The sequence below is a fragment of the Myotis daubentonii genome, chromosome 3, assembly GCF_963259705.1.
Source record: "Myotis daubentonii chromosome 3, mMyoDau2.1, whole genome shotgun sequence".
Classification (NCBI taxonomy): domain Eukaryota; kingdom Metazoa; phylum Chordata; class Mammalia; order Chiroptera; family Vespertilionidae; genus Myotis; species Myotis daubentonii.
The window spans coordinates 196694645-197271360 of NC_081842.1; the positions used below are offsets into that span (position 1 = coordinate 196694645).

General features: G+C 42.7%; 9 protein-coding genes, 1 long non-coding RNA gene, 1 other non-coding gene and 4 pseudogenes across 51 annotated transcripts; 8 read left to right on the plus strand and 7 right to left on the minus strand.

Annotated features, from left to right (window-relative positions):
* Positions 1–47131: 47131 nt before the first annotated feature.
* PSMB2 (proteasome 20S subunit beta 2) lies at positions 47132–87274 on the plus strand. Of its 2 annotated transcripts, XM_059690222.1 has the most exons (6): positions 47132–47344; positions 55557–55679; positions 57794–57864; positions 83381–83543; positions 84988–85037; positions 87040–87274. In XM_059690222.1, the coding sequence occupies exons 1-6, from the start codon at positions 47254–47256 to the stop codon at positions 87145–87147; spliced, it is 606 nt and encodes a 201-aa protein (XP_059546205.1). In that variant the 5' UTR covers positions 47132–47253; the 3' UTR covers positions 87148–87274. The 2 variants fall into 2 exon arrangements, with proteins under 2 accessions (XP_059546205.1, XP_059546206.1); XM_059690223.1 differs by lacking the exons at positions 55557–55679; positions 57794–57864 and having other exon boundaries at positions 47204–47344.
* On the plus strand, positions 61973–71253 carry LOC132231325 (uncharacterized). Its single transcript, XR_009452026.1, has 3 exons — positions 61973–64128; positions 64357–66227; positions 66463–71253. It is a non-coding gene; the product is annotated as an uncharacterized LOC132231325 (long non-coding RNA).
* A 4120-nt stretch (positions 87275–91394) lies between the features above and the next one.
* Positions 91395–107069, minus strand: TFAP2E (transcription factor AP-2 epsilon). The gene is made up of 7 exons (XM_059690224.1): positions 106762–107069; positions 105994–106476; positions 105383–105434; positions 96626–96848; positions 95249–95367; positions 94538–94679; positions 91395–92535 (listed from the first exon to the last, which is right to left on the minus strand). The coding sequence occupies exons 1-7, from the start codon at positions 106786–106788 to the stop codon at positions 92253–92255; spliced, it is 1329 nt and encodes a 442-aa protein (XP_059546207.1). The 5' UTR covers positions 106789–107069; the 3' UTR covers positions 91395–92252.
* A 6038-nt stretch (positions 107070–113107) lies between these two features.
* NCDN (neurochondrin) lies at positions 113108–121587 on the minus strand. Of its 5 annotated transcripts, none has more exons than XM_059690243.1 (7): positions 121481–121587; positions 120131–120271; positions 118067–119035; positions 117090–117331; positions 116353–116577; positions 115842–115984; positions 113108–114609 (listed from the first exon to the last, which is right to left on the minus strand). In XM_059690243.1, exons 2-7 carry the CDS (start codon positions 120251–120253, stop codon positions 114173–114175), a joined length of 2139 nt encoding a protein of 712 aa, XP_059546226.1. In that variant the 5' UTR covers positions 120254–120271; positions 121481–121587; the 3' UTR covers positions 113108–114172. The 5 variants fall into 5 exon arrangements, with proteins under 5 accessions (XP_059546226.1, XP_059546225.1, XP_059546227.1 ...); XM_059690242.1 differs by having other exon boundaries at positions 121138–121558; XM_059690244.1 differs by lacking the exon at positions 121481–121587 and adding an exon at positions 120862–121131.
* Positions 121588–121666: 79 nt separating this feature from the next.
* KIAA0319L (KIAA0319 like) lies at positions 121667–248836 on the plus strand. Of its 9 annotated transcripts, none has more exons than XM_059690234.1 (22): positions 121689–121822; positions 125312–125481; positions 166060–166580; positions 209148–209394; positions 212468–212569; positions 215116–215213; positions 219355–219442; positions 220649–220741; positions 222474–222606; positions 225722–225950; positions 228050–228173; positions 228780–228912; positions 230892–231040; positions 232343–232494; positions 232855–232993; positions 234671–234830; positions 238815–238957; positions 240234–240356; positions 240876–240966; positions 242278–242369; positions 246335–246439; positions 247708–248836. In XM_059690234.1, the coding sequence occupies exons 2-22, from the start codon at positions 125340–125342 to the stop codon at positions 247893–247895; spliced, it is 3252 nt and encodes a 1083-aa protein (XP_059546217.1). In that variant the 5' UTR covers positions 121689–121822; positions 125312–125339; the 3' UTR covers positions 247896–248836. The 9 variants fall into 9 exon arrangements, with proteins under 9 accessions (XP_059546224.1, XP_059546217.1, XP_059546218.1 ...); XM_059690235.1 differs by having other exon boundaries at positions 121696–121818; XM_059690236.1 differs by lacking the exon at positions 121689–121822 and adding an exon at positions 121957–122065.
* LOC132231933 (ubiquilin-1-like) lies at positions 183615–191708 on the plus strand (annotated as a pseudogene).
* Positions 197384–198482, minus strand: LOC132229521 (phosphoglycerate mutase 1-like; annotated as a pseudogene).
* On the plus strand, positions 199842–201642 carry LOC132229522 (acyl-CoA 6-desaturase-like; annotated as a pseudogene).
* An 11346-nt stretch (positions 248837–260182) lies between the features above and the next one.
* On the minus strand, positions 260183–384826 carry ZMYM4 (zinc finger MYM-type containing 4). Of its 9 annotated transcripts, none has more exons than XM_059690226.1 (31): positions 384432–384823; positions 359505–359550; positions 321917–322438; positions 320277–320338; positions 319769–319939; positions 309968–310052; positions 309476–309731; positions 303319–303493; positions 302996–303208; positions 299635–299785; positions 298983–299098; positions 298270–298545; positions 297949–298099; positions 296558–296730; positions 295869–296019; positions 294939–295079; positions 294069–294106; positions 293015–293159; positions 287977–288095; positions 286809–286977; positions 283435–283695; positions 281762–281815; positions 281164–281343; positions 280665–280759; positions 277107–277278; positions 276822–276917; positions 275896–276047; positions 268227–268338; positions 265839–266087; positions 263711–263840; positions 260183–262820 (listed from the first exon to the last, which is right to left on the minus strand). In XM_059690226.1, exons 1-31 carry the CDS (start codon positions 384468–384470, stop codon positions 262613–262615), a joined length of 4908 nt encoding a protein of 1635 aa, XP_059546209.1. In that variant the 5' UTR covers positions 384471–384823; the 3' UTR covers positions 260183–262612. The 9 variants fall into 9 exon arrangements, 8 of the variants coding, with proteins under 8 accessions (XP_059546209.1, XP_059546208.1, XP_059546211.1 ...); XM_059690225.1 differs by having other exon boundaries at positions 384423–384823; XM_059690228.1 differs by having other exon boundaries at positions 384428–384563.
* A 2006-nt stretch (positions 384827–386832) lies between these two features.
* LOC132229523 (large ribosomal subunit protein uL11-like) lies at positions 386833–389480 on the minus strand (annotated as a pseudogene).
* A 52162-nt stretch (positions 389481–441642) lies between these two features.
* LOC132232275 (U2 spliceosomal RNA) lies at positions 441643–441833 on the minus strand. The gene has a single exon (XR_009452389.1). It is a non-coding gene; the product is annotated as a U2 spliceosomal RNA (small nuclear RNA).
* A 521-nt stretch (positions 441834–442354) lies between these two features.
* On the plus strand, positions 442355–457728 carry SFPQ (splicing factor proline and glutamine rich). Of its 3 annotated transcripts, XM_059690247.1 has the most exons (13): positions 442355–443295; positions 444054–444242; positions 444781–445082; positions 445182–445277; positions 445629–445825; positions 445929–446013; positions 446727–446844; positions 447160–447208; positions 447290–447411; positions 450073–453245; positions 456367–456414; positions 456952–457033; positions 457643–457728. In XM_059690247.1, the coding sequence occupies exons 1-10, from the start codon at positions 442465–442467 to the stop codon at positions 450208–450210; spliced, it is 2127 nt and encodes a 708-aa protein (XP_059546230.1). In that variant the 5' UTR covers positions 442355–442464; the 3' UTR covers positions 450211–453245; positions 456367–456414; positions 456952–457033; positions 457643–457728. The 3 variants fall into 3 exon arrangements, with proteins under 3 accessions (XP_059546230.1, XP_059546231.1, XP_059546232.1); XM_059690248.1 differs by lacking the exon at positions 450073–453245; XM_059690249.1 differs by lacking the exons at positions 447160–447208; positions 447290–447411; positions 450073–453245; ... (1 more) ...; positions 456952–457033; positions 457643–457728 and adding an exon at positions 446954–446998.
* Positions 457729–467179: 9451 nt separating this feature from the next.
* On the minus strand, positions 467180–490855 carry ZMYM1 (zinc finger MYM-type containing 1). Of its 10 annotated transcripts, none has more exons than XM_059690266.1 (10): positions 490736–490855; positions 487056–487211; positions 483299–483371; positions 482852–483101; positions 476774–476930; positions 476473–476685; positions 472745–472898; positions 470973–471128; positions 470772–470809; positions 467180–469965 (listed from the first exon to the last, which is right to left on the minus strand). In XM_059690266.1, the coding sequence occupies exons 2-10, from the start codon at positions 487146–487148 to the stop codon at positions 467659–467661; spliced, it is 3441 nt and encodes a 1146-aa protein (XP_059546249.1). In that variant the 5' UTR covers positions 487149–487211; positions 490736–490855; the 3' UTR covers positions 467180–467658. The 10 variants fall into 10 exon arrangements, with proteins under 10 accessions (XP_059546249.1, XP_059546247.1, XP_059546251.1 ...); XM_059690264.1 differs by having other exon boundaries at positions 490646–490839; XM_059690268.1 differs by having other exon boundaries at positions 490423–490836.
* Positions 490856–502315: 11460 nt separating this feature from the next.
* On the plus strand, positions 502316–548113 carry ZMYM6 (zinc finger MYM-type containing 6). 9 transcript variants are annotated; one of them, XM_059690258.1, is made up of 16 exons: positions 502316–502493; positions 503535–503700; positions 508826–508910; positions 509605–509854; positions 512842–513016; positions 513113–513304; positions 515090–515240; positions 515987–516102; positions 516887–517159; positions 517557–517707; positions 519203–519375; positions 526429–526576; positions 527888–528028; positions 528859–528896; positions 543047–543191; positions 546158–548113. In XM_059690258.1, exons 2-16 carry the CDS (start codon positions 503608–503610, stop codon positions 547987–547989), a joined length of 3963 nt encoding a protein of 1320 aa, XP_059546241.1. In that variant the 5' UTR covers positions 502316–502493; positions 503535–503607; the 3' UTR covers positions 547990–548113. The 9 variants fall into 9 exon arrangements, 7 of the variants coding, with proteins under 7 accessions (XP_059546241.1, XP_059546246.1, XP_059546240.1 ...); XM_059690257.1 differs by lacking the exon at positions 502316–502493 and adding an exon at positions 502562–502873; XM_059690259.1 differs by lacking the exon at positions 502316–502493 and adding an exon at positions 502562–502759.
* Positions 548114–553693: 5580 nt separating this feature from the next.
* On the plus strand, positions 553694–558870 carry TMEM35B (transmembrane protein 35B). Its single transcript, XM_059690250.1, has 3 exons — positions 553694–553849; positions 555158–555338; positions 556302–558870. Exons 1-3 carry the CDS (start codon positions 553742–553744, stop codon positions 556469–556471), a joined length of 459 nt encoding a protein of 152 aa, XP_059546233.1. The 5' UTR covers positions 553694–553741; the 3' UTR covers positions 556472–558870.
* Positions 558871–576716: the final 17846 nt, after the last annotated feature.

Below are 576716 nucleotides of genomic sequence, written 5' to 3' on the forward strand. Positions count from 1 at the left end.
CTACCTCATGGGGTTGTCTCAAGGATTAAATGAATATATAATATGCAAAAATACTGATAGCTGTACATGGCACATAGTAAACTACCTTAATGAGAGTCATGAATATACTGTAATTATAAATAATGCTTTTGGGATGCATATTTCACTTTTCCACAGGGGGGGAAAAAAATCAAAATTTTCCTGAAGAAATTTGAATCTAAAATGAAAGGCATCTTTTAAAAAAACTTTTAAAAATTAAGCTGCCTATTATTCCTTTCCATAAAAGAGCTTTCTGGGCTGAGAAAAGGATAAAGGCCAGACCAAGGGACCAGTGTGGTGAGTTGTAGGAATATAGGACCCCTGCCCATCATCAAGAGCCTAAGGACAGGTCCAGCCCCCGGTGTAATGGTGGGTGAGGGGAGGAGCTGAGCAAGAGCAGGAAGTCAGAGCCACAGCCAGGTCAACAGAGACCCCAGGGGATGAACCAACCCAGCCAAGAATTGCTGTTTCCCATCAGGCACACTGGCCATTGGGCCTGCTTGTGGGAAGGGCCGAGGTACTGCTGTGCTTTTTGTCACGGGCAGACCTGGTCCAGGACTCTATAGACTGCCTCCACCTGTGGCAATTGTATGGCCTGAATGAGGAAATGGACCTGAAAATGCTTTGTATGCATTAAAACCGATTGAGCACCTCCATACACAGTCCTGCAGAGCCCACTCCTGCCCTTGAGCAGGTCTTGCCTGCACTGATAGATGAGACTTTCATCCAAAACATTAGTGCACAGGCCATTCTGAGCTCAGAAGAGGGGAAGCTGATAAGCTAGCTGCTCCTAGCCCTCTGTGCAGATCTTTGCCTGAGACTTGATATATTTAGGAGTTTATTTTAAAGTCATTGGGTGGGGATTTCTTAGTCCCCCGGACAGTGAGCGGGAGTAGGGAAGATTTATTTAGTAGGAGGGGTTAGCCAGGTTGCCACCTTTTCCTTCCCACCAGAATGAAATCTCATGACCAGAAGCAGGGAAGTCTAACTCAGGGTTCTAGCGCTACCGGAGGAGTCTCATTTAGTAGGAGGATTGAGGGAGGAGATTGAAGCTGAGACCTAGAGACCCACAGGGGCAGGGCACACAGCAGGGGCCTGAACACCCCCCAGGGACAGGACCAAGGGAAGGGATTGGTGGGGAAGTTGTGCAGGGCTGGATCCTCTTGAGAGAGAAGGGGCTGGGTCCATGGGAAACTCTCTTCAGGGACTCCAAATAGTTCAGTCCCATCAAACATGGTCAGAGCCTGGGGTGCAGGGAGTGAACTGGCAACTGAAGAAGGAAGTAAAGAGGGGGATAAGGGAGCTTCAGGCTGTGGTGGGTGGGCTCCCCTGGAATATCAGCATTCTGTGTAGATTGAATGATTCCTGGTGGCAGCCCATGACTTGTCTTCCAGCCTGGTTCCTACAAGCTTCATCCAAAATCTAGTGTTAGTGTCTCCTAACCACAGCATGAACAGGTGACAGGAACAGGAAAGCTTCTTGGAGGAAGAGGAGCCTGGAGAATGGGTAGAAGTTGAGGCAACAGAGAACAGTGATTTCTAGTGCCTACTGAACCCAGAAGTCTTGGATCCTCCATTTAGTAGTAGCTGTGCCTCACTTTTCTCAACTGTGAAATGGGTTATGCGAGAGTTTACACGTGTAAAGGGCTCAGACTTGAGCCTGGCACATAGGAAATAGTCCATACATGTTATTATTTGATTAAGCGAGGAGTGGGAGGTCATCAGAGGTAGGAGATGCCCCTGGCAGTTGTGCTATACATTAAGAAGTGTTGCTAAAGCACCTAGAGCCCCAGACCCATGAGTTTAATGGATGCTGGTGGTGAGAAGAGGAGCATAACATGGGGATGCTCTGGGGGCTGAACCAGGCCTCAAAGCCACACCCACCAGGCACCCACAAACACAAGGCCACTGGACACCACTCCTACCTACGTGTGCACACGCATGCACAAGCTCTCACACTCACAGATGCACACTCCCGGACACCGACCTGCATGCGTGCTCCCTGCTCCCCCCCACCCCCCTCAGAAATAAGACTGCACCAGCCTGGGGCGGTTTTCACACCCGGCAAACCCCTGAGACTCTCCCAGCCCGCGCATGGCACAGCCATCAGTGTGTCTGCTTCTCCTCTCCGGGCCTGAAGGCTGCTCCAGCCAAACGTGATCCTCGCCCGCTCCTCCCCTCAGACCCCTCCGCTCAGAACTCAGAACCGGTGGATCCTCCGGTCGCTCCACTCATTTATCACCAGTAGGTTCCAGGAGAGAGGTGTCTGGTTGTGGGACTGGCGGGAGCGGGGACGGAGGGGGCACGGGGTCAGAGCCGGGAGGGGCTAGGTCCCCGAGGGCCTGCATCCCCCACCTACCCGGCGAGAAAGAGGTCTCGGACCTTGAGAGGGGGCAGTCCGAGAGGCTCGGGCTGAGGCCGTGACCTTGCCCCGTAAGGGAGTGCAAGGCCGAGCTCCCGGGCTCCGCGCCGGGGAAGGAGAGGGCTGGAGGCGGGCGTTCAGCTGGTGTTCTGCGGCCTCCGGGAGGGGCTCATCCCCCTCCCCCCAAAGGCGCAGACAAAGGGGCGGTCTCCTCGGAGCCTCGCGGGCCGGGGGTCCCCTCACAAAGCGTGGGTCAGGCGGGGCCGAGCCCGCCCCACGCGGCGGCGCGCCCCCAACCGCTGATCCGCACGGCTGCCAGCGAGGTTTCCTGCGCTTAATCCCAACAAGCATGAAAACGGCTCAGGGCGGCCGCCAGCAGGCCCTTTGTCCCGGGCCCTCGCGGGACAGCTGCAGCCGGGATCCCTCCCCGCTTCTGAGTCTCCTCCCCGCGCCCCTGCCGCCCTCCCCACCTCAGCTGCTTGGAAGGCCCGCAGCCTTCCAGGGCTTTTGCCTCAGGCCCGGGGACGCACAAAGAGGGGCGGCGCCCCTAATCTGGGGGAGGGGAGGGGGAGGGGGAGGATTAACTCTAGGGTCTGTTGGGAGGAGTGAGGCCAAAGAGGGAAGAGCAAGAGAGGGCTGCGGGGTGCGCCCTCCGTTGCCAGTGTCCGGTCGAGGTGGGCAGGGGTGTGCAGGGGATGTGAGCCTTCAGAGGAGCACATAGACGTGGGACTGGACCTGTGGGTGTGCAGGTCTGAGTGTGTGCGAGCTAGCGGGCTGGAGGGGACGGTTCCTGGACTCCTCTAGGCGGCCCCCACTATCCAGTGTTCAGGCAGCTCTCCCTAGACTTGATGCTTCCCTGCGCTGGCCTGGACCTCCTCTCTCCCCTTCCTCCTGGGGTCTCCTTTCTGTGCCTTCAGTCCCCTCTCATACCCTGGACTTCCAAACCTCTGTCTCCAGCAGGGTCTCTGCCCCCACCCCCACTGCATATCCAACTGTCCAGTGGACAGCTCCGCCCAGGTGACTCAATTCAAACTTCCCATGTCCCAGTCTGAACTCATCTTCTCCTCACCCACAAACTGTATCATTCCACTCAGTCCTTTGGGGTGCGAGGTTAGCCCTCTTAGTCACTCCTCATGGCACCCAAGCACCAAGTCCAGTTCCTTCCAACTTCCAAGAACTTCTGGAGCCTGTGCCTTCCTCTCCACTCCAACTTCCCCCGCCTTGGTTCAGGCCACCATCATCTCTCACCTGGACATCTAGAAGGGGTCCTGGTCTGGCTCCCTCCCTTCCATTCACCACACTGCCCTAGAGTGGACTCCTATAAGACTCCTCCAACTTAAGGTCTTTCTAAGGCTCTCCAGTGGTTCACCTTGCTTAGTTTGACCTGCAAGGTCTTCTCTGGCTGGTTCCTGCATCCCCACTGGCCTGATCTTTCCCAAGGGTCCAGTGTTCCACAAGTTTCTCTTTGGCCTACAAAGACCTTCCTCAAGACGTCTCATGGAGACTTTTCCATCTCAGGAATGAAATCAATGGCTACACTTGTTCCTCATAGAACCATCCTTCAGAGCCCCAAGGTCCAGGGAACTACAGGGCAGTGAATGATTCAGGGAAGCCAGACCCACCAAAGATGGTATGTAGTGGCCCAGTCTTGCCCACACTAAGTCTGCCACATGCATGATAGCTGGGTTCCTCCCAAACTGATGAGGTCCTGCCCTTCCTTCAACTCCCTCAGGCCATTGTGGTTATAGGACCCCCAGGGATGCTGGATACCCTTGTCTCTGTCCCAAATCCCTCAGGGTGGGCCACATCCCCAGAGGGCCAGAATCACACAGTCTGCAAGCATGTGTGTGGCACTCCCTTGCTGTCACCACTGTCACCAGACACCTCCTCCTAGGCACTGCCAGGAACCTGTCACCAAGGTGATCTTCACATCTTAGTCATCTTAGTCACAGACAGGACTATTTGTTATTGCATTCAACAAATATTTATTACTAGAGGCATGGTGCATGAAATTCATGCACTGGGTAGTTCTGCTGTTTGGACGATTTGCATATTAGCCTTTTATTATATAGGATTGTCTACCATGTGCCAGACCCTCTGCTAGGCACTGAGGACACAGCTGAATCAAACACAGTTCCAGCCATAGAGCCTTCACAGTCTATCCATGAAGACAGATCGAGTCCTGGATAATGAGAGTGTGATAAATGCTAAGAGAAGTACAAGGTGCTATGGAAGCACTTTCCAAAGCACGTTTCAATAGGTGGGAAGTAAAAGATTTCCATCAAAGGGGCTTGGGAAACATTGGGTTAAACCATGTTAATTAGACTTTTTAAAAATATATATTTTATTGATTTTTTATAGAGAGGAAAGGAGAGGGATAGAGAGTCAGAAACATCGATGAGAGAGAAACATCAATGAGCTGCCTCCTGCACACCCCCCCCCTGGGGATATGCCTGCAACCAAGGTACATGCCCTTGACCGGAATTGAACTTGGGACCCTTCAGTCCGCAGGCCAACGCTCTATCCACTGAGCCAAACCGGTCAGGGCTAATTAGACTTCTTTACTGCAGGACTCCTCAGGGCCTTTACTGTGCAAGTATGTGTTGTGAATTTCTAAAAGGAGGGCAGTGTATGAAGGGGGCTTCTCAAACTTGTTTGAGCATAGAACGCTTTTTTGATAGATTGTCTTATAGATTGAGTGTTCCAGGGTTCACATTTGGAAAACACATTGCTGTGGGAACCTAGAGAATGGAGAGACAAATTCTGTGTCTGAGGGTAGGGAGAGGAATAAGGGACATGAGGGACAATCAAGAAAGAGTTCCTAGAGGAACTCATGTCAACCTGGAGAATGAGTAAAAGTAGGTGAGGAAGAGAGCATCCTAATATGCAGAAGGGGACTTGAACCAGGGGACTTTGAGGGTTCAGAAGCAGGGCACTGTCCCAAGGACAAAGGAGTCTTTTTGAGCCAGAAACTGCAGTGTGGACAGGGGCTTTATCTGAACAACCATTACGAATACTCTCTCCCATGAGCTTGGCCTGAAGCATCACTTCACTTCCTGGAATGCTAGGCAGTATGTTAAGGTCAGTAAAACAGCTCACTTGCCTGTGAGCCAGACATGCCTCTGTCTTGGGGTACACCCAGGACCTTTACAGTTTGGGTTGTATGAGGTAGTAATGGGTGCAGACTGAGAACCCCAGGAAGCAGTTTTCTGAAGAGAGAGGTTCTGTACCAGGGCTTCATATGGGAGCCAACAAAACTCCCTCAAAAGACCTTTCTTACTTGGTGTCAGCTGAATTTGGTTCTCCAGGAGCCATCAATATAGGCTCAGCCCAGAACATGCAGATGTATACAGGTGTATAAATGTGTCCAGACCCTGTGAGGAAGTCCAAAGCTGCTTTTATTCTGGTGGATCTGGTGGGTTTCAATGCCATGCTCACCCCCATGTGTTAGTCCTATCCCTGTAGCCAGCCATCCTCTTCCCATTTGCAACGCCATCTTTTCCAACTCATATCCATTGTAGTCCACACCATCTCCCTAACAGCCATAGCACCAGATGAGAAGGAAAAAGAAGAGCAGGAGAAGGCAGAAGGCCAGTGGGAGGAGAAAAGCATGACCACAGAGTGCTTGCTTTGTGCCGGGGTGGGCACTGCTCTTGGTGCTCAACATGTGTTAACCCATGAAGGGCAGGTGCTACCTATTCTGCTTCCTGTGCCTAGAGTGCCTGAAATCCTCATACAGTCTCCTAGGACTCGCAAGCCACCTTATCCCTGAATTCTTTCCTACCCCCCAAACTCACCCAGATAGAAGCAGACCCTTCTAGGTGATTGCCTGACTTCCTTACCCCCCAATTTGTCTCAGGTACAATCACCATCTTGCTCTCCCTAATGAAACTTGTTTTATATGCCCCACTTAGATACTCCCCTAATTCTAATGAGGTCTTCTAAAATGTGTGTGAGTGTGTGTGTGTACATATGTACACACCTGCATGCATGGGCACATATGAGTTTTAGGGGATGGGGAGTCAGAATGTCTATGCACTCATCTAACAGAAAGACTGAGGCAGGGAGAGGAGAAGGGAGATCTTTCTGGCTCATCTGGAAATGGCAAATAACATTATAGTCTTCTAGGATCTTGCCTCTTCATAATATGTAACATTTTTCAAATCACTTCCAGTTCTGTTATTTGCCTCTATAGTAGCTACCATCAACCCCATTTTTCAGTGGAAGTCAAGCAGCATTAACAGTGGAAGTTGATTTTGTGCCTCTGAGCCCCTCATCCAGTGAGGCAGGAATGGTCAGGGTCTCCATGGCCTTATAAACCTCACACAGAAAAGGATAACTTTAGAAGTCCTTACTAAATTAGCAGTCTTGCCCTAACCAGTTTGGCTCAGTGGTTAGAGCATCGGCCTGCGGACTGAAGAGTCCTGGGTTTGATTCCGGTCAAGGGCATGTACCTTGGTTGCGGGCACATCCCCGGTAGGGAGTGTGCAGGAAGCAGCTGGTCGAAGTTTCTCTCTCATCGATGTTTCTAACTCTCTATCCCTCTCCTTTCCTCTCTGTAAAAAATTAATAAAATATATTTTAAAAATAAATAAATAAATAAATAAATAAATTAGCAGTCTATGTTCTGTTTTCCATAATAATAATAAAGTGTGTGCTCACACTTTTTTTTCTCTTACCATTGCTTTCTCTGATTACACTGGGAGGTAGGCTCTGGTGTGCCTCTTTATGGAAGAGGAAATGGGGCTCAGAGAGGTTAAGCGATTTGTGCTTGGGATGGAGCAAAAACCCCGCTCTTCAACTAACTACCTAGCAACCACACAGGTCTCTCCCAAGTCGATGTTCAATCCCGTGACAGCAGTGTGGCAGGACGTAAAGGGAAGGCTTACACCGACATGCAGGGAGGGTTGCTAGCTCAGTGGGAGTGCCTTTGGCATTTGGGTAATTCTCTGAGTAGGACTGTCCTAGGCAATGCAGAGTTCCAATTTAGCATCCCTGCCCCCTAGACATGAAATACCAATAGCCCTTTCTACCCAATTACTGAGACAACCAAAAGATCTCTCGCTTTTTATTTATTTTAAATACATTTTATTGATTTTTTACAGATAGGAATGGAGAGGGATAGAGAGTTAGAAACATCAATCAGCTGCCTCCTGCACACCCTGCACCCCCCCCACTGGGGATGTGCCCGCAATCAAGGTATATGCCCTTGACCAGAATCGAACCTGGGACCCTTCAGTCTGCAGGCCAACGCTCTATCCATTGAGCCAAACCGGTTAGGGCTCTCTCTCACATTTTAAAAAGCCCACTATAGAGGTGATAGCTCCTCAAACTCTCCTCTCCCCCCTGCCACTTAGAACCCCAGGACTAGGGCCTCCCTATGGATTTGGTCCCTTTTCTTTTATCCCAGTTTCAGGACCTCTCCCTCTTGGGCTCTCTTAGCAAGAAAGTGTCAGGAGTTATTGAGGCTTGAGCCCCAACCTGCCTGAGGCCTCATGAGGCTGTTTGTTCCTTTAAGGAGGCTGGTTCCCAGGACTGAGGAAGGGTGATTGGGGGTGGAGGTTGGGAAAAGTGGTAGAAGGAAAGGAGGGAGAGGACCCTCATCCCTGCCCCCTGCAGGCCTCACCTAATGGGCCACACTCTGCATTATTACCCGCCTAACGTGGCGTGCTTTTAAATAAAATATGCAAAGATTTCCCTCTCAAATTATCTCCCCAGGCAAGCTAGCTCAACTCCAAGCTTGTTAATAGAAAAAATGCAAATAGGGCCTCCCTCCTCGCTCCCCCAGCCCCTAGGCTCTGGACTGCTAATGTGATTTCCTTCTTTTGGGGAACTTATCTGTTTTCATTGAAACCATCTTTTTAGGGGGACAGAGGTAGGTGCGTTTCCCAGGTGCCATCCAAAGGGAGAGTTTTGGGAGGGTGGAACTGATAGATCCTCCCTTCCCAGCTCAGGTAGAAGTTTGAAAACATCTCTCTGCTATGGAGCCTGCCCCTTTCTGAGCCTCCTTTCCCTCATCTGAGGTCTCAGTGAGCCCCTCCCAGGACTGTTGTGAGCGAGGCTGAATGGTGGGCCAGGCATGGCGCCAGGCACCAGCAGGTACATCTTTTCAGTTTACACCTGCTATGCTTGGCTACTGCCGTCATGAAGCTCACAGTCCAGCAGGAAACAAATAAACAAACACAAAACAGTCAGATAATTAAAAAATCTTAAAGCAATTATAGGACACCTTAATCCAGCAGTGAAAAGCCACATCATCGTAGTGAGACAAATGGACACCCACTTCCTGATGTGAAGCCCTGAGAACACATCATCCTGCCAAAGAGGCAGAGCCTGAGGAATGCAGAACCAGGAGGCAGCCACCAGACAAACCTAAACTCAGGGCCAGGCTAGGAAACAGTGGCAGGGGCTCTTTAGAAATACCAAGGTCACAAAAGAAGAATGAGCTCTTTCAGATTAAAGGGGCTAACGAAGCAAGACAACAAAACGCAGTGTCTGATTCTGAATCAGATACTGGATGGAAACAAATTTCTGGGAAGGACAGCCCTGGGACATTTGGCAATGTGACTATGGGTTGCATTACAGGCATTTTATTGTATCTATCTTAAATTTCCTGAATATGAGTATCATAACATGGCTAAAAGAATCTCCTTGTTTGGGGGAAATATGTGGAAGTGTTTGGGGGTAAAAGATCATGATATTTGCAATTTATCCTCAGATGGTTCAGAGAACAAAGGTGGCAAATATGAACAACTGGTAAGTTAGGTGAGAAATTTAGGGTGGCTCATTGAATTATTTTTGCAATTTTTCCATAGGTTTAAACATTTTCAAAATAAAAAGTTGAAAAAAAAGAAAATTTTGATTGGCTTTTTAAAGCATGATAATACTATTGTAACTATGATTTTTAAATGTTTTATTAATTTACTTATTTAACTTGGTGCACAATATTATATTAGCTATATTAATTTCAGGTGTACAATTTAGTGATTCAACATTTTTATATTGTGCAATATAACTATGATTTTTAAAAGTCCTTATTTTTTAGAGACACTTGCTAAATAAAACATTTTAAGATGAAATAAAATGATCTGTATTATTTACTTAAAAATAATACAGAAGGAGGGGAGGTAGTTGGGGGGTTAGATGAAACCAGATTGGCCGTGAGTTGATAATTGAAATTGTGTGATAAGAATATTCTCTTGTTTTTTCTTATATGTAATTTTTCTATAAGAAAAAAAATATAGGTTTTCATAAAAGCAATTACAAGAAATGTAATGAGTGTCAGGAGAGAAGTGCAGGTCTAGCAGGGAACACAATCCAGGTGAAGGGCTTGGAGTGTGTAAGCAGAAGCTTAGAGCGGGGCCAAAGTGGGGTGAGGTGGCAAGAGTTCTCCAGGCCAGTGGTCCAACAGGTACTGGAGTGAGAGAGCCTGGTGGGGTTTGTAGGGTCTGCATGTGAAGTGGAGAGGAGAGGCCTGGTGCAGAATGGAGAGAGATTGAGCTAGAGAGGTATGGACCTGGGGGTTTTGTCCTGAGGGCAACAGAGAGCTTTAAACTGGAAAGTGACAGGACCAGATTTGCATTAGAGAAAGGCCCACTGGTGCTCTGGGGTTAACTGGAAGGTGCAGGGCTGGGGACAGTGAGAAGCTTCTGTCCTGTCAGCTGGATCTGAATTGCTTCCCTCCCCCCAGGCTTCCTGACTTTCACTCCAACTAAGAGATGGAGCTTGAGGGATTTCAAACATATGATCAACCCACCCCTAAAGCCCTAATAGCTGTCCTCCTGCCTCCAATTCCCTTTGCCTCCATCATCACAGGGAAGCGATGTGGCTGGTGGTTAAGACTTTCAGGCTCTGGAGCCAGGTTGTCTGGGTTTAGTTTCTACCTCTGCCCCTTACTAGCTGATGACCTTGCACAAATTTCTTTTTATTTTATTTTACAGTTTACATTCAATATTATTTTGTACTAGTTTCAGGGGTACAGCATAGTGGTTAGACAATCATATACTTTACAAAGTGTTCCCCCTTGTATTTCCCGTAACCACTTGGCACCATACATAGTTATGGAAACACTAGAGGCCCGGTGCATGAAAATTCATGCACTGGAGGGGAGTCCCTCAGCCCAGCCTGCCCCCACTCACAGTCCGGGAGCCCTCAAGGGCAGGAGGCGACCTGGTGATCAGGGGAAGGTGACACCTCCATCACATCTCTGCTGCTGCCACTGCCTGCAGTACAAGCCTCAACCGGCCCTAGTTACCTGAGCCTCGGGCCGGCACTGGGCAGCTGGGCAGCCAACAACTGAGGCATGCCTGTGCCTTGGGCCAGCCCTGGGCAGCTGGGCATCCGCCATCCGAGGCTTGCCAGTTCCTGGGGCCGGCCCTGGGCAGCTGAGGGGGCGGAGGGAACTGGGGGACTCCGGAGGCAGGAGTGTAGAGTGGCTGGATGCCCCTGGGGGCAAGCCCGGCCGTGCTGCTTGCCTGCCACCCCAGTGGGGCTGAGGAGACTGGGTGCCACCATCTTGTGGCTGTGGGCGCTGCCATCTTTGAGGGTGTGGCAGTCAATTAGCATATTCCTTCTTTATTGGCTGAGGGCACCACCATCTTGTGAGGGTGTGGTGGTCAATTAGCATATTCCCTCTTTATTAGATAGGATTACTGACTATATTCCCTACACTTTACATCCCCATGACTATTTTGTAACTACCAATTTGTACTTCTGAATCCCTTGGCCTCTTTCAACTAGTCCTCTTCCCTTTGGGAGCCACCAGTTTAACAAATTTCTGTACTTCAACTTCCTCATCTATGAAATAGGGATAATAATATTACTTATATCACAGGGAAGTTGTGAGGATTAAATGCATTGATAAGCACCATGTGGTCAGAATAGTGCCTGGCCCATCATAAGGACTTAATAAGTGTACTCTGTACCAAGCACTGTCCTGATGGATGGGGAGGGAGGAGAAGGCAGGTCTCCATCCTCAAAGATGCCAGTCTTACTGGATAGACAGAACAACGAATAAAAAAGAGAAATATCAAAGCACTGTATTACTGCATTATTTACAATATTAAAGACAGCTGGAAACAGAAGGAAATGGATACATCCAGCAATGTTTAGAAAGAGGTTTGGGAAATTCCCATTTTTTTATATTAGGCGAAAAGGCCAGAAGCAAAATGGCAAGTGTCATACAACTTCAACCATATTTTTGAAAGAATAAAAAGAAAAAAATTTCAAAGACACACACTGAAAATTTTAGAGTAGTTACCTCTAGATGGTGCTATTTAGGTGCGGTTTAAAGTTTTTGGTTTTTTTTTTAAACCTGTTTCTAAAATATCTAATAAACATGAATTACTCCTATAATGGGGACATTTCAACCTTACTTTGTTTGCTTTGGGTTACAAACGAATAATAGTGAATATCATTAGCCAGCCATCAGGAAAATACAAATCTAACCACAATGCAATGCCACTTCAAACCTGCAAGGATGGCTATAACCACAACAGATTATGTGTCAGTAAGGATATGGAGAAATTGGAACCCTTATGACCTGCTGGTGGGAATGTAAATGATGCAGCTGCTTGGGAAAACAATCTGGCAGTACCTCAAAAGGTTAAACGTAGAGCTACCGTAATTCCGCAAACCAGCAATTTCAATCCTAATGCATATATACCCATGAGAATTGAAAACATCTATCCACATAAAATCTCGTGCATAAGTGCTCATAGTAGCCAAAAGTGGAAACAACTCAAACATCTATCAAATGATGGACGAATAAACAAAATGTGATATATCCATATAATGAAATATTACTTAAAAATAAACAGAAATGAAGTACTGATGCATTTTAATTTATTATATTGTAATTATAATTACATTATATATCATATCATATCATCATCCTATAAACGTAGAAAGGCTACCAGCTGCAACTTTAAAAAATAGGGTTGTGGGGTTATAGATGGCTGGTGGTGACTCCATAATTATTGTGTATGAGGGACTTACGATAGCAATCTGATGAAGCAGATCTTGAAGTTGCATTTCCATAGCACTTTACATACTAAGGAAAATCAAAGAATGACGGGGTGGTTATGGTGGAGGGAGAGGGACTACAGAGACCTGGGATGACTTTGCTTTTCTCTAAAACAAGAACTCTGAGCATGCTGGTGTATTTTCTCTCAGATTGTTTTCCCTAATCAAACTTTTTACATAGTTGCAATTGTAATGCATAAGTATGATGAATCTGAATGTTGGACTTAATAATCAATTTCCATGCTGTTACATAGACTTTCTGACCACTTTAAACATTATTTCCTGTTACAAAGAACTAACTAAAATTTACTTAACTCTTATTATTAAATATTTAAGTTACTTCCAATTTTTTACTATAATGAATAATAATATAGTTAACATCTTTGTTCATATTTTTCCTCATATTTCAAACTATTGTTTGGGGTAAATTCTGAGTTAGAATTCCTGCATCAAAGGATCTATATGGCTCTTAAGAAATATTGTAGTCATTTTTAAAAGACATCCTTGCAAATTTAATACATACCAAATCAATTGTTAGATATAATTGACTATATAACAATTAACAAAGTATACTATATATTGTTATAGATAATATTACAATTGACTATATATTATTAAATCTGTTATTTTAATTTCCTTCCTTTTTTCCTTCCTTCCTTCCTTCCATCCTGATTTCTAATAAGGCTATGTATTTCTCTCTTTCTTTGTTGTATCAATACCCCAATAGACCTTTATGTAGCACCTATTCTGTGCTAAGTGGCTCTTTCCGCTGAACCTGTTGGAAGGTAATTGAAGAACAAGGTTGTGAGGGCCTGAGCCTGGTCAGTGGTGGTGGGAAGGAGGAGATGGGGATGCATTCAAGAGACTTTAGGTAAAGCCTAACATCCTATGAGATGAGGGATCAGTTGGATGCAGGGTTAAGTAGAGGGAAGATAACTGACTCAGACTTGACAAACCTAGGAGTTTGGTCATAACACTACTGAACCCAGAAAACGAGCAGTGCAGCCTGAGGCATGTTGAGTTTGAGATACCCAAGCACATCCAAGTGGTGCCTGATGTAGTGGATGCTGTGGCATATCACCCAGATTCCTCTTTCAGGGCCCAAACACTCATTCCCCCATTTCTGGAAAAGTTTGTGGCTGAGACCTCTCAGGTGAGCCCCTTCTTGCCCTTAGCTGAAGAGTGGCCCACGGTCACACTGCCTTCCTAGGCAGCCAACATCCAAGACCCACTGAAGTGGGCATATAAAGGCCGGGCAGCTTTGCTCAAGGCAGGACAAATCTGAAGGCCATCCAGATGCCAGACTGATTGTAGGATTGGTTGTGGCTTTGTTTTGACCATTCAGTTCCTTCATCTGCCCAATTCTAGCTCCTTCCCTCCCTCACTGATGTTGACCCCAAGAGCACTCCCCAATAAGCTTCCTGCCCGCTGATCTCCATTTCAGAGTCTGACTTTAAGCAACCATTGGAAATACATGTCTGGGCTTGGGAGGACAGTGTTTGTGGATAGGGATTCAGGGACCATTTGTTATACAAGGGTGGTACCTGGGAAGTAGGGGTTGATATGATGGGATCTGAGGGGCCAGAGAGCAGACACTACATCTTCGGGAAGGAAGGCCTACACTGAGGGGGTGGAAAGAGGAAGAATAGCCAGAAAAGGCAGCTGAGTTTTGACAATGCAGGATTGAGGAGGATGTTTTCAGGAGGGACAGCCAGTCAGGGCCTCTCAGAGGTTGACAGAGTCCAGGCCACTTTTGTTTATTTGAGGATCAAGGGTACACTAAAAAAAATATCTGATACCAATGCACTGTGCTTTTAAGTGTGGTATAATTTAAACCCTTCCATTAATAAATTATTTTAATCGTGATATAAAAATACCCCCCCCCCCAATCTCATTGGAAATAAAAGTACAAAATTGAGGCTCTTCATGGATAGGAAGTCTGGGCTGAAAGTCTCTCCGGGCCACTGATTGTCCCACCTTCCTCTGCACTCGTCACTGCACCCAGCAGAGGCTGACCGGCTCCAAACTTGGGAAACAAAAACAGAAAATAGCCGAAACCGGTTTGGCTCAGTGGATAGAGCGTCGGCCTGCGGACTGAGGGGTCCCGGGTTCGATTCTGGTCAAGGGCATGTACCTGGGCTGCGGGCACATCCCCAGTGGGAGATGTGCAGGAGGCGGCTGATCGATGTTTCTCTCCCATCGATGTTTCTAACTCTCTATCTCTCTCCCTTCCTCTCTGTAAAAAATCAATAAAATATATTTAAAAAAAAAAAAAACAAAAAAAAAAAACAGAAAATAACAGATGTTGGCAAGGATGTGGAGAAACTGGGACCTGTGTGCGTTGCTGGCAGGAAAGTACAATGGTGCGGCTGCTGTGGAAAACAACGCGGAGTGGTGGGCAGTGAGTTAGAGGAACATGCGAACACCTCCCAAATCCTCAGAGACACATGGGAGAGGGGTGCACTCGCGGCCACCCAAGGTGACTGTTATTTGAAGATGGCCTCGAGGACACCTGGGGGAGTCTCCAGCTTCTATGGGCAGATGTGTGTGTACTGGACACAAAGGCCGCCCCATCATAAGCAGGTGAGAGCAGAGGAGGGGCTTTCTTCCCAGTGCCAGGAGCTGGGGGTGATGCCCTTGCCTGTGAACACAGTATTAGTGTAACACCCACAGATGTAGCACTCTTCTAGAACAGATGGGAATTACTGTGGGCTGTGGGGGCTGAAATTGGGTCCTGAGGTACTGACCTTAGAGGCAACCCAGCCCTTCCTGGCCCAGTGGTTCAGCTCAGCTCTGCTCCTATTGTCCCAATTCTAGGGTCAGGGAAGAAGACCCAGCACAGGAGTTAAGGGCTGTGGGCTTAGCGAGTGGCCTGTGACCCTAGTGTGTGTGGGTCGGGGAGGGGGCACTCAGGAGCCTTCTCAGACCGCAGTTAGGCCTCTTCTGAGGGGCTGAGCTGGGGCTCTGGAGGTTTGGGGTTCTGGCCACATGCCTGCTCCAGTGCTGGGCACCTCCTAGCCTTGTCCTTGGTTCTCCAATTCCACCCACCCCTCCCCTAGCTCAGCAAAGACTTGGCAGGCTGGGTCTCCCCCAGGCAGGTGTGTGGACAGTGGCAAAGCTCAAGGGAGAAAGCAACCCCATTCCTTCCCCAGGACCCTCTTTGTCCCTCTTTACAACCCCTCTCCTAGGGTTCCTTTGTGGAATGGAGCGAGAGCCAGAACAGAGTAACCCTCTGGCTTTTATTAAAGGTGTGTGTGTGTGTGTGTGTGTGTGTGTGTGTGTGTGTGTGTGTGTGTGTGTGTGGAGAGAGGGAAAGCTGAAAAATGAACGTGTCCCTTTTCCAATTTCCCCGCAGCTCCCAGCTCCCAGCCCCGCTCATCTGTGCAGGTGGACCCCAGGCTTGTCATTAAGTCTCTGCCTCTGACACCTCTGCAGCGTCCATGCCTGGGGCACTGCTGCCTCTCCCTCTCCATCGCCCGCCCCCTCTCAGCTTCAGCTCATACTGCCACCCAGCCTCCCTGACGCTGCTGCCTCCCCCCACCCCCAGCGCCCCACGCACCTGCCATAGAGGCAGCAACTAGATAGCTAGAGAAGGAGACAGAGGAAAGAAAAGGAAGAGGAGCACAGAGGCCATAACCAAGTCTAGGAAGATCAGTTTTAGGGAGGAGTCAGTCAGTCCAGCTATTTTATGCTCTTCTCTTCACTTAGCCACCTGCCTACTGCCTGTTTCTCTCCCCATTTTTCTCTCTCTGTTTTCATTTGATCTATTTATCATTCATTCATTTGTTCTTTATTTCCTGATCAAGTCCCAGTCAAAGAGAAGTACAAAGTAATTTACATATAAGAAAAATTTTCCAAGCTCCGCTTTTGGAAAAGTTTACTTTTACCCAATACTCCTTGCTTCTACTCTCTGCCCAAGGATTGCTTGTACCTATCACGCTCCCCGCTCCCCATCCCCCACCAAATCCTTACTCTACCCAGGTGCACTTGTGCCAGCTCTACCTTCTTACTAGCACCCATTTTCCCTCATCCTCGGCCTCCTGCAACACTTATCTGGCTGACACCTACTTCAGGGTGGCCCACTGAGGGTTGTGGGAGGTTGGCTTTCCCCCCCAGAGCTCACTCAGTGATGCCCCCTCTCCTATGCTCATATTATCCTGGATATCAGAACTCTCCTACTCTCCTACCCCAAACCCCTACGTGTTCTGCTCCTTCTTATCCCCTCAATCAGGGCCAAGCTACTGACTCCATTTCCTCCCACCTGACCCTGACCCCAACTCAAATGACCTCTGTGTTTTCTCTATCCTTTTTTCCCCTCTGGATTCTGAATTCTCCATCTGGGAAAGTCCAACAACTTTGGTTTTTCTTTTTTTTGAATTGAGATATAATTAACATATTAATTTCAGGTGTACAGAATAATGATTTGATATATGTATACACTGTGAAATGATCACCACAATGAATCTAGTTATACTCCATCACCATACATAGTTACAATTATTTTTTTCTTCTGATGAGCACTTTTAATCTTTACTCTCTTCGTAACTTTCAAATAAGCAATACAGTATTATTAACTATAGTCACCACGTTGTACATTACATACCCATGACTTACTAATTTTGTAAGTGGAAGTTTGAACCTTTTGTTCCCCTTCATCCATTTCACCCATACGCCATCCTCCCTCCCCTCTAGCAACCATCAATCTGTTCTCGGTATCTGTGAGCTTGGCTTTTGTTTGTTTTGGTTTTTAGATTCCACACATAAAGGAGATCATGTGATAGTTGTCTTTCTCTGTTTGATTTATTTTACTTAGCATAATGCACTTGAGGTCCATTCCTGTTGTTGCAAATGGCAAGATTCCACTCTTTTTTATGGCTAAGTAGTATTCCATTGCGTGTGTCTGTGTATCACATCTTCTTTATTTATTTTCAATCTAAATTTTTTTTTCAATTACAGTTTATGTTCAATATTATTTTGTATTAGTTTCAGGTGTAACACTACATCTTCTTTATATATTCAGCCACTGATGGACACTTACGTATTTTCCATATCTTGATTATCTATACTAAGAAAAGGGTAATTTGCTAATTAGACCGGGAGACCTTCTGGGAGACCTTCCGTACATCCTTCTGGACAAAGCCATGGTGGTGGGGCCAAGGCAGAGGTAGGTTAGGGGTGATCAGGCCAGTGGGGGGGGGCGCAGTTGGAGGATATCAGGCTGACGGGGAGGGCAGTTGGGCGTGAGCAAGCCGGCGGGGGGGTGGGGCGCAGTTGAGGGCGATCAGGCTGGCAGGGGATGGCAGTTGGGGGTGAGCAGGCTGGCAGAGGGGGCAGTTGGGGGCAAGCAGGACAGAAGGGGTGGCAGTTGGGGATGATCAGGCCAACAGACAGAGTGGTTAGGGGCGATCAGGCAGGCAGGCAGGTGAGTGATTAGGAACCAGCGGTCCCGGATTGCAAGAGGGATGTCCAACTGCCAGTTTAGACTGATCCATGTGGGATTGGGCCTAAACTGGCAGTAGGACATCCCCTGAGGGGTCTCAGATTGCAGAGGGTACAGGCTGGGCTGAGGGACACCCCCCCATGCATGAATTTTGTGCACTGGGCCACTAGTCTATATATATAAAAGGCTAATATGCTAAGTGTCTGACCATCCAACCCGTCACTATGACACGCACTGACCACCAGGGGGCGGACGCTCAACACAGGAGCTGCCGAACTGCAGTGACTTGGCAGCAGCGTTCTCAGGTGATGCACCCTGAAACCAGAGAGGAGGAAGCCCAATTCCTCTCCGGGCCATGCGATTCCACCTTCGGCTGTGTGTTATGTTGTTGCTGGGGCACTGTCGTCCCCAAATCTGGTTTACTTCACACTTGCATTTGCATGCCATACTCTGTACAACAGCAACTTTGCAGAGTGCCTTCTCTCACTCTGGGACCCCTCGGAGGATGTCATAGAGTTGGTTTCGGCCCAATCCCAAGGGACCCCACCTGCCAGAGGGACCCCCCTCACTCCACAGATGCTGAGGAGGGATCGCGGGAGGTTGGCTCCAGGGCGTGTTGGGCCGGTCTCGCTCAGTCCAGCCCCGCCAGCCACGTTCTAATTAATTTCCTTTCAATGTGCATGAATCTGTGCACTGGGTCACTAGTTGTAAATAATGCTACAATGAACATGGCAATTCTATTTAATTTTTGATGAATCTCCATATTGTTATCCATAGTGGCTGCACCAATTTACATGCCCACCAACAGAGCATGAAGGCTCCCTTTTCTCCATATCCTTGCCAATACTTGTAATTTCTGTTTGTTGTTGTTGTTGTTTTTAATAATAGCCATCCTAACAGATGTGATGTAATAGCTCATTGTAGACACCTTTGGGTTTGACCCCTGCCTTCTCTAGCCTTTGTGGGGCACCTTTTCTTCCCTGCATCTTCTGTCTCTTTTGCCTCCACTGTTTCCTTCCTTCAGTTCACAGACACCTTTCTCCCACCCTTTCTCCCACTACCACAAGCTGTCTCCTCTCTGCAAAGCCCCGTTTCAGAAGGAGGACCTCCTATCTTCCTCTCTCCATCACCTCCCTTTCATCTTTAGTTCACTACAATTAGGATTCCCCCACTAATCCATAAAATACCTGGGTAATCAATGTTTTCAAATTTAATGGTCCATTCATTCTTATTTCACTTGTCCACAATGCAATCTTTTATATGAAGCACTTGGTCCCTTTCCTTGATATATTTTCCTCTATTTTTTAATATTAACTTTGTTATCCATTCTAGGACTATATTATTATTTTTATTGATTTTCAGAGAGGAAGGGAAAAGAATAGAGAGATAGAAACCTCAATGAAAATCGTCAAAATAGGCTCCCTCTTGCCCACTCCCCTACTGGGGTTCTTGACCCCAACCAAAGCATGTGACCTGACTGGGAATTGAACTGGTGACCTCTTGGTTCCTGGGCCAATGCTCAACCACTGAGCCACACTGGCAGGGCCATTTTTCTCTATTGTCTTATGGGACATCATTGTCTCAATGTCCATATTATACCTTTGTGATTTCTTCCTAGCATCTCTGCTTAAGATATCAGACTGAGACCCTGGCTCATACACCAAGGTTGGGGGTTTGATCTCCAGTTAGAGCACATACAAGAAGCAACCATAAATAAGTGGAACAACAAACCAATGTTCCTTTCTCTCTCTCTCTCTCCCTCCCTTTCTCTCAAATCAATTTTAAAAAAATATATCAGACCAAGCTGACATTTTGATCCAAACACATAGAAATGTGGCACAGGAGGTTTTAGGTTTTTTTCCTCCTAGTAAAACAAACAAAAAAAGTGAAATTGACCTTGAAGCAACAAAGGTAAAATTTCCAATGCCAAAAAATACTATGAATTACTTCTGTGGTGAGTGGGAATCAAAGACATGAAGCCCATGAAGGTGTTGAGATCTAAGCCTTGATTCAGGCCACCATCATCCCTAAGCTTGACTGTAAAGGCAAGTAAGTTTTCACTTGTAAGCCTTGACTTAAGCAAGGCAAAAACAACTGGCACAGTGTCTGACAGTAACTACTTAATAAATGATAGATATTGAGTTTTTTTTTTTAAATTAGATGATCATAAAAACATTGTGAAGTAGGTTATTTTAGAGTTGAGAAAACTGATGCTCATGGAAACTAGTCACTTACCCAAGGTCATGTAGCTTTCTGATTGAAGACCTTACGCTCTTTACCATTGTGCAACACTGCTTCACTTGCCACATACAGTTTTAATCATAGATAGAGGTGTCTATTTTCCCCAAAAGATCAGGAACTGCTCAAGGTCAGAGACTAGATTGGATTTGTTTCTGTCTTATTTATAAACTAGAGGCCCTTGCAGCCCTGGCTTCATCCAGAAAGTCATCCAGCTATCTAGTCTGATTAGCATATTATGCTTTTATTATTATAGATATGTGCTGAGTTGAATCTGATTGAGATCTTTAAGGATGAAGTTAACGTTGGGTGGGTGCCCACAGGATTAATGGTAAAGTTGGCGAAGAGGTTAGCAAGTGGGGGAGGCGGTGATTGTGAGCAACAGGTACTCTCAGGGCTTATGGAAAGAGGGGCTTGATAAGTGAAGGACACTACCTGGGAATTTGAGCTCTGGCCCTATCGCTATTTCTCCTTGATGGTCCTTCTGGCTTTGTCTGGGGGGTTGGGCAAGGTAGGAATGCAGGAGGGCTGTGCTGGTGATGAAGAGGTCACATTGCAAGCATCCAAACTCTTCATCCATCCTCTGGATGAAGAAGAAAGAAACTTAGGGCTCATCTCCCAGGGAGAAACCAGTGCCTGACTTAAATCCAGGTACAGAATGTTAGTTTTGGCAAATAGGAAATGTTAACAATGGGGAAATTGAATGAGGGGTATACAGGAACTCTGTACTATCTTGTAACTTTTCTGTAAATCTGAAGTTATTCCAAAATAAAAAAGTTTATTAGAAACAGAAAAGCAAGTTATAGCTGAACCCATGGCTGAAATCCCAGAAGGGCACAGTCTCTGAACAGAGAAAGGAAGACTTCCGTTGTCCTTAGACAAGCTACTTTGCTGCTGTGAACTTCAGTTTGTTCATCTGTGTCATGGAGGAATATCCTCTTGCAGGAACCTGCTGGGGATATGGTGATAATGAAATGAGCAAAGGGACAGGAAAGAGGTCAGGATCCCAGCGGAGGAGTGAGATTCAGGACCAGCCTGTACCAGTAGGTCCAGCAGGAAAGCAATCCCAAGCTCTGGGCAGAGGCAATGGTGGGGTTGGGTTCAGATCATTCCAATACAGTAGATACTTAGGTCAGCTTATGCAAGACTCCTCTGGCCCTGGCCATGTAGCTCAACTGGTTGGAGCATTGTCCAGATATGCCTTTTGGTCAGGGCACAAATAAGAATCAACCAATCAATGCATAAATAAGTGGAACAACAAAACTCTCTCTCTCTCTTTCTTCCTCTCTATCTCTCTCTTTCTCTCTCGCCTTACCTCTCTTTCTAAAATCAATGAATAGTAATAATAATAAAGATCCCTGCCCTGGGAGATAAACAGGGCTCTGCTTGATGGAGCAGGAGCATGCAGGGACTGACACTTCCTCAGAGATAATGTCCCAAAGTCCTGGGTCCTGGATAGCTTATCTCTGGCTCCTCCTGTCCTCCCGCATCTCCTGGGAGAGAGAGACAGCTCAGAGGAGGTTTAGGAGGACAGAGCCCAGTAAGAGTAGTAGCCCAGGCTTTGGCCCCAGAGGACAGGTCCTACATCTCCCACCCACGGAGGTAGGCAGGCAGGTAGAAGCTCATGGCCAGAGGGACAAAGTGGCAACTTGGGGGGCAGTGAATGAAGCTGCGCTCTGGCAGGTGGATGCTGAGCATTCTTGCATGCCCTCCTTTGCATTAATTACCTGCTGACATGGTTCGTGTGCTGTGCTCCCTTCGTGCTATTTTAATTAACAGAGATCTCCTCCGAGCAAACCAGCTGCTGTGTAAATTGTCAAACTGTCAGCACACAGAGGATGGGTGCCATGGGGACAGTAAGTGTGGGGACTACCGATGGGCTCCCCACTCCTTGATGCATTTGAACCTCTCTTTAAACCCATCCCAGTAGTAATAATGGGCAGATGAATGTCAAGATCAAGAACTTGGCTTTGGGTTCAGATAGACTTAGGTTTGAACTTTGACTCTGTCACTAATTTGATGTGAGAATTTGGGCAGATCACTTAACCTTCTGAATCTTATTTTCCTCATCTGCAAAATGGGAATAACACTCACCTTGTCACAAGGATTGTGGTAGATGATATGTATTACATACTTCGCCTAGTATCTGTAGTGCTCAATAAACATGGCTTGTTAAGTTCATTTTTAAAGCCAATGTAGAGTTTCCTACAGACCCTTTATAAATTCATAATGGCCAGAGAGAAACTTTTAACTAAAACATACATGGGAGAAATCCCATAGTTCTCATTGTTAACTATTTTACTATGTACTTTCATTCTATGCTCAGAGAGGCCTTGCTTTCCCCGTAGCTTTGCCTTCTAACAAACCATTAGGACCTTGTAATCCTCTTTGCCCAGTTTTCTCCCTTCCCTGGCAGGTCCATGAATGGACTGAGCATTCTCCTCGAGGCTCTTAAATCTTACATGAGCTACCCTCATTGAATAACTGGACAAATAAATAAATCGATGGATGGGGGTGGGGTCTTTAAGGAGGAGCAATTGTCCAATTTGAGCCCTGAAGGGAAAATTATTTAGGTAAGAGGAGGGATTGAGGGGTTTGGGGTGTTCTAGGCAGAGATAATACTGTATATTCAAATATCCAAAGGCAAGGGATAGCATGCTTTGAGGAGGTGAAAAAGGTTTGGCTGAACTGAAAAGGTATGTAGAAGGCAAGGGGGGAGGTGTGAGAGATGAGGCTACAGAGGAAGGTGGGGTCTGAACACAGAGGGCCTTGTTAAGTCCTCCTTCAGAGTTTGGATTTTATCCTATGGGCAGTGAGAGATCAATGAGGAATTTTGTGCAGCAAAAGGATATAGTCAGATTTGTATTTTAAAAGGATCACTTAGATGAGGTGTAGAGAATAAGTTAGAAAAGACCAAGCAGGAGTGGATCCAGGGACCTAGTTAGGTCGGTGTCATTTGAATTCAGGTTAAAGCTGAGAGTTTCTTAGCCAAGCCTGGCACAGTTGAGGGCATGAGAGGTGTATGAGGGTGGGCTCAGGTATGAACTACATGTTAGAAAGTGCAATGCCGTGTGCGGGGTCATACCCAAGTCCAGAGAAGGAGAGGGGAGTTCCAAGCCATCTCAGCCAGTGGGCAAGGACTCTGTGTCTACTCCCACCCGCATCCTGGGCTCTGTGGAAGGAAGGCATCAAGAGGACAGATCACATCACGTCAGAACTCGGGCTGATCTGGTTTGTGGCATCTTTCGGCTTGTCTTGCCCTGGTATAGGTTGTCACAGAAGCCCCCTGGATGTTGCCTGGTGCCTCATTAATGGCATTGATGAGCTCATTAAACTCATCTTTCTTCTCTCCTCAGTCTCCCAGCTCTGAGCTGTCGCCTCAGTCACCCCCAAGCCTGGGACTGACTTACCCCTTGGCGGCTCCAGCACAGAGAATTCTGCAGAGGTTGGGTTGCAGTTGGTCCCGTGACACAGATTCAGAAAGACTGACCAGCACTCCCTTTGGGGGTAGATGAGTTTGCTAGGGCTACGGTAACAAAGTACCACAAGCTAAGTGGCTTCAACAACAGAATATTCTGTCACGGTTCTAGAGGTCAGAAGACTGAGATCACAGTGTCAGCAGGGTTGGTTCCTTCTGAGGCCTGAGGAGAGAATCTGTTCCATGCCTCTCCCTAGCTTCTGGTGAGTTGCTGGCTCTCTTTGGCATTCCCTAATTTATAGGCATTCCCTCTCTCTTCTCCCTTTAGAAAAAATGTTTTTATTGATTTCAGAGAGAGGAAGGGAGAGGGAGATAGAAACATCAATGATGAGGATCATTGATCGGCTGCCTCCTGCATGCCCCCTACTGGGGATCAAGCCCATAACCCCAGGCTTGTGCCCTGACCGGGAATTGAACAAGTAACCTCCTGGTTCATAGGATGCTCAACCACTGAGCCACACCAGCCAAGCCTAATTTCCCCCTTTTCTAAGGGATTAGTCATATTGGATTAGGACTGACCCTAATGGCTTCATTCTAACTTGGTTACCTCTGTAAAGACCCTACCTTGAGATAGGTCACATTCTGAGATAATGGTGGCTGGGACTCCAACATATCTTTTATGGAGGACAGAATTCAACCCATAACAGGGGACAGTTTTTTGCCTTTCAATACACCTCTCTGAACACCATAAGCCTTTGCATCCAGAATAGCATGAACTGAACCTCAGAAATACTAGTAACTTCCTAATATGACATGGTGATAGGGTTAAGAGAAGGCCGAGGAAGAGGAGGAGGCAGAGAAGCAGAGGAATGGAGAAGAAAAGTCACATCCAAACTCGTTTCCAGGACAATGCTATTAAGAAAGGAAATCTCATCCTAGCTGGTTTGGCTCAGTAAATAGAGCATCAGCCTGTGGACTGAAAGGTTCCAGATTCTGATCAAGGGCACATGCCCAGGTTGCGGCTCGATCTCCAGTGGGGGGGCGTGCAGGAGGCAGCCAATCAATGATACTCTCTCATCATTGATGTTTCCCTCTCTCCCTCTCCCTTCTTCTCTGAAATCAATAAACATTTTTTTTTAAAAAAGGAAATCTTTCTAAAGACTGGGGTTGAATCTCTCAACTGGACCCCAACCAAAGCCTTGGCCAGGGAATATGATTTATATTAAAGAAACTTTTCTCTCACAGACAAAGTGTTGACCAAAAGAAGTCACACATGAAAGAGGACATGCCACTTACATGAAAGTGAAGACTAGACAAGACAAATCTATGGTGCAGAAATGGTCATCTTTAGCAGGTAATGGTGGGGAGGGGGCACAAGGGAGTCTCTAGGGTACCTTGTTATGGGTGGGCGACACCACTGAGCTTTATACTTAAGGTGATCTCACATGACTATAAATTACACTATAGACAAATAAGTAAACGAACCTATTCCTTACTTTTCTACTTACCACTGATCACCCCCAGGCCACTCTGTCAGCTCTCAGGCTGTTCCCATATGCTTTGTGCTCACAAATGTGAACTGATGGAAACATCCAGCATGATATCCAGCGCACAATAGGTACTCACAAAATGCAAGTTCAGCCCGCTGTCATGGCTCAGTGGTTGAGCATCGACCTATGAACCTGGAGGTCATGGTTCGATTCCTGGTCAGGACACATGCCTAGGTTTTGGGCTCAATTCCCAGTGTGCAGCGTGCAGGAGGCAGCCAATCAATGATTTTCATCATTGATGTTTCTATCTCTCTCTCCCTCTACCATCCTCTCTGGAATCAATAAAAAAATATATATTTTTGTAAATGCAAGTTCACAACATGCACCCGTGCACATTATGCTCTGGGGGTACAGAAGGGACAGTACCGAGAGAAGATCTGGGTGCCTCCTCACTTCCCATCCGTGGATCATGGCGCTAGGCCCTGGAGTCCAAGGTGTTCAGGTCTTGGTGGCAGAATAGTAAAAAATCATGTCCGCTGTCCCCAGAAACAGAACACAGCCCAGCAGAAACCCCAAATCATAATTAAAAGATGCCCCGCAACTCTCTTGGCAGCATAAATTTTGAAGATGGAAGTAAATGATTAAAATAATTAAACACTTCAAGCTGACAAGCTGGAGCAGAATCTTGCCAGCGGACGTTTGTCAGTAATTAGCTAATTAATCCTGGCGCAGATTATAAGCCATAACAAACCAGTCAGGCTGAACGGAGCCGGCTGCTCTGAATTAGACTTTTAAAAAAGAGGGGAAGGGTGGGGGAGGATTGGGTGGATACGAAGGAAGGGGGAAAAATATGTACACTGTGGCCACCTGTCCTTACCCTAACAGTGGTGTGGGCCCAGCCTCCAGGGGGCTTCCTGGAAAGTTCTGGGCCTGCATCTAGGCCAGAGACCAGCCTCTGCTGGGACTTCCAGCAGAATGGATATTGGGGAGGGGAGGGAGCGCTCTGGCCCCCAAATTAGAGGAAACAGCAGGAAGAAGTCCAGATAGGAGGTGATGTCCACCTCAGGTGGGTACAGCATTATTTCATTCTTTATTTCATTCAGCAACAGCCCTCAACAGGGAGCAGGGGTCCATTTCTGTGAGAGAAAAAAATTACAAGATCCAAGCGGGGGATCAGGGCCCAGCCAAACAGTCTGGGATCAGGATAGGCTGCAGACTAAAAATATAAGGTGAGCCACATATTTAATTAAAGAAAATAAAAAGAAGCAGATGGAATTAATTTTAATAATGTATTTTATTTAACCCAGTACATCCAAAGGCTATCATTTCAGCATTTATCAGTAAACAACATCTTTTCAGGAAATATTTTACTTTTTTGGGCACTAAATCTTTAAATTCTGCGATGTATTTTACACTTGCAGCTCATCTCTATTCAGACTAGCCATATTTCAAGCGCTCAGTAGCCTCATGTGGCTTGTGCTCCCGTATTGGATGAAAGCTCTAGACCAGCGGTTCTCAACCTGTGGGTTGCGACCCCTTTGGCAGTTGAATGACCCTTTCACAGGGGTCGCCTAAGACCATCCTACATATCAGATATTTACATTACGATTCATAACAGTAGCAACATTACAGTTATGAAGTAGCAACGAAAATAATTTTATGGCTGGGTCACAACATGAGGAACTGTATTTAAAGGGCCAGAAGGTTGAGAACCACTGCTCTAGACATAAAAAGAAGTTGGGAAGTAGGATCCTAAGACCTGGGACAATCTGCAGCAGGATGGAGGCCGACCAGGGTGACATGACCGTCTTGTTGTCTGTTGTTCTCTCCTTAGCTGTTCTCCTCCCTAACTGCTCCTGCTGGCTACTTCCAGCCAAATCAGCCTCAGCTTCCAGGGTCTCCAAGGTGAAGGGTCTGGAAAGTACAGAGGAGAATCCAGAGGGACTGGATTTCTGCCCTGGTGCACACACGTGGGACAGGGCCGTGCGACCGCTGCACATGGAGCTGTGCCCTGCAGCCCTGGAGAGTGAGTGCGTCTATTCACCTGTGTGTTCAGAGGCGCTCCAGTACATGAGCACTGACCTTCTGAGAGCTCCCTGCAGCCTCAGTCATGGGTTAAAGCTCAGTTTCCTTCATAATAATCACATCAGTCAAGGGGCAAGAGGTGACACATTTCTCTCTAGTAGAATGTTCTGTAAAGACTGTCAGATAGAATCTGTCTCTTGAATAATAAACCAGGATCTTTTTGTCCTAACTTTTTTTTTTATTACTGCGGTAAAATGCTCATAACATAAAATTTCCATCTTAACCATTATTTTTTAAAAATGTTTACATTGATTTTAGAGGGGGAGGGGAGGAGAGGGAGGGAGAAGCATTGATGTGAGAGAGAAACACCAATCATTTGCCTCCCGCATGCACCCCGACTTGGGACTGAACCCACAACCTGGGCATATGCCATGACAGAATTGAACTGGCAACCTTTTGGTGGAGATCTGCTTCTAGCCAGAGACCAGTCCACTTTTCCCACCACCACCTTGGCTGAAGCTCTGTGCAAATATGAACTGAATCTCTTAAAACCCACATCAGAGCTCTGGTAAGAGTGAGGGAGTAAAAGGATACAGCCTCTGGACCAGTGACACACACCTGTGGGTACAGCCACGCCACTGCCCCCACCGCCCGGAGGAAAGGTCTGGAGAGGTGAGAAGACGCAAGAGGGAGAAGCTCAGAATGCAGGACAACAGAAGCCACTTTAACTCCAACCTATCACCAAGGAAACACAATACTCTTTCCCCTCAAACCTCATTCTTGTTTAGACAAATCGGGGTCTCCTGCCTGTAGGAAGGAGGAAAGCTCTCGTATACTGAAAGATCTACATTTGACTATGCATATCAGCCAAGCTCTGTGCTTACAATACAATAAAGCAGCATTGCTTAGGGCCAAGGGAGATATGCGCAGAGAGTCCTGTGGTGGCTCAGAGCTCAGGAACATCCGAGTTAGTTCGGTTGACCAGGAAAGGCTCCCAGGAGGAGATGAGCTTGAGTTGTACCTTGGAGATGGGGAGGAGTCAGAGAGCAGCGAGAAGGAAGGAGGGCACTTTGGTGGGGAATTTAACATAGACCCTCTCCTTCACACAGCTCTTTAGAGTTTACAAAGTATGTTCACATGTGTAATCTCATTTCATCCTCATTGGGCTGTAGGACCCCAGAGGTACTGTCTCATTTGAGAGTCAATATAGTATAGTAATTAAGAGTGCAGTCTTCGGATTTCTGCTTTAAAACGGCAGATGGGATGCATGAATTTGTATCGGCTTCCTCAACTAACATCGCTAAAATAAAAGTAAAGGAATAGAAAAGAGGCAATGGTGGACCACAGATGTCAACATATTTTTAGATGTCAAGTGAATGGAGGAGTTGGCAGAGCTGGGATTGCTGCCTACCAAGTGCTACAGCAAAGGATGCCAAAGGGGAGTCAGCCAATTGGAGACTCAGGACCAGGGAAAGAACAGATATTGGAAGCAACAGTGACCACAGAAGGTGGGAGCAAAGCATGGGGACAGAGCAAGGTTGAAAGTCTGCATAAGAAGCAGGTCCCTTCTCTGTCACACACAGACAGATGACTACAACCTCATTACCCTGGCAAGGACTGAAGGTTTTGTTCCATTGAAAAAGTGAACCAGGAAGGGTCCAGCCAGGAATACTGCGCCCAGTGGAAATCAGAAAGGAGGGGCATTAGGGGCGAGTTTGAACAGTGAGATTCTAGGGCCCATGAGACATGGTTTCTAGATTGCAGACCCACCTGGCAGACAGACAGAGAGGAGACCGGTGGATCCTTCATGGGAGAAATGGAGCAGAAAAAAGATTTTTAGATATTGAAAGAGATAGCTGATAAACTAGAGAGAAGAAATTCACAGAAATAATAGAATAAAATTACGTTCCCAGAGTGAAAAGGCCTACAAAAGGTGTGATGGGTGTAATAAATGAAAATAGACACACACCAAATCCCATTAAATTAAGTTTTAGAGGGTCAAGGATACACATAAAACTCTTTTTCCATGTAGCAAGGACAGGATACATGCAAAGGATAGCACAGAATCAGGAATAGCAAAGGACTCTCAACAGCCATACTGAAGCAAATACCTTTAACCTTCTAAAGATTTCTATGCTATACATCCCGAGCTATACATTAACTGGGTAGAATAAAAAATTTTCTGAAATTCAAGATTTAAAAAATTTTACTGCTCATATATTCTTTCTCAGGAAGTTACTGAAGGATGTGTGCCATCAAAATGAAGAATGAAATCAAGGAAGATAAAGATGTGGGACCAGGAAAAGAAGATCCACCCAGAAAAATTACAAAAGGAATCAACTGAACAGCTGCTGTGCAGAAGGCCCAGAGGGTCAGCACACACTGAGCAGGGAAGTGGGAGCCTAATATGTTTCACCAGGTGGAAATTACTATTCAGAAGATTTTTGCACTGCTAAAGAGTTTGGGGAGAATTCATGATAAGAGTATGGAATACTAAGAAAACAGGAGAAAGAAAAAAAAGCTATTAACACAAGCGAAGACAAAAATATCTGTACAAGAAAGGTGATGCAATATTAGTTTCAGCAGCAATCCATGTGTGTAAAATCAATAAAGGAAAACTCTGAATATTGATTTAATTAAAAAATTGTGATATAATTACAATGGCAGAATCTAAGGGGGAGAGATGTGGGGATGGAGTGCCATAGAATATTAAATTATCTTCTTTCATAACAGATTACAAACTAACATTAAAGTATATTATTCAGAGGTAAATACCAGTAAAATTATTCAGCTAAAATGATCTCAAGTGGTTGCCTTGAGGACTGAGACTTGGGGATGGGTGATGGACTACTGTTTTTTGTGATAAGACTTATAGTACTAGTTGACTTTTTAAAACCATGTACATGTATTAATTTGCTTATTAAAAATAAATATACAATGGAATATTATTCAGCCTTTAAAAAGTAGAAAATTCAGACAATGCGACAAAATGGATGAACCTTAGGGCCTTATCCTAAGTGAAATAAACCAGTTAGAAAATAAACAAATACCATATGATTCCACTTATATGAGGTACCTAGAGTAATCAAATTTAGAGAGACAGAAGGAGAATGGTGACTGCCAGGGGCTGGGGGGAGGGAGAATGGGGAGATGTCATTGAAAGGTATAAGAGTTTTAGTTTTGCAAGATGAAAAGAGTTCTAGAGATGGATGGAGTGATAGTTACATACCAATGTGAATGTACTTAATACCACTGAACTGAACAGTTAAAAGTGACTAAGATTAGTGATTGCATTTCATGTTGTGTTTATTTTACTACAATTTTTAAAAATAAATAATTTAGCCCTAACCGGTTTGGCTCAGTGGATAGAGCACCAGCCTGGGGACTCAGGGGTCCAAGGTTCGATTCCGGTCAAGGGCATGTACCTTGGTTGCGGGCACATCCCCAGTGGGGAGTGTGCAGGAGGCAGCTGATCGATGTTTCTCTCTCATCGATGTTTCTGACTCTCTATCCCTCTCCCTTCCTCTCTGTAAAAAATCAATAAAATATATTTTAAAAATAAATAAATAATTTAAACCTTGGTTAATATGGTATATTTTATGTTACATGTATTTTACCAAAATTTAAACTTTTTAAATTAAAAAAAGAATTCTACCTATGATTCAGATTTCCAGAAGATTAAATATCGAATTAGAATGTAGAGATTAAATGTAAACTCCAAGAGGGCGAAGACTTTTCTATCTGCTCACTGTTATATCCATGAAGCCTAGTATAGTAGTCACTCAATAAACAAGTTTAGTGAGCACTCAGTAAATGTTATCCATTATTATTCTTTGTATATATCTTCAGGGTACATTCATTTATGCTTTGGCAGCAGCATTGCTTCTCGTCATGCATGTGCACACATGTACACACATGCACACAAGGATACAGGAAAGCCACAGGGCATATTCCTCCAAGTACATGCTGAATGAATTAAGAATGACTCTGAAAGGTAAGAATTATTACCCCATTTTTCAGATAAAGAAAGTGAGGCCCTATAACCCCTAAATGGGATGACAAGCATTTCCAATCTTGGCCTTCAACTGCAAGTCTGGTGTTCTTCTCTCAGTAGCTGACAGCTGAAGAATTGTAGCAGCACAGACCTGAGAAATCACCTAGATTTAATGGGAATTAAAAATGGACTTGCTTCCGAAACCGGTTTGGCTCAGTGGATAGAGCGTTGGCCTGCGGACTGAAAGGTCCCAGGTTCGATTCCGGTCAAGGGCATGTACCTGGGTTGCGGGCACATCCCCGGTGGGAGATGTGCAGGAGGCGGCTGATCGATGTTTCTCTCTCATCGATGTTTCTAACTCTCTATCTCTCTCCCTTCCTCTCTGTAAAAAATCAATAAAATATATTTAAAAAAATGGACTTGCTTGGCTGGAAAAGAAGATTCGTGAAGGGGAAGAGTGGGCAATGATTCGGAAATGTGCATGCTTGTCAGATGGTGGAGGAGGGTTTGAATGTCAGGTGAAGGGGCCTGGAAATTATATGTAGAGCCATTGAAAGTCTTCATATAAAACAGGCCTTTTAGGAAGCTTTATTTGGCAGCAGAATGCAGAGTATACTGGAGTGGGAGGCTGGGGCATACCCTCAGAGGCGGCCACAATGAAATGATCATTTTCTAAACGGGCACAATGGAGACAGTGGCAGGAATACTGAAAAAATCAATGAAATATATAAACCTCTAGTCAGACTAATCAGGAAAAAATGGAGAGAGAAGATACTCATTACCAATATCAATATCAGGAACCAGAGAGGGATTATGACTACAGATCCTACAAAAATTAAAAGAATATTAAGGGAATACCACGAAGAACTTTACACCAATAAACTTGATAATTTTTATAAAAAAAAAATAAAATTCCCTTGAACTACTCAAGAAGAAATAGATGACTTGAATAGCCCTACATTTGTTAAGGTAAAGTGGGATGCACCTATAATTTCCCATTGCTCATTTCACCAAGTCTTGGTGTTCAGTGACACCAAAGGTCCAATCTCACTCATCTGGTTCATTTAAAGACTAGCTTAGGCTAGTTTGAAATAGGTTTTCATTTCTTGTAGTCAGAAGAATCTTAACTAATCCAGTCTTAAAGACTGAATTTCAAGGATAACACAGCCTGTGGTGTCTGTCTGTGGTGCTGACTCTGTGCCCCCATTCTCTGCTCCTGCATGGAGTCAGAGCCACTGAACGCAGCCTCAACCCTAAGCATCTGGCGCCCGGTGAATTCTGTCCATGGTCCTGAACACAATTCTTGTCATTACAACCCTAGGCACCAGAGCTTTGGGACTCAAGTAGAATCTCCCTTCTGGCTATAAAATCAGAGAACTTGAATGGATCTTCAGTGCCGAACTCAGGAGAGAACTAACTGAGGAAGCCTGCCATGTAGACGAGGTATAACTGGGGTATTGGAAGAGGTCACAGCCTCACAGGCATAAGAATGTCTAGGGCATCCTTAGATACCATGTGACAAGCTTAGGATAAAAACTCTAGCCCTAGCCAATTTGGCTCAGTGGATAGAGCGTGGGCCTGTGGACTGAAGGGTCCCAGGTTCGATTCCGGTCAAGGGCACATGCCTGGGTTTCAGGCTTGAACCCCAGTGGGGGGCATGCAGGAGGCAGTCAATCAATGATTCTCTCATCGTTGATGTTTCTCTCTCTCTCTCTCTCTCTCTCTCTCTCTCTCTCTCTCTCTCTCTCTCTTCCATCCTATATGAAATCAATTAAGAAACAACGACTCTAAGTCTAGATAGACCTTGGGGATCTGATGAATTTGAGCCCGTCTGGTTCCCTTGCTCGAAATTGACAGTTCACTCTCCCAAAGGCAACCCAATACTATGGGCTGAGCTTCCTTGGAGACAGAACTTCTCCGGATCAGAGGAAACACATGAGGCTCTTGCTATCACTTGCACATGACACTCAAATGATGAAAAGAGATAGAAATGAGATCGATCTAGAAGAGAGGGCCCCAGAGTTGGGCGCCTCTTGAGGAGAGTGGAGAGTCGATTTTCAACTAACATTTTTAGTTCTTACTGTGTGCCAGGGACTGCAAAAATACTTTTACACACACTTCCTTATTTAATACAAACAATCCAGGGAGAAAGCTATTTTTAATCCCATGTGTATTAATCAGGGTTCTCCAGAGAACAGAACCAATAGGATATATATAGGCATACATAAGAAGAAGCTTATTATAGTAATTGGCTCACATGATTATGGAGGCTGAGAAGTACCACAACACGCCATCTGCAAACTAGAGAACCAGGAAACTGGTGGTAAAATTCAGCCTGAGTTCAAAGACCTGAGAACAAGAAGCTATGATGTCCTAAGGTAGAAGAAAATGGATGTCCAAGCTCAAGAAGAGAGAGAGAAAGGGAAAGAGAGGGGAGAGAGAGAGAGAGAGAGAGAGAGAGAGAGAGAGAGAGAGAGAAGACACATCCTTTCTTTTTTCTTTTTGTTCTATTTGGAGCCATCAACAGATTGAATGACGCCCACCCACACTGGTGAAGGTGGGTCTTCCTTACACAGTTTACTGAGATTCATATGCCAATCTCTTCCAGAAACACCCTCACAGACACACTCAGCTATGTTTTACCAGATATCTGGGTATCCCGTAGCCAAGTCAAGTTGACACATAAAATTAGCCATCACACATTCGCCTAGGGAAACTGGAGCCCAGAGGGCAAATGATTTGCCCAATCTCACATAGTCAATATGGGGCAGAATTCTTACATTTTCCATTGCATGCTATAAACCCCAAGCTAAACCCTGCACCCACTCAGTCACCCTGGACCCTACAAGCAGGCAGTGCTTTTCAGAAAAGCCATCTTACCTTCTACCAGCTGCACCGAGCAGGGCCGAATAAGAATACTCACTATGCCCTCCTCTTTTAAAAAAAAATATTTTATTGATTTATTTCTAATTTTTTTTACAGAGGGGAAGGGAGAGGGATTGCCGGGAGCCGGTCCATCCTTGCTGTTTCAAGGAACCTGGCATATATGGCATACGGTTCTTAATATGTTTGCTCACCTTCTTGGCGCTGTGTTTTAACTAAGGTCACCTCTCCGAGAACGGTTGAATCCCCAGGTAGGGATTTTCCCCTGAAGTTAGGGAGGGAATAAAACCCCTCAACTAAGTGCCAGGCGGGTAATTAATCCCTTTAACTACAAACAATCATGCTTAAACTACATAATCTTTTCTCCCTGGAATGGAGATAAGAAACGCCCTAACCTTTGTAATAGAGATTGATAGGATTGAATCAACTGGTATAAATACAGTTGTAACAAGACAGAAACACTCAGAACTCAGAACACAGAACTAAGGACACAGGGCTTGGAAGACAGGACCAAGAGAGACAGAGCCTAGGCACAGAACCTACACAGAACGTTCTCTAGAGACAGAAGAACTTCGCTGGCGAGAGCATGCCGGAGGATCCTGGACAGGGACTGGCCTCGGAGCCTGGAGGCAGAGCCTGGCGAGAGAGCATGGCAGGGATCCTGGACTGAACCTGACTGCGGAGATTGGCAAGAGAACCTGACCAGGACCTGGCCACAGAACCTGGCTGGAGATCCGAAGCAGAACCTCTCTGGAGATCGAGACCATTCCTTCTTCACCGACTCCGTCCACACCTTTGGGGACCCCTGGACCTGCTGGGGTTGGACCCCGGCAAGGGATAGAGTTAGAAACATTGTGAGAGAGAAACATCAATCAGATGCCTCCTGCACACTCCCTACTGGGGATGTGCCGCTACCAAGGTACATGCCCTTGACTGGAATCGAACCTGAGACCCTTCAGTTCACAGGCCAACGCTCTATCCACTGAGCCAAACTGGTTAGGGCTGCCCTCCTCTTTGACTCAGGGGCAGCTGGAGGAGTTTTGAGCGCCCATTAGGCCTGGAAGTTGGGGGAGGTTTGAAGACTTAAGCTGGCAAGGAGGGGGAGAAAACCTCTGTGGATGGAGGTGGGAGAGGACTGGCTCCCCGCTGCTCCCAGAATGATTCGCACCTGCCAATCGATGGCTGGACACTCACGCAAGTGCTAATCAGCTCCGTTGGCGCACACAGGCTGGGGCTACAATCCATTTTCACATTGAATGGCAGATCGATTCCTCATTCTCTACAATCCCCAACCGGCCTCATCTTTGAGGGGCTGAGAAGCTGGTTAACTCTGCACCTCCAGCCACCTGCAAGCTTTGTCCTTCCCTATATTCTTCCCAGATACAATCTTGCTCCTCAAACCATTGTCAGACAGAGCAGTACAGTAGAACTCTGGGTTGGTAGTCCAATAGGCCTGGGTTCCAGTCTCAGATCAGCAGCTAACTTTGTGAACTTGGAGAAGTCACTTCATCCTTCTAACTTCAATTTTCTCATGTATGTAATGGGGGTAAAACTTTTAGCTGTACAGGGTCTCTGTGAGGATCCCAATTATATCTAGTGAATGTAAGATTGGGAAATGCTGCAAAAACGTAGCCAATGTAAAGAGCAGGCTGCTGCTCCTAGAAGAATAGTTTCTTTCCCCAAATCTGGTCCTTCCCTTTCACCTCAAGTCCTGTCCTTGAGGTCTGACAATGCTCGGAGGGAAGTTCTGTTGACATAGGCCCAGGAGAGGTTTTCTCCTCTCTCTAGTTATGTTAAGTAGCCAAAACAACACTTGAGTCCTTGTTCTCCTGACATGATCACACTTTCTGGTGAGGGCTTCTGGGTTCTGGAAACTGAGCTTAGAAGCAGCAGAAACCGGACAGGCAGAGCTGGACTCAGCCAAGCCAGGTGGCGTGCCTGGGAAAAGGGTGTTTCTAGGGCTCTGAGTAAATTTCTAGGCTATTTCCTATTCTCAAAAGTGAGATATCACCCATATTGGTAAATACTTTTACTCATCAGTTTTGTTTAATTTGTTTAGAGATACCCTTCATATTCTACCTGTGATTGTCCTCTTTTAAAAGGAGTCCTCACCTGGCCGGTGTGGCTCAGTGTTGAGTATCAACCTATAAACATGGAGGTCATGGTTTGATTCCTGGTCAGGGCACATGCCTGGGTTGCAGGCTTGATCCTTGCTGGGAGGCATGTAGGAAGCAGCCGATCAATGATTTTCTGTCATCATTGATGTTTCTATCTCTCCCTCCCTCTCCCTTCCTCTCTGAAATCAATCAATATATATTTTAAAAGGAGGAGTCCTCTGTATCCTTCAGTCATAGCCCTTGATCATATATTATTAGACAGGTGTAGGGAATGTTTGTCCTAAGCTGGGCCAATCAGGTATTTCCTTTCCTTTCCTTTCCTTTCCTTTCCTTTCCTTTCCTTTCCTTTCCTTTCCTTTCCTTTCCTTTCCTTTCCTTTCCTTCCCTTCCCTTCCCTTCCCTTCCCTCCCCTCCCCTCCCCTCCCCTCCCCTCCCCTCCCCGCCTCTCTCCTCTCCTTTCCTATTGGTTTCAGAGAGGAAAGGAGAGAGAGAGAAACATGAATGATGAGAGTGAATCATTGATCGGCTGCCTCCTGGCTGCCTCCCTCACCCCCCCCACACTGGGGATCGAGCCCACAACCCAGGCATATGCCCTTGACTGCAATGGAACCTGAGACCCTTCAGTCCACAGGCCGATGCTCTATCCACTGAGCCAAACCAGCTAGGGCCAATCAGGTGTTTTCTAACTTCATGTGCACTGGGGAAGCCATAATAGTGTATGAGTAGTGTATGTGGGAACAGAGGAAGCCAGTTTGATGAGAGAAAAATGGAGCAGTCATGTAGAAGAATGTAGAGGCAAGAAATAGTGGGTCCCTAAGAAACAACAACGGGGGAAGTTGCTGCTGCTGATTTTCTAGTCCCAGAACCTATTGACTGTACTTGTCAAGTGGGGTTCAGTGAGTTTCTCCTGTGTCCTTTCAGTATAAATAACCCTTCATTAATTTGGCTTGGGAGCATTACTGTTCCTTGCTGCCAAATAGCCCTCTTCCTAGAACAGATCTCAAGTGCACAACTGCTACTTTAACTTTTTAAAAAATATGTTGTATTGATTTTTTACAGAGAGGAAGGGAGAGGAATAGAGAGTTAGAAACATCGATGAGAGAGAAGCATCGATCAGCTGCCTCCTGCACACTCCCCACTGGGGACGTGCCTACAACCAAGGTACATGCCCTTGACCGGAATCGAACCTGGGACCATTGAGTGCCCAGGCCAACGTTCTATCCAGTGAGCCAAACCGGCCAGGGCTACTTTAACTTTTTAAAAAACAAAATGCCTAATGTAAAGATTGACACGTTAAGTGGAACAATTACTAAAAACTGAATTAGAAACTGTTTGGCCATGGAATAGGTCTTTCAAAGTGTTTCCAAATTAGCATCTGCACACTGCACATATCCTTGAGGTACAGCACCATTCATTCATTCATTCATTAAAAAATATTCAGTAAATAACAAGTAACACTATGTCCCAGGTAGCATTCTCCATACAGGGTTACAAAGAAGCAATATAAACAAAGTCTCTGCTTATAGGAGCTTGTATTCTGTTGGGCTCACTTTATATATATATGGTGAACATAATAGTAGTATTAAAGAATTGAAACACATTTGATTTAAACACATTAACCAAACAATTTAAATTTAAATAAGACCTAATATGTCTTAGGAACTGTTATACACACTCTTTATCTATCAATTAACTCATTTAATTACTACATCATCCTTCTGAGGCAGACTATTATTATCTCTGTTTTACAAATTAGAAAATTGAGGCACAGAGAAGTTAAGTAACCTGCCTAAGGTCACATAGTTGTTAAGTGGTAGAGCTGGGATTTGAAACCAGTCTGCCTGGTGCCATGAATAAAATCCTAAGTCAGGGATGAATCTGCATCAGTTGTCCTGGTCTTATCTGGGCCCATTTCCCCAAGTGAGGGCCAGGAAGCTACGCAGATCTAAACAGTCGCTAAGAATAAAAAGCCTCATAAGACATCTCTGGGGCTAGAGCAGGGCACAGAATGAGGACCCAGGGTACTGGAAAGTAGCCCTGGCCACTGCCTGTCCCATCTCAGATTCTGCACAGCCATCTGAACACCCCAGACCTGCTAGCCTGCTGAGCTCTGTAGGGAGATTCCTGCCAGGTCACTCACATGGACAGCTAGCTGCTTGTCAAATGCCTCAAACAGAGGGCCAGCCAGCCCAGGACCTGCATCTCCTGACTTTCTCTCGGTTCTTTCTTTTCCAGAGCATTCATAGCCAGCTACTCTGGTACAAGGGTTTTCTCACATCCATGCCTTCCTTATCAGCCCCTGACCTGACTGCACCATTTCCCACTGGATGATGTTAACCACCCACCACCCCCCATCTCTCTAATTCTCCCACCTCACAATGGCTGCAACAACTTTGCTAAAACACATGTCTGATTATGTCATGCTCTTGCCTTAAAAGCAATGGCTCCCTGGAAGATGTTACCATTAGGGGAAATTGAGTGAAGGATACCTTGAAACTCTTAGCACTACTTTGCAACTTTTCTGTACATGTAAAATTATTTCAAAAAGTAATGGCTCCTCACACTCCTTATGCTGATATCCAAGAGCCCCTGGCAAACCCCTGCTTCCCACTGCCTTCCCACCATTCCTTGAGGACGCCATTGTGTTGGAAATCTCAATACCATGCATTACATTGAAGAATGCTCTTCTTCACACCCTTAACTTTCTATCCTGTCAGCCTGGTGAGCTCTTAGCCAATTGTTTTCATTTATCAAACATTTTACAAATATTAACTCATGTAATCTTTACAGCAACCTCATAAGGGAAGTACTATTAATAGCCTATTTTATAGATGGGGAACTGAGGCACCGAGAAATTAAGTAACATGCCCCAAATCACACGGAGTTTGTATTTTAACCCAGGCACTCTGAATCCAGGCTCCATGCTCTTAGCCAGTACATTCTGCTGCCTTTTCAGCTCTCAGAATTCAGCTCAAATGTCACCTCCTATGGAAGCCTTCCTTGACTCCTTTCCCACAATTACTCTTCCCCCCACTGTCAGATCCCATAGCTTTTTGTTCATTCATTCATCAAAACATTTATTGAGCACTCACTATCGGTTATCATTTTAGAGGCATTGGGAATCTATCCACCTACAATAGTCTGTAGGATCCTATTTTGGAAAGTCTCTCTCTCTCTTCCTCTCTCTCTCTCTCCCTCTTCCTGTGGAATACTCCTTGAAGGTGTTAAACTTTCTAACTCCTTTACAATCTTGCACAGAATCTGGCATGCACTTTGTCTTCAGTAAATGTGTTTTGCAGAAATAAATGAATCCTTATCAAGAATGGTGATGACAGTAGTGATAATGTTCACCATTCAGATGAGTCTGCTGTGTGACTGAGACAGTGTGGGCCAGGGGCCAGGTACATCGTCATAGTCGAGCCCCAGGCCAGGAGGCTCCTCGGGAGATGACAAGTACCTTCTGCACGTAGACCAAGCCGTTGTTGTCACTGTGATTATTCCTACCATTAGTGTTGGTGTTAGGTGACAGTGTGGTAGGTGCCAGCAGCAAGCTGGCCCACCACACTTCCTCATGGCAGGAGAAGCATCAGGGAAGCAAATGCTCTTAGAAGATGAGCAGCAGGGAGGATGGGCTTTCAGCCTGGAGTCTCAGCAGTCCGAACAGCAGTGGTTGGGTCAGGACCTATTTGCATTGTACTCCTGTCTCTAGGTATATCAGAGAGTGGGGATGTGGCAGAGGAGTGCTATGGAGCAGAAATCAGATTAAAGAGTCCTAATCAAGAGGACCTATCACTTTCCTTGGATCAAAGCCTGAAGGGTGATGAGGTAATTAGGGGTGGGCTTCAGGTGGAAGTTGAATTTGGAGTGAGAATGGGAGTGGGACAGAGAAGGCAGGTCTTAACATGGTGGCAAATTTCTTTATAGTCCCAAACCCTGGGAGGAGGCACACCAGGCTTCCTCCTTCTGTATAATCTCCTAGGGAACCAGAAGTCAGGTGGCACAAATGATACTTCCGATGTTAGCGTAGAATCCTCCTACATTCTCTATGACTTTTCCTAAAGGACCCTGGAATCACAATCCTAAACACTCACATGTTTTTTTGGGCCACTAAAATTCTCCAGAAGTTATTAGGTCCATCCCCCTGCCTCTGGGCAAGAGGTTGAAACAATTCTAGATGGTAAATAGCAATTGTTTGCCAGTCAGCAATAGCAATGCGCTTGGTGCAGTCAGTTTCAGACTGTACAAAGCAGCAACAGATCTCTGATCGTGAACCACTTCAGCTCTACTGGTGCTGAGTCAGCTCCAGTGGGGGCAGAGTTGTGTGTTTGGCCATCAGCAGATGTGACCACCCTGGTCCCTGGGGTAATGAAACTGAGTATCAAGTATCAAGAAAGTTGAGCATCTTGGCTATGGTCTCTCAAGTGATAAGTGGTAGAGCCAGGATTCCAACTCAGGCTTGTTTTGTTTTGAAATACAAGCTTTCTTCTTCTTCTTCTTCTTCTTCTTCTTCTTCTTCTTCTTATTATTATTATTATTATTATTATTATTATTATTACTAGAGGCCCGGTGCACAAAAATTTGTGCACTCGGGGTTGGGAGAGGAGGTCCCTCAGCCTGGCCTGTGCCCTCTCACAGTCTGGGACCCATCAGGAGATAAGGACCTGCTGGTTTAGGCCTGCTCCCGGGTGGCAGAGGGCAGGCCTAATCCTAGGTGTAACCTCTGGTCGGGCTCAGAGCAGGGCCCATTGGGGAGTTGGGGCCCCGCCTCCTGTCATGCACAGAGCAGGGCGGATTGGGAGGTTGCCATGCCACCCTCAGTCATGCTCAGGGTAGGGCCGATTGGGGGGTTGGGGCACCACCCCCTGTCACACTCAAGGCAGGGTCCATAGGGAGGTTGCAGCGCCACTCCTGTCATGCACAGAGCAGGGCCGATCAGAGGGTTGGGGCTCCGCACCCTGTCACACTGATCCCGGTGCTGGGAAGCCTCGCTGCTCCGCTGATCCCAGGGCCAGGACGCCTCTCGGCTCCCCTGATCCCTGGCCCGGAGGCCTCTCGGCTCCGCTGATCACCGGGGCGGGAGGCCTCTCTGCTCCACTGATCGTGGGGCCTCTGACTCCGCTGATCACGGGCCGGGAGGCCTCTGGACTCCGCTGATCACCTGGGCTGGGAGGCCTCTCGGCTGATCACCGGGGCTGGGAGGCCTCTCGGCTGATCACCGGGCCGGGAGGCCTCTGGACTCCGCTGATCACCGGGGCTGGGAGGCCTATGGACTCCGCTGATCACCGGGCTGGGAGGCCTCTGGACTCCGCTGATCACCGGGGCTGGGAGGCCTCTCGGCTGATTACCAGGCCGGGAGGCCTCTGGACTCCGCTGATCACCGGGGCTGGGAGGCCTCTCGGCTGATCACTGGGCCGAGAGGCCTCTGGACTCCGCGGATCACCAGGCCGGGAGGCCTCTGGACTCCGCTGATCACCGGGGCTGGGAGGCCTCTCGGATGATCACCGGGCCGGGAGGCCTCTGGACTCCGCTGATCACAGGGGCCGGGAGGCCTCTCGGCTCCGCTGATCACCGGGGCCGGGAGGCCTCTCGGCTCCGATGATCACCGGGGCCGGGAGGCCTCTCGGCTCCGCTGATCACCGGGGCCCGGAGGCCTCTCGGCTCCGCTGATCACGGGGCCGGGAGGCCTCTCGGCTCCGCTGATCACCGGGGCCGGGAGGCCTCTCGGCTCCGATGATCACCGGGGCCGGGAGGCCTCTCGGCTCCGCTGATCACCGGGGCCCGGAGGCCTCTCGGCTCCGCTGATCACGGGGCCGGGAGGCCTCTCGGCTCCGCTGATCACCGGGGCCGGGAGGCCTCTCGGCTCCGCTGATCACCGGGGCCGGGAGGCCTCTCGGCTCCGCTGATCACCGGGGCCCGGAGGCCTCTCGGCTCCGCCATCTTGGCTGACAGTTAATTTGCATATCTCGCTGATTAGCCAATGAAAAAGGTATCGGTTGTACGCCAATTACCATTTTTCTCTTTTATTAGTATAGGATTATTATTATTATTATTTTGTCTGATTCCTGTGGCTAGGGCTTCCAATACTATGTTGAATAGAAATGGTGATAGTGGGCATTCTTGACTTGCTCCTGATCTTAGAGGAAATGCTTTCAGCTCTTTACCATTGAGTACATTAGGTATGTGGTTGTCATGTATAACCTTTATTACATTGAGGAATGTTCTTTATATACCCACTTTGTTGAGAGTTTTTATCATAAAAAGATGTTGAATTTTGTCAATTTTTTTCTCCATCTATTGATATGATCATATGATTTTTACCCTTTATTTTTTTAATGTGATGCATCACATTGGTTGATTTATGAATGTTGATCCATTCTTGCATCCCTGGAATAAATCCCACTTGGTCATGTATATAATTCTTTTAATGCATTGTTAAATCCAGTTTGCTAATATTTTGTTGAGAATTTTTGCATCTATGTTTATTATCAATGATATTGCCCTATAATTTTATTTTTTGTGATGTCTTTGTCTGATTTGGATATTAAAGTAATGCTGGCTTCATAGGATGAGTTTGGAAGTGTCCCTTACTCTTCAAAATTTTGAATTAGTTTAAGACAAATAGGTATTGATTCTTCTTTTAATGTTTGGTAGAATTCAACTGTGAAATTGTCTGATCCTGTATGGTTGGGAGGGTGTTTTTAATTATTATTATTATTGTTTCAATTTCATTGCTAGTAATCAGTCTGTTTAGATAATCTATTTCTTCCTGATTCAGCTTTGGACTACAATATGCATCTAGAAATGTATCCATTTCTTCTTAAATTTGTTGGCATATAATTGGTTCATAGTATTCTTTAATGATTCTTTGTATTTCTGTTGTGTCACTTGTAACTTCTCTTTCATTTATACTTTTATTTATGTGGCTCTCTTTTTCTTGATGAGTTTGGCTAAAGGTTTGTCAACTTTGTTTACCTTTTCAAAGAACAAGCTCTTAGTTTTATTGATATTTTCTATTGTATTTTAACTTCTATTTTGTTTATTTTCACTCGGATCTTTGTTATTTCCCTCCTCTGTTTACTTTGGGTTTTGTTTGTTCTTCTTTTTCTAGTTCCTTTAAGTTTAGAGTGAGATTGTTTATTTGGGATTTTTCTTGTTTCTTGAGGTAGGCCTATATAGCAATGACCTTCCCTCTTAGAACTGCTTTTACTTCATTCTATACGTTTCTAGGATCATTTTTGGTACCAATTATTTGAGGTTGAATTTCCTAGAGGCAGAACCAAAATGAGAATGTTTATTCAAGCCATTTACTTGGGGAGTGTTCTTAGGAGAAAGGGACTAATAGAAGCAAGGGGGTTCTCTCAGAAGCAATGATTCTCTCTCATCATTGATGTTGGGGGGAAGGGGAGCTAAGAAAGAATATGGTCTTGGCTGGAGATTGCTTTAGATTGACCCATAGGGAAACTCTAAAGGACAAACTATCCTGTTTTAAGTTAAGAGAATTGACTTTTTATCTTGTGTCAACCAGTCATTGGCTGGGGGTGGGTGTAGGTACATAGCCTCCCAGGCAAGGATGCCTCCCATGTGGTTGAGGAGATGCCTCCCATGTGGTTTATTCTTTGGTGAAATAAACTATTGTGAGTTATTGACCAACATTTATAGCAGCTGAGGGGTAGCAACTACCACAGGTAGGTAACATGGATATGAGCAAGGCATCAACTGTATTCAATACATTAATTCCCTGAATATTTAGGGATGAGCCTCTGATCTCTAGTCTAATAGTGTCCCAACCCTGTTGTTTAAGCTCACAGAGTCTTGTGAGTGTGAGCTGCACTGATGCTTCCATGTCAAGCTTGACAAAGCCAGTAGCCTCCCATATCATGGCCATGTTCTCTAGATACACTACAAGTCATTCTTCTTCTTTTTTTAAAAAAAATATTTTTATTGATTTCAGAGAGAGGAAGGAAGAGGGAAAGAGAGACTGAAATATCAATGATGAGAGAATCATTGATCAGCTGCCTCCTGCCCGCCCCCTTCTAGGGATCAAGCCCACAACCTGGGCATGTGCCCTTGACTGGATTTGAACCTGGGACCCTTCAGTCCGTACGGCCAATGCTCTATCCACTGAACGAAACCGGCTAGGGCTATAGTCTTTAAGATGCTTTCAAACTCTCCAAGGTCATGAAGCATTAGGATATGGTCCTTTTGCTCACAAAACCAGCCAAGAGAAATACAAAGCAAATCTCCCTTCTGAATGTCCCTTTTATAAAGAAAGAAATTGAGGCTTAATGGTTTGTACACCAACGTTGGAATAAATAGAGCTGGAACCAGAGTTAGGGGTTAATTTGCAGGCTTCCTACTACATTAGGGGTCAGCAAATTATAGCTCATGGGCCAAACCCATTTCTTCCCTCCCCCCATACTTGCTTTTGTTCTATTAGAATATAGAAATGGTCACTTGTTTATGTACTGACTATGGTTGCTTTTGCACACAATGGCATCATTGAGTAGCTGTGACAGACACCGTATGGACCGAAAAGCCAAAAGTATTTATTATCAGGCCCTTTATAGAAAAAAAAAATTGACTGTGCATGTTATTTCTGGAACCTCTACAGACACTTTTTCTAATTCTAAGGGTCAGTTATTCTAAGATTTTAAGTGGAAGGGGGAATTCTCCCTGACTCCTAATGAGATAGCACAAGTTGAGTGTTGAAAACCCATTTTCTTCTATATTAACAAGAAGTTAAGAGAATATCTGGTGTAACTTGGTTGAGAGAATTTGAAAAGAGTCCTGGAGAAGAACCAGTTTAAAAGATCCTCAAGCCAGGCTGGTGTGGCTCAGTGGTTTAGCATTGACCTATGAACCAGGAGATCACAGTTTGATTCCCGTTCAGGATCCTCGAATCCTTTCTTAAAAGATTGTAGACCTTGCAATTCAGAATTCTGCAGCCTTAGTGGATGACTGAATGAATATTGGTATGTAGGAAGGGGAAAAGGTCTGGAAGGATACAGACACCTGGTGGGTAGTTACCTTTGGTGGAAGGAGAGATATTTAATTCTTCACTTCTGTAATATTTGTGTGTGTGTAGTATAACTATGTACATTTTGCAATTAAAAAAGACACAAACACAGAATGACAAAGGAAGAGGGATGGAGGGAGGGGAGGGAGAGAGAGAGAAAAAAACTTGAGAGAGTTCTTTCCCAGTGGTGTTTAAGAAAAGGATTTCTAAGATGATGGATGCATCTGTGTTCATAGTGGGATGGTTGACTTAATGACCTCCTTGCCCCTGGCATCCATCCTATGATAGATGGGCTGCCCCAAACTCCTCAGGGTCCATGTTCCTTCATGGGCAGAGAGCTGGAAGAAACATTCAGAATAGAGTAAGGGCTACAAATTTCTACAGAAGCAAATGAACTGCATAGTTGCATTTGAGATATAATTGAAATTGTGTTTCCATTTCTCAGGAAGCTAGTATGGCCAGTATGAAGACTGAATTGTGCATGTCAGAAACTAATCATGGAATATTTCAGCTTTTTCCAGGATGGCTGCAAGATATAAAGGAATGGCTGTGCGTTTTCTTATTTTAAAAAAAATGAGTAATACATGAACATTGTAAAACAGACAAACAATACAGATGTATATAAAATAAAAATTGAAAGCCTTCCTTCTAATCACTCTTACCAGAGGTAACAACTGCATATAATTTGAGGTTGGAGTATCTGTAAATATATCTTTTCCATTCATATTCATATATATGTGTGGGGGTTTTTTGTTTTGTTTTGTTAATCCTCACCTGAGGATATTTTTCCAATGATTTTTTGAGAGAGTGGAAGACAGAGGGAAAGACAGAGAGAAATATCAATGTGAGTGAAGCACATTGATTGGTTGCCTCCTGTATGCGCTGACCAGGGCCCAGGCGGGGGAGGAACCTGCAACCAAGGTACATGCCCTTGAACCCGGGACCCTTTGGTCTGCAGGCTTTTTAAAAAATGGCATCATGCTACACATAGGAATGCATTTTAATTTTCACTTAATATATCTGGGCCACATTGAATTTAGATTGATTTTATTCTTTTTAATGGCTCCATAATATTCCATTGCATGAGTGTACAAAATGTATATAACAATTTCTTCACTTATGGATATTTCAGTTGGTCCTCACCCCTCTTTGCTGTTGCTCTGCTGCAATGAATATCTCTGCATACAAATATTTGGGTATTTGTGCATATATTTGTGTAGGACACTTATAAAAGTTATGTACATTTACCTTTTTAAAAATATCCACTTGACCTCTATAAAAAGATCATGACACAATAAAAATAAAGCTTTTTTTAAAAAAAGGACATGACAATTTATATTCTTACCATCAATTTACAATTTCTCAGTGTTTTTTATGTCTCATATGACTAATTACCAATGAGGTTGCAGATCTTTTCATGTTTCTTGGTTATTTGTGTTGCTTCTTTTGTGAATTGCCACTTAAAAATTGTGCTATCTTTCCCCCATTGATTTGTAAGAATGCCTTCTAAGTTATAGATATTAATTATTTCATATATTGAAAAACATTCTGAGTTCATATTTATGTTTTAACATATGGGGACTTTTATCAGAGAGACTTTATGTAGCCATATTGCCAATCTTTTCCTGTTTCTGGGTTCCTTGTCATGCTTATAAACACATGTCACTTCCAAAGATTGTCAAATTATTCTTTCTTCCTCCATTGTTTTTATGATTTTAGTCTTTATTCTTATATCTTTCACTCGACCATATTTTACTTTAGTGGAACACATAAATAGGGTACTTAAGAGTACTTAAGTTTATTTTTCTCCAATCTGATTTGTAGGGAAGGGGTTTGGGGAGATATTTTACCAAGCAACACACGCCTTTTTGGCATTCACATGTGCTCGGCACTTTACATATAGTGTGCGACTTCATCTTCAAGCGAATTTTAAGCTCAATGTTATAATTAAAGAAACTGGCCATACATAACGCAAAGACCTGTACAGCCGGCATCGCAAAGCCCTCCAAGGCAAAGGTCAGGACACGAGCACAGAGTTGACTAGCCCGACGCCACGCCCACTTCCAAACTCTCGCGATAGTTGTACGTCATCCGAGAGCGCCGGTAGCCCGGGCAGTCGCGCGCCTGCGTAGAGTGAAACTGCGGTCGGTCGTGCTGTCTCACCGGTGCGGCCGAGAAGCCGGCGAGTCCCGCGTCCTGTTGAGCCTTCAGCCCCCGGCCTCCCGCCATCATGGAGTACCTCATCGGCATACAGGGCCCCGACTACGTCCTTGTCGCCTCCGACCGAGTGGCCGCCAGCAGTATTGTCCAGATGAAGGACGGTGAGCGGAGGCAGGGGAGGCGCGGCCGGGCCTGGGTGTAGGGGCATCCGGGCGAAGTTGGCGGGGTGTTGGGTGAACACCAGGGAGGTCCGGGAGTTGGAGCCCCGCCTGTCCTGATCACCACTTGCTTACTTTTTAGGATTAGGAGACTGGCAGACAACTTAGGGCCTGAACATTCGCTCCTCCCAGGCCTCCGTGGTCAGTGCTCTGCTCTGGCCTTCGCTAAAAGCGCTCCAGGCGAGAATTGCCTAAGGGAATTTCGTTTTTAAGTCTTTAAACACCTGCCGAGCACCAGGCTCCCTAGACCCAGAAATTACTGATGTCGCTACAAATGCGGTTGGTTTGCTGGCAGCATGAGGTGGGATCATGGGCAGCGTGAGACTGTGGGACTAGAAACTTGGCTTTCTCTTCCGCTGCCTGTATCCTCCTGTGTCTCAGCGCAGATCCTCCTTTTCCAGTTTTCCAGGACACCAACTGTCCCGTTTTTCTTATATTTAAGTAGTTGGTGGAGCTCGGAGGCCAGAGCCCTGTCACTTATTTACTTTGTGAATGCATAAGTTATTTCGCAGTGCCCCGATTTCCTCAACTGTTAAATCAGGGAGCATTTGAGATCCTGCTTCCTGGCAATTGTGGTCAGTTTGGCAGAAACAAACTCATAAAAAACCGTTAAATCACAAGCTTGTTGGGGGGATTGATTGAGTGAAAAAGTTTTGTGCAAATCCTTAGCACAATAACAAATACTTAGTAGTAATAACACTAAGCACTTATGTATCAGGCGCTGTTTTAAGTGATTTCCATTAATTTCATGTAACCTTTTAAGATAAGCACTATTAGATCGTCACTTTACAGATTTTAGTTTTAAGCTGTTGAGGTTCGGAAACTTGGCTAAGACCACAAGTGGCAGAACCCAGGTTTGAACCTACCCAGTTTGACTCCATGTTTTGCACATAACTACTATATGGCACATGCTGTCTCCCCATAGTCAGTACTCAGTAATTGTTTAAAGATTTTTTTGGTTGATGATCTGTGAAATCTAAGAATGTGTTTTCGTGATTGACCAGAGACACGAAAGTTACTTTTGAAAAAGTATTATACTTCAGCTCAGGTGATTTATTGTTCACTTGAGAAATAGATTTTGGGCCCTTTGCATTACTAGGTACTTAAGGGATACAAAGAAGAATAAGAAAGATGTGGCCCTTATCTTAAAAGAAGTTACAGTTGAACAAGGGACTAAGATATGTGTATAAATAATCGTAGCACAAGCTAGAAATGTATGCTGCATAAGAAGAGTGCAATCAAACTTCTGAGGTAGAGCAGACATAGAAGAGATTATTTTTAGGTAAGAGTAAGAAGGGATCTTTCTGGTTCTAGAGATTAGGGAAAGCTTTGAGGGCAGATAATAGTTCATTTTGGGTTTAAAGAATGAAAAATTACTAAATCTGCGGTTTCCTGAAGTTTGTGAAAAAGGGTAGAAAGTGTCCATCACTGCTTTTGTAAGTGACAGGCATTTGATTGACATCACTTGGGGTGATGGAAAGAACCATAAGGGACTCTGCTTGATTTTTGGTCTTTCTGAAGAAGAGAGAGATCTGAAAGTGGTTTGTTAAACATCTATGTTTGTGGATTGTTCCTCAAGTCAAATTACTATATACAATTGCATAACTAGTTTATAGACATTCTATTTATAAACCATTGTTCCCAAGGGAGTAAATTTGTCTTGAGAGTAAGTCTATCCATTATTTTGACTACTAAGACCTTTGGCATGCAAGTGATGTTAGCATGAAGTAGTGTCTAAATAGAGCAATAACTAAGTACCTTTACAGGTTTCTAGTTTTGTTTTTTAATTTATTTTTATTGGTTTCAGAGAGGGAGAGAGATAGATAGAAACATCAGTGATGACAGAGAATCACTGATTGGCTGCCTCCTGCATGCCCCCTACTGGGGATCAAGCCCACATCCTGGGCATGTGCCCTTGACTGGAGTCAAACCCGGGAATCTTCAGTCCACAGGCTGATGCTCTATCCACTGAGCCAAACCAGCCAGGGCTACAGGTTTCTGTTTTATTACAATGTATATTAAATCACATTGAAAAGTAGAATGTACTTTAACCCAATTTACTAGTATATACACAGTACTTCTAGGTGTTATAAGAGATGCAACATATTATATATAATCCATAGAGTGGTCTAAGACATTAAGAAAACAAGGAAATAGCCCTGGCCATAGTGGCTCAGTTTAAGCATTGTCCCATGCACCTAGAGGTTCCCAGTCTGGGTGCATGCCCAGGTGGTAGGCTCGATCCCCAGTAGGGGATGTGTAGGAGGCAGCCGATCAATGATTCTCTGTCATCATTGATGTTTCTATCTCTCTCTTCTCTCTGCCCCTTCTCCCTCTCTCTCTGAAATCAATGAAAACACATTAAAAAAGAAGAAAACAAGGAAATACATACAAGATGATTTTGTATGATAAAAGATATGACTAGTAAATAGTAGGTTAGGGGTTTTTTTTTCCCTTTTAAAAAAAATTTATTAAACTTATTGGGATGACATTGGTCAACATGAACATATAGGTTAGTTTTTAAATTGATGATTTTGGGAATAAGTCCTAGGGGTATTCAGAGAAAAGAATGATCACTGCAGTGTGGAAGAAAAGTGAATTTGAGTTAATTCTTTAAAATATTTAAAAATAATTGCAGTCAAATCAGTGTCTAATTTTTCATATGGTCTTTTCTGATATAATATATTTTTGTGATAGCCCTGGCCAGTGTGGCTCAGTTGGTTGGAGCATTGTCCCATACACAGAAGGGTCTCAGTCTGGGCACATAGCCAGGCTATAGGTTCCATCTGATCGATGTTTCTTTCACATTGATCATCCTTTCTCTCTTTCTTCCTTTCCCTCTAAAATCAATGTTTTGGAATTGGCATGTGGACTTTTTCCTATCTTTCATTTCATAACGGAATTCTTTCCTTTTTAATCCTTACCCAGGGATATTTTTTCCATTGATTTCTAGAGAGAGTGGAAGGGAGGGAGGAGAGGGGGGAAAGAGAGAGAGAAACATTGATGTGTCTCACATCAATTGGTTGCCTCCTGCATTCATCCCTGCTGGGGCCAGGGAACCTGCAACCAAGGCACAGCCCTTGATTGGGAATTGAAACCGAGACCCTTCGGTCCTTGGGCTGACACTCTAACCACTGAGCCAAACTGGCCAGGGCTCATGAAGAAGTTTGTGTAGGGTAGGCAAGAATGCTGAAAGTGAATAATATTTTGGAATTCTTTTTCTTCCAAGTATAAAATGAGAATGATACTTCCAGTTTTCCCAGAGAGTACTTGCTTATTAATGTGGCCTAATTCTTTAATTTGGTTATATGCCACATTTCATGTCTCTCTCCTGGCCTATATAGAATTGTTCAGAGTACTCCAAACCACACAGAATGCTCTTTTCTTTTTTTCTGAATTAGTTACTATAGCATGTATAATTGAACTACATTGTGTAACACTGAATTTAATAATATTGTACATGTACAGTTTTCTTACCTATGAGTTAGGTCAGCGGTTTCCAACTGGTGGTCTGTGAGGTCTGAAATGTTGGCAACCGTGAGTTAAGGTAGCAGAAAGTGATAGTGTTACCATTTTGCATGCTTGGAAACCATTTGCCCAATTTCAGAGTGCGGAGCCCAGATTATAACTATGTTCAATTGGGTTCTAGTCCAGTTGTTTTCCACAGAATTGTACATTGATGTTCATTTTGTTGTCCATTTGTTTCATGTATGTGGATCTTGTAAGTTCTTTAAGGACCAGAAATTCCCTAGAGCTACATAGGCTGTTTTCTGCACAACTCAGGAAGCATTTAGCATCTATCACTTTTGTTTTTATATCTCTCTTCACTACTCACTGGACGGGTAATTGGTGTTTTAAAACATTTTTGGCCTTGTATTAAGTTCATTTCAGAGTTGAACAGCTTTAGCATTTTAGCCTAGAATTTTAGCATCTATAATAATAAAAGCATAATATGCTAATTAGACCGGACAGCCAGACGACCTTCTGGACGAAGCCAGGGCTGCAAGGGCTGAGTCCCTTACACGAATTTTATGCATCAGACCTCTAATTTCTTCATAAATACTTTGTAAACAAGTTTCCCCCAAAAAAATAAGAACAGCTTTTTTTCTCACTATGAAAATAATGCAAACTTATTAAGTAACTAGCGGCCTGGTGCACAAAATTTGTGCTTCAGTGGTTGTCCCTCAGCCCGGCCTACGCCCTCTCGCAATCTGGAACCCCTCGGGTAGGGTCCCTAGGCCTGGCCAGTGATCAGGGCCTATCGGGGCTTTCCTTCCCCTGGCTGCACCAGCTGGCCCCACCCCTGCCACTGCCACTGCTTGCTGTCTGTGTGGCACTGCTCCCCCCTCCCCCCACCATTCGCCTCCCTCTGCGGGCGACAGGCATGGGGTGCAATTGCTTGGCTGGCCTGGGCCTCTGCGGGGCGATCACTGGCCGGCCCTGCACACCCACCAGAGTGTCACTGGCTGGTGGTCTGGGCCTCCCTCTTTGATGTGATCTATCACAGAGCCCCTCCATGGCTGGCCTGGTGCCAGTGCCTGTCATAGCGTGGTCATCTGGAAGATCGTCAGGATGATCGTTCTGCTGTTCGGTCATTCGGTTGATTTGCATATTACACTTTTATTATTATAGATGTTTTCTTACAAAAATGACACATATTAAATATAGACAGTTTAGGAAATACTGATAAGCAAATAAGGAAATAAAAATTGACCATACTTTTGCTACTAGCAAGAACTTAGATGCCAGTGGCATCTAATACTTTTCTGGTCCTTTTTCTTTGCATAGATAATACAGCTATAGGTAAAATTTTATTTTTTTAAGTTTGCAAACTTTAAATCTTCTGTAGCCTGTAACAAAAGAAAAATGTGTTTGTTTAGGAGTTTCAAAGCAATTTGATATTGTCTATAAGCACTGGGTGTGAGTGTGTGTGTGTGTGTGTGTGTGTGTGTGTGTGTGTGTTTGCAAGGTTTAAGCCATATTACTGGTACCCACAACTCAAACACTTGCAGTAAAATACTGTATTTGACTGTAGCATTTTGTTCTTTAAATCCTATTAAGGGATTTTGACATTTTAGAAGCTTTCAAACAGGAAACATGTCTCCCAGGGAAGATTATTCAGCACTATTTGAAAAATGAAAAGTGAAAGTGAGAGTTAAGATAGGCAGATTTAAGCTTTTTCTGAACCTACGGACTCAATATGGAGTTTTCTTCCTTAGGCACTAATTGCTATCTGAATATTTATCTATCTAATCAGAATGAGTCTGGCTCACCTAGATAAGAGTATTGGGATTTTTGAGGTGTTTTAAAATAGCTTAGTGTTGCAATATTTGTTAGAATTTTTGCTTTGTCAATCATTTTAATTGTCTCTTTGCTTTGGAAATGGAGGTGGTTTACTTTTTAAGGTGATATATAAGGTGATATATTTTTTTCTTGAGGTGGCTCCCTAATTTTAATTGTAATACCAGTTCTTTTCATATATGCTTTTGTATGTGTGTAAATATAATAACTAATATTTGTATTTGTAGAGACATTTTAAGGCTTTGTAATCATGAGCCTAAAAATAGTGGCCCTTGGCTTGGTTCCTTCAGTTTCCTTGATTGATTCTGTTCTTTGCATTTCAAATGCCTTTAAATGTTTTTTGTTTTGTTTTGTTTTTTCTCATTTCCATTTTCTTTTCTTTTTTAAATTAAATCTTTTTTTAAAAAATATATTTTATTGATTTTTTACAGAGAGGAAGGGAGAGAAATAGAGAGTTAGAAACATCGATGATGAGAGAAACATCGATCAGCTGCCTCCTGCACATCTCGCACCGGGGATGCGTCCGCAACCCAGGTACATGCCCTTGACCGGAATCGAACCTGGGACCTTTCAGTCCGCAGGCCAACGCTCTATCCACTGAGCCAAACCGGTTTTGGCTTTAAATTAAATCTTTATTGTTCAGATTATTACATTTGTTCCTCTTTTTTCCCCCCAACTCCCCTCCTCCCAGTTCCCACCCCACCCTCTGTCCTCACTCCCCACCTACTGTCCTCATCCATAGGTGCACGACTTTTGTCCAGTCTCTTCCCACACCCCCACACCCACTTCCCCCCCGAGAATAGTCAGTCCACTCCCTTTCTATGCCCCTGATTCTATTATATTCTCCAGTTTATTCTGTTCATCAGATTATTTATTCACTTGATTCTTAGATTCACTTGTTGATAGATGCGTATTTGTTGTTCATAATTTGTATCTTTACCTTTTTCTTCTTCTTCCTCTTCTTAAAGGATACCTTTCAGCATTTCATATAATACTGGTTTGGTGGTGATGAACTCCTTTAGCTTTTCCTTATCTGTGAAGCTCTTTATCTGACCTTCAATTCTGAATGATAGCTTTGCTGGATAAAGTAATCTTGGTTGTAGGTTCTTGCTATTCATCACTTTGAATATTTCTTGCCACTCGCTTCTGGCCTGCAAAGTTTCTGTTGAGAAATCAGCTGACAGTCGTATGGGTATTCCCTTGTAGGTAACTGAGTTTCTTTCTCTTGCTGCTTTTAAGATTCTCTCTTTGTCTTTTGCTCTTGGCATTTTAATTATGATGTGTCTTGGTGTGGTCCTCTTTGGATTCCTTTTGTTTGGGTTCTCTGCGCTTCCTGGACCTGTAAGTCTATTTCTTTCACCAGGTGGGGGAAGTTTTCTGTCATTATTTCTTCAAATAGGTTTTCAAGATCTTGCTCTCTCTCATCTTCTGGCACCCCTATCATTCTGATGTTGGTATGCTTGAAGCTGTCCCAGAGGCTCCTTACACTAGCTTTGTATTTTCAGATTCTTTTTTCATTTTGCTTTTCCGGTTGGGTGTTTTTTGCTTCTTCGCATTTCAAATCTTTGACTTGATTCTTGCGCTCCTCTGGTCTGCTGTTGGGAGTCTGTATAATATTCTTTATTTCAGTCAGTGTATGCTTAATTTCTAGTTGGTCCTTTATCACAACATCGAGGGTCTCATTAGATTTCTTGAGGATCTCACTACATTTATCGGCAGTCTCTAGAAGACTCTTGAAAGACCTCAAAAGTGTGGTTTTGAACTCTATATCCAGCAGCCTGCTTTCCTCCAGTTCTGTCATTTGTGTCCTGTTTCTTTGTCTCGGCATTTTTTATGCTTCGCTGTGTCAATAGAGTGGCTTTCTGTACTAAGTGTCCCAATTACCTGAGGTAGACACTCTTGGTGCACCCCCTTGTGGGCTTTGTGTGCAGTCTTGTTTTAGTTAAGCCTTGATTGTTGTAGGTAACACTGGGAGGGATTTGACCTCCAGGCCAACTGGCTGTGAGAATCAGCTGTGTCTGCAGTGAGAGAACTTCTGTTCTAGGGAGGTGCTAATCTAGCCTTTGCCAGAGGCTATCCCACAAATGCCTCTGGGCAAGGCTTGGGCAGGGCGGGTCCCAGGGGATCAACAGGGTGGGCGGAGCGAGCAGTTATGGCTGCTCTTAGTCCGGTCCCCAGAGGCTCTGCTTCTCAGTGTCTCAGCAACCGCTGTAAACCTCGGAGAGAAAGCTGCCCTTGAGTTCCAACCGATGCCAGACAGTCCCGCTTCTCCCATTTGAAGCTGGGTCCCTAGAGACTTGCCCGGAACTGGAGCTCAGGGCCTGAGCCTCCCTCCCGATTGAGATAGACAACCGCGCCCTCAGCCGCCAGCCAGCTCTGCACGCACCTCCGAACCTTAGTATTTCACTTCCGCACCGCACCTCCTCTGAGTCTCGGTATGCTTTTCTCTTTCCTTCTAGTTGTGGAATTTCCACTCAGCCAGCCTTCCTGTGGTTTTGGGTGATGTCCTTTCCGTCTTTTAGTTGTATTTTTGAAGTGGTTGTGCGAGGCAGCAATCTCCGATGTTTACCTATGCCGCCATCTTGGTCCCCCCCCCCCCCTTAAATGTTTTTAACTATATTTTTAATTGACATCTTTCATATATAGTCACCAACTGAAACTGACAATTAATAAAATATGTTGATAGTTGTAACATGGAGAGGGAAAGTGATTAATACGGTTGCCCATTAAAGTCTTCTAAAACCAGTGACTAGTCAAATTATTCAATGTAGTAATTGATAAATGTTTATATATTGCTCTGTAATAGCAAATTTCTGATAAGGTAATGTCTAATACTGTGTTTTTCTTTGAGCAGATCATGACAAGATGTTTAAGATGAGTGAAAAAATCTTACTCCTATGTGTTGGAGAGGCTGGAGACACTGTACAGTTTGCAGAATATATTCAGAAAAATGTGCAACTTTATAAGATGCGAAATGGTGGGTAACACTTAGAAAGTAGCTTTGGTTGGTTTGTTTTTAACTTTGAACTGAATTTTCTCTACTGGCAGTTCTACACATGAGCAGACCAATGTCATAGGTTTATTTGAGTCTTCCTATTTTTGAAACCTTACTTAGACTCTTCTTCAGATTGTAAAGATTTTTCTATAAAAATTCAGAAAAGGGAAGCATTATAATTATCTTCCTTATCTCTAAAATGGAATTGTAATATTAATGAATAGTATGTATGAAAATGCTTTGTAAATTTAAAGCTCAATGTAATTGTAGGAGTTTTACTATGTCATAAAAGAGTCCTGCCTTGCCTCTTCAGCATGTTTTTGTGTAGGAAGATAATTACGTTTTTTGTGAGATGTTCCGTGAGTTCTCTTTGGGGCTAATAAACTTTTATCCACTGGGAAAGCCCCCCTATCAAATAGTATTAGCCACTAGTCCTTTGATCCAGGAACATTTATAGTGACACTTTAGCAGAAAGAACCTTACTTCCAGTTACTTCACAGTTGAATAACACTTTATACACAGCACTGGTATAATGTGGAGCTGTGAAGGGACTTAATTTCACTATAATTGTATGACTAGATATCCATTCGTGTAGTTTTTTAGGCAGCAAATTTAGCATCATGTATTCAATTCATAAATATTTTTGAGGGCCTCATCTGTGTTAAGCATTCTGCCTAGTACCACAGAGAATTCAAAGATGAGTAAGACTCAGTCCCCACTAGTCAGGAACCTAAAGCATGTGAACTTAGACTTAAGCAAGTAGAATCTTTTAAGAATTATTTTTTAGTGGTTCTACTTTATGCCTACATGGCAGGTGAAGGATGCCAATAATGTTTCTGAACTACAGTAGTTACAACAGTACTTAACTGTCTGTCCTGGGAGAGGGAGGAACAGTAAACAAGAATTGAGAGAGTTGTTTGTTACATAGGTTTTAGGATCTGAAGTCTGAATAATACAAAAGTCACATGTGGTTAAAATTTAAACTCTTTAAACCCTTAAATTACCTATCAAGCATAATTTTGTGTGTCACCTTACATAGTAATTCTTATGCATATTAAAGTTTAAGAACTGAGCTAAAATAAGGGAAAGAGAAAAATCTATATGCTGTGGTCAGGCATCAGACTTTTCTGCCTTTAAGATAACTGTCAAATCCTTAATTGTATTTAGGAGATTTGGTGGAGAATTGGAAAGTATTCCTGCTTGTCCAGAGTTGCTTCCATTATGATTTAATATGAACTAGTAGATTTGTGAGGATGAAATTTATTAATATATGTGAAAGCTCCTAGCATAGACCCTGAAACATAACTGTTCAGTACATATTTGTAAAAATTTTAATCTAAATCTTCCTGATATGACATTGTTGTTTAAAATGTTGTGGGGAATAATCTAATCACATGCTGGAATCGAACCCAGGACCCTTCAGTCCGAGGGTAGATGCTTTATCCACTGAGCTGCCTAGCTGGTTTGGTTCAGTGGGTAGAGCGTTGGCCCCCAGACTGAAGGGTCCTGGGTTTGATTCCATTCAAGGGCACTTCAGTTGCAGGCTCGATCCCCTGCCCTGGTTATAGTGCATGTGGGAGACAACCAATCGATGTGTCTTTCTCACATCAATGTTTCTCTCTCTCTCTCTGTCTCTCCCCTTTTCTTCTACTCTCTCTAAAAATCAATGGAAAAATATCCTCCAGTAAGGATATTTTTTTAACAACAAAAAATTTGGCATCTCAAGACCTCTTTCCTGTTTTTTTTTCAACACCTATGTATTTGTATTTTTTTTTCCTTCTACAGAGGAAACCACAGTCTGTTGATAAATAAATAGCTTAAGCAAGGCTGTTAATTTGATCTCACATAGAATAGTTAAATGTCACCTTGGTTCTGTTTTGTATCCAAGAATTACTGTCAGTACTAATCAGCTATTTCACAACTGTTAGATGGGGAAAGGGACAAGAAGTAAGATTGTACTCCTTATTCTGTGTACTTTATATATTCTCGAGTGTACAAAGGGTACACTCCTATAAGAAAAGGAGTAGTGGAATGATTTGGGGTACTGTTATTCCTTCTGCTTTACTATAAGTATGACTGTTTATCTCTTGTACCAGGTTATGAATTGTCTCCCACAGCAGCAGCTAATTTCACACGCCGAAACCTGGCTGACTGTCTTCGGAGTCGGGTAAGCAATATAGCAGGCAGCCTGGGATAAGAGCAGAAAAATCTGTGCTTCTTTTATATTCCATTATATATGAGTAGTACTTTTGCCATTTTTTGGCTTTCCTGAGCCCTTCCCATTGCTACTCATTCATTATTTAGTCTTTTTAGATTTGTTTTCTCTTTCTATGTGGTTGCTAATTAAAGCCTAGAGACAAATATAGCCCAGAGAATTTGGATGGTGCACACTGACATGAAGTCCTGTGATAGCTTTTTAAAATTCTTCTCTTTTTGTAAAATACGGTTTTATTGACTTTAGAAAGAGAGAAACATCATTTGGCTGCCTCCTACATGTGCTCTACTGGGGATCGAGCCCAAAACCAGCAACCTCTTGATGTATGGGACAATGTCCAATTCATTGAGCCACATGGACTGGGCTTAAAATTTTCAAACTATTTTTATAGCAAACCATGTTGCTTAATTCCTGTGGTTGAAGATCCCCACATGTTAGTGGAGATGAAATCTTGAAAATAATAATGGAAATTTTATCTTGAGGTTGTCTGTGTCTTTCTATGACCGTTCTTGCCAAAGCACACAGAATTATTTCTCCTCGCTCATTGTGGCCTTGTTGCTATCTCATAGTTATCTTTGTTCCATCGATAGCATGTTAAAAGATGCAACGCAACATTAAGTTAGGGATTGAATGCATTAAAGTTTGTGCAGGGTGTGCCAGGAAAGTTCATATGATTGCTAAAGGTGTGTGTTATTTCCTTCCCACAGGGACTAAGTGAATGGAGCCTTACCATGTGACCTTACCCCCTGTGCCTATTTACTCAGCTATGAAATCTAGATAACTTCCTAACCCCACAGGAATGTTAGGAAAATGAATGCTTGTAAATCATAATATTTAGCATTCATATGACTTTTGCCCAAAGCATTTTGCTTAATAATTTAATCTGCTCAATATTCCACTGAGATACATAGTGGTTAATTCTCTATCACTGTTACGGAATGGAAGGTACAAAGTGGCAAAGGGACTAGCTCCAAGTCACATAGTGTTGGCAAAGCTACACTAATGGTGCCATAATTACTTGACTGTTCTGCCTTAATCAGCTCCTTGGTTTTTCAGTAGTGTTTCTAAAAAATTGGTGCTGTTCATATTTTTTATTAACGGTTTCAGTTATCTGCACTTGCTTAAGCTGAGTTATGACAGACATCTAAACAAGTACACATGTTATTTTTTTTAAGTTAACTTATTATCTGTAAACCAGTTTATTTTCTAGGGCCTAATAATACTGGATTGAGGGATTTGTGCAATATGAAGGATCATAAAGTTTAAAGAGAAGCCAGAGACATGATAGGTTGGGAGGAGGAGACAGTTTTATATACTTTGTTTTATCTGGGTGAAAGGTCAATGGCCTTTTCTTAGTCACTCCTTCATGAGAAAGGAAAATGGGTCAGATCTGATTTCTTTTGCTACCCAGAAGTTCCTATAAAATTCATTAGGGTATGCTGTGGGTTTCTGTGTAAAATATTCCTTTGACTTGTCAGGCAGAACTGGAATAAGAATTCCAGCTTTGGGCACAATAAATACTTTTTCACAAATGCTGCACATTAAGTGAATTAAGCTTCTTTTAGAATTAAGATAAGAGTGGCGATGTGCTTCATGCAAATGTAGTGAATCCAGTTAATCTCCTAGCAGAAATGTTTGATGTCTTAACAAACAAATATTCTGTATAGACAGTGACATAGGGCTCTAGTAAATATTGACTACCTCTGCCCTGCGTTTCTAGGTCCAATCCCTGCTCCCCCACACTATATCAAAATAGGTTATTCTAAAATATGAATTTACTAGTCACCTGGTGCACAAAATTTGTGTACATTAAAAGGGAATTAATTAGAGGAAATATTTTAATACTGTTATTTGCCCTTTCTCTAGAATAGAAGTGTCAGTGATGAAAGAAAATTAGTAAAATGTATATGAAAATCTTCCTCCTGTCAGATCTGGGGTGCACCACGGGACCCAGAGTCAAGTCCCCACCTACCTGCATGTACCTCGAAATTGCACAAGACCCAGACCCAGCCGGCCCCACCCCCATTGGGCGAGATCCAGACCCAGCCGTCCCCACTCCCCTTTAGGTCCTCCGGCCTGGTGCCAGGCAGGCTGCACGGCCTTAGGTCCCCCGTGGCTGGGGGCACAGCCTCAGGTCCCCCGCCCTGGCCTGGTGCCACACAGCCTCATGTTCCTGCTGATGGCTCGTTACAGCTGATTATGGGAACCCTGCCTCTGCTGTGGGCACAGCCATCTTGTGACGGAGTGATGGAGTGAGGGTCAATTTGCACATTACCTCTTTATTATATAGGATGGTTTAGTAATTTTATTCTGGGGAGAAAGGCAATGATAGTTTTCAGTCTTCCTGATAAGTGCAAGGTCATTAGATTTGGAACATTTACACAGTCACACCAGTGAGGACATGAGATTTATTTAATATTCATAACTTTGCCTCTATAGCTGAAATTGTTAGATTTCCAGTTAGTCATGTGTGTGTTTCCTATGGGAGGACATTTATTTATCATAGAGTACATAATCTTATATAAACTGGTTCCTTAAGAGGAAGGCAGGTTAGCATGGTAGTTAAGTATAGTCTCTAGAATTAGACTGCCTGGGATTAAATGTGTGCTCACTGACTTGCTGGCTGTGTGTCCTTGGACCGATGCCAAGCTTAATTTTCCTACTTACAAAATAATAGCATTACTTCATAGAATTATTATAAATATTAAGTGGGGCCCTAGCTGGTTTGGCTTGGTGGATAGAGCGTCGGCCTGCAGACTGAAGGGTCCCAGGTTCGATTCCGGTCAAGGGCACATGCCCGGGTTGCGGGCTCGATCCCCAGTGGGGGGCGTGCAGGAGGCAGCCAATCAATGATTCTCTCTCATCATTGATGTTTCTATCTCTCCCTCTTCCTTCCTCTCTGAATCAATAAAAATATATTTAAAAAAAATAAATATGAAGTGGGATAATCATGCAAAGCTGTTAGCATAGTGTATAGCATATACATGTAATTAATAAATCACTTGCTTTTTTGTTGCTGAAATACTTTATTTCTCTAAAATATATTTAGAGAAAATAGAAATAAACCAACATTGATAATCTATTATGTGCTAGACTTTGTTTTAGATCTACTCAGTCCAGTGTAGTCATATGTGGTTATTTATATTTAAAACAATTAAAGTTAAATAATATTTAAAATTTACTTCCTGGGTGAGGGTCTCCTGACTTTTGAATGAGGTAAACTTTTGTTTCTATAAAAAAGTATTTGTTCCTCAGTTACATTAGCCACTTTTCAAGTATGCAATAACCATATGTGGCTAATGGCTACCATGTTAGACATTGAAGATAGAGAGCATTTTTATCATCATTCTTTTGGACAGTGCTATTCTAAGTAGTTATATTTGTGATCTTATGTAATGTTTATTATGACACCGTAAAATGAGTATAATTCTCATTTTACTTACAAGAATACTAAGGCTGGTTAGTAAAGAGGTTAAATATTTCTCTTATGTATCCAGATATATCAAGGCACAAAAGACTGAGAGGTAAGATTCTAAGTTCAAATACTATTTTATACTCTCTTCTATATTAGTTATTGAACTAATGTTTGTGCATTTGGGAAAACATAAAATGTTCAGTTCTATTAAAATGCCAAGCTCTCCATATAGGATTATGTGGCTAAGGTATAGATATGTACCCATTGTAGGTATTCAATAAATTTGCCAAATAAATGTCATCCAATTAGGTTCCCATATACCACTGAAAGTTTTATTGTGCATTCATACACTGGAAGGGAATTTTATTAACCTGTTTTTAATGAATGGATGTTACTTCATGAAAGAATTAAAGATCTGAGCCAAAACCGGTTTGGCTCAGTGGATAGAGCATCGGCCTGCGGATTGAAAGGTCCCAGGTTCGATTCCGGTCAAGGGCATGTACCTGGGTTGCGGGCACATCCCCAGTAGGAGATGTGCTGGAGGCAGCTGATCGATGTTTCTCTCTCATCGATGTTTCCAACTCTCTATCTCTCTCCGTTCCTCTCTGTAAAAAATCAATAAAATATATTAAAAAAAAAAAAGAATTAAAGATCTGAGATCAGCAGGAAGAGATAAAAACCACAGATTCAGGGAAATATAAAGAGTCTTCAGTTTAGTTTTTATTTAAATGCATGTGTACATTCAAGTTGGTCTGTTCCTGTTTAGATCCTAAAGAGCAGGAAAAAGCACTAATTAGGCTTTTGCGATGGGTTTGACTCCCCAATTTTGAATATTTATGAGGCTTTTTTGAGCATAGGTTTTAAAGGCAAATATGCCAGATTCCAGTCTCTTCTCTGATTCATACTCTTTGTATGATCTTGAATAATTATGTTTGCTGAGTTTCACTTTTTCATCTGTTAAGAAGGAAGGGGTGATCAAGTATGGCAAATTAGGAGAACTGAGAATTAACCATATATATATATATATATATATATATATATAGAGAGAGAGAGAGAGAGAGAGAGAGAGAGAGAGAGAGAGAGAGAGAGAGACAGACAGACAGACTATGCAAATTAGGCCAGGACGCCGGTAATGGGTCACAACCAGACAGGAGGAGGTTGCACGAACAGGTGAGGCCTGGAGCGGAGGAGACAGACACAGGAGGGGTTGCCTGAGCTGGCACAGCCGCTCCAGAGGCCCAGAGCGGACTCAGGTAGGAGGCCAGGGGGTGCCTAAGGCGGAAGTCAGGCGCGGGTCCTGGCTGCCCTTGGCGCCAGTCAGGCCTGACTCCCGCAGCAGCCCATGGGGTGCCTCCTCGCATGGCGGGAGGCGGGGCTCCTACTTGCGCAATTTCAATTGTGCGCTGGGCCTCTAGTTGGTTTAATAAAATATACTTGGAATGAGTGAATGATGCCTCCTTGGAAAAATAGTAGATATTTAATAAGTGACTCCATCATTTAAGAACTGCTGTTTGGGTTTTTAATAGGATTATTTTGAGAATTTTGTGATGACTTTTAGGGATAGTTCACACGAGGCTTGTTTAAATTCTCATTATTTGATTATTTGGCTATAAAAAGGAGAGTGATAAGCAATGGGGCCATTTGTTGCTTAAAATGAATTATGTGGCACATTTGGTATAGCCCATCTTAATGCCTTAAAATTTTTCTGTTATTATCTACCAAGATCTCTATTTTAACATATGTGGAGACTGAGATATGAACCAGTGAAATCTAATATCCTTGGAGAATGTCATGTTTGTGGCAAGGCTTAGAGCAGCGATTTTCAACCTTTTTCATCTCATGGCACGCATAAACTAATTATTGAAATTTTGCGGCACACCAAAAAAATACATTTTTTGCTGATAGGATAAAAATAGGTTACTTTTGATTCTTTCACACTGAGTGGTTGTTATTGTGCTGATTGTTGTCATTCTTTAATTTGACAGCCTAAGGGAAAAGATGTCAGTGCCTCTGACAAAATAGCTAGTTAGTGCATGTTGTACAACTTATTTCGGCACGCAGTGTGCCTCTTGGGGCACACTGGTTGAAAATTGCTGTCTTAGAGCAGAATGCTGGCCTCCATTGTGTGTAATCTTCAGGGCTTTCCTACTGCTACTCACTGGCCAAAGTATTTTCATAGCTCTTTTTCTGAAGTGCTAGGTGAGCCTTTAGTAATTTGTCTTTTTATAGGGCTAGACTTGTAAATGAGTAGTAAGTAAACAATAGAAATAGTAAGTTGGAAAAACGTATCCAGGCTTGTATAGTGGTTTTTAAATTTTATTCAAGGAAGCTGCCTCAGGAATCTCACCAAGGAAGGCCAGTGTGGCAAAACTTTAGTTCTGCTTCATATAGATCAGCTCAACTTGTATCTATTTTATGTATTAGGATTCCGTTCATAATTTTATTTGAAAAAGTGGCTTCACTATCCCCTTCCCATCAAAGGTTAAAAACTAGTGGTATAGCTGAAAGAGCCTTGCACCAAGAGGTTAGCACTAGCTCTCCTGCAAACTAGTGGAACATCTTAGGAGAAAGAAATAATTTGATTGGATAATTTTTTATGGTTTCTTCTGCCCCTCCAAATAGTATGATTTAAAGATCTGCTGTCAAGACCATAATTAGACTTGAATTTGTTTTGTTTTGTTTTTCAGTGAAAGGGAAAGAATGTGTAGGAAAGAATTTCAGGTATAATTTATTTCCAGAAGTGACCATGACTTGTCCCAGGACTCTGGCCTGAATTTAAGTGTGTTTGGTCTAGTTCAGGGGTGGGCAAACTTTTTGACTCAAGGGCCACAATGGGTTCTTAAACTGGACCAGAGGGCCGGAACAAAAGCATGGATGGAGTGGTTGTGTGAACTAATATAAATTCAAAGTAAACATCATTACATAAAAGGGTACGGTCTTTTTTTTTTTTTTTTTTAGTTTTATTCATTTCAAATGGGCCGAATCTGGCCCGCGGGCCATAGTTTGCCCATGGCTGGTCTAGTTAATAGGCATGTATAGTATGCTCCTATCCTGGAAGAATCCTATTGTTTTGAACCTTCTATCTGACCACTAGCGTTATTGTCCTCTTGCCTTTGGTGGCTCGCACAAAGACATCATCTGTTTATATTGGTATAGTGAGGTCATGTGACCTTAAGAACAGATGGCCCAGGTGAAACTTGACTTTTTAGGTCTTGTCCCCTAAATACGACCAGCTTTTGTTACATGTGATTAAAATGTCACTAACAAGGCTAATTTCACATGCTGTTTGGCAAATGTGGTTAGCAGAATGTGACATGACACAGCACTGCCTTCTTCCTCAATGTGCCATCTCCCTTGAGGCCTTATCTCCCCTACTCGCCCCTGTCTCACTCATGCCCAAGCTTGCCTTCCAGCTCACCTGCTCCAGATGGGCGGCACAGTGGGAGGACACTGGCAAAGGCAGATGTGTTTATTTTCCGGAGACAAAATGTTGTGCTGCCGCAGATGGCAGTGCCTTGAAGCAAATGGCAGCCTTTGACACTGCTGCCACATAGCCTGGGCATCTTGACAGACAGAGCTGGCTTACTTTTGGTGATGGGGAAATTGAAAAAAGAAAATCAAGATGCTCATCGTAAAACTCATGGAATTTAGTACAAATAGCAATTCTATTAGTCCTGGAGAGCAATTTTCTTTTCCCTGAGACTGCAGTTAGTATTTTCACAATGGGCCAAAAGTTATATGTCTGTTAATTATTTTTGTCTCGTAGCCTTAATAGGACATAAAGTAAAAACTGAAAACATACGGCGATGTTTAGGTGGGTATTCAGTGATATTGCAAAACACTTGTGCATCCCAGGTCATATCTCACAGGAGTCTCTTAGGATTGGTTGTAGGTCATGTCTGCCCCATTGGAGATACTGTTCTATTATCCAAAGGCCCAGGGACAAATGTGCCTTGAAATTGAGATGCCTTAATTAATATGACAGTACTTTATGCTTACAATGTTTTTCTACCAAGAAGAATAAGAATTCTGATAGCTGCCCTTTTAAGCAGTTTGCTTATGCTGTCATTAGGGCTTGACATAAGATATTTAGGAAGATAAAGACTTACATGTTGAATCATTATACTTACTTGTCTCTCTCCTAAGAAAAAATGGCTTAAGAAGATTCTTCTTTGAAAGTTACTGGCTTTATCAGGAAACCTTTTATTTCCTTCTTTTTAAAAAATATGTGCTGTTTTTCCCAGCCCTAGTGCTGATAGAGTTAGGAGTTTGCAGGTGTAAAGTCCTCCCCCTCCCCTTCCCCATCTCTCTCCAGGGGGTTATATGTGAGAAGGTGTTGCTTTCTCGCTCAGAGAGCATATATGTGCTACCCTGTTGGATGCCTGCTGTGAACAGAGAGAACCCCTGTTCTGGTTGAATGGAATGATGCTATTGGGTGGCTGGGATTATGCAACCCCATAATGCCAAGTATCCACTTAAAGCATCTTTCCTACCCACAGTGGAGGTAGAGCAATATAGGTAATTGGTCTAAATTTGTATTCTTTTGAAACTTGTGTCTTGAAAATTATATGATTTCCTATCATGGTATGGGTTAAGCCAGGAGCAGCAAAGTACTGAGCCTGCTTAGTAAAAACATACTGTTATTTTATTCATTCATTCATCACCCAAGGATATGTTCTTATTGATTTTTAGAGAGAGAGGAAGAGAGAGAAACATCAGTGTGAGAGAGAGAAACATCTATCGGTTGCCTCCCATATGTGCCCTGACTGGGTTAGGTTTGTGCCCTAACTGGGAATCATCCTGAAACCTTTCAGTATACGGGATGACACTCTTAACCAGCTGAGCCACGTGGCCAGGTAACATGCTTGTAGTTTTTAAATGTTTGCCATTGGAAGTTCCAGTTTACAAGAACTTTTTTTTTTTTTAATATATTTTATTGATTTTTTACAGAGAGGAAGGGAGAGAGGGATAGAGAGTTAAAAACATCGATGAGAGAGAAACATCGATCAGCTGCCTCCTGCACTCTCCCCACTGGAGATGTGCCCGCAACCAAGGTACATGCCCTTGACCGGAATCGAACCTGGGACCCTTGAATCCGTAGGCCGACGCTCCATCCACTGAGCCAAACCGGTTAGGGCTACACGAACTTTTAAGATTGCTTTAAACCAGTATCCTGGCCTGTGTGGGCATGCCCTTACACACTCACAGATACAAATATACATATACCCTGGCATCTTGGTGCCTCTTTATCTGCCCTGGCCCAGAACCATGCAAGGATATGAACCCAGGGGCTGATTCCAAAAACTCTGTGAGATTTTCTTTATTCTCTCCTAAAAAATAAGTATCTAAAATGGAAGACAGCGGGGTCTTGGATGGGGAAAGAGTTGACTGCTTTGTTTCTTGACCTGGGAAGTAGTTACATGCATATTCACTTTATTCCTTAAACTGTATATGTATATTTTATGCATTTTTATATGTATGTGTTATTTCATTTAAAAAGTTTAAAAAAATAAAAAGGAAGGATTAAAGGACATGAAAGCACAACATATTTTTTGAAAGTTAAAAATGAATAAAGTAAGTTCATGGAGTACTACTTAGCTATATAAAAAAAGAAAATCTTAACTTTTAGTGGCAGCATGGATGGATGTGGAAATTATGCTAAGTGAAAGAAGCGAGTTAAAGATATACCTTAGGATCTTACTTATATAAGGAATCTAATCAACAAAATAAACAAAATAGAAACAGAAGCATAGTTACATAGAACACACTGGCAGCTGTTAGAGGGGTGGGAGATTTAGGGGCTGGGTGAAAAAAGGTAAAGGAATTAACCAAAAAATATACATGTATGACACATAGACACGGACTACAGTATAATGATAGCCAGAGGGAAAGGAGGGTGGGAAGAGGTGGAAGTGGACAAAGGGAGGATAAATGGGGATGGAAAGAGACTTGCCCTAACTGGTTTGGCTCGGTGGATAGAGCATTGGCCTGCAGATTGAAGGGTCGCGGGTTTGATTCCGGTCAGAGGCACATGCCTGGGTTGCGGGCTCAATCCCCAGTGGAGGGTGTGTGGGAGGCGGCCATTCAGTGGTTCTCTCTCATCATTGATGTTTCTAGCTCTCTCCCCCCTCTTCTTTCCTCTCTAAAATCAATAAGAAATGTTCTGGGGGGAAAAAAAAGGAAAGAGACTTGACATTGGGTGGTAAGCACATGATACAGGGTGCAGATGATGTTTTATTGAATTGTACACTTGAAACCTGTATGGTTTTATTAACCAGTGTCTCTATAAAAAAATTCAATAACATGAAAATAATAAAATTTAAAAAAGAAAGTTAAAACTTAAAAATAAGTTTAGATTTACCTTTATTTTTGAGTATAGACGGTAGAGCAAATAGGATTAGCTAGACCAGAAAGAAAAGGGAGAGGGAATAGTAATTATCTGTGATTCTTTCTAAACTAAAATAACCTGCCAGAATTTCACATTTCCCTTTCTCATCCTAATGTGTGCCATTCCCTATAATTGAGAAGTTCCATCGGTGCTGATATTCATTCATTCATTCAGCAAATCTACAGCCTGCATTGTCCTTAGGGCTATAGGAAGCAGAGGTGCAAAGCTCAGTGTGAGCCTTCAAGATGGGGAAATAGAGAAATAAACAGTTATTGCAGAGTGACAACTGCTATAATAGCCATACAGATGGATAGGTGCTCTGAGAACAGAGTCTAACCTGAACCTTGAAGGACCAGCTGTCAGTAAGGCAAAGATGAAACAAAAGGGAAAACTGAAAGCATAGACCAAGGAGGTGTACAAGAGAATGTGTTAGGGTTAGGCACAGTGGTTTTCTAATGATGTTTGGGGCAGGGTCAAATAGTTCTTCTCTGAGACTCCTACTCCTAATTTTTAATCTGTTTTAACTGGAAGGGTACTATATACAAATCAGGACTCTACTGATTGAATAACAGACATAAATAAATGTCTTTATATAGTTTTTATTACATAGCTAACATCCAAAATAAAGTAGTTTGTTAAATGCAGCTGAGGTTTTTAGGGGAATGGTAAGAGATTGAAACTAGAGAGGTCGTCCACGTTATGAAAACTTTAATGAAAAAGCTTTATGCTAACCCTGGCCAATTGCTCAGTGTTAGAGCGTTGGCCCATGGACTGAAGGTTCGTAGGTTCTATTTCAGTTCATGGTCCGTACCTCAGTTGCAGGCACAATCCTTGGCCGGGTTGGGTTGCATGCAAGAGGCTACCAATCAATGTAAGATCGGTGTTTCTCTCTTTTTGTCTCTCCCCCTCCCTTCCATTCTCTGTAAAATAGAATCAATGCAATAGAAATGCCTGGGTGAGGATTAACAAAAAAGATAAAGCTTTAAGCTAAAAGTAGTGGGGCTCTCTGGGAATTTGTTGGCTGTGAAGGGGTTCACATCAAACGAAATTTAGTTAGACCATTAGCTGCTCTTCGGTAGAGCTTTTGGGGAAAGAAGCAGGGAGACCAACGAGGAACTTCCATCCATCGAAGAAGCAGGAGTAACTTGTGTTGAACCTAGGTTGCTGATGGGGAGCACTGTGTTCTAATAGAGGGGGCCCTAAATAGTCTTCTTCCCAAAATTTCCTTAATAATCTTCATCTAGTTGCTATGGACATCTGAAACATATACAATCATATATAGTCTTTTTTTCCCCAGTGGATTTATTTACTTGTCTGCTTATTTTTATCCTCACCTGAGGGTATGTTTTTATTGCTTTTAGAGAGAGAGGAAGGAAGAGAAAATTTTGATCGGTTGTTTCCCCTTATGTGCCCCAACAGGGACTGAACCTGCAACTTAGGTATGTGTCCTGCCCAGGAATTGAACCCGCAACCTTTTTGGTGCCTGAGACCATGCTCTAACCCAGCGGTCACCAATCTTTCAGACCTCACGGACCACCAGTTGGCTACTGCTGCTCTAACCAATTGAGCCAGCTAGCCAGGGCAGCAGATGTATTTATTAACTCAGGGAGATGTGTCAGTGCTGATGTTCAACATAAATAAATACTCATGGGCATGTTTAGGATGTATAACTTAATATATGCCTTATGTAGAAAGCATATCTTCTGCACTTGAATTTTTGAGAACTGCCTTAAAGGTATATGGAATCTTAAATTTTCCCTGGAAACTGTCAGCTCATTAAAAAGAAGAATTCAAGTGGCCTTGTTGCAGACATCGTGTTGTTGGTTTTGCCATTGCACAATCAGCAATTTTATTTTGATGTTATTTGGAGAAAACAGTATTTTTGATTAGCAAGTAAAATTAATGTAGAAAACAAATACTGTGTTAACTAGTTGGTATAATAAGGCATCTGTGCCATGTTGCATTTCAACTCATTAAATTTCTAAACTTCTAATTACAATAAGATTACAACTTTAATAGGAGAACGTTCAAACTTGGGGTTAGTCATGGCTTTAGAGAAGTAAAATTTACAGAAATTTTGGAATTACTGAAGGGGAACTCTAAAATACAGTTTTGCTAAAAATTGAAATATATACAATATTTATTTATTTAGTTTTGCTCCTATAATTCAGATTCAGTTAACATTTATTAGTCACTTACTACTTAGTAGGCCATCTTCCAGGAACTTTAACACAGGGAGCACTTTTCATTTTTCACAGCTATCAGGCAAGCAGTATTATCTCTTACATTCAGGTGGACACTCAAGGCTCCAAGGCCAGGTGACTTACCGTAGGTAACATAAATATAAAGTGATAAAGGGCCTAGCTGGTTTGGCTCAATGGATAGAGCGTCAGCCTGCGGTCTGAAGGGTCCCAGGTTCAGTTCTGGTCAAGGGCACATGCCCAGGTTGTGGGATCGATCCCCAGTGGGGGTTGTGCAGGAGGCAGCTGATCAATGATTCTCTTTCATCATTGATGTTTCTATCTCTCTCTTCCTCTCCCTTCCTCTGTGAAATCAATAAAAATATATTTTTTTAAAAAGTGATAAAGGCACATTTGTTCTCAGAGCTTCATTGCTTTTTTCACAAAAACACATGCCTTATCTTACAACTTACAGCATCTCAAAATCATAGGTTATTCAAATAATTTGAAGGGTGTTTTTCAAATTTTTAAAAATGTTTTTATTGATTTCAGAGAGGAAGGGAGAGGGAGAGAGAAATAGAAACATCAATAATGAGAATCATCAATCACCTACCTCATGAACGTGCCTACAGGGGATCAAGTCCGAAACTCCGGACTTGTGCCCTGACCAGGAATTTAACCATGACCTCCTGGTTCATGGGTTGATGGTCATCCACTGAGCTATACTGGCCAGGCTAAAAAGTATTTTAACTTTAAAGTTTAAAATGTTGATTGTAAATACAGGAACATTCCTGAGCTTAAGTTCAAGAACTCAACCATTATAAGAATTTTTGCCAGTGTGTTAAGCAAAAACATTTGAACATAAGTTAATCATTATTAAAGAAAAATGAAGACTATTTTTACATTATGATTTTTGTATCTGCCAACATCAAACAGATATACTAAATATACTTTCAGAGAATGACCTAAGGCAGAGAAAAGAAAAGGGAAACCTTGGTTAGACAGTCTCACTTTCTAAGTAATGTTTCTTTTATTTTGTTTTGGGCTTTTGAAAATGAAAGGTTTGCTTCGTTTGAGAAACATGTGCTCCCTCTTTTTCTCAATTTAGTGTGAAAATTTATAAACATGGGCCAGTTTGGTTTTTAGTGCTACAAAATATAAATGTATCTGAAACAGGAGAGAGGAAAAAAAGCCAGACAGTTAGTTTAACTTAACTTCCTTGTTGTGAAGTTCAGTATAGTTTTCCAATCCTGATCAGTCATAGAATTAATAGGACACTGTTTTCACCTTCCAAATTCATAGCTTACTAGTTCACAGTCTTAGAGGGTAGCCTTCCTGCTTCATCTGTCTTTTTTTTTTCTTTTTTAAATTAAATCTTTATTGTTCAGATCATACAGTTGTTCCTCTTTTTTCCCCCCATAGCTCCCCTCTACCTGGTTCCCACCCCACCCTTTGCCCTTACCCTCCCCCCGCACTGTCCTCATCCATAGGTGTATGATTTCTGTCCGGTCTGTTCCCGCACCCCCCACACCCCTTCCCCCCGCCGAGAATAGTCAGTCCACTCCCTTTCTATGCCCCTGATTCTATTATATTCACCAGTTTACTCTGTTCATCAGACTATTTATTCACTTGATTTTTAGATTCACTTGTTGATAGATGTGTATTTGTTCATAATTTGTATCTTTACCTTTTTCTTCTTCTTCCTCTTCTTAAAGGATACCTTTCAGCATTTCATATAATACTGGTTTGGTGGTGATGAACTCCTTTAGCTTTTTCTTATCAGTGAAGCTCTTTATCTGACCTTCAATTCTGAATGATAGCTTTGCTGGGTAAAGTAATCTTAGTTGTAGGTTCTTGCTATTCATCACTTTGAATATTTCTTGCCACTCCCTTCTGGCCTGCATAGTTTCTGTTGAGAAATCAGCTGACAGTCATATGGGTACTCCCTTGTAGGTAACTGACTTTTTTTCTCTTGCTGCTTTTAACACATTGTATGCGGGAAACGTATTTATACATTTTACGTTGACTGGTAGTAGAGCACGGGACACGTATTAATACGTTTTTTATAGACTAGCGGTAGAATATGGGTAACGTATAAATACGTTTATTTTTATACCTTTTTATTGTTCTAAAGCAGGGGTGGGTAAACTTTTTGACTTGAGGGCCACAATGGGTTCTTAAACTGGACCCGAGGGCCGGAACAAAAGCATGGATGGAGTGTTTGTGTGAACTAATATAAATTCAAAGTAAACATCATTACATAAAAGGGTACGGTCTTTTTTTTTTTTTTAGTTTTATTCATTTCAAACAGGCCGGATCCGGCCCTTGGGCCGTAGTTTGCCCACGGCTGCTCTAAAGGGATGCTAACATGCAGATATACGAATTCCAAAGGACAAAATTTGGGTCTCTAACACATACAATGGTGAATTATGTATGTACTTCCAGGTATAACGGTAATCAATCTATTCAACTGCAAAAATGGCCCGCACCACCTGTTAGCGCGTGATAAAAACTACCCGCAAACAATGTGTTAAGATTCTCTCTTTGTCTTTTGCTCTTGGCATTTTAATTATGATGTGTCTTGGTGTGGTCCTCTTTGGATTCCTTTTGTTTGGGGTTCTCTGTGCTTCCTGAACTTGTAAGTCTATTTCTTTCACCAGATAGGGGAAGTTTTCTGTCACAATTTCTTCAAATAGGTTTTCAATATCTTGCTCTCTCTCTTCTTCTGGCGCCCCCATAATTCGGATGTTGGTACGCTTGAAGTTGTCCCAGAGGCTCCTTACACTATCTTCATATTTTTGAAGTCTTTTTGCTTTTTGCTTTTCTGGTTGGGTATTTTTTGCTTCTTCGTATTTCAAATCTTTGACTTGATTCTTGCAATCCTCTAGTCTGGTGTTGGAACTCTGTATAATATTCTTTATTTCAGTCAGTGTATGCTTAATTTCTAGTTGGTCCTTTTTCATATCCTCGAGGGTCTCACTAAATTTATCGGCGGTTTCTAGAAAATTCATGAAAAACCTTAAAAGTGTGGTTTTGAACTTTATATCCAGTAGTTTGCTTTCCTCCATTTCTGTCATTTGTGACCTGTTTCTTTGTCTCCGCATTTTTTATGCTTCCCTGTGTTGATAGAGTGGCTTTCTGTGCTAGGTGTCCTATAGGGCCCAGTGGCTCAGCCTCCCCGATTACCTGAGGTGGACACTGTTGGTGCACCCCTTTGTGGGCTTTCTGCACAGTCTTGTTGTAGTTAAGTCTTGATTGTTGTAGGTATCACTGGGAGGAATTGACCTTCAGGCCAATTGGCTGTGAGAATCAGCTGTGTCTGCAGTGGGAGAACATCTGTGCTGGAGACACCCTTCTGGGGCAAGACTTGCTTCAGTGGGGCTTTGGTGCTGATTGAGCCTGCCCCCCTGAGTGTGTCCCTTATGGATCTGAGGAGTTGTAATCTGGATGGTCCCACTCTGACCACTGGGTACACTGGCTCTTGGATCTCTAAGGAGGTGCTAATTTAGCCTCTGCCTGAGACTACCCAGCAGGAGCTATGGAGAGATCTGCAGATTCCTCTTCTTTGGGGTTTGGAGGTGCCCAGATGAGGCCCAGCTGTGAAGCAATGCAAGCTGCTATGGGGCCCTGGGCCGCCTTTTGGAAGTTCTGGGTCTCTGACCCAGCTGCAGTTTGTTAGGTAATTTTCAGATTGCAAGGGCCAGGCCTTTCATATGCAAAAGCCTCCGTGCACAGCTTGGGTGGGGCGGGGTCTCAGTGAATCAACAGGGTGGAGCAAACAGCTATGGCTGCTCCTCTGTCCTACCCTAAGAGGCCCCATGTCTCAGTGTCCCGTGGTAATTGCTGCAAGCACCTCAGAGAATGCCGCCCTTGAGTTCTGCCCGATGCCAGACAGTCCAGTTTTTCCCCGTATGAGTCTGGGTCCCCAGAGACTCGCCCGGAACTGCAGTTCAGAGCAGTCAGGAGCTTGAGTCTCCCTCCCAATTGAAAAAGACAATCGTGTCCTCAGTTGCCAGCCCTTTCCACGTGCACCTCCATACCTCTGCACTTTACTTCCGCACCGCACCTCTTCTGAGTCTCAGTGTGCTTTTCTGTTTCCTTCTAGTTGTAGAATTTCCACTCAGCCAGCCTTCCTGTGGTTCTGGATGATGTTTGTTTTGTCTTTTAGTTGTAGTTTTGAAGTGGTTGTGCGAGGCAGCAATTTCAAGTGTTTACCTATGCCGCCATCTTGGTTTCTCCATCTTAGTTTCTCCATCTGTCTTCTTTCACTTCTTCACCTGCTCTCTCTCCAGTCCTACCTCTCACCTTTCTCACTCACAGTCTCCTCTTCATACCAAATCACTTGCATTTCCCCTAACCTGCTCTGGTTTTCTCTAGTATTTGTGCCTTTGTCCATTCCACCACTTTGCTGATCATTCTCCCCTAAATATACTTCCACATTTCCAAATGGCATTCTTCAGAGACACTTTCTCTGTACTTTCCCTCACACATACATCACCCACACTCAGCTTTGTGTTCTCAAGGCAATCTGGGAATACCTCTGCCAATGTCCCTTTGTATTTGTTTTCTTCATTGCCTTCCACATGTAAACATAGGAATGTGTGTTTGTGTAAATGAAACTTTTATTTTTTTCATTAACATTTTTTATTAAATTCTTATCTTCTGAAAGAGATATTTTTATTGGCCCCATTTTCCTGATGAGGAGATGGAAGCACAGACAAAACAACAAAGTTCCCAGCTGGTAAGTGGAAGGGCTAGGATTCGAACCTCGCAGGCTGAGTCCAGAGCCAAAGATCTCTGCTGCATCAAGTCTCTGCCAGAAACAGGGAGCTTTAGGAGAGGCACAATAGGGCATGGTGGGAACTGTCACAAACAGTGACTGGATTCTGCTTTCCTTAGCTGATAGCCCTCCCACTTCCCTCAAGGTAAAAGCCCAGCAGGCCACAGGCCCTGCATGATCCCTCCCTGCCCTCACCTCACTCACTCAGTTCCAGCCACAAAGGGCCTGCTGTTTCTCCAATACCTGAGATACATTCCAACTTCAAGGTCTTTGCACTGGCTGGTCCCTCTACCTGAAACAGTTTTTTTAAAAATCCAGCAGGAAAACAAAACACTTCTGTGGGCTGATTGCTGTCTGAGGGAGGGCAGTTTGCGAGCCCACAGAGGGCTTGGTAGTAAATGGTAAATGAAACTTTTTAATTGGCTGACTCTTCATTCAGTCTGTGATTGCGGCTGTAAACTGTTTTCTCCTTTCAGCTACCTCTGGGCAGCTCAACTTAAGCTCATTGGGGCCACTAGAGTTTTTTCATTTGTTCTACCACCTTTCCCGTTATTGAGATTTCTTTTAACAACTCTTTCTCCCTCATCCTCTAGTCTACAAGTTAGTAATTCCTATCAGTTCTATCTTCTGATATTTCATGTCTTCTCCTCTATCCTTACTGCTTCTGCAGTGTTCTAAGACATGAAAAAGGCTTGGATTGGCAGGAGGGTGGGAATAGTTTTCACTGGCTCCTCCATGGATTATAGACTGAAGTTCATCTTCTTTAGGAAGCCAATACCAGTATTTGTCAGTTCCTCTCATTACATTTCCTCTCTGCTTGCTGCTGAAATTCACTAGATATACATGTCCCATATTCATCACTACCCAGATAGCTTATGTTTCTCTGTTTATTCATCACTACCCAGATAGTCCATGTTTCTCTGTTTATTGGCCTTCACATATGCTGTTTCTCCCATCTGGAATCCTTTGTACCCTGTCTACCTTTCAGATTCAGGCTTCCATCTTCATCACCTGGCATAATGCTTCTCAGAGTAAATGCCAAATAACATTTATTGAATCTATAATATATTCACATTCCAAATGCAAACTGAAATTGACTGGGGCATCTGTCCATTTCATAGTCTCAAAGAAATCTTGCAGGACTTGGTTGAAGTCTTAAGGCATAGTCATTGTTATTAGAAAAAAAAAAGGATTGATGATTTCCTTTAAAAAGGCTGTGCCATAGAGGATACAAACAATTCTGTATTGCTTAGGCATTAGGGATAGATAGTTCTTCCCCAGCCCCATCTCCATCCAGAGAACCATAATCTTTTAGTGCTAGAAAAGGTACTTGTTAAATCAAGTTGGATGTTGCTAAAATTTTTTGAGATCTTTTTGTTTGAAATGGTGAACATTGCACATTATACCATCAAACCCACCTAAAGCAAATAGCTAGTAAATTCTTCTTATCATTGGAAACTAGGGGCCCAATGCACAAATTTGTGCACCTTGAAAGAAACTGTGGGCTACGAGGTTGTGGTGGGCACAGGGGCGGGCCTCAGCCCATCCTCCGCACCCCAGCCTGGCCCCTCCTGCCGTGGCCCCCCAGTCCCCTGTCTGCCGGCAGCCCCACTCGCGCTGCCTTCGCTCCCACATGCTGATGGCACCAGCCCCCTTTGCACCCACTGACAGCGTGGAGCGATTGGGGCTGGTGCCAGCAGCAGGTGCAAGCAGGCGGCTGCCGGCCCCGATCGCCCCTCAGGAGTAGGGGGAGGTAGAGAAGGCCTGAGGGGTGATTGGGGCCGGTAGCCACCACTCGCACCCGCTGACGGCACCAGGCGCCAGCAGCACCTGCGAGTGCTGGGCAGGACCGCAGTACATGGGAGCAAAGAAGCCCCGCCTTGATCTGGCACCCCCACTCATCTGCTCCACCATCCTGCCGAGGCCGACGCCTGGCATGTTCCACGCACCCCCAGGTGGTCAGCACATGTCATAGCAACTGGTTGTTCCGCCGTTCAGTCTATTTGCATATTAGGGTTTTATATATATAGATAAGCTCTTGATTTAGAGTTCAGAGCACAAGTATAAGAAAAATAATTCATCCATCTTTTTTGTTAATGAAGTTGAAATTTTGGGCACTGCAAAGCAGTTAAGGGGTTGGTATCTATTTATCATCACATGTATTTATTGAGTACCTACTATATATCTTACATAGTTTTAAACCCTTTAGAGCAGTGGTCACCAACCTTTTGGACCTCATGGACCACCAGTGGTCCATGGACCACTGGTTGGTGACCGCTGCTTTAGAGGAGTCATAATGGTTGGATGTTAAACCTACCCTTTTTAAACTTAAAATATTATTGGTCACATAAGATGTAATGCATGAAATAGAGAACAATAGATGCTGGTATGCAAAGTAGTACATTCTGAAATATTTGAGTGTGAAACTGACATTTACATATTGAATCATATTTTCACACTAATTTCCATTTTGTAGAGGCAGCATGGTTTCCTAGAAAAGCACACAAGACTTGGAATCAAGAAGTCTGAATTCTGGAACTGACTCTAACACTAATTAGCTGTGTAGTTTAGGGCAAATCACTGTCTCTTCTTTGAGCCGAGTCCCCACATTTGTGAAAGCGATGTTAGATAAACTAATTGAGCTTTTAGGTCCCTCCTAACTATGAACTGCATTTTTGTGAAATATTCTCAGTGGCAAAGATCGAATTTTAGGCAGCTTTGACAATCGGCTGCACTAAAAAAAATAGCAGGCACTTCCCTTCAAAGCCCAGTCTTTGTGTAGTGTATTTAGAAATCTATTTATTAAAACACTGTCACCACTAGACAAGTCCTTTGTCCCATTAATAGTTCTGCATCTCCTTCCAAATTACTGTCCCTCCAGGAATGGAATACTTCGCACACTGCTTAATGTTCCAAGGTGCAGCATAGCAAAAGAAGCTGCACTGTTTTCCAAGGCACCTCTCAGCAATGTCGTTCTATTCAATTAGAGGTGGCAAAGGCTGGCCCGGCTCCAAAGGAAGACTGTCAGTTCCTCTCTTTTTCTGTGTCCACGCTCGGCAGGATGCTTCCTCACGCCCACCTCTCTCCCCCTTGCTGTGACTTTGGCTTCCGCCAGATGTCACACTGCTGCTTGTCACCACCCAGACTCTCATCACTGATTTTGTTGTTTCAGTGTATTTATCACAACTGTTTTCTTTAGCTGTAAAATTTATGGAATTTCACACTCTTCTTAATCACTACAGTGTTTCTTTTTCATGAAAGAGGAAATATGCAAGGAGTTGTATGCACAAGAGTTGGAGGGAGGGAAATGTTTCATTTAACTTAAGGACAGTTTACTTGTGTTTGCATATTAGTATATATTCAACATATTTTGTATTAATTTCATGTGTATAGCATAGTGATTAGGCAATCATATCTTTTACAAAGTGTTCCCCTTGATATTTCCAATACCCACCTGGCAGCATATATAGTTATTACAATATTATTGGCTATATTCCCTATGCTGTACTTTACATCCCTGTAACTATTTTGTAACTGCCAATTTGTACTTCTTAATCCCTTCACTTTTTTCACCCATCCTCCAACCCCCTCCTCCTGGCAACTATCTGATGTACCTTGTTTTTATCCTGTTGTATAGATGAAGAAGATCTTAAAATGGCTTAAAGCTCTCCACTTTAAAAATAAGTTTATGTCGTATATTTTTTTAAGGGAGGAAAAGATACAACATTTGTCTAGGTTATTTTTTTCCCACTTGTAAAGAGGCAAAATTTGGTGGTACCTTATTTTAGAAGCTAAAGTTCATTTTGAATACTCAGGATGGTCCATTTAAAATTTTTGTCTTCTTTTTTTAGTATAGCATATACAATTTTAAGCACATTGGTATTTGTACTGTGAACTGTTGCATGTTTTCAATGAAAACACTAAAAATAAGAGATTAGGTTAAGTGACTAACTTTTCTAACGCCACACATCTGGTAATAGAGCCAAATTTCAAATTCAGGGTCTAATTCTGCAGTTAGCCCAGCTGTTTCTTCTGGGGCATTTATGTTCTTATTTAATTCTAAATGCTTGACCTGTATCCTCAATTTTTCTTTACTTAGCAGCCCATGTCTAAAGGGGGGTAGGAAGAGACGAATGCAAGAGTCTAGCAAAAAGCAACAATATTTATGCATTCAGAGAGAGGGTGGCAATTGATTTAAACTTGAACCAGTTCTCAAAACTAGGACTTGTCACTTTCTGACATTTGTTTAGTGGTTTTCTTAATCTTTCCACTTGTGATACTAGGCATTAACCATATATATAGTTAAAACATATATAATGCATTCTGGTATGATTATTATTCATTCAACAAATATTTATTGAGCATACACTATATGCTTATACATCCTTGAACAAGCCAGACAGTCCTGCCTTCATGGAGCTTATAATTGGTATAAATATTTGAATAGATAGTTTGTGTCTTAAACATACTAAGTATTTCCCTAAACATTCCCCAAGCAGTCACATGTGTTATATGTTGTAAGACTAGCACAAAATTGAATGGCTTGGAATTTGTCTAATTCCAAGAAAACATTAATGAATCAGGAGTATAACAATCAAGAAATCCATAACTGTGGGTTAATCCCTTGGGATATCATGATTCTTAGAAGAGCAAGAGAATGACAGTACACAAGACTTTATTTGAAATTTTAAAAAACTAGTGTGAACCAGAGATCTTTGATGGAGCATTGTCAGAAGGATTTCAGAAACTGCAAGTTGTTACACAGATGTATTGATTTAATTAGTCTAGATAACACCATTTATTTATGCTTAAGCATCTCACACATGCAAGAGTTGGTAATTCGAAGTCACACAATAATTTGTGAGTTATCTTCTGTACCACGTGTTGTAGCTTCTGAATGCCAACTTTGACAAGTTTGTGTGTCAGATACTTAAGCATAAATAAATGATATTATATAGAACAATTAAGCAATAGAGTTTACTTTAGGAATTCTGTTGACATAATCTATATATATAAAAGCCTAACCAACTGTTACAACTGGAATGACCTGTCGACCAGTCACTATGACATGCACTGACCACCAGGGGGTGGACGCTCAATGCAGGAGCTGCCCCTGGTGGTCAGTGCATTCCCACAGCGGGAGTGCCGCTCAAGCCGGGCTCACAGCTGGCAAGCAGAGTGGTGGCACCCAGCCCCAGCTCAGGCTTCATCCTGGCCACCTGCTGCTTAGCGTACTGCTACATCCTTCATACCCCATAAGCCTGCAGTTACAATCTCCAGAGAACAGTTGAAGTGCAGATACTTGGAGTAACCAGAACGAGCCTGGTAACGCCACCCTCTGCCTCGGGCATCAAGATCAAATCTCATCCCTTACCAATTGCCCCGGAGCTACAGAGGAAAACAGCAGTATAACAAGGTGGCAACTGACAATCGGGGTAAAAGAGATGGATCTGAAGGGTGGAGGCCTGGGCAACAGCACCCTCGCCCCCCAAGATCCCCAACTTAATATTGTTCACCTCAGAGCGTCTCTTATCTGGCTCCGAGTAGTGGAAAGCATCCAGCAAGACCCAAGGCATCCACCATGGACCTCCCAGCAAGCAAGGTGCGACCCTGGCCGCAGAAGGGACATTTGGAAATATTTTTTTTCAGGAAGCTGCGGGGAGGAAGACAAACTCCCCATGCAACTTCCCGGTGGCTCACAGGGACATGGAAACTCCCCAGGCACACAAGCATGGGCTCCCAGTTTCCTTTCAATGTGCACGAATCCGTGCACCGCGCCAGTAGTTTCATACAAAATCTTTTGGTGGTGACTTTTTAAATGACATTAATTGTTTTAAATACAGTGTAATCTAATAGTATGGGCAAGATCCTCATTGGAAACAGAACATATCTGGGTTCTGCTAGTTAGGCCTCTTTGGATATCTGGGTGGATCCTTAATATGCCATTGCATCTTGATAAAATTATTTTGGTTAAGCATACAATGGATGTTCTGGCCAGTGAATGAAGAAGAGTAGAGTTATTCTTCTAGTAAAAAGATGAACTTATTTTGTGATAGTTATATTGTGATTGTATTATTAAATCTCTTGGGAGAGAGAAACCTGTTAGAATCCACCCCCCTCTATCTATCTATCTCTCCCTCCCCTCTCCCCCATCTCCTTCTCCCTCTCTCCCTTCCTCTCTCTGTCTCTTCCTCAATGCCTCCCTCTCCCCTTTGCTATTCTAACTTTTAACTATAAGAATACCAAGGTATTTTGTTTGCCTCGTTTTGTAGTACTGTTTTCACGCTTTAAAAATGCTATTAATTATACTGTATATATTTCTTATCTTTAATTTAAACAGTTTTGTTGTTGTTTAAACTGGTAAGCTAGTCCTAGCCGATTTGGCTCAATGGATAGATAGAGCATCGGCCTGCGAACTCAAGGGTCCCAGGTTCGATTCTGGTCAAGGGCATGTACCTTGGTTGCAGGCACATACCCAGTGGGGAGTGTGCAGGAGGCAGCTGATCGATGTTTCTAACTCTCTATCCCTCTCCCTTCCTCTCTGTAAAAAAACAATAAAATACATTTGAAAAAAATAAAAATCAATAAAGTGGTAAGCAGTCAAAAGGAAATAGCCAATATACTAGGAATTAGGTAGCATCTTTTCTTCCAAAGTTTGGGATAGTTCACTTCTATTATTTTTTTCTCACCATACTCCCTAGAAGATAGAAAGGGGAAAGATTAATTAACCCAGTTTTACACATAAGGAAACAGAAGCTCATAGGGGTTAAGTGTACTCAACACATAGTCACAGAATGCAGCAGAGAATTCCAGAGCCTGGCACACTACCCACTGGGAAATGTGATAGGCAGGTAATTATTTTCTCAGAAGACTTGACTATTGCCGGTCAATTCTTACTCCTTGGAGACTATCAGCCATCTTATCCTCAAGGCAGAAACTTGTTTGTAGGTTAGATCTACTCTGTAATCGGGGAGATGTTACTTAGCACAACTGGATTGGAATTTCAAGTAAAATAATATATTTTCATGTGTTCTAACATGGGTTTCTTCAGGCTGCCAAGTGCCCATGTTAACCAGTGTTCAAAGAATGTAAGATGACACTTTTATGACCATTAGCTGTTACTAATTTACTAGAGGCCCAGTGCACAAAATTTGTGCATGGGTAGAGTCCCTAAGCCTGGCCAGCAATCAGGGCCAATCTGTGAGGTGACTGGCGGGACGGTTGGGGGGGTCCCCCCTGGCACCCGCCTTGGCCAGCCTGGCGCTGTCCGTTTGCCGGCCCCACCCCCTAATCACCCCGCCACTGCTGGCACCTACCGTGGCTGGCCTGTGGGGTGAGGGGAGCGCCTGTGTTGAGTGTCTGCCCCCTGGTGGTCAGTGCATGTCATAGCAACCGGTCATTCTGTCGTTTGCTCTATTTGCTTATTAGGCTTTTGTTATATAGGATGCTGTATGATAGCAGGGCATAACGGTATTCAATTTCATTTAATGTGCTCTTAATTGAATGCATAAGTTTAAGGATGAGTACATAACCTTGGGCAAGGCCTGCTCACTGAGGCAAATGCAAGAGGGAAAACACATTTTGCAGAGAAAAAGGAAACCATATAAGATAAGAGTCATGCTGCTGATACCTGGGGGCAGAGACAGACTGAATTTAACATGGAAAATGGCCCAGCTGGTGTAGAAAAGAAATAATCCACTTGGACATGAAGAACAAAGCAGACTTAGTCAAGGTTCTCTGTAGGACCTTGCATTCTTAGACTTGCAGGTAAAACAAAGAAAGATACCTAAAAAACAAACAAAACAAAAACAAAGAAAGGAGACCTATAAATCCAACTTATGATTACTTTTTATTTGTCTCATTGAAAAAATTACTTCTTTTATCTTAGGGGAATGTTATTATATTCGAAAAATGTTAGCATTTCACCTAAAGCTACAGTTCTTCTATGTTTTTTTAAATTATTATTCATGGACTTTCATTATTGTCTGCATTAAAAGTTTAGTGATTTAACCTAAATATTTGAGACCTACTATCCTTCCCCAGCCCGATAATTGTTTCTAATAGAGAGGCATACAGTTAACCACTTAAGATTTTGGTTCAGGTGCTCGGCCTGAGCCTGTTTATTTAGGATGATGTGGTTCGACACTCAGAATTGTGTTTGTTGGTTTCAGCCATTAGGAGAAACACGAGAGCATCCATGCTTTGCCTTTGAAATGCTTTTGTAACAGGTTCTGGTCCATAGGCTTTAAGAAAGCAGCTTTTTCAAGTATTCTTCTGTTCAAAGAAGGCAAGTGGACCTTTCTTTTTTAAAAAAAATATATTTTATTGATTTTTTATAGAGAGGAAGGGAGAGAGATAGAGAGCCAGAAACATCGATGAGAGAGAAACATCGATCAGCTGCCTCCTGCACATCTCCTACTGAGGATGTGCCCACAACCCAGGTACATGCCCTTGACCGGAATCGAACCCGGGACCTTTCAGTTCGCAGGCCGACGCTCTATCCACTGAGCCAAACCAGTTTTGGCAGGTGGACCTTTCTTAAGCTCTTACCACATTCTGTGTCCTTTAGGGTTCTCTAAATTTTACGATTTACTTAGTTGCTGCTATTTTTTATTCATCAAGACTTGGAATGTTCACATTTGTCATAGAAAGCAATGTTGGTGTTACTCCTTTGACGATCACTTTGCCACATCTTTCTTTTGCAGACCCCGTATCATGTCAACCTCCTCCTGGCTGGCTACGATGAGCATGAGGGTCCAGCACTCTACTACATGGACTACCTGGCAGCCTTGGCCAAGGCCCCTTTCGCAGCCCATGGATATGGTGCCTTCCTGACTCTCAGTATCCTGGACCGATACTACACACCAAGTAAGTTCCAGCAACCTAGGTGGGGAAAAGTAGCAGAGCTCTGCCCTCAGCTGCTTCCTGATTTTGTGCATTACCCCATGGAGTTGGGTGGCCTGGGCTTAAATAGAGGAGAGATCCTAAGAAGTAAATTCAGGTGCCCTCTCGAAGCTCCTTTCTCCTGTGGGTCAGTACATTTATTGAAAAGCTGATAAAAGTCCCTCTGGAAGGCCATAAGTCTAGGCCAGTGATGGGAACCTTTTGAGCTCGACATGTCAGCATTTTGAAAAACGCTAACTTAACTCTGGTGCCGTGACACATATAGAATTTTTTTGATATTTGCAACCATAGTAAAACAAAGATTTAAATTTTTGATATTTATTTTATATATTTAAATGCCATTTAACAAAGAAAAATCAACCAAAAAAATGAGTTCGCATGTCACCTCTGACACACGTGTCATGGGTTCGCCATCACTGGTCTAGGCCCTTCCCTTGGTTCCTATCACTTAATGGCTGCCCCCTCCTGCAAGATAAAGCTGGCTCTTTACTTGTCAATAAATTGTCATCTTGGCAAAGCCTCTGACATAGAGATGCTTTTGCCCTAAGTTCTAACTTCTGACCCCAATCCCAACTTCGACTTTAGCCACTGTGAGCAATAGACATTTGGGAATCTTAGCTTTTACAGGCTATAGATGCAGTGTAGATAACCACATCTCTCCTTACATTCTGTTCTTCCCTGTCAGTAGAATAAAAATCCGGCCTTTTCATTTCTTTTTGGTGCTGCCCCCTCACTCAACCTCAGCCTTGCCAGAGTTCACATCCTGAAAAGAATTAGCCTGGCCTCCTAGTGATTGTTTCTTGATTTGGAGCTGTCAGTAATACAGCTGATTTGCCCACCGATATAACCACTAACCACCCCTGAAGCCTAACTGCGTAATATGTCATCCCAGTTTGACATGCCCATGGATAGTTCCTTTGGCTCCTATTTTATGAGAGTCTCAGCCCCATCCGATGAATTCTATTTCCATTGTTAAACTGAGAACCAGCTGGGAAAGTGAGGCTGAAACTCTGGCCCTGTCCTCCCTTTTCCTGATTTGCAGCTGGCTAGGGCAGATGGAACTGGTTTAAGCCCTGGTCTAAAGGGGGTTTGGGGTGAAGTGGGGGGATGGGCTATAAAAAAGAGGCAGACTGCTGGACTTCTCTAGAGGCAGGCCCCAGCCATGGGAGGCAGAATTCCGTCATGCTTACCCTTCTCTATAGCAAATCAATTTGCAATGGCTTGTGGCTGCCAGAGCATTGGGTCTGGGGCACCCTCAACTGCATATGGAATAAGTTTGTTGCAAGCTAGAAGGCTAGGCATTTTCCCCCTTTTCCGTTTGTATGACATGCTGACCTGAGGAAGTTTGAAACTTAATCAAAAGTTAATGGCAGAACCTTGAGTGCTTGGCCTCTGTATTCTCTTTCAGATCTCTCACGTGAGCGGGCATTGGAGCTTCTCAGGAAATGTCTAGAGGAGGTGAGTCGCTCCTGTGGGATTCTGAAAGGACTGAAAGAATACTTTGTCTCTCGCTTTGCCAATGTTGTTCCCATTCCTCCGTTACATTTTTTCTGATCCTTGCCAGAAGGTGTAATAAATACCCACTAACCAGATTTGAAGTTGCTGCCAGGGATAGAGTTTGGTGGGTAATAAGATTATATTTTCCTCTCATGGGTCATCTCCTCATCGATGTCAATGTTTTACAATTTAATTACTTTTCTTTTTGGTTCATCCAGACCAGTGGTTCTCAAATTTTAGCATTATAATAATCATCTGAGGAACTTGTTTTTAAAAATCAAATAGATTCAGCCTCCCAGCCCCCTTCTGACATGTTTGTCCTGGTGTAGAGCCTGAGAATAGTTTACCTAGCAGGCCCAGGTGATTTTGCTGCAGGCGGTAACGGGACCATACTGGAACAACTGCTGCCCTTTATACCTACTTTATTCTTGTTCCATCTGGAGTTGCTATAGTGTTTGCTCCCCTTAACAGTGCATGAGTCCTGGAGAGGAAGCCTCTCCTGAGAATTCCAAAGGCCATAGAAAGCAACTAGAAAGCTTTGGGCAGAAGGGGAGAGTAGCCTTTACTTTACGAGGCCACAGACCCCACCCAGTCTAGTACTACTAAGAGTCAGAGGCTTTGGGGTGTGAATGGAGGATGAGAAAGAAAAGAAAGCGGCTCCCTGAGGCTTTTTCATTCTTTTACTGTTCTTGTGGCCCAAGGATTAACTTGAATTCATAGTCCAGTGAGAGTGGGAGGATGAGAGCAGGTGGGTAGGGGGGATGCTTTGAACATAATGTCAGTTTGCCTCTTACACAAGCCTGTCCTTTTCAGCCCACAGTGCCCTCTTCTTCCCCTTGTTTGTGAATCCCCTTTCCAAAGCCGATGCTGAGAATAAACTCATGTGTTTTTCTTAACCATTCAGCTGAGAGGTCATATTAGCCTAGCTGAGCAACCCCAATTGTTCAAGGAGCTGCCAGGAAGAAGCCACTGAATATTAAATGCTTTGAGACTTTATTCCTCATAAATCCTAAACGTCATCATATTAGAAACCCACATTTCCTTATTGTTACCTTTTCTTAATCTTGAGTCGTGTTTCTGGATAATAAGAGTCATCAGAAAGAGAGGAGCTGGAAGTGAACTGGTTGTTGCTGCCCAGTTCTCAGTAGTAAAGGAGATGGGATGCATCCAGGGAGGGGTTGTAGGCCTGGGAGGGGGACATTTCTGGGATAGGCTTCTCAGGAAATAGGTAGAGAACTTCGTGCCTTTCCTCTGGAGACTATTAAGTGAGGTGTCCAGGAAAGGTAGCCACAGGAGCAAAAATTTCCTCCAGCTTGTGCCTCAGTGATCTCCAGCCAGGTTAGTGGTCTGTCTGCTTCCATGCACACAAGACCATGCAGCTCCTTGGAACAGTCTCTTAAGCAGAGTCTTATGAGATGCAGAAATGTTACTTTAATGACAGGTCAGCTTGGATTAGAGGAGACAGAAGCAGAGTTTGTTCCAAGAGCAGTTCTGCCAACATCCTTCCCACCACCCCTCCAGCCACACACTCACACACACCAGGTCCTGTGAGTATGGGTGGGTGACTGGAGAAAACTGTTAGGACCTAGGAGTACATTGCTTTGGTCCAAAGCTTATTGCTAGGGCGATCACTCCTCTGTTGGCTTATCACCTTGGAACGTTTTAAAAGAGAAGTGTGTGTTTACCAGGCTGATTGGTAGAAGACTGTGGGGAACAGATCATCAGACTGTCTCATTCTTTCAACAGCTGACTGGCCAGAGACAGGCTCCCAGCTACAGCTCCCAGTTCTTGCTCACCACCTTCCAGTCAGCTTTCAGCTGCAGATTGGGTTTTCTTCAGTGTCCTAGTCCCAGCGGAATATAAGCTTCACAAAAGCTTGTGTGCCCAGTGCCTCAGTCAGAGCCTGGCCTATCAGTGGTGCTCAGTGAATGTTTGTTGACTGATTTCCTTTGTGTCTCTGCAGCTCCAGAAGCGCTTCATCCTGAACCTGCCAGCCTTCAGTGTTCGAATCATTGACAAAAATGGCATCCATGACCTGGCCACCATTTCCTTCTCTAAACGCAGCTCCTAACAAAATGCCCTCTCTCCCACTTGCCAGGGAACTTTTTTTGACGGGCTCATTTATTTTTTTCTACTCTTTTGACGTGCACTCTTGATAGATGGTTAATTCAGAATAAAGCTGACTATGGATAAATTGAGCTCTCTGGTTGGAATCTCAGTTTACCTGACATCACTCAGGAAGGAAATGGAGAAAGGATAATCTGCTTGGACTTTTGGCTTAGACTGTCTTTCCTCCTGTTACTTTCCCTCTGTTCATGCTCTGATTGCCCCTTAGCAGCCCAACACCCCCACATTCTATTTCACTGCCTGACTTCTTTCCCACCTAGCTCATTCGTATATCATGCTGGCTAATGTCTCATTCCTTCTAAAGCAGTGATTCTTTCTTCCCCCTAAGCTAAAAAAATTTAAAATAATTAATATAAATGGGTATTACGTGCACTTAGTAAAAAAATGCACACATTATAAAGACACATAGTGAAAAATGTTTCTCTTGTCCCTAAAATTTGATCACCTGCTTCCCGTCCCAGAAGAAACTTCAGATACGCTGTTCCAGTATAAAATGTGCACATGTACACACACACAGCCTCCTTTAAAAATAAGGCTGCACTCCCAGGTTTTAACTAAGTAGGTTTGGGGCTAGGAATACTTAAAGCTTCCCAAATAATTCTTATCCTCAGTCCTGACAGAGAACCCCTGGATTGAAGTTTCTTTGAGACAGTGATCCTCAAACAGCACACATCCCTGGCGGGCTTAATTGAAACATAGCTTTCTGGGTTCTACCCTTATAGCTTCACATGTTTGGGGTGTGACCTTTGATTTTGCATTTCTAACATTTCCAATTGTAAGATAAACCCCGAGAAACCAAGATGGCACCATAGGTAAACACCGGAAATTGCTGCCTCGCACAGCCACTTCAAAAATACAACTAAAAGACAAAACGGACATTATCCAGAACCACAGGAAGGCTGGCTGAATGGAAATTCTACAACTAGAAGGAAAGAGAAAAGCACTGAGACTCAGAGGAGGTGCGGAAGTAAAGTGCAGAGGTACGGAGGCACACGCCGAAAGGGCTGGCAACTGAGGACGCGGTGCACGTGGAAAGGGCTGGCAGCTGAGGACACGGTTGTCTTTTTTAATTGGGAGGGAGTCAAGCTCCCGACTTCTCTGAACTCCAGTTCCGGGTGAGTCTCTGGGGACCCAGACTCGTACGGGGAGAAACTGGACTGTCTGGCATCGGGCAAAATTCGAGGGCAGCTTTCTCTCAGAGGTGCTTGCAGCGATTACTGGGACACTGAGATGCGGGGCCTCTTAGGGTAGGACTGGGGAGCAGCCATAGCTGCTTGCTTCGCCCTGTTGATCCCCTGTGACCCCGCCCCCCCCAAGCTGTGCACAGAGGCTTTTGCATATGAAAGGCCTGGCCCTTTGCAACCTGAAAATTACCTAACAAACTGCCGCTGAATCAGAGAGACCCAGAACTTCCAAAAGAAGGTCCAAGGCCCCACAGCAGCTTGCATTGCTTCACAGCTGGGCCTCATCTGGGCACCTCCAAACCACAAACAAAGAAGAGGAATCTCTCCATAGCTCCTGCTGGGTAGCCTCAGGCAGAGGCTAAATTAGCACCTCCTTAGAGATCCAAGAGCCAGTGTACCCAGTGGTCAGAGTGGGACCATCCAGATTACAACTCCTCAGATCCATAAGGGACACACTCAGGGGGCAGACTCAGTGAGCACCAAAGCCCCACTGAAGCAAGTCTTGCCCTGGAAGAGTGTCTCCAGCTCAGAAGTTCTCCCACTGCAGAAACAGCTGATTCTCACAGCCAATTGGCCTGAAGGTCAATTCCTCCCAGTGATACCTACAACAATCAAGACTTAACTACACCCTAATCGGTTTGGGTCAGTGGATAGAGCGTCGGCCTGCGGACTCAAGGGTCCCAGGTTCGATTCTGGTCAAGGGCATGTACCTTGGTTGTGGGCACATCCCCAGTGGGGAGTGTGCAGGAGGCAGCTGATCGATGTTTCTAACTCTCTATCCCTTTCCCTTCCTCTCTGTAAAAAATCAATAAAATGTATTTTAAAAAAAGAAAAGACTTAACTACAACAAGACTGTGCACATAGCCCACAAAGGGGTGCACCAAGAGTGTCCACCTCAGGTAATTGGGGAGGCTGAGCCACTGGACCCTATAGGACACCTAACACAGAAAGCCACTCTATCAACATGGAAGCATAAAAAATGCGGAGACAAAGAAGTCACAAATGACAGAAATGGAGGAAAGCAAACTACTGGATATAGAGTTCAAAACCACACTTTTATAAGGTTTTTCACGAATTTTCTAGAAACCGCCAATAAATTTAGTGAGACCCTCAAGAAATCTAGTGAGACCACCAATAAATTTAGTGAGACCCTCGAGGTTATGAAAAAGAACCAACTAGAAGTTAAGCATACACTGACTGAAATAAAGGTGGTTATGCGGAATTCCAACAGTAGACTAGAGGATTGCAAGAATCAAGTCAAAGATTTGAAATACAAAGAAGCAAAAATCACCCAACCAGAAAAACAAAAAAAAAAAGAATCCAAAAATATGAAGATAGTGTAAGGAGCCTCTGGGACAACTTCAAGCGTACCAACATCCGAATTATGGGGGTGCCAGAAAAAGAGAGAGAGCAAGATATTAAAAACCTATTTGAAGAAATAATGACGGAAAACTTCCCCTACCTGGTGAAAGAAATAGACTTACAAGTCCAGGAAGCACAGAGAACCCCAAACAAAAGGAATCCAAAGAGGACCACACCAAGACACATCATAATTAAAATGCCAAGAGCAAAAGACAAAGAGAGAATCTTAAAAGCAGCAAGAGAAAGACAGTCAGTTACCTACAAGGGAGTACCCATATGACTGTCAGCTGATTTCTCAACAGAATCTATGCAGGCCAGAAGGGAGTGGCAAAAAATATTCAAAGTGATGAATAGCAAGAACCTGCAACTAAGATTACTTTACCCAGCAAAGCTATCATTCAGAATTGAAGGTCAGATAAAGAGCTTCACAGATAAGAAAAAGCTAAAAGAGTTCATCACCACCAAACCAGTATTACATGAAATGCTGAAAGGTATCCTTTAAGAAGAGGAAGAAGAAGAAAAAGGTAAAGATACAAATTATGAACAACAAATACACATCAATAAGTGGATCTAAAAATCAAGTGAATAAATAATCTGATGAACAGAATAAACTGGAGAATATAATAGAATCAGGGGCATAGAAAGGGAGTGGACTGACTATTCTCGGGGGGGGGGGGGAGTGGGTGTGGGGGTGTGGGAAGGGACTGGACAAAAATTGTACACCTATGGATGAGAACAGTGGGTGGCAGGGGTAAGGGCAGAGGGTGGGGTAGGAACTGGGTGGAGGGGAGCTATGGGGGAAAAAAAAAGGAACAACTGTAATAATCTGAACAATAAAGATTTAATTAAAAAAAAAGATAAACCCTATTTTATCCAATTCTTTGCTACTCTTAATCCCACATAAAGGTAGGGTTTGGGTTCATGTGAAGTGGAATATCATCTCTAAGATACTACCTGCAGATCAGAACATGTGTGTTAACAGTGTTATCATCAGATTTAAATGTCACACTTTAATACACTAATGATAAATGCTTTGTACCATAAGAAGAAAGTTAATTGTATAAATGAGGGAAAAGATGATTCGTATGACCATAGCTAGTTCAACCTTCAGTACCACTGTTTGAAGTGGGTTGAAGAGTGAAGTGGGGTTAGGGGTATAACAGTCTTTCAAAAATGTTACTGCCAGGGAAATATATAGGGAAAGGATTTATGTTTTGTAAGGTAAGAGGTCCTAGAACATGTGTGCTTTGGGGAATGATAAAGTAAACTAGTTAGAAGGAGAGACTGATGATGCAGGAAGGAAATGATGCCTAAAGAGTGAAATCCTCAAGTAGATGAGAGAGCTGGGTTAGTATTGGCTTAAAACACACACACACACACAGTCACCAGCATTCACACTGACACACATACAGACCCACCATCCATGACTGACACATTCACACAGGCCCACCAAGTCACAATAATGTACATACAGACCCAGGAGTCACTTCACACACTCACAGAACTAAAAGCCACACTGACAAGCCAAATAGACCCACCACCTGTACCCCATCTCACATAGGCCCCTCCTAGGACTCTCCCTTGGGAGGCAAATCCAGACCTGGGCTGAAGGGGGGAGAGGGGTACTTCACATTCAATGGAAAGGTTTTATTAAGAGAATGAGAAAGCATTCTGAGAGCTGGGGAGGTGCATCGACCCATAGAGTCAAAGCAAATACAAAACCCCAGCGACAACCTCAGGGTCCCTAACACGTCTTTCTTCCCTCTGGCTCCCTGTCCCCCAACACTCCTTTGAACCGAAACACCCTCTCCATCCTGGTCTAGCTGGACATCTCGGAGCATGAGCAGAAAATAGTGAAACGAATCTTCAACTTGGGATAAATCAGTTGTGCTGGACATTTTAAAACTTTCAAATTTAATTACAACACACAAATAAATAGGGCAGACAATGACAGGGCTGTGAAGTGCAGCCTGGATTCAAGTTATACAATTTGTGCTTTGTCTTCTTTGTTCCTGCCCACTTCTTTCCAAGAGTGGGAGGAGTCCAAAGAACCCATTGGAGTTTTCCTGCCAGGACCCCTTATTTTTGAGGGTCAAGATTCTGGGATGAAGGGTGCCAACTCCTCAGTAGCACCTCTGGTTTGTCAACAGTTTTCCTCCTGCCATCAGTAAAAACAGCAAGGCCTTGGACCCTAAGAGTACCCACCACTGCCCAAGCACCCTAATGGTGAGGGCTCAGCCCCAAGAACCATGTCAATTTCCTGTTCAAGCACTTAGCAATCCAGGGTCAGAAAACTGCAAACAACAGGGCCCTTATCAAACCACCACAGAGAGGCCATCCCCACCTTTTCCAGCCCAGGTCCCTAACTCGGGGGTCTCTGGATGAATGCTCTCTTTCTGGCCTTACTCTAACCCTTCCTTTTAATCCTTTCAGGCCCACCCCCAGGAGCTAAGACCTTATTTCAGGCCTTGGGAGCCCCTTAGGGATGGGGCCTGGGAAGCGGTTATTTCCGATGCTTGGCATCCTTCTCTGAAGCTTTAGTGTCACCATGCCCACTGCCCGCAGTGCTTAAAAACATCTTGTCCAGCCCCTTGAGTGACTCCAGCAAGTAGTTCTGGAAGGCGGTGAGGGCAGCACAGATGGCTGGCCCACCGAAACCATGGGTGATGAGGCTAAAGTGTGTCAGGCAACTCTGCACTCCAGGCTCCAGGATGAGAGCAGGGCGGCTATTGCCCAGTGGCGAGCGGTCCTGAGCCATCAGGTCTGCAAACTCCTTACAGATCTGCCTGGTGAGGGAAAAAGGGTCAGAGGTTAGAGGTCAGAGGTCTGAGCCCAGAGAAGGACCTACCATATTCTGGGTACTTTATTTATATTATATTTATGATTGTTGACCCTGCCAATAGTCTGCAAATGATGATCATACCCATTTTACAGAAAAGGAAACTAAGGTTCAGAGACATTAACTGATTTGTCTCACAGCTAGTGAACAGCACATGCCAATACCCTAGGATCCTTCTTTTTGTGGACATCCTGCCCATATTCAAAGTCTAGCTCTACCACCTTATCCAGGAAACTTTCCTTGATCCACTCTCCCAATCCTACCCCCACTCCAAATACCAGTGCCTCACAGAGCTTTGAAATTATTAGGGAACAATCTAGAATCTGCCTTGAAAAACTGAAATAATAGCTCATAGTGAACATGAATTGAGGCCTACCATAGATGCTGTGCCAAGTGTATCATCTCACTTAGTCCTCACAACAAATCTATACTCTTATTATTATCCCATCGTATGATGAGGAAACTGGTTTCAAATGGGTTAGATCAGCGGTCGCCAACCTTTTGGACCCCACAGACCACTGGTGGGCGGACCACCGGTTGGTGACCATTAGGTTAGATGACCTGCCCAAGTGGCTAAGCTGGGATTTGAATCCAGCTCTAGTTTGCAGACATTATTTGTTTCTTTGTGCATCTTGTGGTGTGTGGCTCAGGCAGAAGAATCACCCCTGTCTCACCTTTGTGGCACCATGGAACCCAGTCAGCATCTTAGACATGAGTGGGACCTAGTAGTGCTGAATAAGTTGGCTGGTTAATGGGTGAGGTGAGCCCTGCCCTAGATGTGTTTCTTCAGCTACAATATGAGCAGTCTCAACAGTCTCATGAGTCATGGAAGTCCCTTGAGTCTGTGATTCCATTTCTGCCTAGGGGACTTGAGGAAGCCTCAAAGAGGGGAGGGTAGAGTTGCCATTTGAAAGACTGCATTAGGTGGGGGTACTGGCTGGTGTTCTAAGCAGGAGAGCAAGCCCAAGGATGGGAGAGCAGGAGAGATCAATTGGAGTGGGTAGGGTTTGTTTGGGCTGGATTGTGGGGTCCTCAAAGGAGTCTGGACTTTACCCAATGGATTGGTGGTTTTCAAATTTTTTTTTTTTATTGCTTAAAGTATTACAAAGGGTATTACATATGTATCCATTTTATCCCCCCGCCCTAGACAGTCCCCTAGCCTCCCCTATCACCCAGTGTCTTATGTCCATTGGTTATGCTTATATGGTTTTCAAATTTTTTATTCCTTTCCTCTCTATGTCTCACTCTGTCTCTTCTTGCACTGGGATTCTTTCTAAAAACAACCTTAATGGACTAGCAGTTCATTAAACAGACCCCGAAGCATCCCCACAGAACCTAGTTTGAAAATCAGTGCAGTAGCTGTGGGAGCTATTGAAGGTTCTTGGGCAGGGGGGCAGTGCATGTGCAGGGAATCTGAAGGAATGGGGTGCTGGAGTGAAGATCCAGGAAAGAGATTAGAAGACTAGAGTTGAGGTGGCAGCATGTGAAGGGTGGTGAGGGAGGTAACAACGAGAGTTGCAGAGAGTTTAAATGTAAAGTAAGGACAAAGGGTGATCAACCTGGGGCCTGGGTGGGCATGGGTGCCCTCATGGAAATCACTGGAACAGAAGGGCTGATGGGTAAGGCTCAAGCAGAGGGAGCAAGACCATGGAACCTCAGAGCCATGATGGGACTAGGGCTGGTGGTGTCATGGGGCACAGACAGTGTATGGGAGCGTGACACAGACTATGTAAGCCTATCTATGACACCATTTTTGCTGATTCACAGAACCCAGATATATTCATATATGTCCATGTAGCATGCACAGCATTGAGTGTCGGTGTGCTGTGTGTGGTGCCACTCGTGCCCATGCGTGGGGTCTGTGCATTGCACCTACATGTGCCTGTTCATGGCACCCACAACAGCCTGTGCATAGTGTCCAAAAGTGCCCACATTGCACCCTCACTCACTTGGCGGCCAGCAGCATGTTCTTGCGGCTGTGCAGTTCCCCAGGGTCAGCATGCTGTCGGCACAGGTACTCGGCAGCTGCCTTGGCTGGGAACTCGGTCTCACAGATGTAGCCGAAGTCTCGGGCCAGGTGTATGGCCTCTCCTGGGAGGAGGAGAGGCAAAGAGGTGAGCTCTCACTACAGCCAGGTGTACCTCTGAGACTGGAGCACCACCTTGAACCTTGACCCCCTGGCCAGAGCCCATCCTACCCCATCTTGCTTCTATAGATACCTTCCTCTAATTTCCCACTCCAGCAATCCCATTGCCATCCTTTGGGGCCACCAGGGATGGGCTCTGAGTTCAGGGATGAGAGCTGAGCCCACCCTGTATCCCAAAGCTTGAGCTCTATGTAATCACACCCAGAGGCACCAACCTCCAGGGAAAGTACTCTAACCCCCTTATCCCTTTCCCTCATCCAGTCGCTGGCCACTTCTCCCCACCATACACACACATGCTCTCTATTGATTGCATGGGCACGTGCACACACACGTGCGCGCACACACACACACACACAGGCTGTACATACATATCATACACAGCACTTCCTCATACATGACAGGGAACAAACATGTGACTAAACACACCTTCCTGCATTGGAGACCATCACACACAGTCACACTGGATGACACAGGTCCCCTCGTGCCCCAGCGCCCACCCTCAGGCCTCACTCACCCTCCACCAGTGAAGTGAGCAGCGTCACGTTGGCGGCCTTGCGTCGGCCAGCTGGCAAGTTGAGCCCAATCTTCTCCAGCCGTTCTCGCAGGCAGCGGCCTCCATTCTTGGACTTGGCCCTTCACGTGCACAAAGAGAGACAGACACACACTATGAAGACAAGAGAGAAGGATGCAGGCTAAGTGACCTTGCTGCTTCCACCAACCCCTGCTGAGGCTTGGGTCTGGCCCTGGGGACTGTCGGGGGCCTCTTTCAGTCTGGCCCCAACCTCTTTCTAACCTCACTGGCTTTGTAGCCAAGATGGAGGGTAGGGGGCCTAGCTCCAGGAGCCCCTCATTTCTCCCTAACCCTCTCAATAGCAGGATAGCCCAGGGTGTGGCAAGATAGGCCTTTTTCCCACCTTCGCATGCCAGCCAGGCCATACACAGCTACCCAGGGACACACAGACCTTTATACAGATACACTAGGACAAGCAGACATGCACAGATACATATAGACACATACACAGATGAGCGCACACTGAGGGCCAAGAATAAACATACCCCAATAGAGACAGACACACAGAGAGAGACTCAGACACCAGGCACACATAGGGGCACAGAGACAAATGTTCACACGAAGTCAGGATCTCAGGGACATGCACAGACACTCACACATTCACACGAGTCCCTCTGGGCTGCTCGAAGAGACCAGGAATAAGGAGATAATCCCATACCTGCACAAATGCAGCCCCCACACAGAGGTACATGCACATGTCTAGCTCCAGATGTACATGTGATCACATACACACAGGGTAGGACACACTCCATCCAACACATCCCACTGAAAGTAACACAGGAAACTCGCATTCATGGAACATATCTTCCTAGCCACCCCCTATACCACACACACACAAACATGCACTCGTGCATGCACACACCATCCTTAGGCACACCAAGACTCAGCCCTATGTAGGCACAAAGATATGCACAAAGGGAGACAGACACACAACTAGATCACTATGGACCCCAAAACGCACACACCAGAGAGGCCTTTGCTCCACAGGGGATGGGCTTTGGGTCCTGGGGGGTCCCTTTTCTGGAGGAGGGGGTGAAAAGGGCACTCTTCTTCCAGGACCCAGCCTTGTCCATCTGCCCAAGACGGGTGGGTCCTCCAACCCTCCTCTATGCCCAGGCTTCTTCCTCCACACCCCACCCTCAAGGCCTCAGACCTGTAGTTGCTGCTGGGGACCTGGGCCTCCCCTCCGGGAGACTGAGGCATAGGTGGCCCTGTGGCTTGGGGTGAGGCTGGACCCTCCTTGATCCCCTGAGGAGGTCTGAGATGGCCACGGATTTTGGCCCAAACACTGTGCAGGGAGCTGTGGGCTGGCCTTCCTACCTGCGAAGGACACCACCCAGGAGTGAGGCGTTGAGGCACTCGGGAGGCGAGAGTCGCCGCTGGACCTCCCCCACTGTCACCTTGTACTTGGATGTCGAGCTGAGCAGTGACAGCCGGCCTGGCACGGAGCAGAAGACCTCACTGGGGTTCGTGATGCCGCCAACCAGGCTGTCTCTGGCCAGTGAGAGGGCCGAGAGGCTGCTGGCTTTGGAGGGGATGGGGACTGTGGAGCAGAAGCAAGAGCAAAGGAGAAAGACAACACTGAGCCAGGGACTTCAGGACACTAGCAGCTGTGGAGGGAGCACTTTGATGGAGCACCCGCTCTGAGCTGGGCACCATGCTACATGCTGTGCACACAGGCACAGTTAAATGTCCCAGCATCTTTCAGAGGAAGGTTCTATGATCCCTGCTTTACCAAGGAAGAAACCGAGGCACATTGATGTTAATGTGACTCACCCAGGTTCACTCAACTAATGGGTGGTAAAACTGGACCTAGAGCTGTCTGGTTCTTGAACCTGTGTTCCCTTCACCAAGCCAGGCTGGTGCCCTGTTAAAACTCAAACAGCCCCAGCAGACTCTTGGGGTTTTAGCATGTGTGACCAGAGAGGGAGTTGGAGATGAGGAGATGGGGTCTGAGCTGCAGGCAGGATTCCTGGGTCACTGTGGCAGGGCCCAGCCAGATCTGGGCAATCACAAGGAGCCCCCAACCCCCCCCCTGCCCACTTGTGATCCTATGTCTTCACCTCCCCTAAAGTAGTGGGAGGACAGGAAGGTTACAGCCCCATTAGGCCTCCAGCCCTGGCCCCTTCCTGCCAAGTCACTCTGGGATGCTCAAGGAGACCAGGAAGAAAGAGACACCCTCTGGCCCCCTCCCCCAAATGCTCTTTAATTATCTCCCAACAGCTACAAAGGGCAGAGAAGGGAATCTGAGAAGTTGATTTTCTAAAACCCACTTGGACATCCTTGCCTCTAAAAGAAAGTTCTTCCTGCAGTCTAACCTCCATCATCCTGCCCAGCTTCAGAGGGAAGAGAGAACACTTGAGACACGTATTTCCCCTGAGGCTTAGCTTCTTTCAAGGAAGTGAGAGCCTTGGTGTTAAAAAAAAAAAAAAAAGGATGTCTTATGTGTGTGTTGGGGGGGGGGGGTCATGTGGGGAGTCTGGGGCCAACAGTTACTGAGCACTCACTATGCTATGAGCTTACACAAACAACCTCACTGAATCCTCAGAACTCACAAGGCGGCTACATTTATTATTCCCATTTTGCAGATGAGAAAACTGAAGCCCACAGAGGTGAAGTAGTGTGCCTGAGCTCACACCGCTGGTAGACTTAGAACCAGCAGCAAGCCCTGGACTGTGGTCTCAAAGACAGCGCTCTTAGCCCTCCAGCCATACGGCAAGTATTTGCTGAGTGTCTGTGTGCCAGGAGCTGTGCTGGGCCTTGGGAATGCACAGGCAGACAAGGATGACCAGGACCGAGCCTGGCAGAGCCCCTCCAGCTTTTCCCTCTCTGGGTGTGCATTTCCCCCTTCCCCTGTCCCCCAGCCAGAAACCTCAGTGATGCCTTTCACACTCAGTGATGCCTCTCCCACCACATCCCATCCATCACCATGTCCTAGGTTTTCATTTCTCCACGTGCCCTGAATGTTGCCCCTTCTCCATGTATGCACAGACACTCACTTCCTGCCTGAATTTCAGCACAATCCCTGCTCTGGTCTCCCTGCCCTGCTGCAGAGGGAACTTTCTTAAACACACATCACTCTCCAGCCTAAAACTGGTCAGTGTCCAGTCAGTGCCCTGAGAGACAAAGTCCAGCTCCATAGCTGGGCAAAATGATGTCCCCTGTCCTTTAGGAAGTACCGACTCTATACCCAGTGCTTTACATGAACAGCTCTGGGGAGTGGATGCCATTATCCATCCCCATTTTAAAATGAAAAAACTCAGTTGGGCACAGCAATCAGGAGCACAGCCTCTGAGCATGGACTCCAGAGCTCACATCCTAACCATCATCATACCCTACTTCACCTTCCTTTATAGCCTGGCCATGCCTACCCCTCTTGCCTGGTCCCCGGCTTACCCTTTAGCCTCTTGACCCACACTGACCAACAGAAGTATACTGTGAGCCATGTATGTAAATTTACAGTTTCTCAGAGCCCCATTTTAAAAAGTAAAAAGAAACTTGCAAGGTTAATATATTTTATTTACCCAACTATATCAAACATATTATCATTGAAACATAATCAATATGTTAAAAATTACTACTGGGCTACTAAACATTCTTTTCTTATACTTAGTCTTCAAAATTCAATGCATATTTTACCCTTACGACCTATCTTAATGCAGACTAGCCACATTTCAAGTGCCCACTAGCCCCATGTGGCTAGCGGCTCCCACAGTAGATAGCACAGCTCTAGACTTCAAAGGGGAAGCACAATAGGTAACCTATGTCAGCGAGATGTGGGCGACTGGTGACTGGCGCTGCCCTGTGCAAAGCTGCCACTTGGCTCTCACCATGCTGGACATACCGACATTGCCGGAGATCCTGGTTTGTTTGTTTGTTTGTTTTTGCTGGTGAGATCAGGACTCTGGATTTCTATGAGAAATCTCTGTAATTTTAAACATGAAAAAGTGCTCAACATCATTAATCACTGAGGAAATGCAAATTAAAACTATACTGAGATACTACTAGGATGGCTATAATGAAAACAATAGACAATATCAAGTGTAGGTGAGAATGTGGAGCAACTGGAACCCTTACATTGCTAGTGGGAATGTAAAATAGAACAGCCACTTTAGAAAACAGCTTGGCATTTTCTTAAAAAATTAAACACAGCCCTAGCCGGTTTGGCTCAGTGGATAGAGCGTCGGCCTGCGGACTGAAGGGTCCCAGGTTCGATTCCAGTCAAGGGCATGTACCTTGGTTGCGGGCACATCCCAGTGGGGTGTGCAGGAGGCAGCTGATCGATGTTTCTCTCTCATCGATGTTTCTAACTCTCTATCCCTCTCCCTTCCTCTCTGCCAAAAATAAATAAAATATATTAAAAAATAATTAAACACGAACTGTCCTGGCCAGTGTGGGTAAATGGTTAGAGCAGGGGTGGGCAAACTTTTTGACTCGAGGGCCACAGTGGGTTCTTAAACTGGACCGGAGGGCCGGAACAAAAGCATGGATGGAGTGTTTGTGTGAACTAATATAAATTCAAAGTAAACATCATTACATAAAAGGGTACGGTCTTTTTTTTTTTTTTTTAGTTTGATTCATTTCAAACGGGCCGGATCCGGCCCGCGGGCCGTAGTTTGCCCACGGCTGGGTTAGAGTGTCAGCCTGTGCACCAAAGTTTCATGGGTTCGATTCCCAGTCAAGGGCACGTGCCTGGGTTGCAGGTTCGATCCTCAGCCCCGGTCAGGACTCATGTGGGAGGCAACCAATTGATGTGTTTTTCTCACATTCTGTCTTTCCCTCTCTCTTCCACTCTCCCTAAAAATCAATGGAAAAATACCCTCAGGTGAGGATTAACAACAACAAAAATTTAAACACAAATTTACCATAAAATCCAGCATTTCCACTTTTAGGAATTTAGCTAAAAGCAATGAAAACGTATATCCACACAAAGACATGTATGTGAATGACTATAGCAGCATTATTCATCATAGCCAAAACAAAATGTGTTGCATCCATACAATCGAATACTTGCTCAGCAATTTTGAAAAAAGAAGTACTTATACATGCTACAGTGTGAATGAACCTCAAAATATTATGCTAAGTAAAAGAAGCTAGATGCAAAAGTCTGTATATTTATATACTCCATTTATATAATATATCTAAAACATGCAAATTTGTAGACAGAAAGCTGATAGTAGTTGCCTAAAGCTTGGGGTGAGAATGGGGATTAACCACAAATAAAGGAATTTTGGGGGTGTTGGAAATGTCTAAAAATGGATGTGGGTATGCCCTGGCTGGCTGGCTCAGTTGTTTGTAGTATCATCCCACACACCAAAAGGTGGCGGGTAGAGTCCAGGTCAGGGCCCACACCTAGGTTTTGGGTTTGACCCCCAGTTGGGTGCATATGGGAGGTAACTAATTGATGTCTTTCTCTCTCAAAAAAAAAAAAAATCAATGAAACATATCCTCAGGTAAGGATTTAAAAAATGGATGTAGTTATGACTATGCAAATAGAATTTTACTAAAAAAAATCATCTTGATACAGTCTAACAATGGATGAATTTTAGGTATGTAAGTTTTATTTCAATAAATGGGTAAAAAATGCAAGTTCCAGGGACTCTCATTCAGTAGATGTGAGGTGGTATCCCAGAAGTCTGCATTTTTTAACAAGTACCCCCAAGGGATTCTGACACAGTGGTTCCTTAGACCACACTTAGAGTATCACTGCCCAAAGCCTGAGGGGGAGGGAGAGCAGGAGGAAGGCAGACAGGAGAGGTAGTGACCCTCCTCCCAGCCCACCTGCCTTTCCTCATCTCCCCCAGTGGAGCCTGCTGGTTAAGTTTACCTTCTCACCAACTGCGAGAGGGGTTCTTTTATTTATTTACTTTACATATTTTTATTGATTTCAGAGAGGAAGGGAGAGGGAGAGATAGAAACATCAATGATGAGAGAGAATCATTGATCAACTGCCTTTTGCACACCCCACACTGGGGATCGAGCCCACAACCTAGGCATGAGCCCTTGACTGGAATCGAACTTGGGACCCTTCAGTCCACAGGTCGATGCTCTATCCACTGAGCTAAATGGGCTAGGGCCAGAGGGGTTCTTTTAAATATAGCTCCTACCCTTCACTCCCATGCTCTACACTGCCCTCACATACCGTCCAAACTCTCTGCATGGACACTGGTTTTTCAGCCTCTCTTTGGGGCAGACAGGGGCCTGTCTGGGAGGCAAATGAAGCAGGGTTGTGCAAGTGCAGGGTCCGACTCTGTCTTTACGTAGTAAAATTTTGATATTTTGTTTATCATGGATTTTTGGCATTATTTTTATTTTAAAATATTGCATTAAAATATATTATGTATCTAAACCTTGCCTCAGAGTGAGTACCTCACCCTAGGCCTGGCCCTGCTTGCATCTTCATTTGGAAGCCCACACCCTCGCCATCTCCCTTTCCTTCCCCAGAGCCACGAGGAGCCGAGGGGAGGTGACTGTTTACATCAGCCCAGGTTTGCCCCAGAGATCCCCCTGAGATTGGAAGATGGAGCCCAGCAGAGAGGGATTCCCCACCCCCAAGGAAGCAAACCACTCTCCTCAGAGGGAAGGAGGAATATCTCATGAGGTTCTCATCTCCAAACCACTCCCCTCCAACTTCGACTATATAAACTGACACTCATGGAGATTTTTAGCCCTTATAACCTGTCTGGCTTTTCCACAGACAGGGCCTTCGCACACGCTGTGCCTAGTGCAGTGAAAGCAGCAGGATCCTTTCTACACCCCGCCTTTCAATGCACTCAGACTTCAAAACCCATCAATCACTCATTCAACAAACACCCATTGGGCGCCTAGGGAGCCGCTTCCTAGGGCCTCCTCCAGGAAGCCTCCCAAACTCAGGCCCTCGCTGCTCCTTCTGAGCTCCCACCACCACCTGCACAGGCCCTCTCACTGCCTTTCTCAGCCAGAAAACAGTCCTGTCCAGGTCTGCCTTCCTCTCCAGGCCCGCCTGCTCTCGGTGCCCGGTGCCCCTAGGACAGGTCGCAAAACTGGAGGAAACAAATGTGGGCAGAAAATGGAGGGCTCCCCGCTTCCCCTGGGGTTGGCTGGGACCCCACCTGCCATTCTCTAACCCACACAGTGGCTTTAAGGGGCTGCCCACCTGGAAGGGTGTGGGGGGGCGGGGCTTGCCTCCCGGGGCCTCCAGGACAAGTGCTGGAGACTCAAGATTTTACAACCAAGGGCTGGGCCCCCGACAGCTTCCAGGCGCTCCTCCCCCAGGAGCCCATGGTAGGAAGATCGCGTCGCTTTGGGGATAGGACGGATCTGCCTGCCTCCCTTTCGCATCCAGAACTCCAATCGTCCTCCAGTCGCCCTGCCTGCCGTAGCTGGGAGATGCTGGAGGAATCGGATGCTTCAGTTAGCCAAGACTGATTTTCCATAAATGCAGGACCGGGTCGGAACGAGGTGCCCACAGATGCCGGCAGGTGCCAGCCGACTTCAGGACTCCCCGGGGGTTCCCAATGCCTGAGGGCAAGGCAGGGCGCTAATTCACCGCCCTCAAGGAGCTAGTGAGTCTGAGGGCAAGGCAGGGCGCTAATTCACCGCCCTCAAGGAGCTAGTGAGTCCCTCAGTGCCAGCGGAGAACCCCGGCGAAAATTACCCGCTGCAAGCAGAACTCTAGCCGGACCAACTGTTTAGCCAAAGAGCACATCCCCAGGTCCGGACCCCAGGGACCAGCCTCCGTATTTGCAAAGCCTGACCCCACCGGCCTTGTGCTCCGCGGGCTTTGATGTCCAGGATGGGGTGCCCAGGGCGCCGGTTACCCAGCTCATTCAGCCACTGACCCGCTGCCACTGCGGTCCAGTGGGTGTGTGCACCTGTTCCCGCAACACCCGCGGGGCACCGACAACCACATCTGCCTCCCCACCTACCCCACCCACCCCACCCACTGCCCCAGGCAGCACAGCAGGGCTCTGGGAAGTCCTGGCCACACTCACCGTGTTCTTGGGACCGCCTTTGGGGACCGGCACACACCTTGGGCCTGGGATTTATGGAAACATGTCCCTTGAGAGAAACCAACTCCCTCCTCACAGCCAGTCCTCCCACCCTCCTCTGGTCTGGGGGTTGGGGTTTAAAGTACCCAGAGAACAGGCTGATTTTCTACTCTTCCCCAAGCAGAGGTCCCCAAGCCCGTTCCCAAAATGCAGGGGGCTAGTCCCCCCCCCCCCACCTTAGGTCTCCCAACCCCTCAGCCATGGCACTGGACACCAAGACCATGATCATATCTCTGGGTTGACAGAGCTTTTCCTTCCAAGGGCTTAAACAAAACAAAACAAAACAAAACAAAACAAAACAAACATAAAAACAAAGCCATCGCAGTGCCTGCCCCAAGGAGTTAGGTCCCGAATTCAGGCAGCCAGGTTCCCAGAATCCTCCCAAACCCCAGCTCCAGGTCACAACCCCAAAACCAGGAGGTCTGTCTCCTCAGCTTGCCCACACACACTTCAGGCAGTCCAACTAATTCTCAGTCCCTTGTAACGCAGTCCTAGCTCCTCGAAGTCCATCCCCCACCCCCACCTCCACTTCCACCTCCACTCCCAGCCTTTGCTGGGAACAGGTGGAGGGCAAACAGAGCCCGTGCTTGAATTCACCACCTCAGATTTGTCTGAGTCTCTAGATTCTTGCCCCCCACCAGCCCCAAATCTAAAGGGCCCCTCCAAGGCCTAGACCAGCCGTGGGCAAACTACGGCCTGCGGGCCAGATCCGGCCCATTTGAAATGAATCAAACTAAAAAAAAAAAGACCATACCCTTTTATGTAATGATGTTTACTTTGAATTTATATTAGTTCACACAAACACTCCATCCATGCTTTTGTTCCGGCCCTCGGGTCCAGTTTAAGAACCCATTGTGGCCCTCGAGTCAAAAAGTTTGCCCACCCCTGGCCTAGACCCACTTGAGGGCAAGTCTCAAACCCCTGTCTTTTTCTAGTCCATCCCTCCTCCCTCCCCCCCTCCCCCCCACAAGGCACAGAAGTGACCCTCACAAGCTTAGAGATCTTCAGTACTAAAGATCAAATTCCGGGACACAATGGAGACCCCGATACACATATAGAAACCCCCAAACACACGGAAATGTACACCAACATGAGAGAAATGCACCACACACTCAACAACAGAAACACATATACCAAGAAATACCAGAAAGACACCTAGGAAAGGGACATACAGGACCTGAACTCACGCTGACACCTAGGAGCAGGCAGGCCCTCCCTTTCGTGCACACACCAGCTCCCCTAACCTTAATGCCAAAAAGGCTCCCGCTTGGAGAGAAAATTCCCCAGGGAAACGCAAGATTTACCACCGCCTCCCCTCCCTGCAACTCCCCATCACCCGCCAAGACCCTGCAGGAAGGAAGGGGGCAGAAAGCCCTTGCCAGGCTAGCAAGTGGTAAGGCTCTGTAAGGTGGGAACAGCACCTCCATTCTCACCTCTAAGGAAACAGGGAAGTGATTTAACTCTTTCTGCAAATTAACTCCAGATCCGCAAAAGCGCCCTCCCCTCCGTAGGGAGAGGCCAGGCCCCTGTGAGGCTGAACTGGCGGGCAAGTTGGGTGAGCGCTGATGGACTCCGTTCATCCCAGGCCGCAGGCTCTAGGGCCAACTCACCCACCTGTGCAGTTGCCCAAGCTCTGGCCAGCCCCCCACCCCGGCCCCCCTCCGCCTCCACTGCCCCTCTACTGGGCCGAGGAGTGCCCCGTGGCCACCAAGCGGGGCAGTGACGCTCCAAGGGGGGAGAAAATGGCTCTGTGCGCCCAGGGCCTGCACCATCTCGCCCGATTCTGCCCTGGCAGATGCACGCCATTCCTTACCTTTCTTTTTTTTTTTAAATATATTTTATTGATTTTCCACAGAGAGGAAGGGAGAGAGATAGAGAGTCAGAAACATCGATGAGAGAGAAACATCGACCAGCTGCCTCCTGCACATCCCCCACTGGGGACGTGCCCGCAACCCAGGTACATGCCCTTGACCGGATTCGAACCCGGGACCTTTCAGTCCGCAGGCCGACGCTCTATCCACTGAGCCAAACCGGTTTCGGCCCTTACCTTTCTTGATCACAGACTGGTCCAGGAGGCTCACTCCCGAATCATCCATGGCCTGCAAATAGGAGAGGCGGTGGTAAGAGTGCGTGTGGACCTAGTGTCCTTTCGCTTCCCAAGCCCCCGCTGTCCCTGGTCCCCGTCCTGTCTGCTCCGGCCAACAATGTGCACTATGGTCGGGTCGCCTGGTGTGGGGCCAGGATTCGCCGAGGTTCGGCACCATCTGGCCCTGGGCACCTCACCGTGCCGTGCCGTGCCGTGCCGTAAGGGAATTTTGAACCTTAGGGAATTTTGAATCTCTGCCTCTCTTCGCTCCAGGCTCAGGCTGCCTCAGCGGACCGACTCGGCATAGATGCCCTACGTGGCCCAGCCGAGAGGGAGAGAAGCGGCCCAGCCCCTTCCCATTTACTCGGCGGAGGGCTGCTGCCACCCAGGCACGGCGAAGAGGCTCCCCGCCGCCGTAAGGGCCAGGCAGCGTCTAAGCCAGGAACCCGGACGCATTCGAGGAGTCAGGGTGAGAAGCGGCAGGCTGGGGGGAAAGTTGGTTTCCCGTTTTCGGCACCTTCCCTCCAGCCAGGGCCCTCCATCTGGCCCTTCCTGGACAATTCCGGCCTCACCTGCAAGTCCTCCAGGCCGGGCGGCGCCCCCAGCCCGGGGAGGCCGAGGGGCGCGTCCGCCAGGCCGTGCGCGCCGTCGGCCAGGCTGTGCAGGAGCCGGGGCACCGCGGCGGCGTAGTCACGGCGCGGGTCCAGGCCCAGGGCGCGGGCGGGCGGCGCCAGCAGACCCGGCGGCTCGTTGTGGGCGCGGGCGGCGGCGCGGGGCGCGGTCCAGGCGGCCGGTGGAGGCTGCGGCTGTGCCAGGGGCGCCAGGCCGCCGTACGGGTCGCCCGCCAGGTGGGGAAAGGCGGCGGTGGCGTCGGGCGCCTGGCCGTAGGGCAGGGGCGGCTGCGGGTAGGGCGGCGGGAAGTAGGGCGGCTGGAAGTCGGCGGCCGCGGCCGCGGCGGGCGTGTGGCAAAGCGGGGGCGCCGGGCCGTAGGCCGCCGGAGGCAGGGACGACAGGCGGGCCCCTCCAGCCGCTGCGCCCAGCCCGTCGGGGCGCTCCTGGAGAAGGAGAAGGGCGCGTGAGGCGATCGCCCCCAGCCGACAGGGGTCCAGCCCAGAAGGACCCTCCTCCTGGGCAGCTCGCAAGGGTCCAGCGGCCGCCCTGCCCGCTTCTACCCGCTTCCCGGGGACCGAGGTTTATCCTTGGAGACCTGCGCTCACCGTCCTCGGCGGGCGGGACCCCTGCGGTCCCCTCCCGCTGCGACTTCGTTGTGGGAGGGGGTTCGGAAGGTCCCGCACTCAGTCCTCCTGCTGTCCCCGCGCCCCCGGGCCCCGACTACTCACCATGGGGGAGTAAGTGTGCACCAGCATGGGGCAGGTAGCTGGGGTGCGAGGCGCGGCGGCGGCGGCGGAGCCCTCGCCCGACGGCCAGCGGGCGGGACGCGGGACGGGAGCCTGCACAGCCCGAGGGGCTCACTTGGTGGCGGGAGTGGAGGTCAACCCAACCTGGAACCCAGCGGGCGTCGGGTCCTCAAGTGTGGGCGACCCCGGGCGAGTCCATGGGGGCGGGACGCGGGCCAAACGGGCTCCGATCGCACTTGGGAAAGTCGGCCAGCGGGTGCCCAGCGCCCGCCCTGCTCCCTCTGAGCGCAGCCTGCTCCATGCACTCCAGTTATAGTGGCGGGGGCGCGCCGGGCCTCGGGGGCGCGCATTAAAGAGACACGCGGTGGCCGCTTTCTCCCTTCTCGCCAGCGAAGGCTCGGGGGAGGCGTGGCTTCGGCGCGACCCCATGGGGTGAGTACAGCCTGGTGAACCCAATCCCCGCGGGTCACCCAGCTGCTGTGAAGCAGAGATGGATTCAGGGCTGGGACGTAGGGGCTTTATTGCTTCTTTGCCTTGGAGCAAAGCACCACTGTTCCTTAGCCTCAGCTTCCTTGTCTGTAAAATGGGTATCCGCCTTTTCTCTAACCACCTCACCTCGCCCACAATGAGGTGGGCGATCGTGAATGTGGAAGAAGTTTGTGAGCTGTAGACTCAAGCCCACCGGCTCATGTGTATGCGTGTGTGCATGTGTGTGTGTGTGTAGGGGCCATCAGTCTCTCTGAATGTTTCCAGATCAAAGCGCCTCTGAGGGTGCCCACTTACTCCAGGAGGCTTCCCAGTGCCAAGCCAGCGTCTGAGTAAGCTGGAGACGATCTCTCCAGACAGAGAGCAAGTTGCCTGGGACTGGGGCTGAGCATGAGTTCCACCTGAGGAGGGCCTAGGCTGGCTGAATGGGGGCCTGTTGAGTGAATCTGTGTGTATCGGACACTGTGTGGGTGGTATGTGATCCTTACACTAGCACCCACAGGCTGTGCTACCATGGCAGACACTGGGTAGCTCTCAAGCATGTTCCAGTCTCTGCGGTCACTCTATCTTTCTTCTTCCCAAAACCCAACCCTGCCCTCCTGAGAGAAACCGGGACAGAGATTAAAGAAAGGGAAATGAGAGGAATGCTACGGGGAATGAGAATTAAGAAGGCAGAAGGAAGATGTTTTTTGAAAGCCAGAAGGTGCTCAAACCAGGGTATAACAGAAATCGTCCCAGCAAACATGTATTACAGAGAGTGCCAGACTGTGCTAAGTACTTAATGAATAGTGAGCTCTTGAACCCTCACAACAGCCCTATGAGATAGATAGCCTTATCACCCCCATTCTCAGGTGAGGAGAATGAGGCACAGAGAGGTGAACTGACTTGCCCAAGGTCAAGCAGCTAGTTAAGTGCCAGAGCCGGGATAGCCTGCTTCTAGCCTCTTTGTGCTCAGAATTCCTAGTCTGTGTTGTCTGATACTCAGGTGCCTAGAATTTAGTCCTGACTTCAACTGACCTGTGATGCTGGGCAAATCCCTCTTCCTTTCTGATCTGAGTTTCTGCAACTTCAAAAACAACAATAAAGTAGGGGAGGACAGAGAGGACTAGATGTGGGAGACAGAACATAAAGGTAAAAAATTTGAGATAGATTAGAGTAGAAGGGGAGCTAGAGGAGAAACCATTAACCCATGAAATGTAGGTGGAGGAGACTTGAAAGGGGTATCCCAGGAGGTACAGGTCTGGGTCATCTCAGCCTAGGGGTCTGTGGGGTATAAGGAGGCTAATAACAGCTAACTAAAGAGTCGCCACTAAGAACTTTCCATAGGTTGGACCACCAGCTAGAGTGGAGGATGAAACAGAACTGGGCAGCTCTGCAGCCTTCGTGCCCAGGACAGATCAGCGGTCAGGAGTATGCTTGCATGTGTGTCTATATATGTGGGTGTGTGAGTCTGTGGTGAGACCACTCTCAACTTCAGCAAAGGACCTCAGAAGTCAGGCTCCAGGACAGGTGTATGTGTGCTGATGCATGGCATGCAGGTAGGTAGACCTCTTTGGGAGAAGTCCAGTGAGGCAAGGCTGTCATGCCTGTGCCCAGCTGTGGGATCCCCCGCTTTCTCCAGAAGGTGTGGGGAGGCCAGAATGACAGGATGAGCTGTCTGTCCAGTGGCCTCCTTGGGTTTCCTCACTCTACTTCCCTGCAGCTAAGACAACCCCCCCCCCCACTTTTTTAACCTTATTTTCCCTTCTTTTCTGGCCACTTCTCAGTCTTCTATTTCTGCCCTTTCCTTCCTCATTCTTAGTGTCAGTTATTCATCCTCAGAATTGCAGCTCCTGCCTTTTCTTCCTATCTACAATCTTCATGAGCCAGTTCATCCCCTCTCAAAACTTTAATGACTACCTGCTGTTATCAGGTAGCCATTCTGGCCTCCCAGTCTGCTGTTATCTCCCAGCTCTGTTATCTGCAGTCTGTATCTCTCACTAGAAATCCAGACCCTTAGATGCAATTGCCAGTAGGATACTTCCTCCAGACATCTTGTTGCCACCATCTGAAACTTGCCAAGTCCAAAACTGAACCTCAACACCTCCTTCACCCCACCAGCAACCCCTACCTCTTTATCCTCCTGAGTTCTGTATTTCCATAAATGGCACCACCAACCTTCAAATTAAAAATAGAGTCATCCCAGACTCTGACTCTGACCTCCCCCACCCATAAGCTGCTCCTCATGGAATATTGTCATTTATAACCTTTAAACATACCTCTCCACTCCTCTGTCTGCACCTTAAGCTACATTCTTTCTCATAGACCAGTGGTCGGCAAACTGCGGCTCACGAGCCACATGTGGCTCTTTGGCCCCTTGAGTGTGGCTCTTCCACAAAATACCGACTTCTGCACATGGGCCACAAAGTTTCAATTGCACTGTACGTGCGCGCCTGCATGTGGTATTTTGTGGAAGAGCCACACTCAAGGGGTCAAAGAGCTGCATGTGGCTCACGAGCCGCAGTTTGCTGACCACTGTCATAGACCAGTAATTCTCAAAGTGTTGTCCCTGGACCAGCATCGCCTACATCATCTAGGAATGTGTTAGAGGTGCCAGGTCTTGGACCCCACCCCAAATTTGCTGAATCAGTATCTTGGAGGGAGGGGGGGGGGCTGGCAATCTGTGTTTTAATAAGCCCATATAAGGTAAATTCAAGCATAGTATAGTCTGCAAACTACTGCCACCATCACAAACCTGCTAACTGGTCTCCTGCCTTCATCCACATCTCTTCTGATCTAATTCCAATTTCATTCAACAACAGTGACTAGACCATGTAACCTTCCTACTGAAAACTCTGCTGGGGCTCCCCAAGACCCATCTTCATGGGGAAGCTTAAACATTCTAACCAGCATTCCAGGCTTTTCGTAGCTGCAACTAATTTTCCTTTCCTGCCTTGTGAACTATTTCACAAGATGAAAGGAGAAAGAGAGAACGTGTCCTGCACTGGGGTTGATGCATGGCAGGTGCTCAGTGAATGCATATTAAGTAAATGATAAATGAATCCATGGATGAGTTTATGAACCCCTCCGTCTGTTGGGCATTCCTATAGGAAGCTTCCCTGCAAGCATGGCCCTGGGTAGCTAGAACCCAGGTATAATCGAGAAAGTCATCTGAGAAAGAAGTGATTTTGCTTATGACTACTGGGGAGAGGGATGTTATCCATGGTCCGCTGCTGATTTGGGGAACTCCTAAAAATTTAAGGGTCCTAAACCCAAGGGTCCTCTGTTGCTCTTCTCTTTCAGGCCCAAGGGACTCTTGATTCTCTCAGGCATGGAGGTGGACTGTGCTGGTTTTTCTGGGACACATGCACACATGTGGAGGCCTGAGATATGCATGGGACGTGCAACATGCACAGAGACACTCATGGGAAACAAACATACCACATGGGAACACAGGACATATATTGACACATAGGTGTATATGTTCAAACATACATACATCCCCATTGGCATATTTGGCATATTGCTCTTCCCCCAGGCTCAGGATTTTCCCTCTCTTTTCAAAAAGTGTGTTTGCATTTGGACTTTTATGTAAAGAAAAAACTTGGGCCTGCCTTCCTTATGGTTGACACCGCCACCCTCCTCCCATCCTTTGATAACCTCCTGCTCTGGGCTTGGCTGAGTACAGGGTCGGGGAAATCTGGCACAAGGAGATGCTTAGGCTCCACCTTGTGGTTAGATCTCACAACTGCAGCTGGGGTCTCCCTATTTCCCTGGAGGTTGAATTACCGGGCCTCTCCTAGTTAACCTAACCCCCTCCCTATTCCAGAGGCCAGAATTCTCTGATTGTCCCTCACTAAAGTACAGACAGAACTCAGTCGGCCTTGTATTGTGAGGCTTTCTTCAGCGTTTGGCTCCTTTGCTGCATGAGGGACAGTACTTTGAGGGCAGGGACCGTGAGTGGTTGCCACTTGCATTGGGGCTCTTCTCTTTGAAGTTCCCCAGATGATCTCAATCACTCCCATGACTTTAAGGACCCTCTACAACAACTTACAAATCTGTTGCTCATCCAGACCTGTCTCAACTCCAGAGCTCAGAAAGCAACTGCCCCCTGGATATTCCACAACTAGCACAAATGCACCCTTTACATTTAGAGCTTATGTTTTGTACCATCCTGTTTCCTAGTGTTCCTCATGGCCTACATCAAGAATCTGGAAGTCATCCTTGGCTCTTCATCCATCTTCACTTCCAATAATCACCATGCCCTATTAAATAACTCCTGCCTATATTTTCTCCATCCTCACTGCAACTGGCTTAGTTCAGACTTACTACCTCCTCTCAAGCTCTGTGCTTCAGTTGTCCCCCTTACAGCCAAAATCATCTTGCTTAAATGCAAACTGGATCACATTCAATGAGCTCAAAAGTCTGCAGTCTCAGCATGATCCCACATCTAAGCTTCTTAGCACAGCACAGCAGGACTTAAGATCTGGTTCATGTCCACGCATCTTCCACACTCCCACTCACTCTCCACTAGAGCATTAATGACCTACTTGCAGTTCCCGAGCTTATATGCCTTACCTGCTGTCCCTCTGCTTGTCTACCTGGCAAGCCCCACTCATCCTCAGGTCTCAGAGCAAATACTTTTCCTGGACTTATTCAGCCAGGCCGAGGGGCTCTCAGGCTCCAGCCACACTTTGTTCAAACCCCCATAGGAGCAACTGTTTATACCTTTAGGAACTGTTTGTTGCCTTGTCTGTTTCCCCTCTAGATTTTAAGCTGCTTGAGAGCAGGGTTTTTCTTTTCATATTTTTCAGATTTCAGGGAATCCATGCTAAGAACATGACTTTCTGTATATCCAGTAAGTAAATAAATATCCCTGTCTATGCATAGCCAACCATAAGGAGGCATTTAGGACAAACTTAGAGAATGCTAGACTTAAGGGCCTATGGACAAGAGTCTGCGCCCTGGGCTGGGCTAGCTCCAATCTGACGGCTTTGGCTCAGGCCTGGTGAGGCAGTGGGTGGTCTGCTCATCTCCTGCTGAAGTCTCAGGCCCTTCCTCTTTTCACTTGCACAGAACAGAGGTGAATAGCTGGTTACTTGAAAGCCACATTTGGCCTGCAGATGTGTGTTGGGGTAGTAGTGATTGAATTTTAAAAATTATCAACATTTGAAAGTCAGATTCCATATAAAGATGAGGATTTCTGAAATCTCTTTAATAATTGGAGGATGTGGCCCTGGCCAGCTTGACTCAGTGGTTAGAGTGTCCACTGTCAGACTGAAGGGTTGCAGGTCTGATTCCCAGTCAAGGGCATGTACCTCAGTTGTAGGTTTGATCCCTGGCCTGTCAGGCGCATTCAGGAGGCAACTGATTGATGTGACTCTCTCACATTAATGTTTCTCTCTCTCCCCGCCATCTACTCTCTCTAAAAATCAATGAAAAAAATATCTCAGGTAAGGATTAAAAAAAAAATTAGAGAATGTGGCATTGCCACTTGGCAACAACCTGCTTACATGGAGGGGCAGCATTTCATTTGTACAGGTCACCAGGACCCCCACTAGACCTGCTCACATCAACTCGAGTTTGCAACCCTACACTAGCAATGAAGGGCGTGGGCTAAGTCAGATGGCCTGCATGAAGTCCTGGCTCTGGCACTTAGTAGCTGTAACTTGAGCAAATCACCTACCTATGCCTAAGTTTCTTCACCTGTAAAATCAGGGCAATGCCTGCTTCATAGGGTTCTTGGGTGGGCTGATAACACTTGTGAAGTATGCTCAGTAGGGCTTGTGTTCAGCAAATGGTAGTTGTGATCTGCTGGGACCTGAGAGAGAGAAGATGCAGGATAAACCACAAAGGAGCCATCTTGTCACCAATGAACATTTATTGTGTCCACATGTGCACAGCTTTGAACTTGGCGATCACAGAACGCACTGGGGATAGGGGGGTGCGGGAAGGAGGGAAGCAAGGAATCAGGTGTGTGTTGGGGTCCCCTTGGGTTCCTAAGAATGGTAGTCCCTGCCGGAGCCGCCAGTCGCGTCTCTCTGCAGAAAGGAGTCATAAGCAGGGGTGGGATTTAAAGCCAGGCACCACGATGGCGATGGGGTGCAATCACTAGGGAAACATGCGGTTTCTGGGCAAGTGTCCCTCCCAGCCAGGCCACGCGGCACCAGCGGGACAGAAATCAGATGCTCAGGTGTCCAAGCAGATAAGGACAAGCAAAATAAATAACCCCCAACCCTCATCATCACTCTGCTGCAACATGACACAAAAGCTTAGAGACCAGGACCCAAGAGCTTCTGGGTCCCCTCAAGGAAGCTCAGGTGGAAGGTTTGCCCCCTCCAGGCCTGTCTGCCCAGGTTTCCTTAGACGGATGGGGCATTTCAGACCCTGGGTCACTTAAGTTGATAGGAAGAACTGCAATGTCAATGGCCTGAACCTGCTCTCTGCCCAGCAGGGCCAAGGGCAAGAAGAAAATGGCCAATTTAAAGGATATGGACCTGGGAGGCCAGAGGGGCACCACAGCTTAGGGGAGCCCACACCCTGGCCGGCAGGGCAAATGGGTTGAAGCAGCCAGCTCCTGCCAGCCCTGACACACCCTGGGGCCTCCCTCCTATGGGGGAGCCAGACATTGGGCACAATGATACCTAGTGCCCCCTCCCTGGGGGCTACTCCAATCTTCCCCGTCCCGGCGGGGACAGCCACGTTGATTTCCAAGACAACCCTGCCCCTGAACGGCCCCAGGGGGCGGGACGCAGTTCCTTACACTTGAAGGGTGGGCACCATGCCCTTGCCCTTGAAAAAGCCAGAAAGCTGGGGTGTTTGGGGGGGGAGTTTGGGAAGGGGATTCCAGTTTGGGGGCTTCAGGGAAGAGGCCTCCTCCCACCTTCCCTCACTGCCCACCCCCAGGTCTGTCCCCAGTGGAAACCCCTCATGGCTCTGACAGGCATTGCTCCAGGGCAGCCATGCGGTAGTGGCTGGCTGTCTCCTCACCCGCCTGCAGCCTCATGGCCTCCCGGCACAGCCGGTTGGCCCGTGCCAACTCCACCAGGACACCCTGATAGGCGGCAACCATCTCAGGCTTGACGGAGGTGGGGCTAACGCTGCCGAGCAGCTGGAGCAGCTCCTGTGGCCAGCGGGAGCGCAGGGCAGCAGGGGCCAGCCAGGGCAGCAGTGGCACGCAGCCAGTGAAGGCCTGCATGCCCAGGAACCAGAGCTCCTGCAGATCGGCCCAGATGCCCTCATAGTCAGGGGACAGGGCCAGCACTGCCTGGTCTGAGCCAGGTGTGGCCCGCGCCACGTGGGACTGGGATAGAAAGAGGATGGCGGCCGCGAAGAAACCTCTGGATGCTGGTGTTCCCTGAAGAGCTGGAAGGCAAGGAGTGGGGGCATTAACCAGAGGGGCCAGCTGCTTTGCCAGACCCTTACTTTCCCTTTCTATGTGGGCACTCAGGGAGCAAAGCATAGCCTGGAATCAGCCTTCCTGGGTTCAAGCCCCACCTTTGATTTCACTGTGTGACCTTGTGAATTACTTTTCTGGGTCTTGTTTCTTCACTTGTAAAATGGGACCTACAGTAGTACTATAATCTTAAATATCTGCTGTGAGAATTAAATGTAATAATCTTGGTGCACTCAACCTCATGGTCATATAGCCTGAGTAATGACAAGAGCCCTGCTGGGCTGGGCCTAGGGCTCCTCAACAGGCTGAGGAAGTTGCACCAATTTGATTCTTAGGCCAGAAGAGGGCGCCAAAGGGGACCGGGAGCTCGTGACCTAGCTTTGCTTACCTGCTGGGCTGGGGGTCACCCCTGCACTGCAGTCTCTCTCCCAGAGGCTGTTAGTCTAACCTGGTGGCATTTGTGGGTGAACCAGCATTGGGGCTCTGCTCAGGGCCTGTGGTGGTGATGCCTGGGACTGAGGGAATTCGGGGCTAGAGAGCAGGGGGGCTCCTTGTCCTATTGCTGGGTACCCCCTTGGGATCCTTACAGGGAACAGAGGCAGCTGAGGGTACAGGCTCAGTACACCCTGTTTCCAGGCATCTGCTCAGCTCTTCCAACCTGACAGATGGGGCACAGGGAACAGGCAGGGACAGAGGGACCTAAGCAGACACCCACAGCCAAAGTGGGAGACACAAAGGGCTGGCAGGGGCTGGAGGGGCTGCCCCTCCCCCCGCACACAGCCAGAGTAAAGCTGGGTTGGGGAGAGGGAATGTGCAGAGGAGCACCAAGCACTGAAGCTTGTCACAAGGGAGGTGAGGTGCCAAGCAGAGAAAAACCTCAATGGAGAGAAGTCAGGTTTCTGACTCAAGGCTGGGGGTGGCTCCACCTTGAAAACACTGGATTCAGATTCCTTGGGCTGCTGGATTTTCTGAGTAGGCCTGTACTTACACCCACCAGACCTTGCCTTAAAAGTCTTTAGAAGGAAGAGAATATGATCATTTTGCAAAGGGTAGGGTGGGGTTGGGGATGGAGACATAGAGAGTTCCTCTGGATTGGAAAATTCTGTAAAACCATTTTCTGAAAACGGTGACATGTCCAGTGGCCAGCAGGTCCACCTAGCCGTCTGCCTCCATCCATTAGGACTGGGTCCCCAGGACTTACCTGGAGAGGTGCTAAGGAGCCGGGCCATGAGGAGGCCCAGGGTGGCCACGTTGGCAGCGAGAAGCAGCCTCCCCTGCTGCTGCACTAGTGCAGGGAGCGATGTCATCAGGGTGTTCATAAGAGAAGTGAAGCAGGCATCTCGCCTGGGAAGAAAGGGCAGTGAAGATGGGGGGTAGGGGAGGGTTGATAGAGTCAGACCAAACCCTGGGAAAGCTTGGGATCCTGGGGTCCCAGCTTCACCAGGCCAGGATTTGGCAAAAAAATTAGGCAGCAGGGTGGAGAGTTAATTTGGGCTCCATTCATGGCATCTGGGTTATGATTAGAATGGGCAGATGTGCCCAGAGGGATTCCAGAGATGCCACATCATTGTATGGAGTGATTCAGTGTATTGAGACCCTTTCATGCTAACACTAACAGGAACACATGGTCCCAGGGAAGCAAAGTAGATGGAAGTTTGGGCAAGTTTGAGCCGTAGCCCCCTTGCTTCCTCTGACCTCCTCCCCAGCCTCACTTGATCAATCCTGGTGCAGTGACCACAAGGTTGAGGAAGATGTGGCAGCAGGTCTGCAGGCCGATCTCCACGCTGTCGGGCAGCACTGAGGTGTCATGGCCGGGGGATGTGAGTTCCCACTGCTGCAGGAAATACTTGCACAGAAGCGAGGGTGCCCCCTCCTTGATCAGGATCTCCCGTGGCCCATCTTCAACGGTCAGGTGACACCAGCCGGGCAGAAGGAGCCTGGGGGTATGGAAGGGACAGATGTGTGAGGAGTGGGGAGAGATTCCCTTTTTGGGGGCACCCCACTTAAGAGAAATGGAAGTAGGGGAGGAGGACACATCCTCATAGGTATCGCAGAAAAAGTACAAGCTTTGGAGATGCACAGGCCTAGGCTCAGACTTGAGCTCTGCCACATGGTGTGAGTGTGTGACTTTAACCTCCTTAAGTCTCACTTTTCTCATCCTGAAGATGCAGATGAGACAGACGTCACAGATTTGCTCTGTGGATGTAATGAGATCATTTTGGTAATGGGTATAGAAAAATGTCTGGCATGATATTCAATAAGCATGAGTTCTCTCCTAATAGAGCAATCTGGGGTTGACAAGTGAGACTTGGCAGTCCAGGAGTCCTGTGGGAACACGCCTTCTCAGACAAACAGAGACAATCCTCAGAGCAATCTCCAGTCAGGAAGTTATGACTGGAGACTTTTCTTTAAAACAGTCTGGCTGGACAAACTGCAACTACAAACTCACCGGAGAGCATCCCCTGGCCAGGTGGGCCCTGGAGTGGTGGGGGAGATGGCCAGGTTGGCCACCTGCTGAGAGAGGTCATTGGCTTCCTCAGCCTCCTCATAGAGGGTCTTGGCATAGCGAACGAGGAAGGGCAGCAGTTGGCAGACCTCCTTGCGCAGGGATGAGGTCTCCTCGGCCAGCCAGGCACCCAGGATCCGCACCGAAGCAAACACAAAGGGCTCCTTCTGCTTCTCCGGCCCCACCTGTAGCCACAGGACCCCCTTGAGATGGAGCAGGATCCCTGCCTGGACAGCATGCCAGCTAGCTTTGCAGTAACAACTAGAAGGGAATTCTAGCCTGGGCCATCTAAGGCAGGCCCTCAATGCATGTCTGCCAACTGGACTATAGATGTCATGCCCTTGTACTTGCTGGGACTCAACTAGTATTCCCCTTGTCCTGCCACCTCTAAAGTATTTCAGGGCTAGAAGGAAACTTGGAGGTCCAGAGCTAAGTAAACACTGCCGCTACAGAAGCTCTGAACCGGGCGGAGTTAGCTGAACTTCTACAGAGAGCAGGAACCAGGCAGCCTCGCTCCTTTTCCCTACAGGGTTTCAAGTTTGTATGTGCATGTGTGTAAAACAATGCTACGGATTGAGCAGAACAGACTGCTTCAATTGTGTGTGTGTGTGTGTGTGTGTGTGTGTGTGTGTACCGGGGGGAGAGTTGTGAGTGGGAGGTTACTGTGTTATGTGCGCGTGTGTGTACTGTGATGTGAGTGCACATATGGTGTGTGGTATGGTGCTTGTGTGGGGGCACAAGGAGGGAAAGAGAGGAAGGCTCGGTCACACACTCCATCCAGGAGTGATGCAGGATCAGCCCTCGGTAAGAGCATCTTCACTGTCTCCCCATTACATGGAGGGGCAGGAGTTTTACTTTCCCCTTCCCCATGCCTACTGGCTCCCCCCACAGTGCACCCTCTGGGGTCACTGCACCCTCACCTGCTGCAGGTAGTGGATGACAGCCCCGATGGCCTCCTTCATGATGCTCACAAGCTGCACCTTCTGTGGCTCCTTAAGCAGTGACTGCTCACAGCGGGTGCATTCCTGGATCCCCAACTCCATGAGGGCATAGCAGGCAGTCACCACATCCTCTTTTACCTCTGTGCCTGTCTCCTCCAGTGCCAGCCGTACCTCCACGCATGCCAGATTCACCAGCAGGGCCAGGAACTTGCTCCCGGAGCTGCCCGCCGGGATCCAAGTGGAGCCACAGGCGTGCGCCAGACGGGCTGCCAGCTTCAGTGCAGGGTTGCGCTGCCAGGAGCTCAGCTTGCTGCCGAGGATACGTGCCAGCCCGGCCTGCAGATCCCGGAGGCATTCAGAGGGCACGGTTGTCGGGGGCAGAAAGAGAGGCAGCAGTTGGCAGAGCTCAAACTTGCTGGCATCTTCGGCTTTCTGGAAATCTTCACTGAGGCCCCGCAACACCGCCAGCAGGTCGGGCTCCGCCTCCTTCCAGCACTGTGTCTCAGCAGCAGCCAGCAGCCCCACCAGAAGTGCCAGGGCTTGGTCAAAGCCATAGCCATGCCCCAGGTATGCTTGACACAGGGCAGACACGGTGCCACCAGCAATGAGGTGCCGGGGCCCCCGGGGTGTACCTGCCACAGCTGTCAGGCATTGGTAGGTGTCATCGATCATGGAACGGCGGGCAGCATCATCAGGGTCCCCCCTAGCTGTGAGGAAGGTGCCAAGGATGGGGATCTTGTTTAGGACCTGGGGATGGGCAGCCAGTTCAGGATCACTGCAAAAGCAGGCCAGCAGGGCCACACCCAGGGCTCGGAGAACGTGGTCAGGGCAGCCATCCGGTGCCTCCTTGGTGGTCAGGAGACGATTGGGGAAGGTGAAGCCCACGGCATCAAAAATCCGCCGCCGAGTTTTGGCATCGATGTCACCTGCTTTGACTGCCTTGGTCACCTGAAGGGGGAGTATGTGCGATCAGCAGGATGAACGAGGTGGCGAAGACTGTCCCCTTGTACCCTGGGGTGTTGACTCTAGCAGGATTAGGTTAAGTAATGGGACTCACTCTGGGATCAGGAAGCCTCCCAGAGATCATTTCATCCAGCTCCTTCCTTCTCCCTGGAGGCAGATAGGTGTGACTTCTAGGATCCCTCATCTATGATTATCTCCGTGGAAGGGAGGTCCAGGCCTCCTCAACTAACCGTTCTTCCATTTCATCACCTGGTCAGTTAGGAAGTTCTTCCTGATGTCTAATCTAGATGCGTACAACCTGAGTTGGAAGGGGCTTAGAACTCAGTATTTAAGATCCTCCAAGGATTTAGAGTCCCTTCCCTATTGCTCCCTCCAGTGAAGTCTCTGATCCATTCCCGCCACATTCTCAGGGGAAATGGCTCCTGTGTCTCGCCACTCTGCCTGTCAAAACATTTCCCCTTACATTTCACCTAAACACCTCCTCTGCTGCAGTGTGAGCCCTTGACTCCAGAGCCTTCTCCTTGTTGCCATGGCAAACAAGCAGCGGGCTGTACTCCCTCCTCCCTTCACCCCCCACACACCAACCCCCCTCTTCCCAGCACTGCAGCTTCTGCTCTGCTGTCCCCAGCTTGGGTTTCTCCAACAGGGTTAAGCCCAGAGCCAGTTCCCTTATCCTCAACCTCCCTACTGCCATCCTGGCCATCCCCTTGGGACCCCTTCCCAGTCACTTCCAGTCCTGCTATTCTTCCCACCCCCAGAACAACCATCCCCAGCCCTCAAGTACTCTGCACCTGTTACTACCTGCTGCTGTTACCCTATGAGTCAGCTCCCATCTGCTCTGGGACACCCCAGAGAGCAGACCCAGGCAGCCTCCTCCAAAGCTCCTAGGGCCACAAACATTAGTCACCCCCATTCTCCCCTTTGCCCCTCTATTCAGTCCCAAGAGGCATCTTGAGTCTACTTTGGTGACTCCAGGGTTGCCAGCACCACCTATATATCCTTGGGGATTTGCTGACCCCATTCCTAGGGGGCCCAACCACCCAGCCCTTCCCACCTCCCCATTTTCAGTTAGCTCCTTACTAGCAGCAGGGCTGCAAACTGCTCGCTGTCATTCTTGGCCTCACGGAGGGCTCCTAGGTAGCGCTCCAGGGTGGGGTTTCGGCCCTCTGCCTGGTTCAGAGCTGGCTCACAATCCGAGGCCATGATGCCCGTCTTGCCCAACTGTGAACACAAGAGGGACTGAGCATCCCTCTGCAGAGGAGGGGCGGGGGCGGGGGCAGGGGTGGGAGTGGAAGATGGAAGGAGGGATTAGCACAGAGGGAGGGATGGGCTCCTCAGGAGTGACCTCCCTTTAAGGGGCTGGACCTGCAAATCTTTAGGGATGAAGGGACCCTGGTCCAAGGTCACCTCCAGAAAGCGGGAATGAAAGGGCCATGCATCCTGCTGCTCAGCTAGACAGCTCTCCTCACCAACCTCCTGGGAGTGGGAGGGGGCTGGCTGCCCAGTCCAGCGGTCCCCTGGCACCAGCAGCCTAGTTTTATCTCCCTCCACTAAGCCACACAGGGAGGGAGTGGTGAGGACACACAGGTAGGAATGGAGACATAGAAGGGTGAAGTTCGATTATCCGTACTCAGACTGACATGAGGGAAAAGGGCATCCTAGGTTTCCTTTCCCCTCCCTTCTTCAGAGAAGGCAGGACACAAGCCTCCGCTGAATGAGGATGCAGGGCGCAGAGTAGGGGAGGCTTGAGGCTCCTCTGGGGACCCCACCCCTCCAGCCAGGGCTCTCGGTCGCCCCCGCAGGCTCCTTGCCTCCTCTCCTTTCCCTCCCTCGGGTGGCAGCGGCGGCGGCAGCAGCAGCAGCAGCAGCAGCAGCAGCAGCAGCAGCAGCAGAATTAACCCCTTGCTCTCCCTCTCCTCGCCCTCCCCGCCTCGCTACCAGCCTGTGGGTGCCGGCAGGGGCTGGAGAAGCAAGAAAGGGTCCCGGGTAGCTCCCAGGACAACGGAGAATCCAAAAGCCGGATAATCGAAGAGGGGCTGCAGAGATAGGGGGATGAGAAGGGGAGAGGGGTTCCTGGCAGTCACCACCTGTCCGGCCGCAGCCAGGTCACAACACGACATTGATGAAGTCACGACAGGGCGGCGATGAGATCACACTTCACGATGGTGCGGTGATGTCACGGAGAGATCACGGCAATATCACAAGGGACAGCCCCCAAAGATGAGAGGGCAAATTAAAAAAGAAAAAAGAAAAAAGCTATCTATTGAAAAGAGCTGTGACAAAATGGAGTCTCGACAGGGCACGAAGATGTCGCGATATGGCGCGATGGAGTCACGATAGGGTCTCCGGGGTGTGTCGGCGTCGATCAGCGCCGGCTCGGAGAGGCCCCGGCTGGGAGGCAGGGGAGGGCCTGAAGGGGGCTGAGCTCACCAGGCTGCGGCCCCGAGCGGCGAAGTCCTCTCCGAGCGAGCGCGATGCTCCGGGAGCCTGGGGCCGCTGCTCACACCGCGTTGCCCACTCCCAGCTCCCGGCGGCTGTAGCTCCGCCCCCACCCCCGCAGCGCTCTCGACCAATCAGAGGCGGCTTCACTCCGGGCGCTGACCAATAGCACGGAGGGGCGCTAAGCCGTCGAAGGTGCTGCCGCTGCCGCCATCTTGCTTGTGGGTATTGCCAGAGTCCGGGGCCCGGGCGCGCGCAGGGCAGGCGGAGGTGCAGACCGCCTCTGGAGTGCGGGAGGCGACGGCCCGGAGGCTCTGGTTCCTCAGCCCGTAGGTAGTTCTGCCTCCCAGCCCTGCCCCTCCTCCCGTCGGTCTCGCGGCTGGAGTTGAGTTTCCTTGGGGGGCGGGGGGTAGGGCGGGAGGGCTAGCTAAGCATGAAGAGTGTATTTCCGGGTTGCGCCCGGAGGTGGGAGGAGGCGGCGTTTCCGGCCGCTGTCGCTGTCCGGCAAGGCTGAGGCGAGAGGGAGCTGCTGGGTGGGAAGCCCGTGCTACCTTCTTCCTCTTCCTCCCACTCCGGGTGAGGGGAGCGGAGGTGGGGTCCCGACCCCATGGACCGGGAGGCGGCGGAGGCGCCCGATAGCCGGGGCCCCGCTGTGAGGCCCTGAGCCCTGGTAGGTGGCCCGAGGCGGCCGACTGCCCGGCCGAGGACCACGAGCTCAGGGGAGGGGCAGGCGGAACGGGCTATTTCTGGGGTGCGCTGCGGGGTGATGGGACCCGGAGGTGGCGCTTCTGGCCCGGCTAGGACTGCCAGCTGCTTCTGGCTTGATGGGTGCGGAGGTCGGGTCCCAGGCTGCACTCCTCTTCTCAGGCCGGGCCTGGCAGCTCCCTCCATCCCTGAAGGACAGACCGGCTCGGGGCGCCGCGGTCTCAGCCCCTCGGCTTCTGCAGCCTCGCCCTTAGCTGCTGTCTCAGGTGTTTGGCGTTTGCACCTGGATAGAAAGTTGATGCAGATTAAGGAGGGCGGGGCTGAGCACGACGTGTAAATTACTCTGCGGAAACCTGCCTTTTCCAAGACTTGGACAATTCTGCCCCACGGAGGGGTCCCGTGGGGGCTTGCGGGGAGCACAAAGGTGGCATGAAGGAAATCAAAAGAGAACCAGGCAGGATTCCAGGCAAGCTTTGCCTTCTCTCACCTCATGGTGGTTGTGCCCAACCGACAGTAGATGCAGCAGGTGAAGAGAATTAGCTGACTCGTGTGCTTTCTTATATGATTAACAGGCTGGAAGCTAGGAACAAATTGGATAGACGACCCCCCCCCCCACCCCCCCAGAACAATCTGTTCATTTCCCCAGCTATTTGGAAAACAATGTCTGCAAATATAAGCAAAGCTATTTATTCATGACAGTCTGTTCTGTAACTTTCTCAAATATCTGAGACTTTTTTTTTTTTAAAGGGAGCTTTATTCTTGATTACTCACACCAACTGAATAGGCTGTTCAAACATATCTTATCGCTGTGTACATAAATGGAGTTCCACGTATGTAGCTGACAGACTGAACTAGGATACATTCCCCATCAACCTGAAGTATTAAGTAAACATTACCCCCTGCTCTGTCTGAACAGCTGCTGCAACAGAGAGTGCTTTTATTTCGGGTGTACTTGTAACGCCCCAAATGCCAGAACTGTTGCAGGCTTTTCTGGAGTTTCATTTGTCAAGTATTGTGGGGGTGTGCGTTGTCTTCCTGGGCTGTTACCGTTGACTCTGTAACCAACCATTTGGATCTTGGTGATGTGTTATTCCTGCCCCGGTCAGCAAACCTTTTTGTGCCCTTTGGCAATTGTAGGTTTCATAGGAGTGACTGGGTGGGAGTTCATAGCATAGCTCTGCCTCTCTATTATGCATGATTTGTAAGACATTGTGCTTCTAATCAGCTTGCTAATTCAGTAGTGTTTATTACTCCCATTTTCAAAACCTATTCATTTAATGCTTCTATCGCCCACCTGTCACACTATTATTGATAACAGGTGCTGAGTCACCTTGAGTTTAAAATCCTTTTGTGGAAGACAAAGATACATTCTCCCTCCCTCTCTCCCTCCCTCCCTCGCTCTCTCTCTCCCTCTCTCCCATTACATCTTAGGAGGCTAGAGAAGTTGCTGGGTATACTAGTACTTTCTAACTTAGGCTCCGTTTATTAATCTCTTGAGCATGTGTCTGGTGCACACACCTTTCTGCCCCCTTTCCCCTAACACAATTACAAAACATCTAAAAACAGGAATGGATGGAAGTGAATGAGAAAGATGAAGTCCTTTGTATGCTTAAGGCTCAGTAAGAGCCTTTTCTTGGTTGGGCTGTATCTTTTGTCGCTGTGTGTGTGTGTGTGTGTTTCCTGATATTAGTATTCATATCCCACCCATGCAATGCCATTCTCCCTGTATGTTGGCTGGCAACGGGGGTTGTCAGTCTGTGCCATTTGCCAGATGTAGATGACAGGTGCACATTTAAGACAGATGCTTCTTTTAAAAAGTTGATCTAAGAGAGGTGACTCAGGCCAAACCCTAACACTAAACAGAAAGGAAAGGAGGGAAATAGAGGGAAGGAGGGGGAGAGGGAGAGGAACATCAGTATAAGAGAGAAACATTTTACAGTTGCCTCCCACACATGCCCCGACTGGGGATCAAACCTGAATCCTGGGTATGTGCCCTGACCGGGAATCAGACACCAACTTCTGGTGTAGGGGATGACTCTCCAACCAACTGGGCTATATAGGCCAGGGCTTGGACAGAAAGTTTTTGAATGGCTTTTCAGAACTTGATCAACTCTAATAATGTTGCCAGGATTTATATAATTATATGATATAGGGAAGTTGTGTAAGACAGAAGAAATTGATGGAAAATTATGTTTTCCTCCTGAAAGGGACATAAATCAAATAGCCCCTAGATTCTAGAGTAGCCAGCAGAATATCTAGCACACAGTAGGGGCTCGGTAAATATTTGTTGAATGTATGAATTCAAGTCAGGAATTGCAAATGATTCTAGGGATCAGGGAGGTGACATTGAAGTATAAATTGGATAAAATTTTAAGATAATAGTCGTGGGGCAGTAGCAAATTGAAAAGTATATGCCCTGCCTAAAGACCATCACATGCCAAAACCGGTTTGGCTCAGTGGATAGAGCGTCGGCCTGTGGACTGAGGGGTCCCGGGTTCGATTCCGGTCAAGGGCATGTACCTGGGTTGCAGGCACATCCCCAGTAGGAGATGTGCAGGAGGCAGCTCATCGATGTTTCTAACTCTCTTTCTCTCTCCTTTCCTCTCTGTAAAAAAATCAATAAAATATATTAAAAAAAAAAAACTATCGCTTTAAAAAAAAAAAAAAAGACCATCACATGAAATTTAAAAAACAAAAACATGGCTACATAAAACCTTCAGGTCCAACCTCATCTTTTCATAGATAAGAAAGTGTATTGGTCAGAGCCACAAAGCTGTTAGCAGAACTGGTACTGAAACTCAGATCTTTTTTTCAGGCTGGTATTCTTTCCATTCTTCCACTTAGATGATTTACTGTTAGACTAGAAAATAATGGAATACAAGGTGTTTCCGTTTTACAGTAGATTCATTTCACATCCCTTGCTATGTTTTTATCCTGATAATTATAGGCTATGTCAAAGCTTAGGTTTAAAATTTATGGGCAGAGATGAGCAGTGAAAGACAAACTTGAAATTTGTCTTCCCCCTAATTTATCATGTTCTCTATCTAGCATGCCACATTTCTAGGAATCAATTATTAATTACTTGGCATATTATTTCTTCTCTTTCTCTCTTTCTAGTGGACTGGTTCTGCCTATCTGTAAGGCAATGGAGAAGAAGCTGGGAGTCAAGCCAAGTTCTGCTTCCTGGATTTTATCAGGATTTTGTTGGCAGACATCTGTGAAGTGGCTGAGAAGCCTGCATCTGTTTTATATTTGCTTCTGCTTCAGTGTGCTGTGGCTGTCAACAGGTACCATTTTCTTTATAGATTTATTAAGGTTTTTAAAAAAGGGCATTTCGTGTGAGTCCTTCAGTTCATTTTAAAGAGTATATAGGGAAGTTGGTAAAACAGAAGGAGGCAGAAAAGCAGTGTGCTAATTGACAGAAACAGATTATTGGTGGACACTTAGTTGGAATTATTTGTTTTGTTTTGGTACTAACAATTAAATTGGGTTTTTTTCTCATATGAAGGAATTGGCATAGTCATTTGGAGATTTGCTGATGTGTAATGAAAAGAGAAAAGTTTCAAAGTTGGACAGACCTGGCCGCTGGACTTGGAGCTGGATATTTCCATTTAATAATAATAAAACTTTGAGCAAATTACCTGTTGTCCTTAAAGGAAGGCAAGACCTACCTCATTTTATTTGAGAGATAACATAATTGAATATATAGTACAGCGTCTGAACATAGTGCTTAGTAAATGATACTTTGCTTCCTTTCCTTTCCTAAAAGAATCAATGTTACAGGGAGAATGTGTTCCTTGCTTTTCCCATAGAAAGGGGTTATGCTGATAGATTTCATAAAGTATGTTTTCCTTCTAGAGATTATTTCACCAGCTTAGAGCCTCTTGCCAGAAAAGAGTGCCAAGAAGGCTAGATTTCAAAGGATATCCTTTTTTTTCTTCCCTTCCCCTTCAGTTCATTTGTTGACATTGTTTCTTTTCAGAGTATGAAATGTGAGAAAATTGCAATTTGAGAAAGACTTCTGAGTATGCTGCCATTCTGGGCAGTGACCAGAAGAGGCTTCTGTTGTAGAGACCACTGTCTGGGATAACTAATCAGCCTTTTGGTCCTATAATTACAAAGGTTTCTATTGCTTTCCTAAAGGAGTTGGTGGTCATGATCTTGAGACTCAAGTAATTGCTGTATTTAGCAATTTCAGTAACATCAACTTTGGGGTTTTTGTTGTCTTGCAGAGGTGGTTGATGATTGCATAATTATAGCACTGGAAATTGCAGTTGACAGAAAGCTGACCTAAATGTTTTTTACCTAGATGATGCTTTCCTGGGACAGCTATTTCAGGCTAACATTTTATGTAATATCATTTGAATTAAATAAGTTACTGATTTGGCACCGTAAGAGTGGGAAAACCACGTTTTTTGGAATGCACCTACAGTATTCAAAACCCCTGGTTACAAACGTTACATATATTATCTCATTTAATTCTCAGGATAAACCTAAAACCAATAGTTTATTCTCATTTTATAGATAAGGAAATTGAAGCAAAATGACTTGATTAGGATCGCATAGCAAGAACATGATAGAGCCAGGATCCTAAACCCAGGTTTGTCCGCTCTAAAGCTCATGTTCTTTTTCGATGCTACTGTACCTCCTAACTACAGGTGATTTTTTGGAGGACCATGACAATTTTTTTTACCTTGAACCATGATATTTGAGGGATTCCAAGTACAGGGAAGGAAGAAGCATTTCCTAGTTTTTCTGTATTTTGGGGGCTAATACTTCATTAGATATATGAAGTATATATCTGTGGGCTCCTTAGGTTAGTCTTCATATTTCTGAGCTGGGTGCTTAAAAGCAGCATGCTAGTGAGCAGATTGAGTATTGAGGTGCAAAGTTGGTATTGTTAGGAGTAGTTCTGGTGGGCATTAGATTGTACTACTTATGTTTTAGGAAAGTTTGGAGCTTTTACCATGAAAGAACCAAGAATCAGGTGTGTTCAAACTGAGTGAACATGCAAGCAACACGTGACAGATTTGTTATATATTTTAATTTATCAGATCTTTTCTCATCATTTTTTTTTTTAAAACACAATATCCTAGTAGAAAAAAATGAATAAAGGACATAAACAGAGAGTAATATAAGCAATTAAAATGACTTATAAACATTTAAAAAATGTTCATTCTCATTACTAACCAAAGAACCACAGATTAAAATGACATAATTTTTAATTCATCATATTGATGAAAATGAATGAAAAATATCTAGTGCTGCTGAGGGGTTATGTAGTTGGCCTCATATTGTGCTTGGGAATTTGAACAGAGTTTTTTGGCATAGAGATCAAGATCTTCAAAAGGTTCATGTTCTTTGACTTAGTAATTCCCCTTCTAGGAATTTATCCCAAGGACACATTTAGAAGGAGAACATTCATCAACACTCACTTTTTCTATGTTGCAAAACATTGCTATAACTTCCCTACAATTGAAAGTTGTGCTTGTTGGGCAGTTGTATTCCCTGGCAATGGGAATGCAAGAACAAAGACACAAAAGTGTGAAACAGCCTGGTATATAGTGGAAACTCTACTAGTATAAGCAGTTTAGTGTTGCTGGTATATAAAGAGCAAAGCTGGAATGGCAGCTCCTAAAGAGGTAGATGGTGGCCAGGTCATGAAGGATCTTGTATGCCATGCAAAGAAGCTTTGATTTTAATCTTTTTAGGTAGGTGGTCTACAAATTTTCTTGATTATGCACTCTAATCCATAAAAAAGTTGAGGATGTACCCAAATATGTGTTTGTTCATATGTCATAACAAGTACCATTGTACTGCCAAAAACAAAAATTTAAAGGGATCAACTAAAAATCATATAAATAGCACTAATATTTTCATACTCTAGTGATTTATCTTGTGCATCCCTTGTAAGCAAACATTCTACCTTAGAGATCATTGCTTTAAGGAATTAGGAGCTATTGAAAAATTTAAGCAGAGGAATAATACTGGTAAATTTCTAGATCATTTTGCTGGGATATAGAAGAATGATAATAGTGAGGATTCAAGTAAGATGAAAAGGGGAGGGATGTCAGGACTAGAGTTGGATATCTACTAGTATTAGGAAGTGAATGAAGTAATCCAGGAGAAAATTGATGAGGTTGTTTTTCAAGGAATTTCTCACTGAAGAGAGTAATTTCACTCAATATGAAGTAGTGCTAAATGGATGGGTAGAATTAGGAGTTCTTTAGTAAGAAATTAGAGGAGGATGTTCTTTTCAATTGAGATATAATTCCAGAACATTTTTTTAAACCTCCCTCCCCTAAAAGAAACCCAGTACTAATTAGCAGCCACTTCCTATTCTTCCCTCTCCTTAGCTTCTGGAAACCACTAATCTATTTTCTGACTCTGGATTTGCCTATTCTGGATATTTCATATAAATGAATTCATACACTATGTGATCTTTTCTGTCTGGCTTCTTTCACTTAGCATAATGTTTTCAAGGTTCATTCATGTTGTAGCATGTATCAGTACTTCATCCCTTTTCATGGCTGAATAATATTCCATTGTATGGATATACCACATTCTGTTTATATACCCAGGAGTGAAATTGCTGGATCATATGGGAACTCTTTTAACTTTTTGTTTTCTACAGCAGCTGCACCATTTTCCAGTTTCCCTCTGTCCCCACTAACACTTGTTATTGTGTTATTGTCTGTCTTTTTTATTATAGTACAGGATGTTACTGAAGTTTAGAAAAATCAGGGAGGGCTTCATGGAGGAAATAGAACTTGGCTTATGCATAATACATATCCAATTTGCAGATAGACAAACAGACACAGTAAGAAACAAGGACTGATAAAATAACCAGATGGGTACAAATCATTCTTTTGTTCACTTTTTTAAAGTTACATATTCGTTCAACAAATATTTATTGAGCTAGACATGTTCTTTGTGAGGAATCTCTAGCCAGTTCCCTGACTTAGTCTTTCTTCCCAGTCAGTGAAGTTTTCTGAATGGGGATAGACCACATCTGCTGTCCCCATTCTCTCACCTCTGTCCTCCTCCGAATCTAGTGAGGTCTGGCTTCTGCCCAAACCTTGGTTTTTGCCAAGGTAACCAGTGACCTTCCTAGTTGGAGACCTTTAGTTTTTATTGTAGTTAACATCTCTGCTGCATTGCATACTTCTTTCTTGTGACTCTCCTTGGTTACCTTAAGTTACACCAGACTTTACTTTGTTCTCCTTCCTGCTGATGCATTAAGCTTTCTAATTATCTAACCTCACTTCCTTCTTAGCTTGTCCCTTAAATGTTTTGTTCTTTGTGGTTCTGTTTCTACCCTTTTTTGTCTCACTCTTGTCTGGGCAATCTAATTTCCCCCCATAATTATTATCTATGTGCCCACTACTCCCATATCTATCTATAACTGTTCATTCATTCTATCTGGGTTACAAACCATATAGCCACTTCTTTGTTATACATCTCCAATTGGATGTTTCAGCTACCTCTAACTTTTTTTTTTTTTTTTAAGATTTTTATTTTTATTTTTACTGATTTCAGAAAGGAAGGTAGAGGAAGATAGAAACATCAATGCTGAGAGAGAATCATTAATTGGCTGCCTCCTGCATGCCCCCTGCTGGGGATCAAGCCCTGTACCCAGGCATGTGCTCTGACTTGGAATTGAACAATGTGACCTCCTAGTTCATAGGTCAATGTTCAGCCACTGAGCCACACCGACTGGGCACCTCTAACTTAATATATAAAAACTGAACCCATGATCTTTTAGCCCTCTTCCTCCTTTTTTAGGCCCTACAACCATGAAAAGATCACCTTCACTCATATTCTGAGGTAGAAATCCCTGAGTCATTCTATAGTCCTATCTCTCCTCCACATTCAAATCACTGTTTGAGGAGTACCATCTCACGTTTCCAGGCAGAGTGCTTCATCCCTCTGCATGTGCTGTTATCATTCTGCCTGATGTACTCTGATTCAGGTAAACATAAGCTCCTTTGTACTAGTAATGCTTTCCCTGGGTACCCTCAGTTGAACTGTTTTTTAATGTCTTCATAGAGTGTACATCTCTGCCACATTATACCGTGGGGTTTTAGACTTTTGAAGAGAGGTCTGAGTAGGTCTTACTCTGGAGTGTGACCTACTTTAAGGTGAAGCCTTCCTGGTGTTTGCTGATCTACAGCGTTAATGTGATTTCTTTGCTCTTGCAGAACTGGAATTCCAAAATGCTTCTACCTCCTTCCCCCAGCTCTGCATGACTTCTGGTGATTCTGTTTCCCTCTCATCCCTGTACCATCTACATCTAATAAACCTCAGTGGTCTTGCCCTCTGCCTTTACATCCCACTCCTCAGCCTGGTAGTGGACCCTCCCAATGGACTTCTGGGGCCCTGCCCCCACTTTTCACAGCTCCTTCTTCTTCATTGTCTTATCACTCAGATTCTAGGCAAACTCAGATTTCTGCTTCTTGGTCTCAGTGAAGCCCCTGCTTTGTTTGGGTTCCAGCTTTCTGTGCCCTGGTTGGGAAGTTGTCCCTAACAGAGAACGGGGCAATTGTAGGGCTCACTTCAAGTGTCCCTTATTTTGAGAGTTATTGCCTTGCACTGCCTCTTATCTCCTGAAAACAGTTGTCTTTTATATTCTGCCCAGTTTTATAATAGTCTAGTAGCCCGGTGCACAAAATTCATGTACATTGAAAGGGAATTAATTAGAGGAATGTAATTTAGACTCACTATCTAATATCAATAATATGTGAGTGTGAGGCAGTCCACGTTTCTGAAATTCAATGACATGAATTTTAGCTATTACTTTGCCAAATAAATGGAATTTACAGATATCATTTAAAAGAGCATTCAGCTTAATATTAAAAACTCTGGCTACCAAGTAAGGTCTGTTTTCAACTTTTTGCCAGCGTTGTAAATTGTTTGTAATATGTGCCCATTTTGGGTTGCATGTCATGGTTATGAATACATCGGGCTTGCCATACTTCGTTACAATTGCCATAGCATCCTGATATCACTGCTGCATATTTCTGGGACTACCCTCAAAAGATGATGGAAGTATTATCATTTTACCAATCGGCACATTGTCATTTTCAGATCTAGATTTGAGATAATCCATCAAACCACTATATTTTTCAGCTCTCAACTTAGATTGGTTTGTTTTGATAAAATTTATCCGATTGGCCTCCATTTTTTAATATGAATCCATGATAAACTTTTGAGTTAATTTTCCTGCAATTAAAATAGGATTGAACGTGTCCTGCACAGAGATGAAATCCATAATACTGCATTTGTGTGACTCGTGTCCTTATTGTCGATTGCATTGTTGTCTCTGAGTCTTAATGCAATATCTGTTCCCCAGCCTTTTTCACCATGTGGAAAAAGAATAGGACATGTCATTGCATATAATATAGGAAACAGGATATTGATTTGTTTCATTTTAGTGGCATTTGGATTATTGGGATCTGGTTTACAATGAATGAGCAAGTCCCTTTCAAAAGTAGGGTCTCCATCTTCGTTTCTGAATATGACAGCAACCTTGGTTACACTGGGAGAATTATATCTACCTGGGTCACTGTTACGATCATATTTAATTGCCATTGTTACTTCTGTGGGAGCAATGCCTTTTGCTGCTGCTTCAGATTGGGCTTCCTTTTCTACCTCATGTAGCATCTTGTATGATTTTGTTAATTCATTTATTTCATGCATGAGGTTGTTGATGTTGATCGTGAGTCTGAGCAGCCCTGGTTTTTTGGCATTGCTAATCTTTTACGTGTAGCTTTGGCTGTATCCAAACTATAGAGTTGAGCAAACTTCCGAGAAACACCATCCGAAGGATGTAAAGTTCCAGTACGGTGATAAACTTCTCCATGTATTCTAAAACAGTATGGCCCATATCCTGATGGCGATGCAATATTTGCACCCATGGAAACAAAAGCAAAAGAACTATTTATGGAACGAATATTTTCCATGAAATTTTTACTGTCAGAATCTTCGTTTGTCATGTATCTTTTTAAATATGCCGGGTAATCTGGAAAATGTATATCATTTGGACAGACTTTCCCTTTGCTAAAACATTGAGTAAATTTCCCATCGAATCGTTTTTCATCAGAGAAATTTAGTGATAGGCAAAATTCACATTGAACAGTCATTCCACCACAACTATGTTCGAGAATTGCATCCTCATGTACTCCATTTTCGCTAAGAAGGCATTTCCTACCAGTATTGGTAGTACTTGTTGATGACTGTTCTCTAGACATATTCTGTTGTTGCCATGCCTTCTTTCAACTTCAAAGGCACGTTGGTCTTTAGACATTTTCTGTCGATAACGCTGGTGTTTTTTGGCATCAGAGCGACGTTTTTCCAGTAGCTGGTGTTCAGATACATTCTGTCGCAGGCACTGCCTTCTTTCAAGATCAGATGCATGCTGCTCTGCAAACATTTTCTGTGATAATGCCGGCATCTTTCGGCTGCAGAGTTACGTTGTATCAACAGTTGTTCGAAAAAGTGCACAGTTTAGGAGAACCAAGATGGCGGCATAGGTTAACGCCGGAGTTTGCTGCTTTGAACAACTACTTCAAAAGTGAAACCAAAAAACGGAAGGGACATCACCCAGAACCACAGGAACGCTGGCTGAGTGGAAGTCCTACAACTAGGAGGAAAGAGAAACGCACACGGACACTCAGAGGAGGCGCAGTGGTGAAGTCAAATTCTGAGGTGCGGAGTGCGCGGAGCGGGCTGGCGGCGGAGGGCGCGGTTGTTGTTTTCAATTGGGAGGGAGTCGCAGACTCTGAGCACCAGATCCGGGCGAGTCTTTAGGGACCCAGACTCAAACGGGAGAAACGGGACTGTCTGGCTTCGGTCAGAGTGAGTGCAGCTTTCTCTCCCAGCTTTGCAACGGGTGCTGGGACTCAGAGAGGCAGAGCCCCTGGGGACAGGACTGAGAGCCGCCATAACTGCTCTCTCTGGCCCACCCTGTTGATCCTGTGCGACCCGCCCTGCCCAAGCCCTGCACAGAGGCATTTGCCGGATAGCCTCAGGCAAAGGCTAGATTAGCACCTCCCTAGAGGACAGAAGTTCTCTCACTGCTGACACAGCTGATTCTCATAGCCACTTGGCCTGGAGGTCAAACCCTCCCTGGAATTAGCTACAACAATCAAGATTTAACTATAAGACTGCGAACAAAGACCACTAGGGGGTGCACCAAGGAAGCATAACAAAATGCGGAGACAAAGAAACAGGACAAAATTGTCAATGGAAGAAATAGAGTTCAGAACCACACTTTTAAGGTCTCTCAAGAACTGTTTAGAAGCTGCCGATAAACTTAATGAGATCTACACGAAAACTAATAAGACCCTCGATCTTATATTGGGGAACCAACTAGAAATTAAGCATACACGGACTGAAATAACGAATATTATACAGACGCCCGACAGCAGACCAGAGGAGCGCAAGAATCAAGTCAATGATTTGAAATGCGAGGAAGCAAAAAACATCCAACCGGAAAAGCAAAATGAAAAAAGAATCCAAAAATGCGAGGATAGTGTAAGGAGCCTCTGGGACAGCTTCAAGCGTACCAACATCAGAATTATAGGGGTGCCAGAAGATGAGAGAGAGCAAGATATTGAAAACCTATTTGAAGAAATAATGACAGAAAACTTCCCCCACCTGGTGAAAGAAATGGACTTACAGGTCCAAGAAGCGCGGAGAACCCCAAACAAAAGGAATCCAAAGAGGACCACACCAAGACACATCATAATTAAAATGCCAAGAGCAAAAGATAAAGAGAGAATCTTAAAAACAGCAAGAGAAAGAAACTCAGTTACCTACAAGGGAATACCCATACGACTGTCAGCTGATTTCTGAACAGAAACTTTGCAGGCCAGAAGGGAGTGGCAAGAAATATTCAAAGTGATGAATACCAAGAACCTACAACCAAGATTACTTTATCCAGCAAAGCTATCATTCAGAATTGAAGGTCAGATAAAGAGCTTCACAGATAAGGAAAAGCTAAAGGAGTTCATCACCACCAAACCAGTATTACATGAAATGCTGAAAGGTATCCTTTAAGAAGAGGAAGAAGAAGAAAAAGGTAAAGATACAAATTATGAACAACAAATATGCATCTATCAACAAGTGAATCTAAGAATCAAGTGAATAAATAATCTGATGAACAGAATGAACTGTTGATTATAATAGAATCAGGGACATAGAAAGGGAATGGACTGACTATTCTTGGGGGGGAAAGGGGTGTGGGAGATGTGGGAAGAGACTGGACAAAAATCGTGCACCTATGGATGAGGACAGTGGGTGGGGAGTGAGGGCGGAGGGTGGGGCGGGAACTGGGAGGAGGGGAGTTATGGGGGGGGGGGGAAAGAGGAACAAATGTAATAATCTGAACAATAAAGATTTAATTAAAAAAAAAAAACAGTTGTTCTTTAGACATAGTCCCACCTGTCTACTGTCACAGTCTGAGATGCAGGTGAATGAGAGTCCTGGCTGTCAGGCTGCTGAGGGCTGTCTGACCAAAGGCTGATTCTGGCTGATTCTGTGAGGGTGGGACTTCCTTCTCCCTGCTATCAGTGTCCACAGCTGTGATGAGGAAGCTGTGTTAACAGAGGGAGCCGAGCCCTCCAAGCCGCCCTCTCTCTCACTCTGCTCTATGTCCAGTGGTCTCCTGCTCTGCCAAGTCCTCCAAACCTCCCGCTCTCCGCCCACTCCTCTCCCACTCTGCTCTCCACTGGCAAGATCCCGGGAGCCCATGGATGTGACTAGGCACGCCTGGCCTCGCCTCCCTGGCCGGCAATGGTCCCGGGAGCCTGCGGCCGCAGTCGCCTCCTGAGGTGCTTGACACCTGCGCATGCAAATTAACCGCCATCTTTGTCAGGTCAATTTGCATACTCACTCTGATTGGCTGGTGAGTGTAGCGGAGGGATGGTTAATTTGCATGTTTCTCTTTTATTATATAGGACTAGAGGCCTGGTGCACAAAATTTGTGCACTCGGGGGGGGTTCCCTCAGCCTGGCCTGTGCCCTCTCGCAGTCTGGGACCCCTTGGGGGATGACCACCTGCTGATTTAGGCCCGCTCCCTGGGGAATTGGGCCAAATTGGACATCACTCTGGCATCCCGGGAGCCCTCAGGGGATGTCCACTTGCCAGCAGGGAGCAGGCCTAAGCTGCAGTAGGACATCCTTAGCGCTGCTGAGGAGGCGGGAGAGGCTCCCACCACCACCGCTATACTGGCAGCCGTCAGCCTGGCTTGTGGCTGAGCAGAGCTCCCCCTGTGGGAGCGCACTGACCACCAGGGGGCAGCTCCTGCATTGAGCGTCTGCCCCCTGGTGGTCAATGTGTGTCATAGTGACCAGTCATTCCCAGTCTTTCTGCTGTTAGGGTCAGTTTGCATATTACCCTTTTATTATATAGGATAGAGGACTGGTGCATGGGTGGGGGCCGGCTGGTTTGCCCTGAAGGGTGTCCCAGATCAGGGTTGGGGTCCCACTTGGGTGCCTGGCCAGCCTGGGTGAGGGGCTGATGGGTGTTTGCAGGCTGGTCACACCCCCTTCAGGGTGGTGGTCCCCACTGGGGTGCCTGGCCAGCCTGGGTGAGGGGCTGATGGCTGTTTGCAGGTTGGTCAAGCCCCCCACCCCCCAGGGGGGACCCTCACCCCATGGAGGTTTGGCCATCCTGGGTGAGGGGCTGATGGCTGTTTTCAGGCTGGCCACACCCCCTTTAGGGTGGGGGGTCCCCATTGGGGTGCCTGGCTAGTCTGGGTGAGGGACTGAGGGCCATTTTCAGGCTGGCCAAGCCCCCCGGCGACAGAAGCTCCCAGCCTCTCCTTTTTTTCTTTTTTTTTTAATTCTGGGATTTATTTACCTTCTGTAATTGAAACTTTGTTGCCTTCATTGGAGCTCAGAGCCAGCTCCTGCTCGCTCCAGCTCCGTGGCCAGGGCTGGCTGAAAGCAGGTATCTGGGGTTTATTTATCTTCTATAATTGAAACGTTGTTGCCTTCAGTGGAGCTCAGAGCCGGCCAGGAAGCTTGGCATCCTCCATCACTGGAGCAACCAAGCCTCCTGCTCGCTTCAGCTCTGTGGCTGCCGGCTGCCATCTTGGTTGGGTTAATTTGCATATAATCGCTCTGATTTGGCTGGTGGGCATGGCTTAAGGCATAGTGAAGGTACGGTCAATTTGCATGTTTCTCTTAGATTAGATGGTGAGTCTCGTACTAGTTACTCCGTCATGGCTGTGAGTAGAAGTCTACTGTGATTACCTGCTTATGTATCTGCTTCATGAAACTGTCTTATTCATGAAACATACCAAGCATCTGGCACATAGTAGATAACAATAAAGGTTTGCTGGTTTTGCTTAAAGATCATGCTGGGAATAGCACCATGTTGGAATACACTTGTTAAGGAGAATCGTTCTTTCCTATTCTGGTTTTCAGTGTTAGCCCATTAATTAAGGACACTTCACTTCCCAGGAGGGAATAATATTTGGAAGGAATGTCTTCTTTTTCCTACCCTTTCTCTGGCTGTCTTTATGAATGGAAGACAGATATTTCTGATTGGTGCATTTGAAAAAGAATCCTGTTGTATGAAATGACCAATCTTCAGGATTTGTATGTGTTCTTTCCTTGCCATGTTCTAACTGGTCTGTCCATGGTAGGACAGCCTGCATTTGTCCAATTGGGTAAATTTCATTCTGCATAGGAAAGTATTAGAAAGCTCATTGTGATTGTACATCTAAGCTATGTTCTCCAGTCACCTTATTGCTTCTTATAATGATGATATTTTGATCTCTGTCTACCTCTCACTGCCATGTTTTATTTTTTAATTAGTCCCAATCTCTGAGTGGAAGAGAGTAATTATCACCCTCAAACCGCACAGAGACTGCAGATGGGACAAAAACAGCTCCTGGTTGGGCAAGAGGTCTTTTCTCCACTAATTCTAGTTTTGATCTCATAACTGCTTATATTTGCCCCTGGCAGACAGAAGGCACCTTCTTTGTACCTACCCTTTGATTGTACTCTGAGGGCTGTAGCCCCTGTTGTACCAGTCAGACCAAGTGGTATCATTTTCTTTTAAGAGAATAATATATTTTGAACATGCATCGGTCTTATCTTCAAGAGGAAAGCATTTTCAGGAGACTTTTTAGGTGGCATTATATCCTTGCTCTTCTTGTATCTGCTGGGCACCTAATTTAAGGTGGATGACTAATGGAATATGTCTCATAGCAATGAGCCTTCAGCAGGAACTTTCTCTTGCCAAACTGTCCTATATTCTTAACTACATTGCAGTATAGGGAGGTAATAAATTATTAATCCTAAATCTGTCTCCTCAGATTGTAGGATAATGACTTGAGTACATGGCAGCTGGGGGAAGGTAGAGTGTTCTGGTTGTTAACACAAACTATGCAAGCTTTTTTATTCTAAAATTCAGCTAGCATTGAGTAAGTCAGTGGTATCTTGTTATATCACAATTTAATTGCACTAAGACCAGTCAGAATCCTCTAAAGTTAGCCTCTCTCTCAGTGAAATGAAGTAATTGTCTCTTGTTTGAATACTTTTTAGTAAAAGATAATCATCTTAAGTCCTCTCTATCTTGGAAAACTATAATTTTGGTGAGTTCTTTAGGCCTTTTAGAAACATGCAAACATGTTTCCTAACAAAGTAAAGAGGGATAAGAAAATGGCATAATTGGGCCAGTAAATCCAATTTAACTTAAAATTTTTCTTAAATTGACTTTCAGGAAATCCTCAAGGGAGAACATAATAATATAGTTAAGGAGCTTACAACAACAAAATAACTATCGCAGGGCCAAAGCAAGGCCTTTTGGCTTATTTTGGAGATTGTATAAAAATCTTACTAACTGGAACACCTTCCAATTCAAGGCATTATTATGTGGAATTGGCAGGAACATGACCAAGAACTATGTGTCTGGTTAGTGTTTGGACATTTTTTTCTCAGCTGAGTAGTATTGAAGAAATTGGGTCAAAATGCATAGCTCTTGGTTTAAGGGCCTGCATTTTGAACTTTCTTTCTGATCTTTTGTCCAAGAGCTTCCTTTAAAAAAGTCAGCCCATGTGGTCAGCATCCTTTAGAGCAGTGGTTCTCAACCTTGGCTGCACATTAGAATCACCTGGGAATCTTTTTAAAATCCTGATTTCTGGGCCTCACAGTGGTTCTCAACCTTGGCTGCACATTAGAATCACCTGGGGATCTTTTTAAAATCCATGAGGCCCAGAAATCAGGATTTTAAGAAGATTCCCAGGTGATTCTAATGTGCAACCAAGGTTGAGAACCACTGTTCTAGGGCAATAGGCTGTGAGGACCAGCTGCGGCTATAGTGGGAGAGCTGCTGTGCAGGAGACACCCTGATGGAGCGGGACTTGCTTCAGTGGGGCTTTGGTGCTCACTGAGTCTATCCCTTGAGTGTGTCGCTTATGGATGTGTGGCGTTGTAATCTGGTATGGTCTAACGCTGTCCACCGGGTACACTGACTCTTGGATCTCCAGGGAGGTGCAAACTCTGCCACTCCTGGGGCCACTCTGTAGGAGCTACAGAGGTCTGCAGATTTCTCCTATTTGTATTGTGTTTATAAATGCCTAGGCAAGGCCCAGCTGTGAGACAAGGAAGGCTGGTGCCAGTGCCAGGTCTTGGGCCTTTTATTGATAGGTTTAGGGCACCTGACCCAGTTGCTCCTTGTTTGAGACATTTAGCAAAGTCTGATGCAAGAGCAAGGACTGGCCATTCATATGCAGAAGTCACTGCACACAGGTTGGGTGGGGCTGCATATTGGATTCGGTGGGGTCTCAGGGAATCACCAGGGCAGAGCAAACAAAAATGGCTGCCAGTCAGCCCTGTGACCTGGGAGATCCCAGAACAGGAACAGTGACCCCTGCCAGCACCTCCATCTGCAAGAAAGCTGCCCCCGAGTTCCTGCCCTGATGCCAGACAATCCAGTTCCTCCTTGTATGTGTCTGTGTCCCCCAGAGCCTCACCTTGGTGCTGGACTCTGAGGAAGCAGGATCTTGTAAGTTCAGTTCATATGCCAGCTCTTTAAGAGGAAAAGCTGGGTCTCCAGCAGCCTCCATGTCACTGAGCCCCAATCCCCGCAGGTTTTTACAGCCCATAGTTATGGGAACTTATTTTCCCAGCTCTAGAAGTCTGGGCTAGGGGTCTGGTGTGAGGCTGGGACCCTTTGCTCCTCATGGGGGCCCTCTGCAGAGCCTATTGCCCCGCCCCCCCCCCCCCCCCCCCCCCCCCGATTTAAAAAGCGGCACACTTGGGTGCTGGTCCAGTCCGTTCCATGCCTCTGCCCCTCCTATCTGTCTCACCATGCTTTCTTCTTTACTTCTCTAGTTGTAGGACTTCCATTCATCCAGCTTTCAGGCAGTTCTGGGTGATGATTGTTCTGTATTTTAGTTGTAATATTTTAAAAATATATTTTTATTTCAGAGAGGAAAGGAGAGGGAGAGAGAGATAGAAACATCAATGATGAGAGAGAATCATTGCTCGGCTGCCTCCTGCATGCCCCCTACTGGGGATCCAGCCTGCAACCTGGGCATATGCCCTTGACTGGAATCGAACCTGGGACCCTTCGGGCCAACACTCTGTCCACTGAGCCAAACCAGCCAGGACTTAGTTGTAATTTTGAGGTGGTTGTGGGAGGCGGCGAGTACAGGTGTTTACCTACACTGCCATCTTGGTTCTCCTCTGGCCTTTCTTCATTGTCAGGAAAAGTAGACCTCCATTCATACAGCTTTACAGGTCTGAGGTTGGTTGAAGCCCATGACAGGGTGAGCTGTATTGTGCATTTTCCATAACTGTAACATGTCACTAAGGAGCATGACTGCTACTTATTTCCTCCTTCAGCTAAGGATACTTTCCCCCTGGAAGAGGACTCTTCTGCTGCAATGACACCACATGGCCCTCAGCCCTGGTTTATTTCCTGCAGCACTGATGATGTGCCTATGCTTGGCAATGCCTCGTGCTAGGCCAGGTTAGCTCTGTCTTTTGGTCAGAACAGTGTTTTGACTGGAGCTGATTCAGTAACACTTTGGATTTTGTTTCAGAAGTAGCTTGCAGAGTTAGTCCCTCCCTTCAAAATGTATTTATTGGATGCTTACAATCCTAGGCATTAGAAATGCAGTGATAAGACAGACATGGTCTTTGTACTCATGGAGCTGGCAGTCTTTTGATTCCTTTGTCATTTCTAGGGAACAGAAATTCTTTTTGAAAGGGTAGATGTTACTGATACCAAGATTTCCTCCAAAAAGGCTGAGGCCTTCCTAGGGTCCCAGGGTAATTCAGTGACAGAGACCCATTCTTCTTTGCAGAATCCTAGGAATGTAAGAGAGTAAGCAATCGATATCCCAAGCTGGTCTCAATAGAATAACCTTCTGCTAAGAATTATGTAGGTGAAGCCCCTGTCTACAGTAGAGTAGGTATCCAGCTTTCTATTCAGCCCATCCTCTCCACCACTAATAATCCACATTCCTGAATAAGCGGTGAGGGTGACTATCTGGAGATTTAGAAAAAGTGCTACAGCTGTAGTCTTTATCCCCAGTGTGGAAGTATGTGTTCTCTGTTGATTTCATGGGTGTTAGATGTATTCAGCCAGTCAGCTCTTTAAAATCTCTGCATCAGGGTGCTCCTGCCTTTTTGGCATCAGGTTTGTTACTCAGGCCCTCAGGTGAACAGTTCCAATGCTTGCATATGGCAAGCACCAAGTTATATAAATCCTGAACTTCTCTGGTCAGTCACGAAAGGAAATTGTAAAATACCCTAAGATAAGAAGGAATTATAATGTCCCAGAATGGTGCATTAACCATCAGAGATGCTGGCTAGGAGAAACAAAAGCAGAGAAGAATGCTGGCCAAGGCCTCTCTCAAACTCCAACTACAGATTCTGCCCCTAAAGATAAGTGCCCAGTGTGACTCACTCCAATACCCCTTTTAAACTCTCCCAGCAAATGGCAGGATTTTAAAGAATGCTCTTTTTCTTCCAACTGGCTTAATATTATGCTTCGATTCTAAACCAAGTAGCACATTTGAGTTTGAAATAAATACGTGCTCATGGATTCTCTCTTTTAGGTAATAAAGGGAATGACTAGCATTATCAGACCTGGGAGATGGGGAGGTTTTACTTCTGTAGCTCTAATTTGAGATTCAAGCTTAAAATCTTAAAGGACTGCCATTCTGAGTGTTAAGAAATCCACCCCCCCCCCCAATTTCTCTTTTTTCTTTTTCTTTTTTTGATAACAATGTTTATTGTCCTTAACTGAGGGCAACCTGAGTCATCTGGAGGCTTATGGAAGTAGGCCTGGTAGAATGAGTGAGTCTTAATCAGAACAAATGAAGCAGCCTTGTAGAGAGAAGCTGAAGAGTCATATTCCATTTCACAAAGCTGAGTAATCTGTATCCTACTGTGTCAGTCTGTGGCTTTTGGCCTGAAGCAAAGCAGCCCCCTGTGCTGAAGCAGTGCAAGCTTTTCTTCTACCTGTGCATTCCACTTCATCAGTCTCTTAACAGCTTGGTTTCAAAATCGCTCTCAGCTCTGCTCTCCAGAGTATACTTCTAAGCCAGAGGTTCTCAACCTGTGGGTCGCGACCCCTTTGTGGGTCAAACGACCCTTTCACAGGGGTTGCCTAAGACCATCGGAAAACACATATATAATTACATATTGTTTTTGTGATTAATCACTATGCTTTAATTATGTTCAATTTGTAACAATGAAAATACATCCTGCATATCAGATATTTACATTACGATTCATAACAGTAGCAAAATTACAGTTATGAAGTAGCAACGAAAATAATTTTATGGCTGGGGGTCACCACAACATGAGGAACTGTATTAAAGGGTCGCGGCATTAGGAAGGTTGAGAACCACTGTTCTAAGCTAAACCCTGACATTTCCCACAGTGCACTTTTCAAAAAACGGCGCATTTTCATATTCCTCTCTGTGAAGGGTTAAAGGTTTGTGTTTGGCCTCTAAGCTCAGGTAAGCAGACCTCAAGCAGGATTATTTGCCCAAGATGTCAAGGCAGAGTCAAAAGTTCTCTGGCCTTTTCATGGAGACTTTCGCTGCCAAGCATACCCTCCTTTCCTTTCCTAAGCTGTTTTGATTGAGCTGTTTCGATTGAGCTGTTTCACCTCCACTCTCATATTTCATGTGGGGGTTGCTGTCTTGGCAGCATAGCTACTTCTGTCAGTGGGGAGGAAGAGGTAAAGAGTAAAGGCCCTCTGTGCATACATGTGTTTTCAGGGGTTTTTCCTGTGTGCTTATGGGGTGTGTGTGTGTGTGTGTGTTCTGGGCAGAATATAAGGCTATCCAAGACACATTTGGATAGCCATAAGGCTTTATGTTCTGCCTAGAATTAATGTCACTTTTGAAGCAGTAGAGAAATATTGCCATTTACAGATGAGGATAAGGAAGAACCAGTTTCTCTGTGGTTAGAAAGAGTCCATACTAGGTAATTTGATAGAAGTATTGACCATTTGCCCAAATTTTTATTCCTGTCAGTAGAATGTGTGAATTACAATCAACTTGAAAATGGAGCTATAATAGGAATATAGATACCTGTCATAAGAATGAAGTATATTAAAAGCCACATATCTGCAGTAAATAAATAAAAAAATATCAAATTATCTGAATGTTAGTGCTGCATTATTATTTTTTTTGTTAATCCTACTTGAGGATGTTTTTTCCATTGATTTTTTTTTTTTTTAAGAGGGAGTGAAAGGGAGGGGGAGACACAGAGAGAGAGAAACATCCATGTGAGAGAGACACATTGATTGGTTGCCTCCCGTACATGGGGCTGCACATTGAGCCTGCAACTGAAGTATGTGCCCTTGACTGGAATTGAACCTGCAACCCTTCAGTCTGGGGGCCAACACTCTAATCACTGAGCAACTGGCTAGGGCTGCATTATCTCTCTCTACATAAAAGCCTAAGTGATCAGCTGACCCTCAGACTGGTAGCTATGACGTGCACTGGCCATGAGGGGGCAGACGCTTGATGCAGGAGCAGAAACCACAGGCATGGAAACATGGAACAGACTGATGAATCACAGAGAGAAGGGAGAAGGGAGGAAGGCGGGAAAAGATTGACCAAAGATCTTACATGCATACTAGAGGCCCGGTGTGCGGACTCGTGCACTGGTGGGGTCCCTTGGCCTGGCCTGTGTCCTCTCACAATCCGGGACCCCTCGGGGGATGGCGGAGAGCTGGTTTCAGCCCGATCCCCACAGGCTGATTTGACAGAGAGAGGAAGGGGGGGGGGGGGAGAGAGAGAGAGGAGAAAAATGTGGATCATTGATCAGTTTCCTCCTGCATACCCCCTCCTGGGGATCAAGCCCACGACCCAGGTGTATTTTCTGACCTGGAATCGAACTGACAACCTCTTGTTGCATAGGATGATGCTCACCCAACTGAGCCACACTGACCAGGCCTGCATTATATTGATGACTTTAACTTGATTATACATTTCTAATGTTTGTGACCCCTGATTCTTTATATGTGTTGTCTTACATTCAGTGTTAAGATATGCATACTGAATTTTAATACCTTCTTTAGGATGCTTAATTCAGATCAATGATAATTAATATTTTTGTGTTATGTGTACACTATACATATAATCAGTTCAGGTCCACAAATACTGTCCCCATCTAAATAAAACCCAGTTCCTGCCATCAGAGAATTCACACTATGGAAGCAGAGATAGATGTAGAAACTTAAAATAGCATGATAAATTCCAAGATGCACTATGGGAGCACAAAGAGTGGGACAGGGATGAGCTGAACCCTGTTCTGCAGCAGCCTTCTGAGACAACCAATATTCTAATCCCTTTGAACTTTCTTCTACCAGATTTATTTGAAGTGTTTTTTAACCTACAGAGCTCTTTTTACTTCTTTATTTCATAAGGAGGGAAGAATATGTACAGCTCTGTAAAGTCTAGAGAATAAGAGCCCTAAGAAAATTATTTCTGTACAGACACAGATTGGCTTTGATTTCATTTAAATAAACCGGCTTCCAAAAATTCTAAGAATACTAACTACTCACACAGTTTCGCTTTCATTTACACACAGATGATAAAGCATCTGTAGCTCTGCGATTTATTTGCTATAAGCAAAAAGTGGTTTGAGATATTTAAGTATTCGAAGCTTGGTTGTATTGAGTCTTTATATGTCCCAGTTCAGCCCACTGCAGTTTTTTTTTTTTTTAAATATATTTTATTGATTTTTTACAGAGAAGAAGGGAGAGGAATAGAGAGCCAGAAACATCGATGAGAGAGATCAATCAGCTGCCTCTTGCACACCCCCGAGTGGGGATGTGCCCGCAACCAAGGCACATGCCCCTGACCGGAATCGAACCTGGGACCCCTGAGTCCGCAAGCCGACGCTCTATCCACTGAGCCAAACCGGTTCGGCCACTGCAGTTTTTTGTTGTTTTTTTTTTACACTTACATAATGCTCCAAAACCAGAGATTTTTTAATGGATAAATTGACATAGACTTTTCCTCTATTGGCCATATCTGCTCAAATAACACATCATGGTTTGCTGTATTATTTTCTCCCAAGCTTACTGCTATTTTATTTAATTTACATATCTCTGCCACAACCCTCTAAACCAGCGGTCGCCAACCAGTGGTCTGCGAGGTCCAAAAGGTTGGCGACCGCTGCTCTAAACGGCCTTCTCTTTAGAAACAACAAAATCAATCAGCACAAAAAAAGAAAAGAAAGAAAGGCCTTCCCATAAACAAAAGTGCTCTGATTCAAGGTTCACTGTGTGGGTTTGAAAAGAAGGTTGTATGATTGTGGTGAATGCAAGCAATTTATTAGCTCTGCAGTGGGAGACAGCAATCAACTGCAGGTTCATAACAATCACATCTACAGTGGGCTGTACAGGTAACTGCTAGATCCTTGTCATCAATCATATCTAAGTACTTTTCTCTTTAGAAAAAGCATTTTCTTTCTTTTTAGAACCATTTTTATGTACAGGCCAAAATTTATCTGTTATCATTTGATACCTGTGATTTTTAAAGTACAAAGACTATTACACAGAGAGGTGTGGGTTCCTTCACGCTGTGGCTTGGAGGCGTGCTCTCCTTGCTGACAGCATTCTCCAAAGACTTTTAGTCATAAGGTGGTGGGAGAAATAACGAAGCAGGAAATTCTGAGTATGTCACATGTCACAATGTAACCCCCTATTTAGTTTTTTGTTGTTGTTTTTTAAGTACATGGTTAAGTCATTTGCCTTCAATCTGCTTTTATAATGCCCTTGATGACTGTGTAATTTCTAAGCAGGTGACTTTATGGTAGGAGAGTTATTTTCAGCTATACCAGTGTTTTTATTAATACTCTTACTTATAACTTCGTTGTGAAAATGGCTTTGGACTTACCTTAACAGATAGGTCTTTTGAAACCTAATAGCAACTGTATCCAGTTAGTGCAAACTTTTGATTAGTAAAGTATCAATCAGATAGACACTAAGACATTAAGATTATGATAGACTGGTTTTCATTTTGTCAATTAGGTGACTAGAACTTTGAGGGTTTTTTGTGTTGCTTCTCTCCCTCTCCCCACCCCCCCTCCCCATTCCCTTCTCATCATTACTCAGGAGAAGGGAAATTAAATGGATCTAGATGTCATCAGTAATGGATGGTTCTCTGCTTAGGTGAACTGGGAAGCCATTCTCCATTATTGCTGTGTTCCATGCTGAAAGCCCATCTTGATTGTGAGTGAAATGGAGTGGTCTGAAATAGATAGCTCAGGGAACTGAAATTTGGTTGGTCCTTTCATGAGGAAAGATTGCTTTGAGATTTGAAAGGATTTTTCAGTTTAGTGTTTAGGCAGGAAAGGCTGTTTCCTAGCTGGTTATGTTAGATTCAGTTATCTTTTTTTTAACCCACTTAGATTCTCTTCAGTTTCTCTCTGCACATCTCTCATCATACCTCTCTTTCATCGCTTTCCCCAATTTAATTTGAAAAGCTCTTTCTAGCCTGGCCAGTATGGCTCAATTGGTTGAGCATTGTCCCATGCACCAAGAAGTGGTCGGTTTGATTCCTGGTCAGGGCACATGCTCAATCCCCAGTAGAGGGCATGCAGGAGAGAGCCCATGGATGTTTCTCATTGATGTTTCTCCCCTTATCTCTAAAAAAGTCAATAAAAACATTTTTTAAAAAAAGGAAAGAAGAGCTCTTTCTAATTTTTCAGTGAACTGGGAACTTTTGCTTTGTTCTCTGTATCTCTTCTTTTATTCAAAGAAATTAATTAACATTAAGGATCTGACTCAAATGACTGAAATTCAAGTAACTCCATATCGGAACTGACATCTTTTGCTAGATTTTGTTAGTTTAAAAAAATAACAAATTTATTTAAATATTGGAGAAATTTAAAATTAACAAATAATTCCTTGTATGCCTGTTAGTGTTTTGCTGGGCCTGCAAATACAGAGATGCAAGATACAACCTCACGCCGGAACCGGTTTGGCTCAGTGGATAGAGCATCGGCCTGTGGACTGAAAGGTCCCAGGTTCGATTCCGGTCAAGGGCATGTACCTGGGTTGCGGGCATATCCCCAGTAGGAGATGTGCAGGAGGCAGCTGATCGATGTTTCTCTCTCATCGATGTTTCTAACTCTCTATCTCTCTCCCTTCCTCTCTGTAAAAAATCAATAAAATATATTAAAAAAAAAAAAAGATACAACCTCAGCATTTAAAGAGGACAGAGTGTGTGAGGTAGACAAACAAATATGATCCAATGAGAGAAATACTATGATAGAAGTATATGTAAAATATACAGAAGAGAGGTGGGATGAAGGTTTCATCAAGGAAAACTTTCTGGAAGAAGTGGTGCCTGAGCTGAAATGAAGTGTAATAACAAAAGTAATGGCACCAATATTTACTGAGCTTTTACTACATTCCAGGGATTGTGTTAATACTTTGCATGGCTTATCTCCTTTAATATCTATAATAACCCTATGAGTTAGGTATTGTTATCATTTCTTTCTTTCTTTCTACACATGAAGAAACCTGGAATTTTGACCCAAGATGATACAGTAAATTGACGGGATTGAGATTCAAATCCAGGCAGTCTTACTTCAGAGGCCAAAGCCTTACCCAGACTTGTGGGGTAGAGGCTAGAAGATAGAGTGAGATGGAATCATGGTATTGATCATCATATGTGATTTCTTTTGAAATAAAATTTTAAACTCAGTCTTCTGAGGGTTCTCTATGAATCTCAACTTGGAGACTGGATATATTTTCTCATTAAACCAAGATTAAGTTAGTGTTGTTTTCATAGTTCTTTTAACCTGGTAAGTACAGTTATTCTGCCTTAAGAAGGTAGATAACATTTCTCTTCTCTTTGGCCTGTAAATTTGACCCTCTTTCTTTTTTTATAAATATATTTTTATTGATTTCAGAGAGGAAGGGAGAGGGAGAGAGAGAGCTAGAAACATCAATGATGAGGGAAAATCATTGATTGGATGCCTCTTGCATGTCCCACACTGGGGATTGAGCCTGTAACCGGGCATGTGCTCTGATCGGGAATCAAACTGTCACCTCCTGGTTCATAGGTTGATGCTCAACCGCTGAGCCATGCCGGCCAGGTTGACCCTCTTTTAAGGAGATGTTGTATACTATTTTTCTCTTTGGCAATTTGCCACAATTCATTCAGTACCTTTGAGGTGTCTTTAGCGACAGTCTTATAGGAGAGGACTTAATCTTCTAAGTGTTCTTAACTAGAGAAGTGCTGCAAGGCCCAGGTTTTGTGATCAGTCATTGGAAGCCATTTCCCTCCCGCCCCACATCTAGCAGATGAGAGTTAATGTGAAGAGTGTCTGAGAGGTATCTGTTGGGCAGCTAGTTCAATAGGGAGTTTGTCTTTGGGAAAAATGGAAACAGTAAAGGGAAGGGAGTCAGACTATGGATACAAAGCCTACTCATTCTTGTTTAGCAGTTAGTTTAATTACAGCAAATCACTTACTTACACCATAACATTTAACAAACTGTGCTCTTAAAGCTAGGCACACAGCAAAGGCAATGAGTAGTAATTACTTTCTTTTCAAAGGACTGCTTTGTGAGGCTACTGCCACCTTTCACTCTAACCTGTGTACAGTTGAGGAAAAAAGTGTTGTCCTTTTGAAAAGGAGAGAGGGCAGTGGTTATTATTACCCTGGTTTTTTCCAAACTTCATAAATACCTGATTGTGCATTTTAAAGGATTTAATTACCTCCTCTGCCTGGCTTTCTGAATATGCTAACCCCTGCAGAAGAGAATTAGTCTTCGGGAGTAATGTGAAACCATTTTTGTATTTGTTTATCAGTGGGTGTGCAGGTGACAGACACGCTGACAGTCAAAAGGAAGGTGAAGGGTGCCCCCTGGGGTGGTTTGTTTTTGAACAGTTCCTGTGAGTTGTTTTTGAGATTAATAATATGCCTGCTTAGGCTTCTTGGCTGAGATCTGCTGCTTCTGAGAGAATGCATACTTTATTTTACTTTAATTTTTCCATCACCATTGCATATTTTTGATAACTTACAGGAAGACATTATATGGAGCCATAGTTCAGTCACTGACTTCACCAAATTTAAGGCTTCTGCTCTACTGTTTGATAATAGTTTATTAAAGGAAAGCTTTGAATGTATTCTTGATCATATTTTAAAATTGTGAGAGTTCAAGAAAAGAATTTTAGTTCCAATGAAAGTTCAAAATAAGTACACCTTTTACCTATAAAATGTCCTAACTATGTATTGTTTTCCACAGCAACTTGGTTCCCCTTGCTGCCCATTCTCACCATCTCAGCCCTTCCATTGGGATGCAATTTGATGAATTTGGTTAAAGCGTGAATTCTTAAGGACCTTATCAGTATCGCTCCTAAAATAGGGGATATTCTGTCTCTGCTTTCCTCTTGGTTGCCAGCCAGCAGTTTCCAAGTTAGCTAGAGAAGTCAAGCTTGTTACCTGAGATATAAGAATGCTAGAGGCAATAGCACTATCTCTAAATAATTCCAGTTTTTCACAGCTTCCTAAAAGTATTTGGTGAATTTTCTTCTGGCAATAATTTATATATTCTATAGACTTTTCCACCCTGGGACTTGGAATTAGGAAACCTGGTCTCGACTTTGTGCCAGATTTATTAGAATTCTGTCTTTTGAGAAGTGGTAATAAGTAAGCATTGCTAGTTCCACAGCCTTCTGTTTTGGGAATCCTCCAAGTAATGCATATGGGAGTCCTATTGTCTCTGCTTTTCTATGGTTTTGAAAAGAAAAGGATTGGCTCTGCCCCCTGTTCTCAACTTGGTAAGCTTTCTACATGCTCCTACAAACAGTGAGTTCCAGACTTTCCCAAAGGGTTTTTTAGTCTAAGGTTCCACCTATTGTAAGCCAAGACCCCCCCCCCCCTTTTATTTAAAATAAGAATTTAGTATTGCTTTTGCTTAGGCCCTGGGAGCAGAGCCAGGCTATGGAGGCGTGGGCAGGAGAGGAACTGATCTAAAATTGGAGCTTATTTTCATCTTACCTTTTATCCAAGTTACATCTAGAATCCAATATTGACTCTACAAATGATTCCCTGCTTCCTCCCCTAGTGAACTCTTTTTCTTAAGAGTAACAACAATGAAAATTGAATCTTGGAGAGGTTAAATTGTTTTTCAAAGGTTAAATTACTAGTAAATGATGGACCTAGAGCTGAAACCACAACCCATGCCTTTTAACCATTTAAGGTGGTTAACCATCTTTTAATCATCTAAAAGGAAGAATTATTCACTGAATGGATGAAAAAGAATTGTGTATCTCCTATATTTTTATTATTGAACATGTAGTGGAACAACAGTAAATAAAAAATAACCCAGTCGGGAAAAAATGGACACATATGTAATACCCTTTGTAATACTTTAAGCAATAAAAAAAAAAAAAAATAACCCAGTCAAACCCTAGCCAGTTTGGCTCAGTGGATAGAGCATCAGTCTGCAGACTGAAGGGTCCCAGGTTCGATTGTGGTCAAGGGCACATGCCCAGGTTGCGGCTCAATCCCCAGTAGGGGGCGTGCAATAGATAGCCGATCAATGATTCTCTCTCATCATTGATGTTTCTATCTCTCTTTCCCTCTCCCTTCCTCTCTGAAATCAATACAAATATATGCCGGGGTCCAACCCCAGCAGGTCCAGGGGTCCCCAAAGGTGTGGACGGAGTCGGAGAAGATGGAATGACATGGAGACAGCGTTCAGTTGATCAGCAGCCTAGCCAGGATCTCTAGCCAAGTTCTGGTCTGGATCTCCAGAGAGGTTCTGCTTCAGATCTCCAGCCAGGTTCAGTCACCAGGTTCTAGTCAGGTTCTCTTGCCATGTTCTATAGTCAGGTTCAGTCCAGGATCTATTGCCATGTTCTCTCCAGCGAAGTTCTTCTGTCTCCAGGCTCCGTGTAGGTTCTGTCTTCTGAATTCTGTCTCCTGAGTTCTGTGTTCTAAGTTCTGTCTCTTTCTGTCTTGTTACATCTGTATTTATACCAGTTGATTCAATCCTATCAATCTCTATTACAAAGGTTAGGTCGTTTCTTATCTCCATTCCAGGGAGTAAAGATTATGTAGCTTAAGCATGATTGTTCGTAGTTAAAGTGATTAATTACCCGCCTTGCACTTAGTTGAGGGGTTTTATTCCCTCCCTAACTTCAGGGGAAAATCCTTACCTGGGGAAACAACCTTTCTCGGAGAGGTGACCTTGGTTAAAACACATAGCACCAAGAAGGTGAGCAAACATATTAAGAACAGTATGCCATATACGCCAGGTCCCTTGAAACAGCAAGGATGGACCGGCTCCCGGCAAATATAGTTTAAAAAAATAACTCAGCCAAATCCCACTAAACCTGGGAAGCCAAGAGTTCATAGTACCTACTTCCCTTATTGGGAACTATTGGGATTAATTTTCTTAGCAGCACTGTAGCTATCTAACCTCCCCAGAACTCATTTCTTTTACTCCTGGTCACTAAGTGCTTCTGACCATTTGTCCTCTCTTGGGCTCTATTCCCTTGAGCTAAGACAAAGGATCAAAGTGTCAGATAAGATTCACATGAATTAGCTTACCATAATTAAACTAGTAATAATTGTAACAATACAACAATCAAATGGTACAAGTGAGAAAATAAGAAAAACAAAAGGCACAAGTGAAGTAGGGAGTCTGGAACATCGTGTATGTACCCCCTGGTTTCCTTGCCCTCATTGAATGTGTTCTCTCCAGCCAGAGTAATGGATGAGATCTCTAACTGAGGCTTCCAGGTCACCTTATAAAGCAGGGAGTGTTTGGTTTATGAAACATTTCTTTGATATTACCAGATATTTATACAGCTTTATGTGACATTCTTCAGGGAGCCATGGAAGCAAAAGAAGGCTTTTCCGGGACAAACCAAGCTTGTAGCTTTCCCCAACCCTGCTTTTATCTGCTTCTCTTTCAAAGATCAGGATTTAACCAGAGCTGTTAGCAAGAGCCAGGGAATTATAATTTTTTGCTATCTACCCTTTGATGGGAAATCCTCATAATCCCATTGACCATTTTCCCTGATTGTAAATCTTTTTCCTCCAAATTCCATTGTTAAAACATCCACCATGATTTGCCTCAAAGCTTTCACCATTTTATACCAAAGATGGATAGGCAGCAATCATGTCATCAGTTTCTCATCATATTTTTCCATCCTTCCCTTTTTTCTCGTTATGAAGTGCCTTAATCATTATGAGTCAGATTTGATATTCCTGTATAACTTTGTGCTTTTCAACTCACTCGAACTTATCACCTCTCCCTTCCCAACTTTTTCAGTGACAGGAATCTGTTGAGCTATTAAATCCCATTTATACTAAGACTTGTTAATTAAGACATGAGAAAAGGCCCTGCTGGTGTGGCTAAGTGGTTGAGCATCGACCTATGAACCAGGAGGTCACGGTTAATTCCTGGTCAGGGCACATGCCTGGGTTGTGGGCTCCATCCCCAGTGTGGAGCATGCAGGAGTCAGCCGATCACTGATTCTCTCTCATCATTGATGTTTCTATCTCTCTCTTCCTCTCTAAAATCAATAAAAATATACACATATTTTTAAAAAAGATATGAGAGAAGGGCAATGTTCTGAGACCTGGCTTTTTCTTGGAGAAAGATTCTGTTTTCCCTCTAGCCTGCAGGCAGTGGTTGCTCATTCTCCCATATTCCATGTACCCATGAGTTTGGAGGTGGATCTGATGTCCTTATCATTCCTTACTGTCACTTCTTGAACATTACTCCTCCACTTTCAGGTAAAAACTCCTGCTCTTTGAGGTCTATATCACTTCCTACCACTAATCATTACTCATCTACCAACAATCATTCATCCCTCTGATTTATTGTGTCAAATGGGTCTCATCTCTTTAAAGTCTTGTCATCAGTCTAGATGTCTTCATTATGACCTATGTGATACCTGGCCGCCTGGTTTCCTGACTGTTCATTCTTTTTGTTGTTATTGTATTAATTAGCAATAATTGGATATCACTGTGAGATCAGTATAATCTGAAAGAATTAAATGGAGACATTGGGGACTGCAAATAGAATATGGCCACTTACCAGGTGCTCTTCTCTTAGCAGAATTATGTCATTTTGCCTTTTCTCTGATGGGTGGTTGTTTTTTGTTGTTGTTATTGTTGTTGTTTTTCAGTAACCTCTGGAATTCTTTGAAACTAACTTCTCTGTCTCCATTTCTTGTCCAGTTCTTTAAAGCGGTTCTCTAGGGTAAACTGGGAAATTCATTCTGAATCAATAGCATCAGCTTTTGCTTCTACTGCTGGTTTGGATCACCTTCTCTGGCTGTGTATTTTTCAAAACTGCTCTTCTGGTCTTTTTTGTTTTTACGCTTGCATTATTATTTAATTATAGTAGTATTTTCCATGTGAACAACTTGAAACCTAGTTTTGCCCAATCATGTATTATGCAAACATAAATCAAATAATTTTATAGTAATGTGCAGTAAACTTGAAGGCAAAAACATTACTAGAAATGAAGTACCTCAGTAAGTTCAATTTACCAGGAATCTTCTGTTCTTTAGAAGACATATTTTACGCTCGTTTTGGTGCTCTCAGCTTCCTAGTTTCCCCTCCTAAAGACAACAATGACAATTTCTTGAATATTCTTCCAAAAATAGTCTGTGTATAATATATATATACATAAACATTATGTTCTTTTTCCTCCCAACACAAATTGTAACACACTATACATACCATGCTGCACCTTTCTTTCTCATCATAGTGTATCCTGGATATCATTCCATATCAGGATGATATAGAGTAGTCTTATTCATTCCAGTAACTACGTAGATCTTCCTTAATTTATTTAACCAGTTCTCTATTGATGGATAAGTTATTCCCAATATTTTTTGGTCTCAAACAACATACAGTGAATATCTTTGATATTATGTGTGATACTATAACTGTTCAATAAATTCCAAATTTAGCTACCTTTATTCTATAAGGCTGAATTTCTTTCCTTCAGAACACTTCCATTAGTTTGCAATCCTACATTTATTATTATGTCTATTTAATCTCTGTCTCCCTTTTTCCAAGTAATGAGCTCCATCAAAGCAATGCCTAGCATGAAACAGATGCTTAGTAATATTTGTTGAATGGCTGAATGAATAAGGAGATAAGGATAAATAATATCTAGGTGGGAAATAAGGACACCTTATTAATTAAACCTTAGCAGTTATCTTTTATACCAGAAATTTGCACCTCTATAAAAATCAAAGTAATTTGCAATGTATCCATCTTCCATACGTTAACATGTAAATTGAGGCCCTACTCAATAGTAAATAGTAAGTCAAATAAAAGTACGTTTTCTTAGACAGGGATTGGCAAACTTTCTTTTTTTTTCTTTTTTAAAAATATATATATTTTATTGATTTTTTACAGAGGGGAAGGGAGAGGGATAGAGAGTTAGAAACATTGAGAGTGAAACATCGATCAGCTGCCTCCTGCAGACCTCCTACTGGGGATATGCCTGCAACCAAGGTACATGCCCTTGACCGGAATCGAACCTGGGACCTTTCAGTTCACAGGTCAACGCTCTATCCACTGAGCCAAACCGGTTAGGGCGGCAAACTTTCTTAAAAGGGTCATATAGTAAGTATTCTAGGCTTTACCAATCTTAGGATAACTCTGTTACAGTTACTTAACTCTGCCATCTTAGAGCAAAAACAGCCACAGACAATACATAAATAAATTAGTGTGACAATGTTCCAATAAAACTTCATTTACAATAGTAGGCAGCGTCTGGAATTGGCCCTTGGGCCATAGTTTGCTGCCCTTAGTTTACTGAATGAGTAGGATATCCCTTTTTCCATTCCTGATACAGTTAATTTGTGAGTACCCTCTTTTTTTCTGTCATCAGTCTGACTAGAGCTTTTATCAGTTTCATCAATCTTTCAAACAACCAACTTTTGGTTTCTATCATTTTCTGCATTGTTTTTTGTTTGCTTTCTGTTTCATTAGTTACTTTTTTTTTTTTAATTGATTTTTTTACAGAGAGCAAGGGAGAAGGACAGAGAGTTAGAAACATCGATGAGAGAAACATCGACCAGCTGCCTCCTGCACACCCCAAACTGGGGATGTGCCTGCAACCAAGGTACATGCCCTTGACCGGAATCGCACCCGGGACCCTTCAGTCCGCAGGCCGACACTCCATCCACTGAGCCAAACCGGCCAGGGCTCATTAGTTACTCTTATCTCTGTCATTTTCTTTCTCTACTTTTTTGGGTATAATTTACTCTTCCTTTTTTAGCTTTTATAATGAAAGCATAGATCATTGGGTTTTTTTTATTTTTGCTGTTAAAATTTAGTTTTTATTTTTCTAGATCTTTTTGAATGCATAGAATATACTAGTGTCCTGGTGCACGGATTCGTGCACATTGAAAGGAAATTAATTAGAAGAAATATTTTAATATCGCTGTTTTCCCTTTCTCTATAATAGAAGTGTCAACCAAATTCATGATCGATAATGACAGATCAAAACACACACATGCAATTGTTGCCAGTGAGAGCTTTATATGTATCGCACTTGTGATAAAAGTCAACTTAGCCTTTTATCCTATATAATAAAAGCCCAGCTCTCTCGGCCACTGGAGCTTACCATTGCATCGGTGAGTGTGGCAGGGGAGCCAAACCCGGGTTTGAAATGAATGACTCTTTGCTTTTGCATCGGACTGACGGGCTCCCTGGGGGTCTTGGGAACTTTGAAATCTGGGCACAACATTTGGGGGCTCGTCCGGGATTCCCAAGACCATCGAGGGACCCCCGATCCGAAGAGTCTGACTGACCGCGGTATGTGTGTGTGTCGTTGTATGTTCTGTTCAGTGTGAGCTCGTTTCTGGAAACTGTAATTGCCTGAGGGGTCTAGGCGGACGCGCCGTGAACGACCACAGGCGGGGGAGAGTTGGAAGACGTTCCGCTCCCCAGGAGGGATGGATATGCCCCTCACCCCAGGAGGGATGGATATGCCCCTCACGAGGGATGGATATGCCCCTCGCGGAAAGCAGGTCGCTCCTGCTAGCTAGTTTGGTATAAGGCCATTGTCTAGCTTTCGGGTTTGGCTTCCATGGAATTGGAAGCCTGTATTTTCGGGCCCTGTTCAGTGTTCTGTGTTTGTACTGGATGGATGTTATGGGATGGACTCAGACTGCACCTTTGGGTATTGTGATTGATCATTTCAAGGAGACTGGGGGAGGCTTTAGAGCTCCCTCAGGGGTTGGGAAGTTGTTAGGAATTGAATGGATTGTTTAAACTCTGAATGAATGTCTGGTGAAAGTGTGCGAGTGTGGAGGGAGGGGGATTGCCCTCCCCCCTCCTTTGTGTGGCGGTCCGGTGGCCGCCTGAGTGAGGATCTGTGGAAACAGGTCACCCCCTCTCCAAGTAAATGCGTCTGGGATTTCTGTGCACGTGTTAGGAGAAAAGCTGGCTTAAAACTAATGTGTGCACCGTCCGTTTTCGGATAGGGTTTTGGGCTAGCGTATTTAATTTGCTACCTAAGATTTTAAAAAGTTCTGCAATATAATGTTGGCCATCTATCTTTTAGGGGTTTTGGTTTGCTCTTCCCTTGTTTATTGTGAGAATGAGGAAATCATCTTTTCTGTCAGAGAACAGTTTAGACCGCCACAATGTTGAGCTGCCTGACTTGGCAGCCGCCATGTTGGCCGCATGGCATGCCGCTCCCCTGGGGGTCGCCATCTTGGAACAGTAAAGGCCCCTCCCTCTGACTTAGTTAATCACAAAAGGAATGTCTGCTCACTGAGGCAGGATGGGATTTCAGGGGTGGAGTTTTAAGGCGGAGTTTTACTAAGGAAATGCAGATGGGGCAGAAAGTGTGCCTGCCTCTCAGATTTATTTAATACTATTTTTAAGAAGATATCTTTAGTGCTTAATAAATTAGCAATCACGGTCTTAATATAATTTTAGTGATATGATAGACCAATGTTTTGAGCAGTTGGCTTTATAAGGGCCGACAATAGAGCTTGTATTTCTTAAAGGGCTTGTAGATAGAGAATTGAAAAGCTTTTACAAATTCATAAATGCATCTAGGATTTCTGTGCACATGTAAAGGAAAAGACCAGTTTAAAAACGAGTGCGCATAGTTTTGAGCTGAACTTGACCTTTTGCTGTGTACAGAATAAAAACCCGAGACTGTTTTGGCCTTAATAGTTATGGGTTCGCTTCTTGAATTCCCCAGCAGGAAAATTGTGACCATTTTGAAATTTAGCAGCTATGCCAGGATAGCAGTAATCCAATTTCTAAAGTAAAGTACAATTATTTCAGGTAGAAACTGTGGTTTAAAAGTTCTAGCTACCTGGAAAGCATGGCCTTGGTATGATGGGAGGAAAAAGAAATATTAAATGGATGGTAGACCAGTGAGCTGGGACTGGTCACTGATGGTGGATTGTGAAAAGGGCTGGACGTGGCCTAACTTCTCCTTCCTTGGTACCCCTGAAACGTCTGAGGGTACTTCTGGCCTTGGTTTTCCAATGTGTTAAATCTGTCGATTTTGTTGTTTCGCTGAAATCCTCTTGAAGGACATTGAATGGTTCTTTCCTTCCTCTTTAACTTTCGGGGGATTGTGTGAATGGATTACTGATGTAGATTATCAAGAATCTCTAAGGGACTTGTCCTTTATCTGGAGGAATGGCTCCTAGATGGTATTCACCATCTCTGGGACTTCCGGAGGGAAGTCAAAGCTCAGACTGGCTAAGGGTTCGAATCTGGCCTATCTTTTAAAAAGGTAGAAAAGAAGCATTCCTAGGCAGTTTTCTACTGCCTCTGTTCAGGGACTTGTTCTGTATCTCGACACAACTGAAACTGATTTGTTGGTATTTTGTGGTATAAATGTGGCATGCACCTCGAAGTTCTTAATGGGGAATGTACCTAGTTATCGTGTCTATTTAGTCTTGATTTCCTTGTTCAATATGAGTACCGTTTCTATCTGGATAAGACATAGGTCAAAAGTCCTGTCCTGGGATGTGGGAAAGGGTGGCCTCCACATCTGTTCCTGTCAGGCCCCCATCAGGGGACTTGGGCTATGTTCCTGTTATCTGCTCAAGATCCCAAGACTGTAAAAGTACTTGTTCACTGAAAGGGTGTAAGTTGGATGTTTATTTGATGTTTGTATGTCTACTTGGCTATAACTATCTGTTCATGTAAGTGTGGAAGTATATTCTGTGCTAGGTTGGGATTTTGGAATTCTGGGGTAGATTTAAAAGGTATTTGTGGCTTTTCTAGTCTGATTGGGACATTTAAGGGTGGGGCTCACAGTTCCTCAGGGCAGAGATTCCATGGGCCCTTCCCCCTGCCTGTGCTGAATTAAATAATACAGGCCAGTGTCATTTAGCTTGCTGGTTAAAGGAAAACAATGGGCCTTAAAATCTGTAAAGGTGGGCAGGAATGAATCTGGTCAAATGTACTGCAAGGGTTTGGTACCTGTTGCTGCTGTAACTGATAAACAGGGTTACCTAGAAGCCATCAGGACTTTGAAGTTCTCCAAGAGAGGAGGAATCTGACTTGAGACTGGCCAGGACTGGGTGGCTTTTCTTAATCTCTTTCCTTGAGAGGGCTCCAGAGGGCGGACGAGGACATTTGGCCGTGTGCCTCCACACCATCTACAAGACCAGCCCAACCCCAACTCCTCATCAGCACAGACCAGGAGATTGGGTCTACGTCAGAAGGCACCGCCGAGAGACACTGTGGTGCTGACGACCCCCACCGCTCTCAAGGTAGACGACGTCGCGACCTGGGTCCATCACACTCACGTCCGGTCAGTGGACCCATCCATGACCCGGAAAGACTTCATCACCAAATGGAGCATCGATCGATCAAGATCAATGCAACCTGCTCAAGCTCAAGCTACGGCGTGCTTGACCTGCCTGATGCCGGTAACATGACTCGCGATCGCTCCTGTCACTAGGAGCCCCCACAATACTGTGATGCCTGCATCTTCATGAACATGGCTCCAAAGAGACAAGGACAATTTATAGGATCACATGTTTGGTAGCAGAAGATTTGGCTGCCTGAAGCGGCCATGATGCAAATATTATGTTTCATTGTATTGATATGTTATATTAACCTTTGATTCTTTTGCAGGTTTGAATGTATGTTGGCTGTCCTGAAAGGGAGCTGTGTGGGGTGACCCCCAAAAGTAAAGGGTGCCTAGCTGCCAAGAGGGCAGGTGCCCAACTGGGCAGGGAAGGGTGCCCATCAGGTTTTGGTCTCTTTTGAGAGACAGCTAACAGTTGGCAGCCTGTAATACTGTCTTGCAGGCCTGAGTCACCATGCCATGTCAGGGGTAGTAAAGCTGGAAAAAGCCTGTTTAGAATAGAAGGTCTGAGGCATGGTTATGCATAGAAAGAAGGTTTTATGCCAACAGTTACTGTTTTGTTTTAAATCCATGAAAAGGAATTAGCAAGGAAAGTCAGAAAATCTTAGAGTAGATCAATATGGTTTTCTCCTTATGTAATTCCTCTGAAATCTGGCAATGCTAAATAAGTCATGGCAAACATCAGGCTTTGCATAGATACAATAAGACTGATTCCTAATAGTGGTTTTATTAACATAAAACTTTGACTGGAGTATCATGTTTTAAAGAGCCCTGTCCGAGCTCTAAAGACTTGAAGCCACTAAGAATGCCACGAAGAAAGCCTGGTATCCTGCTTGGGAGCCCTGAAGATGGCTGGCACTGGAGCGTCAGGCCCATGCCCTACCATCACTGGCGGTTGGTAAGAGTAGAAGGGGAGCAGTAAAGATGCCTCTGCATCCCTGCAGAACCCCCACACACTCTGGGCCGCAACAAGTAGGAGGGCTACTGAGATGGGCCTTAAAGCCTGGAGCGTGGGCTCAGGTGGAATTGCTACAGGTGAAGGATTCACCTAACTCAGCAGATACCGCAGGCAGGCCTGATGGCAGCTGGATGGCTTGGCTTCCTGGCCCTATGGGGCACATTAAGATTCAACCATGAAATTCCAGCAAAGGTAGTCAGTTACCATTCTTGTTGTATTTATGCAAACATCAGGACAGTAAATAAATTAATCTTGATTTGGCTTTTTAATAGCCATGGAGGAATTTTAAGAAGAAAAATCCTGTTTCAATAGAAGTTGTTAAATCTAAAATGGTTTCTTTCCCTTCCACCGGGCCATTTGTTAAGCTTATAGGGATAGTTCAGTTGATAGTTCTGTGTGCCCAGTATGGGCCTCTAGCAACGGTGGAATAGAAATGCAGTCCGTCTCATGATTGAGCCGGAAGTTCCAAGACAAGGGGGGAATGAAAGGGCGAGGACTACGCCCTCCACCTTGCCCCAGGGTAAGGGCTACACCCTCTACCTTGCCCCAGGGTAAGGGCTATGCCCTCCATCTTACCTTGGCCATGTGCTCAGCAAGCTTCTTCCCGGAAAATAGTCAAGGGAAGTGCACGCCATCACTATGACCACATCCTGTGTAATGAGACACCGACTCGTGCCTGGCCAATCGGCAGGGCCCACAGTCCTTTCTCCTCCCCTTACCCCAACCCCCTATAAAACCTCTCTCCGCACGGAGTTCTCTCTTTCTCGGCCACTGGAGCTTACCATTGCATCGGTGAGTGTGGCAGGGGAGCCAAACCCGGGTTTGAAATGAATGACTCTTTGCTTTTGCATCGGACTGACGGGCTCCCTGGGGGTCTTGGGAACTTTGAAATCTGGGCACAACATGTAATACCCTTTGTAATACTTTAAGCAATAAAACAATAAAACAAAAAAAAAAAGCCCAATACACAAATTGTTCGACTGGGAGTTCGACCGCTCGCTATGATGTGCACTGACTGCCAGGGGGCAGTGCGGAACATGGCAGGCATCAGCAATGTGGTGCTGGCAGCGGGCCGCAGTGGAGGCGCTGCTGGCCCCAATGGGCCCTGACGAGAGTGGGATTGTGGTGGGATGGTGGAGCAGATGAGGGGTGGGTGGTGTCAGGCCAAGGCGGGTGTGAGCCAGGGCCTAATTGCTCTGCTGATTGCCCCGCAGACAGTGACTAGTGGTGGTGGTGGGGGACGGGGCCACCGCCCAGCTCCCAGGCACTGAGGGAGCCAGGCAGGGGGCCCAGCCCTGATTGATCGCCCGCAGGCGGGATGGTGGAGCAGGTGAGGGGCAGGCATCAGGCCACAGCAGGGTGCCAGGCGGGGCTGCGGGGCTGTGGGGCTGTGAGACTGGGGATGGGAGCTGGGGCCTGATCCCTGCAGGCTACCCTGGGGGACCCTACCCTTGCACGAATTCGTGCACTGGGCCTCTAGTATATATATAATAAACTTGTTTAATTAGACCTGCTTTCTGATTTAGCTAAACTTTTTCCAGCCCAGTGAAGCACCCCAACTTCTCTTTCAGGTAATTGTCAGCAGCACAGCAGTAAATACCAACACAAAGCAGATTATTATTGTAGATCATGCAGGGAGAACAAAGGGCAAAATATTAAACTGTAGCAGTGTTTGACTACATTCTGCACAGTGAGAAAACCTGAAGTAATTTTCAAGGTCCACCATTTCTTACTTCTTTTTAGTCGGGTCAGGTTTCTAAGCTTTCTAAATCTCTGTTTTCCAGCTAATAAAAAGAAAATAGGCCGAAACCGGTTTGGCTCAGTGGATAGAGCGTCGGCCTGCAGACTGAAGGGTCCCAGGTTCGATTCCGGTCAAGGGCATGTACCTGGGTTGCGGGCACATCCCCAGTAGATGTGCAGGAGGCAGCTGGTCAATGTTTCTCTCTCATCGATGTTTCTAGCTCTCTATCTCTCTCCCTTCCTCTCTGTAAAAAATCAATAAAATATATTAAAAAATATATATTAAAAAAAAAAGAAAATAGGATTCTACCGAGTCTCCTATCTATCTACTCCAGGACTTCCATGTGGATCAAATGAGATGAGGCACAGGAAAACGCTTCACAAACATTTGGTTAAACTGTAAAATGTTTGCACCTGGCTATAAGCAAGTTGTGTTCCTGGGCTGCAGAAACTACAGAGGCTAGTCGCTAGGGAAAGGAAGCTGGGCATTGCTATGTGATGTCATTACCTGGAGCCCACAGTGAACGTTTCTGGGCTAGGCAGGGCTGCCCCATGGGGTCTTGGCAGAGTTGGCTGCGATTTGGTGGGGTGTCACTCTGGGGTGGTGGCGGGGCCTATGTCCCACTTGGGGGAAGTTGAGTGTTGGTTTGGTTTGTCGGCGCCAGGTCCGTGGTGCTGTTTATTTTTAAATGGCAAGTGCACATCATGGCTACTCCTGCACTGAGTGTTTGCCTCCTGGTGGTCAGTGTGTGTCATATCTACCGGTCAGACAGACAGACACTTAGCCTTTTATATATATAAACAGATATGTAGAAACAAAAAAAGCTTCATTTAAAAATATAAGTAAGATCATAATATATAGATTTTCTGCAGCTTGCTTTTTTTAAAAATGTATTTTATTGATTTTTTACAGAGAGAAAGGGAGAGGGATAGAGAGTTAGGAACATCGATGAGAGAGAAACATCGAACAGCTGCCTTTAGCACACCCCCTACTGGGGATGTGCCCACAACCAAGGTACATGCCCTTGACTGGAATTGAACCTGGACCCTTCAGTCCGCAGGCAGACGCTCTATCCACTGAGCCAAACCTCTGTCCACTGAGCCAAACTGGTTAGGGCATGCAGCTTGCTTTTTTAACTTAAGGTATTGTGGGGATGTTTCTATGGCTGTACAGGGTGGTGCAAAAGTAGGTTTACAGTTGTTTGTATGGAAAATAATATAATAATTAATAAATGATAATACAAGAATAAACTCTGTTTTGCATACTCACAACTGAAACCTAATTTTGCCCCATACTGAATATAGAACTCTACCTCATTCCTTTTAATTATTTTTAAAAATTATTAATTGATTGATTGATTTTTAGGGAGAGAAAGACATCGATTTGTTGTTCAACTTATTTATGCATTCATTGGTTGATTCTTGTACCGTATGTGTCCTGATCAGAGCTCAAACCCACAACCTTGGCATATAAGGACAACACTCTAACCAACTGAGCTACCCGGCTACGACTCTACCTCATTGTTTTTAATTGCAACAATATCCTTTTTTTAAAAAATCCTCACCCAATGATATTTTTCCATTGATTTTTTGAGAGAGTGGACGAGAGAGGGACAGAGAGAAATATCGATGTGAGAGAAACACATCGATTGGTTGCTTTCTGCACATGCCCCATCCAGAGCCTGGGCAGGGGAGGAGCCTGCAATCGAGGTACATGCCCTTGACCGGAATCAAAGCTACGACCCTTCAGTCTACAGGCTGATGCTCTATCCACTGAGTCAAACCAACTAGGGCTGCACATAATATTCTTCCAAAAATAGTCTATGTATAATATACATAAACATTATGTTCTCCCCCCCAAAACACATTGTAGCACACTATACACACCATATTCTTTAGTAACTACTTCCATATTGATAGACATTTAGAGTCTTCAAATATCTCACGAGTATGGACTATATTACAATGAAATCCTAACAACTGAGAAGTTCTCCAGGATAGAGGTAAACAGATTTTTTTAAAAGGTGAAAATACTTTAAAGATTTTTTTTTTTAATTTTTTGAGAGATAGAGGAAAGAAAGAAACATCAATGTGGGAGCATAACATCGATTAACTGTCTCCTGCACATCTTTTACTGGGGTGGATCCTGCAACCTGGGCATGTACCTTGACTGGGAATAAAACCTAACGGCCAAACTTTGGGGAAAAGTCTTCCCACATTAATTACATTCATCAGATTTTTCTTTAGTATGGATTCTTTGATATTCAACAAGGCTTGAGCTGTAACTGAAGACTTTCCCACATTTTTTACAGTGATAGGGTTTTTGTCTAGTATGAATTATCTGATGTCTAATAAGAATTGAGCTCTTCGTAAAGGCTTTCATTACACCATCAAGGTTTATTTCCACCATGTGTTTTCTTATGTTCAGCAAAGGATGTATACCTGAAAGATTTTCCACATTTATTACAATGATAGGGTTCCTTTCATGTATGCATTCTTTAGTGCCTATTAAGAGTTGCTATCAGGAGTTTATGCTAAGAGGCCTAATGAAAGAGCTCCTGCCTCCTCCTCTCCCTCCTGCCTGCCTGTTCTTTTGGGTATGGGGGTCGTGATATTTTGAATCAGTCCTGCTTGTGTCCCATTAATCACTTATTTTTTTTCTTGGGAGGATCTGTATCAGAATCTTGAGATCTGAGCTCCTGTATATTAGTGCTACACCCTTGGCCCGTTCCTCACAATTTATAAATTCCTTTTCTTACATTTTCAATGCCATTAGAGGCCAGCTGTCTTCAATTAAATAAAAACACTTTTGAAGTAATTTAACACTGAAAGACTGATTAAACCCATGCTATCTTAAAATAAAATAAAAAGAGTTGAGCTCTTCCTAAAGCCTTTTCCACATTCATTATATTAATACTAGAGGCCCGGTGCATGAAAATTCATGCACACAGGGGGTCCCTCAGCCCAGCCTGTGCCCTTTCACAGTCTGGGACCCTTGGAGGATGCCCACCTGATGGCTTAGGCCTGCTCCCCGAGAACAGATGATCTAAAAGGAATAATCATATCCTTGGGTAAGGATTTTTTAAAAGTAATGGTCGCATGAAAATTCACTGCCAGTGGGGCTGAGGGTACTGAGGGACTCTGGTGGCAGGCGTGCGGAGCAGCCGGACCCACCTGGGAGCAGACCTGACTGTGCCACATGCCTGCCGTCCCTGGCGGGGCTAAGGGAACTGGGCGCTATCATCTTGTGGCTGTGGGCGCTGCCATTTGTGAGGGCGTGGCAGTCAATTAGCATGGTACCTCTATTATATAGGACTAGTGGCCCAGTGCACGAAAGTCATGCACATTAAAAGGGAATTAATTAGAGGAAATATTTTAATATTGCTATTTGCTCTTTCTAATAGAAGTGTCAGAGATTGAGCGAGACCCAGACCCAGCCAGCTCCACCCCCCATTGGGCGAGACCCAGACCTAGCCAGCCCTCCCAACCCCCCCATTGGGCGAGAACCAGACCTGGCCGACCCCACCCCCGTCAAGACCCAGACCTGGACGGCCCCACTCCTGTCAAGCCCCACTGGGCAGGGGACGCAGTGATTCAGAAGCCCGCCTTTATTTTCTCAGTCACCTGGTGTCCACATTTAGTCTCTTGGACATTTAGTAGGTATTTTCTGGGAGTTAGGTTGGCTTTGGATGATTATCAGTTTGTTACTTTAGCTAGTCATAGCCTTTTTTCAGTTATATGTATAAGCAGACATGTGATTATCCATCTCTTTAATACTTTGATTCTTCTGCATATTTTCTATATTACTTCTAAAATATACTTTATGTTATAATCACAGAGCCAGGGCTAGGGTGAAGAAAGAGGCACATAGGACATAAAATTTAAGGAGACACTCACTCTCAAGGGTTGGGTAAGCCAACCTTGCACTTGAATGACTGTGAGAGTAAACGCCTCCTTAAATTTTGTGCCCCAGGCACCTCTCTTGCCTCATCCTGGTTCTGGCCCTATATAACCCTGACCGAGGTTGGTTATAGACACCTATATAACAAGACCTTAACGTGAACTTTTTCTAACAACTTTCATTTAGAGAATGCTTTGACTTTACTTCATCTAAGAATACAGAAGTGAAAATCAATGCTATGCCTTCAGTAATTCAGCAGCCCAAAAGTTCCTCCATAAGCAGCATTAGCCAGAATTTTGGACCATTTATCTAGGTTAACCACAGTAGGTCATTGTTTTACCTATCATGACATAGCTTGACATGATTAAAATTTTGGTATGCTTGACTACTGGTCTGACTGATACCATGATATGCAAAACCACCTGACTCTGGAAACAGTTGGTTAGAACATGATAAACCTGTAACCTGCAAAAGGTCAAGCATCTCTTTGTATTGCTGCCAGTTCAGTGGGGGACATATTCCAGCTTATTTAGCTATCTGCTCTTCTCGTCTCTTAGTCTTCATATTGTTCCTGAGAAACATCTTTGTGTGCGCCCCCTCTCTCCCGTTCCTCCATACACTGCCACCAGAATAGCTCTTTTGATTTGTTTGTTTTAAGAACTGGATGGAATTCTCTGTAAAAGGTCTACTTGGAAGGGATTTATTTAGAGAGGAACCAGCAATGCATGTGGAGCAGTACTCTACAAGCTAAAATATCCTGAGCCAAAAACACTCTTTTGCATTTTCTGTTCCTCTTACTAGGTAGCTTTCCCACCCTCTTAAAAACAAGTTTTCACAATAGCCAAATGTTGTTGTTCAGGATTCTTTACAGAGTAGTAGTCTGTTTTTATTTCATCTTTAAATATTTTCATTCTTTGTTTTTAGATGCCAGTGAGAGCAGGTGCAAGCAGGTGAAGACACAATTTGGAGTTGGCCTGAGATCTGGGGGAGAAAATTACCTCCGCCTTCTTGAAGGAACCTCCTCTCTCCAGTCATGTTGGGCTGCCTGCTGCCAGGACTCTGCATGTCATGCCCTTTGGTGGTTAGAAGGGATGTGCATTCAGGCAGACTGCACCAGTCCCCAGAGCTGCCAGACCTTTAGGACAGACTCTTCCAATTCCGTGCTGGTGTTTTTAAAGAAATTCCAAGCTGCAGATGACTTTCTACCTGAAGATGTTGCAACTCATATTCTGGGGCTAGGTTGGAGCAGGGCATCTCAGAGGAGGCAGAGCCTTCCCAGAGCTCCACTCAGACCTGCTGTATCTTCCAGTGACCAGCAGAACTTAATCAGGAAGCTTCAGAAGAGAGAGAGTCCCAGTGAAGAAGTTATACCTATAGTGACACAGCGTTCTGAAGTGAATGACTCCAAGGAACTAGGTGATCTGAAAACCAATGGCTCCGAAGAGGTAAGCATATTATGAATAAGGAGCAGAGAATCTGTTAAATCTGTTTTTACATTTGGCACACATAGGTTATGAGGCCTGGTGCTTGTGGCCAGTGCTCCTAGGCTGGGGAGTGTATGTATAAAGCAGCTTAGTGTCATCTTTGTGGGTGCTTCCCAGATGAACAACGGTAATTTGACCTTAGAGATATTCACTCCATGCAAGTCTGACATTGTTTTGATAAAAGCAGAAAGTTGCTCATTATCTAGCCTAAACTGGTTGTTGGCTGCAGATAAGTGCCATTGTGTGGGTGTTAGTCTCCACCAACGATTCTGCAGTGATTTCTGCCAGATTGCAAAACACTTGATTGATGTGGTTGCAGTCAAGTTCTCCTTCTCCTTTTCCCCCATCTCCTGCCTGTAAATATATTCCTTATGAGGTCGTTTCTATTCCAGTCTGAAGTAACCAGGGCTGGTAGTGCAGATTAAGACCCGACCTGCTGGGCTAGGGAGCTGGTTGTGGCTGTTAGCCAAGACGTTTCTACGGTGAATTCTCACAAGCTTTGTATGCCAGAGGAGATAATACCACCAGTAGAGTTAATTCTGCTTATTATGTTTCTTCACTGTTGATCTTCCTGGGCAAATTATTAAAAGGAATGACTCACTCTATGCTCAGTCTCCTTTGATTCCTGTGACTTATTTTTGTATTTGTTTTGTCCTAGTTGTCTCTATCAAGTTGAAGCCCGAGAGGGGAGGCAGTACTGCATGCCTGGCACTGTGTGTGCTAATCATTTTACCATGTCATTTTATTTAATTTTCATAGCAATATTTCCAGATAGGTGTTACTAACCCTGCTTTAGTGTTTCAAAGTTTGTCAGGTGAGGAAACTGAGGCCTAAAGTTAAACAGTTTGATCATGCAGCTAATGAATAGCAAACATAGAATTGGAACCCAGATTTAATATTAAGAAAAGAACTTTCAGTGCAGTATTAGAGATATAGACTTAGGCTTAATATGCCCGTAAACATTTATAGACACTTATTATCAATGTCAGGCACTTTGCTCTGGAGATGTATAGGTAAACAAGATATGATATGTTCCCTCAGGAAGTTTACAGTCTAGTGGAGACTCAGATATGAAAATAGATATTTACAATAGTGTATAATTATTGCATTAGTAGAGTTATATACACAATACAGTAGGATCACAAAAGAGGAAGTGACCCACTTGAGCAGGGAGGTGGTGTGTATGTTCAGAGAACACTTTATAGAGATGTTTAACGTATTTCTCATAGGAAAGTAGGCTTTCACTAAGGGATTAAAGATATTACAAGTATTCTGGACAGAGACACCATGTATGCAAGGCTCAATCTATCAGCAAATATTTATTGCACATTTACTAGAACAGGGCACTATACTAAGCTAGGCACTAGGAATATTATAGTAAATAAGATAAATGTGATTTCTGCCTGAGTAGAGCTTATACTCTGGCAAGGAAGACAGACATTATATCTATAATAATTAGATAATTATAAGTTTGATCTAGGTTGTGAAAGGATAAGTGTAGATTCTTTAAGAGCATCTAGAAGGGACCTAATCAAGACTAAGGGGTAAGGTTAGGCCACTTTAAGAAAGGAAAGTTTAATCTGAGACTTGAAGTAGAAGTAGGAGCTAAGGAAAGAAACAGGCCAAAGGTATTTCAGGCAGAGGGGATAACAATATCAAAGTTTATCATGTGGCAAGATTAAGAAGTTGAGAGACACTGGTCTTGTTTGTCCAACAGAGCAAGAAAGCTAGTGGTGCAAGAAAAGACTTGAGAGGTGTGCAGAGCCTTAAGGCCTTCTTAAAATATTGGTCTTTATTTAAGGAGGGAATGGCATGATCAGATAAGTTTCTGTGTGTTGAATAGACTGGAGAAGGGCAAGAATGTACATGGAGCTCTTCAAGCAAGGGAACCATTGCATTAAAAAAGAAGGTTGAAGATACAGGAAAGGGGATAAACAACAAATAATCCCTCAGAGCTATGGTCCTCAGACTTCAGTGTGCATCAGAATCACCTAAAGACTTGTTAAACATTGCTGGGCCCCACTTGAGAGTTTGTGATTTAGTAGGTCTAGAGCAGCTGTGGGCAAACTATGGCCCGTGGGCCGGATCCGGCCGTTTGAAATGAATAAAACTAAAAAAAAAAAAAAAAGACCGTACCCTTTTATGTAATGATGTTTACTTTGAATTTATATTAGTTCACACAAACACTCCATCCATGCTTTTGTTCCGGCCCTCCGGTCCAGTTTAAGAACCCATTGTGGCCCTTGAGTCAAAAAGTTTGCCCACCTGTGGTCTAGAGCGAGGCCTGAGAATTTGCATTTGTAAAATGCTGGAGAATGCTGAAACTACTGGTCTGAGAACCATATTTCAGGAACCATTGCCTTCTAGGATAGGGAGGTTAGAATTCAGAGAATGGAACACAAGATTAGCTTTAAGTAGGAGAAGAGACATCCCCTTCATTGTGATAGGAAGGAAGAAATGTATGGATATAAATGCAGCTAAGGTAGATTTTGAGGTTTGGTAGAGAACATTGTGGTGGTTTTAATCTTGTTCCTGTTTTTTTTCTGAAGTGGGATAGTTACTGAGAGCAGAAGCAGATAGCTGGGGTGGGGATAGGTGGGTAGAGGCAGGTATATCAGAAGTTTAGAGAGAGTGGTAAAGGTCTGAAATAGCCATTGTGAAGCATAGGAGATGGCAGAATAGGTAAGGAAATAGAAAGATTGCTGGGCAGCATTGAAGATGGAGACCATGAATTTACAAGAGTGGTACTGATAGTTTGATTCATCCAAGATTGGAACTTTGCCAGTCTTGTGTAAAAGGAAACTGGGGCATGGAAATTGAGGTTATTGTCAAGAGAGTGGATGAAGAGAGAGTGTAAGAAGATAGCAAAAGAAGCAAATATAGGTGCTGACAGAGATATGATAGAAGAGATATACCTGATATTCAAAGGTTTTGCTGATAAAAAGCAGACATATGGGGCACAGGTAAATATGAGCCCTGTAAGGATAGGAGGTAGTAGTCAGGGATATTTGAAGTTAAGATTTAGGACGTGGAGAAGTGCTTACAGGATCTAGGGTGTAGCTGTGGAAGGTTGCTGGGGTAGAGTGGAGAAGAAATTTATTGACGACAGGGAGCTCAAAAGAACATACTAAATGAGCTATCCATGTAGACACTGAACTAGACTTCACCAATGATGATGATGATAATAGCAATAGCTAATGTTTACTGAGTGAGCACTTAATATATGCCAGGTACCATTCTGCACCCTTTACATGTATTAACTCTTTTAATCCATACAACAACTCCTATGCAGTACTATTATCATCTCTATTTTATAAATGAGGAAGCTCAAGAAAAGAAAGGTTAAGGAGCATGGCCAAGGCAACATAACTAATATACTAGTATGGTAGTATCAAGACTTGAACCCAGGCACTCTGCTTCTATCCAGAGTCTGTTCTCTTAACTAGGCAAGGACTTGGGGTGAAGAGGGATTTTGAGAGCCAGGTACCAAAGCCATCAGTAAAGTAGGAGGAGTAACTAGTTTGTTGGGAGATGACAGCTATGATGAGTGTTGAAGTGTAGTGCAGCAAGATGGCAGAGGAGAAGAGGTTTTTACAAAGAAGATAGAAGAGTAATTGTTTGCAAAGAGATTTGGGAAGGAGAGTCAATAACATAGCAACCCACCTTCAATCCTAAAGTATGGAGAATAAGTAGCCATCATACATGGAAACAGTATCCTCAGGGGAGTGCAGGCTTACAGTTAAGAATAGCTGGTCACTAACTAGTTTATGGGCACTTGACCTGTGTGGTTATGCAAGTCTCCACACTTAGAAAGGCCCTGTTTTTGGTTTAATGCTCTACTGTTGTTGTCATCTTAAAATTCTTTTTTTTTTTAAAATATATTTTTATTGATTAAGATATTACATATGTGTCCTTGTCCCCACGTTACCCTCTACCCCCCCCCCCCCGCTCGTGCCCTCACCCCCCCCCCCCGCGTTGTCCGTGTCCATTGGTTAGGCCTATATGCTTGCATGTAAGTCCTTTGGTTGATCTTTCCCCCTTTCCCCCACCCTCCCCTCCCCTCCCTCCCAAGCCCGACAGTCCAATCAATGCCTCTCCGTCTCTGGATCAGTCCTTGTTCATCAGTTTATGTTGTTCATTATATTCCACAAATGAGTGAGATCATGTGGTATTTATCCGCTCTCCAGTTCCATCCATGCTGTGGCAAATGGTAAGAGTTCCTTTTTCTTCTTCCTCTTCTTAAAGAATACCTTTCAGCATTTCATATAATGCTGGTTTGGTGGTGATGAACTCCTTTAGCTTTTTCTTATCCGTGAAGCTCTTTATCTGACCTTCTATTCTGAATGATAGCTTTGCTGGATAAAGTAATCTTGGTTGCAGGTTCTTGCTATTCATCACTTTGAATATTTCTTGCCACTCTCTTCTGGCCTGCATGGTTTCTGTTGATAAATCAGCTGACAGTCGTATGGGTACTCCCTTGTAGGTAACTGACTGTCTTTCTCTTGCTGCTTTTAAGATTCTCTCTTTGTCTTTTGCTCTTGGCATTTTAATTATGATGTGTCTTGGTGTGGTCCTCTTTGGATTCCTTTTGTTTGGGGTTCTCTGCGCTTCCTGGACTTGTAAGTCTATTTCTTTCACCAGGTGGGGGAAGTTTTCTGTCATTATTTCTTCAAATAGGTTTTCAATATCTTGCCCTCTCTCTTCTTCTGGTACCCCTATAATTCTGATGTTGGTACGCTTGAAGTTGTCCCAGAGGCTCCTTACACTATCTTCATATTTTTGGAATCTCTTTTCTTTTTCAGTTGGGTATTTTTTGTTTCTTTGTATTTCAAATCTTTGACTTGATTCTTGGGATCCTCTTGTCTGCTGTTGGATCTCTGTAAATTATTCTTTATTTCAGTCAGTGTATGCTTAATTTCTAGTTGGTCCTTTTTCATGTCCTCCATGGTCTCACTATACTTATTGAGGGACTCATTAAATTTATCGGCGGTTTCCATAAAATTCTTGAAAAACCTTATAAACGTGGCCTTGAACTCTATATCCAGTCGTTTGCTTTCCTCCGTTTCTGCCATTTGTGACCTGTTTCTTTGTCTCCGCATTTTGGCTGCTTCCCTGTGTTGATAGAATGGCTTTGTGTGCTAGGTGTCCTGTAGGGCCCAGTGGCTCAGCCTCCCCAGTTACCTGAGGTGGACACTCTTGGTGCACCCCCTTATGGGCTGTGTGCACAGTCTTGTTGTTGTTATGGCTTGGTTGTTGTAGGCTCACTGGGAGGAATTGACCTCCAGGCCAATTGGCTGTGAGAATCAGCTGTGTCTATGGTGGGAGAACTTCTGTGCTGAAGACACCCTTCTGGGGCAAGACTTGCTTCAGTGGGGCTTTGGTGCTCACTGAGACTGCACCCTGAGTGTGTCCCTTATGGATCTGAGGAGTTGTGATCTGGATGGTCCCCCTCTGACCACTGGGTACAGTGGCTCTTGGATCTAAGGATGTGCTAATTTAGCCTCTGCCTGAGGTTACACAGCAGGAACTATGAAGAGAACTGCAGATTCCCCTTCCTTTTTTTGGAGTTTGGAAGTGCCCTGATGATGCTCAGCTGTGTAGCAATGCAAGCTGCTGTGGGGCCTTGGGCCTTCTCTTGGAAGCTCTGGGTCTATCTGGCCTGGCTGCGGTTAGGTAGTTACAGGTTGCAAATGGCTGGGGCATTCATATGCAAAAGCCTCTGCTGCAGCCTGGGCGGGGCGGGGGTCTCAAGGAATCAAAGGGCGGAGGAAGCAGCTATGGCGGAGCCTCAGCCCCGCCCTAAGGAGTTGCGAGTCCCAGTGTCCAGGCAATGGCTGCAAGCACCTCTGAGGGAAAGCTGCCCTCAAGCTCCCCCGCTGCCAGAGAGACCAGTTTCTCCCCGTATGAGTCCTGGGTCCCCAGAGACTTCCCGGAGCCGGATTTCAGAGCCGTGGGGAGCTTGTGTCTCCCTCCGGATTCAAAAAGACAGCCGCGTCCTCAGGTGCCAGACCCTTTCCGCGTGCGCGCGCGAGCCCCCGTGCCTCTGCACTCCACCTCCGCAGCTCCTCTGGCTTTCAGTGTGCTTTTCTCTCCTTCTAGTTGTAGAATTTACACTCAGCCAGCTCTCCTGTAGTTCTGGATGAGTCCGGCTTGTGTTTTTGATGCATTTATCAATTGTTGTGGGAAGCAGCAATTTCCCGGTGTTTATCTATGCCGCCATCTTAGTTTCTCTCATCTTAAAATTCTTAATAATTTTAATAGATTTTGAACAAAGGATCCTGCATTTTCATTTTGCACCAGATCCTGCAAATTATGTAGCTTGTCCTGCAGGAGGTATAGGGAACAAAACATGAAACGACTGAGCATACAAGTGACTTATTAATCATGGAGTAGTAATTCCAAGACAATTCAATGGAATATTTGGGTGAAAGAAAAGGAGGTTGGGTCTCACAGGAGAGGAAGTATAGATGATTATAGGGATAACAGTTTCATATGGTAAATGTTTAACAACTGGGTTTCCTAGAAAACAAAAACAAGCCCTGAATTGTAGACTTCGTCAATTTCATAGTGTAAATACTACCACCATAACCAATTTCAAGCTACCAACATGAACTCACTGAACACAGTTAGGAGAGATGGGTATAGTCATCACACTACAGGATAATTGTGATCATTAAAATTAGAAGTATGCTGGGGCTGGCTGGCAGACCCTGAAGGATGGATGAATAATTACTGTAACACACGTTTCTGTGAAAGAGAGGGCTAAGGCACTACCTTACTATGGTTTCCATGTAGTCCCATTCACCTGCCTCCTTAGGTTTTTATTGTCATAACAGCTTTAACTCAAATTAACTTCTAGATACAATTAGTAGGATAAGTATCCTTGAGAAAGTATATGCTTCTACAAGGTCGGGTCTTTAACCCTTTGTGGTCCAATGTTATTTTTGGAATTCAAACAATCTGGTCCAAATTAATTGACGGGATTGAATGTTGAACTTTTTAATGTTCTTATTGCTCGACGTTGGACCTGCTCCTAGCGCCTGGTCTGTCGAGTTAGCCTCGAGGTTGGACCGAAAAGGGTTAAAGACTAAACATAGAGATTCTAGCAAAACACCCTGGGGGATGGGACTTGTTTGGAAAAGTCGAGGTAGGGGCTGCCACCTTCGGCATGGTCCCCTCAAAGGCCTCCGACCTTTCAGAGATTCCTCCTTACAGACATTCCGACCAAGTCCCGTGCTTCCCACAGAAGTAGACCACAAAAAAGAAAATATGGTAGATTTAGACCTGATAATCTCCTGGAAGATGGTGAAAGCTCAAATTCAATCCTTATAGACTTCATCTGTATGCTTGAAGGAAGATCCTGTGTTGGCTGGGGAGTTCTTTTTCTTCTTGTTCACTAGCTGTGGGCAGTGGCAGTAAATTGCTGCCAGTGAACAGGATCTCAAGTTTAATGGTTTAACATGGAGAATGAGTGTGGGGGGAGGAATATTGAATTTGAATTAGCCCCAAAGGTGGAAGTGAGCCTTTGTGCACAGAGGCATCATATAGCTTGGCATCTGTTGAGAGCTGCAAACATTGCTAAAAAATGGGGCAAAGTGAAGTCTTCAGATCCAGACAAGTTATGTTTGACCTTACATACTGTGCTTAGGAAGGCCATGGATAGCTTTGGAAGGGTGATGAGATCATCTTTCTTGTACATTCAGAACAGTTAACGGTAGGCATTTCTTTCAGGAGAGGACTTGGTGTTCAAACTTCTGTTTATGCACTAGGGAATGGAAGAGAAATGTATACACGGGAGATCTCCTCCTCCTAATTAGGGATGACTGGCTAGCAGCACTAGTTTCTAGTTTGTACTGTTTTCACTAAGGTAGGTCAAGCAACTCTGCATCCAAAATGGGAAGAAATTGCATCATAAATTGTTCTTGTTTTGCCTGAAATGCCTGCAGAGCTCTAGAGGCCCTGTGTTGTCAGTAGCATTTTTCATTCTTTTGGAAATATACATGTTGTATCCAAGAGCAGGTATTGTGGATCTTTTGCAATTCCCAAAGTGGAAAGGAATATCACCAATTTATTTCCCTTTCTCAACTTAAAGAAGGAGAAGCTGATAATGCGTGGTTTAATTACTGCATCGGCTCTATGCCATGAACCTCTAAATTACTAGGAAGAGGAGCCTGCAGGTTTGTTGATTTGGTGCTGGAACATTTGAAGTATAAGCATTTCAGTTTCTGGCAATTAATTTCTGCCTTTGTGAAAGAAGAAGGAGCATTCTCTTTGAGCCCAGGAAATGCAGATCCTATTAGGTTATCCCTACACATAAGGTTTGACTTTAGGAGACTGAGATCCTCCTCTCTCTACCATCCATCTCCCTGTTTCCAGTCAATAATCACAGCATTTCAACCCCTACAAGCCAGGGGCTTTCTGAGGAACAAATGACTGAGTGGGTAAATGAGCCAAGCTCTTGGACACCTCTCTGCTGCCTTTTTTTTTCTTTTCACTGAGGAAAACTTGTCCTGACTCTACATAAGGCCAGAGCATACCTCTTACCAGGAGATATTGGTGTTGAGTGTAGGCAGTGACACAAAAGAGCCTCGTATTCAAGGACAGAAACCCCAGCAGTTCTCTTTCTTCCCTTCCTCCCTGCTTTTGTTTTGGTTTGGTTTGTTTATCGGGGTTTTTTGCTTGGTTGCTTTCTTTTGGTTTTTGTTTTTAAATCTTTCCTTTAATCCTGTAAAATTTTTGCCAAGGGTTCATTTATTACTCTGACCATTATTTCCTGACAAATTTGGAATTACTAAGGACCTAGTTTTTCCCAAATTCTCATCCTTAGTTATCTGAGCAGCAGACACCAAACATTTTTTAGCCCCAGGCCCCCCTCAGCTCTCGGGCCTGTGTAATTTGTATGGGCTTCTAAGCCCTGAGTAACCTAGGCTTTTCCAATACTGTCTGTGTGCACAGATTCACTTCCCCAGCCCCACCTCCCCACCCTTCTAATCTTACATGAGTGGCTTATTGCATGAAGAGAAAACCTGGGCAGCTCATTTCCCTGTGTGGGGGTGTGCAGAAATTCCTACTATTGTACTTTGACTTTTTCTAAAGTTTTAGTGCTTGAACCACAATGCCCTTTCTTTATTTTTTCTCACAACAGCTGCTTACTTTCTCCTGTTACTCTCTTAGTATTCTGGTTCTTTAGTCTGCTTATCTGATTTTACTATGTGAAATGAATTTGATAATGTTTTTGTTGGCTACATTGTAAGTTAATTAATAAGGCAAGAGTTGATTTTAATGTGAATTTCACAGATCCTTGCTAATTGGCCAAACTTGAGCCACAGTAAAAAAGCCGCAAAAGCTGCTAAGACTTAGTTAACAAAACATCCCTCCCCCTTTCTCCTTTCTGTGATGGTCTTAGTTTCTCCAGAGAGGTCTGAGAAGATATAACTTTGAACAAATAACTGCAAACTTAAACCCTGCCATATTCACCAGCCTCATCTTTAGTTACTAAGAATTGGCTTGGGATATGTCTTTCATACCCCACTGGCTTTGCTAGTGTAGGAAGACACTGTCTTTCATCTAGTAGGATTTTTGTGACAATAGTAGTTTTTATTTTAATACAGTTGTGTCTCAAATCAAAATGTTTTAAAAGCTGAATTTTTGCAAATCATCCTATATAATAAAAGCCTAATATGCAAATTGTCCAACTGGGAGTTCGACCGCACCCTATGATGTGCGCTGACCCACCAGGGGACAGTGTGGCATATGGCAGGCGTCAGCGACGTGGTGCTGGCAGCAGGCAGCAGTGGAGGCACTGCCGGCCCCGATGGGCCCCGATGAGAGCGGGACTATGGCAGGATGGTGGAGCAGGTGAGCAGGTGGTACCAGGCCAAGGCGGGTGCAAGCGGGAGCCCGACCAGCAGATGGCAACCAGTGGCGGCAGCAGGGGGTGGGGCTGCTGCCCGGCTCCCAGGAGCTGAGGGGACTGGGCGGGGGCCTGACCCTGATCGATTGCCCCACAGGCAGGATGATTGGAGCAGGTGAGGGGGCGGCACCAGGCCATGGTGGGGTGCCAGGCGGGGCTGCAGTACTGCGAGGCTGGGGGTGTGAGCTGGGGCCTGATCCCCACAGGCCACCCCGAAGGACTGCACTGGACCTCTAGTTCTTTAATATTAAGTAAACACCAGGGTAGCATGTGTCTTACCAAGGAGGGCCTCTACCTAGACCATGAAGTTATGACCCAGATAAGTATCAGCATCCTGTGTGTACCCTGAAATCTACTACTCAAAACAGAATAGCTCACGATGGAGGTTTTTTTCTTTTTTGGTCATCTTGAATTATGGTATTAATCATAACCAGTGCGGCTGGCTTGCTTGATTTGGAGAAGGTAGCTCCCAGACTGAGAGTGAGGAGGAAGGAGGAAGGAGCAAGAGGGAGAAATGAGAGATGGAGAAAGAGAACATGAATAGAAACCTTTCATCATTCTGGATAAAGTTCTTTGAAGAAGAAATAGATGTACTCCTGGGGCATTATTATATGACTTAGAGTTTGTTCAGAATTGGGTTTGTTTTTATGATTTCTGTCAAATACCAGAAAAAATTGCCTAAGAAAATTCACCCAAGTGTTCCAATCCTATATCATCCCCTAAAATGTCACTATTATTTCAGAGTTTCTGAAGTAAGATAATTTGCTTCATATCTCCTTTTCCTGTTTCTTTAAAAATCATAATCTTATGTAATAAAAGGCTAATATGCAAATACTAGTACACCAAATGGTGGAACAACTGAACAGCCGAACAAATGGTCGCTGTGACATGCGCTATGACATCCACCAGGGGGCATGTGTGGAACATGGCAGGCATTGGCTGTGGTGGGAGGGTGGAGCAGGTGAGTGGGGTGCCAGACCAAGGCAGGGCAGTCGCTGTCATCGGGGCAAGCCTCTGCTGGTTACTGAAAATTCTTTAGTAGGCAGGATGGTGCTCGCACCTGCTGCTGGCGCCAAAGCTGCCACTTGCACTCGCTGCTGGTGCCAAAGCCACCACTCACACCTAATGCCAGTGCCGGCCCCGCTCACACCTGCTGCTCGTGCCCGGCGCCGGACCCAATCACTTGGCGCCATCAGTGGGTGTGAGTGTCGGGCGGGCAGGACCACAGCACATAGGAGCAAAGAATTTTCAGTAACCATCAGAGGCTTGCCCCGATGACAGCAACCGGCACCCCGCCTTGGTCTGGCACCCCTGCTTACCTGCTCTACCATCCTGCCACGGCCAATGCCAGCCGTGTTCTGCACATGCTCCCTGGCGGTCAGCACACGTCATAGCGACCAGTTGTTCAGTTGTTCCGGTTGTTCCACTGTTCAGTCTATTTGCATATTAGCCTTTTATTATATAGGATAATAGACATATAAACAGCTCATGTTTATAGTATACAATTTGATTAACTTTTATATATGTATATATCCATAAAACCATAACCACAAAAAAAGATATTCATTACCCCAAAAGTTTCCTCCTGTCCCTTTGTAATCTGTCTTTATCCCTACACAACCACTGATATGCTTTAGATTATTATAGATTTTCTAGAATTTAAAAATAAATGGAATTATACATTATGTACTCTTCTTTTTAACAACATTATTGAGGAACAACTCACATACAAAACTCACTCCTTTTAAGCATACAGTTCAATGATTTTAGTAAATATGTAGAGTTGTATATCATCACTATAATCCAGTTTATTAACATTTCTGTCACTCCAAAAACTTCCCTTGTGCTAGTTTGCTTAAAAGTTCTCATGACCAGCTGGTGTGGCTTAGTAGCTGAGCATTGATCCATGCACCAAGAGGTCCCCAGTTCCATTCCCCATCAGGGCACATGCCCCAGTTGTGGTCTTGATCCCAGTACAGGGTGTGCAGAAAGCAGTCGATCAATGTGTCTCTCTCATCAATGTTTCTATCTCTCTGTCCCTCTCCCTTCCTCTCTCTCTAAAATAAATAAAAACATCTAAAAAACAAGTTCCCTTGTGCCATCCCCACTCCCACCCTCAGTCCCAGGCATCCACTAATTTGATGTCTCTATAAATTTGCCTTTTCTGGATTTTTTATAAACGGAACCAAAACTATGTAGTCTTTTGTCTCTGGCTTCTTTCACTTAACAATGTTCTGATGTTCATTCTTGTATTACTAGAGGCCCAGTGCACAAAATTCGTGCACTTGGGGGGGGGGTCCCTCAGCCTGGCCTGTGCCTCTCACAGTCCGGGAGCCCTTGGGGGATGTCTGACTGATGACTTAGGCCCGTTCCCCGGGGGAGCAGGCCTAAGCCGTCAGTCAGACATTCTTAGCGCGGCCTCGGAGGCGGGAGAGGCTCTCCCTGCACTGCTGCTGAGCTTGCCAGCAGTGAGCCCAATTCAGGGCTTCTGGCTGAGCAGTGCTCCCCCTGCGGGAGCACACTGACCACCAGGGGGCAGCTCCTGTGTTGAGTGTATGCCCCCTGGTGGTCAGTGTACGTCATAGCAACCAGTTGTTCTGCCGTTGGTGGATTTGCATATTAGCCTTTTATTATATAGGAGGATGTGTCAGTAGTTGGTTCCTTTTAATGGCTGGATAGTATTTCATTGTATGGACATCTCATAATTTGTTTATCTACTCAATTGTTGATGGATTTTTGGATTGTTTCCATATTTTGGCTACAGATAAAGCTGCTAGGAATATTTGTGTACCAGTTTTAATTTCTCTTGGATATATGCCTGGTGGTGGAATGGCTGGATCATATTGCAAGTGTGTATTTACTATTTTAAGAAACTACTAAACTGTTTTCCAGACAGTTGTACCATTTTACATCCCATTAGTAATATATGAAAGTTCCATTTGCTCTACATTCTCACCAACACTTGGTATGGTGAATCTTTTTCATTTTAGACATTGTAATAGATGTGTAATAAGATCACATTGTGGTTTTGATTTGCATTTCCTTAATGACTGATGATGTTGAATATCTTTTCATGTGCTTATTTGCTGTCCATATTTTTTGGGTAAAGTGTTTGTTCATATTTCCCCTGACTTTAAAAAGTTGGGGGAGAAACCAAGATGGCGGCATAGGTTAACGCCGGAGATTGCTGCCCTCGAACAACCACTTCAGAGATATAACTAAAGGACAGAACAGACATCATCCAGAACCACAGGAAGGCTGGCTGAGTGGAAATTCTACAACTAGGAGGAAAGAGAATATCATACCCAGACTCAGAGGAGGCGCAGTGCTGAAGTGAAATACTCAGGTGCGGAGTGCGCGCGTGGAGCGGGCTGGCGGCGGAGGGCGCGGTTGTTGTTTTCAATCGGGAGGGAGTTTCAGACTCTGAGCTCCAGATCCGGGCGAGTCTCTGGGGACCAAGACTCAATCGGGAGAAGCGGGACTGTCTGGCTTCGGTCGGAACTCGAAGGCAGCTTTCTCTCCGAGGTTTGTAGCCATTGCTGGGACTCTGAGAGGCAGAGCCCCTGGGGAAGGAACTGAGAGCAGCCATAACTGCTCGCTCCGCCTGCCCTGTAGATCCCCGGGGACCCGCCCCGCCCAAGCCCTGCACAGAACCATTTGCCGGATAGCCTCAGGCAAACGCTAGATTAGCACCGCCCTAGAGATCCAGCACAGAAGCCCTCCCACTGCAGACACAGCGGACTCTCATAGCCAGTTAGCCTGGAGGTCAAATCACCTCCGGTATTGCCGACATCAATCAAGGCTTAAAGGCAACAAGACCGCGCACAAAGACCACTAGGGGGTGTACCAAGAAAGCATAAAAAATGCGGAGACAAAGAAACAGGACAAAACTCTCAATGGAGGATATTGAGTTCAGAACCACACTTTTAAGGTCTCTTAAGAACTGTCTGGAAGCTGCCGATAAACTTAGTAAGACCCTCGAAAAGACTGGTGAGACCGCCGATAAATGTAGTGAGATCCTCAAGAAATCTAATGAGACCCTCGATGTTGTGATAAAGAACCAACTAGAAATTAAGTATACACTGACTGAAATAAAGAATATTATACAGACACCCAACAGCAGACCAGAGGAGCGCAAGAATCAAGTCAAAGATTTGAAATGCGAAGAAGCAAAAAACACCCAACTGGAAAAGCAAAATGAAAAAAGAATCCGAAAATACGAAGATAGTGTAAGGAGCCTCTGGGACAGCTTCAAGCGCACCAACATCAGAATTATAGGGGTGCCAGAAGATGAGAGAGAGCAAGATATTGAAAACCTATTTAAAGAAATAATGACAGAAAACTTCCCCCACCTGGTGAAAGAAATGGACTTACAGGTCCAGGAAGCGCAGAGAACCCCAAACAAAAGGAATCAAAAGAGGACCACACCAAGACACATCATAATTAAAATGCCAAGAGCAAAAGACAAAGAGAGAATCTTAAAAGCAGCAAGAGAAAGACAGTCAGTTACCTACAAGGGAGTACCCATACGACTGTCAGCTGATTTCTCAACAGAAACTTTGCAGGCCAGAAGGGAATGGCAAGAAATATTCAAAGTGATGAATACCAAGAACCTACAACCAAGATTACTTTATCCAGCAAAGCTATCATTCAGAATGGAAGGTCAGATAAAGAGCTTCACAGATAAGGAAAAGCTAAAGGAGTTCATCTCCACCAAACCAGTATTATATGAAATGCTGAAAGGTATCCTTTAAGAAGAGGAAGAAGAAAAAAAGGTAAAGATACAAATTATGAACAACAAATATGCATCTATCAACAAGTGAATCTAAGAATCAAGTGAATAAATAATCTGGTGATCATAATAGAATCAGGGACATAGAAAGGGAATGGACTGACTATTCTTGGGGGGGGGAAGGGGTGTGGGAGATGCGGAAAGAGACTGGACAAAAATCGTGCACCTATGGATGAGGACAGTGGGTGGGGAGTGAGGGCGGAGGGTGGGGCGGGAGCTGGGAGGAGGGGTGTTATGGGGGGGAACAAAAGAGGAACAAATGTAATAATCTGAACAATAAAGATTTAATTAAAAAAAACAAAAAAAATAAAAAGTTGGGTTTTCTTACATATATCTTATGCATATAAGTCATTTATCAGATATGTGATTTACAAATATTCTCAGTCTGTCTTGTCTTTTCATTCTCTTAGCAGTATCTCTTGAAGAGAAGATATAAATTTTGTTGATGTCCAATTTATCAGCTTTTTTAATGGATCACGCTTTTGATATTGTATCTAAGAGAGATTTTCTCTTAAGTTTTCTTCTAAAAGTTTTATTTATTTTTTTAAATGTACTTTTATTGTTGATAGTATTACAGATATCTCCTGTTTTCTCCCCCTTACTCCCTCCTCCCAACCCCTACCACTGCCCTCACCAGGTCTTCACTACCCTATTGTCTGTGTCCATGGGCTATGCAGTGTACTGGTTAATAATAGCAGATTTTGTAATAAAAGAGAACATGATAATTTCAAGAGAAATATCAAAAGTGCTTTATTCAAAGTAATGTCCATCGCTAGCTACACATTTCCCCATCTTTCAGGTAATTTGTGGATACCATCCCAATAGAACTTTTCTTGTTTTGAGGCAAACCATTCAGAGACCCAATTTTCCACTTCTTCGTACTTTTTGAAGTACATACTGCTCAGAAAGTGTGTGTACCATCAATCAGAACAAGTGGTAATCTGAAGGAGCAAGGTCTGGTGAATACAACGGGTGGGTTAATACTTCCCAGGCAAGATCTTTTAACATGTCTTTAATTGGTTTTGAAGTGTGTGATGGTGTGGTATCATGAAGCAAAATTACTTTGCCGTGTCTTCTGGAACATTTTGGTTGTTTCACAACCAAAGCATAGTTCAAATTGATTATTTGTTGTCAGTAGCGATCAGTATTAACGGTTTCACCTGGTTTTAGAAGCTCATAATACACCACATCTTCCTGATCCCACCAAATGCAGAGCATTCTCTTCTTTCTGAAGCGATTTGGCCTTGCAGTCGATGTGATGATTGACCTCGATCAACCCATGATTTTGTGCATTTGGGATTCTCAAAATAAATCCACTTTTCATCACCAGCCACAGTTTGATGCAAAAAAAGACTTTCTTTTTTTTTCTTTTTTTTTTTTTTTTTATTGCTTAAAGTATTACAAAGGGTATTAGAAAAAAAAGACTTTCTTTCGTGCCGTTGAAGCAACATTTTACTGATGACTTTTTGGTTTTCCATTTGTCTTTCGTTCATTTGATGTGGCACCCATTTTCCTTGCTTTAAAATCTTTCCCATTGCTTGTAAATGATCGAAAATTGTTTGCTGAGCAACTTTTAAACTTTCTGCAAGTTGTTTTTGAATTTGACATGCATCGTCATCCAGTAATGCTTGTAATTGTTGGTCTTCAAACTTTTTTGGTTGACCTGGACATTCTTTGTCTTTCACATGGAAATCATCACTTTTAAAGCATTTAAACCAACGTTCACAAGTATCTTGAGATGGAGCATGTTTACCATAAGCTTCCTGAAGTATACGATAACTTTCAGCAGCACTTTTCTTCAAAATAAAGTAATGAATTAAAACTTCCCGCAAATGCTTTTTTTTGGCATGAAATTCGACATTTTTAAGCGTAAAAATATCTATGATGTTAACACCTTCAGAAAACGACATATGAAGTTTTGAAGCTTGTTGTTAATACAATAAGATAGCATACATACCAAATCGCATATATATCAACATATGTGTAACTCCATCTATTGAAATAAATCATTATTAACCGGTACACCTAGTATATCCTATCTAATAGAGAGGGAATATGCTAATTGACCCTCACGCCATCGCAAAGATGGTGGCGCCCACAGCCAATAAGGAGGGAATATGCTAATTGACTGTCCCACCCTCAAAGATGGTGGCACCCACAGCCAATAAGGAGGGAATATGCTAATTGACTGCCCCACTCTCAAAGATGCCTCACTCCTGCCTCTGTAGTCCCCCAGGCCCCTCAGCCCCCTACCCGCCCAGGGCCGGCCCGAGGTGCAGGCCAGCCTCGGATGGCGGCTTCACAGCCGCCCAGTGCTGCCCGAGGATCAGGTAACCATGGCCGGCCGAGGCTTGTGCTGCCGGTAGTGGCAGCAGCAGAGGTGTGATGGGGACGTCGCCTTCCCCTGATCGCCGGGTCACCTCCCGCCCCGAGAGCTCCCAGACTGTGAGAGAGGGCAGGCTTGGCTGAGGGACCCCCCCCTCCAGTACATGAATTTTCATGCACTGGGCCTCTAGTAAGTATATAAGTTCTTTGGTTAAGTTTTATAATTTTAGATTTTAAATTTAGGTCTAGAATTTTTTTGTACGTGGTGGGAGTTATGGGTGGAAGGGTTTTGCTGTATTTTGTTTATTAGCATACTAGAGGCCCGGTGCACAAAAATTTGTGCACTCGGGGGTGGGGGGTCCCTCAGCCCGGCCTGTGCCCTCTCGCAGTCTGGGACCCCTCAGGAGATAACGACCTGCTGGCTTAGGCTTGCTCCCGGGTGGCAGAGGGCAGGCCCAATCCCTAGGTGCAGCCCCTGGTCAGGCTCAGAGCAGGGCTGATTGAGGAGTTGGGGCGCTGCCCCCTGTCACACTCAAGGCAGGGTCGATGGGGAGGTTGTGGAGCAACCCCCTGTCACACACAGAGCAGGGCCCATCAGGGGGGTTGGGGCTCTGTACCCTGTCACGCACAGAGCAGGGCCCGTCAGGGGGTTGGGGTGCTACCCTCTATCACCCACAGAGCAGGGCGGATCAGGGGGTTGGGGCGCCACCACTCTCACACTCAGGGCAGGGCTGATGGGGAGGTTATGGCTCTACCCCGTCACACACAGAGCAGGGCCCGTGGGGGGGGGGAGCTCCCCCCTATCAGGCACAGAGCAGGGTGGATAGGGAGGTTGTGGCCCCGCCCCCTGTCACACACAGAGCTGCAGGACGATCAGGGGGTTTGGGTGCTGCCCCCTGTCATGCTGATTCCAGTGCCGGGAGGCCTCACGGCTCCGCTGATCCCGGTTCTGGGAGGCATATTACCCTTTTACTATATAGGGTAGAGGCCTGGTGCATGGGTGGGGCCGGCTGGTTTGCCCTGAAGGGTGTCCTGGATCAGGGTGGGGGTCCCCACTGGGGTGCCTGGCCAGTCTGGGTGAGGAGCTGAGGGCTGTTTTCAGGCTGGGGGTGACTGAACTCCCAAACGCTCCTTTTTTCCTTTTTTTTTTTTTTTTTTTAATTCTGGGCCAGCTTTAGCTTGAGGCTTGGCTCCAGCTCTTAGGCCTCCGGCTGAAAGTAGGTTTCTGGCCTTTGCTTACAATGTTGCGAATCTGCTGGCTGAAGTTGGGTGTATTTGTTACAATGTTTCTTAAACTGCCAGCTCAGAGGCAGCGGCAGGCGGGGAACGTTGGTTTCCTCCGTCACTGAGGCAACCAAGCCTCATGTTAGTTTCAAGCTGCCTGGCTGCCGGCTGCCATCTTGGCTGACAGTTAATTTGCATAACTTGCTGATTAGCCAATGAAAAGGGTATCGGTCGTACGCCAATTACCATGTTTCTCTTTTATTAGATAGGATGACTATTAAGTTATGCTAAGCATCATAATTTTTTTCTGTCCTTTCTCCATTGAATTGCTTTTCATCTTTATTGAAAACTAGTTAGCCACATGTTTATGAATCTATTTCTGGATTCTCTTTGGTTCCATCAATTTACTTGTTTATACTAACATCAACACCACACTGTCTTTTTTTGTTGTTAATTCTCACCTGAGGATATTTTTTTCCATTGATTTTTAGAGAGAGTGGAAGGGAAGGGGGGTTGAGAAAGACAGAGACAGAGACAGAGACATTGATGTGAGAGAGAGACATCAGTTGGTTGCCTCCCGCACTCACCCCCACAGAGGCTGGGATGAACTTGCCACACAGTTATGTGTCCTTGACTGGGAATCAAATCTGCAACCCTTTGGTGTCTGGGCCTACATTCTAACCACTGAGTCACACTGTCTTGATAGCTTTGTAATAAGCCTTTAAATCGGATAATGTAAATCTTACAATTTTGTACTTCGTTATAAAAAATGTTTTGACTATTCTAGGTCCTTTCTATTTTCATATAAATTTTAGAATTATCAATTTCTTATTTTATTTATTTTAAATCTTTATTGTTGAAAGTATTATGTATGTCCTCTTTTCCCTCATTGACACCTTCTAGCCTGCTCCCGCACCCCCAGCCCAGGCCTTTACCCCTCCCCATTGTCTTTGTCCATGGGTTAGCATATATGCATACAAGTTCTTTGGTTGCTCTCTTCCCACCCACCCCCGTCTTCCCTCTGAGATTCGACAATTCAATTCATTTTCTTTTTTAAAGGCCCTCTAGGATTTTGATTAAGATTACTTAGGGCTGTAAATCAATTGGGGAAGAATTGATAGCCTAATAATAATAGTGAGTCTACTGATCCATGAACACAGTATATTTTCCCTTTTATTTGAGTCATCTCTAATTTCTGCCAGTGATGTGTTGTAATTTTTAGGGAACAGATTTCTCTTTTGTCAGATTTGTCCCTAAGTATTTCATATTTTTGATGTATTATTGGTATTTTTAAGAATTTAGTTTCCATTTATTTAGTTCCAATTATATATAGAAATATAATTACTTTTTAGTATATTGATTTTGTATCCTGAAACCTAACTTATTTGCAAAACTAACTTATTCATTCTGGTAATTGTTTTTTGTAGATTCCATAGGATTTTCTATATGTGTAATCATGTTTCATGTTGTCTATGAATAAAGACCATATTAATTCCTTTCCAATCTGGATGCCTTTCCTTTTTCTTGCCTATTACATTGGCTAGAACCTTCAATATATGTTTAATAGAAGTGATGAAAGTGTACATACTTGCCATGTTCTTGATCTTAGGAGAAATCATTCAGTCTTTACCATTAAGTATGTTAGCTGTAGGTTTTTTAAAGATGTCTTTTACCTGTTGGAGGAAGTTCCTTTTTATTCCTAGTTTTATGGGCATTTGTATCAGGAATAAATGTTGGATTTTGTCAAATACTTTTTCTACATCTATTGAGATTTATATAGTTTTTTTGGTTTTAGTGGTTAATAATGGTGAATAACTTGATCGATTTTGAATGTTAATCCAACCTTGCATTTCTGGGATAAATTCCATTTAGTCATGGTGTATTATCCTTTGTATAAATTGTCATATTTATTTAATAAAATTTTGTTATTAATTTTTGCATCTGTGTTCATGAGGGATATGTAGTTTTCTTGTAATGTCTTTGTTGGATTTTAATATCAGAGTAATGCTGGCCTTACAGAATGAGTTGAAAAATTTTTACTGTGCTTTAATTTTCTGGAAGGGTTTGTGTAGAATTGGTACTATTTATTACTTAAATGCTCAATATAATTTTCTAGTGAAGTCATCTGGGCCTGGAGTTCTTTGTAGGAACATTTTAAATTCCAAATTCAATTTATGTAATAGCTATATAACTATTTTGATTGTCAGTAATAGCCCTTTTTGAGTGAGCTTTGACAGGTTGTGTCTTTCAAGAAATTTATGCATTTTATCCCAGTAGTCAAATTTTTTGGCATAAAGTTGTTCACAATATTCTCTTATTGCCCTTTTAATATCTTACCTCTCTTATTCCTGATATTAATAATTTGTGTTCTCCCTTTTTCCTTCACTCTCCTCCCTTCTCCTAATCAGACTAGCTAGATTTTCTCCAAAACAATCTCTGGTTTCATCTGTTTTTCTCTATTGCTTTTCTGTTTTCTGTTTAATTGATTTATGCTCTAATCTTTATTATTTCATTTCTTCTGATTAATTTGGATTTCATTTGCTCTTTTCTAGTTTCTTAAGTTATAATCTGAGGTAATTGATTTGAGACTTCCTTCCTTCCTAACATAGGCATTTTAGTGCTATAAATTTCCCTCTGAATATTGCTATAGCCACATCCTACAAATTTTGATATTTTTGTTTACAGTTTCATTCAGTTCAGAATGCTTTAAAATTTCCCTTGTTACTACTCCTTTAACCCTTGAGTTGCTTAGAAGTACATTATGTAGTTTTAAACTATTAGAGGGGACTTTCTAGATATTATTGTATTACGGATTGATAATTTAATGCCATTGTATCCAGTGAACATTGTATGGCTTGAATCCTTTTAAATTTATTGAGACCTGTTTTATGGCTCAGAATATGGTTTATCCTGTTAAATATTTCATGTACAGTTGAAGAGAATATGTACCTTGCTATTTGTTGGGCACATGTTCCATAAATGTCAGTTCAAATTGTTCAGATTAGGTGTTGTTCAGATCTTCTATATCCTTACATCTTTTCTATTAATTTCTATCAGTTATTAGAGAGATAATGAAATCTCATACTGTATTTGTAGATATATATGTTTCTCTTTACTGTTAGATCAGCTCTTAGGACTCGTCTTATTTATTTATTTTCATTTATTTATTTTATTTTATTTATCTTTATTGTTGAATGTATTAAAGATGTCCCCTTTGTTTTTTTCCCTTTGACTCCCCCTATCCCGCACCCACCCTTCCCAGGCCTTCACCACACTATTGTCTGTGTCCATGGGCTATGCATATTAGCATATAAGTTCCCATGTTAATCACTCCCCACTATTTTCATTTCTTAGGAATTGCTTTTCATTGCTTAATGTCAGTGTCTTGACTGCTATTGTTTCAGATATTTTGTCTGGCTTTCAAATTGTTGCAGATGGGATGATAAATCTAGTCCTAGTTAACTCCATCTTTTTATTTTTTTAATATATTTTTATTGATTTCAGAGAGGAAGGGAGAGGGAGAGATAGAAACATCAATGATGAGAGAGAATCATTGATCAGCTGCCTCCTGCATGCCCCCTACTGGGGATCGAGCCTACTGCCTGGGGATATGTCCTGACCTGGAATCAATTCTGATCTCCTGGTTCATAGGTTGATGCTCAACCACTGGGCTGAGCTGTTACTCCATCTTGACTAGAAGCAGAATTCCACCATATTTTTGTCTCTTTAAAGTTTATTTTTTATTGAATTCATTGGGGTGATGTTGGTTAATAAAATTATATAGGTTTCTGGTGCATCATACTATCTTCTTTTTTTTGTTTGTTTTTTTGTTTGTTTGTTTTTGTTATTCACCTGATAATTACTACTCATTCTTCAAGACTCACCCCAGGCTTTAATTCTTCTAGGAAGCCTTCTCTGATATTCACTTTCCCAATCGGGCTCATATGCTCTTCTAAATGTTTGTGCAATAGCCCAAACTCTATCATTGTCTTTTCAGTCTGAGAACATGGCCCTTATTGTTCAGATTCATACATCCTTGATCTTGTCCCCTTGCATCTTTAGTTAATCTTATGTTGTTCTCTTTTCATTTAAAATTTTGAAGGGTAGTCTGCACTTGCTTTCCCTTTTTCATTCGCTTGTATTTAATCCTCAGCCCTGTAGAATTTGGTTTCTAAGCTGCTCTTGCTGGGGTCACTGGTAACTTCACAATTGCCAAGTGTATTATTTCGAGTTCTTATCTGATTGAATCTCTCTGCATTGTTTCATATAGGTTGCAGTTGTCCCTATTTTCTTGTTATAACACGTTCCTGTTTTTTCCCTTCTCTCCGATTATTCTTTTTTAGTCAGTTTTGTAGGTCATTTTGTGTGCTCACGTCTTAAACATTGATATTTCCACATACTCTGTTTTTGATCCTGTTTCCTTTACTTACATGCTCTTCTTGGGAAAGCTCATTTATTTCCATGGCTTTAGCTACTATCTTTGGGAACTTGATTCCAACTCTGGGGTCTCTGTTTGACTTTTCGAGAGGTACTTCAGATTCAGTATGTCTAAAACATAACCTGCCTGTTATTTTCTTAGAGCCAGTCTATCTTAGTTTTTGACACTGCTATAGTTAGTCCCTCACTCAAGCTAAAAACATGGAAGTCATCTTAAATTTTTTTCACTGCTGCTATAGTTAGTCCCTCACTCAAGCTAGAAACATGGAAGACATCTTAAATTTTTTTCACCAAACTGTGCATTTATGTTTCACAAATATAGAAACTTAATATTTTAAAATCTCCATCCCTCGGGGGGAATTTTCAGTAATGGTGGCAGAGTAAAGTGGTCTCCAGAACCGTCCCACATGTAATAATTATAAAATATGTAAAAATTGTATTTAAAGAAGCTGGAAAGGGTCCAGAAGCAGACAGAAGCTAGAGGAGTTTACTCTTGAAAAACAGTAATTGGGTCCTGCATTCTCCATTGTCTGGGCCATCCAGCTCTGGTGTCTGCTGGCTCCCCCTTGCTCGCCTGCTCCTTTGAGTCACCACTGCCACCATGGCCTAGAGTGGTGAAAGCGGTGACCCTCCGAGCTCCCAGGATAGAAGGGACCAGGCCGTGGCCTCTGCTTCCACGGAGCCCAAGATCATGAAGGTCACTGTGAAGACCCGGAAGGAGAAGGAGGAGTTCGCTGTGCCGGAGGATAACTCTGTCCAGCAGTTCAAGGAAGAAATCTCTAAATGGTTCAAATCACATACCGACCAACTTGTGTTGATATTTGCTGGAAAAATTTTAAAAGATCAAGATACATTGAGTCAGCATGGAATTCATGACGGACTTACTGTTGACCTTGTCATCAAAACGCAAAACAGGCCTCAGGATCATTCAGCCCAGCAAACAAATACTAGTGGAAGCAATGTTACCACATCTTCAGTTCCTAACCCTTTGAGTGCCAACCAGTATCCTAGGAATTTTGCTAAAATTGCCAAGGCATTTTTGCTGATTTTACAACAGTTTAGGAAAAAAATTATGAATCGCAAGTAAATGAAGTTACATATTCAATATCTTCCACAAAATTGTTATCTTCACAGCAAGAATTGACATATTTAGCAATATCATCATCACTAATAAAAGCAGACTTAGAACTGGACACTGCAGGAGGAGCACGATAGCACTCCCGGCACTTTTGGCAAAAGACAGGAGGAGCGCAATAGTGCTCCCTGGCACTCTAGGGGCTAATAGTAACTCTACATCTGGTTCTGCCCCTAGCAACCCTTTTGGTTTAGGTGCTCTTGGAGGACTTGTCAGTCTAAGTAGCTTGGGTTTGAATTCTACCAACTTCTCTGAACTACAAAGCCAGATGCAGCGGCAACTAATGTCCAATCCTGAAATGATGGTCCAGATCATGGAGAATCCCTTTGTCCAGAACATGCTTTCAAATCCTAACCTGATGAGGCAGTTAATTATGACCAATCCACAAATGCAGCAGTTGATACAGAGAAATCCAGAAATTAGTCTGAATAACCCAGATATTATGAGACAAACATTGGAACTTGCCAGGAATCTAGCAATGATGCAGGAAATGATGAGGAAGCAGGACTGAGCCTTGAGTAATCTGGAAAGCATTCCAGGGGGATACAATGCTTTATGGCACACGTACACAAGATATTCAGGAACCAATGCTGAGTGCTGCGCAAGAACAGTTTAGTGGTAATCCATTTGCTTCCTTAGTGAGCAATACATCCTCAGGTAAAGGTAGTCAACCTTCCCTTACAGAAAATAGAGATCCATTACCCAATCCATGGGCTCCACAGGTAGTTTTAAAGCCATTTCTTGGTAAAGATAAGGAAATACTTTAAAGTTAAGTATTTCCTAATTGTGTAGAATCTTACAGCATCTTTGATAAACATCTTTCAGCAAAAGTGCCAGTTAGTCAGGTTTGTTGGCTATACTAATATAGTAGAAAAGCTGATTCTCGTTATCTCTTTAAGGACATTTAATTGTACAGACAACATAATGTAACATTGTCTCAACATTCACTGATTAATTGTAAATTACCTGAAGGAGCACTGCAATATAACCCAAAAGTGCATTTGCCTAGGACTTTCCAGCTTCTCCTATAGGTAGTTTAATAGGCATTACAGTTTGTAATTGAAATGTTGCTTTCACTGAAAGTATCTTGATGTTGCAGTTATTTTTAATCGCCGTATAAAAATAGATCTATCTTTTGGGTTTATCAGATTTCTCATGCACAGGCAATACATGAACTTAAAATGAGTTGTGAGCTACTTGTTTCTGAAGTGTTTCGGTAGTTTATCAAGAAATAGATAAATATTGTGTTTTTCAGAGCCTCAGAGAGAGGAACTTGGGGGAGGGGGTGGGGATCTATCCTGGAATGGGCCAGCCTAAATAATACTGGCAACCAAGGTTCTGTTAGGATTTCTGTGCATATAATATAGTAAACATAAATGATAAGTTTATCATTCAGGGGTGATAAACAAGGGCCATTTTAACAATGTTGAGTATATTTGGCTGTTCTACAGCCTTTTTCTTTCCTCCTCAGAGAAGTTCTGTTTGCCTAAATCTCAAATTGTTGGTGTGGTACATTCCTTTAGGATCAATTAAACATAACTTTGGGTCAGTAATATATTTGGCTGACTCTGGTTCAGTATTCTCTTAGGTCATTATAGTTTCATGTACAGGAAATTAAAATTTTAAAGTTACCTAAAATGAGTTTAGACCAATAAAATTCAAAGGAAATACGACTTGAATTGCATTACTTCTGTAAGTTGCTTGCTATTAACACATTGCGTACCGCATAGAAATCTCTAAGACATACGCCAGGGACCGCACGTTTTTGGGCAAACTGCACGTTATTTAAATCATCATAATGCACTTTAGGTGTTGTTTTTCAATAATTATAACATTTTTATTTACAAAAACAATTAAACAATTAAAGTTCCTAGTACTTTTTTAATGTATGATCCTGCGTAAAAATTTGCCTCTATGAAGAGGGACCAAACAAAATTTACATAAGTATCTAGATTCTAGATTCTCTCCTTTTTCCATGGGCATGAAAAAACGAGAACGCTTGTGAGCAGTCCTTAACAGATGGCGCGGGAAACACGAGAAAACTCCTGAGCGGTACGAAATGTGTTAAAAAGGGTCAATAGCCATGCACTGTTCTGACACTTATCCCAGGAGGAAAACTTGTATGAAGGTCAAGGTGAAGGCATGGCTAGGAAGTTGTTCAGGATTACTCATGTGTCTTTGCCCTCTCTGCCTTATGCCTCCGTCTGGTTTAAAAACTTGTACTGGCGAATGGTGGTATACAGTGTGGGATAGTGTCATAACCAATTTGACAGTTATTAATCACAAAATAACAATAAATCTCTAGCTTTTAAAAAAAACAGTAATTGGAAATGATAAGTATCACGAGTTTGCAGCTTTTGAAGTTTTTTGCCTGAGGGCATTTACCAGCCCCCACAGCAGAGGAAAGTGGCAGTGGAAAACCTCAGTCTTACTTTCTCAGGGTGGCAAAGAACAGAGTTCAGTGTAGATACATTACCTGGAAATATAAGGGGAGGTACCCTTGAAAGTAAGTAAAACCATAGAAGAGGGTGAAAGCCATAATCTGACTGTCAACACTACTAAAAGCCCTGGGGAAACCTCTAAACGTGGGAAGGTTCCAGAGGCCTGGTGAAAAAGCAGGCAGAAATCAGAGTCAGAATTCTGTCTTTGACTGAACCTACACCAGGTAAGCTCTATGAGTTTCCTGCTTTTTTAACTGAATGCATTTCCCAATCATGTGTAGCTCAGATGGCAGAAATCTGAAGTCTTATTGACTTGAGGTGTGAGAAGACAGAGTCTAAGACTGAAAAATTAGGGAGTAATCTCCAGAATAAAGAAAGCACAGTGAGAGCAGGCCCCACCAAATCTGAGATAATCTATGGCCAAATTTTTGGCCAATCATCAGATTACTCAAGAAGACCTGCAGGGGGTCAGGCTAATAAAGGAGCTGAAAGAATTCCAGTGTCTCAGTTGCTGCACATTGCAGGGGAAGCAAAGTCTATAGTTTCAGTCCAGATAAGTTACTTAACTACTAGAAAAAAAACACCCCAAACAATCCCAAAGAAAAACAAGTAGAATCCAGAAGTCAGTACATGTATGATATAGAATGTCCAAAATATTCAAAAAATTCTCAGACATGCAAAGGAACAGGAAAAGTGACCTGTACTCAGGGGAAAAGGCAGTCAATAGAAGTGGACTCTCAGAGAAACCAAGATGGCGGCATAGGCAAACACCGGAGTTTGCTGCCTCGAACAACCACTTCAAAAATACAACTAAAAGACGGAACGGACATCATCCAAAACCACAGGAAGGCTGGCTGAGTGGAAATTCTACAACTAGAAGGAAAGAGAAAAGCATACCAAGACTCAGAGGCGGTGCAGTATGGAAGTAAAATACTAAGGTGCAGAGGTGCATGTGGAGTGGGCTGGCGGCTGAGGGCGTGGTTGTCGTTTTCAATCGGGAGGGAGTCTCAGGCTCTGAGCTCCAGTTCCGGGCGAGTCTCTGGGGACCCAGACTCATACGGGAGAAGCAGGACTGTCTGGCATCGGTCGGAACTCGAGGGCAGCTTTCTCTCAGAGGGGCTTGCAGCAATTACCGAGACACTGAGAAGCTGGGCCTCTGAGAGCAGCCATAACTGCTAACCCCGCCCTATTGATCCCGTGGGACCCACCCCGCCCAAGCCCTGCAGGGAGGCTTTTGCTGGATAGCCTCAGGCAAAGGCTAGATTAGCACCTCCTAGAGATCCAGGAGCCAGGAAACCCAGAGGTCAGAGTGGGACCATCCAGTTTGCAGCTCCGTGGAACCATAAAGGACACACTCACGGGGCAGACTCAGTGAGCACCAAAGCCCCATTGAAGCAAGTCTTGCCCCGGAGGGGTGTCTCCAGCACAGAAGTTCTCCCACTGCAGACACAGCTGATTCTCACAGCCAATTGGCCTGGAGGTCAATTCCTCCCAGTAATACCAACAGCAATCAAGGCTTAACTACAACAAGACTGTGCACAAAGACCACAAGGGGGTGCACCAAGAGTGTCCTCCTCAGGTAATTGGGGAGGCTGAACCACTGGGCCCTAGAGGACACTCAGCACAGAAAACCACTTTATCAACACAGGGAAGCATAAAAAATGCGGAGACAAAGAAAAAGGACACAAATGACAGAAATGGAGGAAAGCAAACTACTGGATATAGAGTTCAAAACCACACTTTTAAGGTTTTTCAAGGATTTTCTAGAAACTGCCGATAAACTTAATGAGATCTACAAGAAATCTAATGAGACCCTCGAGGTTGTGATAAAGGACCAACTAGAAATGAAGCATACATTGACTGAAATAAAGAATATTATACAGACTCCCAACAGCAGACCAGAGGAGTGCAAGAATCAAGTCAAAGATTTGAAATGCGAAGAATCAAAAAACACCCAACTGGAAAAGCAAAATGAAAAAAGAATCCGAAAATACGAAGATAGTGTAAGGAGCCTCTGGGACAGCTTCAAGCGCACCAACATCAGAATTATAGGGGTGCCAGAAGATGAGAGAGAGCAAGATATTGAAAACCTATTTGAAGAAATAATGACAGAAAACTTCCCCCACCTGGTGAAAGAAATAGACCTACAGGTCCAGGAAGCGCAGAGAACCCCAAACAAAAGGAATCCAAAGAGGACCACACCAAGACACACCATAATTAAAATGCCAAGAGCAAAAGACAAAGAGAGAATCTTAAAAGCAGCAAGAGAAAGAAAGCCAGTTACCTACAAGGGATTACCCATACGACTGTCAGCTGATTTCTCAACAGAAACTTTGCAGGCCAGAAGGGAGTGGCAAGAAATATTCAAAGTGATGAATGCCAAGAACCTACAACCAAGATTACTTTATCCAGCAAAGCTATCATTCAGAATTGAAGGTCAGATAAAGAGCTTCACAGATAAGGAAAAGCCCAAGGAGTTCATCACCACCAAACCAGTATTATATGAAATGCTGAAAGGTATCCTTTAAGAAGAGGAAGAAGAAGAAAAAGGTAAAGATACAAATTATGAACAACAAATACACATCTATCAACAAGTGAATCTGGAAATCAAGTGAATAATCTCATAAACAGAATGAACTGGTGATTATAATAGAATCAGGGGCATAGAAAGGGAGTGGACTGGCTATTTTTTGGGGGGAAAGGGGTGAGGGGGATGCGGGAAGAGACTGGACAAAAATCATGCACCTATGGATGGAGGACTATGGGTGGGGAGGGAGGGAGGAGGGTGGGGAGGGAACTGGGTGGAGGGTAGTTATGGGGGGAAAAAGAGGAACAAATAATATGAACAATAAATATTTAATTAATAAAAAAAAGAAATGGACTCTAAGTTATTCAGATGTTCAAGTTGTCAGAGACTTCAAAGTATGTTCAGAGAACCAAAGGAAATGAAAGGAAAATGGTTTTGTCCTGGATGGTGTTGTTCAGTGGTTAGAGTGTCAGCCTGAGCATCAAGGTTTTGATTCTTGGTCAAGGGCACGTACCAGGGTTGCGGTTTGTTCCTCGCCCTGACAGGAGGCAACCAATCCATGTGTCTATATCACATAGATGTTTCTCTCTCTCTCTCTGTTCTCCCTTTCTCTCCCCCACCCTCCCTCCCTTCCATTCTCTTTGAAAAGCAATGGGAAAAATATCCTCAGGTGAGGATTAACCCCCCCAAAAAAGGAGGGAGAATGGTTTTAGTGCGTGAATAGTTAAGGAATTTCAATAGAAATAAATGTAAACAATTTTTAAAAATATATTTTTATTGATTTCAGAGAGGAAGGGAGAGGGGGAGAGATAGAAACATCAATGATGAAAGAGAATCATTGATTGGCTGCCTCCTGCCCGCCCCCTACTGAAGATCGAACCCGCAACCCAGGCATGTGCCCTTGACCAGAATTGAACCTGGGACCCTTCACTCTGCAGGCTGATGCTCTATCCACTGAGCCAAACCAGCCAGGGCAATGTAAATTTTTAAAATGAGAAAATAAAAACAAGAGAACTTTCATTTAAGTCTCATAATGGGGCCCTTAATTTTCTCATTGTACAAAACACGTGTAAAAATGGACAAAATTGTCAAAAACACATATTTCTGGCCACTAGAAATATATAGAAGTAGAAGGAAGTTGAGAAGTGTTTATTCTTTTTTTAAAACATATTTTTATTGATTTCAGAGAGGAAGGTATAGGGAGAGAGAGGTAGAAACATCAACAATGAGAATCATTGATCGGCTGCCTCCTGCACGCCTCGTACTGGGGATTGAGCCCGCAACCCAGGCATATGCCCTGACTGGGAATCAAATCTGGGACCCTTCAGTCTGTAGGCCAACGCTCTAGCCACTGAGCAAAACCAGCTAAGGCGAGAAATGTTTATTCTTGAGAAAGTTTATTTATTTATTTTTATTGCACATCACTCCTTTATTATACTGATCTGAAAAAAACTTAGTAGTTATGCTAAAAATGCTTACTGGGCCCAAGTGGCAGGGCCAAGCAACTGGAGCATGATTCAGAACTCAGACAGTGAAAGACACACCTGCACATCATCAAGAGACATTTCACTGCCATGAGACAATAAGGCAGGGGAGGAATTCTAAAACACATTCGATAACTCCTATAAGTCAAGAAGCTTATCCTACCTTGGTGTGAGAAATGGCTTATTTTGTGATGACCACATGTGGGAATAGTTCAACCGCCACTAAAAACCCCAGAAGGGTTTTTGTTTTGTATCACTTTATATAGATATACTTTTTTTGGTAAAAGTAAATGCAACACGTAAACATTCAGGATTGATCCCAGTCTTCTGGAGCCAGCTTTTCTGGGGTCAAGGAGGAAATGTTTGAATCACCATGCAATCATCTTCCACTGGAATGATGTAGAGCCCCTGTCAGTTCACCTGACTTACAGAATAGTCCAATACTGCTTTTGGGAACAAAAACAGGCTCTCTTGCCTCTCCTTATTGGTGATGCCTTAACATGGATCCTCCCTATCCCCATACTCTCAAGCAGGTCTTTAGTAATAAACAAAACACTAGCAAAAAAAATAAAAAAAGGAGTTATTCTTCTGGACTCTCTTAGATAAGAGTCTCCCTCGGCTTGGACTGAGGACCCATGCCCCACAGGTGCCATCAACTAGATTGCATGAAGGGAGTGGGTGCAGGAGACAAAATGGCTAAAACAAAATTGGGAGCCACCTGTCCCCATCTGCAGGTACAACCTAAGATGCCTATACATGTGGTCAGTGTGACATGTGCACCGAAGAGATGCAGAGGAAATGGGATGGGAGGGAGGGTGTCCTTGGGAAAGTCATCTGCCTACTCGCCTTCACTTGGCCTTGCCCTGGGCAGCCACAGCTTCCATAGCTTTATGCACTGTCTCTTCATCCCCAGGAACTGCATGGGCTTGATGGGCATCAAGTTCTTGTCCAGTTCATAGACAATGGGAATACCAGTCGGCAGGTACAGCTCCATGATAGCCTCTTCAGAAAGACCCTCCAGATGTTTGACAATGCCCCAAAGGCTGTTGCCATGGGCTGCAATCAGTACCCATTTCCCCTCCTTGATCTAGGGCACTATTTCTTCATTGCAAAAGGACAGAGCTCTGGCAGTAGTGTCCTTCAGATTCTCATAGGAGGGTAGCTGATCTTCAGTAAGGTCTACATACCTGCAATCCTTACTGATATTGCTGTAAAAGGGATGATTGGGCTCCATTGGGATATCATAAGAGTGCCTCAGGATCTTTACCTGGGCCTCGCCATGCTTGGCAGCAGTTTCTGCTTTATTAAGGCCTGTGAGACCCCCATAGTGCCACTCACTGAGACTCCAAGTCCTCACTACAGGCAGCCACATGTAGTCAATGGCATCCAGCACTCCCCAGAGGGTCCTAATTGCTTTCTTTTGCACTGAGGTGAAGCAGATGTCAAACTCATAGCCGGCATCTCACAGCACCTGCCCGGCCACACTTCACCTCCTTGTGCCCTACCAGGTTCAGCCACTGAAGCAGTGCTCTAGGTTCCATGTGCTCTCCCCATGCCGGATCAGCACCAGCTTGTAGGCGGCCATAGTGGAAGTTTTGAGTGCAGTGCAGACTGAGGCTCGCTGAGACGGCCTGGCCCCAGCCCCCCAAAAGTGTTTATTCTTTAATCTTGGTAATGCTTTGAGCAAGTACAGTGGGAGTCTTGTAGCTTTCTTCCTGGGGTTTCTTCCATCTGTCTCTACCTCCATCACTCCAGCTCACGTGACAAGAAATATCCTTTTGGCTGTGTGAGCAGTATCATGGTGGTCAGTGAAAGCACCAGCTAAAACACTAGTCAGGAGAACTCAAGGAAACCAAAATCGCATCTAATGGTCTCATGGATTGTGGGTTTATTTGTTTGTTTGTTTTAATGTACAGTGGGGCCTTGACTTACGAGTGTCCCGACTAACGAGTTTTTTGAGATACCAACTGTCTCTCCGCCGATTTTTTGCATTGAGTTGATAGAGTAATTTGAGTTAACGAGCTCGGTCTCGGAACGAATTAAACTCGTAAGTCAAGGCCCCACTGTATATGTTTTATTGATTTCAGAGAGGGAGCGAGAGATAGAAACATCAATGATGAGAGAGAATCATTGATTGGCTGCTTCCTGCACGCCCCCACTGGGGATTGAGCCTGCAACCCAGGCGTGTGCCTTTTACCAGAATCGAACCCGGGACCCTTCAGTCTGCAGGCTGATGCTCTATCCACTGAGCCAAACTGGCTAGGGCAGTAGTTCTCAACCTTCTGGCCCTTTAAATACAGTTCCTCATGTTGTGACCCAACCATAAAATTATTTTCGTTGCTCCTTCATAACTGTCATGTTGCTACTATTATGAATCATAATGTAAATATCTGATATGCAGGATGGTCTTAGGTGACCCCTGTGAAAGGGTCGTTCGACCGCCAAAGGGGTCACAACCCACAGGTTGAGAGCTGCTGGGCTAGGGCTTATGGATCGTGTTTTTGAAGTGAGCCTACCTGGTCTGCAGAATGATGAATTTGCATTTAGAAAATTCAAGCTAATTACTAAGGATATTCATGGCAAAAACGGCCTGATTAATTTCCTGTGGATGGCTCTTACCTGTGACAAAATGTACTTGCTTCACCCCTAGAGTGCCAGGGAGTGCGATCGCGCTCCTTCTGTCTTTTGCTAAAAGTGCCGGGAGCACTATCAAAGCTTTGAAATGGTGTCCAGTTCTAAGTCTGCTTTTATTAGTGATGATGATATTGCTAAATATGTCAATGTGGTAAAGGTTTCCTTAAGTTTTTGAATATGTAACTTCATTTACTTGCGATTCATAATTTTTTTCCTAAACTGCTGTAAAATCAGCAAATAAGCCTTGGCAATTTTAGCATAGTTCCTAGGATATTGGTTGGCACTCAAAGGGCTCATGGGCAAAAAATGGCAGACCATGATTGAAGCTCATGTTGATGTCAAGACTACCGATGGTTATTTCCTTCTATTCTGTGTGGGTTTTATTAAAAAAAAGCATCAGATTTGGAAGACCTCCTGTGCTCAGCATCAACAGGTCCACCAAATCTAGAAGATGATGGAAATCATGACCCAAGAGGTGCAGACAAGGACTTTGAAAGAGGTGGTCAATAAATTGATTCTAGATAGTATTGGAAAAGACATAGAAAACACTTGCCATTCTAATTATTTGATCCGTGATGTTTTTGTTAGAAAAATTAAGAACTTGGGCAACTGAGGCCTCAGTACATGAGGGATCCTGGTCAATAAGCAACATGGGGAAGGAGAGGAACCAGGGTGAGGGGGCCACCAAGCACAAGGCACTGATGCCCACCTTCAGCTGGGAGGAAATTCAGAAGCACAATCTTGTGCACCAAGTGGCTCATCATCGACCACAAGGTCTACAACATCACCAAATGGTCCAGCTGGCACCCGCAGAGGCCACCAGGTCATTGGGCACTACACAGGGGAAGATGCTACAGATGCCTTCTGCACCTTCACCGTGACCTTGATTTTGTGTGCGAGTTCATGAAGCCCCTGCTGATTGGTGAGCTGGCAACAGAGGAACCCAGCCAGGACCAGGGCAAGAACTCCCAGATCACTGAGGACTTCCAGGCCCTGAAGAAGACTGCTGAGGACATGACCTATTCAAGAGCAACCATCTTTTTCTTCCTCCTCCTCCTGGCCCACATCATCATCATGGAGAGCATCGCTTGGTTCACCATCTTTTACTTCGGCAATGGCTGGATCCCAACCGTCATCACACCCTTTGTCCTTGCTACCTCTCAGGCCCAAGCTGGCTGGCTGCAACATGATTACAGCCACCTCTCTGTCTGAAAGAAGTCCATGTAGAACCACATCATCCATAAGTTCATCATTGGCCACTTAAAGGGTGCCTCTCCCAACTGGTGAGGCATCACACCAAATCCAACATTTTTCAGAAGGATCCAGATGTGAACATGCTGCGCATGTTCATCCTGGGTGAATGGCAGCCCATTGAATATGACAAGAAGAAGCTGAAATACCTGCCCTACAACCACTAGCATGAGTACTTCTTTCTGATTGGGCCGGGCCTTAGCCAGTTTGGCTCAGTGGATAGAGCATTGGCCTGTGGACTGAAGGGTCCCGAGTTCGATTCTCGTCAAGAGCACATGCCCAGGTTGTGGGCTTGATCCCCAGAAGGGGCATGCAGAAGGCAGCTGATCAATGATTCTCTCTCATCACTGATGTTTCTATCTCTCCCTCTCCCTTCCTCTCTGAAATCAATAAAAAAAATCCTATCTAATAAAAGCGTAATATGCAAATAGACTCATGAACTAGGAGGTCCCGGTTCAGTTCCTGGTCAGGGCACATGCCTGGGTTTCGGGCTTGATCCCCAGTAGGGAGCATGCAGGAGGCATCTGATCAGTGATTCTCTCTCATCATTGATGTTTCTACCTCTCTTCCTTTCCCTTCTTCTCTGAAATAAAAAATATATTTAAAAAGAGAGTCACGGAAGGGCTAAGATAAGCTCTCTACATATCTCTAGCTGACTGAGAAACTATCTGCATGTTCAAGAGAGACCCAAGAGAGCCTGATAAAAAGCAAAAATCAAGGGAGAGCCCTAACTGGTTTGGCTCAGTGGATAGAGCGTTGGCCTGTGGACTAAAGGGTCCCAGGTTTGATTCCGGTCAAGGGCATGTACCTTGGTTGCGGGCACATCCCCAGTAGGAGGTGTGCAGGAGGCAGCTGATCAATGTTTCTAGCTCTCTATCCCTCTCCCTTCCCTCTCCCTTCCTCTCTGTAAAAAAATTTTAAAAAAATCAATCCTATCTAATAAAAGAGAAACATGGTAATTGGTGTACTACCGCTACCCTTCCCATTGGCTAATCAGCAAGATATGCAAATTAACTGTCAGCCAAGATGGCAACCGGCAGCCAGGCAGCTTGAAACTAACATGAGGCTTGCTTGCTTCAGTGACGGAGGACTCCAACGTTCCCTGCCTGCCACTGCAGGCCTCTGAGCCTGCAGTTTCAAACATTGTAACAAATATAGACGCTAAACAAAACCCCAGAAACCAGCTTTCAGAGATACAGAGTTTCGATTATAGAACCGAAACAAACCAGATACCTGTTTTCAGCAGCTGAGGCCTCAGAGCTGGAGCCAAGCCTCAGAGCTAAAGCTGGCCCAGAATAAAAAAGAAAAAAGAAAAAAGGAGCAGTTGGGAGCATCAGTCCCAGCCTGAAAACAGCCCTCAGCCCCTCACCCAGACTGGCCAGGCACCCCAGTGGGGACCCCCACCCTGAAGGGTGTGTGACCAGCTGCAAACAGCCATCATCCCCTCATCCAGGCTGGCCAGGCACCCCAGTGAGGACCCCCACCCTGATCCAGGACACCCTTCAGGGCAAACCAGCTCGCCCCCACCCATGCACCAGGCCTCTATTCTATATAGTAAAAGGGTAATATGCCTCCCAGCACTGGGATCAGCGGAGCTGAGAGGCTTCCCGACACCGGGATCAGTGTGACAGGGGGCAGCGCCCAAACCCCCTGATCGCCCTGTGGCTCTGTGTGTGACAGGGGGCGGGGCCACAACCTCCCTATCGGCCCTGCTCTGTTCATGACAGGTGAAGGCGCCCCAACCCCCCAATCGGCCCTACCTTGAGCGTGACTGAGGGTGGCATCGCAGCCTCCCAATCTGCCCTGCTCTGTGCATGACAGGGGGCGGCGCCCCAACTCCCCAATCGGCCCTGCTCTGAGCCCAACTAGGGGCTGCACCTAGGGATTGGGCCTGCCCTCTGCCACCCGGGAGCAGTCCTAAGCCAGCAGGTCGTTATCTCCCAAGGGGTCTCAGACTGCGAGAGGGCACAGGCCGGGCTGAGGGACCCCCCGCCCCCCCCCCCCCCAGTGCACAAATTTTTGTGCACCGGGCCTCTAGTAAAATATATTAAAAAAAACAACTAGGGAGATTTAAGAATTGGCTGAAATTTTGAATGCATGCCTCTAGCAATACACAGATGGATTAGTTAGAGCAGTGGTTCGCAACCTTGGCTGCACATTAGAATCACCTGGAAATCTTTTTAAAATCTTGATTTCTGGGCCTCATCCTCCGGAAATTCTATTTCTTTGTTATGGGGTGAGGCCACAACATTAGTAACAAAGAAACAGAATTTCCGGAGGATAATGCCCAGAAGTCAGGATTTTAAAAAGATTCCCAGGTGATTCTAATGTGCAGCCAAGGTTGAGAACCACTGAGTTAGAGGGTGAAGCTTTATGAGCTTCAGGTGTTTGACCTCTACCAAAACCATTGGCTGACTGCTAAACTATGCAGATACTTAAGGTGATACCTAGAAACCCAGGCTAAAGTAAAAATAAGAATTAAAAAGAAAACTGAGCAGAGACATCAATGGAATCATACTGTGTGTGTGTGTAAGAGAGGGAGAGGGGAGAGAGAGAGAGAGAGATAGTTTAAGTACAGGGAAGTTACTAAAAATAACAGCCCTTCAGAAAAATAAAACAGAATCCAGAGTTGCTACAGTATGTTATCTAAAATTTCTAGTTTGTAACCAGATGTTATAAGACATGCAAAAAAGTATCAAGAAAGTGTGACCCATGCTCAGGGGAAAAATAATAATCAACATAAATAAATTCTGAGTGGACTCACCTGTTAGACTTAGCAAACACTTCAAAGGAACTGTTAAAATATGTTTAAAAATTAAAAGAATCTGTGCTCAAAGACTTAAAGGAAAATGAGATAATAATTACACAACAAAGAATGGTTCTAACCACTTTTTTTTTCTAACCACTTTTATTTAGCATTGTACTGGAGGTCCTAGCCAATGTGATAATGCAAGAAAGTGAAAGAAATACAATTTGGAAATGAAGAAAAAAACTGCCTTTATTCACAGATGAAATAATCATGTACCTAGAACAATTCCAGTGGATGTACATAAAAGCTACTGGAATTAAGTGAATTTGGCAAGGTTGCAGGAATATAAGATCAATATACAAAAATCAATTGTGTTTATATATTAGCAATGAATAATTGAGAATTAAAGTTTTAAAATGTATTATAACATCCAAAAAACATGAAATAGTTTTATAGAAAACTATAAAACATTGCTGAGAGAAAATAAAGAATTAAATAAATGGAGAGAGATATACCATTGTAATGGGTTAAATAGTGTTCCTCCCAAAATCATGTACACCTAAAGCCTCAGTATATGTCTTTATTTGGAACCAGGTTTTTTGTAGGTATAATTTGTTAAGGATCTTGAGATGTAATCATCCTGTATTTAGAGTGTGCCCTAAATCGAGTGACTGGCATCTTTATAAGAAAAAGGAGAGGGAAATTTGGACCCACAGAGACACAAGAAAGAAGGCCAGGTGAAAATGGAGACAGAGATTGGAATTATGTTGCCAGAAGCTAAAGAATGCTAAGAGCCTCTGGGAGCTGGAAGAGGCACAGAGGGAGATTTCAGAGGGAATGTGGCCATGCTTTTTGTACTGTAGAGCTCGGGAAGTATGTCTCAGCGCTGCAGCTGATGCAATGGTGTGAGCACACTCCACCATGACATGCTTCCTCGGCACACCAGGAAGTAGCAACGCCTGCCTCAACGAACTCCTAGAGCCACGTGCACAGTACCCCAGCCTTTCAGCTATTGGTCGCCTGTAGCAACGTGTCTCCCTCTGATTGGTCCCCTCATGCTATATATACCCCTGTAGTTCCACAATAAAACGGATCTGCGTCACCGAACCTGGTCTCCGGAGTTGTGTATGCAGACACGTTAGCGCGTTGGGGCTCTGTTGTCCTCACCCCCGAGGGACCCCCTGCGTCACTAGCCTTTGTACTTCTAGCCTTTACCAGTAGGAGAGAATAAATTTCTGTTGTTTTAACTCACCAAGTTTGTGGTAACTTGTTCTGGCAGCCCTAAGAAACTAATACAGTCATGTTCATGTTCATGGGTTGGGAATGATTAAAATTATTTGAAAATGAACAATAAAATTGGAGGGCTTAAATTATCTAACATTAAGACTTACTATAAAGCTACAGTAATCAAAACAGTGGTATTAGTATAAACTAAATCAATGAAACAGAATAGAATCCAGAAATAGACTCATACAAATAAGGTCAGTTGATGTGCCAAGGCAATTCAGTGGGGAAAGAATACTGTTTTCAGTACACGGTATCAGAATAATTGGATAATGGTAAGGAAAAACATGAACCTTGACCCTTACCTCACATCACACATAAAAAATAAGCTTAAAATGGAAGATAGACCTAAATTTAAGAGTGAAAACCATAAAACTTGTAGAAGAAAACACAGGAGAACATTTTTGTGATCTTGAATGAATGAATGAGTCACTAAAAGCATAAAACAAAAAAGAAAAAATGATAAACGAGTTCATCAAGATTATAAACGTTTGTTATTTAAAAGATGCTACCAAGATATATGAAAAGTCAAGCTACAATCTGGGAAAACATATTTACAAATTAATTGCCGAACAAAGGACTTATTTGTGGGATATATAAAGAGTTCTTTATAACTCAGTTAGAAAACTAATATTATGAACAGATTGTCCAAAGAAGTTATACAGATGTCCAACAAATATATGAAAAGATGCTCAACATCATTAATCATTAGGAAAATGCAAATTAAAACCACAATAAGATGCTACTATATACCTTAATAATGGCTAAAATTAAAAAGACTTCCTGCCCTGCCGAGTGCTAGGTTGGTGGAGCATTCTATGAACCAAGGGGTTGCCAGTTCCATTCCCAATCAGGGCATGTGCCTAGGTCAGTGATGGCGAACCTATGACACGCGTGTCAGAGGTGACATGCAAACTCATTTTTTTTGGTTGATTTTTCTTTGTTAAATGGCATTTAAATATATAAAATAAATATCAAAAATATAAGTCTTTGTTTTGCTATGGTTGCAAATATCAAAAAATTTCTATATGTGACACGGCACCAGAGTTAGGGTTTTTCAAAATGCTGACACGCCGAGCTCAAAAGGTTCTCCATCACTGGCCTAGGTTGTGGATTTGATCCCTGGTCAGGGTACATGCAGAGGACGGCCGATCAGTGTTTCTCTCTCACATTGATGTTTCTCTCTCTCTTTCTTCCTCTTTCTAAGCATGTCCTCTGGTGAGGATTACAATTTTAAAAAGACTTCCTACACCAAATTTTGGCAAGGTTGTAGAAAACTGGAATGCTCACACTGGTGGCAGGACAATATAATGATACAAAACTTTGGAAAATTGTTTGGCAGTTGTGGTTTTTTTTTTTTTTAATCAAAAGGTATATCTTCCATATGACCAGGTAGTCTACTCATAGGTATTTATCCAAGAGAAAATAAAGGATGTGTTCACACAAAGCCTTATAGAGGAATATTTATAACAGTTCAATTTGTAGTAGCCAAAAACTGGAATCCAATCCATTGTTCATCTGTTGGTGAATGAATCAGACAGAATGCTACTTAGCAGTCATAAGAATTATTAATACACATAGCAACATGGGTAAAGAGCAAAATAATTTTGCTGAGTGAAAGAAGCTATACTGTGTGATTCCATTTATCTAAAAATCTAGGAAATGCAAACTAATCTATAGTGACAGGAAGCAGATCAGTGGTTGTTTGGGGAAGAGGGAGGGAAGGGAAGGGGTTACAAAAGAGCATAAGGAATCTTTGGATGTGATGGATATGTTCATTATCCTATTGTGGTGATGGCCTCATAGGTGTACACACATGTCAAAATTTACCTAATTGTAGACTTTAAATATGTTCAGTTTATTGTGTCTCAGTTATACCTTACTAAAGTTGTAAAAAAATGAACAAAGATTTAAATAAACTTAACCAAAGAACATATATGACTGGCCAATAAACACATGAAAATATGTTCAACCTCATTAGTCATTAGGAAACTGCAAAATAAGTCATAGTGAAATACCATTGGAGTAACAAAAAATAAAAAGATGAATTCCTGCCCTAACCGGTTTGGCTCAGTGGATAGAGCATCGGCCTGCGGACTGAAAGGTCCCAGGTTCGATTCTGGCTAAGGGCATGTACTGTACCTTGGTTTCAGGCACAGATTGATGTTTCTGTCTCATCGATGTTTCTAACTCTCTATCCCTCTCCCTTCCTCTCTTTGAAAAATCAATAAAATATGTTTTAAAAAAAAAAGATGAATTCCAAATATTGGTGAAGTTGTAGAGCAACTAGAACTCTCATACATTTTTGGGTGGAAATGCAAAATGGTACAGCCACTTTGTATAACAGTTCACTGTTTCTTATAAAGTTAAACGTAACACTTATATGTAACTAGCAATACATACTTATAAATATTTACCCAAAATAAATCAAAACATGTTTACAGAAACATTTGTATTGAAATATTAATAACACCTTTGTTTATAAGAACTGAAAACGACTTAAATCTATGAATAGATGAATGGATAAGTACATTTTGATATCTCTATAATGGTATATTACTTAGTAATAAAAAGGAATGAACTACTGATATGCACAATTATTGCTGAATCTTTAAAACATGTTGCATGAGCCCTAACCGGTTTGGCTCAGCGGATAGAGCATTGGCCTGCGGACTCAAGGGTCCCGGGTTCGATTCTGGTCAAGGGCATGTACCTTGGTTGCGGGCACATCCCCAGTGGGGAGTGTGCAGGAGGCAGCTGATTGATGTTTCTCTCTCATCGATGTTTCTAACTCTCTATCCCTCTCCCTTCCTCTCTATAAAAAAATCAATAAAATATATTTAAAAAAAAAAAACATGTTGCATGAAAATAGCCAAAAACAAAAATAGTATTTATAAGATTTTTTAAAAATATGAAATATAAGAAAGCCAAACTAGTAAAAGGTGACAGAAAACAAATCAGTGGCTGCCTGAGCCTAAATTGAGGCAGGAATTTGCTGCAGAGGGGCAAAAACCAACTTTTGGGGCTGATAGAAATGTTCTCTCTTGATTACAGTTACATGGGTGTATATGCTTTTCAAAACTCATTGACCTATACACTTTAAATGTGTGCTGTTGATTTTATGTAAATTATACTTCAGTTAAGTTGATTTTTTAAAAAATCCATACCACCACCTTTGTTTAGGCACTCATCATTTCTCATTTGGATGAACACAGTACTCTCCTAAGTAGTATTCCGGCAGTTGTCTTCTTTAAACTCATATACTGGGCAGCAACCTGAATGATCCATTTAAAACAAAGCTGAACGTGTCACTTCCCTGCATACAACCCTTTAATTGCTCACCCTTAACTGGCTCATTAAAATACCATATTCTGTCTTCTTTAGTCGGACCCTTGACTATCTTTTTGGCTCATTTTCCATTACTTCCTGCCTTTCTTTTTGCTTATGATTCTCAGTTCCCAATACACACCATGTTAACCTCATTTCTTGTACCTGTACTCATCTCTCACCTTAAGTTTTTGTCTAGTTTTACCTTTTAAAACTCAGCTCAGGACTCTCCTCCTCCAGATACCATGCATGCATGCATGTATGTATGTATGTATTTATTTTTTTTATTGATTTCAGAGAGGAAGGGAGAGGGAGAGATAGATAGAAACATCATTGATGAGAAAGAATCATTGATCAGTTGTCTCCTGCACATCCCACACTGGAGATCGAGCCCTCAATCTGGGCATGTGTCCTGACTGGAGAATTGAATTGTGACTTCCTGGTTTGTAGGTCAATGCTCAACCACTGAGCCTCACCGGCTGAGCCAGCGAGCCTTTATTTTAAACATCCTTCTTTACATGTTCCCTTTCAGAGTTAAATGCTCTCAGATTATGATTCTTTGGTTCATCATAACTTTTATAAATATATTTACCATTTTGGCTTACTATGTTTTAAGTTCTCTCTCCCCCGCTAGATTGTGCACTTTTGACTACAGTGATTATGTTATATTTATATTTTGGATCCAGAAGGTCTGTTTCATAATAGGTACTTAATAAGTATATGTAGAAAAATTGAGTATAAATGTTAAGTGAGAAAAGAAGATAAAAGTACTATACATAGTATGATTATTACTATTTTGTTGTAAGCAAAACTCTTTGCATAGAAAAAAGACTAGGAAGATTTATATCATCATTTTAACACTTTAGTTTGGATGATGAGATTAGTTTCTTTAATATTTTTGACAGCTTTACATTAAAAACATTTAATGTGCAATTTTATGAGACATAACCTAAAACACAGGCTGTATAACTTTGCCTACTCAATTGAATTTTTGCATTTCTTTAGGTCCACAAGGCAGTTACAATTTCCAATCCCTTAACCACAGATCTGGCTGGGGAGATTCCTGTTTGGTCAAAGACTGTATCAGTCCAACCTGAGACGTCAGAGGATCTGGGTACTACGTCTAGCACTCAGCAAGTAAAAAACCCTGCGATAACCCAGATTGCTATCCCTCTGCCAGTGACTCCCTCCTACAGTTATGCTACCCCTACCCCACACACCTCTTTCCAGAGCACCTCTGCACCATTTCCAGGTGAGGCCCTTTGCTTCTGCCCGTGGAGATAGGATGGGAAAGTAGAACATTTGATCGAAATGTTCCCTTTTAGTGGAAAGAAAGGAGGGAAGCATTCCTTTTAATTCTGTAGGTTAGAGAAAAAATAATCCTGTAAGTATCCCTGTAATCATAGGATTGGAGGCTCTCAGTCCTTTTCTCAACAGGCCCCAACCTATGGGAGTTTATGAAGCTCATTTTCTCAGAGACAGATTCCACTGTGCCTGGGACTTAAAGGCATAACATTCAATTAAGTAATGTTCAAGGAATCAAGCAAGCAGAGGCCACTGGGAAGAAACAGTTGGATCTGTGCACCTATTTGCCTTCTGTATAGCTGAGTGTAGGCCAGATATTTATCTCTGATTTTGACAGCATCTTTATTTTTTTAAAGCAACCCATAGGAAGATTTATACTTAGAATATTGCCTGAACAAGTCTGTGCTTCATGAATGCTGCTCTAAGGTATTATCAGGAAATGGTTAATCAAGGAAACCAAGTTGATCTTCAACTCCCAAAAAAGTCAAAAGGGTGAAGCAAAGCCAGTAAAAATGATTCTTTGCCAAATTTTAATTTCCAAGGGTCTTTTTAAATTGTAAATAATGTAAAAATTTGGGTTTAATCCTGTGGCACTAAAGTAACCTTTTTATTCAGACAAAATGCCTGTCATTTTTGGTATAATTGTGAAAGGTTTGGGCCGTATTGCATTTTTGTCCATTATACTTTATCTTAGCATAGCGATTTCTTTCTTTTCTTTTTTCGAGAGTCACTTCAGAGAATTCTATTTCCACCTCCTGGGGTGTCTAACTGGTGAAGCTTCCATATTGGAGATTTTATTTCTCCCAATGCATGCAGTGTTCCCAAGCAGACAGATAAATTTCAAATTTCATATTTGTCTAGGAAGCTTTCTCACGTTTAGTCTTGAAATGTAGGTGGACTAGCCAGTTATTTGTTTTAAGCTCTCTAGTTCTAAGGTCCCATACCAAATGAACAATTATTGGCAGAGAAATAAGATTAATATAATCAGTGTTTCTCAACAGCCTGTAAATATTTTGGGCTGTTACAACTATGGAGAAGGGGGTGCTGCTGACATCTGGTGGGTAGAGGCCAGCGATCCTGCTAGACATCTTAGAATACAAGGACACAATTTTTCCCACAACAAAGAATTATCTGGTCCAAAGTGTCAAAGTTGAGAAATCCTAACATCTATGAAATAGCTGGTGAATGGTATAAAAGACAGTATATAGCTATTAACTGATGTGGTGTTCAAAAAATGCTAAAGTAGTTCAAGAAGAAGATCAGTTTGAACTGAAATGGTCTGGGAAAATTTCTTGGAGAGAAGAGTGGCTTTGAACTAAAAGCAAAGTACTGTATTTAGAATAAAGAAAACTCACACCCCAGTTGAATTCCCAAAGAGTAGACTTCAATACCCTGACTGTGTGGCTTAGTTGTTTGACTGTTGTCCCGTGCACAGAAAGGTCACTAGTTTGATTCCTGTTCGGGGCACAATACCCAGGTTGTGGGTTCAACCCCAGTTGAGGTGCAACTAATCCATGTTTCTCTCTGACATTGATGTTTCTCTCCCTTTCCCTCACCCTTCCTCTCTCTCTAAAATAAATACTTTTTTTTTTAAAGAGTAGACTTCAATGGGAACACAAGACAGAAAATGAATATAACTAGAGACAGAATTGGGTAGAAAGCATGAGATGGTATAATTAGAGGATAATGATTCTCTAGTACCAGGTTATGAATTTGGCCTTAAACATGGTGGGGTGGGCATCTTGAGTAGGAGAGTAACATGGTGGGTGAATATTTTAGAAAAACTAATGATGGTGGGTATTTTAGGAAAACAGAATGGATTAGAGTGGGGAGAGCTAACAGAAGGAAGAATAGTGAAGATTCTTGCAAGTTGGAATGGAAGTAAGTCTGGCTTTGTGATTGACACATGCTTTTCTTCTAGAAACTTCATATCTGTTTTTTAATTGACTTGAGAGAGAGAAAGAAATATTGATTTGTTGTCCCACTTATTTATGCATTCATTGATTGATTCTTGCATGTGCCCTGACCGGGGATTGAACCCACAAGCTTGGAGTATCAGGATGATGTGCCAATCAACTGAGCTACCTGGCCAGGGCCTTCATATATGTATTTTTTTTAATATATATTTTATTGATTTTCCACAGAGAGGAAGGGAGAGGGATAGAGAGTTAGAAACATCAATGAGAGAGAAACATTGATCAGCTGCCTCCTGCACACCCCCTATTGGGGACGTGCTTGCAACCAAGGTACATGCCCTTGACTGGAATCGAACCTGGGACCCTTCAGTCCGCAGGCCGACACTCTATCCACTGAGCCAAACCGGTTAGGGCCATATATGTATTTTATTTAGAAAATTATTTATCAGCGTGAAGATGATTCTTGAAACAGTTAAGCTGTGTTTATTGAGCTCTATACAAACAGAGCTTAAAGGTAGACCACAGTTAAAATACAGTGTAGAAAAACTTAGAGAAAAGAAGAAAAGTAGAAGAATATGGTGTCGTGATAGCAACGTTTAAATATATAGAGGCAGTCAGCAGTATTAGATGCCACGGAAGTGAAGGATGAGGGTGGAGAAAGCTGTTTGATCTGCCAAGAAGCAGTTTGTTAATGGCCTCAAAAGATCCTGTTCAGTGGAAAAGTGGAGGCAGAATCAAATTTCAGGCAATTAGAGTGGATAAATAATGAAGATATGAAGGCAGTAGCTGAATATTGTTTATCAAAGAAATTTGGCCACGGAAGGATAGAAATGAGATAGCTTGGGTCTGATTTCTTTTTGTTTTTTAATATATATTTTTATTGATTTCAGAGAGGAAGGGAGAGGGAGAGGGAGATGAGAGAGAATCATTGATTGGCTGCCTCCTACACGCTCCCCACTGGGGACCGAGCCAGTAACCGGGGCATGTGCCCTGACCAGGAATTGAACCATGACCTCCTGGTTCATAGGTCGATGCTCAACCATTGAGCCACACTGGCTGAGCGAGTCTAATTTCTTATCTCTTGTATATTTTCTTTGTTTGCAGTTATAAAGAAACTGGTCATATCTGCTGGAGAGAATGTCCAGATTACCCTGCCTAAGAATGCAGTCCAGTTAAATGCATATGTTCTCCAAGAGCCACTTGAAGGTAGTAAAACATCCCCTTACATTTGGGTAATGTTTTAATTTATAATGAAATGTTTTAATTTATAATGTCTTAATTTATAATCTACATATCTTAACTCATTTACTCACTGCATCAATCCTATGAGAATAGGATATAGCATGCATGTGCACAAATATATATGTGATACGTGCTACTGTAAATTTGTTACTTAAAAAAAAAAAGACAGGTCCAATATAATATATAAAACTCAAATTTATAAAATACATAAATTAAGGGATGATTAATTCATTGTTTAAGAAAACTTTTATAATATGAACATCACTTTCACCTTTGAAATGTACATTAATATACCAAGATTTGACTTCACATACATATTCTCTTAAGACTATGACATGAAGTGAACACACTGTGATGGAAAATGATTGCATTGGGTCTATATTACTGTCATTTATAAGATTAGTCAAGTAGAATGCCATACTCGATTCAGGAAGAGGTACTTCCATTTTAGGTATACACATTTCCAGTACAGTACTTCTACTTTCTGGGCCTCATATCAAATCCAGAACCTAAATGCCCTCCCTCTCTGTTGTATATTTCTGTCCTCAAATTGAGTTTTCTTTGTCAATTCATTCCACCTTCCTCTAGAGAAGTTTTTTGTATTTTTTTTATCCTCACCCAAAGTTATACTTACTGACTTTAGAGAGAGGGGAAAGGAGGGAGTGAGGGAGGAGAGAGAGAAACATCAATGTGAGCGTGAACATCTATCGGTTGCCTTCCCACAACCTTTCAGTGTACAGGATCATGCTCCAACCAAATGAGCCACACCAGCCAGAGTAAAGAAGCTTTTTTCTCTCCTCCTCTGGTGCTAAGATGAATGGGTTTGATGGTCTTTGAAGGTGATGGTGAGGAAAGAACTGCCTTGAGCTGCCATTGCTTCCACTCTTTGGTGAAAGATATGCTAGGCTGTACTGTATTTTCTTTTCTAACCTCTGTTTGCATGTACATTTCTGTGGGTTAATATTGCCTTGTATTTCAGTATTCTAAAGCACATCAGTTCAGAAAGAGATTCTTTTCAACTCTCCATTCCCCAGGTTCTTCAGCCTTTAATCAGATAAAGTGGATGTTTCAAACTTTCAAAGGGTGGGGACAGTGAGGGTAGGACCAGCTATGCCTGCTCGTCATCCCCCTTCTGTGGCAGCCCCTGACGCATCTCTAAAGATCCCTTCAGGGTTTGGAGGCACAGTTTTGAAAACCACTGCCCTAAATTATTAAAACCAGCAATCTGTCTAACAGACCTATACTTAGTCATTCCTACCCTTGGATAAATTTCTGGCTGTAAGGAATAATTCATCCCCTGAGCTTTTCTGTCCTAGGATTATTGTCCTTTTTGGAAATTTGTGTTGTTAGCCACATATATTATAAAATTGTCAGTTCCCAAACTAGTGTGGGTCTAGTTTCTGTGTAGAAAAATATGTTCAACTACAGTTGAAAGAAATGTCATCTCCTATACCAATTCTACTTCTACTGCTTCCTCCCTGCTCCTTACCTAGCCCAGCTTCTCCGTGCACATTTGTGTGGGCTGACAACTGGCCAAAAGAAAACTAGTGTTTTGGAGAGGAAGGTGGAATAATAGATCTTGTATCTCGGGCTTATAAAAGAATATCTGGTCTTAAGATGAAGGCTATCTTAGAATTAAGTTCTATGTGTTAACTTTAACTTTTGAACTTGTGAAATAAGAAAAAGATGAGCATTCTCTGCTAAGCATTTGAGATTTCTTATGTTTCCTTTTATTTTTTACTTTGGGGTGTAACTTAAACTAAACCTTCCTACCAAATCCCACTTTTTCCTAGCCAGACATCCATTTTGTTCCCCAAAATTTAAGACCACTTTAACTGGGGATGGATTCCATTTAGATAATGGCATTCTATCTTTGCCTTACCCAGTCATATAGTCTGAGCTACAAATGAGGACCATTTAATGCTTCATTTGATCTTAATTAACTTCAGTGGGGCTGTTTAAGTGGGCCATCCTCTGCCATCTTCTGCAGTGTTATTTCGCTCAGCTGGAATGAAGCAGCTCTTTTAACTCACCAGGGTGTGGTGACCTCAGTGAGTCGAGCATTGTTAGCATTCTGTAAAAAGCTATTTTTGAAACATGTTATTTAGAAGTTATTGCTTTCCTTTGTTGCAAAAGAAATTTTACAAGAAAATGGCCTTTGTTTCCAATGAGTTCATCTGTAGTGGCTGGTAGGGCATGCATTTTCTTTGGCATGCCACACCAAGAGAAACCTGGTATTTTGGGGGAGGGTTGGTCCTGAGTAGGGTGGATATGAGGCAGTATTGAGCATTGCTGGGAGAAAGTGGAAGAATCCCTGACTATGGCTGAGTTAGCATAACATACCCTTTTTTTCAACAGAATGTTTGGTTTCCCTATAGGTTTTGGAGTGAAATCTTAAAAACTAAGATCTTGTCAAGGTTTAGAAGAGATTTGTTATTGGCAGGCTGTGTGGCTGTCCTCTTTGTGTGTAGGTGTGTGTTTTGATGATTTTTGTAACTGTCCTTCCATAGGAGAAACCTACACCTACGACTGGCAGCTGATTACTCATCCTAAAGACTACAGTGGAGAAATGGAAGGGAAACATTCTCAGATCCTCAAACTATCCAAGGTGAATTCATATCCTGTTATTTGCAGGACCGGGTTAGAGGTGTTGACCATTTAAAACAGTTTATAATATAGAATTTTTTCTGTCAACACTTAAGTTGGAAATAATGTTTCAGAAGTGAATCCTTCAAAAATCTTGACTGGCTGACATCCAGTATTTGTTAGTATGTGATTCTCAAATTTTCATTTATGATGAAAAGACTGTATAAGCATGGTGGTGATAGCTTTTGAGTGCAAACGTATGCTCAACTGCTTTTAAGGGTAACATAAGAATTTTAGAATTTGGTAAATAAGGTAAGCTATTTGTGGCCACGTGACTGTAAATTGGCTCAGTCATTTTTTTTAGACTCACTGTAGTTATTAAGAGCCATAGAATTTACATATTCTTTAGTCAAGCAATTAACTTCCTTCCTTCCTTACTCCCTTCCTTCTTTTCTTTCTTCCTTCCTTAACACCTGTTTATTGTACACTAGTTATGTGGCAGGCATTGTTACCAGTGAGTTAATTTGCCAGAGATACTGACTGAAGACAAGTAATTATAACATGGGATTCACTAGGTCAGTGTAGGGGATGTTGAAACCCTAGAAAGTCAAAGTAGATTTTTTAGAGTTTGTCTAGTTGGGTCATGAAAGGTTTCTAACTTAACTGGATAAAGGGTACAGTGATAATACTATAAGCAGGGGAGGTAATATGTCCACTGGGCCAAATATTAGACAGAAAATGTGGGGAAAAGAATTATATGTGGTTCAGCCTTACTAGACCCTGTGGTATGAAAAGAGCAGTGGCACAAGTAAGTTGGGGAGATACAGAGGCCAGATTGCACAGAGCCTTTGTAAGGACTTTGAATCTTGTCCAGAGGGAACATGAGCCTTTGAAAGATTTCAAGCAAGAGAAAGACATGTTCATATTTTCAGTTTGGAAAGATCACCCTGACCACAGATTAGAGGAGATAAGACTCAAACCAGGAAGACCATTGAGGAATCTGTTGACAAATGTAGGTGTGAAATGATAATAGCTTGAGTAAAAAAAACCTAAATAAATAAAAATTTAAAACCACTATTGAGTTCATACCATATGCTAGAAACAGTACTTTTATGTAATTATTTTAATATTCATAACACCCCCAAGATGTAGATATTAATATATGTTTTATAAATTGTAAAATAAAAAAATTGGAAAAATAAAGTGGTTTGGTCAAAGTTTACAGAACTATTAAATGGTACTTTTGAACAGGAACTTTCTGTCTCTAAAGCCCTCCCCGCAGTGCCTTTAACAACTGTGCTATGATGAATGGTTAAAAACTAAGGTGATGGCAGTGTGAATGGAGAAGTGATTGGATTGGAGAAATATTATGAGGTTGACTTGATGATAAGACTTGATGATCAATTAATTGGGTGAAGGTATTGAAGAAAAGTCTAGGATAATTCTAGCCTTTGACTTAGGCATGTTGGTGGATATTGGTGTGAATATGGTGATATTCACTGAAATGAGCACAGAAAGAGGAACAGGTTTATAAGAGATTTGTAGATGATTAATTTATTTTTGAACAGAGTGAGTTTGAGATACCTGTGAAACATTTGAGTGCAGGTGTCCAACAAAGGGTAAGGGATTGGAGATCTGGGCTAGAGAGATAAATTTACACACCAACTTCAAATAGATGACAATTGAAGCCATGGTAATAGATGAGATCATCCAGAGAGTGTAGAATGAAGAAATAAATGGTCTGTGATTGGAATGTTAGGGAACACCATCATTAAGGGAAAGAGGAAATTGAAGAAAATGAGGAGTGGGCAGGGAAGTGAAAGCCAGGGAAGGGAGAGCATTACAAAAAGAAGGAAGTGGTCAAAAATGCTATATGCAGTCAGTTAGCATTTATCCAAAGAAGGTAATTCAAAGGATGTCATAATAATCTACACTAATAAAAGAGAAAAATGGTAATTGGCATACGGCGCTACCCTTTTCATTGGCTAATCAGGGCTATATGCAAATTAACTGCCAACTAAGATTGGCAGTTAACTGCCAACTAAGATTGGCAGTAAACTGCCAACAAGATGGCAGTTAATTTGCATATGTAGGCACAATGCAGGGAAGCGGAAGGGAAAGCAGGAAGAAGCCCCCTGCCACTGACAGTGATCGGAAACCCAGGGGGGAGCTAAGAGCTGGGGGGCAGGGCAAAGGCAGCCCTGGGGCCGCCTTTGCCCTGCCCCCCAGCCATGATCGGAGAATCAGGTGCCTTTTCCGCCCTGGCCAGTGATAGCAGGAAGTAGGGGTGGAGCCAGCAATGGGAGCTGGGCACGGTCGAAGCTGGCAGTCCCGGGAGCTAGGGGTCCCTTGCCTGGGCCTAAAGCGAAGCCCACGATCTCGGGGCCGCTGCAGCTGCGGGTCCCCGCTGCCCGGGCCGGACGCCTCAGCCAGAGGCGTTAGGCCTGGGCAGGGGCAGAGCCTGCTACCGCGGGGAGCTGGGGGTCCCCTGCCCAGGCCTGACATCTCTGCCGGAGGCCTCAGGACTGGTCAAGGGGCCAATCCAGTAATTGGTGATCGGAGGGTGATGAGGGTCAACTCCTCTGGCCGAGGCATCAGGCCTGGGCGGGGGGCTGGGAGGTCCCCTGCCCAGGCCTGATGCCTGGGCCAGAGGCATCAGGCCTGGGTGGGGGGCAGAGCCGGGGATTGGGGGGATATGATGGTCCCCTTGCCCAGGCCTGAAGCCTGGGTCAGAGGCATCAGGCTTGGGCGGGGGATGGAGCAAGCGATCAGAGGGAGATGGGGGTCCCCTGCCCAGGCATGATTCCTGGGCCAGAGGCCTCAGGCCTGGGCGGGGGCCAGAGCCAGTGATCGGGGGGAGATGCGGGTCCCCTGTCCAAGCCTGACACCTCTGGCGGAGGCGTCAGGCCTGGGCAAGGGGCCGATCAGGCGATCGGAGGGTGATGGGGGTCTATGCCTGAGGGCTCCCAGTATGTGAGAGGGGGCAGGCTGGGCTGAGGGACACCCCCCACCCCACACACACACACCCAGTGCACGAATTTCGTGCACCGGGCCCCTAGTCCTATATAAGAGAGGAATATGCTAATTAGCCATTACACCCTGAGGCATAACGACCAAGCCTGTCACAACCACACCATGGATCAGCAGGAGGGTGGACTAGCGAGGTACAAGCGGGCTGCGGAGAGCTACAGGAGGGGGCAGGGCAGCAAGCTATGAGCGGGGAGGGAGGAGGGAAAGGGAAGAGGGGGGTGGTGGCAGCAGGTGGAGAGCTACAGGAGGGCGGCAAGGGCACGGATTCATGCACAGGGCTACTAGTAGATTATAATAGTAAAAATTTGGAAACAATTCAAATAGCCAGCAATGTGGAATGCTTATGTGAATTATGGCACATTTATTCATATACTTCTTTGCAGCCATTAAAGTGACTATTAAAAAGATTATTATAATGGGAAAAGTGTTTATGCTAAATGAATGGAAGAAAGAACAATAAAACGTTTGATTCACACTTTGATTTTTAGCTAGACTCTGAATACCATTGATATACAAGTTCCTTGAAGGCAGGGATCTTATTTATCTCCAAATCCCAGGCCTAGGACAATAACTGGTACATAATTGGTTCTCAGTAAATGTTTGTTGAATTGGATGGACTGTTTAAAACTATTGTTTTGTGCGGTTAAGGATTGGGAGGAAATAAGAGATATAGGATTAATTGATGTGTTAGGACAGTGGGATTTGGGTGGTTATTTTTTCTTTTATATTATGTTTATACAGTTAGCGAAAGTCAGTAGGGAAAAATAGTCAGATATTTGGGAGCTATTTAGTATTTTTACAAAATGTTTTTCTTTGCAGAGATGATTGTTTTAATTTCATAACGCTGAGAAGCGGGATGGTAGGGCCCTTAATGTTTTTCTTAAAAGAAAATGGGAGTACAGAGATATTGAAATCCCTTCTGTTGTTCCAGAGTCAGCTAGTAATAAGATTCACATTAAAGGCTATGGTTTTTTAGTTTATAATTCATTTAGTTTAGTTTCATCTCTTTGGTTAGTTTACTTTCTCCATTTTGAAAACAGTGCAAGAATCACGGGAAAGTTCACATATGTGTGATTTTAAGTATAATTGCTCCTCTTTATGGTTGACCATAAGATTTTCTGTCCTTTTTGCAGCTCACTCAAGGCCTATATGAATTCAAAGTGATTGTAGATGGTCAGAATTCCCATGGGGAAGGCTGTGTGAACGTGACGGTAAAGCCAGGTATGTTTCTCAGCCCTGACTGTGCCTCCATTGCTCCCTCTGAGGATTCCCAAGGAGAGGGAAATTTGATTTTAGGGGATTTTAATTTCCATTTTTTAAAAAAAATACATTTATTGGGCAATTCCTAATTCAATGTAGAAAAAGATATAGGGTGGCAAAGTATATACTTTGGTTTTAGTTGGAACACTTCGCTGGGCAGGGAAATGTTAGCCACATGACCTACAGTGCGGTATGGCACTGAGCAATAGCCCGTCTGCCTGAGAACTACTTCTCCAGTGGGCCATGCTGAGAGAGGACCATGTGTGGTAATTAAGAGATACAAGAAAGCCAGGAACCTAGGAAAAGTATGTAGGAGAACCAGCCAAGTCGCTGGCCCTTTCTGATCTCTTTCCAGAAATGTGGGTCTTTGTACACAGTCTTCCTCACAGAATCCCTGCCATTTCTCCTTCACGTTGGACACCAAATTCCATTATTCTTTTTAAGTGATCAGTAGATTACAGTGTGATAGCAAGGTATCTTGTTTTGCATTTTCAGAGATATTTGGGGGAAATTGGCAAAGTGGTCCAGACATTGGCACAAATTCTTAATACTATTCTCTGTCTTTGTTAGTAATAGATTTTCTTTTAATTCCTTTGATTTTATAGCCAAGGTAATACTTTCTCTTTCTTAAAAATGTGTTTAGCATAAAGACCATTTGATCATTTCTCAATGAAAAGGCCACTGGGCTCTCAGTCATTCAGGTGGGCTAGAGTGAGTGGTTTGTGACCTTTCAAACACTCTGGCCTACTCACCTCCCACATAGTCAGCTCCCAGGTGGTTGAGAAATTACTCATCTTTTCAGCACAGTTGTGGCAGGGATAGTTTGCTTTCCAACGCCTTTATTGCACACATTTTATTGGTTGTCCACCTCTGGTCAGCTTGCCTGAAAGCAGTCACTTGCTACTTTAGTACTTTTCACAAACTAGATAGCACATGAGCATTGAAAGAATGCACAGGGCGTGGTCTTAAGAAAAGTCAGGCTTGCAAGAGGCTTAAACACTCCTGGGTGTCTTATGTTAGAATGCCAACCTTGTGACTTATACATTTGACGATGCTTCAGATGCACATTAGGTATTGGAAACATTTATAATCCACCCAGAGGTGGCCTGCTCTTCTTATAATTTACAAAGCCCCTCTTTTAATTCCTTCTGGGTCATTTTCTTGCAGAGCCCCGTAAAAATCAGCCTCCTGTTGCCATTGTGTCACCACAGTTCCAGGAGATTTCTCTGCCAACCACTTCTACAGTCATTGATGGCAGCCGTGAGTATTTACTGGGCACGATGTTTTAGAAGAGCATTCACTGGATACTCTGGTCAAAGATTTGGACCAGCATTCTGCTTAGGCTTCTTGACCACAATATGGGAAGACCAACCATCTGAAGCAACTGATAAGGAAGTAAAAACCAGACAGACCCTATTTAAAACCCCCATGTGGCTTCTTTGAAGTAACATTTCTATTCTGAGATGGTAAGAAAGTGGGATTATGCATGCATTTAGCATTATTTTAGTTGAAATTTTCTGGTTTTCAAATTTTCTTAGATGGAGTTGCCATTCTCAGTTATGGAAACAACACTCTTTCCTATCATGGCAAGATGAGCAACTGAGAGTCTTAACTGAGGAGCTCTCATCCAGCCGTCACTGCCTAACAAGATTCTCAGCCTTCTCCTGGAGACTCACACAACCCTGCTGGGCTCCCTAACATTGTCTCTTCAGAGGACAGGAGAGGGTCTCTGGGTCTTTGCCATTGATCCTGGCTATGTGTGTGTAGGAGGTTTCAGGCCTATCATCTCACCAATATTTGCTTGGTTTCTCTTGAAACCCATTAAGGCCCTGTTACCCTGACTATCTTGGCAGAGGTAGCCACTGCTTTAGCAGAGGACTCTCTAGCAGTGTTAGACATTTCATGTGGATAGTTCTGACAAGAGGAGGCTAGAAGAATCGCAGGCCAAGAGGTAAGAGACAGGACAGGAAGAGGCACTTGGGAGAGTGGTAGAAAGATTCATATAGTACCATTTCATTTTATATTTTTGAATAGGTCAAAGTTAAATAATATGTAAAGGTACAGGGCAAAAGAATCTCTACCATCCCTGTCATCCAACTATCCAGTTTTTCTGCAGACAAGCAATGGTATTACTTTATGTATCTTTCCAAAGATATCTTATGCATAGATAAGAAGATGCATGTACAGTCTTTATGATAAAACAGTATGTACACTGTTATGTACAATGCCTGTTTCTATATGTTGGATAATTTTTCTGAATCAATATGTGAAATACTTTATTCTTTTTTTCTTTTAACAATTACATAGCCTTCCATTATATGGATGTACAATTTCATTGTTTGAATATATACTTATTTTCAGTCAATCTCTACTGATGACCATTTAGATTATTTCTGGTCTTTCACTATTACAAATAATGTTACTGTGAATAATCTTGTAAGTATGATGATGAACACATATGTAAGGATATCTGTAGGATAAATTCCTAGAAGAGGAATGCAGGGAAAAGGGTAAATTTTGCCAAATTGCTCTTTACTGTGGTTGTATCAATTTATGCTTCCACCATGACTTAAGAAAGTTCGTCTTTCTCCACACCTTTACCCATTTATGTGTCATGAAACTTTGGTCTTTACCAATCTGATAGGTTTAAAAATGGTATCTCAAGTGAAATTTAAATTTGCATTTCCTTTAAGTGAGGTTGAGTATCTTTTCATGCATTTAAGAATTTTTTATTTTCCTTTTCTTATTCAGTAACTTTTTAACCAGAGTTGCCTGTGTTGGAGTCCTTGGAAAACTATGCAGTGGAATAGTCATAGAGAGACAGAATGACCCAATATTCATAGGGAAGAAATAATCTGGAGAGATAGCCTGTAATTTCATGAAGTTTCCCTAGCCTCAAATCTCTATAGGTAGTTGCCCTGGTTTGTGTAAACTGAGTAAGTGCTGAGACCAGGCGCTCTCATGTTGTAACCGATGTTTCTTTATGATCAAGAAAGCACTGATGATGATAAAATCGTCAGGTACCATTGGGAAGAACTAAAGGGACCTCTGAGAGAAGAGAAGATTTCTGAAGATACGGCCATATTAAAACTAAGTAAGCTCGTCCCTGGGAACTACACTTTCAGGTAAATTTAGGATCCTTCAAGTTTACCATTGGCCTTTATTTTCCTTATATGGGTTCTACATTCTTAAAGGAGTAACTCTGACAGATACCAATTTAATTGTAGAGTGGTTGAAAATATAGCCTGTGGTTCCATTGATTCTTTGAGCCCTGAAGTTAATTGTGGTCACAACACAAATAACTTTTTAGGGCAAAAGCCCTTGCATAATAGATTAGGATCCACCACAGTTAGTCCTGTTCAAAGTCTTATCTGGCAGTTCTCCAGACATTTTTAGGATTTCTGTCATTAAGTGAAAGGACCCGTCTTTCTTTGCCTTTTCTCAGGAATAATCTAGCATGAACCTACTATCATCTTGTCTTTTCCCTATGGGAAATTCTTCTTCAATTTATATCTCAAAACCTTTACTTTTTAAAAATATATTTTTTTTATTGATTTCAGAGAGGAAGAGCTAGGGAGATAGAAACATCAATGATGTGAGAGGATCATTGATTGACTGCCTCCTGCAGGCCCCACATTGGGGATGGAGCCTGCAATCTGAGCATGTGCCCTGACCAGGAATCGAACCGTGACCTCCTGGTTAATAGGTCGATACTTTTGACACTTTTTGTGGTTTATTTGAATATGAGTTGTAGGATCTTTCTCTATTAGGGCTTTTTGGAGAATTTTATTCAAAGACAGTCCTTTTGGGAACTAGTTTCAACATTCTAGAATATGATTAATAAGAGTGTGAGGCTGACTCTAGAGTAATCCTCCTTATATTTGCACAATTCCTTGTATGTTACAAAGTACTGTATCATCCAAACACCATATGTACATGATATTGTCCTCATTTTATATCTGAGAAAAATGAGGCTCAGTGTATTTACTAAACTGCACTGAATTGCAGATTTTCTAACCTCCATGTCAGGGCTCATTCTACTCTGTTCCTTGACTTGACCCATATGTATTTTGTTTGCTTCCTAGAATGCTTTTCTCAGTGTGTTGGAGTTCTGCCTATCCTTAGGGACCTACAGTTTTCTGTGAGGCTCTCTTAGATTCCTCCAGAGAGGAGAGAAGGTTGCACTCAGTGCCCTTATGTGGCGCCTACCACGGTGCAGCAGCTTATTCTTGGGTGTTTGTGTCCCCACCAGATCTGATATTAATCAAGTTTTAGACACTACCATAGACATAGTGATGAATATTGTAGCACAACACCTACGATATAAATGCATATGCAGGTTCTGACTTAGCATCACTGTCACTGACTCAAGACTTCAGGAGAATGAAAGGTAGTTGCCATTTAACAAGGTTGAAGCCTTTTCATTGGCTTAAAATGGCAAAGTGAATTGATTTTTCTTAGATTTCTAATATAGGAATTTTAACATTCATGGGATTTAATCTGGGCTAGGTTGATGTTTTGAAAAATAACTACTGGGTTTTGAACCCTTACTATGTGTTTAGTACTGTTCTGAGCTCTTTGCAAGTAGAAGGCCATTTAAACCTTATAAAAAATATTGTAATTACTCTTATTTTATAGATTAGAAAATTTAGGTACCAAGAGGTTAAGTAACTTGCCCAAGGTCACAAAAGCAGTCTGAGCTTTTAACCAAGGTTAAAAACAGCGTTTCAGATGGATAGGGTGTTAGGGATCTATTCTTTTTTTCTAAACCTCAGTCTATGAACTGACGGGGTTGAGTTTGATTAGCATTAAGGTCCAATCTGATTCCACTCATTTCTCTACTGTGCTTCTACATGGCAGTACATGGCAGTATCCTTTTTCCCAGCCCTGTGGTCAGCTGCTATTTGTTTCCAGGATTCTTGCATGTAAGCCAGGGACTGAGGTAAAAGTCAGTAATGGGCAGCTTCTATTTTGCTACCTATCTATAACTTGCTTTTATTCTGAAATAGGAGACAAATAGTGTATGTAAAAAACAAAAAACTGAAAACAATAGGAAAACTGGAAAAAAAAAAGGAAAGTTCTGTGGATTTTTCTTCTGATGTTTGTTGATTTGCATGTCTACTAGTATGTATCTGAGGTTTTTGTACTCTTTCTCAAGGCTGTAATACCAAAAATCCCCTTCAGACCATAGGAAAAGGTGAGGCTGTGGGGAAAAAACCCCACAGATGCCTGGCTCTATCTGTGGCTGCTGGTGAGATTTAAACAAATGACATGTCTTTTTTATGCTTTTTATCTTTCTGTCAGCAAAATGGAAGGAGCCCAAACCTCCTTGCTTGCTTATGCTCACATTTTGAGGTGGTAAGAGCAGCTTTAGGCTGTTCAGCTGGAAGGCATCATTTTGGTAAATGCCCTGTTCTTATAAATGAACATTATTTTTCTCTTTCAAATCCTGTTTCACACTGGCACAAACTGTGAGACTGTTGCATAGGAGAATTCATTTCCATCTTGGGCTCCTGTCTTACCACAGCCAGCCCTCTTAGTCCATCCCAGAGGCTGTCTGCTCAGGATGTCCATTCCTGTGAGTGTACATAGCCAAAAAGGATGGTGGGGAGGAGAGCCTGTTGCAGTCAGAGCACTAGTTAATGTAGTGTCTCTGTACCCCATAGGAATAGGGACCAGGGACTCTCTTAAGACTTGGTTTCTAGGCTTGGGAGTCAGAGAACTGGGCTTGCATCTTGGCTCAGAATGGGGTGCTGGGCAGGTTACTTAGCCTCTCTAAGACACTTGTAAATTGAGATTGATAATAGCTGTGAGGGCTAGATCAGACAATGCTTGTACGTTCCCAGCACACAGATACATGCAGGCAGCAGAGCAAAACAGCGCTGGAGACACACTGCCTGGACTCAGGTCCTAACTCCACTACTTTCAAGCGTGGGCGAGTTACTTGACCTCTCTCTGCCTTAGACCTTCATATGTGTAAGGAGTGAAATGAAGATAGGACTTTATAGAGCTGTTGTTTATTGAGTTGTAAACCACTTGGAACAGTGCCTGGTACACAGTGAACCCTTAGTCAGTGTTAGCTTCTAGTATTACTCTACCTTTCTAAGAGGAATGATAAGAATTGGTTACTAATTAGTAACCCTTCCACTTTGGTATTTCTTATTCTTGATTTTCAGTCGTCTTATGTTTCTTCTTTACTGAAAACCATTCCTGATTGCACTTCTCTCTCTGCCCTAATAGTTTGACTGTAGTAGACTCAGATGGAGCTACCAACTCGACCACTGCAAGCCTGACAGTGAACAAAGCTGTGGATTACCCCCCTGTGGCCAATGCAGGCCCCAACCAAGTAATCACCCTGCCCCAAAACTCCATCACGCTCTTTGGGAACCAGAGCACTGATGACCATGGCATCACCAGCTATGAGTGGTCACTCAGCCCCAGCAGCAAAGGGAAAGTGGTGGAGATGCAGGTAGGAGGGAAGAGTTTCTGTCTTTTCTTGCCCAGGGGAATTGGAGCTACTGGACTGGGTCACCTATCCAAGGCTTGTTCTTGCTGTATTTTAATGATCAGAGTCAGATTTGTGCATAGAATAATTGAATTTCTTTTTAAATCCAGAAAGTTTAAGGAGCCTTTAATTAACATACTATCAAAAACCTTTACCTTAAATGTTTAGTATCAGGGGAAAAGACTGGATGAGAAATGGTAGCTGCTCTAGGATAATTCTAGAGAACTATTTAGAAGCTGCATGGGTGTGAATCTTACAAATTGGAGTAGATTGCCCAACTAGGTGGTGAGCTCTTCTCTGCAGATATTTAATAAGAGACTAGATCTGTCACCACACAGGTAACATAAGTAAGTAAAGAAAACTGGATGGGGTTGTGGTGAACCAGAGAACTTAATCCCTGACTAAAGGGGCCAGCTGCTTCTCAGGCCCAGCTGGCTGTGGCCAGATGGAAGTATGGTCCCATTATTATCAGGAAAACATAAATATAGACCTTTATGTGAAAGTTTACAACTTTTAGGACATATAGGCCAAACAAACTGTCTGCAAGAGGCTGTCAGGTTTTCCCACAGTTCTAAAGTTCCTGTATTGGAGTTTGTTCTAAGTTATATGTAATGTTCCTTGTGACACTCAGGAGTCTATGTTTCTAGATTTGAGGCATGACTTAACCCTACCAGACCGCTGTGCCGATTTTTTGGTAATTTCTGAATCTGCCGCTATACCGCTGTATCTAATTTTCGGTACTTTGCCTAGTATGTGAAAAAATGCGTAGACCTATTTTTCTACAATGTCTCCAAGTTCCATCTTATTCTAACCACTTGTTTGCATGTAACTAACATTTTTCTGTATCATGTTGGTTTTTTCTCTTTAATGCTCAGGAGCCCAGGTATAGGGGACAGTTAGGTTCAGGGCCTCAGGTCTGGTAGACTTAAAGCTCACATTTCACCTGGGTTTAGTTTAAGTATTGTGTTGGGTTTCTCTATTGCTGCAGAATCTGCACAAATCTGTAAGGGTTAGCGTAGCATTACATAGCATCTGGAATTGCTGCCATGTTTTATTGAGCACTTCATTAGGATCACTGTGCAGCCTTCGTAGGAAGAACACTTTTAAAAATTGTGTTATATATTCACTAGAGGCCCTGTGCACGAAATTCGTGCACGGGGGCGGGGGTGTCCCTTAGCCTGGCCTGCACCCTCTCCAATCCGGGACCCCTTGGGGGATATTCTAAACCAGCAGTTGGACATCCCTCTCACAATCTGGGACTGCTGGCTCCTAACCACTTGCCTGCCTGCCTGCCTGATTGCCCCTAACCGCTTCTGCCTGCCAGCCTGATCGCCCCCTAACTGCTCCCCTGCTGGGCTGATTGATGCCTAAATGCTCCCCTGCTGGCCCAATCGCCCCCCAACTGCCCTCCCCTGCCGGCCCAATCACCCCAAACTGCCCTCCCCTGCTGGCTCAATCACCCCCAACTGCCCTCCCTTGCAGGTCTGATTGCCCCCAACTGCCCTCCCCTGCTGGCTCAATGTTCCCAACTGCCCTCCCCTGCTGGCTCAATGTTCCCAACTGCCCCACCCCCCACCCCCGCCGGCCTGGTCGCCCCACGCAGCCTGCTATTTAGTCATTTGGTCATCCCTCACTAACCCGCTGCTGGCCTGGTCACCCCATGCAGCCTGCTGTTTGGTCGTTACTGTCACTGTGATGGCATCCTGGACAATTTACATATTCCTCTATTAGTATAGATGGTCTTCTTTCTGCCTTGGGTCTTAGAGGGTGATCTTGGTTATCTTTGTACATTTCCCTATATTCCCCTCCCTTGTGAGAGCTCTGATTTTATTTGAAACTGCTGCTGTGTCAGGGAGGGTTGTTCCCTTTAGGGGAGAAACTTTTTAACAAGATGTCCCATAGCGTCTGATCCAGCATTCACTAATTTTGCTGAATTCTAGGAGGTAGTAGCCTAGTACCAATAAGTTTAGAAAACTGGGTAAGTCTCGTAGACCCAAGCAGGACTTAGCATATGATGTGATTCTGGGAGGCTGCTTTTTCATGGTCTGTGTTTCTATATCCAGGGCGTTAGAACACCAGTCCTGCAGCTCTCTGCCATGCAAGAAGGAGACTACACGTACCAGCTAACAGTGACCGACACCATAGGACAGCAGGCCACCGCTCAAGTGACTGTTATTGTGCAGCCTGGTAAGTCCCAACCTGGAGGTGCAGGCTCTTCTATTGGCTGGTCCCTTTAACCTTGGGGAGAAGAGGGTTTGGATTCTGAGGTGTACGAGGGAGCAGTAGGAGGCGCCAGTCCACGGAGCCCCTGGCAGCTTCTATTGTCCCAGTAACTTCTGTTGTTCAGCCCCTAGCTAGAGAGAAAGAGTAGTTACAGCCTCAGCTTAGCCCTTGCCCTGGGCTAGTTAATTGCCTTCAAGGGGACATAAAAGGTTGAGTCTCTGCCATCCCAAATCCTATCATGTGTCTTTTAAGGACCAGCTTCAAGCCTACTTCCTTAAGAAAGCCCTGTTGTATCACTCAGACCCTTTCCTTTGAACTCCTGGAGCATTATATTTCCCATTTAGCACGGCATTGTAACTTCAGTAGGTTCTGCCACGTTCTTTCAGGAGTGTTCCATTCTGCATTGTGAGTTTCCTGGTCATACCCTAGTACATATCTGTCCCACAGTATCTGACCATTCTCTGGGCAGAGAGGCAGAGTCTTCATGGCTTCCAGAATATATGTCCCAATGGATCCTCTCCTTTCCCAACTGCACTGCCTGCTTTTGACCCGTATGTCTCTATCTTCTAGAAAACAATAAGCCGCCACGGGCAGATGCAGGCCCAGATAAAGAGCTGACCCTTCCCATGGATAGCACAACCTTGGATGGTAGCAAAAGCTCAGATGATCAGAAAATTATCTCGTATCTCTGGGAAAAAACACAGTGAGTATTGACACAAAGCCTTACTTATTATGCAAAGACTCCAGACATTTGCAGAGCAAGGTTTTACTTATTTTTTTTTAGTGTACTTGCTGTGCCCTGACCTGGTGGCTCAGTTGGTTGTAGCATCATCCCATACACCAAAAGGTTGCAGGTTTGATCCCCATTTGGGGCATGTACAGAGGTCACTGGTCGATGTTTTTCTCCCCCACCCCCTCTCTCCCTCCCTCCCTTCTTCAGTCTCTAAAAATCAATAGAAATAAACAAATTTAAAAATTAATTAAAATATTCTCAGGCAAGGATTAAAAAAAATTTTTTTTAAGTACTTACTTGCTCTTGTTGGCTTATTCAAGGGGGCTGTGACTGAGAAAGGTTTGCAATGCCAAACTTCAACACTAAGAAAATTATATAAGATAATTTTTGTAAGAAATAAAGAATGCTTACCATCAGCTAGTCCCCAGGTAGTATTTTGCAGTCCTGGTGCTTTTACAGGTGTAATCCATCTGCTGAAATGCATAGTTTAATTACACTTGAGAGGCAGGATGGAAGGGGTAATGGAGCAGAAAAATACTGTTGCTCAAAATTAACTGGGTAAGGCTGGCAGGGGGACGGGGCAGAGCAGCTATCAAGGAGAATTGAAAATTCATCTACAAAATGAAAGCATTACTCTATTACTATATCCTTGAAGACCACACTTACCAACTACATTAGCCACAGGAGAAAGGCAGTGACCAAATAATACTAATTAAAATGGAATCACCTAATTGAACCATTCCTGGCTCTCACAGTTTCTTTCAGCTCCTTTAAACCATAACAACCGGAACTCAAAAGTAGTGAAAGAATTCCAAGGAAGAGTTAAAAGTTAAAAAGGAGTTAATTTCTCTGTTTCCAAATGTAGCAATCATAGAACAGACTGGGTGTTTTGTTTTTGGTCAGGGGCATTAGAGGTGGATGGGAAAGGGCTGTAATTGGACTACAGAAACTAACTATTGGTGAGTTGGATTCTAGAAATTATTTTTCTCAGCTCTTGTTTCTATCTTTTGGAGAACCTAATCTTTCTTCTTCAGCCCCATGTGTTTTAATTATAAGTATTGAAGATACTAGTGATGAATCTTTTGGTTGAGTTTTATTCGTGTTTACAGCAGAAATAATGCTTATTAGCAAGCTTCATTGGGGAGAATCTGTTTCGGGAGGGGCTATTAGAGTCAGAGGTCATAAGTTTAAATAGCAAAACAAAACAGAAAAGTCTACAGATTTCTCTGATTGTCCTGTAGTTTTAAGGAAAGCTCTGAGGTGTTTTAACCCTTGAGCAGGACTCGAGTGTGTGCAGCGTTGTGCCTGGGCAGCTGATACACAGCTCACTTGCCTGCTGCAGGCTGCTGAGTGAGGCCCCAGGGGAGAAGGAAGGATGCCCGGAGTGCCAGGTCCCCTGTGGTCCCTGTCTGGGAGCTGGCGGGAGCTTTGCTTTCAGAGCTACTGGGAAGAGGATGCTTTCGCCCTGAGAATTCCTCTGCAGCTTTGGCCCACTTCCTTTGTCTGACTTTTCAGCAAGAGTGAGTTTGGCATATGATTAAGAAATGTGTTTTGCTTCTTTGCTGGCAAGAGCTGGACCAACTACTGGGCCAGAAATACTTTTCAGAAACATCACTATGAAATCATTCTTTTGATCAGAGACCTGCTTAGAACACTTTCTTCCTTTTACAAACTGGAACAGCGAAGAGTTTAATGTTCTAGAAGCTCATATAAAGGATAAAGCTAAATCTGTTTGAAAACTGGTGAATGGAATTTTCTGATCAGCAGGTAGCCTGGATTGTGGGGCCAAATGACACTCTGTCCAAATGGAATATTTTAAAACTTGTCCTCTCAAGGTCTGGGAAACAATAGTTCATGTCTGAGGCAGTAATTGTCGGCACCTGCTGAGTCAGGGCCACGAGAGCAGCAAACGGGTACAACTCCAGCCTCTGGTTTCTCTCTTTGTCCAGGGGACCTGATGGGGTGCAGCTCGAGAAGGCTAACAGCAGTGTCGCCACTGTGACGGGGTTGCAAGTGGGAACCTACGTGTTCACTTTGACTGTCAAAGATGAGAGGAACCTGCAAAGCCAGAGCTCTGTGAATGTCATTGTCAAAGAAGGTACCTCCCCACCTCGGGTTGGTGCAGCAGCCTCAGGATTAGATAACTGAGGAATCATCATCTCTTGTTTGGCTGCAGAAATTGATTTAGAGACAGGGTGTGGGGAAGAAAGTTGGGGTAAGGGCAGCTGATACTTGCTTTTTTAAAACAATCTTCATTGAGAGTGGTTGTAAGGTGATTTTTCATTTCTTACATTCCCCTCTCTCCCTTTCTCCTTTCCTTCATTCTCTATTGAATAGGGAAAGAATTAAGTTTTTTCCCCTTTGCATTTTTATTTTGCCTCTGCTGCTAAGTCCTGGGGTTTCTGTGACTCTCCCACTAGCTACAGTGACACCTGCTGTCAGACTTCAGAATGACTGTCCTGCACTGTAGCTTTCTGTGCTTTTCCTATGAACCTGCACACTGAAGCCAACGTGAGACAAGAGTTGATTTGCCTTGCTCTGGTTTGTAGGCTCATGATCAGTAATGGCCTCGAGAGAGGGCTCTAAGCTGACAGTAGGAAAAACCATCAGATATACAGATGCCCTTCATTTGCAATATCCTGAGCTCAGTTAACACTAGAGAGTACACACCTAAGTAAACAAAGCTGCAGGTGGGGCCCAGGTTGAGAGGCCTCTCTCTCCTTTTTCTCTATTAAAGTACTAAAGAAGGAATCAAAGAATATGCTCAGAGAATAACATTTTAACCCATATTTTAAAGAGAATTTGTGGTATCAGCTGGATGAAACCTAAACTCCAAGGCTTTAATCCAGCTGTGGGCCTTTGTTTCCAATTATCATAAACCTCCAGAGGACAGAAATGGGTTCCTTTCAGGGAGGCTGCTGTGGGAATGTAGGAGGAAACTACCCTTGTCCCCTCTGTTGTATGGTGTCAGAGAGCATTTCTCTCTCCGCCGCTTTAAATCTACATCTTTAGCCCTGGCCGGTTGCTCGGTGGTTAGTGTCAGCCTGTGGACTGAGGGGCCTGGGTTCAATTCCTGTCAAGGGCACACACCTCAGTTGCAGGCTCGATCCCTGGCTCCGGTCAGGATGCGTGTGGGAGGCAACCAACCAGTGTGTCTCTCACATCTATGTTTCTCTCTCCGTCTCTATCCCTCCTTTTTACTCTCTAAAAATCAATGGAAAAAATATCCTTGGGTAAGGATTTATAAAAAAATAAAAATAAAAAATATATGCTGTGAGTTGCTGGCATGGATAGACTCCTGAAACAGTTCTCCATTTAACTCCCCATAAACATTTTAAAGAAGCATTTCTTTCCCCCCGCCTAGAATATTATATGATGTCAATGATTTCTCTTTGCTTAGAAACGAACAAACCACCTATAGCCAAGATAACTGGGAATGTGGTGATAACCTTGCCCACAGACACAGCCGAGCTGGATGGTTCCAAGTCCTCAGATGACAAGGGAATAGTCAGCTACCTCTGGACTCGAGATGAGGGGAGCCCAGCAGCAGGGGTAAGTGTGCCAGGGGCTAGAGAGCAACACATGTTCCAAGGGGTGAGATGGGAGAGGAGGCTGAGCCAGATAGTCTACTGTTTTAACCAAGTGGTTCCTTATATCAAACCTGATTGCTCTCTGAAATCCAGGGAGGTTAAATGACTTGCCTAGGGTCACTCTGCAAGCTGTCGTGGCACAGGGTGAGTTTCTCTTCCCTAACCTGAGCAGCCATGGGCTGCAGTGCTATTACAGAGCAGAAGCTGCCAGAGGTGAAGCAGTCTAGCTCAGAGGGGGCTTAGTGGTGACAGAGCAGCAACGGAGTCCACAGAAGGAGTTTGTTTTGTTTTGCAAACATAGCCATGTTATTCAACCCCACAGGAGGTGTTAAATCACTCTGACCACCACCCTATCCTCTTTCTTTCCAACCTGGTCGAGGGAACCTACACATTTCATCTGAAAGTGACTGATGCGAAGGGTGAGAGTAACACAGACCAGACCACTGTGGAGGTGAAACCTGGTGAGTTCATTTAGTGATGAGACTGAGTGGAATTGCTGGATAAGCCAAGCAGGGATTCCATCCTGAGACACCTTCTCCCCAGCATGGACAGAGCCAGTTTTTTAAAAAATCTAGAAACCCCAAGCTGAAAAATCCTTAGAGTCTGTCTGTTCCAGCATTACCTCTCCTACCCACACAGGAATATGGACCTCCTCCTACTCATCTCAGATGGAGAAACAGAAACTCAGGGTGGTTGTGTCAGAGCCAGGCCTTTGTGCCCAAGTCCAGCACTTCCTGCTCTACATGTGACTGATGGGAGAGGGTACCCTGGGGATCTGAGCACAGGAATAACTTGAGTCATGATGTCTCATCAACACCCAAATGCAGAAAACATTTATTTTTATAAGTTGAGCCTCAGGCTTTTTCTGACAATCCAGGGAAGGTAAAGTAACTGGTGTCCTCTACATTTTTCAGGTTTGCAGAAATAAAATTTCTTTCTTAAATAGAACCATGTTTTTATTTTGCTTTGAGGCTAATTTGGTTTTAGAGAGGAAGTGAGTGTGGAGTGGGGTAGAGCTTGATAAATTTCTGAGCATCTGATGAGGAGGATTAACTTTAAACCCGCTCTTTATTATCTAGGCCAAACCTGTGTATCGGTATCTTAGATGGGAAGGATCTTGGCAGGTCTTCCAGTCCTTGTCCCATCTCTCTGAAGGACGACAGCCAAGTCACTATAAAGTCTCTTCTATGGTCCTAGCTGGTTTGACTCAGTGGATAGAGCATTGGCCTGGGGAACAAAGGGTCCTGGGTTCGATTCTGGTTGGGGGCACATATCTCGGTTGCAGTCTCCTCCCTGGCCAGGGCCCTGGTCAGGGCACAAGCAGGAGGCAACCAGTCGATGTGTTTCTCTCACATTGATGTTTCTCTCTGTCTTTCCCTCTCTGCTCCAATCTCTTTAAAAGATCAATGGAAAAAATATCCTTGGGTGAGGATTAAAACAAACAAAAAATCTCTTCTGTATTTAAAATCAGATCACATTGTCCACTAATTGTGTAAATTATACATCAGAACAGGCAAATGTTGCATTCAAGTGTGTGAATAAAGTATTCTGAATAATCACTGAACTTCCAAGTGTAGATCAGTCTTTAGGATATAATCGAAAGGAAAGCACAATGGTTTCCCAGTTCTCAGTTGTAAAAACACCATGTAGCTGTGTGAGGTGGCTCTAAGGAAATCCTTGATTCTGGGATCCTTGTGCCAGATTTCTTTTGTGTTGACTGTTTTCAAACCTACAGGCAGATGCATTGCCATTATTGATAAGAAGGTTGAGATGGGCATTTTCCCTCTCATTGTTGTAGACAAGTCCCTGAAAATCAGATGTGGATCAGGAGAGGTTGCTAGATAAGCCTACCCACCCTGAAGAGTTCAGCAAAGCCAGTTGAGGAGAGGCTTTCAAAACAAGTGTTTCTCTCTCTCTCTCCAACTCCCTTCACTAAACCCTGTTGCCTCCCTGATCGCCCCAGCACCACATGGTGGTAATTCTCAGGTTGACATAGGGACCAAGAGTCCTTTCGAAGCTCCAACACCGTTTCTGAACGCTCTCATTCCTTCCTCTCCTGTGCCAAAGCACATGCACAGTGGTGGGTCTGTGTTACCTCTCCTGCTTCTAAAGCCATCACTGATCCACATGCTTTCCAGATCCCAGGAAAAACAACCTGGTGGAGATCATCTTGGATGTCAACGTCAGTCAGCTGACTGAGAGGCTGAAGGGGATGTTCATCCGCCAGATTGGGGTCCTCCTGGGGGTGCTGGATTCCGACATCATTGTGCAAAAGATTCAGCCCTACACGGAACAGAGGTAGCTGGGCAATGAATGGGGGGAGAAAAGAAAGACCAACGCCTCCTCCCTCCCCCTGGGCTTTGTGACTGAGCTGAGAGATAGTGTGGGTAGATAGAGAAGAGTGGGCTCTCTGACCAGGAACCACTCATGGTGTACATTTCTTTAATGAGCTCCTCTCTTCTGATGGTGTCACATGCTCTGTGCTAGACACTGCTGCAGGGTGCCAGGGCACCAGGTCAGAAGAGGTCCGTTATGTTTGAAGGCCGTTCTAGTAGGGGAAATAAGTAAACATCAGTACAGAGTGGGTTTGACAGAATGTGTGGTATCGTGGAGGCACAGAGGCAAGGGTAACTAATTCTTCTGGAGGTTGGGGTAGGGGATAAGTCCAAAGATTTTTCCAGAAGTAAAACTTGCATTGGTCAAGCTTAGGGAAATCAGGAGGGAATTCAGAATGGGGGAACAGCATGAGCTGTGGTCCTATGGTGTGAAAGCACAACAATCCCTCTGGAAGAAATCACAGGTTCAGAGCTTACTGGGCCCCAGCATGTGGTGGAAGAGAAGACTGATGTGGAGACTGAGAATAGTCATATGCAAGTCAAGAAGTTTAAGTTTTGGGCTGGAGAACTCAAGTTAGTTTGTTTTATGTACCTGAAGTTTTTGTTTTGTTATTCAAGCAAGGAGATTGGTTGTTGTTTTATAAGGGAGTTCAGTAGTGTGAAGGCTAGACTGAAATACAGAGACCAAAGACTAGGAGACCAATCAGGAAGCTTTGGAGTAGTCTAGTAAAAAGGTAATAAAACCTGAATTAAGGTAGTTGCAATGGAAGCAGCAGAAGAGGAGAAGAAACTAAAAAGAAATTAAGGGGTAAATCAACAGGACTTGGGAGACCCTGTGAGGTATCAAACATGAGGCTTTGGGTTTGGATGCCTGAATAGATGTGAATGACATTAATTGAGATCAGGGATACAGAAAGAATCAGTTTCAAAGAAAAGATACTAAGTTCAGTTTTGACTGTTTAACTTGGTGTGTCTTATGGGTTGCATGGGGAGATGTTTCATCAGATAGTAGCAAGTATAGGCAGGAACTTGGGTGGAGGAATAGCCAGAGAGAGGGAGTCTGCATCCGAGCAGGAATCAAAGCCATGAGGACAGATGAGACACAGGGGGAGTGTCAAGAGGGCTGAGGACAGAGCTCAGGAGAACCCATATTTAACGAGGAAACAGAAAGAAGAGGCAGCAAAGGAAAGTAAGAAATAGCAGTCAGAGGGGTGGGAGGAAAACCAGGTGGGGCTGATCTGCTGTAAGTTAAGGAGGAAGGGGGAGGGGGCTGCCAAAGGATTCAGATGCTTACAGAGACGCAGGTGTGGTAAGAACACATTTTACTCAGATGTTGGGGGACAGAGGACAAATTCATCTTATGGTTTGAGGATACAGAGATGGGAAGTATAACAACTCTTTGAAAGGTTGATGCTGAAAATAACATGGGGGATAAGATCAAACGAACACCTTTAAAGACAGGAAATACTTGAACATTTTTACAGGCTGAGGCGCAGGTGCAGGGAAAGTAGACGGTGACGTTTAGAGGGTTGTAAAGGGGCGTAGGTCTTGGGGACTGGCCCCCATCAAGCTGGAACACCACTGTGGAGATAGAGGAAAGGAGGGAAAATGTGCTGTTAGGGTGAATTTATAGATAGAGAGGTTGAGGCTTGAGACCATTGGTGCCAACACCGTGTGTGTCTTCTCTGAAACTGGAGACAAGGCCTTCTGCTTGAGGAGGTGGGAATGAGATGGGCAGCATGAGGAAAGTGCTGAAGGTTGGGGGTAGCAGCTCCAGGAATGGGTGCTGGCGTGACCAATGTTGGTGTCTCAGCCAAGGTGAGAGCAGTGGTTCCCAGAATCACCTGGAGCTTTGATGAACATCATTACCCGAGCCTCACCCACAGATGATTTCACTTGGTCTAGAGCAGTGGTTGCCAGCCGGTGGTCCGTGAGGTCTGAAAGGTTGGCGATTGCTAGTCCAGAGCAATGGGTCCCAACGTGGGTGGGGCACATGCCCCACAGGGGCCCCACCCCATAACAAAGAAACAATTTCCGGAGGATGAGGCCCAGAAATCAGGATTTTAAAAAGATTCCCAGGTGATTCTAATGTGCAGCCAAGGTTGAGAACCACTGCTCTACGTGAATAGGAGTTCACTTTTTGAATAATAAGAATTAAATGCCACAGCGGGGCAGGGGGACATCAGGATTTTAGAGATACTTAGGTGAGGCATAGCCAAAAAAGGTTGGGAACCACTGGTCTAGAGTGAGGTCTGGGCACCTAAAATCTAAAAGCTCCCCAGGTGAACCTAACATGCGGCCAGGGTTCACTGGGTCAGACAGCATAGTGATTTAGGACTTGGGTTGTCAGCTCTGCTCAGCAGTCTGGGAGCAGGCAGGGATCGATCTAGCAGCTGGTGGTGTTGGCTGGATACAGGCAGTGGAAACAACGAGAGTGCTGGTCAGAGCATTGTGGAAGGGTTTGCTCGCAGACTTGCTGCCCCCGCATCAGGTGTGAGGGAAGAGAGGAGCATCACAGTGGCTGGGTTTCTGTCTTGGGTTTGGTTGGCTTAGTGGAGGAATGTTGGAGGGATTGGATACTGGGCGGGAGATAGTTAATATAGTGGGAAAGAGCACGGCCCTTCCACCAGACAGGTTACCTCCCCTCTCCAAACCTGTTCTAGCAGTAAAAATGCTCATACCCATTTTATAGGATTGTTATTGAGGATCCAATAAAGTAATGTTTGCATAGTCCCTAATGCACAGTAAGTGCCCAATTAATGGTTGTTAAAAGTTTATTTTGAGACATGTTGGATTCGAGGTGCCTGTGAATATCTAGGGCAGATATTCTAGCAAGAATTTAAAGATAAAGATTTGGTTACTCAGGAGAGATGGGGAGAGGAGTTAAAAGATTTGAGAGTTACTGGTATATAGACAGAAATTGAAACTACCCATGGTTTAGGTCACTATAAGAAAATGAGAAAAGGACCACAGATCTTTTATGGTAAAGATTTGTTTTGTGATTCTAGAATTTGTGTTACCCATTGTTAGCCTTCTTATGCAGCAAGCTTTTAAAAAGACTTCTATGCCAGTGCTTCCCAAACTTTTATGTCATACCACACAGGAAATTAGGCCATTTACATGGCACTTTGGGGTAAACAGTTACACTGTAAGCAACTGGTCCCATCCAGCTACACTCTGTGTGGAGGGCATCAGTATCTTAGGCACACCTATAAACCAATGTGACCCACTGCTTGGGAAGGTTCGGTCTGTGAGACTAACACGAAGTAAAAAAGCAGGCTTCTAAAAATGGAGGCCAAGCCATAGGAAACAGATTTGGTACCACCAGGTGTGAGTTCAAACATGGTCTGCCTTGGCCAGAAATTGACAGTCGAAAGCAAACAGATTCTGGGCCTGGAGTAACAGAATCTCGTTCCAGCCACACCATTGTGTAGTCTTGTTACTGTCACAGTAACGATTGTTTTGGCCTGTGGATAATTATTGGATGCCGTCTAATAATTTACATTTTACAAAGCATTGTGGCTTGTCATACAAGTAACGCAGGCACAAATCCAAGAGCACCACAGTCTTAGCTGTTAAAAGGCTGACAGCAGGGATGTGGTCATAACCAAATCCCCATCTTCCTGGCCTCCAGTTACCTGTTTGGTATGGGTCCTCTTGTTAGCTGAGGGCATTTCTAAAAGCATAGGCTTTGGGATCAGACATATCAGGGTTGGTCTCTGGCTCTGCTGGAATTAACTGTGTGACCTTGGGCAAGTTACTTAACCCCTCTGAGCCCCAGTGTTGTCCTTTGTAAAATGGAGCTGACACCGATGAGGCCTTTCTGCCTGGCTTGCTGTAAGAGGATGCATATAATACTTAGCAGAGGTGCTTGGCAAAGGGTAGCTGCTGCTGCTGTTGTTGACAGCTTCAGCTTATTCATATATACTGTTGCCTGTCTCTGCAGCACCAAGATGGTATTTTTTGTTCAAAATGAGCCTCCGCACCAGATCTTCAAAGGCCATGAGGTGGCAGCGAAGCTCAAGAATGAGCTGCGGAAACAAAAGGCAGACTTTCTAGTATTCAGAGCCCTGGAAGTCTACACTGTCAGTGAGTAATTCTGGGGTGTTGGGAACAAGAGCCTACCCAGCGCCCCCTCTCACCTGTCAACCCCCACTGTCCTCAGGCCTCATCCCCTGTTCTCCAGGAACATGGAGATAATTTCTTTCCTCCACTGCTGTTACCGTGAGGGTCCCGATTCATAGAGGTTCTTAACCAGGGATCTGTGGGCCCCTGAGATAGCGTTCAGAGGGCTGTACATTTCGGGAAAAACATCTTTCTTTTCATTAACTTCTAACTGAAATTTATTATTTCCCTCAGTTATGAAAGTAGGCAACAAACTACACTTAATAGAACCCATGACTTTGTGGCAATAGCAATCAGAGGTAATTTCTATCACACATGATGACATATTTTTACTCATCACTATTTCAAAGTTATCAGTTGTGAGACTCACTTCTAGATCTTGATACTTCATTTTTAAATAAAAGCACACATATTATTTTTAAAAATTATATTTTTAGATATTTTAAAAACACAGTCAATGTATTGCTTTCCTTTATAATACTGTGCATTTTATTTTGCCAATTAAATTATTCAGAGAAGGGGATCTGCAGGACATGGAATATTAAGAACTGATTGCCCTAACCGGTTTGGCTCAGTGGATAGAGCATCCACCTGGAGACTGAAAGGTCCCAAGTTCGATTCCGGTCAAGGGCATGTACCTTGGTTGCGGGCACATCCCCAGTGGGAGATGTGCAGGAGGCAGCTGGTCGATGTTTCTCTCTCATCGATGTTTCTAACTCTCTATCCCTCTCACTTCCTCTCTGTAAAAAATCAATAAAATATATTTAAAAAAAAAAAAAAAAGAACTGATGATATACAGAAACAACAAGTAAAAACAATCTGGAACTGCCCTGGCCTGTGTGGCTCAGTTGGTTGGTGGTGGGTTCCATTTCTGGTCAGGGTATAAACCCAGGCTGGGAGTTCAATCTCCGGTTGGGGCGAGTGTAGGAGGCAACCGATTGATGTTTCTCTCTCACATCAACCTCTCTCCCTCCTTCCTGCCTCCCTCCCTCTCTCTAAAAAAATAAAAAACAGTTTGGAACCATGTTCCAGAGGCCTTTCTGACTGCTCCAGTTGTATCCAACCGTGATGATAATTACTGGCAATGTGCCCAAGCTGTAGAAGCTCTTGGAGCAGGTCTTCAAGAAACGTCTCCCAGGCCTCTGAATGGGGGTGCCTTCCTGCTTTCACAGGCACTGGAAGCTGCTGTCTCCCCAGCTCTGACTCCTGTTGTCTGTTCTCCCTTTTCTGCTACTTTCAGCATGCCAGCTGAACTGTTCTGACCATGGCCACTGTGATTCGTTTACCAAACGCTGCATCTGTGACCCTTTCTGGATGGAGAATTTCATCAAGGTGCAGCTGAGGGATGGAGACAGCAACTGTGGTGAGTTTTCTGCTTGGCATTGTGCCAGCTGGTTTAGCACTGACTGGTTCTGAGTTGTGAGTGGGTGGGTCTTGGTGTTGCTGAGGCAGATGAGCAAGCGAGAACTTTGTGTATTTTCTGTTTGCAGAGGATTTTTTACTTCTTTCCTCTGCACTTCCTCAAGGTTAGAGGAAAGCTCTGAAGCAGTTGTGTAAGAACCAAGCTGAAATCACATCAACTGCTCACTGCAGCCTACATCAAACCAGCTGCAAGGCCTGTCTTTCTGCTCCCCCGTCCCTCCGTTAATGCTCCTTACAGCTGCCCCACTGTCCCAGGGTCTCAGAGAAGAGACTGGAAAGTGGGACAATTCTGAAGGTTTAAAACTTCAGCTGCCTTCAACTCTGATGTCTCACCTTCCCTGGGGAGCCCTGGGTCATTCTTATCTACAGAGTGAAGCCATCTCTCGCTCAGGGCGGGGCAGCCCAGACCTCCCTCTAGCCTCTCTCTCTACAACCCTGACTATTTTGTTTTTCTTGGCAGAGTGGAGCGTGTTGTATGTTATCATTGCTTGCTTTGTCATTGTCGTTGCCTTTGGAACCCTGTCCTGGACTGTGATCTGTTGTTGTAAGAGGTAAGTTGGATTATCCTTGGAAATTCATTCAGGCTTCTAGTCATTGTAGTCACTCATCAGAGAGGTATCTCGCCCTTTCCACATGGAAGGCACTGAGTCCTGGGCTCCTCCCTTCCTGTCAGTGTTGCAGTGCTCTGGCCCACCCAAGGCCTGCGCTGAGGGCAGAAGCACATTCTTCAGCCAGTGCTGTCAGCGCAGTGATATGCAAGGGTAGCTAGGGTGGGAGTGGGAGGGCCTGGGTATGGAACGCAAGCACATCTCTAGGGCGTATGTCTTTTAACACTTCACACCTCAGCCCCACGACCTTAGATCATATTTTCGGCCTTCCTCTCTCGTTGGGATTCACATGTATACAAGTTTTCACATAGTTACAGACTTAGGTTAGTCATGGTTAAGGGTAACGGGTTTTTTTATTTGGTCTTCCTATCTAGTCTTTTTTTTTTTTTTTTTTTTTAATACATTTTATTGATTTTTTACAGAGAGGAAGGGAGAGAGAGATAGAGAGTTAGAAACATTGACAAGAGAGAAACATCGATCAGCTGCCTCCTGCACATCTCCCACTGGGGATATGCCCGCAACTCAGGTACATGCCCCTGACCGGAATCGAACCTGGGACCTTTCAGTCCGCAAGCCGACGCTCTATCCGCTGAGCCAAACCGGTTTCGGCCCTATCTAGTCTTATAATACTTAATACTAATGCTTATTATGTTTTTCATTAATATTAAGTATGATTTCTATATTTACTGTGTGTCAAGCGCCATGATAAATTTTATAGTAATATCTGTTTTAATGCGCATGGCAACTTTTCCTCGTCTACGGACAGGAAAATGACGTCGCCTGTCCATGGACACACAGTAAATAAGTGGCAGAGCTGAGATTCAACCTGCAATATAACCACACATAAGACAGAAAATTGAAAGAACTTTTAAAAATTCCCACCACCAAAAATAAATAAATAAAAATTCTCACCAGCCAAAGATGATCACAATTAACAACTTTCTTGGTTTAATGTTTTCCTCTCTACCTACACCCCCTCAAGCATACAGTTTTCATTTTCTTTAGATTTTTAACTAATCTGCCCTCAGTACCATTGTGGACTAGTGGGTCCATGCTAAGATATCCATGTCTCCCTTGCCCTTTCCTGGAATTGGTGAGGATTATTTGAACGAATTACAGTTGCCATCTTTCATGGCTGCAAAGCAGGAGAAACAGCTCTCCCACTAGCATGCGCATGGCTGGCATCCTGTGGGGTCTACCTGAACCTCACACACAGCCTCCTTCCTAAGCAGAGGAGGGGATTGTATTTTTCAGGCAAAAAGGAAAACCCAAGAGAAAAAGCAAGTACAAAATCCTAGATGCTACGGATCAGGAAAGCCTGGAGCTGAAGCCAACCTCCCGAGCAGGTAGTAGCCCTGGGGCTGGGGCGTCTCGTTCTGTGCACTCACCCTGTGAGGAGCCACTGTCACTAGTCCCCGCCTAAACCTGTCACTCACAGCTGTTTGTGCTGGAAAGCATTCTGTGTCCTGCCTAATGAAGGCCAAGGGTGGGTGGGCTTGGCCCTGTTCTGGCAGAAGCTGCCTGCTGGACCAGCTCTGATGCCATGGCTCTCTCAGCAAAGTCCTTTTACTTTGCAGACGGGCAAGGCCTCCTGCTCTCCTTTGCCTGCTTATTCCCTGACAGTTTTGCTTTTCAAGCTGCCCTGTGTAGTCAGGCTCAGGGACTGTGGCCCTCCTTTTTGTGCAGACAACAAGGTGATGCAGCAATGAGATTAAAGGCATGTCTGCCAACTGATCTCCTTTCAGCTTCTCTCCAGTGTTTACAGGTAGATCCACAGGCTCTGTCCTTGTCTTAGAGCCAGAGGAGGGCAGGTTCCCAGCTGGTTCCAAGGGTGGGGCTGGGAGAGTCGGGACTGTAGGGGGGGCCTCCCTCCCTCACTGGCTGTCATGGGTGGTTTCCATCCGTCGTGGACGCCACAGGACAGGCAGCATCTGTATCACTCATCGGTGAACATGGGTTGAGACCACTGTGTGCCAGACCCTGTGCCAAACTCATAAATACACACAAAGGTGATAATGAAAGGTCTTTATAAAGATTAACAGTCAAGCTGAGCCCTGAGGGACGAGTAGAAGTTAGTCATGTAAAGACTGGGCAGTAGCATTTCAGGCGGAGTAGTCGGGAAGGTCATCTGCTGGAAGGAGCAGAGGACATTTGAGGAAGTGGAAGGAGGTGACATGATGAGCATGGGGCAAGTGGCATGAAGCTGGACAAGGAGTAGGGAACTTGCTGTAGGTTCCTTCTAAGAGCAATAGGGAGCCACAGATAGTTTTTAAGGGTGAATGGTGCAGTACGATTGACATTTTAAGAAGAGAAGTGTGGCTACTGTGTGAAGGAATTGGAGAGGGGCAAGAGTAAGTGAAAGGAGATTAACTAGAATGTCCTTATGGTAGAGATGATGGGACAGAGAGACAAATACACTTTGGGGGAGACTTAATGAGGTTCGTGGTATGTTGTCAGAGGGGTGTGAGAGAAAGGACGTAAAGGATAGTCTTCCCACCAAGCTGCTGCTTTGAGCACCTCTGCGTTGGGTGATGTTACTGCTCGAGATGAGAACGCCTGGAAAAAATGAAGTTTGTTTCAGGACAGTTATGGATTGGGATGAGGAAATGAGGCTAGAAGATTAACAAGGACCTAACTCTGAAAAGATTTGTACGTCAGCCTAAGGAATTAAGCATTTATTTTGGTGTGATGAGAAGTGACATCTTCAAAGTGCAGGCTTTGGGAAAATTAGTCTAATGATATTTCATCGATTGAAGGGGAGAGACAGCAGGAAAGGCCAGGGTTGGCTTCTGACCTGAGACAGAGAATGATAGCACTGTTGACAGAATATGGACATCTAGTGCAGTGATGGTTTGGGTGAGAGAAGATGAGTTAAATTGAAGTCAACAGGACAGTTAAGAGGCGAAGTGTCAATATATAGGGATCTTCTATATGCTGGTGTCAGTCAGCACCACATCAGTGGGTCAGGTCCCTGTGGGGAGAATGTTGAGATGAGAGAAGAGCCCAGGGCTGAGCAGCTAAGGGTAGTCATCAAGAAGGGAGGAGGGGCATCATGAAAGAGTGGTCAACAGTGTTTGCTGCTGCAAGAAGACAATCGAGGAGGAAGACAACACACAGTAGTTTCTGGTCACCTAAAAAGCTAGAGGGGGTGGTAAGAAATCAACCAAAGGACTTGTATGCATGCATATTAGCATAACCAATGGACACGGACACTGGGGTGGTGGGGCTTGTCCTGGGGGTGGGCGTGGCAGGGAGGGGTCATTTGGGGGGAAAAGGAGACAATTTAAAAAACGAAAAGAGCTAGAGTAGTGGTGGATGACAGCAGAAAGTGCAGGGTTTTTTTTTTTTGTTCTTTTTTGGTTGTTAATATTCGCCCGAGGATATTTTCCCATTGCTTTTTAGGGAGAATGGAAGAGAGAGGGAAAGACAGAGAGAAACATTGATGTGAGAGAAATACATTGATTGGTTGCCTCCTGCATGAACCCCAACCAAGGAATGTACTCTTGACCAGAATCGAACCTAGGACCCTTTGTTCTGCAGGCTGATGCTCTATCCACTGAGCATACTGGCTAGGGCAAAATTACAGGTTACTTAGGTGTAGAATTGGAGGCCCAGCTATTTGAAAGTCATTGTAGGAGCTGAGCAATGAAAAGTGGAGAAGCAGCAGGACAGGGCTTAGAAGGCTAAGTTGCCTCGGATGGGGTTCACAAGATGTAGATGGTACAGGTGCGGTTCCTGAGAAGGATGGAGGGAGTAGGGCAGAAAGGAGAGGGGTATAAATGGAACTACAACATCTCTTCTGAGGAAGGGAGGGAAAAGGTGGCTGACCAAACTAAATGCTGGGTTGAAAAGGCAAAATGGGAAGGTGGATTGCAGTATGGCAGGCTTCTTGTGAAAGGGGAGGGTGGTGAGGAAGAGCCTGAGAGACCAGTGTGATCAATCGCATCTATGTAACTACGTTGAGACTAGGTAAGGCTCAGCAGGCCCTTCTCTTAAGGGCAATGTCTAACTAAGGGGGCGGTGAGAACACCCTTGGATTTGGGGTGGCTAACCAGGCCACGAGCCCTGGCTCTTGTTCTGGGCTCTGTGGATTAGTGGGAGCAGCCCAGAGCAGGCTCACTAGTAGGATGAGGGGATTGGGATTCGAGACTATATTGTATGAACTTGAAGTTTAGCTTGAAGAAGGGAATTAGTGGGGCATGTTGTGGAGGAAGACGTGTTGTATAGAAGTTTGCTGGGAGCCAGGGTAAGCCTGGGTGAGGGGTGACTGGAGACAGAACGGTCCCTCCTGAGGGAACTCTTGGGGACAAAGACCGCCAGGTGGAGCATGGGGCATGCCCCCTCCGGAGATATGATTCACATTTAGCAGCTTTTCTTTTGGATTTTGTTATGCTATTCTACCAATTTAAAACAAAACAAAACATTTTATTGAAGTATATTAGGTTGAACCATGTGAAATTACTATTTAGCTTCTAAAAATGCCATTTTTATGGTTCAATAGTTTAATGGGTTTTCACAACTGAACAGGCACATGTAATCAGCTCCCAGAAGTGCCCCCTTTGTGCTTCTTTCCAGCCACTGCCCCTGCCCCCCCCCTTACTTCTAATATCTTGGGAATTTATATAAATGAAATCAGTGTATTTGACTTTTACTCAACATTCTATTTATGACATTCACCCATAATTAGGCAGAGCAATAGTTGGTTCTTATTGCTGTACTACAGGCCTGGTAATTGAAATTTTGTGCACAGATAGGGTCCCTAGGCCTGGCTAGCAATCAGAGCCAATCTGTGAGGTGACCAGAAGGCGACTGGTAGGGGGGCGGGGTGTTCCCCGCTGACACCCGCCTTGGCCAGCCTGGGGCCTGCAGGCAGATCCTGCATTGAGTGTCTGCCCCCTGGAGGTCAGTGCGCATCATAGCTACCGGTCGTTCCGCTGTTTGGTCAATTTAAATATTAGGCTTTTATTATATAGGATAATTTCCAGTCTGAATATTTTTATTCGTCGGGCATATTGTTAATGGGCAATTGCTTTCTTTCTATTTTTGGCTGTTAAGAGGAGTGGCATTATAGATGTTCCTCTGCCATGTCCTCAGTGGACATATGTATGAGTTTCTGTTAGGTGTAGACCTAGGAATGGAATTGCTGAGTCATAGATGTCTGTTCAGCTCCCATTGATGTTACCAGTTTCCCAGCTTGTGCTGTGTAGTGAGTGAAGGCCACTCACCTCTTTAAGCAGAGCAGAAGCCCACAATGGGAGGACCCTGGGTAGTGCTATGTACTGTGGAGCCAGGAGCATTTGTCTCCCCTCAGGCTCCTGTCCTCTGCAGCTATGGACCGGAAGGGCTGTGGGGAAGAAGGGAAGCTTCGAGTGGGGACTGGTTGGAGAAAGCCCCCAGAGGGCACAGAGAGGCAGGGGTGAGTATTTCATCTACTGGGGCAAAGCAGGGGTATGAGGACCTTGAGCCTCACCTGGGCTTGGTTCTTATGTTGGCCAATCCCACCACATTGGAGAAGCCCAAGATGCGGAGGGTTCTTCTTTGGCCCTGCTGCTCGGCAGTCATGTCCCAGAACTGTACCCGAGATGGTCCCCAGATGCAGTCCGAGTCTGGCTGCCCTCAGCATTCACAGACTTCAGGCATGTCTGGTGAGGAAGGGGCACAATGGTTCTGAATCATCTTAGGACATTCAGTGTCTTCTGGGGATCTGAGTGGGACCCGGGGAGGAAAAGTGATTGTTGGATGATGAGGGCTCAGATACCTCATCTGACTACTCACCTTTTTAAGAAAGGGGATAGGTTAGCTCTTGGGGGTGGGCAGTGCCTGGACTCAGAGCACTGCCAAGCTGGATTCTCACTGTTGGAAAAAGGTCCCATTTCCAATCCTGCTGTGCTATCTCAGCCTGCCTTTTGCTTTCTCTGGAATATTATCTGTGCCAGTCAGAGCCCAAGCCGCCTTGCTGTTGGACAGGATCTGCCCTAAAGCCACTGCCAGACCACATTGTACAGTGTGGCCTCTCTGCAGCCACAGGGACAGTAGTAAAAGTGACCTCCTCCAGGGCTTGGAGAATCTCAGACATCCTTTCTGACCTCAAGTGCTTCTCATGGGCCCTTGTTTGCGTACTCTGATGAGCTGATCGCTAGGAAAACTGTCTCAGAGTCCCTATTTAGTCAGACTCTCCCATCAGGAGAGCCCTCCCGAGCCATGTGCCTGCTCTCCCGCCTCCGGTCCCGCTCATTGAAGCCAGTGCAAACATCTCTGTAGAGTGAAGTCCAGGCTGACTCAGTGTCTGAAACTGGCAAGCACTTCATACCATGCTGAGCCAGCACACCGAGAAAGCGTTAGAGCTTGCATTTTTGTTTGTTGTGCTTTCCTGCCTCCCAAGAATTCCACCCTATTCATAAAGGGAGATAAAACATTGCACATTTAAGAGAGAGAGAATATCATTGGGTGGCATTAACCAAAACTGGAGATAAACAATCAGCATTGGAACTGTTGGTCTCATTTACTCTGACTTCCCTTATAGGGCTGTTCCAGCTAGCCAGCACTGGGAGGACTTAGGAGGCCACCTCCTTCCTGTCTGCCCCTCCCAGCAGGGAGAGAGGACCATGACTCCCTGTCCCTCTGCTCTTCAGGCTGGGAGGAGGGTGGTGCTCCTGATGCTGGAGTCCCTTATCTCCCTTGCAGGCATCAAACAGAAAGGCCCAATGCTGAGCAGCAGCCTGATGCACTCTGAGTCGGAGCTGGACAGCGATGATGCCATCTTCACGTGGCCAGACAGAGAGAAGGGCAAACTCCTGCATGGTCAGAATGGCTCCGTGCCCAACGGACAGACCCCACTTAAGGCCAAGAGCCCACGGGAGGAGCTCTTATAGCCAGTCACCTGGTCTGTCTCCTCAGGGTAGGGGTTGGCAGTGCTGGGGTCCAGAGCATTGCCAGGCTGGTTCTCAAACCTCCCATTTCAGTGGGCAGCTGTTCTGCCAGCATCTGCTGGTCAACTCCCCCCATATCATCCACAACCAGAGCCGCTGATACCTGGATCCACAGACATTCTCCAGGAACTCTGAACAAAGCTGTGAATGAAGAGGTTTCCTCTTTAAACCTGTCTGGTAGTCTCCCCTCCCCCTCTTACCTCCCCTTCGCCCGGCATATCCTCACCTCAGGGCCTCCGTTTTTGCAAACCCCTCCCCTGCTCTAAGGGTGGACACAGCCAGCTCCCTGTTGGCAGTGTTGCACTCCCAGAGCACCTGCACAGGGAGGACTGGCTGTGCCCCCCACGCCTGGGTACAGAACCAAGCACTATCAGTCTACAAGAGCCTGCCCTACATTCTTCTCTTCTTTGGGATCACTGGGTCCAGAGGACATGGCGCCCCCTTCTCCTCACCACAGATGCCGGGCTGGTGGTGCAGATATGGTGTCTGGCCCCAGGGTAAGAGAGAGCTGGCTGCAGTGTCAGAGCAGCGAGGCTGGACACAGACCGCCTCCCCATCTCCTCCTGACCAGCGCTGGCTGAGCACAGAGAGCCACAGCTGACTGGAATGTGATGGCATGGGAGCGCATGTGTGTGACTGCCCCATCGTGTTCTTCTTTGTGTCCCTTGCGTGTGTCTGTGTGTGCGCGCGTGTGTGTGTATTGGCTACTCACAAGGCGACCCTGACCTGGAAAGATTTTCAGCTCCTTGGAAGAGAGACTTCATACGATGTCTGGGTGTTGAGGAATGGGAGCTTTGGGTGGCGGGAGGGTGACTTTTTAAAAAGAAGCTTACAGTTTATACTACTGTCTGTTATGAGATGATTAAACATGCTATTTAATGGTACCTGTGCCTGCTGACTCTCCTGCTGTGCTCCATCACTGACCTGTACTGTCCAGCCACCGGTGCATCGCTGAGAGGTGATGACCTCCAGCAGGGAAGTCGTGGGACTGGCATCAACACTGTGGCCAATGGTGCTGGGGTTGTGTCTCAACAGCTGCCTGGCTGCTGGTGGAGGAGTGCATCCCTCCCAGCCCCTGCTGGCCAGCTGCCCTGGCTTTTAGGGAGGCAGCTCCCCCTTATCCCAGGGCCTAATGCCCAGGGTGTGGGGCCCTTCCTAGAACAGCCAGAAGGAACACCAAATAGAAGGCATCCTTGCATTTCTGGAACCCCACTAGGTACTGTGCACAGAGAGGAAACTTACCAGGAAGCAAAACTCAAAGGAAACTCCTAGGGCTGGAAGGCTGCAGCCTTGGCCTTCCTGCTTGGGGAGAGACTGATCCTTGTCCTTACAACTTCCCTTTGGCCCATCTGATAAGTTGAAGGCGCTGAAGAAGTGGCCACATACATTGAGAGTTACTCTCTGAAAATGGGATGGAAAGAAGGTGCATGCAGTCGGGCCATCAGTCCCTGGAAAAAAGAGTTTCAGGAGCATGGAGGAGGCCCTTGACATTTGTGGAATCTGTGTTGATCGGTTTAAGGGGCCTATACATTCTTTCATTATGCCCAAACCATGACTATAACCCCTTTCATCTACTTACCCCTCAGTTTGGGGGTGGGGTTGGTGGTGGCTACCAAGTTTCCAATATTTCCAGCATTGGGGCTGTGGCTGTCTACTGTTGTGCCTCCCGCTGGAAGTGGGTAAAGGGACTCTTAAGAATTGCTCAGGTTTGACATTGAAGGGTATTGATCAGGCTTTTTTTTTATCTCATGCAAAGGACAGGTCTTGGCCAGTTTTCTATCCAATTCTCAGTGCAGATTCAAATCTGCCCTAGTCTAACCTTTCCTCTCCTACCCCTTCTCACTTCTAAGCTATCACATTCTGGCACCAATAGCTGTGGGTCCTATGCTGACTGCCTATTAGAATCACCTGAGCACCTTTTAAAACACACTGATACCTGGAACACACAGGAGGTTTTGACTTTTGAATATTTAGCTGAACTTTTATTAAATCCTCCTATAATTTGTGAAGCCATACCAAGTCATGGACTAGGGGGAAATAGCAAGTTGGGTTTGGTAGACAAAGAGGTAAAGTACCCAGAGACCCGGTACCTCTTAACCACTGCAGGGAGAGACCCCTGAAGTTGGGTGTAGCGAGACCAACTGTTCACCAAACCAAGGTCCTTTTCCAAGACACACAGCTCATCTACATTTCCAGACTTGTGCACAATATGGGCAGAAGAGATTTCCATCTTCAGCCCTGGCCCATTAAAGTTTTCTGTGACTCCCGCTCCCTTCCTCTATCTGCTGGCCAGAGCAGAGGCGCACTTGGGGAACAACCTTCCTGTGAACCACCATCTGGAAGAGAGCTGCCCTATAAGAATAGCCTTTGGATTGTTATGAGAGAAATAAAAATATATTAAAAACAAAAACTCATGTTAAGATTATGGGCCTAAACCTACCAGTTTGGATCAGGGGATAGAGTGTTGGCCTGCAGACCCAAAGAGTCCCTGGTTTGATTCCAGTCAAGGGCACGTACGTTGGTTGCACGCTGCTCCTCACCCGGGCTCTGGTCAGGGTGCATGCAGGAGGCAACCAATCAATGTGTTTCTCTCACATCGATGTTTCTCTTTGTCTTTCCCTCTCTCTTCCACTCTCTATAAAAAGATCAATGGAAAAATATCCTCGGGTGAGGATTAACAAAAAAATAAAGACCAAAAATAAAAAAAATTATGGGTCTAGGCTTGCTTCTGTCACAGGTCTCCCTGGGCCCAAGTAAATTACTAGGGTTGACAATGATGCCTCAGCTCAGGCTGCCACAACAGTCACTCAGGATTTATGCTGCCCTACACAGCAAAGCAGTACTGACAGCCACTGCAGGCAGGGGGTAGAACCGTGAAATTACAAACCTGCCTCCATTGTCCCACACATCCCAGCACAGCCTAGTAGAGGCAGTTGAGACACCCTTCCCTCCCCACCCACCCCACCAAAAAACACCCAGCAGTGACAGCAGCCATTAGTGAAAAGTAGGTAATTCTGGGAGCTCAGAAAATCAGTTCTCTACCATCCACCATATTCCTGTGGGTGCCCCTTAACTCACATAGGTACATGGCATTTTTCTTAACAAAAGCACTGCTGCTCTATTGTGATTATAGAGTCTCAAATACTGCAGGTAAGAAAACAAAAACTTGTGCTATACCACTATCTAGTGGAAAATAAACCTGCTGAACTGTTGAAAACAGTAAACAAAAAAGTTCACTACCTCAAGTGCACAGATAGAGAATCCATCAAATAACATGACCATCCAAGGTAACTTGGGAACACACAAAATGAAATGTCCAGAAATCAAACTCAAAGTCATGGAAGATGGTGGTTTAAATGTCAGAATTCAAGACTGCAGCTATGAAGAAACTCTATGATATACAAGAAAACTCAGAAAGGCAGTTCAATGAGCTAATGAACAACAGGAGTACTTTACTAAAGAGAATGGAACTATAAAAAGAACCAAACAAATTCTGGAGCTGAAGAACTCAATAAATGAGTTAAGGAATGCATTAAAGAGCAATGAAAATAGAGCAGACCAGATGGAAGAGAGAAACAGCTCGAAGATGGAAATCGAGAAATGACCCAGGAGGGAGAAGAGAACCGAGAGTTTAAAATGAAAGAACTCTATGTCCTTGCCTATGTCAGTGGTTAGAGCATTAGCCCATGCAGTGAAGAGTCTCAGGTTTGATTCCCAGTCAAGGGCACATACTTAGGTTGCAGGTTTGATCCCTGCCCTAGTTGGGGCATGTGCAGGAGGCAACCAATCAATGTGTCTCTCCCACATAGATGTTTCTTCCCCTCCCTTTTTCTCTTCTACTCTCTAAAAATCAATAGAAGAAATATCCTTGGGTGAGGATTAACAAAGAAACAAAAAGAACTGTGAAAACTATCCAACATTAGAAAGAGCAATCCTATATAATAAACATGTAAATTGACTGTCCCTTCACTACACCGCCAGCCACCAGCCAATCAGGAGTGAATATGCAAATTACCCCAACAAAGATGATGTGTTAATTTGCATACACAGGCACCAGGCGGAGAGAAGTGGAGGAGCCGGCAGCTTGTGGGGATGTAGCTCCCTCGGTTGCTCCCAGTGAGGGAGCACCAGGAATTCTGGGAATAGTTCTGATGGCAGCCCCAGAGGGGTCCCCTGAGGACTCCCAGATTGGAGAGGGTGTAGGTCGGGCTGAGGGACCCACTCCACCCCCCATGCATGAATCTTTGTGCACCGGGCCCCTAGTAAAAGGATAACAAGTATACCAGAAAAAGGGACAGAGAGCCTACTCAAATAATTTAAGAGAACTTTCCAAAGCCTATGGGAAGAACTGAACTTTATAATAGAGGAAGTGAACATAAGACCTAATTATATCAATGCAAAAAGACCTTCTCCAAGACCCATTTTATTCAAACTGTCAAAAATCCGTAACAAAGAATTCCAAGGAAGTCAGGGAGGAAAAAAAGACTATCCTACAAAGGAAACCCCATTATATGATCAGATTTCACAGTGGAACATAACAAGACACGAGTAATGGAAGGAAATATTCAAAATATTGAAAGAACCATCAGCCAAGCGTAATTTATCTAGCAAGTTAGTCTATAGATATGAAGGAGAAATGAAGGCTTTCCCAGACAAAAGCTGAGAATTTATCACCACAAGACCGGCATTACAAGGATTGTTGAAAGTAGCTCTTTTATTGGAAAAAAAAAAGAAAAAAAGACAAAGGTATACAAAACTGAGTAAGATGACTAACAGACAGAAACAGGAAACTTCATACTTCAGAATATGATATTAAACAGTTATAACAAAGGTTAATGGGGGCGGTGAAGGGATGCTACTGCAATTTGGTAATACCATAAAAAGGAAGAATTTGTGACCGCAAAATCACAAAAGGGGGGCGGAAAGTGACTTGAGTGGGTACAGGTGAATGAAGATAAGACTGAATCAGAAGAACAAGGACTACCATATGTATGAAACATTTTACATAAACCTAATGCTAACCACAAAACAAATATCCAGAGCTGAGATTCCAAACATAAAAAAGAGGAAATGAGAAAAAAAATATAGAAAACCACCAAACTAAAATAGCAGACAGAATCACAAGGAGCGAAAAAGACAGATACAAAAGTAACAAGAAAAGATAAATTATCTACACTAATAAAAGAGAAAAATGGTAACTGGCGTACGACGATATCCTTTTCATTGGCTAATCAGGGCTATATGCAAATTAACTGCCAACTATGATTGGCAGTTAACTGCCAACTAAGATTGGCAGTTAACTGCCAACAAGATGGCGGTTAATTTGCGTATGTAGGCACAATGCAGGGAGGCGAAAGGGAAAGCAGGAAGAAGCCCCCTGCCACTGACAATGATTGGAAACCCAGGGGGGAGCTAAGAGCTGGGGGGCAGGGCAAAGGCGGCCCCAGGGCCACCTTTGCCCTGCCCCCATGCCATGATCAGAGAATCAGGCGCCTTTGCCGCCCTGGCCAGTGATAGCAGGAAGTAGGGGTGGAGCCAGCGATGGGAGCTGGGCACGGTCAAAGCTGGCAGTCCCGGGAGCTAGGGGTCCCTTGCCTGGGCCTAAAGCGAAGCCCACGATCACGGGGCCGCTGCAGCTGCAGGTCCCCACTGCCCAGGCCGGACGCCTAGGCCAGAGGTGTTAGGCCTGGGCAGGGGTGGAGCCTCCAACCACGGGGAGCTGGGGGTCCCCTGCCCAGGCCTGACACCTCTGCTGGAGGCCTCAGGCCTGGTCAAGGGGCCGATCCGGTGATTGGTGATCGGAGGGTGATGAGGGTCAACTCATCTGGCCGAGGCATCAGGCCTGGGCGGGGGGCTGAGCCAGGGATTGGGGGGATATGATGGTCCCCTTGCCCAGGCCTGAAGCCTGGGTCAGAGGCATCAGGCTTGGGCGGGGGGTGGAGCAAGCGATCAGAGGGAGATGGGGGTCCCCTGCCCAGGCATGATTCCTGGGCCAGAGGCCTCAGGCCTGGGCGGGGGCCAGAGCCAGTGATCGGGGGGAGATGGGGGTCCCCTGTCCAAGCCTGACACCTCTGGTGGAGGCGTCAGGCCTGGGCAAGGGGCCGATCAGGTGATCAGAGGGTGATGGGGGTCTATGCCTCTGGCTGAGGCATCAGGCCTGGGCAAGGGGCAGAGCCAGCAATCGGAGGGGTCTTTGGGTCCCCTGCCCAGGCCTGACGCCTGGGCCAGAGGCATCAGGCCTGGGCTGGGAGCAGAACCAGTGATGGGGGGAAATGAGGGTCCCCTGCCCAGGCCTGACACCTCTCTCAGAGGCGTCAGGCCTGGGCAAGGGGCTGATCCTGCGATTGGAGGGCGATGGGGGTCAACGCCTGAGGGCTCCCAGTATGTGAGAGGGGGCAGGCTGGGCTGAGGGACACTCCCCCCCACACACACCCAGTGCACGAATTTCGTGCACCGGGCCCCTAGTCTATAATAAATTTCATACATCAATAATCCCTGAAATGTAAATGAACTAAACTTATCAATCAAAAAGCATAGAATAGTGAGACAGATTAAAAAACAAATCTCAACTATAATGTTGCCTGTGAGAGACTACTACAAAGACAAACATAGGCTCAAAGTGAAGGGGTGGAAGATGATATTTCAAGCAAATGGCATCCACAGAAAAGTAGGTGTAGCAGTACTTATATCGAACAAAATACATTTCGAGATAAAGGTAAGAGACAACGATGACTATTTTATAATGATAAAGGGGACAACTCATCAAGAAGAAATAACAAATATATATATGGACCCTACCTGATGAGAGCCCAAAATACATAGAATAATTTACCAGCAGACCTAAAAAAAAAAAAAAAAGGATAAAACTACAATTCTAGCAGGGGACCTTAATACCCCATTGACAGCAATGAAAGATCACCCTGACAAAAAGTCAATAAGAAAATACCCTTAAATGACATAAGACCAAACAGACTTAGTTGATATTCTACAACTTTCCCTCCTAAAACAACACAATACACATTCTGAAGTGCACAAGGATAGACCATATGTTGGGGCACAAAACTATTCTCAATAAATTTAAGAAGATGAAAATCATACCAAATATATTTTCTAACTACAATCAACCAGAAAAAGAAAGCCAGAAAAACCTCAAATACCAGGTGTACTGGTTAATAATGCGGATTTTGTAATCAAAGAAAACATGATAATTTCAAGAGAAACATCAAAAGTGCTTTATTCAAAGTAATGTTCATCGCTAGCTACACATTTTCCCCATCTTTCAGGTAATTTGTGGATACGGTCCCAATAGAACTTTTCTTGTCAGAGACCCAATTTTCCACTTCTTCATACATTTTGAAAGTGCTGCTCAGAAAGAGCATGTGCCATTGATCGAAACAAGTGGTAATCTGAAGGAGCAAGGTCTGGTGAATACAGCAGGTAGGTTAATACTTCCCAGGCAAGATCTTTTAAAGTGTCTTTAATTGGTTTTGAAGTGTGTGATGGTGCGTTATCATGAAGCAAAATTACTTTGCCGTGTCTTCTGGCCCATTCTGGTCATTTCATGATCAAAGCCTGGTTCAAGTTTGATTATTTGTTGTCAATGATCAGCATTAACAGTTTCACCTGGTTTTAGAAACTCATAATACACCACATCTTCCTGATCCCACCAAACGCAGAGCACTGTCTTCTTTCCGAAGCGATTTGGCTTTGCAGTCAATGTTGATGACTGACCTGGATCGACCCATGATTTTGTGCATTTGGGATTCTCAAAATAAACCCACTTTTTATCGCCAGTCACAATTCGACGCAAAAAGACTCCCTTTCGTGCCGTTGAAGCAACATTTTACTGACGACTTTTCGGTTTTCCATTTGTGTTTTGTTCAGTTGATGTGGCACCCATATTCCTTCCTTTAAAATCTTTCCCATTGCTTGTAAACAATCAGAAACTGTTTGCTGAACAACATTTAATCTTTCTGCAAGTTGTTTTTGAGTTTGACACACATCTTCACCCAATAATGCTTGTAATTGTTGGCCTTCAAACTTTTCAGTTGACCTGAATGTTTTGTCTTTCACATCAAAATCATCATTTTTAAAGAGTTTAAACCGGCATTCACAAGTATCTTGAGATGGAGCATGTTCACCATAAACTTCCCGGAGTATTCAGCAACACTTTTCTTCAAAATAAAGTAATGAATTATAACTTATCGCAAATGCTCTTTTTATGGCAGAAAATTCAACATTTTTAAGTGTAAAAATATCTATGATGTTAACACCTTCAGCAAATTTGACATATGAAGTTTTGAAGCTTGATGTCAATACAACAAAATAGCATACATATCAAATTGCATATATCTCAACATATGTGTAACTCCATCTATTGAAAAAATTCCGTATTAACCAGTATACCTGGTATGTGGAGATTAAACATGCTACTGAACAACTAACTATTGATTCAAAGAAGAAATAGCATACATATCAAATTGCATATATCTCAACATATGTGTAACTCCATCTATTGAAAAAATTCCGTATTAACCAGTATACCTGGTATGTGGAGATTAAACATGCTACTGAACAACTAACTATTGATTCAAAGAAGAAATAGCATACATATCAAATTGCATATATCTCAACATATGTGTAACTCCATCTATTGAAAAAACTCCGCATTATTAACCGGTACACCTGGTATGTGGAGATTAAACATGCTACTGAACAACTAACTAATGAAATCAAATCAAATCAAAGAATGAAAAGTTACCACAGAAATGCAAAGGAGTATACAAGAATGCTATGAAAGTCTATATGGCACCAAATTTGATAACCTAGAAGTAATGGACAAATTCTTAGAAGCATACAACCTTTCTAGACTGAAAAATGAGGAACTGTAAAACCTAAATAGACCAATCATTATATTAAGGAAATAGAAAGAGTAATCAAAACTTCCCACAACACGCTGGTGAATTTTACCAAACTTCCTCAATCTCTTCTAGAAATACTCAAGAGGAGAAATACTTCCCAATTCATTTTTCAAGGCCAACATTACCCAGATACTAACACCAGACAATACAATACAAAAAAAAGTTACAGGCCAACATCTCTGATGAACAGGATGCAAAAATCCTAAGTAAAATACAAGTCAAATCAATATATCAAAAGGATCATACATCATGATCAAATGGGGTTCATGCCAAGGATGCAAAGATGATTCATCATCCACAAATCAATGTGATATACCACATTAACAAAATAAAACTCGTATGCTCATATTAACAGATGCCAAAAAAAGCATTTGAAAACATACATCCATTTATGATAAAAACACTCAATAAAATTGTATAGAAGTAAAGTACCTCAACATAATAAAGGCCATATATGATAGTCTTCTTTTCCATTTTTTCTGATTTTATTACTGTTTTCTTCTTTTTTCCCCTGTTGTTCATTCTTTAAATTATTGAATTGAATGATTGCTTTATTCATTCTTAATCTTTGTTCCCTGAAAATGATTTCATGAAAAGGAAACATGATTTTAAATCTAATTTTTCCCTCTCAGTTCTGCTTCTGCTGTGTTCCCAGATTCATACATAATAATTTTATCATTCATTAGTCCATTGTAAGTGCTTTCTCATTTCCCTTTTTATTCCAAGGGTTATCCATCCTCCCTTTTACCCAAACTTTTGTTAGTTTTCAGGCTATTTATAAAGTATAGTAATATCCATATTTATAGTTTTCATTAATTCTATCAGTATGTAATCCCCCACCTTTTTTCTTTGTTGTATTAAATCTTTTTTATCAGATACTATGAATATTGCTTTCCCCAGATATCTCTTAATATTTGTCTAATGTTTTTGCATCACTTTTACCCTTGTTAGATTTTTTAAATTTATCCAGTCTTTTAAATTTTTTACTCATTTATATCAGTATCAACTCATGAATTCCTATTTTATTCATTAGTTTGTAATCTGATACACAAATCGTCCAATGGAAACCTCTTCTGGCTGCCTCCATATTTCCTTCTGACACATCCCTACTTTTTTTTTTTTCTTTTAGCATTTACATACTCAAAAGATATTCCAGGATTATCTTTTTCGTTCCCCAGTCTTGGAATCAGTCATTGAGCCCTCATGCCTTAGCTCTTGGTATGCTTATTGCTACCAAGGTAAAATTGTTTCTATACCATGTCAGTGGATAGAATCAAGCAATCCATTACACACACACACACACACACACACACACACACTAGTGACACGGTCAACGGATTCGTGCACATTGAAAGGAAATTAGACGGTGGCCAGTGGGGCAGGACTGGGTGAGATGGGCCGGACACGCCCTGGATCCAACCTCCCGTGGTCCCTCCCCAGCTGGCCACACCTGGGGTGGCACCGCGGTAGAGTGAGTGGGGTCCCTCCAGCAGGTGGGGGCCTTTGGCCTGGCCTGCAGGGACTGGGCCGAAACTGGTTCTCTGACATCCCCAGAGGGGTCCCGGAGTGAAGAGGGCACTCTGCAAAGTTGCTGTCACAAAGGGTGTGGAATGCAAACACCAGTGTGCAGTAAACCAGATTCGGGGCTGACAGTGCCCCAGCAACAACATAATCGATGGCCGAAGGTGGAATCGCGCGGCCCCACGACTGTCACCCAAGAACCACCAAGCAAGAACCACTTGCTGCCAAGTCACTGCAGCTCAGCAGCTCCTGCATTGAGCATTTGCCCCCTGGTGGTCAGTGCGTGTCATACCTACCAGCCAGTAAGACAGATGGTCACTTAGCCTTTTATATATATAGATACTCATATCACTATAAACAACTATATCTATCTGTCTATCTAAACCTATGAGTTCATAGCAACTCTTCCGATTTCATTCAGCATCTCAGGGTTCTTCCTAGCCTTCTCCCTTTCCACGTTCATTAATCCTTTCTCAAACAGTGAGAAATCTGGCTCCCATTATGCTTGATATATGTACTTATTTCTCAATTGTTTAACTTATTTGCACAATGTAATCAGTCTCCTAACCATTCCAGCCACTCACTGCCTCATTTGCTCTGATGCTGCGCTGCTTCACTGTGGCACCTCTCACCAGCGGGCTTCCATGGGCTCCAGGCACACACCAATTCCTCCATGCTTTTACTTCCTTAAACACTAATGTCTCTATGCAGAGAAGGGCAAGTAAATAAAGATGGGAAAACAAGGGTGAGAATCTGTCTTCAGTTAAATTTAAGATGTTTACATTCACTGTAATTTAGAACTTATTTCTGCTGTTATTTCACAATTTCTACTTACTGTACTCCCCTCCCCATGTCCCTACTGCTTTCCACTAAGTAGCAATGGACAATTTTCTTCTAACTGTTTAAAAGGTAACACATTCTACTTTTTTATATAGCTGAGTTGTATTCCATTGTATATATGTATCACAGCTTTAATTGTACACTGAAAGACAATTAGGTTGTTTCCATATCTTGGCTATGGTGAATAATGCTGCAGTGAATACAGGGGTACATATATATTTACTTAACATTTGAAAGCCAGGCATAAATGATAAGTTATTATTATTCCACTTTGTGAGAAAAACTGAGGCACAGGGAGGTTAAATAATTTATAAGCTATACAACCAGTAAGTGAAAAGACTAGCATCCAAAACCTTGGATCTTCCATTCTGTAACAATACCTCTTCTATTTTTTCAATGATAGTAACATATGATGATGATAGACAAGAGGAATTGGGGGTATTATTGCTTAATTCTTTCCTAAAATTTCAACTCAGTACCACAGGGAATCTTTCCAACATGGAAAATTAAAGTCTGAATTTAACAGAAAACTGGGATTCATTAGCAAAAATTCATTTTACTTTAGACTTTTTAGAAAAGTTCTATTTTACAAAATTAGGAATGCCACAAGGGCAGTTTGATAGAAAGTTTATATGGAATTGAAAGTATACTTGTACAGCATAAAGATAGCTCTAAAATCTAAGAAAAATACCATTTAGCCCCACGTTCCCAAATTAAATATGTAAATATTCTTAAAAATGAACATATTCTTTATTCTAATCCCACAATTTCAAAATTGTATGAGCTGAATGGCTGCAAGCTTTGTAAATCTCAAAAAAGTTTGCCTGAAGTGAAATATATACAATATACCTGATATTTCTAGCTTTTAGGGTTTTGAATATAAATTAATAAATTAACTAAAAATGGGAACAAGTCTTTTGATGCAAGAAAGAAAACAACCGAAAAGACTGTAATGAAACAATATGTTTACTGGACAGAGTAAATACCAAATAATTTATTTTATGAAAACTGCTTTCTTTGTTATATACCATCTGTTGGTCATACCAATATGGTCAAACAGAAAAAAAATATTTAAATTTATTTCAAGAAAATTATAAAGAAAAGAATAACTCACCCATCAAATACAAATATACTATTTTATTCTAAGGGAATAATCTGTAGTTTCTGCAAGGGGAAAACCCAAAAGTGGTTTAAAAAAAGAACAGAAAGGATAACTTAGTTGTTTCTCTGTGTTTGATTTTTTTTTTCCCCTCTCCTGGAAAAAAATGTAATTTTACATAATTTTAATAAATTTTTAAAAGCAAATAATTGGACACATATCAACAGCTATGCTTATGAGGAATGACCAATATTTTCTTGTATGAATTAATTTAGGGTTTGAACTCTGTGATTTAATATGCAATTTAAATCCCAATATAGTCATTTACGTGGGGTATTGGCTGTTCTCAGTTAAAAAATACAGATTTCTTTTTCCTCTCTGGTGTTTTATAACAATTTCTCTACTGTGCCAAGAATATTTGTTTTTCATACAACAATAGAAAGGGAAATGTTAGTGTTTATACAAAACAGAAAATGAATATATTGGGGACTATTACACCTGAAGTTTCTGGACAGTTTATTGGCAGACTTATGAGACAATTCAATTGTTTTTTCCTCCATATTAAACAAGGTCTGGAAGTAAGAAGTTTTCCAATCAGAGATGACAAACACAGATGGAATTAAATCATACAGAACTGGGGCGGATTTACTTCTTTACACAGTTCTCATAACAAAAATGAAATTTGTCACAGGCTGAGGGACAGAACCATCAAGTACACAATGTCAAAAGGCCTAGTTTTAAATTTTTATTGTAGTTAAATGATTTTCATTTACTTATTTAAAAAAAAACAAAAACCTGCCACTCCCACCTAAAAAATGGGACATATTTAAACGTATTTCAAGGTTAAAATTTCTGAGAGACTTTGGACTTCTCTCATTTCTATTAGGGTCAAGTTAATCTCTGCTAAAGTTTTGTGATTAGCCAACATCATAAAAGCTTTGATTCAAAATTTTGTGGGGAAGGAACTAAGAATGGAGATGAGGGAGATGGATCGATATGTCAAACACACTATGACTTGCAATCCTCAGAAAACCACTAAAACAGCTAGAGTTTGGAATAATGCTATAAGAAGACCTGCTTATGACTATGAAAGACAGTCAGTGTCTTTGCATCCTAGCCCCATTTTCAAGTTCCTTAGGACCACAAGGTCATCTTCCAAATACTTTGTACAGGAACACACTAAGATCTTTTCTATCATAATTCCGATAGCTAAATAATACTGTGTCTTTGTGGAATCATCCACAGGTTTGCCAGTTAGGAGAGAGACTATCCTTTTTGAAATGACACAGGCCTCCAGAAACTGGTGCTAAAGACAAAATAAGAGGAATTATTTAGAAAATAGGAAGATAAAACAATGAAAGGAAAGCTGCCATTTGGGGATAAAATGAAAACAAAAGGATAACCCCCATTACTGTGCACCACAGCTCATGCCATGAGACAGCAGCAATAAAGGCTGACACCCAGAGAAGTGGGCATTTTAGTGGGTTTTCTAGAAACATTTCAAGACACCCGGGGTCTAATGGCTCCACAGTACTTCTCTGTGTGTAACTGGACTGCAGAGTTTCAACCGCTTTACCTTAATTTACCCACATCGACCCACAGCTGAGACGGCTAGACCCAGGAAGTAAAAGGACACAGTATTCTGGGAACAGCAGGGAAGGCCTTGCTTCCTGATGCGAGGGCCAACGGCAAAGCACAGAGGCTTCGATCCTTCACAGAAATGGCTTGGCAGTGAAAATCAAAATCAAGACCCCTTCACTCTCTGCCTTATAATAAAAGTTCAGTATTTTTATTGGTTCTTCAAGTCTGGGTCCCACGGTCCTCATTTGATGTCACTCTTAGCTCTGTACTATTGCTCCCCTGACTTTGACATAGGGCGCCTCCAAGTAGCCTATTGCAGCCAAGGTTTCGCTCCAAAGTTACCTCTCTAAGGTCTAAGGTTACTATGGTAGAGTTTTATATAACTGTTTTCCTTAAAAATATTCCACAATTTGTTATTCCCAAACAAAATAAGACTATGCACCACTCAGAGAAATTGGTTAGTCATTCTGAAGATGTCTAAGAACTATATCACTGCCAAAGAACAACATTTCTCAGTTCACATTCTTTCCTTCAATTTTCATTTGTACATCCACACTGTGGTTCACGAGTTATCTATTTTCCATTATGTTATAATCAAGTCAAGGGGACTTGGACTTATACATCGTTTTCCAAAGCTTGGATGCATTCACAGTTTGGTGCATACCAATGTGTATGAAAATTGGAACCCCACTTCTGCTTTAATCTGACAATTCAACATCAGAGTCTTCAGATTTGGCTTTGGCAAGTTCTTCGTGTACCTCCCTCACCATGAGAATACGTGTTAACATGGTGTCCAGGGTCCCAGGGTCTATCGGGAATGTGGAGTACCACATGGGGCTATTCGGGACACAGGAACGCTCGGGTTGAAGGTAAAACACATCATTCCTCTGCTTCACACTTTCAGAACTATCCACAGGAAAAAGAGAAAAAAGAAAGAAAATTGGGGATCAGAGAGCAGAGGTCATACATAACTACTCTTTAATGTAATGGCTCTCAACGTTGCTCTGCTGTGACTTATATCACAGATCAGCAACATACCCACAGTTTATAAACACTTCCCCCCCAGGAGCAACCTGTAACTCCACATCTTTTCTCCCACATACAATAAATCATATTGGTTTGGAAGTGAGTCTAATGTTAGTAGAAGTCACAGTGTAAACCCTTCACAAACTTTAGTACTTATAACATTTTTAGGAGCAACAAATTTAACTCACATGTGACACTCTGCTGAGAACCACATTTCCTCAGCGCCCACTATCCTGGAATGAACCCTATGAGCACTCAATACACATATCAAAGGGCAAACACAGTCATCATATTTCTTTGAAAGAAAAGTGTGTTGGTGTGATCTTACAACTCTAAAGTCATAAAGTTTCTGTAAGAAAAAGACCACTCAAAAATTTTCAAGACCTTAAACACGAATTGTTTTTGTATTTATAGTTTTAGCAGTTTAAAAGCTCCTCTAAATATCTTTTCTATATAAATAATAAAATCAAAGTTTAGATATCACATGTTGAGTCACAGTTGTAAAGATCAAACGATGGCAGGGATTCTTATTCTTGCTTTTGAAGAGGTTTTTGGGAAAAAGATTATCAAGATAATGCATTTTGTTTCTTGGTTCAAAATCCAGGCAGATACAAGAATGGGGAAATAATGAAATAGGAGGTAAATCCACCTTTAGACTTTGACTTTAATCACAGGCGAGCTACATTTCTGATATTCAAGCATCTGAAATCCAGAATATGTTAACTCCTTTTTGAAGAGTACTATATCTAGTTCAGGGGAAGAGCACTTACCATTTTGACAGGTAAAACTCATAAAGTCTGACAGGGCATCTTAGTGGATTGTCTGTATTCTCTGCCATTTCTACACCCACTGGAACCTCGTCATCTTCATTTCGTTTCCTCTTGCCAACAGTTAGTTTATCTTGAGGCAGGAAATAATAAAAAGATTATATTTTTCAAGTATCAAGACACCCAACAAGCTTTGCTTCCGGTCAAAACTGTCATTCCCTCCCCTTTCCTTTCCCTTACTCATTCAACAAATATTTACTGAGCACTTCTGGAGGTATTAGATATAATTTTAAGTACTAGATATAATAGCATTGAACAAAACAAAGTCCCTGTCCTGTAAAAGTTATGTTCCCCTGCTCACCAAAGTAGGGGGAACAGGGTGAAAAGCCTAGTGCAAGAGAGTATGTCTGACTTCTGAACCTGACTTGAAGAGATTTTAATAGGCACAGAGTTCTTAAGGGTTTCAGGTGCTCTTCTCCTACGGCAGACATTAAGATAGAAGTTTTCACCTCTTTACCTAAAAATATTTATACTCCCCTGGCCGGGTGGCCCAGTTGATTGAAGCATCACCCCCCACACCGAAAGCTGTGGGTTCGATTCCCAGCCATTGCACATACCTAGGTTGTGGGTTCCATCCCTGGTCGAGGTGCATACTGGAAGAAGGCAACTTGATCGATGTTACCCTCTCACATTGATGTCTGTCTGTCTGTCTGTCTGTCTGTCTGTCTGTCTGTCTCTCTCTCTCTCTCTCTCTCTCTCTCTCATCAATAAAAACATGCCCTCAAGTGAGGATTAAAATAAACAAACAAACAAACAAAGTATTTCCACAATGGGGCATCAGTGCCCTTTGGGCATTTGTTCAAGTTTATTTGTCATAGTATTATGAGAAATGGAACCTTTGTTGGGAAAAGAAATTCTCAATAAAGTGAGCATTTGCTAAGAAAAGAGCAAATCCTTTTCCCCTAACAGAATACTGCAGAGACCAAGGGTGAAGACAAGGCAAGTGGGCTCTTTCTTTTACACCTTCCCATTCAATCATCAAGAGAATAACAGGTGGACCTGAGAACCTGAGGAAAAAGGCTTTCTTTTTCTTTTCTTATAGTTGCTCTTACCAGCACACAACTTCCCCCAGCTGCCTGCATTAATTATTATTTAAACAACAATTCGCCCCAGTTTTCTACTTAGAGGCTACCTAAATAAGGAAGACTTTGTTAGTTATTCATTCAGAAAAGCTGAACTTATTACAAATCTTATTAGGCACCTAAGATCAGAAAATAGGAAAATTTTACCTGACTGTCTCTCCTCCCCAATTAATATCAATTAAGAACACAAAGTGGGCCATATATGAACAAATAGAAGGAAATAGGACAGACACGTGGTGAATAAGCAAATAAATCTTAGTATTTTCTAAAGTAAAGGAGAAAAAAGTTAACATAAAGATGAACATCAGAATTATTCTTTAAGATTTTACTTTCAGTAATTTTAAATTCTCACATTCAAAATATGTATTTCACTCCTATCCCAAGAAAGTAACAACTGGATTTTTGGAATTTTAGAACTTACAACTTTGGTCAAAATAAATTTAATTTCCAGTTTCATAATAATAATGTTGATTTTTTAATCTTTAAGACAAACTATTATTTAATAGGCTACTACTGGAATGAAAAACCATAACTCTTCTAAAATTGTCATCGCTGCTATTATTCTACTGTGTATAAAAGCAGTAGACTCTAGGCCAGCTTTCAAGTTTCTTTAAAATTTGACATCTTATTGTCAACTAAAAAGAGGTGCTCTGGTCAATAAAAAGATTTAGAAACAGGAGATTTAAAAGTTAAACAGATTCCTTTAACTAGCAATTGACCCATCTGTTGCCCCTAAATCACCTATATATTTAAATTCCCTGGGAGGTTTTAAAATGAGGATTATTTGGGCTCTACCAATGATATCAGAATTTCTAACTTAAAGGCCAATGAAAGTAAGCAATTCCTCTCATTCTGAGAAAAAGCCTTGAACCTAACCGTGACATAAAGCATTTAAATGTTAAACAAAAGCTACACAATTACCCCTCTGCAATGAGTTTCTATTTGAATACTGAGACTTCAATAGAAATCTTCCAAACTCCACCACACACCTGGTTCTGACTCTGGCTTCTGTAAAGGTGGAAAGAATCTCAGATATGTCATCTTGGTACTGTACTTCAAAATTCTGGTCCGTCTCATCACATGGGCAAAGGAAAGCTTCAAGTGCTCAGTAACATTCTTTAGTTGAAAGTATTTGGTATTGAAGAAAAGAAGGGTGTTCAAGAGGACAATTGGTGAATAAGCGCCCAGCTGTTTGCACTCCCACAAATGTTCTTCTTCAATGCGAGAGAACATGTAACCTGGACCGAAGGGGGGGGGGGGGGGAGAAACAGCATTGAGCTCCTGATAAATAAGACTAGTTTCTCAAATTCTCAGACAAGACATGGGGGAGGGGGAGGGGGACTGACTGTTCCTCTCCTTCCCGCCCTTCCTTATACAGAAAAACAGGGAAGGCACTACAAGGAAAAAGTCAGATGATTGCACACTGAGCATCCTCCTGAAACAGCTTTAATCTACTGCTGCTGTAGACCAGGGGCTGGCAAACGTTTTCTGTAAAGAACCAGACAGTAAATATTTTAAGCATTTTGGGCCATATAGGCTCTGAACAACTTTGTTGTTGTAGAAGATAAGGAGCTGCGGACAAAACATAGATATGGCTATAATATACCATAAAGTTTATTTATAGACACAAATTTGAGTTTCATATAATTTTCACATGCCTCACAATATCATTATTCCTTGGAATCCTCCTGCCCCAAAACCATTTAAAATGTAAAAACCATTTCTAGCTGATGGACCACATCTAGAAACAGGCAGCAGGCCAGATCTGGCCCGTGGGCCACTGATTGCAGACTCCTGTTCCAGTTCAATGTGCTTCCTGTTAACGCGTTTAACTTTATTTAGGTAAGATTATGAGAAGGCAGATAGTGCCCCCACTTCCTCCCACCCCCTCTTATTTTACTCTTGATTTTAGCCAAAAGGCCAAGAAGTGATCCTCCTCTTAAATTTATATTGAGTGATAAAGTTATGATGACTTATTTGAGATTTTTCTTGAAAAGCAGAGGTCTTGCAGAATAAAATAAGTATACCTTTAAAGGAACCTTCCCCAGGATACCCCTTAAGTGCAGGCCTTTCCCCATGTTCTCTACCCAACCTCTCTGTTGCTGATTCTGCATTCTATTTTAGAAGACTGACTATCCACAAACATGAATTATTACTTCCATATATCTATGTCCCTAAGCCTCCTCTTTGAATGCTAAATGCATCAAACCACGATGCTGCTCTTTAAAAGCGCTCTGTAGCCGAAACCGGTTTGGCTCAGTGGATAGAGCGACGGCCTGCGGACTGAAAGGTCCCAGGTTCGATTCCGGTCAAGGGCATGTACCTGGGTTGCGGGCACATCCCCAGTAGGAGATGTGCAGGAGGCAGATGTTTCTCTCTCATCGATGTTTCTAACTATCTCTCTCCCTTCCTCTCTGTAAAAAATCAATAAAATATATTTTAAAAAAATAAAAAAAATAAAAGCGCTCTGTAACCCAACAGAAAGGGAGACAAATTCCAGAGCATCACATTCAACTCTCCATTCCCAGCCGAGGAGCCCAAGACCAGGAGTGAATTAAGGGTTTGTCAAAGACAATTTGAAGACGAAGATTTAAGTCTCAATAACCAGTTCAGGGTACTTTATAAACAATTAAAGAAGGTCCACTGCTAACAGGTAGAGTCTGGAAGTAGACTATGTGGCAGTTACTACTACAGCATGCAACAATACCAGCATTACCAGAACAAAAACAGTTTCTACAACTGTAAATGTAACCTCCAGTAATTCTTTAAAATTTTTCAACAGTATGTATACACACACTATACACACACTGTTTGGAAGCTATAGTTTTACTAAAATTCTATATAATAAAAGGCTAATATGCAAATCGACCAAACGGAGAAACGACTGGTGGCTATGACGTGCACTGACCACCAGGGGGGAGATGCACAATGCAGGAGCTGCCCCCTGGTGGTCAATGCACTTCCAAAGGGGGAGCACTGCTCAGCCAGAAACAGCTCATGGCTGGTGGGCGCAGCGGCAGTGGTGGGAGCCTCTCTGACCTCTGCAGCAGTGCTAAGGATGTCCAAATGACGGCTTAGGCCTACTGACTGAGCGGGCCTAATCCGGCAGTCGGACATCCCCCGAGGGCACCCAGACTGCGAGAGGGTGCAGGCCAGGCAGAGGGATCCCTGCCCCCCTCCCCCGAGTGCACGAATTTCATACAATGGGCCTCTAGTAATCAATAATAAAACCAAGACTTTCTCCTCAGGAGTCCAAACACATTACAAATCAGGACAGAAATAGAAAATGAACAATTTATAAAAAGATAATCTTACAACTTAAGCAATTTAAGGAAGTGTACCATGAAAAAGATCAAAATAAAACATAATCATCCTACCATTAGGAAGTATTGTAGGTTCCCATATTTTCAAGAGTTTGGTAAGTTCAATCATAAATCTGGAATAGGGCTCTGTAAAAATGTTATCTATTCTACCATTTTCAAACAGGTACTACAAGAGAAAAAAAGTGAAAACACATGTTGATACAAAGACAAGACTTTTTTAAAGATTATTTTAAGTAAAACTTATGTTATTAACCAATGTCACCCCAATAAAGTTTTTTAATATTAACAATTTTTTAAAAAATTAATTTTAAAGAACACAGGTTACTCTTTAACTTTACCCTTACAAAATTATTAACCATTTTAAGGATATATGTTAAAATACCAGGATTCCAGCTAAAGGCCCTTTCACATGGACTGACATCTCGAACACTGTACTCGCAAGGTAAAGTTTTCTATTTGCTTTGTAAAACCTGGAGTATACAGAAAAATTCTAATAAATAAGTACCTTTACTCAGTTAATGAAACTGATGTATTAAAAATTGGTCCTAATTTGTATTTCCCAAATCATTTTTCTAACTCACAGTAGGATCTGCAGGTGTGCTCTCAGAAGTTTTTGTTTGTCAGCCTAGCTCTAGCCTAGATTAGTGGTCGGCAAACTCATTAATCAACAGAGCCAAATATCAACAGTACGACAACTGAAATTTCTTTTGAGAGCCAAATTTTTTAAACTTAAACTATATAGGTAGGTACATTGTTATTAACTTAATTAGGGTACTCCTAAGGCTTAGGAAGAGCCACACTCATGGGGGCAAAGAGCCGCATGTGGCTCTCGAGCCACAGTTTGCTGACCACAGGCCTAGATCACTTCCTGAAATAATACAGTTAGCTAGTGTCAGGTGACCTGAGGATGCCCAAATTCAAAAACTATTTGGAGCCTTCTAATCACAGTTCTTAACTCTTTGCCCCATAACAATAGCCTTCAAAAAGTTCAAGTCTAAATGTAGGTAAAACTGCTAATTATAACCATCAAGAACCATATCACAGGATGGGAAACAAGCAACAGCTTGGGTAAAGTATTGTTAAAAAAACATTTTGAGGGTGCAGATCAGATCAGATAAAATCACTCAGGGAAATAAATTTGCATTCACAGAGTAACAAAAGGTAGCTTTTAATTATATGCTAAAAAAATTTTTGTGTTTTTAAGATTTGGTATTTTAAATTTATTTTGAAAAGATGCTTGATATTATTAGTCATTAGGGAAATGCAAATCAAAACCATAAGATACCACCTCATATCTACCAGATGGCTATTTAGAAAACAAACAAACAAAAATTAGGTGTTGGCAAGGAAGCAGAGATATTGGAGCTCTTATACATTGCTGTTGGGAACATACAATGGTACAGCCATTGTGGAAAATGGTTTGGTAGTTTCTGAACAAGCTAATCATAGAGATACCATATGATCCTGCAACACCACTCCTAGGCATATACCCCAAAGATTTGAAATAGATGTTCAAACAAAAACTTGTACATAAATATTCATAGCAACACTCACTATTCATAATAGCCAAAAGGTGGAAACAACTCAAAGGTCCATCAACAGATGAAGGGATAAACAAAATGTGGTATATCCAACGATGGAATAATATTTGGCCATAAAAAGGAATGAAATACTGATTCATGCTACAACACTGATAAACCTTGGAAACAATATATTGAGTGAAAGAAGCCAGGCACACTTTTACTTATATTACATACTCAGAATAAGCAAATCCATGTAGAAAACAGATTTATGGTTGTCAGAGACAGGATGGAAGAGGAAATGAGCAGTAACTGCTTAATGGGTAGAGGGTTTCCATATAGGGTGACAAAGTTATAGAACTAGATAGTGGTGATGGCTTCACATCATGAATGTACATACTTAATGCCATTGAATTATACATTTTTATGTTTTGTGTATTTTCCCATAATATAAATATCATACTACACAGTTTGGCAAGTTACTTTTACTCCTTAAAATGTATGCCTGTAAGATTTTTCCACGTCAATATCTCTAGAAGCAACTCATTCCTTTTTTTGTTGTATAATATTCAATAGTATAGACATACTGATTTAAACATTCTTTTGATGAACATCTAGGGGATTTCCATTTTTTTCTGTTATAAACAATGTTATAATGGAAATACTAGCCTCTCTTTGGGGAGAGATAATGATCAATGGGTTTGCTAGACTGAAGAACCTATGACTTTAAGACTTAATAACCACTGTTAACTTGCCCTCTGAAAAGGCCTCCATCACTGCACATATCTTCAATAACACTTGTATCAAGTTTCTCAATCTTTCACATTTTTTTATCCATCTGAGAGAAGAAAAAATTTCCCTGATTACAGTTAAGCACCTTTTTACATTAGAGATGCAGTCCAACATGGTGTTCATAACAAGACCCTGAAGCTGAACTACCTGGGTTCACATCTGGCCCCACCATTTACTACATCTGAGGCCTTAGGCAAGTGCCTGAAGTAACAGTTCTTAAACTTCATAGGGCCACACTAATACTTAAGTGAATTAATATATGAAATGGACTTATATTAATACATAGCATGCATAGTACATGATTGTTAGGTGTTCATGGTACATTCTATTAGCAATCTGTTATTTTTCTTCTATTACTTGCCTATTTGTTTCTTTTGCAATTATCACCTTCCCAGCTAATGTCAACAGTGGTGGTCCAGGTTAACATTATAGTTTTTTTATGTATTTTCAAAATTCTTCACAATTAGCATGATTATTTTCATAATCCAAATAAAGAAGAGAAAGCACATTTGAGATGTCAACATAGATACCCTTTTAGAATTTCTTACTGTTAAGGAAAGCTTATTTCTTGTCAAAATAAATGAAAGTTACATAATATTTACTTCCTATATTAATCTGACAATCTGCTAACTTATGGCCTCTTTTTAAAAGTATTATTATATGAAGTCATTTATTAATATCACCAAGAGTTGATAAACATACTAGAAAAAGTTTCATAGCTTTAGTATTTGTCTCATAAATTAGAGTATTTCATATACAGCAGAAGAATAGCTGAAATGTAAAGAACTCAAATGTTTTTGACTGAAATAATGACAATGATCACGGGTTCTGATGATTATATTCAAATTATTAGAATATTATTACCTGCCTCAAAACATGTTATTTCTTGACATATGCAGTGGTAAAATTACAAAATGTTCTTTAGATCCAAAATATAAATGCCACAAGTACAGGAAGTGTGCTAAGAATCTTCACTATTTTTTACCTAAGCAAAATGCATAAAGGGCACATCCTTGTGCTTAATAAAATTGGTTGAATATATATAAGTCCTCTCATAAGGTAATTTTTATCATTTACAGTGTAGAAACTGGATTAAATTACAGTAACCAAGGTGTCATTTTAATTCTGTGGAAAAATAAATGCTGCTTGCATGATTAACTACCCATCAAAATGTTATTCATCAGAAATCCTATATAAAAGAGGTAATATGCAAATCAACCCTCACGCCCTCACAAGATGGCTGCCTACTACCAGGCTGGAAGGGGGGTTAGTGAGAGACGACCAAACAACTGAACAAGCAGGCTGAGTGGGGCAACAAGGCTGGCAGGGGAGTTAGTGAGGGATGAACAAATGACTGAACAAGCAGGCTGCGTGGGGCGACCAGGCCGGCAGGGGGAATAGTGAGGGAAGACCAGCCAACAGAACAGCAGGCCACGTGGGGCGACCAGGCCAGCACGGGGGGGCAGTTGGGGGTGACAGGCAGTTAGGAGCAACCAGGCCGGCAGGGAGGGAGCAGTTGGGGGCGACCTGGCCGGCAGCGGAGGGTAGTTAGGGCAGGCTGGCCGGGGGGGGAGGGGGGGCGGCAGTTAGGGGCAATCAGGCTGGCACGCAGAGGCAGTAAGGGGTGACCAGGCAGGCACATGAGCAATTAGGAGCCAGGGGTCCAGGATTGTGAGAGGGATGTCCGACTGCTGGTTTAGGCCCAATTCCCAGAATCGGGCCTAAACTGGCAGTCGGACATCCCCCGAGGGGTCCCGGATTGGAGAGGGTGCAGGCTGGGCTGAGGGGACCTGGCCCCTGCCCCCGTGCTTGAATTTCGTGCACCGGGCCTCTAGTATATTTATTTACAAAAATGAATTTCAGATGTATTAAAGATGTCAATCTAACAAAGTATTTTAGAAAAAAATTTATGAGTATATTTTACTCAAGGAGGAAGACCATCCTAAGCAACAAGGAAAACCCAGAATCTATCAAGAGAAATTGAACTATGTAAAAAAGGAAAACGTCTTGAATGGCAAAACATAACATAAAAACCAAAAGACAAAAACACACCAGAAAATTTTATTTAAAATGCTTATATTTACGTTACTATCCCCAATATAAAAGAGATTCTACAGATAGAAAGGAAAAATTCAAATGCCCAACAACATAAAAAGACATTCTAATTTATAAAAGTTGAAAAAATTGGGAGTCATTTTTTTAAAACTTAGAATATTAAAAAGAAGAGTGGCAAAGAGGATTCAAGAAATGGGCATTCACACTGCTAATAAAAGTGTAAATGACAATCATTTGTGCGGACAGAGCTAACTCTGTCTTAAAACTAATCAGCATTTTTGACCTCTGGGTGAATCTGAACCCTTGACGTCCTCCCCCTTCCCCAGTGTGAGCCCTGGAATATGCACATAAAGCTCTGAACAATGCCTCTGGGATGAGTCGCCCTCAATGTTATCTATATAACTGGCTCTGGCACATGATCCCTTTGATCACCCAAGCATTCTCTGATTTAGGAGATATAAGCACATGGTCAAGGGGCGGGGAGTGGGGGTGGGGGTGGGGGTGGGGGTGGGGGGCTGGAAGGCACAGGAGTCCACTTTGCCCTGCTGCCACCTGAGACTGAATTTCTGTAGGTAAGTTCCCTATTAAACTCTTTCAACCAACAAGGTGGACTTGTCTGCCTTGTTCTTTGGCCTTTTGGTTTCTTCAGTGTTTCAGGGCCACTTTACATATATGACCCTTTCACAAAACACCATTCTGAAAAGTAATTCTGAAAATATCTTAAAACTGGAGGGAAAAAAAAAATATATATATATATATATATATATATATATATATATATATATATATATATATAACCTAGAAACAAAAGCACCAACTCATTAGGTACACAAACAAAATATATTTTCTTTTCAAAAACAAAAATTTTTTTCCAAACAAAATATTGACTGAAGTACTGTTTGTCAGAGTAAGAGGGAGGGGAATAATCTGAATACAAAAAAGAGAAAAGGCTGAATAACTGGCATATTCATACTTTGCAACATTATGCAAATTTCTTTTTTAAAGGAAAAAGTTTATTTATAGTCATCTGGAGAGATACACAGATTGAAAAAAGCAAACTGCAAAAAATGTGTATGGTATGGTCCCCATTTTGCTAAAAACTAAGCAAAACAAAGACTATTAAACATGTATACATGAACAAAGGTACAGCACAGGAGAAGGCAGAGAAGGACACTTCTGCTGCATCACTGTTACCTTGGGGAATGGAAATGGAGGGAGAGAAATTTTTCCATTACTTACGTAATTAAAAATAAAACATTGCCCTAACCCCATGGTCAGCAAACTGCGGCTAGCGAGCCACATGCAGCTCTTTGGCCCCTTGAGTGTGGCTCTGCCACAAAATACCACGTGCGGGTGCACACATACAGTACGAATGAAACTTCGTGGCCCATGCACAGAAGTCGGTATTTCGTGGAAGAGCCGGTATTTTGTGGAAGAGCCACACTCAAGGGGCAAGAGAGCTGCATGTGGCTCGTGAGCCGCAGTTTGCCGGCCACTGCCCTAACCGGTTTGGCTCAGTGGATAGAGCATCGGCCTGAGGACTGAAGGGTACAAGGTTCGATTCCGGTCCAGGGCATGTACCATGGTTGCGGGCACATCCCCAGTAGGGAGTGTGCAGGAGGCAGCTGGTCGATGTTTCTCTCTCATCGATGTTTCTAACTCTCTATCCCTCTCCCTTCCTCTCTGTAAAAAAATCAATAAAATATATTTAAATAAATAAATAAACAAACAAATAATAAAATAAAATAAAATAATAAAATAAAATAAATAAAATAAAATAAAATATTGCCCTAGCCAGGTTGGCTCTGTGAACAGAGCGCCGGCCTGTGGACTGAAGGTCCCGGTTTCAATTCTGGTCAAGGGCACATGCTGGGGTTGCGGGCTCAATCCCCAGTGTGGGAGTGTGCAGGAAGCAGCCAGGAGGCAGCCGATCAATGATTCGCTCTTATCAGTGATGTTTCTATCTCTGTCTCTCCCTCTCCCTACCTCTCTTTGAAATCAATAAAAATAAAATAAAAATAAAAAATAGAATGAATGCTTAAATAAAATACCCCCAACCCCTATATAAGTGGAAGGAAATTTGGCAAAGTAACAAAAGAAAAAATCAATGACATCCAGAGTTCTACCACCCCCAGAAGATAACCACTATAAACATTTTTGATGCATTGCATTTTATGTGTTTAATATGACTAGTTTTTAAACCACTACATGTTAACATACAGTGATATGCATAAAATGTGTACTCTGGTTCATTTCAATGCTTTAATATTAATATTTTTACATATTACTAGAAGTCACTTTAAACAATTTTTATTGGCTACATAATATACAACTTTATAAATATAATTTGCTTAACTATTACACTTTGGTGGACACTGAAGTTACTTCTAATTTTGTGCAATGCTGTCAGAGTATTAGCTTTGACAGATTCCCAAAAGTGAACTACTTGCAAAGAGTATGAACAGCCCACCAGTGTGGCTCAGTGGTTAAGCATCAACCTATGAACCAGGAGGTCACGGTTCTATTCCTATTCATGGTACATGCCCAGGTTGTGGGCTCCATTCCTAGTGTGCGGCGTGCAGGAGGCAGCTAATCAATGATTCTCTCTCATCATTGATACTTCTATTTCTCTCTCCCTTCCTCTTTGAAATCAATAAAAATATATTTTTTAAAAGAGTATTAATATTTACTTATATTCCTGAAACATATGCTCAAAATTGCTTTCTAGAAAGTATGTACTAATTCCCACCCACTCTAAAGGTGAACTCGACTCACAGAACTTATATCAACAAGTATTATATAATTTTTGCTAATGTGAAAGACAAATAATGGTGTAATTATTATTTTAATTAGTATTTTTAAAATGTAAACGAGACTATATGATTTATACAAATACACAAATACATTCACCACAGTCTCCTGTGTCACTTCTTTTGTGAATTGCTATTTTTGTGTTGTTGTTTTCTTGTTCATTTAACAATAAAATGCACCATCCTAAATTTCTGTTATTCTACTAATACTCTCAATTCAGTATACAAAAGACTATATGATCAAGATTTTTTAAATCAAGGTAAGTGCTTCATCAACAAGAGAACATAAAAAATTATCAAGGGGAACACTTTGTAAAGTGTTCCAACCATAACGCTGCACACCTGAAACTATTAGAAAATAATATTATAATGTTAAATGTAAACTGTCATTGAAAAAAAAATTTTAGTAATAAAAAAAAAGGGAAGAATAAGAAGAGATTATAGGAACAATACCAACCAATGAATATACACTATAATTTTCAACTTATTCACAAGTCCTATCAGATTAAAAATGTAACATATTATAACAACTATTGAATTTGATACCTGCTGAATTCCAAGGCACAAGTATAAGATACTGTCTGGATCATATTTTTCACCATTTGGTCTCCGCACCTCTTGGATAAATTGGCATAAGCCCACACTCAACTCAGCGAAAGTGCATGACAAAATATCTTCCTTCAGCTTGACAGAGCGGACTGTGGAAAGGTAGAAGACATCTGAAATATTAACTTATAAAAAATATGATGCCCGCTGGTATGGGTCAGTGGCTGAGCGTCGACCTATGAACCAGGAGGTCACAGTCCAATTCCCAGTCAAAGGATATGCCCGGGTTGTGGGCTCGATCCCCAGTGTGGGGCGTACAGGAGGCAGCCAATCAATGATTCTCTTTCATCGCTGATGTTTTTATCTCTCTCCTTTTCCCTTCCTCTCTGAAATTAATAAAAAATTACTAAACAACAAAAAAAAGGAAATACAGTACCATTTACTTGATTCATTGAATAAACACTGAGTATTGTGCTATCCTGATCTCAATGTTTTTTTAGTTAAAGAAATAAATACAATGCAGTATGTATGGTGTAACAGGTGCTATAATAGAGGTTTATTTAAATGAGATTCTATGAAAGGAAATGAAGGAAATCTAATAAATGAGAAGGGTCAGGTCAGATTCTAGAGAATGTGACACTAATGCTAAACCTTGAAAGGTGAAGAAGAGTTACACGGGTAAATAAAGAATCTGAGCTACTTGTAAAATTTAAGAAAAATAAACAAAATCCTTTATATTTACATAATAAACTGATGATCGAAAGATACAATTTTACCTTTATAACAAACCCTTAAAATTGGGAGTAGTATATCAATTTTTCTTTTTAACAATAAGACTTCAATTTCTAAATAATTTTAAACATTCCATTTATAATCTGAAATTGACAATGATATAAGTGACCACAAGGAAACAAAATGAGTTTTACCTCTACAGCCTGGCTCTGAGGATTCTTGGGAAAGTGGATGGTCTTGAGCACTTCCTAAGGGATCAGAACATGGGCTAGACGAGGCATGTTCAATTCCTGAAAGGGAAAATAAATAAATAAATGAGAAGTTTAAATAAAAATGGGGAAAAATTAAGTAAAGCCAAAACTAGAGTTTTATGGGATTTTTGACCTAGTATTTATTCTTTTAGAGTAGATTCATTAATTTATTTCTTCATATTCCCTTTATCCCCTAAGTCAAAACACAAATTCATGCTGTGTATTTACCGCCACATTTCAGATCCCCCTGCTCTTCCTTGGCATTTTTCCACTGAACCCAGTTCTTCCAGGCATTTACCCCATACATGTATTTCAGTGTCATCCCAGACACTGAGCACCCTTGAAAGGCTCCTTGAATAAGACTCCTGGGCTCCACAGGTACTATAGACTTCTTTCGTCCCTGTCAGAAGTCCAAAAATACAGAATATAAAATTTAGTCTTGGATCTTTAAGAATCAGCGTTCTCAAAGCTAGAAAGGGCATACATTTACAGAATATGGAAGTTGTATTAGATCTAAAAGATTCAGAGTTCTTAGAGCTGAAACGACCTTTGGAGAAAAAAAGAAAGTTGAAATATAGAAGACCGTATGTAATTATTACTAGGATTTGAGTATTTACCATGGGCCAGTATCTGGACCTACCAATGAGGTCGAATAACATTTACTATCAGGTCTGTTTAATAAACACATGAACAGAACATATTTTGGGTATAAAAAAGCCTCAGTAAGTTCTCTAACTATAATGTAATTAAACTAGAAACCAATAATGGAACGATGCTAAGAAAATACTCAAAAACTGGAAATTAAACGGCACATTTATTAATACCCCATGGGTCAAAGAAGAAACCACAAATGCAATTAAAAAATATTTTGAACGTAAGTGAAAATATAAACAAAACATATCAAAATGTTTGTGATGATGCTAAAACAGTGCTTACAAGCAAATAGGATTCTACTGAGCCTCCTGTCTATCTACTTCAGGACTTCTGTGAGGATCAAATGAGATGAGGCATGTGGAAACGCTTCACAAACATTTGATTAAACTGTAAAATGTTTAGATATAAAGCAAGTTGGGTTCTTGGGCTGAAGAAACTGCAAGGAGGCTAGTCACTAGGGAGAGGAAGCCGGGGGTTGCGACATCATTATCCGGGAACTGTTTCCGGGCTTGGCTGTGGACCGCATTTTGCATCATTGGCTCTTGGCAGCATTGGCTGCGATTTGGTGGGGTGCCGCTCTGGGGTGGTGGAGGGGCCTGTGTCCCACTTGGGGGATGCCAAGTGTTGGTTTGTCAGGGCCAGGTCCATGGTGCCGCTTATTTTTAAACTAGAGGCCCAGTGCACAGATTCATGCACCAGTGAAGTCCCTTCACCTGGCCTGACCTGCACCCTCTTGCAATTCAGGACCCCTTGGGGATGTCGGACTGCCAGTTGCAACCCGATCCCCACAGGCCAGGCTGAGGACCCCACCAGTGCACAAATCCATGCACTGGGCCTCTGTATGCATATAAGATCTTTCATTAATCTCTTCACGCCCTCCTCCCCTCCTCTTTTCTCTCTGAGATCCATCATTATGTTCCATTTTTCCATGCCTGTGTGTTGATCGTCTGCCCCCTGATGGTGAGTGCACATCATAGCTATGGGTCAAAGGGACACTTAGGCTTTTATACTAGTACTAGAGGCACAGCGCACAAATATTTGTGCACTCGAGGGGGGGGGGGGGGGAGTCCCTCAGCCCAGCCTGTGCCCTCTCGCAGTCTGGGACCCCTCGGGAGAAAATGACCTGCTGGCTTAGGCCTGCTCCCGAGTGGCAGGGGGCAGGCCCAATCCCTAGGTGCAGCCCCTGGTCGGGCTCAGAGCAGGGCTGATTGGGGAGTTGGGGCGCCGCCCCCTGTCATGCACAGAGCAGGGCGGATCGGGAGGTTGCGATGCCACCCTCAGTCACGCGCAGGGTAAGGCCAATTGGGGGGATGGGGCACCACCCCGTCACACTCAAGGCAAGGTCGATGGGAGGTTGCGGCACCACGCCCTGTCACGCACAGAGCAGGGCCTATCAGGGGGGTTGGGGCTCCGTACCCTGTCACGCACAGAGCAGGGTCGATCAGGGGGTTGGGGAGCTCCCCCCTGTCACACAAAGAGCAGGGCCCATCAGGGGGTTGAGGAGCTCCCCCGTCACTCACAGAGTAGGGCCGATAGGGGAGTTGGGGCACCGCCCCGTCACACACAGAGCAGGGCGGATCAGGGGGTTGGGGCGCCGCACCCTGTCACACTCAGGGCACAGCTGATGGGGAGGTTATGGCTCTACCCCGTCACACACAGAGCAGGGCCCGTGGGGGGCGGTTGGGGTGCCGCCCTCTATCACCCACCGAGCAGGGCCAATCAGGGAGCTGGGGCGCCGCCACTGTCACACTCAGGGCAGGGTTGATGGGGAGGTTATGGCTCTACCCCGTCACACACAGAGCAGGGCCCGTGTGTGTGTGTGTGGGGGGGGGGGGGGGAGGAGTTGGGGTGCCGCACCCAGTCATACACAGAGCAGGGCCGATCAGGGGGTTGGGGAGCTCTCCCCTATCAGGCACAGAGCAGGGCTGATCAGGGGGTTGGGGCGCCTTCCCCTGTCACGAACAGAGCAGGGCGGATAGGGAGGTTGTGGCCCCGCTCCCTGTCACACACAGAGCCGCAGGGCGATCAGGGGGTTTGGGCGCTGCCCCTTGTCACGCTGATCCCGGTGCTGGGAGGCATATTACCCTTTTACTATATAGGATAGAGGCCTGGTGCATGGGTGGGGGCCGGCTGGTTTGCCCTGAAGGGTATCCTGGATCGGGTTGGTGGTCCCCACTGGGATGCCTGGCCAGTCTGGGTGAGGGGCTGAGAGCTGTATTCAGGCTGGCGGGTGACTGAAGCTCCCAACTGCTCCTTTTTTTCTTTTTCTTTTTTTATTCTGGGCCAGCTTTAGCTCTGAGGCTTGGCTCCAGCTCTTAGGCCTCGGCTGCTGAAAGCAGGTATCTGGTTTGTTTGGGTTCTATAATCAAAACACTGTTTCAACTCCAGCTCTGAGATCCCGGCTGGCTGAAAGCAGGTTTCTGGGGTTTTGTTTAGCTTCTATATTTGTAACAATGTTTCAAACTGCAAGCTCAGAGGCCGGCAGCGGCAGGCGGGGAACGTCGGAATCCTCCGTCACTGAAGCAAGCAAGCCTCATGTTCGCTTCAAGCTGCCTGGCTGCCGGACACCATCTTGGCTGGCAGTTAATTTGCATATCGCCCTGATTAGCCAATGGGAAGGGTAGCAGAGGTATGGCTAATTACCATATTTCTCTTTTATTAGATAGGATATATAGATGGCCAGTGCACGTGATGGCAGCTCCTGCGTTGTGTGTGCCTCCTGGTGGTCAGTGCGCATCATAGCTACCAGTCAGACAGATGGACACTTATCCTTTTATATATATAGATTATATAAACTAGTGAGCCTCATTATAGTATTTTTTAAGAGCTAAATTTAGACTTAAAAAATAAAAATTTTGTAACAAAGATTATAAAAAGTTTTTTATAGTAAACAAAACAAAGCAAAAAACCTCAATTATAAAAACAAAATAAAAAAATCCCTGCTGAAAAAAATGTAAAATATAAGGTATGGTTGACTTTAAGAAACACACACACACACACACACCCTCCACGAGGTTGTAAAACAACGTATGGACGTTCCTGATCCTGGCAATACAGAGTTTTGTAAACTACTGGAATTAATCAAGACTTATAGAATAAAGGAACAAAAAGAAAAGTTAATCTACTGCTTACTCTTCGTCTGGGCTGGGGGAAGCCATCTCTGTGTCGTCGTCTTGTTCGGGAACGTGCCTGGATTCCCTGCCCTTTATTCAATGGGTCAAAGGATTCTATAAGAATCAGCAGAAGCATAATGTAAGATAAATAACTCAGAGACTTAAAGACTAAGACTAAGAAAGAAAATAGCAGATAATAATCACTATATTCATTATTTTATTTGTGATAACATAAAAATTTGACATATATACTTAAGAGAAATAAAGGATACTGCATTTAAATTAGGAGTTCATAAACAACCAAGAAAACTACCTTTATGGTTACTGTGGGAAAGCTTAAAAACACACACAAATTAACTTCTTGTAAGAACAACATGGTACAAATTAACACCTTCAAAGGCAATGACCACCTGTGCACTAGATTATTATCACACATAATTGCTTCATAATGTCAATTTGGTGTTGTACCAATCTTCTAAAATAAAAGACTTTCAGTGGAAAAGTTACATTGCACAAACCTGATGGAAAGTCTGCTTCCAGATCCTGTTCAGTTTCCCCTTTTGAGAACTGCTTCAATTCTGAATCAGCCTCTTGCACGGCATTTGACTTTAAGGCATAATGATTCAACTCTTCCTCCCAGCTATGTGGAGTAGATACTGCCTCTGATTCCAGGTCACCACTGTATGTGCTTCCTTGGTCTGAGATAGATAGAAAGCACAGCTTCAAAATAAGATAGACTGTTAACATAGCCAGAAATCTTCCTGAAACCCCTAAATACCAAAAACAGATATGGTTGAGGAACAATTACCCAGGTACATTTAACAATGAAGTAACTTATTTACCAGTCTCACAGAACTGGATTCATATTCTTGGTATACAGTTTAAAGCTTTATCTCAATCCTTAAAATCAATATTTGAGGGGGAAAAACAAAACAATATTTGAGGTAGCTTTTATTATTCTCATTACAAATTAGCACACAATCATAAACACCCAGTACCCCTAAAATAGCAAAAATTTCAAATATTAAATCCGAGGATGCTAATATTTTATGGGTTTGTATTATTAACAGGACAGTACATGATTCTAAGATCCAAAATATATTTACAATTACAAACCTTTTTCAAATATCTTAGTGTCTAGAAAGAGTTCTTGTTCAGAAGTTTGGGATCCTAAAGAAAAAGAAAAGCACATAATAAATAATTTATATGTACACACAAAGCAACTGCATCAAAATAAAATGACGGTACTACATACATGAATCACAAGAGAGAGTTCTAAGGAAATAGCCTTCACATGCAGAAAGAATGTTTCATTAATAAAAGTAGGCATGCGTAGTAAATGAAGTTAAATTATGACTTATAACAGCAGTTAAACTTTTAGGTAGCAGTATGAAAGAAGTCATGACAAGAGACACCTTTATTTTGCATTTTGCTCTCGTGTGCTACCTGAAATTCTTCCCCACCACGACACACACACACACACACACACACACACACACACACACACACACACACACAACATATTCACAGATTTGACAAATCTGTTTAAATTCCTTTCTACCTCTAAAATATAATATGCTATAACACTGCAACACTGCATTGGAAAACCAATAGAATTAGAACATAAGTTACATGAGCAGCCTACACATGGAACTAAACAGAACACAGTTCTATCAATTATAAACTACTTTAAAAGTAAGAAGCTAGCCCTGGCCAGTGTGGTTCAGTTGGTTGAATATCATCTCATGCACCAAAAGGTTGGTAGTTTGATTCCAAGTCAGAGCACATGCCCAGGTTTCAGGCTTGATCCCCGGTAGGGGAGTACAGGAGGCAGCCAATCAATATTTCTCTTTCACATTGATCTTTCTTTCTCTTCCTCTCCCTTCCTCTCTAAAATAAATAAAAACATATTTTTAAAAAAATAAAAGAAGCTTAAGGATTCAAAGTAGTAAAAACTATTTTTTTAAAGACCCAGGAAAATTACTTCTTTCCCTGAAATCAAAGATAAGTTATCCAGATCCCTTCAGCTGAAATTCGTTTTTCCCTCCTTTATGTTTTTAAACTATTTTATTTTACTTACACTATAGTGATTACAACTATCTGTCTTGAAGCTTAGTTTTGAAAGTTCTTCTGTCTCACTCCAATTGCAGGCTAAGGCAAAGTCACTACATTTGTACAGAGGAAGCACTTGATAAATGTTAACTGTTAACATGAATGTAGAAGCCAATTTAAATTGAGGTTTACCATCAGGTATTGCTTAAACTTCAAAAGTAAATATAATATCAGAAAGTTACAAGATAAGCATAGGGACAATATTCTCAGACATTAAAATTCATATATAAATGGGTCAGAATTATGAGACCATACACTAAAGAACAAAATGAGACCAGAAACACTGGAATTAACAAATATGCTTTTTACTCATCACTCAGAACATATATGCCTTAAAAACTTACTGGCAACACAACAGAAAACTTAACAGTTTTTCAAATGCTACAGTGTTCAAAAAATTATCTAGCATTTCTTATGTAAAATCAAATCCCAGTTAGCTTTGTAAAAACTGTCACTGAAAAAAAATTTTGTCAGAAAAGAATGATTTTTTGGCTCATCAGTGATATATTAAAAGGCCTTTGTGAAAATTCACTGATGTATTTCAACTATCTTATACACCATTTTATCGCTCTCTTATCGTTATACTAATGGCTGGTGCACAGATTCGTGCACATTGAAAGGAAATCAATTAGAAGAAATATTTTAATATCTTAATAAATATTTTAATAAATAAGTACTTGTCGATGACTGTTCTTCGGACATTTTCTGCCGACGACGCCGGCTTCTTTCAGCTTCAGCAGTACGTTGTGCCAAAAGTTGTTCTTCAGACATATTCTGTCGATGACATCGCTTTCTTTCAGCATCAGGGATACGTTGTGCCAATTGTTGTTCTTCAGACATATTCTGTCGACGACGCCGACTTCTTTCGGCTTCAGAGGTACGTTGTGGCAATAGTTGGTCTTCAGACATATACTGTTGACGATGCCGTTTTCTTTCGGCTTCAGAATGTCAACAAAAACAACCAAATTTATGATCGACAATGACAGATCAAAACACACGTGTGCGATTGGTGCCAGCGAGAGCGTTGTATGTATCGTGCATGCGTGAGTTAACTTAGCCTTTTATATCTAAACTAGAGGCCCAGTGCACAGATTCGTGCACTGGTGGGGTACTTCAGCCTGGCCTGTGGGGATCGGGCGGAAACCAGCTCTCCGACACCCCCCGGGGGATCCCAGATTGCGAGAGGGCGCAGGCCAGCCCGAGTGACCCCACTGGTGCACAATTGGGGCAGGGGAGAGACCATGGGAGGTTGTCGGGCCGGGAGGAACCACGGGAGGGCTCCAGGGAGCGTCCAGCCCGTCTCACCCAGTCCTGAATGGCTGGACCCCAGCAGTAGGCTAAGCTACCAGTTGAAAGTTAATGTGCATCATAGAAATGGGTCGAACGGTCGGAGAGACAATTAGCATATTAGGTTTTATATATTAAAGGCTAATATGCTAAGTGTCCATCCAGGTAATGTCATTTAGCAACGCCCGACTTCCTCTCCCTAGCAATGACTAGCCTCCTTGCAGTTTCTTCAGCACAAGAACCCGACTTGCTTTATAGCCAGGTGAAAACATTTCACACTTTAACCAAATGTCTGTGAAGCGTTTTCACGTGCCTCATCTCATCTGATCCTCACAGAAGTCCCTGGAGTAGGTAGATAGGAGACTCAGTGGAATCCCATTTTCTTTTCATTAGCTGGAAAACAGAGATTTAGAAACTTGACCCAACTGAAAAGAAGTGAGAAATGCTGGACCTTGAAAATAACTTCAGGTTTTCTCCCTGTATCGTCAAACACTGTTGCAGTTAAATATTTTACCCTTTGTTCTCCCTGCGTGAACTACAATAATAATCTCCTTCATGTTGATATTTACTGCTGTGTTGCTGACAACTACCTGAAAGAGAAGTTGGGGTGCTTCACTGGGCTGGAAAAAGTTTAGCTAAATCAGAAAGCAGGTCTAATTAAGCAAGTTTATTCTATATCTATAAAAGGCTAAGTTTACTTGTGCATGCATGATACATATAAAGCTCTTGCTGGTGGCAATCGCACATGTGTGTTTTGATCTTGTTATTGTCAATCATGAATTTGGTTGACATTTCTATTATAGAGAAAGGGTGAACAGAGATATTAAAATAGTTCTTCTAATTAATTTCCTTCCAATGTGCATTAATCCGTGCACAGGCCACTAGTATATAGATAAAATTGTTATTATTGTAGATTACGCAGATCTACAACAGAGGGCAAAATATTTAATTGTAGCAGTGTTTGACTATATTCTGTGCAGTGAGAAAACCTGAAGTCAGTTTCAAGTTCTACCATTTCTTACTTCTTCTAAGTCAGGACAAGTTTCTAAGCTTTCTAAATCTCCGTTTTCCGGCTAATAAAAATAAACTAGGATTCTACCGAGTCTCCTATCTACCTACTCCAGGACTTCTGTGAGAATCAGATGAGATGAGGCACGGGAAAACGCTTCACAAACATTTGGTTAAAGTGTGAAATGTTTGCACCTGGCTATAAAGCAAGTCGTGTTCCTGGGCTGAAGAAACTCCAAAGAGGCTAGTCATCACTAGGGAAAGGAAGCCGGGCATTGCTACGTGACATCATTACCCAACGTCCACAGCGACCGTTTCTGGGCTGGGCTGAGCTAGACTGTGAGCCGCATTTTACACCATGGGGTCTTGGCAGCGTTGGCTGCGATTCAGTGGGGTGTCACTCCAGAGTGGTGGCAGAGCCTGTGTCCCACTTGGGGAAAGCAGAGTGTTGGTTTGTCGGTGCCAGGTCCGTGGTGCCGTTTATTTTTATTTTTTTTAATATATTTTTATTGATTTCAGAGAGGAAAGGAGAGGAAGAGAGAGATAGAAACATCAATGATGAGAGGGAATCATTAATTGGATGCCTCCTGCACATTGCACCGAGCCCGCAACCAAGGCATGTGCTCTTGACTGGAATCGAACCTGGGACTCTTCAGTCCATAGGCTGATGCTCTATCCACTGAGTCAAACCGGCTAGGGAGCCGTTTATTTTTAATTGGCCAGTGCACATCATGGCAGCTCCTGCGTTGATCATCTGCCCCTTATTTTTAAGTGGTCAGTGCACGTCATAGCTACTGGTTGGAGGGAAGGATGGACACTTAGCCTTTTTTATATATAGATCACTTCTTATATCCAAAACCCAGGAGCTGCTAATTAAGGCTAAAAACCTTTCAGGAGTCTATATTACTGAGTTCTGGTTAATATCACATATCATTTGCTTTGGAGTCGGATCTGGATTCAACTTTTGTTTCATTTCCTTCCTGACTGTGTAACCAAGGCAAGTAAAATATCCTATTTTCAACTGAGGAATCTGAAGTAAACAGTAACTCCCCAATAGGGTTGTTGTGACATTAAACGGGGTGACGTACACAGTGAATGTGGGACAATGCCTAGACTATGGTAAGCATATAAATGTTAACTATTGTTACCATTATTCTACACCCACAACGAGATTTATCAATCAATTACTTGAGCCAATAGTTTTCCATTCTGCTGCTAACATGCTAGTTATTACACAACTAGAGGCCTGGTGCACAAATTCCTGAACAGGTAGGGTCCGGCTGGCTGCCCTGGCCTTGATCGGGGTGGGCCGCGGGGAGAGGGAGGGGAGAAGGGAGAGGGAACATGGGAGGTAAGCCACCAGCCTCACTCTCATCGGGCCGGTTGGCCGGTCGCAGTGCATGTCATAGGGACCGGTGATTCCAGTCGCTTGGCTTTTATACATATAGGTAAGAATTCTTATCTGAGGACCATGATTTCAATACAGGGATAAAATCAGAATATGATCATGAAACTCAGATTTATGGTTTTCTGGAATCATTAACACTAAAAACTGCATTGAATATCAGCACTTAGTTTCCTTCCTTAAAAAGTGAGAACTTTCAGAGATATCAAAAAGGTTAACAGACCCACAGACTTGGTATTTAACACAATAAAGCGTTTAGAAACACCTTGACTGCCGCATCTCTAAAATTACTTGTTACAGGAAAATGTGTAGGGGTATTTTTTCCTTTCTTTACTTTAAAATTATACCAACCTCCCTGAGATAGAGTCTTCTTCTCTTCATCTTCTACAATCATTTCTGCCATCTCAAGGAGATCGGCTTCAAATGGATGTGAAGGAAGCTTTTCATTAAGGTCTTCAATACTCTCAGTGGCTTTATCTTCATTATCCGTCGAGGATGGAATAAGCATAGGGACAGGCATCTAAAAGACCAAGGATGGACTGAAGAGTTTCTTGAGCAACAGGTTCATCATCAAAGGTATTATTTATGAGATCATATAAGTATTAAAATAATAAACAAATTCAAGATATTTTTCTATTCCTGATAATTAAAGTACTATTGCTGGGATTTTTTTTTTTTATAAGAATACAGCCATTTAAATCAAAATTTAGCCAAAACCGGTTTGGCTCAGTGGATAGAGCGTCGGCCTGCGGACTGAAAGGTCCCAGGTTCGATTCCGGTCAAGGGCATGTACCTGGGTTGTGGGCACATCCCCCAGTAGGGGGTGTGCAGGAGGCAGCTGATCGATGTTTCTCTCTCATCGATGTTTCTAGCTCTCTATCTCTCTCCCTTCCTCTCTGTAAAAAATCAATAAAATATATTTAAAAAAAAAAAAAAAAAATCAAAATTTACTAAGAGCTTTTCTGCAAACTCAACAAAATGTGTGTCTGAATACACCAAATGGATAATTATCTAACACACCTTTGTTTTGCTTTTGATTCTATTTCTTGCTTAATATTCTCACACAACTGTTTCCCTTAAAAATTCAATACTGAGGAAAACTACATTTCTAATAACAAAATCAATACCTTTTTCTTTAATAAAAAGTAAGAATCATATAAATCACATTCATCTTTTCAACCTTTCTAGAATCTAGTGTTCTGACACACACACAATTTCTGATCTTTTTCTGAGATTTATGGCTTTGTGGAATCATTTACACTAAAAACTGCATTAAATATCAGTATTTAGTTGTATGAAACAATATAAAAAAGCTACCTTATAGCCTTCTCTGACACGGTAAGGTACAAATAGAAGCAGTCCTTTATATACTCCACATTAAATAATGCAGTCATACAATAATAGCTAACCAGAGTCAGGTGTGTTTTACCAACAAGTGAAAAGTTTTTATGGAATTGTTAAAATTTTATTAGAGGAAAATGTGTACTAACTTAATCTTAGCATCTATATGATTACTCACTGGAACTGGAATTCCAAATGGGACTGGTGCATACTGAGTATACAGATGAAGAGGTATGGGCACAAACACTGGTACAGGAACTGGCACCATAATGACCTGGGATGGGCTTAGCGTGTTTTCTGATGAAAAAAAAGCACAAAAACAAAAAGGGTTAGAAAACAACATTTTAATAAATATTCAATAAATATTTTTTTTAAATATATAGAGATTTATAGTTCAAGAGAAATATAATCTGTAATACTAAGAGTTCATAAAAAGGAGAAATGCCCTAGTTGGTTTGGCTCAATGGATAAAGTGTTGACATGCAGACTGAAGGGTCCCAGGTTCAATTCCAGTCAAGGGCACATGCCCAGATTGTGGGCTCAATACCCAGTGTGGAGAGTGCAGGTAAAGCATAGTAACCTCAATGTTGGGTAGAAATTGCTATTTAAATTTTAACCCAGCTATTCTGGCTTCTGTAAACATTTGCTTGCTTAAATAACAGGGTAGTTACCTCAGTTTCCAGATTGAGACCTGGAAACTCACATAAATCACCCAATTATGTTGCCAGCCCACATCACAAAGGTTATTCTTCTGTGCCTGAGGACCAAAACCACAAGACTGCTTCCCGTTGACTCAGTGGCTCCAGGAATTGGGACTGTAGATGACCTTTAGAGATTATTAACTTTGCTCAATTCTGCTTCTGTACAATGTGCTTTCGCAAGATAGCTCCACATTCCAACATCTAGCAGGATGTGGCTTTTGTCTTTATAAGTTTGCTACTGTAGTCACTCAGGGCTGCAAGATTTGGAGAGCTAATGCCCCCTCGTAGCCACTGGCTTTTGAATAAATAACTCCTTAATTCGACTTCTTGATTGGGGTGTCCTTTGTGTGATTCACGGGGTACATTACAACACAGGAGGCAGCCAATAAATGAATCACTCTCATTACTGATATTTCTATCTTTCTCCCTCTCCCTCTCTGAAATCAATAAAAATATATTCTAAAAACAAAAAGGAGAAATAACTAAAGTAGCAAAGAAAAGTTTGAGTATAGGACTAACAAAAAAGTGAGCAATACAATGATTATCAATGATACAAAGATAAAATTACTGAAAGATATAATGTGGACGAATAAAGGGAAGGATGGGAACAGTGATCACAGATGATGGGTATGAAAAGCTGTTAACACGAGTAAGTAGATTATGTTAAAAAGCAGACTGAATAAGTAGAATGACCATTTTTGTGAAATCATTTCTAGTAGTAGTGGGGAGCAATTACAGATCCTTTAATACAAAGTAATGTGACAAAAATAGCATTAAAGAGATTAATTTGGCTGCCAGCAATGCACAGAATAAAATTACATAAAGTGTAAATGTAGGAGGCAATTACAATATGTAGAGCTAACATGATGAAGGCCTGAATTAGGGTGACAATACCACCTACAAAAAACATATATATCTATATCTATATCTATACCTATAGATATAGATATAGATATATGACTACAGGCCCTGTGCACCTTTTGTGCATGGGTAGGTCCCTAGGCCTGGCGGGTGATCAGGGCCAATCGGGGCCTTCCAGCTGCTGGCCAGCGCCTTTCTTCCAGCTGCCGGCTGCCAACTGGGGCCTTTCTTCGTTCCACGCCACCCCCTCAAGGTCAGTGCATGTCATAGTGAGCGATCGAACTCCCCGTCTCCTGAACTCTTGTGGGGACACTTTGTATGTTAGCCTTTTATATGTATACATATGCTAAAGTATTACAAAGATGAAACAGACCTTGGAAACTAACTTAATTAAATATGAGCAGGGAAAAGTGGAAAGGATGGAGGATTCATTCAATTATTTGATAAGTATTTAAAGAGTCCTTTCTTTGTGCCAGAAAAATATTCTAGATAACTATAAAATCATTAATGTAGGAGAAAAATCATGCTATTCACAAAAAGTGAAAAGCTGACAATTCAACTAAGGTTAGAAGCAGGAAATAATACAGGATCAGCTTTATCATGGTGCAGTGGATGTAAAAAGAGTTACCAGAATAATTAAAAAAAAAAAAAAAAAGAGTTACCAGAATAGAGATGTCTGATAACCAAGGTACATAATACAAAATATGTATCCTATATAATAAAGAGGTAATATGCAAATTAACCCTCACACCCTCACAAGATGGCTGCCTACAACCAGGCCGGCAGGGGGGTTAGTGAGGGATGACCAAGCAACTGAACAGCAGGCTCCATGGGGCGACCAGGCCGGCAGGGGGGTTAGTGAGGGACGACCAAGCAACTGAACAGCAGGCTGCATGGGGGAGGGGGCTGTGAGGGGTGACCAGGTTGGCAGGGGGGGAGGGGCAGTTGGGGGCGACCAGGCAGGTGAGCGATTAGGGGCCAGTGGTCCATGATTGTGAGAGGGATATCTGATGGCCTAAACCAGCAGTCAGACATCCACCAAGGGGTCCTGGATTGGAGAGGGTGCAGGCTGGGCTGAGGGGGACCCCTCCCCATGCACAAATTTCGTGCATAGGGCCTCTAGTTGATATAAAATACTAGGGGCCCGGTGCACGAAATTTGTGCACTGGGTGTGTGTGGGGGGGGGGGGAGTGTCCCTCAGCCCAGCCTGCCCCGCTCACATACCAGGAGCCCTCAGGCGTTGACCCCCATCACCCTCCAATCGCAGGATCGGCCCCTTGCCCAGGCCTGACGCCTCTGCCAGAGGTGTCAGGCTTGGACAGGGGACCCCCATCTCCCCCTGATAACTGGCTCTGGCTCCTGCCCAGGCCTGAGGCCTCTGGCCCAGGAATCATGCCTGGGCAGGGGACCCCCATCTCCCTCGGATCGCTTGCTCCACCCCCCGCCCAAGCCTGACGCCTCTGACCCAGGCTTCAGGCCTGGGCAAGGGGACCATCATATCCCCCCAATCCCCGGCTCCGCCCCCAACCCAGGCCTGATGCCTCTGGCCCAGGCATCAGGCCTGGACAGGGGACCCCCAGCCCCCCACCCAGGCCTGATGCCTCGGCCAGAGGAGTTGACCCTCATCACCCTACGATCACCAATCACCGGATCGGCCCCTTGACCAGGCCTGAGGCCTCCGGCAGAGGTGTCAGGCCTGGGCAGGGGACCCCCAGCTCCCCGCGGTTGCAGACTCCGCCCCTGCCCAGGCCTAACGCTTCTGGCCTAGGGGTCCGGCCCGGGCAGCGGAGACCCGCAGGTGCAGCGGCCCCGCGATCGTGGGCTCCGCTTTAGGCCCAGGCAAGGGACCCCTAGCTCCCGGGACTGCTAGCTTCAACCCTGCCCAGCTCCCATTGCTGGCTCCACCCCTACTTCCTGCTATCACTGGCCAGGGCGGAAAAGGCACCTGATTCTCCGATCATGGCTGGGGGGCAGGGCAAAGGCGGCCCCAGGGCCGCCTTTGCCCTGCCCCCCAGCTCTTAGCTCCCCCCTGGGTTTCCGATCACTGTCAGTGGCAGGGGTTACTTCCTGCTTTCCCTTTCGCTTCCCTGCATTGTGCCTACATATGCCAATTAACCGCCATCTTGTTGGCAGTTAACTGCCAATCTTAGTTGGCAGTTAATTTGCATATAGCCCTGATTAGCCAATGAAAAGGGTAGCGTCGTACGCCAATTACCATTTTTCTCTTTTATTAGTGTAGATAAGACTAAGTCACTTACAGCCTGCTATGCAATGTGGTCCATGGACCAGTAGTACTGACTTTATACAGGAGCTTGTGAGAAATGTAAAGCCTTAGGACCCACTGAATCAGAATCTACATACGATCCCAAAGTAATTCATATGCATATTAATGTTTGAGAAACACTGGCCTACAGGATAATCTTCCAGATCTAGGAATATAGGATTCCTTTCCAGTTTAAAAATTCTGGGGCTTTCATTTGGCAACAGGAGGAGCTCCACAGACCCATTCCCTAGTGAAACAAGCAAAACTGGTGAAAACTGCTGAAAACAACCATTTACATTATTTGGAAACTGTCCTTAGGGCATACAGCAAATGGAGAAATATTTATTCAGGAAAATCTACTGAAATTCAGTAAGAACAGTTGACCCACCACCTGCTTCATATTCCCATTCAACAGACTGAAGCAGCACTCTGGGTGGATATAATCAGAAGAATGGCTTCTCTTCAGGCAGCTCCTCATCAAGGATTACTGTATCTCACCAGGAGGAGCAGGCCACCATTACTTCTCATCTCTTGCAACTACAAATTTAAGAGGTTAATTTCCTTCCTCCACCCAACTCCCACTCACAAGATAGAAGCCCTACTACAGGAATGGCAGGCTAAGAATAGTGGGGTCCAATCATCCTCACTCCAGATGACTTATAGGGCAAAGATTCCATGCTGGGACAAGCAAGCTGAGAAGATCAGAGGCTAGAAGTAGCTCAGAGATTATGCTTGGGGAGGGGGTGCAGGGGGAAGAAAGGTAGTTCATAAGGAAAGAAGCCCTGAAGCTCTCCTCAAAGAATTGGTGTTATTTGAAAAAGAGTATGAAAAAAGTTCAAGCCTAAGGGGAAAACAATAGCTACTCTTAATTAAGATCCTATCTACATAATTCCAAAGTCTATACTTACTCCATGATATTAAGGAAATTAAATGAAATGTTCACAGTATGGTATAATCCAGGGGTGGGCAAACTTTTTGACTCGAGGGCCACAATGGGTTCTTAAACTGGACCGGAGGGCCACAAAAGCATGGATGGAGTGTTTGTGTGAACTAATTTAAATTCAAAGTAAACATCATTACATAAAAGGGTACGGTCTTTTTTTTTTTTTTTTTTTAGTTTTATTCATTTCAAACGGGCCAGATCCGGCCCGAGGGCCGTAGTTTGCCCACAGCTGGTATAATCAATTAACTACTTTCTCTCTGTCATAACTTGTTAAGTCTCAGATGGTGAAAATACCTAATTCACAAGGATGCTGTAAGAATTAAATTGAACAATGTATATTAGCAACTAAATATATTACCTAGGAAATAGCAGGCACTCAATTAATAGAGGCAGACCCCACATTCCTTTCCCTTAAAAAAATTAAATGAAGAAAGTATAAGAAATATACCTGTCTGGCATTCTTTGTTTTGGGTATGTGGTTTGCATGAGGTGGCTTTAGTCTGTGTGATGGGTTTGCACAATAAAGCTTTATTCTTCAAAAGTCTTGGAGGCTGGGAAGGTGGCAGTTTCAGGGCATCTGTTTGTGTACTTGCCTAGTTAAAAACATAATCAAAAGAAATAAAAAATTAATCAAAGAAACTAAAGACGTTTTCAAAAGCTCACCTTTAATTACAAAAAAAGATTATCATTTCTAAAGGAATATTATATTAGAATTACATGGAAAACACAACACACATTCTTGAAATAGCAATATAGCAATATTTTAATAACTACATATTGATTCTAAATATATCTATTTACCAATTCTGTTTACCAAGAAAAATGGTATTTCTATTATTGTAAGCCATTGTTAATTAAGCACAAAGCTGGTAGAGTTTAAAATGAGAACTATTTTTCTTGACTAAATCTTAGAAGCCTTAGTTTCAAGATAACTAGAAATAACAGAATCACTTATGATCACTTCAGAGACTTGAAAATAAGATGATACCAATGGTATCCCAGAGACCAGGAAAACACTTAAGAAATGCCACTGTTTCAGTATAAGATTTTCTCATTATTTATTTTTTCTGATTTTAAGAGAAAAGCAAAAAATATTGAGTTAAAAAAAAAAGTAATGCTTGTTTACTACATACTCTACACTGGGTAGAAAACAAAACTACATTTTATAGACATCTTATTTACAATCTGACTACATTACCAATGCTCCCAAAACCTTTTATGCCTAACTTCTATATAATTAACTTTAAGTCTGTAGAACAGTAATAAAAAACTTCAGTAATTACAAAGATAGCAAACATAAAAAGAAATTAAAGTGTATAAAATACATAATTAAGTAAACAAAAATCCTATTCCTGAACAAATGTTAAATGAGCTCACAAAGTTTATTTTATATAATAAATAAATAATAAATAAATAATAATAAAGGGCAAAGTAGTTCAGACATATTTATCCGACATCAAAATGGAAAATACAGTGGCAATACCAATAAAAATAAAACTTACATCCCCAATGATTTTCGCTGTTACTGTGGGAACTGCACCTGATATAAATTAAAATATATATTTAGGATCTTACACAATTAAACATTAACATTAAAAGCTGATTATCAGACAACTAGAGGTCCAATGCACGAAATTTGTGCACTGGTAGGGTCCCTAGCAGCTGCCAGCTGCCAGCCAGGGCCTCCCTCACTTTCCCCAGCTGGCCCTGTCCCCTGGTCAAACCCCTGGACATAATTTGCATACTACGCTTATATTATATAGGATAAACACAAAGTCTCTCATAATAAAAATATGCACTACCTTAGTTTAATTCATGGAAAGACTAGCATCTAAAGTATATGAGAAAAAAATATCTGCAAATCATGAAAACACTAATGCCTACCAGCCCACAGTGAGCCACCATTCCTAATATGAATACATCCAACATCCAATATAATAAAAGGCTAATATGCAAATTGTCCCCTAGACTGGGTGTTCAACCAGAGGGCAGGGCCAGCCCACCAACTGCCGGCGGCCACTCTCCCACGTTGGCCCCATTCCCGATCAGCCCCCCCTAACCCCAATCGGGGCTGGCCAGCCAGACCCCAGCCATGCAGGAATTCGTGCACTGGGCCTCTAGTATGATAATGACCACTGATGGCAAAAAGATAGAGAACCACTATATTCACCTCAAAAAGGCTAGATCAGTGGTCAGCAAACTACGGCTCGCGAGCCACATGCGGCTCTTTGGCCCCTTGAGTGTGGCCATGAAGTTTCAGTGTGGCACTGTTCGTGAGCGCCCACACGTGGTATTTTGTGGAAGAGCCACACTCAAGGGGCCACAGTTTGCCGGCCACTGGGCTAGATAAATGCTTTCAAATTAGGTCATACCTTGTAAAACGCTGTTAGAATTGACTGTGGGCTGAGCAGCAGGAGCACTTGCTAATGATACTACATTAGCTATAACTGGAGTTGAGTCTTTTCTTAACGATGGGGGCCCTGCTGAAGCAGCCGACACCATGGAAATACTTGCTGATTAAAATAAAAACAATTTTAAAACTTAATGTAATTTATATGCACATACATAAAAACCAACATCTCAAAGAGGTAAAGCAATGCTTTTAAGTTAGAGTAAATTCTATTGAAGCAGAGTCACCTCAGGACTAACAAGTTGTTTTTTAATTTTTTAATTAGTGAAACTTAATATTCTGTGTACTTTATCTTGCATAACTACGCAGATGATACATTTAAGAGGCCATTTGATTTAGACTGTATCTTCTTTTTATAGTCTCAAATCCTTTTTTAAGGAAGTCAAGGTGTACATACCCAATTATAATACATCAATTGCCATTCCTTCCCATGAAGTTCTTAAAAGTTTATTTGATTATGTTTAGAGAAAAGTAAAAAAATAAATAAATCATTTTTACTGGGCTTTAATCACAAGGGTTAAACAAAAAATTATCTAGCCGAAACCGGTTTGGCTCAGTGGATGGAGCGTCGGCTTGCGGACTGAAGGGTCCTGGGTTCGATTCCGGTCAGGGGCATGTACCTGGGTTGTGGGCACATCCCCAGTGGGAGATGTGCAGGAGGCAGCTGATCGATGTTTCTCTCTCATCGATGTTTCTAACTCCCTATCTCTCTCCCTTCCTCTCTGTAAAAAATCAATAAAATATATTTTTTTTAAAAAAATTATCTAAATGTTAACATCATATGAATAGAATGAAATTTATGTTTCATGAAATTACTGACAATTATTTAATATTCCAATCTGTAGGCGTAGTTAGTCCCCTACACCAGTGAAAGACTGAAGTTTAATTTTACCTGCATTGTTTTGTGAAGGTGGGTCACACATACTTTGCTGATTACAGAACATCAAGATACAAAGCAGGTTACAGAAATGTTTCATTTCTCCCCGCCATTTCAAGGACTCGCTGAGTTTACCCTGTCGCTTACAACCATCACATTTGGCCATCTGAAAAAGAAAGAAAAGATGGTAAGAGAGTAAGAAATAAATTAGCTGTGGTCTGACAGAATAAATGTAACAAGTGAGAAAAATAACTTAGAATTTAAGTAAAAAAATGAAGTTTAATTATCCTGAAGTGGTAAATATTTATCTATCAATGATTTTATACTAAGCGTTAAAAAGTCATATTATAGAGATGCAAATAAATTGTAATTAAAAAACATAGTGAAATAAGATCTATCTTCCTCAAAGACTTCAGAAAACAAAATCATTTTAGTTAAATGATAAATGAATAAAATTTTAATTTTAAGTATTTAATGTCTTAAGACTGTTTGTTAGGTCTTCTCCATGGAAATTACAAACAAAAGAAATATAACTTCAGTGACATTAAAGTCTTCCAAAATCTTAATTTAATGCTAAAGAACATAATACATTTAATCTTAAAAGTTTAAATACTTAAATTTTCCTTTATACTTGGTCAACAAATAAAATAAGGGAATAATGTATGCCCTAATTTGAAAAACCCCTAAATGTGAATTATACTTACCTGGTAAAACAGAACTGTATATTTGGACATACATTCTTCACAACAGAACTCTTCCACTTTCCCCCCCAAATTACTCTGCACCAATTTGGGAGATGTCTGTAAACAATAACTGCATATTTTACAGTGATTTCCCCAGAGCTTGGCCAAGTCATGTTTATAAAGCAATTTGCAACCTAAAAAAAATCAGGGAAGATGAAATTAAAATTAGGCAGAAATATTAAGTATCTCCATCTTTAATTTAAATGCCCCATAGTAAAGATACCACACCTGGGTCTTCACCAATTAGATAAAGAGATCAATATACAGGACCAATACTATCATTTAAAAAATATTATAGTGCCCAGCCGGTGTAGCTCAGTAGTTGAGCATTGACCTATGAATCAGGAGGTAACACACTTCAATTCCTGGTCAGGGCACATGCCTGGATTGCAGGCTCAATCTTCAGTGTGAGGCGTGTAGGAGGTAGCTAATCAATGATTCATCATTGCTTTTTCTATCTCCCTCTCCCTATCCCTTCCTCTCTGAAATCAATAAAATAAAATAAAAACATTAAAAAATATATTATAGTGCATCTCATATAGTAAAAGTCAATTTTTTAAAATATTTTTTATTGGTACTAGAGAGAGGAAGGAAGAGGGAGAGAAACATCAATGAGAGAGACACATCAACATTGATTGGCTTTTCCAGCACACTCCACAATGGGGATCAAGGGTGCCACCCAGGCACTTGCCCTGACCCGGGATCACAAAGGCAACCTCTTGGTGCACAGGTCGACAACCAGCCACTGAGCCACACCAGCTGAGCTAAACGTCAATTTGTTTAATGAAACTTTTGTTTTATTTGGATATGTGATATCACAGTGTAAAATGTATTTTTGTGTGTATGTATGTTGTGGTCAAAAGGTTTGGAATCCACTAATCTAGTAAGCTAATCCTGTACAGTTTTAGAATAACACAAAACATTCTAAACATTTAAGAGAGTCATTTAAATAAAGAAGAAAGTCTATCTCATACTGATTTGCAAATTCAGATTATCTATGTTCATAAATATAATGGCTGTTTAGAACAATAAAGTATAACCTTAGGATGCTACCAAATTTAAGGAGTTCCCTTTAGAAGCACCAGAACTGAAAAAACCCTATCAACCTAATATCGATAAATGTTTATCACATTACCATCTTCTGCTATATACTTGGAGGATCATTTCCTTCATTTTAACATTTAAATGATATGAAGAATTTGATCAGAAAAAAATTGAAACAAGCATAAATGAAAGAAAAGGGTTTGGTGTTATACAAAGATAAAATAAACCCACATAGTAACAGCTTAAATCATCAACTACTGTTAAAAGAACCAACATGCATAGTAGGTAAGATAATTTTCTGTCTTTACCTTCACTACAGAATGACTTGTCAGCACCTGAGAATCTCACAGTCTCCTTTAAAATTTTCTCAATTTTACAATATTCACACATTGCCATTACATGATTTATTTTTTTATATTCATCAGAACAATTCTTGCCACAGAACTGAAACATTTTACCCTGCAAATAAATAATCATCAAGTACTAATTAAACGTTTATCTTACGGAAATCCTTATCCCTCTTATTTACAAAAAACAAATAGCACAATTTTGAGAAATAAAAAGCCAGAAACAATTTTACAGAGAGACCAGTTTATATTCAAAACCTTTATCATGATCCTACACTTTACCTTATAGTCAAGAAGTTCTGGTTTTGTGCCAAAAAGACGGGTGCAGTGCTGACACTTAAGTTTTACAACATTTCGTGCAAACCCAACATGTTGAGACTGGGCAGCAAGACGCTGGAGACCAGCTGCAGCAGAGCTATTGATGGAGGTGGGAGAAACAGCAGAGGTGTTACCTCCTCCCGCTGACACTGTTGACCCTCTGGGGATGCTTACAATTACTTGGCCCTGAGACAAGGGCACTACTGAAGAATTCACTCCTGTTGGTTTGTTAAACAAATTCTGGAATAAAGAGAAAAAACAAAAGCAATCTCATAGTTTGTTCAAACAAGGTAGTACTGACTGTCTAAGTATACCACGCATAGTTCTAAGCACCTAAAATACATTTGACAATAGGCAAAAATTCCTGCCTGTGAGCAGCTTATACTTGAAAGGGGGGAGTGTCACTTATAAACAAAAATAAAATAAAATAATTCAAAAATAATATATTCCCAAAAGATAAATCTAGGAGATAATAATACCATTAATTTTACAGAACGCAGTTAAATGACATGCCTCCAAATACAGGATAGGATGAACCAAAGAATGCAAGTTTAATAGTACTTAAATAGTAGAAATTTAGGCAATCCAGGCACTAGAAAACACCTAATATGTTCACATTACTATATAGTTTTAGGCAACTCACTCACTGGAGAAGAGAAAGGTTCCTGAAGCCATACCTGGAAAGCTACCACACAACTGTAGCTGCAGAAGTTGCGTATACTTCCATCTGACATGGCTAGGTGATACTGAGGGATTGCTGAAGTCTTACAACTGTTACACTGAACTTGTACACCTTAGCAAATCAAAATAAAACTAATGAGTAATATATATATATGTGTGTGTGTGTGTGTGTATATATATATATATATATAAATTTACAAAAATGTATGAGAAAATAAGTAAATATTGTATAAGATATAAAAATTCAAGAGCCAGGTCAAGGTGCAGGAACTGAAACTAAACTTAATCACAGCACATACAGATAAAAACTAACTTAACATAAAAAATATTTCTTTTAAAGTTGTCAGTCTATCTGGAAACTATAAGATAAACAAATCCTAAAATAAATCAGGTGTGGAAAAGAAAATACAATAAAGAAGCCACATGAAATTCTTTTGCTAAGACCAAATGTACTAATAAACAAGCCAATAAACAAACATAAAAAAAGCAATCAGGTAATAGGTGATATTTTATAACACAAATCTGAAATATTTTAAATTGGCCTTAAAAGACAACCAAATTTGAACAAAAACCTGTACTATATAAACAAAGCAGTAACTATAACTTTTCCAATGATTATATAAATATAGTTTACAAAACCAATATTACCTGCAGAAGTAACCATTTTAACTCTATAAGCAGATAAGCAATTAACAGAACAGAAAAGCTCTGTCTTTCCCAAGCTATTGGTATTTTCAATCATTTCTGCTGAGGATCTCAATGATTTGCAAAGCGAACATGGTGTAATTTTGGCTGATTTCTATTAAGAGAATAAAATAACATTCATTTTACCCAATTACAAGTAAAAGCATAATTCTTTGAAATGTTTATACTTAACAGTGTTAAAATATTTTAAATTAGTGGCTTTCAAACTTTTATAATTACAATCCTCAGTAAGAAATAAATTTTACATAGAGGCCCAGTACACACATATTTCTGAGGTTCTGTGTTTGCATTTTATAAAATGTGTCAGGTTCTATACTAGGTGCTATCTCATTCTTACTTCATATGTAACCTAAAAATATCTCAGTGACATAGGTATTTTACTACCCATTTACAGACAAGAAAATGGATTCAAGCAGTTTAATTGCTTTTCCCAAAGTAAAACTCTATTTGAATATAATGTCTGGGAATCAAACTAAGACCTGCTTTACTTCTAAAACCAAGTTCTTTCTCTACACCACAGTATATATTAATATGTCAAAATTTTAACAGATATTGGCTAAATTATAATGAAATAATTTAGCCCTATAACCAGTTTGGCTCAGTGGATAGAACGTCGGCCTGCGAACAGAAAGGTCCCAGATTCGATTCTGATCAAGGGCATGTACCTTGGCAGCTAATCGATGTTTGTCTCTCATCGATGTTTCTAACTTTCTATCCCTCTCCCTCCTCTCTGTAAGAAATCAATAAAATACATTTTTTAAAAAAATAAAATAATTTAAAATTAAAATGTTTCAACCAATTGTTCCTTCTATTGTGGAACCAAAGAATCAAGCGTGCCACCCAGGCACTTGCCCTGACCAGCATCTTTCAATTGACTGAATCCAAGCAACTTTTATTACTTGATACAGAAAAACATTTGAACAAAGATAAAACACATGAAAATACTGTTAGGGTTTTTTCCCCCCATGAGAGCAAAAAACAAGATTTCCTAAAGGAAGCTAACCCCGCCCCACCCTCTTTTTTCTTAATCCTCACCCAAGGATACTTTTTCCATTGATTTTTAGAGAGAGTGGAAGGGAGAGAAGGAGATAAAGAGAAACACCGAACTGAGAGAGACACACCAATTGGTTACCTCCCACATGCCCCGGACAGGGCCAGGAGACTGCACCCGAGATACATGCCCTTGACCGAATCAAACCTGGGACTCTTCAGTCCGCAGGCAACATTCTATCCACTGAGCCAAACTAGCTAGGGCAGGAAGCTAACCCCTTTTAATATGTTTGTATATTAATCAGAAATAAATGGGAACACTGTATAATGTTTAAAATTTCAGAATCATAAAGTTTTTGTTTTGTTTTATAAGAATACAGCTACTATTTTTTTACTAATATATATATATATTTTTTATTTCAGAGAGGAAGGAAGAGAGAGAGATAGAAACATCCATGATGAGAGAGAATCAATGATTGGCTGCCTCCTGCAAGTCCCCCACTGGGAATCAAGCTTACAACCTGGGGATGTGCCCGCAACCTTGACCAGAATCAAACCTGGAAACTTTGAGTTCACAGGCTGACGCTCTACCCACTGAGCCAAACCGGCTAGGGCCATTATAAAGTTTTAAGAACAATTTAAGCCTGGTCAGTGTGGCTCAGTTGGTTAAGCCTTATCCCATGCACCAGGAGGTCGCCAGCTCGATTCCCACTCAGAGGCACATGCCCAGGTCATGGGCTCCAGCTCCGGTAGAGGCCTTGCAGGAGCAGCAGATTTATGTTTCTATCTCTCTCTCCCTCTCCCTTCCTCTCTCTAAAACCAATTTAAAAAAAAAAAAAAAAGGCCCCACCAGAGTGGCTCAGTGGTTGAGCATCCACCTATGAACCAGGAAGTCATGGTTTGATTCCCAGTAAGGGAACATGCCCGTGTTGCGGGCTCAATTCACTGTGTGGGGCGTGCAGGAGGCAGCCAAACGGTAGTTCTCTCTCATCATTGATGTTTCTATCTCTCTCTTCCTCTCAGAAATCAAGAAAACAATAGATATAGCTATAGATATAGATATAGATATAGATATAGATATAGATATAGATATAGATATAGATATAGACATAGACATAGATATAGATATAGATGTAGACATAGATATAGATATAGAGATAGAGATAGAGATAGAGATAGAGATAGAGATAGAGATATAAATATATATTAAGAAAACAATTTAAATAAAGTTCCCAATCAACATTAAGTTTACAAATTTTAGTTGACTGTATAAAAATTCACTTTCCTAAGAAAACAAATGATCAGCAAATGCACTGAAACAGAAAGCCATTGTAAAATTTTAAATGTAAAAAGTTTGTACTATTCTTTTGTGTTTATAATTTTAAAATCTAATTTTTGATCAAAATTTAGTAACAAAATATAAATCGTGTACAAAATTGCATTAGACATTTGTCATACTAGAATTCATCCAATTCATTCTCTACAACCCTTAATTCACAAAATAATATATAACCCACATTTATTTTTTATTTCATGAAGAGAAGAAAAAAACTCTTAAACAATTAATGGTAAGTTCTTATTTTCTGAATTGCCATTTCAACCATAAGGATTTGAATTCAAGAATATATATGCAACTTGAACATTACCCTAGCAAGTAAAATGTGTGTGTGTGTGTGTGTGTGTGTATGTAAAGCAAACTATATTTAAAAAAACAGAAGGCTAACACCAAATAGATGGTGCATTATTCTTCTTTGCACTCTTCTGCATTTTCAAAATATTCTTCAAAAACATGAGTCATATGTGAAATAAAAGTCATACCTAAAAACATGTATTTCAAATGCATGAACAGAAATATATGCCACTTCTCTGACTGGCATGTTCAGTGGTTAGAGCACTGGCCTACACACCAAAGGGACTAGGATAAATTCCCAGTCAAGGAATTGTAGGTTTGATCTCTGCCTTAGTTCCCAAGTTGGGGTACATGTGGGAGGCAGCCAACTGATGTTTCTCTCTCACATTGAAGTTTTTCTTTCTCTCTCCTGCCTTCGACACTAAAAAAAAAAAAAAAAAAATCAATGGAAAAGATACTCTTGGGTAAAGATTAACCAAAGAAAGAAATATATGCTACTTATAAAACTCTTGTTATAAAGTTTTTAACAGGCATTCATTTGACAACTACTACTTACATGTAAAAATACTAATTAAGGTAATAATATCTTAATATTTTTGTGACATTTTCATAAATAAATTCCACAAAAAAATTTAAATACCCCTAAAATAAACAAAGTCATCAGGATTAAATATGGTCATGTACCTGCTTATATGCTGTAACACACGTTGAGCTACAAAACTTCTTAGACTGTCCCTCTATCTGAAGCATGTGGCATTGTCCAGAGCCACTGTAACAGTAACCCCCACAGTTCTCACAACAGTTCATGGTGAGGTTGTTAGCAGAGCGAAACTTAGAGAAGCAGGCATCACTGCAAAGTTTATGTACCACATTTTGGTAATTAACTTCATGTCGAATCTAGGAATTAAGAAATAACAAAATACAAACAATAAGCAGAGACTATTAAAACTTTTCTTTAAGCACAAGCATTAGACCCCTCACCCCAATAAAATAAAAAGATAACTTACAACAGCATTCTTCTGACACATGCTGCATTTGGTTGAAATGCTATTCGTATTTATGGTAACAACAGGTTTTCTTTTCAGTTCATATGTTGATAAACATGACTGGCTGCAAAAATCTTTACTACTGGTCGTATTTTCAAACTGGGCACTGATCACATCCTTTGGATTTAAAATGTCTCTAAAGATAAAGTAAGCCACAGTATAATTAATTTTTCCCTTTTTGTGAGCTAAATAAAATAAAAGATGCAATTACAGTATAGGAAAAGGTAACTGATATTTAAATCAGAAAACCTGGGTTTTCTTGGATAAACTGATAAATTGCTTTGATTCTTAAGTTCTGTTTTATAAAATAGACCTAAGCCGGCCTGCATGGCTCAGTGGTTGAGCATCGACATATGAACCAGGTCACAGTTCGATTCCTGATCAGGGCACATGCCCAGTTGCAGACTCCATCCCCAGTAGGGGGTATACAGGAGGCAGCTGATCAATGATTCTCTCTCATCATTAATGTTTCTCTCTCTCTCTCTCTCTCTCTCTCTCTCCCTCTCTCTCTCTCTCTCTTCTTCTCCCTTCCTCTCTGAAATCAATAAAAATATATTTAAAATTAAAAAATAAAATGGACCTAATAGAGATTTACTCCATAGAAATGTTGAATTACTACTATACATTGTTTCCAGATTTTAAAAAATATATACATGAGTTATCATTCATTACCTCTAATCGGTAAAAATATAGATTTTTAATTTTCTTCTTCAGGCTCTTCTATATTTTCAAAATAATCTTTAAAAATATTAATACTTAAAATTTTTGTAAAGAACTATCTTTTAAAAGTAAGGACACCTTTCAACCTACAGTGTATATTCTAGCATGATTATATAGTACTGAACCATTTCTATATCTAAATAATTTGATTTGTAGGCATCAGTTACAAAGGGAATAGAGATTAAAATCCTAGGGATTAAGGTTCCTCTATCTGTCCCTCTATCTGAAGCATCTACCACTCCACCCATCCCCCATAAAACAGTCTTCCTATATAATAGTTTAAGTGTAAAGCATTTTAAAAACCAATTTTTTTAAAAAAGAATGGTTGTTTATTGATTTTTTTGAAGAGAGAGGAAAGGAGAGGGAAAGAGAAACATGCATGTGAGAGCAACACATCCATTGGCTGCCTCCTGCATGCCCCCCACAAGTGATCGAGCCCATAACCCAAGCATGTGCCCTGACTGGGAATCAAATCAGCAACCCTTTGGTACACCAGATGATCCCAACAAACTGAGCAACACCAGCCAGGGCAAAAAATAAATTTTTAAAATACCTTGATAAATTTTCTAAAGAGTATCTCTTTCCTATGAGTACACACCCACATAATAGTGAATAAGCTGTGTTCTATTAATTCCTGAATCTTTAATAGGTTATACTAATAAAGTACTTTTTAGAAAAGATTACAAATATCTCTGCGTCAATAAAGGATAACATTAAACATGAGAATCATGATAAAGAACACCTGATACCACACTACACTGCAATACACAACTTCATACCTCATCTTCTATAGTTAATAGCTCCAGACTACTCTGCATTTTTTTGCCTTTATAGTTGTTGCATTTTTAATAAAGTTTTACTGTATTTCATTTACAAGGGAATTTATTGAGCAGTTGTATTGAGCCAGGCATTAGCTAACTCCTATGTCAAGATACAGTGCAAGCATGCACTCAAGGAGCTCCTAGTATATTGGGACAAATAGACAAATGATATATCAAATAACATAAAAGAAGCATCCTTAAAATATAAAAGAATAATGTAATACTTTTAAAAAAGATACATGTAAAGTGCTATGTAGAAACAGAAATGAGGAACAATTATTTCAGACACTATGTGACATGAAAGGCTACCCAAAAGAAGATGACATTTGAACTAGACCTTAATAAGAATTTTCTAAAAGTTAAGGAGATAAAGAATTGGGAAACAGTATGAATCAAGGTAATGAAAGTATAAAACATAGCAAAAATGTAGGTATTTCTCACTGCTCTCAAGTATGCTTAGTGTCCAATTACACTATATCTTATTGTAGCAGAGTACATGTTATTCCAGAATAAGAAGCAATCTCATTCAGATAGTAAAAATTCAGAAATGGTACAGAGAACCCTGAAACAGTTATTTCCTTGAGTGCTACTATATAAAGATATCTAATTTTTCTAATAGTACTAACAAAATTATACTAAAAATTACCTCTTTTAAGTAGGATTTGAAATACACACATATATATTTTTTTTTAAGAAGTTTTTACTGATTTTAGAAAGACAGAGGAAGGGAGAAGAATAATGGGGAGATAGAAACATCAATGAGAGAGAGACATCGATCAGCGGCCTCCTGCATGCCCCCTACGGGGATCAAGTCCCAAACCCCCAGGCATGTGCCCTGACTGGGAACTGAGCCTATGACCTCTTGGTTTATGGGTGGACACTCAATCACTGAGCACACTGGCTGGGCAGAAATACACTTTTTAAAAAACAAATCATTAGATACCTATGACTAAGGAAACTAAAAATTAAATGATGATTAGCCAAAATATATTCAGTTTTAATTAAATTCAAGATACTAAAAGATATCCTATACAATAAAAAGGTGATATGCAAATTGACCATGACTCCAACACACAAGATGGCCACCCCCATGTGGTCAAAGATGGCCACCACAAGATGACCTGCAGGGGAGGGCAGTTGTGGGCGATCGGACAGCAGGGGAGGGCTGTTGGGAGGGGCCCGGCCTGCAAGGGAAGGCAGTTGGGGGCAACCAGGCCAGCAGGGGAGGGCAGTTGGCGGGGGGACCAGCCCTGCAGGAGAGGGCAGTTAGGGGCAACCAGGCCGGCAAGGGAGGGTAATTAAGGGTGACCAGGCCGGCAGGGGAGGGCAATTAGGGGCAATCAGGTCGGCAGGGGAGTGGTTAGGGGGTGATCAGGCCGGCAGGCAGAAGTGGTTAGGGGCAATCAGTCAGGCAGGCATGCAAGCGGTTGGGAGCAAGCAGTCCTGGATTGTGAGAGGGATGTCCCAGATTAGAGAGGGTGCAGGTGGGCTGAGGGACGCACACACACACACACAAACACACACACGAATTTGAATTTCGTGCACCGGGCCTGTAGTGGTAAATAAAAGATTAAGAAAAATAAAACTGTTATTCCAAACTAATGAGTTTCTTTCAACCTAAATGCTGCTGCTATAAAAGCAGCAGTAACAATCAGAAAGAAAATCTTTTCTAGCTCCACCTATTCAAACTAAATTGAAATCCTTCTTATAGGGATTGACTTACAAATTAAACTTGTTTAACTATATCGATTATTGGAGAAAGGGAGGATAGTGCATGCGCCAAAATTAACCAGTTATGTGCTACTGAACAAATCTTTAAACTTCTTTGAGTATAATTTCCTTTTAAGGTACAATCCAATTCAATAATTTGATAATCAGATAGCCAGATTATCCCAGATTTGTAATGACTGTGTTAATAACAGGGGGAAAAAGGTAAAGTGGTGAAAAGGAGATGAAAAAGTAGTAGTTCAGGAATGGAAATTATATACAAAGAAAACCAAGACTGATCAGGGGCTGGGGACTGAGCCTTAGAAAGGGGTATTCTGTAAAATGAGGAGGCGGGAAAATAAGAAAGAAAATGAAGAAGAAAGGGCTGAGGTGATAGGTAGGTAAGAAAACCTGAAAGAGGCAAATGAAAAAGAACAAGGGATAAATAAATAAAAAGCATAACAGAGTAAGTGAATGAAGTCGGTAGAACAATTAAAAGTCAAGGAATGAGCCCTGGTCAGGTGGCTCAACTGGTTTGGGCGTCATCCTGTACACCAAAAGGTGGTGGACTCAATTCCAAATCAGGGCACATGCCTAGGTTGCAGGTTTGATCCCAGGTCAAGGTGTGTCCGGGCAGCAACCAAAAGATGTTTTCTCTCCCACATCGATGATTCTCTTTTTCTTTCTTTCTCTCTTTCTCTCTTTTTCTCTCTTTCTCTCTCTCTCTCCCTCCCTTCCCCCCTCCCCCCCTCCTTCCCTCTCTCTCTCCCACTCTTCCTCCTCTCTTTAAAAATCAATAAACATATCCTTAGGTGATGATTTAAAGAAAAAAAAAATTCAATGAATGACAGGTTGAAAAAAAGAGAAAATGTATGGATAAGACTAAACAGCAATAAAAAATATAATGTTAGCCCTAGTTGGTTTGGCTCAGTGGATAGAGCGTCAGCCTGTGGACTGAAGGGTCCCAGGTACTATTCCAGTTAAGGGCACTTGCCCGGATTGTGGGCTCGATCCCCAGTAGGGGGCGTGCAGGAGGCAGCCAATCAATGATTCTCTTTCATCATTAATGTTTCTATCTCTCTCTCCTTCTCCCTCTCTGAATCAATAAAAATATATATATATAAAAAATGCAATCTTAAAGGATAATTACATCACATAAGATCAAGATAGATAAGATATGACATGTAGGTAAAAATGACCTTTCACCAGATAACACTAGGCAAACACCACAAACTAAATGAATATAATAAATTTAGATGAAAATCATAACATACAAGGTGGGGCAAAGGTAGGTTTACAGTCGTGATGAGAAGCACAGTTTATTCTTGTATAATTATTTCTTAATTATTGTATTATTATCCAAAAGAACTACTGTAAATCTACTTTTCACCTACCTTGTATGTAGAAAAGAATTAGAAAGCACAGAAAGACGGCATACATTTTAAAATTTATCTGAGCCCAGATGGTTTGGCTCAGTGGTTGAGTGTCGACCTACAAACCAGGAGGTCATGGTTCGATTCACGGTCAGGGCATATGCCTGGGTTGTGGGCTCCATCCCCAGTTGGGAATCATGCAGGAGGCAGCCGGAACAACGATTCTCTCTCATCATTGATGTTTCTATATCTCTATCCCTCTCTCTTCCTCTCTGAAATCAATGAAAAAAATATTTAAAACGTATTTGAGTTTTCTATGGTCATTTTGAAACCCACTCATTCTTTTAAAGAAGTATCTATGATTATTATAAAAGAGAAATATTGTTGAAATTTTAAAAAGTGCTGTTCCCCAAAGTAAGAATCAAGAAAGAAACATAATAGAAAGTTATGTAAAATTATTTCATTGTAAAATAAGAAACTACAAAAATTATAACATTAAGTTGATTTAATCTTTGATGATTAATATACCATAGAATATAGACATTAGCCATGTGGTATATTAAGTACTCATTTCTAAAAGCACGTTTCACAATTCAAACAGTATAAAGAAAGAAATCTATCTCTGTTAATTAAACATTAAACATAAAGAGATGTGCTTATGACTAACTTCCAGAAAAATATCTAACCATTTTCAAACTTGTTTTTTTTTTTTTTTTTTGTCTATATGCCTTTTTCCAACTGAACCACAAGAGGGAGCATCTTTTTCCACAGAGAAAGAGCTGCATCCACGTGAGGAACTTTAACACAAATATCTAAACTACTAAAACATGGTTTGCATAGGTTAATAATAGAAGCCAACGTGATTCTATTATTAGAACAAGGCATCATTCATCTTTTTCTGACATATTTAAAATTTCTATCAATCGCCTTACAAAATTAGTACATATTATTCAAATATATCAGGATGTCCTTATAAGGTCTAAGGGCACACACACTTTTTTGTTGTTAAACACTGAAATGGGACCTCTGAAATAATTAAGATATTGAATATATATATTTGAATCCATGTATAGAAGAAAGTATTAAATGAATCCTAATTATATAGTAGGAAATATAACTTCAAATATTTGTTGGATTTAAGTATCTATTGCCTACAGTTGCAACCAAAATATTTTGGCCATATAATACCCCTAAAATGGTATAGTTTTTGTTTCATAAAGTATCTCAACTAACAAGGATGAAAAGATTGGTTTCAAAAAATCTCTAATATAGAAAAGGTGCATTTTTTAAAGTTTTACTTTGACCATGAGTTTAAAGTTAAAAAGAAAGCTGAGCACCTGCCATCCAGAAAAAAGAAAAACAACTTATCTGTTGGTACTAAATAATGTGATATTTCTCAAAAACCAGGGAAATGTAGAAAATTAAACAATACACGGATAAGAACAAAGTATCTTAAAAGAAAGAAAACAAACAAGATAATTTAGAATTCTGCTATACTTAGAGCAACTTGAACAAGTTTTCTTGGTGGGAGGAGGTGGTGGGCGGGCAGGTGGAACTGTATATCCAGTGAGGCACAGTGTAGAGCAGAAAAGCTGCGTAGACCCTTTCCTCTGATAAGCAGTTTGCCCCTTCTGTAGAACTTTTTTACAACCAGAACAGGAAACTCGAATAGCTGTGGCTGGAACTGAAGGTAGCATTTTATTCATGCCAGATGACGCCAGAGGAGGCTGGAAGCCAGTAGTCAACTGTGGAGCTTTAAAAAAAAAATTTTTTTTGAAAGAAAATGTTTTACTTTGACCATGAATTTTAAGTATGAATCTTCCTTTCTCTTCTAGAACTGGTCTTGAAACTCAATACTAATTATGCAATACGCAGTTAAAGCCATTCTAACTGGGCAGAGAGAACTGCTTAGTTTACTAATGCAAGTAGATACTTCTCACTCATATTGGTCAGAATAAATAAATATAATCATTCAGTTCTGTATCTTACCAAGAGGACTGCCACTGACTGAAAACACAGCACTAATTTTCAGTTCCCCCTCTTGAGTTTTTTGCTGTTGGCCATGATTAAACTCCTTTAAAAACAAAACAAAATGAAATGAATACATAGAAGAATAAATACAATGTATCTAAAGAAATCCAAACATTGAAGACATTTTACAATAGCTACATAGGGGTGGAAAATGTTTATTTACTACATTAATAAAAAAAAAAAAACACAGCAGCAACATATATTTACAATAAGGGAGTAAATTTGTAATATGCTGAGAGAATAAAAGGCCAAATATGAAAGCAGTTACCTAATTAGCTTATAGTATGTACTACCAGATAATTACAAATCATTTTTTAAAATTTTAACATCACAGTATTTTAAGTTGCTGTTTACCTATTATAAAAGTAATACACACCCACTATACAAAATTTAGACAAACAGGAATAAGGAAAACATTCCAGCCGAAACCGGTTTGGCTCAGTGGATAGAGCGTAGGCCTGGGGACTGAAAGGTCCCAGGTTCGATTCCGGTCAAGGGCATGTACCTTGATTGCGGGCACATCCCCAGTAGGAGATGTGCAGGAGGCAGCTGATCGATGTTTCTCTCTCATCGATGTTTCTAACTCTCTCTCTCTCTCTTTCTCCCTTCCTCTCTGTAAAAAAATCAATAAAATATATTTTTTTTTAAAAAGAAAGAAAAACATTCTAATCATATTTATATCACCTCAAAACAATCACTGTTATTCTTTAGGTATATTTTTTTCTAGTCTTCTTTCCCCTCCTGCATTCAGAGGTTTTATTTCTTTGCGATTATATTAAATACACCATTCTCATAAAATGATTTTTTTGACCACTTGAATCAACTGAACATTTGCATATTAAATATTACTCCACGTCTAAGTGGTTAAGCATCAGTGTTTTTTAATTTGGAGTCCAAGAGTCCTTGAGGTCTATAGATATAATATGGGGAGTCTGAGAATTCTAAAATAATTTTTTAAAACTGTGTTTTTATTTCAATGACATTTTTAGTGAATGTAAACATATTTAAAGTCATAAATAACCACATATAACTGAGTTACACTACCAGTTTTCATTGCTATTGTTTACTTTTACAATTATATTATTGCATTGCGAAACTGCAAAGTGGTAGATTAATTCATTGTTTATCACACTGGACTTGCAAAAATCCCGCAAGACTTCTTATTCTTGGAATTCTCAGGTAACTCCAATACTCCCTTTCTTTGTGGTGAGGGGTATCTGTATATTACTCCTCAAGTTTGAGAAATACTGATATATTTTAACAGATGTAACAGATTATACAGGAAAGAGATTGGGTTGAAGTGAGAGAGGCACTTGCCTCAGGCATAAAATTAAAGCACCAAAAATATCAGTAATCAAGATAAAAAATTATGTTAATGCAATATTTTTTAAAATAAAAAATGCAAAATCCATGATGAATATAGTATCAAAACTTGAAATAAATGAGGACAGGATCAGTATTACTGATTTTTCCTTTGGACTGAGGCTCTGTTTTCATGGCCCAGCATGACATAGAGTTACATAACCCCAACCCAGTGTCATTCCATTTTTCACACATTCCATGAAGAACATCTTTGTGAATACTCAAATTCTCATTTTTAGGATTAACTCCTAAAAGAAATGATCCTTATAGTGGAATTACTAAGTAAACAAATACATAGTAAAAGTTCCTGATACGCAATGACATTGTTTAAAAAACAAACAAGTATCACTTAATTATATTTGTTCTAGTAACTTGTGAAAAAAGCCATTTAAAAGTCTTTTTCCCATTGGTGTTTCAATTTGCAATTCTTTTCTAATATCTATTTATAAAAAAGTATACTGTAATGGTATTAGCCCTCTGTAACATCTGGTATCAACATTTTCTCATTATGTACTTTGAGATAAAATTTTATGTACTGAAGTTTCCATTTTTATGCCAAAATGCTGACACTTTTTACCTTTGTGATTCCTTCTATTTCTTACAAAGTTCTACTTCTGCAACAAACTCTAAGAATGTGGTTTCATTGTCTATAATACAGTTCTTTAATCCAGATGTCCATAAACTTTATCTGCAAAGGGTCAGATATTAAGTATTTTTAACTTTGCAAGCCATACTATCAGAACCACTCAACTTTGCCATATACAGCAAAAGCATCTAGAAACCATATGAAAATAAATGAATGTGGCAATACTCCAATAAAACTTCATTTACAAAAAAATGTGTGCAAGAAAAAAAAGCAAAACAAGACAGAAACACAGAGGAAAAGCTGGGTTTAGCCCATTACTGATATTTTACCAGCCCCTACTTTAAATCCACCTGGTATTTATTTTTATGTATAACTAGAGGCCCGATGCACGAAAATTGTGCAAGAGTAGGCCTTCCTTCCCCTGGCTGCTGGCACTGGCTTCCTTCTGGCACTGGCTTCCTTCTGGCACCCGGGACCCAGGCTTTCCTCCCAGCCCCGGCTTTGTCTGGAAGGACGTCTGGTCTAATTGACATATACACTCTTATTATTATAGATAGGCATTATTCTTTTTCTTTCTCTGAATAGCTGGTGAATTCCTTCCATTCATCATTAATATATCTAATTCCTTTAAATATAGTATCTTTTTTGTGGCAATCCATTCTGTATCATTATTAGCCTCACTAACCTTATAAAATCACACTATTCTAATGAAAATAATTGTGGAATGTTTAACCAATTATTAGAGTTTGTCACTATCTATCTTTAGAACATATATGTAATGTGGTATGTGCATGTCTGTTTACTCCTTCAAAACATCAGAACATATTGATATTTTCATCAGAATTATATCAAACCTATACCTTAATTAGAAATAACTGATATCTTACTTTTAAAAAAAAAAAGTCTCACCATTTATTCAAGTTTCATCTAACATAGGACATTTTAGTTCCTTTGCTATAGAAAATAGTGTATCTTCTTATATTATCTAACTGAGGAAATATGATTTATAGAATATTGCTATCTTTTATTTAACTAATATTCAACTAGCTAGTCCATTAAACTTTCATGAGTTCTACTAATTTTCTAATAAAGATCCTTACCAGCAAATAACAATAATTCTGTCTCCCCTTTTCCATTATTTCTAATTTCTTTAACATACTATATTGGGGCGAAATCCAACAAGAGTTAAATAACAATGAGGAATCAGTAATTTGTGTTCTTTTAGTAATTAACAAGTTTCCATCACTTTAGTTTTAAATTCAATGACTGTTATTGATCTGAAGTAGGTATTTCCTTACCATGATCAAGAGAGTATTATAAGAAATGCATAGTGAATTACATGAGATGTCTTCTGGCATCTATATATCTATCTATATAGTCTTACTTGACCTGTTAGTAAAGTTATATATTAAAAGATTTTCTAACATTGACCAATCTTAACATTCCAATGTTACATACCACAATGTAAATTTTAAGTAAAAACAACTTTTTTTATCTCAGAAAACTCCAAATAAAAATCAATATTTATTGGCATATTTTAATGGTCTCCCATCAGCTGTCAGTAACAATTATTCCAACTTTCTGATACATTCTGTAAGCCTCAAATATACATTACTCATGTAATACAATAAAATAAGTATATATCTTAAGTACTGTTTCTTCACCTCACAATGCCTTCAAGGCAGAATCATGTTACTTTAAGATTCCCCCGATAATAACTAAATTTGCAAATTTAATAACAAACCAATGACTAATAACTTCAGAAGTGAAAATCTGATGACCCAAAAGCTTTCAGAGCAGAAAAACAGGTTCAAAACAAAACACACAAAAAGATCCTTTACCAATACCTTTAACTTCCCTTTGTTTACCAAAAAGGAAGATACATATCACTATCCCAAGAAAGTATTTTAGAAATGAAGAACCCACTTCCTCCTATAGCAAGTTAACTTGATATGACTAAAAAAAGGCCCCAACATTTTATTACTGAATTCTGATTTCCAAGACTATGTGACTCACTATTGTGACAAATAATTTGCCTTCTCATTCTAATTCATTTATTTCAATGAAAGATTATAGATTAGCTCTCCTTTTATTATGTGCAAAAAGAAAAGGTAAAAAATTGATTTTGATGTAACATTTACTGAATTTCCAACTTTTAGAACTTATTAAAAAAATGGAGTTCTCTGGCTCTTTAAAGTTTCTATTTTAAAACCTTCTGTAGGTTTTCTTTCTTAATTAAACAACTTTTATTTACCAAAAGATTGGTAGACTAATAAAAGTAAGAACTTGATTGTGATGCTAGATGGGCTCCTTGTATAATTACCTTATCCTCTAGAACCTGTTTCCTTATTTACAAATAGAGTTAGTATCATCTACTCTGGCCTTATGAAATAAGATGAAACAACACAGCACACATAAAAATATCTTGTAACTGTAAAAATACCACAGAAAATACTATAGTGACATGCAATGAGATTTGAATGAAGAAATGTGACATGCAATGGGATTTGAATGGAAATGAAACTGGGAGGCCAAATGATGTTATACCAGTAACAGAAACAGAATGATAACTGACAAATCCAGAAAATTGTAAAAGAAAAAATAATCAAGAGCAAATAAGTAGAAGCAGTGAAATTTATAAGAACACATTTTAGCACTTTAGTGATTTATATGGGAAAGAAATTAAAACCAAATGAATCATACAAGGAAAATTATAGAGTAAGTTGAAAGCAAAACTACAAGTTAAGCCAAGAGAAAATCCAAGGGAGGTTTTGACAAGGTGCCATGAGCTAAAGCTATGATCTTATTAAATCATGAGAAAAGCTACTACTAGTAATTAATGGTCAAAAATAAAATCTATCAGCATTTTATGAACCTCAGATTAATAGTTATAATAATACATTTGAACTCCCTTTTCCAGTCTATGGGAAATGAGTAAGAGTGATAAAGCTGATCCCACTTCTAGTAATATAGTCTAAGAAGCCTGAAACACCAATCAAAGAATATATGCACCCTGCACCCCTATGTTCATCACAGCCTTATTTGCAATAGCTAAGATCTGGAAACAGCGCAGGGGCCCATCAGTAGATTGATGGGTTTAAAAACTGTGGTACATTTACACAAGGGAATACTATGCAGCTATATGAAAAGGATCTCTTACCCTTTGAAACAGGATGGAGAGACCTGGAGAGTATTATGCTAAGCGAAATAAGCCAGTCAGAAAAAGACAAGTATAATATGATCTCACTTATATGTGGAATATAATGAAAATAAACTGATGAACAAAATAGATCCAGAGACATTGAAATATGCAACAGACTGATGTATTTCAGAAGGAGGAGGGAGTGTTAATGAAAGAACTTATATCCATATATGCATAGCCCAAGGACAAATAATAGTGCAGGAAAGGCCTGGGGAGGGAGCAGAAGTGGGGTTGAGGGGGGGAAAAGAAGAAAAAAGGGGATATCTGTAATACTTTCAACAATAAAGTTTTGTTTTTTTTTAAGTGATAAAGCATTAGCAGTAGGGAACAGCAAGAAATACAGGTTTCTAATGGTCGCGGGGAAGAAAGACCTGAAAGAACAGAACAATGAAGAAGGGAGAGGAGGGAGAAAAACAGAGGTGAGGGAACAGAGGGAAAGTAGAAGGAAAGAAAAGGGGAGGAAAAAGAAAAGGAAGAACCAGTTTAACATGAGGTCCCCCGAGGGATTTCTGGAAGAATTATCAAAGATTTGCTCCTACAGGATTGGTACAACTTCTTAGAGAAAAGTAGCTTTACCCACTCACATACTGGGATACCTTATTGAAGGGTCAGGGTAAAGAATGCTTCAGGACCTTATGCCTAGGACCTACACACATTCCTGCTTGGTTCTCAAGAGTCCAATCAAACAGGTGGTGAGCCTTTGAGGAAGTTCTTCCCCGTAATCATGATGAAACTTCACATTCGGCATTTTATAACACATCATTACAATCTGAATAGAATATAAAAATGTAGATGTTTCTTTGTCTTATGGAATTCTCTAGCCACTAGAACCTCTAATTATTTTCAGAACAGTAGTACCAATAACTCCTCCTCCTCCTCAATGAATTTGGTTTTTGCTGTAACTGACTTTTTGTCCAAGAAAACTGTCACTGGATCATGTACAGTAAGAATGGGATGCCTTTGGTAACCCACCATCATGATTTCTTATGGATTTCCCATATCCACACTGGGATGTGTAAAGAGAGAAGAGACGGGCCCTGTATACATACAGGGTGTAGTTTTCTGAGGCATACACTGTCACATAAATTTTCCCTAGATGTCAAGACATTTTTTACCCCTAACTCAGATATCCAAGATCTCCATTTTGCCTGCTTTTATTAAATACTAGAGGCCCGGTGCACAAAAATTTGTGCACTCAGGTGGGTACCTCAGCCCGGCCTGTGCCCTCTCGCAGTCTGGGACCCCTTGGGAGATAACGACCTGCTGGCTTAGGCCTGCTCCCGGGTGGCAGAGGGCAGGCTCAATCCCTAGGTGCAGCCCCTGGTTGGGCTCAGAGCAGGGCAGATAGGGGAGTTGGGGCGCTGCCCCCTGTCATGCACAGAGCAGGGCGGATTGAGAGGTTGCGATGCCACCCTCAGTCACGCTCAGGGTAGGGCCGATTGGGGGGTTGGGGCACCGCCCCCTGTCACACTCAAGGCAGGATCGATGGGGAGGTTGTGGCGCCACCCCCTGTCACGCACAGAGCAGGGCCAATCAGGGGGTTGGGGCACTGCCCCCTGTCACGCACAGAGCAGGGTCAATCAGGGGATTGGGGAGCTCCCCCCTGTCACGTACAGAGCAGGGCCCATCAGGGGGTTGGGGAGCTCCCCACTCTCACTCACAGAGCAGGGCCCATCAGGGGGTTGAGGAGCTCCCCCCTGTCACGCACAGAGCAGGGCCCATCAGGGGGTTGAGGAGCTCCCCCCTGTCACTCACAGAGTAGGACCAATAGGGGAGTTGGCGCACCGTCAGGGGGTTGGGGCACTGCCCCCTGTCACGCACAGAGCAGGGTCAATCAGGGGATTGGGGAGCTCCCCCCTGTCACGCACAGAGCAGGGCCCATCAGGGGGTTGGGGAGCTCCCCCCTGTCACGCACAGAGCAGGGCCCATCAGGGGGTTGGGGAGCTCCCCCCTGTCACGCACAGAGCAGGGCCCATCAGGGGGTTGGGGAGCTCCCCACTCTTAACTCACAGAGCAGGGCGGATCAGGGGGTTGGGGCGCCGCCCTCTATCACCCACAGAGCAGGGCCGATCAGGGGGTTGGGGCGCCGCCACTGTCACACTCAGGGCAGGGCCAATGGGGAGGTTATGGCTCTACCCCATCACACACAAAGCAGGGCCCGTGGGGGGGTGGGGGGGGGGGCGCCTCCCTCTATCACCCACAGAGCAGGGCCGATCAGGGTGTTGGGGCGCCGCCACTCTCACACTCAGGGCAGGGCCTATGGGGAGGTTATGGCTCTACCCCGTCACACACAGAGCAGGGCCCGTGGGGTGGGGGAGTTGGGGCGCCACACCCTGTCACACACAGAGCCGCAGGGTGATCAGGGGGCTGGGGAGCTCCCCCCTATCAGGCACAGAGCAGGGCCGATCAGGGGGTTGGGGTGCCTTCCCCTGTCAGGAACAGAGCAGGGCCAATAGGGACATTGTGGCCCCGCCCCATCACACACAGAGCCGCAGGGCGATCAGGGGGTTTGGGCACTGCCCCCTGTCACGCTGATCCCGGTGCCGGGAGGCCTCTCAGCTCCGCTGATCCCAGTGCTGGGAGGCATATTACCCTTTCACTATATAGAATAGAGGCCTGGTGCATGGGTGGGGGCCAGCTGGTTTGCCCTGAAGGGTGTCCTGGATCAGGGTGGGGGGTCCCCACTGGGGTGCCTGGCCAGCCTGGATGAGGGGATGATGGCTGTTTGCAGCTGGTCACACACCCTTCAGGGTGGGGGTCCCCACTGGGGTGCCTGGCCAGTCTGGGTGAGGGGCTGAGGGCTGTTTTCAGGCTGGGACTGAAGCTCCCAACTGCTCCTTTTTTCTTTTTTCTTTTTTATTCTGGGCCAGCTTTAGCTCTGAGGCTTGGCTCCAGCTCTGAGGCCTCAGCTGCTGAAAACAGGTATCTGGTTTGTTTCGGTTCTATAATCGAAACTCTGTATCTCTGAAAGCTGGTTTCTGGGGTTTTGTTTAGCTTCTATATTTGTAACAATATTTTTTAAACTGCAAGCTCAGAGGCCAGCAAGGCAGGCGGGGAACGTTGCAGTCCTCTATCACTGAAGCAAGCAAGCCTCATGTTTAGTTTAAGCTGCCTGGCTGCCGGCCGACATCTTGGCTGGCAGTTAATTTGCATATCGTCCTGATTAGCCAATGGGAAGGGTAGCGGACGTACGCCAATTACCATGTTTCTCTTTTATTAGATAGGATGCTTTCACAATCTACCTTCTAGTCAAATATTTTCATGTTCCTTCTTTACCATCTTCTTTGTAGCCACTACACTCATACCCATCCAACTCCTACAGCTTTATCATCAGTATATAGCTACCTTCCACTACACACCATGAAATTCTTGCTTAATTGAGCAACAATCTGACCGTACCGATCACCTATTATCTATAAATTATCTATTCTTCTAACTCCTTACTCTAAAAGACTGGTTCTCAATAATAGACAATTTTTTCCCCCAGAAGACATTTGGTAACATCTGGAAACACTTGGGCAGGGGGCAGCATTGTTATAGCCATCTAGTAGGCCAAAAATACTGCTGAATATCCTACAATGCACAGGACAGCCCCTCACAACAAAGAATCATCTGGCCCAAAATGTCACAGTGCTGAGGTTAAGAAACCCTGCTCAAAGACACCTGAATGAAAAAATCTCTTAACACAGAAGTCTCACATTCTCAAGGGTAACAGGAAGATTTGGAAAAGCAAGCTTTCCTCCAGATTAACTGTCATTTCAGAGAAAGAGCTAATTCATACTATCTTTGCTTTCTCGGCCTCTGAATTAATGTGATCTGTATAAACCATAGACAACCCTCAAATAATTGCTACTATTGTGTATTCATCCCTTGTTCTCCTTCCCATATTCCAGTATGATTACGGTGCCTGGTATAAATTCTTTCTTTCATCCTAACCACTGCAATGTCATTAACTGCATGAATAACTTCGCTGGCTTATAGGAGAGCTCTTATGACTTTTACCTCCAGAGATAAACTGAAATAGCAGAGCTCTATCCCTACCTTTATTATTCACAGTTCTCAAATTTAGTATCCCCTATTACCCTTCTTTACCTTCTATCCACTGATCCAATGACCTGGTTCTTTAATCAATTAATCCTTCCAAAGATAGCCTGTCTATTACCCCCCTCCTGAAAAACATTTAAATCTATACATAGCCTGTACTCCACTAGCAGTAACTGCAAAGACTTATTCATACAAGCTCAATCAAACTATAAACTAATAAACCACCATGAACTTTCAGCCCTATCTTCTATATCAATCTCTAATCCTTGAAGACTCACACTTTCCCTAATTCTGCACTGAAACTGTAAAAATCAGAGTACAAAGGTATTTAGGAACAAACGGGATTAAAAAGCCTAATTACTAGTCAGGAAATATTTAATAAAACTCCTGTTGATTACTTAGCATTATTCTCACAAGATAATTCAAATTGTCTCAACTTTCATTAAGAGTCTCCTCTCACCCTGTCAACAAACTACTTCACTTTTCAATCAAGAACATCTGCTCTCAAATGAATAATTCATGTGCAAAACAAAAAGAAGGGGAAAAAAAAAGGTGAAATGTTTACTTGAGCATTGTCAGGTTCGTCTTTAATTTTGTCTAGTAGTCCCTGCTGTGGTGCCATTGCTTTGTCATACTCATCATCCAAAGGTTCTTCTTTAATTCTAATATTTGATGCAAAGGAATTCCCCAGTTCCGAACCAATGGGTTCTTTATTGGCAAATGGATAGCTGGAATCCTAAAACACAATATAAAGGATTAATAAATATTCAGGTTTTAGATTTATTCCTCTTCAGGTTCAACACCCAAAGAAAAACTCATCGGAAATGAAGAACTCTATGGACATTCATTAGAATCCCTACACCTAAAAGTAAATGTCTAAATATCAAGTACAAATAATCTAAGAGCTGAGACTTTATTTCCAAAGATGTCCTTTCCAAAATAATAAAGCAAATAAAATAAAATAAAATTCAGCGCTCTACCTACTACATATAGTTACAGTTTAGAAAGTAACATAAAGAAAACTTTGACACTTGCCACAGTTACAGCATTCTACATACACACTGAAAACTTACCCTAAAGTTTGTTTCTGGGGTTTGTGGTAAATGAGTATGTAATGTTTCTTCAACTTGATTAGCTATTGAAAGAAAAACAAAACAAAAACAAACACATGTATATGAATAACAAATCTTACATAAAAAGTAACCTAAAAAGCTATCATTTGATAATCACCTCTCGTTTCCAACAAAGATGCTCATTAGTATGAGATGGGTCCCCCAAGAACACCCAAAAGGTAGTTTCATTCACAGTAAACAATCTCACACCATCTAACTTTTAGCCTCATCTCACACTTTTCCTTCTCAAATCTAAATAGTGGTTACTTTATTCGCTGTGCTCTGTAAATTACTTTTTTGTTATTCCCCATTTCTGCTTATATCATTCCAAGTCCCCTTTATCTATCCTAATCTTTATACAGTCTTCTAGACTCAGCTCAGGTCAAAATTCACCTCTCCTCTATAAAACCTTTTCTGGCCAATAAGTTAAAAATCATCTCTAGAAATATCCAAAACCCTGTTTCAATAATTTGAAAATCTTCATGTACTGCCTGCCTTATGACAAACCCTTCCACCACTTTCTTTAACAATAAATTAAATCTATGCTATTCAACTGGTCACTGACACTTCTAATACTTGTCTTGTCCCTTCTACTACCAGACATTATGTTACTTGAGGATAAGTAGCCTCATAATGTTCAATATCACTACCGGGGATACTGAAAATGTATACTGATTTGTTCTTTCTACCGTATTTCTCCTAGCATTGTCAGAAGAAATTTAAGGTTGATAAATTATACCTTTCTTTCTGAATATTTATTGAAACATTATTATTTTCACTATAACCAAGAATACAAAGATGAATAAGATACAATCTGACCCTCCATAAACACCTACACTAGTATGTAAGGCAAAAATAAATACAAAACTATAATACTGTGTGGGAAGGACTATAAATAATGAAGCATGAACAAAATGCTATGAAAATATAGATAAGAAAACAATTCATTCTTGATACAGGAAGGTTAGTGGTGACTAGAGAGTAGTAGAGGTTTATGAGGTAGGCATTGTGAATAAAAAGTACTTTTACAAACATATATACAAAGAGAGAAAATGGCATGCAGGCAAATAGAACAGTAATAGAAAAAGGATGCATGAGGAAAATATATAATGTACTCAAGAATGGAACTAGAGTTAAAGTACAGGATACACTGAGCAAAGAGGCTCAAGAAGAGCCTCAAGAAACTTCTAAAACATAAAATAGAAATGTTATCAAAAAGAAAAACCCTCCCTAATTTGGTGGGACAGCAGTTTGAATTAGTGCTTACAGCACAAAGAAGTTAAATCCAACTTCAGGTTCCAATGTTCAACCAAAGAAAATGAACAGGTGATTCGAGTATCTTGCCTTCTCATCAAAATATTGCAACCAAGGGAGGGAGAAATGAGGTTTAGAGCTATTTTTCAACCATTTATACCATTACCAAAAGTTACGGGGAGAAATTCAGTCACTCTGCAAAGAACAAGGATAAAAAAAAAATGACAAGCTTACAATGAATTTAACTGTTCATATACTTCACTTAGCATCAGAAGTAATAAAAGCTATATTATTATAAGTATGTTGTTACTGATTGTGGCTTATGGCTCTATTCCAACAATTATTACCTGCTTTATCAAAAAAACTGCTTTTCAACCTTGAATCCACCTCTTTATGGGATTTGTCCAACTGTTTTTCATGTTCATAAGTTAGGTCTCTATTTTTCTCCTTTCCAGAAAATGTGTCTTTGCTGTTTTCTCTTACTAGACTAAAATCTTTCCGTATTGATTTAAAAACAGAAACCTGATCAAACTGTTTAGGAAAGTCTTTTTTAAATTTATTTTGAATCTGTATTTCATTTTCATGGTCTGATTCATGCTGTGTGACTCTTCTCTCTACTTCCAAGCTATCATCAGTATGAACTGAAGAAACAAGATTGTCTTTTGAACTAAAATCCTGTTCATCCTCATTGTCACTACCAACGACTGGAATTCCTGCAAGATCCCCAGAGTTCAAAAAATAATCATCTTCATCCAGCAATGAATTCTCAGATCCTGTTTGATTCGGCATTCCATAAGGCATGCTGTCAAGGGTAGGAGTTAAGTTGTGGTCTATATCTTCAGACATTTCTGTATCCATGATACCACCACCTTAAAAAGTAAAATACTGTTTAGACAAACGATAATGCTAAAGTTGACCACATTTATAAGGTCTGTCTGGTATTTAATCAAATATTTTTTCTTTCCAAACAAAATACAGGTAATATCACAGTATTCCATTAACACTTTAAGACAAGAGTGACAGATATGACTATCCCTGTTTGACAGATAAGGACACAGGGCCCTAATCTTGAAAAACTATTTTTAGTTAGGAAGAAAGGCAATGTGAGTTAGATAAATGTACCAACTTCAGAATCAGACATACCTGTGTTGGAATCATAGCATGATCACAGAAAATCTATATTATCTTGAAAAGTAAACTTTCCGGTTTATATATCTATAAAGAGATGTAATACTGACCTTGGAAATTAATTTATGGTGGGGATTAATGGTAGTGTGTATAAAGGACCTACTAACAAAGTATAAAAGTGATAATTATAATTAGTATAGTGATTATTCTGGGGACCTGATATTAGAACCCAGGTCTCTGGTCTCAGAGTCCCAATTTCTCTGCACTAATTCTAATAAACACAGCAGTTAATGTTTATAATAATAAAAATGAAGTGTATCCAAGCTAAAATAAATTTTAAAAGTGTTTACCGTTTTAAACTATATGCTCAAGTCTCTCTTATTCCAAAATAAAACAACAAAAAATTTCCAGCTTTGTATTTCTTCTCCTTCATTCACCTTTATTTCACAGTCAAACTTGTAGGGAAAAGTCTACAGTGGTTTATTCCTACTTCATCTTAATCCTAGATGAAAGCAATCTGGTTCCCAATTTTGCATTGGAAATGCTCTCATTAAGATCATCAATGATCTCCTAATGGTCAAATCCATTAGGATTTATGTGGCATACCCCTTATGTGGCATATCCCTCCTGGATAAAATTCCTTTGGTTTTTCTGACTCTATATTTCTTCCTCCCTTTTAAACTGGTCTATACACCTCTTCCTCTATGCACTCAATATCAGCTTTCCTCCAAGATTCCAGTTATCTTCTCATTTTACACTCTTGGACTACTTTTTACACCACCATAGCCTTGGCTTTGCAGTAGACTTCCTAAGCACTTCAGCTTAGACCCAAGAGTCAGATATTTATATTATTCTAGCTTCTCTAAGGACTCCAATTTAGTAACTCTAAAACCAAACTCATCCTGCTCCCATTCCAAGCATATTCTTCTAGTATTTCTTTCATTTGATTAACAGTATCACCAAACCAGCCGTTTGCTCAAGATAGAAAAGAGAGATACTCCAATTCCCCTTCCCCTGGACTAATTCTCCAAATCCATTTCCTCCACTTGGCACCATTCCAACATCCTATATCTCTTCCTGTTGACAGTGTACTAACTCAATCCACATAGGTATCTAAGAAGCAACCATACTCTTACAAATCCTAACCCCGAAACACATTTAATTGGTCCATGAGAACTGACAACATATACTGAAGCAAACATTAAAAATAGAGATACAAACAACAGCCTTGCTTTTATTTGAAGACCAGATGAAACCTTCAGTGTGGTTGGTTCTTCAAATCATTCCTTGGGTATGATCCAGAATAAATTCCTCTTTGATAATCAAGTCCTAACTGATACAGAGTCCAAATGAAAGTTTCCTTCAAGTTGCCCTCCTCCATAAAGACAACAGAATTCTCTTTTTAAACCATAAATCATTCCATATTATACTTTCTCCTGAAATCATTTAATAGCAACCCACGGCCTAAAGGAGCCGTGGGCAAACTACGGCCCGCGGGCCGGATCCGGCCCGTTTGAAATGAATAAAACTAAACAAAAAAAACAACAACAAAAAAAAGACCGTACCCTTTTATGTAATGATGTTTACTTTGAATTTATATTAGTTCACACAAACACTCCATCCATGCTTTTGTTCTGGCCCTCCGGTCCAGTTTAAGAACCCATTGTGGCCCTCGAGTCAAAAAGTTTGCCCACCCCTGGCCTAAAGTAAAGTACTCATTCATTCAGCACATACAGGGAGGAGCAAAAGTATGTTTACAGTTGTTCATACAGAAAATACAATAATTAATAACTAATACAAGAATAACCAACCATGTTTTGGTTACACACAACTATAAACCAAATTTTACCCCAACCTGTATTTATTAGAAAACCACTATATGATAAGGACTGTGATAACCCCCCCTCTTCACAAAACTAGAAAAACAGACAGAGGAAATAATTAACAATTTTACTTAACTAAGAAATAATAAATGCAAACAACAGATGCTAAGATCTTAGGAATGTGTATAATTTATTTTCACACAGTATGTCACAGAGAGAAGCAGGGGGGGATAACAGCATGCACAGTGTTACAGATATTCATGGTACTATTCTTTCCAATGTTCTACTTATTTTTAAATTCTCATAATAACAGAAAGTTAGGGAGAAAATATAAATAAAAAGGCAAGATGTTAACATACATATATACTTACTAGAGGCCCCTAACTGTTCTCCCCTGCCAGCATGATCCACCCTAACCACCTCTGCCTCAGCCCTGCCACCATGGCTTTGTCCGCAAGGATGACGGGTCTAATTAGCATATTACCCTTTTATTAGTATAGATAGTGTGATAAATCTACCAGACTATAAGCAACTAAAGGTCAGGGTTAGAGCCTTCTCTATACAACAACTTATTCCTAATATCTGACTACATTGCACGTGCACAGTAGCTGTTTAATGAATGGAAAGGATACGTATTTCATATGGTCAGCAATTTAAGTTCCATAGCAAATAAGAAAATACTAAAAAGTAATATTGCAATCAACTTTCAAATTTTCTACATTTAAATTCAATCTATGGTACTGGGAGAAAAGGGTAACCACCTGGAAAAAACTGAATCCCTAACTCATACCAATATAATTGCCAGACTGTATTTAAAGTTTAGACATAAAACTTAAAAGGGTTGGGAAACGATGGAACAATTATTTTTAAGTCTTAAAGTGGAGAAAAGCCTTTATGATGACACAAAATCCAGAATAAATTTAATAAAATAGTAACAGATCAAATGTGACCAGAGAAGAAAACACAAACTAAACCAAAAGATTAAGGATAAACTCATTAAAAAATTATTTCACTGCCCTTTATATGGAAAAAGGTCATTGACTCTTACAGTTCAATAAAGATACAAGCAACCAAATACATAAAAGCAAAGGAATTGGGACAGCCAGTGTGGCTCAGTAGTTGAGCACTGATGTATGAACCAGGAGGTCAGGGTTTAATTTCCCAGTTAAGGCACATGCCCAGGTTGCAGGTTCAATCCTCAGTAGGGGGCGTGGAGGAGAGAGCTGATCAATGATACTCATCATTAATGTTTCTATCTCTCTCTTCCTCTCCCTTTTTCTTTGAAATCAATAAAAACGAATTTTTTTAAAAAGCAAAGGATTTAAAAAATTATTTCAAAAGAAACGAAACACTAAGGTTGAACTTTGCTCATAAGTGAAATGCAAATTAATAATGCAATGAGAGAGAGAAATCAACATGGCGGCATAGGTAAACCCCGGAAATTGCTACCTCCCACAACCACTTCAAAAATACAACTAAAAGACAAAACTGACAGCATCCAGAACCACAGGAAGGCTGGCTGAGTGGAAATTCTACAACTAGAAGGAAAGAGAAAAGCACAATGAGACTCAAAGAAGGTGCGGAAGTAAAGTGCAGAGGTACAGAGGTGCACGTGCAGAAAGGGCTGGCAATGGAGGACGCCTGTGTCTTTTTCAATTGCGAGGGAGACTCAAGCTCCTGACTGCTCTGAACTCGTTCCAGGTGAGTCTCTGGGGACCCAGACTCATACGGGGAGAAACTGGACTGTCTGGCATTGGGCAGAACTCGAGGGCGTCTTTCTCTCAGAGGTGCTTGCAATGATTACTATGGGACACTGAGACGTGCGGCCTCTTAGGGAAGGACTGAGGATCAGCCAAAGCTATTTGCTCCGCCCTGTTAATTCCCTGAGACCCAGCCCCAACCAAGCTGCAAGCACAGACTTTTGCATATGAATGGACTGGCCCTTTGAGATCTAAAATTACCTAACAAACTGCAGGTGGGTCAGAGAGACCCAGAACTTCCAAAAGAAGGCCCAAGGCCCCACAGCAGCTTGCACTGCTTCACAGCTGAGCCTCCTCTGGGCACCTCCAAACCCCAAACAAAGAAGAGGACTCTGCAGAACTCTCCATAGCTTCTGCTGTGTAGCCTCAGGCAGATGCTAAATTAGCACCTCCTTAGAGATCCAAGAGCCAGTGTACCCAGGGGTCAGAGTGGGACCATCCAGATTACAACTCCTCAGATCCACAAGGGACACACTCAGGGGGCAGACTCAGTGAGCACCAAAGCCCCACTGAAGCCAGTCTTGCCCCAGAAGGGTGTCTTCAGCACAGAAGTTCTCCCACTGTAGACACAGCTGATTCTCACAGCCTATTGGCCTGGAGGTCAATTCCTCCCAGTAATACCAACAGCAATCAAGGCTTAACTACAACAAGACTGTGCACAAAGCCCACAAAGGGGTGCACCAAGAGTGTACACCTCAGGTAACTGGGGAGGCTGAGCCACAGGGCCCTATAGGACACCTAGCACAGAAAGCCACTCTATCAACACAGGGAAGCAGCCAAAATGCGGAGACAAAGAAACAGATGACAAACGACAGAAATGGAGGAAAGCAAACTACTGGATATAGAGTTCAAAACCACGGTTATAAGTTTTTTCAAGAATTTTCTAGAAACCGGCGATAAATTTAGTGAGACCCTCGAGGATATGTAAAAGGACAAACTAGAAATTAAGCATACACTGACTGAAATAAAGAATAATATACAGAGATCCAACAGCAGACTAGAGGATCCCAAGAATCAAGTCAAAGATTTCAAATATGAAGAAGCAAAAAAAATACCCAACCAGAAAAGCAAAAAGAAAAAAGAATCCAAAAATATGAAGATAGTGTAAGGAGCTTCTGGGACAACTTCAAGCATACCAACATCTGAATTATGGGGGTGCCAGAAGAAGAGAGAGAGCAAGATATTGAAAACCTATTTGAAGAAATAGTGACAGAAAACTTCCCCTACCTGGTGAAAGAAATAGACTTACAAGTCCAGGAAGCGCAGAGAACCCCAAACAAAAGGAATCCAAAGAGGACCACACCAAAACACATCATAATTAAAATGCCAAGGGCAAAAGACAAAGAGAGAATCTTAAAAGCAGCAAGAGAAAAACAGTTACCTACAAGGGAGTACCCATACGAATGTCAGCTGATTTCTCAACAGAAACTATTCAGGTCAGAAGGGAGTGGCAAGAAATATTCAAAGTGATGAACAGCAAGAACCTACAATCAAGATTACTTTATCCAGCAAAGCTCTCATTCAGAATTGAAGGTCAGATAAAGAGCTTTGATTAAAAAAAAAAGAGCTGATAAAAAAAAAGCTAAAGGAGTTCATCACCACCAAACCAGTATTATATGAAATGCTGAAAGGTACTCCTTAAGAAGAGGAAAAAGGAGAAAAAGGTAAAGAAACAAATTATGAACAACAAATACATATCTATCAACAAGTGAATCTAAAGATCAAATGAATAAAAAATCTGATGAACAGAGAAAACTGGTGAATATAATAGAATCAGGGGCATAGAAAGGGAGTGGACTGACAATTCTCAGGGGGAAATGTGTGGGGGGTGCGGTAAGAGACTGGACAAAAATCGTACACCTATGGATGAGGACATGGGGGAGAGGGGTGAAGGGCAGAGGGTGGGGTTGGAACTGGGTGGAGGGAAGCTATGGGGGGGGGGGGAAGAGGAACAACTGTAATAATCTGAACATCTGAACAATAAAGATTTATTTTAAAAAAAAATAATGCAATGAGATATACCATGAGGTTGGTAATGACAAAGGTTTTGGTAACAACCTGGCAGCTATGTTACAGGCCAAAGTTTGTGACAAGACTATATGTGAACTGCAAAGCCTAAAATATTTACAATCTGGTCCCAGGTGCCAGAGGAAAACCACTGCCAGCAGCCAGGGGAAGGAAGGCCTGTTGTGCGAATCTTCGTGCAACGGGCTTTTAATATTATATAGTTGTTAAAAAATAATGAGGCAAAAATAATTAAAAAGAAAATGAATGAGGCAGCTTTGTAGAAAGCGGCTATAGGGTTAAGCCTCAGACTGACCTGTTGGCAAAGCCACAAACAAGTCCCAGCTTAGAGGGCACAGCCCTCTTAGCATAATTAGGGTTGACCTTATGACACTCCCTAGATCTTATGTGGGTAGCTAATGGCCTGTGGGAGGTGCAGCAAGTGCTGCCAAAACAAGTGAAACTCACAAGAACATTGTAACTGTGGTGACCACTACCTTGTTTACCTCTGGCTATACAATGAAGGCTCAGCTTGCTGTCTGGATCTCTCTCTGGGGCCTCAGCAAGGCACAGGAAGATGCACCTAGACCCAGCTTATTCTCTCTATCTTTTCTACATCCTTCGCCACACCCTCTTCAGGCTCACCGAACCCTTGGCTGTGCTGGCACGGCACACAGCTTTATATGAGTTCCCAAGGTTAAGTAAAAATTTTAAAGTAAGAATATACATATATAGAGTTAAGGCACAAGTCGATTTTCATAGTTGTTCATATAGAAAATACAATAATTGATAAATAATAATACAAGAATAACTGTGTTTCATGTACTCATGTTGTAAACCAGACTTTACCCACTCTGTAATATGGTATCACTACTATATTTTTTAAAAATCTATGTGTATGTGTAATTATGCATTAAAAATATATTCTACTGATTTTCTATGAGAAAAAGAATTGGGTGACTGGAAGACAGAAAATATAATCTTTTCAAAGCATACCTTTTTTAACCTGAGTTTTGAATCATATGTATCTAACATCTATTAAAAAGTTTTTTATACTAATTTGAGAATGTACTTGAGATTTAAAGCTTTTCAGAGATGGCAATTTCTAACAAAGCATCTAATTTAAATTTGTTAATTTTGCTAGTTTACCACCAAGTAAGTACGTAGATTGCATAAAATCTTATGAGTATTAGTATGTACTAGTTCATCACACCTTCCTGATCCCACCAAATGCAGAGTTTTGTCTTTTTTCCAAAGCGATTTGGCTTTGCAGTCGATGTTGATGTGCATTTGGGATTCTCAAAATAAGTCCACTTTTTATCACCAGTCACAATTCAATGCAAAAAACACTTTCTTTCATGGCGTTGAAGCAACATTTTACTGACAACTTTTCAGTTTTCCATTTGTCTTTCCTTCAATTGATGTGACACCCATTTTCCTTGCTTAAAATCTTTCCCATTGCTTGTAAACGATCGGAAATTGTTTGCTGAGCAACCTTTAAACTTTCTGCAACTTGTTTTTGAGTATGACACGCATCTTCATCCAATAATGCTTGTAATTGTTGGCCTTCAAACTTTTTCAGTTGGCCTGGACGTTCTTTGTCTTTCACATGGAAATCATCACTTTTAAAGCGTTTAAACCAGCGTTCACAAGTATCTTGAGATGGAGCATGTTCACCATAAGCTTCCCGAAGTATACGATAACTTTCAGCAGCACTTTTCTTCAAAATAATGAATTAAAACTTCCCGCAAATGCTTTTTTGGGGGCACAAAATTCAACATTTTTAAGTGTAAAAATATCTATGATGTTAACACCTTCAGAAAATTTGACATATGATGTTTTGAAGCTTGTGGTCAATATAATGAAACAACATACATATCAAATTGCATATATCTCAACATATGTGTAACTCCATGTATAGAAAAAAATCCACATTATTTACCAGTACACCTGGTAAAGAGAAAGAGAGAAAAGCCAAAGGATAGCTCTATTAAGAATTTGATGAACCATAGGAAAAAAATGCAATATATTTTTAAGTGTGAAAAAAAGTCATTAAAAGATTCTGAGGAGGCATTAACATGATTTATTTTACAAGGATTCTCCTAGCTTCTGCAGGACTACTTAAAACTGTTAAATGTTACAGGTAATAAAGAACAGAAGCAGGAAGACCAGTTAAGAAGCTACTATAATAATCCAAGGAAAAAAACTAGTGGCTAAGACCAGGAGGATAATGGTAGATATGAGAAGTAGTAGTCAAATTTGGGTATATTTCAAAGGTAGAGGCACTTCCTGATCCTCATATATGAGAAGCTGGATATGAAAGAAGTCAAGGATAATACAACAGGGTGCGATTTCTTGAGATGGGAACACTAAAGGAGAAACAGACTGAAAGGAGTAAAATAAATGATTTGATTTGGACCTGTTCATTTTCAGAACCTTATTAAATCTTCAAATGGAGATATCAACAAGGCAATTAGATTTATTAAAAAGGAGTTAAAGAGGAGACTCTTGCCAAAAAATGGCATATTAATGTGTGACTCATATATGGTACTTAAAATTAATGGGAATGGTAAAATCACCCAGTGAGTTTATTTACCATAGATGGAAGAGAGCTTAAAGTGCTGAAATACCTCAACATTTAGAAATCTGGTAGAAAGGGAGGACTCAGAAAAAGAGACTAAGATAGAAAAGCCAAAGAGGTAGAAGAAAAACAAGGTGATGAATGTCATAGAAGCTAAGTGAAAAAAATACTTCCATAAAGAAGTGACCAACCATCATGAATGCTACTGAGAGAACATTAAAATGAAGATTGAGAATTGATTATTAATATTGGCAAAGCTAAAATGAACTTCTAACTCGACAAGAGCTGTATCAGTGGAAAATTGTGGGCACAAACTGGAGTGAGATGATCCCAATAGAGACTGAGAGGAGAGAACTTGGGAACGGTAAGTACAGACAACTCTTTAGAGAAATTTTGCTCTAAAGAAAATGAGCACAAAGTGCTGGAGAGGATGTGGAGAAAAGGAACACTTGTGCACTGCTGGTGGGAATGCAGACTGGTGCAGCCACTATGGAAGACAGTACGGAGTTTCCTTAAAAAACTGAAAATGGAACTGCCATTTGACCCTGTAATCCCACTTCTAGGAATATATCCCAAGAAACCAGAAACACCAATCAGAAAGGATATATGCACCCCTATGTTCATAGCAGCACAATTCACCATAGCTAAGATCTGGAAACAGCCTAAGTGCCCATCAGTAGAAGAATGGATTAGAAAACTGTGGTACATCTACACGATGGAATACTATGCTGCTCTAAAAAGGAAGGAACTCTTACCATTTGCAACGTCATGGATGGAACTGAAGGGCATTATGCTAAGTGAAATAAGCCAGTCAATGAAGGAAAAATACCACATGATCTCACTCATTCATGGATAATAGAGACCATTATAAACTTTTGAACAATAATAGATACAGAGGCAGAGCTGCCTCAAACAGATTGTCAAACTGCAGCAGGAAGGCCGGGGAGGGTTGGGGGGCAGGAGGTAGAGGGGTAAGAGATCAACTAAAGGACTTGTATGCATGCATATAAGCATAACCAATGGACATAAGACACTGGGGGATAGGGGAGGCTAGGGGACTGTCTAGGGCAAGGGGAAAAAATGGACACATATGTAATACCCTTTGTAATACTTTAAGCAATAAAATAAATAAATAAATAAATAAATAAATAAATAGATAGATAGATAGATAGATAGATAGATAGATAGATAGAAAAAAAAAGAAAATGAGCACATACCAGACTAAAATCTGGAGTCAAGAATTTTTCTTGGTATTTTTGCTGTTTTCTTTGATTGTTTGATTTGGTGAGTTGGTGGGGGGGGGGGGTGTTTTTAATTTTATCAATATATTTTTGATATCAGAGAGAAAGGAAGAGAGAGAAATATCAATGATGAGAGAGAATCATTGATCAACTGCCTTCTACACACCCCCTACTGGGGATCGCCCACAACACAGGCATGTGCCCTGACCAGGAATTAAACTGTGACCTCCTGGTTCACAGGTCAACACTCAACCATTGAGCCAAGCCAGCCAGGCGGTGCTTTTTTAAAAAAGATGAACAATAGCCCTGGTTGGCATGCCTCAGTTGGTGGGCATCTTCCTATGCACCAAAAGATTTCTGATTCGATTCCCAGTCAAAGCACAAGCTCGGGTTTTGAACACAATCCCCAGTAGGGGGAGAGAAGGAGGCAGTCCAATGGATGTTTCTCTCTCACACACTGCTTCTCTCTCTCTCTCTCTCTCTCTCTCTAAAAAGACAATAAAAACTTTTTTAAAAAAAGATGAATATGACAACTTGTAGTATGCTCATAGAAATGATCTAATGAAGACGGAACACTAATAAGGAGTTCAGAAGGAGAATCTATGTATAACAGGGGATATGATCCTATCTAATAAAAGAGAAACATGGTAATTAGCCGTACGTCTGCTACCCTTCCCATTGGCTAATCAGGGCGATATGCAAATTAACTGCCAACTAAGATCGCGGTTAACCGCCAACGAAGATGGTGGTTAATTTACATATGCAGGCACAATACTGGGGGAGAAAGGGAAAGGACGGAAGAAGCCCCCTGCCACTGACTGTGATCGGAAACCCAGGGGGGAGCTAAGAGCCGGGGGCAGGGCAAAGGCGGCCCGGGGGCCGCCTTTGCCCTGCCCCCCAGCCATAATCAGAGAACCTGGCGCCTTTGCCACCCGGCCAGTGATAGTGGGAAGCAGGGGTGAAGCCAGCAATGGGAGCTGGGCAGGGGCAGAGCCGGCAGTCCGGGGAGCTGGGGGTCCCCTGCACAGACCTAACGCCTTGGCCAGAGACGTTAGGCCTGGGCAGCGGCGGAACCAGCCATCGCAGGGAGCAGGGGCGGAGTCAGCGATCCTGGGCAGCTGGGAGTCCCCTGCACAGGCCAAAGGCCTCGGTCAGAGGCATTAGGTCTAGCCAGGGGCGGAGCCTGCAACAGCGGGGAGCTGGGGGTCCCCTGCCCAGGCCTAAGGCCTCAGCCAGAGGCGTTAGGCCTGGGCAGGGGAGGAGTCAGCAATCATGAGCAGCTGGGGGTCCCCTGCCCAGGCCTAACGCCTTGGCCAGAGGCGTTAGGCCTGGGCAGGGGAGGAGCCTGCAACCTCGGGGAGCTGGGGGTCCCCTGCCCAGGCCTAAGGCCTCAGCCAGAGGCGTTAGGCCTGGGCAGGGGAGGCGTCAGCAATCATGAGCAGCTGGGGGTCCCCTGCCCAGGCCTAACGCCTTGGCCAGAGGCATTAGGCCTGGGCAGGGGAGGAGCCTGCAACCTCGGGGAGCTGGGGGTCCCCTGCCCAGGACTAATGCCTCCACCAGAGGCCTTAGGTCTTGGCAGGGGTGGCGCCAGAGATCCTGGGTAGCAGGGACGGAGCCGGGGATGGTGGGAGCTGGGGGTCCCCTGCCCAGGCCTGACACCTCTGCCGAAGGCCTCACGCCTGGGCAAGGGGCCGATCCGGCGATTGGAGGGTCATGAGGGTCAACTCCTCTGGCCGAGGAATCAGACCTGGGCGGGGGGCAGAGACAGCAATCGGAGGGGGCTGGGGGTCCCCTGCCCAGGCCTGATGCCTGGGCCAGAGGCATCAGGCCTTGGCCGGGGCGGAGCCGGCAATAGGAGGGGTCTGGGCGGGGGGCAGAGCCAGCTATGGGAGGGAGATGGGGGTCCCCTGCCCAGGCCTTACACCTCTGGCGGAGTCATCAGGCCTGGGCAAGGGGCCAATCTGGCAATCGGAGGGTGATGGGGGTCGACGCCTCTGGCCAAGGCGTCAGGTCTGGGCAAGGGTGGAGCCCGTGATTGGGAGAGATGGGGTTCCCCTGCCCAGGCCTGAAGCCTGGGCCAGAGGCGTCAAGCCTGGGGTGGGGGTGGGTGGGGTGCCAAGCCGCAGATTGGTGTGAACTACAGAGGAAGCACCTTTTCTGACCGCTCATTGGTTAAGCTCCCTGTATGCCACTGGTAATATTCTTAGTAACTTGGGTAATAAGAATCCAAAATGGTGATCTAGGGTTTTTGTACTACACTCCTGGTGAAAAAAACAAAGGTCCACTGCTGGAGGGCTAAGAAATGTCATATCCTGCCCTAGCCACTTTGGCTCAGTGGATAATGCCTTGGCCTGCCGATGGCAGGGTCTGGGTTCAATTCTGACCAAGGGCATGTACCTAGGTTGCAGGCTCCTCCTTGGCCGGCGCCCAGGTCAGGGCTCATGCAGGTGGCAACCAATCAAAGTGTTCCTCTCATTTTGATGTTTCTCTCTGTCTTTCCCTTTCTCTTTCACATTCTCTAAAAATCAATGGAAACATATCCTCAGGTGAGGATAAAAAAATAATAAAGAAATTATTATTATATAAAAGACACATCTTGAAAATGCCTAAAAAAGGTTGTCATTTTTTCATGGTGATGGGACTGGAGTCCGTGTTGAAGAAAAAACCTTGCTGGCTGCGGTGACTGGCAGTAGCTGCAGAAGCGGGGTTGTGGGGCTGGTTTCTTCCCCTGATCAGCCCGGTCACCTCCCACAAAGGGAGGCCAGACTGCAGCTTAGGCCCGCTCCCCAAGGGGAGCAGGGAGCAGGCCTAAGCTGTCAATAGGACATCCCCTGAGGGCTCCCAGTATGTGAGAGGGGGCAGGCTGGGCTGAGGGACACCCCCCCCCTGCACGAATTTCGTGCACCGGGCCCCTAGTCCTATATAATAAAAGAGAAACATGTAAATTGACCATCCCTCTACTATGGTCACCAGCCAATCAGGAGTGTTTATGCAAATTAACCTGACAAAGATGTATACACAGGCACCAGACAGAGAGCAGAGCAGGAGAGCCGGCAGAGAGTGGAGAGGCTTGGGGAAATTGGCTCCCCAAGCCGCCAGACAGAGAGCAGAGAGGGAGAGCTGGTAATTTGGAGAGTGGGAGACCATGGGACGGAGACAGAGTAGGAAGGGAAAACCAAGATCGCGGGGAGCACCAGGAACTCTGGGAATAGTAGTTTTGGTGGCAGCCCCAGAACTGGAAGCAGAAGCCCAGAGTGCGGGGAGCACCAGGAATGCTGGGAATCATAGTTCTGGTGGCAGACAGATCTCCTAGACCAGTGATGGCAAACCTATGACACGCGTTTCAGAGGTGACACCCGAACTCATTTTTTTGGTTGATTTTTCTTTGTTAAGTGGCATTTAAATATATAAAGTAAATATCAAAAATATAAATCTTTGTTTTACTATGGTTGCAAATATCAAAAAATTTCTATATGTGACATGACACCAGAGTTAAGTTAGGGTTTTTCAAAATGCTAACATGCTAAGCTCAAAAGGTTCGCCATCACTGTCCTAGACCAATGGTTCTCAACCTGTGTTTCGTGACCCCTTTGGGGGTCGAACAATCCTTTCACAGGGGTCACCTAAGATAATCAGAAAACACATGTATAATTACATATTGTTTTTGTGATTAATCACTATGTTTTAATTATGTTCAATTTGTAACAATGAAATTGGGGGTCACTACATGAGGAACTGTATTAAAGGGTCGCGGCATTAGGAATGTTGGGAACCACTGCACTAGAGCAAAGTAAGCCTGAAGCAAGTTACTGTTGCGGTGGGGGATGAAGGGAAAGCACAGGTGAGAGACATATGTAAAATAAGTAAAATCAGAGTGTCTACGAAAAATTAAAGGGAAGATATCCTAAAACTTCCAGGAAATCTCCACCAATAAAGCAAAGAAAAAAAAAATGCCTCTATTATTCTGTAAGCAACAAACCAAACTGAGTTGAGGTCTCAGACAATTGGCTCATATGATTGCAAAGACAGACAGAAACTCCCAGATTGGAGAGGGCTGCCCTGAGGGCTCCCAGATTGGAGAGGGTGCAGGTCGTGCACCAGTCCTCTAGTCAGTATATAAAGAATGAAGAGTATACGAATTAAAAGCAGGTAGGTTGTTAGATTTTGTGAAAGGAAAATGAAAGTTATTTTAAGCAATTTGTGTTTGCTAATGAAAGTAAATTTCATGATGTCAACTTAATTTGTACTTTGTGTCGTCCTTCTTCTGCTTAGTCCTTGCTTGAATGGAATATTGATATTTCTATATGGTACCCAAGAGTCATTTCATTTTAAAGTACAACCAACTATGGAACCCAATTACTGCATAAATGAACATTGTCAAAGGGCTGTCAGTTACTTTCACTGCTAATACAGCATTTAATTCCTTTCATATATTTTAGTTTTTCATCAAAACATAATTTTCAGAAATAAGGTAATATCAGTTATAACTTTAGAAGTCATTATTTCTCTAACAATTCTCTGCAGTTGCTTTTCTCTTATATAAAGGAACAAAAATCAAAAGAAAAGAAAGCACGAACTCCAAAGAATGCAAAACCAAACAAAAAAACATAAAAATGAGATAATCTTGGTTCCATTTTAATAAAAACTTAACTTAGCAGTTTGTCACTTAAATATTTCTAGGAGACGGTTTATTGTTATTCAAGAAAATATAATTTCCTAAATAATAAAACCGTTTTAAACTATAAAATCAGAAATGTAGTTCAACTGTTAAGAGTCCCATAAAGCCAAGAGTCATTAAAAAAACAAAATGTACATGCCTTAAACATTTATTTTTACTTGGAATATATAAAAGCACATTACGCAATCAGGTGATAATCGGGCAAGACTTGAAGTGTACGTATCCTATTTGACTTCTTTCTTGAACAAATCACAACCATAATACAGTATTCATTAATGCAATTTCGGTTTCTTTAGAGTGAAATGAGAAAATAAAGACACTTGCACTTCCATATTTTTACCGACATACTTAGTAAGTCTTTCTTTCTAAAGCATTTAAATTATTCACAGAAACAAGTAAATTTCACTAGTGTAAAAATGGTACAATTAAAATAATTACAATGACAACTAGAATAAAGAGGTTTGGAAATAACTGGCTCTTGATAAGCTTGCAATTCATCAACAGCTGAATCATGTGGCTTTGTCTGAAATGACTAGATGGTTCCGCAACAGCCATTCTAGCTTCCTTCCTTAATGCAGACTCTGATTCTTATCAGGGCACACTTACAGTAATAGGAAGAATTTTAATTCTTACTTATGATCCTAAACTGAAAGAGTACCTTAGCTATTAATAGGCCAGTGACCAGCAGGAAACTTTTCATGGAAATGGGATAATAACTAGAATACAACAATTCACTTTTCTTTCAAACTGCAGTTACCAACCCATTAGTGAGCCAGGGCCAGGATTTATTTAAATAGGCTAGAACAGAAAACAAAGCGCATCATTCAGAGTGATAATACTACAAAAAAATTTTGTGTATACACATAGGTCTCAGCATAAAATATATTTCTAATAGTGTTTCAAAGTTTAAAAAACTACCAATGGATGTTAACTAAACTTACCGTAATCATTTCACAGTATACATGTAGCAAACCATTATGTTGTACATCTAAAACTAATTCAATGTTTTATGTCAATTTTATCTCAATTAAAACAAATTTAAACAAAATAAAAACAAGTGCCCCTAGATAATTTTGCGCATGATGTCCAATAATGCTTGAGAATCATTTAACAATAATTTAGAAATTGCCAAAACCGGTTTGGCTCAGTGGATAGAGCGTCAGCCTGAGGACTGAAGGGTCCCAGGTTCGATTCCGGTCAAGGGCATGTACCTGGGTTGCGGGCACGTCCCCAGTAGGAGATGTGCAGGAGGCAGCTGATCGATGTTTCTCTCTCATCGATGTTTCTGACTCTCTTTCTCTCTCCCTTCCTCTCTGTAAAAAATCATTAAATATATTAAAAAAAAATAATAATAATAATTTAGAAATTATTTGGAGATTTAAAGAAGACCAAAATAAAAAGAATACCATTTTCGTGGTTATGAAGACTCAATACATTTAAGATGCTAATTCTCCCCCAAAAATTGATATATAGATTTAATCAATTCCAATCAAAGTCCCAGTGGCTTGATTGTATAATTTATGTTGACTCTAAGTTGTATATGTGAATGCAAAAGACTTGAATAGACAAAACAACTTTCAAGAATAACAGAGTTGGATGACTTACACTAAATTCATTTTATAAGTCTGTTTTTCGAGGAATCTCCCATTTTACTAAAGTGGTCTTTTGAATTAGTTATTTTATTGGGAAGGATAATGGCATCTTCTTGTGGTTTTAACTTGTATTTTTATACTGACTAATGATGTCAAACAAATATGTGTATTGGTCATTCCTTTTCTTTTATGAAGTGTCTTCAAATATTTGCTCATTAGAAAAATTTCATTGTTTGTCTTTTCATTATTAAGTTGTAAGGATTCTTTATATATTCTGGATACAAGTCTTCTATTGTTTAGATCAATAGATAGAAATAGACGGGAGTCTATATTTTCACTATCTATATCTCTCTCTACATATCCACCCATCCATCCTTTAATATACCCATCCATATATCTATTCTATAGGTTGCCTTTTCATTACTTCAGTGATGTCCTTTGAAAGGCTCAAGTTTTTAATTTTGATAAAATCACATTTTATTATTATTATATCTTTTGGTCTATATTCTTAATGTTCTAAGAAACTTATCCCAAAATCATGAGTATTTTCACTTGTTTTTTCCGTAAAAACTTTATAGTTTTAGCCTTAGCTTTATGATTAGGTTTATCATCCATCTCAAGTTAACTTTTGGATGTAGTATAATGTAAGATTTAAAATAAAAAATTTTTGGATATCTAGCTGTATCAGCAACATTTATTGAAAATAAAAGTGATTTTTAAATATGGTAAGTCTTATCTATCCATTATACCTCACAAATTTAAATTTTAAAAGCATAAAAATTTAAAACATATAGAAATAACAAAATATGTACAAGACCAATGTTTTGAAAACTACAAAATATTGCCGAGAAATAAAAGAAGACCTAAATAAATTGAAAGACATTTCTAATTATAATATATACAAGTAAAATAAGTGATACTGGTATAGAAGTAAATATTAATACTCAGTACTATTTACAATATAAATACATATAAATAAATAGAATGTAACAGAAATCCCAAAAGGAGATTTCCACATCTACAGAACTTAAACATATTTCAGCAGTGCCAATTCAGTGATGAAAACATTATTTAGGTGAAAAGATAAATTATTTAACATATGGTAGCACAAACAGCTACTCATCTAAAAATAATGTAGAACCCAGTCTGATCCAAACTCTAAAAACAGATTTCAAATTAAATAACACTTAAATGTTAAAATCTAAAATAAAAAGCTTTGTAGATTATAAAATTTTATTGAAAGGCATTAAAGATTTTAATGAATGTGAAGACATACCAAGTTCATAGATAGGAAGACTCAGTATCATAAACATGCCAATTCTCTCTCTTGATTTATAGATTCAAGACAATTCCCATCAAATTCCCAAATTGTTGTTTAATTTTGTTTTGTCAGGAACTTGGTGAGGTATTTCTAAAATGAACAATGCAAGAATAGGCAAAACATTCCTGAAGAACAATTATATAACTGAATTAACTAAGACAACATGGTACTGGCACAGTAATAAAGAAATAGTCCACTGGAACATTAACTGAGAACATAGGGAAAAAAGCCCACAGATATACATTATAGAATAACTCTGTAGATCACTGGGAAAAGGAAGTAGTTTTTGATAAATGGTGGTGAAAAGAATAATATTAGTTCCCTAACCCAAGCCATAAAATAAATTAAATCTAGGATAATTCAAGAGCTATAGGTAAAAGATACAACTAATGAACATGTTAGGATTTAATATCAGAGATCTTTCTAATTGCCCTCAGCCTATGAAAAATGTTCCTAAATATAATGGAGGGAAAAAGCAATCCACAAAGAAAGAGACTGATACAATTGTTATCATTCAACTACATTAAAATTAATATCTGCTTATGCAAAGAATTTCTAAAAACCAGTCATGAATTAAGAAAAGTTATCTGTACTATCTACAACCAAAAAGTTTTTTCTTCATAATATTTAGAGAACTACAATTTAAGAAAATACCAACAACCCAATAGTAAATAGAAAATAGATTTAACTGAACAATCATCTTACAAAAGAGGAATCTGAAATGACCAGCAAATATGAAAATGTATTCAACTAAATTATTAATCAGGGAAATCCAATTTTATAAAAATATGAATTTCATGTTATACCTACCATATTCACAAGGTTTAAAAGTCTGATATATCAATTGTTGGACAGATGCACAGTAACCAAAACTCTAACCAATAGCACAAGTATAAATGTATAAAACTATGTAGGAAAAAAGTTTTATATTTCTATTAAGTTGAGAGTGAACACAGCCAAGGCCTGAGCAATCATCTCCCCATATACCAGGTGTACCAGTTAATAATGCAGATTTTTTCAATAGATGGAGTTACACATATGTTGAGTATATGCGATTTGATATGTATGCTATTTTGTTGTATTGACCACAAGCCTCAAAACTTCGTATATCAAATTTTCTGAAAGTGTTAACATCATAGATATTTTTACACTTAAAAATGTCAAATTTCATGCCCAAAAAAAGCATTTGCGGGAAGTTTTAATTCATTACTTTATTTTGAAGAAAAGTGCTGCTGAAAAGTTATTGTATACTTCGGGAAGCTTATGATGAACGTGCTCCATCTCAAGATACTTCTGAACGCTGGTTTAAACACTTTAAAAGTGATGATTTCCATGTGAAAGACAAAGAATGTCCAGGTCAACTGAAAAAGTTTGAAGACCAACAATTATAAGCATTATTGGATAAAGATGCATGTCAAACTCAAAAACAAGTTGCAGAAAGTTTAAAAGTTGCTCAGCAAACAATTTCCGATCGTTTACAAGCAATGGGAAAGATTTTAAGCAAGGAAAATGGGTGTCACATCAATTGAAGGAAAGACAAATGGAAAACTGAAAAGTTGTCAGTAAAATGTTGCTTCAACAGCACGAAAGGAAGTCTTTTTTGCATTGAATTGTGACTGGTGATGAAAAGTGGACTTATTTTGAGAATCCCAAATGCACAAAATCATGGGTCAACTATCAACATCGACTGCAATGCCAAATCGCTTCGGGAAGAAGACAAAACTCTGCATTTGGTGGGATCAGGAAGGTGTGGTGTATTATGAGCTTCTTGAACCAGGTGAAACCGTTAATACTGATCGCTACCGACAACAAATAATCAATTTGAACCACACTTTGACTGTAAAATGACCAGAATGTGCCAGAAGACACGGCAAAGTAATTTTGCTTCATGCTACCGCACTATCACACACTCCAAAACCAGTTAAAGACACGTTAAAAGATCTTGCCTGGGAAGTATTAACCCACCCACCGTATTCACCAGACCTTGCGCCTTCAGATTACCACTTGTTCCAATCGATGGCATATGCACTTTCTGACCAGCACTTCAAAAAGTATGAAGAAGTGGAAAATTGGGTCTCTGAATGGTTTGCCTCAAAACAAGAAAAGTTCTATTGGGACGGTATCCACAAATTACCCGAAAGTTGGGGGAAATGTGTAGCTAGCGATGGACATTACTTTGAATAAAGCACTTTTGATGTTTCTCTTAAAATTATTGTGTGTTTTTTATTACAAAATCCGCATTATTAACCGGTACACCTGGTATACCCTACAGCAAGAAGAGATAAACTATCCCTGCATGCCAAATTTAGAAGCCACCTTTTTTTTTTATAACCCTAAAGCAACAAATAATTTTCAGTTAAGAAATTTTAAAAATCAAAAGAAAATGTTTCTGACTCATGAAAATTGTTAAATTCAAAATTTAGCCTCCTTTTTATATTGTCTATGGCTGCTTTCACACTACAAAAGCAGAGTCAAGTTATTGCAACAGAGACAGAATGATCTATAAAGCCTAAAATAATATTACTATCTGGCCAGAAAAAGGTTGTCAATCACTGTCCTAAAGCAACACACTTTAAACTTGGTTTTGACAGAGACCCACCTTAAGAAATAGATTTTACATGGAATTACATACATGATAGTTTCTTGTATATATTGAAAAACATAATCAAGAATGTTCATAGAGGAAAGATTTGTAATCAGAAAGTATATAAACAGTAAAATAATATGTTAAGTTGTGATATATTTTTTAAATAAGACCTAAACTATAAAACTCATAGAAGAAAACATAGTGGAAAGGTTTCATGACACTGGATTTGGCAATGATTTCTTGGATATGACATCAAAAGTACAATAAGCACAAAAATGCAACAAGCCCTGGCCTGGTGGCTCAGTTGGTTAAAGAGTCGTACCATACACCAAAAGGCTGCAGATTCAAAACTCAGTCAGGGCGGCATACGTGAGGCAACCAATCAATGTTTATTTCTCTCTCTCCCTCTCCCTCCCTTCCCTTGTCTCTAAAATCAATAAACACATCCTCGGACGAGGATTAAAATAATACACACAGGCAACAAAAGCAAAAATAAACAAATGGGACTACATCACATTTTTTAACCTTCTGTACATCAAAAGAAATCATCCACATAATGAAAAGGCAACGTACAAAATTGGAGAAAGTATTTGCAAATCACATTATGACATAGGGGTTACTATCCAGAATAAATAAAGAACTCCTACAAATCAACAACAAAAAAAACAAATAACACAATTCAAAAGTGGACAAAGGACTTGAATATACATTTCTCTAATGAAGATATACAAATGTGAAAAGATGCTCAGCATCAGTAATCATTAGAAAAAAGGAAATCAAAACTACAATGAAATATCCCCTCACACCCATTAAAATGACTATTATCAAAAACACAAAGTAACGAGCTGTCAAGGATGTGGAGAAATTGGAATCCTTGTGCACTGCTGGTATGATGTAAAATGATGCAACCACTACTGAAACATTATGGCAGTTGCTCACATTCCTCAAAATAGTTAAAATAGAATTATTATATGAAGCCCAGACAACGTGGCTCAGTTGTTGAGCACTGATTGACCTATGAACCAGGAGGTCATGGGTGGATTCCCGATCAGGGCACACGCCTGGGCTGCGAGCTCAATCCCCAGTGTGGAGTGTGCAAGAGGCAGCTGATCAATGGTCCTCTCTCATCACTGATGTTTCTATCTCTCTCTCCCTCTCCCTTCTCTTCTGAAATAAAAATATATTTAAAAATAAAGAAATATATAAAGTTCATAAACAACCAAAACTAAACTATATATTGATTAATAATGTTAATGTGGTAAAAACTATAAAGAAAAGCAAAACATAAGCAAAGTTCAGGAAATGGCTATTTGGAGGGGAAAACAAAATTGGACTGAGGAACTGACATCAAAGTATGACAATAATGTACATTTTTTTAAAACTGGGTGGTCAATCCAAGGATTTTTTAAATATCTCACGTTTTAATATTTTGTGTTTATTTACCACTTGATGAAAACAGCTTTCTAATATTCCAAGAAACTCTAGCTAGCATATAATCAAGGTGTAAGGAAAACTTTTTTAACCAAGAATGAAAACCCTGATGTTAAAATGTCACATTTATGTTAAAAACATTTGTTTCAGAAAAGTTGACACAAAGAAAAGAAAATAAAGCATGAGAAATCAAACCCCCCTACACTATATTATCAAAAGAACTTGAGATGATGCATTCTAAAAGTTAAATTTTCTGAATGATCAAGTGATTGTCTATCTTTTCAAATGTATACCTGAATCTCATTTCAGAATTATCCTTTATCATGCTTACTGTGACTCACCTTAAACAACTCCTATTACAATATAAAAGAAGGATACAACTTGGCATTAAAAAACACTTTAATAATTGGGAAAAGGAAAAGGGTATTTTTTAAAGTATTTTTATGTGTTTTTATTGATTTCAGAGAGAAGTAGAGAGAGGGAGAAAGAGATAGAAACATCAATGATAAGAGAGAATCATCAACTGGCTGCCCCATACAGAGTCTCTACTGAGGATGGAGTCCACACCCAGACATGAGCCCTGACTGGGAATCGAACCAGTGACCTCTTGGTGCATGGTCGATGCTCAACCACTAAGCAACACCAGCCAGGCCGATATTTATTTAACAAATATTTATGACTACACAACACAGAAGCCAGTACAAATGTTAAACTTATTAAAAGTTGCTTAAATTCAGAACAAAAGGGGTAGGGGAGTGGGGGAAGAACTCATAGATAAAAGACCATAGTGTGGTGATTGCCTCGGGGAGGGGACTTGAGGTGAGATGGGTAAGGGTATAGGGGAGATAAGTGGTGATGGATAAAGACTTGACTTGAGGTGGTGAAAATACAATACAGTGTACAGATGATGTTTTATAGAATTGTGCACCTGAAACCTGTATCATTTTGTTAAGTAGTGTCACCCCAATATATTCTATTTTTTAAAAAATAAAAACAAATACATTTTAAGAAGCTCTTTAAGTTCAAATTCAATAGGAATTTAACAAAATGCAAACTAAAGTTAACACTGATATTTAAGACCCATCAGATTGCCAAACATATAGAGCTATAATATACACTGAGTATATTGTCCTTATGCATTTCTGGTGGGAATGGGAAGCATTAAAGATTTTTTGAAAAGCAGGCTAGCAACACATTAAAATTACACATACCCTTTACTCCACAATTTCCACTTTTAAAAATCTATCCACAGATATAAAACCACTAATATATAAAGACATAGAATAAAAAATTTTAATGCATCATTGTTTATCATGGCAAAAAAAACTAAAACAACATGGATGCCTAAAAATAAGGCAAAAGTGACTTACTATATATCTCAATCAATCATGATACACTATTAAGACTTGGAAGTGTCCTTGCTGAGGTAGAGGGATATCACAAACTCTTAAATGACAGAAGAGAGGCAGAGAAATGTATGTATATAATCCCATTTGTTAAACAAATATAAAATAAAGACCCTCAAAATCATTATGTATATAATGAGTTTATGAGCATTAGAGAAAAACATGGAAGGTTAACTACAAAGCTGTTCACAAGGGTTTTGAGGGGGGGATAGAGACAATGATATGGGACGGAGAGACTAAGCCACAAGAAAAGTTTAAAAGTTACTCTTTAAAAAAATCATACATGTCAGATTCATGCAGCTGTGTTTAGGGAAGATACAAATACATTTTCTTTTAAACCATCTTCTGGTTTAGAATAAAATATCCTATGAAAGGATTTATGCTGTCATAGCTGATTGCATTTCCCAAATATGGCTGCACCAGTATCTCTCACCTACATGCTTTTCTACTATGTGACCTTGATCCTTCTCCTATAAAGAAGTGAGGTCTGTATCTTCTCCTGAAACTAGGCAGACTTGGGACTTGTTTGTAGCCAGAAGAATGTGGTGGAAGTGATGCTGTGTGGCTTCTAAAGCTAGCTAGGTCAGAAAAGATGGAGCTTCTACCTTGTTCACCAAATTACTCTTTTGCTTTTGGAGTCCTGAGCCAACATAAAAAAAAAAAAAAAAAAAAAAGTCTGGCTACTCTGAGTTCACTATGCTATGAGGAAGGGAAGGCAATAGGAAGACCTTGTCTCCTAAACAAGGCTAGACATGGGTGAATGAACTTCCAGATTATTCCAACACCAAGTCATTGAACTTTCCAAATCTTTTCTGGAAAGACCCAAGACACTGTGAGGCAAAAACAAGGCATCTCCAACATACCCTTTGTAAATATATGAGTCACGGAATGCAAGAGCATAGTAAAATGGGTATTGTGCCCTGGCCGGTGTTGATCACCGATTAGAGCGTCAACCCACACATCGAAGGGTCCTGGGTTTGATTCCTGGTCAAGACATGTACCTGACTTGCAGGTTTGATCCCAAGCCCTAGTCAGGGTGCCTGTAGGAGGCAACCAATCAATGTGTCTCTCTCACATCAATGTTTCTGTTTCTTTTTCCTTCTCTCTCTCTCTCTCTCACCCTCCCTCTCCCTCCCTCCCTCCCTCCCTTCCACTCTCTAAAAACCAATGGGAAAAAAATCCTCGAGTAAGGATTAACAAACAAAATTTATTGTTGTTTTACACCACTAGGTTTCAGGTGGTTACTAGTTAAGCAGAACATACCAGTAATTATAATGCAAATTTAAACTATGTTCCATCTTAAACAATTCAGACAGTAGGCTCTAGAAAACTATGTTAACTGATTTAAAAAGTGACGATTGTGATGACAAGATCAAATTCCTAAAATATGCCCTTAGGTACTTAAATTTTTTTCATAAAATAGTTGAGAGAAAAGCAGCATTTCCTAAGTTAATATGACTTCACATAATTAGGTTTAACTATGTATATAATTAAATTAACAAATGATCAGTAGAAATCTGCCTTTATCCCAAAACCTAAGAGAACATGTATTCTAGAAGGCAACAATTTTAGCTTTTAGATCTTTTCACTGGAAAATGGGTGAGCACCGTATATGTGGAATCACCTTATATCCAAATATTTGCAATGTATTTGCATTCTTTTTTAAAAAATATGTTTTTATTGCCCTGACCAGTTTGGCTCAGTGGATAGAGCGTCGGTCTATGGACTCAAGGGTCCCAGGTTCGATTCCAGTCAAGGACATGTACCTTGGTTGCAGGCACATCCCCAGTAGGGGGTGTGCAGGAGGCAGCTGATTGATGTTTCTCTCTCATCGATGTTTCTAACTTTCTATCCCCTCCCTTCCTCTCTGTAAAAAAATCAATAAAATATATTTTTAAAAAATATTTTTTTTTTATTTATTTCAGAAAGGGAGAGAGAGACAGAAACATCAATGATGAGAGAGAATCACCAATCGGCTTCCTCCTGCACAACCCCCACTGGGGATAAAGCCTGCAACCCCGGACTGTGCCCTGACTGGAAATCAAACCGTGACCTCCTGGTTCACAGATCAACGCTCAACCACTGAGCAACGCCGGCTTGGCTGCACTTTCATTCTTTATCAGTCTCTTATACTATTGATCAACCTAAGCTAAAATACACATACAACAATTTGTATCTTCTTTTCAGTAACAAAATTTCCCTGCAACGACTCAATTTTAAAGATAATAATCTTAAAATATAGCTGCAAATTGTTTGCATAAACTATATACCTTTAAACAATATAGGGATAAAGCAAAAATTAGTTTTGTCCATTTTATTCATTCAAAACATAATATAATTTGTTTAATTCAAAAAGATTCTATCTTTAGTAAACAAAAAACTTCTTGGGAATGGTGAGGATCTACACTAATAAAAGACAAAGATGCTAATTGACCATAACTTCACTACACCCAAGGCAAGCCCAGCAGCCAATCAGAGCAACTATATGCAAATTAACCCAACCAAGATGGCAGCCGGCAGCCACGGAGCTGGAGCAAGCAGGAAGCTTGGTTGCTCCAGCAATGGAGGAAGCCAAGCTTCTCCTGTGCTCTGGCTAGCTGTGGCCTCCGCAAAAGGCGACAAAGTTTCAATTATAGAAGCTAAATAAATCCCAGATACCTGCTTCCAGCCAGCCTCCACTGGAGCTTGGCTGGCTGGGGGCTGTGGCCAGCCTGCAAACAGCCATCAGCCCCTCACCCAAGATGGCCACACCCTCATGGGGTGAGGGTCCCTGCTGGGGGGCTTGGCCGGCCTGCAAACAGCCATCAGCACCTCACCCAGGCTGGCCAGGCACCCCAGCAGGGAGCCCTACCCTAAAGGGGCTGTGACCAGCCTGCAAACAGCCATCAGCCCCTCATCCAGGCTAGCCAGGCACCCCAGCGGGGACCCCTACCCTGAAGGAACTGTGGCCAGCCTGCAAACAGCCATCAGCCCCTCACCCAGGCTGGCAGGGACCCCCACCCTGAAGGGGCTGTGGCCAGCCTGCAAACAGCCATCAGCCCCTCACCCAGGCTGGCCAGGCACCCCAGGGGAGACCCCCACCCTGATCCAGGACACCCTTCAGGGCAAACCAGCCAGCCTCCACCTGTGCACCAGGCCTCTATCCTATATATAATAAAAGGGTAATATGCAAATTGACCCTAACAGCAGAGCGACTGGGTATCACTGGTCACTATGACACACACTGACCACCAGGGGGCAGATGCTCAATGCAGGAGCTGCCCCCTGGTGGTCAGTGTGCTCCCACAGTGGGAGCTCTGCTCAGCCACAAGCCAGGCTGATGGCTACCAGTACAGCGGTGGTGGTGCTCCCGCCTCCTCAGCAGCACTAAGGATGTCCAACTGCAGCTAGGCCTGCTCCCCGCTGGCAAGTGGACATCCCCCAAGGGCTCCCAGGCTTCCAAAGGGATGTCTGATTGCCAGCTTAGGCCCAATCCCCTGGGGAGCAGGCCTAAGGCAGCAGGTGGTCATTCTCCAAGGGGTCCCAGACTATGAGAGGGAACAGGCCAGGCTGAGGGACCCTCCCGAGTGCACAAATTTTTGTGCACCAGGCCTCTAGTTGTTCTATAAGGTCATATCAATTTTGTACCCATGTTTACACCCTAAACAAAACGTTAGGCTTTGGTTTCAATATTTTCATAAAGATATTCCTTTACAATGTTGGAAGGGTTCAAATAATATTCACCAATAGACCATGTAAACAGAAATATGTAGTTCTGGGCGAAAAACAAAATAACTGCTCAAGTTGTTTTCAAAATTGAGCTGCATTGATATATTACAATTAAAACAAAATGCCATTGACACTTCATAGGCAGCCACAAAAACTTGTCATGGTTACCACTCATTAAAATATTTCTACATGGGCAACAGAGTAGTGAAGAGCTAGGGGGCAGGGAGGTAAGGTAGGGAAATGGGAGATATCTGTAATACTATCAACAATAAAAAATATATTTTACAAATATATATATTTCTAAGTTACATTACAAATTGTTCCTTTATTTCTAGCAAATAATTCTTCTTAAAAACTTGTGATTCCAGTGAACTAGGGAAGCAGTTACGAAAGAAGTAACAAAAGGTTAATAAGGAGGAGCTTTGCAATTAAGTAAACCTGCATTAAAATCCTGATTGTGGAGGCAATCAATGATTCTCTCTCATCATTGATGTTTCTCTCTCTCTCTCCCTCTCCCTTCCTCTCTGAAAACAATAAAAATATATTTTTTTAAAAAGGAAAAAATCCTGATTGCTACCCAGCCGGTAAGGCTCAGTGGCTGAGCATTGACCTATAAACCAGCAGGTCATGTTCAATTACCAGTTAAGGCACATGCCTGGGTTGCGGCTCCATACCCTGTAAGGGGCTTGCAGGAGGCAGCCAATTAAAGATTCTCTCTCATCACTGATGTTTCTCTCCCTCTCCCTTCCACTCTGAAATCAATGTAATATATACATATTTTTAAGTAAAAGTCCTGATTGCACCACGTAAAAGTTAAATAATGTCTCTAAGCCTTACTTTCTCCCTTAATAAAAGAGACAGTTGTAGTATTTGTCTGGAGGGTTGTTATGGAAGAGACTGCATATCTAGTAACAATTCTCTCCTGTTCCCTTACTAAGATATCCTTGATTTTATTACTGGCAACAATAGACTCAGCTAAAGGACTACAATTCTCAGTTTTCTTTGAAGTTAGGGTAGCTAATAAGATGTAAACCGAAGTACAGAGGTAGAATTTCTAGCAAAGTTCTTTTAGAAGCTGATTCTGTAGAGAAGGGATCCTTTTTGCCCTCCTCCCTACCCCACAGCAGGCCGAAGATACAGCAAACACCTTAGAACACTACGGGATGGAAGCCATATGCTAAGGTTGTGACACAGAAAACCAGAGGGCCATGTGTTCCTGAAAACCAGAGCTACCTCATCATCTAGAGTTCTTCCATATAAAAAATTTATTTATATCATGTTTCTATTATATATAGTTGAATCTAATCTACTAGTTAATATAATTTATTATTAGAATTTTAAAAGATAATACATGCAGCCCTAGTTGGTGTTGCTAAATAGTTATGGTATCTGCTCACACACCAAAGGGTCTCAAGTTCGATTCCAGGTGAAGGGCACGTACCTGGGTTGCAGATTTGATGCCTGGTCCCGGTTGGGGCACGTGGCTTCCGCACAGCAACCAATCGATGTGTCTCTCTCACACCCGTATCTCTCTCTCTCTTCATGTCTGTATGTCTGGCGGTCTCTGTCTCTATCTCTGTCTCTCTACCTCTCCCTTTCTCTTTCCTCACCCCTTCCTCCCTCCCTCCCTTCTACTGTATATAAAATCAATGGAAAAATATCCTCTGGTGAGGATTAACAAAAACAAAAGATAATGCATGCAAAATTTTCCACAAATAAACTTATACATTACAAGTAATCAAAATAATGAGTAATTTTTTTGAATTCATATAACTATACTTCAACAACTCAGCAATGATATTATTTTTTCCTTGAAGTTGTAAAATCTGTTATGTTCGATGACAGTAAGAAATTAACCATAGGAGAATGACCAGGTAGTTCTTTTAGAGCCACTAAATAAATGTCCTTGATAAAAAGAAGCAACTATCTGAACGCACTTTTTAAAAATTTCTCTATTCTATCTGAATTTCCTCCAAAATTCACATTAACTGGCAAGAGTTAAGGGAACATGAGTTAAGGTAATCCTCAGTATCAGTCATTTCCTGTATCACCATGTATCTTATAAAATCCACAGCACAAATTCTCCTAAGAGATGATGAACTAGATACAGCGGTTCACAACCTGTGGGTCGCAACCTCTTTGGGGGTCAAACGACCCTTTCACAGGAGTCGCCTAAGACCATCGGAAAACATGTATATAATTATGTATTGTTTTTGTGATTAATCATTATGCGTTAATTATGTTCAATTTGTAACAATGAAATTGGGGGTCACCACCACATGAAGAACTGTATTAAAGGGTCACAGAATTAGGAAGGTTGAGAACCACTGAACTAGAAGTTGAAAAACCCTACTTTCTCTTTCACTTGCATGAAATGTTGAAGCCTTTTTTCTTTTAAATCCTTTTCACTAAAAACTCTACATCTTTGAAGGTCAATGCAGCTTCTTCATGTTTAAACCAAATTTCCCAAATTCCTCACTGATGGCGTTAAGCTCTATCAGTTTATGTGTACCAACAATTAGCAGATACTATATTTTGGTGAAAGTTTCAGAATGGTTGAATTTGATCTACAAAACAAATATCTAAAGCCACATGTCCTGATGATCTTGGCCAATGAATACATGGTAGGTATGGTATTATTCTTGACTAGTGGCCCAGTGCAGAATTTGTGAACATTGGAAGGAAATTAATTAGAAGAAATATTTTAATATCACTATTTGCCCTTTCTCTATAATAGAAGTCTCAACCAAATTCACAATTGACAATGACAGATGGAAACACATGCATGTGATTGGCGCCAGCGAGAGCTTTATATGTATCGTGCATGTGCAAGTAAACTTAGCCTTTTATAGGTATAGAATAAACTTGCTTAATTAAACCTGCTTTCTGATTCAGCTAAACTTTTTCCGGCCCAGTGAAGCACCCCAACTTCTCTTTCATGTTATTGTCAGCAACACAGCAGTAAATATCAACATGAAGCAGATTATTATTGTAGATCACACAGGGAGAACAAAGGATAAAATATTTAACTGCAGCAGTGTTTGACTATATTCTGTGCAGTGAGAAAACCTGAAATCATTTTCAAGGTCCACCATTTCTTCCTACTTTTCCGTCAGGTCAAGTTTCTAAGCTTTCAAAATCTCCATTTTCTGACTAAGGAAAAGAAACCAGGATTCTACTGAGTCTCCTATCTACCTACTCCCAGACTTCTGTGAGGATCAAATGAGGTGAGGCAAGGGAAAATGCTTCACGAACATTTGGTTAAAGTGGGAAATGTTTGCACCAGGCTATAAAGCAAGTCGGGTTCCTGGGGTGAAGAAACTGCAAGGATACTAGTCGTCGCAAAGGAATGGAAGCCAGGCTTACTACGTGACCTTATTACTCGGTGCCCACAGCAACCGTTCCGGGGTCTAGGCAGCTTCAGCTGCGATTTGGAGAGCTGTTGCTCTGGAGTGGTGGCAGGACCTGTGTCCCACTTGGGGGAAGCCGACTGTTGCTTCATGGGTGCCAAGTCCGCAGTGCCTTTCCTCTGTGTCACAGCAGCTCCTGCACTGAGCGTCTGCCCCCTGGTGGTAAGTGCACGTCATAGTGACTGGTTGGACAGTGGGAGAAACACTGAGCATATTAGGCTTTTATATAAAGAGACTACTGGAAAAAAAACAAGATGAAGGCAATAGGTAAACACCGGAAATTGCTGCCTCTCACAACCATTTCAAAAATACAACTAAAAGACAAAATGGACATCATCCAGAACCACCCGAAGGCTGGCTGAGTGGAAATTCTACAACTAGAAGGAAAGAGAAAGGCACACTGAGACTCAAAGGAGGTGCGGAAGTAAAGTGCAGAGGTACGGAGGCGCATGTGGAAAGGGCTAGCAACTGAGGACGCGGTGCACTCGAAAAGGGCTGGCAACTGAACACAGCGCAAGTGGAAAGGGCTGGCAACTGAGAACGCAGTGCACGTGGAAAGGGCTGACACGGTTGTTTTTTTCAATCAGGAGGGAGTCTCAAGCTCCCGACTGCTCTGAACTCCAGGTCCGGGCGAGTCTCTGGGGACCCAGACTCATACGGGGAGAAACTGGACTGTCTGGCATCAGGCAGAACTCAAGGGCGGCTTTCTCTCAGAGGTGCTTGCAACGATTACCGGGACACTGAGACTCAGGGCCTCCTAGGGTAGAACAGAGGAGCAGCCATAGCTATTTGCTCCGCCCTGTTGATCCCCAGAGACCCTGCCCCACCCAAGCTGTGTGCAGAGGCTTTTGCATATGAAAGGCCTGGCCCTTTGCAATCTGAAAATTACCTAACAAACTGCAGCTGGGTCTGAGAGACCCAAACTTCCAAAAGAAGGCCCAAGGCCCCACAGCAGCTTGCATTGCTTCACAGCTGGGCCTCATATCGGCACCTCCAAACCCCAAAGAAGAGGACTCTGCAGATCTCTCCATAGTTACTGCTGGGTAGCCTCAGGTAGAGGCTAAATTAGCACCTCCTCAGAGATCCAAAAGCCAGTGTACCCAGTGGTCAGAGTGGGACCATCCAGATTACAACTCAGATCCATAAGGAAAACACTCAGAGGGAAGACTCAGTGAGCACCAAAGCCCCACTGAAGCAAGTCTTGCCCCTGAAGGGTGTCTTCAGCACAGAAGTTCTCCCACTGTAGACACAGCTGATTCTCACAGCCAATTGGCCTGGAGGTCAATTCCTCCCAGTAATACCTACAACAATCAAGGCTTAACTACAACAAGACTGTGCACAAAGCCCACAAAGGGGTGCACCAAGAGTGTACACCTCAGGTAATTGGGGAGGGTGAGCCACAGGGCCCTATAGGACACCTAGCACAGAAAGCCACTCTATCAACACAGGGAAGCAGCCAAAATGCGGAGACAAAGAAACAGATGACAAATGACAGAAATGGAGGAAAGCAAACTACTGGATATAGAGTTCAAAACCACGGTTATAAGGTTTTTCAAGAATTTTCTAGAAACCGCCGATAAATTTAGTGAGACCCTCGAGGATATGAAAAAGGACAAACTAGAAATTAAGCATACACTGACTGAAATAAAGAATATTATACAGAGTTCCAACAGCAGACTAGAGGATCATAAGAATCAAGTCAAAGATATGAAATATGAAGAAGCAAAAAACACCCAACTGGAAAAACAAAAAGAAAAAAGAATCCGAAAATATGAAGATAGTGTAAGGAGCCTCTGGGACAACTTCAAGCATACCAACATCCGAATTATGGGGGTGCCAGAAGAAGAGAGAGAGCAAGATATCGAAAACCTATTTGAAGAAATAGTGACAGAAAACTTCCCCTATCTCGTAAAAGAAATAGACTTACAAGTTCAGGAAGCACAGAAAACCCCAAACAAAAGGAATCCAAAGAGGACCACACCAAGACACATCATAATTAAAATGCCAAGAGCAAAAGACAAAGAGAGAATCTTAAAAGCAGCAAGAGAAAAACAGTTAATTACCTACAAGGGAATACCCATACAAATGTCAGCTGATTTCTCAACAGAAACTATTCAGGTCAGAAGGGAGTGGCAAGAAATATTCAAAGTGATGAATAGCAAGAACCTACAACCAAGATTACTTTATCCAGCAAAGCTATCATTCAGAATTGAAGGTCAGATAAAGAGCTTCACAGATAAGAAAAAGCTAAAGGAGTTCATCACCACCAAACCAGTATTATATGAAATGCTGAAAGGTATTCTTTAAGAAGAGGAAGAAGAAGAAAAAGGTAAAGATACAAATTATGAACAACAAATACACATCTATCAACAAGTAAATCTAAAAATCAAGTGAATAAATAATCTGATGAACAGAATAAACTGGTGATTATAATAGAATCAGAGGCATAGAAAGGGAGTGGACTGGCTATTCTTGGGGGGGAAAGGATTGAGGGAGATGCGGGAAGAGACTGGACAAAAATCGTGCACCTATGGATGAGGACAGTGGGGGTGTTGAGGGCAGAGGGTGGAGTGGGAACAGGGTGGAGGGGAGCTATGGGGGGGAAAAACAGGAACAACTGTAAGAATCTGAACAATAAAGATTTAATTTTTTTAAAAAAAGGAAAAAAATAAATAAATAGACTACTGGCCCTGTGCACAGATTTGTGGACATTGAAAGGAAAATAATTAGAAGAAATATTTTAATACTAGAGGGCCAACACATGAAATCTGTGCATGGGTAGGGGCCATAGGCCTGGCCAGCGATCAGGGCCTATTTGTGGGGCAACATGTAAGGCGATCGGGGGAGCTCTGCTGACACTCACCTGACGGGCCTCATATAGCCCGCTTCATGGCCCCGACCCCCAAAGCCACTGCTGGTCACCTCCCTCAGCTGGAGTCCACCAGTGGGGCAATCAAGAGCCTCCACTGGCACCTGCCTTGGCTGGCCTGGGGCCTGTGGGCTGGGGACAGCTCCGGCGTTAAGCATCTGCCCCCTGGTGGTCAGTGCGCATGATAGTGACCTGTCATTCCACTGGTCGTTCCACTGTTTGGTCGATTTGCATATTAGGCTTTTATTATATAGGATTGCTATTTGCCCCTTCTCCCTCAGTGCCTGGGAGCCAGGTGGTTGCCCCACCCCTCACCGCCGCTCCTGCTTGCCATCGGCAGGGCGATCAGTGGGGTCATCAGGCCCCTCCTCTCACCCGCCTTGGCCTGGCACCGCCTGCTCACCTACTCCACCATCCCGCCGTGGTCCTGCTCTCATCAGGGCCCATCAAGGCTGGCAGCACCTCCACTGCCGCCTGCTGCCAGCACTATATCACCAACGCCTGCCATGTTGGCACCGCCATCTAGTGGTCAGCGCACACCATAGCAAACAGTCAAACTCTGGGTCCCCAGTCAAAATCCCAGTCCAATGACTGCCCAAGGGGACAATTTGCATATTAGGTTTTTATTACATTGGACTAGAGGCCCGGTACACAAAATTTGTGCACGGGGGTGGGAGGGTCCCTCAGCCGGCCTGCACCCTCTCCAATCCAGAACCCCTAGGGGGATGTCCAACTGCCTCTCGCAATCTGGGACCACTGGCTCCTAAGCGCTCACCTATCTACCTGCCTGCCTGCCTAATCATCCCTAACCTCTCTGCCTGCCTGCCTGATCGCCTCTAACCACCTCTGCCTGACTGCCTGATTGCCCCTAACTGTTCCCCTGATGGCATGATCGCCCCTAATAGCCTCTGCCTTGCCCCGCGCCCGGGACCCAAAATTCCCTCCTCCGGCCGGTCGCAGGCACCCAGGACCCGGGCTTCCTTCCCTCTGGCTGGCTGCAGGCAACTAGGACCCAGGCCGGCCGCAGCCACAGGGGGCAGTGGGTGGGAAACTTTGCCCAGGCCACAGCCGCAGGCGCTGGTGACCGGGAACACAGAGCAGGAGGCTTGTCCCTCTCCTAGGCCACAGGCGAAGCTGCTGGTGCCTGGGACTGCAGGGCGTGCAGCTTGTCCCTTTCCAGGGCTGGAGGCACAGGCACAGCCACTGGCACCTGGGATCGCAGGGCATGTGGCTCATCCCTCTCCCGGGCCACAGGCGCAGCTGCAGCCGTTGGCGCCCAGGACCATGGAGCAGGCGGCTTGTCCCTCTCCTGGGACACAGGCGCAGCCACTGGCACCCGCAACCACTGGGCAGGCGGCTTGTCCCTCTGCCGGGCCGCAGCCTGGCTGGTCCCCATTCCTCCCTCGCGAATCATTTGTGCCTGGCTGATCCCCATTCCTCTCCCGCAAGCTCATTTGTGCCTGGCTGATCCCCATTCCTCTCTCCCCAGTGTTGAGTGTATGAGCCCTTACAGTGTGACTGCATGAGGGCGTGATGATGTGAGAACATGACACCATTTACATATTAGCTCTTTATTATAGAGGGCTAGTGGCCCAGTGCACGAAATTTGTGCACATTAAAAGGGAATTAATTAGAGGAAATATTTTATTATTTTTATTTTTTAAATATATTTTATTGATTTTAGAGAGGAAGGGAGAGGGAGAGAGAGATAGAAACATCAATGATGAGAATCATTGATTGGCTGCCTCCTGCACATCTCCTGCTGGGGATCGAGCCCACAACCCAGGCATGTGCCCTTGGCTGGAATCGAACCTGGGACCCTTCAGTCCGCAGGTCAACGCTCTATCCATTGAGACAAACCAGCTAGGGCTAGAGGGAATATTTTAATATTGCTATTTGCCCTTTCTCTATAATAGAAGTGTCAGAGATTAAAGAAAATTAGTAAAATGTATATGAAAATCTCCCTCCTGTCAGAGTCTAGGACACATCGCAGGACCAACCTGCACGCTCCTTGAAATCAAGCAAGACCCAGACCCGGCCGGCCCAACCCCCGCAGGGCGGGGGGGCGCAGCCTCAGGTCCCCTGTCAAGCCCCACTGGGCAGGGAACAAGGCCTCAGGTCCCCTGGCCCCAGCGGGCGCAGCCTCAGGTACCCTGGCCCTGGCACGAAGGTGTGATGACCATTTGCATATTAGCTCTTTATTAAGTAGGATAGTTAACACATTATTTGCCTGAGAAACAGTGAATCTCCTTTTTTCTAGATATGCGCTCCAAGACAAGTGGTATACCTTGAATGACCATCTTGGGAATTAGATGCTTCCTAAACACTATCTATGTAGCAGTCTGCCTTTATATGTATTAGATAGGTAGCTATGTTCCTGAATCCCCTTCATGGAGAGAGGCCACTTTCCCCTTCGAAGCAACTCACTTCTCTGCCTCCAGAACCTTTAACAACCCCTTAATGATAATCTTCCAGAAAGGAGATATAGGGCAATCTCTACCACACCATTTGCACTCAACATTTGGTATAAAGTTCCCTGCTTTTAAACCTCCACCCTTAAATTAAAGTGGGGTTGGAACAGAAAAGCACCAGGTATCATAAACATAAACTCCAAATACTTGGTATAGTAACCCAAGTACAGCAGCTTGGTTAATGCATTAAGATTCCTGCTACCACTTTAAGATAGTTGTTATTCAACATCTTTAACAAACAAAGCATCAGGTTCAAACCTTCATTAGAAACCTATTTGATTAATTTCTATCACTACCAGTATATAGACTTGAGCAAAGGCATGTCGAGAAAAAGGTAATCAAAAATTATTTGATAAAAGTGAGTAGTAGAGACTGAGGGATACCTCCTAACAGCCATGTTTTACTTTGTAACCTTACTTTTCCTGACCAGAGATGACTGGGTCAAAGATAAACATCAAATCTAAGCTGGCACAATCATAATTTTTTTCCTAGGAACTTGAAATTTAAAATGGGCATACAGAAGAAATAAGTCACTGGAACATAACTGTTTTTAGCAGCATAGACAGAGCAGGCACATGGTCTCCTTTCATTGAGTTCCCTGGAGGAAATTTGTTCTCTACCGTCCCTAAATTCTGTGAAGTACTCCAATACATTTCTGAGGTTTCTTCTGGATAAGCTAGCTGAAGCCTAATTTACTTTCTTGCATGCAAGAAAAAGACAACTAAATCTACTAAAGATCAGGAAAGCTAGTTACCTCTCAATATGTAGTATAAAAACTGTTATCACCAATATTACCTAATTTCAAAGAGAAAGATGGTACTCACATATCTTACTGGATGAAATAAACTTAAAAAACAAAAGAAATACACATTTCCCGACTTAGGAATTATAGGTGACAAAATTTACTCTTCATAAACAAGTGCATGAACATCCTATGATGATTCATCAATTACTTCAACAAGTACACAAAGATGTATATAGGAAAACATATTGCATATTACTTGTAATAGAGAAAAAATTAAAAATAAAATACATATGTATAAAAGAGGACAGTAATTTAATTATAGTACGTACAGCCATACAAAAAAAAATACTGAGTTAGAAAAAAATACTGTTAGAAAGGATGCAGTAGGTAGATCCAATCCAATGACATAGAACGATATCTAGGCAGTTGAGTTAAAAAATAAGAAAAAATCATATAATTCCCTGCATACATACATAAACCACACCTACCATATATAGAAACACATACGTTCACAGAAAAAATATTGGGAAAGGTATATATTAAACTTTTAAAACTGTTTATCTTTGGAGAATGGTAAAAACAAAGGCTTGGGTTTTCAGCTTTATTCATTTTTGTATTGTAAAATTGAATGCATTAGTTTTATAATTATAAGAAACAGATTTTTTTAAAGAAAACCATGTACCATGAAAAAAATATAAAGAGCCCTAGCTGATTTGGCTCAATGGATACAGCGCCGGCCTGTGGACTGAAGGGTCCCAGGTTCGATTCCGGCCAAGGGCACATGCCTGGGTTGTGGGCTCGATCCCCAGCAGGAGATGTGCAGGAGGCAGCCAATCAATGATTCTCTCTCATCATTGATGTTTCTATCTCTCTCTCTCTCTATCCTTTTCCCTTCCTCTCTAAAATCAATAAAATATATTAAAGAAAAAATATAAAGAGAAAATTAAGATACCCTGTAATATACGTCACACATACACAAAGTGTGGCTATATGTCAACCTTAAAAATTAAGGTTTACAATTCAAATTAACTTACTCAATATACTAAGAAGGTGTGATGAGATCTCAAATAAATCAAACTGATTTAGATAAATCTGCTATAGATAAATGTTCTATCTAGGCTTATATATTATCTGTATTATGTATATAAATACATGATTTTTTTTCTAAAATGGTACTTACAGTTCTCTACAATTTCATCAAAAATTCCACCAGTTTTCTGCTCAAACTGAAAAAGCAAAAAGAGAAAAATAACATAACCATCATAATCTTCTAGCATTTTTTAGTATCCCTCCCAACTCCCCCAAAAGCTATAATTTTCAACCCAGAGTACTCCAATTTACAAAAGCAGAAATACCATCGAATAGAGTAAAATAAAATTCAGAATAAACAAAAGAAGTTCTCAGGCCAAAACCTACAAACCAAAAATAAAGAGATAAATGCATGCCCTCAGTATTAAAAAAAAAAAAAAAAAAAAAAAAACGTACTTTTTTAAAATCACTTTTATGTTATAAAATACAGAATCACATATATTTGTAATAATAAATGTAGCCAACACATGCTCTCAACAATTGTTGAGAACTTACTAACATCTCTTGAGAACTATGCAAAACTCCAAATCAACACTAAACAGAACAATCAACATCCTGGGATACCCATACACCCTAGCATATTTTACAGTAAGTTTTCACTTAACATCATTGATAGGTTCTGCGACTTTAAGTGAAATGATGTATAATGAGACCAATTTTACCATAGGCGGGTTGATGTATAAACAAGTTAAGTTCTTATGGCATCTGAAAGTTATAAGGAAATGATCTTGAATGAAATGAAGTCATTTGAGGATGTGTTATACTGTATAATCTCTCAATCTTTTTTATTAACCATATGCTATACTTTGCATTTCTCAGCATTTGTTATGCAAACCTGCAAGATGTTCTGAGAAAAGTTCTGTCATCAAATTAATATAGGAAATACGAAACATCTTTTTAGTAATTTATAATGGTTGTTAATTAATTAAACACTAAAAAGACAAACTAAAGAAACTTGTACTACTTTGTTTCACCCAGCATTTCCCAAACATACCTGACCCCGATACTGCTTTGCTTCACACAAAATTTCCCAAACATATTTGACCACAGAACCCTTTTGAAGGATAACATTTATTAACATACTACAGAAATACTATGAGAAATGATGCTAAATGACAGTAGCAGTTGTATCTATACATTTTAATACAAGAAGGTCATTTTTAATTTAGTAATATACTCCAAAGTCATGTTTTTTTCAGCTTTTCTTAATAATCATGTCATTTGACCATGTGTGGTTTTCACAAGTATTGTATAAGGGCTTTCCCACTTGATAGTTTCACAAATACATAGAAAAAAGTGTAATTACTCAACATGCTAAAGAGTATTTCCTTCAAATTATTAATCAAATTAAGAAGGAAATTCTACATAATAAAAGCATAATATGCTAAGTGTCCAACCAATTGGTCCTAAACTGGCAGTTGGACATCCCTCTCACAACCCAGGACCTCTGGGTCCTAACTGCTCACCTGCCTACCTTCCCTAACCACACTGCCTGCCTGCCTGGTCCCCCTAACTGCCCTGCCCTGCTGGCCTGATCCCCCTAACTGCCCTCCCCTGCCAGCCTAGCTGCCCCTATTAACCTTTTTTTTTAATCTTATCCCCTTACCACACAACTGTATTTGACTTCCTTATTGGCTTCTCCCTCTTACACAATTTTTCTCTCTCCTTTATGTAACACTTTTTCCTACTGACTCATCATTTATAAACTTTTCTTTCCTCCTTATTTCCTACTTCTGTTCCATCATCCTGCTTCCCATCTTTCTCCTACCCTCGCTCCCTCCCCATATCCCTTCTTTGATCTTTACCCCTACCCTACCTCCCCTTTTCCTTCCCACCTTAATTTTTTTCTTCACTTCCGCCCTCAGACCTGCTTTGCTCCCTCCCACATTTCTTCCTTCTTCCCATTCTCCTTTTAAGCTCTACCAGCTCCCCTTTAAAACTTTTCTTCCCTCCCTCTTTCTCTTTCATCCTACCTTTCTCATACATTCTTATCTACTCCCACTATTTTAATATCTATCTACCTGGCCTAATTACTCACTATCAGTTATCTTTTTTTCTTTTCTGACTCCTACTTTTAAAATCTGTCCCCAGTACACAACTACACTTGATTTTCATTATAGCTCCTACAGTTCACTCATACATCCTCTTTCCTTCTTTAACTCTGCTGTCTACTGACTCCTTTATAAAGTTCTTCTCTCCCTCCTTCCCTTCTTAAAGCTTCTTTTCAGAGGGGCATTAATCCCCAGCCCAGGGCTCAGCCCAGGGCCAGGTGTTCACGGCCTCCCCTTCCCAGCCTCCCTGCCACCATCCTACTCCCATTCCCTGCCCAGGACGCCGGGCCCAGCGAGGATGCTGCGAAGCAGGAGCGCCTGCATCCAGAAGGCCTCAGCCCACCCCGGGGACACCGCCCTCTTCCCATGTCTGGGTAGGGCTCCTGCCCCGTCCCTCACCGGGCTCACCTGCTCCCCTCGCCCCTCCCCCCCCCCCCCCCCCCCGTGGTCACCACCACCTCCCACATGCAGCCCCACATTTCCTTCCCTTTTCCATTCCGGTGTCTTTTTCTTGTTCCCTTTCTGTATTTGTTTCTCCTCTTGACCTGTCTGCATGCAGGCCTGCCCTCCTCACCCTCTCCTTTCGTATCCCCTCCTATCGTATCCCCTCCTATCGTATCCTATCCTACCCCAGACCTTGCAGTTGCCTGAGCAGAGGGGGGGAATGCAGCCTGCTGATCCAGTCATGTCATGACACTGCAATGGATAATTTGCATATTTCTCTATTATTAGTATAGATAGAAATGGGCACTTAGGTTGTCTCAAGCTTTTTTCCAAATATTATAATTGTTATCAATGTATATACACTGAGTGGCCAGACTATTATAACCACCTGACATTTGTAGGCAAATTAGCTATAATTTCGCGCTGAAGTTGCTAGAGGGCCAGACCATTATAAAGAGGGAAGCAGGTTATTTACCACAACAGCAGAAGTGATTTTTTTCTGAAGATATGGGTAAACAACGCAATTTAGCAGCCTCTGAACGTGGGATACATATATAGCATAAGTTGGCTTATATATGTCAGTGTGTGTGTTTATGTGACTGTATGTTTGATCATATATCTATGATCAATTCCAAAAAGTAGAGTCATGAAATTAAAGAGCATAGGCACTTAATTTTTTTAATGTGCTTTTATTGGTTTTAGAGAGAGGGGGGAGAAAAACATTGAGTAGCCCCGCCTCCCGCCACCACTGCTGCCTCTTGCTCACCCCGCACTGGGGATCAAGCCAGCAACCTGGTCTTGTGCCCTGACTGAGAATCAACTGTGGATCTCTTGGTCCATGGGATGCCACTCAATTGAGCCACACCAGCCAGAAAGCACTTAAATTTTTGATAGCTGTTACCAAACTGCCCATTAAAAGCACTATATTTATATATATCAATAAGGTGAGTTCAGCTGTTTCAAGAACTTCTCTACCATCTTCCTTAATTTGATAGGCAAGAAAAAAAAGTTATCTCATTGTTAAATTTGCATTTTGCTGTTTTACTTTACATTTGTTTTCTCTTTTTTTAATATATTTTATTGATTTTTTACAGAGAGGAAGGGAGAGAGAGAGAGTTAGAAACATTGATGAGAGAGAAACATCGGATCAGCTGCCTCCTGCACACCTCCTACTGGGGATATGCCCACAACCAAAGTACATGCCCTTGACCGGAATCGAACCTGGGACCTTTCAGTCCACAGGCCGACGCTCTATCCCTGAGCCAAACCGGTTACGGCTTGTTTTCATTTTTAAATTTTGATTAATCTTTGTAAGTAGTTACTAACCACCTGTGACTCTAGTATTTATCAAGTAAGTGCCCAACTATGGAACTTTTTAGGTGACCTGAGGCAATGGTTCCTAAATCAGTCTAACTAGTGATTAACAGTTATCAGGACCCTCACACTGTGCCTGGCACTGCTTTCACCTTTTAAATTTACTTAATTCATTTAGCCTCCTTAAAGTCTCATTAAATAAGTACTATTTACACCTCTATCTTATAAAATAAATGGAGGTTGGGGGACAAACACACACACACCTCTGAATAAGGCTCCCCAGGAAAAAGTCCAAACATCTGATTCTCCAAAATCTGGCCTTCATCATTTCCTACCTTCATGTTCCAATTAAATTCCCATCCCCAATGCAAATGCTCTAGCTCAGTGGTCGGCAAACTGCGGCTCGAGAGCCACATGTGGCTCTTTGGCCCCTTGAGTGTGGCTCTTCCACAAAATACCACATGCGGGTGCACACATACATTGCGACTGAAACTTTGTGGCCCATGCGCAGAAGTCGGTTTTCGGCCTGGGTGAGTCTATTTTGAAGAAATACTATTGATATTTGGCTCTGTTGACTAATGAGTTTGCCGACCACTGCTCTAGCTATTATTGTTATAAACTAGAGGCCCAGTGCACAAAATTCGTGCACGGGTGCGGTCCCAAAGCCTGGCCAACAATCGAAACACAAGCGTCTGGCATGGAAGGGCAGGTCCAGCTGACCTCTAGGCCCTGGGCAGCACCTGGGTCCCCGGGCCCCCACACGCCCCCCTCCAACTGAGTCATCAGAGCCCTGCACCCCACCACTGCTGCTGGTTGCTATCTGCAGGTCAATCATCGGGGCGATCAAGCCCCACTCGCACCTGCCTTAGCCTGGCGCCGACTGCTCACCTGCTCCACCATCCCGCCATGGTCCCGCTCTTGTTGGGGCCCATAGGGGCCGGTAGCACCTCCACTGCCACCCGCTGCCAGCACTGTGTCACCGACACCCGCCATGTTCCGCACCACCCCCTGGTGGTCAGCATATATCATAGCAAGCAGTTGAATTCCCAGTAGAGGGAACTATCTGCATTTTAGGCTTCTATTATATAGGATGACCTGTAGCTCACCCACTCTCTCAGGTAGTTTTATGCCTCTGGATCACTGTGCACTGTGCTCAAGCATTTCCAGTCTTAATCCAATAGTAAACACCTACTCAGATTTCATAAGTAAGCTAGTTACAATTCTTTAATGATGCCATCTCACACAACCCACACACACAACTTCCTAAACAAGGGAGAATTCACAACTCTCTTTCCTAGCACTAGTACATCAGATGTGTCTACGTCTGCTGACAATTAACTGGGGCTATACAAAAGTGAAGTTTTAACTATATTCTAAAGACTACCTAAAAAAGAAACTCATAAAAAAAATGAACACTTTTTAAACAAAAGCCTTTGGAAATATACAAAAATTAAAAATAATCTAGTTTCTTTCAACAGAACTCTAATGAAATCAAGACTCTGTAAAGGATTAGAGAATCCACATTTCTCAAAGCAGAAGGGGCAGATTAGACTGTATCCTAGTTTACAGAAATTTTGTTGTAACCTTAGCATCTACAACAATGCCCAACACAGAACAGAAGTTCAATTAATGTTTGCTGAATAAAAAAATTACTATTATTAAGTAACTTAAAACTTGTCTGTATTAAAAACATAAACATCCTAGAGTGCATGTTAAAATTAGCAAGAATCTCAAAGATTAAGCAGAAGCTTCAAATAGTTTTAGTGCCCGCAACAGAACATCACAAATTAAACATCCATTCCTCTTCCTCATCCCCATAATGGTAATGTCTTTGTATTCACACATCCTCTACTTATACTTTCAAGCTTATTCATAGTATTGATCTTGATAACCATTTTATCATTGTAAAAATATAAAAAGTTGTTGTGGAAAAAAACATTTTTCATACAGACAATACTCACTTTTCACTATAGTGCAAGACCATAAAATGACCTTGAAAATTGAAACCAAAAGAGCAAAGCAATCTTAATAATCAAAGGGGGAAAAATTACAACTGTTCTGTGATCTTTAAGATTTTTGTCAAAACATTTTAAAAGTCTTTTTTTTTTTTTTTTTAATATATTTTATTGATTTTTTACAGAGAGGAAGGGAGAGAGATAGAGAGTTAGAAACATCGATGAGAGAGAAACATCGATCAGCTGCCTCCTGCACATCTCCCACTGGGGATGTGCCCGCAACCCAGGTACATGCCCTTGACCGGAATCGAACCCGGGACCCTTCAGTCCGCAGGCCGACGCTCTATCCACTGAGCCAAACCGGTTTTGGCCATTTTAAAAGTCTTAACTATCACTTGTAAATATATAGGGAAATTTTTTTAAAACTGTGTAATAGTTATTCTATAATTTAAAACATAAAGTTTGAGAATCAAAATGTCTTACTGCTTTGTAAAAATAGCTTTATCACGAGTACATAGTGCTGGCTATCTTCTTTCTCTCAGATAACTTATGACACAAAATAAGCATCTTTTCTATGCCTTTGCAAACTGTCATAATCCTTTCCAAATTTGATTCAACTTCCAACAATTACATGCCCCATCTGTGTGCATTTATTTAATCATGGTGACTGGTGAATGTACACATTTACTAGACCTATTCAGTATAAATTTAAAATTACAGTAACACATATAGGAAACTTTTCTGTGAAATTAAACTTTTCATACATACTTGATTTTAATTACACAAACGTGTTTACATAAGTAAAAACAGGTAAACTAATTTGTCAATTTTTTAAACATATGCATTTGGAAAACCTATTTTATTATATAACAGACTCTCAGCTTTAACGGACACCCCCCTCGCCCGAATTAGTCCATTTTTAGTGAGGTTTTACTGTATTATGTGAAGTAAAATAAGCTAGTCTGACAAAGACAAAGACAAATACCATAGATTTTACTTTTATGTACAATCTCATGGACAAAACACACAAAAAAACTAAGCAAAATAAAAAGAGACACGTAGAAACAGAAAAAAGACTAATAGCTGTTAGAGGGGAGGAGATTTCGGGAGGGCTGGGTGAAAAAGGTGAAGAGATTAAGAAAAAAATTTAAAAAAAAAACTCTCATAGACACAGACAACAGTATGGTGATTACCAGAGGTAAAAGGGGGTGGGGGAAGGTAGAAGAGCATAAAGAGAGCATAAATGGTGACAGGAGACGTGATTTTGGGTGGTGAACACACAATATGATACAATATACAGATGATGTATTATAGAATTGTACACCTGAAACCTATATAATTTTATTAACCAATGTCACCCCAATAAATTCAATTAAAAAAAAATTCTTAACCACTGCCCAGTGTGGCTCAGTTGGTTGGAGCATTGCACACCAAAAGGTTGCAGGTTCCATTCCCAGAGCACATACCCAAGTTGTGGGTTTGATCCCCATTCAGGACATGTACAGAAACAACTGACTGATGTTTTCTGTCCTAATGTGATCTATCCTAGAAAAAGGTTCCATGTGCACTTGAAAAGAATTTATATTCTGTGACATTGGAATGAAATGTTCTGAAGACATCAATTAAACCCACCTGATCTAGTGTGTCAATTAAGGCCCTTGCTTCCTTCTTAATTTTCTGTCTGGAAGATCTGTTAATGTCAATGGGGTCTTAAAATCCCCTACTATGGCCTTAGCATGTTTGGTTCAGTGGATAAAGCGTCAGTCCAGGGTCCCGGGTTCGATTCCAGTCAAGAACACACACCTCGGTTGCAGACTCATTCCCTTGGTGAGAATTAACAATAAATAAATCCCCTACTATTGACTACATTACTGTCAATCTCTCCCACTGAGATATGCATTATATATTTAGGTGCTCCGATGTTGGGTGTATAAACGTTTACAAGGGTTATAGCCTCTTGTTGGATTAATTCCTTTAGCATTATGTGATAGCCTTTCTTGTCTCGTTATCTCCTTTGTTTTGAAGTCGATTTTGACTGATACAAGTATTGCTAACCCAGGTTTTATTTTTTCCATTTCTCTTTGCATGAATTATCTTTTTCCCTTGACTTTTAACGTATTTTTTCATTCTGAGGTAGGTCTCTTGTAGACAGCATATACATGGGTCTTGTTTTCTTCTTTTGAATTTTTCTTCTTTTAAATTTTATTTTCTTGTTTAAAGTATTACAAATAGTAGTACATACGTCTCCTTTTGGGTCTTGTTTTCTTATCCATTCTGCTATTCTATATCATTTTTAAAAATATATTTTTATTGATTTCAGAGAGAAAGGGAGAGGGAGAGATAGAAACATCAATGATGAGAATCACTGATCGGCTGCCTCCTGCACACCCCCTACTGGGGATTGAGCCTGCAACTTGGACACGTGCTCTTGGCAGGAATCAAATCCGGGACCCTTCAGTCCGCAGGCTGATGCTCTATCCCCTGAGACAAACCAGCGAGGGCTATGTCTTTTGATTGGAGTATTTCAGCCATTTACATTTAAAGTGATTATTTACAGTTACGTATTTATTGTCATTTTATTCTTTATAACTGTTCTTTGCTTTTTCTTTCTTTTCTTTTTCTTCTTCATAAAGAAAACCCTTTAACATTTCTTATAATACTGGTTTGGTAGTGATGAAATCCTTTAGCTTTTTTCTTGTCGTGAAGCTCTTTATTTCACTTTTAATTTTAAATTATAGTTTTCTTAAGTAAATAGTTATAGTTTTAGATCCTTCCTTTTCATCACTTTGAATATTCCATGGCAATTCCTTCTGGTCATATCCAATTGGTGCTAGGAAGAGCTTTATATGTATTCTGCATGTGCCAGTCAACGTTTACTTTTATTTATTTTTTTAATATATATTTTATTGATTTTTTTACAGAAAGGAAGGGAGAGGGAAAGAGAGTTAGAAACATCGATGAGAGAAAAACATCGATCAGCTGCCTCCTGCACACTCCCTACTGGGGACGTGCCCACAACCAAGGTACATGCCCTTGACCAGACTCAAACCTGGGACCCTTCAGTCCACAGGCTGACGCTCTATCCCAGGGGTTCTCAAACTTTTTAAACAGGGGCCAGTTCACTGTCCCTCAGACCGTGGGAGGGCCGGGCTATAGTTTAAAAAAAAACTATGAACAAATTCCTATGCACACTGCACATATCTTATTTTGAAGTAAAAAAACAAAACGGGAACAAATACAATATTTGAATTTGCATGTGGCCCGTGGGCCATAGTTTGAGGACCCCTGCTCTATCCACTGAGCCAAACCGGTTTGGGCAACATTTATTTTTAAACTAAAGGCCCAGTGCATGAATTCGTGCATGGGTGGGGACCCTTGGCCTGGTATGTGATAGGAGCGGATCAGGGCCATGGGAGGTTGGCTGGGGTAGGGGCCGTGAGAGGTTGGTCAGCCAGGGGGAGGGATCGTGGGAGGTTGACTGGCCGCAGGAGGTTAGCTATGGGAGTGCACTGACCACCAGGGTGCAGCTCCTGCGTTAAGCGTCTGCCCCCAGTGGTCAGTGCACATCATAGCGACCAGTGGACCGGTCATAGGCTTTTATATATATATAGATAGATTTCCTCTAATCTCCAAATCTACTCTGTGATGCAGCTGGCACCAGTGAACACTTCTCCTTTGCCAACTGGCACAATGTTAACAATCTTTGTCAGCAGATGCACTGGAAAAGAGTACTGCAGAAGGAAAGGGGTTTTCTTCTCATTAAACTGTGCTCTGAACTGCTTGCTCCAGTGGAGGCTAGTAGCATGCAAAACACCCAATGACCCTCTCCCAGGTGCCAACTTCCCATCAAGTCTCCAGTGACACACACACACACAACCATATGATTGGTTTCCCAGAAAGTTCTGTCAGCACCCCAGAGGGCAAGAAGCTCCCCAGAGAATTTTACCAATGCTCCAGCTGTCTTGTTAACCAGGTTCAGCAAGGGCCTTCCTAGTGACTTTTGTCAGCACCCTGTTTGCCAACAAAAAGCTGCAGCACTTCAAACCTATCCAGCATCCAGTGGAACACATCCTCTCCAACAAGATCTGAATCTCAGCCTTTAAGCTGAGAGATGGGGCATCTTTCAAATTAATTCCATCCCTGCTACTCTGACTCAGCCCTAAAGTTAGTTGTTGCTCCCTCTACCTGCTACCCTGCATATCTTAAAGTTCTCTTTCCCCCCTAGGGTCAATTCTTTGTAACTAGTTAATAATTCTTTATATTGAACTTTCCCTATTCAAACTACTCTGAGGTTTCTGTCCTCTGACTATTAAATTATTGGTACCACCAGGGGTAAAGTCCAGGAGACACTATATTCGTTAGGGAAGCTCTGCATACTTGAAAAGCTGTGTGGCTGCTCTTTTGGTATTACTATTGGGAATGTTATCGAGATGGGCTCTTTTGATTTCACTGAGGATTGTGGGATCCCAAAGTAATAAAGGCCAAGTGACAGCATTAACCCCATAGTAAGGGCAGCAGGGACATACCAGTAATCAGAATGCTTTGGCCCACAGGGATCTTTGGCAGTGGCTAATTGATTACGATGTTCCTAGGAATGAAATAGATGGGCAGTTTAATCTGTACAACACGAAAATGCCTAAACCTGGTGGCCAATCTGACTTGAATCATCACAGTGGAAGTCAAATACATTTGCCATTTCCAGACCTAGTCGATTCAAAGACCCATAGCCACTTGACTGAGGAGAGATTGGGTCGCCCTTACGAACTCTGCACTGTTACCACAAGTACACACCATAAATCTTCCTCCAAGCCTTGTCCAGAAGGACTGACAGTGATTTAGAAAAGCAGTGCTTTTCAATCAGGGGCAATGCTCCCAAATCTAGAATTTGATAATGTCTGGAAGCATTTTTGGTTACCACAACTGGGGATTTTACTGACATCTAGTGGGTAGAGGTCAGGGATGCTGTGAAACATCCGACAATGTACACAACAGTCGCCACAACAAAGGACAATACTGACTTAAATGCCCTTAAAGGATTTAGACAGTTATTTCCCTTACCTCATCTCCTACTACTCACCACCATGTTGCTCACTCCCCTTCAAGCTACCACAACTTTGCTGTTCATAACATGCACAGCACTCTCCCTCACAGCCTTTGCCTTTTTTCCCTCTACCTGGAATATTTTTCCTCTCAGGTGCCGACATGGATAGTTTTCTCACCTCCTTCAGGTTTTTGCTTAAATGTCACTATTTAAAATTGCAATGGCCTTTCCACCATAGCATATTGCATTTCCTTTTTTCTGTTTTCTCTACAGAAACATTCCATTTTAAATCTTCCCCATTATTTAATTAGCAATTATTTCTCCCATCACAGAATGTAAACTATGAAGAGCAGAGATTTTCTCCATTTTATTATTCATTACTATATCCTCAGTATCTACAATGGTTCCTTGTATAGATGCCGGGGTCCGACCACAGCGGGTCCAGGGGTCCCCAAGGGCGTGGACGGAGTCAGCGAAGAAGGAATGACACGGAGACAGCGTTCAGTTGATCAGCAGCCTAGCCAGAATCTCTAGCCCGGATCTCCAGAGAGGTTCTGCTTCGGATCTCCAGCGAGGTTCTGCTTCGGATCTCCAGCGAGGTTCTGTAGCCATGTTCCCTCGCTAGGTTCTCCAGCCAGGTTCTGTCCAGGCTCTCCAGTCAGGTTCAGTGTCCAGGTTCCAGTCAGGTTCTCCTGCCAATCTCTGTAGTCAGGTTCAGTCCAGGATCCCTTGCCATGTTCTCCCGCTAGGCTCTGTCTCTAGGCTCCGAGGCCAGTCCCTCTCCAGGATCCTCCGGCATGCTCTCTCCAGCGAAGTTCTTCTGTCTCTAGGCTCCGTGTAGGTTCTGTCTTCTTGATTCTGTTCTAAGTTCTGAGTGTTTCTGTCTTGTTACAACTGTATTTATACCAGTTGATTCAATCCTATCAATCTCTATTACAAAGGTTAGGGCGTTTCTTATCTCCATTCCAGGGAGAAAAGATTATGTAGTTTAAGCATGATTGTTCATAGTTAAAGGGATTAATTACCCGCCTGGCACTTAGTTGAGGGGTTTTATTCCCTCCCTAACTTCAGGGGAAAATCCCTACCTGGGGATTCAACCTTTCTCGGAGAGGTGACTTTGGTTAAAACACAGCGCCAAGAAGGTGAGCAAACATATTAAGAACCGTATGCCATATATGCCAGGTCCCTTGAAACAGCAAGGATGGACCGGCTCCCGGCAAATTCCCCCTTTTTTATTTTTTAAAAGCAAGCATTAAAAAGAAAAACCTGAAACGCTCTCTTGTATCCATTTTAAGAGTAGGATTGGCGCTTTCTGCTATTACCTGAGTCCTGATCTATCACCCCAGGGAGAGCTTGCCAATCCTGCACTTTCCCGGGGTGGAAAGGCTGCAGTGGGGTTAAGGATAAGGCTCCTTGGGCCTACCTTCTCCCATGCCTCTACATTTACCTTTCCGGCACCTTTCCTTCCTCAGAAAAGCATGGACATATTTCTTGTACAAAACGTTCTGTCTGACTGGGAGTAACCTTAATTCCTCTGCTAGCAAGCATATGTGTTAAAAGATCAATACAGAGTCTTATTTCTTTGGACTCAGTATGGCACATCTTCTCAATCTAAGTTCTGTACTATCCACCTTCTTACCCTACTTATCCTCTATAGGGGGGTTTGCAGCACCCTGGTGGAGTCCTATCCGTCCCGAGTGTGGGGGTTTTCAAGGGGGGGGGCTTACCTAAGGGAATCCTGTTCCAGGGATTCCCAAAGGTGTGGACGGAGTCGGCGAAGACTATCCACCCTCTTCCTATGGTGGAGTCCTATCCGTCCCGAGTGTGGGGTTCTCAATGGGGGGGCTTACCTAAGGGAATCCTGTTCCAGGGGTTCCCAAAGGTGTGGACGGAGTCGGCGAAGACTATGCACCCTCTTCCTATGGTGGAGTCCGATCCGTCCCAAGTGCAGGGCGCTTACCTAGGGGTCCCTGTTCGGGCGCCATATGCCGGGGTCCAGCCCCAGCGGGTCCAGGGGTCCCCAAGGGCGTGGACGGAGTCAGCGAAGAAGGAATGACACGGAGACAGCGTTCAGTTGATCAGCAGCCTAGCCAGGATCTCTAGCCCGGATCTCCAGAGAGGTTCTGCTTCGGATCTCCAGCGAGGTTCTGTAGCCATGTTCCCTCGCTAGGTTCTCCAGCCAGGTTCTGTCCAGGCTCTCCAGTCAGGTTCAGTGTCCAGGTTCCAGTCAGGTTCTCCTGCCAATCTCTGTAGTCAGGTTCAGTCCAGGATCCCTTGCCATGTTCTCCCGCTAGGCTCTGTCTCTAGGCTCCGAGGCCAGTCCCTCTCCAGGATCCTCCGGCATGCTCTCTCCAGCGAAGTTCTTCTGTCTCTAGGCTCCGTGTAGGTTCTGTCTTCTTGATTCTGTTCTAAGTTCTGAGTGTTTCTGTCTTGTTACAACTGTATTTATACCAGTTGATTCAATCCTATCAATCTCTATTACAAAGGTTAGGGCGTTTCTTATCTCCATTCCAGGGAGAAAAGATTATGTAGTTTAAGCATGATTGTTCATAGTTAAAGGGATTAATTACCCGCCTGGCACTTAGTTGAGGGGTTTTATTCCCTCCCTAACTTCAGGGGAAAATCCCTACCTGGGGATTCAACCTTTCTCGGAGAGGTGACTTTGGTTAAAACACAGCGCCAAGAAGGTGAGCAAACATATTAAGAACCGTATGCCATATATGCCAGGTCCCTTGAAATAGCAAGGATGGACCAGCTCCCGGCATATAGACACTCAAGCATTTTTTTAAAAAAATATATTTTATTGATTTTTTTACAAAGAGAAAGGGAGAGGGATAGAGGGTTAGAAACATCAATGAGAGAGAAACATCGATCAGCTGCCTCCCACACACTCCCTACTGGGTATGTACCCACAACCAAGGTACATGCCCTTGACCGGAATCGAACCTGGGACCTTTGAGTCCGCAGGCCAACGCTCTATCCACTGAGCCAAACCAGTTAGGGCGACACTCAAGCATTTTAATGAAAAAATGAATAATGACTGGATGTGGAACACTGAGGAATTATAAGATGACTTTTAAAGTGGTTATCTGCTTTTATCTGTCCAGTACTCCGTAGTCACTTCCATTTGTCACACATTTCAAACACTTTTCCTTTTTAAAAATGTGAGATTTTTTTGTCCTGGCCAGGTGGCTCAGTTGGTTGGAGCGTCATCCCATGCAACAAAAGGTTGCAGGTTTAATTCCTGGTCAGGGCACACAACTAGATTACAGGTTCAAGCCCCATTCAGAACAAGTACGGCAGACAACCAATCCATTTTTCTCCCTCACATTGATGTCTGTCTGTCTCTCTCTCCCTCCCCTCCAACACACACACTACTTCTCTCTCTAAAAAAAAAAAAAAAAAAATCAAAAATCTATCCTTGGGTCAGAATGGGAAAAAAAAAAAATTTTATGTGATAGTTTTTTCAATGTAGTCAAATCTATCATTGTTTTGAATTGCATTATCATTATTATTATTACCTATGCTTAGAAATGCATTCCCTATATCAATATCTAAGATTTATCTAATTTTCCTTAGGTCCCTTTATACTTTTGTTTTATTATATTTATATATTCAATCCCTCTCAAATTTGTTTTGGCATGAGGAGTAAGAAAAAGATCTAACTTTATTTTTGCCCAAATGACTGGCAGACTGTCCAAACACCATTTAATGAATAAATAATTATGTTCCTATGTATGGATATGAGTCTATTTATTTGTAATAATTTGTCTGAACATTCCTATACCGGTATCATATTCAAGATTATATAGAACAAGGTACCCACACATTCCCCTACTCCTGCATTCTCCCATTATTCTTCAATTAAAAATTACTTTGGCGATCTTTCACATATTTATAATTCCAAATGAATTTGATCATTGTTTTGTCAAATTCTATCCTCTTCACCATCAAAAGAAAAAAGAAAAAAAGTCCCTTGTACTACTGACTGAGTTAATGCTTAGTAGTGGGGCGTCCTATATAATAAAAGCCCAGCAACCATAACAGCATAACAACCAGAAAGACCTCTAGAGAGTCGTTATGAGGTGCATTGACCACCTCTCAAGTCCCTCCCTCCTGGCCTGCAGGCTCTGATCGCCAGACGGCGAACGGGGAGTCACGGGGAACCAGGGTGGGTAGCGGCAGGGCAGACCTGGGGACTGGCGAGTGGGCGGAAGATGGCCCTGATCACAGGCTCGGACTAGGGACCCTACCCATGTGCGATTTCGTACACTAGGCCTCTAGTATTTTTATAATATTGGCGTTTCCCATCCAGGAACATAGCATATCAGCCTTTTTTTTTCCAAGAATCATCAAAACTTAGTTGCTACAGATCCTCATTTACACAGCCTGAATGGGTTCCAATCCCATTCTTCCTCATTCTACTCAGCTAAATAACCTTCACAAGACACTTTTCCTGTTATCCCAGACTTAACACTACATTATGGGGTCATTTTGAGGATTAAATGAGTTAAGACATACGCTTAGCCGAAACCGGTTTGGCTCAGTGGATAGAGCATCGGCCTGCGGACTGAAAGGTCCCAGGTTCGATTCCGGTCAAGGGCATGTACCTGGGTTGCGGACACATCCCCAATAGGAGATGTGCAGGAGGCAGCTGATCGATGTTTCTCTCTCATCGATGTTTCTAACTCTCTCTATCTCTCTCCCTTCCTCTCTGTAAAAAAATCAATAAAATATATTTAAAAAAAAAAAAGACATACGCTTAAAGCAAGACTCAATAAAAATTAGTTGTTGTTGTGACTACTGTTATTTTATTATCATGTCCTTAGGGAAAAGTCTTATCATTTTCTTTAAATCTCACATATTTCTTATTAGGTTTATCTCAAGAAATTTTATTTTTTGATTACTTTGTGAATCAACTTCTTTTAAAAACATACTTTCCAGCCCTGACCGGTTTGGCTCAGTGGATGGAGCGTCGGCCTGCAGACTCAAGGGTCCCAGGTTTGAGTCCAGTCGGGGGCATGTACCTTGGTTGCGGGCACATGCCCACTGGGGAGTGTGCAGGAGGCAGCTGATCGATGTTTCTCTCTCATCGATGTTTCTAACTCTCTATCCCTCTCCCTTCCTCTCTGTAAAAAAATCAATAAAAATATTTTTAAAAAAAACATATTTTCCAACTAGTTACAGTCAGGTTATTGGGTTTTATAGAAATTTGAAAAACATTTTTATGTTGTAACTAAGCATTTTACTGTTCCCTATTATATTTTCTTCCTTTCCTCCAGATTGTTTTCATTTTTGCATTTTTACTTCTTAGTCATATTTTCTATTGATATTCTTGAGGTTTACAGGTAAATAACTATATCATTGAAAATAATTTTTTTTAATATATTTTATTGATTTTTTACAGAGAGGAAGGGAAAGGAATAGAGAGTTAGAAACATTGATGAGAGAGAAACATCGATCAGCTGCCTCCTGCATACCCACCACTGGGGATGTGCCTGCAACCAAGGTACATGCCCTTGACTGGAATTGAACCTGGGACCTTTAAGTCCACAGGCCAACGCTCTATCCACTGAGCCAAACCAGTTAGGGCTTGAAAATAATTTTGTTTCCCAACTTTACACCTCTTATTTCCTTTCCTCACCTAACTATATTGCCTAGAACTAAGTAATTATGGTAATAGCAGGCATCACTCCTAAATTTCCAAGGATGCTTGATGGATTCTAATACAAATGAAGGAAATAACCCTGTATTCTTAGCTTCATTGAAGAGGACTTTATCAGAAATGAAAATTAAACATACCAAGGTCTTTCTTGGCATCTTATATGAGATTTTTTTTTTTATTTTGGCAAATATTTTTAAAACAAAACAATAAACTAATTCCTCAAAAGTTACAAAAAGAGATTAGAAACGTAGGGAGTTATTCATTGACATTATTTACCATTTTTTGCACAGTTATTGGCCTATTCAGGTTTTCTACTTCTTGAATCATTTTGGTGACTTATGTTAGAAAATCTCCCACTTCATCTACTTTATATCTGAATCAGCACTGAGTTAATTATACATGTTCAACATATTATCCCAATATATTTATGGTTATATAGTGTTTTCTTCTTCTTAATACTATGTGTTTCTATTTTATCTTTTTTTCCCTCAATTAGACTTGTCAGAAACTTGTTTACTTTATTGATCTCTTCAAACAAAAATCAGCTCTTATTTTTATCAATCTATAGATTTTCTATTTCTTAATTCATTTTCCTAACACATTATTTTCAACTTTATTAATTTTTCCCTTGTGCTTTACTCAGGTTTATTTCATTGTTCTAAGACATAAAATTGAATATGCAATTTATTTTTTTACACTAAAAGCATTTAATGTTAAATCTTTTCTTTAGAGATTAGCTCTGCTCATATCCCAAGTTATGAAATGGCAGACTCTCATTGTTATAATCCTTTTTTTAATTGAGATATAAATGGCATATAACTCATTGTAATATTCCTAAGAGTTTTGTAATTAAAGTTACTTTCAACTTGTTTAGCCCAAGAGGTGCTTAAAGGTTCTAAAATTTCCAAATGTTTGGGTTGTTTTGACACTTTACGCATTTCAGCTTCACTGCACTGTGATCGAAGCATGTAGTGTCTAAATTTTAAGGTTTTAAAATGAAGTATAAATTATGAATAACTTATGTAAATGCTCCATGGGCGAGTGTAAGAAGAAGGTAATTTTTCCCCCATACTGTACCAAATTCAATTAAACTCTGGTTCCTCTAAACCATTAAATTTTTTGTTTTATACATTTCAATGCAAGGCTTTTTATAATAATGATCCATGGCTTTGACCATTATTAACGAATGCTCAATGTGAATCATATCTTTACAAATACAAAGTCAGAAATTTGTAGTCGTTGGATAGACAACCAAGATGGCGACATAAGTAAACACCTGAACTTGCTGCCGCGCATAACCACATTAAAACTACAACTAAAAGACAAAATGAATATCATCCAGAACCACAGGAAGGCTGGCTGAGTGGAAATTCTCCTAGAAGGAAAAAGAAAACCACATTGAGTCTGGGAGGAGGTACAGAGGTGTGGAAGTGTGGAGGTACGGAGGCACGCTGAAAAGGGGCTGGCAGCTGGGTACACAGTTGTCTTTTTCAATTGGGAGGGAGATACAAGCTCCCGACAGCTCTACACTCCAGTTCCTGGTGAGAATTTGGGGACCCAGACTAATACAGAGAGAAACTGTACTGTCTGGCATCGGGCCGTAACGTTGAGGGTGGCTTTCTCGCAGAGGTGCTTGCAGCGTTCATTGTTCCTACACGGGGCTACAGGACACAGAGACCCAGGGACCTATCTGGGGGAGGGCCAACAGGCAACCATTGCTGTTTGCACCACCCGGTGATTCCCTGAGACCACACCCCATTCAATTTACAACCCCACCCAAGCTGTGTGCAGAGACTTTTGCATACTAATGGCTTGGTCTTTCTCCGCCTAAAAACCTGTCAAACTGTAGCTGGGTCAGAGAACCCCAGAGCTTCCAAAGAAGGCCTAAGGCTCGTCAGCAGCCTGCATTACTTCACAGCTGGGCCTCATCTGGGCACCTCCAAACCCCAAACAAAGAGGAGGACTCTGCAGATCTCACTGTAGTTCCTGCTGGGTGGCCCCAGGCAGTGGCTGACTTTGCACCTCCTTGGAGATCCAAGAGCCAGTCTACCCAGTGGTCAGATTACAACTCTTCACATCCGTAAGAGACACACTCAGGGAGCAGACTCAGTGAGCGCCAAAGCCCCACTGAAGCAAATCCTGCCCCATAAGGGTGTCTCCAGCACAGAAGTTCTCCCACTGTAGACACAACTGGTCCTCACAGCCAATTGGCCTGGAGGTCAATTCCTCCCAGTAATACCAACAGCAATCAAGGCTTAACTACAACAAGACTGTGCACAAAGCCCACAAAGGAGTGCACCAAGAGTGTCCACCTCAGGTAACTGGGGAGGCTGAGCCACAGGGTCCGATAGGACACCTAGCACAGAAAGCCACTCTATCAACACAGGGAAGTAGCCAAAATGCGGAGACAAAGAAACAGATGACAAATGACAGAAATGGAGGAAAGCAAACTACTGGATATAGAGTTCAAAACCACGGTTATAAGATTTTTCAGGAATTTTCTAGAAACCGCCGTTAAATTTAGTGAGACCCTCAACGATATGAAAAAGGACCAACTAGAAATTAAGCTTACACTGACTGAAATAAAGAATAACATCCAGAGATCCAACAGCAGACAAAAGGATCCCAAGAATCAAGTCAAAGCTTTTAAATACGAAGAAGCAAAAAACATCCAACCGGAAATGAAAAAAGAAAAAGGAATCCAAAAATATGAAGATAGTGTAAGGAGCCTTTGGGACAACTTCAAGCATACCAACATCTGAATTATGGGGGTGCCAGAAGGAGAGAGCAAGATATTGAAAACCTATTTGAAGAAATAGTGACAGAAAACTTCCCCTACCTGGTGAAAGAAATAGACTTACAAGTTCAGGAAGCACAGAGAACCCCAAACAAAAGGAATCCAAAGAGGACTACACCAAGACACATCATAATTAAAATGCCAAGAGCAAAAGACAAAGAGAGAATCTTAAAAGCAGCAAGAGAAAAACAGTTACCTACAAGGGAGTACCCATACGAATGTCAGCTGATTTCTCAACAGAAACTATGCAGGCCAGAAGGGAGTGGCAAGAAATATTCAAAGTGATGAATAGCAAGAACCTACAACCAAGATTACTTTACCCAGCAAAACTATCATTCAGAAGTGAAGGTCAGATAAAGAGCTTCACAGATAAGAAAAAGCTAAAGGAGTTCACCACCACTAAACCAGTATTATATGAAATGCTGAAAGGTATTCTTTAAGAAGAGGAAGAAGGAAAGGTAAAGATAAAAACTATGAACAACAAATACATATCTATCAACAAGTGAATCTAAAAATCAAGTGAATAAAAAATCTGATGAACAGAATAAACTGGTGATTATAATAGAATCAGGGGCATAGAAAGGGAGTGGACTGACTATTCTTGAGGGGGAAAGGGGTGTGGGGGATGCAGGAAGAGACTGGACAAAAATCGTACACCTATGGATGAGGACAGTGGGGGGAGGGCGGGGGGTGAGCGCGGAGGATGGCGTGGGAACCAGATGGAGGGGAGCTATGGAGGGGAAAGAGGAACAACTGTAATCATCTGAACAATAAAGATTTAATTAAAAATAAATAAAAATAAAAGACACAGGAATTTGCCCTAGCCAGATTGGCTCAGTGGACAGAGCTTTGGCTGCAGACTGAAGGGTCCTGGGTTCGATTCCCAACAAGGGCACATGCCCGGGTTGTGGGCCCGATCCCCAGTAGGGGGCGTTCCGGAGGCAGTCGATCAATGATTCTCTCATCATTAATGTTTCTTTCTCTCCCTCTCCCTCCCTCTCTGAAATCAATAAAAATATATTTTAAAAAAATAAAATAAAAAATAAAAGACATAGGAATTTCATGCAAAAATATGGACACCAGATTTCATTAGATACCATGCTTTATGATAGTTTGTTATAATATCCAAACACAAAATAATTTCACTACTTAGAACAAGCCTACCTAATAAATTTTAAAACTTATTTTAGAAAATAAAATTTTACAATCTTAAAAATTCACTCAATCTTAAAAATTCACTCAAAAATATACTGACTTTAAAGTAAGAGAGAGGATGTGTGTTTAATACTAGCTTTCATGTGAACTTGGTGCTTTCTATAGCAGAGATGATAGATGGATATTCTATGATGCACTTGCTTCCTCAAAAGTTCAGAGAGAGACTAGCATTCAGATACGGTCTGAATACAATAATATTAATCTTATATAACCCTGGCTGACGTGGTTCAGTTAGTCAAGTGTGGTTTTATGCACCAAAAAGTCACCTGTTCAATTCCCGGTCAGGGCACATGCCCAGGTTGCAGGTTCAGAGTCCCGTCAGGATACAGGAGGCAACCAATCCCATCCATGTTTCTCTCTCACACATGGATGTTTCTCTTTCTCTCTCCCTCTCCCTCCCTCCCTCCTTTCCCCCCTTAATCTCTCTACCAAAAAAAAAAAAATATATCAATAAAAGCTTATTTTTTTCTAAAAAATCTTGGCCAATTAATACCTATTATTCTAACAGCCCACAAGCATGAAAATATGACTTCAGAAAGGCCTACAAAGAACTTTAAGGTTGTTAACCCAATGATCTTAAAATACACTTTCCCACACTCTCCTACCTTACCATAACCCAGAAAAATCAGAAGATCCCTAAATCTGGATCCACAGGAGAGAAATTTGGGATATAGAGGATGATAAGAAAGATGTACAGAAGCTCCCAAAAATACAAAGCAGATAACTTAGTACTAAAGCCATAGAACCTCTACTGTAACAGATAAACTTCTCTTATCAAAAATCAATGTTTTCTGAGTTCCCATTACGTGAATATCACAGGTGTCAGAGACGCAAAAAAGGAATGAAATCAGCTCTACCGGAAAGGAGTGCACAATTTAGCGAGCACCAAAATATATTACCTTAATAATCACAAATACCGTAACACAATGCCTAGCATACAGCTCATCAATTAACATATGTGCTTAATAACTTTTTGTTAGTTATGATTATAAAAAGGCAGTAAGCATCATAAATACAATGCAAATTCAGATTAAATAACTGAAAGTTATTATCTAGGCCTATTTTGTTTGTTTAAACTTTCCTCAAGGCAAAGAGTCAAGTTATTTTAAAAGATCCTGTACTGTATAGTCCCTACTAATCTCCTTGGAGTATACATATGGAATCGACGAGGAGTTTATCTCCCATGCTAGCGATGGAATCCACATTTGTTGTGCACGCCGGCGATAGAATCCAGGTGGAGTTTATCACACACAGGCACATGATGGAATCACGTGGAGTTCATTGCCAGTGCGTGCGCTCACAGAAAAAAGCACACATGTACCACATGTACCATTTAGAACTGAACATTTTTTTTTAATATATTTTATTGGTTTTTTACAGAGAGGAAGGGAGAGGGATAGAGAGTCAGAAACATCGATGAGAGAGAAACATCGACCAGCTGCCTCCTGCACACTTCCCACTGGGGATGTGCCCGCAACCCATGTACATGCCCTTGACCGGAATCGAACCTGGGACCTTTCAGTCCGCAGGCCGACGCTCTATCCACTGAGCCAAACCGGTTTCGGCTAGAACTGAACATTCTAACCAAATATCAAAACCAACATGGATTAGGGAGCCCAAAAGATAGTGAATATAACTCTCCACCACAACGAAACTGGTAAAATTAAAGGGAAACCTGTAAAAGTCCTATGTATTTTACATGTTGTTAAAAGTTTAGACAGCTAAAAGGTTTAGAGTGTTAAAAGTTTTAAGTGTATTATAAAAGAAAAATATGTTTAAAATCTAGTTGAATTTGTTACCAAAGTGCATAGATGTTTTCTAGAACATTCTATTTTATAAGGTGAATAACAACAGCTTTAGTAGACGAATTCAGAAATCTCCTTGAATGACATTAAATATCTAAAGTAATTTACCCCTATTATTTTAATTGATGGTCATATGCCGTATGGTCAAGCCTAATGAGGAAGAATCCAGTTTAAAACTCAAATCTTGGAGCACAGGTAGGCTGGCGGATTAAACTCTCGGCGCGCGCCACCGGAATAGCTTTCCATGCAGGTAAAACCCCAAACATACTTTTCCAAAAATGTACCCTGGCGGCATCTACTCTCAGTACCGTGGAGAAGGGAGGGAAATTCTTTGTATATATCTGTATAAAAATTATTGACTTTCCTTTGGGGGTTTTATTTTATTTTTTTTTTTTTTAAGAAAAAACAAGCCGAAACTGGTTTGGCTCAGTGGATAGAGCGTCGGCCTGTGGACTGAAAGGTCCCAGGTTCGATTCCGGTCAAGGGCATGTACCTGGGTTGCGGGCACATCCCCAGTAGGAGATGTACAGGAGGCAGCTGATCGATGTTCCTCTCTCATCGATGTTTCTAACTTTCTATCTCTCTCCCTTCCTCTCTGTAAAAAAATCAATAAAATATATTTTAAAAAAAAAAAAAGAAAAAACAAATTCAGTAGATTTAGAGCTCTGAATTTTCTTATTTTTTTTTTATTTTTTTTTTTAGGTTCACTCTCCACAGTTTTATGTGAGAAAAATGTATAGAGACATTGGGAGATTTTAAAAATAGAAGAATTCTCAAAAGGCAAAAAAAAAAAAAAAAAAAAAGATAAATAAAACTCAAAGCTTGAAGAAAAATTTTAAATTGAAAAACACGTGCATTCCACACCCAATATTTATATTAAATGAACCACTTGGACCTATTTCATACAGCTTAACCTGTTCTATCTATGACAAATTATTGCATGAGGAGGATCTAAAATTTTATAAAACTAAGACTATAAACATTAAATTTAAATTGCTCAAAACACAATGAAATGTCTAAATAACTGGTGATGGATAAAGTATAGCTAACATGTGATTAAAACAAGTACAGTAAAATGTTAACGGTAAATCTAGGATGTGGGTATACGGATGTTCCCTGTACACTTTTCAATTTTGCTGTGTAGCTGAAAATATTTTCTTAATAAATTGTTGAAAAAAATACTAGACACTTCTTTGGTTCTTTATAATTCAGGCTTTTAAGGAGAGAAACATAGATTAAAGAAACGCGTATGTGGCGTCCAACACAAGCACTGTAGTTGAGACAAACCTGGATTGAAATCCCAGCTCAATGTCTTAACTAGCTATCTGATCTTCATTATTTACCCCCGCTATGCCTACATTCCTTCTCATCTGAAAAATGAGTTTTACATAGAATTAATGTGAAGTTAAATTTTCCCTAGAAACCACAATGTCAGGCATATAATAAGCACTTACTCAAAATGTTAGATGTAATATCATGAGATCGCTAATTTTGTGCTAAGAACGGTCATTCTCAATAAAGATTAAGTAGTGCCCGGCTGGTGTGGTTGGTCGTGAACCCATGAACCAAGAGGTCACCGGCTGGATTCCTGGTTGGGGCACAGGCCCTGACTGCCGGTGCGAACCCCGATAGCGGGTACAGAGGAGGCAGCCAATTCTCAGATTCTCATCGATGCCCCTCTCCCCTCCTCTGTCTCTAAAATGAATAAAAACACATTTTTTAAAAGATTAATAATTTTTTTCCGCGGTTGGTTTAGCACTCATTTGATCATTTTGAGACCATTTCCAAAAGGAAGATTCCTGATAGCGAACTCACTGCTTCACATGCTAGGGCCGAGGGAGGGAGTGGGGGGTGGAGCTGTAGAAGTCTGAAAAATATTGCTCAATCGATAGCACAATATTGTTCTCCATCTGAAAAAAGTCATTTGGAATTAAATTTTAAAAGTTTCAAGACAAACTTTATAAGGCACTTAACAACTACAGAACTGGCGGTTCCCCTCTGCAGATGGGTTAGGTACATCCTTGTGTTGACAAAACTTGCCATACTCATCCACGTTCTGAATTGTTGGTAACGAAACTAGCCTAGAACATGGCATGTATAGCTGCCAAAAATCTTCCTCCTAAATCAGGACATGCCAACGACCCCACTTGTTCACAGGTAAGAGCACGACCTCTACCCCGGTCTATAACGGTTACGGGGAGACGAGGTAAGAGAGGCAGGAAAATGAATTCGCGACGGTGTTACCAAGGAACCCTCCGGGTCTCCCTCGCGAGACCCCCTCACGACTTTTATTCCCGCCGCCGCCACCCGCACCGGTCCTCGCCCCGGTTCAACTTCCAGACTGATCTGTTAAAGATGCACGTAAGATCATGACACGCTCCCTCCCCAGGCCCAAGTAACCGACCCCCAAGGCTGGAAAAGAATTTTTAGAAGCAAACAGCCCCCGCCCCTCCCCCTCCCGACCAGCAGCAAATCTTTGTCCCACCTGCCGAGGGACCACTCTCCAGCGCGCTCCAGACCCAAGCTTGCCTCAGTCCTGCCCGCAACCTTCCCCCAACCGGGACTCGGCGACCCGCGACGAGCCTGCGCTTGGCCATTCCCGGCCCCGGCCCCGGCCACGGCCACGGCCCCGGCGACGGCCCGGGACGCAGCTCCCACCCCGCCCCGCCCCCCGCCGCCCGCCGCCCGCCGCCCGCCACCCGCCACCCGAGTTCAGCCTCACCTCACCTACCCTCCTTCGGGGGCCGGACTCCACCTCTCTCTCCGCCATGTTGGGCCCCGCTTGGAACCGCTGCGGCTCCCGGCGCGGTGGCGGTGGAACCTCTCGGGCCCCCGGCCCCCGCCCACACTGCAGGCACGGCCGCCTCAAGGCAGCTTCCCGGGATCCGGCCGAACCTGGTGCTGAAAGTGGGGAGGTGGCGGGTGCCGCGCGCTGGGTGAGATATCTTGAGATCCCACGGGTGCGCGCGTGGGCGGTAGGGCCTGCCTAGAAAAGGGGGTGGGGGCTGGGACTCGGGGGGTTAATGGCCTCCAAGGGGCCCCGAGAGTAGGATTATTTTCTCTCAGAGAAATTCCTCCGCCTGCGGTTTCTTAAAGGGATCACTAAACCAGCCCCTTGCGCGCGCCCCTGATGCGCAGGCGCACCTTAAGCCCCGCCTTCCTTTCCCATCAAGCCCCGGGTCCTGAGCCTGCGCGGTGAGTGGCCCAGGGTAGGCCAGATCCTGCAAGTCTCTTTGCTTGCCAACAGCTACTCCCACCACTCAACTATGGCCGCTGTCTTAAAGGGACCGTGACACAGTGATGAAGGAGGGATGAAAGAAATTAGTGAAAGGGCTATCTGGAGAATTGGGTGAAATATGGTTGGGGGTGGTCCAGATCACCATCTTACACCTGATTGCAGAAATACCATTGTATAGAGAAAATGATGGTGAACTGAAGTTCTCAGTGGACCTCTGAAGGTGAAGAATCCCAATCAATGAGAGAACAACCAGTCATTTCAAGGAGACACAGCCTTCCTGCCTTCAGACAGCCTGGTCTGAAGCACAGAGCGTAGAACATTCAGGGCCAACTCTGACTGCCTAACCTCAAATTAGATCCTTTGGTGATTCTGAAGACTGAACAAACAACTGGTGATAGTTTCCTCAATAACTTGTCCTTAGAATATCTAAATCAAGAGGATTTTAGGAACCATCTACTCCAATGGTAAAATCACAGCCTGGTCAAGGGAAGTAATTTGTCCCAAGGCACCTAGAGGCTAGTGTGAATAGACTGAAGATTTCAGTCATCTTCATCCAGGCTTTTCAGTGCACCAAGCTGTCTTCAAAGCAAGAGGTAATTTTTTTTAACCTAGAAGATTAAAGTTCTACAATACTTTGAGAAATTTGTAATTCTTCTCTGAAGATGTGCCATGATTTGCAGATATTATGTGTCCTCACTCACCTCCATTGTAGCAGCTTTGAGAATTTGACTTAAAGGATAAGCAACTTAATCTCTAATCAGAAAACTGGGAAATAGATTTGGGTTTATCTTGCCCTGAAACCAAAGCTGAGGATGCCTGAAGAGAATGGGGCCTTGATTCTTTCCTCTTTATCCATTCCAGTCCCCTACCTTAAGGTGGAGAAAATTGCCCTAATGGTTTCCAGGATGATAGCTTAGGGAGGTCATATGTAAGAACTGCAAAGAAGTTGCCTCTGAAGATCATTCCCCATGTTCAAAAGGAACTCCTAAAATCACAGGATAATGAGATGTAAACTTCTGTTTGTCACTTTAGCTTTTGTGTGTCACTTAGTGGCTCTTTTGAAACTGAGAACTTTCCTAATTTTCCTGGAAACTATCTGCAAAATTGCTGGAAGTTTCCATGCTGATTCTTGCTTAGGCCTATTCATCTTTAATTTCACTTCTGCATAGGGAAAAAGAGAGAAGAGCCAAAAGAAAGAAAAATGTATATTTCATCCAGAATTTTACAATGTATATTTTAGTCAGAATCTTTCATTCCATGTTCAGAGCAAGAAGAAGGAAATAAAAAGAAAAGCCAAGAAAAAGTAGTTCCAGGGAAAGTGGGTACATGAAAGGTCTAGTAGTTTCCACCTGTTTTTATTAATAGTGGAATATTCCCTTCTAATAAGATCTGATGACTTAAAATGAAGTTACTAAATTTGAAGTGGAAATAGGGAATCCATAAACCTGCTCACCAGACCTCCCTTTACCCCCTCTCTTATTTTCATGTGACCTCCCACTATTACAGACATGTTGCATTTTTCAGAAGACAGTTCAAAGCCAGATTTCACCCAACTCCACATTTTAGAGATGGAGTTACAGAGGCCCAGAAAGATGTGACTTGCTTGAAACTACCCAAAGGGTTAGTAACAACAGGGCTAAAACAGTTATCTTGACCCCCAGCCTAAGGCTGTCTCCTATATCAAACTGTTTCTAGATTATCGTTGTCAAATTTTTTGTTGCTTTTTATATCTTTAATATTTATATCTAACATTTTTCACTTGATGTAGCATAAACATATTATCATGCTGATAAATAATAACCTACAACTTTTTTATGGCTTCATATATTTCATTGTATAACTAGAGCATATATTTTTCTGGGTCCCCGCATTTTTTTTTTTTTTTTGGTTGTCAAATGATCTTTAATTGAAATATTTTCCTTTGTGGCTCTTAATTAACTGGACATTCCACTGCACCAGTGTTGATGTCATCTATGATGTCATGAGGGTGGCAGCCGTCAACATTGAGGACCACAGACTGGGCAGTCCCCAGGATCTCTTTAATGGTTCCAGAGAGTCTCTAGCTAAAGATCGGTGCTGTATCTGTTGGGCAATGTTAACAATCTCATCAAAAGTGTTATTTCCAAGCCCTGGCCATTGTGGCTCAGTTGGTTGAGCATCATCCCATGCACTGAAAGTTTGCCAGTTCCATTCCCAGTCAGCGCACATACCCAGGTTTCTGGTTCAATCTAATGTGCCCAAGAATGTTTCTCTCTCTCTCTAAAAAAGGAAAAGAAAAAAAAATCAATTAAAAAAGTGATATTTCCCTGTGCTTAACGTTTTCTTGCTTCTTTCTGTCTCTTGGCAGTTCTTTGAGGACTCTGCTGATCAGGGCAGAGGCAGAAAGTACTATCTCAATCTGGCTTATTTGTACTGAATGGTCAGTTTCATTGTAATCTTTTTTTATTTTTAATTTATTAATTTTTTTAATATATCTTTTTTTAAAATATATTTTATTGATTTTTTACAGAGAAGAAGGGAGAGGGACAGAGAGTTAGAAACATCGATGAGAGAGATCGATCAGCTGCCTCCTGCACGCCCCCCAGTGGGGATGTGCCCGCAACCAAGGTACATGCCCCTGACCGGAATCGAACCTGGGACCCCTGAGTCCGCAGGCCGACGCTCTATCCACTGAGCCAAACCGGTTCGGCTTTTAAATATATCTTTATTGATTCCAGAGAGAAAGGGAGAGGGAGAGAGATAGAAACATCAATGATGAGAGAGAATCATCAATCGGCCACCACCCGCATGCCCCCCACTGGGGACCGAGCCCACAACCCTGGCATGTGCCCTTGACTGGAATCGAACTTGGGACCCCTCAGTCCGCAGACTGATGCTCTATCCACTGACCCAAACCAGCCAGGGCAATTTATTAATTTTTTAAAGAGAGAGAGAGAAACATTGATTTGTTGTCCCACTTATGTATGCCTTTATTGGTTGATTCTTGTATGTGCCCTGACCAGGGATCGAACCTGCAACCTTAGAATTTCCGACAACACTCTAACCAACTGAGCTACCTGGCCAGGGCTCACTGTAATCTTTAGATCAAGCATATCAAACTCAAAGGCTAACACGGTTAACCAAATAAACATGGTTTACATTTATGTGGGCCACAAAAAAAAGCTCCAATTTTCATAGAAACATAGGTTTATTTCCATAAAGACATGCTGAATACAAAGGGCTGAAATAAATGAATCATCGTTAACATAAAATAATAGAACCTTACAATAAAAATTAATATTTTTTTCTTGAACATTAACTTACCAGACACTGAATAACTGCACAATTTAATCAGTGTAATCCGAATAAACCTATTTTTCTTGTTCTCTGAAAGTGAAATACTTCCTGTTGCACACACCAAACAAGTCAATACAAGACTAATGACTTGGCAGTCTGCTGCTAAAATATTCACTGCTAGTATTAGTGGAGAAAAATGGTGAGCCTGTGTGTAAAGCACATAAGGGAAATGAATGCAACATGATTATAGTAATCAGCATTAGCAAACATTGTAGTTCATTGTTAATAACTAGTGACCTGGTGCATGAATTCATGCATATTGAAAGGAAATTAATTAGAAGAGCAGTCGCCAACCAGTAGTCTGAGGACCACTGGTGGTCCCTGAGGTCTGAAAGGTTAGCGACCACTGAATTAGAAGGTGGCCAGCAAGACTGGCCAAGATGGGCAGGACACACCCTGGAACCAACCTCCCACAGTCCCTCCCCAGCCGGCTGCACCTGGGGTGGCACGGTGGCTCAAAGGGCTTCTGCAGAATGAACGGAGTCCCTCCAGCAGGTGGGGTCCCTCAGCCTGGCCTGCAGGGATCAGGCCGAAACTGGCTCTCTGACATCCCCCAAGAGGTCCCAGAGTGGGAGAGGGCACTCTGCAAAGTTGCTGTCGTAGAGTGTAGAACACAAACTCAAGTGTGCAGTAAACCAGATTCAGGCCAACAGTGCCCCAGCAACAACATAACCCACAGCTGAAGGTGGAATCACGTGACTCCACAGGAAATCGGGCTCCCTCCTCTCTGGTTTTGGGGTGTGTCACCTGATAACCACCACTGCCAAGTCACTGCAGCTTGGCAGTTCCTGCATTGAGCATCTGCCCCCTGGTGGTCAGTGTGAGTCATAGCGACCGGTTGGACAGTCGGACACTTAACATATTAGCCTTTTATATATATAGATTATGTATAACAGGATACTGTAAAAATAAAGTTACAAAATTCTTATTAAAATTTTTCTTACCGTTATATTGGCTGGGCCACAAAAATATTCATTGTGGGCCACATGTGGCCTGTGGGCCGCGAGTTTGACATACTTGCTTTAGACCCTTCCAATCACTGGTTGCTTTGGCAATGCCATCACCAACCTTTTTTGGAGACAGACCCAGGGAGCCAATCATGGGAGCCAGGGCAGACATGGCACCAAATTCTCCACTGGTGCAACTCAGGTGTATGACTTTGATCTTGTTGGGATAGAACTTTGGCAGCATGGTGGATGTGGCTGGTGTCAGATAAACCTACACTGAAGACAACTGAAGGAAGTTGCACCTAGGCCTCCTCTAAGCTGAAATCCAGAAAGCCCTGGTCCCCTTTTATAGGACACTAGAGGCCCAGTGCACAAAATGTGTGCACTCGGGGGGGCCCTCAGCCCGGCCTGCACCCTCTTGCAGTCCAGGAGCTCTTGGGGGATGTCCGACTGCTGGCTTAGGCCCACTCCCCGGGCCTAATTATTTAAGTAAAAAAATTGAATATTATATATATATATGATGTGAAATTTTAAAAAGATATAAAAGACTCATGGGCGCGAGGCTGGCAGCCTGGGTGGGGGGTTCTGAAAAAATAAATAAAATAAAATAAAAAGATATAAAAGACCCTGGCCGGGTAGTTCAGTTGGTTAGGGGATGGTCTTGATATGCCAAGATTGTGGGTTCAACCCCCGGTCAGAGCACATACAAGAATGAACCAATCCTATATAATAAAGGCTAATAAGCAAATTGTCCCTCGGGAGTTCGACCGCTCGCTATGACATGCGGAAAGAGGGAAGGCCCCGGGCTGGCAGCCGGCAGCCAGGGGAAGGAAGGCCCCAAATGGCCCTGATTGCTGGCCAGGCCTAGGGACCCTACCCATTCACGAATTTCGTGCACCGGGCCTCTAGTAAATGCATAAATAGCGCAGCCGCATGGCTCAGTGGTTGAGCATTGAACTATGAACCAGGAGGTCACAATTTGATTCCCTGTCAGTGCACATGCCCAGGTTTCAGGCTCAGTCTCCAGTGTGGGGCTTGCAGGAGGCAGCCGATCAATTATTCTCTCTCATCATTGATGTTTCTCCCTTCCCTTTCTCTCCCTTCCTCTCTGAAATCAATAAAAATATGTTTTTTAAATGAATGCATAAATAAGTGGAAAAGCAAATTGATATTCCTCTCTAAGAATAAAAAAGATATGAAAGGTTATATAGTAACAAGTATATCTCCCTGCCATTATAATCTTGCAGCCATCTAATTCTCCACCTCAGAGGCAGCCACATCTACAACACACACACACACACACACACACACACACACGTGCACACGTGCCACACACACACACTCTCATATATTTTTCATAGAGGATGGCATCTAATACCTTTTTTTTTCACTAACAAAAGTTTTTGGAGCCCTAACCGGTTCGGCTCAATGGATAGACGCAGGCGTGGGCAAACTTTTTGACTCGAGGGCCACAATGGGTTCTTAAACTGGACCGGAGGGCCGGAACAAAAGCATGGATGGAGTGTTTGTGTGAACTAATATAAATTCAAAGTAAACATCATTACATAAAAGGGTATGGTCTTTTTTTTTTTTTTTTTTTAGTTTTATTCATTTCAAACGGGCCGGATCCGGCCCACGGGCCGTAGTTTGCCCACGGCTGGATAGAGCATCAGCCTGCGGACCAAAAGGTCCCAGGTTCGATTCCGGTCAAGAGCGTGTACCTTGGTTGCAGGCACATCCCCAGTAGGGGGTGTGCAGGAGGCAGCTGATTGATGTTTCTAACACTCTCTCTATCCCTCTCCCCTCCTCTCTATAAAAAAAATCAATAAAATACATTTTTTAAAAAAGTTTTTGGAGATAATGCTATATTAGTCCCATAAAACGAACTCATTCTTTTCAAATGCTTCATCTTATGCCATTGTATGAATACTTAACTTATTTAACCATCCTCTATGTACATTTAGAGTCCATTTTTTACACATATATGCAATTTTTTGCTGTGTATATGTAATTTTGAACAAATATGCATACATTTGTAGTATAAATTCCTAAAAGTTGAATTTCTGGGTCAATACATATGTATATTTTAAATATTGATACATGTTGCCCTAACCGGTTTGGCTCAGTGGATAGAGCATTGGCCTGTGAACTGAATGGTCCCAGGTTCGATTCCAGCCAAGGGCATGTACCTTGGTTGAGGGCACATCCCCAGTCGGGAGTGTGCAGGAGGCAGCTGATCGATGTTTCTCTCTCATTGATGTTTCTAACTATCATCTCTCCCTTCCTCTCTGTAAAAAATCAATAAAGTATATTTAAAAGTATATATATTGAAAGATGTTAATGTTTAGTAAAGGTCTGTTTATCCATCATCTATGCATGAAAACTACTGTTTCTCTGCACCTTCACCAACTAAATCTATTACCAGAATTCTTTTTTTTTAAATATATTTTATTGATTTTTCACAGAGAGGAAGGGAGAGAGATAGAGAGTTAGAAACATCGATGAGAGAGGAACATCGATCAGCTGCCTCCTGCACATCTCCCACTGGGGGATGTGCCCGCAACCCAGGTACATGCCCTTGACCGGAATCGAACCTGGGACCTTTCAGTCCGCAAGCCGACGCTCTATCCACTGAGCCAAACCGGTTTCGGCTATTACCAGAATTCTTGAGCATTACCAGTCAGATTAAAAATGGTACTTTCTTGTAGTTTTGAGTATTCTTTTTTTTTTTTTTTCTCCAGTGAAGTTCTTCTGTCTGTAGGTTCTTTTTTTTTTTTAATTAAATCTTTATTGTTCAGATCATTACATTTGTTCCTCTTTTTTTTCCCCCCCATAACTCCCCTCCTCCCAGTTCCCGCCCCACCCTCCGCCCTCACTCCCCACCCACTGTCCTCATCCATAGGTGCACGATTTTTGTCCAGTCTCTTCCCACATCTCCCACACCCCTTTCCCCCTCAAGAATAGTCAGTCCATTCCCTTTCTATGTCCCTGATTCTATTATAATCAACAGTTCATTCTGTTCATCAGATTATTTATTCACTTGATTCTTAGATTCACTTGTTGATAGATGCATATTTGTTGTTCATAATGTGTATCTTTACCCTTTTCTTCCTCTTCCTCTTCTCAAAGGACACCTTTCAGCATTTCATATAATCCTGGTTTGGTGGTGATGAACTCCTTTAGCTTTTCCTTATCTGTGAAGCTCTTTATCTGACCTTCAATTCTGAATGATAGCTTTGCTGGATAAAGTAATCTTGGTTGTAGGTTCTTGGTATTCATCACTTTGAATATTTCTTGCCACTCCCTTCTGGCCTGCGAAGTTTCTGTTGAGAAATCAGCTGACAGTCGTATGGGTATTCCCTTGTAGGTAACTGAGTTTCTTTCTCTTGCTGTTTTTAAGATTCTCTCTTTATCTTTTGCTCTTGGCATTTTAATGATGATGTGTCTTGGTGTGGTCCTCTTTGGATTCCTTTTGTTTGGGGTTCTCCGCGCTTCTTGGACCTGTAAGTCCATTTCTTTCACCAGGTGGGGGAAGTTTTCTGTCATTATTTCTTCAAATAGGTTTTCAATATCTTGCTCTCTCTCATCTTCTGGCACCCCTATAATTCTGATGTTGTTACGCTTGAAGCTGTCCCAGAGGCTCCTTACACTATCCTCGCATTTTTGGATTCTTTTTTCATTTTGCTTTTCCGGTTGGATGTTTTTTGCTTCCTCGCATTTTAAATCATTGACTTGATTCTTGCGCTCCTCTGGTCTGTTGTCGGGCGTCTGTATAATATTCGTTATTTCAGTCCGTGTATGCTTAATTTCTAGTTGGTTCCCCAATATAAGATCAAGGGTCTTATTAGTTTTCGTGTAGATCTCATTAAGTTTATCGGCAGCTTCTAAACAGTTCTTGAGAGACCTTAAAAGTGTGGTTCTGAACTCTATATCTTCCATTGACAATTTTGTCCTGTTTCTTTGTCTCCGCATTTTGTTATGCTTCCTTGGTGTACCCCCTAGTGGTTTTTGTTCGAAGTCTTATAGTTAAATCTTGATTGTTGTAGCTAATTCCAGGGAGGGTTTGACCTCCAGGCCAAGTGGCTATGAGAATCAGCTGTGTCAGCAGTGAGAGAACTTCTGTCCTCTAGGGAGGTGCTAATCTAGCCTTTGCCTGAGGCTATCCGGCAAATGCCTCTGTGCAGGGCTTGGGCGGGGCGGGTCGCACAGGATCAACAGGGTGGGCCGGAGAGAGCAGTTATGGCGGCTCTCAGTCCTGTCCCCAGGGGCTCTGCCTCTCTGAGTCCCAGCACCCGCTGCAAAGCTCGGAGAGAAAGCTGCACTCGCTCTGACCGAAGCCAGACAGTCCCGCTTCTCCTGTTTGAGTCTGGGTCCCTAAAGACTCGCCCGGATCTGGTGCTCAGAGTCTGCGACTCCCTCCCGATTGAAAACAACAACCGCGCCCTCCGCCGCCAGCCCGCTCCGCGCACTCCGCACCTCAGAATTTGACTTCAACACTGCGCCTCCTCTGAGTGTCCGTGTGCATTTCTCTTTCCTCCTAGTTGTAGGACTTCCACTCAGCCAGCGTTCCTGTGGTTCTGGGTGATGTCCGTTCCGTGTTTTAGTTTCACTTTTGAAGTAGTTGTTCAAAGCAGCAAACTCCGGCGTTAACCTATGCCGCCATCTTGGTTCTCCTCTGTCTGTAGGTTCTGTGTAGGTTCTGTCTTCTGAGCTCTGACTGCTAAGTTATGTCGTTTTGAGTATTCTTAAAGTTTTTTTTACTGAGTTGAAACATTTTCCCTATACATTAGCTACTTCTTTGCATTGAGATGTCAGAATGTTCATTACATTCTGTCTTTCCCTCTCTCATTCTATCAATGGAAAAATATACTCAGGTGAGGATTAAAAAAAAAAACAACTGCTCTAATCATATTGCACTCAGCCTCTAAATCACCAGTTCTCAAGCTCTTTGTGTCAGGACCCCCCTCATACTCCTAAAAATGATTGAGCATAATACATATCCTATATAATAAAAGTGTAATATGCAAATTGACCGAACAGCGGAATGACTGATCACTATGACGCACACTGACCACCAGGGGGAAGACCCGCAATGCAGGAGCTTCCCCCTGGTGGTCAGTGTGCTCCCACAGGGGGAGCGCCTCTCAGCCACAAGCCAGACTGATGGCTGGTGAGCACAGTGGCCCACCTTCACGGCAGTGCTAAGGATATCTGATTGAGACAGGGAGCAGGCCTAAGCCATCAGTCGGACATCTCCCCAAGGGCTCCAAGACTACGAAAGGGCGCAGGCCGGGCTGAGGGACCACACACCCTCCCGAGTGCATGAATGCCGTGCACTGGGCCTCTAGTGTTTATGTAACTATTTATCATATTTAAAGTTAAAACAGAAAGTTTTAAAATATTTATCAGGCCCTAACCGGTTTGGCTCAGTGGATAGAGCGTCAGCCTGCAGACTGAAGGGTCCCGGGTTTAATTCCGGTCAAGAGCACATGCCTGGGTCGCAGGTTTGATCCCCACTAGGGGGCATGCAGGAGGCGGCTGATCCATAATTCTCTCTCATCAATGATGTTTCTATCTCTCTCCCTCTCCCTTCCTCTCTGAAATCAATAAAAAGATATTTAAAATATATATATTTATCAGTGTATTTAAAATTATGAGAATGAACCCATTGTGTGCTAATATAAATATTTTCCAAATCAAAAAAGTTAGTAAGAAAAATGGAATGTTTTACATTTTTGCAAACCACTTTTGTGTCTGGCTTACTAGAAAACAGCTGGATTCTCACATATGCATTCAGTCTATTGAGATATGCTGTTTTGACTGAAATCTATGTACAAAATCTGGCCTCACACAGATTTTGTAATTGGAAAAGAGAAGTATTTTATTTTATTTTTTATTTTTTAAATATATTTTTATTGATTTCAAAGAGGAAAGGAGAGGGAGAGAGAGATAGAAACATCAATGATGAGAGAGAATCATTGATCAACTGCCTCCTGCATGCCCATACTGGGAACTAAGCCCGCAACCCAGGCATGTGCCCTTGACTGGAATCAAACCCGGGACCCTTCAGTCTAAAGACTGACACTCTATCCACTGAGCAAAACCAGCTAGGGCAAGAGAATTATCTTAAAAGCCTGTGGATATGGACATTTTTCTTTGGTATTACACCGATAATCAACATAGAGTAGTGTATAAAAGGTTAGTTTCAATGAATCTGAAATCATGTTTATGAATTCTGCAGTCTCTTACATTAAAATACATTTGTCTCCTGTCTTTAGTGGATGTTCTACCTATGATTAATTTTATAGAACCATGTGTGAATCATTTGGAAAATATTGGTTTAGTACATTATGCTGATCTTCCAAATGCTGATACATTTTTTCTATAAAATATCAAAAATCCCATTTATTAATGTCACCACCAATCTTATCATAAAATTCTTCAGGTTATAGCAGTCTCCTATTACTGCATTTTACTTTCCATGTCTTAGGTAACCTGAGGTCAACTGTGGTTTGAAAATATTGAATGGAAAATGACAGAAATAATTCATACATTTTAAAGTATGTGCCCTTCTGAGTATTGTGATGAAATCTCATGTCATCCCACTCCATCCCACTGGGATGTGAATCATTCTTTTGTGCAGCCACTTCATCTCATGACGTATGTATCGAATCATCTCATATCATCACAGGAAGAAGAAGAGTGAGTACAGCACAATAAGATTTTGAGAGAGAAAGAAAGAGAGAGAAACCACATTTACATGACTTTCATTATAGTATCTATATATATATAAAGAGGTAATATGCAAATTAGCCATGACGCCATGACAGTCATGACCGGCTCAGGAGGGAGCTGCGCACGCAGGGGGCCCACCCCTGGCCCCAGCGGCTTCAGCACAGCAGCCGCTGGGGCCGGGTGCGGGCCTGGAGTGGAGACACAACACACAGGGGGGCCCACGCCCGATAGGAGACAGTGCACCAGCAGTCCCGCCTCTGCACATGAGCGGCAGAGGAAACACCTTTTCTTACTGCTCTTTGGCTAAGCTTCCTGTATGCCACTAGCAGTGTTCTTGGTAACTTGGGTAATAAGAATCAAAGAAGGTGACCTAGGGTTTTTCCACCTCACTCCTGGAGGAAAAAAATGAAGGTCCACTGCTGGAGGGGCTAAGAAATGTCATATCCTGCCCTAGCTGGTTTGGCTCAGGGGATAGAGCCTCAGCCTTCGGACCAATTCTGATCAAGGGCATGTACCTAGGTTGCAGGCTCCTCCCTGGCTGGGGCCCAGGTCAGGGCTCATGCAGGAGGCAACCAATTGAAGTATCCCTCTCACATTGATGTTTCTCTCTGTATTTTCCTCTCTCTTCAACACTCTCTAAAAATCAATGGAAAAATATCCTCAGGTGAGGATTAAAAAAAAAAAAGAAAGAAAGCAATGTCATATCCTATGAAAGAGACATCTTGAAAATGCCTAAAGAAAGTTGTCATTTTTTTTGCAGTGAAGGGACTGGAGTCTATGTTGATGAAAACACCTTAGTGGCTGCAGTGGCCGGCAGTGGCAGCAGCAGCAGGGTGATGGGAGTGGCACCTTCCCCTGATTAGCCAGTGGCCTCCCACAGAGGGAGGCCAGACTGCAGCTTAGGCCCACTCCACACTCCCCAGTAGGACATCCCCTGAGGGCTCCCGGACTGTGAGAGGGGGAAGGCTGGGCTGAGGGACCCCAAGGAATTTTGTGCGGGGATAATGACACCATCTTGCAAGTTCCTGGGAAGATCCAAGAAGGTCATGTCTGTGGATGGCTAGCCTAATGCCAGGCACATGCTAGGCCCTTGATAAATGGGAAGACCCTTTTTTCTCTTAGTGGGTGTTGAATTAACAGATGAGTCAACATTTTTTTTTCTTTGTTTTTGTTAATCCTCACCCGAGGATATTTTTCTATTGATTTTTAGGGAAAAGGAAAGAGAGAGGGAAAAACAGAAACACATTGATTAGTTGCCTCCTGCACAATCCCTGACCAGGGCCCAGGCCGGAGAGGAGCCTGCAACCAAAGTATATGCCTTGACTGGAATCAAACCCGGGACCATTTGGTCCGCAGGCTGATGTTCTATCCACTAAGTCAAACCAGCTAGGGCGAGTCAACAAATTTGAATAAGGAAGTATTGTAAAATTCACAAAAAAGGAATTTAGAGAAACATTTGTGATCTTGGTTATGGTTATTAGCAAATAACATTAGGATTATGAAGTCCTAACAGTTGTTAGAACAACTGGAGCAAATCCTTTGTTTCAAGGGAACTCTATCTAGTCTTCATCCATCATGCTCTGACTTTCCTCATGCAGGTTTGGACTCATGAATCTTTTAAAGCTTCCCCAGAGAACCCTCGGCACTCAAAATTTGGTAGGATGATCTTTTAGACCAAGCATGTCAAACTCAAGGGCTAACACGGTTAACCAAATAAACAAGGTTTACATTTATGTGGGCCACAAAAAAACAAAAGCTTCAATTTTCATAGAAATGTACATTTATTTCCATAGAGACATGCTGAATACAAAGGGCTGAAATAAATGAATCATCGTTAACATAAAATAATAGAACCTTATAATAAAAATTAATATTTTTTCTTGAACATTAACTTACCAGACACTGAATAACTGCACAAATTAATAAGTGTAATGCAAATAAACCTATTTTTCTCGTTCTCCAAAAGCGAAATATTTCCTGTTACACACACCTAACAAGTCAGTACAAGACTAATGACATGGCAATCGGCTGCTAAAATATTCACTGCTAGTATTAGTGGAGAGAAATGGTGTGCCTGCACATAAGGCGCGTAAGGGAAACAAATGCAGCACGGTTATAGTAGTCAGTTATTAGTGAATGTTGTAGTTCATTATTAATAACTAGAGGCCCGGTGCACAGATTCGTGCACTGGTGGAGTCCCTCAGCCTGGCCTGTGCCCCCTTGCAATCTGGGACTGAGGGATGTAGTAGTGCATGAAGTGGTAGACGGCTGGCGTGGAGCCCAGGACAGGCGCATGCTGCTCCCACTCATCTTGGCCCTGCTGTGCCTGCCCCCGCTGCTTGGTAGCACAGCTACAACTGTGCTCCTCAGCCATGAAACCGATGTCTGGTTCCCACAGGTCAGCTGAGCGGCTCTCCCGCTGTGGGAGCGCACTGACCACCAGGGGGCAGCTCCTGCGTTGAGCATCTGCCCCCTGGTGTTCAGGTGTTCAGTGCACATCATAGCGACCATTCGACTAGTTGTTTGGTCATTGGGTTGCTTAGGTTTATATATATATATATATATATATACATATATATATATATATATATATATATATCCTATCTAATAAAAGAGAAACATGGTAATTGGCGTACGACCGATACCCTTTTCATTGGCTAATCAGCGAGATATGCAAATTAACTGTCAGCCAAGATGGCGGCCGGCAGCCAGGCAGCTTGAAACTAACATGAGGCTTGGTTGCCTCAGTGACGGAGGAAACCAACGTTCCCGCCTGCCGCTGCCTCTGAGCCGGCAGTTTAAGAAACATTGTAACAAATACGCCCAACTTCAGCCAGCAGATTCGCAACATTGTAAGCAAAGGCCAGAAACCTACTTTCAGCCGGAGGCCTAAGAGCTGGAGCCAAGCCTCAAGCTAAAGCTGGCCCAGAATAAAAAAAGGAAAAAAGGAGCGGTTGGGAGCTTCAGTCAACCCCAGCCTGAAAAAAGCCCTCAACCCCTCACCCAGACTGGCCAGGCACCCCAGTGGGGACCCCCACCCTGATCCAGGACACCCTTCAGGGCAAACCAGCCGGCCCCACCCGTGCACCAGGCCTCTACCCTATATAGTAAAAGGGTAATATGCCTCCCAGCACCGGGATCAGCGTGACAGGGGGCAGCGCCCAAACCCCCTGATCGCCCTGCGGCTCTGTGTGTGACAGATGGCGGGGCCCCAACCTCCCTATCAGCCCTGCTCTGTGCCTGATAAGGGGGAGCTCCCCAACCCCGCCCCCACGGGCCCTGCTCTGTGTGTGATGGGGTCGAGCCATAACCTCCCCATCGGCCCTGCCCTGATTGTAGGGTTGCGGCGCCCCAACCCCCTGATCGGCCCTGCTCTGTGGGTGATAGAGGGCGGTGCCCCAACCCCCTGATGGGCCCTGCTCTGTGTGTGACAGGGGCAGCGCCCCAACCCCCTGATTGGCCCTGCTCTGTGCGTGACAGGGGTGGCACCGCAACCTCCCAATCTGCCCTGCTCTGTGCATGATGGGGCGGCGCCCCAACTCCCCAATCGGCCCTGCTCTGAGCCCGACCAGGGGCTGCACCTAGGGATTGGGCCTGCCCTCTGCCACCCGGGAGCAGGCCTAAGCCAGCAGGTCGTTATCTCCAGAGGGGTCCCAGACTGCGAGAGGGCACAGGCCGGGCTGAGGGACCCCCCCTCACCCGCCGAGTGCACAAATTTTTGTGCACCGGGCCTCTAGTATATATATATGTGTGTGTGTGTGTGTGTGTGTGTGTGTGTGTGTGTGTGTATGTGTATATATATACATATATGTGTGTATATATCCTATCTAATAAAAGAGAAAAATGGTAATTGGCGTACGACGATACCGTTTTCATTGGCTAATCAGGGCTATATGCAAATTAACTGCCAACTAAGATTGGCAGTTAACTGCCAACTAAGATTGGCAGTTAACTGCCACCTAAGATTGGCAGTTAACTGCCAACAAGATGGCGGTTAATTTGCATATGTAGGCACAATGCAGGGAGGCGAAAGGGAAAGCAGGAAGAAGCCCCCTGCCACTGACAGTGATCGGAAACCCAGGGGGGAGCTAAGAGCTGGGGGGCAGGGCAAAGGCGGCCCCAGGGCCACCTTTGCCCTGCCCCCCAGCCATGATCGGAGAATCAGGCGCCTTTGCCGCCCTGGCCAGTGATAGCAGGAAGTAGGGGTGGAGCCAGCGATGGGAGCTGGGCACGGTCGAAGCTGGCAGTCCCAGGAGCTAGGGGTCCCTTGCCTGGGCCTAAAGTGAAGCCCACGATCGCGGGGCTGCTGCAGCTGCGGGTCCCCGCTGCCCGGGCCGGACACCTAGGCCAGAGGTGTTAGGCCTGGGCAGGGGCGGAGCCTGCAACTGCGGGGAGCTGGGGGTCCCCTGCCCAGGCCTGACACCTCTGCCAGAGGCCTCAGGCCTGGTCAAGGGGCCGATCCGGTGATTGGTGATCGGAGGGTGATGAGGGTCAACTCCTCTGGCCGAGGCATCAGGCCTGGGCGGGGGGCTGAGCCGGGGATTCGGGGGATATGATGGTCCCCTTGCCCAGGCCTGAAGCCTGGGTCAGAGGCGTCAGGCTTGAGCGGGGGGTGGAGCAAGCGATCAGAGGGAGATGGGGGTCCCCTGCCCAGGCATGATTCCTGGGCCAGAGGCCTCAGGCCTGGGCGGGGGCCAGAGCCAGTGATCAGGGGGAGATGGGGGTCCCCTGTCCAAGCCTGACACCTCTGGCGGAGGCGTCAGGCCTGAGCAAGGGGCCGATCAGGTGATCGGAGGGTGATGGGGGTCTACACCTCTGGCCAAGGCATCAGGCCTGGGCTGGGGGCAGAACCAGTGATGGGGGAAATGAGGGTCCCCTGCCCAGGCCTGACGCCTCTGTCAGAGGCGTCAGACCTGGGCAAGGGGCCGATCCTGTGATTGGAGGGTGATGGGGGTCAACGCCTGAGGGCTCCCAGTATGTGAGAGGGGGCAGGCTGGGCAGAGGGACACTCCCCCCACACACAGACACCCAGTGCACGAATTTCGTGCACCGGGCCCCTAGTACATATATATGTGTGTATATATGTATATATACGTACATATATATAACGTATAAAATGATATTGTAAAAATTAAGTTATGAAATTTTTATTAAAACGTTTCTTACACACCATTATATTGGCTGGGCCGCAAAAATATTTGTTGTGGGCCGCATGTGGCCCGCGGGCTGTGAGTTTGACATGCTTCTTTTAGATTATAGCTGCAAATCTGACAAAATCTGTGAGATATTCAAAATTAAATAAGGTATCATTTAAAATATTCAAAAGCATTAATTGTCTCATTCTAGGAATATGTAATGAATGCAAGTTTGTAAGATTCCGTCAAGTTTCAAACTCAAAAATTTAAATGGAAGACATTAACATATCCTGGGATCCTATCAAATGCAAAAGTTTTAAGAACTAGAAAGAAATGGCATAGACATATCTCAAGAACCAAGAAATGCAAAATTCTATTAATTAATTAACATGAGTAGAATGTGAGAAAGAGGAAAATTTAGGAAATGTGTATATTTAACATGGGCTGTGTTATACTCCACTTGAAGTTAATGAGTCATTTATATAATTTTAAACACGGGGTTCAATATTCTGTGGTCATTCATAATCTCAGTAAATGTTTCTTTCCCTGGTCTGCATCTTTTTTTTAAAAAATATATTTTATTTTTATTTTATTTTATTGATTTTTTACAGAGAGGAAGGGAGAGAGATAGAGAGCTAGAAACATCGATGAGAGAGAAACATCGATCAGCTGCCTCCTGCACATCTCCTACTGGGGATGTGCCCGCAACCCAGGCACACGCCCTTGACCGGAATCAAACCTGGGACCTTTCAGTCCGCAGGCCATCGCTCTATCCACTGAGCCAAACCGGTTTCGGCATGGTCTGCATCTTGTAGCTCTGGAAAGTTTTATAATTTATTTTTTATTATTTTTAAAATATATATATTTTATTGATTTTACAGAGAGGAAGGAAGAGGGAGAGTTAGAAACATTGATCAGCTGCCTACCGCACGCTCTCTACTAGGGATTGAGTGCCTGAACCAAGGTACATGCCCTTGACCACAATTGAACCAGGGACCTTTCAGTCCGTGGGCCTGAGACAAACCACTTAGGGCTGGAAAGTTTTACAATTTAATAGAGAAAAGTTTAAGAGAATCAAATACATTATTAACGCAATTGGTACTTTATATACTTTTATGTTGAGAGAAATTGCCTACAGATTGAAAAAGCCTACTAAATTCTCCAGCACAATGAATGAAAAGAGGCACTCGTAAAGGCACATTATCTTTAAATTTCAAATTATAAAAAGAAATTCCTGAAAGTTTCCAGAGAGGGGGGAAATAGATGACATCCTGAAGCTGGAATGTAACACTAAAAGACAATGGACCCTTTTCTAATTCTGAAGGGGGAAAAAGTGGGTTATCAACCTAGTTTTCTTCACCCAGCCATACTATTAACTGTCAGAATAGAAGTATGATATTTCCAATCCAGAAACATTCAGTAGATTTACCTTACATGTCCCCTTAATAGAGAAACTATTGGAGGCTGTGCTCTAGTAAAACGAGGGGATAAATCTAGAAAGAGAATGAAATATGATGGGGGAAACAGAAGACACAACACAAGAAAATGATAAAAATAAGTTGTATGGTAATAGCTGTGGCAGATCTAGAAATCCAGCTCATACTGAAGAACAGAGCAACAGAAGGCTCCAGAACAGAGATGTCTGGGGAGTTAAGGGGGGGGGGCGGAGGGGAGATGAAATTGATTAATATCTGATATATTTGACTAGTTGAAAAATAACATTGAAAGATATATAGTAGATCTCATGGAGCACATAAAGGAAGTTAACTTTATGAATATTGAAAACTAAGTAAGTAAGCAAATGTAAAAGTGAAGCAATGATTAGAAAAGACAAGAGGATAAAAACTAAGTGCAATCATAGTATACTTCACATAACAAGTGAATAATTCTTATGAAATCATAATGATGCAAATACTGATTACTGATTTAACAAACAATTGTGATACTGGGAGAATGAAGAGAGGAAGTGGGAACAGTGAGTATAAGGAGCTAAATCCTCACTTACCATAATAGGAAATCAATGAATAATGTCTGAACTTAAAAAATCAAGAAATAGCAGAATGAGCGTATGATTAAGGGCATAAAAGTACAGAGATATTGTGCGTTCAGTTTCAGACCATCACAATAAAGCAAGTATCACAATATAGCCCTAACCGGTTTGGCTCAGTGGATAGAGCATCAGCCTGTGGACTCAAGGGTCCCAGGTTTGATTCCAGTCAAGGGCATGTACCTTGGTTGCGGGCACATCCCCAGTAGGGAGTGTGCAGGAGGCAGATGATTGATGTTTCTCTCTCATTGATGTTTCTAACTCTCTATCCCTCTCCCTTCCTCTCTGTAAAAAATCAATAAAATATATATATTTTAATTTTAAAGAAAAACGATTTGTATTCTTTTTGTTGGTAGAGGGTCTTGCCTTCAATTTGGAAAAAATTCAGCATCTGTGACACACAATAAAGCAAAGCACAATAAAATAATACAGGTAATATAGTGGACAGTCTGGACAGTGGAACTGATGGGTGGGGACTGGTAGGAAAAGGATCACTAGGTTTCATAATAAGCTTGCTGATATTTTAATTACCTGTATGTATAAAAATTGTATGTTAATGGTTCTGCAATAAATATATGTATGTTTGTAAATACATACACCTATACATACGTATATGTATATACCTTTGCACTCACTTCTGAGTATACCCTTACAATCAATTCCAAAAAGTGGAATTTCAAGGTCAGAAGTATACATATATTCAAGGCTTTTTAAAAGTTTTTATTTACTGAATCTGAGAGCGAGGAAGAGAGACAGAGAGAGAGAGAAAAACAAAACATCAATTTGTTGTTCCACTTATTTATGCATTCATTGGATTCTTCTTATATGTGCCCTAGCCGGGAGTGAACCCACAACCTTGGTGTATTGGGATGATGCTCTAACCACCCACCCATCAGGGTATATTCAAGGCTTTTGGTACAGACTACCAACTAACTCTTCCGCAGTACTAGGCTGATTGTCACTCTTCTCAGCAGAGAACTAGCCTGGTCCATCACCTCCTTATCAGGTTGACAGCAACTCTGAATCCATTTAACAGGAGGTTATTGTGTGTCTCCTGAGTCATTCCTATGCCATCTATTGGAAACCAAGATTTTAGCTGGAAAAGTTGTCTGGTCAAAGAAAAGCCTGAACCAAAAGCTCTGTTTTGGCTCTGCTATTGCCTGCCTATGTGGTTTTGAACACATCTCTGTCTCTGGCCTCAGTTTTAGCAAAGGAACTTTGGACCAGAACAGCACTTCGCAACATTTTTACTGCTAAGGCCCCTGTCTTGGATACCAGTTTTTATCTACTAAACAAATTGCATTTACTAAGAAATTATTTATTCTCTTACCTAATGTGTATTCTCTTATACAAGATGACAGTCAGTGAGAATTTCTCAATAGTAGGAGAGAAATGCCTCTGATAAGATAAGTGAATTAATAAATTCAAGCCAAAAGAATTTTATTTCCCAGCTTGCACTGCCAGGCTGAAGCAAATACATAACCATGTTGGAATACTCCCAAGCTCCTTGCTGTTTCCAGATTCCCCAGGGTAAATGGGGTGGGATAACTCTCTCAGGTCCAAAAATCCATTTTCTCTTCCAATATCAGAAGTTTATTCTGCCAGGATTGTTCCCCAGCTAAATCCGTTTAACAGCTGACCTTGAGTGTATTTACTGGAGCTAGGTTACAGCAAAGGCCACTGGAGCGAAGATTGGTACTTTGTCCTATGAGGAAAGAAGGAAGGAAGGAGGATTTATTGTAAAGTTAATGAAGCTCATGTTTCAGGGCCCTCATTTGCAGGGTCCCCTGTGAGAGGTGGGAGCTGCTGGGAGTTAAAGAGAGGAAGCAGTTTGTGATCAAGAAGCATTTTTGTGTAAGCATTTCTGGAGACTTGCCTCAAGATCCCAGAAAAGAGAGATCTGGATCTCTGAGTCTTCAATAACTTGTCCTGATTTCTTTTTCTCATTCTAAACAAATATTCACGCTCATTGTCATATTGCACTCATATTCTTGGAGAGGGCCTCTAGAATCGTGAAAGCTCAGGTCCTACAAAATCTGGATTTGCTGAGTATATAGATATAAGCGCTCCTAGCAATATAAAAGCTAGTGATCTGTCTTCTCCACTGGAAGCGCAGGAGAAATGGTTCTCACACTTCTCCATGTTTAACCAGCTCTATCCGACTAGGGCTTGCAGTGTTCTTTTGCTTCTGTTTCCTTGCATTCACCCACATGGCCCACATACACAATAGACTAATGGACTGCAGCTAGCTTAATGCTGAACTAGACGGGGCTCCAACATGGAAAGGAAACTCTGGACTCTGGCTCTGATTTTAGATCTGCTGAAACTTCTTCTATGACTGGACCAAGGGAAATGGGCCTTTGGAAACCCAGGGATGTAGTTCCACAAAAATAAAGCGTTCTACTACATTGTATCTTCCTGTGTGAGTCTTAGAAAATTCCTTTTCTTTTTCTTTTTTTTTAAAAATATATTTTATTGATTTTTTACAGAGAGGAAGAGAGAGAGATAGAGAGTTAGAAACATCGATGAGAGAGAAACATCGATCAGCTGCCTCCTGCACATCTACTGGGAATGTGCCCGCAACCCAGGTACATGCCCTTGACCGGAATCGAACCTGGGACCTTTCAGTCTGCAGGCCGACGCTCTATCCACTGAGCCAAACCGGTTTTGGCAGAAAAATTCCTTTTCTTGCGTTATTGCAAGAACTCCACCCCAGCGGCATCCAGAGGAGACAAGACACACTCCTCTCTGATAACAGTAGGAATGAATCAATCACTGGTTTATTCATTAAACCAGTGATTTACATCCTTGTATGCTTTAGAAAATCTTATTTAAAATGCAAATTCCAGGGCAGTGTCCCTGGAGGTTGCAATTAGTAGTTTGGGAAGGAATTCAGGAGGCCACATTCTGATGTACACCACTTCTTGTGAAACACCATAAAAGGGGTTGGGTCTGGCCCATCTCTTGCAACCACTCCCTATCTTGCTCATACTCATCCAAGATCTATCTAGTGCAGTGGTCGGCAAACTCATTAGTCAACAGAGCCAAATATCAACAGTACAAAAATTGAAATTTCTTTTTTTATATATATATTTTATTGATTTTTTACAGAGAAGAAGAGAGAGGGATAGAGAGTTAGAAACATCGATGAGAGAGAAACATCGACCAGCTGCCTCCAACACACTCCCTACTAGGGATGTGCCCGCAACCAAGGTACATGCCCTTGACCGGAATTGAACCTGGGACCTTTCATTCCACAGGCCAATGCTCTATCCACTGAGCCAAACCGGTTAGGGCTGAAATTTCTTTTGAGAGCCAAACTTTTTAAACTTAAACTATATAGGTAGGTACATTGTTATTAACTTAATTAGGGTACTCCTAAGGCTTAGGAAGAGCCACACTCAAGGGGCCAAAGAGCCGCATGTGGCTCGTGAGCCAGTTTTCCGACCACGGGTCTAGGGGTAGTTCTTGAGAAGATATGGCCCCTTGAGACTGAGGCAATCCTTACACTTCTTTTCTTCAGTAAAAGATATTCACAGTTGCTATTGTGGAAACAGTGCAGATTTGGGAAATCAGACAGATCTGGATTCAAATTGTTACATCTCTCTGAGCCTCGATTTATCCATAAAATAAGGGTTATAATGCCACTTAAAATTAATGTGAGGATGATATACACTGTCTTATGTGAAAGAGTTGTAAGCAATGCACCCAGGATGAAGAGTTTTCCCTGAAAAGAATAAGATACTTGAAATTCTCCCATTTAGACGTTCACTTCTTAGGCCTTTAGTCCCTGTTAAAATGTAATGGAGCTGTAGCTGATGTGGCTCAATTGGTTGGACATTGTCCATGCACCAAAAAGTTGCGGGTTCAATTCCCGGTAAGAGCACATGCCTGGGTTTCAGGCTCAATCCCCGGTATGGGGTGTGCAAGAAGTAGCTGATCAATGTTCTGCTCTCATATCTATGGTTTTCTCCCTTTTCCTTGCTTTCTCTCTAAAAATCAATTAAAATATATATATATATATTTTTAAATGTAATGCAGTAACTAGATGCCCCACTGTTATTTATGTCTTAGTCAAACGTGGCTCATGGATTGTTTAGAGAATGCAAAGGCAGGAAGATGGCTTGGGAGTGCCACGAAGGAAAGAAAGAAGGAAAGGCTGAGGAAGAAGGGCAGAGTATAGGGGAAAACCAAAGGCACCTGAGAACAAACTTTTCCAAAGTTATCGTCTTACATGGGGCCAGCGAGCCTGATGTATACCATGGCTTTCAGCTTGTACTCCCAGTTCCCATGTGAAGAAATGTTCAAGGAGTGCCAGACCAAAAAATTTTACCTCCTCTGTTCATGGGAAGGTTGTTCTTACCGTAAAAGGTGCTGAAATTTTTAACAATTTTTGTAAGGGAAGGTTTGTCTTTAGGAGAATCTATATGTATAAAAGGCTAATATGCTAAGTTCCTTCCCACTGTGCAACCGGTCATTATGAGGCGCACTGACCACCAGGGGGCAGAGGCTCAACACAGGAGCTGCCATGAAGCACACTTGCCATTTACAGAGAAACTGCAGCGCAGACCTGGCCTACAAAGCAACACTCGGCTTCCCCCAAATGGGACACAGGCCCCGCCGCCACCCTGAGCGACAGCCACCAAATTTCAGCCAATGCAGCCAGGACCCCATGGCGCAAAATGCGGCTCACAGCCCAGCCCAGCCCAGCCCAGCCCGCAAATGGTGGCTGTGGGCGCCAGGTAATGACATCATGTTTTTGTTCACATTCTGAAGCCAAAATTGTCTACAGAATATGTCCGAAGACCAACTATTGCCACAATGTACCTCTGAAACCGAAAGAAGCTGGCATCATCGACAGAATATGTCTGAAGAGCAGTCATCAACAAATACTACCAATACTGGTAGGAACTGCCTTCATAACGAAAATGAGGTAAATGAGGATGCAATTATCAAACACAGTTGTGGTGGAATGACTGTTACATGTCAATTTTGCCTATCCCTAAATTTCTCCGATGAAAAACCATCTAATGGGAAATTTACTCGATGTTGTAGCAAAGGCGAAGTTTCTCCAAATGATATAAATTTTCCAGAATACCTGGCATATTTTTAACAATTAATGATAAATGAAGATTCTGACAATAAAAATTTCATGGAAAATATTCATTCAATAAGTAGTTCCTTTGCTTTTGCTTCAATGATTTATTATCATAAGATTGCGACCTAACATGATCGAGGCTGAATTAACAGGATCAGTAGAAGGAAAGGTTGTTCTGATTCCAAGAATTGATTTGTCCCCCTCTGACACTGGCCTCCGATTTAAATTAATTCGAAGACAATTTCCCGTGATGCCAGCATTTGTGGTGACTATTAATAAATCACAAGGACAAACTCTTTCCCTAACTGGTTTGGCTCAGTGGATAGAGCGTCGGCCTCTGGACTCAAGGTCCCAGGTTCGATTCCGGTCAAGGGCATGTACCTTGGTTGCGGGCACATCCCCAGTGGGGGGTGTGCAGGAGGCAGCTGATCGATGTTTCTCTCTCATCCATGTTTCTAACTCTCTATTCCCTCTCCCTTCTTCTCTGTAAAAAATCAATAAAATATATTTTTAAAAAAAATAATAAAAATAAATCACAAGGACAAACTCTTGACAAAGTAGGAATATTCCTACCTGAACCCGTTTTCAGACATGGTCGGTTATATGTTGCTTTCTCTCGAGTTCAAAGAGCATGTGACATTAAAGTTAAAGTTGTAACCAAAAAAATTAAGCTACTTAGGAATAAACTTAACTAAAGAGGTAAAAGACCTCTACTCAGAAAACTACAGGACGTTGAAAAAAGAGATAGAGGAAGACATAAACAGATGGAAGAGCATACCATGTTCTTGGATTGGTAGAATCAACATCATTAAAATGTCCATACTGCCCAAAGCAATCTGTAAATTCAATGCACTTCCCATTAAAATACTAATGGCATATTTCACAGACCTAGAACAAATTCTCCAAAAATTCATCTGGAATAAAAAACAACCCCAAATAGCTGCAGCGATCCTGAGAAAGAACAAAGTAGGTGGGATCTCAATACCAGATATCAAGCTGTATTACAAAGCCACTGTTGTCAAAACTGCCTGGTACTGGCACAAGAACAGACATATAGATCAATGGAATAGAATAGAGAGCCCAGAAATCAGCCCCAACCAATACGCTCAATTAATATTTGACAAAGGAGGCAAGAACATACAATGGAGTCAAGATAGCCTCTTCCATAAATGGTGTTGGGAAAATTGGACAGATACATGCAAGAAAATGAAACTAGACCTCCAACTTACTCCATACACAAAAATAAACTGAAAATGGATAAAGGACTTAAATGTACGACGGGAAACCATAAAAATCCTAGAAGAATCCAAAGGCAACAAAATCTCAGACATATGCCGAAGCAATTTCTTCACTGATACAGATCCTAGGGCATTGGAAACTAAAGAGAAAATAAACAAATGGGACTACACAAAAATAAAAAGTTTCTGCACAGAAAAAGAAAGCATCAACAAAACAGCAAGAAAGCCCACTACATGGGAGAACATATTTGCCAATGCTATCCCTGATAAGGGTTTAACCTCCAACATTTATAGGGAACTCATACAACTCAACAAAAGGAAGATAAACAATCCAATCAAAAAATGGGCAAAGGACCTAAATAGACACCTTTCAAAAGAGGACATTCAGAAAGCCAAGAGACATATGAAAACATGCTCAAAGTCACTAATCATCCGAGAGATGCAAATCAAAACAACAATGAGGTACCATCTCACACCTGTCAGAATGGCTATCATCAACAAATCAACAAATGACAAGTGCTGGAGAGGATGCGGAGAAAAAGGAACACTTGTGCACTGCTGGTGGGAATGCAGACTGGTGCAGCCACTATGGAAGACAGTATGGAGTTTCCTCAAAAAACTACAAATGGAACCCCATTTGACCCTGTGATCCCACTTCTAGCAATATATCCCAAGAAACCAGAAACGCCAATCAGAAAGGATATATGCACCCCTATGTTCAAAGCAGCACAATTCACCATAGCTAAGATCTGGAAACAGCCTAAGTGCCCATCAGTAGATGAATGGATTAGAAAACTGTGGTACATCTACACGATGGAATACTATGCTGCTGTAAAAAAGAAGGAACCCTTACCATTTGCAACAGCATGGATGGAACTGGAGAGCATTATGCTAAGTGAAATAAGCCAGTCAATGAAGGAAAAATACCACATGATCTCACTCATTTATGGATAATAAAGACCATTATAAACTTTTGAACAATAATAGATACAGAGGCAGAGCTGCCTCGAACAGACTGTCAAACTACAGCAGGAAGGCCGGGGAGGGTGGGGGGGCAGGGAAGGGGTAAGAGATCAACCGAAGGACTTGTATGCATGCATATAAGCATAACCAATGGACACAAGACACTGGGGGTAGGGGAGGCCAGGGTATTGTCAAGAGCGGGGGGAAAAAAAGGAGACATATGTAATACTCTTTGTAATACTTTAAGCAATAAAAAAAAAATCAATTAATGTATCCTAATTAATAAAAAAGTGCTCTATGCTTGAAGTTGTTAAAATCAAATTAGATTATTTAGGAAAGTAGTTGGAAAAGTTACAAGTGACATGCAAATAAGAGAATTTAATTATATATAATAGAATTTCAATCAATTTTTGCAGGTGCATGCCTTTTATATCTACTAAAGTTTCAGAGATTTTGACATTTATTTTTTGGAGTATCTACCATGTGCCAAAAACTGTTGGAGAGATAATGGTGAACAGATAGTATCCCAATGTTCTTATCATATACAGTCAAAAAGTCCCAACTTATATTTTTCATAGTACTCAATACATATTTTTAGGTTGAGTGTTCTATAGAACCTATTTCTTTGATAAGTAACCAAAGAAATAAGTTAATTAAGTTGCACTCACAGGACAAAAAAGATCTAATTTTGTGTTTGATATATTGACAATGGAATCATAAGATTTTAAAAGCATATATATATATATATATATATATATATATATATATATAACATATAATATGTGTGTGAAAAAAAAAGTTAAAGTTGTAAATACTTCATCACAAGGAAAATTAGTCAAGCACTCTGAAAGTGTTTTTACTCTTAATGTAGTTTACCGGGAGATATTAGAATAAGTTTAATCAATTTATCAGTCATTGTATCAATGTTGTTTTTATATCATGTTTTAGTTGTTTTCATATCAGGTCTTTGTTGTTGTTATATCATGTTGTTATTGTTTATTTATTAATTAATTTATATATTATTTTCATGTACATTTTACTAATTTTCTTTCACTTCTGACACTTCTTTTATAGAGAAAGGGTGAATAACAATATTAAAATATTTATTCTAATTAATTGTCTTTCGATGTGCACAAATTCATGCACTGAGCCACTAATAACTTGATAATCCTCTTGAAATAGAAGGTAAAACCCTAGGGGCCTGACTTTGGCTTGATAAACCACTTCAAGTGAATTGAGAAGTTTGGGACAGAAAAGGAGGGTGGGATGGGATAGAGAGAGGTGGAAATGGCATGAAGTTGAGGACTATGTGGAGGAAAAATGGGGTAGCCAAAAAAACGTTAGAAGAAGAAAAAAATTCTGGTGTTCACATTGACATTTTTGGTGGTAATGTAATGAACGTAATGATTAATAGCCAATAAATTAGATTTTCCTTCTCCCCACCTCTGGATTTTCCACATGTATCTTTCACTCTTAGGATGCTTACATTCCAGCTTTGGCTAAGATTCCTAACTGTCTCCCCAAAATTCAGCCTCTCCTTCTTTAATTGTTATAGAAGTTTTAGCTGAGCATAGAGCTGCCTACACTTCCCAGCCTTCCTTGCAGCTAGGTGTGGCCATATGACTAGTGTCTAACAAATGGAATATGAGCAGAATGAATCAAATGTGCAACTTCCAGATTTATCTTTAAAAGGAAAAAGTATATCATCTCTTTTCCACTGGATGTAGATGTGATGGCAGACTCTAGAGCACCCTTCTTAGCCAGGAAACCACAGAAGTTTTTGTTGTAGCCATGAAGCCACTTGTTAAGGAAGATAGACCCATAAGACAGAAGGAACCTGGGTCTTTTACCAACTTTGTGAAACACATTGCCCTACCAGCTCTGAACTGCTTTCTTTTTTGAGAGAAAGAAATTGACTTCTATCATGTTTTAATATTTTTGTTCCTTTTTGGTATAGCAACCAAACTTACATCTTAAAATATATATATATATATATAAGGCTAATATGCAAAGTGTCCCCTTGGGAGTTCAATTGCTCACTATGATGCATACTGACCACCAGTGGGTGGCGTGGAACAAAGGAAGGCCCCAGCCGGCAGCTGGAAGACACTGACCTGCCCTGATTGCTGGCCAGGCCTAGGGAACCTAACTCTGCATGAATTTTGTGCACCAGGCCTCTAGTACCATATAAGAAAATGCATCACATATGTTCTGAGGCAGAACTTTAAAAAAGCACATTTATTTTTTTATTATAAAAACAACATTCCAACAAGTGAGAGCCATACCCTTGATATGATGTGATGAAAATGGTATATTACTTCTGTGGTCTTCCTCCCCAAATTCTGTAACTCCCATCCAATTGTGATAAAAACATCAGACAAGCCAAAACCGGTTTGGCTCAGTGGATAGAGCGTCGGCCTGCGGACTGAAAGGTCCCAGGTTCAATTCCGGTCAAGGGCATGTACCTGGGTTGTGGGCATATCCCCAGTAGGAGATGTGCAGGAGGCAGCTGATCGATGTTTCTCTCTCATCGATGTTTCTAACTCTCTATCTCTCTCCCTTCCTCTCTGTAAAAAATCAATAAAATATATTTTAAAAAAAAAAAAACATCAGACAAATCCCAGTTGAGGGGCATCCTACAATACCTGACCATGCTCCCCAAAACTTCCAAGGTCATCAAAAGCAAGGAAAGTCTGAGAAACTGTCACAACCAAGAGGAGCCTAAGGAGAAATAATGGCTAAATGTATGTGGCATCCTGGATGGGACCCTGAAGCAGAAATAAGACATTAGGCAAAAACTAAGGAAATCTGAACAAAGCATGGAGTTTCATTCATAATGACATATTAATATTGGTCCACTAATTGTGACAAAAGATGTTAATAATGAGGTAAATAGTGTGGGATATAAGAGAACTCTTTGTTCTATGTTTACAAATTTTTGTAACTAAATCTACTTTAAAATAGAAAGTTTATTGAAAAAGTAATAAAAAATAACATGCCTCATTTCAGAGAATTTAGAATACAAGTTGAATTATTTTTTAAATCACCACAAATGCCATAATTCAGCCCTTTGTTGTATCTGTCAGTGTATATATGTGTGTGCATGTGTTTAATGAAAACTACCATACTGTATACAATTTTCTGTCTGGGTTATTTACTAGTAGCTGTGTTCTCAGCTGCAGTCCATTGTGTGTGGGGTCTGCATGGCCATGGGCAATGAGGCTGCTTAAGGCCACATGGTTATGGAGGCACATGGGTGAGTATGGGTCATGGAGCAAGAGAGCGCCAGGGAGAAAGCAAGAGGCTAGAGAGAGAGAATTCTTTGGGGATTTTAATCTTCTAAGATTTCCGGGCTTGCATTGGGTTCCACCCTTTTAGCCAATGATCTTTTTCCCCAAGCTAGACTGATAGACAAGCATCTTCCCCAAATCACCCCTACTTCACTGCCTATGATCCCTTCTCCCAGTGGTCTTCAGGGAATGGACTGGTGGTTCCCTGGTGAGTGTGAAATTGCAGCTTCCTGGTGAAGCTGCCCAGATGACCATGCTTACAATGTCTGGCCTCCCCTTTGCTCTCTTTCTATTATTAATATAAATTAACTAATTATGCTGTAGTATGGTAAATCAGCGAATGAGATACAAGACTCCTTAATGAGCCAATTGCACGAGGCCCGGAGGGAGGTGTCTCTTCCAAATCTCTGAGCAACAAATAGAGGAAGTTCTCTCTATTTATACCTTTTAGGCTCTTTGTCTACAGATTTTACAAAGGGCTCTGTGTGAGTTATTGTTACAGACAGTTTGTAATCTTGGATACATAAAGAACAAACATTTGGCATAAGAATATGGGAATTAGCCCTAACCGGTTTGGCTCAGTGGATGGAGCGTCGGCCTGCGGACTGAAGGGTCCCAGGTTCGATTCTGATCAGGGGCATGTACCTTGGTTATGGGCATGTCCCCAGTGGGGGGTGTGCGGGAGGCAGCTGATCAATGTTTCTCTCCAATTGATGTTTCTAAGTCTCTATCCCTCTCCCTTCCTTTCTGTAAAAAATCAATAAAATATATATATTTTTTAAAAAAGAATGTAGGAATTATTATCAGTATTATTCCATTATGTCAGATGGCTAGTTTTCAAGGTCAGACAGTTAAGTTTTTATCTTTTTCTATTATTCAAGCTAAAACAGTTATTTTATAGAATAAGAGACTGTCTAAAAATTGCCAGGAGCCGGTCCATCCTTGTTGCTTGACACAGTCGCTGCAGGGAAGAAACATCTGCACAGCATATGTTTCAAGGGACTTGGCATATATGGCATACTGTTCTTAATGTTTGCTCCCCTTCTTGGCGCTATGTGTTTTAACCAAGGTCACCTCTCCAAGAAAGGTTGTTTCCCCAGGTAGGGATTTTCCTCTGAAGTTAGGGAGGGAATAAAACCCCTTAACTAAGTGCCAGGCAGGTAGTTAATCACTTTAACTCCAAACAGTCACGCTTAAGCTACATAATCTTTACTCCCTGGAATGGAGATAAGAAACGCCCTAACCTTTGGAATAGAGATTGATAGGATTAAAATCAACTGGTATAAATACAGATGTAACAAGACAACAGGAGACAGAACCTAGAGACAGAACCTATCGAGAGAACCTGGCTGAAGAACCTAGAGACAGAACCTGGCTACAGAACCTAGATAGAACATGGCAAGAGAACCTTACTAGAACATGGCTACAGAACCTGGCTGGAGAAACTAGTGAGAGAACCAAACCAGAACTTGGCTAGAGATCCTAACCAGAACTTGGCTGGAGATCCAAACCAGAACTTGGCTAGAGATCCTAGCTAGGCTGCTGATCAACTGAACGCTGTCTCTGTGTCATTCCTTCTTCGACGACTCCGCCCACACCTTTGGAGACCCCTGGACCTGCTGGGGTTGGACCCCAGCAAAAAATGACAGAGTTTGCAGAACAAGGGAATATCTAACAATAGAGAATTCAAACAGCAGTTTTATATAAGATGGAAGTAACTATGCTTCAATGCCAATAACACTAGGACAATGATGGCGAACCTTTTGAGCTCGGCGTGTCAGTATTTTGAAAAACCCTAACTTAACTCTGGTGCCATGTCACATATAGAAATTTTTTGATATTTGCAACCATAGTAAAACAAAGATTTATATTTTTGATATTTATTTTATATATTTAAATGCCATTTAACAAAGAAAAATCAACCCAAAAAATGAGTTCGCATGTCACCTCTGACACGCGTGTCATAGGTTCGCCATCACTGCACTAGGATATAAGTTCCATTTGCAATCTATATATTGGGATTCAAATCTATATTCTAGTAAAATAATAGCATATGAGGGGGGAGGCAAAAGGGGCCAATGGGGGAAAAAGGGACATATGTAATATTTTCAACAATAAAGAATTATTTAAAATAAATAAATAAAATAGCATATGTTTTATAGCATGTCTCATGTGCTAGGTGCTGTACTACATGCTTTAAATACTCATTTAATCTTCCTAATGCTAAAATTATTATCCTCATATTAGGAATTAAGAAACCTCTCTCAAGGTCCAGAGAGAATAAGGGACTTGGACAAAGCCACATAACTAGTAAGTGGTAGGCCCAGGATTCAAATTCAGACATTCTGGCCCTAGAGTCTATGCCCTTCCTAAAAACTACACTTACTTGCCTCTCAAGAGTAACTTTCAGAGAACCAAGATGGCGGCATAAGGTACAGACCTGTGTGTGCTGTCTCCCACAACAACATTGAAAATACCAACTATAAGACAAAACAGCTATCATTCAGAACCATGGGAAAGCTGGCCCAGTGGAAGTTCTACAACTGGAAGGAAAGAAAGAAGAGCATTGAGACTGAGTAGGATATACAGAGGCGCCAAGAACAGAGGTACGGAGTCGCACGCCAGGTGGGCTGCAACTGGATGCACGGTTTTTTTCAATCGAAAGGGGTTACAAACTCTCAAATCCACTGAGCTTGTTTGGGGTGGGATTCTGAGGTCCCAGACCCCTATGGGAAGAGGCGGGATGGCCTTGCAGTGGGTTGGAAAGCGAGAGTGGCTTTCTCACGGAGCTGCTTGCCGGCACTCGGGTACGCAGAGACGCGGAGTCTCGGAGAGGTGAGGAGTCGCGGAGATGCCATTGCTGTTTGCTCCGCCCTGGTGACTCCCTGAGACCCCGCCCTACTCAATTTATATCCCCGCCCAAGCTGTGCCAGTGGTACAAAAGGAACCAACTGCGCTTTTGCAGCTTAACCCAACAAACTGCAGATTTCAACTCCTCGCACCCATAAGGGACACACTCAAGATGCAGAATCAGGTTCGGGGAAGCCAGAACCGGACCCGGCTGGGCCGGCAACATGGAACCACTGTACCAGCAAACGCACAAACAGGTCCACCAGGTCCAGTCTCACATGGGATGCCGGGAGACGGCAGACAAGTAGTCTGTGCACTTAGTAGAAAACGAAATCCAAGCAAGCATACCAGATATTCAGCCAGCAAGAACGCCTGGAGATTTGGTCCAGCAAGAAGCCGCCCAACAAAAGACAGAATGCCAAACTTCATGTTGACTAGTTAAAGTATAATGTCCAGCACCTGCAGACTGCTCTCAGAAACTTCCAGCATCGGCGATACGCAAGGGAGCAGCAGGAGAGAGAGTGAGAGGAGCTTCTGTCTCGTAGCTTCACCTCCAACGTGGATGCGGCGCCCCCTGTGAGGCTGCGCCGGCCCCTGCAAGGCTGAGACAGCCCCTGCGAGGCCGAACACAGGGACACGTCACGGATGGAAATAGCTACATTTTCCATGTGTATGACCCAGCAACAAAAAGCATACACCTATGGATGAGGACAGTGGGGGGGGTAAGGGCAGAGGGTGGGTTGGGAACTGGGTGGAGGGGAGCTATGGGGGGAAAAAGGGGGAACAACTGTAATAATCTGAACAATAAAGATTTATTTAAAACATGCCAAAGCCGGTTTGGCTCGGCGGATAGAGCATCGGCCTGCGGACTGAAGGGTCCCAGGTTCGATTCCGGTCAAGGGCATGTACCTGGGTTGCGGGCACTTCCCCAGTGGGGGATGTGCAGGAGGCAGCTGATCGATGTTTCTAACTCTCTATCCCTCTCCCTTCCTCTCTGTAAAAAATCAATAAAATATATTTTAAAATAAATAAATAAATAAATAAATAAATAAAAAGATTTATTTAAAACAAATTTTAAAAAGGAATAATAATTTTAAAAAAGAGTAACTTTCACTCTATTTCTTGAAACATTTTTGGTTTGTTGTTGCTGCTTTCCTTTTATTAAAAAAAGGGGGGGGACTGACTTAAAGCATCTAGGGGTAGATTAGGTAATTACTTAGAATTTTGAGAAGATGAGAAACATAGCATAGGGCAATTTTCTTTTTAAATATATTTTATTGATTTTTTACAGAGAGGAAGGAAGAGGGAAAGGGAGTTAGAAATATCGATGTGAGAGAAGCATCATCGATCAGCTGCCTCCTGCACACCCTCTACCGGGGATGTGCCTGCAACCAAGGTACATGCCCTTGACTGGAATCGAACCCGGGACCCTTCAGTCTGCAGGCCGACGCTCTATCCACTGAGCCAAACCAGTCAGGGCTAGGGCAATTTTCTTTTCTTTTCTTTTCTTTTCTTTTTAATATATTTTATTGATTTTTTACAGAGAGGAAGGGAGATAGAGAGTTAGAAACATCGATGAGAGAGAAGCATCGATCAGCTGCCCGCAACCCAGGTACATGCCCTTGACCGGAATCGAACCTGGGACCCTTCAGTCCGCAGGCCGACACTCTATCCACTGAGCCAAACTGGTTTTGGCAGGGCTAGGGCAATTTTCATATGGAGATGGATAAAACATCCCAAGAGAAGAGGTTGGAGATACTAATGTTTATGAATTAAAGGCTTTAAGCTTTTCAAAATCTTGTTTTTAGCCGTGTGAGATTGAAAACTTTTTTAACCAAGGGAAAACAGTAGGGGCAGAAAAGGTCATTCCTCACTGAGTGGGCCCCAGTTGGAAGGCACTGGGAAGGGGGAAGGAGGCAATGGAAAGTGGTGGACGAGTGCTGAAAGAACCAAAAGGGGCTAGGCGTGGGCGATGGACTTAATCCAGTTCTGTGAATATGCTGTTCAGAATTGTAGGCCATTGACTCCTAGAGTCATCTCTTGTGTGATTGCATCTTTTCCTCCAGAATAACTGGGGCCAAGCGTGGAACACAGCAGCAGCGGGCGGCCTGACTTTGTGCGGTGGATCACCGGGCTGCTTCAGAAGCATCAGATTCTCATTCCCAGGAGGGCTCTGAAAAGGCAGCGGGCACGTGGTTCGTGGTCTAAATTCAGCAAGCAGTGAAAAGGCAGTGGGGGAGGGATGGAGGTGGGTACGGGATTTGAGGGAGGAGCTACCACGCAACCTCGGAATCTGACTTATGTGGGCGTTGGTTGGAAAATCTCTCCATTTACCCCTGGGGTTTACCTCCCCTTCTCATCATCTTTTACCCTCTGTCCAATCGGGTTTGTGTTATTTAAAATGGAACACCCTCTGTCAGGCTCAGTTCCTGCTGTCAGCCATCCACCAGGCCTGATGAATTCCGAGCCCTGTTTCTAGCCTTGGGCTGGTTGGGATGATTTACAAGAAGCCCCGGGGGAGCAGGAGAATGCACTCGGCAGATCTGTTAGTGTCTGTGAAGAGGGCTGGGAAGACTTGCTGCTGCCTGAGGTGGGGGGAGTGGAGGTGGGCCTCCCTGATGACTTCTGCCCCAGACGCTCCCTCTCAGAGAGTAGTGTTCCTTGAATTAACCCCAAGGAGAATGGATTTTCTCCCAGTATAATAGAATGTCGAAGAAGACTTAATTAAGCTCACCAATAACACATTAGACTTTTTCCTTCAGTTAACACAGTCATTGCTTAGCCAAAGACATCATAGTGCTTTTTACATTTATCCCAGGTATTCCTACTCTATGAGAATTTTACAGATGAAGGAAACTCAAGAGTCCACGAGACCTGTATTATTGGTATGAATTTCTTAAGGGTGAAGGGAACTCACTGAGCACCAAATTGGACAGGTCCAAGGACTATATCCTTTCTAACACTGTCCTATTTACTGGTAATCCTCGCAGATATCAGGAGGGAGTTATCATCCTTGTTTTCAGTGAAGACAAAGATCACATCCTTCGTCTGTGAATTCATATCTTAGGTGCCTAATGAATGTTTCATGACTGTTAAATAAAGCAAAGTACACTGAAAAAATATGCATTTGGGAATCTTTATAGACCTGGATTTGAGTCCCAACCTCAGCACTGAAAACAGTGTGTCCCTAATATTTTCGCAATTGCATTGGGTTCCACCCTTTTAGCTAATGATATTTTTCCCCAGGTTAGACTGAGAGGCAAGCATATTCCCTAAGTCACCCCCACTTCACTGCGTATGATCCCCTCTCTAGGAACCAGGAGGTCACGGGTTTGATCCCGGTCAGGGCACATGCCCGGGTTCTCGCAGGATCCCCATAGGGGGCATGCAGGATATTTATATCTTAAAAAAAAAAAAAAAAAGATGGCAAAGGGATTTCAAGGTATACTGCCTCCCATGTGATGCCCTATTTCTATGGTACTATATTCATGGAACCTCTAGGCATGTTATGTGATAATGAGAGACGAATAGAAGCACTTAACCTGGAGCTTAGGCCCTATCTGGGCCTGTGCAGGGGAGACAGATGAGACAGGCTCTTTTGCTGCTCTTGCTGATTATTAGGAGGGACGGCCAGTGCCCAGTCTTTCACAGCAGTGTTTGGAGTACAGGAAGCCTATCCCTTTTGGGGTCTGAAGGATATTAAAATTCAATCCAGTTTGCCCCAGGTACTCCCCTGAAGGACCTAGCATGCTTGCCCAAAAGCAACCAGCCTTGATGATCTTGCCTGCTTTGCCCTGCTTGTCCAGATTGTTCCCTTATGCCCTCTCTCCTAAGGGTCACTCAAGCTGTGCTTCCATTGTGTACTTCCTTGCTCAAGCCAGAGAGGTTCTTTCTTTCTTTCTCTCTTTTTTAAATATATACATTTTTTCATTGATTTCAGTGAGAAAGGGAGAGGGAGAGAGAGATAGAAACATCAATGATGAGAATCATTGATAGGTTTCCTCCTGCACACCCCCTACTGAGGATTGAGCCCGCAATCCCGGGCATGTGCCCTTGACAGGAATCGAACTCAGGACCCTTTAGTTCGCAGGCCAATGCTCTATCCATTGAGCCAAACTGGCTAGCGCCAGTGAGGTTATTTTCAAGCCTAACTGGAGTCACCACATAAGAGCTCCAGCTGGGTTCACAGAAATTAGATTTCACAATTATAATAACAAAGTTTAATTGAAAATTTACTAGCCCAGCCAGTGTTGCTCAGTGGTTGAGCGTTGACCTATGAAACAGGAGGTCTTGGGAATTCTCGGTCAGGGTACATACTAGTACTCCGGTTTCGGGTTTGATCCTCAGTGTGGAGGCAGCCGATCAATGATTCTCGCTCATCATTGATGTTTCTATCTCTCTCCTCCCTTCCTCTCTCTGAAATCAATAAAAACATGAAAAAAAAGAAAAGAAAATTTACTAGAAACCTGACTATGCTCGGTGCTCAATGTGACCCATTTCACTTAATTCTGAAGCCAACACCCGGAAGTGTTATTATTTTATTATTTTACAAATGAGGAACGTGACGTTCAGGGAGGTTCAGAGACTTGCCAAAGGACAAATGGCCTGAGATGGAACTGGGATGGGAACTTGAATCTTTTTCATTTCATAGCCACCTAAGCTGCTTCCAATGTCTGCCTGTGAAACTACGAAATATCAACACATAATGGATGAGACATCTATTTCTAATTTTCAACATGATCTGTGAATCTACAGCCTAGGAGACTTGGGAGCACTCAAGCCCATTAAAGAGAATTTAATTTTTTTTTTATTATTTTTTATTTTTATTTTTTTTAATTAAATCTTTATTGTTCAGATTATTACATTTGTTCCTCTTTTTCTTTCCCCCCATAACTCCCCTCCTCCCAGTTCCCGCCCCACCCTCCGCCCTCACTCCCCACCCACTGTCCTCATCCATAGGTGCACGATTTTTGTCCAGTCTCTTCCCACATCTCCCACACCCCTTTCCCCCCCAAGAATAGTCAGTCCATTCCCTTTCTATGTCCCTGATTCTATTATAATCAACAGTTCATTCTGTTCATCACATTATTTATTCACTTGATTCTTAGATTCACTTGTTGATAGATGCATATTTGTTGTTCATAATTTGTATCTTTACCTTTTTCTTCCTCTTCCTCTTCTTAAAGGATACCTTTCAACATTTCATATAATCCTGGTTTGGTGGTGATGAACTCCTTTAGCTTTTCCTTATCTGTGAAGCTCTTTATCTGACCTTCAATTCTGAATGATAGCTTTGCTGGATAAAGTAATCTTGGTTGTAGGTTCTTGGTATTCATCACTTTGAATATTTCTTGCCACTCCCTTCTGGCCTGCAAAGTTTCTGTTGAGAAATCAGCTGACAGTCGTATGGGTATTCCCTTGTAGGTAACTGAGTTTCTTTCTCTTGCTGTTTTTAAGATTCTCTCTTTATCTTTTGCTCTTGGCATTTTAATTATGATGTGTCTTGGTGTGGTCCTCTTTGGATTCCTTTTGTTTGGGGTTCTCCGCGCTTCTTGGACTTGTAAGTCCATTTCTTTCACCAGGTGGGGGAAGTTTTCTGTCATTATTTCTTCAAATAGGTTTTCAATATCTTGCTCTCTCTCATCTTCTGGCACCCCTATAATTCTGATGTTGGTACGCTTGAAGCTGTCCCAGAGGCTCCTTACACTATCCTCGCATTTTTGGATTCTTTTTTCATTTTGCTTTTCCGGTTGGATGTTTTTTGCTTCCTCGCATTTCAAATCATTGACTTGATTCTTGCGCTCCTCTGGTCTGCTGTCGGGCGTCTGTATAATATTCGTTATTTCAGTCCGTGTATGCTTAATTTCTAGTTGGTTCCCCAATATAAGATCGAGGGTCTTATTAGTTTTCGTGTAGATCTCATTAAGTTTATCGACAGCTTCTAAACAGTTCTTGAGAGACCTTAAAAGTGTGGTTCTGAACTCTATATCTTCCATTGACAATTTTGTCCTGTTTCTTTGTCTCCGCATTTTGTTATGCTTCCTTGGTGCACCCCCTAGTGGTCTTTGTTCACAGTCTTATAGTTAAATCTTGATTGTTGTAGCTAATTCCAGGGAGGGTTTGACCTCCAGGCCAAGTGGCTAATGAGAATCAGCTGTGTCAGCAGTGAGAGAACTTCTGTCCTCTAGGGAGGTGCTAATCTAGCCTTTGCCTGAGGCTATCCGGCAAATGCCTCTGTGCAGGGCTTGGGCGGGGCGGATCGCACAGGATCAACAGGGTGGGCCGGAGAGAGCAGTTATGGCGGCTCTCAGTCCTGTCCCCAGGGGCTCTGCCTCTCTGAGTCCCAGCACCCGCTGCAAAGCTGGGAGAGAAAGCTGTACTCGCTCTGACCGAAGCCAGACAGTCCCACTTCTCCCGTTTGAGTCTGGGTCCCTAAAGACTCGCCCGGATCTGGAGCTCAGAGTCTGCGACTCCCTCCCGATTGAAAACAACAACCGCGCCCTCCGCCGCCAGCCCGCTCTGCGCACTCCACACCTCAGAATTTGACTTCAGCACTGCGCCTCCTCTGAGTGTCCGTGTGCGTTTCTCTTTCCTCCTAGTTGTAGGACTTCCACTCAGCCAGCGTTCCTGTGGTTCTGCGTGATGTCCGTTCCGTCTTTTAGTTTCACTTTTGAAGTAGTTGTTCAGAGCAGCAAACTCCGGCGTTAACCTATGCCGCCATCTTGGTTCTTCGAGAATTTAATTGATTGGTACCAGCATAGTATGATTCAGATTGATGAGAGATGATACTTGCATATAACAGGGTCCCATTTAAGGAGATAATTTAAATTTGTCCTTCCTTAGTATATGATAATGAAGTGATTTTAAGTTAATTTATATTAGATTACCATAATTAAAGGTAGCATTATATAGTTGTTTCTATAAATTTTAGTAATACTCATAAAGTATACATAATTTTTTATATTTCTTCATTTAAATAGTAAGCATATTGTTTAATTTACTTTACATCAATCATGTAAGACCTGGCCGGGCATATCAGTTGCTTCGAACATCATTCTGATATGCCAAAGTCTCGGGTTCAATCCCCAGTCAGGGCACATACAAGAATCAACCAATGCCCTAACCAGTTTGGCTCAGTGGATAGAGCATCGGCCTGCGGACTGAAGGGTCCCGGGTTCAATTCCAGTCGGGGGCACATCCCCAGTGGGAGGTGTGCAGGAGGCAGCTGATTGGTGTTTCTCTCTCATCAATGTTTCTGACTCTCTATTCCTCTCCCTTCCTCTCTGTAAAAAAATCAATAAAATATATTTTTTTAAAAAAGAATCAACCAATGAATGCATATCAGTAAATAAGTGAAATAACAAATTGAAATAACAAAATAAAAAATAAAAATCTATCAATCAATCAATAATAATTTTAAAAAGAGACATTTATAACTTGGTGTTTAGGATTCTTATAGCTTACTTCTAAATCTTGTGTATAAATCTTTGCAACTTATTTTTTTATAAATCAACTCTTTATAATATTAATGTATTTAGAATTAGTGGACTAAAAAGAAAAGGCTTTATTTCTAAGAAATAAAGAGAAATCTTTTTGAGCTATTATTTGTAACCATTTTTCAAATAACATTCATAAGCATAGGTAATCTTTATATATATATTTTTAATTGATTTCAGAGAAGAAGAGAGAGGGAGAGAGATAAAAACATCAATGATGAGAGAGAATCGCTGATTGGCTTCCTCCTGCACACCCCCCACTGGGGATAGAGCACACAACTGAGGAGGCGTGTGCCCTGATTGGGAATGTAACCTAACCATGACCTCCTGGTTCATAGGTCAATGCTCAACCACTGAGCCACTCCAGCCGGGCAGCATAGGTAATCTTTATTCCCCATAAGTGAATAATAAACCTAATTAAAAGTAAATGTCACTATGGGTAGACTACCTTAGTGTGTAAAGGTCTGGAGATAGACTGCCTGAGTATAAATCTTGGTTCCACCACTTAATGTGTGACCCTAGGTAAGTAAGTTAATCTCTCAGTACTTCAATTTCCTTATCTTTCAAAAACAGTGAAATATAAAAAAAAGAAATAATTATGCCAAACCGGTTTGGCTCAGTGGATAGAGCATCGGCCTGCGGACTGAAGGGTCCCAGGTTCGATTCCGGTCAAGGGCATGTACCTTGGTTGCGGGCACATCCCCGGTGGGAGGTGTGCAGGAGGCAGCTGATCGATGTTTCTCTCTCATCGATGTTTCTGACTCTCTATCCCTCTCCCTTCCTCTCTGTAAAAAATCAATAAAATATATTTAAAAAAAAAAAAGAAAGAAATAATTATAGCATTATGAAACTAAAATGAGTTAATCCATGTAAAGCCCATATGCATATAAAGTCCATTTTATTTATTTATTTATATATTTTATTGATTTTTTACAGAGAGGAAGGGACAGGGACAGAGAGTTAGAAAAATTGATGAGAGAGAAACATCAATCAGCCGCCTCCCGCACACTCCCCACTGAGGGTGTGCCCTCAACCAAGGTACATGCCCTTGACTGGAATCGAACCTGGGACCCTTTAGTCTGCAGGCCAACACTCTATCCACTGAGCCAAACCAGTTAGGGCATAAAGTCCATTTAAGAAAAATCTGGAAATTATTTTAAAAATAGAGACAAGCCAAAACTGGTTTGACTCAGTGGATAGAGCATTGGCCTGCGGACTGAAGGGTCCCAGGTTCGATTCCGGTCAAGGGCATGGGGTTGTGGGCACATCCCCAGTGGGGAGTATGCAGGAGGCAGCTGATTGATGTTTCTCTCTCATTGATGTTTCTAGCTCTCTATCCCTCTCCCTTCCTCTCCGAAAAAAAATCAATAAAATATATTTTTTTAAAAAAAGATGTTTCTAGAAATAAACTACAATAAAAACAACCCAAAATACTCAAACACTTGGAAGCTGAATAGCATGTTATTAAATATTGATTGGGTTACCAATGAGATCAAAGAAGAAATTAAAAACATCCTGGAAACTAATGACAATGAAAACACAACAATCCAAAACCTATGGGATGCAATGAAAGCAGTCCTGAGAGGGAAGCTTATAGCTCTACAGGCCTATCTCAAAAAACAAGAAAAAATGGTAGTAAATCATCTAACTCTACAACTCAAAGAATTAGAAAGAGAGCAACAAGAAAGCCCCAGAGTGAGCAGAAGGAAGGAGATAATAAAGATTAGAGCAGAAATAAATGACATAGAGACCAAAAAAACAATACAGAAAATCAATTAAACCAAGAGCTGGTTCTTTGAAAGGATAACAAGATTGACAAACCTCTAGCCAGGCTCACCAAGAAGCATAGAGAGAGGACCCAAATAAACAAAATCAGAAACGATAGAGGCAAAATAACAACAGACCCCACAGAAATACAAATGATTGTTAAAAAATACTATGCACAGCTCTACTCCAACAAACTAGACAACCTGGAGGAAATGGACAAATTCCTAGAAAAATACAACATTCCAAAACTCAATCAGGAAGAATCTAAAAATCTCAATAGGCCAATAACTATGGAAGAAATTGAAGCAGTCATCAAAAAGCTTCCATCAAACAAAAGCCCAGGACCAGACGGCTTCACAGGGGAGTTCTACCAAACATTCAAGGAAGAACTAAAACCTATCCTTCTCAGACTACTACAAAAAATTCAAGAGGAAGGAACACTTCCAAGCTCATTCTATGAAGCCAGCATCATCCTAATACCAAAACCAGGTAAAGACAACACAATGAAAGAGAATTACAGGCCAATATCCCTCATGAACATAGATGCCAAAATCCTCAACAAAATCTTAGCAAATTGGATCCAGCAGTACATCAGAAAGGTCATACACCATGACCAAGTAGGATTTATCCCAGGGATGCGAGGATGGTACAATATCCGCAAATCAATAAACGTGATACATCACATAAACAAACTGAAAGAAAAAAAACACATGGTCATATCAATTGATGCAGAAAAAGCATTTGACAAAATCCAACACCCATTTTTGATAAAAACTTTCAGCAAGGTGGGAGTAGAAGGATCATACCTCAACATAATAAAAGCCATATATGACAGGCCCACAGCCAACATCATACTCAATGGGCAAAAACTAACACCATTTCCCCTAAGAACAGGAACAAGACAGGGATGCCTACTCTCACCACTCCTGTTCAACATAGTACTGGAAGTATTAGCCATTGGAATTAGAGAAGAAGAAGAAATAAAAGGCATCCAAATTGGAAAAGAGGAAGTAAAACTGTCCTTATTTGCAGACGACATGATATTATACATACAAAACCCTAGAGACTCCATCAAAAAACTACTAGACTTCATACATGAATTTGGCAATGAAGCAGGATACAAAATTAACCCCAAGAAATCTGAGGCATTTCTATACACCAATAGTGAACTTTCAGAAAGAGACACTAAAAAAACAATCCCATTTACCATTGCACCAAAAAAATTAAGCTACCTAGGAATAAACTTAACTAAAGAGGTAAAAGACCTCTACTCAGAAAACTACAGGACGTTGAAAAAAGAGATAGAGGAAGACATAAACAGATGGAAGAACATACCGTGTTCATGGATTGGTAGAATCAACATCATTAAAATGTCCATACTACCCAAAGCAATCTATAAATTCAACGCACTTCCCATTAAAATACCAACAGCATACTTCACAGATCTAGAACGAACTCTCCAAAAATTCATCTGGAATAAAAAAAGACCCCGAATAGCTGCAGCAATCCTGAAAAAGAACAAAGTAGGTGGGATCTCAATACCAGATATCAAGCTGTATTACAAAGCCACTGTTCTCAAAACTGCCTGGTACTGGCACAAGAACAGACATATAGATCAATGGAATAGAATAGAGAGCCCAGAAATCGGCCCGAACCAATATGCTCAATTAATATTTGACAAAGGAGGCAAGAACATACAATGGAGCCATGATAGTCTCTTCAATAAATGGTGTTGGGAAAATTGGACAGATATATGCAAGAAAATGAAACTAGACCACCAACTTACACCATACACAAAAATAAACTCAAAATGGATAAAGGACTTAAATATACGACGGGAAACCATAAAAATCCTAGAAGAATCCAAAGGCAACAAAATCTCAGACATATGCCGAAGCAATTTCTTCACTGATACAACTCCTAGGCCACTTGAAACTAAAGAGAAAATGAACAAATGGGACTACATCAAAATAAAAAGCTTCTGCACAACAAAAGAAACCATCAACAAAACAACAAGAAAACCCACTGTGTGGGAAAACATATTTGCCAATGTCATCCTATATAATAAAAGAGAAACATGGTAATTAGCGTACGACCGCTACCCTTCCCATTGGCTAATCAGGGCAATATGCAAATTAACTGCCAGCCAAGATGGCGGCTGGCAGCCAGGCAGCTGGAAGCGAACATGAGGCTTGCTTGCTTCAGTGACGGAGGACTCCAACGTTCCCCGCCTGCCTTGCCAGCCTCTGAACTTGCAGTTTGAAACATTGTAAGAAATATAGAAGCTAAACAAAACCCCAGAAACCAGCTTTCAGCAAGCTGGGATCTCAGAGCTGGAGTTATACATTGTTTTGATTATAGAACTGAAACAAACCACATACCTGCTTTCAGCAGCAGAGGCCTCAGAGCTGGAGCCAGAGCTAAAGCTGGCCCAGAATTAAAAAAAAAAAAAAAAAGGAGCGGTTGGGAGCTTCAGTCACCCACCAGACTGAAAACAGCCCTCAGCCCCTCACCCAGACTGGCCAGGCACTCCAGTGGGGACCCCCACCCTGAAGGGTGTGTGACCAGCTGCAAACAGCCATCATCCCCTCATCCAGGCTGGCCAGGCACCCCAGTGGGGACCCCCACCTTGATCCAGGACACCCTTCAGGGCAAACCAGCCAGCCCCACCCATGCACCAGGCCTCTATCCTATATAGTAAAAGGGTAATATGCCTCCCAGCACCGGGATCAGCGTGACAGGGGGCAGCGCCCAAACCCCCTGATCGCCCTGCGGCTCTGTGTGTGACAGGAGGCGGGGCCACAACCTCCCTATCCGCCCTGCTCTGTTCGTGACAGGGGAAGGCACCCCAACCCTCTGATCAGCCCTGCTCTGTGCCTGATAGGGGGGAGCTCTCCAAACCCGTGATCACCCTGTGGCTCTGTGTGTGACAGTGGCAGCGCCCCAACCCCCTGATCGGCCCTGCTCTGTGTGTGACAGGGTGTGGCGCCCCAACCCCCGCCACTGACCCTGCTCTGTGTGTGACGGGGTAGAGCCATAACCTCCCCATTGGCCCTGCCCTGAGTGTGACAGTGGCAGCGCCCCAACCCCCTGATTGGCCCTGCTCTGTGGGTGACAGGGGGCAGCGCCCCAACCCCCTGATCCGCCCTGCTCTGTGTGTGACAGGGGGTGGTGCCCCAACTCCCCTATCGGCCCTACCCTGTGAGTGACAGAGTGGAGCTCCTCAACCCCCTGATGGGCCCTGCTCTGTGCATGACAGGGGGGAGCTCCCCAAACCCCTGATCGACCCTGCTCTGTGTGTGATAGGGGTGGCGCCACAACCTCCCCATCAACCCTGCCTTGAGTGTGACAGGGGGCGGCGCCCCAACTCCCCAATTGGCCCTGCTCTGAGCCCGACCAGGGGCTGCACCTAGGGATTGGGCCTGCCCTCTGCCACCCGTATCTCCCGAGGGGTCCCACCTCTTCTCACCCAAGTGCACAAATTTTTGTGCACCGGGCCTCTAGTATCTGGTAAGGGCCTAATCTCCAAAATTTATAGGGAACTCATACAACTCAACAAAAGGAAGATAAACAATCCAATCAAAAAATGGGCAAAGGACCTAAATAGACACCTTTCAAAAGAGGACATTCAGAAAGCCAAGAGACATATGAAAACATGCTCAAAGTCACTAATCATCCGAGAGATGCAAATCAAAACAACAATGAGGTACCATCTCACAACTGTCAGACTGGCTATCATCAACAAATCAACAAACGACAAGTGCTGGAGAGGATGCGGAGAAAAAGGAACACTCGTGCACTGCTGGTGGGAATGCAGACTGGTGCAGCCACTATGGAAGACAGTATGGAGTTTCCTCAAAAAACTACAAATGGAACTCCCATTTGACCCTGTGATCCCACTTCTAGGAATATATCCCAAGAAACCAAAAACGCCAATCAGAAAGGATATATGCACCCCTATGTTCATAGCAGCATAATTCACCATAGCTAAGATCTGGAAACAGCCTAAGTGCCCATCAGTAGATGAATGGATTAGAAAACTGTGGTACATCTACACGATGGAATACTATGCTGCTGTAAAAAAGAAGGAACTCTTACCATTTGCAACAGCATGGATGGAACTGGAGAGCATTATGCTAAGTGAAATAAGCCAGTCAATGAAGGAAAAATACCACATGATCTCACTCATTCATGGATAATAGAGACCATTACAAACTTTTGAACAATAATAGATACAGAGGCAGAGCTGCCTCAAACAGATTGTCAAACTGCAGCGGGAAGGCCGGGGAGGGTTGGGGGGCAGGAGGGAGGGGGGTAAGAGATCAACCGAAGGACTTGTATGCATGCATATAAGCATAACCAATGGACATAAGACACTGGGGGGTAGGGGAGGCCAGGGGATTGTCAAGGGCGGGGGGGAAAAAAAGGACACATATGTAATACCCTTTGTAATACTTTAAGCAATAAAAAAATAAAATAAAATAAAATAAAATAATAACAAAAAAAGATGTTTCTAACTCTCTATCCTTCTCCCTTCCTCTCTGTAAAAAAATCAATAAAATATATTTAAAAATAAATTAAAAATAAATTAAAAAATAAAAATGAATGAATGAAAGAGAGGGGGGAGGGAGCTGGAGGGAGAAGCAGTCTGAGGAGAGAAAGAGAGAGAGAAGAGAGAGAGAATGAGAATGCTAAAGGCTATATTAAATTATTTTCCAAAAGGGTTATATCAGTAGTGTTTCTTTCAATTTGTGTTAACTTCGATGAAAAATGGTTACCCCATTTACTTTGAATTTCTCAATTTATCAATCAAGACAAATATTTTCCATACGTTTGTTCATTTATTTTGGCTGTCTATTGGGGTCTTAGTGATTTTTCTTTTTTTCTTTTTTTTAAATATATGTTATTGATTTTTTACAGAGAGGAAGGGAGAGAGATAGAGAGTTAGAAACATCGATGAGAGAGAAACATCGATCAGCTGTCTCCTGCACATCTCCTACTGGGGATGTGCCCGCAACCCAGGTACATGCCCTTGACCGGAATCGAACCTGGGACCCTTCAGTCTGCAGGCCGGCGCTCTATCCACTGAGCGGTTCCGGCCTTAGTGATTTTTCTTATAAAATTGTATAAATTCTTTATATATTAAAGGTATTAACCATTACAATTTTTCTATGCAATTATTTTTTCAGTTTGACTTTTAATTCTTGTTATTGTCTCATTTTTTCATGTGGTGATTTCTACTCTTCATGCAGGGAAATTTATTGATATTTTGTAATTTATAAGAATATTAAATCTTAGAAGTTTCTCTTCTGACAAATATCTAATGCTCACTTTTTTTTTTCCTCGTTCTTTCGGGATTTGATTTTTAAATATATTTATATTTTTAATCCTTCTGGAATTACTTCGGTAATGTTTTTGGTAAACTAGTTATTCTACTATCATTTGTTGACTATTTCTTTCCTATCTCATTGATTTCTGAAGTCCCCTTATGATATAAATGCATATGAATGGGGGGCAGGGGGAGCTGGAAAGGGTCAATGGGGGAAGAAAGAGGGCATGTATTGTTGGTAATACTTCCAACAATAAAGATTTTAAAATAAATAAATAAATGCACATGTATGGAATCTGTCTCTGTGCTATCTTCTTCCTCCATTGGTGATACTTTAAGTTCTAACTCTTTTTTGACCTTTAAAAATCAGCCTAAGTGGTTAGTTTAGCAACAAAGAGTTATAAATGCCTTTAAGTCTATTGTACCTTTGAGAAGAGAGGTTGGAAGGACATTTAGCTTACTGTCAGGGTGAGAGGTGGTCAAGATCCGATAGAACATCCTAATCGCTTCAGGCCTCCCCTCTTTTATAAATAAATAGATAGAGAAATAATTAAATAAATGTACCACAAACACAGCATGTTATCTCTAAACAAAGGAAAGCAATAGCCGAATGAGAGATTATGTTTAAGGTAATGTTTCTGTTATTGAGAGGGGCGCTCTAGATGCCGAATAGATCTGCTGGGAAATTTGAAATAGACCCTCCGGAAAGCTTATTTGTTTGGAGGCTCAGTAACAATGGAGTAATGGAGTGTGTGCAGCTAGCTAGCTGTTTTCCAAGGAGATGGGGGACGTGGCATGGTCCTGAGACACCTAGTGGTGCGGATCTTTACTGCACCCTAATAGTTTGCCAGTTGGGTGGGTCTAGGAACCACTTATTACAGGGGCTTATGCATTTGGGGAGCTTGGGTACTCTCTTTTCTGCTCCCAAACAAAATATGTTGAGATCTCTATTGTGTGCATGAAGCTATAGAGACAAGTGCTGATAGACCTGGAAACTGAATAGCCTCTGTAAAGTTGGAACTATGAAGTTAAATTAATACAAATTAAATGAACCAACATGGTTTCTCAGGCCCTGGAATACAGTTGAAGATATAAATTTAGTCAATTCAATTAATATTCATTGAGGAGTAGCAATGTGTTTCATCAAGCATATTGTCTCCACTCTTTACCCTTTTAGGCCTTATAAAAAGTCAAACCAGAGGATAATTGTACTCTTTATTTATTGTAATTATAGTTTTGAATCGTAAGTTCATCCACATTCAGAGTATTCAAGGTAAAGATTGTCCTACATACTATCCAGCATAATTTATACACATTTGAATTATGGAGTTGTTTAATATCTGAAATTAGTCATTTATGACTAGGGGCATTCTTCAATGATTCGGAAAATGAAAGATAATGGGTTTATTCATTCACTCATTTATGCACTCATTCAAATACATATTGAATATCCCAGCACCAGGCTCTAGGGTTAAAAGAGCATCTTTGTCATTGCCCTTATGATCTTCCAGTTTCAAGGGAACACTTTAGAAAGTCTCTACAATAAAGTGGGATGAATATTATGGGAGTAAAAGTACAGGGTGCCAATCAAATAAAGCAACTGGATCCTTGGGATCACAGAAGGCCTTCAGAAGTATAAGTCAAGTCCTGAAAGATGGACAGGAGCTAACCAAAAATGGGAAGAGGGTGTCCAGGGAGAGATTATTTCAGGTGAGAGTAAAGTAAGTTAAAAGAACTAAAAGGCAGCCATAGGCTCCTTGCAGGAGGCAACCAATCAATGATTCTCTCTCATCATTGATGTTTCTATCTTTCTCTCCCTCTCCCTTTCTCTCAGAAATCAATAAAAATATATATTTTTTTTCTTTTTAAAAAGAAGAACTAAAAGGCAGTCAGTGTGATTGCAGCAAAGAATGCAAGAGGGGGAGGTGACCGGAGAGGAAATGATAGTCAGGGAATGGAGGGCAATCATTGTATTTTTCTCCTAAGGGTAATGTGAAGACAATAAGGGACTTGAAAGAAGAGATTAAGAGCATCAGATTTGCTTTTTAAAAAGATACTTTTGGTTGCTGCCTGGAAAATAGAAAGTAGGGCAACTGTGACACCATTTGGGAAGCTTTTGCAAAGGTTTAGGTGAGAAATCATGTTGCTTGTTAGGTTGGATTATAGTTGTTATGTTTGATGGAGCAATTGAGTTGATACTCTTCCCTGGAAACTGGCTTTTCAGCTCATTGCACTATGGACTTCCCCTTTGCTGAAGACCACATTTCACTTGTGGTGACCACATTCCATTCTCTCCCCTCTGCGTATGCATAAGGAAGTCAAAGAAGTCTCCGCCCAGAAAAATCCCTCCAAATTTTTTTTTAAAGCTGCTGATTCCCCTCACTGGGTGCTGGAGCCATCCAGGCTCAGCCACCTGGTGTGCAGATGATTGAATAAATTCGTAATCCCTCACCACTCTGGCCTCATGCTTTCCTCCTTAGGCAACTTAACAATAAGGGTGGTAGTTTTTTAATTTGTAAAATGGAGAAAATGACAATACTATCAATCTCAGAGTTGTAATGAAAATTCAATATTGAGTACTTACTAGCATATAGTAAATGAACAATTAACTTTGGCTATTGTTATGATATTGGTTATTATTTGAGGCAGCTAATATTATTTTAAAGGATTTTCCTTTTGGTTCACATTTCAAACTTTAAAAAAATATTTATTGCTGAGAAAGAGAGAGAGAGAGGCCTGAGAGAGGCTCTCACATGTATGTTTCTCTCTCTCTTTCCCTTCCTCTCTCTCTCAAAGTCAATTTTAAAATCTTAGAAAAAAAAATTTTTTTAGAGGAATTATTCTGTTCCAAACTTTAAAAAATTTTAGAACTCAATCAGTAGTGAACTTTATCAAATGCCTTTTGAGCTCCCATGTTTTTTCTTATTTTATTTATTTACTAGAGGCCCTGTTGATTGCTCGTTAAAACTTGTTACAGGAACTCAGCCTCTGCTGTTGGTGCAGCCATCTTGTATGGCATGACAGTCAATTTGCATATTCCCTCTTTATTAGATAGGATTATTTCTTTATTTGATTTATTGATGGGATGTATTAGCTTGATACTTTTCTTCTAATATCATAACTTCCCTAATATTATAGACATTCCTACTTAGTTGTGGTGGATCATTCTTTTTTAAAAAATATTTTTTTATTGATTTCCGAGAGGAGGGGAGAAGGAGAGAGAGAAACATCAATGATGAGAGAGAATCATTGATTGGCTGCTTCCTGCAGGCCCCATACTTGGGTCAAGCACACAACCCAGGCATGTGCCCTGACCAGGAATTGAATCGTGATCTCTTGGTTCATGGATTGCTGCTCAACCACTGAGTCATACTGGTGGGAGGGATCATTCTTTTACTCTACAGTCAAACCTCCCATCTTGAACAATTCAGTTCAACCAAGTTGTTGAAGAAAAAATGTCTGTTGTCAACCAAAACTTCAGTTTTCAACTTGACAACTCTTTCATGCTGATACCAAAAAAATGTCTCTCAGGCAACAAAGGAAAGAATGTTTTTGTGGCTGGCAAAATCTATGATTAGCACAGTTTTAAAACATAAAGAGTGCCCTAGCTGGTTTGGCTCAGTGGACAGAGTGCCAGCCTGTGGACTGAAGGATCCCAGGTTTGATTCCAGTCAAGGGCACATGCCCGAGTTGTGGACTCAATCCCCAGTGGGGGTTGTGCAGGAGGCAGCCAATCAGTGATTCTCTCTTATCGTTGATGTTTCTATCGCTCCCTCTCCCTTCCTCCCTGAAATTAATAAAAATATATTAAAGCAAAATAAAACAAAAAACATAAAAAGTGCTAATGTTGCTAAGGGTGTGGAAATGCTCACAAAATAAGAATTACAGGCAATTGAATAGATAGAAAAACTGTTGATTGGATAAAGGAAAAGCAGTTAACCAGTGATAGCGTTTTGGAGGCAGTGATATATGAAAAATTCCTTTAAGGTTAGTAAGGGCTAGTTTGATAAATTTAAGAAAAGAAGTGTTGCCATGGCTGGTTTGGCTCAGTGGATAGAGCGTTGGCCTGCGGACTGAAGGGTCCCAGATTCGATTCCGGTCAAGGGCATGTACCTTGGTTGCAGGCACATCATTCCCAGTAGGGAGTGTGCAGGAGGCAGCTGATCGATGTTTCTCTCTCATCGATGTTTCTAACTCTCTATCCCTCTCCCTTCCTCTCTGTAAAAAAAACACACAATAAAATATATATATTTTTAAAAAAGAAAAGAAGTGTTTATTTATGGACTAAACGGTATATTAAACATCCTATATAATCAAACCCTAAAATGCAAATTGACTGAAGGGCAGAATGACTGGTTGCTAAGATGCTCACTGACCACCAGGAGGCAGACACTCAACGTAGGAGCTGCCCTCAGTCGGGGGCAGCTCCTACGTTGAGTGTCTGTCCCCCAAGACGGAGGTGCCCAGCAGTGGCAGCAGCAATCGGGGTTCGGGGCCAGCTAGCGGGCAGCGCCAGGCCACCAGCCAAGGCCGGTGACAGCAGGGGCCCCCCAATCACCCCGCTTACCAGTCACCCCACTGAGGGCCCTGTTTGCCGGCCAGGCCTAGGGACCCTACCCTATATATTGGGAACAGTCTCTTAGATTTAAAAATCAAAACCTGGCAAGGCTACTCTAACACTGAAAAAATAGCAATGACATGCATGGATCCTGGCATGCACATTTTGTGGTCAGCCCTGATTCTGACACTTATAACTGTAAGACAAAGCCAATTACTTAACTTCTCTCTGCTTGAGTTTTTCCACCCATAAGAAGGGGAAAATGGTACTACTGCCTCAGAAGGATCATGTTATGTACTACTTTTTATAATTAGAGCAAAAAAATGTAGCTGCCCATACAATAGCAAGATGCCTTTCACTTGTATGAAAAGTATGATCACTGCTGCATGCAGCTCCTGGATTGCGAGGGGGATGTCCGACTGCTGGTTTAGGCCTGACATCCCCCTGAGGGGTCCCAGATTCTGAGCGGACGCAGGCCGGGCCGAGGGACCCCCGCCCACCCCCTCCATTCATGAATTTCATGCACCAGGTCTCTGGTGTACTATATAAGAGAGGTTAAAAAAAAGAAAGGTTACAACAGGGAATCAGTTGAGGTCTGAAACAGATTAATTGAATTTATATTACATTTTAAAAAATATTTTTTTATTGATTTCAGAGAGGAAGGGAGAGGGAGAGAGAGAGAGTCCACAAGCCAGGCATGTGCCTTTGACAAGAACTGAACCCAGGACCTTTCAGTTCTCAGGTTGATGCTCTGGCCATTGAGCCAAATGCTAGGGCTAGACTTTTTTTTTTTAGTGCATTATAAACTTCCTTGCTTCTTCGAGAAGAATACACTAACCAAACTTTTATTACTCATCTCCATTTGTCTTTGTTATTTTTCAATATCTTTTTGTTGATTTCAGACAGGAAAGGAGAGGGAGCAAGAGGTCGAAATATCAATGATGAGAGAGAATCATTGATTGGCTGCCTCCTGCACGCCCCACACTGGGGATTGAGCCAGCAACCCAGGCATGTGCCCTGACCGGGAATCCAACCATGACCTCCTGGTTCATAGGTCACATTCAACCAATGAGCCAGGCCAGAGGGCTCCATTTGTCTTATAGCCTCTAACACTCAAGTGCCTTTAGAAGTCTGATTTTTTTGTATCAATTACTAGTATTTACTGAGCACTTAGTACTAAACACTTCACACATCATGACTTACCTAAGGTAGTGTGTCAGAAATTTGAAGGACCTTGGGACAAGGTCCTGTAGATGGAACTAACTCTCTATCGATGTTTCTAACTCTCTATCTCTCTCCCTTCCTCTCTGTAAAAAATCAATAAAATATATTTTAAAAAAAATGAAAAAGAAACATCGATGAGAGAGAAACATCGATCAGCTGCCTCCTGCACACTCCCCACTGGGGATGTGCCCACAACCAAGGTACATGCCCTTGATCAGAATCGAACCTGGGACCCTTGAGTCCGCAGGCCGACGCTCTATCCACTGAACCAAACCGGTCAGGGCTAAAGGTTGTTCTTCATTGTTATGTTTTCATTCATTCATTTATTCATTTAACACATATTTATTAAGCACCTCTGGGCTAGTCGTATCACCTTAAAGAACTCAGACAGAATCCTAGTCAGACAATACACAAGTGAATGAATAAACAAACAAGATAAATACAAATTGCAAAGAGAGCTATCATACTGAGAGAGGAGGCTTACTTTAGATGTGGTAATTGGCAGGGAAGGCTTTTTTGAGGTGACGGTCAAGGTGACATAGAAAAATAGAGATGCCATAATGGCAGAAGGCTGAATAAGTAGCAAGTTCAAGTAGACCAAGGCAAAAAGCATGCAAAATAACTTGATAAATCCTAAAACCAGACAGGGCTCCCTGTAGACAGGATTAGGGAATTTAAGAGGAAAGATGCTAACGCAGAGAGAGGTCAGATTGAGCCAGGTCATGTAGATCTTGCTAAGGTGTTTGGATTTTATTCTAAGATAAATGATAGTCACTTTAAATATGGAAGGATGAAGAGTCCCAGGTTCAATTCCGGTCAAGGGCATGTACCTTGGTTGCAGGCACATTCCCAGTAGGGGGTGTGCAGAAGGCAGCTGATCGATGTTTCTTTCTCATGGGTGTTTCTAACTATCCCTCTCCCTTCCTCTCTGTAAAAAATCAATAAAATATATTTAAATATAAATAAATAAATAAATAAATAAATAAATAAATATGGAAGGAAAAGGACAACTGAATTGTTGTTTTTAACTTTTTATGAATTATGTTTTTCTTAGAAGGTCACTCTAGCTGCCATATGGAAAATAGATTAGAGTGGACCGAGAAAGAGAGCAAGGAGACAAGTTAAATAGTAGTTGCAGTAATTTAGGTAAGAGATGGAGGTAAAAAAAAAATATTAGATTTGCAGTGACAGAGATGGAGAGAAGTAAGTGGAATCGAGATATACTTTGGAGGTAGTACTAATGTTTGGAGTTTATGAAGAGGATGAATCCTTGCTATTTTAATAACGAGGTGATGCTATTTACTATGCTGGGGAAAATTAGGGAAAGGAAGAGATGAGCTTAATAAAATAGAGAGCCCCAGTTTGGATATATTAATTGACATGCCAGCTAAAACTCCCAAGTGGAAATGTCTAATAAATAGTTGGATATGAGTTGGGAGTTCAAAGGAGAGATCTACGCTATCATGGAAATATACATTTGAAGATCATTAAATTTAGGTGGTATTTGAAGTCTTGAAAAGGGTCCATAAATGAGCTCTGAGAAATCCCAAAAGTTAGAGGTCTAAGAGGAAGGAGTCAGAGAAGAAGACAGATTTCTGACGCAGGAGGAAAGTTATGAGAATGTGGTTTCACAGAGGCAAGCAAGAAAGGTGTTTCATGAAAGAAAGTGCCATCTTTATTGAATGTTACTAACAGGTAAGAAGAGATGAGCACAGAGAAGTGTTTGTTGGATTGGCAATATGTAAATCATTGGTATCCTTGGCTAGTTTAAGAACAGGTTAAGCAGATTTGGGGTGGAAATGGAGACTTCTAGTGTAAATGACTTGTTTTAGTTTTGTTGTAAAGAGGAGTGAATAAATGAAATAATAGGATAAAGGGAAAGTTTTGTTTATTTTTAAGATTATAATGATCCAGTAGAAGTCATTGATGATCCAAGGAAAAGTCCTAGAAAAGGCATGTCTGTCTCTCCCCCTCCCTTTCACTCTCTCTAAAAATCAATGGACCCTAGAACTGGAGGGGAGGTGCCCTTTGAAAGGAGCAAAGACACATATTTGATGATATCAGGAAGATGGAAAAGAAGATGGGTATTGAGGGGAACCAAAGTATTGCCACCTCAAAATGTGTCTTTTGGAATATTAATTTTAAGCTGGTTATTAAGAAATGAAAGACTCGCCGAACTGGTTTGGCTCAGTGGATAGAGCTTCCGCCTGCAGACTCAAGGGTCCCAGGTTCGATTCTGGTCAAGGGTATGTTCCTTGATTGCGGGCACATCCCCAGTGGGGGGTATGCAGGAGGCAGCTGATCAATCTCTCTCATCGATGTTTCTAACTGTCTGTCCCTCTCCCTTCTTCTCTGCAAAAAATCAATAAAATATATTTTTTAAAAAAAGAAATGACTCAGAATGAATCTTTGCTCCTCCCCCTTTCTGTCTAAAGGAATTAAAATAGAAAAACCTGTTTAAAGGACCTTAGCATCGCCGAAACCGGTTTGGCTCAGTGGATAGAGTGTCGGCCTGCGGCCTGAAAGGTCCCAGGTTCGATTCCGGTCAAGGGCATGTACCTGGGTTGCGGGCATATCCCCAGTAGGAGATGTGCAGGAGGCAGCTGATCGATGTTTCTCTCATCGATGTTTCTGACTCTCTATCTCTCTCCCTTCCTCTCTGTAAAAAATCAATAAAATATATTAAAAAAAAATTTAAAAAAAATAAAGGACCTTAGCATCATAATACAAACTAAACCCTAGCGGGTTTGGCTCAATGGATGGAGTGTAGGCCCTGGGACAGATTGATTCCCTGGTCAAAGGCACTACCTCGATTGCAGGCTCCATCCTGGCCCCAGTTTAGGTGCTTGCAGGAAGCAACCAATTAATATGTCTTGTTCTCTCGTCTCTCTCTCCCCATCCCTTCCACTATCTCTAAAAATCATGGAAAAAATATCCTCAGATAAGGATTAACAAAAATAATAACAATAACAGTAATCCAAATGTGGCTGACAAGGAGGAATCTAGTAATGCCTGTTTGTTGCATTTCCTTTGTGTCCCATTATTTCTGGGTGGCCCAACAAGAATTTTACATGTTTGATCTTTTTATATGAATTGCCTACTTTTTCTTTGAAATCCCAGACCCCTGCCCCCCTTCTCCTTTATCCAAAATAGCACATAAACCTCAACTGCCTAATGCATCTTTGGGTCTTATATCTTATGGCATCCCAAAATATACACCAGTAATAAATTTTGGATCTTTTCTTCTGTTATTCTGTCTCATGCTAATTGGATTATTAGCCCAGCTAGAAGAATTTAGAAGGTGGGAGAAAAGTTATTTTTTTGTGCCCCACAGTACAAATCAAGTTGGCTCATGGTTTTCCAGTTGAATGACAATGCTCCTCCCTGATGATTTTTATTTTCTCAAATATGAAAAGGCATTGGTTATATATGGTGAAGTGATAGAAGTGTAGGAGTTTGAACAGAGAAGGCATGAAATACACTATCTCTGGAAGTGGGAAAGTGAACTTACTAGGGGAATTCAGTAAGAGTGCCAGGGAGAGTCTAATGCCCTTTTGAGACTTGTGGTCACAACTTTAAAGTGAAAGCCGCAGCCTTTGTTAAGGAAGGTAAATTGTTGGGTCCAACTAGAATGGGGTTTTACCAGGTGAGTATAATGGAGGAGGAAAACAAAAGTTGTTTGTGTTTGTAGGCAATCTTTTTTTAAAAATATATATTTTATTGCTTTTTTACAGAGAGAAAGGGAGAGAGATAGAGAGTTAGAAACATCGATGAGAGAGAAACATGGATCAGCTGCCTCCTGCACACCTCCTACTGGGGATGTGCCCACAACCAACGTACATGCCCTTGACGAGAATCGAACCTGGGACCTTTCAGTCCGCAGGCCGAGGCTCTATCCACTGAGCCAAACCGGTTAGGGCTGTAGGCAATCTTAACATCTAAACTGTGCAACACAAGTTATGAATAGGAGAATGTGAGAGCCCTGGATGGTGTGGCTCAGTTGGTTGGAGTGTCCTCCCACGCACCAGGAGGTTGCAGGTTTGATCCCGGTTGGAGCAGGAGACAACCCTTCAATGTTTCGCTTCGATCTCTCTCTCTCTTTCTCAAATCAATAATAATAATAATAATAATAAGTTAAAAATGTGAGAGAGAGTGAAAAAGTAATACATTTAATGGTCTGGAGCTTTTGATGAAGTCAAAGAATCAGTTATTATGATCAGACAGTAGAGATTCTTTTTTTAAAAATATATTTTATTGATTTCTCTACAGAGAGGAAGGGAGAGGGATAGAGAGTTAGAAACATCCATCAGCTGCCTCCTGCACACTCCCCACTGGGGCTATGCCCGCAACCAAGGTACATGCCCCCGACAGGAATCGAACCTGGGACCCCTGAGTCCGCAGGCCGGCGCTCTATCCACTGAGCCAAACCGGCCAGGGCGAGACAGTAGAGATTCTTGAACTAGAAATTTTAAAGATGGAATACTTACTGGCAACAACAAACACAACGGTGACCTTTAGAGCAGTTGTGGGGTTGGAGCGGCTGATAAAAGATGGAAGGAAAGGTTGTTGGAGGTGAGGAGATAAAGAATTGACAGAGTATTGGGTGGTCATCCACATAGACGTTGGATGATGAACAGAGAGGTGGAAAGGAAGACAATAAGCCATGAGCTAAAGAGCTAAAATTTTTTTTCTGTGTGCGCACCGTTCCCGGAGGTACTGCAATACCGGGTCAATGCGCGGAGTGGACGGAGCAAGTTCCTATTCCATCTCCCTGCTCCAAAAATCCATTTAATATGTTGTCCTCGGATAGAGGACTTATCAGATATTAAACTAACAAGAACAGATACTACTCTTGATCTTAGCCAAAAGGCCGGTAAGCGATAAGAGCGAATACTGAGGGAGAAATGACCCCCAAAAGCTCCGTAGATGACAGTAAGATCGCGTGCGAAATCGGTAAGATTTAATTTTTCTTATTTCACTGGCCCAACACAAGGTAGAGTAGATTGCAGGCACTTAATTTATGCCTTTGAACCAGAGAACGTTCTTTCAGGGAAAGGATAACAATAGACCGCTTCCGGGGCAATCGAGAAAGAAAAGGGCCCTTATCTTTCCCCTGGAGCTGATAGAGCCCTTACTATTTGCTTTCCTGAGAAAATTGGTCTGGCGAACCCATTCAAATTTCTCCCAGCAAATCACAGTGGCCAACAGCCAACTCTTTTTCCGCTCATTGGCCAGCTGGAAACTTCAGCTACGCACTCCTCCCGCCTCTCACCAAGAAGCCAATAGAAGAGACTAGCACTCGGTAAAATAGTGTCATCAAGTACGGCACTTACAATTGGCTAGCGGAGCTACCGATCAAGGAGTGGGCGGGGCCCTCTCCGCCGGCCTATATAAGACGAGGACAAAGGCGGCACGCAGCCTGTGTCATCCGCCATTTTGTGCGAAGCAAGGTGGCATCCACATTCCCTGAGCGACTTCTCCGCTTCTGCCTCGACCGCCCCTTGACCACAGATATGTCTCGAGATCGGTTCCGGAGTCGCGGCGGTGGCGGTGGCGGCTTCCACCGGCGCGGAGGAGGCGGCGGCCGCGGCGGCCTTCACGACTTCCGCTCGCCGCCGCCCGGCATGGGCCTCAATCAGAACCGCGGACCCCTGGGTCCCGGCCCGGTCCAGGGCGGCCCCAAACCCCCGATCCCGCCGCCGCCTCCACATCAACAGCAGCAGCAGCAGCCGCCGCCGCAGCAGCCGCCCCCACAGCAGCCGCCGCCGCTTCAGCCGCCACATCAGCAGCCGCCGCCGCTTCAGCAGCCGCCTGCACATCAGCAGCCGCCGCCGCCACAGGACTCAGCCAAGCCCGTGGTTCCTCCGGGACCCGGCCCGGCTCCCGGGGTAGGCACCGCCCCGCCGGCCTCGGGCCCGGCGCCGCCCGCCACTCCCCCGACTTCTGGGGCCAGCACGGGGCCAGGCCCTATCCCGACCCCGCCGCCCGCTGTCACCTCGGCGCCCTCCGGGGCGCCCCCGCCGGCGCCTCCGAGCAGCGTGGTCTCCACCCCGCCACCTCAGGCTGGGGGCCCGCCGCCTCCACCCGCCGGGGGCCCGGTCCCCGGGCCTAAGCCGGGCCCAGGACCCGGCGGCCCCAAAGGCGGTAAAATGCCGGGCGGGCCGAAGCCGGGTGGGGGCCCGGGCCTCGGCACTCCAGGCGGCCATCCGAAGCCGCCACACCGAGGAGGCGTCGAGCCCCGCGGAGGACGGCAGCACCACCCGCCCTACCACCAGCAGCACCACCAGGGTCCCCCTCCCGGAGGGCCCGGCGGCCGCACCGAGGAGAAGATCTCCGACTCGGAGGTGAGTGTCTCCGGAGCTACGCGTCGGTTTCCCTAAGATGGCCGCTGCCCCTGTTCGCCCCCCTTCCCCCCCCGCCGGCCTCCATTTTGTCGGAGACCGGAAGGGCGCCTGCGCGCTGCCGGCGGGGGCGGGGCTCTCCGGCGACCGCGGGGTGGGCCGCGTGGTCCTCCCGCCCGGCGGCCAGAGCTCGTGGGAGGGGGCCGGCGAAGCGAGGAGCCGCCGTGACGGGATGGGCGGGCCCGGCTACAGCCAGGAGGTCCTGGGAGCCGGAGTAGAGCGGACCGTGAGATGCAGGCGCGCGGAGATCGTGTCGCTGCTAACGGGATTTTGCTCTTTTTTTTTTTTCATTTACTACTTGACCATTTTAATTTATGTCCGCTGCAGTTTTAGCCAGGGACGCTCAGCATATGGAAAGGACGAGGTTGTGGATACAGATGTGGGACGATGAACATAGAGGTGGAGAGGGAGAGAGTAAGCCGTGAGCTAATATTGAGGAAGGAATAACCCACCGAAAGGACCTATGTAACGAGGGCCAAGTGCCCGTTCTCGAGTATTTTGAATGAATCTGGCTGTTTGGTGTTAGGATAGCGGTGACATTGGAAATCCCACGAGTATAGTAGGACCTTGCTTTGACTTTAAACGAAAACAGAAGAGCAACCCCGTTGGTAAAATCCATTTTGGTAAAAGCAAAAATTAGCGCGTTTCCCCTGCAGGCACAGGTCAATGGTGTCTGAAAAATTCCCTTTCTTTTCCCCTAGGGCTTTAAAGCCAACTTGTCTCTCCTGAGAAGACCCGGGGAGAAAACTTACACTCAGCGTTGTCGGTTGTTTGTTGGGAACCTACCTGCTGATATTACAGAGGAGGAATTCAAAAGACTGTTTGCTAAATATGGAGAACCAGGAGAAGTTTTTATCAACAAAGGCAAAGGATTCGGATTTATTAAACTCGTGAGTTTGTTGGGGTTTTATGTATAATTAATTAAAGGGTCCTCTTTTTTTTTTTTTTTTTTTTGCTACTATAAATGTACTGGTTTTCAAACGAACATGAATCAATTGGTCTTTGAATTTTTTGTCATTCTTGCCTTGGCCGGGTTGCTCCATTGGTTGAAGCGTGGTCCTGTATACCAAAAGGTTGTGGGTTCAATCCTAGAGGGGGTGGCATACACAGACAACTGATTGATGCTTCTTTCACATTAGTGTTTTATGCTCTCTTTAACTCTCAGACACACACACAAACCCATATATATCTATAGGTGAGGATGAAAGGATAACAATGTTTTCATCATTCTTGCAGAAAAGATGAAATGTTGTATAGTGTATCTAAGAATCAAGGGGAGTGGGTGGGGCAAGGCATTTTAACTACTGAGAACCCTGTCAGGGTGGGAGCTGGAGGAAAAATAGGAATGGGGATTAGGCTTATGACTTTCAGAGTAGGCATTAGGCAATTTTTTAGGTCGTTAACATGAGTATGTCTGATAACTTTCAGGAGTCCAGGGCATTGGCTGAAATTGCCAAAGCTGAACTTGATGATACACCCATGAGAGGTAGACAGCTTCGGGTTCGCTTTGCCACACATGCTGCTGCCCTTTCTGTTAGAAATCTTTCACCTTATGTTTCCAATGAACTGTTGGAAGAAGCCTTTAGCCAGTTTGGTCCTATTGAAAGGGCTGTTGTAATTGTGGATGATCGTGGAAGATCTACAGGGAAAGGCATTGTTGAATTTGCTTCTAAACCAGCAGCAAGAAAAGCATTTGAAAGATGCAGTGAAGGCGTTTTCTTACTGACAACGTAAGTTCTTGTGCCTATTTTAATAATTTTTGTTTATTAATTTGTATGAGGAAGTTGTGATACGACTGGAAAATAAGATGCAGCCTTCTTTTGTATTAGAACTCCTCGTCCAGTCATTGTGGAACCACTTGAACAATTGGATGATGAAGATGGGCTTCCTGAAAAACTTGCACAGAAGAATCCAATGTATCAAAAGTAAGATGGATTAAACTTTTGGTAGTTTTTTAAGTTTAAGGGAGAACTTGTTCTAGTAATTTTTCAGTTTTGTTTAAAATGTGCAAAATTCTCCTAAATGAATATGCTTAATAAAAGCATTGGGCTCAAAGTTTGAGGTTTTGAAACAGTTATTCAAATGCCTAGTTTTTGTTTCTGAAGTATGTATATTTCACAATTTATTCTTGTTCTTACAATATGAACCAAAATGGTCTTTGCCCCTCGATGTTCCTTACAAGTGATAGGGCAGGGGGAGAGACCAGTGGTTTTAGGGGAGTCAGGTAGTGTTTCTTAATGTGCATCCCAAATTGATTCACCTTTAAATACTGTCAGGGAGAGAGAAACCCCTCCTCGTTTTGCCCAGCATGGCACATTTGAGTATGAATATTCTCAGCGATGGAAGTCCTTGGATGAAATGGAGAAACAGCAAAGAGAACAAGTTGAAAAAAACATGAAAGATGCAAAAGACAAACTGGAAAGTGAAATGGAAGATGCCTATCATGAACATCAGGCAAATCTCTTGCGTCAAGGTAAAAAACTCTGAAGTTTGCTGATGGGATCAATTATCTTTTTTTAAAAAACTTACTGTAATCTCATTAATGTGAATCCAAAACAAAATTTTCCAATGTTCAGATCTGATGCGACGCCAGGAAGAATTAAGACGCATGGAAGAACTTCACAATCAAGAAATGCAGAAACGTAAAGAAATGCAATTAAGGTAAAATTTTGTTAAACTAAGCCTTTTGTTTTTAAAAAAGTTTTTATTGATTTTAGAGAGGGGGAAGGGAGGGAAGACTTTGCTCAACCAACTGATCCACACCGTCCAGGGCCTTTGCTTCTGCATTAACATTTATTTTTTTATTTTTTATTTTTTTAAAATATATTTTATTGTTTTTTTTACAGAGAGGAAGGGAGAGAGAGAGAGAGAGAGAGAGAGAGAGAGAGAGAGAGTTAGAAACATCGATGAGAGAGAAACATCGATCAGCTGCCTCCTCCACATCCCCCACTGGGGATGTGCCCACAACCCAGGTACATGCCCTTGATCGGAATCCAACCTGGGACCCCTCAGTCCGCAGGCTGACGCTCTATCCACCGAGCCAAACCGGTTTCGGCCTGCATTAACATTTAGACAAAAGGTGAACCTAAATTTTGCAGAGTAGTCCAATGAAATAGAGTCAGCGTTGGTATAACATTTAAATTGAAATTGTGTGTACAGTTGTCAGTAAGTACTGTAATACTTATTTTCTTAGCCAGAATGCCCCTAAGGCTATTCTACACTCACTCTCCTGGTATTTTATGTGTTTGCCCCAACCTACTCTTTGTAAAGCTGTGAGGCATACTATTCTCTCTGTCGCTCTTTTTTTTTTTTCAAATTGAGTTTGAAAAGATGTGGATAACACTTCGATTTATATACTTAATGAACATTGCCAGACAAGAAGAGGAACGACGTAGAAGGGAAGAAGAGATGATGATTCGTCAACGTGAGATGGAAGAACAAATGAGACGACAAAGAGAGGAAAGTTATAGCCGAATGGGCTACATGGATCCAGTAAGTAAATTTCTGTTGTAATCTCATTAGAGTAAAATAACATATCATATCCACTTATTTTAAACATGTATTATGATGATATGCCTTTTATCATTTTTTTTTTTGGTAGGCCAAAGATTCTTTGGGAAGAAGCTTTTAGGTTTTTGAAAATTAAGTCAACGGGTAAATTTTAAAAAATTTTTTCAGAGTCTAGTTTTTTAAATTGCCTTAAATGAACCTTTTTTATTGGTTAGAATCTTTAAGTTTGGGGTTTTTTGTACTTTCAAAAATGGTATGGGTATAGTACAGATACATGAAAAATTTTTTTTCTTTTAGAGAGAAAGAGACATGAGAATGGGTGGTGGAGGAGCAATGAACATGGGAGGTAAGCATGAAAATAAATCAGCAGTGCCATTAGAGAGCAATATTCTGGTTTAGTTATAACAGGCATTTTTGTTTCCTCTAGATCCCTATGGTTCAGGAGGCCAGAAATTTCCACCATTAGGTGGTGCTGGTGGCATAGGTTATGAAGCTAATCCTGGAGTTCCACCAGCAACCATGACTGGTTCCATGATGGGAAGCGACATGGTAATGTATCCTGTGGGACGTAGTACAAAGGAAGTTCTCATTTTCACAACTTGTGTGTGTGTTTTATTTTGTTGTGTTTTTTTTTTTTAAGTAGGTGACTGGACTTCTTTTAGTTTCCCTATCATGTAAATCGTAATATTGAGGGATACTTTGGCAACATAGAAGAACTCAGTGTGTGGTAACCTAAACAGATATGGTTGCCAACGCGAAGTCAGTGCTGTTAGTACGTTGGAGTTATCTTTGGCAATAAGTAGACTTAGGTGCTTTCCATTATATTGCTTGTGTATTTTGCACTCCATCGCATGGCAAATCCAAATTCTAAACGTTAGATAATGTACCTAATTATTCTACATCTAAGTGAGTGTAATCAAATGGCAAACTGTTGTTCAATCAGCTGGCATTTGCCATAACTATATGAATTAGACTTGTAGTTTGCAGCTCCTAGGCATGTTTTAGTGATGTGTAGAACTCTGACCTATATTTGGTGTGGCTTCTATCCATGAAAAGGGAATTGTTTAAAGTTTTGACTCGTCGTTTCCCACCTGTTGGGCTGTCTATAGGTACACCTTCTAAAATAAACTGACATCTGTTTTGCTACAGAGTAGCAACAAAACCAATGATAATTTTAAGCATACTAGTTGTGTGCATTTGATCTGAACCTTCTTGATGCTATCATATTTTTTAACTGCAGATAGCCTATCCTGATGCTTTAGAACAAGCATGTGAATTGGTCTGAGTGGCTGTGTTTAGGGCTTTACAAATCCTTAGGAGAATTGAATATTGACTTTAGAGATGGGTTTAAGGAAGAATACATTTTCACAACTGAATTAAGTCTGATTAGTTCACCTACAGGATTTTGGCAAAGGAAGGAAGCTGCAGCATGTAACTCACTAATTTCACTTTACAAATAAGGAACATAAGAATTTAGTATGGGAACTCACCTATTTTAAAACTCATTTATGGCTTTTGGGGAATTAGAACCGTAAATGACTGGTTACATTAAATGTAGTGCTACAAGCTTTCTTCAAATAAAATTTTAAAAATAGTGTGGGTAACATTTTCACTTATGTGCTTCCTAAAAGGCATATTGTAGGTATGTAAACAAATTTGTTAAAAATGTAACTTCACATGATGTTCCCACAGTTAAAATTCTATATTCCATATAACAGGTTAAAAAAAACCTGTGGGTTTAAGATGTAATGATATAATTGTGAAATCCCCAAATTTTCCTTAATAACCTTCATGAAATATATAGTACAGTGTGCTAAAGCCCTAAAATTTTTAGGTTTTTGAAAAATAGTTTAAAGGATTGAGATTTAGTCTTTTTTTTAAATATGTTTTAATTGATTTCAGAGAGAGAGAGAGAATAGTGGAAACATCAATGATGAGAGAATCATCAATCAGCTGCCTCCTGCACGCAAACCCGGGCATGTGCTCTTGACCGGAATTGAACCTGGGACCCTTCTGTCCGTAGGCTGATGCTCTATCCACTGAGCCAAACCAGCCAGGGCGAGATTTAGTCTTTTCAAGTAGCCCTATAGTATTTTGTAAGAGACATGTTGAAATTACAACATATAGGAACAGTTAAACCCTAAGGCCATTTTTGTATTTTGTTTAAATTTTTTTGGGGGGGGGTGTGGTAATACTTAGTAACATCTATTTTAAATGGAATTTGAAAGATAGTTCAGGCTGCTGTGCTTCCATATCTCTAGGGTTTTTCTTTTTGGATACATAGCTTTCTAAGACTGAGAAGTACCTGAAACTAGATGGAATAATAAACTCCTGCTTTATTGCAGTTACTTAAGCATGGTGCTAGGCTGCTTGGGAGATACCCAGACCATGGAATCATAGCTAAGTGCCCGTGGACTTTTCAAAGACCTAAGGGAAAAGTTGGACTGTTAATGGGGGTGGGCTGTATATCCAATTTGCAATAATACAGAATAGTGCTGTAAACATAAGTGTCTCTTGTCATATAGTGATGGCTCCTAAAGGTGGTACACCTGTGAGAATATGGCAACACATTTTTTTTTTAATCAAGTTACTGTGCCGGTAAAATGACTAAATCTATTAGTCTTTTATGCTTTTTTTTTTGTAGTCTGGTAGCATTTTATTAAAACTTTGAACCTTTTAAGATTTCTGCAACTTAGCAGATGTGTCTTGAGATCTTGAAAAGCACAAGGTTTCTTATGCAGCACATGCCACTAACTGGTGAGTAGGTCCTTTGTCACTTCTTTGAGTGAATTGAATCTGTCTGGTTGGGCTTGCTAGGCTTACTTGGAAATTAATTTTCCTGTTCAGACCTTGAAAGTGAGAAGTTTGCAAGCTTTTCAGTGGTTTATTCTGATGTGAAATTTCTTTAACTCATTTTGGAATGGGTTTTCACATCTACACTAATTCTTAAATTTTTTAGCACTACAGGGAAGATCTATTCTTTGAAACAGGTGTATGAGAATGGCTCAAGTGGGAACATACCACAAGGCATGTATTATCGTAAACTAATTTTCAAATTACCCTTTTTTCCTTTCTATGTTCCCGGTACCTGTGGATCGACTCATTGGTGATTGTATCGACGAACGTTGACTACGGAACCTTCTAAAATATTTACTTAACACACATGGACATCAACTACATATAATGAACTGTTAATTACTGTTCCAATAGCGTACTGAGCGCTTTGGGCAGGGAGGCGCGGGACCTGTGGGTGGACAGGGTCCTAGAGGAATGGGGCCTGGAACTCCAGCAGGATATGGTAGAGGGAGAGAAGAGTATGAAGGCCCAAACAAAAAGCCCCGATTTTAGATGTGATATGTAGGCTCTCATTCTAGTTTGTTTTTGTCTTTTCTTGTTTAGATACCAATCTTTTAAATTCTTGCATTTTAGTAAGAAAGCTACCTTTTTATGGATGTTAGCAGTTTATTGACCTAATATTTGTAAATGGTCTGTTTGGGCAGGTAAAATTATGTAATACAGTGTTTTGAAACAGGATTTTTTCCTTTTTATTTTCCTTTTTTTTTTAACTGTATAATGTCCCACAAGTTATGGCAGTGTACTTTGTGCCATCGAATTTCCAAAGTGTACCTTTTTTTTTTTTTTTTTTTTTACTGTGCTTCAAATAAATAGATAAAATAGTTAAAATATTGATCTTCAATTTTGCCATTCATGCTTCCATGCACATTAGGCTAGGTATTCCACTTTGAAAGCATGAGAGTGTTGAGACCTTCAAATGGCATGTGCCATTTCTGGGAAATGTATTTGTAGGCTAAGTATTGCTTTTTACAAATAAGTACCCCTTTGTTTTAAAAAGAAGAAATACATACTGAAGTAGATTCGTGATTTGATTTGTTTGGCATTATAGGAAGCAAGCGGTGCTAAGTACTTTTAAATGGTTATATAAGTAAAACAACTGTAAATCTTCATTCAGGAATATGTATTAAGATTATGGAATTGGGTGTATGACTATTGGTAGGGGGAGAAAGTGGGCATGACTAAATGGATCTTTTATGGCCCTATGAGTTATCCTTTTCTTGAAAGCTTCTGGAGAAAAAGTGGGAAGATCATTTTGTTGCATTCCTCCGTTCTTGTTTTTAAAAGAATAAGTCCCAAGCCCTACAACTGGCTTGTATTGAACTTTCACATTTGAATTAAAGATTATTAAACATGAAGTCTTTTCATGTATTACTTTAAGCGATTTGTAAAGATGGGGTTTAGTCTGAAAATTTCACCTTGGAAGTAAGAAGTATAGTAACCATAAACGAGGTGTAGTTATATATACATTTGTACTCTGAACCTTTTATATCTCCTCTTGTTACTTCATTGGGCAAAAACTATAGGACCATAAATCTACTTGCTCTCTTTTCAAAGAATTAGTGGTGACTGTTGACATGTAGGGTTGCAGATAGCCATTCATTCTTAATTGTAAAATATTTGTTAATCTGTTTTTCCATAGTTCCCTTTTGATGCAGCACTAAATCTGGAGAGAGTTGCTTATGCTACACAGTGCAAATATAAATGTCCCTCCCACCATAAAGTTTTGGAGTGTTTCGATGGTGTTGTCAGTTTATTGTCAACTTCATTGAATCTCCTTCCATTAGAATGAGGTATTTTGACTTAATATTAAAGCACATTGTTACTGTTTGTTAGTACAACAGTGGGAATCTGTTTTCCCAGTGTATCTATGTTAGCAGAGGGAACAGCTTCCTAAAAGTAGGTAAAATAATTCAATGGCTTGGCTTTGTTCTTAGTTATGGTTCCATTCAAATTTGTACATTGTAGAACTCTTTACTATGGAATGTGTCTTCCTCCTTTTCACCTCTGTTCTTGGTGCTAATTGGCAAAAGTAAAATTTTAACAAATGCTGAAGTTTAGTATTGTGCCTGAGTACAAAGGGAAACCTATTGTTGAAATAATTGAGCACCTTCTGCCTGGGAAACTGGATAATACTAAAAGTAAAACACTAGTGGAGTATAAAGGCATGTCACCCAATTCTGGTTGTGTGACTGACAGGTACATGATGTGTTAATTAAGGAAACCATTAGAAAATGTTCATTATTTCTATTCACCAAGACACCTGGAAATGGGTGGTAGTTCTACCATAATTATATTAATGAGGAAGTTTTGTCCCCAGTTAAGGTATGAATTGGTGCTATATATGAGATTTTTCTGTACGGAAACAAGGATCTTGATTTGAAAGAAGTCCATTATAATTTGATTGGATTGTGTAGTAGGGACTCGACTAATGATAAAATAAGGGGTGTTCATGGGACACCCGTGGAGGGTGAACTTGTATGTGTGTGGGCGGGGGCTGGTGGGGAAATGGGATAATCTGCCTATAAAATTAATGTTTCAGTTTATTTTTCAGATTACATGCCTTTCTTTATAAGGGATGCTGGCACAGACCCCTAAAATAAGCTTTTGGTAGTACTGTACCTTTGAAGAGTGGTCAAGGATGCTCATGGATAATCTGCTGAAAGTTGTGGTTTTGATAGCCTTACTGAGGGCTGTAGAATTGCTAAATGTTGTTTAGCAAATAATCTTGCTCAGTTTCAACTAAGTTTTTTTACTTTTATCACTGAAATAGCAGTGTACCAAGGGTTGTAAGGTACTCAAATAGACTTTCTGTAAGTCTTGTATATGATAGTTTTTAGCCTAATGGGAATTTAAGTCATCTTAAAAAAAAAAGTTGCCTAAAAGCTGATGTGAAACTTGGGATGGGAGAGGGAAGGTAGTAGTTTCAAAGTATTTAGCCATTTTTCTCATTTGAAGAAATCACCTGCCCCCATTTTCCCCTTCTCCATTCTCATAATTTTGTTTTTAAGAGGAACACTGATCATTTTAAAACTTAGTAGTCCAAATCGTTAACCGCATTCTCTAAGAGACCCCTGTATATTTTAATAGGTATCTCAAGCTTTTAACCCATTGGCTCACATTTAGTGAAATCACAATCCTTCTTTGTTTAGAACACTAATTGAACTCATTAACAAGTTCTATAAACCCTACCACTCTTTATGTAGATATACCACTATTATAAACATTATAATTTGGGAAATTGTAATGTTACGCCTGTGCAATTTTTATAAGTGGCATATTATGGCAGATAAAACTTAGATACTTGGCTTTTCTTGGGCAAGCCACTAAGTTTTGGTAGAATGTTTTCTGGTGTTCTTGGACTGCAATTATGCATTATTAAAGTAGTGGCCTGCTACATAACTGCATTTAGCCAGCATTTCTGCAGTGCGTAACTGTGAGGAACGTAGTACCGCAAATGGCAATGGACATTAGGACCCGGATGTAGTATTCCTGCTTGCTCCAAGATTCTCATTGCCGACTGCATACAGGTAGGTAACAAGCAATATAATCTAACTTGGTGACTTGCTATGTACTTTTATTCCGTGGGCATTCTGACATCACACTTCTGACAATGAAATAACAGTGCAGCACCTAACACTTGTATGGTAAAGCTAGCTTATCAAAAGTGCGTGGGTTTGGGCTTAGAGCTGTAATTTGTCAGGCAGAATTCAGTGCTGTTGCAGTTCTCAGATAAAAAGTGCAAACTTGATTCCTTGGTATATCTGATTCAGTTGTGTGGTTTCCTTTAGTTGCATTGTAACTGAAGATAACATGGAACATACCAGTGGTGTGGGGGAAAGGGAACCAAACCATACTTGGGAGGTAGAGTGCTTTTTTAGCCTCTTGATATGGACTGTATAGCATGTGATAATTAGTCTCTGTTGTAGCAACTGACCTGCCCATAGGTCAGCAATATCAATAATTCAGAATGCAATCTTGGTAATTATTCTGCAGGATGAGTGAATTAACACTATAAGTACAGGGTGGGGTTTTTTTTGTAATGTGATTTAATAAATTTTTTCAAATGAGCTCCATGGAAACATCTTTACTAACTTGGGCTTAGATGGGAATCTAATGTGAATAGTTCAAATTACATGATTTTACTAAGTATGTCTATATTCTAAACCTGGGGAAAATTGGTGTGGCACATTGACTTGCCTACAGTTGGATACATGGTGGGAATCATTTCCCAATCATAAGACTTCGTCGTATTCTGTAGGATAACTGCAAATATTCAGAGTAGGTTTTTGAATTTGGTTACCTTAGCTTTAGGGATATGATGTTATAATTCAAGATTTTAATTACCAAAAAAAGGTCTTAACCACCTTATTTTGTTGCTTAGTACTTAAGCTTTGCATCGACTATTATTCCAGACCTCAACTCAACTTTGTTCTCTGAACTGGTTTTTAGCTAGTGTGCATGAGAAACATCTTTCATATATAATGCTTTCTGCTCTGTAACTGGAAGGTTTGAGGTTTATTTTGCATAAATGTGTGAAAACTCTTCGTGAATATGAGAATTTTCTTCCATTATATCAAGAAAAATGGCTTGCTCTTTAGCAAGCAATTCACAAGGTGGGGACAAATTTGTACTGTAATGCATAGACCATTCAAGCAAATAACTTCTGACTCCTGCTAGATGAAAGAACAAATGGTGATTAGTTTAGCTCTCTACATGAATAATATAATGCAAAGCAAACACAGTGCTTAGGTATTAGTGACAAGAGTGTCACTAAGTTGGCATATAATCCCGATGGAGTTTTCCTGTGGCATGATCCATTAAATCGGTGGCCAGCACTTGCTGCCGTGATTTTAGGGATTGAGTGTTTAAAAGCTCAGGTTTATTTCTTAAACAACCAATAACAATTTTGAGAGAATGTGCTTGTTGTAATAATGGACTTCAGGAACATCACTGGGGTGGGGGGTTAACTTTGCTTCATTCTTGCTGCTTTTAAGACGAATAGGTCTTTGCACTTTCAAATGAGAAACTTGTGACTTAAGTCGATTCTTATTAGTTTGGATTTGTCATAGCTATAATTTGTAAATCTTAGTGCAGAGGGTCTTAAAAAATCCACTCAGTCAAAAATCTGGGAATAAATGGGTTTCAGTAATAACACTACTGAGGTGCTTGCATTGTATTTCATAAGCCTTATTACAAATCAAAATTACTCTTTTTAATGAGAATGGTCTGATGTTCAGAGGTGTGATGCCAGAATGCATTTTCGTATTGTTAGGCCCTTGGAACAGATACAGGTGCTTTCTGAAAGATGAAAGAAATGCAATGGGTGCTTTTCACACAAGGTTGCAAAACCTACAAAGACTGTATAATAGTCTCACCCCCAATAGAGATAGATGCGTGTGACTAGTTTTGGACTTTTAACCTTAATGGGGGTTGCATGTCTCCTATTGTTAATCATTGTCAGCTGCAGTGACACGATCCCCAGTCCTGCATTTACTGTCCTTCCCTTAATGGTTTGTGGACAGGTTTTAGAGAGCCAGGATGTTTGTTCTGGGCCTTTATTTGGTTTGGGCTTTAGCTGATAATGTTTCAGTGCTCTTGTCAGCGAGTGCAGTTTTCAAATGGCCTATTAGGGAAAGAACTCTGAGGATTTGACTGCTCCTAATAATCATCTGTCATTGCTGCTAGATAATGATTGGCAATTTTTAAGACTCAACTGTGGAAATCTCACAGTTGTTGGTAAACCATCAACCATAAAAATGTTGCTTTTGAACACCAGTGCTGAAAAGATTTTATTCAGAGGATGAAAAGGGCGGGCTGGTTGCAGCATAGGATAATCTGGAGAATGGGAAGAATGCAAAACGATATAGTATCCCTTATGGATGGTAAATGTGCAACAGGGAACTATCAAATGCCCTTGGCAGTAACTGATAATCAGGGAAGAAGAAAAACCTAGAATTTGAATTAAGGCTGATCTGTCCAGTTTTTGTGCAGTGGCCCTGCAGGTATATATAATGAAGGTGAATGTCTTCTCCCTCAGAAAAAAACAAAACCCTCAGGTTCCTTGCTGTCCCAATAAGGCAAGCTCTTCCATGCCCTAACTTAAAACTCAGTGAGGACTTAGGGGAAAGAACGAGGCAAATACATAGGATTGCAGGATAACAACTGCATTGTGTACTGTGGAACGGGGAGGGTACTCTTGGAGGACTTCTGCTGAAGGTGGTCAGTCCACCTGAGAATGGAAAACATACTTGAATGGGGAGCAGGGTATGTGCTTTTATGAAAAGAGAACCGATGTTAAAATTGATTTGGTAAGGTAGACGTTGTCACATACCTTCACATAAGGGATAGTATATTTTGGATTGCAGTTAAACTTGTGCTCAGACTGGTGAAAATAAATAGTAGTTAGACTTTTGTATTTTAAAGAAGATACAGTTTTCATTCTGATTCAGGTGTCTATTTTATTTATGTGAGAATAATTTTAGATTCCCCCCTTCTGCTCCCCATGAAGTTTCTTCCTATTTTTTTATGCTGTAACTTGCCCCCAGTCTTGGTCTCTGGAATTTTACTCTTTAAAATTTTGACGTTAACTAGCATTTTCAAACCTTATGCCCTTGTCTTTTATATTAACTTTTTCTTATTATTCTTTAGGTACGAATGATTGATGTTGGCTGATATTGGAGTGCTCATTCGCCTGAAGTAAGTATCCTTAGAAATCTTAACCTTAGCAGTAGAGGTCTTTTGGATTAGATTTAATGGTTAAATTTGATTTAGCCAGATGGGGTTAAACATATTTGATTTTTAAGATGTTTGTCTCACCTAAGATAATATTTCTCTTTCTGTTTTTGAAAATAGGTATGTATGTGAGAGAGTTGAAAGATGGGGAATATTACCAAAGTGTTAAATAGTATAATTGAGAAGGTACATGGTTATGTAGAGAAAACAATCAAGAGCAGAAAAGAGGGCTTGAATTTAGTGGAGAAATGCTGTTATCTAGTAAATAGTAGAGTAACTACTGTCTATATAGTCCTTGATAATAGGCAAAATTTCGTATGTACAGGTGAAAAAAATTTAGAGTATGACTGGTGTAGACCAGATCTTTTCTAAGCAATAACATAGCTAAATAAAACAACCATTGATTGGAACCCAAACATAAAAAAACACAGTTTATATATTAAGAATTTAATATGCTGAGTATGTTACTTTATTTTAATAAAATTACATTTTTAATAATAGGTGGATAATTGTTCTCAAGATGTCAGAGCATAAGCCAACCAAGAGAGAAAGCCAAAACTTACAAGACAGAGGAAGTATCAAGGTACCTTAAGCAATCTTACTGTTAACTGCCTTCAGAAAAAAGGACTCTTGGGTGGTACAAAAATAATTGTGTGTGAATATGTCATTTTAATTTCTTCTACATTAAAATTTTCTTAAACAAGTAAATATTTAAGTATTGTAAAAACAGCTTTCTGAGGTTGTAGGCTTTCTTGGTTTGGCTGAAGCCTCAGAAAAATGGACTTTAGTTTTCAATTAAAAAATATATATATGTATAGTATATATGTATGTATTTACCTAACTCTGCTGTCTAGATAGAAAGCAGTCATAGACAGTGTATAAACATGGACATGGCTGTGTCCAATAAAATTATTTTATAAAAAGATGGCTGTGTATAGTAGCTTACTACTCATCTTATAAATTGCATGTATAGATAGATATCACTCAGTTTTAAAAGGCCCTTATAATCAGTATGAAATCTAAACGATCTACATCTTAAATAAGCTTTATATATTAGACGATTAAATACTTTTGATACCACATTCCATTATTAATATTTCCTTGTTATTAGGAAGTTTACTTGGTTGGTGCTAACAAACTTGATAACTGATTTTTACATCTTTGGGAAGTAATTGTTTCCTTTTATTGGCAGGATTCGGTGAACTGTGTCCAGGAAACCAGTGAAGAAGAGGGCAAAGAGGAATGAACAACCTAATTGTTAATAAAGACATCTTAAAAATCAGATTGTCCTTTTATTCTGTTTTTAAGTGCGACTCTTTAATTTTCTAGAATTTTCCTATGTCATCAGCTTGTTTCTAGGTGATGTAAAGAGGTTACATATTCTAGACCAGTGATGGCGAACCTGTGACACGTGTCAGAGGTGACACACGAACTCATTTTTTTGGTTGATTTTTCTTTGTAAATGGCATTTAAATACATAAAATAAATATCAAAAATATAAATCTTTGTTTTACTATGGTTGCAAATATCAAAAAAATTTCTATATGTGACACAGCACCAGAGTTAAGTTAGGGTTTTTCAAAATGCTGACACGCCGAGCTCAAAAGGTTCGCCATCACTGTTGTAGACATAGAACAGATTATATATAATTCAGGTTATATATAATTCAGGACTGTTTCTTGAGACTTTTTTGGCAGAAGCTCCTTCAACCTTTTAATCAATTAGATGGTACTTATGTCCTAACCAACTTGGTTTGGACATCAGGATATTTTACTTTTTAATACTCACCCAAGGATGTGCTGAGAGAGAACATCAATTGGTTGCCCTCTGTACCCTGACCAGAATTGAACCGCAGCCTTTTGGTGGACAGGACAACGCTCCTACAAACTACATATTTTAGTTTGTGTGTGTGTGTGTGTGTGTGTTTGCTTTTTGTTTTTAGTGAGAAATGATTGATTCTTATATGTTCCCTGACCCTGGTTCCATCCTGCAACGTTGGTGTACTGGGGTGAGATTAACCACCTATCAGATGTTTTTTGGACCATATTTTCAAATCAGGGTTCAAAGTAAACAAAATTGAGAACTCTTCCTAGTTATACCATGTAATTAGAAGATATGAAAGACAGTTACATGTTTCATAGTATAGAGACATGTTAATTTTGGTAAGCTTTTAGACATAAGGAGTCTTCAGGAGAAAATTAGTAATAGATCCTTAGTACTGAAGGGATTGGGAGACCATTTAGCTTTAACAAGTTACTTAACCTCAAGTATTAAATCCCTGCCCTAGCAGGGTTATATTTTGATTAGTAGTTGGTATTTTAAATACTTGGCACAATGTCTGGCATAAGTATGAAAACATGGTGGAGGGAAACCAAGATTAAAGCACAGAACTTTAAGTCATGTAATGTATTGCACCAAAATGGGTTGAATTCTAAATGCATGAGGTAAGAGGGAATATGGCAATTAAAAGAGTGGATGACTTGGAAGAAATTGTGAAGATTTGTGGGTTGAAAGAATACGGGCAGTATTCTGAACATTTACAGATTCAACATGATCCTAGCTGACTTCATGAAATTGATAAACTGATCCTAAGATTCGTATGGCCTCTACCACACTGAAAAAAGAGGTTCAGATATCCAAATGTAGCAATGAAAACAGGTACTTGGTGGGGATGGGTGGGTACATCATGATCCTGAGTTTGGCAAAGGATTCTTAGTTAAGATACCATTTCTGGAGACTTCTATCAGTAAAGAACAATTAAAACCCCAATTAAAAAATAGGCCAAGGGTTTGAATGGAAATATTTTAAAAAGATGCTTGACATCAGTCAATAGGGAAATGCAAATCAAAGCATAAGATGGCAAATTAAATAAAAAGCTATAAGGTGAAAGGTCAGAGGATCTAATGTAACTAAAGTTAATAGTGCATTATAGAATTGAAATTGCCAAGAGAATTTGAATGTTCTCAGAAGTGAGGTGGTGGAAGCTTTTGCAATTTATATATACAGTCATCTGATTTGGTTTCAGCCAATAGGTAGCATACACAATGGTCTCATAAGATTAATGGAGCTGGCCCTGACTGGTTTGGCTCAGTGGATAGAGCACCAGCCTGCAGACTGAGGGGTTCTGGGTTTGATTCCGGTCAAGAGCATGTACCTTGGTTGTGGGCACATTCCCAGTAGGGGGTGTGCAGGAGGCAACTGATGGACGTTTCTAACTTTCTATCCCTCTCCCTCTCTAAAAACAATAAAATACATTTAATAAAAAAGATTAATGGAGCTGAAAAATTCCTTATTTAGTGACAAAGGTGTGCTGCATATTACATCTGGTGATGGTGCTATAAGCAAACCTGTGCTGCAATTTGTGTAATAGTATAGCACATACAATTAGGTACATTACATAATACTTGTTAAAAGTATTTGCTTTTGTTAGAGTGTACTCTATTAAAAAAAAAAAAAAGCTTGCTGTCAAAACATGCGATGTTGTACAAGGAGCAACCTCATCTTGTGTTTACTGCATCTTAAATGCATCCTTTTTTTTCTTGTGCTTGGTTTAATCTCATTTTGTAGTTATATACTATGTAAGCTTATAGTACTTTGATGTTTGCACAACCATGGAATCACCTAACAACACATTTCTAAGAATGTGTCCCTGTCATTAAACAGCACATGGCTATCAAATCACAATATACAGTTTAAATATCTTAACAGTTTTGTCAATTAAACAAGTAAATCTGGGTAGGGGGAGAAGATATCCCTTCAACACCCACTATCATGTCTAGAATAAAGTCAAGTGTTGGGAAGGGTGTGGAGAAACGAATCCTCGCACTACTGATGGCAATTTAAAATGGTGTCAGCCAGCTTGAAAAACAGTCTGGTAGTTGCTCAAACCATTACCCTATACCAGCCATGGGCAAACTACGGCTCACGGGCCGGATCCGGCCCTTTTGAAATGAATAAAACTATTGAAAAAAAAGACCGTACCCTTTTATGTAATGATGTTTACTTTGAATTTATATTAGTTCACACAAACACTCCATCCATGCTTTTGTTCCGGCCCTCCGGTCCAGTTTAAGAACCCATTGTGGCCCTCGAGTCAAAAAGTTTGCCCACCCCTGCATACCCTATGTATGACTCAGCAATTCTAACACCTGAAACAAAAATATTTGAATGTTTAGCATAATAGTGAAAAGGTGGGAACAACTCAAATGTCCATGAACTGATAAATGGGTAAGCAAATTACCAGTATATATCCAAACAATGGAATATTAGCCATAAAAAGGGATGAAATGGTGATATTATGCTACAACATAGATGAATCCAGTCACAAAAGATCACAGATGATTCTACTTATGAAATGGTCAAAATGGGAAAATCTATAGTAGATTAATGGTTGTTTATGACGGGATCAGAGTTGAGGAAGGGGAGTATAATGGAGAATAGGGGTGTGATTGCTGAAGGATACAGGTTCTTTCTGAGGTAATGAAAATAAAATTAGTGGTGACATATACATATCTGAATATACTAAAAACGTATATTTTGGATAGATTGTATGTTATGTGAATTTCATTTTTTTTAAAAAGATCTTGGGACTTGTATAATTACGAGGCCAGAACAGAAGTCAGATCATGGAAACCCTTCTAGGCCATGTTAGGATTCTGATTTTTATCTGAAGAGCTCTTCATTGTTCTCATTAACCACTTGAACAAGATGTATTGAAATCAACTAATTAAAATTGCCTCCTAATTTGTCTTATTCCTTTCTCACTGTGATCTATTTTCAGCACAGCCAGTTATCTAATGCTTGCTGGCTCAGGACAACTAAGGATGTTGACAGGGCTCAGCCAGTCAGATGGAGGCTGGAGCTAGAGACTTTCTGAAGACTGTTGAGGTGGATGACTATTGTCTAAGATGGTTGTTTTGCTCATACATCTGATGCCTCAACTGAGATGGTTCGAACATTGTATTGTTTCCATAAAATGATTAGATATGTCTCAGTTCCTAAAAGGAAAAGCGACCAGTGACTCTTTGAGACCAGTGACAAAGAGGGACTTTGGAGAATGACTCAGCCTGTGGTAAGGAGAGGGAGAAGACACCTAAATGACAAATGCTGGAGTAGTAATCTCAACAGATTGGAAAGCAGCCTTGCCTTGAAAAAGAGAACAGGGGAAGCAAGTGTGTGTCTAAGAAAAGGGTTTTGGACTGAGCAGTAGAAAAAACTTTGCCCTTGGCAGTAATAGACCTAAGGAGGAATAATTTTTGTATTTAGTAATTTATTGATATTTTATTTTGTGCTTTAGGGAGACTGGCTCTCAATTTACCTATTAGCTTGGAACCAGGGATTTCTTTTCATCAAATATTAAGATAAAAGAAAAAAATATGTGCGTGAACTTAACAGAACAGTGCTGGTATCACAAGGACTGCTGTTGTGCCCAGATTTCAAAGTTCCCAAGACCCCCAGGGAGCCAGTCAGTCCGATGCAAAAGCAAAGAGTCCTTTATTATGCAAGCCGGCCTGCGCTCCCCGTTCACCAGACCCACCGACACAGCGGAAAGTCCAGTGGCCGAGAGAGTGAGGCCTGATGGGACACAGGGGGTTTTAAAGGGGGGTGGAGTGAGGGCAGGAGAGGGCACTGTGGGCCCGGCTGATTGGCCAGGCGCGAGTCGGTACAGGATGTGGTCATAGTGATGGCGTGCACTTCCCTTGATCACCATTGGTTAATTCAGAGAAATCCTGGGTGTGGCTAGCAGCGGCTTCTTCCCGTGAGGAAGCACATGGCCCCATCCCAAAATGGAGGACCCAAGGCAAGATGGAGGGTGCACATGGTTCTGTCCCAAGATGGAGACCCCAAGGCAAGATGGAGGGCGCAGTCCTTGTCCGGCTCCTGCTGCTGCCGCTCGAACTCGCCACAAGGCAGGATGGCCCCCCACATGGGGCCCGGCGGTCGGCCCACGCAGGCCCCGGTCCCCCCCGACCGGGCCCCGAGGGCCGCATGGACCCTCGGCCTCAGCGCGGGCAAGCGGGGAGCCGACCACGGGGGAAGGGAGGAAAGAGCGAGGTGGTGAGGCCTTCCGCCCCCATGACCTCCCCTGTGGTCAGTCGCCGCCAGGCCCCCACCCCTCGGCCCGCCGCCGGCCACCACGCGGCCGGTCCGGAGACTCAACCGCTCCGGGGAGGCCAGGCCCTACGGTGGGCGCGGAGGGATTTCAGAGCCAGGCGGTCAGACTCCTCCCCCCGCACCGCCCGGAGAGGCGGGCGGTGCGCCTTTCACTGCTATGTAGTGTTAAGTATTTTCCATTGCTTTGGACTTGAGGAATCATTTTATATACAGACTAGAGGCCTGGTGCACAAAAATTTGTGCACTGGCGTGGGAGTGGTGTCCCTCAGCCTGACCTGTGCCCTCTTACAGTCTGGGACTCCTCGGGAGATAACCACTTGCTGGCTTAGGCCCGCACCCCGGGTTGCAGATGGCAGGCCCGGATGGTGGTGGGGCGGGCAACCGATCATGCTTCACTGCCACGCCGCCCCGGGTCGCACACAGCAGGCCCGATGGTGGCGGATGGGTGGCAGATTGTGCTGCCCGCCCCGCCTGCAGTATGCAAATTTAACGGCTATCTTTGTTGGGTTAATTTGCATACTCTTCTGATTGGCTGATGGGCATAGCAAAGGTACACTCAATTAGCATCTTTGTCTTTTATTAGTGTAGACTAGAGGCCAGGTGCACAAAAATTTGTGCACTGGGTGGGGGTGGGGGGGAATCCCTCAGCCCGGCTTTTGCCCTCTCGCAGTCTGAGACCCCTCAGAGGATGACCACCTGCTGGCTTAAGCCCGCTCCCCAGGGGATTGGGCCTAAGCTGGCAATCGGACATCCATCTGGCAGCCCTGGAGCCCTTGGGGTATGTCCACTTGCCAGCGGGGAGCAGGCCTAAGCTGCAGTCTGATATCCTTAGTGCTGCTGAGGAGGCGGGAGAGGCTCCCACCACCACCACTGTACTGGCAGCCATCAGCCTGGCTTGTGGCTGAGCAGAGCTCCCCCTGTGGGAGTGCACTGACCAACAGGGGGCAGCTCCTGCACTGAGAGTATGACCCCTAGTGGATAGTGTGTGTCATAGTGACCAGTCATTCCCAGTCGTTCTGCTGTTAGGGTCAATTTGCATATTACCCTTTTATTATATAGGATAGAGGCCTGGTGCACAGGTGGGGGCCAGCTGGTTTGCCCTGAAGGGTGTCCTGGATCAGGGTGGAGGTCCCGCTGGGGTGCCTGGCCAGCCTGGGTGAGGGGCTGGTGGCTGTGCTGCTGGTCACATCCTCTTCAGGGTGGGGGGTCCCCACTGGGGTGCCTGGCCAGCCTGGGTGAGGGGCTAATGGCTGTTTGCAGGCTGGTCAAGCCCCCCCCAGTAGGGACCCTCACCCCATGGAGGTTTGGCCAGCCTGGGTGAGGGGCTGATGACTGTTTGCAGGCTGGCCACACCCATTTTAGGGTGGAGGGGTCCCCACTGGGGTGCCTGGCCATTCTGGGTGAGGGGCTGAGGGCCATTTTCAGGCTGGCCAAGCCCCCCAGCAATGGAAGTTCCCAGCCTCTCCTTTTTTTCTTTTTCTTTTTTTATTCTGCGATTTATTTACCTTCTATAATAGAAACTTTATTGAATTCAGTGGAGCTCAGAGCCCCACAGCAGGTGGGAAGCTTGGCTTCCTGCTCGCTCCAGCTCCGGCTGAAAGCAGGTATCTCGGGTTTATTTATCTTCCATAATTGAAACTTTGTTGCCTTCGGTGGAGCTCAGAGCCGGCCGGGAAACTTGTCTTCCTCCATCACTGGAGCAACCAAGCCTCCTGCTTGCTCCAGCTCCATGGCTGCTGGCGGCCATCTTGGTTGGGTTAATTTGCATATAGTCGCTCTGATTTGCGGGCGGGCATGGCTTAAGGTGTAGCGAAGGTATGGTCAATTTGCATGTTTGCCTTTTATTAGATTAGATATCCAGGTGTTCTATATTCAGAATAGCTTTATATTGATTTTTTTTTTTTGCTGTATTTTTGTGTATATATTTCAGGTGTACAGTTCTAGAATACATAATCTGTATATTGTATTTTGTGTTCACCACCCCAAGTCTCTTCTTCCATCACTATTTCCCCCATACCCTTGTCTACCTTCTCTCAACCCCTTTCCCTCTAGTAATCACTGTACCATGTCTTTGAGTTTATTTTGTTCATTAGATTCCACAAGTGAAATCATATGCTACTTGCCTTTCTCTGATTGGCATATTTCACTTAGCATAATGCTTTTCAGGTCCATCCATGCTATCTCAAAAGATAAGATTTCCTTATTTTTTACAGCCAAGGAATATTCTATACAAATCTGATTTAAAACATTTTCATCCCTTCCATCTCTATTTTTCTAGGAATTATCAATTGTTTATTCACTTTTCAGTTCCTTCTAGTTTTCAATTTTTTTATTCCTAATGCTTCTGGAATTGTCATTTATCTTTTCAAATCTTTTATCTATTCATCTGAGTCTGATTTACATTGTTTTATAGCTTTTTAAAAAGTATATACTTTCTTGATTTCAGAGAGGAAGGGAGAGGGAAAGAGAGATAGAAACATCAATGATGAGAAAGAACCATTGATTGGCTGCCTCCTGCACACCTCCTACTGGGGGTTGAGCCCACAAGCCAGGCATATGTCCTTGGCCGGAATCGAACCTGGGACCTTTCAGTCCACAGGCTGATGCTCTATCCACTGAGCCAAACCAGCTAGGGCTGTTTTATAGCTTTTTTAGAGAGAAGGGAGGAACATCCATTGGTTGTCTCCACATGAACCCCAACTGGGGACTGAACCTGCAACTCGGGCATGTGCCCCAAATGGGAATAAAGGAGGATGCTTAATCAACTGAGCCACACTGGCCAGGGCTGTTTTATAATTTTTATCATTTTATTAATTTTTTAAAGAATATACCTTTATTGATTTCACAGGGGGAGATAGAAACATCAATAATGAGATTTTTTGGCTGCCTCCCACACACCTACAGTGGAGATTTGAGCCTGCAACTCGGACATGGGCCCTGATTGGGAATTGAACCATGACCCAGATCTGGGTTCATAGGTCAATGCTCAACCACTGAGCCATGCCAGTCGGGCAGTCTTTTTTTTTTTTTTTTAACTTTATTATTTTAAAAATATATTTTTATTTCAGAGAGGGATAGAAACATTAATGAGAATCATTGACTGGCTGCCTCCTGCCTGCCCCCTACTGGGGATTGAGCTGTAACGAGGCATGTGCCCTTGATAGGAATTGAACTGGGACCCTTCAGTCCACAGGCAGATTCTCTATCCAGAGCCAAACTGGTTGGGGCTTTTTTTTTTTTTTAATGTTTTACTTGCTGCTTTAGAGAGGAAGGGAGAGGGATAGAGAGACAGAAATATTGATTGGCTGCCTTCTGCAAGCCAACCCAGGCATGTGCCCTGACTAGAAATTGAACCATGACTTCTGGTTCATAGGTCGATGTTTAACCACTGAACCATACCGGCTGGGCCACAATTCTTTTTTTTTAAATTGTTTTATTACTTAAAGTATTACAAGGAGTATATTACATATGTCTCCTTTTTTCTTTTTTCTCCCCTCGACCTTCCCCTGCCTCCCCAGTGTCTTGTGTCCATTGGTTATGCTTATATGCATGCATACAAGTCCTTCGGTTGATCTCTTACCCCCCCTGAGCCACCACAATTCTTTTCTGTTGTTCACTTTTATGTGAAATCCATTTTCCTTTTAGAAGAGAGGGAGACAGAATAACTTTTCTAGCTTCAAGGTTCATGAAATCCTATTACTAGTATTTTTTAAAAAAATTTATTTTTATTGATTTCAGAGAGGAAGGGAGATAAACATCATTGATGAGAGAAGATCATTGATTGGTTGCCTCCTGCCTGCCCCCTACTGGGGGGTCAAGCCTGAAACCCAGGCATGTGCCCTTGGCCAGAATCAAACCTGGGGACCCTTCAGTCCGCAGGCCGAGGCTCTACTTGAGCCAAACCAGTAGGGCCTATTACTAGTATTTTTACTGAGATCTGCTTCCTTGTCTTCTCTCGCTCACTTTAATATGTACCTTGTCTTTCCTCTGCCCCTATTGTCTGCCTGTCCTGCTCAACTTGGTATCGACAGCCAGTAGTTTCTCCTTAAATGGATTTTGTTTTGGAATGAAGCTTAGGTTTATTAGTTTCAAGAGTTCATAAGGACCTAGCCTATTTCAACATCTTCAGTCCCCTTAAATTCACCTGCAAATGGGCATCTTCAGGATCCTTTCCTGTTTTGGCTGTTTTCAAATTGGCCTGCATGCTTTCCAATGGAAAGCTGATTGGGGGGATCTATTCTCAAGGCCATCAGACATCCCACTGCTTTTCCTCCATGACCAATACAGACAGCCAATACCATTCAGGTCTTATACCTGCTTTTGAGTTTTTTCACTACCTAGTCTTATTTTGGGACTGTGCAGACTACTTTGTCAGGGTTTCATGCAAAAACAAAGCAACATTTTAATATTTAAATATTAAATGTTAATATAATATTAAATATTATTTAATATTAATTTAGAGCTCTTTGGAGTTCTTTTACATTTAATATTAATATTTAAAGGTTAAGTTTTAATATTCAAATGTTAACAGTTCACAGAAAAGGATATACAAATGGCTCAAGCACATACCCAACCTTATTCTTAAGTGACAGTACAAAATTCCACTCACTAAATCTCCAGAGATTAATATACCTTTATTCAACTAATGGATTGGCAAAAATAAAAATATTTCACTCACATATTGTTGGCAGGACTGTAAACTGGCATAATCCTTACAGAAAGCAATGTGCCAATCAAAAATAAAGAATGCACAAATCTTTTGACCTAGTAATTCCAACTTAAAATTTTATCTTACAGTAACTTACTAATATGCAATATGACTTATGTGCAAAGTTATTAAATGAAGCATTATTTATACTAAGAAAACAATTAAAATGTCTGTTCCCAATATATCATGGTACATTCATACAATTCTGTGCAGCTGTACAAAAAGAATCAGGAAATTCTTTATGTGTTGACATGGATCAATCTCAAAAATACATGTAAAGTGAAAAAGGCAAGTTGAAAATAGATTTTTCTTAGACAAACATTTGAAATAAAAACTGTTATATTCCAATAGAAATATGAAACCCAGGTAAATTCAGTGAGCAAATACTATATTTTATTCATCTGATGTATGAACTTTTCCACAATTCCACTGAGTCTTTCAGGCTCCAGCAGTTTATTTACTAATTCCTGTTCAACAGCCATTAGGGCCAAGCCACTAAGCTTCTCTTGTCCCATGGAATTACATAAATATGTTTTAAGACGAGGCAGTATAGAAAATGAGTTTTCAACACTTGCTGAAGTGACTGGCCAGGACAAAGCAATATATAATAGCTTTGATAAGCAAGGAATATTGTTATGAAGACCATGCTGAATAAATAAGTAGCCAAGGTGGCTGAAATTGATATGATCATTATCTATGACAAAGTTGAGCTTTGCATATTGACGATAAAATCGAAGTTCTGGGATGATGTCTCCATCAAGTTTATAAAATTCTTGGACATGTTTGGCTGTTGCTTCATTTAATGGTTCATTCCATTTTAATAATAGTTCTGAAATTTGCTTCACTTTGCAATAATCAAATTCTGAAAAATATATTTTTAAATTCTGTAATATAGTATCTAATCCTTGGTAATAAATGCCAATTTTATATTGTTCTTCTGTGGAGGTAGGAAAAAACATATTGTCTGAATTATTAAGAGCTCTTGTTTCCTGAATTTTTCTTCTTTTATGAAAAGAAGGCCTTTCAACTTCAAAACCTTTACAGGTTATTTTTTGACATATTTCTTCTGCTTCCTCCCAGAAAATTTTGAAACACTCATCATTTCTTTCAGATGATAAACATTCCAAAATTGCTTCTATTTTTGAAGACAAAGAAAAAATGTCTATGGTTTCACTTCGAAGCTCTTTGGAAAGAATTCCTATAACACTTAATACTCGATAAAGAAACTTTAAACAAAAGATAAATTCAAATTTGGAAACCATTGCCAACAAATCACTCAATTCATCAGCCAAACTTGTGTTAGAATGGCTTGATATATCTTCCAATGTTTCAATAATGTCTGGAAGGCCCTCAATCACAGATAGTAATGTATGATCATGGAGTGTCCAACATGATTGTGATATATGTTTCTTGCATGTTTTGTTTTGACTTAGCTTTCGTATCTTTTGAAAATTTGCAGACATTTCCCTAGACATAGGAATAATGTTGAACACAGAACTCAGCGTATTTAGAGCTCTTCGGAGTTCTTTTACTTCTTTACAAAACCTAATTACTGCTAAATCCAAAAAATGGGCATAACAATGTACGTATAAAGCTCGTGGCTCTTCCTTCTTGAATTGTGCTGCACTTTTATTGAATTTTTCCCTCAAATTAGTAGTACTATCATAGGCCTGGCCTCTTATTTTATTTATATCAACTCCAATTTGCTGCAGGTAAGTTGTGATAGTCCTGTGTAAACTGGTTCCAGTCATCTCTTCAACATCTATGAAACCCAAGAATCTTTCTTTAATTATGATAGCCTTTGATGTTTTTTCTGGGTACCTTACACAAATTGAAAGCTGTTCTTTAGTGGCACTATCAGTTACCTCATCACATATTATTGAAAAAGCTGAGGAGACATTGATCTCATTCGCAATATCTTGTAACATTTCAGTCTTTATTATATCAATAATATCGTTTTGAATTTGTGTGCTATTATAGAAATCAACTTGTGAATTCATAAGTCTAAATATTTCTTCTCCTTTATCTTTTGCTCTGATTTCTAACAATTCTAAAAAATGGCCTTTATTCACAGATGAAATAGACTGGTCCTTTCCTCTTAAGGGTAAACACTGCTTTCCAAGAAATAAAATATTTTCGATGATAAGCTTTAGGTACTTTTTATTTCCTTCCATCTGTTTTGAATGAATAGATAAATTGTCACTGACAGCTTCATCACAAAACTGGTATTCCCTCCAAAACTGCAATGACTTCAAATGCATTATACTTTTTTCATGCTTTGTGAAATTTTTCAGAGTTTTTTTCCAATTAGAAATTCCTTGGGTTGCTAATGACTCCCCTCCAAAGCTATATTTTTTCTGGCAGAACAACTGGCAGGAATAACAGAATGTTAAATCCTTTTTAATAGTGGTTCCTAACTTCTGAAAATTTGAACACCAAGATTTTTTAATACTTTGGGATTTACTTTTAACTTTTTGTACTTTAGATGTAAATTTTGGGTAACATAGTCTATTACTTATTTTCATAGATTTCTTATTGAGTGTAGCATCTTGGTTGGAGACTTGATCCTTTTGTACTTCTATATGGGATATATGCTGACTGAGTACTGATGAAGATGGCAAAAGGCTTAGCTGTTGTTCCATACTACTATTAGCAATACCACCGCTTGACTCACTGGGTGAACTCTTAGAAACCTTTAGGAGAAAAATGATAAAATAACATTTGTTTTAACTGTTTACAAATAATGAAAATATCAAAAACATCTATGCTAGTAACACAATTAGTGAATGGATAAGTTACAGTATGAACTCCACTAGGGGAAAACATTAGTAATTACTTATAACATCTATTTGCAATCTAGAATCAATATCATTTGTTCAAAGGACTTTGGTATGTAATAAAAATTTTTATTGCTTAGGTGAGTAGAATTACTTAATAAATATTAAGAAAGAAAATTAATAAAGAACCTAAAGGAAAAACCATGACTAAGAATACTTCTCTTTGCCCCAGCTGGCTTGGCTCAATGGATAGAGTGTCAGCCTGTGGACTGAAGTGTCCCGGGTTCAATTCCCAGACAGGGGCACATGCCCAGGTTGTGGGCTTGATCCTCAGCGAGAGGCATGTAGGAGGCAGCCAATCCATGATTCTCTCTCATCATGGATGTTTTTTTTTCCCTCTCCCTCTCCCTTCCTCTGTCTGAAATCAATAAATATATTTAAAAAGAAAAAAAGAATACTTCTCTTTATTCTGGGGCTAGAGCCTCCACCCTTAGCCACTATGCTGGGTTAAGAATACTTCTCTTTAAATATTCTTATCAATAATTTAAATTCAAACTTGAGATTTGGGAAACTGAATATAAATACCAAAAGGTGTTTATTGCTCTACTTTTTTGAGGTCTAGCATCAAAATAGGAATTAAAATGCTCAGACACACACACAACCGATTTAAAAAGCTTAAGAAAAGACAGTAGCCAAAAAAAACCCAAACCCCAACAACTTACATCCAATAGGACATTTCCTCTTACTGAAGAAACTGTACCTGTTAAAGCATAAATTCAAGATCTTATACCATAATCTATAAAACAGCATCATAAACAATAATTGCTTCTTTTATATGAGACAACATAAAGAAAACTTAGACTATAGAAAAATCATCAAGCAGGGCAAAACTATATTATGTCAAATAGCACATCAATTTTTACCTTGTAAGATATCAGAGTTCATGATGGGCAGGGCAGCATGAGTATCTGCCAATGACATTATATTGCTTATAACTGGAGTTGTATCTTTCTTTGGAGAAAGGTGCTTCTCTGGAGAAAGGAGCTCTGTTGAAGTATTGTGCACCATGGGAACATTTACTGATAAAAATAAACATTTACTTATAAACCAGGCAGAATCAATTAGCATTGTTTAATAAGTGTTTCAAAGAACAATGCAAATATCTAATAGCTTTAGGAATTGCTGTGTATTGGGGTAATTTTTAGTAGGGCTTAGGGATAGCCAGGTTCTTTAGGATAATATCAATAACAACATTTATACAATAATTTACTTTCCTATCATTTTATATCTTTTACCTTTGCAAACAATTCCTCAGTCTTTATGCTATTTGTTTTAAATTTCAAAGCAACTTTTTCTGTGAAATTACACATGAAGAACAAAAAAGAGCCCTAATAAGTTTGGCTCCGTGGATAGGGTGTCGGCTCATGAACTAGAGGTCCTGGGTTCAATTCTGGCCAAAGGGCATGTACCTTGAATGCAGGCTCCATCCCTGGTCAGGTTCATGCAGGAGGCAACTAATCGATGTGCCTCTCTTCTGTCACTTCCTCCCTTCTACTCTAAAAATCAATGGAAAAATATACTTGGATGAGGATTAAAAAAAATAATAAAAATGCCCTAACCAGTTTGGCTCAGTGGCTAGAGCATTGGCCTGTGGACTGAAGGGTCCCGGGTTTGATTCTGGTCAAGGGCACATGCCCAGGTTGTGGGCTCGATCCCCAGGACCATGCAGGAGGCAGCCGGTCAATGATTCTCTCTCTTCATTCATGTTTGTATCTCTCTCTCCCTCTCCCTTCCTATCTGAAATCAATAAAAAAATATATTTTATTTTTAAAAAAAGGAAGAAGAAAGAAGAAGAAAAAAGAACAGAAAAGAGACTCCTACAGAATCTACTAATGGGTATCACTTCTAACTCTTCTAGGATTCACAAACCTCAATACGAATGGAGCTGCGTTGCTATCCAAGCTAGTATTTTTTAATTCTCACTTTTTTTTTAATCCTCATCTGAGGAAATTTTTCCATTGATTTTTAGGGAGTATAGGGTAGGGAAAGACAGAAACATCCGATGTGAGAGAAACACATCGATTGGTTGCCTCCTGCACACACCCTGACCAGGGCACGGGCTGGGGAGAAGCCTGCAACCAAGGTACATGCCCTTGACCAGAACCAAACCCGGGGCTCTTTGGTCTGCAGGCCGACGTTCTATCCACTGAGCAAAACTGGCTAGGGCTAAGCTAGTATTGTAGATATTTCAATAATAAGCCATTTTGCAAGATGTACAAGCCCCAAGAGCATCATTCACTCCACTGACTATGTAAATAGCACCACTGGTGCTATATGTGGCTCTTTGATGGTATTACATAGTTGGCCCTGGATTATCTGTGCTTTTCTCTTAGTGAAGTTCAAAGTAGATCCAATTGGCTCCACTTTCATGTGAAAATTCTAATAGCCTTATTTTTACAAAGGAGGGCTAAGTACAGGATTCTATTCTAACGCAACAATCTTTACAAATATTAAATCTCTGGTGGTAAAGTAGTCTTCCTTTTATATAAAAATACTGGAAACCATTTCTTTGCAACAAGTTTTGAATGGTTCTGACTTTTAAATCTAATTTGGAAATAAATCAAGGTTATAAATTAAATGAAGCGATAATATTCTTCAGTAATTACTAAACCTCTGATTACTAAGCAAATATTACCTGTAGAAGATTCCATCTTAGCTTTACTGTAAGCAGAAAAACAATTAACAGAGCAGAAAAGCTCTGTCTTCCCCAAGTCATTGGTAATCTCAATCATTTCATCTGAGGGCTTCAATGATTTGCAAAGACCAGATATAAGTGTTCGGGCTGGTTTCTGTTAAGAGATTAATATAATATATTCCTGGTATATGACAAATTTTTAACATACTATCATAAAAATATACCCAATACCACTACTCTACAAATTAATGACAGTGAATCCACATTTTCACCTTATGAAAGACCAGAAAAGGCATCATAAGTTACAATGATTGAAATACAGGAAATTGATCAATCTATTAGATAACTATTTGTATTTTTTGTCCAATATGTTAATAGCAATTATAATATATGTGCAAGCAATGAAAAAAGTGATCATAGAAGATGTTCACCATCCCAGGCAATCAAAGCCAATTTTATGGGGGAAAAAAAAAAGTCTTACAACTATAGCTTTTTCCTCAAAACCTGTTTGAGCATCAATTCAGGAAAACGTATTGGTGCTAAGGAGGAGCTAGAAAAGGTCTTAACGCACTTCACAAGATGTTGTGGGAAGTCACTTTTTCTAGGCCAACTTACATGGTAAAAATTGCAAGCATATTCAAAGAAAGCATTGAAGCAGTAAGAGGTATAGAATAAAGTGTGTTCAATAAGCAGTATGTGTGCAAAGGAAAAAGAGAGAAACTGTGAGATTCATCACCTACTAGTATTCTTTTTAGTAAAACAGGAACCATCATTCTTGAGTTTAAGAAGTTAATACTGATGGCAATGATGAAACAGAACTGCTTTTGTGGCCACAAAGTACAAAGACAAATTAAAATACCTTGTACAATTTTTTTTTCTGTGAAAGAATATTGGCAAAGAAACAATGAAACAAAAAGCAGAGTATAATTTTGAAAATTTGTATTTTTATCCTTTATTAGTATGATTATATTTTCAGAAACTCCTAAAAATCCACTGATATTTAACATTAACCAACAATAGTGGTATAATTTATTATTAATTATTCATATGGGAAAGATAATACTTATAATAATATACTCTACTGAGATGTAGCCAAAATAATTACATTTCTACCAAACAACCCACTTTTTTTTTTTTTTTTTTTTTTTTAAAGGCAGTTTCTGGCTCAGGCAGTCTGGGGCGGAGCCAAGATTCTGCATTTCTTTCTTTTTTTTTTAATATATTTTTATTGATTTTTTACAGAGAGGAAGGGAGAGAGATAGAGAGCTAGAAACATTGATGAGAGAGAAACATCAATCAGCTGCCTCCTGCACATCTCCCACTGGGGATGTGCCTGCAACCCAGGTGCATGCCCTTGACCGGAATCGAACCTGGGACCTTTCAGTCTGCAGGCTGACGCTCTATCCACTGAGCCAAACCGGTTTCGGCAACAAACCACTTTTTAAGTCACCCCATTTTTAGACAGATATGAACACTTTCTAATTCTTGATTAGAGTTCACTAATAATTTTGATTTTCTCCATTAACACTGTCACACAATATCTTGAATGCTTTACAGTGTTAGGTGGTGCTTTAAAAAACAAAACAAGTATGTTTTTATTGATTTTTTTATTTTTAAAAAATATTTTATTGATTTTTTTTTTTTTTTTAAGAGAGAGAAAGAGAGGGGAAGGGAGAGGGAGAGAGAGAAACATCAATGATGAGAAACATCATCAATAAGCTGCCTCCTGCACACCCCCAACAGGGGATCGAGCCCACAAGCGGGGCATGTGCCCTGAGGAGGAATCAAACCAGTGGCCTCTTGGTTCCTGGCTTGATGCTCAATTGCTGAGGTACACCAGCTGGGCTGTTTATATTGATTTTTTAGAGAGAGAGGAAGAGAGAGGGAAAGAGGAACATTAATGATATAGAAACGATAATCTGCCTCCTGCATGCCCCATTACTGGGGATCAAGCCTGCAACCTGGGCATGCGCTCTGACTGGGAATCGAACCAGTGACCTCTTGGTGAAAGGGGCTATGCTCAAACCACTGAGCAACACTGGCCGGGCTAGGTGGTGCTTTTAAACTCCTTTACCCAATCAGCCCTACCCCATCACATAGGTTGGATAAGTAAGTACTCAATATAGGTTCTTAAAACCAGGACAAGGCGTATTTATTAAGTGTGAGGGATAAAGAAGGAAAATAAGGAATGGCATTTCTTGCCTTTGGAAGATTTCCCTGACTTCCATTGTCCCATTTCTGTTCCCAAGACATCATATTCTCTGGTGTGGGCAGTCTGCCATAAAAAAAAGATATGGCTTGCCCTAGTTGGTTTGGCTCAGTGGATAGAGCGTTGGCCTGTGGACTGAAGGCTCCCGGGTTCAATTCCTGTCAAGGGCACATGCCGGGGTTGCAGCCTCGATTCCCAATGTGGGGCGTGCAGGAGGTAGCCAATGATTCTCTCTCACATTGATGTTTCTATCTCTCTCTCCCTCTCCCTTCCTCTCTGAAATCAATACAAAAAAAATATGCATATGTATATGTATATCTATCTATAGCTATCTATATATAAAAAGAGATGTGGCTCACAAATGACCTATTTGAATTGTGGTTTGATAAGATTCCCATCTTCAATAACTTTTTTAAAAAATATATATTTTGTTGATTTTTTACAGAGAGGAAAGGAGAGAGATAGAAAGTTAGAAACATCGATGAGAGAAACATCGATCAGCCGCCTCCTACACACCCCCACTGGGGATGTGCCCGCAACCAAGGTACACGCCCTTGACTGGAATCAAACCTGGGACCCTTCAGTCCGCAGGCTGACACTTGATCCACTGAGCCAAACCAGTTAGGGCCAGTAACTTTTTTTAAAGAAAGAATTATATACGGATAGAGTTGAGTCTCAAAGCATCATATAAACAAGATATGTGATAATCCCACGTCATGAAAGGGGCTCAGACTGTGTTCATTGCATCTACCAAAGCTTCTTTGCTCAGACCACCCACCCAAGACTCTCCTATCAACATTGGGGGTATTTCTCATTGGTTTATTTCCTCCTATGATTCACTCAGAAAAAGCATGACATTCTTGATTCACCTTAACCTTGCTTAGGTGTGAAGAAACACATGGGCCCTAGCCGATTTGGCTCAGTGGATAGAGTGTTGGCCTGTAGACTGAAAGGTCCTAGGTTGGATTACGGTCAAGGGCGCATGCTCAGGTTGCGGGCTCGATCCTCAGTAGGGGGTGATTCTCTCTCATCATTGATGTTTCTGTCTCTCTCTCTCCCTCTCCTTTCCTCTCTGAAATCAATAAAAATGTGTTAAAAAAAAGAAAAAGAAAAGAAATACATGGAACTAAAAACAAAAACACTTTTGTGGCTGAGTCTTACCAGTAGACTGTTATTTGTATTAGCTTTATTTGTAGTTTATAAACGAGCGTCCATCTGCTTGCCTTTCCTCAAGGTAAGATGATCACCTGAGATTCTTTAGGAAAATCTCCACTTAGCACTTATTATGAATTATTTTCAAGAAGGAACTATCAGAAGCCTTTTATTTCATTTCCATCATTTTACCAACTGAAACTGTTCCCAATGGTATTAAAATCTATTATCCCCACATTTTCCTAAAGTGAAACCATTCACAAGCAAACTAATAGAAGGGACTCAATCTTCAATTTTTCATTGAGTCCTATGCAGTCAAATTCAAATGGAGTAGTCCTCCCGTTAGGCAACACATCTTTATTCATACCTGCTGGCATGCTGTAATATTCTTTGAACTGTTTAAGTAATGGGACTGTCCTTCCACCTGAAGTATATGGAACAGATCAGAACTAGTGTAACAGTAAACTCCACAGTTCTCACAACAGTTTATGGTGAGGTTGTTAGCAGAGTGAAACTTTGAAAAACAGGTATTACTGCAAAGCATATGTTTCACATTCTGATATTCTACTTCATACTGAATCTAGGGTAAAAAAAAAAAGATTCAGTAAAAATTCTAGTATTTAAGCGGATCAACCAGAGTCCCTAAAGATGAAAAAATTGCAACTTACGAGAGTAGTCTTCTGACACATGCTGCATTTGGTTGAAATCCTATCAGTATATAGCTTAACAGATAGTTTTCTTAGACAAGATTGGCTGCAAAAAATTTTGCTAAAGGTAGAATCTTTCGGCTGGACACTGATGACATCCTTTAGATTTGAAATGTCTCTGAAAATAAATAACAAGGGCATCATTAAACAGTTTTGTCATAATTATAATTTCTCATTGGTAATTGATAAGCTAAATCACTCCCTTAAACAACCTTCTCCCTTGTTTCTTTTTTAAAAATATTTTTATTGATTTCAGAGAGGAAAGGAGAGTGAGAGAAAGAAACATCAATAATGAGAGAGAATCACTGATCAACTGCCTCCTGCACGCCCCTTACTGGGGATTGAGTCCACAACCTGGGCATGTGCCCTTGACTGGAATCGAACCTGGGACCCTTCAGTCAGCAGGCCGATGCTCTATCCACTGAGCCAAACCAGCTAGGGCATCCCTTATTGTTTCATTTACCTGAAGAATAGGGCATCATTAAACAGTTTTACCATAATTATAATTTCTCTCTATAAGCTAAATCACACCCTCAAACAACCTTCTCCCTTATTGTTTCATTTACCTGTAGAACTGTGAAACAGTAAGAATATCAGCCTTAATATAAGAAAACCCAAATTTAGTATCTAGTTCTTTTACTAATAGGTCATTTTTATTCTCTACATGTTAATTTACTCATCTATAAAGTAGGGATTATAAAACACATCTGATAATGCAGTTTTAAGGATTACCTAACCTATGTCAGCTGGTACTAAAAATAATAAATGATGTCACATATTCATACCTGACCAACTTTGGAATCTACAGGACAGAAGATTTCAAAGTATGATCTGTATATCCCTGGGGATCCCCCAGATGCTCTGAGGGAATCCACAAAATAAAAACTATTTCCACATTAAGATGTTATTTGCTGCCCTATCCCAGTGGTCAGCAAACTGTGGCTCGTGAGCCACATGCGGCTCTTTGGTCCCTTGAGTGTGGCCACGAAGTTTCAATTGCACTGTACGTGCGTGCCCGCACGTGGCATTTTGTGGAAGAGCCACACTCAAGGGGCTGCAGCTTGCTGATCACTGCCCTAGCCGGCTTGGCTCAGTGGATAGAATGTTGGCCTGCAGACTGAAGGGTCCCAGGTTCGATTCTGGTCAAGGGCACATGCCCGGGTTTCGGGCTTGATCCCCAGTAGGGGGCATACAGGAGGCAGCCAATCAATGATTCTCGCTCATCATTGATGTTTCTATCTCTCTCTTCCTCTCCCTTCCTCTCTGAAATCAATAAAGAAATACATATTTTAAAAAGATGTTATTTGCTTTTTTAACTGTACATCTGAAAAGCAATGGTGGCCCCTTTAATTATATGCCTAGGTTTACACACCAAAGAATTGAAAATAAGTACTTAAAAAAGAACATGTACATGCATGTTCATAACAGCACTATTCACAATAGCTAAAACAGCCTAAATGTTCACCAATGAATGAAAGGATAAAGAAATTGTGGTATATTCATGCAGTGGAGTATTATTCAGCTATAAAAAAGAATGAAGTACTGATATACAAGCTACAACATGGATGAAGCTCAAACACATGCTAGGGAAAGAAGCCAGGAACAAAAGATCACCTGTAGGATTCCATTTATATGAAATATCCAGAATGGATAAATACATAGAACACAGGCTGGTGGTTGCCAGGGGCTGAGGGGACAGGAGAGGGAAATGTGGAGAAACTAAATAAAGCATTTTACTTTGGAGTGACAGAAATGTTTTAGAACTAGATAGAGGTGGTAGTTGTACAACACTGCCAACGTATGAATGTTACTGAAATGGTTTTTTGTTATGTGAATTTCACCTCGATAAGTTGTGAGGGGGAGAAAAAAAAGCAATGGTGGGCAAAACTGCCAGAACCTTACCATAAATCAAGGCAGTAGCACAAAAATGTACCAATACTAGTGTTATTCACAGCCAAGCATTTGCTGTAAAAATTACTCACTTTATTAAACTTGATCCTTGAGTACATCACATCTTTTCTGTGTGGTAAAATAGGATATAGGCATAAAGAATTACCCATGTGCACTCAAGAATGACGGTTGTCTCAAGGAAAACCATGTGTGGGAATGTTAAGACTTATAACCTAGGTTAGCCACTTTTTCTATGAAACACATTTTTATCTGAAAGAACAACTATTACCCAGAAGTAGATACCTGGAAGATATTTTTTCTCAAAAATGAATTAAGTAAGACTGTTACTTCAAAGAACACAATTGGCAGTATTCATTGCCAATGATAAAATTTGAGCTTCATTGAAAATAAGAATTTTTGAGAAATTGTATCTGCTACTTCCAGCTTAATCGCTCCCCATCACTTAGACATTCCTGATGACATTAGTGATTTAAAAGAAACAAGTGATTTTAAAAATATTGTGTAATGAAATACATCAACATCTGCATAACTCACTAAACCAATATTTTCAATTGATTGCACGTAACAGAAATCATTTATGGAGAAAATAACCAAAGTACAAATAGACCAATGACTTTTAATTTAGCAGTACAAAAAGTTCATTGATATGGTTTCAGATTACATATTACAACCAACCTTTAAAAACCTATCACTTGTTTTCTGATGTTGTATCAAAGAGCATCCACAATGATCTAAATGCTAGTAGAACACTCCTCCCTTTTTCAATTACACATTTTGTAAGGCCAGATTTCTTTAGACTTCTGCCAGAACAGTATTTTGCAAGAAACTGGATACAGAAGCAGATATGCAAACCCAGCCTGCCATTAAAGTAAAATGGATAAAAACAATGCCCACTAAATTTTTCTTCTCACAAAATCTTTTTAAAAAGGCTATTTTTCATGATATTCATGTCAACATGCACTGAGTGTATTATTTTAAATCAGCTAATAGTTTTTAAATTCCTCAGTTTTAACTTCTAAAACAGTATGTATTGGTAGACATAACTGATCTAAAGCTAAAACTCTTTGGGTCTTCAATCATTTTCCAGAGTGTAAAGGGGCCTGGGGAACAGAAAATTTGAAAACTGCCACTACAGGAAATGACCAACATACCTGGCTACCTAGAACCTCCAGAATATCAATATTTCAGAATAATAGTTTTTCAGATTAAATACTCTTTTTTTTTCTTGATTAAGGTATTACATATGTGTCCTTATCCCCTATTGCTCCCCTACCCACCCCCCCCGAGATTAAATATTATTGAAATGAACACTATTTTAACAGCTCAACGTTTACAAAGTTTTAGTGTATTATGCATGCTTTTTCTACCCTTTTAAACAGATGATACCCAAAATAACATGTTCATTTCATTATCACATCATTAATCATTTTATTGGTTTAAATCACAGCTCTAAATGCAGTCTGAGTTGTGTTATCCTTGTACTTCATGACAAAAATTCTAGGATCCACTGGTGCCAGGCAGTGTTTACATGATGGGGATATAAAGATGACTGTAATCTAGTTTCTAATGTTAAGAAGTTCATTGTAGCCGGAAGGTGTGGCTCAGAGGTTGAGCACTGACCCATGAACCAGGAGTTCAGTTAGATTCCTGTTCATGACACATGCCCAGGTTGGGTGCTTGATCCCCAGTAAGGGTCGTGCAGCAGGCAGTCTATCAATGACTCTCTCTCATCATTGATGTTTCTCTCTCTCTCTCTCCCTCTTCCTTCCTTTCTGAAATTAATAAAAACATTAAAAAAAATGAAGAAGATGAAGCTCATTATCTAAACTGGGCAGTATCAATTCTTTAAAACATTAATTTTATGATCAATGTTTTGCGAGTTGTGTACACTATAAAAACAGAGCATGAACTATAAATATGGGTGGGTGGATGGTAGTAAAAGAGGAAGAAATAGTGTGGGAATAGATAAGAGGTAAAGATATTTGAGGCAGACCTTTAAGACACAAAATTAGACAGTTGGGAAGAGAGGCAGAAGATATTGCATTGACAGAAGCATGGAACTCTGAAAATGCTTACTGGCTTATATTGTTAGTATATTAGATTGCTGCTTCTAATCTACTAAAGCCTTATAAATAAAAACTCAAAAGGGGAATTTTGTAACAAGTGCCTAAAATTAGCTTAAACAAACTCTCAGCATAGATATGAACAACTTTCCTACAAGTAAGTGTTCAACATTAGTCCATGGGCCTATTTTGAACTCTACTGATTGCTCTCAGGATCTCCAGTTGGTTCCAACTGGGATACTAAAGCACAGAAATGATACTTCTTAAATACATAGCTCTCAAAAAAAAGTCGTCTAAGCTGATTTAAAATGTCATTTTCCAAGCTATTTTTTATCTCATTCATGAAATATATTAAGAATTTCATTAACTAAAAACAGATTAAAAATCATTGCTATAAAACCTCAACAGTGACCAGGAGGTGTGGTTCAGTGGTTAAGCATCAACCTATGAACCAGGAGGTCACAGTTGGATTCTTGGTGAGGGCACATGCCCAGGTTGTGGGCTCGATCCCCAGTGTGGGGTGTGCAGGAGGCAGCTGATCAATGATTCTCTCTCATCATTGATGTTTCCTTCTCTCTTTCCCTCTCTGAAATCAATAAAAATATATTTTAAAAAATATAAAATAAATAAAAAATCAATTTAAAAATATTTTAAAAAAAGAAGATTCAAATTATGGTAATCTGATTCCCAAGTAAGACATCATTTGAAAGGAATTTGTGTTCTGAAACAAAGACATTTAAAACTTAGCATTATCATTTAATGAGTATTAATAAACCAGAATTATACTAGATACAGTAATACTCTCAAAGCACTGATGCTTTATACATCTCAGGGCATAGTTCAAAGTTCTGAACATTTTTCATGAATTTATTACAAAATGACTACTACCTTCTTTCTCTATATCAGAAATGACTTACATATGTAAAAAAGTAAACTAAGACCAAAACAATAGCTCACAGAAATCTTGAAAAGATTATATCCATCCATCTATGTTTACCTATGGCTATTCAATTTTTCAAGAAAATTAAATAACTTCATTTATACCTTGGAAGATTCAAAATAACTGTTATAGGATTAATTTTTTTTGAAAGGTTGCTCCCTACACAGTTAAATCAAATAAAATGGGCATATCATAAAAGCTTTGGAAATCACATTGTTTAAAGTTAAAGAGAAACAGAACTCACATTTTAAATTCTGCAAATCTCTCAATAAATAACAAAAAGATTTTTTAAAAAAATATATATATTTTTATTTTTTTCAGAGAGGAAGGGAGAGGGGGAGAGAAATAGAAACATCAATGATGAGAATCATTGATCGGCTGCCTCCTGCATACCCCCTACTGGGGATTGAGCCCGAAACCCAGGCATGTGCCCTTCACCAGAATTGAACCCAGGACCCTCCAGTCCACAGGCCGATGCTCTATCCACTGAGCCAAACTGGCTAGGGCTAAAAAGATTTCTAGCTCTGGCTGGTTTGGCTCAGTGGATAGAGTGTCGGCCTGCGAACTGAAGGGTCCCAGGTTCAATTCCGGTCAAGGGCATGTACCTTGATTGCAGGCATATCCCCAGTAGGAGGTGTGCAGGAGGCAGCTAATAGATGTTTCTCTCTTATCGATGTTTCTGACTCTCTATCCCTCTCCCTGCCCCTCTGTGAAAAATCAATAAAATATATATTTAAAAAAAAAAAAAAAAGATTTCTAAAGACTCTATTAGAGGAACTTAAAACAAGCAGCTTTTCCCTAAGCCAGTGGTCAGCAAACTGCGGCTCGCGAGCTGGCTCTTTGGCCCCTTGAGTGTGGCTCTTCCACAAAATACCATGTGCGGGTGTGCATGTACAGTGCAATTGAAACTTTGTGGCCCATGCGCAGAAGTCGGTATTTTGTGGAAGAGCCACACTCAAGGGGCCAAAGAGTCGCAAGTGACTTGCAAGCCGCAGTTTGCCGACCACTGCCCTAAACCAAGGTGATATTTCTTCAGAAAAAATGAAAATGTAGAAAACTACAGCCAAGATTCTAATCAAGATCTTGGTAGAGAAGTAAAAAGTGGCATAATTTAGAATTATATACCTTGAGCAGTTTGCACAAGTTCTCTTGGGAAGAGCTGATGAACTGCCAGATGAAATGTATTCAGTGATGCACGGTGTGGAGCAGAAAAGCTGAGTAGATCCTTTTCTGTGATAAGCAGTTTGCCCCTTCAGAAGAACTTTTTTACAACCAGAACAGGAAACCTGAATAGCTGCAGTTGAAAGTGAAGGAAGCATTTTATTCAGGCCAGATGATGCCAGAGAAGGCTGAATGCTTGTAATCGTCTGTGAAGCTATAAACACAAAACAGGAAAGAACACATTCAGTATTTACATAAAATTAAGTATGCTTTTTTCCCCCCAATTTATTTTAGAAGCTACTTCTGGATTTAAAACTCAAAAAATGCACTATTCAATGACATTCTAAAAAAGAATAAATTGGCTATCATATTGGTCAGAATAAATAGGATTAATTTAAATAATTCCATTACCACTGTCTGTAAATGTAGTGCTTATTTTCTCTTCATTCTCCTTAGTTTTGGACTGTTGGGCTTGACAATACTCCTAAAGAAAATAATGAACACAATGTATTTTAAACAATCACTTAATTGAACAAAATGATAAATTATGCTAAAGTCTATGAATTTGTACAATTGAATTGAACCATGGCACATAGATAAACACTCCCCTTTTGGTGACCTTTGGCTAATAACACCAATCAAATACTACATTATTTTCTACTAGAGGCCTGGTGTATGAAAATTCATGCACTGGGTGTGGGTGGTGGTGGTGGTGGTGGTGGGAGAGTGTGAGAGTGTGTGTGTGTGTGTGTGTGTGTGTGTGTGTGTGTGTCCCTCAGCCTGTCCGGGACCCTTTGGGGGATGTCCACCTGCCAGCTTAGGCCCTCTCCCCCGGGGATCAGGCCTAAGCTGGCAGTCGGACATCCCTCTGGTAGCCCAGGAGCCCTCAGAGGACATCCTTAGAGCTGCCACAGAGGCAGGACACTGGCCAGCCATGAGCCAGTTCTGGCTGAGTGGTGCTCCCCCTGTGGAGGTGCAATGACCACTAGGGGGCAGCTCCTGCATTGAGCGTCTGCCCCCTGGTGGTCAGTGTGCATCACAGCGACCGGTTGTTCCACCGTTAGGGCCATTTTGCATATTACCCTTTTATTATATAGGACTAGAGGCCCGGTGCACAAAAATTTGTGCACTTGGGTGGGTCCCTCAGCCCACCCTGTGCCCTCTCGCAATCTGGGGCCCCTTCCCCTGGCTGCTGGCACCAGTTTTCCTCTGGTGCCCGGAACCCAGGCCTTCGCTCTTCGCTGGGAGGGGCCCACACGGTGGGCGAGGGGCTTAGCTCTTTTAAAAATACTTCTGAATGTTTGGTAAATAACCCTGTAGGAATCTACTTTCTGAAACATGCTGGTTGTTAAGGGCTGATTTGGGTAATCAACAAAATGTATGTTAAAATCCTAATCCCCAGAACCTCAGAATGTACCTGTATATGGAGATAAGATCTTTAAAGAGGGGATTACATTAAATTGTGGCAGTTCCAGTGGGACCCTTAGCCCATCTCACTGAAGTCCTTATAAGAAGAGGAATGTTGGGGTCCAGCCCCAGCAGGTCCAGGGGTTCCCAAAGAAGGAATGACACAGAGGCAGCATTCAGGTTATCATCATAGCCAGGTTCTCTTTTTATTGTCCTGTTACATCTATATTTATACTATTTGATCCTATAAACATGCCTCTATAAGCTTTTTTTTTTTTTTGCATCGGGTCAGTTTATTGGGGGGTCAGTCAAAGGGGGAGCTGGCTAGGGTGGGGTAGGGCAGCAGCTTGTCTGGCCCCCGAGAAACCCAACTTAAGTCCAGTGCCTCGAGGGCTTAGAAGCCAAAGTCTTCCTCCACCTTTATCTGCACGGGGGCCAGCTCCGGAGTCAGCGGGACTCCTGCCCAGTGCCCTTCCTATGGCACTCGCCGCCTCTTCCAAGTGCTGGGCCCCTTGCCAGGGGCCGGGCTGCTGGCTTCTGTGGGCGCTGGCGTCCTCCTGGGCAGGGACAGCCCCTCTTTCTCTGGAGGCTCGTTCTCAGCGTTGCCTGGGTTGGGGGCGTCTCTGCCCTGGCTGCCCTCGTCCTCCAGTAAGATGGTGAACTGGCTGGCCCGGTAGCTGTCACCGTAGGAGTCCAGCACCTTCATGAGGAACCTCCGCTCCTGCTGGAGTCTCCATGTTATCCTCTATATCTGATGGAGCCTGTTCAGGACCCGCTCCTTCGCCTGCTCAATCTCCCTGCAGCGCCGATCCAGCGCCTGGTACTTCCTGCGATTGAGTTCCCGTTGGCGCCGCCCTTGCTGGCCTCAGGCTGCCTTCTCCTCTTCGTCTCGCTCCTGGAGGCTGGAGCTGCCCAGACCCCCAGACACGAACTCCACTTCGGTCTCAAGCTCGCTCTCCAGGATGTGACCACCTTCAGCGGAGGCAGCGCCAGCTCCCAGCCGGGAGGTGCTGAGAACTCCTCAAAGCCCACAGCTGCCATGGACCCCTCTCTCTGCTCCAGCTCCATTTCTCCCTGGCTCCCGACGCAGAACTTCCAACCTTGCAAGCCTCTAGTTTAAAGTGGCTTGCGAAACTACGGCCCATCCGATTTCACAGCCAGGCACCCAGGCCCTGGCCGCTAAGCCTCCTGGGAGTTGTAGTTCTCTATTTCTGGCTTGCCTCCCTCGCCCCACCCCCACCCCAGTCCCAACTGAAAGGCCCTGCTGGCTGGTCTAACCCTGTGGCCAGGCATCAAAGTCACCTCGGGTCTTTATTCCTGTCCCGACACCATGCCATCTGACCATGGAGACTATCCTCTTGCGAGGCCCCTGGGTCTCCTTCTGGGTCTCCTCAGCCCAGGCACTGGATCGCGTGCCCCAGCAGTGATACAGCCCTGGGGCCTGGGTCTCCTTCTGGGGCCTGGCTATATCGCCCCCGGACGGGATGGCGTGCCCCAGCTGCGATGCAGCCCCGGGCCCTGGGTCTCCTCAGCCTGGGCACCGGATTGCGTGCCCCAGCGGCAAAAACAGCCCCGGCGCCTGGGTCTCCTTCTGGGTCTCCTCAGCCCAGGCACTGAATTGCATACCACAGCTGCAACTCAGCCCCGGGCCCTGGGTCTCCTTCTGGGGCCTGGCTGCTTCGCCCCCGGGGGACCGGATCGCGTGCCCCAGCGGCAACGCAGCCCCAGCGCCTGGGTCACCTTCTGGGTCTCCTTCTGGGGCCTGGCTGCGTCGCCCCTGGGGTCCAGATGGTTCTGCCGGCCAGATCGGTCCGGGCAACCGCTGGCACTCACGCCCCCAACCCGCTCTCCCGGGTTGGGGGCGTGAGTAGGGCGGACACCGAAGCCGCCCCGCCGGCCTGTGTCCTGGTCAGCCAGCGGGATCTGGTCCCCGGGGACGGCCAGCACTCACGCCCCAATCGCGGGTTGGCGGCGTGAGTAGGGTGGACACCGCAGCCGCCCCGCTGGCCTGTGTCCTGGTCAGCCAGCGGGATCTGGTCCCCGGGGACCGCCAGCACTCACGCCCCAATCGCGGGTTGGCGGTGTGAGTGCGGGCGGATGCCGCAGCCGCCCCGCCGGCCCGTGTCCGGGTCTGCCGGCGGAATCGGGTCCCAGGCGACCGCTGCAGCCGCCCCGCAGGCCCGCGTGATCGGGTCCCGGGCGACCACCAGCACTCACGCCCTCAACCCGCTCTCTGATGGCGCTGTACCATCCTGCCTGCAATAAGCAAATTAGCCGCCATCTTTTTTGGCGGTTAACTGCCATCTTAGTTGGCAGTTAATTTGCATATCTCACTGATTAGCCAATGAAAAAGGTATCGGTCGTACGCCAATTACCATTTTTCTCTTTTATTAGTATAGGATTGTACCTAAATGTGACTTCACCTAGTCTATACTATTAAAAGCCTAGGTGGTCCTCGCGCCCTCACACGATGCCCTCACGTCACTGCAAGATGGCCACAAGATGGCCGCCAGGGGAGGGCAGCTGTGGGTGACCAGGCTGGCAGGGGAGGGCAGTTGTGGGCGACCGGTTCGAAACAGCTCATTCTTCTTTCAAATCACATTCTTGTACATACTTGTTTTGGCACTGAACACCACATACCTTATATTATTTGATCCACTGCTTTGGGATTTAAAAATTTCAACCAATAAACCAGCATCTAAATAACTAAAATTTATAATTTGATGCTGCTCTAGAAAAAAGAAAACAAGTACCATTTTACCTGAGCATTGTCGGGTTCTGTCTTAATTTCATCCAGCTGCAGTAGTGGTGGTGCCACTGCCTTGTCACCACCCTCTGTTGGTGATTCTTTCATTTGAGTATCTGATGTAAAGGAATTCTCCACTTCCTTTCTTCTTGGGGAACAGTTTCTGGATACCTAAAATGAAAAATGAGTTGATGAAGGGTTTTGAGATAAGAACTCCCCCAACTCCCTATAGCCCACTCTACCTCCGTGACTTTCTAAATAAACTTTCTTTTATAATTTGAGACGTGGTTCTGAATTCTTCCCTTAGCCAGAACTCAAGAACTGAGTTTGCTGAACCAAGGTTCACACCTGGTGCCATTTTCCTGCTGCTCATACAAGCAACAAAAGGGTCTTCAGATAGCTTGTTCTCGAGGTTCTCACAATGCCAATACTTACTTTCCTCCCTTCATCCACTTTTCCCCAATACAGCTTTGCTTTCCACTTCTCAACTTTCTTCTGGGACTAGTCTTCTCCACTTCTATTCTCCTTGGTCTGAGTACAGCATAATGCCACCAAATCCAAAAATAATCTGATTATTTATCAGATAGTCTTAGAAAATGTAAATCTTTCTATCTGACATTAATCCAATCACCTGTACGCACTACCTCTCCCCACCACTGCCCTCCTATTGAGCCAGTTATCATCTGAATCAACCCCTCTTCCCCTCCTTGATTCCTCTCATATATAAGCATTTAAACACATTCAATGATCCAACCTCTAAACCTATTGCCCCTCTCAGAACTACTTTCCCTTCTTGAAATTCTCTCCTTCCCTGAGTCTTATGATTCCAAGACCTATTTATTCTCCTATGTCTTATTTTTTTTCATTTTTATTGAATTTATACCCCTCTCGTTTTTGGTTTTTTTCTATGTCTTTTCAAACATTTCCCCTACCTGCTTCTAAAGTACTTGTGTTCCCCCAATGCATAATTCCCCATGTGGACAAAAGAAGGGGTTATATGGAAAGTAACCTCACAGGGTGATCAGATCATAAATTCCTAACTGGGAAGATCATGGTGGGTAGTCATGCCCCTGGCCTATAACTTTTTTTTTTTTTTTTTTAAAGCCTCACCAGAAGATATTTTTTCCATTGATTTTCAGAAAGAGTGGAAGGGGGGAGGAGAGAAATATGACTGAGCCATGCCAGCCGGGCTTGAGCCAGGTTTTAAAGTAGGTTTCTAAGCCCTAACCGGTTTGGCTCAGTGGATAGAGCATCGGCCTGCACACTGAAGGGTCCCAGGTTCAATTCTGGTCAAGGGCATGTACCTTGGTTGGGGGGACATCCCCAGTAGGAGGTATTCAGGAGGCAGCTGATCGATGTTTCTCTCTCATTGATGTTTCTAACTCTCTATCCCTCTCCCTTCCTCTCTGTAAAAAAAATCAATATAATATAATAAAGTAGGTTTCTATGAAGCAATAATAAGGGATATTCCAGGTATAGGGACAGCATGTGCAAAAGCATATTGGAACTATACCAGTAAGGAGTGGAGTTACCATTAAAGATAAAATACAAGAGTGGTAGTGGAAGGAAATGAAGTTGGAAAAGCAGAAAGGGATCATGTCAGGAAGGTCTTTGAAAACCAAAAACTTTGAAATTAATCCTATAAATAAGTAGCCTTTGAAGTTCAGCAAACATTTCATTCCCATCCCTTTTTTAAATTCTTACCCGAGGATATTTTTCCCCATTGAATTTTAGAGAGAGTGGAAGGTAGTGGGGGGTTGGGGGAGAAAGGGAGAGAAAAGAGGAGGAGGGAGGGAGGGAGAGAGAAAACATGTATGGGAGATACACATCCATTGGTTGTCCCGTCCTGTCCCTCCCCCCGGCCACACACACACATGCCCTGACCCAGGGCGGGATCAAACCTACAACCCAGGTACATACCCTTGACCATGAATTGAACCCGTGACCCTCCAGTGTGCCGTCAAAGTTCTAACCACTGAATAATGCCGGCCAGGGCTGCATCTCATTTTAAAAATAAAAATTTACTTCAGATCTCCAGAAAATAGCTTTTCCTGCCATTCGGGTAAATGTTCAATTCCTTGTGGCTATGTCACTAACAAGGAAGATTACAATTTACACCTATCCTTTTTCATGCACAGAAAACCCTAGAAGCAAATTCACTAATTTAGCAAAGGCATCCACTCCTCTAATATTCTTTTTTTTCTTAAAAATACATTTTATTGATTTTTTACAGAGAGGAAGGGAGATAGTCAGAAACATCGATCAGCTGCCTCCTGCACACCTCCTACTGGGGAGGTGCCCTTGACCAGAATGGAACCTGGGACCCTTCAGTCCGCAGGCCAACGCTCTATCCACTGAGCCAAACCGGTCAGGGCTCTAATATTCTTGCCAAAACCTAGGAGTTAAATGGGCAAGGTGTTGTAATTTAGTTCTTTTTTTTTATTAAGTATATTTTATTGATTTTTCACAGAGAGAAAGGGAGAGGTATAGAGAGTTACAAACATCAATGAGAGAGAAACATCGATCAGCTGCCTCCTGCACACCTCCTACTGGGGATGTGCCCACAACCCAGGTACATGCCCTTGAATGGAATCGAACCTGGGACCCTTCAGTCCGCAGGCTGATGCTCTATCCACTGAGCCAAACCAGATAGGGCATAATTTAGTTCTTGTTATGTTAAGGGCTTCTTGTCTTACAAAATTTGGGATGAGATGTTATTATTTGGGATGAGATGTTATATGACAAGTAATTGTCAGATGTTACTGGGGAATTCAACTCCTGAGAAGTAATTCTCATCTACTTTCAAGCTTTCGGTTGAGTTTAACTGAAAAGTTTGCCAATATGGCATCCTGAGAAAGCTGAAAAAATATCCGTTTGCAAACACTAGTCCATGCAAACCACGATACTCTCCATCCTGCATACTAAAGCAAAACACACATAAAGTGATAAAAATTGCCCCTTCATCTGATCCCAGATCAAATCCTAATTCATCAAAGGTCAAACTTTTAAACCCGGTCGGTGTCCGGGCTCAGTGACTGAGCGTGGACTCAGGAACTAAGGGGTCGGTAGGACCCCGAAAGCGGGCTTGATCCCCAGGTGGGGGCGTGCAGCCCATGGGTGATGCTCCTCTCTCACTGATGTTTCTGTCTATCCCTCTCCCTTATCTCTCTAAAAATAAAAACTATTTTTAAAAAAAGAAAAATTCTATTACCTTTACCTAAAAACCATTTTTTTAAAAAAAGTCAAACTCTTAAATAATTACTTCATCTTTTTTAGCCGAGATCCCGTGTACAATTCAACTTGCAAAAGGAGTTCCAGGTTTCCAAGGTTGAAACCAATGACCACTGAACGAAGGAGACGCCACTAATGCTATCAGACGAACGTTTTAGAAACGGAAGCCGCAGAGAAACCAAAGGCTGTAAGCCCGAGTGCGACACGGAAGCCGCAGACGACGAGACAGGCCGCAAGCGGGGGGCAGTAACCCGCCGGCTCAGTGAGCGTCCGTTTACAGGAGACCGCGAACGCGAACCGGGGGCCTCCTCTCCGAATTCCCGACGCCCAGACGGCGGAAACCGCACGCACGGCCGTGTCTCCAGAAACTCTACCCAACAAGACGCTTCCTCCTCCCTCCACACGCGAAACTCTCTGCCCATCCGCCAGGCACAGACGGAAAGACCGGCACCGGGGCCACGTACGGAGGCTTACACGCTCCTCTCCAGGCCGCTCGCCAGGGGAGGATTCTCACGGCCACTTCCCAGGCACCGAAAGGTCGCGGAGGCCCAGCCCTTTTCCCGCGGTGCTTTGCGGCCGAGCATGCGCAGCGCAGCGCAGCGCAGCCGCCCGCCGCGGCTCCGACTCCCTGGGTGGGAGAGGGCGACGCCGCGGGATGGGGCCGGCCTCCGGGGACCTTAACCCTTGCGGCCTCATGGAGATGGCAGCTAAGTCTGGACCCCGAAAGGCTGAGCAGCGTGTATTGACCCAGACAAGAGCTCAGGCGGGGCCATTAGATTTCCTGAGTTTGAGAGACGACTCTATTGGCGACTTCTTTTTTTTTTAAATCCCCATTTCTTCATCTTTGAAATGAGGATAATTATACTGCCTACCTCATGGGCTTGTGAAGATTAGAAAGGGATGTTAGTCAAGTGCTGGGTGCAGACTAAATTCCCAGTAAAAGGAATTATTCGCAGAGAAGGGGGGGGGGTTCAGGCTTCTTCCGTTTTGGGCAGCTCAGAGTATTTTAAAAATTAAAATAGCCGAAACCGGTTTGGCTCAGTGGATAGAGCGTCGGCCTGTGGACTGAAAGGTCCCAGGTTCGATTCTGGTCAAGGGCATGTACTTGGGTTGCGGGCATATCCCCAGTAGATGTGCAAGAGGCAGCTGATCGATGTTTTTCTCTCTCATCCATGTTTCTAACTCTCTATCTCTCTCCCTTGCTCTCTGTAAAAAATCAAATATATATATATATATATATATATATATATATCTACACTAATAAAAGAGAAAAATGGTAATTGGCGTACGACAATACCCTTTTCATTGGTTAATCAGGGCTATATGCAAATTAACTGCCAACTATGATTGGCAGTTAACTGCCAACAAGATGGCGGTTAATTTGCATATGTAGGCACAATGCAGGGAGGCGAAAGGGAAAGCAGGAAGAAGCCCCCTGCCACTGACAGTGATCGGAAACCCAGGGGGGAGCTAAGAGCTTTGCCCTGCCCCCCAGCCATGATCGGAGAATCAGGTGCCTTTTCCGCCCTGGCCAGTGATAGCAGGAAGTAGGGGTGGAGCCAGCGATGGGAGCTGGACATGGTCGAAGCTGGCAGTCCCGGGAGCTAGGGGTCCCTTGCCTGGGCCTAAAGCGGAGCCCACGATCGCGGGGCCGCTGCAGCTGCAGGTTCCTGCTGCCCGGGCCGGATGCCTCAGCCAGAGGCGTTAGGCCTGGGCAGGGGCGGAGCCTGCAACCACGGGGAGCTGGGGGTCCCCTGCCCAGGCCTGACACCTCTGCCAGAGGCCTCAGGCCTGGTCAAGGGGCCGATCCGGTGATTGGTGATCGGAGGGTGATGAGGGTCAACTCCTCTGGCCGAGGCATCAGGCCTGGGCGGGGGGTGGAGCCGGGGATTCGGGGGATATGATGGTCCCCTTGCCCAGGCCTGAAGCCTGGGTCAGAGGCGTCAGGCTTGGGCGGGGGGTGGAGCAAGCGATCAGAGGGAGATGGGGGTCCCCTGCCCAGGCATGATTCCTGGGCCAGAGGCCTCAGGCCTGGGCGGGGGCCAGAGCCAGTGATTGGGGGGAGATGGGGGGTCCCCTGTCCAAGCCTGACACCTCTGGTGGAGGTGTCAGGCCTGGGCAAGGGGCTGATCAGGCGATCGGAGGGTGATGGGGGTCTACGCCTCTGGCTGAGGCATCAGGCCTGGGCAAGGGACAGAGCCAGCAATCGGAGGGGTCTGGGGGTCCCCTGCCCAGGCCTGATGCCTGGGCCAGAGGCGTCAGGCCTGGGCAAGGGGCCGATCCTGCGATTGGAGGGTGATGGGGGTCAACGCCTGAGGGCTCCCAGTATGTGAGAGGGGGCAGGCTGGGCTGAGGGACACTCCCCCCCCCCCACCCAGTGCATGAATTTCGTGCACCGGGCCCCTAGTGTATATATATAAATTAAAATAATTCCAAAGCAGCGTGGCAAAAATTATGGTAGATTTTACTTTTTAAAAATGTATCTTTATTGTTGAAAGTATAAATGTGCCCCTTTTTCCTCTATTGACCCCCTCCACCCCACTTCCGCCCACCCCCTTCACTGCACTGTTGTCTGTGTCCAGGGATTATGCATATACTAGAGGCTCAGTGCACCAAATTCTGGCACAAGTAGGGTCCCTAGTGGCTGTCAGCTGCCTGCTGGGGCTTTCCTTCCGCGTCGCCCCCTGGTGGTCAGAGCCCGTCATAGTGAGCAATTCAATTCTGGGTTGGTCGAACTCCCTAGGGGACACTTTGCATAATAGGCTTTTATATATATAGATGCCAAAAGTTCTCCCCCATTCCCTTTGAGATGCTTTAGTCTTTGCCGTGCTTCCATGTCTCTCTATTTTGTTTGTCAGTTTATTTTGTTGATTAGATTCCACACGTAAGTGAGATTATGGTAGATTTTAAATGCTATTTAAGGAGTTGAACACCATCAATACATAAAAAAAGTATAGGATCAAAAAATGTGCTATTCCTTAAGTCATAATAGGACTATACAATATATAAAGTTGAGTGGATTTATTGCAATCCTGTCTTTGACCATACTATTTGAGATATTTGAAGTCTAAATATGAGGCCCCTTGTGAATGGGATGTCCATGCCAAAAGGGCCTCCTGATCCCTGCTGCTGTAGTCCCTAAACATCTTCTGCAGTTAATTAACCTCAAATTCAGACCCTTTGGTGATGTTGAAAATAGTTAGTCTTCAATATCATTGATAGGTTCAGCAACTTTAAGTGAAATGAAGTATAATGAACTCAATTTTACCTTAGGCTAATTGGCACAAACAAGTGTTAAGTTCCTACGGCCTCATCAACTTTAAATGAAACGTTATTCAAGGACCTGCTGTATTAGACTGGTAACTGAAGTTAATTTCTCCAACAGCTATTCTTACCTTCATAATATGGTATATAGAAATTAGCTATAACATTTTGTTATCTGTTCTCTGTTCCCTTTTCTTGTCTTCTTTTGGCTAATTTGAACACCTTTTTAGTATTTGATTTTATCTATTGTGTTTATGACCATATCTCTTTGTATATTATTTTTAGTGGTTGTTCTAGGGGTTACAATAAACATAAGTAACTTTTCAGAGTTCACTTAGAATCAAAATTTGGCCACTTCAAGTGGGATTTTTACCCTCATATAAATCCCTTTATCTTCCCTACCTTTTATTTATAGTTGTCATATATATTAGAATCATAAAATTCTAATTGTGAAAATTTGAATTACAATTTTTGCTATAAACTATCAAATATTTTAAAAAGAACTCAAGAGGAGCCCTAGCTGCTTTTGCTCAGTGGATAGAGTGTTGGTCTGCGGACTGAAGGGTCCCAGGTTTGATTTCGGTCAAGGGCACATGCCCCGGTTGTGGGCTAGATCCCCAGTAGGGGATGATTCTCTCTCATTATTGATGTTTCTATCTCTCCCTCCCTCTCCCTTCCTCTCTAAAATTAATAAAATATTTTTAAAAAAGAACTCAAGAGGAGAATAGTTTATTATGTTTACCCAGATATTTACCATTTCTGTCCTTGATGCTCCAGGTTAATTCAGGTATCATTTGCCTTCTATCTGATGAACTTCATTTAGCAAATCTTTTAGAGCATGTCTTTTGGCAAAACATTATTTTGGTTTTCCTCTTCTAACAATGTTTTTATTTTACCTCCATTCCTGAAGGATATTTTCACTGGATGTAGAAATGTATTTCCTGGTGTTTTTTGGGTGGGAAATCCCAGCAAGGTGCTGACTCCATCAAATGACCTTCACTGACCTAACCACAATACCTGGGAGATCAAGTAGTGCCTTCCAACTCTGAAGTCTAAGATTGTGGGAGAGCATGAGGCTGGTCCCAGAAAGGTACAGCACACAGAAAACTGCCTATCGAAATGTCCTGTCATGGTCAAGGCTGCCCAAGGCCACTCAGGATACTGTCCCAATCTAATTAACCCCCAATTCCTTCTATCCCTTCCATGTACATGGACAGCCATGTTAGTTATTTAAATCACAGACAAAATCATGATTCTCTCTCATCATTGATGTTTCTATCTCTCTCTCCCTTTCTGAAACCGATAAAAAACAAAAAACCCTAGCTGGTTTGGCTCAGTTGGATAGAGCATTGGACTGCGGACTGAAGGGTCCCAGATTCGATTCTGGTCAAGGGCACATGCCCAGGTTGCGGGCTTGATCCCCAGCAGGGGGCGTGCAGGAGGCAGCTAATCAATGATTCTCTGTCATCATTAATGTATCTCTCTCCCTCTTCCTTCCTCTCTGAAATCAATTAAAAAAAAAGTTACAAATAACAGAAACACCTGCCTGTATATACATGCTGTTATGAATGTTTATCTTCATATATTCTTTGCAGGTAAACATGTTAAAACATAAATGCATCATTAAATAAATACTCACTGGCCCCAATTTATAAATACTGCTTCACTCTATTTAAAACTTCTTCCATTACCCCCAGGCTCAGGTAAAGCTACGGAGTTCCTTCTTCTTGGGATTGGCCAGGTAGTCCTAAGACAGCAAAAGGTATAGAGAAGGTTGGGCCTGTCTGTGATGGATGGAGAAACTAAATAATTAAATTCATAACCACTCCCAAGTCAGCCAGGCCAATACAGCTGGAGGGGACTCTGAAGCCCAGACCAGTATTTAGAGGCAGAGGTGGTGATGCTTGGGCAAGGAAGCACAGTCAGAACCCTCTAGACCAGGGAGGAACACTGATAGGCAGTGAGGCAGGTAAACAGAGAGAGAGGCAGACAGACATGCCTTTCTAGTACTACAGACTCTCTCTTTCCAAAAGAATTGGAACAGCTTTGGAAAGAAAGTCAAAGGGTGAGAAGAGGATCTGGGGTCCTCCCACCCTCCCCAGAGCCCTTCTTGCTCCCCCATGGAAAATGTCCTGGGCATATGTGAGTGGTAAGCAGGACTCACAGACTGCCTGGAACCTTGGCTTTCTTCAGCCATAGGATGAACCTTGGCCTCCTGGAATCTCCACCATTTCCCACTCACGACAGGCCCATTTCCTGGCATGGGGCAGAATGGCAGGACATGATCCCTTCACACATGTCCCCATGCTTCCTTCAAAGAGCAAAACAGTGAAAAATTTTTGGGAGTAGTACTGACAGAACAAAGTCCTGATTAAAAATATTTTCTTCCTAAAACTCAAACTGACATTAAAGGAATAAAAAGGATACATACAAAAGGCAAAAAGAATGGGAAAGGAGATAATTAAAGAACTGAAGAGTTGCCGTAACGGGTTTGGCTCAGTGGATAGAGCGTTGGCCTGCAGACTGAGAGGTCCCGGGTTCGATTCCGGTCAGGGGCATGTGCCTTGGTTGCGGGCACATCTCCAGTAGGGAGTGTGCAGGAGGCGGCTGATCGATGTTTCTCTCTCATCGATGTTTCTAACTCTCTATCTCTCTCTGTAAAAAATCATAAAATATATTAAAAAAATAAAATAAATAAAAAATTACCCCCCCCCCCCAAAAAAAAAGAACTGAAAAGTTCACCACATTTTAGAAGACTGGAAACTTATGGAAGAGAGGTAACTTACATGAGGAGGAAACTACTGTATACCTGCAGAGGTGAGGTATCCCTAGAATGAAGTCAACCCACTCCATAGAACTCCAGAAAGGCTCAGGATGCAGAAGCATCAGGTTATTTCAAATGGTATGTGGTGGCATACGAATTGGTAGAAACTCTTAACTTAGAACAGTTAGATTCCCCAGAACCTTCCCCAGCATCTATTGCAGCTAGCCAACTACCCACCATGTTTCCCCTGCTCATAGTAATTTACTACCTGGGCACCTGTTGTTAGATTCTCAAACTCTAAAGACAGGGATGTTCTTTGTTTTGTTCTGTGGGAATGATTTAATAATCCATTTAAATTTTTAAAAATGTATTGATTTTAGAAAGAGAGAGGTAGGGGGAGGGAGAGGAAGATAGATTTGTTTTCTCACTTATTTATACATTCATTGGTTGATTTTTGTATGTGCCCTGACTACGGATTGAAGCCACAACCTTGGCATGTCGGGATGACACTCTAACCAACTGAGCTACCCAGCCAGGGACAAATGTCACATTTTAAGTTTTAGTTATGGCAATACTCCACTTTTAGATAACAATTCTATAAGTTATATATTGCTAAGTAACAAAGCACTCCAAAATTACTGGCTTAAAACAAGAACCACTTATTTATTCATTCTTCTACAATTTGGGCTTAGTTGGGCAATTCTGTTGATCTTGCGTGGGCTCACTCATGAGGCTGGAGTCATTTAACAACCTGGAGGGTCTAAGATGGTTCCACTCGTATGAGTGGGGCCTTGGCGCTGGCCATGGGGGCTTTACTTTCTGTATGTAATTTTTCATCACTCAGCAGTTTAACCCATTTAACCTTGACATGGTGGTGGGAATGTTTCATGAAAGTAAAAACAGAAGCTGCAAGGACTATTGAGGCCTGTGCTTGGGAATTCACATGATATCACATCTGTCACATTCTAGTAGTTAAAATAATTCAAAGGCCAACCCAGAAACAATGGGTAGAGAAATAGAATTTCTCATTTGATGGGTGGAGTTACAAAGGAATGACCATATGTAATCCTCGACAGGTTAATGCCAAAATTCTAAAGCAAATAAATGGGTGGGCAATAGCAGGTTTACAGTGTGAGTACATAAAATAGAGTTTATTCTTGTATCATTATATATTTATTTATCTTTGTATTATTATTAGCCTACTTTTGCCCACCCCTGTATAATATTTAATGATTTTATGTTGAAAACAATATAGCCTAAAGAAGATATAGGTGCCAATATCACCATTTCCATTTAACATATTACTAGAAGTTTAAGCCAATGCAATAAGATAATAAAATAAAATAAAAGTTACATGCTTGGAAAGGAAGGGATAAATTTGTTATTATTCTCTATATACTTGAAACCTTCAAAAATTATAAAATATATGGATAAAATTATATATATATATGTATACACACACACACACACACACACACACACACACACACTCTAGAGGCCTGGTGCACAAATTCAGCAAGGGTGGAGTTCCTCGGCCTGGTTGGTGACCAAGACCGTTTAGGGCGGCCGGCCAGGGGGAGGAACTGCTGGAGGTGGGCTGGCTGCAAGAGGTTGGCCGTGGGAACGCACTGACCACCAGGGGGATGCTCCTGCATTAAGCATCTCCCCCTTGGTGGTCAGTGCATGTCATAGTGACTGGTCGTTTGGTTGACTGGTCGTAACGGTCACTTATGCTTTTATATATAGATATCTATAATAATAAAAGGGTAATATGCTAATTAGACCAGATGTCTTCTGGACATCATTCCGGACATCCTTCCTGATGAAGCCGGGGCTGGAGGGAAGCCAGCCTGGGTCCTGGGTGCCGGCAGCCAGGGGAAGAAAGGCCTACTCTTGCACGAATTTTTATGCATATGGCTACACTATTAGTACTAATAAGTGAACTTAGCAAGAGTGCTAGATTCAAGCTCAGCCAGCATGGCTCAGTGGTTGAGTGTTGACCTATGAACCATGAGATCATGGTTTGATTCCCAGTCAGGACACATGCCCAGGTGCGGGCTCAATCCCCAGTAGGGGATATGTTGAAGGCAGCTGATCAATGAGTCTCTCTCATCAATGATGTTTCTCATCGTTGATCTCTCTCTCCTCCCTTCCTCTCTGAAATCAATAAAAAAAATATTTTTTAAAAAGAGTTCTGGCTTTAAGACCAATATACAAAGGATAATTGTAATTCTATATTTATACTGAAAATAACTAATAAAAATTAAATTTTACCATTTAAAAATACCATAAAATATCAAAGATCTAAAATAAGTCTAAAAAAGATGTGAGATCCCTACACTTACAAAAACTATAAAACATTAAGAGAAATTACAGACACATTAAATGGAGTGGTGTACTCTATATAATGCTATCTTAGTTTCCTAGGCCTGCTGTAACAAAGTGCTACAAACAGAAATTTACTGTCTCACAGTTCTGGAGGCTGGAAGTTCACAATCAAGGTATCAGTGGAGCCTTAGTCTTTCTGAAATCTGTATGGGAGAATCCTTCCTTGCCTCTTTTAGCTTCTGGTGTTTATCACCAATCCTTGGAATTCCTTGGCTTGCAGCTGCAGCACTTCAATCTGTGCCTCGATTGTCGCCTGGTGTTCTCCCACCATATGTCTGTCTCTATATCTCCTCTTTTTATAAGGACATGTCATATTGCATTAAGGGCCAACCTTACACCCATATGACCTCATCTTAACTAATTACACCTGCAACAACCCTAGCCTGTATAATAAAAGCCTAATATGCAAATTGTCCCCTTGGGCGGTTGTTCGACCAGGAGACGGGAGGAGAGTTCGACCGCTCGCTATGATGTGTGCTGACCACCAGGAAGCAGGCGTGGAACATGGCCGGTGTCAGCAACGCGTTGCAACCTCTCGCTGGCTACCTGGGGGTGAGGGTGATGGGATGGAGGTGCAGTGAGAATGCGGGATGTCTGCTGAGCTTGCTCTCACTCCTCCTGCTACCCTCCCTTGGGATGCGAGGGCTCGCTCACTGGGGAACCCCCTGCCTCTCCCCCCCCCCCCATGCTCAGGTGCTGGGCACCTGTGAGGAGCCTGCCCCGCACCCACGTGGCCTCTTCCAGGTGAGCTGGGCTGTGGCCGCTGGGACCGCAGGGGCCTGTCCAGCTCCCTGTGTGTTTGTGCAGGACCCGGTCTACGAGGCCGGCTGGGAGAGAGTGTGCTGCCCGCCCAGTGTCCCTGTGGTGCCACTGGGTGGCCCAGAGGCCCACGCTGTGCCCCAGCCTGTGGCATCTGGCTGCGTTCACCACACCTCCACATGGGGACTCTGGCGCTGTGACTCAGGCATATGGGCGGTGCGCAGGGGCCCGGGGGCCCAGGTGCTGCCCAGGGCCCAGAGGTCAGCTGGGACCTGCCCTTCCACGCCAGACGCTCACACTTTGATCGCTGGCCAGGCCTAGGGAACACACTGTACGCGGATATTGTGCACCGGGCCTCTAGTTTCCAAATAAAGCCACATTTTCAGGATTAGGACTGCAACGTATCTTTTTGGAGGACATGATTCAACACAATAAATAACAAATGCTAATTCTCCAAAACATGTCTACAGCTTTAGTGCATACTAAACAAAATCCTAGCTGCTTCTAAAGTTTATAAGGAAAGTTTTGTTGCATTTGGCAAGTTGATGCTAAAATTTATATGAATATGCAAAGAACCAAGAAAAGCCAAGATGATCTTGAAGGACATAATGGGAAGGAAAACTTTTTCTATCACATAACAAGATTTATTATAAAGCTGTCATAGAAATGGAGACAGTGTAATATTTCTGCAAAGAGAGACAAAAGGAATAGGTTACACAGTCCTGAAACAAATCCACACCTTTATAGACAACTATATATGCAAAGGCGACAATACAAAGCAGTAGGGAAAAGACAGACTTTTCAAAAACAGCACTTAATCAGATTAACATTCATATGGAAAAAATGAAATTTGACTTATCTCATACCGTACACAAAAACCAACTTTAGGTTGTAGATCTAAATAAGAAAGGCAAAGTAATAACAGTTTCAGAAATTAGTAAGAACCTTTGGTAGGAAAATATTTTTGAACAGATACAAGAAGCTTTAAAGGTCTTTTATGTTCATCAAAAGACACCAATAGCCATGGCCTGTGTTGCTCAGTGGTTGGAGTGTCAGTCTGAGCACCGATTCCCGTCAAGGGCATGTACCTGGGTTGCAGGTTCAATCCCCAGTGGGGGGCACGTGCAGGCGGCAGGCAAGCAATTGATGTGCCTCTCTCACCTCGATGTTTATCTCTATCGCTCTCTCCTCCTTCCCCCTCCCTCCCTTCAATTGTCTCTAAAAATCAACGGGGGGGGGGGGGGGGAAATATCCTCAGGTGAGGATTAACAACAACAACAAAAGACACCAATAATGGGTTCTGGCCAGGTAGTTCAGTTGGTTAGAGCATTGTTCAGATAAGGTTGTAGGTTCCATGCCCAGTCAGGGCACAATGAATGCATAAATAAGTGAAACAATAAATTGATGTTTCTTTCTCTCTCCCTCTCTCTCTAAAATCAACAAATAAAATTTAAAAAGACACAAATAATAAAGTGGAAAGACTGTCCACTGAGTGGGAGAAGATAATGGCAATACATACGTATATTCAACAAAGGACTCATATCCAGAATACATATCGTAAGAAATTGGCAGATAATCCAATACAAAAATAGGTCTGAGACTTAAATAGACACTTCATAAAAGAGGATATCCAGATATTAAAAAAAACATGAAAATGTCCCTAGCTGGTTTGGCTCGGTGGAGAGAGCATTGGCCCGTGGACTGAAGGGTCCCAAGTTCGATTCCAGTCAAGGGCACCCGCCTGGCTTGATTCCCAGTATGAGGCGTGTGGGAGGCAGCCAATCAAGGATTCTCTTTCATCATTGATGTTTCTATCTCTCTCTTCCTCTCCCTTTCTCTCTGAAATCAATAAAAATATATTTAAAAAGCGACAACATGAAAATGGACTCAAACTCATTTGTAATCTGGAAAATCCAAATTAAAACCATAATCAAATACCTCTATACCCCCACCAGAATGATTAAAATTAAAAAGATGTACTGGTACAGTAGTAGTTATTGGCCAGGATGTGGGGCAACAGGAACTCTCATACATGGCTGGTGAAGTGCAAACTGAAACCACTACTTTCTTAAATTGTTTGAGCTCTGGCCAGTGCAGCTAGGTTGGGCTTCCAGTGCACCAAAGGGTTGCAGGCTCGGTCCCGCTAGGGGGCGTGTGGGAGGCGGCCCATCACATGGGTGTTTATCTCCCGCTCCCTTCCTCTCTCTCTAAAAAATCAATAAAAGATCTTTTAAAAAAATTGTTTGACATTATCCAGTTAAGTTATACAAATACATAACAAGCAATTTTGCTGCTAGGTATAAAATTACCATATGTGCATATGTGCCACAAAATACAGGAATATTCACAGCAACATTATTCCTAAGAGCCAAAAATTGGAGACTCGTCAAATGTCCACCAATAGTAGGAGGTTAAATTGCAGCATATTTCTAAAATGGAATACAACACAGCAGTCCAAATGAACGAACGAGACAGCCTCACAAGTCATAGATGACTCTCCAAAACAATGTTGAATTAAAACATACCAAATCTTGACTTTGTACAACTTAATTTCTTCATTTACACCTCCCAGATAAAAATTTGTACCTCTTGGGGTTGTGGTGAGGACTAAGGAATGACGCATGTCCAGCAAGCTCTTGGCTTAACAAATATTAGCTATTATTTATTACTATGTTCTCCTAGGAGGCCCTTTCTGGAAATGAGCGTCAGAGAATGGTGCAGCGCACTGACTGCGTCGTCTAACACCCCCCCTCCACCCCAGTCCCTTCCTCTACCTTTTCACAATTGGGTCTCGGTCTCTTTAAGAAGACAACCATCCCTGAGGAAAGAGGAATGCTGGGAAGAGCCACTAAGCTCAGGACTAGAGCATGATGGGAAAAGGGGGTGCCGAGACCAGGGAAGCACACGCCCGCTAGTCCGCCTGAGGGATCGCACTGGGTCACGCGGAAGAATTCTGTGAAAATAATTCTCGCCCCGGCGCGGGTCTCTCGGGTCCTATTCCTGCTTCTCCGGCCGGTGCTCCCCGGCAGGAGAGGGGCGCCCCGAAGGTGAGCGCGTCTGGTGGTGACTGGAGGGACTGCGCGGGGAGGGGTCACACCATGTGATGGGGCGGGAACCGAGCGGGGCGGCTCCGGCGGACTGCTTGGCGGACGCGGGGCGGGCTTCGCCGCGGGGAATGACGCGCTCCTGAGGGATGCGTTCGCTCCCGCCGATTCCGAGTTGGGACTCGGTGACGCGCGTGGGGAGTACTGGTGGAGACGAGAGTTTCGGAGCGAGTACGATGCTCGGAGGAGAGACGAGCGCGCCTAGATTGGTAATGTTGTGGCAAGGAGACCGAAGTTCTCACTTGTTCTTGAGCTCGGGCTCTTAAACCAGTGGCCCATTGCAAGCCTGGCTTCACCACCAGGAAAAAGACAACGTTGTGGAGGTACCTTTTGCTGCAGGCTTGGTGCATCCTGTTTAGTACATTTCCTAGCGGGTCTAGGAGAAGGAAAGGCGCTGCATGGCTAATAGAATTTTTTGTTTGCAGGATGGGGAAGGGGAATCAGAGCTCAGAGCGTCTCACTCCTAGGCATCGCAACCCTGGAGACCTTGAAAAGTGCATTAACTTAGTCCAAGGAGTGGGGCCCTTAATGGAGGCCTCGAGTAAAGGCCGAGTTAGCGGCGGGGGAGGGGAGCTCAAGGGGCCCCACTTTCAGACATAAAAGCTGAAGTGGGTCTCCAAGTCCTAATTCTCATGGAGTTAGAAACTGTTTGAGTCCTTTCCCTTGGTCACTTCTTCCCATGTCTTGGTCTGCAGGGCTAATACCCTCTGTAACTTTCAAAATATAAAAGACCAGAGTGCTCGTCTTTAAAGATCTTAGGGAAGTGGGAGCTATTGCCAGAAGATTGTTGTCTCACGCGAAGGTAGCAACTAAAGGAGCAGAAGGCAGGAAGAAAGGAGAATAGAGTTAGTCATGGCCCCAGGAAAGTTTGTTTTTTCAGATGCTCAAATCTAAAGCCTTGTGCTCAACACGAAACGTTTAATATAAACATGAAAAAAAAAAAAAAGATTAACCTGAGTACCAATCCTTTATATTGTGTTTTAGGAGGAAAGCTATCTATTACCAAGAAGAAATATATTAGTTTAAACTGGAGAATTCCTTTACATAAATAATTAGAATGAAAGAACCTTTGGATGGTGTATGTGGCAGAGCAATGGCACCACAGCAGGGACTTCCAGACACAATTAAAGAGGAACCTGACAATGCTCAAGTAAGCATTTCATTTCATTTAATTGTTTTTTAAATTCCTTCTTTCCTATCTGGTAAATTCAAATTTTTAGTTAGGCAATTTCTAGCTTGTACATTAAAATGACCCAAACTGATTTTTTTCTCCTCATTGGATGAGTAAATCAGTTTTTCTGCTCTTTGAATGAAAAAAGACCTTGGTATCCATATGATGTTTCGTTTTGTAAAAAGAAAGTAGTATGTTACCATTTTTCCATGCTTGGAGTACCTTTTTTTAAAAAATTCTCTTTTATCTGATAAAAGTTTGCTTTTATTCTCTAAGTATTGTGGTCTATTCTATGCTAGGGGATCCAGGAAGTGATCAAAGTCACCCTAGCCCCTTCCCTCATAGAGCTTATAGGTTAGTAGGGGAGACAGACATTACCCAAGTAATTGCTCAAATAACATCTAAAATTGTAAACTGTGACTAGTGCTCTGGAAGAAAAGCATAAAATAGGGAATCTGACCTAGATTTGGTTGGGGGCAGAGGCTGACTAGGAAAGGCTGCCCAGAGGGAAGGATTTGTGAGCTGAATTATGAAGAATGAATAGACTACCCAAAAGCATGGAGAGTGTTCCAGACAGAGGGATCTGCACATAGGAAAACCCTGAGTTGGAAAGAGACATGGTTCTTTTGAAGAACTACAAGACATTCCAGAAACGAGGTTTGACTATAGAGTCAAAAGAATGACCCCCCTTCCGTCCTCCCACTGGTGTGGCTCAGTGGTTGAGTGGTGACCCATGAACCAGGAGGTCACAGTTTGATTCCTGGTCAGGGCACACACCTGGGTTGTGGGCTCAATCCCCAATAGGGGGCGTGCAGTGTAGTGATGACATTGTACTCTATAGATCTGATGACATTAGTCCCTTTAAAGACTGTCTCCTGTGATAAAGCATAAACTTTTTTTTTTAAAATATATTTTATTGATTTTTTACAGAGAGGAAGGGAGAGAGATAGAGAGTCAGAAACATCGATGAGAGAGAAACATCCATCAGCTGCCTCCTGCACATCTCCTACTGGAGATGTGCCCGCAACCCAGGTACATGCCCTTGACCGGAATCGAACCTGGGACCTTTCAGTCTGCAAGCCGACGCTCTATCCACTGAGCCAAACCGGTTTCGGCAACAGCATAAACTTTTTAGTGTGACATGCAAACTATCCATATTTAGGCCTTTGTTTCCCTCTTCAGTATCATCACTCATCCTCATTTTTCTAATCTCTGCTCCTGCAAACTATTTGCATTTCACTCAAAGTATATTCTGTTGAGTTTTGTTTCCTTGACTGCACAGTTCATTTCTTCTGCCTGTGGTATCCTAAACTAGATAGCTTGGCAAAAATTTTCTCCACTTTTAAGACATAGTTTAACTGTCACTTAGGGGTGAAATTAATCTTTTTTTTTTTTCTATTGCATAGTGCTTTTTATTTTCTTGTATTTTATTTTCTTGTTAGTCCTCACCAGAGGATATTTTTTCCGTTAACTTTTAGAGAGAGTGGAAGGGAGTGGGGAGAGACAGAGAAACATCCATGTGAGAGAAATATATTATCGATGTGAGAGAGGTATATGCCCTTAACTGGAACCAAACCTGCAATCCTTCAGTCCATGGGCCAATGCTCAAACCACTGAGTGAAACTGGGTAGGGCTATTTTATCTTATTATTATTTTTTTAAAATATATTTTATTGATTTTTTACAGAGAGGAAGGGAGAGGGATAGAGAGTTAGAAACATCAATGAGAGAGAAGCATCGATCAGCTGACTCCTGCACACCCCCTACTGGGGATGTGCCTGCAACCAAGGTACATGCCCTTGACCGGAATCGAACCTGGGACTCTTCAGTCCCCAGGCCGACACTCTATCCAGTGAGCCAAACTGGCGGGGCTTATTTAATTTTTTAAAATCTTCACCCAAGGATATGCTTATTGATTTTAGAGAATGAGGAGAAAGGGGAGAGAGAGAAAGAGAAAGATAGAAACATCGATGTGAGAGAGAAAATGGATTGGTTGCCTTCCGTATGCACCCTGACTGGGGGTTAAACCTACAACTTAGGTACGTGTCCTGACCAGGAATCGAACTCTCAACCTTTTGGTGTACAGGATGATACTCCAAACAACAGAGCCTCCTGGCCAGGGCAAGTATTCTTTTTAGTAAGTTAAAGGACATGTATATAGGTACTTTTTGCAAGTGTCAATAAATAGCTGTTGTTATTTAAGTACTAGAGGCCCGGTGCACAAACATTTGTGCACTCTGGGTCCTTCAGCCCGGCCTGCGCCCTCTCGCAGTCTGGGAGCCCTTGGGGGATGTCTAACTGATGGCTTAGGCCCGCTCCCCTGGGGGGACATCCTAGCGCTGCCGTGGAGGTGGGAGAGGCTCCCGCCACTGCCGCTGTGCTTGCCAGCTGTCAGCCTGGCTTATGGCTGAGTGGCGCTCCCCCTGTGGGAGTGCACTGACCAGCAGGGGGCAGCTCCAGCTCTGCCCCCCATTGCCCTGCTGGTCGCCGCACTCCCATCTCCGTCCCCTCCCTCTGCTCGCTGGCACCCACCTTGGCTGGCTGCTGCTGCCTGCTCGCCGGCCCTGCCCCCTTCTGCCTGCTCATTCCGCCGCTTGGTCGATTTGCATATTAGGCTTTTATTATATAGGATAATAAAGAACATCCACTTAGGATTGAGTGGAGTTGGAGTCATTCATTCAACAAATATTTATTAAATGCTGTAATTATATTATACAGGCAGCCCTCAGATTATGTCAGACTCGACGTATGTCATTTCGTGGTTATGTTGCCATCTCCCATTTACAGTATTTTTTAAAATATATATTTTATTGATTTTTCACAGAGAGGAAGGGAGAGGGATAGAGAGTTAGAACCATCGATGAGAGAGAAACATCGATCAGCTGCCTCCTGCACACCCCCTACTGGGGATGTTCCTGCAACCAAGGTACATGCCCTTGACTGGAATCGAACCTGGGACCCTTCAGTCCCCAGGCTGACGCTCTATCCAGTGAGCCAAACTGGCTAGGGCCCATTTGCAGTATTTTTTTTTTAAAAAAAGTTTCATCATTTTGATGTATGTACATATGTGGTTTATGTTTTTTATTATTTATTTACCGCAAGTAAGTCAGGAATTGTTATCTTTCTTTTAATTTTTTTTTACTGTTTCACTTCATTATTGCTGTGTATGTCCTCCCATGTGAGTGACATAGGTGCTTATGTAGGTGGGTTCCGACTTACAGCAAAAATTGCATTATGTTGCGCTGTAGGAACGGATCTCTGACATAACCCGAGGACCTACTGTATAATAAAAGCCTAATATGCTAAGTGTCTGGTTGTCCATGGCCGTTCAATCAAAGCATAATATGCTCATGAATGCTAAGGCCGGTCAACCGCTCGCTATGATGTGCACTGACCACAAGGGGGAAGACAGTCGACCAGTTGCTATGACGTGCACTGACCACCAGGAGGCAGATGCTCTGACCCGTAGGTTAGCTTGCTGCTGGGGTCTGGCCGATAGGGATTGAGCAAGACGGGCCGGATATGCCCTGGGGCCATCCTGCGGTCCCTCCCTGGCTGGCCAACCTCCTGCGCCCCTCCCCAGCCCCGATCATGCACCGGTGGGGTCCCTCGGCCTGGCCTGCACCCTCTCACAATCCAAGACCCCTCAGTTGGGATGTCGGAGAGCTGGTTTTGGCCTGATCCCTCAGGCCAGGCCGAGGGACCCCGCTGGTGCACGAATTTGTGCACCAGGCCTCTAGTGAAAATAATAATTATAGCTAGTATTTTTATGTCTAAATCATGCTTAACTTTTGGCTAACTGTAAGGCATCATGCTACATACTTTGTTGGTATTAAATCATTTATCCTTCATAATGGGCCTACAGGTTAGATAATATATTTTATAGATAAGAAAGTTGAAACTAAAGAAGATTAAGTAACTTGTCTGAGCCAAGATCACATCTGTCTGTCTACTGTCAGAACCCAGAATCTCCTCTGTTGTGCTATGTTGACTGCTGGCTGTTGAGTATATAGATGTGGAAAAACAAATATGGCCCCTGTCCATAGTGGACATGGTCCTTTCAGTCTTTTGTGTGTGTGTGTGTGTGTGTGTGTGTGTGTAGGGGAGAAGGAAGGGTGTTGGTTGGGCGTTGCCCAGTGCACTGAAAGGTTGCCAATTTCATTCCTGTTCAGGGCACATGCCCAGGTTGTGGGCTCGATCCCCGGTAGGGGAGTGTGCATGAGGCAACTGATGGATGTTTCACTCTCACATTGATCATTTTCTCCTTCCCTCTCCCTTCCTTTCTTTGTTTCTGGGAAAAAGAAAAAAGAATAAAGACAGTCTTACAAAGATAGGTATATATATTTTTAATTTTTTGTTTCATGATTATATTTTATTTTTAAGCATTTAAAAATATGTTAAGGGTAAATCTGATTTGGACTGTGATGATTTTTAAAAAATACATATTTTTTTATTGATTTCAGAGAGGAAGGGGGAGGTAGAGAGAGATAGAAACATCAATGATGAGAAAGAATCATTGATTGGCTGCCTCCTGCATGCCCCCTACTGGGGATCAAGCCCGAAACCCAGGCATGTGCCCTTGACTGGAATCAAACCCGGGACCCTTCAGTATGCAGGCTGATGCTCTATCCACTGAGCCAAACCAGCTAGGGCTGGACTGTGATGATTTTATGCATAATGAGCAGAAAATCTTGTGTCTTTTCTGCTAACAGATATGACAGCATGTAAATGTCTTGGCTAAAATTACTAATTTTACAAACTCTAAATTATTCAGATTAATTTAATTTATTGTTCCCTTATAAACACAGCCTAAGAGAAGAGTAGTGCTCAGCATGGAAATGCTGTGTATTACTCCTGTATATGAAGGTTACATTTGAAAAGTAGATATAACTATTATGAAAGATTTTCCAGTTCTGAAAGATCCTTTTTGTAAAGATTAACTGTTTTAATAACTTGTAAATTTTGACTTTTGAGGTAGTTGTGAAGGTGATTACAATTAGGATATAGAAAAGGTGAATATGACAGAATTAGGCTTTTCTTATATTTCTAGTTTACTTAGATACTAACACTATATTCATTTCTCTCTCTCTTTTTTCTCCTTTAAGGAGTATGGACATGCCCCAAAGCCAAAAATTCAAGGAAGTGAATTGAAAATTAATGCTGTGTTTTCAATCAGTGGAATTCCTCTTGGTAAGCAACAGAACTGCAAAAGTTAATTATAATGAATATTTGTTATATTCTGACTAGTAGAATTTAGGGAAAGCACCTCATATAAGTTTTTTCTTCCTTTAGACAAAGCAATGCTTTCACACTGAGTAGCTGGTCCTGACCAGCATTTAAAAAATATATATATTTTTATTGATTTCAGAGAGAAAGGGAGAGGGAGAGAGAGATGGAAACACCAATGAAGAGAGATAATCATTGATTGGCTGCCCTTGCATGCCCCACACTGGGGATCAAGCTCAAACCCGGGCATATGCCCTGACCGGGAATCAAACCATGACTTCCTGGTTCATGGGCCAGTGCCAGCCACTGAGCCAAACCAGCTGGGCTTGACCAGCATTTTAAAAGTGGAATAGAATAAGATTACTAGTATATCAGATAATGCATGTAGTAAGGAAACATTATTTCATGAAACTACTATGTCAGTTATTAAATTATATTCCACCTACACATACACATGTATGTACATGTATGCTGGGTTATAATGTGAAACGTGGTTTTTACTAGGGGTTCTGGTTTTAGAAAGCTTGAAATCCCCTGGAGTGCTTATTGTCTCATTTATATTGGAATTTAAGACTGAGGGAATTGTCCTAAAAATAGAGAATGTTATGTGTTTATATTGATACTAAAACTTTTCTTTTTGTTTTTTTGTTTTTAATAGCCCAACAGTTGACCCCAGGCTTTCAGTTTCCTCTTGCATCAACTGGCCCAAATAGATTGCTTCCTTCAGTTCCAGCTATAGCTTTGCAAGCTGTTTGTTCTGGTTGTAAAAACATGCTTTATAAGGGGCAAAATGCATATCATAAGACAGGATCTACTCAGCTCTTTTGCTCCACGCGGTGCATTGCCAGATATTCTTCACCTGTCTGCCTACCACCTCCTCCCAAGAAAACCTGCACAAACTGCTCGAAGTATAACATTTTTAATTACATCTTTTTACCTTTTTAGTGTGTATACTAGAGGCTCGGTGCATGGATTTGTGCACTGGTAGGGTCCCTTAGCCTGGCCTGTGCCTTCTTGCAATCTGGGATCCCTTGGGGGATGTAGCTGTGCGCAAAGCAGCAGGTGGCCAGGGAGGAGCCAGAGTTGGGGCTGGGTGCCACGCTACTCCTGCTCATCTGGGACCCCCTGCGCCTGCTGCCACTGCCGCTGCTGCTCGGTAGCACTGCCAGGGAGGTGGGAGAGGCTCCCGCCACCACTGCTGTGCTCACCAGCCATGAGCCTGGCCTCTGGCTGAGTGGCACTCCCACTGTGGGAGCTCACTGACCATCAGGGGGCAGCTCCTGCATTGAGCATCTGCCCCCTGGTGTCTAGTGCTCATCATAGTGACTGGTCGTTTGGTCGACCGGTCATAACAGTCGCCTAAGCTTTTATATATATAGATAGATAGTTTAGTTCAAACATGCTTTTGCTACTTAAAATCTCTTTAGCTCATTTCTGTGGAAATAACTTTTTAGCTATTGAGAATTTGCAGATTATAAAGTTTTTGTAACATTAAAGAAATGATTTGGTGTTAAAAGTATTGCCTAAACCAGTTTTTTTTAATCTCTTTCAGTTGAAATTTTACTATGGAAAGAAAGAAACAATTTGTGGGAATTGTAGGATCATTCATATATCCTGTAATCAGACAACAGCCATTCAAAATTATTTATCTTGAATGTTATTGAAGTATAAGATAAGATAATATCACTCAAAATAAAATAGCATGTGAAAATTATTTAATTCATTAAAAGGTTAAAAACTCAATGGCCACAAATATAATGTGTTTATTTCTAAAAAAAATTCTAGTTTTGTTGGGGATTATTGTTGCTTCAAATAATGCATAGATTCAGAAAGAGAAAGGAAAGTCACATAAACTTCTTCTACCTTAGTACCTTTGAAGAATTTGGCATGTTTTGCCTATTTCTGTGGTAATATAATTCTAGGAATACAGTGTATTGCCAGTAGTCTCTAAGAGCAAGAAAAGTTAAGAGCTTGGTTTTAGATCATGGCTCTATTACTTATTAACTGTATGACCTTGGGCTAGATATTTTATTTTTATTTTTTTTAAATTTAAATTCTTTATTGTTTAAAGTATTACATGAGCCTCCTTTCCCTCCTCCCCCATTGATTTCTCTCCAACTGCTCCCACCCTCCCAGCACATGCCCTCACCCCCCTACTGTCTGTGTCCATAGGTTATGCTCATATGCATGCATACAAGTCCTTTGGTTGATCTCTTACCCCTTCACTCTCTCGCCTTCCCTCATAGGTTGGACAGTCTATTCAATCTTTTCTTTCTTTTAAAAAAGTATTTTTATTGAATTCAGAGAGGAAGGGAAGAGGGAGAGAGAGAGAGAAACATAAATGATGAGAGAATCATTGATCGGCTGCCACCTGCATATCCCCTACTAGGGATTGAGCCCGCAACTTGGGCATGTGCCCTTGACCAGAATCGAACCTGGGACCCTTCAGTCTGCAGGCCGATGCTCTGTCCACGGAGCCAAACTGGTTAGGGCTCACTGTCGTATTTTTAATGGTAGGTGAGTTTTAGAAAATTAATCAAATTGTTGTTGTTCTTTCATAATTTACCATGGAATAGTTCTGTATAATAAAGGTATACAGGGTGTATAAGGCAGGATAGTGGGATGATTAATTCCGTGGACTGTAGAATCTGACTGCTGGGATTTGTATTCTGGCTTTACTGCTTCCCAGCTATGTGACATGGACATTTTTTATTTAGTCTCCTCATCTATCAAATGGCAATTATAATAATACTTATATTATAGAGTTTTTGCAACAGTTAAATTGGATAATTTGAGTAAAGAGAAGAATGCTGGCACATAGTTATTATTCAATACACATTATTATAGTATATAATATTATTGCCATAATTTTTTTACTTTGTGGCCTGCACTAGTGTTTCTGATTAATGACTATTTCCTTCAGTTTTTATGCTTGTCAGAAGAATGGCAATATTTAGCCTCTGTTTTTACTGTCAGTGCTTATTGCAGATGAACTCTTATAAAAAACATCTCAGTTATTTGTCTTCTTTTGTCTTATTCTTGGTTCTGTCCTCTGATACGAAGCCTTAATAATCCTTTTGTCATCTGTTTCTTTGCTCTTTTCAGTTATAGCTAAACTTTATATATCATGCTAATATTTTTTTTAACATACTTTTTTTTTGAGTTTTTTTTTTAGAGAGGAAGGGAGAGGGATAGAGAGATAGAGACATTGATGAGAGAGAAACATCATTGATCGACTGCCTCCTGCATGCCCCTTACTGGGGATTGAACCCGCAACCTGGGCATGTGCCCTGACTGGGAATCGAACCAGTGACCTCTTGGTTCGTGGGTTGATGCTCAACCACTGAGCAACACTGGTTGGGCCATGGTAATATTATTATATTTATCTTTAGTAGTTCACTGTTTCTAAAATCTTGCATATATCTTTATTTTTTGTAAATGTATTTTTTGTCTCATTCATGTTTTTACTCTTGGCAGCTATTGGCTAGTAAGAAGACAAGTGTTTCATAGACTGGAGTTGTGGGGTGGCCACTTATTTTATTGGCTCCAGTGGAAGAAACTTAGTTGGAGCTGTAAGCCTCACTATTTTTGTCATGGGCATCTGCCTGGATATATTTTAAATATAATTCTCTTTTACACATCTATAAATTTGGTATTATGAACTCCATTTTATACAGGAGGAAATTAAGATAGTAATTGTCTTATTCATTGTTACTTAGCTGATAAGTAACAGAACTAATCATTAAACCCAGGTTTCCAGATGCCATATGCAGGGTCGGCCATTTTCTACTATGCAATACTACCCTTAGTAAATGTAGTTATTTTAGCTCACAAAGAGGAAGAAATTACAGTTTTGATCAACACATTTCATTTTGCCTTTGTTATTTATTTTTAGAGACATTTTAAATCCAAAGAATGTGATCACAGCCCGATTTGGAAATTCCTCTCCTAGCAAAGATTTCTGCAGCCAATCATGCCTTTCTTCTTATGAACTAAAGAAAAAACCTGTTGTTACCATATATACCAATAGCACTTCAACTAAGTGCAGTATGTGTCAGAAGAATGCTGATGTAAGTTACATTTTACCTTTATTGGGATTCTGCTCAAAGATCAGAGATTTTTAACTGGCTCTTATTTTGTATGCATATGTGTGTTTTTTCTCCTAGATTCGATTTGAAGTTAAGTATCAAAATGTGGTACATGGTCTTTGTAGTGATGCCTGTTTTTCAAAATTTCATTCTACCAACAACCTCACTATGAAATGTTGTGAGAACTGTGGGAGCTATTGCTATAGTAGCTCTGGTTCTTCCCAGTCCCAGAAGGTTTTTACTTCAACAAGTGTCACAGCATATAAGCAGGTATGAATATCAGTCTGTTGCATATAGTTGGGCTCTCCCCTCCTGAGATGGCTGTGCAGGAATGAAGTGCACAAGAAAAAAGTGAGCGCTTGCTCTGGCCAGTGTGGCACAGTTGGTTGGGCATTGTCTTGTGAATCAAGAGGTTGCTGGTTCGATTCTCTATCACGGCACATGTCCAAGTTGTAGGCTTAATCCCCAGTAGGAGGTGTGCAGGAAGCAGCAGATCAATATTATGCTCTCACATAGATGTTTCTCTCTTCTCCCTATCTAAAAATCAGTAAATTATTCTTTTTTAAAAAAATATTTGTATTGATTTCAGAGAGGGGGAGAGAGAGATAAACATCAATGCTGAGAGAGAATCATTGATTGGCTACCTCCTGCACGCCCCCCGCTGGGGATCGAGCCCACAATACAGGCATGTGCCCCTGATCGGAATCAAACCCGGGACCTTTTGGTCTGCAGGCTGACACTCTATCCACTGAGACAAACCAGCTAGGGCTTCTTTTTTTTCTTTTTTTCTTTTTTCTTTTTTAAAGAATGAAGATTAACAACAAAAAACAAAACAAAAAAGAAAAAATATATATTTTTAATGTGTTTTGGAATGAATTATAATTATTTTGGCAACATTACCTAATTAGAATACTTTAGCTGATTTTTGTTTATATTTTTGAATAATGCATTCATTTGGTTACTAAGTATATCAATTTGTGTCAATTTAATTCTTGCTGAATGACTTGGGTCTTTAAAAAGTTCCATTTTTACAAAAGGATGTTAAGTAATAATTAAAACATTTTTAGTTAGCAAGTTTGATTTCTATTTAATTCCTCTAAGCAGTTGGTAATGGACATTCATCTTGTGAAAAGTATTACTTTTCTAGGAATTGCAGCTTTTGGCAATCTGGTTACTACTGTCACAGGAATAGAATCCATTTTATTGATATACTAGAGGCCTGGTGCATGAAATTTGTGCACTGGTTGGGGGGGGGGGTCCCCTCAGCCCGGCCTGTGCCCTCACAAAGAGGAAGGTACCCCTCAGTCCTTATACCTGCCTGCTTGCTGCTCCTTAGCACTACCACGGAGGCGGGAGAGGCTCCCGCCACTGCCGCTGCACTTGCCAGCCATGAGCCTGGCTTCTGGCTGAGCGGCACTCCCCCTGTGGGAGTGCACTGACCACCAGGGGGCAGCTCTGCGTTGAGCGTCTGCATGCATCATAGCAACAGGTTATTCCACCAGTCATTCCACTGTTTGGTCGATTTGCATATTAGGGTTTTATTATATAGGATATATAACAAAAAAACCAAAACAAACAAAAAAAATTGTTTCTATCTCCTCCTCCTAAAGAGTCTTACTAGTTAAATAACATTAAAGGTGGTAGATTCTCTCCTAGATTGATGTCTAAGTCTGCACTGAGGATGAGCCTTTGGTTCATGCATTACCTGGTCTTCTCTGATCATTTGTGATGAGAAAAGTATGTTATGACTATTTAATTCATTACTTTTAATGTATTTTGTTGTTGCTAATCTATCTGAGTAGTTATTAATTTTCTTCAATTTACATTTTATTATTATCTGAAAAAACTTACTTTTCCCACATCCCAACTTTCAGAGAAGTCTATGTTTGGTGTGGCCTCACTGTCACGCTCAAATATTTCAACCAAAGGCAGTGGTTAGGTAGCTTTTCTTTTTCTTAAATAGTATGTGTATATGTATTGTATGATTAGGCGTGTGAATGTTATTTCTTTTTTTTTTTTTAATGTTATTTCTTAACAGATGTATTTTCTTAACAGAATTCAGCCCAGACACCTCCGTATGCCTTGGGGAAATCATTGAGGCCCTCAGCTGAAATGATTGAGACTACCAATGACTCAGGAAAAACAGAGCTTTTCTGCTCTATTAATTGCTTATCTGCTTACAGAGTTAAGACAGTTACTTCTTCAGGTAATGTTTAAATTTGATAAATTTGTAGATTTACTAGTCGTAAATACTGAAGAAGAATGTAACTGCTTTTCTTTCATTTTGTTGGAAACTAAATTTGCACAATATTGGTTTAGTTTTAAAGAACTGATTTTTATTTTATTTTATTTATTATTATTATTTTTAATATATTGTTTCACAGTCCTGGATCTAGAAGTTTGAAATTGAGGTGTCTGCAGGGCCATGTTTGTTTTTTTTTAAAAAATATATTTTATTGATTTTTTACAGAGAGGATGGGAGAGGGAGTTAGAAACATTGATGAGAGAGAAACATCGATCAGCTGCCTCCTGCACACCTCCTACTGGGGATGTGCCTGCAACCAAGGTACATGCTCTTGACTGGAATCGAACCTGGGACCCTCCAGTCCGCAGGCCGACGCTCCACCCACTGAGCCAAACCGGTTAGGGCTAAAGAACTGATTTTTAAATGAAAATAGTTTTTCTACAGATTTCCTTGGTTGAGGTGTTTGTGTGTTCATGTGTGTGTGTGTAGTCTCATGTGTGAAAGAAAAACACCCACATAAGTTCCAAGTTAGTTTTTATGTAAATGGAACTTAATTGAGGATGTTATAGTTAGCTTGACAGGTTATTATAAAGTTCCTTGATTTTTATTTTGGATATTATTATTTGTGTATTTATTCTAACATATTTTTTGGGATTATTTGTTCATCTGTGTAACTTATTCATTGATTTTTATTTTTTGTTACTAAGGTGTCCAGGTTTCGTGTCATAGTTGTAAAACCTCGGCAATCCCTCAGTATCACCTAGCTATGTCCAATGGAAGTATATACAGCTTCTGCAGCTCCAGTTGTGTTGTGGCTTTCCAGGTATGAGCTAAGATAGTATTTTATCCCTGCAGTTCTCATAGGCATTGATCAATGGCAAAATGTTAACTGCTGAAGGTCCATACTTATAAAAGGTTAAATTTCAGTTAGAAAAAAATTCTGTTCAACTATGGTGATGTGTTCATGTATTCCTTCCTCTCATCCTGGGCCAGATGCATAATGACTCCTGGCATGGACTTGGGAGCCTTCACTTGTCACATTTTGTCCTCACTCTCAGAGAAAGTAGAGTTTAGAGATCCTGCAGGGTGGGAAGATGCCTGATGCAGTGGCCCTGGCACTAGAAAGAAGACACCACTGGTGACCACTGTGCTCTTTTTTTCTTTTTAATGTTTCTATTGATTTCAGAGAGGAAGGGAGAGGGAGAGAGAGAGAAACATCAATGATGACAGAGAATCATTGGTCAGCTGCCTCCTGCACCCCCCCTACTGGGGATCAAGCTTGCAACCCAGGCATGTGCCCTGACTGGGAATCCAACCGTGACCTTCTGGTTCATAGGTCGATGCTCAACCATTAAGCCATGCCAGTTGGGCACCACTGTGCTCTTAATAGCCATCAGACCTTTAATTTATTAGGGTCATATATACTAGAGGTTTTTGTCTGGAAAGCCTGTATTTGTCAGTCCTTCTATTCTGGAAGTATGCCATTTAAACTCTTTCTGTGTACTACTTTATAAATTTTAAAGCAATTTATTAAAATGAGAAAATGAAAATTACCAAGTGCTGTTACTTCTTAATTGTTAGTCTTTGCCTTATTTGTGTTCATTCAGGATGTATTTGACAAGCCAAAAGGAACAAAGTCTTCAGCAGTGCCCCTGTCTCAGGGCCAAATATGCCCGCCCTCTGGGTCAACAGTGTCAGCAAGAGGAGGTAACAACACCTCTGCGGTTCCCCCCAGCACCGTCAGTGGCTCTGCTGCAGCCAGTCTCCATTCTCCTGCTGCACAATCCCAGCAAGTTGCTTCAATCCATGCAGTTGTTAAACTCAAGTGTCAGAACTGTATCAACCTGTTTGCCAAAAAACCAGAACTTCTTTTCTATAAGGTAAAGAGAGATCATGTGAGAGATTGAATTTAAACTTATCCAAGAAGCATTTTTTTTTAAAATATATTTCATTGAGTTTTTACAGAGAGGAAAGGAGAGAGATAGAGAGTCAGAAACATCGATGAGAGAGAAACATCGACCAGCTGCCTCCTGCACACTCCCCACTGGGGATGTGCCCGCAACCCAGGTAGATGCCCTTGACCGGAATCGAACCTGGGACCTTTCAGTCCGCAGGCCGACGCTCCATCCACTGAGCCAAGCCGGTTTCGGCCCAAGAAGCATTTTTGTCCCTTCATCTGTGAATTCATTTAATTTGCTTTGAAATGAGAAGGAAAAATATTTTTTAAAGATAAAGCAACTGCTTAATTAGGTCTTAATGACTGTTCTTTCTTTACAGGGTAAAATGTTTCTGTTTTGTGGCAAGACTTGCTGTGATGACTACAAAAAGAAAAATAAAGTTATAGCAATGTGTGACTACTGTAAACTACAGAAAATTATAAAGGAGACTGTACGATTTTCAGGGGTTGATAAGCCTTTCTGTAGTGAAGGTAAAGTGAAAAGTTCAGTTTTATCCACAGATCATGTGGTTGTGAAGTATTTATTATGGGCTGGGCTATTCATCCACAATCAATTTTCAAGTAATTTTTGTTTTATCAGGTATAATTTGAAGCTTTTTAATTGAATTTATGTTTAACTCATTTAAAAATTTCTTCTTATTTTTTCTGTTCTGCTTGTTTATTTTGATTTTTAGATTCAATTGTTGATATGTATTTATTGCCATTTTATTGTTCATATTTTTTATCTTTTTTTTACCCTTTTTCTTCAAGAAGACCCTTTAACATTTATTTTTTTAAAATATATATATTTTTATTGATTTCAGAGAGGAAGGGAGAGGGAAAGAGAGAGAGAAACATCAATGGTGAGAGAGAATCATTGATCGGCTGCCTCCTGCATGCCCCTCACTGGGCACTGAGCCCACAACCCAGGCATGTGTCCTTGACTGGAATTAAACCTGGGTCCCCTCAGTCCACAGGTCGGCGCTCTATCCACTGAGCCAAACCAGCTATGGCTAACATTTCATGTAATACTGGTTTGGTGGTGATAAACTCCTTTAGCTTTTTCTTTTTTTCTAAGGTTTATTTATTTTTTAAAATATATTTTTATTGATTTCAGAAAGGAAGGGAGAGGGAGAGAGAGAAACATCAATGACGAGAGAGAATCATTGATCAGCTGCCTGCTGCACACCCCACACTGGGGATCGAGCCTACAACCCGGGCATGTGCCCTGACTGGGAATCAAACCATGACCTGGTTCATAGGTTGATGCTTAACCACTGAGCTATACTGGCCGGCCAAGCTCCTTTAGCTTTTTCTTGTCTGGGAAGCTCTTTATTTGTCCTTTGATTCTAAGTGATAGCTTCGCTGGGTGATACTCTTATTCTTGGTTATAGGTCCTTGCTTTTCATCACTTTGAATATTTTTTGCCACTCCTTTCTGGCCTGCAAAGTTTCTGTTGAGAAATCAGCTGACAAAAGTCTATCTTTTCATTTATTTATATTTTTTCTGTATTATTGAAAGTATTACAGATGTCCCCTTTCCTTGTCTCCCCCCCGCCAATAACCCACTCTACCCCACACCCACAAAAGTCTATCTTTTAAAACGTTACTATAACCTCGGCAAAGAAAAAACTTCTGAAATATAATTAGATCAATGATGGTATTAGATCTCTTCATAAGTTTAGCTCTGACTTCAGAGAGCTTTCCTTGCACCCATTTGTGAAGCAGGTACTTAAGCAATTATGGCTTCTTGGCTTAAGAAACTGATGTTTCTGAATATAGATGGTCTTATATTTAGAGGATCTGTAAAAGGTGATATAAGTTTGTTTTGTGAATATAGAGACTATTCTTTAACCTAGAGGCAAATAATTGTGTCCAGTATTTAGAAATTAACAATTGTGGACATCTAAGCCTGTAGAAACTCACTTTACTTCCATCAAGTTAATGTAAATTTGATGTTTCTTCCTTTCATCCTTTCTGGTTGTCAGTTTGCAAATACCTCTCTGCCCGTGACTTTGGAGAACGATGGGGAAACTACTGTAGGATGTGCAGTTATTGCTCCCAGACATCCCCTAATTTGGTAGAAAACCGATTGGAGGGCAAGTTAGAAGAGTTTTGTTGTGAAGATTGCATGTCAAAATTTACAGTTCTGTTTTATCAGGTAATTATACCTCTTTGGCTTCCTGAAGTTTATAAAAATTATTTTCTGTTTAAATATGTTCAGATTATATGAGTAAAGTTTTATGTTTAGAACTGGATAAAATAAACTATGGGCTCCTAAAGAAAAATTCAGTTGATTATAAATTTGAAATCTTTGGCGTAAAGAGTACAGAATTTCTGGAGACTTTATTATTTGAGGATATGTTCCTTTTATACTTTGCTTTCTTATAAGGCACATTGACCTTGTTATAACTGAGTTAGAACTTTACGTAGGTAAGTTGCCTTATGCCTTTCTCATACAGAAAGTTCCTCTGAGAAATTTGAAGTCAGGCCTTGTTCTCATTTCATAGATCAAATGACTATGACTGACCTCGTTACCCACCTCCTTTTTAAAAAATTACTTTTTTGTAAGGTTAACAATGAAAGGTGGAATTAATTGAACCACTAATACATGTCCAGTGCTTCATAAGTGTTCATTTAATCCTCACCGGAATCCCAAGAAGTAGGTATGTTATTGCCAGTGTATAAATAAGGAAAAGGAGTAGGTAAGATGTCCTTACAGAAGCTGGTAGATGACAATTAGACAGCACCTATACCACTCAAGTGAAATCACCTGTTTACTTGTTCCCTGAGCCCTCAAAATATAATTTTCTTGAGGGGGAAGTATGTCTTTTTCATAATTATATGCCTTGGACCTATCTCAGTACTCAAGACAAAGGCTACCTCATTAGATATTGAATGAATCAAAGTCTCTCCATATTCTTCCTCCTATAAACATGTTGCCTCTTTTTTTTTTTTTTAAATATATTTTATTGATTTTTTACACAGAGGAAGGGAGAGGGATAGAGAGTTAGAAACATCGATGAGAGAGAAACATCGATCAGCTGCCTCCTGCATGCCCCCTACTGGGGATGTGCCCGCAACCCAGGTACATGCCCTTGACTGGAATTGAACCCGGGACCCTTCAGTCCCCAGGCCAATGCTCGATCCACTGAGTCACACTGGTTAGAGCAACATGTTGCCTCTTAAATTCTTAAAAATACAATCTATCTTTAGATTTCTCATTGGTAATTTTGAAAACAGATCAACGTTTATATTCTCTGAATTGAAGGTATCTATATGAAATCATATATATTTTTAACCACAATACATGTATTTTATTTAATTTATTTTAATAATATTTTTTATTGATTTCAGAGAGGAAGTGACAGGGAGGGATAGGTAGAAACATCAATGATGAGAGAGAATCATTGATCAGCTGCCTCCCGCATGCCCCACACTGAGGATACAGCCTGCAACCTGGGCATGTGCCCTGACTAGGAATCAAACCATTACGTCTTGATTCATAGGTTGATGTTCAACTGCTGAGCCATGCCAGCTGGGCTAGTTTTAATTTTATTTTTACATTTAATATTATTTTGTATTAGTTTTTGGTGTATAGCATAGTGGTTAGACAACCATATACTTTACAAAAGTGTTTCCCTGCTATTTCAAGTATCCACCGGGCACCATACCTAGTTATTACAATATTATTGACTAGGGGCCCGGTGCACGAAATTCGTGCACTGTGTGTGTGTGTGTGTGTGTGTGTGTGGGGGGGGGGGGGGGTGTCCCTCAGCCCAGCCTGCCCCCTCTCACATACTGGGAGCCCTCAGGCGTTGACCCCCATCACCCTCCAATTGCAGGATCGGCCCCTTGACCAGGCCTGAGGCCTCTGGCAGAGGTGTCAGGCCTGGGCAGGGAACACCCAGCTCCCCGCGGTTGCAGGCTCCGCCCCTGCCCAGGTCTAATGCCTCTGGCCTAGGCGTCCAGCCCGGGCAGCGGGGACCCGCAGCTGCAGCGGCCCCGCGATCGTGGGCTTCGCTTTAGGCCCAGGCAAGGGACCCCTAGCTCCTGGGACTGCCAGCTTCAACAGTGCCCAGCTCCCATTGCTGGCTCCACCCCTACTTCCTGCTATCACTGGCCAGGGCGGAAAAGGCACCTGATTCTCCGATCATGGCTGGGGGGCAGGGCAAAGGCGGCCCCAGGGCCGCCTTTGCCCTGCCCCCCCAGCTCTTAGCTCCCCCCTGGGTTTCCGATCACTGTCAATGGCAGGGGGCTTCTTCCTGCTTTCCCTTTCGCCTCCCTGCATTGTGCCTACATATGCAAATTAACCACCATCTTGTTGGCAGTTAACTGCCAATCTTAGTTGGCAGTTAATTTGCATATAGCCCTGATTAACCAATGAAAAGGGTAGTGTCGTACGCCAATTACCATTTTTCTCTTTTATTAGTGTAGATTATATTCCCTATGCTGTACTTTACATACTCATGACTATTTTGTAACTATCATTTTGTACTTCTTAATCCCTTTGCCTTTTTTACTCTTTCCCCCAACTCCCCTCTCCTCTGGCTACCATCAGTCTGTTTTATCTATGCATTAGTCTGTTCTATCAATTTTGTTTGTTTATTTTGTTCTCTAGATTCCACATATAAGTGAAATCATATGGTATTTGTCTTTCTTTGACTGACTTATTTCATTTAGCATAATATTCTCTAGGTCAGCGGTTCTCAACCTGTGGGTTGCGACCCCTTTGGGGGTCGAACGACCCTTTCACAGGGGTCACCTAAGACCGTCGGTAAACACATATATAATTACATATTGTTTTTTGATTCATCACTATGCTTTAATTATGTTCAATTTGTAACAATGAAATTGGGGGGTCACCACAACGTGAGGAACTGTATTAAAGGATTGCGGCATTAGGAAGGTTGAGAACCACTGCTCTAGGTCTATCCTTGCTGTCATAAATGGTAAGATTTTGTTCTTTTGTATGGCTGAGTAATACTATTCTATTGTCTATATGTACTACAGCTTTTTTATCCAGTCGTCTGTTGATGGGTACTTGGGTTGCTTTCATATCTTGGCTATTGTAAATAATGCTGCAATGAAGATGGGGTGCACATATTCTTTTGAATTAGTATTTTGGGTTTCTTTGGATAAATGTCCAGAAGTGGAATCTCTGGGTCATAAGGCAGTTCTGTTTTTAATTTTTTGAGGAACCTCTATACTGTTTGCCATAGTGGCTGCACCAGTCTGCATTCCCACACCAACAGTGCACAAGGGTTCCCTTTTCTCCACATCCTCACCAACACTTGTTATTTTTTTTATTTATTGATAATAGTCATTCTGATATGTGTAAGGTGATACTTCATTGTGATTTTTTTTTTTTTAATTAAATCTTTATTGTTCAGATTATTACATTTGTTCCTTTTTTTCCCCCCTCCATAACTCCCCTCCTCCCAATTCCCGCCCCACCCTCCGCCCTCACTCCCCACCCACTGTCCTCATCCATAGGTGCACGATTTTTGTCCAGTCTCTTCCCACATCTCCCACACCCCTTTCCCCCGCAAGAATAGTCAGTCCATTCCCTTTCTATATCCCTGATTCTATTATAATCACCAGTTCATTCTGTTCATCAGATTATTTATTCACTCGATTCTTAGATTCACTTGTTGATAGATGCATATTTGTTGTTCATAATTTGTATCTTTACCTTTTTCTTCCTCTTCCTCTTCTTAAAGGATACCTTTCAGCATTTCATATAATCCTGGTTTGGTGGTGATGAACTCCTTTAGCTTTTCCTTATCTGTGAAGCTCTTTATCTGACCTTCAATTCTGAATGATAGCTTTGCTGGATAAAGTAATCTTGGTTGTAGGTTCTTTCTATTCATCACTTTGAATATTTCTTGCCACTCCCTTCTGGCCTGCAAAGTTTCTGTTGAGAAATCAGCTGACAGTCGTATGGGTATTCCCTTGTAGGTAACTGAGTTTCTTTCTCTTGCTGTTTTTAAGATTCTCTCTTTATCTTTTGCTCTTGGCATTTTAATTATGATGTGTCTTGGTGTGGTCCTCTTTGGATTCCTTTTGTTTGGGGTTCTCCGCGCTTCTTGGACCTGTAAGTCCATTTCTTTCACCAGGTGGGGGAAGTTTTCTGTCATTATTTCTTCAAATAGGTTTTCAATATCTTGCTCTCTCTCATCTTCTGGCACCCCTATAATTCTGATGTTGGTACGCTTGAAGCTGTCCCAGAGGCTCCTTACACTATCCTCGCATTTTTGGATTCTTTTTTCATCAATATCTTGCTCTCTCTCATCTTCTGGCACCCCTATAATTCTGATGTTGGTACGCTTGAAGCTGTCCCAGAGGCTCCTTACACTATTCTCGCATTTTTGGATTCTTTTTTCATTTTGCTTTTCCGGTTGGATGTTTTTTGCTTCCTCGCATTTCAAATCATTGACTTGATTCTTGCGCTCCTCTGGTCTGCTGTTGGGCGTCTGTATAATATTCGTTATTTCAGTCCGTGTGTGCTTAATTTCTAGTTGGTTCCCCAATATAAGATTGAGGGTCTTATTAGTTTTCGTGTAGATCTCATTAAGTTTATCGGCAGCTTCTAAACAGTTCTTGAGAGACCTTAAAAGTGTGGTTCTGAACTCTATTTCTTCCATTGACAATTTTGTCCTGTTTCTTTGTCTCCGCATTTTGTTATGCTTCCTTGGTGCACCCCCTAGTGGTCTTTGTTCGAAGTCTTATAGATAAATCTTGATTGTTGTAGCTAATTCCAGGGAGGGTTTGACCTCCAGGCCAAGTGGCTATGAGAATCAGCTGTGTCAGCAGTGAGAGAACTTCTGTCCTCTAGGGAGGTGCTAATCTAGCCTTTGCCTGAGGCTATCCGGCAAATGCCTCCGTGCAGGGCTTGGGCGGGGCGGGTCGCACAGGATCAACAGGGTGGGCTGGAGAGAGCAGTTATGGCGGCTCTCAGTCCTGTCCCAAGGGGCTCTGCCTCTCTGAGTCCCAGCACCCGCTGCAAAGCTCGGAGAGAAAGCTGCCCTCGCTCTGACCGAGGCCAGACAGTCCCGCTTCTCCCGTTTGAGTCTGGGTCCCTAAAGACTCGCCCGGATCTGGTGCTCAGAGTCTGCGACTCCCTCCCGATTGAAAACAACAACCGCGCCCTCCGCCGCCAGCCCGCTCCGCGCACTCCGCACCTCAGAATTTGACTTCAGCACTGCGCCTCCTCTGAGTGTCCGTATGCGTTTCTCTTTCCTCCTAGTTGTAGGACTTCCACTCAGCCAGCGTTCCTGTGGTTCTGGGTGATGTCCCTTCCGTTTTTTGGTTTCACTTTTGAAGTAGTTGTTCAAAGCAGCAAACTCCGACGTTAACCTATGCCGCCATCTTGGTTCTCCTCCATTGTGATTTTTAAAAAACATTTTTTTATTGATTTTAGAGAGGGAGAGAGAGATGGAAATTTCAGTGATGAGAGAATCATCAGTTGGCTGCCTCCTGCATGCCCCCTACTGGGGATCAAGCCCACAACCCCGGCATGTGCCCTGACAGGGAATCGAGCCATAACCTCCTGGTTCATAGGTTAACAACCACTGAGCCATGCTGACCGGGCCACTCGGAGCGGGGGAGGTGTCCCTCAGACCGGGTTGTGAGAGGGCACAGGCCAGGCCGAGGGACCCCACCGGTGCACGATCAGGGCCAGGGAGAGACTCGGGAGGTTGGCCAGCTGGGAGAGACCGTGGGAGGGCTTCAGGGTGTTTCTGGCCCATCTCACTCAGTCCTGATTGGCTGGACCCCAGCAGCAAGCTAACCTACCAGTCGGAGCGTCTTCCCCCTGGTGGTCAGTGCATGTCATAGCAAATGGTTAAGCGGCCTTAGCATATCATTAGCATATTACGCTTTGATTGGTTGAATGGCCGATAGGATGACTGGACACTTAGCATATTAGGCCTTTATTATATAGGACTAGGGGCCCAGTGCACAAATTCATGCACCTTGATAGGAACTCTGGGCTGCGAGGCTGCAGTGGGCACAGGGGTGGGTCTTGGCCCATCCTCTGTGCCCCTGCCCGGCCCCTCTGGCCACAGCCCCTAGCCCCCTATCTGCTGGCAGCCCCGCTTCCGCCACCACTGCTCCCATGTGCTGACGGTGCCGGCCCTGCTTGCACCCACTGATGGTGCGAAGCGATTGGGGCCGGTGCCAGCAGCTGGTGCGAGTGGTGGCTCCGGCACCAGCAGGGGGTGCAAGAGGTGGCTGCCGGCCCCGATTGCCCCTCAGGAGCAGTGGAGGTGGAGAAGCCCTCAGGGGTGATCGGGGCTGGCAGCTGCTGCTTGCACCTGCTGATGGCACTGGGTGTTCAGGGCTGGTACTGGGTGCCGACAGTAGGTGCAAGCAGAGGCTCCTGCGTTGGCAGCAGGTGTGAGCGCTGTGTGGGACCGCGGCATGCAGGAGCAAAGAATTTTCAGTAACCACCAAAGGCTAGCCTTGATGACAGCAACCAGTGCCCCGCCATGGTCTGGCGCCCCCATTCACCTGCTCCACCATCCCGCTGCAGCCAATGCCCACCATGTTCCGTGCTCTGCTGCCTGCTGCCAACACCTGCCATGGTCTGCATGTGCCCCCTGGTGGTCAGCACTGTCATAGCAACTGGTTGTTCGGTTGTTTGGTTGTTCCACTGTTTGGTCTATTTGCATATTAGGGTTTTATATATATAGATAGGCCATCTGTATGTCCTCTTTGGAGAAGTATCTGCTTAGGTCCTCTGCCCATATTTTAGTTGGATGTTTTTTTAGTGTTGAGTTGTTTGAGTTTTAAAAAAAATATATATTTATATTGATTTCAGAGAGGAAGAGAGAGATAGTAACATCAGTGATGAGAGAGAATCATTGATTGGTTGCCTCCTGCATGCTCCCTACTGGGGATTGAGCCCACAACCTGGGCATGTGCCCTTGACCAGAATTGAACCCGGGATCCTCCAGTCCACAGGCTGATGCTCTATCCACTGAGCCAAACTAGCTAGGACGAGTTGTTTGAGTTCTTTATAAATTGTGGATATTAACTCTGTATTGGCTGTATCATTGGAGAATAACCACAACATTTTAAGGTAGAAATCTTATATTTTGTGATCTCAGCTGATTCATATATCATGTTTTCATAGTGCCTTCTGATTTTATAATAATTTTATCTTTTCATTATTTTATAGTTTTAAGCATATCCTGTTTTTTTTTCTCAGATGGCCAAGTGTGATGCTTGTAAACGACAGGGTAAGCTAAGCGAGTCCATAAAATGGCGAGGAAACATCAAACATTTCTGTAATCTATTTTGTGTCTTGGCGTTCTGTCACCATCAAATTACAAATGACCCTGTTTCACAAAGAAAAGGTAAAATTAAACTTGGCTAATGGGATTTTTATGTCAATGCTAGGATAATACTATCAGTATATACAATTGTAAATAATATAATAAGAACAAAATTTCACTGGATTCAGATAGCCTGAATTTCCTTAAATTTTCCTGTAAGAATCCTTAAGGATTGCCTTTGTGGGAAATTAATCCTGATACTTTTTGCTCTCATAATCAAACACACCAAGAATAATAAATGTAGAAGCACTAATTTTATAGGAAAATTAGATTTGATTGCTTTTTATTGCGTTTATCTGTACATAAATAACTTACACTAAGCGATATATGCTATTCAGTTAATAAACTAGAAATAAAAGTAGGAAATTGGGGCAAAGGGAAAGACTATAAATATGTTTATATAGTTGCTGTGTCTGGCCTAAGATTTTATCCAGTGCTTGCTTGTAGCCAAGGAAAAAAGAACAACACATTAATTATATAAAAAAATAAAATAGATCACTTCTTCATGGGTAGCCAAGTTTTTCTTGGCTAAGAATAAAATAATTTTGCAAGTAGGACAGCTAATGTGATCAAAATATCCAGATGAATAGGTAGTTACGTAGCATGTTTTTAAAATAGTTCCCTGAAGTAGGACTTCTCTGACTTAGATTAAAAACATTTGATATTATATTCTCTGATCAAAGCCTGGAGTGCTACTGAATGACAGAATCCATGTGCTTTGACTCCTTACAGGGTGGCTCTTGTCCACCTTTGTAGTCTTATTAGTCATCACCTTAATCCAGATATGCCTTGTGCTAATCTTTTGTGTAATAGCATCCATTCCCTGAGATTTGCCAGGTGGGTGGTAGAATTTTCATTCTATGATGTGGGTTAACGAAACCACTGTTTTTATATGGATGGACAGCTACATCGCCAACTTATTTATAAAAATTGTCATGTTAAATTTTTATTTGAAGCAACATAAATGTAGGAGTTTTAATACTCACTAATAGAAAAGCCCAGCTAACCCTGAAGCAAATACCTATATTTTAAAGTCTCTTGAAAAAGTTCAGTATAGTGTTATTTTATGTATCTTTGAATTATGTCAGACAGAAAATAGTGCAAAGTAAAAAATATTTAAATTCCTACTGTTAAATATAATTTGAAGCTTATAATTTTAGAGAATCAGCTTTTCTTTAAGTCCTAATGAACACTAATCTGACCAGAATCACCCAACCCAACATTATACAGAGGTAGATATTTGCATTGCATCTTGAAAATTAAGTTGTTAAACAGGGTTTTTGTGTGTGACCCTTTTGTTTATACTAGGTCTTACCTTTTTGTTCTAATCAGTACTTATTGCTAAGGCACCAACTGCTTCAATGGCGTTCCCTTCTGCGAGGACAATTACAACACCAGTTATAACCAATGTGGTGTCATTAGCAAAAGTATCTCCTGCCCAGCCCACAGGGAACACTAACAGTGTTTTAAAAGGTATGACTTGGTGTAAAGGCATTTGTTCAAACTGTGGGAATCAGTGTTGTCTAGTGTGCATAGCTGTTATTGGTAATATTTACATTTATATGAGGAAACATCCTCCTCTGTCTTGGAGTGAAGAGGGTAGCAAGCGGGGTGGAATGGATAGGGAAGGAAGTGGCATGCATAGTTTATTTTTTTAATAACCCAAATTATTATTATTATTATTATTATTTTATTAATTTCAGAGAGGAAGGGAGAGTGGGAGAGAGAAAGATCAATGATGAGAGAGAATCATTGATTGGCTGCCTCCTGCATGCCCCCCCTGGGGATTGAGCCTGCAACTGGGCATGTGCCCTTGACTGGAATTGAACCTGGGATCCTTCAGTCTGGAGTCTGATGCTCTATCCACTGAACCAAACCAGCTAGGGCAATAACCCAAATTATTTTAATATAGCTGCCTTTACCAAAAGAGATTCTCCGGTCAAGGGCATGTACCTTGGTTGTGGACACGTCCCCAGTGGCGGGTGTGCAGGAGGCAGCTGATCGATGTTTCTCATCGATGTTTCTGGTTCTCTAGCCCTCTCCCTTCCTCTCTGTAAAAAAATCAATAAAATATTTTTTTAAAAAAAGAGAGATTCTAATACAATAGGTGGGATTGTGGCCCAGGAATCCTCACCTTAACCAAGGACCTTAGGTGATACTGAGGCCAAGTTTCCTTGGTCTGTTTTTGAGAAATTTTGATCTAGACTCTAGATCACCTTAGTGAGAGTAAAGTAACTTCTTGGTTTTAGTGTTTACTTCTGTATATTTTGGGGATAATAATGCATGTTTTCATTTTATAACAGGTGCAGTTACTAAAGAGGCAGCAAAGATCACTGAAGATGTAAGTTTTATTGTTAGTATTTGCCTGATAATGCCACTTTATTTTCATTTTGGATATAACCTTCTAATATATATCTGAGTACATTTCTATTTGCAGCTTAATCTTTAAAAAGTTAGAGTAATATATTATGCATTAACTTTTGTTTTCGAATCTTAAAATTACATTATTAATGAGGATGCATTCCTAATTTATTTTTATTATTTGTGTCTCTTTAATTTCTTTAAATACTTGTTAATTTCATCTGGTTGCTTATTTTTCTCTTTTGCTACATTCAAGTAATTTTCTTTTAGACAAGAAAGTCTCTTAAAAGTTGAGTATTATGTCATTTTATGTATCTTTGAATTATGTCAGGCAGAAAATAGTGCAAAGTAAAAATATTTAAATTCCCACTTTTTCAAATTTGAAACATTGTAAAACTTCCCAAAATTAAAACAGTTTTTGAAGAAATGCATAACTGCAATTGGCGAGCTGAAAGGATTATAGACTATGTCATTATTGTCCTGTATCAGCATCACTTTATCAGGGAAACAAAATTCCCATCATTCTTTATCAATATCACATGAACCTTAGGCCTTAGGTTCATGTAGTGGTGACTCTTGTGCTACTCTCTTAACATTTGCTCTTGATATAGTAAAAAATCATTTTTTATGTCAAATAACAATGTCATTCAGATGCATTATGTGGTGGGGCTAGTGCTAAAAAGTATGCCCAGAATTTAATAAATTTGGAACAGAAATTAAATGTGACAAAATTGTGTGAAGAAGGTCAGAGGCTGGACTACTGTTGTGATATCTCATTCTAGTAACTTAGGAGAGTGCATCCTGCAGAATATTAGAGATAATGCCCAAGAAAACCAAGCATCATTAAAGCAGGTGCCCCCTTTAGTTCACAAAATTACCTTATAACTAGACAAGGATAATGGACTAAATGGATAAATTCCTGGCAACATGACTATAAGGTCAGGGCTGACAAAAGCGCTCCAAAGGCCAAGCTATTGTCTGTGCTAAGGCATGAAGTATTTTGATGATTTGAAAGGAGGTGACAGTGAGACAAAAAGGTTTACTATAAGTCATAACTGGCTTTCCAGTTTTAAAGCCTATCAAGGTATTAATATAAACATGAGCAGGCAAGCTATATCTGATAACTCCAAAACTATCAAAACATTTCAGCTTTACTGTAATTTAAAGAGGCTTTAACTTGGAAGACAACATGCTAATCAAGAATCCGTGAAAGTGGTAAAGAAGGTAAATTTGTGCAAGGTTGATGAAGGGGATGTTGAAATTTTGCTTGGGTTGTTCCCCATGAATTAATAGAAGAAGACTTGCTAGAATTAGAAAAATAAAAGTCTTGTGGATTTGGATCTCTGGTGGAGGGCAGAGACCGTAGAATTGGGGTGGGCAGCAAGCGAGTGAGTGACCATGATTCAGCAATAGTTGCTATTTTTGAAAAGATGATCCAAATGTGAATTGCTGTTCCATGGTGGCAAGGCAAAAGATGGACAGCGTGTCTGCATATCAAGAAAACCACAATGAAAGGTGTTGGATGAGGTAGAAGAGGGTATAGGGGGGATAATCTGGATGGAAGGAGACTTGACTTGGGGTAATGAACACACCATACAATATACACATGATGTTTTATAGCATTGTACACCTGATACCTATATAATTTTATTAACCAGTGTCACATCAATCCTATATAATAAAACCCTAAGATGCAAATTGACCAAATGGCAGAACGACTGGTTCCTATGATGTGCACTGACCACCAGGGGGCAGATGCTCAATGCAGGAGCTGCCCCCTGGTGGTCAGTGTGCTCCCACAGGGAGAGCGCTGCTCAGCCAGAAGCTGGGCTCATGGCTAGTGAGTGCAGCGGCAGTGGTAGGAACCTCTCCCACCTCTGCTGCAGGTGGGCGGTAAGGAGCAAGGGGTCCCGGACTTCAAGAGCCCTAGACTGTGAGGGATATCTGGCTACCAGCTTAGGCCCAATCCCCTGGAAAATACAAACCATATTAGATTCATTTTTTAGCAGAAGTCTTTCAGGGAATCAGACCAGCCTTCACCACAATGTAGAGAGATAGCTTGTCTTACTTTGAAACCTCTTAACTCTTAATTCTCCCATTATTTGTGTTGTTGGAAGAGGATAATGATAACTTCTAGTTAATTACTTTCAGGCATGATACTGCATTAGAACTGTCATTAAGTTAACTTTGCAGTTGTATATTATACTAGAGATCCCATGCATGAAAATTCATGCACTCGGGGCGGGGGGCTCCCTCAGCCCGGCCTGGTCCCTCAGCCTAGCCTGCACCCTCTTGCAATCTGGGAGTCTTCAGGGGATGTCCTACTGATGACTTAGGCCCACAGGCCTAAGTCACAGTTTGGCCTCCCTCTGTAGGAGGTGACCAGGCGGGCCTACCCGGGGAGGGCATCAGCCTGCGAGTGGCCAGCCCCATCCCCCCACCGCCCCTCCGCTGTAGCTGGTTGCTGCCACTCCCCCAGCCCCTCATCGCCTGTTCCCTTCCTCTGCCCGCTGGCACATGCCTTGGCTGGCCTGGCACCACCCTCTCGCCAGCCCTGCCCCCTGCTGACCACTGTTCAGTCGATTTGCATATCACGCTTTTATTATATAGGATACTGTACATTAAATTATATCTTGAAGTCACATAATAAATCACTGTGTTATAGAATTAATTTTATTATTAACTACGCTAGAGGCCCAGTGCATGAATTCGTGTATGGGTTGGGTCCCTCTGCCTGGCTGCCCTGACTGGGGCTGGCCGGCTAGGGAGAGGGACCGTGGGAGGTTGGCTGGCTGCAGGAGGTTGGCTGTGGGAGCACACTGACCACCAGGGGGCAGCTCCTGCATTGAGTGTCTGCCCCTTGGTGGTCAGTGCATGTCATAGTGACCAGTCATAACGGTCACTTAGGCTTTTATATATATGTATATATATATATATGTGTGTGTGTGTGTGTGTATATATATCTATATATATATATATATACACATATATATCTCATTATATAAAGTATCTTATATTAATAAGCACTATTAATATGTATTATGAAAATATTCTATATTGGTTGAAAATTTGTGTACTCTGAGAATGCATTCCTCTTCTATATGTATGGGACAATTAGTTTTGAATTGTGTTAGTTTTGAATTATTCAGGATTTTCAGAAACATATTCCTCATATTACATGCGACTGCCATATACAGGGTGGGGTAAAAGTAGGTTTACAATTGTTTGTATGGGAAATAATACAATGATTAATTAATAATACAAGAATAAACTGTTTTGTTACAACTGTAAGCTTACTTTTGCCCCACACTGTATATGTTTTCCCTATGTGGAGTCCTTCTATAATTCACTCTAACCAGTCATTTAAACTGTGCTACAGAATAGCTCTAATATTTTCAGTTTAGTCTTAAAAAGTATAATAATAATAATTAGTGTAGTACTCTGATTTTTTAAATAAAATGACAGTTTTAGAATTTTTTCTTTGTTCCTCTGGGACTTTAGTGTGAATTTCTTTCAACTTATTTAAGTGGTCTTAAATTTGGGGTAACAGATACAGAAACATACAAAGAAGAAAGTCTGCAAAGGTCAGCAAACTTTGTATAAAGGTCTAGATCAGCCGTGGGCAAACTACAGCCCGCGGGCCGGATCCGGCCCGTTTGAAATGAATAAAACTATTGAAAAAAAAGACTGTACCCTTTTATGTAATGATGTTTACTTTGAATTTATATTAGTTCACACAAACACTCCATCCATGCTTTTGTTCCGTGCCAGTTAAAGGGATTAATTACCCGCCTGGCACTTAGTTGAGGGGTTTTATTCCCTCCCTAACTTCAGGGGAAAATCCCTACCTGGGGAAACAACCTTTCTAGGAGAGGTGACTTTGGTTAAAACACAGCGCCAAGAAGGTGAGCAAACATATTAAGAACCGTATGCCATATATGCCAGGTCCCTTGAAACAGCAAGGATGGACCGGCTCCCGGCAAATTCCCCCTTTTTTATTTTTTAAAAGCAAGCATTAAAAAGAAAAACCTGAAACGCTCTCTTGTATCCATTTTAAGAGTAGGATTGGCACTTTCTGCTATTACCTGAGTCCTGATCTATCACCCCAGGGAGAGCTTGCCAATCCTGCACTTTCCCGGGGTGGAAAGGCTGCAGTGGGGTTAAGGATAAGGCTCCTTGGGCCTACCTTCTCCCATGCCTCTACATTTACCTTTCCGGCACCTTTCCTTCCTCAGAAAAGCATGGACGTATTTCTTGTATAAAATGTTCTGTCTGACTGGGAGTAACCTTAATTCCTCTGCTAACAAGCATATATGTTAAAAGATCAATATGGAGTCTTTTTTCTTTAGACTCAGTATGGCACATCTTCTTAATCTAAAGATCAATACAGAGTCTTCTTTCTTTGGACTCAGTATGGCACATCTTCTCAATCTAAGAATCAATACAGAGTCTTCTTTCTTTGGACTCAGTATGGCACATCTTCTCAATCTAAGTTCTGTACTATCCACCTTCTTACCCTACTTATCCTCTATAGGGGGGTCTGTAGCACCCTGGTGGAGTCCTATCCGTCCCGAGTGTGGGGTTCTCAATGGGGGGGGGCTTACCTAAGGGAATCCTGTTCCAGGGGTTCCCAAAGGTGTGGACGGAGTCGGCGAAGACTATCCACCCTCTTCCTACGGTGGAGTCTGATCCGTCCCGAGTGTGGGGGTTCTCAATGGGGGAGGGGGGCTTACCTAGGGGAATCCTGTTCCAGGGGTTCCCAAAGGTGTGGACGGAGTCGGCGAAGACTATCCACCCTCTTCCTATGGTGGAGTCCTATCCATCCCGAGAGTGGGGCTTACGTAGGGGTCCCTGTTCGGGCGCCAGATGCCGGGGTCCAACCCCAGCAGGTCCAGGGGTTCCCAAAGGTGTAGATGGAGTCGGCGAAGAAGGAAGGACACGGAGACAGCGTTCAGTTGATCAGCAGCCTAGCCAGGATCTCTAGCCCAGATCTCCAGCCAAGTTCTGGTCTGGATCTCCAGAGAGGTTCTGCTTCGGATTTCCAGCGAGGTTCTGTAGCCATGTTCCCTCGCTAGGTTCTCCAGCCAGGTTCTGTCCAAGCTCTCCAGTCAGGTTCAGTGTCCAGGTTCCAGTCAGGTTCTCCTGCCAATCTCTGTAGTCAGGTTCAGTCCAGGATCCCTTGCCATGTTCTCCCGCTAGGCTCTGTCTCTAGGCTCCGAGGCCAGTCCCTCTCCAGGATCCTCCGGCATGCTCTCTCCAGCGAAGTTCTTCTGTCTCTAGGCTCCGTGTAGGCTCTGTCTTCTTGATTCTGTTCTAAGTTCTGTGTGTTTCTGTCTTGTTACAACTGTATTTATACCAGTTGATTCAATCCTATCAATCTCTATTACAAAGGTTAGGGCGTTTCTTATCTCCATTCCAGGGAGAAAAGATTATGTAGTTTAAGCATGATTGTTTGTAGTTAAATTGATTAACTACCCGCCTGGCACTTAGTTAAGGAGTTTCATCCCCTCCCTAACTTCAGGGGAAAATCCCTACCTGGGGATTCAACCTTTCTGGGAGAGGTGACCTTGGTTAAAACACAGCGCCAGGAAGGTGAGCAAACATATTAAGAACCGTATGCTATATATGCCAGGTCCCTTGAAACAGCAAGGATGGACCGGCTCCCGGCATGTTACAACTGTATTTATACCAGTTGATTCAATCCTATCAATCTCTATTACAAAGGTTAGGGCGTTTCTTATCTCCATTCCAGGGAGAAAAGATTATGTAGTTTAAGCATGATTGTTCGTAGTTAAAGGGATTAATTACCCGCCTGGCACTTAGTTGAGGGGTTTTATTCCCTCCCTAACTTCAGGGGAAAATCCCTACCTGGGGAAACAACCTTTCTAGGAGAGGTGACTTTGGTTAAAACACAGCGCCAAGAAGGTGAGCAAACATATTAAGAACCGTATGCCATATATGCCAGGTCCCTTGAAACAGCAAGGATGGACCGGCTCCCGGCAGTTCCGGCCCTCCGGTCCAGTTTAAGAACCCATTGTGGCCCTCGAGTCAAAAAGTTTGCCCACCCCTGGTCTAGATAGTAAATATTTTAAACTTTGCAGGTCATATGGTCTGTGTTTCAACTCTTCACCTGTGCCATTGCAGCACAGTAAGAGGCTGTGTTATAATACAATTTTATTTACAAAAACAGTGGTGGGCTGGACTTGGCCCAGAGCCATACTTCACCATCCAGAATAAACCATTGTTAGATTTGGCTTACTTGCTCAGTTCTTTTTTTCCCCTCTTATCCTTTTATTTATTTACAAGAGGCCCGGTGCATGAAATTCATGCATGGGTAGGGTCCCTAGGCTCGGCCAGTGATCAGGGCCAAACAGGGCCTTCCGGGTGCCAGCCGGGGCCTTCCTTCCCTTCTCTCGGCTGCTGACGGCCGGTCGGGGCCTTCCTTTGTTCTGCGCCGCCCCTGGTGGTCAGCGCATGTCATAGCAAGCGGTCGAACTCCCAGTTGGTCAAACTCCCGAGGGGACAATTTGCATATTAGCCTTTTATTATATAGGATTTTTAAAATTTTCACTTTTCATATTTCTAGATGTAACTGCTATTAGGTGTTTGGTGTGTGTCCTTTCAGACCATTTTTATTCTTTCACATTCATACATGCAAATCCATAGAAAATATTTAATATTGTTTTTTCAAGTGTCCATGTGAGACCGAATAGATTTGGTACATTCCTACTGACTGCTATGTGGTATTATACTGAATATAGGAACCACATTTTTTTTGTCCACTGCCCTATTGATGGACATTAGGTTGTTTCCATTTTTTCACTATTAAACATTTCTGCTACAGTGAACATCCTTATAGATGTCTCCTTGAGCACACGTGCAGGTATTTGTCTAGTGTAGATATGGAAGAGTGGAATTTTGGTGTCAAAGCAATATTTGCAGTTTCAGTGTTTTAATTGCCCTGTAGAGAGGCCGTTCCCATTTTTATTCTCACCAGCAGTTTATGATTGTATTTCTTTTCCACAGCCTATCATTTAATGTCAGATGTAAACATTTTTTTTGCCAATCTGTTTTGTCATATCTTATTGTTGTCTTCTTTTTCCTGTCACTGATTACTAATGAGTTTAATTTCTGTTTTTGAACATTTTAATTTCTTTAAATTTTCTGTTTTTAATTTTTTCCATCTTTGTGTTGAATTGTTGGTTTATAGGATTTCTTCTCTTTTTTTTAACCTCACTCGAGGATATTTTTTCCATTGATTTTGAGAGAGTGGAAGAGCGAGGGAGAGACAGAGAGAAACACTGATGTGAGAGGGATGCATCGATTGGTTGACTCCCACATGCCACCCACCAGGGCTGGGAGCCTACACTTGAGGTACATGCCCTTGACCGGAATCGAACCCTTCAGTCCATAGACCGACGCTTTACCCCTTAGCCAAACTGGCTAGGGCAATAGGATTTTTTAAAAATATATTTTGGATTTTCCCCCCTTCCAACTCATCATTTTAATCAACACAAAAATATGCAGTAATGCTTCTTGAAAAAAAATACTTCGTTAACACCATGGCCCTCTAGCCACTGTCCCACTTCTCTGCTCTCCATTTTGGAAAAACTCCTCTAAAGGTAGCCCTCTCCTTGCTGCCTCCATTTTTAAAAATGTGATCTTTCCTTAGCTCACTCTAGTCAGGCTTTAGTCTGCACCTCTTCACTGAAACTGCTCGTCAAGGTTGCTAATACTTTTTATTTTGCCAAATCCAATATCAACTTTCAGTTTTCATTCTCTTCATCTTTTCTGTAACATTTGATACAATTGATCTTTACTTTTTTTTTTTTAGATTTTATTGATTTCAGAGAGGAATGGAGAGGGAGAGAGAGAGAAACATCAATAATGAGAGAGAATCATTGATCGGCTGCCTCCTGCACGCCCCCTGGTGATTGAGCCTGCAACCTGGGCATGTGACCTTGACCGGTATCAAACCTGGGACCTTTCCGTCTGCAGGCCGATGCTCTATCCACGGAACCAGACCAGCTAGGGCAGTGGTTCTCAACCTTCCTAATGCCGGGACTCTTCAATACAGTCCCTCATGTTGTGGTGACCCCCAACCATAAAATTATTTTCGTTGCTACTTCATAACTGTAATTTTTCTACTGTTATGAATCGTAATGTAAATATCTGATATGCAGGATGTATTTTCATTGTTACAAATTGAACATAATTAAAGCATAGTGATTAATCACAAAAACAATATGTAATTATATATGTGTTTTCTGATGGTCTTAGGCGACCCCTGTGCAAGGGTCGTTTGACCCCTAAAGGGGTTGCGACCCACAGGTTGAGAAGCGCTGAGCTAGGGCTTTTTTTTCCCCTTTTCTTCTTGAAATACCTTCTTTAATTTCTAGGTCATCATACTCGTACCTTTTCTTAACCTACATTGCTTCCTAGGTAACTCATACAATCCTGTGGTTTTATTTATTTATTTATTTATTTATTTTATTAAATATAAAAGGGAGAGGGAGATAGAAACATCAATGATGAGAGAGAATCATTGGTTGGCTGCCTCCTGCACGCCCCCCACGGGGGATCGAGCCCACAACCCAGGCACGTGTCCTTGACCAGAATCGAACCCGGGACCTTTCTGTCCGCAGGCCAATGCTCTTATCTGCTGAGCCAAACCAGCCAGGGCAGTCCTGTGTTTTTAAATAGCACCCAGGTGGTGGCTGATTCCCAGTTTATTTCTTTTGCCCTAATCTCTGAGTTCCAGATTCATGTATCCAACTGTCTACTTGACATTTAGATGATTAATTACATTTAGATAGTTAATAGGTATCTCAATCAATATGTCTAAAACAGGACCCTTTTATTCCTTCCAGACTTCTTCTCTAGTGTTCTTGTTACCTCCTTAGTTTGAGCCACCATCATCTTTCTTCTGGATTATTGCAATGACCTCCTACCTGTTTTCCTGTTTCCCTTTTTCTCCTTTTCGGATTTTTTCTTTATACTGTTGCCAAAATGATCTTCTTAAAACAAAATCAGATTGTGTGGCTTCACTGCTTAAACACCTTCAATGAAATTCTGAAAAAGAAGAATAAAGAAGAGGGAAGAGCTAGTTTTAAAAATTATGGGAAAGTTGCAAATTTTATAAAGCTCTACATCAGTGGTTCTCAACCTTGGCTGCACATTAGAATCACCTGGGAATCTTTAAAATCCCGATTTCTGGGCCTCATCCTCCAGAAATTCTGTTTCTTTGTTATGGGGTGGGGCCACAACATTAGTAACAAAGAAACAGAATTTCCGGAGGATGAGGCCCAGAAATCAGGATTTTAAAAAGATTCCCAGGTGATTCTAATGTGCAGCCAAGGTTGAGAACCACTGCTCTACGTAGTTGGAACAACTGATACTGAAGCAATGAACAGATGGACAAACTCAACAGAAAGGAGGTCCAGAAATAGATCTAAATATATATAGGAATATAGAAATAATAAAATTGGCATTTTAGATTAGTAGAAGAAATCTAGATTATTCAATAAATAGTATTATGAGAATTGAGTAAACATGGAGAAAAAGTACAGTTGGATTTCTACCACACAAGTTAAACCAAAATGAAGACCATGGTTAGAGCCTGAAATGCACTCCTCTCCAACCTCACACTTAGGCATGTGGCCTGGCAAGCGGAATCCCCTGCACAGGCATACACAGTGGCTGTGTTGGGACTGTTATATAAATATGTTATATCCATACATTGGAATACCATGCAGTTAAAAAGGAATGAGGCAGCCCTATATGTACAGAATAGAGCAGACTTATATCAGTGAAAAAGACACAAAACAGTATAGCACGCTGCCATTTCTGTTTTAAAAACAGACAAAACACATGCCTGTACACATATATAGAATATCTCTGGAAGGCAACCAATAAATAGATAATAGTGGTGCCTCTGTGGAGAACTCAATAACTGAGGGAGAATTTTAAGAGAGAGATTTATAGTTTTATTGTTTACTACTTGAATTTTTGAAATTTATGTCACATGTTATGTTACCCATTCAAAAATATGCATAGAATTTTTTTTTTTTAAAGACAAAGGAAAACTGAGCAAAGGCTATGAATAGAAAGTTCACAGAAGAGGAAATACAAATAATGCTTAACCATGAAAATACCTAATGACACTACTATTAGATACTTTTTCATTTATTGAGAAATAGCAAAGAGTCTGATAATGTGTTGATTAGAGCAGCGTTTGTTTGTTTTTTTAAATTTTTTTTTTTTATTTATTTCAGAGAGGAAGGGAGAGGGAGAGAGAGATAGAAACATCAATGATGAGAGAGAATCTCTGATCGGCTGCTTCCTGCACGCCCACAATGGGATCAAGCCCGCAACCCGGGCATGTGCACTTGACTGGAATTGAACCTGGGACCCTTCAGTCCACAGGCTGACACTCTATCCACTGAGCCAAACCAGCTAGGGCTAGAGCAGCGGTTTTCAATTGTTGTATTGTGGCACACTGGTGTGCTGCAAGAATTCTTAAAACATGCAATACTGGACTATTTAGCCAGGGACACTGATCTCTTTTTCCTTAGATTGTCAAATAAGAGAATGACAACAGTAAACACAATAATAGCCACCCGGTATGAATGAATCAAAATTATACCAATTTCTTTCTTTGTCAGATGGGCAAAAAATATATTTTTTGGTGTGCTCAGAATTTTAGTAATTAGTTTATGTGTATCATGAGATGAAAAAGTGGGAAACAGTGCTAGGAAACAGGCTCACATACATTGCTGAAGGTCATTTAATTATTTTTATATTTTTTTTATTGATTTCAGAGAGGGAGAGGGAGAAAGAAATAGAAATCAACAATGAGAAAGAATCATTGGTCGGCTGCCTCTTGCATGCTCCCCACTGAGGATCAAGCCCACAACTCAGGCATGTTCCCTGACTGGGAATTGAACCAATGATCTCTTGGTGCACGGGACAGTGCTCAATCCACTGACCAGCCAGAGGAAGGTCATTTAATTTGATATGACTTCTAGGGAAAGCAATTTGGCAATTCCATCATAATTAAAGTCTGTCACATACAGTTTTTAATATATTTTGATCCACCAAACAGCATTTGTAAGATCTTTTTATATAGATACTAGAGACCCAGTGCATGAAATTCGTGGGGGAGGGGGGTGCCTCAGACTGGCCTGTGCCCTTTCGCAGTCCAGAACCCCTTGGGGGATGTCCGCCTGCCGGCTTAGGCCCGCTCTCTGCAGCAGTTGGACATCCCTCTCACAGTCTGGGATTCCTCACTCCTTACTGCCCGCCTGCTTGCTGCACCTTACCGCTCGGCTTGCTGCTCCTTAGCGCTGCTGCTGCTGCGCTCGCCAGCTGTGAGCCTGGCTTCTGGCTGAGTGGTGCTCCCCCTGTGGGAGTGCACTGACCACCAAGGGGCAGCTCCTGCGTTGAGTGTCTGCCCCCTGGTGGTCATTATGCGTCATAGTGACGGGTCATTCCACTGGTCGTTCCACCGTTTGGTCAATTTGCATATTAGGCTTTTATATAGGACTAGAGGTCCTATGCACAAAATTTGTGCAAGAGTAGGCCTTCCTTCCCCCAGCTGCTGGCACTGGCTTCCCTCTGGCACCTGGGACCTGGGCTTCCCTCCGGCCACCTGCAGGCACCCAAGACCCAGGCTTCCCTCACAGCCCCGGCTTCGTCAGGAAGGTCGTCCGGTCTAATTAGCATATTACGCTTTTATTATTATAGATAATAGCACATGTAGAATTAATTTATGTATAAGGATATTTATTGCAGCATTGTTTATAACAGCAAAAGATTTGTAATATTTAAATGTTCAGAAGCAGATGCCCTAGCCAGTTTGCTCAGTGGATAGAGCTTTGGCCCGAAGACTGAAGGGTCCTGTGTTTGATTCCATCGATGTTTTTCCCCCTCCCTTTATTCTCTTTAAAAATCAGTGGAAAATATCCTTGGGTGAGGATCAGCAACAACAAAAAAAGTTCAGCTGAGACACTTCACATTCCCTGAGGTACATTCAGTGTATAAAGCCCCTAGGAGGCAGCTTCATACAAAGTGATGTAAATATACCTCCAAGATAGCTTGCAAAGTGACAATGCAGAACCTTACTAAAAATATGATCATTTGTAGTCAGAAGCTTTGTAGTCAGAAGCAACTTATTTAATTACATAAACTAGCGATTTTCAACCTTTCTCATCTCATGATACACATAAACTAATTACTAAAATTCTGCAGCACACCAAAAAATATATTTTTTGCCCATCCGATAATAGGTATAATAGGTATAATAGGTATAATTCATTCATTCATTCATTCATTCATTCATTCATTCATTCATATTGTGTTGTCATTTTTAAATTAAATCTGAGGTAAAAGAGATCAGTGCCCCTGACTAGTCAGGTATTGCATGTTTTAAAAATTCTTGAGACACACTAGTATGCCATGGCACACCAGTTGAAAATCATTGACATAGCCTGGCTGGCGTGGCTCAGTGATTGAGTGTCAACCTATGAACCAGGAGGTCACAGTTCGATTCCCGGTCAGGGTACATGCCCGGGTTGTGGGCTCGATCCCCAGTGTGGGGTGTGCAGGAGGCAGCTGATCAATGATTCTCTCTCATCATTGATATTTCTAGCTCTCCTTCTCCCTTCTTGGAAATCAATAAAATATATTTTTTAAAAAATCATTGACATAGGCCATCTTTGGAAGAATGTATAAGAAATTGGGAAGAGTGGTTGTATTCAAGGTAGAGTCTGGCTAGAGGGCAGACAAGCATAGAAAACTTTTTCTGTATACACTTTTATACCTTTTGAATTATTATATAACTCAACATTATTGCATATATTATCTATTTTAAAAATTTAAAACACAGTCCTTCCAGACCCTATACAGTTTGGCTTCTGCCTACCTCTCCAAATGTGTTATTCTCACCCCTGCTTACTTAGCCTTGTTCTTGTTGATATTCCTAAAGCAGGCCAAGCTCTTTCCCACTTCACAGATTTGCACCTACCATCCCTCTGCCTGGAATCCACTGACCTCTGGCCTTTGCATGGCTTGCTCTTTTGAATATTCAGAAGGTCTCTGCTCAAATGTTTACTCCTTCCTCCACACCATCACTCTCCATTCTCTTACCCTACTTTATTTCTTCTATAGCACTTATCATTCCCTAAAATTATACATTATATATTTGTTTTACTTGTTTATCTTCTGAGCCTCCCTCTAGAATGTTAGTCGCATGAGAGTAGTACTTTGTCTTGTTTTTTGCTGTATCCCCAGGGCTTAGAACAGTGCTTGGCTTAAACTGAACATTCAGTAAATATTACTCCGTAACTGAATGGATAAACATGTTTTAAATACATTCTCTCACTCTGTTGCTTATTCTTCAATTTTTTTTAGAAATCCTTACCCAAAGATGTGTTTTTATTGATTTGAGGAAGGGAGGGGGGGGGGGGAGAGAGAGAGAGAGAGAGAGAGAGAGAGAGAAAAACATCAATCGGTTGCCTCCAGCACACACCCAAACCAGGGATAAAACCTGCATCCTAGGTATGTGCCCTGACCGGGAATTGTACCTGAAACCTTTCAGTATGCAGGATGACATTCCAACCAGTTGAGCCACACCAGCCAGGGTTCAACTTTGTTTTATAAAGACCTTTGTTGGCAAAAAAAATTCAAGGTAGTCAAATATGTCCATCTTTTCTGCTTTGTTTTTAACTCTCATGTTTTATTTAAGAATACTTGTTTCTTGTTCTGTTCATTTAAAAGTTCTCCAGTTAATATTTTTCATTTTGAGGTTGTTAATTGATATGGAATATATTTTTGCATATAGTCTGACATTGGCTCTAATTTTTCTAAATAGTTGTCCTAATTAGCGAAGATCGCTTTCATTGTTTTGATTATACTTACTATGGGCAGAGTATTTTCAGTAAATGGAACTAATACTGATTAGAAGAATTAGGAATTATGTATATTTTCCATAGTGACTTCTTTATTACAATCACTCTTTCAGAGGAATTATATTTCTCTTGATATATGCCACCTTTCAATTGATAGCAATTATTGTCAGTGATGAGATACTAAAAAAATCTCTCTTTGGTTTCTTAATTTGCTTTTAACTAGGGAAATACACAGACAGATGCCATGAAACTTCTTTCTTCCCAGTCTTCCCGACTTTTAAAGAACAAAGCATTATTGTGCAAGCCCGCCACACAGACCAAGGCCATCTCTTGCAAACCACATACACAACACAAGGAATGTCAGACAGGTATGTGTCCTTGTGCTTTCCACATGTGGAAAGTTTGTCCTCTGTTTGTTTTTTTGTAAAGAAAGGAAAAGAAAGTCATTGACAATTTCATAAATGTGAAAACATTTAATCCTTTGAACGTCTAATTTATTTCTTTTATAATTGTCATTTACACTAATAACTACTAAATTGAATCCATATGCACACAAAGCATTATGTGTAGAGTAGATAAACATCTGTTTTTCAGATGTATAGATAAGCTATTACAATTACTAAATATAAGTTTTTTTATTGATTAAGTTATTACATATGTGTCCTTATCCCCACATTATAAATACAATTTTTTAAAAAGCATTAGTGATTTAATCTTAGTTGTTGTTTTTTTAAACACTATAAGTTGATTTGTCAGTTACTAAAGGTATAACTGTATGTCTGAGGTATTGTTGATAAGGAAAATTATTTGAATTCATACTTGAAAAGGTTGTAAACTATTGCTCCAATCCATGTTATAGCTTTTAACCCCACCTACCCTTATATTTTCAGTTACTTTCATAGCTCTGCTCAAAGCATTTTTTAATTTAAAAAAAATTTAGTATTGATTTTTTTATTTTTTTGTTTTGTGTTTTAAATATATTTTTATTGATTTCAGAGAGGAAGGGAGAGGGAGAGAGATATAGAAACATTAGTGATGAGAGAGAATCATTGATCGGCCGTCTCCTGCACGCCCCACGTTGGGGTTTGAGCCTGCAACCCAGGCGTGTGCCTTGATTGGAGTCGAACCCAGGACCTTTCAGTCCACAGGCTGACACTCTATCCAGTGAGCCAAACCAGATAGGGCTTGATTTTTTCTTTTTAGAGAGAGAGGAAAGAAGAGGGAAGGAAGGAGGGAGAGAGGGAGGGAGGAAGGGAGAGAGAGAGAGAGAAAGAGAGAGAGAGAGAGAGAGAGAGAGAAGAAAGAAAAAGAAAAGAAAGAGAAACATTGATGTGAGAACTAGACATCAGTTGGCTGCCTCCTCCATACCCGCTACCTGGGATCAAGCCTGCAACCTGGGCATGTGCCCTGACTGGGAACTGAACTGGCAACTTTCTGGTGCATGGGACAATGCCTAACCAACTGAGCCACACTAGCCAGGGCTGATTTTTGTTCTTAATTTTACTTCATTGAATATACTGTATTTAAAAGCTTACTCTGTCAAAATATAATCATGAGCTAGGCCAGTGAAGTTCAGTTGGCTGGGTGTCATCCCAGGAACCAGGAGGTCACAGTTCGATTCCCAGTCAGGGCACATGTCTGCGTTGCTGGCTCAATCCCCAGTAGAGGACATGTAGGAGGCAGCCGATCAATGTTTCTCTCTCATTCATGTTTCTATCTCTCTTTCCCTCTCCCTTCTCTCTGAAATCAATAAAAAAATATAAAAAATAATCATGAGTTTTTATGAAGGATGCCTTTCTTTTGGTAGGGGTCAAGGAGAACCCCATTTTCCTTCCTCAGTAAGTTTGATTGCTTTATATTCCCATTAAAATGATACACTCTTTGTGTAATGAATTTATATTATATGCACATTCACATGTGGACATCTAAATGTGTAGGTATGTGTGCTTATGCGAAAAAAATTTTCTATGTTAAATATTGGATTGTTTCCTATATGCTGTTATAAACTACATTTTTATTTGAATTGCATCAGAAACCATTCCATGTGAATATAAATTTAAATATACATTGAGATTCTTAAAAGATGTGCATAGATTCCAGTGTATATAACATACCCATTCCTCTAAGATTGGACAATTAGATTACTTCATTTTTTAATATTATAAAAAATGTTGAGTTAAGCTATGTAAATGGATCTTTGTACACTTGTCTAATTTTATTCTTAGGATAAATTCTAAGTAGTGGAATTATAGTTTCAAAAGCTATCATAGACCTTTTTTTTGCCAACCCTCACCTGAGGATATTTTTTCCATTGATTTTTAGAGAGAGTGGAAAGGAGAGAGAGAGGGAAAGAGAAACATTGATGTGATAGATACACATCAATTGGTTACCTGCCTCCTACACGTACCTCAGGGCGCCAGGAATTGAGCCTGCAACCCAGGTATGTGCCCCTGACTGGGGCTAATGCTCTAACCACTGAGAAATACCAGCCAGGGCAAAAGCTATCATAGTTTTTTTAATATATGTTGCAAAATTGCCCTTCTGAAAAGCACATCAATTTATGCTCCAACTACCAGTGTTTTGAGAGCATTAATTTATCTGTACCCTCACTAACATTGAATATTAAAACTACTAATTAACCCTTTTCCCCCCAACTTTAATTTGGAAAAATTTCAAAATTCAGGAAGATTGAAAATCTAGCACAACAAACACCAATATACCCTTCATTTAGATTTAAAAAAAATATATTTTATTGATTTTTTACAGAGAGGAAGGGAGAGGGATAGAGAGTTAGAAACATCAATGAGAGAGAAACATCGATCAGCTGCCTCCTGCACACCCGCCACTGGGGATGAGCCCGCAACCAAGGTACATGCCCTTGACTGGAATCGAACCTGGGACCCTTCAGTCCGCAAGCCGAGGCTCTATCCACTGAGCCAAACCTGTCAGGGCCCTGCATTTAGATTTACCAAATGTTAACTTTTTGAAACATTTCTTTTCTCTTTTTTCCTGAACTTTTTAAAAGTGAAGTAATTTATTCTTAATATGATGTATTCTGTGGACTTCAACCCTGATTCCAGTTATCTATTGAATAGACAGAATTTCTTGTTCATGTACCACAGCTTACAGTTTCACTTTAGTCAGTGACCAAGCTTTGGACAAAGGAGAAATTCTGTTTTCAGTGGCATCGTGGAAGTATTATGGTTTGTGTTTAAGCTTTAGTATATTCCTTTGATAAATAGTAAAAAAAGTATAAATTTTAAATATGTATGAGGAAAACATCAATAACATAGCTTATTCTTGAAAATAACAGAGATTCAAATATTTCATTCAGATTTACCTATGCCTAATGGGAAGAATGATGTGGAACTTGATTCTCCACCTGCAAAGAAAAAAAAAATGGGTTTTTTCCATACTTATGATGTAGAATATTTAAAAGTTGGTTTTATTATCTATCCTGGATCAAAAGAAAGTTCACCAAGGCCTCAGTGTGTCATTTGTGGAGAAATCTTATCGTCTGAACACATGAAGCTAGCAAATCTTTCTCATCACTTAAAGACAAAACATTCAGAATTGGAAAACAAACCAGTAGATTTTTTTGAACAAAAATCTCTTGAAATGGAATGTCAAAATAGTTCTTTTAAAAAGTGTTTATTAGTTGAAAAGTCACTCGTGAAAGCTTCTTATTTAATTGCTTTCCAAATTGCTGCCAGCAAGAAGCCATTCTCCATTGCTGAAGAGTTAATTAAACCACACTTAGTAGAAATGTGTTCAGAAGTTTGGGGTTCAAGTGCTGGAGACAAAATGAAAACCATTCCTCTTTCTAATAATATGATTGGACACAGGATTGATGAACTGTCTGCAGACATTGAAGACCAGCTGATTCAAAAAGTCAGAGAGTCAAAGTGGTTTGCCCTTCAGATAGATGAGTCTTCAGAAATCTCAAATACTACCCTTCTTTTGTGCTATATTCGTTTCATTGATAATGATTGTAGTGATATAAAAGAAGAATTATTATGTTGTATTGAAATGCCTTCACCAACAACTGGTGTTGAACTATTTGAACTATTAAGTAAATATATTCATAGTAAATCTCTGAATTGGAAATATTGTGTTGGTCTGTGTACAGACGGGGCTGCAAGCATGACTGGCAGGTATTCTGGTTTAAGGGAAAAAATTCAAGAAGTTGCCATGAATACACTGGCATTTACACATTGTTTTATTCACCGTGAACGTTTAGCAGCAGAAAAGTTGTCTCCATGCTTACATAAAATTCTTTTGCAGTCAGCACAAATTTTAAGTTTTATAAAGAGCAATGCCTTGAATTCACGTATGTTAACAATTTTGTATGAAGAAATGGGTTCTGAGCATGTGAATTTACCACTTCCTGCTGAAGTACGGTGGATATCGAGAGGGAGAATTTTAACAAGATTATTTGAATTACGACATGAAATTGAAATTTTTTTAAATCAGCAGCATTCCGATTTGGCCAAGTATTTTCTTGATGAGGAATGGGTGGCAAGGCTGGCCTATTTATCAGATATTTTTTCACTTATAAATGAACTAAGTTTAAGTCTCCAAGGAAGTATGACTACGCTCTTCAATTTGTATAATAAAATGGATGTACTTAAAGAAAAGTTAAAAATGTGGTTGAAGCGCACACAAGAGAATGATTATGACATGTTTCCTTCATTTTCCGAATTCTCAAACTCATCCAGTTTAAATATGAGAAGCATTTCCAGCACTGTTTTTGAGCACCTGGAAGGACTTTCTCAAATGTTCAGTGACTGTTACCCACCAGAAGAAGACTTGCGTCTGGGAAATTGGTGGATAATTAATCCTTTTATGTATCACCGAAATAGTAATCTCAAGGACTTCGAAGAAGAAAAACTAGCACAGTTATCTTCAGATTTAGAATTAAAATCAGTATTTAAATCAATGTCTGTAACTCAGTTTTGGATAAAAGCAAAGACAAGTTACCCAGAACTCCATGAAAGGGCAATGAAATTTTTATTGCCTTTTTCAACTATTTACTTATGTGATGCTACATTTTCAGCTTTGACTGAGTCAAAACAAAGAAATCTGTTGGTTTCTGGCCCTGCCCTAAGACTTGCAGTCACATCTTTAATTCCAAGGATAGAAAAATTAGTAAAGGAGAAAGAATAATAAATGTATATTGTTTATCAAAGTCTATAACTTTGTGTTAAATTTTGTATGGGACAAGTATCCTAAAATATAATTTCCTAATGTGCTTATGTGTTTTCAGTGATTAAATGTTTGAATAATTTTACTTTTTGTTGAGGAATTTAATCATTACACATTTATACACAATTGTATATCATTTTATTGACTGATCAAATAATTTGGATTAATGACAAAGATGTAGGTAGTGAAAGGTCCAATTTATAATGTAATTAATAGCACACCTGGATGTTGAAACTGCTTGGCATTTAGAAGCACATGGGACATGTTAGTCTTCAGCCAGCCTGCCTCCTACTATAGCAGGTTGTGGTAGGTAGAAAAAAAAGATCTAAGCAGCTTGATTAACAGGAAATGAAAGCAGCAGGAGAGTTTGAGACCCCTGTAGGGGGCCCTCTCTGGCCCACTAGATCAGGATTTGGCAAATCTTTTTCATAAAGGGCCAGATAGTGATTTTTTGTTTAGTTTTGTTAATCCTCACCCAAGGATATATTTTCCATTGCTTTCAGAGAGAGAGAGAGAGAAAGAGAGAGAGGGAGGAAAGCAGGGAGAGAGGAAGGGAGAAATGGGAAAAGAGAAAGAAGCATTGATGTGAGAGACACATAGATTGGTTGCCTCCCACACTCTTCCTGATGGTGTGTGTGTGTGTGTTGAGGAGGTGGGGGCTGAGAGCTGGAAGAGAACCTGCAACTCAGGTACATGCCCTTGACTGGGAATCATACCCTCAACCCTTTAGCACTCGGGTCTATGCTTTAACTAATTAGCCATACTGGCCCAGGCTAAATAGTGAATATTTTAGGCTTTGCAGGCCATAGGTGGCAACTACAGTACTCAACCTGTGGTTATAGCACAAATGCAACTGTAGACAGTACACAGACGAATGTGGCTGTGTTTCAATAAAACTATGAACATTGAAATATGAATCCATATAATTTTCCTTTCATGAAGCTGCCTTTAAAATTTTTATCATTAAAAAACAACAACTATCTATATAAAAAGCCAGCGACCCAAATGCCTTAGCGACCAGAACGACCAGTCACTACGACGCCCACTGTGGCCAACTAACCGGCCCAATGGGGTGGGGAGCTGGGGCTGGCTGGCCAACCTCCCTTGGCCCTTCCCCCCAGCCACCCCACCCCTGATCGGCCTCTCCCACCCTGGTTGAGGGCGGGGCAGCCAGCCAAACCACCCTCGGCCCTTCCCCCCTGCTGGCCCTGCCCCCAATGGGCCTGCCCCACCCCAATTGGCCCGCAGCCCATCCCCCACCTGGCCCCACCCCTGATCGCACCCCCCACCCCAATAGGGGGCGGGGCTGGCCAGCCAACCTCATGCAGCCCCTCTCCCCAGCTGGCCCTGCCCCTGATTGCCCCCCCCCCCCTCCATCAGGGGCAGGGCCGGCCAACCTCCTGCCATCTCTTCCTCCTGACAGGCCCAGCCCCGATCCGCCCCGATTGGGGTTGGGCCAGCCGGACCCCACCTTTGCATGAATTTGTGCACTGGGCCTCTAGTCCTATCTAATAAAAGAGAAACATGCAAATTGACCATAACCCCAACACCCTTCCCATTGGCTAATCAGCAGGATATGCAGATTAACTGCCAACCAAGATGGCGGCCAGCAGCCATACCGCTGAAGTGAACAGGAGGCTTGCTTGCTCCAGTGACGGAGGAAGCCAACGTTCCCGGCCTGCTGCTGCCAGCCTCTGAGCTGCACTCTAAGCAACTATGTTGCAAGTATAGAAGCTAAACAAGCTCCAGAGACCTGCTTTCAGCCAGCTTCAGCCTCAGAGCTTAGAGCTGCTGTGATGGCAACAGAGTTTCAATTATAGAAGCCAAACAGACCCAGAAACCTGCTTTCAGCCCTCAGAGCTGGAGCCGGCTCTCAGCTCCAGTGACAGCTATAGAAGGTAAATAAATCCCAGAATTAAAAAAAAAAAAAAAAAAAAAAAAGAGGCTGGGAGCTTAAGTTGCCCTCCAGCCTGAAAACGGCTCTCAGGCCCTCACCCAGACTGGCCAGGCACCCCAGTGGGGACCCCCACCCTGAAGGGGGTGTGACCAGCTGCAAACAGCCTTCAGCCCATCATCCAGGCTGGCCAGGCACCCAAGCGGGACCCCCACCCTGATCCGGGACACTTTCAGGGCAAACCAGCCGGCCCCCACCCGTTCACCAGGCCTCTATCCTATACTACAGGCAGGGCGGGACAGCGCGAGCTGCCATCCGGGCCCCATGTGCAGCCCTGGGCAGCAGGGCATAAGCCCCGCCCCCAGCCGGGACCTCTGTGTGCCACCTGAGCCCCCAGCCCGGACCCCTGGGCCGCCTAAGCCCCGCACTGCTAAGCCCTGCCCCCAGTCGGGACCCTATGACTATTGGAGAGCAGGAAAGTGCCACTGGGCCCTGGGTCGCTGTGGTGATCCGGCCATCGGTGAGTAGAAAAGTGCAGCCTGTAGGCAGCCCCCAGCTGGGCCTGATCCAGGAGCAGGAAAGCAAGCCCGGCCTGCGGGCAGCCCGAAACTTTGCCTGCTCCCCAGTTGCCATGGTGATCCGGGAGTAGGAAAGCAAGCCCGGCCTGCTCCCCGGTCGCCATGGAGACCTGGGAGCAGAAAGCCTAGCCTGTGGGCGGAAAGCCCAGCCTGTGGGCAGCCCCCAGCTGGGCCTGCTCCCCGGTTGCCATGGCGATCCAGGAGCAGGAAAGCCCGGCTTGCAAGCAGCACCCCCATCCTGGCCATAGCTCAAGGGAGAGTACAACATGCAGTGGAGGCCAGGAGCCTGAGAGATCAACACAGAAGGGCTCCTGCTCCAAGCCTCCATGGTGTGGCTGGGGGCAGGCCCCCAGCAGACACACACACACACACACACACAGTGCCTGTTCTGAGCCTCCAATGTGGCTGGGGGCAGACCCCCAGTGGGGACACACACACACACACACACACACACACACACACACACACGGCAACTGCTTCGAGCCTACGTGGTGCGGCTGGGGGCAGGCCCTAGCAGACACACACACACACACACACACACACACACACACACACACACACACACGGGATGCCTGCTCCAAGTCTCTGCTGCCTGACTGTGGCCATCAGTAGGACATCCACTGAGGGCTCCCAGACTGTGAGGGGCAGGCTGGGCTGAGAGAACCCCACCCCCCAATGCATGAATTTCATGCACCGGGCCTCTAGTATATATATAAAAACCAAAGCAACTGTTCAACGGTTTGACTGGTAGCTATGACGTGCACTGACCACCAGGGGGCAGACACTCAACGCACAGGCATGGAAACATGGAACAGACTAATGAATCTCAGAGGGAAGGAGGGAGGGAGAGGACGGGAAGAGATTAACCAAAGATCTTATATGCATACTAGAGGCCTGGTGCATGGATTCGTGCACTGGTGGGGTCCTTTGGCCGGGCCTGCGGGGACCTGGCTGAAACTGGCAGTCCGACATCCCCCGAGGGGTCCCGGATTTCGAGAGGGTGCAGGCCAGGCCAAGGGACCCCACTGGTGCATGGCACTGGGCCTCTAGTGTAAACAAATAAACATTAGTTGGTGGAGGAGGAGGGTGTAAAAAATACGTTCCATACAACTGACCGAATTTGGCCCAGTTTGCCCATCCAGGTCTAGACAGATTTCCAGGTAAAATCAGATGTGCCAGGAGTGGCCTGTAGGGTTTTGGTTCTGTGAAAACCTCTCTTTTCACAGTTATAAGTATTAACAGCAAACTGCATCAGATGTTAGACTTTGGACCTTGAGTTCGACTAAGAATTCAGCGCCAGGGAACTCAAATACAAGTGCGAGTTTGTTTAGAAAGTCACAGGGGTAGAAGTGAGCTGTGGAAGAAGTGAGCCACCCAGCTGCGTGGAGTCAGCAAGCAAGTTGTGGAGGCAAAACAAGGGCCCTTGGAGCGTAGGAAAAAGAAAGAGGAAGGAGAATCGGGGAAAGACGCGCGTGCACGTGTGTGTGCGTGTGTGTGTGTGTGCGTGTGTGTGTGTGTGTGTATGTGAGAGAGAGAGAGAGAAAGGTGGGGTGTGCGGGAGGCGAGAGAATATGAGTATGAGCACCGGCATATGCTGGGTCTTTCCTCTTAATGGCCTTTTATCTCGTGGTCTCAGGGGAGGATCTCAGTCGCGTATTCATCAGATTTTCCTGGTGTGGCTCCTCAGGCTTGTGGTCTCCACTGATTGATTGGGGCCAAGGCAGGGAGGGGATCATTAGTCATTGCAGCTGGTCCTGATGCCAGCTATCGTGTTGCCTGCCTGGCCTTGCTGCTTTTCTGGGCCTGGAGCTGAAACACAACTGAGGCCTAGATGTTATTTATCTATAGTTTGACCAAAACTCTGTCTCTGTGGTCAACATACCTGAGGGTTTGTTCATAGGATTATCTTTTGTGGTTCAGAACCTCATTGTTCGAGGCCTTAATGCTTAAGGGCAGTGATGGCGAACCTTTTGAGCTCGGGGTGTCAGCATTTTGAAAAACCCTAACTTAACACTGGTGCCGTGTCACATACAGACATTTTTTGATATTTGCAACCATAATAAAACAAAGACTTATATTTTTGATATTTATTTTATATATTTAAATGCCATTTAACAAAGAAAAATCAACCAAAAAAATGAGTTCGCGTGTCACCTCTGACACGAGTGTCATAGGTTCGCCATCACTGCTTAAGGGAGTGGTCATGTGAGGGAGTCAAATGAGGCTATTCTCCAGGCCCCCTTGTTCTCTAAGGGGATGTACCATGGGATTAGCAACGTGCCAGGGGAGGAAAGGTCAGGGGAGGGTCCGAACTGCATGGCCAGTGATATGAAAGGTCAGGGGGTCTAAACCGCATGACCCGGGATATGCTAGGGGAGGTAAGGTCACCCTGGGGGTGAGGTCCTACCCTATAATACTTGAGTTCCCAGGTTAGCCCGGTGCTAGGCACCCAGGGCTTTTCACCCTGGTGACCTTCTGTACCTGTTTCCACTCTGCTCCTGCCTAACTGCCCAGGATATCACAAGTATCTGAATTTTCAAACATCTTTTACATTTTGATTTCAGCTGAGAGAAATTAGAAGATGTGTCTCAAGCAAAGATACAAAAGAGCAATTCCTTTTATAATGACTAGTTACTGATTTATTATTAATAATTTCATAAATTACTTTGCAAATAACTTTTTGAGCTCATACATGTGCCAGGCATTGTGCTAGGCCTATTACAGACTCCGGGGGACTGATGCAGCATTATCCCTCCTTACAGAAGCAGATACTGCGGCGAGGCGTGGCGCACCGAGGTTAGGTGACAGCTCAGATCGCTAAGCTAGGGCGGCGCAGGCAGGAATGAGGCCCTGGTCTTTTGCATCCTAACTGCCCTCTCTGCGAGCCACTTCCAGATACCATGTTTAACTCCGCTCTGTTCGTGTTGACTGGGAGACACATTTTCCCTAAATTCAATCGGGCTCATATAGTCAGTTAAGAGCGAGTGGGCTTGAGACAAACGCCAGGTCCATCGGCCTCCCCCCGCCCCACCCCCCACCCCAACCAGGTCCTGGGACAAAAGACCGTGGCAACACTCCTGGAAGAGGAGGAAAGGGAAGCCCTAGCGCCCTCCAGCCGCCGGGCGGCGGCGGGGGGGGGGCCGGGGGGGGGCGGGAGGAAGTCAATCGGAGGCCGGGGCGGGTTTTGGGCCGGGCCGGACTGGGGCGCGTGAGCCCGCCCTCCCAGAGGACCTGCGCGGCCATGGCGCTGCTGGTCGCCGCTCTGCGAGTCCTGCTGGGCGGCTTCTTCGCGCTCACGGGGGCGGCCAAGCTCTCGGAGCAGATCTCGGCTTCTGCGTCGCAGCAGATGGTGAGCGGCGTGGCGTGGGCAGCGGGTGGATGGGCCCCAGCGGTTACCCCGGTGCCCGGTGCGCCCCGCCCCCGTCTGCCCGCCCCCTTGCCCCGCCGACCGCCTGCCTTCGGGCCAGACGGCGCTAGAGCCTGGGGAAGAGCATCTGAACCTTGGCTTGGACGTGGGCGCCCTCCGGGGAGTTTCCATAGACGGGAGGGTCGGGAAGGCCGTTTCCAGCTGAGCATTGGTGGCCCAGGCGAGTCTAGAGCCGCAGGAGGAATGCTCCGGACCCTGGGGGAGAAAGATGGGGTGGAAAAGAAACACAGCTCCTTCCTTGTTTGAGCTCTTGGGAGCTTCGTGAGGCAGGGTTTATTAATCCCCATTTGGCAGGGTAGGAAACCCGCCCTGAAGGTGAAGTGTAAAGGTTACATTCTCTTAGAATCCAGAGAGCCCTTTTCTGGAGGATGGAGCCTGGGAGGGAGGCCTGGAAGTCGCCCTTAGGCCTTCTGTCTAGTTCTAGACTGGGGAAAGCTTTCATGTTCTCAAGCTCACCAATCCCGCAGGCCTCTCACACAGCCAGACTTGGAGACCCTGCGAGCTCCCTCTCCCAGGCCTGGGTTCTCCCCTTCTTTCCTGTCTGAAGGTGGTGGGTTTGGGCAAGTTCATCCCGAGAGCCAGACAGCTTAGTGCCTCCTTGCATCACTGAGTAGGAGAAGGTAGCGCTGAGGTGGGGGAGCAGGAAAAGGTAGCCAACCGGAGGATCAGGATGAAGCCATGTGGCCCAGGACGGAGCCTGATTCAGCCAGATGAGCCACTTTGAGCCCCTTCAACTCCCCTTGTGTCTATTGCAGTGGAACCCAGGCACCAGCATATGATGTAGAAAATGGAATCTGTTTAATGAGCAACAATCTGCCCTTCCATCCTCTCTCCCAACTCCATATAGTCGCTGCATGGGACCTGAAGAGAGGCCAGGCCAGGCATAAAGAGAAGTTGTGGCGTTCCCAAGGCCTGGGCACTAGATGAGAAGGCCCATGCCTTGCTTCCTCTTCCTTGAATTTGGGGCTGGGGAGAGTCCAGGGAGAAACTCAGTCCGTCTCTGCATCACCATCCAGCCCTTCTCCCTGGAGCATGAAGCCCGTTTGCTGATTCCAAAGCTCAGCCCTCCAGGGAGACTCTCTCCTTCCCAGCTGACCTTAGCCCTGGACCTGGTCTAGAGTAGTTACTCCTTTGTTGGGGGCAGTTGACGTAGGCACCAAATGCCCCCGGGCAGTGGCTAGGAAGTGGGTCCTTGGTGAGTGGCTGACAGGCGTTCCCTGCCACCCCTAGAAAGCCCTGTTCGAGCAGTTCGCTGAGGTGTTCCCGTTGAAGGTGTTCGGCTACCAGCCAGATCCCATGAGCTACCAAGTGACTGTAGGCTGGTTGGAACTGCTGGCTGGGTTGCTGCTGGCCCTGGGCCCACCAAGGCTGCAAGAGATCAGTAACTTTCTCTTGATCGTGCTCATGATGGGTAAGGGGCGCCCCCCTGGGCAGAGGGAAGGAGGAATTCTTGGGGAGGATGATGGGAAGGCCCGCTGTTCCTCTGTTCCCCATTACTATTGTCCGTCCCCCCCCCCCTTTTTTTCTCTGGGACCAGGAGCACTTCCTGCTGTATTACAGTTTCCATGGTCTTCAGACTAGGACAGGTGCTTTTCAAACAATCTACTGTAACACCATTGATGCCAACTATACCTTCTACCTCATCCATTCTATTGGCTGTGTGCTATTCCATCATAAGGATGTATTATAATGTAACCTAAAAGCCCCTACTGCTCCCCCCCCCCGCCCACATCCCACCCCTGAGATGAGAGGATAGAGCAGCAGTTGCCACCTGACCTATGTGTCTGGCAGTTGGGAACCAAGAAGTTGAGCCCCCTGAACAGAAAGGCAGAGAATTTGCCTGGGGCTAGAAGTCTTGGAGGGACCCCCTCATAGCAGCTCTGCTCACAGGAACTGCTGATGTACAAAGACAGCTGCTGCTTCTATGCCCGCCAGGTCTTGTGTCACCATCGCTGCCACCACTACCACCCTGCCCCCAGGCTTTCTTTCCATCTCTGGAGCTTCCCTCATTTTCAAATCTTTCACTTCCACCACCAACCCCTGGGCCTCCTTCCCTCCAGCAGGATTAAGAAAGGAGTAGGAGCAGGGAGACTTTGTTCCAAAATGCCTATCTTGCCACCTTCTTGCCCTATTTGGCTGGATTGTTCCTGTTTCTTTCTTGCTCTCTGAGAGGGGTTCCATTAATCCAAAAAGCTTCTGATTCCTGGTCCTGCTTTCTCTGAGGCCATGGAGACAAGTGCACCTAGTTTAGGGCATGTGCGTGGGGGGTGCTTAAGGGGAGGACTTGAGCTGGTTGGCCTAGGCTGGAGAGCCCTGAGCTCCTGGATCTCCTGGGTGCCCCAGGGAGCCTCAGAGACCTGACTTTCCATTCCAGGGTCCATCTTCACGTTGGTGTCTCTGAAGGAGTCACTGAACACCTGCATCCCGGCTGTCGTCTGCCTGGTGCTCCTGGTGTTGCTGGATATCTGCCAGTTCTTAGTCAGAACTGAGAAGGTGGTCAGACCCATAAGGAAGAAGAGGCCAAGTTCGGCCAAGGGATCCTGAGAGTAGAGTACCTCTTGCCTCTCGGTGCCATGTCACTGTCACAGCAGGCACACAGAGGGACACAGAGTCCACCACCTTGTTGCCAATACAATACCTCCAGGGTCAAAGTATGGCCATTGTTGAAATAGACATCTTGCCTACCTGGGCCTACTTTCTCTTTTGGACCTCTACTGCTCTTTTTGATATTTACTAGCATTCCTCTTGTCATGTGAAAATAAGCAGAAAAGAAATTTAACCCACAATGTTAATGCCCCAAAATAACTATTTTCAATTCCTTTGTTTAACTGTACTTTTCAACTTTTTTCTATGCTTCTATTCAGATTTTAAAAAATGAACATGAGACCATATATACTATTTTGTTACTGGCTTTTGAAAGCTAATACACCATGCCTGTTTTACCTTGTTGCTAACGCCTGTGTAGTGTGCCATTGTAAGGTTGTGCTGTAACGCATTTACTCAGGCCCCCACGCGGGAACATTTGGATTGTTTCCAATTTTTTGCTGTTGTAAACCTCACAGTGAATCACCTTTGCATACCCCTATTTTCTTTCCCTAGAAGTGTCAGTGCTGGTTCGACAGGCATGCACGTTTGTAAGGCTTTTATCACGTACACATTGAGTGTGGCAGAGTACAAGTGCCTGCTTCTGCCTGTGCCCTTGCGAGCCACACAAAGTATTCCCTTCTATTTCTTCTTATCTTGGGCACTTTTGCTCTGAAGAACGAACCGAGGACCTGAAGCTGCCAGCCTCTGGTGGTGAGGTGGGGCGCTCAGTGCAGTGCTCCTTGGAACGTACATGGAGGCAGGGGACAGTCAGCTCCAAGGGGTGCTGCCTGTTAAAGCTGTGCCAGAAGCCGGGGTGAGTCCCAGAAGGATGTGAGTGTGGCCATGCTCAAGGAACAGTGACCATGTTAGGGCACCTCTGTCACATCACCAACCATCTTTACCTCATACACACACACACACACACACACACACATTAGTGCACACACTGGTATAGAGTGTCAAAACAATAAGGAAGCTGTCACTCACATAAGAGGTCCAGAGATAACATAGATTCAATGTAGGCTGCCTTATGATGACATCAAATACTTTTTTTTTCAACTTTCTGCTCTGCTTTCAATGTACTGGCTACTGCCCTCAGGGATGGATAATAGTTGCAGCAGCTCCAGAGTGCACATTTGCACATAACATCCCAAGGTGAAAAGAAAGAGGAAAGCCCTCTTAGAAGACCCCTAGGTTCCCCCTCACACCCCACTGGTCAGAATTATGTCACATTTTCATTACGAGACCAATCACCAGCAAGGAGGATGGAATTCCCATGATGGAATTAAACTAGTTAAGATTTACCACGCTGGTCAGCAAGGGAGGGGGTAGAAAACGGTTTCTGCGGCTTTCTAGCTTATTTGCAGAATATGTGTAGTAATGGTAAATATTTCTCAGAGTTGCTGTGGGGATTTAGTGGGTTGAAGTGTTTACAGTAGTGCCTGGCACATAATAAGTGTTCAGTAAACACTATTATTAAATACTGGCTGGTTCTACAGATGAGAAAACGGATTCAGAAAGCTTAAGTGCCCATGTGTCAGATCTGAGACTAGAATTAAGGCCTGATTGACTCCAGAATGCACAATTTCCACTGCACCAGCTGCCAAAGTCGGAAGTGGGCAGGCAGGGCGCTCCCGCTCTCTTCAACTTGAGGGTACATGGGATCATCTGCCCAATGTGATTAAGTCTGCCTTGCTTTCCAGAATTGCCCCTCTGCATGAAAATTTTAAGCTCATGAAAGTAGAGCCTGGAGCCCCTAGAATCCTGGCTCCTTACCGTCTCCACCCCTCCCAGGATGCCAGGACTCGGAGTAAAACCTCTCACAGCTGGCATAGGCTGAGGACTCCTGTTTACCAAGGCTTGACCTGTAAGCTGATTAGTTGCTACAGGGCCCCCACGCCTGGCTGTGGGAAAGGCAGGGTGTGGAGGAGTGGGCTGGCCAGCTGGTGGGGAGGAGCAATTAGGATTGACAGCAGCAGGAATATGTTGAGCTCCAGGAGCGACTCTTCAGCCCAAGGAGATGCCAGGCTCCAAGAAATGTGGCCCCCAAACCACAGCTGAAATCTAGGTCGGGCAAGCACAAATGACATTCAGCTGCCAGGGCTTCCTTTTGCTTTTCTATCTTCCTCCCTGGGTCCTCCTATCCTGGAATGACACTCCCTTCTCTTGGGGCCCTGGCCACACCCCACAAGCCCAGCTCACAGCTGCCACAGATGGGCCCCAGCCACTCCAGCTGTTGGGCCCAATCTTCATGTCATGTCCTGGGAGGTGTGGGTGGAAGTGGATTCTGTTCTGTCTCAGCTCCTTCAAGCAAGGTCCCATGGGCCCGAGAGAGAGAGAGAGAGAGAGAGAGAGAGAGAGAGAGAGAGAGAGAGAAGGAAGAGGGGGCTGCAGCAGCCAGAACAGGAAGAGGTGAGAGAGGCCTGATCTACTGGAATGGCAAGGGGAGGTTGAGGGGTGGGGGAGCACTTGGGGACTAGAGCCATGGTGGACCGAGCTGGGAGGGAGGGCAAGAAAGGAATACTCTCGCTCAGGATCCCACAAAGGATTGGAACCTGAGAGGTTCAAAGGCAAAAGGACAGATTTTGGTATTGGAGGAACCGAGTTTTGAGACACCCTAGGAGTTTGTCTCTGTGTCCAAGATAGGAGCAGGACATTGGCTTGTGCACTTACCTGCCGTGGGGAGATAGGAGGAACAGGCCCGGATGTCTGTTGTTTTGTTTGCTGGGGGTGCCTGCGTCTCTAACGCTGTGTGTGTGCCTGTGTGGGTGTACAGTTCTGTGTGCTGCCTGGAGGGAAGGGAGCTAATGGTTATGAAGTGTCTCCCCAGCGGCAGCCACAGTGCTCAGAGTTTTACTTATGTTTTCTCATAATCCTCCCAACAGCACTGTGAGGTAGGTATTTTAATCTCCATTTTACAGCAGAGAAGACAGGCTCCGTGAAGCTGAGTGATTTGCCCAAGGTCACATGGCAAATAAATGTGTGTCTCTTGAATCTGCTTGGTTCCAGGGCCTGTGCTCTTTTTGCTTTGCTGTCCAGTGTTTTGAGTCAGATGCAGGACTTCTTGTGGTCAAAAGGCTAGGGCAGTGGTTCTCAACCTTCCTAATGCCGCGACCCTTTAATACAGTCCCTCATGTTGTGGTGACCCCCAACCATAAAACTGTTTTCGTTGCTACTTCATAACTGTAATTTTGCTACTGTTATGAATCATAATGTAAATATCTGATATGCAGGACGTATTTTCATTGTTACAAATTGAACATCATTAAAGCATCGTGATTAATCACAAAAACAATATGTAATTATATATGTGTTTTTCCGATGGTCTTAGGCGACCCCTGTGAAAGGGTCGTTCGACCCCCAAAGGGATTGCGACCCACAGGTTGAGAACCGCTGGGCTAGGGGGTAGGAAACAGGCCGGAGTACCTTGCACAAAGCTGAAAAGGCACTGTCCAAGGTGCTCCTGGCCAGCCCCAGGAGAGGACCTTCATCAAGGCAAGTGCAAGGTCACTATGCATAGGCTGGATCAGTGTATCATAAGACGGGTCCTCCATCCATGCCCTGCTGGTCCCCCCACTGGTGCTTCCCCCACTGGCTAGGGCTCTTTCTGGGAAGGGTTCTCTATATTTGAGCCTGGTTTCTTCGGAACTTCCAGTTGGCTCAGCCTCGCTTGGGCTGACTACACATGCCCGTGCCCCCATGTATCTGAACCACACTCCCTCTGTGAGGGGCACCTCCATCCGCCCAGTCACCAGGTTGGAAATTTTCAAGCTCTCTGAGACATCTGCCTCTTATTTCCCACAGCTTGTCATCAAGCCCACTCACCTTCAAATAACTCTGGAGTCCATCCCCTCCTCTTCATCCCCCCTGGGTGGTGGCTGAGCTCAGTCCTCATCCCCCCTCACTTAGATTTCCTTGCTTCTAGTGTATCCTCCCAGCAAGGGCTGAGGAAGAGACAGATTGGGGTTGGGGAAAGTGTAGGCCTCTGCAGTGACCTCTCTTCCTCTCCCTAGCCCAAGGTCCAAGACGAACAGTAGTGTTGGGACCTGGTGTTGGGGGCTGCAACTCCTGGGATGACCCTTCTTGCATCATTGGGGTGCCCATGGCTCACACCTTGGCGCTGGGCCTGGGGCTGTCCCTCAACCCTGGCCGATGTGCTCTTCACGCTCACGCTGCCACTCTGGCTCACCTACTACCTGGGGTGGTCTTTTACCTGTCCACCTACGTGGCCATGGCTTTCGCCCAAACTCATCAGCATGTGCTGCTGCAGCCCAGACCCAGGGCAACCACTGGCCCCGCCCACACCGCTGCCTGGCTGCTCCCCCTCAACTGACACAGTCTTCCTGCTGGTGCATGTGAGCCTGGTGCACCAGCATGCGGCCAGGACCATGGTGCTGGGGCTTCTGTTCATCTTTGCCCTCTGTCTGGCGCCCTACTACCTGCTGCTGGCTCCTTGGGTGGCCCGGCAGGAGGGTGTCATGGCACTTGATGTCCTGTACACCTTTAGCCTGGAGCTGCTGAGCCTCAGCAACTGCGTGGACCCGCTGATCTACTGCTTCTCCGTGCCCAGCTTCCCCCAGGACTCCTGGATGCTGAGCTGCCACCCGGAGTGGGGGGAGAGGGGAGACTGAAGGGTAAGCCTCCTCCTTGGCCTCCCTGCCTGCTTCACCCCGGCCACCCTCCCAGGGGAACTCTGGCTACAGAAAGCTCTTTGGAAGAACCTAGGGTTTCATTCTGACACCACCACATACACTAGGCCCCTAGCTGGAGCATGGGTCTCCTCTGTAAAAAGAGATAGAACATTCTTTGGAACACGAGTGTTCCCTAGACTTTGCCAACTTTTGGGTACAAAAAATATGTCATTAAAAAAAAAAAAAATCTCGCCCTGACTGGTTTGGCTCAGTGAATAGAGCATCGGCCTGGGGACTGAAGGGTCCCGGGTTCGATTCTGGTCAGGGGCATGTGCCTTGATTGCGGGCACATCCCCAGTGGGAGGTGTGCAGGAGGCAGCTGATCGGTGTTTCTCTCTCATTGATGCTTCTAGCTTTCTGTCCCTCTCCCTTCCTCTCTGTAAAAAATTAATAAAATATATTAAAAAAAAATCTCTTGGGATAAAACTCAAGTCCTTAACATGGCCTGCAAAGTTCTGCCTGAGCTGGCTCCTGCTTCCCACCCAGCCCCAGCCTCTTCCACTTCTTTTTTTTTTTTTAATTAAATCTTTATTGTTCAGATTATTACATTTGTTCCTCTTTTTTTCCACCCCCATAACTCCCCTCCTCCCAGTTCCCGCCCCACCCTCCGCCCTCACTCCCCACCCACTGTCCTCATCCATAGGTGCACGATTTTTGTCCAGTCTCTTCCCACATCTCCCACACCCCTTTCCCCCGCAAGAATAGTCAGTCCATTCCCTTTCTATGTCCCTGATTCTATTATAATCAACAGTTCATTCTGTTCATCACATTATTTATTCACTTGATTCTTAGATTCACTTGTTGATAGATGCATATTTGTTGTTCATAATTTGTATCTTTACCTTTTTCTTCCTCTTCCTCTTCTTAAAGGATACCTTTCAGCATTTCATATAATCCTGGTTTGGTGGTGATGAACTCCTTTAGCTTTTCCTTATCTGTGAAGCTCTTTATCTGACCTTCAATTCTGAATGATAGCTTTGCTGGATAAAGTAATCTTGGTTGTAGGTTCTTGGTATTCATCACTTTGAATATTTCTTGCCACTCCCTTCTGGCCTGCAAAGTTTCTGTTGAGAAATCAGCTGACAGTCGTATGGGTATTCCCTTGTAGGTAACTGAGTTTCTTTCTCTTGCTGTTTTTAAGATTCTCTCTTTATCTTTTGCTCTTGGCATTTTAATTATGATGTGTCTTGGTGTGGTCCTCTTTGGATTCCTTTTGTTTGGGGTTCTCCGCGCTTCTTGGACCTGTAAGTCCATTTCTTTCACCAGGTGGGGGAAGTTTTCTGTCATTATTTCTTCAAATAGGTTTTCAATATCTTGCTCTCTCTCATCTTCTGGCACCCCTATAATTCTGATGTTGGTACGCTTGAAGCTGTCCCAGAGGCTCCTTACACTATCCTCGCATTTTTGGATTCTTTTTTCATTTTGCTTTTCCGGTTGGATGTTTTTTGCTTCCTCGCATTTCAAATCATTGACTTGATTCTTGCGCTCCTCTGGTCTGCTGTCGGGCGTCTGTATAATATTCGTTGTTTCAGTCCGTGTATGCTTAATTTCTAGTTGGTTCCCCAATATAAGATCGAGGGTCTTATTAGTTTTCGTGTAGATCTCATTAAGTTTATCGGCAGCTTCTAAACAGTTCTTGAGAGACCTTAAAAGTGTGGTTCTGAACTCTATATCTTCCATTGACAATTTTGTCCTGTTTCTTTGTCTCCGCATTTTGTTATGCTTCCTTGGTGCACCCCCTAGTGGTCTTTGTTCGCAGTCTTATAGTTAAATCTTGATTGTTGTAGCTAATTCCAGGGAGGGTTTGACCTCCAGGCCAAGTGGCTATGAGAATCAGCTGTGTCAGCAGTGAGAGAACTTCTGTCCTCTAGGGAGGTGCTAATCTAGCCTTTGCCTGAGGCTATCCAGCAAATGCCTCTGTGCAGGGCTTGGGCGGGGCGGGTCGCACAGGATCAACAGGGTGGGCCGGAGAGAGCAGTTATGGCGGCTCTCAGTCCTGTCCCCAGGGGCTCTGCCTCTCTGAGTCCCAGCACCCGCTGCAAAGCTCAGAGAGAAAGCTGCACTCGCTCTGACCGAAGCCAGACAGTCCCGCTTCTCCCGTTTGAGTCTGGGTCCCTAAAGACTCGCCCGGATCTGGTGCTCAGAGTCTGCGACTCCCTCCCGATTGAAAACGCCAACCGTGCCCTCCGCCGCCAGCCTGCTCCGCGCACTCCGCACCTCAGAATTTGACTTCAGCACTGCGCCTCCTCTGAGTGTCCGTGTGCGTTTCTCTTTCCTCCTAGTTGTAGGACTTCCACTCAGCCAGCGTTCCTGTGGTTCTGGGTGATGTCCCTTCCGTTTTTTGGTTTCACTTTTGAAGTAGTTGTTCAAAGCAGCAAACTCCGGCATTAACCTATGCCGCCATCTTGGTTCTCCTCGGAAAAGAGCCTCTTCCACTTCTGCCCCCTCCACCGGCTCAGTCACCCTCTCAGGCCCTGGAACAGGCCAGTTTCCTGAGCTCCAAGGCCTTTGCACCTGACGACCAGGAGTGATGTCCCTCCCTTTCCTTCACTAAGTTAGTTCCTCTTCATTCTCACTTCCTTAAAAATAACTCTTATAGCCTGTCTTGACCAGCAACACACACACACACACGACTGGGTTAGATCTGATTACTCCTTCATAGCTTTTTTCACAATTGTAATCAAGCAATTAATTGGGTAATTCATTGGTTTACTTTTCTTTTTCTCTTGCTAGAATGCATTTATGTTGATCCATAAGAAGTGCCATCTTTTGTAGATCCAAAAGGTTGAATATCGGCAATTTTATTTTTATCCAGTTTAACTTAATAAATTTCATGCTTATCTTATTCTTGGATATATCCCCTGTGCTCTCTACTGTAAGACCTCAGTATACCGGAAGAATGAAAGAAACCCTAATATTAAGTTAAATACTCAACGACTCACTCAGACATTCCAGTCTCTGGTAGATTTTCCTCAAGTGTTTCTGGGAGTCTCCAAGTGTGTATGATCCAGATGCATTCCTGGCCAGTCCTGATGATTGCTTCCTTCTGCTGTTGTTGGATACCTGCAACTTTGTCATCACCTCCACTGTGCCAAGACTCTTATACCAAGACTTGGTGGTAACCAAGTTGGAGATCCATCCCGCTATTGGCTGGGACTGCGATCTGCCAGACTTGCTGCTTTTTTGCTTTGGCTGAGCTGAGACTCTGCCACTGGGTGCAAATCCCTGCCAATGGCTCTGGCCACCTGTGCTTTCCCTCTTAATGTGTTGATGACTCAGGAGTTGGCTTCAGGTGCAGAGGGAACCACTATTCCCCTCAGCCATATTATCAGGTCTCAGCAAGAATGCTTGGGTCTCAAAGAGTTAGAGCTTAATGAATGCGAGCAGCATGTTCTTGTTGCCAAGTTGGCTGGGAGGGTCCACCAATCAGCCATCATGTCTCATTGACCTTCATGCCCTACTGCTGAATTTGCCTTCTGATGATAAACCTGACAAATTCCCTCTTTTCTTTTTGGTAAATTAACTTACATTGGTTTCTTATTCCTTCTTTAAAATTTTTCCTTACATTTTAATAGTGATACATGTTCATGAAAATAAATTCAAAGCCATAGAGGAAAATGTAAAATATAAAATAAAGGTCCTCAGTGGTAGCCACTGTTCACAGTTTCTCTTTTTTTAAATATATATTTTATTGATTTCAGAGAGAAAGGAAGAGGTAGAGAGAGAGAGAGATAGAAACATCAATGATGAGAGAGAATCATTGATTAGCTGCCTCCTGTATGCCTCCTACTGGGGATCGAGCCTGCAACCAGGGCATGTGTCCTGACCAGAAATCGAACCGTGACCTCTTGATTCATAGGTTGATGCTCAACCACAGAGCTACACTGGCCAAGCTGTTCACAGTTTCTTATGTATATATTTCCAGACGTCTTCTATTCCAGTATGAATATATGTATAGTCAGTTTTTTAAAAAAATTCACAAATGGGGTAATATTACAAGTCTCTTCTGCACTTTTCTCATTTACCATATCTTATACATCTTTTTATATCAGCACATATAGATATCTACCTCATTATTTTTAATAGTCACAGAGTATTTATTTAACTGATTTTTTTCTTTATTGTTGGGCGTTTGTTTCTATTGTTTTACTGTAGTAAACAAAGCTACAATGAATGTTCTTGTCCACAAATCTTTGCATACTTGAAAATCCATAGAATAAATTCCTGGCAATGTAATTGCTGTGTCAAGGAGTGTGTGTGCACACTTAAGTTGTTTTAATTACATCACCCAATTGCCTCCCAAAATGCTGCACCAATTACACACCCATCAACAACATGTTTCTGTTTTACACCTCCTCACCAGGACTGGGCATAGTCACCTGCCTCCTTCCAGAATCTAGACTCCTGTCTGCAATCCAGCTGTGAGCAAGGTTAATTTGCTTCTTTTTCCTGGGCTGCTTCTCAGTCGGCTCCACATTTATTTGAAACCTGGTGGGGCAGAAGTGGGAAAAGAAAGGGTATCACCTAAGGCCTCACACCAGCCAAATTTTAGCCTATCTTGCTTGTAGGAGGAATTAAAAGTCCACATCCTCACTGGTAATTGTTAGTTCTCTCTCCTTTCTTGAGAATTAGGCTGGCTCATTCCATGCAACGCTGACCAACATCTCACGTCACAGCCAGGAGGCAGCCTGGGCCCACACCATGAATTCAGTTGCTCTGGTGGAATGAATTGCTCAGCCCCGGGGGCCATGCAAAGCTGGGTCTCTGAGAAGTGATCTGGTGTCCACACTAGAGCCAGCGGAACCTCTTGAGGCTGAAGTTGATTCTGTCCAGATAAAAAACGATCCCCTCTGGCCTCATCCATCCCTGCGGTCTTGTACTATCTTGCTTTTGATGTGACTTTTCCCTTAGTAAAGTAGACAGTTTCTTTTGGGAAATGTCTAACTTAGTCTTGTGTGTCTGACCTGGGGAAAAAAGAACTTGAGAGCCAATTGCCTTTGGGAGATGAGACACTGCAGAAAGAAAGCCTCTGTCTAGAGTTACAGTGTGTGGATATTACCATCCTCCTTCCCTGTCACTCAGGAGAGCAGGAACCTGGGGTGAGGACCCAGAGGCAATGCGCCTGAGGGAGAGAGAGAGAGAGAGAGAGAGAGCAGACTGCTTTGTACTGTCAATTACCTTGGATTATTGGTCCCCTTACTTATTCCAAACCTTTAAGAATTTGATGTGAGACCCTCCCTTAATCCAGGATGGAGAAAAGAGAGCCCAGGTTGGTCTTTGATTAGATGTCAGACATGTCCTTTGTCCAGGATCCAGGGGAAAATCTCATGTGCCAATTGTTTTTAGCAGCTATCAATTAATATGAGATACCACCTCGTGCACATGCAATTTTAGAATGGCTAAGATGTTTTAAAGTGACTACTTCAAGAATTGGTGAAGATGTAGAGAAACTAAAAGTCTTGTACATTGTTTATGGGAAAATTAATTTATACAAATATCTGGAAAACAATTTGGCAGCATATACTAAAACTAAACTAACATAAGTTGTATGACTGGCAACTTGGCTCCTGTGTGTATGCCCAAGAAAAAGGGATGCATATGTCCACTAAAAGCCATGTATGTAACATAGCCATAGCAGCATTTTCCATTATAGCTCCAAATTAGAAGCAAATCAAATGTTAATCAATAGTAGAATGGATAATAAATTATGGTATGGTTATATCTGGAATACTAAACAAAAATTAAAAATTAACTGCATGCAATAACATGGATGAATACATTGATAAAGTTGAGCAAAAGACCCAGACACAAACATTACACTATGTATGATTATGTTTTTATGTAAAGTACAGGCAAAACTACTATATGGTGATAGAATTCAGAACAGTGGTTATCTCTTGGGGGTTATTAAATGGAATAGTACATAAGGGAGTCTTTATGGGGTAGCGTAAATGTCTATATCTTCCATCTGGATGGCAATTACATATGTAACAATTCATGGATCTGTACACTTAAGATTTGTGTAATTTATTGCACATAAAGTATATCTGAATAAAAAAGAAAATCTTGTACTTCTAATAACATGTATAAAACTAATGATGTGACAATTATTTTTGACTTCCATATTTTCCTCTGATACTTCACATTATGTGTAATAAAAAATGCTGGGAAGATGGCAGAAGGGAAAGCACCAGGAATCAGTCTCCCCACCTAGACAATTACACTGACATAATCTGTCTGCTGTAACTGTTCTGGAACTCTGGAAAGTGTTGAAGGTTTGCAGCTTCCAGGGAAAACTTGGACAGTAAATTGCTGTTAATTTTGGCCAATTTCAGCCATGTGGCAGACAGCTGTGCACATGTACCTGGAGCAGTTTATGCACAGTGTGTGAGAGATAGGGTGGGCAATAATGATCCTGTTCTCCAAATACAGGGGATCTGTGGAATGGTTGCTGCTTCTATCACAGAGGTGCAAATAAAAAGACGGGAAGCCATTGTTGTTGCACTACCCCTATTGTTGAAAGACACACCCCCTCTGGCTGAAGTGACTTGCATCCTTTCCCCCCTTCATTTGTATGCTTTTTCCCTTTGAGAACCAAATATTAAAATCTAGGACATTCAAAAGCAACTGAAGAAAATTAGAAAGTGGCCACAGTGTCCTGAGTGGGGGCTCAGGTAGTTGGAGCATCATCCTGTACACCCAAAGGTTGCCGGTTTGATTCCTGGTCAGGGTACATACCTAGGTTGCAGTTTCGATCCCTGATTGGGGTGCATATGGGAGGCAAACAATCTATGTTTCTCATATCGATATTTCTCTGTCTCTCTTCTTTCCCCTTTCTCTCAAATCAATAAAAAACATATCCTTGGATGAGGATTAAAAAGGAAAGAAAAGAAAGTGGCCATAGCTGCACAGGGACAGGCTCAGAAAGAACCTAAAAAGACATTAGGTTTACACTTCAGTCTGATCCTTGATACAAATACAGCCTAAAACAAACAAACAAACAACCCCAATTAACAAAAATGAACAAACCCTGGGGAAGGTGGAATACTCGGATTTCCAGAGTTGTTATATTATTAGATTTAATGTCTAGTGTTCAAATACCTCAAAACATACAAAAAAAAAAACACCCCAAAACACAGAAAAGCGTGGCCCATTCAAAGGAAGAAAAATAAGCCACCAGAAACTGATCCTGAAAAAGACCTAATGACACATACTAGACAAAGAGTTTCACTGTCTTAACTGTGCTCAGAGACTCAAGGAATATGTGGGAAAAGTCAAGAAAATAATGTATGAATAAATTGAAAATGCTGACAAAGAGTTAGAAAACCTAAAAGAAACAAAGAATTAATAAATTCTAGAGATAAAAAGTATAATAACTAAAATTAAAAATTCACTAGGGGGATTTGAATGCAGATGTGAGCAGGTAGAAGAAAGAACAGCAAACTTGAAGAAAGGACAATGGAGATGATTGCAGTTGAGGAACAACAACAAAAAGATGGAAAAAATGTGAACAGAGTCTCAGAGATCTGTGGCACCCTAGTAAGTGAACAAACATATGTATCCTGGGAGTCCCAAAGGGGGAGAGAGAGAGAGAGAGAAAGAGAGAGAGAAAGAGAAAGAGAGAAGAGAGAATATTTTAAGAAATACTTGCTGAAAACTTTCCAAATTTGATGAAATAAATAAACATCCAAGAACCTCAAAAAATCCAAGTAGGATCAACTCAAAAAGACCCACACCAAGAAACATTATAATCAAACATTCAAAAGACAAAGAAAGAGTATCTTGGAAGCAGCAAGAGAGAAGTAAATCATTACATACAAGTATTGTCAATAAGATTATCAACAGATTTCTCATCAGAAAATTTAGAGGCCAGAAGAGAGCAGTTGATATATTCAAAGTGCTAGAAAAAAAAACACCACTGTCAACCACAAATTCTATATTGACAAAACTGTCCTCAAAAGTGAGGAAGAGATTAAGGCATTCTTAGATAAATGAAAGTTGAGGGTGTTTGTAGCTCTTAGACTGCCTTGCAAGAAATGCTAAGCAGTAACTTGAAATTGAATGGAGAATTAAATATTTCAGTAAAGGTAAATACACGAGCAATGATAAGAGCCAGCATAATTGTAACAATGGTTTGTAACTATACTTTCTGTTTGTTTTTACATGATTTAAGAGACTAATGCATTTAAAGAAGAAAAAGATCCATTATCAGTGTAAAGGCTGGGGTTACTGTACCTTTGGTTTGTGATTCCAAATCTTGTTTTCTACATAATTTAGAATACTAATGCACTTACTAGTTTATGTTTTTGGACACACAATGTATAAAAATGTAATTTCATGACGTCAAAATCTTAGAGGGGTGGGGACAGAGCTGTAAAGTAGCAGAGTTTTTGTATGTTATTAAAGTTTAACTGCTATAAATACAAATTAGCATGTTATAACTTTAGGGTGTTAAATGTAATCCCCATGGTAACCACAAAAAATAGATCTAAATATACAGAAAAGGAAGTGAAAAAGAAATCTAAATGTTTTGCTTAAAAAAACCTACTAAATACAAAAGAAGACAGAAAAGTTCCTTGTCAGCAGTAATTACTTTAAATGTAAATAGGTTAAACTCTCTAGTCAAAAGACAGAGCTTGGGGAGAAACTAAGATGGCGGCATAGGTAAACACCGGGAAATTGCTGCCTCCTACAACAACTTCAAAAATACAGCGAAAAGACAAAACGGACATCATCCAGACTACAGGAAGGCTGGCTGAGTGTAAATTCTACAACTAGAAGAAAAGAGAAAAGCACACTGAGACTCAGAGGAGCTGCAGAAGTAAAGTGCAAAGGTAACCGAGGCTCGAGCGCGCATGGAAAGGGGCTGGTACCTGAGGATGCGGCTGTCTTTTTGAATCAGGAGGGAGTCACAAGCTCCCGACTGCTCTGAACTCCGGTTCCAGGAAGTCTCTGGGGACCCAGGACTCATACGGGGAGAAACTGGACTGTCTGGCAGCAGGCAGAACTCTGAACTTGAGGGTGGCTTTCCCTCAGAGGTGCTTGCAGCAATTATTGGGACACTGAGACACGCAGCCCCTTAGGGCAGGGCTGAGGACCAGCCATAGCTGCTTGCTCCGCCCTTTGATTCCCTGAGACCCCACTCCACCCAGGCTGCGGCAGAGGCTTTTGCATATGAATGCCCTGGCCCTTTGCAACTTGAAAATTACCTAACAAATTGCAGCTGGGCCAAACAGACCCAGAACTTCCAAGAGAAGGCCCAAGGCCCCACAGCAGATTGCATTGCTTTGCTTCACAGCTGGGCCTCATCAGGGCACCTCCAAACTCCAAAAAAGGAAGGGGAATCTGCAGTTCTCTTCGTAGCTCCTGCTGGGTAACCTCAGGCAGAGACTAAATTAGCACCTCCTTAGATCCAAGAGCCAGTGTACCCAGTGGTCAGAGGGGGACCATCCAGATTACAACTCCTCAGATCCATAAGGGACACACACAGGGCGCAGACTCAGTGAGCACCAAAGCTCCACTGAAGCAAGTCTTGCCCCATAAGGGTGTCTTCAGCACAGAAGTTCTCCCACTGCAGACACAGCTGATTCTCACTGCCAATTGGAGGTCAATTCCTCCCAGTGATCCTACAACAATCAAGGCATAACTACAACAAGACTGTGCACAAAGCCCACAAGGGGGTGCACCAAGAATGTCCACCTCAGGTAACTGGGGAGGCTGAGCCACTGGGCCCTACAGGACACCTAGCACACAAAACCACTCTACCAACACAGGGAAGCATAAAAAATGCGGAGACAAAGAAACAGGTCACAAATGACAGTAATGGAGGAAAGCAAACGACTGGATATAGAGTTCAAAACCACGTTTATAAGGTTTTTCAAGAATTTTATGGAAACCGCCGATAAATTTAGTGAGACCCTGGAGGATATGAAAAAAGACCAACTAGAAATTAAGCATACACTGACTGAAATAAAGAATAATATAAAGAGGTCCAACAGCAGACAAGAGGATCCCAAGAATCAAGTCAAAGATTTGAAATACGAAGAAACAAAAAATACCCAACTGAAAAAGAAAAAAGATTCCAAAAATATGAAGATAGTGTAAGGAGCCTCTGGGACAACCTCAAGCGTACCAACATCAGGATTATAGGGGTACCAGAAGAAGAGAGAGGGCAAGATATTGAAAACCTATTTGAAGAAATAATGACAGAAAACTTCCCCTACCTGGTCAAAGAAATAGACTTACAAGTCCAGGAAGCGCAGAGAACCCCAAACAAAAGGAATCCAAAGAGGACCACACCAAGACACATCATAATTAAAATGCCAAGGGCAAAAGACAAAGAGAGAATCTTAAAAGCAGCAAGAGAAAGAAACTCAGTTACCTACAAGGGAATACCCATACGACTGTCAGCTGATTTCTCAACAGAAACCATGCTGGCTAGAAGAGAGTGGCAAGAAATATTCAAAGTGATGAATACCAAGAACCTACAACCAAGATTACTTTATCCAGCAAAGCTATCATTCAGAATAAAAGGTCAGATAAAGAGCTTCACAGATAAGAAAAAGCTAAAGGAGTTCATCACCACCAAACCAGCATTATATGAAATGCTGAAAGGTATTCTTCAAGAAGAGGAAGAAGAAAAAGGAACTCTTACCATTTGCCACAGCATGGGTGGAACTGGAGAGCAGATAAATACCACATGATCTCACTCTTTTGTGGAATATAATGAACAACATAAACTGATGAACAAGGACTGATCCAGAGACAGAGAGGCATTGATTGGACTGTCGGGCCTTGGAGGGAAGGTAGGGGAGGGTGGGGGTAAGGGGGAAAGATCAACCAAAGGACTTATATGCAAGCATATAGGCCTAACCAATGGACACGGACAACGGGGGGGCGGTGAGGGTATGAGCGGGGGGGGGGGGGGGTAGGGGGCAACATGGGGATAAGGACACATATGTAATATCTTAATCAATAAAAAATATATTAAAAAGACAGAGCTTGGTAAAATGGATAAAAACAAATGAGCCTGCCCTGTCTGGTATGCTAAGTGGTTAGAGCATTGGCCATCTCACCAAAGGGTCACAGGTTTGATTCCTGGTCAAGAGCACGTACCTGGATTATAGGTTTGATCCCTGGCCCCAGTTGGGAGGCAACAAATCAATGTGTCTCTTTCACATAGCGCTCTCTCTCTCTCTCTCTCTCTCTCTCTCTCTCTCTCTCTTTCTCCTTCCCTCCATTCCTTCCTCCCTCTCTCTCAAAAAACAATCAATGGAAAAAATATCCTCAGGTGAGGATTAACAAAGCAAAAAAATTTAAAAATAAAACATAACAAAACAAAAGATAACACATGGCCCAACTATATGCTGTCTACAAGACACTCACTTGAGTTCCAAAGACACAAGCAGGTTGAAAGTGAAAGGATGGAAAAAGATTTCTATGCAATGGTAACCAAAGGAGCAGGAGTGGCTATATGAATATCAGACAAAATAGATTTCAAATACAAAAGTACGCAAAAGCCCGAGTCGGTTTGGCTCAGTGGATAGAGTGTTGGCCTGTGGACTGAAGGGTCCTGGTTTTGATTCCAGTCAAGGGCATATACCTTGGTTGCAGGCTCCTCCCTGGCCTGAGCCTTGGTCAGGTCATGTGCAGGAGGCAACAAATTGATGTGTTTCTCTCACATTGATATTTCTCTCTGTCTTTCCCTTTCTCTTCCACTCTCTCTAAAAATCAATGACAAAAATATCCTTGGGTGAGGATTAAAAAAAAAGTATGCAAGAGACAGAGAAGGACATTATGTATTAATAAATGGTTTAATATAGCAATAAGATATTACCATTATAAAATTTTATGTGCCTAATCACAATCAAAATATATGAAGCAAAACCTGACAGAAATGAAGGGAGAAATAGATAGTTCCACAATAATAGTAAGAGACTTCAAGACCTCACTCTCAATAATGGATAGAACAACCAGATAGAAGATAAGTAAGGAAATAGAAGACCACACAATAAAGGAATAGACTACCTAGACTAAAAGACATATAGAGAACACTACCCAATAGCAACAGCATACATATTCATCTCAACTGAACATAGGACACTTTCCAGGACAGACCAATGTTAGGCCACAAATTGTCTCTATAGGTTTAAATAAATAGGTATCAACAAGGTATCTCTCTAACCAACAACAGAATGAGGTTAGAAAGGTAAAACTTGAAAATTTAAAAAATTGTGAAAATTAAACAGTATACTTTTAAACAAACAATAGATGGAAAAAGAAATCACAAGAGAAATTAGAAAATACTTAGAGATGACTGAAAAGAAAACATCCACAAACTTATGAGACTTAGTGGAAGCAGTGCTAACGGGGAATTGGATAGCTATAAATGCTTGCATTAAAAAACAAGAAAGATCTCAAATCAACAACCTAACTTTGTAACTTAAGGAACTAATAAAAGAAGAACAAATTAAACTCAAAGCAAATACAAGGAAGGAAATAAGAAGGATTGGGGAAGAGATGAATGAAATGGAGAATAGAAAACAATAGAGAAAAATCAATGAAAGTAAAAGTTAGTTCTTCAAAAAGATGAACAAAATTGACAAATTTTTAGCTACATGGACTAAGAAAAAAGGAGAGAGAGAAAAAAGAAAATAAAAAATGTTGACAAGGATGTGTTGAAATTGGAACCCTTGTGCATTGTTGATGGAAATGTAAAATGGTACCCAAAGACTACAGCTGCTGTGGAAAACAGTATGGTGGTTACATAAAAAAAATTAAAATAGAAGTATCCAGCAATTCAACTCAAAATAATTGAAAGCAGAGACTTGAAAAGATATCTATACAGTTGTGTTCAAAATTATAGAGACAGAAGTGTAATGGGGATTGCCAGGGGCTTGAGGGAGGGGAGAATGAGGAGTTATTGTTTAATAGGTATAGAGCTTCAGTTTTAAAATATTTTTATTGATTTCAGAGAGGAAGGGAGAGGAGAAAAAAGATAGAAACATCAATGATGAGAGAGCATTGATTAGCTGCCTACTGCACGCCCCTTACTGAGGATGGAGCCCACAACCTGGGCATGTGCCTGACTGGGAATCGAACTGTGATCTCCTGGTTCATAGGTCGACACTCAACCACTAAGCCACACCAGTAGAGTTTCAGTTTTACAAGACGAAAAGAATTAAGGGAACAGATAGTGGTGGTTGCACAGTAAGGTGAATGTATTTAATACCACTGAAGTGTACACTTAAAAATGGTTAAGATGGTGAATTTTATGTTATGTGTATTTTTCTAAAACTAAAATAGCTTTTTGTTCACAATGCCTCTTGTTCCTGTACAATCTAGCTAAATGGAGTAATATTTACTTTTTGAAATTTTATATATAACTGAGGCCTGGTGCACAAAAATTTATGCACTGGTGGCAGAGGGTGTCCCTCAGCCTGGCCTGCCCCCTCTCACAGTCTGGGAGCCCTCAGGGGATGGCCTACTGATGGCTTATGCCCGCTCCCCACGGTGAATCAGAGGACGGCACTGCCCCCATCACCCCCTCGCTGCTGCCGCCTCTGGCCTTCCTCTGCGGGAGGCGACCTGGCGATCAGGGGAAGGCAACACCCCATCACACCTCTGCTGCTGTGGCTGCCTGACCCTTGGCCCTCTCAGCCACCGTGGTTTGCCTGAGCCTCAGCCCGATCCTCGTTGCCTGAGCCTCAGGCCCTGGGCAGTGGCAGCGACCATTGGCGGCTTGCCTGAGCTCAGGCTGGCCTGCCATTGGCAGCTTTCCTGAGCCTCGGGCCGGCCGTGGACAGCTGCATGCCATCAGCGGCTTGCCTGAGCCTCAGGCAGCTGCTGCGGCTTTGTCTGGAAGGACGCAGCATCAAGTCCCCACCCACCCATGCGTGCCTTGTTGAGTATGCAGCCCCGCCCACCTACATGCGCCTGCTGCGCATACAGCCTCCTGCTGATCACTTGTTATGGCATGATGATGTGATGACCATTAGCATATTAGCTTTTTATTATATAGAACTAGAGGCCCGGTGCACAAATTTGTGCACCAGTGGGGTCCCTCGGCCTGGACTGTGGGATTGGGTTGAAACTGGCTCTCTGAGATCCCCCGAGGGGTCCCGGATTGCAAGAGGGCTCAGGCCAGACTGAGGGACTCCACCAGTGCACAATTGGAGCTGGGGAGGGACCGTGGGAGGGCTCCAGGGTGTGCCCGGCCCGTCTAGCTCAGTCCCGATCAGCTGGACCCCAGCAGCAAGCTAACTTACCAGTTGGAGCATCTGCCCCCTGGTGGTCAGTGCACATCATAGCGAGTGGTTGAGCGGCCTTAGCATATCATTAGCATATTATCCTTTGATTGGTTGAACGGACAATTGGACAACTGGACACTTAGCATATTAGGCTTTTATTATATAGGATTTCTTTTTTTGTTATATTGCCCATTAAATGACTAGTCTCATTTTGAACTCTCCATCTCAGACACTGATTATTTATTTTTATTTATTTATTTTTTTAATAATTTTTATTTCTTGAAGTATTACAAGGAGTATTACATATGTCTCCTTCCCCCCTGCCTTGAAATTCCCCCAGCCCCTACCCCCTAGTGTCTTGTGTCCATTGGTTATTCTTATATGCATGCATATAAGTCCTTCAGTTGATCTCTTAACCGCGCCCCCCAACCCTCCCCAGGCTTCCCACTGTAGTTTGACAGCCTGTTCAATGCTGCTCTGCCTCTGCATCTACCCCTGTTCATCAGTCTATGCTGGTCCCCATTATCTGTCCCAACCTCATTGGAGCCGTCCCAACCTCACTGGGGCCGTTTCATCCTCACCAGGGCTGTCTTGACCTCACTGGGCCGTCTTGACCTCACCAGGGCTGTCCCAACCTCACCGGGGCTGTCCAGACCTCACTGGGGCCATCCCTACCTCACCGGGGCTATCCCTACCTCACTGGGGTCGTTTCAATCTCACCGGGGCCGTCCTGACCTCACTGGGGCTGTGTCGACCTTGCCGGTGCCGTACATCACCAGGGTCGTTTTGGCCTCACCGGGGCCGTCCCAACCTCACCAGGGCCATTTTGGCCTCACCAGGGCTGTTTCAACCTCACTGGGGCCATCCCGACCTCACCGGGGCCGTCTCGACCTCACCGGGGCCGTCTCAACCTCCCCGGGGCCATTCCGACTTCACTGGGGCCGTTTCGGCCTCACTGGGGCCATCCCAGCCTCACTGGGGTCATCCCGACCTCATCAGGGCCATTTCAACCTCACCAGGGCCGTCCCAACCTCACCGGGGCCGTTTCAACCTCACCGGGGCTGATTATTTATTTTTAAATTAATCTTACTTGTTTGTCCAATCTATCATCAAATTTCAAAATCATTCCTACAGAAAACACTTATTCCGTTCTGGAAATATTGTGGTTGTGTTGGCTAAATATTGAAAGCTAACCTTCTTCTTCTTCTTCTTCTTCCTCTTCTTCTCTTCTACTTTTTTCTGCAAAAAGCTTTATTTGGTCCA

Bases quoted from the DNA above. Each gene is read 5' to 3' on its own strand.
- ZMYM6 (XM_059690258.1), top strand. From the start codon at position 503,608: ATGAAAGAACCTTTGGATGGTGTATGTGGCAGAGCAATGGCACCACAG. The intron at 517,160-517,556 runs GTAAAGAGAGAT...CTTTCTTTACAG, and splicing joins CAGAACTTCTTTTCTATAAG to GGTAAAATGTTTCTGTTTTG. The intron at 543,192-546,157 runs GTATGTGTCCTT...TATTTCATTCAG, and splicing joins ACACAAGGAATGTCAGACAG to ATTTACCTATGCCTAATGGG.
- SFPQ (XM_059690247.1), top strand. From the start codon at position 442,465: ATGTCTCGAGATCGGTTCCGGAGTCGCGGCGGTGGCGGTGGCGGCTTC. The intron at 443,296-444,053 runs GTGAGTGTCTCC...CTTTTCCCCTAG, and splicing joins AGAAGATCTCCGACTCGGAG to GGCTTTAAAGCCAACTTGTC. The intron at 447,209-447,289 runs GTAAGCATGAAA...TGTTTCCTCTAG, and splicing joins AGGAGCAATGAACATGGGAG to ATCCCTATGGTTCAGGAGGC.
- KIAA0319L (XM_059690234.1), top strand. From the start codon at position 125,340: ATGGAGAAGAAGCTGGGAGTCAAGCCAAGTTCTGCTTCCTGGATTTTA. The intron at 222,607-225,721 runs GTAAATTTAGGA...CTGCCCTAATAG, and splicing joins CCTGGGAACTACACTTTCAG to TTTGACTGTAGTAGACTCAG. The intron at 228,913-230,891 runs GTGAGTATTGAC...CTCTTTGTCCAG, and splicing joins TATCTCTGGGAAAAAACACA to GGGACCTGATGGGGTGCAGC.
- ZMYM4 (XM_059690225.1), bottom strand. From the start codon at position 384,470: ATGGCGGAGAGAGAGGTGGAGTCCGGCCCCCGAAGGAGGGTAGGTGAG. The intron at 299,099-299,634 runs GTAATATTGGTT...TGATTTGCTAAG, and splicing joins TAAAATGGTTACTTCTGCAG to GTGTACAAGTTCAGTGTAAC. The intron at 295,080-295,868 runs GTAAAATTAAAC...TATTTTAATCAG, and splicing joins ACCTTCACAAAACAATGCAG to CAAGTATTTCCATGGTGTCG.
- NCDN (XM_059690242.1), bottom strand. From the start codon at position 121,170: ATGTCGTGTTGTGACCTGGCTGCGGCCGGACAG. The intron at 116,578-117,089 runs GTGAGTTTGTAG...CCATACCCCCAG, and splicing joins TGGCCAGGGGATGCTCTCCG to GCTCCTTCTGCCCGGCTGGT. The intron at 115,985-116,352 runs GTGAGGCTGGGG...CTTTCTTCCCAG, and splicing joins ACTGCACCAGGATTGATCAA to GCGAGATGCCTGCTTCACTT.
- ZMYM1 (XM_059690264.1), bottom strand. From the start codon at position 490,693: ATGGGCAGAGAGTTTCGCGTGTGGAGGGAGGAGGAAGCGTCTTGTTGG. The intron at 487,212-490,645 runs GTAGAGTTTCTG...TTTTCATTTTAG, and splicing joins AGGAGGAAGCGTCTTGTTGG to GTATCCAGAAACTGTTCCCC. The intron at 483,102-483,298 runs GTAATGGAATTA...TTGTGTTTATAG, and splicing joins CACTACATTTACAGACAGTG to CTTCACAGACGATTACAAGC.
- TMEM35B (XM_059690250.1), top strand. From the start codon at position 553,742: ATGGCGCTGCTGGTCGCCGCTCTGCGAGTCCTGCTGGGCGGCTTCTTC. The intron at 553,850-555,157 runs GTGAGCGGCGTG...TGCCACCCCTAG, and splicing joins CTTCTGCGTCGCAGCAGATG to AAAGCCCTGTTCGAGCAGTT. The intron at 555,339-556,301 runs GTAAGGGGCGCC...TTTCCATTCCAG, and splicing joins CTTGATCGTGCTCATGATGG to GGTCCATCTTCACGTTGGTG.
- TFAP2E (XM_059690224.1), bottom strand. From the start codon at position 106,788: ATGCTGGTGCACACTTACTCCCCCATG. The intron at 95,368-96,625 runs GTAGGAAGGCCA...GTGCACGTGAAG, and splicing joins CTGGGTGGTGTCCTTCGCAG to GGCCAAGTCCAAGAATGGAG. The intron at 92,536-94,537 runs GTGAGTGAGGGT...TTCCCTCACCAG, and splicing joins AACATGCTGCTGGCCGCCAA to GCAGATCTGTAAGGAGTTTG.
- PSMB2 (XM_059690222.1), top strand. From the start codon at position 47,254: ATGGAGTACCTCATCGGCATACAGGGCCCCGACTACGTCCTTGTCGCC. The intron at 55,680-57,793 runs GTGGGTAACACT...CTCTTGTACCAG, and splicing joins ACTTTATAAGATGCGAAATG to GTTATGAATTGTCTCCCACA. The intron at 57,865-83,380 runs GTAAGCAATATA...TTTCTTTTGCAG, and splicing joins CTGACTGTCTTCGGAGTCGG to ACCCCGTATCATGTCAACCT.